This window comes from Podarcis gaigeae, assembly GCF_964106915.1.
Source record: "Podarcis gaigeae genome assembly, chromosome: 4".
Classification (NCBI taxonomy): Eukaryota; Metazoa; Chordata; class Lepidosauria; order Squamata; family Lacertidae; genus Podarcis; species Podarcis gaigeae.
The window spans coordinates 27,615,543-28,171,037 of NC_139677.1; the positions used below are offsets into that span (position 1 = coordinate 27,615,543).

The window sequence follows — 555,495 nt, forward strand, 5'->3', positions numbered from 1 at the left end:
CTGAGTGTGCACACACTATGTTGTCATCAGCATACTGAAGCTCTAGGATGGAGATTATGGTAACCTTACTTAAGTTAAGGTTTGGCCACTAATGTACAGTACACAGTACAGCAAGTTCTTCAAAGGCATTCCAGTTCCTATCTGAATCTATCTCTGTCTCTCCAGTTTTAACTGATGTGTTGCTTCAAAAGAATTGTTTCTTGTGTGTTTTAATCATGGGTGTTTACATTTTAATGCCTTTTTAATCGGTTTATATGCTTTGTAGCTTGCTTAGAAGTCTATTTTGGCATTCAGTGGTACATAAATGAGTAGATATACTCTGTGTGTGTGTGTGTGTGTGTGTGTGTGTGTGTGTGTGTGTGTTCGTGTGTTCTGATAATTTATTGGATAACTGAAAAGAGTTCTTTTAATGACCTTGTTATGGAATTGTGGGGTGTGCTCCCTGGATATAAACTGCAAGTATATTTATCTCAAGGGAACAGCCAACTGTTTCAGTAAAAACTCTCCATTCTGCATCAAGAACATTAAATTTCTCTAGCTGGAATGAACTGTGACAAAAAGAAAGTTTCTGGCAACAGTTCATTTCACAGTTCATTCAAATTTCAAAGTCAAGAACCTTTGGAAACTTTTACAAAGCTTGATGTTGGAAAAGGAAGGTTCATGAGGCACTGCTGAAGCAACACCAAGGAACGGGTGAGGCAAGGGGCTTCGTAGAGGTCGAGAGTCCGGTGCGGGGCGGGGGGAGCTGTGCTTAAGCTGTGCTTTCAAAAACCAGAAGCCACATATGAATCTCTTGGATGTGCCAATTTGCCAATAACACCCCTTCCCCACACCAAGCAGCCACTAAATGTTCTCAGGTTTACCTTTACAGTAACAGTGGCTAATCTGTAGCCAGTAGTGATCAGGAGGGCAGCATTGCTCACCCCCTTCCCAAAAATGAACACCGCTGATGGTTACAGAGAGGAAGAGGGGCAATGTGGTGGGTGCAGCAGTGGGAACATCAGATTGGCTCCACCACTGCAGCCGCACCACACTGAGCTTCCTCTGCCTTGCCCCTCCCTCTCAATAACCACATGCTCCATGTTGAGAAGCCAGGTGAGCAATGGTTCAGGCTGCAGAGAAGTCTCTAGGCCCAACACAGGCTTTTGATGACATCACTAGAGGCAGTGCTATTTTTCTACAAAAAGAGGTGGCACAACATGAACACCTCCCTTGTTCTCTTATAATGAGGTGCCGGAATTGAGTTCCAGTGAGTTCTGGCTGGGAGGGGGGGAGCCCTGACTCGAGGCTTATGAGGCTTTTGGACCATCTCTACATGTTTTGGAGACTCTGAGATAGGGCGAAATTATGGATCCCATATTCTGTGTCTTATGGGCAGAGCTGGTCCTAGATTAGATCTACCCAACCCATTTCCCATCCTGAAAAGAAGCTGGTCATCTCCAGCGCAGCGCCTGCCAATGGACTTCTAGCTTTTGCCAAGCACTGGCATATATGGACCCAACCTGTATGTCTCAGATTGAAAGGGGAAAATACCCATGCTTTTAAAAATTGATTTTTCACCTGTTTAGTTGCTGTCACATACATGTACTAGAGTCTTTTATTTAAAAAAAATTAAAAGTGTAAATAGGAAGGTTTAAGGTATTCACTGAGGAACATTAATGCTTGCTCAGCCTTAGCACACTCCAGTCTCTCCCCAAAGCAGTCTGGCATGGACTCAGACACTCGTCAGACAACTCCTATTATTCATGGATCATTGACGTGAAGAATGGGGATGGCTCCCTCAGACCCATTACAATGTGTTACACAAATGTGAGCCCCTAAGCCATGGATCATTTGGCATGAGAGAATGAAAAAGGTTTTTCCAGAGCCCTAACAGCTCATACTGGCACTGCGTGCTACGGAGGATCTTTAATTTGTGGATTGTTGCCACAATTGATCATTAAACTTCCTCTGGGACTCTTTTGGACTGTCACACTAGAATACACTTGGCTGTCATAACAGAATGTGCTCAGCCATCATTAACTTGTAGATGATTGGTAGTCTCTTTTTTTATAGGTGGGAATGTATATAAAGACATGTCATTATTGCTCATAATTTCACAGTAATCCCGTGCTTCATTATCATTTTACTTCTTAATGTTTAAGTTATCTCTGCTGAATTGCTTGAGACGCTTCCTCTTATTCTGCCACTCTCAGTGCAAATAAAAGGGCAAAATGGACCATCTGCACACGCATTCTCCTTTTGTAAGGCGGCATATTGTAATGGGCGGGAAAAGAACCACAGGTGTTATGTTCATGATTAAATGGAAAAATTGGTTCACAGCTCTTTGGTGGAGCTCAAAGTATTGGAAGATGCAGAAGGATTTCCACCGTTTGCTACAGAGATGTGCGTGTGGCCAATGTGCATATTGCACCCAAGAACACAGAAAACTGTCCTGAGAAACTATCTGCCTCCACCCTGAAGCTTATGTGCATTCATGGAGATGGGTAATGAAGTTGGGGAGCTACCCTCACTTTAAGAATAAACCACAACATTGTCGGCACTAACAGTGTGGAAGAGAATGCACAATCTAGTTGATGGTAACTTTATTGCAGACTAGATTCTGAAATCTGTTGCAGCACGTTTCTGCTAGTGCAGCTGTTGCACATCGTTAAAAACTCACCCACCCTTGTGCTAATGAACGGAGAAGGCTGGATGCAGCCCATGGTTTGTCATCATTAAATATATGGACAAAATAATTCTTCTGTTTGGTATGCAAATTTCTGTGGCCAGAATTCATAAACATAAGAATCACCTGCTAAATCAGGCCAATGACCTATCTAGTCCAGCCTCCTGTTCTCTCAGTGGTTAACCAAATGCCTGTGGTAAACCTGCTATTATGTCCCAAGCCCTCTCCACTGCTGTGGCTTCCAGCAACTGGTATTCAGAAGCAGTATTGCCTCCAACTGTTTAGGCAGAGCATAGTCATCATGGCTGGTAGCCATAAATATCATTCTCCATCATGAATTTCCTAACTCTCTTTTAAAGCCATCTAAGTTGGTGTCCATCACTGCTTCCCGTAGGATTTGTTGATTTGGGGGAGTGAGTAAGAACTATGCTATCCTCTGCCTGCAATCTGAAGTAGTACATATCATGGAGGACCTTTCCATGTGCTTTTTCTTAATGTGGATTTAGCCGGCAGAAGAACCATGCAGGGCATTCTTATGTGACAATCACCATTTGACTGGTGGCCTAGCTATCTCCTTCCACCTGGATCATGCAGAAACTGTTTCCTATCTTCTCTAGAAAGCAATGCAGAGCAGAATGCTGAGACGACAATTTCCCTGATATTCTTCTTAGGGATTATTGGGTTATAGACCTCCATAAATTAAGCAGGATAAAATAAAAAAAAGATGGAAATAAGGTGCTGAGGTCTATATAATGCCTATGGAGTACTTAACATTGTTGTCATCTGTTCATGTGATGAGACCCTGTTGACTTAGAGGACTAAAGGTGAGCATAAAAATGAACACATGTGAAAGTGCAGAGAACGTTACTTCAAAGATAATTTTATAAACATTTATGTACCTTTTAATGTAATACTTTTAAAAGCTTCTAATTGCAAATAAATACTAGCTTCTTTTTTAATGATGGCCATAGCAGCCAGCACTCTCAGACATTAACAGCTCCTGTGAAGTTGCTTAATGATATCTTGTTAGTGATGGAAGATAATGAGCTGATGAGGGCAAGATTCATTGACCCCTCAAAAGCTTTTGATTCACTAAATGACACTGGTAGATTAGCTAATTAAATTTTGCTTTTCATTAGGAATAATGGCCTGGTTCTGATCTTATTTGGTTAATACAGAGAATCATTGACTGTTTGGTCTATCAATCTGATTTATTACTGTCTCTCTCCAAAGATGCCTCAAGGCTTAATAATGGATTTCTTTGGCATCTTTTAAACCCCCCCCCAAAAAAAAAAGATTGTCCATTTGATGTTGATAATAAGACCTAAATTCCTTTACATGGCATATGACATAAGTGTGTTATATGTGACACTTCTCTTAACAATGCTGACCTCATCCGCTTCCTTCAGAAATTATTAAGAAAATCTGGAATGATAAACATCAGATAATGCGAAAGACCTGACCTGGAGTAAAAATGTAGCTTACAGCAGAGATCAAGCATCTTCTAGTACTACAATATATTTAATTATACTGGACACAAGCCAGCCAAAATTAAGTACTTAAATCCCATTGATTTCAGCAAAAGTTAAGCACATGCTTTAGCCTTTACAAATTACTGAGTAATTTGTTGCTTTACAAGTTACTGAGCTAACGTATGTGAAATTCCCTGAGAACTCCAAAGCACTCTATAAGTGCCAGTGAAGGTGCCCTTTTGTGAACAGAAGACATTCTTCTGTCTCTGAGAGGGGTGTGGAGGAAGTAGAATGAGATGGTTGCTGATTCATCCTCCATTGGTAGTCCCTTGCAGTTCCTTCCACACTTTCCAGAAGGCCTTCAAACCTTCTAGAACAGATGGGGTTTGCAATGTTCAGGTGCTACTGGCATAATTATTGAAAATTGCCTCTTCCCTTCTGTCAGCAAGCCCTTGGAGACCCTTTCTCTGAGTGGAGATCCATTCAGGAGATCTTGGGGTCCAGATTGGTGCTGAAATGAAGCTCTGTGCAAAAGGGTGAGCCTTTTAATACTTGTCCTCCAAATTTCCTGTGGCCATCACACTTGCATCTCCTCTTTTCTTGAAATATTGCTGCATGTGAATTGAGAAGGGCAATTCCTGCACAACTCATTATCTTCTCATGTAGTGGACAAGAAGCCATAGGAGCCATAGGACAGGGTTTTCCGAAACTCAGGTCTCTAGCTGTTTTGGGACTACAACTCCCATCATCCCTAGCTAGTAGGACCAGTGGTTAGGGATGATGGGAATTGTGGTCCAAAAACAGCTGGAGGCCCAAGTTTGGGGAAGTCTACTATAGGATGACCTCTCTCCAATGTGGCCACCCACTGCTAGGCTTCCACTACTACTAGAGGCTATGAATACAAGAGGAATAAATTTCCTCCCTGCTTATATTTATATATAATTATTATATCTTACAATAATATTGTATAAAGACCATGACCATCACTTAGGCTACAGTCCTAGACATACCTGAGAATAAATCACACTTAACTGAGTGGTACTTTGAATGTAGAGGAACCAAACTATGTAATCAGAAGAATCACATGGCAAAGCATTTGGTTTACAAAGCAGATAAGAATCTCAGGTGTTTCCACCAACACTCATTAGCCTATACTGCATTGCTCAGCTCAGTGGGTGACACCAGGTGTGCACAATGCTCCTGATTTTGTGCCTGATGATGTCGGCAGGATAACAACCTGTTCTATTTTACAAAAGGACAATGCTCTGTTTGAAGAGCTATCAAAGAACAGTCCTCTATCTGAAGGGTCCAAGTTGAGTTGAAAGATGAAGAACCATGAAAAGAGAGAGCAGGGCTTAAAGTTACCATCTGGACAGCAAACTGAGCAGGAACACAGCTTATCCAACCACAGTCCTCTCCACTATGGTGAGATGTAATGTGTTTTTATTTAAATTATAGTGCTTATAATACTTGCATTGTTTTAACTGAATTCTTTCTCGATTTGCAGCCATACATATTTATTAGCATACATAAATCTTATGCAAATCTGGATCTTCCTCCTCTTATGGGGTGATGCATATCCACTGGGCGGGGGGTGATGTGTAAGTTCCCTCCCGTGTTATGTGTAGTTTGGCCTTTGACCTTTCATTTCTGTAAGTAAACTTTAGATACAGTATGAACTAGGAAAGCTATTCCCGAAACCAAGCAATCCAGTAGATGAGATGAATCCATGTTTTTTATGCAGAGTAATGGCAGCTACTATTTTCTGAACCTTATTTTCCGTTTGTAGTTTCCTTTCCTAGTGATATCAAATAGTGCAGCATGACTAAAACAGAAAAGGAGAAAGAGTTAAATGGGAAAGGGCAGGACCATGCCCTGGCATGCCAACTACAGTTTGCTGAGGGTGCTGAATGCTAACAAGCCATTATTTGCTCTAACCCCAATCAGTCACAACGAGATAATTAATTCATGTGCTGACCATACGACCTGAATTTCTGCAAGCAATTGGGATGTAATTCCCCCCACCCCAACATGAGAACAGTAGTTCACAGTATGCAATCCTTTTCAACAACATAAATGTGCTTCATCTTGGTTTCCCAAAAGCTTGCAGAATAATGTGCATTTACAGAAATCCATATGGGTGGGCGAATAATATTTTGGCTGCAGACAGCTTTTCTTCATCATCAATGCCTACACAAAGGTTCATTTCATTAACTTCTAAATACGTTGGGGTTACAAAGCGGGTGTTCACCTTGTCCTTTCATTTTATTTAATGTTTTTAGCATGCAGCCAAGGATGTATTTATTAAATAAAGTTTTGCTTCAAACTGCCAGATTGCTTGAACGTATATAGTTTCATAAGCCAAATATAAAAAGTTGGGTAAAAATCACTACCATGCACTGAGCTTTTTCTTGTCTTCCTCCTCCTCCATATCTCTGAGTTGAGCGAGGACCCAGGTAGGGAAGAGACCATGGGTGTAGCCAGGATTTGGGGGGGGGGGGTCAGGCCTTTTGTTAGGGGCAGGCAGAACCTCAGTTTGCTCTGTATTTTTATTGCTTTTTATTGATTGGGGGGGCAGCTGCCCCTCCTTGCCCCGCCCCCTTGGCTACACTCATGGAAGAGACAATAACCTGATGGTAGACTTCACATGGTATGTCCCAGTAGTAGACCAGGAAAGAGCAGGAGACCTTGGAAAACCATAATCAAGAAAACTGGGCAAGGCCAGACTAGATAGGCCAATGTTGTGGTTGGTTTCTTGACTCCATAAGGCAACTTCATATAGTCACATGGCTTCCTTTGGGGAACTTGGAGGTGTCCACCTTGACATCTAAGCCCAATTGAGTCCTCCTAACCACCTGGAAAAGGGGCAATGGCAGTTTGTGGCAGTGGTGCCCTCTCAGTGGCTGTGGCAGTCTAAGCCACCATGTTGTGCACCTCACTTCCTATGACCTTGCCTTCAACCTTCCCCATGCAATCGCATAAAGCCTGCATCGTGGCCATCATTTCCTTAATTTCTATTTTAGCACCATGCTTGGCCGTCTGTCCCTGATGGGAGCAGACTTTTTGCCAGCCCGTGTTTGTCAAACACCCCCCCCATATGTTTCCATTTTGATGGCGAGTTAACGGAGGAGGAGGAGGAGGAGGAGGAGGAGGAGGAGTTTGGATTTGATATCCCGCCTTTCACTCCCTTTAAGGAGTCTCAAAGCGGCTAACAATCTCCTTTCCCTTCCTCCCCCACAACAAGCACTCTGTGAGGTGAGTGGGGCTGAGAGACTTCACAGAAGTGTGACTGGCCCAAGGTCACCCAGCAGCTGTATGTGGAGGAGCGGAGACTCGAACCCGGTTCTCCAGATTACAAGACTACCGCTCTTAACCACTACACCACACTGGCTTAATGAACATTAAGAGGAGCCCCTGCTCTGTTAGATTCCTCTAACCCAGCATTTTGTTCCCACAGTGGCCACCTAGATGCCCGTGGGAACCCCACAAGCAAAACCTGAAAGCAACAGCACTCTGCCCCACTCCCCACAATTTCCAGCAACTGGTTTTCAGATGTATACTGACAGCGGTGGTAGAACAAAGCCAGACCCTCCAAGTTTACCTATTTTCCAGGGACAGCCTGGTATTTACAGAAACTTTCCTGGTTTCTGATTTGACCCTGGAATGTACCGCTTTTCCTTAGGATGTCCCTATTTTCATTGGAGGGTATGGATTTATGCGACCCCTGAGCCAAGGAGATAAGTGACCATGCAACCTTTAGAAGACACCTGAAGGCTGATAGGGAAGGTTTTTTAATGTTTAATGTTTTGCTATATTTTTATATATGTTGGAAGCAGCCCAGAGTGGGTGGGGCCACCCAGTCAGATGGGCAGGGTATTATTTATTTATTTATTTATTTATTTATTTATTTATTTATTTATTTATGACATCCCTATTTTCATATGAGAGATGTTGGAGGGTATGCAAAGCCATTGTGGCTATGTCCCCAAATGCTTTGCTTCTAAATCCCCCCAGACATTCCTTGTAGTTAAAGATAGATAGAGATAGATGATAGATAGATTGATGATAGATAGATAGATATGAACCTGCTGCCTAATTTACTTATATTATGCACCTGAGGGGCACTTACTTTGCTCTCTGCCAGAAGCTTCCACCCTTTCCCTTTCAAATCCGCCGAGTCCGTTTACCTGCTGCTGTTCTAGCCAACAGAGTTGCTGGGGAAATAAAGTGACTTCTAATGAGTTTTAGAATTTGCCTTCAAGGTGACGCCGCTATGCTAGAGTAGCTTTAAGGTCACGCCAAGTGGGAAACAATTGATGGATGAGATACAATAACGGAGACAAGCTTTCATTTCAAATCTGAGAATAACTCAAAATGTCCACCCTTTAATTACTTTTGTCAAAACACATATTTTAGATGCTATCGGTTCACGCTAATATTGGGAAACAGTATGAAAAATTGAGAACTCTGAATGTTTTTCTCCCCTTTAATGACACGGCAGCATTACATTTTCCAATAGGCTGGTTGCTGAGAATTTATGGTTGCAGGTGCCCTCGTCAGACTTAACTTTATTCAGGTTTATTAAACATTTATTTTCTGCTGAGGGGGGAAATATTGAAAATGGGATTTATTTTTAAAAATTAATTGTATGAAATGATACTAAGAGGATAACACTAAACATGTCACTAAAATTGAAAACATTTCCTCTGAAGGACATTACTCTATTTTATTTTGCCATCAAATGGCGCTCTAAAATATTTTGGATATTGCAGGCATCTAATGCAATTAAAAGTTAGCTCATTGCATAAAATAGCTGTGGAAATTGACAGAAGTGCTACAGGGGTGAATGATTGGGTGTCTTTTTTTGAAAAATGATGTGGCAAAGCTAGAGAAAATAAAGCATTGGGCAAGAAGTATTTGAATAATAAAGCATTCTCAATGATGCTATATTTTAAAAATGACTTTCCAGCCTATTCCTCTGAAGAGAACTATTTCAAACAGATCTGACTGGATAATGTGCTGCTTGTGAAAGCCACTACCAGCACTGACCTTAGTGGGACAGTTTCTCTTAAGTTATGTCCACTAACTTTAGGAAGGGGGAAAAATACCCTGTGACTGCTGCAGTGCTGGAAACACTGAGTGCTTAACCCTGTGTAACCCAAGAAAAGTGTGAGGGAAACCTCATTGGCAATATTGGTCAACAAATCATCTTTTCTCCATCTGTGCTCTATCACTTTTAAGGAGCAATTTTAAGTAGGATGCTGACATGATGGTGCCATTTATACTCTTTATACTGTGTTTTTATGATCATGCTGGGCAGATAGTGGTTCTTATGGGCTTATGGATTTTAAGATTTTGGGGTGTTTTAAAACTCGAAAACTGCATTTTGTATTGTTAGAAGAAGAAGAAGAGTTTGGATTTGATATCCCACCTTTCACTCCCCTTCAGGAGTCTCAAAGCAGCTAATATTCTCCTTTCCCTTCCTCCCCCACAACAAACACTCTGTGAGGTGAGTGGGGCTGAGAGACTTCAGAGAAGTGTGACTGGCCCAAGGTCACCCAGCAGCTGCATGTGGAGGAGCGGAGACGCGAACCCGGTTCCCCAGATTACGAGACTACCGCTCTTAACCACTACACCACACTGGCTCTCCATTAGCAAATGCTACGTTTGTGCTAAGATTTTTCTAAAGCATGAGAGAAGTAAAATAAGTTGATTTTGAAAAAGTGGTTTTTATGAAACAAAGAACCTAATTTAGCCAAAGTGAACAATTTTTAAATCTTGGTGATTTCCATGGGATAACTTTAAGTCTGCTTTTTTTACTCCCATTGAAATCAGTGGGATTTGGCTGGATCATACCTAGAATTTCCTGTTTATTTGAACAGCTTTTTCAGTTACTCTTGATTTTTCCCTTTCCAAGTTGGAAATTTGGCTACTTCATTTTCAAAACTGAAATAAAACAAAATTTAGAGCAATTACTATCTGGATTGGAAAATGAATTATGCATGTATGCAATCTAGGATATGCATTATATACAGAAAGAGACATGAATAATGAAAACCTCATTTCTACAAAGGATAGATATTTTGGGCTGGCATATTCTGCAAAGGGAAAGTAATTACAACTTATTTTCTGCCCCCAAACCATCAGAATCTAGTACTAGGTAGTTACCTATAAACCGATCTTTGAGCAGACATATAATCTCTTTCTACTAAAGCCAAAAGTTTCAGCATTGACTGATAAAGTTACATTTTCCCTACCCAATCAAAGAATACTATTGCATTCTGCAAAAATAAAACAAACATTTTATATGCATATAAATGCAATTGTTTTTAAAATATTGAAAAAGTTATGATCCTGGATCAGACTGTTGATAGTTTTGAGAAAATTTCTAGTACAAATATTTGTATTATTTCCAACATAGATACTCTGATATGTAGTTATAAGTGGCTGGGTAAGCCACAGGTAAAAATATTACAGTCATGCTGCTTAAACTTACCACTTAGATTATAGACAGTGGTGGCTGGTGCTGACAATTCCTAAAGTTGGTTACTCAGCTGCAAGTCCCATAAATCAAATGAGCCTACCCTCAAGTAAGTGTGTGTTGGATCACAGCTGTGCAGCTCAAACATGGATATATTTACTTTGAACTAAGGCTCTCTTACTTCAAGGACACATACTCCGTATGTATGTAGGATAGCAGTCTTACAGATTTAATTGCCTGGGTTTTATGATAATCTTACAGCATGCCTTTCCTGGCATAAGCTTCTCGACTTAGCATCTTCATCAAATGAGAAGTGTTTATGGTCTTATGCAGAACAGTTGGTCCTTGTTCTTACCTTTCAGGTAAGTGCAAGGACTGAGCCACTTCTGGCGTTTAGCTTGGCTGCTGGAAGAAGGCAGATCCCTCAATTTGCCTATCCTGGATGTCAGGAGATCTGACCAAGCAACTGAATCGAACACTCGCCCTCATGTGGCACTACTACACTGCAGCCTTAGGTTCTTCACTTCCTGGTGCTCCTTTGGAAGATGTTAGACTGATAGCCACAGTGGAGCAGGGCTTTTTCACAAGTGTGGAATTGTGTCCTAAGACAGGGCCACCAGGTTCAGAGTGACTGTTATGGTTAAAGGATTTTTATTCTACCAAGTCCTTAGGGCAGAAGCAAGTATCTCATTCTTACCACTCTGTTTTTACCATTACTTCTCTGACACACTTTTAATAATATCATTATTTGCAGCAGATGTTAAATGCACAGACCTTTATCCAGCAATGCATGGGTTTAGTTGCTGGGTGTAGCTTTGCCATTCAGCTGCAACAGTCAGCTGTTGGGTGGGGTGGACACACATAGAAGGAGGGAGAGGAGGTGGCTTATGTGCCAGTGGCCTTCTCTCTTCCATCCATGTAATTCAAAGGCCTGCTGCTGTCCAGAAAGAATGGAAGGGGGTGAGCGCAGCAAAGGCCTTGCAAGGAACTCCAGGGAGCCCAAGGAGCAGCCAGGAAGCCATTTTGATCTGATTTAGGGCAAGGGCAAGGGATGCAGGTGGCGCTGCGGGTTAAACCACAGAGCCCAAGGCTTGCCAATCAGAAGGTCGGTGGTTTGAATCCCCGCGACAGGGTGAGCTCCCATTGCTCGGTCCCAGCTCCTGCCAACCTAGCAGTTCGAAAGCACATCAAAGTGCAAGTAGATAAATAGGTACCGCTCCAGCGAGAAGGTAAACAGCGTTTCCATGTGCTGCTCTGGTTCACCAGAAGCGGCTTAGTCATGCTGGCCACATGACCCAGAAGCTGTCTGCCAACAAATGCCGGCTCCCTCGGCCTATAGAGCGAGATGAGCGCGCAACCCTAGAGTCGGTCACGACTGGACCTAATGGTCAGGGGTCCCTTTACCTTTAGGGCAAGGGGGTAATCTGATGTGGAACGGAGCAAATTAGCTGTCTAGTACCATGGCATGCCTCTGGAGGCACACTGGCACCTGCAGGCACCACAGTGGCAACCCCAAGATTATCCTGTTTTATGCTTGCTGCTGCTCATGTCAGTGAGAACATGCTGAGAAGCAGAAACGTCTATTACAAAAGCCCTCTTCAGGTTTTCAAAGTAAATGTGGGATACAGGACCCCAACCTCATCAAGACCTTTTCATGTCAAGTGGGAACATCTGAGGGGGCCTCTGAACCATGTCCAGCTGGATGCTCCACATGATCAGGAATCTTGAGTTATCTGGGCTCCAGATTGTCTGGGCGGTTTAAAATATGGTCACCTGAATGTTCAATAGATGCCCCCCTCAGAACTTCCCACTTAATACTGGAAGGTGAGGGTGGTGCACAATGGATGGAGACACTGGGTACAGGGTTGATGTGGCCCATCTCTGCCACCCCACACTCTCCTCACCAGTGTGGTGTAGTGGTTAAGAGCGGTAGACTCGTAATCTGGTGAACTGGGTTCGCGTCTCCACTCCTCCACATGCAGCTGCTGGGTGACCTTGGGCTAGTCACACTTCTCTGAAGTCTCTCAGCCCCACTCACCTCACAGAGTCTTTGTTGTTGGGGAGGAAGGGAAAGGAGATTGTTAGCCGCTTTGAGACTCCTTTGGGTAGTGATAAAGCAGGATATCAAATCCAAACTACTACTCTTCTTCTTCTTCTTCTTCTTCTTCTTCTTCTTCTTCTTCTTCTTCTTCTTCTTCTCACATGTTGTTTGAATACCAGAACTGCACTTATGTTTCAGTATTAAATCAACACTGGGAAAAAAAAAAAGTTTAGGTTATTATTAACTCAGATTGTTTGACAATTTACAGTTGTATGTCTCCAGTGGGTGGCGGAGTAGGAAATTTGTAAGTACAGGTGCAGGTGTGGTGCAGGTGCAACAGCAGAGCCAAGTTGTAATTACTTTCCCTTTGCAGCAACCAACTGGTCCAGCCCATTTCTCAGCCTTTCCTCTACTTCTACAGTCACCCCTCCCTCAAATATCTGTGAAACCATAAGCTCTGTGACATGCAAATAAGAATGAACTGAAATATTTATATGGATGATGAGAATCTTCCTACCTTGGATACAGTTTTTAAAAATTAATAAGGTATATAAACCCACAAACTCCTTGAAATGAGGCATCTTGTAATGAAACATTGTCATTCGATAGCTCCACCCAGGGATAAAATTGCACACTGCTCACTTCTTCATGGGTAGGGACCCTGCTGTGATTACAAACTGAAAGTTCTAGACAATGACAACAATTTATTTATACTCTGCCCATCTGGCTGGGTTGCCCCAGCCGCTCTGGGTGGCCTCCAACACACATAAAAGCATCAAACATGAATAGTAACATTCTGATCCAATAGAAAAAGTCACAATAACTTTAAAATAAACAACTTATATCAACTAAAGCAATATTCAATAATCCATTAGAATCTACGTAATGGTAAACAGTAAAAATAAACATCAGCAAATAATGATTAAACAGTTTACATTTATCAGTTACAATAAAGAATTACTAATCTATAATCAATAGAAATACCGTAACAGCAAATCACAATGCATAAAATACCACAAAACTTACAAAACCATGTCAAATGATCAAATTGAGAAACAAGAGCACACAACTTATTAAATTATTTTTTTAAAAAAAATAATCCCTGAACTTCTGTCTTCCTAGCTGCTTCTGCTGTTCTTGAAGTTGTGGTCTGGGAAAGGGTTTTGGGGATGGAGGGTGTGGCAAAGCAGGATAGAAAAGCCATTGCCTGATGAATGTACCTTATTTTATTGGCATCAGTTAAAAGGTGTGCCAGTTTCTGAGTCCACCAGACTCAGAAACCTGAAGGCTGGAAGGGGAGAAGGGGAGGAGAAGGAAAAGGTGTTGCACTGGGCCTGATGGAAAAACTCAAATGTGCATTTTGTAACTTTTAAGATGGAACAGAGAAGGCATTGTATAAACATAAATAGATTGGGCTGTACCTGGGAGAAAAATACTGTAGACTTGCCCAGCTGTGACCAGCTTTGGGTCAAAATGCACACATTAATTTAGTCTTGTAGCCACCCTTTTCCACTGTTTGCCCATACATTGCTGTTTGGCCTTATCTCAACTAGTTGGCACCTGTTGACAGGTTGGGCCAGTCATCTGTGATGTCCTAGTTGCCAAGTGACTTGGTGCAAGTCATTGCCCTCAGCTGTGATGGGCTGTGCTATGGGACATGAATCTGTGATGTTTGAAAAAAGTGTGCTTGGCTATCCAATTTAGAACCCATAGGTGATATTTAAGTTCTATGCAGAGTAAAGATAAAGGTAAAGGTAAAGTACCCCTGACAGTTAAGTCCAGTCGTGAACGATTCTGGGGTTGCAGCGCTCATCTCGCTTTACTGGCCAAGGAGCATAACTTGTTGTTGTTGTTGTTTAGTCATTTAGTCGTGTCCGACTCTTCATGACCCCATGGACCAGAGCACGCCAGGCACTCCTGTCTTCCACTGCCTCCCGCAGTTTGGTCAAACTCATGCTGGTAGCTTCGAGAACACTATCCAACCATCTCGTCCTCTGTTGTCACCTTTTCCTTGTGCCCTCCATCTTTCCCAACACCAGGGTCTTTTCCAGGGAGACTTTTCCAGGGAGTCTTCCAGGAGCATAGCTAAGGCCCACTAATTCCCATGGGTCTACTCTAAGTCAAACTTAGTTGAATATCATCCCATGTGTGGGTCTCACCCAACAAACCCCATCAGTGAAAGCTCTGTGGAAGGACTTCCACTTCTACGGCAGGGCTTTTTGGCTCCTCCCCCTGCAGTTGAGTCAGGGGGTTGGGATAATTCCTCCCAGAACAGCACATGAGGAAGGACGTGGTGTATTGTTATTTCTGGTGAGCTGGAATGCTAGCACAGATGGAACAACTGGAAGAGGGTGAAACTGAATCCCACTCCATCTACTGAAATCCAGTCCAACATACTTGTTCCCTGTATCTGTGCAGTTCATCAGCTCTGTTGTGGGAAAGCATTAAACACCTGCAGGAATGCTGCGCCGCAGTTTCTAAAATGTACAAATGTGTTAAGTTTCACCGCTACTCCCTTTTTGATGATCATTATAATTGCTAATCGCTTGGCACGTAAGGAATCTCCCAGCGACCTACAAAAATTTTAAAGCATTAACCATCCTCTGCTAAGTTATTTTTATTTTTTAACCTTCAGCCTGGAAAGCTCTGTTGGTTAGAGTGTGATGCTGATAATGCCATGGTTGCAGGTTCGATCCCTGTTTGGGACAAGTAGGTATTCCTGCTTTGCAGGGGGTTGGACTAGATGATCCTCAGGGTCCCTTCCAACTCAACAATTCTATGTTTAAATAAAAAAGAATAATACATTACCCTAAAAAACCCCAGAATATCCCATCAAACTGACCAGCGGCAGGGTAGAAAAGCACTGCTTACTTGGCTTCCTAACATGGAGGGTGGTGCAGGTGTGGTGCAGGTGCAACAGCAGAACCAAGCCAACTCTCATGCTGCTGTGCCCACATTGCAGTGACCTCCCCCTGCCCCCTGCCTCTCCCTTCTCCCTCCTCCCTCTCAGTTGCTGGCAGCAACCTCCCCGTTGGGAAGCCAGATGAGCAATGCTCCCCAATCCTGCTCTGCCAGCCGCAATAAAAACAGACCCAACAAAACAGCCGCACAAACATATAATCAGTAAGCAGTGAAATCATGACAATCTGTCAAATGCCTGGGAGAAGAGATACATATTTACCTGGCTCTGAAATTAACGTTTCGCCAGGCAGACCTCGCTGGGGACAACATTCTATTTGTCAAAGTCTTCTACCTTCCTTGTGTATTGCTTATGGAAATGTAGAGGGTCTGAAATGTGAAAAATACAAAACACTCAGAAAATATAGTGACGGCCACAACCTGAGCTTGCAGCAAGGCATTCTGATCTGAAACCCTGTACCGGAATTCCCATTGTTCATTCTGCTTAGCAACCAAGTTATGATACTCGTAAATGAGTAATCATTCTTGGCCAGTCATAGCTCAAGACAAGGGGATATTTGTTTAGTGAGCCCTTAGTAATTGATTAACTCCTCAAGCGCAGACTCATGTAGTGGTTGATAAGGGAAGAAAGTGCATCCAGGAAGATGGAGCCACACCAGCAGCTGTTATCAAAGGGACTGGGGTTGCCTATAGACAAAAGCAAATTATCACTTTTGATCTGTGTGGCTGTATGTGCAATGACAACTGCGAGTTTTAAAAGGAAGGTACTAGCAAAATAAGAGGATAAGCAATCCTTTGAACCTGGCTGGGGTGGAGTGGTGGATGGGGACCTAAACCAATACCATGACCAGGGGTTGGAGTAGGGAATTAATCCAAAATTTCTATTGTGGTGTCCAAGTGTTGATGCATACCCATAACTAAAAATGCACTAGAAAGTGCAATTTACATACACACAGCGCGACTCCAAAATGTGAGTGCTTAATCTGGAGGCTGGAATCTTTGGTTGGATCTGCTTGCTCCTTTCCTTCTGCTTCCTTCTTGGCAGTTTTTAAAAAATACTCTCTGTGCTTGTGTGCTTTTGTATGTTAGAAGTAGGCTGTAACGAGCAAGAGGTGCCGTTTTCGCATTCCTGTGTCATTTTTGTCAGTTGGAGGGTATTGATTTCTCTCCCTCGTTTATCAGAATGAGTCGATAGAGATGATGATGGTTTGCTAATCGCTAACTTATTGCAGTGTTCATTGAGTTGCTTGATTGGCTGCTGTAGGCTCTCTTGCCTTGCCTTCAGGCTGAGAGGAGAATCATGTGGCTCTCCTGCTTCCCTGGATCTCTGATCAGATGGGAAAGTGTGATTCACTCCCCTCCCCACTACTTTTTCTAGTAGACAATCATCTGCACTTTATCTTGAAGGAATCTATAGTCCCAAGAGAATTCATACTCAACATCCCTGGCTGGGCTGACTTAGGGTACAAACTACGCTTGGCACTGGTGGATCTTGAAGATACACTATGACCTGGAAGATACACTCAGCCCAGTGGTGGCCAAACTTGGCCCTCCAGCTGTTTTTGGACTACAACTCCCATCATTCCTAGCTAACAGGACCAGTGGCCAGGGATGATGGGAATTGTAGTCCAAAAACAGTTGGAGGGCCAAGTTTGGCCACCACTGACGTAGCCCTTCACACAATTCCGGTTGCAAATTGGGGTGTGTTCATGGACCCTAACACTCTGTCATGCTCCCAATAGCCTTCTCATGTTGAGGTTGAACTTCTGCAGCCAGGGACCCTGCTGTAGACTTCCCACCCTATTGAGGTTCCTGATTGGAGGATTCAGTATCACACAAGGCTCCTCAATGAGCAGAAAACTGCTACTACAGAAGTTACAGCTGAATACCGACTCATATCTCCATCTGTACTCACTTGCCCTCTTCATATGAGCAATGACTGAAGTGGTCTCAAATGCAACTTTATATACAGGAGGCAGGAACAATTCCTTCTGTGTTGAGCTCCCTTCCCTTGAACAGCAAAAGGAAATATTGAAAAAGTGAGCACATACCACAATCTTTCATGCCACAGAGCCTGGAAATCAAAATCCTATTTCTTTCATGTTGTTTACTTGCTTAAACTATCATGTATTAGAAACCAAGCTTAATCTGATTAGTAATACTTCTGGCATAGCGTATATGGATTAGAGGTTGTTTTATACTTTAACAGTATGCAACATTAGAAGGATCTTTTTGACTTAAAACTTTTCAGCTTTTTTTAATGCCTAGGAACTCTTAAAACTTTTTTTAATGCCTAGGAACTCTGTTATCGGTTTCTGCTTCCATTCCAGTTTAAAATCAGATCCTACAGATCTCGGAAACTGCAGCAACGCAAGTGGTGCCTTGCACCACTGCATGCAAATATCAATCCTATTAAAGAGAGAGAGACTAGTCCAGCCAGCCATACCATGCCACCTTCTCTTGTGTAGCCTCATTGTTATCATCCTTAAATTAAGCTGGATCTTAGGCCTTCTGGAAACGGTGCACTGAACCATATTGGTTTTCTTACTTGGAAAGTTATTGCACATGAGATCTTTTCTGATCATGGCACTGTTCCTATAAGCACCTTAATTATCCAAACAGTGTCCACCTTATTATTATGAATTCAGTATGGCAGTGGACATGCATTTTGTTGTTGTTGTTTAGTCATTTAGTTGTGTCCGGCTCTCCGTGACCCCATGGACCAGAGCACACCAGGCACTCCTGTCTTCCACTGCCTCCCGCAGTTTGATCAAACTCATGCTGGTAGCTTCGGGAACACTATCCAACCATCTCGTCCTCTGTCGTCCCCTTCTCCTTGTGGCCTCCATCTTTCCCAACATCAGGGTCTTTTCCAAGGAGTCTTCTCTTCTCATGAGGTGTGCAAAGTATTGGAACATCAGCTTCATGATCTGTCCTTCCAGTGAGCACTCAGGGCTGATTTCCTTCAGAATGGATAGGTTTGATCTTGCAGTCCATGGGACTCTCAAGAGTCTCCTTCAGCACCATAATTCAAAAGCATCAATTCTTCAACGATTAGCCTTCTTTATGGTCCAGCTCTCACTTCCATACATCACTACTGTGGACATGCATATTAACTTGGAAGGTAGGATTGCAATCCTAAACACACTTCCTCAGAAGGAAACCCTATTGATCACAGCAGGATTCTCTTTCAAGTAAGCACACATCTTATCAAACTTAGCAAGTAAGCATTTACTTGTGAGTTAACTTTCATAGGGTAGGGCTGCCACTATTTGTGTAACTGCAGATTTCTTCTGATGTGGGTTTCTGTACTGATCAATCCATCCTCTCCCTGCTTCTACCGACTGAGCAATGCAGACTTATGTTGGCAGAACTGGAGCCAACCTCTTCCCTCTCCATGGTTGCATTTGCAATAGCAAGAGCTGAATCAGGGATTTGCAAGCACCGAAACTTAGCTTTGCTGAGCTTGCGGCTAAGTCACAATATACAATCAATTCTGCTTTGTATCTCATGAGCTTCAACTGCCTTCTCGTTTCCATTTCTTATATTTTCCTCTGCGTTCCTTATCATTTGTGCTTAGATATCTTAATATACCATTTCCTCTGTGTTCGTAACTGCTATTTGTTTAAATGAAGCAAATCTTTTTCTTCTTCTTTTCACACCCTGCTACTGATTACATTATCACTGATTCAGGGCGCTGTGTTTCAGCATCATTTTAGCTGTAGCAGCAGCCTTTCCGAAACAGGCTTGCTCTCTGAGATTTATTACACATAGGTCAAAGTCATTGTTACAAGCCAAAACCTCATCATACTTTATTTGACGGCTTCTTAACCACATGAAAAAAGGGAAGGCATTTGTCGAAGCAGCAAAATGAACCTTTTCCAGGGCAGAGGCAAGAGCTCTGACTTTCATGTGCTCTTATGCAACATTCAGGTAAGTGAAATCCCCCATCTTTAACCATGAACGCTAATGTTCTCAGAACAGCAGGAAAGAATGAGAAAGAAGAGATCAGCACAGAACATTCCACTTCTAGAATAAACCAGTAGGATGTCTGCTGTTATCACTGCGTCTTGCCTTGTGGGAACCCACCTACACTTCAATGTCCTCTACAAATTGTGGATGGTGTCACCTCTCATTGCTCTTCTGCTGAAAGTAGAATTATAATTGACTTTCCATATTCCCAGAGATGTAGCGCTTTTTAAAGAATAAATAGTGAACATCCTGCATGGTTCATCTGCACAAGTAGACAGGGGAAAGCTAGGTGGACAGGGAAGGAAACTTCTCCCCTTCTGTTCCTTCTCCCTGCCCAAGATGGTGCTTAGGAGAAAACTGTGTTTCTTCTGTGGTGAACAGACAGATAGACACATGCACAAAGAAACAGTGGTGGAGAAACTGTATCAGGCAAGCTAGCCATTGACCCTGCATACACACCATTCATTTAATGCTGAATATAGCTGCCTCCGTGTAGTTTCATTCCAAGTGGCCATCAGGGTGCCGCTTGGGGGTGCAAATTGGGCTGCAGTTCGCACTAGTCACCCTGATCCAGAAGGCGTGTGGTCTCTCGTGTGTATTTGGGGCTTCTGGCGTGCTAGGGCTTCTTCCATTTAATTAATTGACTGGGACAGAAAGACCTCCACATGCCAATAAATCTTGGCATGCTTGGAGTTGGGCCTTCAGTTTAAAACAGGGGTAGACCACACATGTAGGAGTCTTGTGTGTGCACAGCTCTCTGACCTGGACAATAAAGTCTTCTGTAAATAAAGTACACTGGATGTATGTAGGTATGATAACATTTTAAGCAGCTCAGAACGGACACAATTTTTTCCCCCTGATACAATATTATGGGGTTTTATTCTTGCCAAGGAAAAATACATCAGAATAAGTAACAAGAATGAATCTGTTAATCAAATGCTAGATCATATTGGTCCTTCCTGATATATATATAACCCTCAGCAGTGAAAACTAAAAAATTCAAAAGTTGCCACTTCTTGGCAGCAGTGGCTACATCAAGAATATTTCCCACCCATCACACCAGATTCATTAGTGTGCTGCTAAATGCTATGGATCTGAGATGTGGATAAGAAGAACAAAGTCCTTTTCCAGTTCTTTGCTTCGTTAAACAATCTGAAGGGCTTCTCCAAAGGGCATGCCCTCCAATGGGTGGGTTATCTCAACTAAAACCTCTGCACTGAAAAACCCACTTCATTGAGAGAGACCCCTTCATCCTTGTGAGTGAATCACAATAAAGGAGGAACAAAAGACTGAGCTCATTCAGATCCCGGGCATTCAGGGAGCCCAAAGCTCCACAGAGATGCAAAGTTTAGAAGTACTTGAGCTACTTGAAGCTCCACAGAATTGCAAGGAAATAATTCACTTCTGTTGTTCTCCCAACTGGAGAGCGAAGCCTCTCCCAACTGGCAGTGCCTTGCTAAGGTTGGCAGATGAATCAATCTAATTAGTAGGTGTGGGTCTAGCACTGATCAGGAAGCAGGTCTGTAGGATTTAACAAGAAGGCCTTAATATCTATAAACATGCAAAACACGCCTGCCTCTGTTACGGCACTTCCAAATGCAGGGAAATAACAAACAGCGGTATAATAACCTCCAAGAGCAGTTCCCCATAGGGGGACGTTTATTGTAATAAGGTGGTGCTACTGGGTGTTTGTCAAAATGATATTGTATCCTCTCGACATAAACTGCAGATGCAGATGCAGGGTGAGAATATAGCTATGCAATTAGTTTTTGTTTTTTTTAACAAAGTAGAATGCTCCATGGGGACATGCAAAACACACCTTTAATTAATGCAGAGATGGTTTCAACAGGCTTTGAAACGCCTGTTATCAATACACTGGAGATGCAATCGATTGTCGGATGTACTGCAAATGACATTTCTTGAAAACATCATGTGCTTATCCCAAATTAGGGGTTAAAACATATATCATTCCAAAATTAGCGAAGGAGGCAGGTTTGGCAATTTACCCCATGTCAGATTTTCAAAATTTGAGCTATGGTTCTAATGATTAGCTTATTTAGCAAAAGGATTTGTTAGCCATTTTGCAAACTAGCCTCTCAGTTTTAAAAGCCTCTTTATATTTCTCTCATTACATTATGTAGTCCTATGTTTTTGTAGATAAAACTTTAGAAGTGACAGAAGTTTTTTTTTGGGGGGAGGGGTAACCCCTCTTGTAAATCTGGCCAGCGATGAATGAGGAGATATTTTAAAAACCCACAAGAACTTGCCAGATCACAGCTTTCTTTTGCTTTATAAAAAGCCTGATAATGTATGTTTCCTTAATTTCATTCAGTGTTCAGAAACTAGCAAGTGGAAATGGCTCTTCAGCCCTTTCTAAAAATGTCAGATCTTTGTTTTTAAAAATTGATACCTGTGGTATGACTGTTAGTACTAAAATGGGTGGCGGGGTGGGCTGAACTGGCAACATTTTGAAAGACGCGCCTAAAAAACCCCTGAACTCTTCACTTCCGGGGATGTGAGGAAGTAAATAAAAAATCATTCCCAATTGTGAATTCCTCGGGTGTTCATTCCATGCAACTTGCCATGGTTGAAATACATATTTCATAAATGTATTGTGCACCAAGGCACCAAGCACACCTGGAATGTAGGAAGTGGGGCTGTAGGAACTGTTCTGGAAAAACTTTTGTCAGAAAAGCAGTAGTCTTTCTAGGTTTAGAGAAAAGAAAATAACTTGAGCCAATGTTATATTCTATAAGCCTGGGTCTGATATAGCGTGTTCTCCCTAACAGAGAGCACATGTTGCGGTTGGGGAAACAGGCCACCCTGCAGTGACTAGGCAAATTTGGTAAGGACCCCAAGCCTTTAAGTGGTTAAAATTGGGTTGCTGGGGAGTTTTGATTGTTGCCAATTTGGAGGAGGGGTCAGAGTCTTTAAATACAGGGGCCAGACGTTGGACGTCCTCTTGGCTGTTTTGCACCGGATCACCCGCCCTCCCTCCCTTTTATAGGGTGGTTTTTCTTGATCGCTTGACCTTGCTATGCCTGTCATGGGGTCGTCCGCCTTGGAGCAGGGGCCTGGTAGGAATTTTGCCATCTGGCTGATTGGCTGGTGCCATTTGGTTTTTGCCTACTGCGTAGCAAATCGTCACAACTTGTAAGGTTGGCGGTTAGGCATTGGTTAAATTGGTTGTTGGAGGGGTAAGTGCCTATCCCTCCAAATGATGCGGAAAGGGAATTCCGTTAAAGGAATCCAGGGGCTTGCCATTCTTTTCGTCCTTGTCCCTGGAGTCGGACTTGGGCCGTGCAAGCCCCACCGGAACATGAGGGTGAGAGCTGATGGTCTGTGTCCCAGCTTCATTTTCTCACCCAATACTTGTTTCCCACGCTGGCTTCCGCTGGTGTCCGGAAGGCCAGCTCTGTCCTTGAGGGCAAGGACAGATAGTCATAACCAATGCCTAAGCAACCACTCACATTTTTTGTATTTTGGAATAATTTTTACGTAACCCTGTAACCTGACACCATTGGGCAGGTATGTCAAATTGGCAATGCAATTAAGCCAGGAAAAGAGCCTTGAAAGAATCTGGGATCTTTATCACAAATGCTGACCTCCATTCTAAATGGAATGCTTTTCTGTCCACAAAGAAGTCCACTGAGATATTATAGCACATGCATCAGCATGTAATGTGTCATTTCCCCTTTTGACATACTAGTAGGACATCACACTGCACACATCATAATCTTTCAGCTGAGTTAATCCATTTAAAGTCCAACGTAAACACAAAGTTTAGCGGGGTGACAGGCATGATTCTGGACCACAGATTCCCCCCCCCCCCCAAGAAGCTCTCTAAAGAGTTTGATAGTGAAATATTTTGTGCGCACACATCAAGTTGTGGTTTTTGAAGGGAGAAAAGCCCTCTCTCTCAGAATATAAACTGTTTAGATTCACCACGGAGCATTTTCCAGCCCTAAAAGATGATTTATGCTCTGCTCTTGAACACCATTTTTTTTACAACAAACCTTACCGTATTTCTGAAGTGTTCCGTCCTCTGAATGATCACTTGCAGGTGAATGAAATGACGAACTTGCCGTGTCTTAGAAATACTGCCATAATAAATGGCAGAATTTACTGCATTCTCTAGAGAAAAAGAGATAAGGGGATGGCTGAACAAGTGGTAGAATTTTCAGCTTCAGAGATGAGAAAATAGAAATGCCACGTGGCCAGGTTTGCCATACCTCTAGATTTTCCTGGACATATACAAAATAGTGCAGTCGGCAATCGGTGAAAATGTCTGGGGAAATTTGGCATGTTGACAGTGGCAATTTTGCCCCCATAAAGCTCAAAAACTTTGGGCAAAACTATAAAAAGCTGAACAACTTTTCTGTCCAGATTTTCAGTGTTCGAAATATGACAACCCTAGTCAGACCTCCTGCCCACTTGTCTAAATTTGGCTAGTTTTTTAAATAACTAAAATGGTTTCCATGGCTGACCATTAGAAAATAATGGCCTGGATCATATACCTGTATTGGCTTAATAAGTTGAGATACGAGCTAGCATTTTTCTTACACACGCAGCCCTTTTTCATCATCTCATCACAGTGAAGACAATAAAGCTAGAAGTTTCTAGTTAACCATAGTTTCCCATTTCTTTCAAACTATAGTTTAATGTTCTGACTTGTTCCAAAGCAAGTTACCATAGTTTCCCAGTCTGGATGAAATGGAAAACACAGTTAATTAGAAGATTCCTGGTTTGATTGCTTATGCTGTGAAGGCAGCAGCAAAGGAGATGCACAGGCAAAAGGCCCATTCAAATAAATAAATATCTTTATTTATCCCAGCATTGGCCATAATAATGCAAAGAGTGTCTTCATCCAACACAAGTTTGCTTTGCATCTGCACTATAGCTACAAGAGTTCATGACCATATTTTGATATTCTTGTGTCCAGTGCAAACATTACAAATAGCTGCTATGGGACCGCCTCTCCTGGTATGCCCCATGGAGGACCTTAAGGTCCATAAATAGCAACACCCTAGAGGTCCCGGGCCCTAAGGAAGTTAGATTAGCCTCAACCAGAGCCAGGGCCTTTTGAACTCTGGCTCCAGCCTGGTGGAACGCTCTGCCTCATGAGACCAGGGCCCTGCGAGATCTGATTTCTTTCCGCAGGGCCTGTAAGACAGAGTTGTTCTGCCTGGTCTTGGGCTTAGAATCAGTTTGATTCCCTCCCCCTCTTTCTTTTTCCTTTCTTCTCCTGTGAAGAGGCTGCATCTTAATGTTTTAATGTTGTATTTTAATCAACTTGTTTTTATTATTGGTTGTTAGCCGCCCTGAGCGCTGTCTTGGCTGGGGAGGGTGGGATATAAATAAAAATTATTATTATTATTATTATTAATAATTTAAGGGGATTAAAGGGGCAGCAAGGTTTAGCTCCTTTGGGGACATGACAGAGGAGGAAGTTGCCTGGGTTTGTGCCCTATCATTTCCTCTATGTCTAATGTTCAGGATGTGAGTGCCATTGCTGATGGAGTCAAAATAGCATCACCCAGGGAGAAGAGTTGGTGGAAGAAGATTGGAGGAAATTTAAAATTTATCTACAGAAACATTGTAAAATTTTTGAATGTTGATGACATTGAAATGAACTGAAGGGGTTCTAGCAACAAGGTAAAAAACAAGATTGGATTGATAAGAGATAAACTAATTGGATATGAATTTGCTGAACAATTTTTTAAAAGGGATACAAAAAAGGGAGGCGTGAGGAAGTCAGGAAAATAAGTGAATCAAAGATGAGAATTTAAAAAGAGGGATTTCTGTTTTTTCTTTTCTTTTTTGTGTATCTTTTTTGTGTTTTTCTTGTGTTTTTTCTTTTTTCTGTATGTTGTTACTTTTAAAACTTAATAAAATATTATATTAAAAAAAAAATAGCATCACCCACACACAAGGAAGAGGTTTGGGAACCCCGAGGTTTGCTGAAGTATGCAAAAGCTTTAGGGAAAATCCCTGACAAACCTCAAAAAATAGTGAAAAGGAGGGCTGAATGTGCTCAGTATCAATGGGATGCTGACCGACTCCTAGGAGAGGGGGGAGGAAAAACCAAAAGAATAGGGGATGGAATGGAATAGTTGAGAACCTGAGGTATTCCATACAGCAAGTTTGTTGCAGAGAGTCCCTCTTGTTGCTTACCAATAGTACTGCATGAAACAGCACCCTCTAGAGGCAGGGGCACTCAACCTCTACAAGAGTCTAATGCTTTGGGGCAGTCAGTCTGATGTGCTGACTTCTCCCGCAGACTCACATTGCGTGGCGGGTTCCCACCTCCCCCTGGTGGACATAATGACACATGACACAGTTATTTTAGGTTAATGGGCAAAAATTGGCCACAACTTTCTTGGTTACAGGTGATGAGCGGTATTGGCTTAGGCATTGGTCCTAACCTACTATCCGGCTTCAGCCTGATTGCTTGAAGTCCGGGAAGGGTTAACCACCAGTAGAGGGAGTCCTCCTGATGCACATCAACTAGGAACTCCCCCAGGGTCACCACTCGGGGGCCGTGCCCCAATACGCGCAGCGCAAGCAGGAAAGAGGAGAAGGGGCAGCACCAAAGGAAAAGCAAACTGGAGAAGCTGCAGCAGCAAAAGAGGGAGATCCCTGGCTGCGCTGGGGCTATATAGCCCAGGCCACTCCCCCCCCCCCCCCGAGCCAGCCAATTGGCTGGCCCGGGGACGACGTGAAGCCCGCAACTCCACCTCCTCTCTAGCTCGGAAGTGGCTCTCTTGATAAACACCGCTTGTGAAGTTCTGAAAATGTTGGAGAGCAGTCTTCTCAGCTTTGCCAATGATGCTTGCAGCAAGTCCTACTAATGCTCAATTAATCTTTCCCCCAGCGCCTTGCTTTCCAGATTCTGTAAATACATGCAATTCTCTCACTGTGTGTGTGTGTGTGTGAGAGAGAGAGAGCTGGTGGCAGGGACCCTGCATATCATCAAGTGGAAAGTTTGGTCCGTTGTTCCTACAGTGGGCAGGGGAAGCATGAAAAACACAAATAAACCGAGGATTTGCCCATGAATTCTGCTTGGTAGGTTGCCAACTAATCAGGATTCACGGTACAGCTCCCACTTTGGTTGCTTTCCTGTTCTGGGCTAATTCAAACACAGACAGGGGCTCAAAGTATGTTTTGCTTTCTCTTTTTTAGCAGCCGCATTCTGAAGGGGTGCAACCAACAGACCTATGTAATCTGTGTGATTTGCAACAAAGGTTTATTTAAAAGGGGGGGGGGGAGTGTTGGCTCACTACTTAGACAAACAGCCCCAAGACCAGCACTGCCAGTAAGTTATTGGCAAAGCACCTGGGGACTGAATGTCGCTTCTGAACTCTTTGTAAGATTTGATTCACATTGGTAGTGCAAATTAACTGTCTATCCTTAAAATAATATACTGTTACCCCTGAGTAATCCCTCCCTAGATAAGAGTATTTCCCTCACCTCTTCTGGAAAATGCATGATGAGCCAGCTGAGAAAATAATACACCAAAGAGAGCCAGAAATCCTGTTTTTATAAATATGTCTGTGAGAATAATAATCTCTGCATTTTTTGCTAGTAGGTGCTGTGGTCAGGGTCACTGAAAAACACAGCCACGTTGGGCCCTCTCAGGAGTAACGCCAGCAGCCTACTGCAGATGAAATAATGAGATACATAAGGAAAGGTGGAGTTTGGGGGAGACAGAACAAGGAAGGATAGAGCAGACAGAGGGTGAGAAAATAAAGGACTCAGGTTGCAATCAGAAGGAAAGATTTGAGACATGTGAATGAGCGAGCGAGGAAAGACAGAATGGAAACCCTGGTTTTGATAGAGGAGGCTGTAATCCGTAGATCATGCCAGCACAATTTGTAACCCACCAAGTAAAAAAACAGCCCACCAGCCATACATATTGCACCCTGCCAGGTGCTTGATAATACCAGGCAGGCAGGGAAAGCAAAAAGATTAATTGAGCCCCTGGTGGGCCCACCATACATGGTTTGGCAGCCTTGTGAGTGTTTTGGCTTGGAGGGTCACAAACCGTGCAACTCTGCCATAACAGTGCAATTCTAAGTGTGCTTACTCAGAAAAACGAGACCTATGGAATTCATTGGGGATTACTGCCTAGTAAGTAAGTGTTTTCAGGATTTCTGTCTTGGTTACATAATAATATACCCATTAAAGCCAAGAGATCCATGGGCTGTTAGTGACAGATAAGCATTTCTCAGTAAAATAGCTTCCGAACTATTCAGAGAGTGTACAGAAGTTTCAGGACATCACAGTTGCTTGTGTAGTGTCTTGAGCATTTAGAACAGGGGTTGTTAATGTGGTGCTCTCTGGCTGTAATAGTGAGCTGTAAGTCTCATGATCCCTGACCATTGCTTAGGCTGCTTGGGACTGATGGGAAATGGGTTTTTTAAACTTTTTTTTAATTCAAAATTAAAACAAAACATATTATCCAGAAACATATCATCCTTGGACTTGCCGATCGAAAGGTCGGCGGTTCGAATCCCTGCGGCGGGGTGCGCTCCCGCTGCTCGGTCCCAGCGCCTGCCAACCTAGCAGTTCGAAAGCACCTCCGGGTGCAAGTAGATAAATAGGGACCGCTTATCAGCGGGAAGGTAAACGGCGTTTCCGTGTGCGGCTCTGGCTCGCCAGAGCAGCGATGTCACGCTGGCCACGTGACCCGGAAGTGTCTCCGGACAGCGCTGGCCCCTGGCCTCTTAAGTGAGATGGGCGCACAACCCCAGAGTCTGTCAAGACTGGCCCGTACGGGCAGGGGTACCTTTACCTTTACCTTTAACAAATTAACAGCTATATGATACTCAAACAAATATGTTAAATGTTATACCGGTATATAAAAAAATAAACTGTTAGCAATGGACCTACAAAACGATGCATTTTAGCAATGCATTTAGCTTCATTTTTTATACCCAATGGCTCATAATTGGGGGCATAGCTGTCAACTTTCAGATTTGAAAATAAGGGATCAGCAGCCTCACCTGTCCCGGGGACAGTCTACGGGATATCTAACAACCCAGGATAGCAGCGGGAAGCAGCGGGAAATGGCACTGGAATAAGGGAATTTCCCACAAAAAAGGGAAGGTTGACAGCAATGATGGGGGGGGGGCTTTTACAAACATCAGCAGGTCTTTGGCCTCTTATACTTGCATGTACACCATCGGCATTTAGCACGTTTGTCACCCCATATACTTCTGGAGGTATGTATATGAATATCATATGGAGCTGAGCTGAGAATAATCTGTAACAAGCGTGTCAGTCATTAGAATGTTTGCTGGCAAGTAAAGCAGACTCTGTAGCCCATATCAGAAGTAGGGGAAGGATATTTGTGACTCACTTTTAGATTTATTTGTCTCCTGGCAAAGTTATCAAGAGGATCTTGCTTGATTCATCATTATTCAAACAAGCAAAACCTCGGGGCAACTCTTTGTTTTTACATCTGCACACTAGTCTGTTGTCCTTGGAAACAGCCACTGTTGGCTTGCGCAGTCCTCTTTAAGATGAATTTTGGGGCCTATGAAAGGCAATGTCCTGAGCAGCTTCCTATCTTGACCACCAGACATAACCCTGTTTTGCCCCCATTCTCCACCCCTGGAATCCGGCCAGTTGCTTTTCCACCGCCTGTATTCTTGAGGGGAGAACGGCCATGTTTGTCTGCCAACATAGCTTTAGACGCATGGCAGAGTTCCCTCAAAAGTAGGGTTGCGCCTTATGCTTCACTGATAAATAAGAAAAACATTGGTGAGAAAAGCAGGGCTCATTGGCATAAACTAACTTGTGTGTACAGAGGCAAATTTTGAAACAATTGCTGTAATTTGAATAGAAATATGATACATTTCCCCTTAATGGGGAAAACGATGACCAGGTGATGTCTGGGCCTGCTCAGTCTGCCACTGAGGTGTTAACTGGCCACGGGCAACTTCAGAGTCCCTCTGACTCTTTCTTTTTATGGTTCTTGATATCGTTAATGGGACGCGGGTGGCGCTGTGGGTTAAACCACAGAACGTAGAACTTGCCGATCAGAAGGTCGGCGGTTCAAATCCCCGTGACGGGGTGAGCGCCCGTTGCTCGGTCCCTGCTCCTGCCAACCTAGCAATTCGAAAGCACGTCAAAGTGCAAATAGGTATCGCTCCAGTGGGAAGGTAAACGGCGTTTCCATGCGCTGCTCTACTCCAGCTCCCTCGGCCAATAAAGCGAGATGAGCGCCACAACCCCAGAGTTGGTCACAACTGGACCTAATGGTCAGGGGTCCCTTTATCTGTACCTTTATATTGTTAACACAAAACCGAACTCCAACTAATCAGCCCTTTAAATAGAGGAGTCCTTCAAACAGAGAACTACCCTCTGTAAAGTGGAGCAGAAGGCCGCCCTATCTTCAGGATGTGGGCCTAGAAGTTCATAGAAGTTCATATTCCATCTCCTTGTTTTTATCCTGAATTTTATTCTGTGAACTGCCCTGAGATATTATGATGAATAAACAAAGAAAGAAACGAACGGTATGTTCTGTGCTTGATGTGGAAAAGACACTGTGAAACCCATGGGTTTGGAGCTATATTTTAAAAATTGCATGGGGACAAAAGACTTGGAGGCAAGGAACTGGTGTCACCTCAGGAATCTTCTGTGAACAAGCACTCTGGTTTGGTTCATTGTAACTAATACCAGCCTGGTGGTGGTGGTGGTTTTAACAGGCTGTGGCTCTATCAAATATAAAGACAGGTTATTGAGCAAAAATGAAGGGGAGGAAAGCCTTCAATCACCATTTTTCATTTTGTGACAATGGGCAAGTGAAAAGTTGTAATCAAAAGGCCGACAGCCAGTCCCAATGCAATCAAATCTAGTATGACTGCAGGCCTTACTCTTCCCTGCTGGAAACACTCCCTGACTTCTGAGAAGCCCGCTTCCGAATCTTTTTCCTGCCAGAGATAATTGTGGAGAAACAGAAAAGAATTCCTAACGGTATTGACTGGAAGTCTTCGAGCAGATTGGCTGTGTGTTGTTGTCTTGCATGAGGAAGAACGATAAACAAGAGACGAACAACTGGAAGAAGATGTAGCAGCAGAACAGAGCAAGATTTCCTTTGCAGGTCAACCGAAAGGGTGTTTGACCCAACCAAGCTTTCATTTCCTTTTCCCTCCAAATATTGATTTTCCACACAATCCCACAGTTGCAATAACCGAAATATTAGTTAGCTCTTAATAGGAAGACCTTTTTCAAATCTCGGAGCTACTTCTGTTTCAGATACAGTTAACCTTCCACACCAGATCATCTTCAAAGCTTAGTAAACAACAAATTCAGATACAACAAATAAAACAATAAATGAAAAACTGATGGCAAATACAAATGGTGGGTCTTCAGAAAGCAGGACAGGTACCGCATCTTACATCGGATGATGCCACAAAACTACTATAGCTCAGGTGTGAAGCTCATACACATCAGGAGCCTTGCTGCTGCTGCTGTTGAAATCTGAGCATTTGATGAAGATCCATCTATTGCAGCTGGCATTATTAGTAAGCTTTCCGTTTTTCTGATTAATTTTAACTCGTTTTATCCACCATATGCTTTTTGTAGTATTATTCTGCACTGCTTAGAAACTTAAGGTGTTAAGGAGCATGCAAATTGTTTAAATAAAATAAATAATGGGATTTGATCCATGAGCCTCAATCACAAACCTCGTTATTTATAAATTCAAGCCAACTTTTAGAACTCACAATTTTAACATGTGCAGTAATTTATGGTTTGTCTCTCTATTTCCAATTCTGTAATTTATATATATATATATGCTTTCGGCACTTGGAACTTAGCCAGTCTCCTTTATCTGATAAACTTCTACTTGTAAGAAATCAGCTTACTTTTGATGTTATTCAAAGCAATATATTTATTTAAATTGTTGGCATTTTAGTAAAATTATTAAAGGTTAGATTGATATCATAGCCTTAGTTCATGACTAAAACGCTTTGGAATGACTTGTATGCTGGGGAAATTAACATTCAACTGCATGCATTTATCACAAAGGTGAGATGCATCAAATCTTGGGTTCACATGTTCCCCATTGTTTAGTATTGCCATGAGGCAAGTGTCCCTATTTTCCAGGGACAGTCGTGAGTTTACAGAAGCCGTAGCGGTTTCAGATTTGATCCCAGAAAGTCCAACTTTTCCTTAGGACGTCCCTATTTTCATCAGAGAAATGTTGGAGGGTATGGTGTTATGCAACTCCCTAGCCAAGGAGATAAGTAAATATATACAACCTTTAGAAGACATGTGATGGCAGCCTTGTATAGGAAAGGTTTTTTAAAAAAATGTTTAATGTTTTATTATGTTTTTATATGTGTTATAAGCCGCCCAGAGTGGCTGAGGCAACCTAGTCATTTCATTGTAGGAATGTTGGAGGGCATGGGAGACTGGAAGTTTTCTTTTCAGTTTTAGATTACTTCAATTTGGCGTCAGGTTTGAACCCTGAACTCTTAAATAGAAATAACTATGGTTTGTTAAAATAGGAGCAAAAGCTTCCATAACCTTCCTCACTGTCTTTGCAGAGTGGGTGCACACAAGCCCAAGGTTTGCTGCAGCTCAACAGTGGTTTATCATTATGTGCAATATAATAATAATAATAATTAATAATAATAATAATAAATTTATTTATACCCCACCCATCTGGCTGGGTTTCCCCAGCCACTATGGGCGGCTCCCAACTGAATATTAAAAACACAATACAGCATTAAACATTAAAAGCTTCCCTAAACAAATGAGGAGGAAACAATTAATGGCCCATAGGCTCTGCCAGCAATCCACCTCAAGCCATCATAAAAACACCAATACTATATCTAACAATTTTTCTATTGACTCTATAGTATCACTCTATTCCTCTCAACTCATCCTGTCCCAAAAATTCTAAGCAGTAAGAGGGTTTCGGAATTGAATATGGTTCCTTAAATCGTCTAAACAGCAATGGATTAAAGCATAGCCCTGAATCAAAACTAAGTTGATCAGGTGGGCAGGCTGTGTATGAGTTGCTTGGCAACCTTACAGAGAAAAGCCAAGGCTACGTGAGAGCAGATGGCTTGTGGATGGCAGGCTGAACAGCAATATTCAGAGATTAGAATAAGAAATGAAAAGTGGCTACTCTGAATTGCCATGAGATTTTCTAGAAGACCCTGGAAGATTACAGCTTAATCTTATTTAAATGTGGAAAGCAAGTGCTTTAACTCAAGCTTTTATTTGAGGAACTACAAAACGGCAAAAACATAGTAATACCACTTTCTGGCTGGACCAATATAATGGAAATCTCTGGATTTTCAACAAAGTAAACACCACTCAGTTGGAGGATATTTACACCATGACAGATGCTCTCTCCTACATCGCATGATGGGACTCCCTTAGATTTTTATCAAAACTTTTTAAAAAGGATTGTTGTTCTGGACACAGATGTTCAGCATTAGATGGCTTCATGCCCGCAAGTGCATCACTTTTTGCTTCTCATGTTAGAAGTGCTCAGTGTGCATTTGTGAGCAGCCATTGTAGGCATAAGACATATTTACATTTCACAAATGTTTTTCAGTTGAGTCACTTTACATATTGAGCTGCATGTCTAGCACCCTGTGAGATTGTGGGTTTGTGGGTTTCTATTGAAATGCAATCTCCATTCTCCTTCCCCTTAGTACAGCTTATAACCATTGAACACAAAATGGCAATAGTCAACATTCCAATAGAAAGCAGCTGAGAAACGAAAAGCAAAACCAAAAACCCACATTTCAATAACAGCAGCACACTAGCAATTTAACATGGGGAAAGAACAATGGTCCTTAAGGCCAGCTAAAGTGGCTTAGACACCAAAAAAAAACACACAAAAAAACAACCCCTAACAGCACAGGGATCATTTGACTGGTAGCCAGCTCCACAGTCTTAGAGCCACAACTGAGAAGGCCCTGTCTTATAGACTCATTAATCATCTGAGAAGGTCCTGTCTTAATGCTCACTATCACGAATGGTGAAAGAACAAGGACCAGTGCCTCTTCCACTATACCTCAGCATTAGAACATCTGACACTCTTGCCCCAAGCTGTTCAGACTCTCCAAAGATGACTGCCACCAGCACTTTTAATGTGGAAACAGACCAAGAGGCAATAAAGATCAAACAAACTGCTCTGCGAAATCTGGGCCCCAGTCATGAGTCTGGTGACAGCATTCTGCCTCTGCAGAAAAGTTTCTGAGAACATTGGCAAGGTCTGCGTTCGATGTGACAAGAGGCATTTCTTGAAACTAATTTCCAGAGTTCCCTGCGAAGGGGGATTGGCTTGTATACCACCCTGGGAATTGTTGCTCTTTGTGGGAATTAGGGTCTCCTAACAACTCTCTGCACCCTTAGCAAACTACATCTCCCAGAATTCTTTGAGGGGAAGCTGTGACTGTTTAAAGTGGTATAATGCAGCTTTAAATGCACAGTGCAAATGGTGCCTTTATCTATCCTAGGTATTGCAGCTGTTTAGCCTTTGCTATTGTACATTGTCTCCCCGCTCCCTTCTCCCATACTCCCACATAGCTAGCACATAAGTGGGGGTGAGGGTGTCAGGAGATGCAAAATGTTACCAGGGTTGCTTAGCATAGGCAATATGGTAAATAGCACTCTGGGGAAAGAGTTTTCAAAGTGCATTTAATTGCATTTTCCGCTTCTCCTAACAACAAGGGATTAAACTAGAATGAAATGTGATGGAACTTGAAGAAAGATGGGCAGCTTGGCAAATAGTGTTTGTTAATATGCTAGGGAAAAGGCTAAGCCTGCCTTGGAGAAATAAACATCTATGCTTGCTACTTTAAAGGTGAAATTTTGAATTGGAATCTGAAAGCTGGTTCACATGTTATTTTAACAGCTGGGGAAAAGAACGACTGCCTCACTCTTCAGATTCCTCACAAATAAAATGTTTTAAGTAGAAGCTTTGGGCATTTCTGGTGATGTTACCACATGTTCTAATTTCATATTTTCATAGAATCAGCAATCCTAGAAGCAAGAGCTGTCAAAGCATCCCAGCGTCAGTGACAAACTGTGAAGGTAACAAGGAAGTTAGGCAGTTTTTTGAGGAAAAGGTAAGTACCACCAATTGCTTATCAGCTTATTCATTAAAACATCACTTTCTGCTGTAACAAGGTCACATCAAAGACACCTAAAAAGGGGGTTAAAATGACAAATGCAATTCAGTGAAGCGAGTTTAAAGTGTTGCAAAATGGTGCAAAATGCCATAACCACATAAAACACACTTATACACACTTACCTTACAGAGACACACCAAGGAATCTGGTTCCTATGCAACACTTAGAACAGATGAATTGAGCATCACTGGGGCTGAAGTATGCCAGTTGCACTTCACACATTTATTTATGGAAGCCTGAAATTCCTGACATACTTTTTGCAAAGTATTCCGTGAACCAGCTCTTGTGTTTTAAAGACCTATTGCAAACACAGAAAGTGGCAGCAAGGCCCTTGGAATCAATGTGGCATGTTTCTAGTCAATAGGCCTTACCTTGTAGAAGCAGAAACAGACACCTTCCTTCCTGGTCCTTCAAAATTAAAGAGGCCAGCTTAAGCACACTTTTAAAAAGAGTGTAACATGTAGTTGGGCTCTTAGGACTCAGCTACACAGCTACAATTCTAACGTTATGAGAGTGTATAAAAATGTGGCACTAGATGGTGCTATAGAGCTGCAAGTCAATGTTAAATGGCATTGGGAGCCATTTTCTTTTTTTTAATAGCGGTTTTTCTTCATGGTGCTTTTATATCTGTGTAGATCCAGCCTTAATATGACCTAACAGTGAGGAAGATGGATAAATGTCTATTATTTGATGGTTGTGCTCCAAACATGGTGAAGATGTGAATATTGAACATGTGAGAAGTGTGATTTCTGCTGCCCTGCATATGTGTTCATGTCTAGACACTAGCACTGTTTTCATTCTCTCAGATTCCACTTACTAGTTGCCTGTATTCTTCCTGAAAGTTTTGCTACGGGAAAATTATGGCCTTGGCAAAATGGAGATCCCAAGAGCCCATAATGTTATTCTTCAGAGAACGTTACCTTGGATTTAGAACAGGGATATAAAGCAATTCTCCCAAGACGAGCAAAGTCGCAGGCATAAAACACTTGCCTTAGTTGTCTCATCCATTAGAAGAAGTTCTCCCTTCCACCTCCCTGCTTTTTTAAGATAATGAAACACTGCTGCTGTGGAGATTAGCACCTAGAGTAATACTAAATCTTCCAAGGGGTGATACCTTGGTTAGAAACGACCAAAACGTCATGAAATAGTGATCAAGCTCCGGAGTTCTTCGGAGCTCTTCTTCAGGCTGGTTGTGAAAAAAAATGGGGTGGGTGGGAGGGAAGACGGGGAGGAAATGCTGGCATGGGATGAAAGCCACAAAGTCTGAAGTTGTTATACTCTTAAGATGGAATGCTGAAGGAGGTGCTCAGAGTAGCCAGATGCTGGTGCAAAGAGTCATTGTGGCTGATCCCCCCACTGCTGAACTGGCTGTGTGTCTGTAGGCAGGTGATTACAATGGGAAAAGGGGGAGATTAGTATGGGAGAGATAACTTAGAGCAGAGGAAGTGACTCCCTTAGCATTCCTTCTGCGGCTCCCCTGTGGGAAAAAGCACTCCGAGCCTCAGACGCTCAGTTAGGGCACCCCTTGTCTGCAGAGCCAGCAGCCCCTCTTCCCTTTTTTGAGCACCCTCCCTTGTGGAGCGTTCTTCAGCCTCCTCTCCCCTCTGCTTGGGAGTCCTCTGGGCAGCTGCTGCCACTGCCCTAATCTCTGAGCAGCTTGGAAACTTTAAAGAGTGTGTCTGAACTTTAAAACCATTCCAGGGAAACATTTTCTATTGAAAAGGTAGAGCAGCACTGCCATCTAGTGGTCAATCTCAGAGTTCGTCTTCTGCCTATATATATATATATATATATTCATATCCCAATCGCGCTGCTTCCCTTGGCAGTTGCCTGTTTTGGCCCTTGTTAAATTCAAGGGATGTGGTGGAGGTTCTGTGCTTGTATACTTTGCAAGCTCCCACTTAACCTTCTATTCAAAACGTTTGTGTACAGAACATTGGATTTTGCAACAGTTGTCAGTAGAAAGGTTGCGTTATGTATTTCCCCCTACCTCCTTGAGGAGGCATGCTGAACAGGTTTTTATTTTCTTAATTAAGCTTTGCACAATGATGTGAAACCGGTGTAGGATTCCTGATAGTTTGCACAGCTGCTGGTGGTGGCTGCTCCTTTGTTATTTTCTGCCTTCCTTTTCCCCAGGACTGAAATGCAAGAAAGCAGGAGTGGGTGTCAAGTACTGGTAGGCCATAGGGGACACGGGTGGTGCTGTGGTCTAAACCACTGAGCCTCTTGGGCTTGCTGATCAGAAGGTTGGTGGTTCAAATCTGCTCAGTGGGGTGAGCTCCCGTTGCTCTGTCCCGGCTCCTGCCAACCTAGCAGTTCGAAAGCACACCAGTGCAAGTAGATAAATAGGTACCGCTGTGGTGGGAAGGTAAACAGCGTTTCTGTGCGCTCTGGCTTCTGTCATGGTGTTCTGTTGCGCCAGAAGCAGTTTAGTCATGCTGGCCACAGGACCCAGAAAGGAGTCTGTGGACAAGCGCCAGCTCCCTTGGCCTGAAAGCGAGATGAGAGCCACAACCCCATAGTCACCTTTGTCTTACCTTGTCTTACCTGTCCAGGGGGCCTTTACTTTACCTTAGGCCAGCACGTTTAAGAGGACACACTCAATATAGGAGTGCAAACAGGAACTGAGCAGGAAGAGCAAATAATCTGTATTTCTGAGGGCATATTTACTGAGACATTTTTGCAGATGGCATTGGATGGGCACAGCAGCGTCTATGGGTAACCCTTGAATTGGCAACCCTTCTTGTCATCACTCAACACTTATAAACCCTTTCAGGTAAAAACTAAAGAAGAATGAATGTTTGGAGAATGTGTGCATATAGCCAGGGCAGAGAGAATCACACCCACTGACCTCTGTGCATTGATCTGAACCTGAGTACAATGCCTCCATGCATACAAATTGTACATGCCTAGGCCAGGGGTAGCCAACATGGTGCCCTCCAGATGTTGTGGACAATTGTTCCCGTTCTCCCTGACCATTGACCATAAGTAGCTGAGACAGCTGGGAATTGTAGTACAACATCATATGGAGAGTATCACATTAGCTGGTCCTGGCCTAGGTTCGGATGAATGCATGTGACCTCCCTCAACATAGGAGCTAATTACTAGTTGCTGAGGTCCTTTTGGCCCCCCATATAAAATATTTGAGGGCCACCCCTAAGTTGATGGATCTTGCCATTCAAATGGGGGGGTGCACGCTGCATCTTGTGATCCATTATACAGGGTGGGGACTACCTGCCCCGTCTCCCAATATTTTATTCAAGTGGGCACCCCTGTTCTCCACCCATTCATTCCCTCTCTGGTGTTATCTTGAAAAGGCTTATATCCCCAAGGAAAGATCTTCCACACTGAGGGAAGTACATTAGTGACCTTACCTTCTCACGAGTAGTGAATGTTTGCATATTTGTTCAACATGGATTAAGACTTAGTTGGCTTCTGGTTGTTTGTTTTTGCACACTTGTATGTTTTCTATCGCCGCACCTCATTTTGTTTCATTCCCTATATTGCGGCCTCTTCACTCATTTTATGTTCACCAAATAGCTTGAACGACGCAGGACTTACTGCTGGAATCCCAACCTAGCATGGCTGCAGAGGAAAGCTACCCACAGAAATTCCAAATGCATTGCTGTTGCTATGTTTCTAGTCCAGGTAGCATAGACTGGCAAAACATTTCAGCATGTCCTGTTGGTCCAGTCTGGTTCCTGCGGCAGGAAATGAAGCAGGGGCTGTAAATAGTGATGGTCTCACAGCTACCATCCCACAATGTGTGCAGCAGTGCTCCAGCCTGATAAAGGGATCTCTGTCTCCCGGGAAGCTTCTGTCCGTCCACAGAACACATTGGTGGCTCCAAGTGATAGCAATAAATTTCTATTGACACCTATTAATTGCATTATTTCCTTCCTGGCACCCATAAGCCTACTGTTGCAGACCAGTGATCACTGATAAACCTTTATCCAGTTGCTCAAACTGGGGGAAGCTCACACCAATACTGGTCACCTCAGAGTACCCAGATGAGTTTGCAGCTAGGCTGCAGTGACAATTTTGCTTGATCAAAGAATCACTTCCTACATGCTCCAAAAAGCACCGCTGCATCCATAGGCACATTGCTTAAGGCCCTACATGGTCACCTTTCCCTCTCATCAGGGGCACTCTGCATAAGCGCAGTGGTCCTCTTGTACGCTGTCAAGAAGTTTCTCTGGTGGCCACCAAAAATGAGAGCCTGATGTAGCTGAGTGAAATAATTCAAGTACAGAAACCTGAAGAAGAAGAAGAAGAAGAAGAAGAAGAAGAAGAAGAAGAAGAAGAAGAAGAAGAAGAAGAAGAAGAAGAAGGAGGAGGAGGAGGAGGAGGAGGAGGAGGAGGAGGAGGAGGAGGAGGAGGAGGAGGAGGAGGAGGAGGAGGAGGAGAAATAATAATAGCTTAAAGCTTCCTTGAGGATCAAGTGGTTGAAAGGCAGGATACATATAATTTTAAAAATGGCTGCCACCCAATTTGTAAAAAGTTGATATGATTAGTTAGAGTCCGTTAGGCTATTGATTCAATTAGCAGAGATTTGCATGTGAGTAAAACATGAAGCACACTGCATTTGCTTTTGGGAGTTTTTATGAAGCACATAGGAGTCATAACAGGCAAATGCCTCTTCTGAAGAAAGAATGCCTCTTTTAAAATGTTCCTTCCCATATACAGCTTTTCCCAAACATTGGTATTCAGCTGTATATATTTTTAAAAGCTGCTACTCTAATCAGGGCACGTTTTTAGTTGAGCAAAGTTTTTTTTTAATCATTTCATCTACTGATTAATTGACTAACAGCACACTCCTATACACATCAAACTAAGATGCGAGTTCAATGAGGCTTCATCCCAAGTAAGTGCGTATAAGATTGCAGCTATAATGTTGCAGCCATAATAATAAAAGCAGCAGGAATTTGGCCATTTTTCAAAGTTGTCAGTGCTGAACATTAGGAGCTCAGTAGGACTTGCTCAAGCAAGTAGACAACTTAATAGAGAGCAAGATTTAAATGGTTATTGCAAATGCCCTATATTGACAATGCCAAATTTCCACTTTGCATCCAGGTCAGAATTCTGTTTTCCAAAATAAGAACAGATCAAAAGGAAATGAAAATTAAACTTCGTTGGACTGGTGGAGGACAGTCATATTATCACAGCTTCATGTATTTATGTTTCAAATCCAACATGAGGCTGTATGAACTTGCCTTTGAACTTGAACTAAATACAGAAACAGCACTTCCATTTCCCTGGCTCATAGTAGTTGTAGAATGTGAGCACATGTGAGTTTATTGCCACCCTTTGGTTTTGTGATGCATTCCTGGGTGAAAGGGCAGCACATGAAAAAAAGGGGATGCAGACACATGCACATGGATACTCAGTGCCAATGAGATATATTCAAGACCATCTTTAGGGACTTGGATATCCTATGTTAAACATAAATTACTGGATGAGGCTGGATAGCTCAGTCGGCAGAGCATGAGACTCTTAACCCCAGGGTTGTGGGTTTGAGCCCCACGTTGGGTGAAAGATTCCTGCATTGCAGGGGGTTGGACTAGATGACCCTTGTCGCCCTTTCCAACTCTGCAATTCTGTGACTCTTTTACTATAGATATTGGTTTGCGCACCCCCAGTCATTTGTAAGACTGTGGCAAAAAAAGAGAGAGAAGAAGAAGATCTTGCTCCAGATGTACTGAGTCTCATTGTGGTTCCATGCATTCTACAGCATCTTTCAGAACACTAAATCCCCACTGCCCCTTCCTCATCTAACATTGCCTTCTTTATTTAATACCAATTCACACACACACACAATTTTTCTCCAGTTTACATCTATGTAATCCACCTGTTGTGTGAGCACCTAGATTCTTTCACATCATTATCTTTCTGCCACTGTTATTTTCTATCCACTGGGCCATAACAGTGTTGCTGCTGCTACTGTCTGAATGGGCATCATTGCTTTATCAGCTGATGGTAGGTCTGTCCTTTGCATCCCTCTATTTGGAGATCAGTTACCTGCAGCCCAGTCCTTTCTCCCATGCTCTGTAATTTCAGTCTTAAGGCCTTCAGAATTCTTTCTTCCGTTATTGTTCCTTGAAAGCAGAAGTAGATGCATTCAAGGTTGAGTAGTGAAGGAAAGGCCCTTCTTCCCCAATATCTGCAGCAATAAGTGGTAATGTAGTCACAGACACTGTTTTTGAAAAAGAAAAACATGATTGCTGTGGTGCTAGATACATCATGAAACATACACATCCCTGATTATAGGTGCAAAGAGCATCACAGAGGCCAGTCAGCAATGATTAGGGGAGGTGTATGTATATGAGTTCCTGCCAACCTAGCAGTTCAAAAGCACATCAAAGTGCAAGTAGATAAATAGGTACCACTCTGGCGGGGAAGGTAAATGGCATTTCCGTGCGCTGCTCTGGTTCGCCAGAAGCGGATTAGTCATGCTGGCCACATGACCCGGAAGCTGTATGCCAGCTCCCTCAGCCAATAAAGCAAGATGAGCGCCGCAACCCCAGAGTCGTCCGTGACTGGACCTAATGGTCAGGGGTCCCTTTACCTTTACCTATGTATATGAGTAAGTGAGCGAGGGATGCAAATCCCATGAACCCAAATGGGATGGGTAAAGAATGCGTTTGTGAAGGCACTTTGTCTCAGTCAAAGAGATGTTTTGAATGCTTAGATGCAGGGAAGGAGAGAAAACAAAAAGGAAGGAGCTATGGAGCTTTCGGAGAATTCCCTAGCAGGTTTTTACACTACGTGTTGTATGTAGGCACTAGAATTTCCATTGGGTGAGAGTCCTTAAAGAATTGTTATCCTCTGTGACTTCATCCATCTGTTTTTTTGCTCCTTCTTTTTCATTTTTTTGTCACCTCTCACTCACTCCTGCTTATCTACTCTTCTTGCTATAAACCTGTTGTTTTTCACATGTTCCATCCTCTGTTCTTCTAATTGATGTATCTTCAGTTTTTGATACAATTGATCATTTTTTCTTCTTTCATAGTCTTTAGGTTTTGGTGGGCATGTGCCTTTGGGGCCTTTTTCTTAGCTCTTTGATGGTTCATTTCCTATATCATTATCCTCCCCCCTGTTCAGCTGTAGTTTCCCAAGGGTCTTGGGACCCCTTTTCTCTCATTGTTCTTTCTCTTAGTCCCATTGTTCATTCTTTTAACCTCCACACAGTCACCTGCACCTCTTCCTTTTCACTACTCTCTGTATTTCTAACATCTTGACTCACCTTTGATTCTGCTTCAGACTGGCTGTGTGTAGAAACGAAATGACGCCGCCATTTTATGCTATTCTGCGGTACCCTCTGCTGCAGTAGCATTACCCCATCATTGCCTAGTTTCATTACAGTAATTCTCTCCCTCCCAGTTGGTTTCTTTCTTAGCTTCCTCCAATCTCTTAACCATTTTGAGAATTCTGCTTCCTGTTTAATTTGTCTGTTTCTTGTTTTGCCAGCATTTCTCCTTTGTTACAGAGTCTTACTTACATGGACTCTGGTTTCCTTATCTGATCCAGTTTCAGTTTCTTTCTTTTCTTTTCTTTTTAATTATTCTCCTGTTTTGGCACCTTCTTATCTTACAGCTTCTCTTTCTTTATTTGCATCCTTGTCCTCTCTGCTGTACTGGTACTCTTTTGTCTGGATCATGGGTTCGTTTTCCTGTCCCTTTCCTGCTTCCTTTCTCTGGAACTTAGGGCTACCAAAATCCACATCTCTTAACTCCTTGCAAGTCTGTAAACTGCATCAAATGTTTTCCTCTGCTATGTGAACCACTGGACTCGCCTCCCCCCCCCCTTTGCCTTCTTCTTCTAATTCCCTACAGGCATGGTTCCCACTTTCTTTTTAATTTTAATCTAAACGACTAAATCAATCAGCCTTGTGCTTTTAAGTTTTATATAGCAATTTGAAATGTGATGATAATTATAATAATATTTGGCATACCCTCCAACATTTCTGTGATGAAAATAGGGACACCCTGTTGTTGTTGTTGTTGTTGTTGTTATACCTGGTCCATCTGACTGGGTTGCCCCAGCCACTCTGGGTGGCTTCCAACACACATATAAAAACATAATAAAACATTAAATGTTTAAAAACCTCCCTATACAGAGCTGGTTTCTGAAATATCACAAGCAATTTGGAGATTCAAAGACAATACTGCCACATTTCCTTCCTGTGCTGAACATATAAGAACTACATTTGGGCAGGGAGGAGGGCAGGTGAGTGCTATCGCTTTCTAACTGAAAGGTCTAGCTTCTAATTGGAGGGAATGGTCCCAGGGCTCTCCAATCCCTGCTTTGGGACAGGAATGGTGAAGGAACAGGCCAGCCTTGTTCCATCTATTCTTGCTGACAATGACCACCTCCAAACCTCTTGCTTGCTTAACTGCTTTGTGCATAGGCTTTGCTGCTAATATGGGCTGTTTCTTGTTGTTGGCATTCATTTGTCTCAAGAGACAATGCAGTGCACCTCTGGGGGTCTAACTGCAACATTAGCAACACCGAAGTGACCGCCCCTGGACCATGTGTATGCAGGTCTTGAGCTGCCCAGATGATAAGACTCTTGGCCTCGCTGATGTGGTCTAAAGGAAAGCAGAGCAATATGTTTGGCACCAGCTGGGCTGCAGGAGTTGCCAGAAGGAGGCATACAAGACACCATCCAACCACCTTAGGGACTCCACCCTGGATTTGTGTAGGGTTTACTCCTTAGCTGTTTCTTCTCCCAAATATAGCCCACAAGGCAGTGGAAGTTTAGGATCTCCTCCCTTCCCAGGTGGACGAGCCCCATCTGCCCCTTACTTCTGTCTGCAGCACATGTAGAAACCACTTTCTTAACCATTGGACCCTCTATTGGTCTCATTCACTCAATCTCAACCCCTAGATACCCCTATACCATTTTCATACTGAATGTTGTCCACAAGGCAACAGGGAGGGGAGCGAATCCCCTTTAGTTCTCTCTCTAATCAGCTTTAAGGAGACCTAGCAGAAAACTCCCTTTCTGAAATTTTCCAGGCTTATGACCTGGGGACACCTCTATGATTTACAGTGGTACCTCAGGTTACATACGCTCCAGGTTACAGACGCTTCAGGTTACAGGCTCCGCTACCCCAGAAATAGTACCTCGGGTTAGGAATTTTGCTTCTGGATGAGAACAGAAATTGTGCAGCGGCAGCGGGAGGCCCCATTAGCTAAAGTGCTGCTTCAGATTAAGAACAGTTTCAGGTTAAGAATGGACCTCTGTAACGAATTAAGTACTTAACCCGAGGTACTACTGTATACCATTTTCATACATACAGATTTTTGAACGAAACAATAGGGAGGGTAACTACCCCAACACTGTAAAAGTTGCCCTTGCACGAAAAGCCCTTCACATATCTTTCTAAAATTTCACAATATTCATTGCTTCAGGAAGGGCTTTCATGCCTGTAAATTTTTATCCAGTTGTACCACCAGATTAAAAATGATATAAACCAGTGGTTCCCAGTTAGCTAATTACTGAGGACCCCCTATTCTTCAAAAGCCAATCCATGGACGCCCCTGCTTTTAAAAAAATTGATAGCTGTATGGTATCAGGGACTGTGTTAAGGAGGGCTGCACTTAGGAGGAAGGGTGGGAGTCTCCCCCTCCCCCAGGTCCTGATCAGTATCCTGAATCTTTCCAGGAGCAGTGGGACAGTATAGATTTGGAACAGTGGTAGGCAGAGAGGCATAGTTCAAAAGGCAGAAGCTGGGAAGTACTGGATGGGGAACAGCTAGGAGAAGAACTGGGGGAGAGAGTTAACAGACTCACTGTTGCTTGAAAGTGTTCATCTATTCAGCTGAAGGTCTATAAGAGCAGATAAGGTGGCAGCAAAGAAAACACAGTGGTTGCGTGATCAGGTTACAAGATGCGGTCGTGATGTGGGTGACTAGGGAGGAAGTGGGTGGAACCCTTAATTGGGAGCACCTTCATTCCTAGGAATGGATTCTTTGTTCTCTCGCTGCGCTCATTAAATTTTCAAACTGTTCTGCTTATCTACTGCCAAAGGGGGCTGGGGGTGGAGGAAGCTGAGTTCCTGAAGCCTGACATTACCTCTTCAAAGCAATTTTTTGAACAAAATGTGGGGTAGCCCCTAATAAGCAAAGGATTTTAGGTATAGTAAAAAAACAGACTAGGGCAGAGCGATATCTGATTTTCAACGTCGTGATATATCAACAGCTAAACATCGTGATATTCCGATATATGACAATAGGAGATTGGGCGTGGGGATGAGGGAAGGAGCAGCTACATAGATCGGGTGGGGTGTGTGCAGATCAGGCGTGGGGTTAGGGCTGGGCGGTGTCAGGTTTTTAACATTGTGGTGTATCACCAGCCAAATACCACAGTTTGGTGATAAACCATGATGTTGAAACAAGCTGCATCAGGCACCAAGTGAAACTGCCTCAGCTCTCACCACAGGAGCTGAGGTGCTTTCACCCCAGTGCCTCGCAGGCTGGGGTCAATGCATCTGGCCCCGGTCCACTGCTCAGCTGGGGGGTGGGAAGGCTCCCGTCCCCCCAGCTGAGCAAGCCCCGATGTCCCTGGAGGTGAGGTGGGGGCTCCTTTAGACTTCTCCAACAAGGGGGGCAGAACTGTACACCCCTCAATGGAAAAGTGTGGCAGAGCCTGCACCTCCCCAGCTGAGCAGCTGTGATCCCACTCCTCGCATGCTGGGGAGCGGGAGCACTTTAATGGAGCCCCCACCCTGCCCCTGGCTCGTGTGAGCCAGTGGCAGGTTGGGGACTCTGGAGAACTGCTTGGCTGAGACAAGGGCAGTGGTGCGCTCCTCAGCCAAGCTGTGTAAAGAAGCAAGGTGTTATGTACTGAAGTTCTCACCCTGGGCCAGCAGGGGGATACTGTAGATAGTTTTCACTCAGGTCCATATATGCAAATAAGGGATTGAAAGTGACGTTCAGTGATTGGATAGTTACAGAAAATGGTTACTGTTGCGTTCTAGTGGAGCTCTATATAAACAGGCTGGCTGAACCCTTCAGTTCAGTTCTGTTCTGGCCTGTGAATAAACAAGAGCTGTTTGAAGAATCGCTGTGTCGTCTGATATGTTCACCCACAACTTAACAATGGTACTGTGTTTCTGCCTTTGGTTCTGTTTCAGCTGTTAGCAGAGAGACTCAGGAGGTGGCAGTTTCACCCATGATATACTACTGAGTGAAGCTGTCCTCATGGTCTGCCAGGCCTAGTGGGGATAAGGGAAGGAACAGTCACAAAGATTGGGCGGGTGGAGAGAGGAAGTGGAGTCACTCCCACCACGTGGTTTGAGAGGGTGGGGATGGGGACAGGCTGTGTGCATCAAGCGCCGTCAGTGGTGGAAGCCAACGAAGATGAATGTCCACTGTGGCTGCTGCTGCTTTCCTGCTGACTGAGAAAAGCTGCTCCGCCTCAGTGCCAGGGGAAGGTAGTGCCATTGTGCCTTTGAGGCCAGCTGCCCTGGTCTCCCTCAGCTTGCTGGGTCAAAATCATTATTGCGGTGTGATTTCAAAACTGATTTTGGCCAATATATGGAAAAATCACACAGTGCCAAAACAGGCCATAAAAATTGTGATATTGCCATGCAAAAATGGCAACAATTTAGTAGGGGGGAGGCAAGGGATGGGACTGCAGACCCCCGGGTGCATTTCCCAGACTCCTAACTGGGAACCACTGTTAAAAACAGATCCCATATATATATATATATATATATATATATATATATATATTCAAAGCCAGCGCAAATCCATCATTTCCTGTTTGTCTTCAGTTTGACAGGTTTTACCAACTCAGCAGGGGCTACCATGACTGCAGATTCTATTGAAAATGAAAGTTACAGTTATTTGTTGATTTTCCCCCGTGATAGGGAATGGCATGGAAAACATCCAAATCAGTTTGGAACTGAAGTGAAATGGGAAACCTCTGAAGAGGTCCTAGTCAAATTGAAGGCTATTTTTACAAGACGCTGACTGAATCAGTGTCTGAACTGAATCTTGTGGTCAGTGCACACTTTTGATAATCACATCCTCCTAGATTTAGAATGCTTGCTAAGACCATTAGCTACCTCCACTGCAGGCCTGGATGACGTATAAACATGAATGTGTAGCTGCTTAGAACCCGCTCAGAAGCTTTAGTGACTAAGAGTCATATAAATAGCTACAGTAAATAAAGAGGCATAATTATCTGGAGCAACTGTAAGGAGTGGTTATCACAGCTTGATTGAAATTTTACCTCAGAGAGAGAGTCAGAACTGGACCTGTCGCCTCCTTGGTAGGTCTGCAACTCAGGAAAGAAGGAAATCTTCAGCCTACTCCAAATTTAATTGTTAATATTTTATTTTTTGAATTTGATATTTAAGGCCTGTGTGCTCTGAGGGGAAAGGCAGAAAAGTAGCCTAGTTGAGAGAATTTGTGTGGAGGCCATTGATGGCTTGGGAGAACTGTTGGGTCAGCCCTTGCCAGTAGCCAAGGGAAACCCTGTGTGCCCTGAGCAGAAAAATGAAGAGAAGCCCAGACAAGGAAATTCATTTCATCAACTCATGGAGAGGCCACTAATGGCCTAAGACAACTCAGCTTTGCAACATTTTATTTTAAAAATACATTTTAAACTATAACCCAGCCAGTAGGCCTTGCATTTTTAATGTTCTCCCGTATCACAAATTGCATCTAAAAGCCCCATCGGTTTGATACATGCCAGTTGTGTGTTCCTGTTCAAAGACCTCTTTGGTTCAAGGAACTTTGGGTGGTGGCCTGCAATTGCAGCATTGCCTGGGTAGCACAGTTGGTTAGAGAGTGGTACTGATAACACCATGGTTGCAGGTTCGATCCCTGCATGTGAAAGCTGCATCTTTCTGCATTGCAGCCGGTTGAACTACACGATCCTGAGGCTCCCTTCCCAATTCTGTGATTTCTGTGAAATCCTTGAAGGCATGTTCCGCTTTGATGGAACTGTCTGGCACTTTAATGTATATGCAGGATAATGCAACCGATGTATACTAGGACATATACTGGGGCTGTAGCTCACTACTAACTGCTTTGCATGCAAGAAGGTCCCAGTTTCCATTCTCAGCATCTCAAGAGATGGCCGGGAATGTCCCTTGCCTGAAAGGCTGGAGAGCTGCTTCTGCCAGTCAGTGTCAACAGAACTGAACTAGATGGGCCGGTGGTCAGACTCGGTAGTTTACCCTACATGCTTTACACAATCAAGGATCCAGGCGTTGTTATCTCAAAAGTTCTTAGCAACCTTTGAAATAGGCAAAGAACTTCACTGGGTTTTGCCCCCACTGTCTTTCTCTACTTTTATTCCATCCCATGGAAAGTGATGTCGAGAGCTCCTAATTCTGATCGTGTTCCCCCTGCCTTCATTTCACTCCCTTGACTGGATGTAGTGAAAAGCAAACAGTACCAGGAACCAGAAAGGACTCTGTTTTGTCCTCTTGCTATTCTCAAACTACTGCATTGGACGATATCACACAATATAGCCAGTTACACTTGCTACCTCCTCTGTGTTCTTGTACTGGACAGCTCCTGTTACCTTTTGGTGGTTCTATGCTTTTAGGAAACTATGCATGGCGATACTTTTTTGGAAACTTTTCAGCCCAGTTCCATTATCCCGCAGAGTCTTTTGAAGTTGACGGTGCACTTGTGGGTCTCAACCTTTATTCCACTTTTCGTTGGTGTGCGGAAGGACAGCCTTCAATAGCTATTATTTGCAAAAAAAAAAGTATTCTATCTCTTTAATGAAAGGAAAAGTCAATATAATGTATTCTCAAATGTAAATGCAATAAGGAATTAACATATAGCTCTGGTTGTGATCTATGACATTTGGCTTTGCAGTATTCATATATTGCACCAACTCTGGAATTTTCCCTGTTTCAGAAAAAAAATAAAATGATAAAACACATTGCGGTGGAGGGGGGAGGGCAGGGAAGTCTGGTCTATATGACTCTGAAATAGATACCTCTCTTTTTCTGCTTTTAAAAACACATGAACATCATTTATCCTGAAGCCGGTTCTTCATCATGTATGTCCAAGTCATACAGCACAAGGAGAAATGGAACAAGATGGCGGTTACAGTGGCAAGATGCAAATTTATTCGGGCAAAAGTAATAGGTGCACAATATCAAGCATGCTCAGGTTTGTGCCAAGAAAACTGTTTACGGATGAGGAATGGATGGGATGAGCTTTTTGCATCATACATGATTAACGGTTCTCTGAACTTCCATTAGGAAATCTATGTGTGATTTCCTAGCTGCCACCAAGAAATGATACAGACCACACTGCTGGAGCAGAAATACCCTGGCTCAAATGATAACGTAACATCACAGCAGCAGTGTACCCGGGAACGTGATATTCCTTAAAAATAAAAAAATAAAAATGAAGGAAATAGACTGAAAAGTGGGGGGGGGGGGGAATAGTGATAGAGAATTCACAGACCATGTTGACTGCAGGCACCTATTTGGAGTGTTTCATTACGTCTTTAATTAAAATGGTTTGTGCTTCCTTTTTCATTTTATTCATTGTTTAGCTCTCTCTCCTTTTTTTTAAGCATGTGAATAACGTTGCCACTGTTTTTCTTCAGCTCTCTCTATTTCTCTCCCTCCTGGTGTCATCGCTTGAAGCCAGGGAGCGTTAGAGCTGTGTTTTTCCTCTCCCCTTGAAAGCACATTTTAAAAAGGGAAAAGGGGGAAAAAAGGAAGAGAAGTAAAGGGAAGGGAAGGGAAGGAAGAAGAAGAAACGTTCCTTTCTGGTATTCTCTGCAGTTAGGTCAGCAGGAAGCAAAATAGGGTCCCATTGACAAGAACCAGCACTTCTTCATTAAATGCCACTTTAAATGTGGGACGAAGAGAACTCGCTACTGTATTGGGGCAGTGCAAAAAAATAAATAAAAATAAAAATAGAACGAATGAGTGTCTTAGTCCATGGGTGAACCAAAATGATAATGCAATGAATGTCACAGAAATGGATGTTGTTGAATGGCCTTTGCACAGCAGAGGTAGATCAAGGTTTATAACAAACTGTTTACTGACCATTTACGATTAAGATCAAGAGAAGAGGTCAGTTGAACAAGAGCTCACCTATGTGCTTTCTTAGTCGCGCGACTCTAGCAAACTCCCTAAAGTACTGCAGCCCAGCCCCCTTATTGCTGCATTACTTTTTTTTTCGCAACAGACCAAAATGCTCTTTGAAATTTACATTCCGCTATCGGTTAAAGCTTTCTCTCCCCACCCCCCCACCCCACCCCTAAATTTTCAAAGTATTTCCACAGTAGAGTTATGAGTATAATTCATATGAGATGTGCTCTTCCGGGGTGGGGGTGGGAAAATAAAAGCACCATTTTTAAATGCCAAGTAGAATACCTGTGTGTGCACATGCGCAGTAAGGAGGGGAGAAGGGTAAGGAAAGAAACTGAAGCTGAATAATTCTGCATTTTACGTGCTTTTTTTGTATTTGCACAGGTCATTTTAAGATCCTCATTCTCAGTTCATAGCAAAACACTATCAAAACAAGAAGTCTTGCAAAATAGTTGAGCTTATACATCTTAAACAAATGCATTATTTTAACCTGCTAAAGCAGTAGGGATTTTTTTTGATTTTTTTTTGTATATATCTATATATATTTTTTGCAGAACTTCACAAACCATAAAACATGAATAAAAATGCATTATCAACACCGCAGTGATGAACAGAAACGTTTTCTTGAAAGGGCCAGGGAAGGATGGGGTTTTTCATAGCTAGAAAGTAGATAATTGGTTTGCTAAGAGAATATTTCCTATCTTTTTTCCTTCATCTCTCAGCTACACAGCAAACAGCTCTAAAGTGCACTTTCCAAGTGTAGTTAGAGAACAGGAAGGAATGAAAAGTTTTTTTTAAAACAGCCCTTATTAACTTTTCCTTCCATTTATTCTAGTGTAAACTCTAAAAAGCCTTTTTAAAAAGCAAGTTCTTATACACTCAGCAGGTGATATGATTCTACAAAGAAAGAAATGGGGGGGAAAGACAACTGGATTATTCTTTCTCCCTGCCCCACTTTGACTACTCAGCCCAACGTGTTAAATTTTATTGCACACTCATGGAAATGGTTTATCTATTATGATTTTTTTAAAAAAAACACCATTATGTTTTCTTTTTCAGCTGTGCTAATGTTTAGTTCTGCCTTCGCCCCCCCCCAATGTCCTCGTCTGCCTTTAGTTTCAAGGGGAATTTCATTAACATGCCATACTTAAGAGACTGCGGACAGTTTCATACACTGGGTTGCTGCAGGAAACACACGCCTTATACCAATGTTCCCACAACAAATGTGTGATGTGGACGAAACACAACTGCGTCTTTGAACACCAGTATACAGGCATCTGGGAACCCTGGTTGGGGGTCAGAGATTTCCAAGAAATGTTGCTATTTAAACTAGGTTGGGTGTGTACTCATGTGTGATGTCCACACACATGTGTTTTCTGGGGGAATTTGTGGAGAGATAATCAGAAACTGGTAAAGGGGAACAGGAAAGTCTTTGTTTTTTGCTGAACCTCTTTGCTCCTATAGATTATACTGACACGTGCTGCTCGCATGACTGCGGCGGAATTAAGAAACCGCAATTCACAATGAATGCCAAACTTCTACCGCCACTGTGAAGGCCTCTCTCATCTAGTCATCTTTGCTGAGCTCTAAACAAGGTTTTGCATGCACTGTCTTCCGTCCCAGGCTGCTCCTGTTCAACTGACCAGTGAGAAAGGACTGGACTTCTTTGAAAATGGGAATTGGAGCAACAGTTTGTTATAGGTTTTGTTACGTTACAATTTCACTGTCCGATTCCACCTTAGAAGGAGAGCACTTCTCTTTTGCCTCCCCATCTCCTCACTTTGGGTTCCAGTCAGGTGACTTGTGCAACATGGGCAAAGGCTCATCTGAATCGTGCGCCCATTCATTGTGATTACACAGACGGAAAAGCAAGCGGGCATTTTCGGCTTTGGGGCACTGGAGAGGAGAAGGAGAAGCATTTTTTTTTGTGGGGGAGTAGGGCCGTTTAGGGGGCAAGGTTACTGTTGTTTTTTCTAAAAATAAAAAATTAATCCATTAGTTAGTTATGCCATGGAACCACAGCAGTTCTTTCCTCTAATAGAAACTGACAAGACATAAAAGACAGAACTATTGGATGAACACACACAATGACTAGAAATAGATAAGACAGTGAAAAGACTTAGTTTAGCTCTGAGAAACTGTCCAAAAAATAAAATCCTGTATTAACAAGTGCAAAAACAAAAGAAAGAAACTCCAAACATTAAAACACAGTGTATAAAATGGTGTGAGAAATTTAAGTCACCAGACAGCCTTTTAGTCAATAAAAAGCTGTATTTGATGTGTCCTTGTTTGGATTGTGGCCCTTCTGCTGAGTTTTACCCAGAAGGCCTTTGGAGGATTGAATGGAGGGCAAAAGGACCCAGTCTCTTGTGTTTGACTGCAGTACATGTGGGCCTGCTGTAGGCCCATAGGAGAAGATGGATTGGATCTTTTATTCCTCATTGGTTGAATTATCTTCCAAAGTTGTTATGCCGCCAAAGCCCAGTTCAGTTGAGTTCTGTGCTGCTGAGACTGTTAGTACTGTATGTAAGAGAATTAGTACGAGAACACACAGTTTAAGTCTGCTGTTACACAGTCTTGATGCTGATGAAACTGTGAGTGATGTCCGGTGACACATCGAGTCACTTGTTTTTATAGTCCCTTTGGATTGGTTATCTGATAATAGTCCCCATCTGACATCACAGCATTCTGGTTCTGCATTGGTTGGATAGTTGTCATAGAGCCCTGCAGGGAGGGGAAAACAACAGTAAGTGAATTCTGGTGACTATTTCACACTATATTCAACTAGAAGGCTTATTGTAGTGTTACTTGATACGTATTATTGTATAGCTATTATTGTGTTGCATTGCTTTTCTGGTGCTGCAAACCATGCTATAATTTTCTTTATAATCAAATGGTTCACGACACAGTCTATGTGGAAATGCGTCAGACAAAGTCAAGTTAGTAGGAATAAAAATAATAATAAAACAATAGATTCCACCCACTCCATCCTCCTTAAACAAACTTTTGATTCTGTAGCTGCTTCATGTACTGACTATTATTAGTGCTGCTCCTTGTATTTATGCTTTTTGCTGCATAATTTGTGTTCGAATGATTGGATCACTGTTGCTTTTACAAGAGGAAAATGAAATAAGTTTTGGTCTTGATATTATTCAGAAGATCTCTTCACCTGCCACACCTATCCATTCATGATTACTTTTGTCAGGTATAGATAGCTACATAGAAAAGTGTTGCATGTACTGACAAATTTGTGCATGTGAGTTTTTAAAATAGGCTTGGGACTGATGCACATCTTATTTTCCTAACTGCCTTAAAGGAGGCTTCATGGCTGATTGCAAGAGCCTTCATGGTGGCAGATGATAGATGATAGATATTGCAGAAACTAAAGACAGAATCACAGAATTATAGTGTTCCATTGGGAACTTTTCTGTGTAGTCTTGGGGCTCATCCATGCTCCTCTTTCTCCCATGATTTCTGGTAATTTTTTCTTACGCTCTGCCCCTTTTGCAGGAAAAGGTGTAGTTTACTGCTGAATTGAAACAAACATCAACCAGGTTTTCTGAGTAGTGGCATTTGTTCTGATTCAGCAACAAACCATGCGTTTTTCTGGGGAAAGCTGCAGGAGAAAACAAAAACCCCTAGAAATCCGGGGACAAACAGAAGAAATCAGAGGACAGGGGGAAGTGTGGATGAGCCTTAAGCCTTTTTTTTCCTTCTCGGTTTTGGCAGTTCCTCCCCACCCCCATTATATTTTATTCGGCTTCAACATTGTTAACATATACAATCAAAACCCAGTTTCATCTTCTGTCTTATTTTTGTTGACTTCCTACCCCATTTTCCATGGAGTTGCTTTCCCCCTTTGGTTGCACCCTATCTTCTATCTATTGAACCATAACCACGATATTGTAATCTAATTGCTTCTGTTGCTCAAATCCTGCTCACGAGTTCATCATACCATAATATTTCTTTAAGTAATCCGAAAATGCATAAATTATTCCATAAGACACTCATTATTAGGTTCTGTTAATTTTGCCAGTTCTGCATAGTCCATTATCTTACTTATCCATTCTTCTTTGGTGGGAACTTCTTCTTCCTTCCTTTCTCTGCATAAAGAATCCTAGCTGCTGTTGTTACATACATAAACAGCTTTAACAATTTCTTTGGGTTTTCTACCCTAACAGAAATACTTCAGGCTTTTTTCTCCCCCCCCCCCTTTTTGGTATACTCATTCTGAACATACTTTTTTATCTCATCATGTATCATTTCCCAAAATACCCTCGCTTTCATGCAAGACCACCACTTCTTTTTGGCAGTTTGAACCCACTGGTGATGTAGCTTCCAATTCACAATATGTTCTTTTATGAGTAAACGAGTTCGCAGACGATTCACCCCACGCCTGGGAGTATTAAGGTAAAGGGACCCCCGACCATTAGGTCCAGTCGTGGCCGACTCTGGGGTTGTGGCACTCATCTCGCTTTATTGGCCGAGGGAGCCGGCGTACAGCTTCTGGGTCATGTGGCCAGCATGACTAAGCCGCTTGTGGCAAACCAGAGCAGTGCACAGAAACGCTGTTTACCTTCCCACTGGAGCGGTACCTATTTATCTACCTGCACTGGCATGCTTTCAAACTGCTAGGTTGACAGGAGCAGGGACCAAGCAACGGGAGCTCAACCCATCGCAGGGATTCGAACTGCCAACCTTCTGATTGCAAGTCCTAGGCTCTGTGGTTTAACCCACAGCACCACCCGCGTCCCTCTAGGAGTATTAAGAAGCTGCTAATAAGTTACTGATTCAGTCGGAACTATTCACAGTTGAACCTTCTATACCACTTTACGTTACGTATGATTCTGAGCATACCAGCATGGAGGAAGAGGTTTTAATGAAATAAATGGGGCTGATTTTCAAGCAAACGTGCTGAGGATTTAGGTGTACTTATTGCTCAAAAGCCGCTTGAGGAAGTACACTGTTACACTTAATTCACTCCAGTGAACGAAAACAGCTGAAGCGCCAGAATGTTAGCCTTAGGGCCATGTAGTTGTCACCATCTGTTTATAAGTTACTAAAAGTTCCTTTTCTTGTTCATTCCACTTACCTTTACTTCCTGCAGATAGGCAACAATAAGCTGGGGGGAAGAGTCCAAACATTTATGTAAAGCTACCTTCTATTTATTTTTTAAAATTACTGTTACATAATTTAGAGTTGGAGTAGGCAATGAGGCCAAGCAGGATCTACTGGAAAATCTCTGGGTAATTTGCAGTGGATCAGCAAAAGTTTCTGATTCCCAGTGGTTAGGACATTACATTGTGCGGGCGTTACTTTATAGACAGCTTATTGGTGGAAGTAGCTATTCAACAGGAAAATGAGAAGTAGACTTTTGCATAAAATCATTGTAAGATCTATTCACTTCTGGTACCGAGAGCAAATTCCTAGACTCAAAATGTGGTATGAAGTACAGTGGTAACTCAGGTCACATACGCTTCAGGTTACAGACTCCGCTAACCCAGAAATATTACCTCGGGTTAAGAATTTTACTTCAGGATGAGAACAGAAATCGTGCAGCAGTGGCGCAGCGGCAGTGGGAGGCCCATTAGCTAAAGTGGTGCTTCAGGTTAAGAACAGTTTCAGGTTAAGAACGAACCTCCGGAACGAATTAAGTACTTAACCTGAGGTACCACTGTACACTGATATATAATTCTAACCATATGTCTTTGGCACCTGACACTAGTTGGGAGATACAGTGGTGCCTCGCAAGACGAAATTAATTCGTTCCGCAAGTCTTTTCGTCTTGCGAGTTTTTCGTCTTGCGAAGCACGGTTTCCCATAGGAATGCATTGAAAATCAATCAATGCGTTCCTATGGAAACCGCCTTCAGACCAGGTCCGGGGACAGTCTGTCCCCCGACCTCTTCTGAAGGCCGGCGGGGGGGGGGGCGAAAGTCTTTGCTTCCCCCCGCCTGCCTTCCCGGGACAGCGAAGACTTCTCCGCTGTCCCGGGGCGATCTTAAAATGCTGGCAGGCGGCAGCGAAGGCTTCGCTGCAGTCCCCCAGCATTTTAAAAGCTCCCGGGACAGCGGAGACTTCTCCACTGTCCCGGGGCGATTTTAAAATGCTGGCGGGCGGCAGCGAAGCCTTCGCTGCCGCCCGCCAGCATTTTAAAAACCCCGGGACAGTGGAGGACTTCTCCGCTGTCCGGGGCGATCTTAAAATGCTGGCGGGCCCCCGGGAAGGCAGGTCCTGGACCTCTTCTGAAGGCCGGCGGGGGGCAAAAGTCTTTGTCCCCCCTGCCTGCCTTCCCGGGGGCTTTTAAATCGCCCCGGGACAGCGGAGAATTCATCCGCTGTCCCGGGGCGATTTTAAAATGCTCCCGGAAGGCAGGCGGGGGGGAGCAAAGACTTTTGCCCCCCGCCCGCCTTCAGAAGAGGTCCAGAGGGCTCTCCAAGCTGCGGATAGCAGCCTAGGCGGGAACTCTTCTGAAGGCTGGCGGGGGAGAAGGGATTTTCTTCCTACCGCCAGCCTTCAGAACAGCCTTCTGAATGTTGGCGGTGGGGAGGAAAACCTTCCTCCCACCGCAAGTCTTCAAGACAGGTCCGGGAACAGAGGAGAAGCGCTGCACACCTTCCCCTCTGTTCCCAGACCTGTCCTGAAGGCTTGCGGTGGGAGGAGGGCTTTCCTCCCCACCGCCAACATTCAGAATGCTGTTCTGAATGTTGGCGGTGGGGAGGAAAAACACATCTCAGGTGGATGCCATTGCTATTACAGCGCAGACACTTCAGGTTACAGACACTTCAGGTTAAAGACTCCACTAACCCAGAAATAGTACCTCAGGTTAAGAACTTTGCTTCAGGATGAGAAAAGAAATCATGCAGCGGCAGCGGGAGGCCCCATTAGCTAAAGTGGTACCTCAGGTTAAGAACAGTTTCAGGTTAAGAACGGACCTCCAGAACGAAATTAAGTTCTTAACCCGAGGTACCACTGTATTTGCACTTTGATGTGCTTTCGAACTGCTAGGTTGGCAGGAGCAGGGACCGAGCAATGGGAGCTCACCCCGTCGCAGGGATTCGAACCGCCGACTTTCCGATCGGCAAGCCCAAGGCTCAGTGGTTTAGACCACAGTGCCACCTGCATCCCTATTGCTTATTACCCCATCCCATATAACAAAAAGCTGGAAGTCGTTCAGTTGGCAGAGTTGCAATTCATTTGATTTAATTTAACTTGCTGCTGTCAGTTCTCGCCTTGATAGTTGACTGGAGAGGCAATTTTTTTAAAAGGCAATATTCAATAAATAGTTTCCAATTTATCATAAAGCTGTCATATTGCTTTTATATCAGCATAACCTCATGGCTTTCCTCCCAAATAATGCTAAGAGTTGTAGGCCCTCTACCATCCCCCCAAAGAGCCCCTATAGTTTTCAAAGTTTCCTGGAGAGAAAAATGACTATTAAACCAGTTAAGTTGTTAGTGTAGCTTGTACCCTCTGAATATTTCACAGTATCTATTGAATATGGGTTGAAATGTTTATTGGTCTCCACTAGGTGTCCCCAGTTACCTATCAAACATTACAAAAAATATAGCAGTGGTAAGCCATGCATAGTTCACAGAATTTGAAACACAACAATTAAATATCAATAGCACTTTGCTACAGCATTTGTGCAGTGTCGTACTCCCTGGCTGTAAAAAAAAAACTTTGAGACTGCAATCTATTGGCTCAAATTCCAGGAGATGAGTTTAATGTTAAAAGCCAAGAAATCTTTAATAAAAATACATTAAAAGCCTTACATGGACCACAATTATCAAAATGTTTGATAAATATGTGCCATTATTGCTGTTGTTTTTATTCATTTTCATCTTTAAACTGTTTAGCATGGTTGCACTGAGACATATCTTTGTTTTATATTAGAGCATATGACATTCAACAGTTACATAAAATTAAAATAACAATAAATACTCAGATAAATGTTTATGAATATATGTTGTATCAAAGTGTAAATACCAAAGGGAGCAAGCGAGGCAGAGGTAACTGCAAAGCGTTTGAGGCAGGTTGCAATTAATTTATCTTATGTAGACAGCCCTGGTTCCTTACATGGCAAGTGTGCAAGAAATGAGGCTTTTTACCCACGTAAGAAATTTTGCTACATATTCCTCTTGAAAGCTTAGCTAACTGGTCAATTGAACTGCACTTTTAGGGAGATGGTGCGTACGCTCCCAGACAACTTCAGCTTCCTCCATATACCAAAACATCAACAATACACAGTAACAATTTTGGTATATTGTACTTGGCCACAACAGAGACTGAAAAGTTCCCTGTGGGAAATCAGCAGAGGGAATCTTTAGCAGAATTGATGTTTTGGAAAAGGAAGTGTCTGGTTTGAATGCCATAATTGGTACACAGGTTGTGTTAGTGGAGACAGGAATTCTGACTATAGCCCCACAGACAGGACCTACTAAGCTGAAGTTGGCAAAGGTTTGAAGGTATATCAAGACGGGGATAGGTCTGAGCTCTCTCTAGCTACTGAATCTGATAGATGTCATTTAATTGTCCCTATCAGGATTTGAATTCAACCCAGAGACCTGTTTTTACACCAATATGAACTCAGGAGATGGACCAAATTCTTTTAGAAAGTGGTTCCCAGATGTTCTACCGGTGGTCCTTCAAAGGTGGCCAGTGAAGAAACCCACCAGAATAATGAAAACAGAATCTGAACTGCAAGCAGGAATTCAAGCCTTCTTCTTCCCTGTATGTAGGAAATGGTTTACATTGCAAATATCTGTCTAATTGTGATTAGAGAGGCAGTATTGAACTAACCTTTCAGGAGCCATATGTACGGGATAAATTTTGGTCTCTAATTCATGATTGCTGATTGGAGAGCTGTTAATCGAATTAAAATGTTGTTCAAATAACAGCCCCACCCCCATTGCAAGTTAGATATTGGTTCCATGTAATTATTAGAAAAGGGAACTGCAGTCTGGAAAAGGCAACTTGAGAAGAAGGAGCTAGAAATTCTTGAGCCATAGCTCCTGTCTTTGTCACCTATCTTAATAAAATCCAGAATGGACAAGAGAGGAATATTCATTATATTGGCCTGAACGTAGGTATTGGATGAAATATGCCTAGGTTAGAGGCCCAAAATTCCTAGTCTGTTAGCAGTCTATTTTTTAGAAATCAAAATGGTCTTAACATACTTTCCTGGAATCGGGCATGTTGGGTGCATAATAATTTTTTTTGTTTGCTCCAGCAATATGATATAATATGTTTGCAAGAGACTTGGTCTCATGCACAGAATACTCCTCTGCCTTACAGGGTTATAACTATAGTTACAGATAGGTAGCCGTGTTGGTCTGCCATAGTCAAAACAAAAAAAAAAATTCCTTCCAGTAGCACCTTAAAGACCAACTAAGTCAGTTCTTGGTATGAGCTTTCGTGTGCATGCACACTTCTTCAGATACCAACTGGGTTATAACTATTTTAGCCAGGCAGCTGTTAGCAAATCCTAAAGGGCCTAAGAAGTGGGAGCTTGGATACCTTTATATTATTTGATTCGGCAGGAGATTTTTTGATAGCAGATTTTGGAATTCAAAGTAATTACAGTTTGCCAGCACAAATAAAAACTGAATTAGGAACCCTGTTTTAGTGTATAAACAACTACCTTCCCCCTACGGTCACTGACCACCAAGATTTGGTCAGATTTAGCATCCCTACTGGGGCAGATCAGCCATAAATTCTCCACAGCATTTATACTTCTTTGCAGGGATTTCAATGTCCAAATTGTTGCAACTTCACAGTGCCTCTTGCTACTTTTAGGCCTAGGCTATTTTACGAGCCTCTCATTGCTCTTTGGATGAGAATTATAACACACCAGGCCTGAAATTGTTGGCATTTGTATTCTAGCATAATTTATATATCCTTCATAGGAGTCCTGTAGACATTTCTGTGAATAGGTGTGTCAGTCTAAACCTCTTCTATGGTTTATGGCATAAGTAAGAAGGTTAATAATAATAATAATTTATTTATACCCTGCCCATCTGGCTGGGTTTCTCCAGCCACTCTGGGCGGCTTCCAACAGAATATTAAAACACAATAGTCTATTAAACATTAAAAGCTTCCCTAAACAGGGCTGCCTTCAGATGTCTTCTAAAAGTCTAGTAGTAGTTTTTCTCTTTGACATCTGGTGGGAGGGCGTTCCACAGGGCGGGTACCACTACCGAGAAGGCCCTCTGCCTGGTTCCCTGTAACTTTGCTTCTCACAGTGAGGGAACCGCCAGAAGACCCTCGGCACTCTAAGGCACTGGACCTCAGGTTGACATGAGATTCTTCATAATGAACCTTGCTTGACCTTGGTACAAGCCTGATCCCAGCCTTGTCTCCTGAAAGACATTCAGGCATACCCCGAGAGTTCTCCATACCTTGGATAAGGGTCAACACATGCAAATTTACCGTAGTTGCCAAGTACAGTCCATTCAACTCCTGAATGGGAGCCATTAAGGAATTTGAAGGGAAAGCTCATATCTCCTTTTTTTAAATAAAAAAGTGATGTCTAAGTGGTCACTCTACATGCGTATCCCCCCCCCCACAGAGTTCAAGGCACCAACAAAATACTTGAAGGGAGAGCAGGCTAACTCATGACACTTGTTGCCCTGTTAAGCAGAGAAGGGGGAGAAAGATGCAGTTCCAAAAACAGCCTCCTCTTTACTTCAAAAACGGAGAGATTTCTTCTCTCCCAGGAACCAGAGTGATCAGAGGCCTGTTAAATAAGCCCTACATTTTTTCCCCCTCCTGTTTCAGACCTGCAGGCAAGAAGAGGAGAAAGCAGCTGAAGACCAGCCAACCAGAACTGCAGGCTGCCACTTCAGACTCTTTCATGCATAAGATGTGCAAAACATTGCCACCTGGAGAGCGTGACAACTGAAAAATACGAGGGGTCAACTGCAATCTGTGTATTGTTATGTGTTTATGGCATGAGCCCTCTGGTACTATTTTCAGAGAAACTCTTTTATTATTGAATGGTGATTTGCTGCTCCTGTTGATAACACGTAAATATTAAATTGAACGGAGAGATCACAAGGTTGGGAGCACATGCTGTCTATGTAAGGCCATTTCTGCTCACCTCACTGCTTATGGAGTGGGAACTTCTCTGTAGAGTCCATGTTTGAAAATGGAATAAAAGCACATCCATAAATGTTCATGGGACAATTTACTCAGTGCACAGAACTAGTGATTTGGTCAGAATTATAAATGCTGCTGATGTACAGTCACACATGGTCTGAAAAACCAAGTGTGGGGAGAGTGCTGTTCCTGGTGCCTTATATCTGCTCTCTACCTGAGGCTGTTTTTGAAGACCACCTTGCAACTGGTAGCTATCAGGCTAGATGGGATCATAGGTCTTTAAAAGCACAATACAGCCTGCCATGAGTTACTGAGGTAGTGCTGGCATACAAAAAGCTTAAAAGGCTTAGGGCCCAAGTGTCTCTCCTAAATACCTAATGCCCCCTTGCTTTGAGGCTGGCAGGAGAGGCCCTCCTGACCAGCATGGTCTGTGGTATGGTGACTTGAGACAGGGCTTCTTCTGTGGTGGCACCTCAGCTGTGGAATAATAATAATTTCTTATTTATACCCCACCCATCTGGCTGGGTTTCCCCAGCCACTCTGGGCAGCTCCCAACAGAATATTAAAAACACAATAAAGCATCAAGCATTAAAAACTTCCCTAAACAAGGTTGCCTTCAGATGTCTTCTAAAAGTCAGATAGTTGTTTATTTCCTTGACATCTGATGGCAGGGTGTTCCACAGGGCGGGCTACTGAGAAGGCCCTCTGCCTGGTTCCCTGTAACCTCACTTCTCACAGTGAGGGAACCGCCAGAAGGCCCTTGGAGCTGGACCTCAGTGCCCGGGCTGAACGATGGGGGTGGAGACGCTCCTTCAGGTATACTGGGCCAAGACCGAATGCACATCTTGGGGAAGAGCAGTTGCCATGAATTTTCAAACACGTCAATTGAAGACATGCCTGTTCACAGGTCTTTCAGGAGGTAAAATTTCATTGAATCTAACAGTGTAATTATTGTTCTTGTTGTGCTATGCTGATGTTTTGTTCTTGTAGTTTTTAGATTTTTAACAATTGTATGGCTGTATTTTTACTATGGTATCTCAGGCACCTCAGCCTTCTTTGCAGACAGAGCAACCACCTGGGATAGCAGATCTCTGTGTGGGTCTTCCTCCTACCACTTTGGGATAAGTAGTCCTTGTACATACCAGGTCCTTCTGCTATGTCAGACTTTGCAGATTTCTCTGGGCTTGGTATGGGCATATGAGACTCCCTAGTATATATATATGTATTAGCTGTGAATGTCTAAAAGTGAAGAATAACTTATTCTGCCCTGCATGTTCAACAGAATTAATTAGCCATGATATTGTATGCATATGTTACAGTTAATAGCAGTGTCAAAAGCAAGCATGATAAAAGGTTCCTGTTCAATAATTAATTATTCTCCCTGCAGTATAGCAAAACCTAGAATTTCTCCTCCTTTAATTATGTTACGGAGAAGATGTGACCAAAGTCCCTTTTTTTCCATCAGGAATTTGATGTGGTAGCTTAGTGAGTTATAGAAAGTATGCTGAGCTCAGTGTATGCATTCTACACACAGAAGGGGTGCAGTATAATTCCCATCACCCCTAGCTAACAGGACCAGTGGTCAGGGATGATGGGAATTGTAGTCCCAAACATCTGGAGGGCCGGAGTTTGCCTGTGCCTGGCCTAAAGGATCTACACTGGCTCTCAGTACAGTGGTACCTCAGGTTAAGAACTTAATTCGTTCTAGAGGTCCATTCTTAACCTGAAACAGTTCTTAACCTGAGGTACCACTTTAGCTAATGGGGCCTCCCGCCACGCGATTTCTGTTCTCATCCTGAAGCAAAGTTCTTAACGCGAGGTACTATTTCTGGGTTAGCAGAGTCTGTAACCTGAAGCATCTGTAACCCGAGGTACATTTCTGAGCATTGTTCAAAGTGTTGGTGCTGACCTTTAAAGCCCTAAAGAGCCTTGGCTCTGTATACCTGAAGGAGCGTCTCCAGCCACATCGTTCAGCTTGGACACTGAGGTCCAGCTCCGAGGGCCTTCTGGCAGTTCCCTCACTGCAAGAAATGAAGTTACAGGGAACCAGGCAGAGGGCCTTCTTGGCAGTGGTGCCCTTCCATCAGATGTCAAAGAGATAAAGAGCTACACAACATTTAGAAGGCATCTGAAGGCAGCCCTGTAGCAGTTTTTAATGTTTGATGTTTTATTGCTTTTATATGTATTGGAAGCTGCTCAGAGTGGCTGGGACAACCCATCCAGATGGGTGGGATGTAAATAATAACATGATGATGATGCAGGACCATGAGGGCACTCTCCCCTTTTTCTCTTTCTAGCAACTGGCATTCAGAAACAGAACATAGTCATAAGGGGGAATAGTTACTGATTACTCACAACAGTGAAGTTGGGAGCTAAACAGGTCTTAGACAGGTGAACCATTTCACCATTTTTTCAGCTGACATGCTGCATGAGTGGCCAGCCTGATGTGCAGAATGCAAAGAAATGTGGTCCTTTGTAAAAAAATAAAATAATAAGTACCTACGGTGAGGTCATAGTGCATTACTGGCAATATTAGCCCAACAATCACCCAGGGGCACATAGACTGGAACTGCCAAGCTACAGTGGCAGGAAGTGGCATTGGGTTATGCAGTTCATGGGGGGGGGGGGATTAGGAGGGAGAAGGAACCCAAGAGCTCAACCAGCAGCATGAGAAGCTCTCTCCACACAGGCCCTGAAAGAGCAACTGTGGCTTTTGAGCAGGCAACATGAGCAGGAGGTGCACAGGAGCATTAAAATAAATTACCGTATTTTTTGCTCTATTATACTCACTTTTCCCCTCCTAAAAAGTAAGGGGAAATGTGTGTGTATCTTATGGAGCGAATGCAGGCTGTGCAGCTATCCCAGAAGCCAGAGCAGCAAGAGGGATTGCTGCTTTCACTGCGCAGCGATCCCTCTTGCTGTTCCGCCTTCTGAGATTCAGAATATTTTTTTTCATGTTTTCCTCCTACAAAAACTAGGTGCGTCTTGTGGTCTGGTGCGTCTTATAGAGCGAAAAATACGGTATACCCAATAGAAAGAGAACAAATAAGATTAGCCTGGCATGCACTTGTATCTGAGAACTGTAAGTCAAGAGAGAGAGGGGGGGGTGGGAAGTGGTAGCTGTTCAGACATAGGGTTCTGGGCTGGGCTGGGGTTTTGGGGAAGGGCTCTTGGTTAGAAAGGAGGAAGTGAGGAATTTCTGTACCACCTGATAGCAATGGAATAGCAGGGTGATGGGGAAACAGAAGCACAGACAAGGGCAGGTTGTGTAGTGATCCCCAGCCATGCCGACCCACGGGCATGTTGCTCTCAAGCTTCCTTTGCTTTACAACCTTTGAAAGCCTTTGGGAATGACTATACTTTGCCCTATCATACGGTGGTGTGTTCAGAGAGAGACGCCAAATAACGACAGCTGAAATCTGTCCTACCTGTACAGATGAAACTGGATAATCCTCCATAGATGACATCATCGTTGTCTGGTAATATAAATGGACACCTTGTCTGAACCTCCAAACAGTATTGCTTGCAAGGAATTGTGTTGTTGCAGTGAGACTGTGTGACTTCAAAATACTGGGAACAGAGCCAGGCTTTGTAGACAGTCTAAGGAAGAGGTGGGGGGGGGGGAGAGAGAGAAAGAAAAGAATCAGACATACAGATGAGCCAAAGCAACATCGCCAGGATTCACTATGTATACATTTGCACAGCACACAATTCTAAGAGACTCTCACTCAGGTAAATTGCATTACTTTCCTTCCAGTTCCAGAAAATGATTTTCTGAAATGCTTTCTATTTCTTTATCCAATCATTAATTCCATGAAATACATGCCTGGTTTGCATGTAATACCAAAACAGGCTTTAGCTTTAGGTGGACAAGCAAGCTGCAACAACAAACAGGCTCAGGATCACCTGCTTCCCTTTTCCATGCAGGTGGAAAAAAGACCTGTTTGGAGAATTGGCTTCACTTTGTTATTGTGCCTCAACAAGACAACCAAACTAAGTCCACTGCTGCTACATAGGTCCTTCAGGGAGATAGCACCCTACAATGCCCACAGGGCCCAAACCTTACTCTCTGCATGGCATTCAGTGCCAGTCCTACTCAGAGTAGTCCCATTGAAGTTAAGGAATATGACTTAACTTAGGCTCATTAATTTCAGTAGGTTTATTCTGAGTAGGACTAGGATTGAATCTAAGCTGCTGGGTGCTTCCAGATGAGGCTTCAATATTGCAATCACACCCAGTCTTCTCATTTTTAAAAAAGGAAAGCACTTGGAATCTCTGCCAGGACTTCCTCAGCACACTGTATTAACTCCCGCTTATCTAAAGTTTTAACCTCACATTAATATGCTAGGCATGGGACTGCCAATGAGATATTCCAGGACCCCAGAATGCAAGACGGTAGAGAGATGAGGAGCTGAGCACATCAGTGAGATGAAGGATTCCATTGCACTTGCATGGGGAAGTAGAGGGAGCAGCTGTGGTATTGGGCAGGGAGAGATGGCCCCTGGCATCTCTCTCATCAGGCCCAAATACCCCAGATCCAGAATGGGATCAGGGAGAAGAAAAAGGAAGTTTGTGTGCTTAATTCAGATTTAATATGCCAAAATATACTGGAACTGTGGTATGGTTGGTGGAGCTAATCTGGGAAATGAACGCACTGGAGAGTTAAGAGAAAGCATCAGCCATTTCCGAACAGCAGCAACACCTGGAGGAAGAGGAGAAACCTGCTTCCTTTTCAGCTACCTTGGTGCCGGCTGCCAGGCCCAGATTTTAAAGTGATTTCTGTCTGCCTGTACATTGCCTCCATTGAAAAGACCCCTTGGCAGAGTGAATCCACATCTGTTTGGCAAAGTTATATACTTGAACAATGGAAACAAAATACAAGAAAGAGCTTCCAGAAATGATACACCAATCAGTTTGCCTGCTGCACTTTCACCATGTAAAGTCAATCACAAATATTCACAGAAGGTGGTGCTGGTTCCCTGCAACTAAAGATCAAAACCCAGGTATAGCAGCTAAAAGCAATGTGCTACAGGATTCCTTTGATCACTTAGGTGTCATGCTATATAAATTTACTATTTCCATATTTTTTAATCACTTGAACATCTAAACTCTCGGGATGAAAGGACATACGTAGAAACAACTGGAAGGACCATTAATTTGGATTTCATAACCGTGAGCCCTCCACCCCAGATATTTCTGGTAACGTAGTTCAAGAGCATATTGATCTACTTTTTAAATAACATGCTTAGATGTAATACTTTTCTACCTGTAGCAGTTAATCTTTATATATGTTTTCATGAATAGCTTGGGCTTTGAGAACATCTCCTTTCATTTAATCCTATGACTGGGTTTTTTTTCTAGCCCAAACTCAAGTTCTGGCACCTTTCAGGGGAACGCCATTGCCATACATGGAAGGCATTCATGCTGAGTTCTGGGACATGCCCCCCCCCAAAAAAATAGCACTGCCAATGAGTACTTTCACTAAAGTTCACTATCCATATTTGAACAGCAGAGGCACGTCAACAGTCAGTCTCAGTAGCAACTGCAAATGTATCCATGACCAATCATATTTCACCAGACTATCACACCGACTCGCCAGATTCCATCCCACCTCTCTTTCTGGCTTTCTGAGTTGGGATCTTGCTCCACTCACTATTCACCATATTCTGTTGCCAGGATCTGCCCGTGATCTACGGTCATCCACCACAGTTTGCAGGGCTCTGCTCCTGCCCGTTAAGTTCCAACCCAGTGAACCCCCAGCATACTTGTTGGCATGTCTACATGCAAGACCTCTCTCCCTTGGCAGATAAGCAAATGCTGTGTGTACTATGAAGAAATCTACCAACCCAAGAAGCCCACAGATGAACTGCACCCTGAGCTTCTTCTGGAGCTAGAGAACCTCCATATTACCCCAGGAAACACAGTGGCATTACAAGGGCTTATTTTACTAAATCTAAAACAATATCCCAGAAGATCTTTCTTACAACGGGGCTGAGATTTTTCATTTGATTTTTTTATACATATGAACCTTAATGTCATAAGCTGCTTTGAGTTTATATGTATATTTAAAAAGTGAGAGGTAATTTTAAAAAATAAAAACAACACACTTTAAAAAACAACAACTGGGGATGAAGCCAATAGAAGGTATATTTTGTTTACTGGAGGGGGGTATTTATTTTTAGATGTTTTTAATCTGTTTCTTTAAACATCTCACCTGCCCAGAGCCCTTAAAAGAGGGCAGAATGCTCATTTAAATAAATGAATCCCAGAAAAATAACTGCCTCATACAATTTCTTAATATTATTATTCTTATCTAAGCTGTTGGATAATGGTCATTTAAGCATTTCTGAGAGGATTAGTAAGTACATTTTTTCCACTGGCAATTGTAAAAAGCAGTATAGACTAACTGATTATTTTTCCTTTTTCCTCTCTGTACCTAGCCTTCACAAAAAGCACAAGGAGAACTTAAGGGAGGAGGGAACTGGAAATTCAACAGCTGGGAGCTTGAAAAGGGGTAATTTCCTAGAGAACTTGGTTCAATTTAAACCCGTTTCATTTTATCTGTTCTGGTTTTAATTTGTGTCAGTAAAAGTTTAATTTCTGTAATTACCCACAAAGCTGTTATCTTCAGCTTATTTGCAATGGCAGCAGGTAGTGGCAAAGTTGCTAGGTGACCAGCTAAGAAAAGGGAAAAAAAATCTATTGCTAATCTGTGGTTTATGATTACCACTTGCAGTTGGATTTTTGTCATTGTACCTTGCAGGGAAAGATATTCCCATTACAAATGCAATATCAATTGCTTAAGGACAGCTTCCATGTTGTTGTTAGCTTAAACATGTTATTTACAGGCTAAAAAAATCAAGGTGAAACTATTGTATTGTTTTGTTTGGATAAGAGCTTTTTAAAAATTGTACTGGCTTTTGAAACAGCTAGCTATGAAACTAATAACCCTTGTGCTTGGCTGATCTTATCTCTTATGCATCTCCTGTTGGGAAAAATACAAATATTGAATAAATTATTGCTGTGAAAATCCGACTCCACAGTAGCAAATGAAAGGGGTTTGCTGATTCTCAAGGAGTTACCTAAGAGCAGCTAGGCATTGCTGATAACAGGAAAAGTGGCACCACCCACTCTAGAAGTCAATTGCTACCTTCCAACTAGCAGTAGAGGACCTGTTATGCTTCTGCTACTGAGACATCTTAGTGAAGAGTATTCTCCTCCTCAGTTCGATACATGGTGAACCGAGGTGGCATATTTTGAGGCAGCTAAGTGGATTTTCTCAGTGCACCATACACTGGTGATGGCATCAGCCTAAGAACAACAGCTTTCTGGAAAGCAAAGAAGCAGGGCATGAAAACAACAACTCTCCCTCCAAACCCATCATCTGCTAGTCAGAGGCATATTGTCTCATATACCTGGAGGCGTCTGTTTATCTATCAGGGCTGATAGAGCTACCATCCTTTTCCCATGCTATCTAAGCTTTACAGATGTTTTAGGAGAGGTGCCTTGGCTGACTGGCGAAGCACATCAGTTGCATGCCAGCGGTCCCAGAATAGCTGCCAATCAGAATAGGCAATAGTGTTCTAAACTTTACATGGTCTCATAAGAATGCAACAGTCTGCTCAATAAGGCCAGTGACCCAACCAGTCCAGCTTCTTCATCTCACAGTGGCCAACCAGATGCCTATGGAAAACCCAAAAGCACAACAGGTAGTGATTCCCAACAACCAGCAATCATACAGATACATACTGCCTCTGACATGGAGGTATCACATAGCTGTCATGGCTAATAGTGTTGACAGCCTTATATCCCATAAATTTGTCTAATCCTCTATTAGTGCCATCCAAATTGGTGGTCAACACTACTACTTGGGCTCAGATTTCATCATTTAACTATGCACTTTCTGATGACATAGTTTCTTTTGTCTGTCCTGAATATTTCAACATTCAGCTCATTTGGATGTCTCCAAGTTCTAATATTACAAGACAGGAAGAAATACTTCTCTATGCATAATTTTATACATCCCATAAGACAAACGCATAATCCACATGGCCGTAGGCTAGCAGCCATGACCTCATCTTGGGGCAATGTGTTCCATAAATTTATCGTGCATTGGAGTGTGGGAGGCGAAACTACCCAGATCCTGAGATCTGGAGTGCCTTTTCATTGGTGGCAAACCATTTGAGAATGCCCTTCACAGAGAAGCTTACTGTACCTAGTGTCTTTTTGTCAATACTATTTTCAGTATGTTTTCAAGCACCGTGGATCCATGTGCTCTTAATACACTGGATTCCAGATCTGCTGTGTACATTTAGCATTGTTGTGCATCTTTCTAGTTTTTTACTTGCTACCACTGACATTTTTAATGCTGCTTTTTAAAAAAAAACTGATCACTATTTAATAGTGATCAGACAAGGCACCCAAGGGACGTGGGTGGCGCTGTGGGTTAAACCACAGAGCCTAGGACTTGCCGATCAGAAGGTCGGCGGTTCGAATCCCCGCGACGGGGTGAGCTCCCGTTGCTCAGTCCCTGCTCCTGCCAACCTAGCAGTTCGAAAGCACGTCAAAGTGCAAGTAGATAAATAGGTACTGCTCTGGCAGGAAGGTAAACGGTGTTTCCGTGCGCTGCTCTGGTTTGCCAGAAGCGGCTTAGTCATGCTGGCCACAAGACCCGGAAGCTGTACGCCGGCTCCCTCGGCCAATAAAGCAAGATGAGTGCCGCAACCCCAGAGTCGGCCACGGCTGGACCTAATGGTCAGGGGTCTCTTTACCTTTACCTAGGCAAGGCACCCAGAAAACCCTGTTACTGGGAAACATACAAATACTGTAAGTTAAACCCTTTTGTTGGCCTGGAACCTCTTGCTAAGCATCTTTCTTGGGTGATCCCAAGATATTACACTGCAGCTGGCATTTTCAATGTTCTACCGTTTATAGCTGAGAGGAGAGGAGGACTGGAAAGTGATTCATTATAAAATAAAGACAATTTGTCCTATCGGTATAAAAATTGGCATGTTGAATTGGCCCAGGGAGACGTATGATTCTGTTCGAATTTCGGAAATATCTAATGGAAAATGGCTAAGTTATACCTGTTGCAAATATTTTGTTCAAGGTGCAGAGCTCCCACTGTTTGCAATTATTTTTACATCCACCTACAGGTACAGTTTTTAAAAGAACTTTGCAAGTTCTGAGTATGTGAAAAATCCACAGATATTTCAGGTTACATGCCTTTCACTGGCCTAGGGAAAATCCAAAGTATATTCCCAAAGTTATGAGCTTTCAGAGCTCCCATTTCAAATCAATAATCCAGTCCTCTCCCACACCTCTTAACACAGGAGACAGAAGTTTCCTAAATCTACAGCTATCTTTTATATCTTAAGAAATGGCACACTTTTCATATGAGGAAGCTTTCTTTTTCTAATTTGATGTTTCGTTACATATTATTATAAAATGTATCAAAATATCCAATAAGCACACACCATTATCAAAACAGAAATGAACCAAAAAGAGAAATCATTAACATTCAGGCTGTTACAAAAAAAAAAAAAAAATTAGAGCACCTTCCACATTAGAAGGAAAACAAAAACCCACACAATTATAGCTGATGTGACAACAATCTAAATATGTGATGGTTTTTAAACAAATGGCTCTTTACTTGAATCCTGAAGTGTGACACATGAGGACTGAACCAGAATTATCAGAAATATTTGAATCAGCCATAAGACTGCATCCTAGGCCAACCCCATGTAATGTTCTATAGGAGCTGGTATGGTTGATAGCAGATGGGAGACCCTATGGGAATCTAATGAGATTGATGAGGCTGCAGCCCTACAGACACTTAAAGGTAAAGGGACCCCTGACCATTAGGTCCAGTTGCAGATGACTCTGGGGTTGCAGTGCTCATCTCACTTTATTGGCCGAGGGAGCTGGCATACAGCTTCCGGGTCATGTGGCCAGCATGACTAAGCTTCTTCTGGCGAACCAGAGCCGTGCACGGAAATGCCGTTTACCTTCCCGCCGGAGCAATACCTATTTATCTACTTGCACTTTGACGTGCTTTCGAACTGCTAGGTTGGCAGGAGCAGGGACTGAGCAACGGGAGCTCACCCTGTCACAGGGATTCGAACTGCCAACCTTCTGATCGGCAAGCCCATGAGGCTCTGTGGTTTAGACCACAATGCCACTCGCGTCCCTTTACAGACACTTACCTAGGAGTAATTCCTATTGAGCTCAGTGGGGTTTACTTCAGAGTAGACATGTACAGTACATGTATGAGTTATTTGAATGACAGCAGAACCATACTGTAGTTTTTGAGAGTCCCAAGAGAGTCCTAAATGCTAGAATTCATAATTCTCCAGCTTCTAAATACTGTTTTAAGAAACAGTTGCCATGGGGAAATGCAAGCTGCACAGCACACAACACTCGTGTAAATGAAAAGGGGAACATAAGTTGAGCAGTTAATATGCATATCAACCAGCCACTGTGCATGTTCCTCAGGCATGGGGAATGTGTATAATTGCCCCATGAGAAGGAAACTGTGCATATTTGCTGGCCATAATATCTCAAGCAGGCCTTTGGTTATTGACTGCACTGTAGTTTACCCCTCACAGAACTACAGTTCCCAGCAACCCTTAACTGAGGGAAAGAACATGCTTTGAACGTGCCTTAAAGGTATAGGGTGTACACAGCCAAAATACCAACTTTGACACTGTACGAAAGCTAGATTTTTCCTCGATAATTACTGCATTTTGCAAAGGATATATGCATGCCTTTATTTTAGTTTCCTGTGTTTTCATTGTGCATTTGTAGTATGGGACGCAGGTGGCGTTGTGGGTGCCTAGGACTTGCTGATCATCAGGTCGGCGGTTCGAATCCCCACGGCGGGGTGCGCTCCCGTTGCTCGGGCCCAGTGCCTGCCAACCTAGCAGTTCGAAAGCACCCCCGGGTGCAAGTAGATAAATAGGGACCGCTTACTGGCGGGAAGGTAAATGGTGTTCCGCGTGCTACGCTGGCTTGCCAGATGCAGCTTGTCACGCTGGCCACGTGACCCGGAAGTGTCTCCGGACAGCGCTGGTCCCCGGCCTCTTAAGCGAGATGGGTGCACAACCCCAAAGTCGGACACGACTGGCCCATACGGGCAGGGGTACCTTTACCTTTACCTTTAGGAGCCTCAAAAGCTGGAAGTGGCCTGGGCCTCTGAAAGTGCCTACAAATACCTGAAGATGTTCAGTATTCTGGAACCTTTTAAATCACTTTTCCAACCTTAGTCTAAGAGTATGACTAAAGAAAGAGTCCTGGAGTATGCTATTATTTACCAATGATAAATTATTTACCAAGATGGAGCAGCATATTAATCAAACAAATAAACAACACTGGCTGTGTATGGTAATGAAACAATATTGAAGCCTCCGAGCTTATTATAAAGTGTAATTGAATATCCAACATTTATGCTACTCCTTCATTACACCAGCGTTTATTTTCTATGCGTCCCCCCCCAATATAAAATATGAGTTTGTGTGTGCGCAGTAATGTGCACACATTGTTTCTAAGCCCAAATAACACCACCTTCATTTGGTTTGCTATACAGTGGTACCTCTGGTTACATACGCTTCAGGTTACATACACTTCAGGTTACAGACTCCACTAACCCAGAAATAGTGCTTCAGGTTAATAACTTTGCTTCAGGATGAGAACAGAAATTGTGCTCCGGCGGCGCGGCGGCAGCAGGAGGCCCCATTAGCTAAAGTGGTGCTTCAGGTTAAGAACAGTTTCAGGTTAAGAACGGAACTCCGGAACGAATTAAGTACTTAACCCGAGGTACCATTGTAATGTTTTTATGGTATCTATTTTCAACTCTTTATTTTCCAGCGGTCCCAAATAGCAAAAGCTAAGCTATTCAGAAGAAGGGCAGGATAGACAGCTATTGGGTGCAGCTGCGCTTTGGTTACTATTGGCTGCAACAGCTTGCAGTTGCAACACGGGTTGTGTATATTTACTTTCTATTCATAAACAGAAACTTGTGTTGCTTATTTTGATGTAACTGATCTTGCTGCAGTAACAGCTGTGTTACTTACTTTGCTTTCCAACATGGTGGCCACTGCTGGTAACCAGGGGGGAAGCCAGAGAATAGTCGTGGTCTTCCTTCCTTATTGGAAAAACCAAGTAAGCAATCTGGTCCCACACAGCTGGCTGCTTTGTTGGCTATTTTAATATGTTGTTAGCTGCCTTATGTTATGCATATTATACTTTATGTTCTTTTACTAAAGTTTAGATATGATAGGGATGCAGGTGGCGCTGTGGGTTAAACCACAGAGCCTAGGACTTGCCGATCAGAAGGTCGGCGGTTCCCCGCGTCAGGGTGAGCTCCCGTTGCTCAGTCCCTGCTCCTGCCAACCTAGCAGTTCGAAAGCACGTCAAAGTGCAAGTAGATAAATAGGTACCGCTCTGGAGGGAAGGTAAATGGTGTTTCCGTGCACTGCTCTGGTTCACCAGAAGCGGCTTAGTCATGCTGGCCACATGACCCGGAATCTGTACGCCGGCTCCCTCGGCCAATAAAGCGAGATGAGCACTGCAACCCTAGAGTCAGGCACGACTGGACCTAATGGTCAGGGGTCCCTTTACCTTTACCTAGGTGTGATAAGGAAGTAAGAACCACACCTATTTAAGTTTCCTCAGTATTTCAATATTCAATATTGCCCTCATGGTTTCAAAGCTTCTGAAAAATTGACATTTCTGCCAAAGGAAAACTGGGTCAAGACTGGGCCCTTACCACAGCAAGAGGACCGATACTGATGAATTGGAAAAATAAAAATGCAGCTCGCTTCTACGATTGGATTGAAGACTTATACAAACTCGCAACATATGAACAACTTGCATACAAACATAGACTTGACATGGACAAATTCAACGATATTTGGAATTCATTCTTACAAATACTGTACAATCGTACCTTGGATCACAAACACCTTGCAAGTTGAACGTTTTGGCTGTCAAACGCCGCAAACCCGGAAGTGAGTGTTCAGAATGTTCCTTTGGAAGCCAAAGGAACATTTTCAGAATGTTCCTTTGGAAGCCAAATGTCCAACAGGGCTTCTGCGGCTTCCGATTGGCTGCAGGAGCTTCCTGCAGCCAACCAGAAGCCATGCTTTGGTTTCCGAACATTTTGGAAGTTGAACAGACTTGTGGAACGGATTCCATTCAACTTCCAAGGTACGAATGTAATAGGTTAGGATCTGGTGAAGTATAATAACAACTTTGTAAAGTATACAGTTTTGGGTTCTCTCCCCCCCCTTTTTTTTTTACTTTCCCTTCTACACGGCTGCTGTTCTCGTTTTATTTTTCTCTCTTTTATTTACGTCTCACCATGTTTAGTACACATATAATTATGTGCTTTTTAACTTTCAATAAAGAAATAAACATGCTTTTTTAAAAAAAGACTGTTTCGAGCTAACATGATGTTGTTTCACAAAGTTGCTTTGGGAAGAAATAAAAGCTAAGTCACTGTTCATGTTTCAAAATGTTTTGTAGGCGTTAGAGGAGAGAGGGAAAAGAGGGAAACCACTTAATCGTAGGGAGGCCTATATTTTACCCTGATAGGGTGAGGGGATACAAAGCCTGCAAAATCAATATCAATCTGTCACAAATGGTTCATAAGTTGCAAATTCTGCATCGAAACAAAGTACTGTTTTCTGAATACGTTGTGCCGGGAGACATCATTTTCTCTCCTGAAAGAAGGTAGCCAGCAACACTGAGTAATCCTTGTGTCACTGCTAAGACTCAACTGAAAGTCTCTTTATGAGAAACCAAGGAAATAGTCCTTATTATGTCACTCTTCATTTCTCCTGTTCAGCTGTAGATCTACATTGCAATAATGTCAACTCTGATTAAATAAGGCCAGCTGGAACTGGAAACTACATAAACAATGCAAGTATAATCAGGATGTATGTAATGTACATTGTTGCAAGCATCCCAGAGAATGTGAGGAACAATAACCCTTAGGTTGCTATTAAGAAATGTTTCTTGATTATGTTGTTTTCACAGTGTGTGGTCGTGTTATTCTTTCTAACTGCCCTTTGAAGTACGCAAACATGGCAACCTAGAATGTTGACTGTGCATCAAACTACCTGAATGTACTGTGATAGGAATTTTGAGGTTTTAGATATATGTTAAATGTTCATAAGTGTACCTACCAAGCACATACATAGATCAGCACAGAAAGACCAACCAGGAACCATTTTGATTCCCAAACTACCAAATGTTTTCTCTGCAAGGTCAAAGGAAAATGGAAAAGCCTCCCCATTGTCTTTTCCTTCACAAATCCTGTCTTAAGGGCACATTTAAGATACGAATAGGGTGTGAACCTGTGACCTGGCCCAGGAACTAAGTATTTATCATTACAAAAGACTGGCCAGGCTCCCCAGGCAATCCAATCAAGTAACCTGCCAGACAGGAGATAAACAATGACAGGAGAAAAACAACATTCAAATTTCTGTTTTAGACCACCATTTCTGTGATGTAGGTGTGATGTATCTGAGGGGTGGTCTTAGGTTACACCCCTTCTGTGATGTATGTATGATGTTTCTGGGGGTGGTCTTGATCTACAGGGTGGCAGTTTCAAAAGTCTTTATAAGGCCTTGCGCACCATTGTTCTGGGTTCCTCCTTCTCTCCTGCGTGTGAGGGGAGCACCCTGTTCAAACAGATCAATAAAGATCAAGCTTACTAGCTGCTTTGCTTTTCAATTTTCTCTGGTTGGCACCTGTTATTTTCTCTTACCAATAGGGAACCTATGTAAGGGCCCTATATGGGCTCTTGGATACCCCATTAGGGAAAAGGGCAATTTCTGTTTACAACAGTACAAAGGATCATTTACCCACATTCCAAATACAAAGACCCTTTCTCCCTCTTGTTCAGTCTCCTTTTCATTTTCTCCTGCTTTTACATGCCCTTCCTCTCTACTTCTAACTGTTAAACACGGCAAAGCAGTAAAAGGGACAGTATGTCAAACTGCCGGGGTAGAAAGAGTCCTCTAGAGAATTCACATTGAGTGTAGGTCTCAAGTGCAGAATTGTTGCCTCTCCAAAATATGATGTACTGTCAAAGGGTTCGATTCAATAAAACATAGGTCTTGGCTTATGCTGCACGAAAACCAAGGGAAGCTGTGGAAGTGGTGGAAAAATCAATTTTCTATGGATTCCAGAGCAGAGAAACGTGACAGGGTTTTTTTTATTATATAAAAAAATAAAATTGGGTTCTTAAACAAGAGCAAGATATATAAGCTACATACTGAGATATGAGACTAGGTAACCATTGCACATTTTGGGGGGGGGGGGAACGGGGGAACACACATGTGATTAAAGCTGTGACATTCCATGAATCATTAGTAATCAGGTACCAAGTGACAAATGATCTAGCAAGTGGGATCTGCATAGGTTGGCTGTAACTCCTACTTTATATAGGACAGTCCTTTATCTGAAGTTCTGTCAGAGGACAGCATTCTGCTTGAATGAGTCCTCTGTTTGAAGGTCTGCCTGGTCCAAGTCCAGTTTCAAAGATAACCAAGAAGGGACAGCAGGGCCGCTTCAACACTTAGGAGCTGGACAGAGACTGAGCAGGCACACAGACAAACCTGGTCATGGTGGTCACAACTATGGTGAGATGTATTGCCTTGCTATTTTAACTATAGTGCATATAAATTTGCATTATCTAAAAGGTAAAGGTAAAGGTATATAAATCTGCATTATCTAAAAGGTAAAGTTAAAGGGGGACGCAGGTGGCGCTGTGGGTAAAAGCCTCAGCGCCTAGGACTTGCCGATCGAAAGGTCGGCGGTTCGAATCCCTGCGGCGGGGTGCGCTCCCGCTGCTCGGTCCCAGCGCCTGCCAACCTAGCAGTTCGAAAGTACCTCTGGGTGCAAGTAGATAAATAGGGACCGCTTACCAGCGGGAAGGTAAACGGCGTTTCCGTGTGCGGCTCTGGCTCGCCAGAGCAGCGATGTCACGCTGGCCACGTGACCCGGAAGTGTCTCCGGACAGCGCTGGCCCCTGGCCTCTTGAGTGAGATGGGCGCACAACCCCAGAGTCTGTCAAGACTGGCCCGTACGGGCAGGGGTACCTTTACCTTTACCTTTAAAGTTAAAGGACCCCTGACAGTTAAGTACAGTCACGAACAACTCTGGGGTTGCAGCGCTTATCTTGCTTTACTGGCCGAGGCAGCCAACGTTTGTCCGCAGACAGTTTTTCCAGGTCATGTGACCAGTATGACTAAGCCGCTTCTGGCGAAACTAGAGCAGCGCACAGAAATGCTGTTTACCTTCCCGCTGGAGCGGTACCTATTTATCTATTTGCACTTTGACGTGCTTTCAAACTGCTAGGTTGGCAGAAGCTGGGACCAAGCAACAGGAGCTCACCCCGTCGCGGGGATTCGAACCGCCAACCTTCCGATCAGCAAGCCCTAGGATCAGTGGTTTAGACCACAGCACCACCCACGTCCCCTTTGCATTTTCTACATACACTTTTATTTCCCTTTATGAGTGATGCATTTTCTCTTATCTGTGGATGTGTAAGTAAACAATCTACATGTTGCTTGGGAACAGCTCTCTACATACAGCATCCGTGCCAACACAGATGCACATCTAGATAACTCAAAAACCTGCCACAATTTTAGCTGGCCCTAACAAAAGGATTGCCTGTGGATTTCCCCCACCCGCCTTATGGACCAGCATGTCTGCTTTCGCTTTTAAAATAATTGTAGAGCACCAGCAGTTCCTCAGGCTTATAATACAGACAACAATAATTTCATGTGGGGATTCCATTCAAGGCCACCACCACCCCAGCGCATCAGCGTTTCTCACCCCATCCCACTGCTACCACGTTCTTCCCTCTTCCAGATCCAAAAGGACCTGTGTGCTGGCAATCGCACATCAATCGCACGAGCCTAAAATGCTCACCAACTGTACTTAAACAGACACCCACAAACCATAGTGCTGCATATCAAGAGGACTTTGCTTCTATAGGGTGCCCAGTGCATACATTTGTGGGCTAGTAAGCAGAAGAAGGGACATGGGTGGCGCTGTGGGTTCAACCACAGAGCCTAGGACTTGCCGATCAGAAGGTTGGCAGTTCGAATCCCTGCGAAGGGGTGAGCTCCCGTTGCTCAGTCCCTGCTCCTGCCAACCTAGCAGTTTGAAAGCACGTCAAAGTGCAAGTAGATAAATAGGTACCGCTCCGGCGGGAAGGTAAACGGCGTTTCCGTACGCTGCTCTGGTTTGCCAGAAGCGGCTTAGTCATGCTGGCCATATGACCCGGAAGCTGTATGCCGGCTCCCTCGGCCAATAAAGTGAGATGAGTGCCGCAACCCCAGAGTCGGCCACAACTGGACCTAATGGTCAGGGGTCCCTTTCCCTTTACTAAGCAGAAGAAGAACCTTGATGTATCACATTAAAGCTCTTTCTAGCCTCCACGGTGGCTAATCAGATGGCTATGGGAAGCCCACAAGCAAGATATGACTTCAATAGCTTTCTCCTACATATATACACACACACACACACACACACACACACCACTTCTGTATGGCAGAACATATACCTGACAAAGTAGCTGGATATGATACTTTATTCCCTGTACACTTGACATTTGCACACCATGTACCTCTTGTTACTATGTGTTCTCTGACACAGTGCTTATATACACATTTCATATAACATTATGTGCATCTGAAGCCCTCTGATATCAGTGGTACTTTGATACCATTTGATGGTTCAGTTATATTGATTTCAATTGGGTCATACCTGATTCTGCAATTTGGTTCTAAGGTTTTCTTTTTGAATCTGCTTTCCTTCCCATGTAAAGTTTATTTTTAAAAAATCAAATATTGTGAATGAAAAGGTCTGTGCCTTTCCTTTTCTGAGCTGTTCTATAGCCTTCATTCTGGTTTGTATGTATCTAAAAAGATACATGAGAAAAATACCAAAGTGTCATCTATCAGAACAGCTAAAGTAACTTGAATTTAGAAAAGATGAAAAAGGGACAAATACAGATTGCATCTGTGCTTTTCCACTGTCATTTTCCCCCCAAGTAAGATTAAACTCAGTTGTGGTAAAATCTGAAGAATTTATTGCATTAAATCCTATCTGCCAAATTAAATCAAGCTATTACAAGGAATGCATATTGTCTGCAGGGCTTCCATTGAGAGCTTCCTGAGTTTTATGATAGGCTATTATTTGTTAGGTACACGAATGCTTAATATTACAGGAGAATTGTTTAGTTTTACAGCATATGAATTATTTCTTATAGATTATAAATATTTCCACCAGTTAATTTATAAGCTACTATAACAAAACAAATCAGCAGATTGTATTTTATCAGTTAAAAGTATGGTAGAGAAAGTAGACTAGTAAATCACACATGTATTGCCCTAACTTAGCGTTACCTCATCAGTGTATAGCTTTTGCTAAAATTTAATAGAAGAATGCTTTTGCACCAGCATTTCTGAACAGAGTACCAGTGAAATTGCCATCACTGTTGATTACCATGAAGATTGGCTTTATGTTGTGGAAAGTCACCAAGCACACAAAGATATTAGTATCTGCCTGTCACAAGTATTACCACTTGTTCACAACCCAACACTTATCTTGCTGCCTGTTTACTGAATGCATAGATAGTGAAATCTGCCCTTAGGGTACAATATGACACTGCATTGTGCATCTTAATGTGATGGTTAGCAAACAAAATAAGTAAACAGATCTGCGATTGACTAAAGCAAGATGCCACAACTAGGCATCACATCTAACGTTTATTAGCCTTTATTATGATAGCTTATCCCATAGCAGGGGAAGTGGTCTGCTGGGTATGCTAGTCCCAAGTGCTTTAGGCCTTTATATCTCAAGAATGAAACCTTGAACTTGGCTTGGTAGCGAACAAGCAGCCAGTGCAGGTCCTTAAGCACCAGCATAAATGCGTAGGGCCAGATATACCACTCAGTACTTTGCCGCATCAGCCTACGCTAGCTGTAGAGTCCCAACTAAGCCCATAGAACTCATTACAGTAATCTAGCAGTGATGTAAAAAATTGGTTGTGAGCACTCCATGCCGCAGAGGTCAATTGACTTCTATTGAGAGAAAGATCAAACAATACTCTCAGATTGTGTACCTGCTCCAAGGGCATCCAGAACAGGCAGACATACTAGGAGTCAGTGCAGCGGGGGATAAGAGGGATTTGACTGGCTTGTCCCTCACCTGAACAGTCTCTTCTTCTGCTCCCAACACATCCTGCACACCTGCTCTGAGCCTTCCTCCTCCCCCTGCCCTGTCTCATGGGTGGCACCAACCCCCTTAAACTTCTGGTCCCCTCTTCTGGGCCAATTTCATGGCCCCCCTAACTCCACCACACACTTGTCAGAACCCTGCCAGCCCCTGCCAGCAGAGATGGTTCATTCAAGTGGCGTTGAGTGACTGTGCCTCAGCCCCCTGGCAGTTAACCGTAAGGTGCTGCATAGCAGCATATGTTTAATGTATATGCTGGGAGCAGTCATTAGATTTGGAGTGAAGAGGAAAGAGCAATGATGGCTTCTGTGTAGCAAGAGTACATGAAGAAGGTGGGGGGTGTCCCACTGTTGCTGCAACTGCTCTGTGGGACACAGACCTGGGGACAGCTGCCTTGAGGCTGGAAGTGTGTGTGTGTGTGTGTGTGTGTGTGTGTGTGTGTGTGTGTGTAGCATTGCAGGACATCAGGGATGTCCTGGGGTTGCTCAGGACACAGGTAGCAGTTGAACTACTATAATCCAGTGCCTCTGACCCTCAGCCCACAGACAGAATCCGAGGGCATGCTGTGTTCAACAAAATAAAAAACCACTGAGGATCCAGCATGATTAACAAGACTAAACTTCCTCTGTCTCTCTCTCCCTGGAGAGATGAACCCAGACCAAAATGTCCACATAACCAGTTTCCTCCAATAATATTTTGTTCCCCTAGCCCCAGTGTTCTGTATCAGGAAAGTAGAAGCTGTTGTAGTTGTAAAGCATGGGACAGAATGGTGGGAGAGGGGCAGAAGTCGAGTTGTCTAGTTTGTACATCGCAACATATCCTTCATGCTTATATCATTCTGTAAAAATGTCACGTCCTAATTTGTAAGTAGAACTTCTAAGCCAGAATTTCTTCCACACAGCATTCAGTACCCGTCTAGGAAGAGGATGGTGGGCAGTGGGCACAATTTCCTATCTTTCTACAGGTGCAATTCCATGGCAGGAAATAAATACATGCAAATACAACTAACAAGCTCAGTTGGTTAGAGCATGGTGCTGATAATGCCAAGGTTGCAGTTTCAATCCCTGCATTGAAGATGATCTTCAAGGTCCCTTCCTACTCTACAATTCTGATTCTATGATTTCTAAAAGTAATAAAAAAGAACATACAACACAACTCTCTCTATCTCTCTTATATACACACATGTGACCTTACAGTAGCAAGGTTAAACCATTAAAGCAATAAAGCTAACAGTACAATCCTATACATGTTTATTCAGAAGTTAAGTACCATTAAGCTAAATGGACCCCAACTCTGGGCAGGTGGGTACAGTACTATAGCCCTGAGTGTTGCACATTAAAAGCTAATCAAAGTAAGAATAATGTATTCAATAATTGGTAGAACAGACACAAAGAGGGAGCCTGCCAGATTTCTGGGAGAGCATTGTATAGATGTGTTGACGACCTCAGACAAGGCCCTGTCTCTTGTGCTCACAAAGTTGTGAGAGGAATCCAAGACCAGGGCCACTGAAGTTTGTAAACCTATATGGAAACAAAAAGTCTGGAAAAATTACATGATCCTAAGCTGAATTAAGCTAAAACTACTTCAATTTGAGCCCAGAAGCCAATACAGCCACCAGAGGATGGGAGTTGTATGCAAACAGGAGACAAAGTAACATCGAAACACACCTTTGATTAATGTCTGAATTGATTCTGACAGTCTAAGATAGTGGAAATATCCAAAATAAATATGAGCAAGGTGGTTCTGAAGAAAACTGAAGATTAAACCATGTTTTAAATGTCAGGCAGTGAAATATTGATGATAATAATGTCAGTTAAAAACTGGTAAAATATAGATGCAGTAAAAACAGCCTTTCACAACTCTCTTCCCCCCAATTTGAAGCACCTTTTATTTTTATCAAGAGCATGTGAGACTCTTCTACTAAGAATTCATTTTCCAAGGACCCTCCAGAGACAACTAGTATTAACTTCTCTTTCTTATATTAAATGAATTCTGACTCTATCAAACACGAATTCACTTTCTGCATACAGACCAAGAACATCAAATGGAAAGCATGAACTTGAAGCATTAGGTATAGTCAGGAAGCACATTCTTAATCCAAATAATATTTTTTTACAAAGGTGCATTCTGTTGTTTTGGACAATGGAATTCTTTATGGAACTGCAAATTACAGGCAGAATAAACAAGTTTCTATGGTGTGCCTAAGAATAGCCAGAGTGAGGGACAACTGAGCAGGAATCAGGAAGCTCCCTAATAGGGGCTGCTACTGAGAATGCCATATCACATGTCACTTCCTGGCTAGCCAAAGCCACAGGATGTTTCTATGACACAGAGATACCCTAGGAACTTTCCCTCGTTCCATATGATTCAGTTATTCAGATGCTCTTTACTGGAATACCATGGTAACTAGTCAGGATTCATCAAAAGACTAAAAAAGTATCCACACTGAACAAGTCCTAATGGTAAAAGTTAACTGCCTGCATGTTATATCTGTTTCATATTCTATGGAAGCTTGATGCTGGCATCACACACCTGTTATTGTATCAAACTGCATCTTACTATGAAGTGCAGAATCAACTATTCAGCTGGTACGCTGCTTTCAAAGATTATATGATTTAAATGTGAAATATTGTCTGCATAAGAATGGGATGAAAAATTTCACAAATCATCCAGGTGTTCATTATGGAAGGGGCTTACAAGCCCAATCTTGACAATTTGTTTTCAAGGCTGAAGGCAACACCACAGATTATATTATTCAAACAATACATGAAGTTATTGCTTGATAAAGCAGTTGTCTTCACGCAATGACTCTTATCAAGCCAAGCTATGATATGGCAGATAAGCATATAATATTTGATAAACACGATACATTTCTTTGCCTAAGCCTTGGACAGTAATTGATTTTTACTGTCTCAAATTGTTTTATAGATATTTGAAATGGTAGTTTTGTGTGTGTTGTTAAATCTGGCCTTTCTTGCTGGGTAGGTTTTGAACAACCCCTTGGACCATTTTAATGAAAAGGCAGTAGTAGTAGTAGTAATAATAATAATAATAATAATAATAATAATAATAATAAACACCAACATGCTATTGCCTGTCTTTGGCTTTCACATACGCTGTGTGCAGACACAACATTCTCAGGGATGCTAGAGCTATCATCACTTGTTCGTCTTTTCCTTTCCTGCAGCAGTCTGCTCAAAGTAAATTTGCAGGTTTTATCACAATTGAAACTGTGGCAAGGAAAGACCAGTTTCTCCTCCCAGAAGGTAACAAAAGTGGATTCCACACATGTGAATGCAGAGTTAAACCATAGCATGATACTACAGGTAGACAGAAATACCATTACCTATCAGGAATTTTTTTTAATGATGGGGAAAGCCAAACTGTACCCCCCTGCATAACTAAGTTGAGTTATACCAGAGCCATGAAGAAGAAGAAGAAGAAGAAGAAGAAGAAGAAGAAGAAGAAGAAGAAGAAGAAGAAGAGGAGGAGGAGGAGGAGGAGGAGGAGTAGTAATAGTAGTTTGGATTTGATATCCCGCCTTTCACTCCCTTTAAGGAGTCTCAAAGCGGCTAACATTCTCCTTTCCCTTCCTCCCCCACAACAAACACTCTGTGGGGTGAGTGGGGCTGAGAGACTTCAAAGAAGTGTGACTGGCCCAAGGTCACCCAGCAGCTGCATGTGGAAGAGCGGAGACACGAACCCGGTTCCCCAGATTACGAGACTACCGCTCTTAACCACTACACCATACTGGCTGCCTCTGAACATGAACATGAAAGTTGGCTGCCTCTGAACATGAAAGTTTCATGAATTTCTAAAATCATTGCACTGCTGAATTTCATTTTATATGTTACATATGGGACTCTCCAATCAAAGAATATGGATGCATCTAGATTACCTTGGGTAAGTCATTAATTCTCTGCCCACACTTTACATTCTAAAAAAGTAACCAGGGTAAAGATACACAGGATAAGGAAGTATTGTCAGGAGATGTTACGCCCTGGTTTAATCAGCACATTCCTTGTCAAATAAAAAATATACCACAATATCCACTAAGTGAATATAAATTTTCTTCGATTCTTAGACCACAGTTTCGATGTGCCATTCAAATTGCTGAACTGTGGTTTGAATGAGCCCAACAAACCAAGATTGGAAACCACGGTTTTATTTGTATTTGCGATTTTGGCTTGAAGGGCTCAAATAAGCTTCTTGGTTAGGACATCGCAGCAAACTGATTTGACAGATCATTAAGTCCTGTGTTAAGTAGGGCACATGCGGTAAGGAGAAAGGAGAAGTGGAAGTTTGTGGACATGCAGCAGATTTCCCAATCCAGGAATGTAACCATTTAAAGAGGCTTGCTCACGAAGAGAGCCAAATCATTTTGCATCTGTCTACTGTGTATCAAAACTAGTACAATCTCATCAAGTGCAGGGAATGTGCACAGGTTTGAATTGTTTTGGTTCCCGTTGGAAATGATGTACTGCTGGAAACCAAAGCTCTTCACTGGACACAGAACAAGGAGAGAACACATGGAAAGTAATTTCTCCTTCCTGAAAATCTGTCTTAGCAATTGATGAGTGACTCATTTCCTGAGTCAATGGGACTGCCACCTTGCTAAGTAAGCACAATATTACTACCTTAAGAAGACCAAACAATAAAAGAGTTATGAAGAAATATCTATTAACTGCAACCAAGGTTGATTTAAACAAAGAATGTTCTTCCACTGGTCTACATAAAGCACTCATATCTAATATCACTTTCCACCTTTATGGGTCTTGTTATACTATTTGTGTGATTTTCCTCCACAAAAGAAATCTTGCAGCTTTAGGCGGTATTAAGTGCTGTGCAATATGCACAGCCCCACTTTGATCTAGCAACTGAATCCTAGTTCGCTGTTTATTCTTTGCTGCTGTGGTTGGTCTATTTGTGTTTGTTTTTAACTCTGAGCTGCTTCTCCTTGTGGGGGTAACTATTTTGGACTGTTTTTGTGTTTTTAAAGGATTGAAGATGCCATCTCTATAAGCATCAAAGCTGCATGATAGATGTGGTGCTAACAGGCCTGTGATACTCAGCACAGCAATAAGCTGTCAGCTATATCCGCAGAAACCACATGCTATGATCGTAGGCGGGGAGGAGAAAGCAAAAAGTCAAGTGTGTTTTCTTTCAAGATCAGCTTTCTTGCAGCCCTTATCTCGCCTTTCCCAATAATGATTTTGATTATGGTAAACTCCCATGCACCTACTTAGGAAATTGTTCTCGCTAGGTGTGCACAGACCTGGGAAATACCATGTTGAGATTCAGTGTTTTATTTCCCACTCAGGTTCCAAATTCCTTCAAACTCAGCTAATCTAGAAAATGACTCTGAAATGCTACTATTTTGGGCACATACAGGGATGGGTGATTGACAGGTAAAATCCCTGTTGTCTAGGCTGGGAACTAGCTAGGTGACATGATAATTCCTAATGATCAGCTCATATGAATGTTAATACACAGTAAGAAAGCTCACTCACCACCTCCCTCGTTCTCTTTTCGTTTTCTTCCTAATGAATATTTGATGCATAAAGCAGTACTTCCTGGTGGTATTGCTTGAATGGAAAGAATTCTAAGACTTTTATTCCTTTGGGGATATTTACCAAAAAACCGTCAAGTGTTAGAATTGCTGTTCATTAGCAGTACTAATACGACGTCTGCTAGTATAACTGCCCGTTGCTTCCCTGGTCACAGCTATTTATTTTTTGAGAGGGGGCATGTCCTTAACCAAGCAAAGGCTGAAGGATTGGCAATCTTGGGTCGATCCACAGGTTCACTCCCACAAGAAACAACCCACAGGCAAAAGGGGGGGGGGGGTTTCTTCAATGTGAGCAGCAACAGAAATGTGGCAGAATTCTCACCATCACGCATCAGAGGGTCCCTCTCACATGCCTCTGTCTTGGTTCTTAAGTTGGAGTCAGGAGGTAAAGAGAAAATGTCTGCAGGGCTTCTGTTGCTGTCCATACCTGTTGCTGTGCTTGTGTTATGGATCAGAAAAAGTGGGTTGTGGTGCAACTTTGCTGAGGTGGCCAAGAGAGGGAGAGGGTAAGATGGGGTTTCTTGTGGGAGCATTTCAAGCTGCCTTGTAATTAGTCGCACCATCAGTTCATCTAGCTGAGTAGTAACTATACACCAGTGGTTCCCAAAAAATTTTGGGCCACAAACTCCTTGGTTCTGTAAAGACACCCTCAGTGCCCCCTACCTCATAAAAAGCTTTATTCAGAATAGCAGTTCACATGACCTGCTAAGGAAGAAAATAGTATAATAAAATTTCAGTGAGTAATAATCAATTGCACATGTCTTCAAAATCCAGTGAAAACTATTTAACTCAACAAAATTGATTACAGTGGTACCTCGGGTTACATACGCTTCAGGTTACATATGTTTTAGGTTACACACTCCAATAACTCAGAAATAGTGCTTCAGGTTAAGAACTTTGCTTCAGGGTGAGAACAGAAATCGTGCTCCGGTGGCGCGGTGTCAGCAGGAGGCCCCATAAACTAAAGTGGTGCTTCAGGTTAAGAACAGCTTCAGGTTAAGTACGGACCTCCGGAACGAATTAAGTACTTAACTCGAGGTACCACTGTAACTTGATCCCGTCAACCAGCCTTTCAAAGTCTGATTGTCATTTATACCTTCACCACCCCCTGCCACCTTTCTTGCCTCTTAGCACCCCCTATGCAATCCCACTGCTCCCCAAGAGGGAGGTACTATCCACTTTGGGAGCCACTGGACTACACTGGCATGCTGTTGATCTCAAGAGATTCCAGACAGGAATCTCTCCCAGCCTCACTTAGAGATGCCAGGGCCCAAACCTGCCATCTACTACTGACCCACAGCTCTTCTCATGTTGTCGTTTGCTTTTCTTCTTCAAGAAGAAAATTGCAACCATCTGTGGAGCCCAATCTCTAATCTTGCCTTCCCATGACAAGGGAGGAGATGGGTTTTGTTGACCAACTCTTAAAGAGAGTTGCGGCAGTGCATGTGAGGCAAAGTGGCAACCCTGTTTGGATGTCATTCTGAATGAGCAACCCTTTTCATGGGAGGTATATGGCTCATGGGACGTGGGTGGCGCTGTGGATTAAACCACAGAGCCTAGGGCTTGCCAATCAGAAGGTCGGCGGTTCGAATCCCCCGTGACAGGATGAGCTCCCGTTGCGCGGTCCCAGCTCCTGCCAACCTAGCAGTTCAAAAGCACATCAAAGTGCAAGTAGATAAATAGGTACCGCTCTGGTGGGAAGGTAAATGGCATTTCCGTGCGCTGCTCTGGTTCGCCAGAAGTGGCTTAGTCATGCTGGCCACATGACCCGGAAGCTGTATGCTGGCTCCCTCGGCCAATAAAGCGAGATGAGCGTCGCAACCCCAGAGTCGGTCACGACTGGACCTAATGGTCAGGGGTCCCTTTACCTTTACTATATGGTTCATACAAAAAGCCTAATAAGCATGGCTTTTATTCAGCTGGAGCTCACAGAAGCTGAGCACTGGCACCTCTCAGGTGGGAGCCATTGCCATTCTAAGAGAACAAGGGAGGAGTTCATGGTGAACTTCGGGGCCTCTTTTTCTAGAAAAGTAGCACTTCTAATAAGAATTGTTTTGGACCTTGTCAGGTTTAGTGGGGGGGGGGGAGGACAGTCAAAGCTAAGACACACACGCCAAAATGGGCTAACTTGCTGGGGAAACATTGACAGTAAGACTGATGGGGAACAGAATCCCAAGTACCATCAAAAACTTGCATGCATATTGTTGATACAATATTATGTGGAATACTCGGGTTACCCTTTCTACATCTTTTATATTAAACATTATAAACCTTTCAACGAACATCTACCGGCCTTTCCTTGACACTGCAAAACGACTGTCAAGGAGGAAGTCCCGTGCTGGCTTCCACGAAAGAACAGCTGTTTAACCCCAGAGTTCTTCGCAACGTTATCTGTCAATATAGCAGGCTCTAATGTCAGTGCTCTGCGAAGCCTGTTGCCAAGTGAATATTAACAGGGGCTTTGTTCGTCCTTCAGGATTCTGTTTGTGAAAGAAGCTTGCAAAACAAATGCTAAAAGTTCACGATGCGTGCTTTGGAATTGTTTGCTTGCCTATGTGTCTAGCAGAGCTGGGCAGTCAGTCATTCTGGAAGGGTTGGAGGAAGGAAATGATCTCTGTGGCAGAAATGGGGCTAGGGAAGAGGCTAGGGAAACTAATTCTCAGAGATAAATGTGTACACTATTGTTTGCATGGATTTACTCATTCAAATGCATGCAAAATGAAAATTTCCTGCTACACAGCACCAATGACTGGGGGGGGGGGCAGTGTGCTGGTATCAAGCTATCCTGATTGAAAACTCAACATGCATGAAGGAAAGAAGGATCTACCAGATGCCAGCTTGAGGGATGTTTTGGATCCAGTCACCTTCATTTGTCCCCTGAGTGCACTAATTAACCTTTTCAAATAAATCATTAAACCTCCATTAATTCCCACTGATGCCTTTTCTACATTTTTAAAAAAGTTGGGCAGGGTATCTTTAGCTTTTCTATAAACTTCAATAAGGTAAGAGTTTGGTTCTTTAACTACATTTCATTTTGACCGCCCTGTGTTTCAACAATTGCATGGTGTCCGTTCAGCACTGTAATCTGATTTATTAACCCTCCAGTTCTGCAAGAGAGAGCCAGACACTTAAAGAAAAAAGTAACCAAGACAAAAGGAATTATGCAAATCAATGGTTTATGTAAATCATTGGTTAAAGGGCAAGAGAATGTCAGGCAAAAGCAGCACCCTGCTAGCTACAATCTCACCTGGGAGCAAGTTTCACTGAAGCCAATGGTGGTAATGCAGTGGTGGTGAATTTGTGGCTTGATTACCACTTTGCTTGCTCACTGGCCTTTGGGGGGTGCAGATGGGCCTAGAATTGGGTTCCCCCCATCTTCTCTTAAATAAGGCTTGTTTGTAGCTGTGGTTTGGAGAGGAGCCAACACAACAGGGGAAGAGTACTTACAAATAGCCGCTCACTTGCACTCTTTGCATGGGTCACTAATAGTGGCAGACTTCCTTTGTGCAACTGCTGCACAGATGCATTTACATACCCCTTGTAGCTTTGTGTACATTTTTTTTTTAATGAAGTAATAAGACTGGCAACTTTGCCAACATGGTCATACGTGCCTAAATTTAAACCCAATTATAATAATTATCCTGCACTGAATAGTTATTCTATGCACATTTGTTCCAGTTGCTCCCCACTCACCCTTACAGAAATAGAACAGCATTTGTTTGAAATGTAAGGATTAAGAGATCCAAAGAACTATGAATGGAAAGAACAGTGTCATTACTTCCTTCTACAAATGGTTCTACAAGAGTTTGATCAATTCTGTAATAATAGGTACATTATACAGCAATTTTCATTGTTTCTGCTTATACAACAGATATACAATACAAGCTCTTGGGCAAATGGAAGATCTTTGGGTTTAATTTCATTTTATAAAAAATATTGAAGTTTTTTCAAACGATAACATGAAGGATATGAAATTCATGTGTCATTACTTGGACAACATCTTCCTTACTGGCTTGCAGCAAACAAGGAGATAGTAAGGAGGGGGGGGGGGAGAGAATAACCACCATACCCAAGGAAGTAAGTCTCTCCAAATTGTGTTCTGGTTAATTGGAAGCTGAACATTGCTTCTAGCCAAGGCAAGAAATGGAGGACATGTGTAAAAGATAAATAAATGTTTTTTAATCCTCCGCCTCCCACTTTTCTACATTGCTGGGTCAACTTTTAAGCTAGCGCTGATAGCCAGATCTTATCATACCATCTCCTCTCTAAGAATCTGCCACAGCTCCTCCAGAAACGCACTATCTCCAAACAAGCCACAGTTGACAAGTGCAAAATGAGCTCTTTGTGAACGAGAAGCTTAGTTTAGTCTCGGAACAGGCAGCAGTGCTAGTGATAGGTACAAGTGGATCAGTAATATCTGAGAAAGCCTGCTCTAGCTCAAAGTGTAAAACAGTTCTACATGCGGAAGGGCACATTTGGATCCAAACCCGAAGTAACTGCACTGATTCCTTTGTACCAACCAATGGTGAAACAACCACAGTGCATATGCTGTTACTTTTAAGGGCTAAATCAAGCAACGCCTTTCCCCTTTTAAAATACATCAGTATAACATCTAATGTCTTGACAAATGTGTTGAGAATGTTGATTCATACTTCTGCTCTTTTTCCACTTCTTATAAAGGATGAGATAAAGGAAGTATGAATATCAATTAGATGTGATGACTGCACACATCCATTCCCCACCCTGGGAGATTCATCCATTTATGTTTAACTCAGCTGCCTGTCACAACTGAATGGCAGCAATCTGTAAACTAAAATAATAGGAAACGATTGGTCCAAATTATGTAAAACAAGCTGCCTAAAAGAATACATGGGCTGATTATCAGATCATTAATTAGGACCGGAAGAAAAAACAAATCCTGAGGGCAATAATTTTACTGTCTTTGGCTGTGTACACACTAACCTGTTCACAGAACAAAAAAGCAGATTTCCTTAATCCTGAATTGTTTACGTTCATCCTCAACATGTTGCTTTCAATCTAGATTGATTCTAGATCCTGTGGGTGTGGTTACTTGATATGTGTTGCAATCCCTACGCTTGATTAGGTTATCCACATCTTTCCCCCTCTGCACATGCCCCAAGTGAATGGATGTAATGATTGTAATCTTGGTATACGTCCACCCACAACAACACTGAGCCCATGTGGGTGCACCTCTCTTTGCCAAAGCCTCCTACAACTACGTTCGTCATTTTTCAAATTGACACACTGTGGGGGTGATGCAGAATCAATCTTCAATGAGCCTTTATTTTGGAATGAAGATAGTTTCTCAAGAAGCATTTTTTTTGTAAGGGGGAATACACTAGATATAGATTACATGTGGACTATATAGGAAAAAAGCGCTATATACATGATATCAGCCACATTCCATATTTATCCTGTATCTATCTAGTTTTTTTCTCATCAAAAACCGCATTTTGACATATTCTTCCCCAAACAAGCTTCTTTCTGAACTGAGAAACAGCCTGGCTGCATTTTAAGCTAGTAATGTGCCCTGCTTTCTTTTTTTGCCTGAAGGAGAATCCCACTAGAGGTGGGGAAGCTATTTTGTTTTACAAATGAAGACAGCAGATATGGATCTGTGGAATGCAGAAAATATTCGGAAATGGCATATGGTACAGTCCTTCCTGGATGGGACACTTGACAGTATGTTTAAATGCTTTACACACACACTCCCAATGGGAAGTTTGCATATCTGGAAGGAGGTTGGACTAAAAACATTTTTGCCTTGCACCTAAAGGTGTATAATGAAGGTTTCAGCCAGACCTCCTTGGGAAGAGCATTGCACAAACAGGGAGCCACTGCAGAAAAGGCCCTCTCTCGTGTTCCTGCCCTCCAGACCTCATGTGAAGGAGGCACACCAAGAAGGGTCTCAGAGAATGATCTCATGGTCCATTCTGAAGGAAATCAGCCCTGAGTGCTCACTGGAAGGACAGATCATGAAGCTGACGCTCCAATACTCTGGCCACCTCATGAGAAGAGAAGACTCCCTGGAAAAGACCCTGATGTTGGGAAAGATGGAGGGCACAAGGAAAAGGGCACGACAGAGGATGAGATGGTTGGACAGTGTTCTTGAAGCTACCAACATGAGTTTGACCAAACTGCGGGAGGCAGTGGAAGACAGGAGTGTCTGGCGTGCTCTCGTCCATGGGGTCACGAAGAGTCAGACACGACTAAACAACAACAGGTCAAAACCAGCACTTTGAATTGGCCCAGAAACTAATTGGCAGCCAGTGCAGTTGGGCCAGGTTTCCTGTAATATGCTCAAACCATCTTGCCCTTGTGAGCTACCTGGCTGCCGAATTCTGCATTAGCTGAAGTTTCCAAACTGTCTTCAGAGGCAGTCCTGTGTATAATGTGTTGCAGTAATCTAAGCTAGAGATTTCCAGTTAAGTTGTCCCTGTACAGACAGGGGCACAGCTGGGCCACCAGCTGAATTGGTATAAGCATTTTAAATGCATACCTCAACCTAGCAAAACAGTTCTCATACATATTACTTGGCTGGGGAACAACATTTCTTATTTGGAAAATAGCAAATTTCACAGGATGGCTGTGTTTTTGGTTCACATATTCTCTCAAGTTAGGTCGGTTCATCTTTAAATGCAAACTGAACTGAATATCTCACCCAAACCATTATATTCCTAGCTTTGTGTCCCACAATAAGCACCCTAGCAGCTGCATTTTGTACAGTGGTACCTCAGGTTACAGACACTTCAGGTTACAGACTCTGCTAACCCAGAAATAGTGCTTCAGGTTAAGAACTTTGCTTCAGGATGAGAACAGAAATCGTGCTCCGACGGCGCGGCAGCAGCAGGAGGCCCATTAGCTAAAGTGGTGCTTCAGGTTAAGAACAGTTTCAGGTTAAGTACGGACCTCTGGAACGAATTAAGTACTTAACCCGAGGTACCACTGTACTAATTTTCAAGCTAAGTGCAAAGGTAGCTCCATGTACAGCACATTTTGGTAATGTAATCGTGAGGTTAATAGCAGCGGCAACAAAGAGTTTATTGACACCCAAAATTAGAAGACTGGTCTTTTACAAGATTTGTCTAGGTAGAATATGTGCTGTGAATCCTGGAGGGGATGAGCTTATCATAAAAATGCCAAGGAATAGATTATTGTGCAGATTCGTAGCTCATTCCAGATATGCAAAGAGAATGCAGATGTAGAAAGAAAGTCTGGAGCAAATATTCAGTCTTGATTTCAGACTAAGGGGAATATTTTCTCTATTGTGAATGTAGAAATGTGAGCTCAGTAGTTTTATCTTGGAAACAAAGCACAGTCTGACATCCACGTCCCTTTTCCTTAGGGGATCCTATAATTGTATTCTGTGGAAAAAAACATGGTTTTAAGTCAGGCCTAACAAGCGCTCCAAAAACATCCCCCTTATCAGGGGCAGCAGAATAATTTCAGTCAAACCTGCTGATCCCCCGCGTTTTCTTTCCTGGTTGATAACAGTACTTGTAGGAGAACATGGGTGCAAGCAATCAAGTATGATTAATAGTTTGTTGCACAGGGCATCTTGTGATATCAATGGCTCTGTAGGACATCTCAATGCATGGGTTGGTTTGCCTGCTGAGTGCTTTTTCTGATTAACAGGTGAGGAGAGCATAGATTAGTGGTTGAAACCAAAATAGCTGGCATGCGAACAACAAAAAGACGGCTTTTGGGTGCCTTTAATTTAGGCAGTCAGGTTGGTTTGCTTGTAGTTCTTTTCTTCCAATAACCCACCCCAGTCCCTCCTTCTGGTCAAGAAAACAGTGTACCCTACATTAGAATCGGGACTGGTGTGGGTGCCTTGTAAGTTTGAACAACATTTTGAACACCTATGTTCTTACACCAACTCGAATAGGGAAAACGTTAGTGCTTTAAAAAAACAAAGACCCGTTAGGTTCATTATAACATCTTTCTGGGTTGATGTGCATAGGAGGGGCATCATTACAGATAAGTTTCCAAAATGTACTGTGAAGGTTGAGCTGCATATCTGCCATTTATTCATTTGATATTGCAACTGCCTTTCTCCGTTTAGCTAACTCTCTGGGCAGTTTCCAAATTACCTAGATAATATGCAATAATTCACTCAATTGTTTGAAACTGTAATAGTGCTGTGGCTCCAGACTCCTGTTTGGCTTCTCTCATCACTGTCTTCCACTTTCATAAATGCCTCTCCTCTCCAACTACACTCCGCTCCAGTATAAATACGGCACTTTGAAAGTGGGCAAGTTTGCAACCTCCTAAATCTCTGTGTTTTTGTTGTTATAAACATTGATTTGTTCAGTGTTTCAAAGGACCTAAACAGTCTGTAAATGGATCAACTCTGATCTGAAGTTTGGTTGAGCAGCAGTTGAAAAGATCAACAAATTCCTGGGGAATCTCCATTGCAAAGTTTATCTCTATTTTTCTGTGCATTCTTCAAATTTGTGCCGTGGCAACTCCAGACTTCCATGGATTCTCTTTATTTATCATTTCCATAGCAATCGACTCTCACTGATTTCAATCTTCTTTCAGTTCAGATTTGAGTTTCAAAGCTTTGGATGCGACGTTTGCATATTGTGTCTTCCCAATGCAGCTTTCCCTAGCCTGGTACGCTCCAGGTTTTGTTGGGACTACAATTCCAGTCATCCTTGACTTTTAGCCATGCTGTCTGGAACTGATGGGATTTGTATTCCAAACACCTGGCAGGTACCAAACTGGAAAAGGCTGTCCTAATGAATGTATTTTGAATTCAGTTAAGGAAGGAAGGAATTGAAAATGAAGATTTGATTTTTGATATTTTTGTGAGGAGTCCTAACAAATGCTTCACCTGGCAAAGGATAACATGTGCGGAATGAATCTATTCTCATATTCTCTATGAGAATGCAAAGGCAAATACTGATCATCTCTCAGCTGCTCAAAAGGTACTTCAGGAAAGGAGCTGCTACATTCTTGAAAGGAACTTCATAATGCCTAGAGAAGAGCTACTCTCTTATTTATGACATATACTGCCGTTCCCTGGTTCTAAGGATCTGAAATATTAATCTTCATTTCCCTGCACCACAGAGCAGCAGAACATACACACGTCACTAGAAAATATTGAGCTGCTCTATGAGCCTCCTTTTGTTTTAAATTTCAGCACTGTAATCTCTTCAGAAGAGTTGGCAGGTGCTGAAGAGCTTGCCCCATTTTCAATCTCCTAGTCATTTAATGTGATCCTGGGGTTCATTTAATATGATCCATTTTCTGGGTTTAGCACCGCCTTCCTTGAAAGGAAACTGTGAGCACTTAAATGAATGGATTAAAAGATTATCTATCTAATTTCCCTGTTGCTTCCATAAATACCTTTGTTCCCCCCCAGGAAGTGTTTTTCTCTAGTGTCCTGGAGCAACCGTGGTCACAAGCATGGATGGAATCAACAATGAAAGCCTCCTTCTTTTCCACAACAATAACACACCAAGGAAAAACCACTTGCTCTTTCTCCTACACTGCAGGACTAAGCCTAATGCAACCAAGGGCAGTGATAAATCACACAGCTACCTTCTATCCTGCTTAAGTATACAAACAGGTACTTCCTTTAAAGCTACCATGACAAATTAATTCCTGGGGTTCCTTATTAGAATTGCATCAGTGAAAGGTTTGTCTCAGGACTGCAATCGATAATGGTTAGAACAGTGAAACTTCCTTTGCATGCTCACCAACACCTTAGTAGCAAGCAAATTCTACCTATACCCCCATGTACCAATTAAACCATCCTTAAGACAACTCTCCTTAAGAGATGCGGGTGGCGCTGTGGGTTAAACCACAGAGCCTAGGACTTGCTGATCAGAAGGTCGGCGGTTCGAATCCCCACGATGGGGTGAGCTCCTGTTGCTCGGTCCCTGCTCCTGCCAACCTAGCAGTTTGAAAGCACGTCAAAGTGCAAGTAGATAAATGGGTACCGCTCTGGCGGGAAGGTAAACGGCGTTTCCGTGTGCTGCTCTGGTTTGCCAGAAGCGGCTTAGTCATGCTGGCCACATGACCCAGAAGCTGTACGCCGGCTCCCTCGGCCAATAAAGCGAGATGAGCACCGCAACCCCAGAGTCGGTCATGACTGGACCTAATGGTCAGGTGTCCCTTTACCTTTACCTTTTTAAGACAACGTGGTAAATTACAGAATGTGGAAAATATGAAGTAGTTTATATCCAGCTTGCCAACTACGTTTCGTAGTCAGCAAGCCATGTAAAAAACAGTTTCCCCTGCCTTTTAAAACCGTTTCGTCTACTTTACAGAATTGATTCTGGTCACACTATTTGAATGTTCTGTACACAAAATTCTGTTGGTTTTTTTGTGTGCTGGATTGGTCAGTGGGGCAATAAATGCTTTGATTTGCCAGGAATGAGCTTGTCCATTCTGGAAAACCATCAACTCTACCATTCTGTGGCCTTTTGTGTGGTGTGGCCCCTTTACTGGAGGATTTGCAAGGTACTGAGGGAAGCACCTGTTTCTCCAAACTCAGAGGAAGTTGCCCATGAGGGTTTTTGCTCTAGTGCTGTGGAAGCTGGTTCAGTAGGCACCCTGGTTCAACTGTCTCTTGGTCATCAGGCTCAGAGTCACAAGCCAAGTCTGGCTCCTTAGGCAGTTTAACACTGTAGTCTCCAGCTAAGTCATTGCTCCGGAGTCATGACACCTAGGCGCTGATAAGGCTCCAGGCAGGGAATAAATAATCAACAGCTGAGCTTCGGCCAGTAAGAATGCCTCTTTGCAGACCCCAAAGTGCTGACTTGGGTCATAGATGGTAAAGTTAAGAGGGTGTTTCTCTGCTGATATGGCAGTGCAGTGCATACTTCCTTCCTCTCTACCACCACTGTTCAGGTTAAAGGTCCGTATAGTTAAAGCTATTGTTTTCCCGGTAGTGATGTATGAAATTGAGACCTGGACCATAAGAAGGCTGATCGGCAAAGAATTGATGCTTTTGAATTATGGTGCTGGAGGAGACTCTTGAGAGTCCCATGGCCTGCAAGAAGATCAAACCTCTCCATTCTTGAGGAAATCAGTCCTGAGTGCTCACTGGAAGGACAGATCCTGAAGCTGAGACTCCAATACTTTGGCAACCTCATGAGAAGAGAAGACTCCCTGGAAAAGACTCTGATGTTGGGAAAGATGGAGGGCACAAGGAGAAGGGGATGACAGAGGATGAGATGGTTGGATAGTGTTCTCAAATCTACTAGCATGAGTTTGACCAAACTGTGGGAGGCAGTGGAAGACAGGAGTGCCTGGTGTGCTCTGGTCCATGGGGTCACGAAGAGTCGGGCACAACTAAATGACTAAACAACAAAAAACAACAGCATTGAAATCGTTATCACGGACACAGCCAACATATGGTAGAATGTTCACAATGAAGGCTCAAGCAATAATTGCCATCAACCATGACAAAAATGTCACCAGATAAATCCACCTTGGGTAATAAGCTTTTCATAAATTCTTGATTGCCGAGAAAACCTGAGCTTCCAACATTAGCCACTAATAACTCGGGACAACGAAATACCTTCCATGTCAAAGTGTTAATGCTGATTTTCTTTCCATCTACAGTGCTGCTTCAGTTATAAATAATGCAATTTTACATTCTCTTCCTATTAGTAAGGGTCAAATGTGCAATTACATAATTGCCTCAAGCAGAGTTCAAGCTACACTAGTGAAACATGTAAATTCGCAAAAAATGACTTAATACAGCACTTAGCCAATCAGTTCAAATCAGATAACCTGAATGCTTAAACTCACAGCTTCTATAATTTTGCATACACAGTTTCTCTTCATACACATTCAGAAGTTCTGTGTAGCTTTTTGACTGAGTGGAAAAACAGATGTTCTATATAAATTCTGAATTCAGTAAAATTGTTTCATTTTATGCTTCATAATGTATTTATATATAGCCTTGAGGTTATTTGAATGGCAGAACAGCTCACTGCTGGGGCAACCCCTAGAACAAAACTTGCTTTCTTTCATAATACACTACAGTGGTACCTCGGGTTACATACACTTCAGGTTACAGACACTTCAGGTTACAGACTCCGCTAACCCAAAAATAGTACCTCGGGTTAAGAACTTTGCTTCAGGATGAGAACAGAAATCACGTGGCGCCAGCAGGAGGCACCATAAGCTACAGTGGTACCTCAGGTTAAGAACAGTTTCAGGTTAAGAACGGACCTCTGGAATGAATTAAGTTCTTAACCCGAGGTACCACTGTATTGTAAAGAGCTGGGTTTGTTTGTTTTTTAAGTGCTGTGGTTCATAAACTAGTCCCCATATTGCACTGAATAGATTCTTATTAGGATTATTTTATAGCTTTATGAAAACAAATAGGATCTGTATAATGGTGCTTCAGTTTAACGTTTCTTTGTTACTATTACAAGCAAAGTGGATTTAGCTCGTCTCTGCTCCTAAAGAGACTGCATTACAATCAAAACCACCTGCTTGCTAGAGAGGGACAAGAAGACATTGCCAGAAGATCAGAAATTGCTTTGAAGAACAGGATTAAGCATTGCTACAATAATTTTGTAGGTTGGGATGTGATCCCAACTAGTTAGACTTTTTGTGGAAGTATAATTGTGTGCTTCTCCTTCCCAGCTCAGAGCCTATTGAAACAGAATATGGCAGATATTCTCTCTTCAGGTAGTTAGGAAGCCATGCACGTATTTCCACCTGAGTATGTTGAACAGAGTAGTTGTGCATGCTATTTTACACTATGGGACAGAGGGAAAGACTGCTTAAGCTGCCTTGTTAATTGCAAGGAAGTAGTAGGCTATATTATGTAGCTGTAGTCAAATTATTACTGTTTCGTTTTATAATAAATTGTCTCTTCTTATCCCTATGTACCATATTTTCAGAGCTTTGAGCATTGTACTCTATCAACAATACATACATGCCTCCCTTCTCTGGTGGCCGGCTGTTCCTTACTGTTAGTGTGGCCTTATCATTAAATCTCATGCCGTTTTTCCAATGTCTGATGTAGAGTGGCCGCTGATGTAAGGGATACAGGCCAAACTCTCCTGCGCCAGTGTACCAACACAAAAAGCATAACGAAAAAAAGGGCAATCAAATAAAGACACAGATTTGAAAAAAATGTGTATATCCTGATTTTTATGCACAGTTACTAATTTAGAAATAAGTGATGTATTCAACTCAGCTTAGACCCAGCTTGGGCCTAAGTAAGTCATGCTCATGGGTCTACAATGAGTAGAGTAACTGTTGATGGGCAACTTCAAGGGCCCTGGTCTCTCTTCTTATGGTTATTAAGCTTTAAGCTAGATCTGGACCAGGCAGCCCTGCAAATAAAGAACTGGCCTCTGTAAAGAGAGATGTATGGTCACAGTAATCAGGAAGCATCTTCCTTTCAGTCTGAAACTGTGAAATCTGAAAATGCGGGGGGAACCCTTGAAAAGGTCTCAGTGTGGAGTATTGTAAAGAAAAGAACAGAAACCTGGTGTGTAATCAGGTTTAAGAATTTAAAAATAAGTCTTTTGGAACAGGAGAATGATAAAAGCAGAAGAGGTGTAGTGAGGAAATGGCTGGGACAGAAGAAGCAAGTTGCAAAATGTCTGCCTGAATAATTTTTGCTAGCACTAAGGAACAGTCCAAGTAAATTACCTATTGCACTTCAATACAGCTGATATACTCAAATGCATGTTTTTGCTGGGTATTAATGAATTCAGGTAAGAAAACATAAGTGGGACGAAGTATACCATGCATGTTAGACTGTTCTACCATTTCTGAAGATTTCCACTGTGCTCATCTGCCTGGGTTCTCTGGGATTCTGCAGGCTACGTTTGTTGGCTGGCGTTAGCAAACTTCATTTCCTTCTAACTGAACCTTTCCATCAGCCTGCCCATCTATTTATACTTGAGCCATGAAGGATTTTCAGGAAAGATTTCCCAGTAGCCAGATTTATTGCAAGCTAATTTATTGAGACAGAGCATATGTTATACATCAAGTTAATTTCTTGCATGGGGCGGATAAGGTAACCACATTACTTTTTTTGCCCATTATAGGCAGCCTTGTCCTTGTTCTAATAGCCTCGTACGTGGCTGTGAAAAAAATATTGCTAATCCTGCCAAATTATCACCTTTATTATTTTTGTCTCTACCATTGCAAGTGAGCAAGAAAATAATATGCTATTTTAGGCTGCAGTAGTGTTAGAGGTGTCTTTGCACTTTTAAAAAAAGGGTCCACAGAAATAGCTTCCCTTTTTTTTTAGTTTAGTGTTTTGTTTTTTTGTTTTGCTGTGAGGTCACAAAAGTGGAGACCAGATTTCCTAGACTTGGGAGTTCACAAACTTTATCACAATGAGCCTCCCCTGTGTAAGGGAAACAGGTCAAACCTGTCCAGTGTACCAAGGACAGGTATTACTGTGATGTATCACAGCCATTACAGTCCTTGCATTAGCATTGCGAAAGCTATTCCCAATCTACAAATGGCAAACTGAGGCCCAAAGCCATGGAAAAGGTGAAACCTCTTCCAGGATCACTTTCCTCTTTCAGCTACTGGACCATAACATCTCTTACAGAAGACAACAATGGGAAAAAGAAGACCTGGTTTGCTCTGTACAGTGGTATCTCGGGTTAGGTACTTAATTCGTTCTGGAGGTCCGTTCTTAACCTGAAACTGTTCTTAAACTGAAGCACCACTTTAGCTAATGGGGCCTCCTCCTGCCGCCGGAACACGATTTCTGTTCTTATCCTGAAGCAAAGTTCTTAACCCGAGGTACTGTTTCTGGGTTAGCGGAGTCTGTAACCTGAAGCGTATGTAACCCAAGGTACCACTGTGTTGGAACAGGCCTGCTTTAAACAGGCAATATCTTGGGAAATTGAAAATTAAAAAAGTAATGAAGAGTTTTTTAAAAATACCAATGCGCTTGCAAATGATGATGATGATGATGACATACATAGGACAAGGACTTGGACCCAAAGTTATTTTCTGTGAACGGAAGGGAATATACAGGGCACAGATTTCCTGCCTCCCCTTTCCCTCTGCAGCCCCCTATGCCCATCAAAAATCTGCTCCTGGGGCATTGTGGGGCTCTTCAGATTGGTATGGTGGCTGTAGATGGAAAAGGAGCTGGCAGAAATCATGTTCCTCTTGCGCGGATGAAGGAGAAACCTAGGCTTGAAGTCCATGGGTGTTCTCTCCTGACCCAAACAAAGCACACACTGCACCTGTTTGTGACACACAAACTGCTTGCCTCACACTCTGAGAACTATTGCTCATCCATGAACAGCCCAATAAGATTTTCAAACTTCTTTCCTGGAAGGAAAGAGGGTGCATGAACTCTTTCTCCTCTTGATATCTCTTTGGTAATGAGGAAAGAATATAGTGCTATGAGGCAGTGTAACTCTCCCCTCACCCCAGGCTTTTTGCTTTTAGCGTGATTAATAATCCAATCCCCAAAAGCCATACAGGCCTGGTTCATACCTCCTGGAAAGCCAGAGTATGTCTTACCATGACTATGAAAATACGCTGCTCTCAGAGAGGAGCACACACCAGCTTTGATCCTCCACAGACTTTTTAGGAAAGAGACAGACGGCACCTAAGCCAACTTCTGCCTCAGCAATTTTTCCAAACTGGGATCAGGGTTATGATCTCTCTCTCCTTAAGAAAAACATGTGCCCATAGCACAACACTTGGCTACAGATCATGGTTAAGGAGGAGAGAAAGAAGGGCCCTGTTTATGTCAGGATCCTCTGGTACAAGGGGAAATGAGGCTCAGGGGCCATTACGCCACCCAGCTCCTTCCAACTTAGCAGTTCAAAAGCATGCCAGTGCAAGTAGATAAATAGGTACTACTACAGGCAGAAAGGTAAACGGTCTTTCTGTGCACTCTGGTTTTCATCGCATTGCGCCAGAAGTGGTTTAGCTATGCTGGCCACATGACCCGGAAAGCTGTCTGTGGACAAACGCCGGCTCCCTCAGCCTGAAAGCGAGATGAGTGCCACAACACCATAGTCACCTTTGACTGGACTTAAACATCCAAGGGTCCTTTACCTTTTACACCTCCCAGCATCAGAGGTCCAAAGGGGCAATCACCTAAATGGCAGCTCTCAGTGACATGCTTTACTTTTCTTCCAATAAGATGTTGCCCTTTGGGTGGAAACCACAGTGCTAGATAATGTACAAATTTTTCCTGACACTAGGAGATACATTGGAATTCTGAAAGGAATCTTAAATAATCTGCTCTAAAAACAAATTTTATCTCAGCTTCTTTTCCTTCACAGGGGGAACACCCATTATTGTAACCACTAAGATTCATTCATGGGACTTACAATGTTTTTGACAGAGCAGGCTAAAAGCTTTCAGTCTCTGCTGAAGAAAGTATGCCACCTAATCACAGGCCTTAAAAGCCTCCCAGACTCCATTGGAGAGAAATGAACCCACTGGCCTGAACCGGGACTAGCAGTTGTCTGCCTCAGGCATAGTTAAGTCTGCATCCGTACTTACTTTCTGAACCAATTGTCTCAAAACCTATAAAGGTAATCTAATAGGCTGAAAAGAGGGAACGATTTCCAGATTGCAGTGGATATAATTCACAGATATTAAAGTCAAAAGGGGCAAATCTCATCTGACCTCTCTGGCATAAAGCGCAATATGGAATTTCAAATAGGGGATCCTACCTTACTCAAACCTATAATTTCTGAATGTATTACATCTTTTTTTAGCAAGAGTGCCCCACCCCACCTGAAAACCCAGGCTTTAATAATTGAAGATAAAAGGGAGCCATCTGGTAAGCAAATTATAGTAGGTCCCATAAAACTCTCACACATTCCGTCTAGGTGAATTCTGTTCCTTTCCAAAGCTGCACACATAATCTTCCATTTGGGCTCTCCTGGAATGCTCTCAGACTTTTAACAACCTGCGAGGGCTGCCGTGTTTAGTGTAGTTCAGATCCTGGGACAAGTGCTTCTAGCTCAATGAGCCTGAGCCAAAGGAGCTTACAGTGATGGTGAGTACAATAATCTCAAACCACTACAACATACTGTCTTAGATGTGAACACTTCATATAATATACACAGAAAAAGAGCTATCACCAGAAAGCACAGCCATCCCCTACAACAACACTAACACTGTCCCTTTTGCTACCTGGGCATCAAATACTCACTTGATGCGGCTAGTTTGAGTAATATACTAACTGTGCAATCCCATAAATGTATATTCAGAAAAATATGTCTCATTGAGTTCAATGCTAAGTGTGCATAGGCTCGCAGCTAAGCAGCAGTCAATCTCTCAGGTTTTTTTTTTCCTTTTTCCAATCTTAAGTTCAGTTCTTGACACTTCAGCATCAATTTGGAATTGATTAAAAAGAAAGTCATGAAAATAAAATAAATGCATCTTCATGAATACTGTACCTTTGTATGTGCATTTTTGTACACATTCCCTGGCAGGAGGATTGTACTGCAAAATTCTGCCAAGTGGAAAATTTGAAATATGATTGTGTTTCAGTTCGGACATCATTTTGGAAAGAGTGAATTATGCAGATTTGCCTTTTAATGCAAACTGAATCAGGTTTCTCCCCCACCTTTACTTGCAGCCCAAGAAATAGAAGTAGTATTCCCTCCAGGCAAATGATGAGTACCTACGACAGCTCATATTGCCATCGTAATGTTAATAAGCTACTAAAATTAATAAGCAGGATTTCCCCCGCATTTCATAGAATGAGATTTTCTCTACAGCTTAATCAGTACCAGCTGCCTGACAGCTCTGCCTGTAAAACTATGGGAGTTTCCAATTAATTCAAACTAGATTAATTTGTTTCTGCCATTATGAAAATGTAAAAATCAAATCAAGCATTGCACATGTTGCCAATTCCTGGTGCAGTACTTGAGCACATGGAACCTATCAGCATGTATCCATCCTTGTGGGTACAAGGATGAAAACGAACAATCTTGTTTCTTCTCTCTAGATGAGCAAAAGAATCCAACTTCAACTTTCAACAGCACCATGTTCACTGCTAATGATTATGCCAAAACATGATGACTGACGGATAATGAGCCCTGAAAAGACAATGGAGGCTGTTCCATTAGGGCAAATGGGGCACTGACCCACCAACACCAGTATGCTTTCAGTCCCGTCCCCCACCTGTCTACCTTCTTGCTTATAAATAGGTCCGGGGGTGGTACTGGCTGTCAGCTTCCCCCTCCTCCAGAGACACCAAGTTGCCCCCTATATTCAGGGGCCCAGTGTGCGGTACACGTGTGTGACTTCACACAAGCGACCCGTGCATGATGTCGCAATGTCTGGAGAAGGCCAAGTACTCTGGAGGAGCCGGCCACTGAAGCTGCGACGTGTGTGATGTTGCATGCGCACAACACACACCTCAACATTGAGGAGAAGAAGAGAAGAAGAAGAGTTTGGATTTGATATCCCGCTTTATCACTACCCGAAGGAGTCTCAAAGCGGCTAGCATTCTCCTTTCCCTTCCTCCCCCACAACAAACACTCTGTGAGGTGAGTGAGGCTGAGAGACTTCAGAGAAATGTGACTAGCCCAAGGTCACCCAGCAGCTGCATGTGGAGGAGCGGAGACTCGAACCCGGTTCACCAGATTATGAGTCCACTGCTCTTAACCACTACACCACACTGGCCCAGCCCCTTCCCATCATAGATAAGAGAGGGCTAGAAGCATGTCAGCACCTTAGAGTTGGCGTGCCTGTTAGTCTCTATAGAACTCAACAGGGAAGAGAACAGGAACAAAGCTAGAATTAGTTGACATTGGCTCTGGTTCCTCCCTGCCTCCAGCCCTACCAGTCTCAATGCGCACCAGCCACCACTGTTAAGGCATGACTAACCTACAATCATCCTCCCTCATTTTATCCTTGCAGCCCTGTGAGGTAGGTTAAGCTGAAAGCAAGAGACTGGCCAAAGGTCACCCAGCGAGCTTCTTAGCTGAGCAGAGATTTGAACCCTCATCTCCCTGGTCCCCTAGTCTAACACTCTAACCACTACACCACACTGGCTACACTACACACCAACCAGTTAAAGTAAGCTAAATACATGTAAATGTGGCCCAACAATTACCGTATTTTTCTGTGTATAAGACGCATCCATGTATAAGACACCCCCTATTTTAGGGGACTCCAAATTAAGAAAATACCCTCTCAGCACTACCCATGTATAAGACGAGCCCCAATTTTAAACCTAATTTTTTTTCGGAAAAACAAACAAACCCCAGTATTATACATGGAAAAATACGGTATGTGCTTATTTTGGTTATCCCAATAATTCTGCAATACTTTTTTTTGCTTATCCCAATATTTGGTTATCCCAATAATTCTGCAATATTATTATTATTATTATTATTATTATTATTATTATTATTATTGCTTATCCCAATATTTGGTTATCCCAATAATTCAGCAAGACTTTTTAATTATTATTATTTTTGCTACGTGTATAGATAATACAAAGAAAACCCTCCTAGGAAAGGCAGCATAAACAAGACAAAACAGATGAAAAGCTACTTAGAACAAGCAGTCTTGTGCAGAGTGTTGCAAAATCAGCACAGTTTTGAAAATTTAAAACTGACATTTTGATTCAAATGGCATCCAACTGTATCAGAATATTAAAGGCTGCTCCTCAATCTCAAGAACAATCATGCAAATTTTGTATCTAAGTGCATAGCAGATAGATAGATAGATAGATAGATAGATAGATAGATAAGGTAAAGGTACCCCTGACCATTAGGTCCAGTCGTGGCCGACTCTGGGGTTGCGGCGCTCATCTCGGCTATCTATCTATAGATAGATAGATAGGTAGGTAGGCAGAAAAGTCTTGGTGGAATGAAGCTTTTTTTGAAAAAACAAATTGATTATATTAGAATTTACGCAGGCATTACCATATCATGTTGGTAAATGCGTTCGATGGGGGATTGGAAGGATATAAACCAAATGTATCGCTGAGTAAATGAGAGGAGTGTTTACAGGAAGCTAAAAACATAACCACGGGCAAAGAACAGCATGTGTCTTTTAACAGCAGGCAGTCAAAGCAACCAACAATGGACACAGAAAGGTGCACTTAGCGATGTGCTGGTTGTCAACAGGATGCAACAACAACAACAACCATACATAAGCACTCCAGCAATTGCAGGGTCTTTCAATCACACAAGCAAGTGTGCCTGAATAATTTAACTTCAGCTGTCAGGCAAAAGTGCTTCCCCATGGCCTGCATAATGTGTACAGGCACTGGCAAATTAAAAGCAGTTCAGTTATAATCTTCGAGATTAACATGTGCTCAAACGTAAAGTGTTAGAGATAGCAACTTGTGATTTCCAAAACATGACATGTTGGAAGAGGGAGGGGGGAATCTCACCAAAGGAAAGGAAGTAAACCATAGGAAAGCTGAGCTTTGCAATGTACTTTGAGATTCAGAACATGCACTACAGAGAAGATTTTGTGGTAGGAAATTTGTATGTGTCATAAATCACAAATGCATTGCAATAAACAGGCAAAGCCCTAAATGCTTCCAAATGACAGGGAAGTCCTGTCCTGCTGTTGTTTCCCCCCACAAAGGGCCTTCCTATGTCCTTATGTGGCCGAGTCCAGAAATATTACCTTGGCATTGTATCCGGGTACTATCTGTGCTTGCTAGAAACACAGACACCCACACATATTCCCCTATATCCAAGTCATAGGGAGAGAGGAAGATTTTTCTAATTTGCACTGTTCAGAACAAACATAGGGAACATTTGGGCAGTTCTATGATTATGAAAAGGGAAGCAGGTGGCACTGTGGGTTAAACCCACAGTGGTTTAAGCCACAGTGCCTAGAACTTGCTGATCAGAAGGTCGGCGGTTCGAATCCCCGTGATGGGGTGAGCTCCCGTTGCTCGATCCTTGCTCCTGCCAACCTACAGTTCGAAAGCACGTCAAAGTGTGAGTAGATAAATAGGTACCACTCCAGCAGGAAGGTTTAAGGCATTTCTGTGCGCTGCTCTGGTTTGCCAGAAGCGGCTTAGTCATGATGGCCACATGACCCGGAAGCTGTACGCTGGCTCCCTCGGCCAATAAAGCGAGATGAGCCCCGCAACCCCAGAGTCAGCCACGACTGGACCTAATGGTCAGGGGTCCCTTTACCTTTACCTTTATGATTATGAAAGTATTTTAAGTTTCTTTGTTAATTGTGTTGCTTTAAATGTGCATTTTATATTGGACTTCCTTTAGCAATGTTTTCTTTTCAAATGTTTAAGTTTATTGTACTTGTTTTTATTAACTTTGCTGCATTAAATATGCAGTCTGTAGCTGACTTCCAGAGCAAAGAAACGCTGAATGTCAGCCTGTTTTAAGTGTGGAAAATAGGCTTGTTTTAGATGTTGAAACCAATATACACAGGTTTGGGGTGATGGCTGCCTCCATATATAAAGCAATTCTGTCTTACACTTCACAATTGCTTTTTTAATAGGCTCAGAGCTCTCCAAGGAAGCTGCCTTGTATCATCAGGTCAGGATATTTTTCCAGATGGCCCCCAGTATTGGCTACTCTGACTGACAGCCTGTCTCTCCAGGGTCTCAAGCAGAGGTCTTGCCCATCACCTGCTACCCTACCTAATCCTTTTACCTGGAGATGCCAGGGAATGATCCACGGCCTCCCTGCGTGTAAAGTAGGGGCTCTACACACAGATGATCCATTTCCTAAAGCAGCCCTTAAGCAAGAAGATAAGATGGCTCATGGAGCCATCATAGCTCTTCTGAGATGGGTCCTGGAAGCTCAACAAGCTGCTTGCCCTAATCTGGTGACTTTCCTCCTTAGCCCTCACAAAGTTATTTGAGACTACTCTGGACAGACAGCAAAGCAGAATGAGGCTGCAGGGTGGGATAGGTTGGAGCAGCTTGGAGTGTAAGGTGTGCATTTCCTCCGCACTCCTGCAAAAACATCACCCTATGAACTATTTGTTTAATTATGTCCATATACATATTGCTCTTTGTACAAGATCACAGAGAATTTCATGAGGACAATGTGGAAGGAGGAACTGCAATGGAAAGCAAAATAATGGCTAAAATGGCCAAAGCTATTTCACAACTCCTGGGACTTTAGAGCGACAGTTTTGCGAGATTAATGATGGAAAGAGCGATTTTATCTATGAAGGCGATGATATATGGAAACCATCTCGATTTGAGGATTGGAAGAACGGAAAAATTCACACAGGATTATTATTGGTGTTTATCAGCTTAAGGAGACTATCAGAAGAGATCATAAAGAAAAAAGAGAAAATATATGAACAAGATGTGATGTGGAAACAGCAAGATAAGACTGGATAGAATGATGAACTCTGTTTGGATTGATTTGGACTGATTTGGACATTAACGCAGTAGCAAGAAGATGATCAGAATGCCCCTTCGGATCTTGAAATATGGGTCCCCCCAACAAAATTTAAAATTCGGCTTTGTAATTCGGAATTTATGTGATGTGATTTAATTTGATTTGATTGGCCGGTTAATAAAAATTATTTTTTTTAAAAAAAAGCTATTTCACAACTCCAAAGCAGCAGCAGCATGATAATACATACTCATGGGTCCTACCACCATCCTACTGGCTCAGTCTAGGTGCGTCTTCAGCAAATAGCAAAACGTAGATACTGATGATGCCTGATGCAACTCAGAATTCTACAGAAAGGGAATCACAGTGGACCTCTTGACTAGGTGACAAACACCAAGCCTCACTCAATATCCCCTCCAACTATCCCAATGGCTTGGCTGGCAGATACTAGGAGAGGCATTCAGTCCTTGCTCAATTCATTACAAATCTAGCCCTGGAATCCAATATTTACATTGCTTAGCACCATCCCATTTGTCTGCTTCATATTGTGGTAAGAATTCACTTCTACACCACCTTGTTTCTTATCTAGGAACAACCACCTTTTGAATTAAACCACCGAACCAAGGAAACTATTTCCAAGCCCACTATCCAGATTTAGGGACCCAGCGTTTATTATAGCTATTGCAATAGGACAGAGCTCACTCAGCTCAACGTGCCAGTTGGAAAGGTCTGCCCCGAGGCAGCTTATATAGTAGTTCAAACACAGCAAACAAAGAGTCCTAAAACATTTGTCAGGAAAGGTTACAGGTCATGAGAAGTCAAGCAGACATGGCTCCATACTGGTATCTTCACCCCCGCAGTCACCTTGGAGTGGCTCTGATGTGCCCAGACCAAATGAGGTTGTCCAGCATTACCTTGGCAACCTAGCCTTCAGTGAGGGAAGAGCATTATAAAATCCTCTTCCTGGGTCTCAGATTGCTTCAAGGATAGCTGATTTACACTCTGGTGCTAAAACATCCTGCCATTTGTACCGCTTTCAGGGGCAGATAAGGAGAGATGGAATGAAGTGTAGGAGCGGAAGACTCGCAAATGCAGAACACACAAAAATCAAGCCTAATGTACAGTAGTACCTCGGGTTACATACGCTTCAGGTTACAGACTCCACTAACCCAGAAATAGTGCTTCAGGTTAAGAACTTTGCTTCAGGATAAGAACAGAAATCATGCTCCGGTGGCACGGCGGCAGCAGGAGGCCCCATTAGCTAAAGTGGTGCTTCAGGTTAAGAACAGTTTCAAGTTAAGAACAGACCTCAGGAACGAATTAAGTACTTAACCTGAGGTACCACTGTATTCTAAAAGGTTAAATGCAATTAAAGCAAAACACTGAAACATTATTAAAATAAAATAAAAATATACACCTGGAGTCTCTAATTCTTATATCAATATGCTCTTTCTCACTCCCCTCCCCCCATTTTACCACTAGTTGTGGTGGAATTTCTGGCCAGTTGGTGAGACTGAGTGTGCACACTCAGTAGAGCTCTTCTTTTCAGTGGAATTGATGGCTCAGTGCATCGATCTGCCATCTCTTTCGAAAGGAATGAGGAGGCTCTTCTGAATGGGGAGTGTGACCACTCTTCATTTTATTGGGGCAGATGTGAATAAGAATATGTAGGTGAGCATAAGCCTGCTGTCTAAATATTTTATACCTTCCTTACCCAGTGCATTTCTGCATAGTTCTAATTATGTCATCAGTGCCAGTCAATCTATTTATCCACAGTAATATATTCTTCGGTTACTCTCTTGGCATACGATTTTCTCTACCACTCATACTGTGCTATGTTATTATCATTTTTGCCATTAATGTACATATGTGAGGGGTTCTGCAATGAACAGGAAATAGGAGAAAAGTCTATTTCAAGAACATAATTTGCACTCAGTGAGTGTGTGGTTTTGTTTCACAGGCTTTTTCATACACTTACCATCCATTCATAACCAAACTGTTCTCATTAACTAGATGGTGCATGCAAGACAGATGTACCAAGAGCTTTAATGAAGTGTTTTCCATTCTAATTTAGTCGATGCACAATAAATGAAACTATTTTGTAACTTAAAGATGGCTCGCAATATTATCACACTGCTGCGTGAAATGATCAACACCTGACAGCCTTAGGCCACGGTGGGTCTTACTTCTGAGCAGATATATATAGTATTGGGCTGTTAACAACAGAATCATAGAATTGTAGAGTTGGAAGGGACTCCAAGGGTCATCTAGTCTTACCCCCCTACAATGAAAGAATCTCAATTAAGGCATCCATGACAGATGACCATCCAACCTCTGCTTGAAAACCGCCAATGAAGGAGGTTGGCCTTCAGTATTTCACCTTTAAGAAACTCCCATCTGCCTTGGGCTCCCATCTCTTTTCAGTATTTCTGACCATGAAATCTCATCTTTCCAACACAGCATCTGCTGAGACCACAGCCATGGGAATAATGCTGTGGAATGTATGTCAGCTAAACTATATAAGAAGAGAAATAAGCATGTGATTCTGAATTTTGGACTAAAAAAGGAAAGGAAAAGAAGCCCAATAGATCTGAGCTGCAGTCTGGTCTGGAGTCATTCTCAATCATTTTCCCTAATGACCTCATCCCCTCAACAGGCTGCAATTTGCCCAAGGAGGAAAAGCATGTCTGTTCTTTCCACATAAGGCAGGCTGAGGGAAGGGATTGTTCAGGAAATGGCTGGATTGTTGTTGTGTTTTTTTAAAAAAAATGTCTTTTAAAATACATGCATTTCTCATCACATGATGTTTGGTCCACAGTGTAACATCACAGGAAGTGTGGATGACTTGCTGTCACATTTTAATATGTTTTTTTCTGTTTTAAAACATTAAATTGACCTCAAGAACTAGCAACTTTGGTAAAGGAAAGCTAAAGCTTTGCACAATAGGAACCTGGAGGGGGGGAAGCACACCAGATGAGAACAAACTAAAATAGAAATTAATTGTTCTGTGTGTGTGTGTGTGTGTGTGTGTGTGTGTGTGTGTGTGTACATGTTGAATGAGAAGCTGGTGATAAATTTTCAGCAATGCTGTCATCATTATCATGGTCTTGATAATTACACACCCAACCCATCAGGTTAGGCAGTTTAATGTCTGCTTTTCACAGGCAGCACCTAAGTGGCATGAGAGGAAGCAACAGACCCCCCAACAGATAGCTCAGTCCCACAGTTGATATTCTTCCTTTCAGAAATTTAATGTGTGGGAAAGCTCACCACTTTGCCCCTTCCATACCGCATATATACGCTCTTTCAAGCATGTGCACACACAAACATTTGGTGCCAAAACTGATTGGTTAAAATGATAAATGTTTATAAGTATTCCTTAACACTTCCATTGAAAATGCTGCGACTTGATGAAGCTTGATCTAGCAGCTCATGCCCTATATTTCAAAACATAACACCGTAATGGTGCTGTGCTAACTAAAATCATACTTGAAGATGAAAGAGCAAAATATATTTCCAGCAAAAAAGAGCAGGGTGCTTTTGAAGTACCACTGAGTTCACAGTGACACTTTTAAGGAGCATAAAACAACTTCAAATGGTTCAGCTTGCCAGACTGTTTTTAGTGATACACGTAAACCCATCACCAAGTTCCACTTTGCGCTTTTTTTAAAAACAACAACAAGCCATAAATGATTTCACAGAGCATCCTTTCTAGGCCTGTCGTTCAAAAATGAAATATAAAGGTCAAGATGTCATGAAAAATGTGCAGTGCCATTTCCTTTTATGAATTTGTGTTTGGGATAAAAATGGTGTGTACATTTGGTCCAAGGACTGCTGCCCAGAATTAGATATAGAATGGCCACTTTCATGTTGCCACCGAAAGAGGACAAAACAGGGCACTAATCTGCATATGCTAATTTACAATTCTGCATGTAAATTTAAAAATAATTGCTAGAAATAAAATCCCCCCCCCACACACAATTCTTTAATATTCAGCCACTCCAGAGAATCTAAATTCCATTAATTTACAACTCAGATAATCTACCTTGCTCAAATACAGGAAGCTACCCCATTTAGATGGGGTTACATTCTGGGGCACCACACATGCCACATATAACTAAAACCCACTAAAAAAGCTAGCAAACACCCTGTTCCGCCCCCACCCTAGACTTTTAGTGATATTTCAGATTAGTCTTTATGACGTTTCCAGCTCATGTCCAGGTTCAGTGTGATACACGTATTACACGGTCATGTGCATATTGAATGCAAGTAAACCGGGGGGGGGGGGCTACCTGTACATATGTAATTTTATTTGTATGCTGCCTTTCCTTATTTAAAACCATGCTCAATGAAAACCATGAAAAAACACAAAATTCATGAACTACCGTGAAAAAACACAAAATTCAAAACACAACAAAGGTAGCAATGAGCAATAAATAAAACATCAAAAAGTACACAACTAAATCAAACAATTTCCACATAAATCATAATAAAGATACAAAATAAAGATAAAAAAATAATATCAATAACAGCAACAACCCCCCCCCCCGGCTCCTGCAACAAATCCTACTAAGCATTACCCGAACCCAAGAGTCTGTTCAGCAACCTCAGCTTTTGTAGCTGGAGTCAGTCAGGGCCCCTCCCTCCCAGGCCAGGTGGGAAAAGGCCTGCAAGGCCGGCAAGGACTCAAAGCCAAGATGGCCTATATCTATTCCCCTATTGTCCCCATTCAGTTCAATCATCACAATAGGACTCCTCTCAAAAGCACAGTATTACCCTCTCCACACCAAACTGAATTCAGAATAATAGTTGATTCCCTCTGGCTAGTGGCGGAGCAGGGCAGGATACTTACAATGAGATGAGGTGGCCACTGTGGGATATCTCTCTCTCTCTCTCTTGCTTCCTTTTTACTAAAGGCCGCCAGATGAGCTGTCACTGCTGCTCTGGCACTGCAAAAATTAAAATCTCAGGGCCTGCACCTGGGAAAGGAAAATGTTCTTCATTTGCTCACCAGCACTTTGAGTTTCTAGCAGCTGGTGCACACACCTATTTCACTACCAGAGCAATCAGCCCAAGGTAGACCTATCATCCAGGAAGTGGTCAGGGAGATGAAAGCATCACAGAGTGAAATAAATTCATTCGTCATTATCTTAGTCGGCCATCATGCTAGGAAGGCCCTTTCCTATACTCACCGAATCAACTTTACAGGAGTTCTCAATTATACCCTCTCAGCACCACCTTTTAGACATTTTTCTAATAACCTACCACTCATTTACTTTCAGGACTTTTTTCAGAATGTTTGTTGACGAGGAACAGTTCTCAAGTGTGGCGGTGCAGGTGTGTCAAAGTCTTTGGCTTCAGCTGACTTGACATGATTTAGTTTTGGCTGCCTATGTTTTATGCCTGCTGTTTTCCCTACGCTGACAGATAAGGCAGAATGTGAGTCTATGCTGGTCTGTCTGCCTAATCTTGTCCTACAGAAGCAAGTGAAAGCATATTGACAAGTAGGTAGTTGCTGGGCTGGAGGCTCTGCTTTACCTGCCAATCTTCCAGTGTTTTGGCTTACTATGTATGCTAATGGTTAAAGGGATATTTTAATTAGTGACTGGTAGGACATTATGTCTCAGATACATTGTCAAATGCATTGTGCAATCTAATTCACACTCACCTCCAGAGAAAAATAAAAAACAAGAGTCCTATGAGCAGTGTTCCTCAAATTTGGATTTCTAGCTGTTCTCAAACTACAGTTCCCATCATCCCTGACCACTGGTCTTGCTAGCTAGGGATGATGGGAGCTGCAGTCCAAAAACAGCTGGCAACCCAAGTCTGGGAAACACTGATCTAGAGATTGATGGGCTACTGTGTAGGATGAGCTTTTGCAACCAAGTGCCTGCTTGTGATGAAGTAGGCTACCTGCTCCCTAACTTGGTGGCCTACAGATGTTTCAGGCTCCAACTACCATCAGCCTAGATCACCAATGCAGAAGTAATGAGAGTTGTAGGCGCTTACCCACAAAAACTCATGCTACAATATCTTTGTTAGTATCTATGATGGCCACATGGCCCTAGTTTTGGATAGGTGGAACCCTTCCATTACCTCCCTCTTTTACTTGTGTTTTGTGCAGTACAGTGGTACCTCAGGTTAAGAACTTAATTCGTTCTGGAGGTCCGTTCTTAACCTGAAACTGTTCTTAACCTGAAGCACCACTTTAGTTAATGGGGCCTCCCGCTGTTGCCACACCTCCGCTGATAATTTCTTTCCTCATCCTGAGGCAAAGTTCTTAACCCGAGGTACTATTTCTGGGTTAACGGAATCTGTAACCTGAAGCGTCTGTAACCCGAGGTACCACTGTACTGTTAAAGGTTCCAGGCAGCTCCATTGGGCTAACACACCCTGCCATGGCATGCTGCCTTGGTGGGGAATGGACCTGTCCATGTAGCACAAGAGTACAGAGAGTGTTGGTTTGTTTGCTTTGGCAAAAGGGGTGCATTCGTTCTAGCCATTGTGAGTGAGGTTAGTGTGAGACATTTTAGCTGAGATCACAGAGTGGCTGAGGAAGAAGCCCTAAGATGTGGCAATTGGCAGTGAAGCAGCAGACCAGGAGGTTAAAAATGCAAACTAAAAGGTGCTAAGAGCAGAGGGGTATTTTGCCATCCTTGAAAACATCTGTTCAACCAGAAATGTTGGTGTGGGGGAGGCAGTTCTTTCTTTCTTTTTTCTAAAGCAGACTAGCAAGCTATTCCTCTCCAGTTTGCTTAAAAAGCATAACATAGTCCTTTATGAAACATGAAGCAAATGGGTTAATATTTTACTTGAATTGCAGTGAGTTCTTATACCCCCTTTCTGACGCTATCAAGATTCACACAAGGTGGCTTTTTCAGAATTTGTTTAATTGGTCTTTAGCACATCCTTCAGAAAGTTCAGAAAGCTCTTGATAAGGACAAAGGCTGAATAGCACAAGCTTAGTTAATCATGTGCTAATCACTCTGAAACATTCAATTTGTATTTACTTGAGCACATTAAATATCGTCCCTTAGTTTATTATGTACTCAAATATTACTTGACACACTCAAGTAATGAAATTTGCAATGAAGTGACAGCCGTACTATACTGAAGTTGAAGGTTTCGCTCAGAACACCCCACCCCAGAGTGGAATATGAGTTGCATGTTGCATTAATGACATGATTGGCAGTTACACCATCTTTTGGTGTGGTGTGCTGGTTAGAGCGTTGCACTAGGACCTGGGAGACCAGGGTTCAAATCTCCCCTCTTCAATGAAGCTCACCTTGGGCCAGTCACACACTCTCAGCCTAACCTACCTCACAAGATTGTTGTAGGGATTAAATGAGCTCCTTAGAGGAAAAAGTATGGTAGAAATGCAACAAACAAACATGTTTTTCAGCCTTCCCTCCTCAGACATGTTCTGGGCAAAAATTGCCCCATATGACATTGGCACCGAAGAGAGGTGTGTTGTTGTTTACTGCTGCTAATTGCCATGTCAAGGGTTGGTGGAGAATTGTGACTAAGATTGCCATTAGGCTACGGGAGGCTTAAACCTCCATGTCTGGCATTTATGACAATACAATTGCTGATCATTTCATTAATGTAATGTGTGGTTAGTCCTTTAGGGAATGAAAATCAGGTGGGATTGGAGGACTTTACTGTTTCTGCTAACATGCCTGCAGCTGTAAATCTTGCAAGCAGTTGCAAACTGGAACAAGGAAGCAGAGGGCATGATCAAAGTATAGGTACAGGAACAGAAAGCACCAAAGGAAATCACTGAGTTTTCTCTTAGGTAGAAGCAGGCACTCACTCCAGAGCTTGTGAAAAAGAATGGCAACCAGTTGCTAAGAGGCTGGCACTGTTCCTTAGCACTGTCTTCCAAATTTTCTTTTCACAGATCACAAGGCACAAGAGGTTCAGTCAGCTTAAGTACACATGTTTATTTACACAAGATGATTCTTGACTCTAAAAGCTCAGCTTGCATGTTTTCCCCTGGTTCTTTAGAAACCAGGGATTATTATTCAAAGAAGCAAAGCAGTTAGCACTGTGTTGTATACAGTATAATAATGTGGCAAAGAAAATCATTTCCCTACTAACTTTAACCTGACTCTAACAATAGGAAGAAAATCCAAAATGTAAAAATAAAATAAAATGGTAGTTTCGAGTTTTCCCTCTTGATTTTTTTTAAGCATTCCTATATGCAGTGCAGTTTTCCTTCAGAGGATGCAACTGCATTTTGCCTATACCCCAGTGAGCAAGGCAAATCCATTGACAAATGCCATGTAGTAATAGGAAAAATAAGTCAGAAAAGGTAACACGGAAAGGCCAACAGAACAGCTTGATCCTGATTTGATGAAACACAATGTGCAATATGACACTATTTGCCATTCAAACATACTTTAAAGAATTCAGTTCACACACACATTTACGCACTGTAAGAGTAGATTGCCATTAGTCACTTCCAATTCTGTAACTCATTGAAATAGTTTTAAATTGCAAGAATGTCAGAGCTGTGACTTTCAATTCCCCTGTTTACCCCAATCCAGCAAACACAGCTCTCTAAATGCCGGCATGTATATTTACTGTAGTGCAGCTAACAGCAGGGGTGTGTGATCTGGATTGTGGGGGGAAACAGTTACCGTAGACACCCCTCTGCATCCCAGCACCACACCCCCAACATACACTTTCTGCTGACTGATTTTGAAAAAAGTTGCAAGGAGATGTACTCAAGCATCTGCTGCATTAGACTGAATGGTCTACTTGCAACTTTCAGCAACCCACGTACCCCAGAGTAATTTTACTAAGTAAGTGTGCAAGAATAAATGTGTCTATTTTGGCTAATCTGCTTTCTTGCCAGTGCAGTGGTTCTCAAAGGTTGTAGCATGGCAGGAAGAGTGGTAGGAAGTTTCAAGGACAATCAGAGAGAAACAGTAACATTTCAGTTTGGTGTAGTATAGTATCAAAAGTATTATTTATTTGTTTGTTTGTTTTATTTGCAGAATAAGGATAGATATATTTTCAAAATGAGAGGAAGAGCATCAAGTGATACTGAGGACAATCCAATCCAATGTATTTCTTAACAATGAAAAAATTCAGTGTGGCGTAGGCTAATTTTTATTTTGAAAGTGTGGCCCCCAGAGAAAAAAGTTTGAGAACCACTGTGCTAATGAAATATTGACATTATGGATATAGGCAGGAATAAACTGCTTCTTTGCAATTTATATTATCACTTGAATGATGTCATAAATACAGAAATCAGCATAAATACAATACAAAAATGTATATTCTGTGGATATGCTGCTACTATTACTATTACTACTACCACTGCTGCTACTACAACTGCTGCTACTATATAATACTAATTAACTGCTACAGTGAAAATTATTTTACTAACTGGTATATGTTCCTCACCGTCCCAAAATCTAAGTGCAACATTCATTCATGCATTCATTCATTCACAGCCATATCTTGCCCTTCTTCCATCACACAGCCCAAGGAAGTATATATATTGATCCCAAGTCCTGACCAGACCTAGACCCAGTTTTGTAAAGTGGCAGCCTCATGTCACGTCATATCATAACCCCATATTTAATTTCTCTTACTTCTTTTAAGTTATCCAAGAACTGTTGGGAATTGTTCAAGAAATTAAAGTACTAAAACCAAACCTGAGGTTCTTCTCCTTAAAGATAATATCTTCTATTCCGCACTATGTATATATGTATATTAAAAACAACACTTACATTTTCTCTTGTCCTACGGCCTATTACACGTCCTCACCACTACCAGGAAAAGGAACCTGTGTTTGCTCAATACACAATATGCAGCAGAATCAGACCAACACCACCACTGGCATCCACATGTTTTGACATAAATTCCTAGCTGTATATGCCATGTATGCACAATATCTCCCTCCCTTGTATGGAGGTTGTCAGAAGCTACAATGTAGGGAGTGGCAGGGCTCCGAAGAGTGTGTGGCAGAGGCAGGCGACCAGGAGAGTGACCCAGGAGAGGGGGCCAGTGATTTATGGGGTTTGATGCTGCCTGCAAGGCAGGAGTCAGGAGTGGGGAGGTTAGTCAGGGCAGTCCAAGAAAGAGAAAGGCATACCAGATGTGGCGGAAGAAGAGGCTGCTTGACTGGCATATGGGTCAGTAGCATCCTTAGCTTCCTCCACTCCACTGTCTCCTAGACCAGGAGGGAAGAGCACCAGCAACTTCCATGCAGGAGAAATCTTAGGTTGTGAGCATGCAACTTGCTCTTCAGCACCTAGAGCTCTGGACAGCTACCTAGAGGCTAGAAGCCTGTGTGCTTATGTATCCAGAGCACCATGGAAGCTGCTGTTGTGCTTTTCTTGTCGATAAAGTGTTATCTATCAGACGTGTACTTTCCTTGGCTGGGGAAGGCCAGGACACACCATGACAGTTGTGCCCCAGAGGGTCTGAGAGCTGTTCTGAGAGTTGTGCAGGCCAGAAGGGGTGTGCCAAAGCCACTCATATGAGAAAACAGAGACATAAAATCAGCAGCAAGATTTGCAAAAAAAGCAACCTTTGGTATGTGAGGGAGAGGAAAGGGAGGAGATAATAAATAATAATAAATTATTATTATTATTATTATTATTATTATTATTATTATTATTATTATAGTAATCTGCAACATCTCACTTTCTGTAACCACCTATGACCTCCTTACTTCCGTTCTATTCAACCTTCCTGTTCCCTCCCTCTATTCTACATATTGCTTACTTGATTTATGTTGTCATGAAGATGAGAAATACAGAGAAGTACAAACAGATCCATTTGAATAGACTGCTAGAATAGTTATAAGCTATGATATTTTCTGCAAAATTCTATATTGTAAACTTCCAAGCTCGTTTAAAAAATGTTGTTATAAACATTTACAACTCGAGGTAACAGCTATCGTAGGATGATGTTCTGAATTTGACTTGCCAATAGCAGTAACAGTTTTTTTTCTATTATGGGCTGGGAAAACAGCCACCCTTCCTCCAGCCTTAAGAAATGTGCCACGGCTGTTGAATAAGGCCTCAGCTGCAATCCAAGGTGTAGCCATTATAAATTAGTTACCACCATACTACCATCTGAAATCTTAAGCGTGTCATAATGAGTCCATGGATGTACATTCTGACACATTTATCTCTCCCTCCCACCTTTCTACTTGTGGCAGAGGTGGACTACTGTTACAGCGAAGGTTCTCCAAGTACAGAGGAATTTGAGCTGAGTACTGAGGGGTAGACTTTCAAACAATCTCCCTTCCTGGCCGCTCCTAATCTAATAGTTTGTCAGGGCATCCACAATGAAAATAAAAGGAAGATATTGCTACCCCTCAATTTTAAGAATCCGGTTGTATTTCTGGATATATATGACAGCGGTGAGGAACCTGTGGCCTTTAAGAAGTTGTTGGACTCCCAACTCCCATCAGCCCTAGCTGATTATGGGTTCACAGGTTCTCACAGAGGTTTTGAGTTTGCTATCTTATTGCTGTGAATGGCCTTGTCACTGTGGTTGCAAAAAAGGAATTCTGGATAGGACTTAGGTGTGTGAAACATGTTTTAATAGCTGCAGGTGTTCCTTAAATAGGAAATCTCCTCAGGATTGTGTGGGAGAAACAATGACTGGGGTTTTAGAAGGCGGAGAGAAAGAATTGAAGTGGGCAGTGGGGTGAATATATGGCTCCACCTGATCTCTGGTTGCTGTTGCAGTTGCATAGCAGGACAGAGAGGGAGAGGTGGCAGCAAGGTTGGTGCAGTGCAAGCACGCTGGCAGAGTCAGTCTGGCACTCCTGCAGGTGCATTTGCACTGTACTGACCTCATTGCCACCTTGCTTCTCCAACCCAGTATGCAGCAGCAACTCAGGTGACTGGGGGTCAGCTGAGTGCCACCACCCCACACTTGCTGACCACTTCTGGATATATGTTGAAGGAAGTTGAAGCACCTTGGGATCCAGAATGTCTCCCTCTTTTTCTAGGGATCTGATGCAGGGTGCTCAGTCTGTTGCCTTGTAGAAGAGCTTGCTTGCCTTCCCTTAGGCTCCGCTTCTATGTTTGTAAAATGAAGCAATGACACCATCATCCCCCTGTGCTCTCTTATCCAAAGGAAACTGAAGCCACAGCACTGCCCTGGAATGCCTCGCTGTTTGGGGAAGCAGGGATGCATGTGGCGCTGTTATAGTGCTCAAGCCTGCCATGAGAGTTGCTTGAGGGCTTTAAAAAAATGAATGGAATATACCTGCATGTGACCGAATATGGGACAGTGATTATTGGGAGGGAGGGAGAAACAAGCATTGCATTTGCTCCTTGCTAAAAGATCAAGGCATAGAGAAGGTCAGCCATGTATGTGTAGTGAGAGATTAATCAGATGTCTGCAAAGGCAATGGGAAGGAGGCAGACACAACCCAATTATTTAATGTAATATGAATGATAATGGCTGATGAAACCAAGGGCAAATATGACTTTCACATGCTCTGAGAAATATTAAAACAAATCCTTTTGGGGAGTGCCTTCTTCTAGCTGGGTGATTCCTGCTCTTTCTACTTTAAAGCACTGGGGTTATTTGTAGCTATGGTAACACTGCCATTCTAGAATGTATTTGGTCTTGGAATAATTACGGGGAAATTTGTATACAAACTGCTGAACTGCATCTTTCAATTTGAACAGGAGGCTGCTCTGAATTCAGAACCTGTGGCAGAGACAGACAGATATAATGCCTAAAACAAGAGTGGGGGAAATTAAGATTTATGCTAACACAATTCTCCCAAGCACCTGAAGAGACTTCTTGCAAGATCTTACTCCTTTGTACCATCTGCTTTTCTTTCTCTTAGTCCACAGAATGAGCCTGCAACCACAGTCCTTTTCTTTTAAGCTGGAGTGTGGGCTTTGATTCTATAAACAAAGGGTTATGCTATGCACAACTTATAAGCAGCAAACAAAGTACACTAATAAAGGCAATTTTAAAACATGGAGGAATAAAATTTAAAATATATATATTAAATTGCCTCATTTTACTTTTTTTAAAAAATGCCATGCATAGTAGTTCTGCTTAGGAGTATTTGCTGCAGTGTGTTTCGTCATCTTTGGGCCTGGGTTTAGAAGCACAAGATCACTAGAGAGGGTTTGGTTTGGTGGACAGAGAGCTGACCTGCGACTTTAGGAAATGTTGGCTCAAAATCAACCTTTGCTGTGGATTCAAGGTGTCTGCTTAACAGGAACAGTAAGCAGTGTGGAGACTGCATGAAATGAACCTGTTTTCTCCACAATGGAACAATTTGTGTCTAGTGGTTCTTTACGTGGATTTCTTTGTGTCACTGCAAAACATTATGATTCTTGGCAGTCTGCCATTTCTCTTGAACAGCTTGCAGATTCGGTATCAAATGGCTTCCCTGTTGCTTTGTGTTTTGAGTGAAGTGGGTACGTGTTCTTCATCAGCTCCCAATCTGTAAAATGGGGCCTCCCATTTGTCAGGAGACTGCAATTTATTTTAGATATTAGAAATGTTGCACTCTAACAATATAAACACCAGTTCCCAACATTTTCTTTGTCCATGTCAGAAGCAATGGAAACTGGTTTGAGGGGAGAGAGCTGGAAAAACTGGTACCTAATTTCAGTAGAGGAAAAAGGGAAGGGAGTGGTTTTTTCCAACACTTGAATTCACGTGGAAGACTAGGAATGCTACTTGGAGGAGTGGGAGAAGTTGAAAAGTAGAGATAGGGGAGATATTTGATTCAGATCACACTTAAGGGTGAACTTACCTAATTAGCACTTTCCGAAGCTATATGTGAACTGAAGCACAGTCACTATTCAAAATAACACACAAAACACATTATATGATGGGTAATTGCCTTACAAAAATCTGCATGTTAGGCAAAATTGCATATAAAAAGAAATTCACACAAAAATGCTGAAAAATTGTCACGAGGACTTAAACAAATCACAAACTGATGTGGAGAATTGCACTTAAGGTTGGAAAAATAAGAAACCAACATGAGCAGATTTTCCCATCCCTATTGGAAAGTTAGCAGGACTATGAAGATCACCCACAGTACTCACATTTTGAAACTTTATAGGCCTGGGACTTAGCTTATGATCAGTTCTAATCTTAGAACTAAAGCTATATATGGGCTTGGCTCTTGTTATTTTCACCAGAACAACGAGCTTTTAACATGTGATTTATCCCACAATTCCAATAACAAACATTACAGGAAAGGTTTCAAGAGTAATCCTTAAGTTTCCTAAGAAATACATTGCTGCAATTCCTATCTGATTTTAATAAGACATCACAAAAAGAAGAAGAAAAAGACACAGGGCAGGGATAGGAAACCTGTGGTTCTCCAAACATTGTAAGACTCCAGCTCTCATCAGCCCCAGCCAGCATGTCTAATGGTCAGGGATGATGGGAGTTGTAGTTCTGGTGTAACCCCAAATTCACACAACTTGCAGGACTGGATTATTACTCTTTACAGTCACAGAAAGACGACTACATTATCTGGGGATAGACAAACAGAGAATCAAAATACGTCAGCTTTTTGGGGAGGCAAATTCTACACAGCAGCAGCAGCAGGAGGAGAAAAAAAATATATTTATGGCCAGAGGGCATCTCTTTCCCCTGCTGTGGCAGATGGCATCCCTCACAGCTATGGCATTATGAAGAAAGGCCCAATGCATTGCTGGAGGCCATTGGTGTGTCTCACTAGAATACAAATATTGGCACTGCCACTCATTGTAATGATTCAGGAGACAGAACTAAGGCATAAATGGTAATAGTTCCAGACTGCCTGTGAGTAAAGAGCTGAAAGGATATATTACTAATTCCCTTTTCCATTCTTTCCCTTTAATTCCCCTGATAGTACTTTCCCTTTTAACCATTTATGATTGGAATTGCTGCTCTTCACAATGAATGCCATTTCATCAGAAACACCAGCTGATATGCATAAGAGAGATCGAATGTAGAACGTGTAAGCCTCCTAAAAAGAGATTACATTGCTTTCTGTATAGCAAGGGTGAGTAGGCAGGTGATAGAATGGGATCTACTGGTAGATTTCTGAGGGATCTGAAGTATTCTGATGTCAATTGTTGAACAAGAACAACAACAAAGGGTCCCCCCACCCTTGCTAAATCATGTTGATGAAATTGTGCAAGCTTTTTTGGGGGGGGGAGTGTATCAGCACTGTGACATCAGTTCTAGCTTGGAAAACCAATGGTTGTATTGAGCCTGTGATCAAAGACACCACGTTTCTTCATCCTCAAAGGTTGATGCCTCTACAAACCAGTATTTTGCACCTGGCTCTGATTGCTTTATCTTGGAGTCCTAGTAAAAACAAAGTGCATCCCTCTGGCCATAACAGTGCTGCCTCTGCTGAACAAAAGAGCACCATACCGATGCTGAAGAAGGAATGCTGAGTAGGTGTGCTGGTCAGTGGAAATACTGTATGAACTCCTGGACTCAGTACTATTTGCTAAAATAAGTACGCAAGTGAGCTTCTCTCCTGACAGCCCACTCATAAAAATCCAGGATTATGATGTGGCACTACAAACTCTCCAACGGGGACTGTGTGATGACAGCCTTACATTTTTATGTATATAAAGGAAGATAGCCCATGGAAACTTCTATGAGATGAGAAAAACACAGAGATTCTCTTGGCCCTATAAGTTCCATTTCAGTTTCATGAACTATTGTTCATGTGTATCAAAATCCAGAAAACTAAGTATGATCAATTTGTCTTACTGGTTAAGATAAAGGGTCATCTAGTTCAGTGCCGATAGTGACCAGAAACTGCCGGAGACTCATTAAAGCCAGGCATAAATTTGCTAGTTTTCCCATTGTAGCCTGCCCCCAGAACTTAATGTTAGGCTATACAGTGCCTCTGTACATGGAGGTTTCATTTAGCTACCAGAGTGAATAGCCACTGATAGGATCTGCCATGAATTTCTCTGTTCCCTTTTCAAGGAACAGCCATCATCACATCTTGCAGTAGACGATCTCCCAAGTTAAGCACAGATTATATCTATGCATGTGAAGAGTTTCTGACACACGCTCTTTAAAAGAAGAGAATGCCCTTTGCAACATTTCCTTTTGGGAGGTTGACAGTTGCAAACTTGAGGCTTAATGTGAAAAAAATACATGTGACCACAGGCTATAGAAATATTACAATAGCAAAGCACACCACAACAGAGGAAAAATTACGAAATGGTGAAGTCATTACAGTCATATCTCGGGTTACAGATGCTTCAGTTTGTGTTTCTTTGGGTTACGGACCCACCGAAACCCAGAAGTACCGGAATGGGTTACTTCCAGGTTTCGGTGGTTGCGCATGTGCAGAAGCGCTAAATTACGCTTTATGCATGCGCAGAAGCGCCAAATTGCAACCTGCATGTGTGCAGACGCAGAGCTGTGGGTTGCGAACGTCCTTACCACACAGATCACGTTCACAACCCGAGCATCCACTGTATCTTCCTTTAAATAACTTTGCCATCCTGCCTTCAAAATAAGATGCTAAGTTTTAGTACAGTCATACCTTGGATCCCAAATGCCTTGGAATGCAAACATTTTGGTTCCCGAACACCACAAGCCCAGAAGTGAGTGTTCTGGTTTGCAAACATTCTTTGGAATCCGACGCTGCTTTCGATTGCATGCAGGAAGTTCCTGCAGACAATCAGAAGCCGCGCCTTGGTTGTAAAACATTTTCGGAAGCTGAACGGATTCCATTCAACAACCAAGGTACAACTGTATATGGATTCTTTTAAAATTTACTTATTTTGCTTGGGACAAGGGAGCTATATTAACTTCAGAATTTCAGAAGATCTGTTAAGGGTTTTTTGTTTATTTGTTTTAGACTGCAGTTTACATTTTTCTTCTATTTTCTTCCCATGCTGATGCTTTACAGTGAATGTCAAATAATGCCCACAGCTATGGCTGGATCTCTCAGGACCCATAAATTGCAAATCAATGTTGCAGGAGGAGCTAGAGACTGTATCCACCTGGGATTTATCTGTCACCTTCCATCATGACAAATGATACAAGAGGAAGGTTAGCAAAGAGCCACAACATTTGATCCTTCTCCCTATGTATATAAATTCAATAAAGGCAGTTTACAGTTGCAAAGCACAGCACAGAATTCAGCAAGTCAGAAAGCTACATAAAAGCTCTAACAAGACAAATGGGTATTAGTAGCACCCAGAAACCTGCAGGGCAATAACCTTTATTTCTATTCCAGCTGCAATAAAATTACTTCCTCTTACAGCTTTCTGCTACATGGTGACAAACTCTTTCAGCTCATACGCTGGCCTCATTTATGCCCACAACAAAAAAGGAAGAATGAAACTGAATGAATAGCAAAGTTGTTTGCTGCTCTCCCCCCCCCCCCCCGCCTCCCATCTAAGGCCAGACTGAAGTAACTGAATACAGGGGGCAACTTTCCCCTCAATTCTCAACTCAGCCGCCATGGCAGGTTAATCTCTCCCATTTTATTTTGTGCAATAGTTGCTAGTAGCAGCAAGCATTTCAGAGTGTGTACCAATCAATGGAAAGGTGACAGTAGTTTATACAATTGACAGTGACGGTGCATGGTAGAGCCTGCGCACTCTAAAGCACTGACCCAAATATTGATGATCCATAGATTACACACAGAGGGGAAAAACTCAGAGAGGAAGATCACCACCTTTCCAGTTAGAATAGCAACAACACACTTTTTTTTACTGTTTGGGTTTACCGTATTTTTCGCCCTATAAGACGCACCAGCCCATAGGATGCACCTAGTTTTCAGGGGGGGGGATCAAGTAAAAAAATATGATTCCCCCCCCCATGTAGCTCTGGGAGCAGTGGACAGGCTTCACGCAGCCTGTGCGCTATTCCAAGACCACCTCCCTGCTTTTATGGGAGGTGGTGGAATTCCCCCACCTCCAGCAAAAGCCCACAGGAGCCCAGCGTGACTCCTGCGGGCTTTTCGACCAGGAGGGAGAAAGGACTGAAACAGCCACTCAGTTCCTTCTCCCTCCTCAAGGAAAAGCCCCCAAGAGTGGCACGCTCTTTAAAGGGTGTGTGGCTCCTGCGGGCTTTTCTAGGAGGTGGGGGAATTCCCCCCCCCGTAGAAAAGCCAGCAGAAGCCGTGGAGCCCCTTTAAAGAGCGTGCAGTTTTGCGGGCTTTTGCGGGAGGTGGGGGAATTCCCCCATCTGCCGCAAAAGCCCGCAGGAGGGAGAAGGGACTGACTCGGCCAGTCAGTCCCTTTTCCCTCCTTGGGGAAAAGCCCCCAAGAGCGGCGCGCTCTTTAAAGGGTGTGCGGCTCCTGCGGGCCTTTCTAGGAGGTGGGGGAATTCCCCCATCTCCTGCAAAAGCCCACAGGAGGGTTGGAGAGTAGCGGGAAGGCATTGCGCGCCTCCCCGGTGCCCCCCATCCTCTGAGGCTGGCGATGGGGGAAGCGCTGCTTTCCCCACCGCCAGCCTCGAAGCCGGGTTGAAGAGTAGCGGGAAGGCATCACGTGCCTTTCTGCTGCCCCCCACCGCCAGCCTCAAAGCCGGGTTGGAGAGTAGAGGGAAGGCGTTGCGCGCCTTCCTACTGCCCCCATCCTCTGGGGCGGGTGATGGGGGAAGTGCTGCTTTCCCCACCACCAGCCCCAAAGAGCAGATTCTCCTGGCTTCAGCGGATGCAATGCAAAGCCTCCGGAGCGCAGGCTTTGGAGGCTTCGCGTTGCTATCGCTGAAGCCAAGGAGCCTGCATTCGCCCCATAAGACGCACACACATTTCCCCTTCATTTTTGGAGGGGGAAAAGTGTGTCTTATAGGGCAAAGAATACGGTATATCCTGCATTCAGCTACATTACTAAGGCAGATTACAATGGAATGTTTAAATACCTATAAATGACACATTCAAATATGCTGTAATCAGGAACGCTATAACCATTTTTGGGCCAGTGGGCACATCTGGGGATTTGAGAAAGTCCCAGGGGTGCCAGTCACAAAATGGCTTTTGTGGTGTGTGTGTGGCATAACCATAGCTGTCAACTGTCCCTTATTTGGCAGGAAACTCCCTTATCCCAGCGCCGTGTCCTGCTGCTGTCCCTTATTGATGATGTCCCTTAAATTTCCCAGGTTTCAAAGGAAGCAGCTCCTCTCCCTCCCTCTCTGCCGGCCAGGGAGGAGGGAGGCTCCAATTGTGTTGCTTGGCTGCATTGCTCACCCAATAAGGAGTCTAAGAACGATTGGGGGTGGAGCTTGCATGCCTTGTGCCGATCAAATTGACCACATTGCCTGGGGACTCGCCTTTGCTCAGCCCTTCCCAGCGGAGAGGTGATGGTGGTTTTCCTTGCTGCATCCCCTTTGCCGGGTTGCTGTGCTGTGGGAACCACCGCTTGAGGCTTCGTTTGGCTGCTGGTTGACTAAAATCCCTTATTTTGGCTGCTGATCCCTTATTTTCAAATCTTTAAGTTGACAGCTATGGGCATAACACAACACAATGGCTGCCGTGGGGGGGGCAACACAAAATGGTTGCAACATTAAAAACAGAAAAGGATACAGGGGCATGAAAATGCTGGGAAAGCCTGGGAACAGTAGGACCTTTTTACACAACATCCACAATGGCAATGCTGCAAAGGTACTACTTATCCTCTTTATCCCTGTCTGGTGCTGTTAATACTTTCCTCCTTTGGCTTCTCTTTTAATTTCTGGGAAGGGCAGAGAAAGAGGGAGGGAGGTAGTAGAGGCTGGTCTCTTAGGGTAAATGGTACCAACCACACTCCACCTTCAGCTAGCTCCCAACTGCTTGCTTTCTATTAACACCCATTCCACCCCTTCTGCTAACACACATTCCTCCACCTTAGTCTCAGCGTTGTCCCTTGTAGAACTCAGCAGGGAGGAAAGATGGGGACCAAACCAGGATTTGTCTGCTCTGCTTGACATTAGCTCTTCTCTCTCTTGGTCTTCCTGCTTCCGCCCTACTAGCCTGAAAGAGTGCCAGTCACCACAGGATAAAAGTGTGTGTAAGGAAGGAATCATGACCTATAGATGAGCGTTGGCTACTCCTAAAATGAGAATGCAGAGTGGTGAGGTGTAAGATGTCCCATTTGGGCAAGAATAGGGGGAATGCAAGAGAGAAGGCTCAGCGCTGGCGACAAGAACACTGAAGACCACTTAGCATTAATAAGATTTAGGACATTTTATGAGACTTTGGGATTTAGGGCATTTCCTTAGAAACCCCAAGGCTGCTGTTGACAGAGCAATGGGAAATGGGAGGAAAATACAAGGTGGGAAGAATGTCTTGGTTTAAAGCTTATGCGTTATACACTGTGTAGGTCATCTGTTTCTTCATAATATACTGATTCTGGGAAGACTGCAGCTGCCGCTAAGAGACCTGGCAGAAGTCAAACACACAAGGAATACAGAGTTGGTTTAAGACCAATTTATAGCAAAGTGTCTGAAAGAAAAGAAAAGAAAAAATCCTGGCAGATTTAAAAGTTCCCTCTAAGCCCCAGTAATAATTCTCTCCTTAGAGAGAACAACTCCTTGACCTCACCCATCTTTTTAGTAACTCTAGAGGGGAACAGTAATCAAAATTCACTGCACAGAATATCAAACACAGAGGCCATGACTAACCAGAGACTCTTCCAGACACATATGTTTTAATAGCAACAGCTCTTCATTTAGACATTGATTTATACATCTTTTTCTCAACCGGCTGCTGCTTCTTTTTTTGATACTGCCCTTGCCTGTTCACTAGAGTTGTCTTCCTTTACAGTTTTCTTACACATTCTCACTTCTCCCTCTTATCTACCTAGATTTTGTTACAACATCTCATCAACCTGACCTTTTCTTCTTGAATTTACCTCTGCATCCATTTCATGGTTATATATCTGTTTAAGATAGTGATATCATTGCAAAAAAAAGTTAAATATTTGCTTCTCATAAATAGAACTGCAGCCTTTCTTTTGGTGGCAAATAAATAAAGTATCACATTTGGATAAAGTTAAGAAGTTATTACATCTTTTGCTTCCTTTTTTTAAAACTCTGATGTAGTTTATCCGTTTTAGTATAGCAGTACTCCGGTTTTCCCATTTAGCTGATGACAGGACAGACAATTATCTCTAATGCTTCACATAGCATACTATTGCTGCAAAAACTATGTATGAAATTAAATAAGAGTAGATTACTGGCATATATTAATGGATCAAGATGAATAGTAAGCCCATCATCCTCTGAACGAATAGGTTAATTTTATTCTTGGATTTCACCATATATGGATAATACTTTAGAAGTGTAAAGGAACACATTGGCTACAGTGGTGCCCCGCAAGACGAACGCCTCGCAAGACGAAAAACCCGCTAGACGAAAGGGTTTTTCTGTTTTGGAGGCGCTTCGCAAAACGAATTTCCCTATGGGGTTGCTTCACAAGACGAAAAAATCTTGCGTCCCCCAGCGGTTTTTTTTTGCTTTTTTTGCCCTTTTCCTAAGCCGCTAAGCCGCTTATCAGCTGTTCCGCTGATAAGCCTCTTAACAGCTGATCGCTGGAAGCCGCTTGACAGCTCTAGCACTAATCCGCTAAGCTGTCAATGGGCTTGCTTCGCAAGACGAAAAAACCGCTAGACGAAGAGAATCGCGGAACGGATTAATTTCGTCTAGCGAGGCACCACTGTATTTATATTGTTTCTAATGTAATATACCAATAGGACGTTAGATTAAAGTAACTTTCTGAAGCTTGCAGACTTCAAAAATTATTACAGTGGTACCTCGAGTTACAAACACCTCAGGTTACAAACGCGTCAGGTTACAAACTCCGCTAACCTGGAAGAGTTACCTCGAGTTGAGAACTTTGCCCCAGGATGAGAACGGAAATTGTGTGCTGGCGGCACCGTGGCAGCAAGAGGCCCCATTAGTGAAAGCACGCCTCTAGTTAAGAACAGTTTCAGGTTAAGAACGGACCTCCGGAACGAATTAAGTTTGTAACTGGAGGTACCACTGTACTATATCACAGATACACTTCAAATCCTCCCCGTCCCCGTCCCCCCAAAAAACACCCCAGCTCTCCGCACCAAAAACTGTATCCTTTTGGCCCAGGACTGTTGCATACAAACTAATATTTCATTATAAATCTCTAGTAATACTGTTTACATAAATCTATCCACATAACCTACAGAAAACCAATTCATGTTAATTGATTTACAGTACAGCATGCTCTCTATGTTCAATTGGGCTTACTTCCAGGCAAGAATGCTAAGGATTGCAGCCTTCATACAGCATAAATGGCCTAGATAAATGGAACTGCCCAATCAAATGATAGAAGAGCTATTTATTCTATATGTAAATGGATAGAAGCCACTTCCAGGCTTGGTCCAAATTTTTACATAACTTAGAGAGCAATCCTAAACCTAGTCACCTGAGAGCAAGCCACAATGAATTCGGTAGGACTTACTTCTGAGTGGACATGGTTAGGAGTACACTGCTACTGCTTTGGGTATTATTTTGCTTTAACCCTGGCACAAATCAAATCCTCACAATTTGGTTGTGTGCTTGAGTATTTGTGGCCAACTTCACTGTTTCTATAACAATCCAGCCAGCTAGAGACAGAGCTAAATTTTGCCACTGCTGACCCTGTTCCACAATGTGGAAAGCTGCAGATCCTATTGATAGACTAGAGCTTCCCTGGGGGAAAGTTCTAAAGTAAGTAAGCACAAATACTCAAATTACCTTTCAGCTGCGAAAAAAGAGGTCCTTCTATGCCAGGGTCAGGATCAATAGTAGGGGTTTCTCAACTGCACTGCAGATGTTTGCTGCAGAATGTTTGCATTGCCAATGAAAAGAAGGTCATTTTCAAGGAATGTACCTTTATCTGCCTTTGATGAAAAGAGGGAAAGCATTTTTCATAATTCTAGTCGTCTAGTTAAAATTCTCTACCTTAATTGAACAGAATGCATAATTTTACCGTATTTTTCGCTCTATAAGATGCACCAGACCACAAGAGGCACCTAGTTTTTGGAGGAGGAAAACAATTAAAAAAATATTCTGAATCTCAGAAGCCAGAACAGCAAGAGGGATCCCTGGGTAGTGAAAGCAGCGATCCCTCTTGCTGTTCTAGCTTCTGGGGTAGCTGCGCAGCCTGCATTCGCTCCATAGGACACACACACATTTCCCCTTACTTTTTAGGAGGGACAAAGTGAGTATTATAGAGCAAAAAATACGGTAAATGCAAACATTCACGCAGTATTCTAATAATTATTAGAGCTTCCCACTCTGTTCTTTCTTGAAGGAGCAAATTCACTTTATACTCCCCCCCCCCTATATAGCATGCATGTCATATGTAGCTGTCCTAATTCACTGATGTAGGCTGAAAGATAGTTACTACACGGAAGCTATATGAAAGATAATTAAGGTAAAAAAAAGGTAAAGGACCCCTGAAAGGTTAAGTCTAGTCAAAGGCGACCAAGGGGTTGCAGTGCTCATCTCGCTTTCAGGCTGAGGGAGCCGGCGTTTGTCCACAGACAGCTTTTCGGGTCATGTGGCCAGCATGACTAAACAGCTTCTGGTGCAATGGGACACCGTGACAGAAACCAGAGCACACAGCGGTACCTATTTATCTACTTGCACTGGTGTGCTTTCGAACTGCTAGGTAGGCAGGAGCTGGGACAGAGCAACAGGAGCTCACCCCGTTGTGCAGATTCAAACTGCCAGCCTTCTGATTGGCAAGCACAAGAGGCTCAGTGGTTCAATAAAATTCTGCAACAATGGAACTTGAGTACTTCCTGTGTGTGGGTGCCAAGTGCCCTTTTGCTGCATTAAGCAGCAAAAGTGAAGGTACTCGTGTTGGTTTGTGGGGTGGAGAGATACAGAAGTCCACAATAGGGTGATGCTTTTTGATTAGGGCCAACCAGTATGTCGCAAAGTTGTGAACAAACTTGCAAATTCTCCAGACGGGAGGTTGAGCAAAATGGGGTGTCAGGTGTCAGAAAAGAAAGCATGATGTGATGCCCCAAATTCTACAGTTCAGACCTGCCCAAGACATTTTGTTGCCTGGGCAGAGCAGCAGATGGTGGCCCCTCCCCAATCCAAGGTGAGGAGTAGACAAGGCCAGCCAACTTAATTTGGCACTTAATGCAAACTGGGTTCTGGCCCCAAGCACCACTACTTCTTCGAGGCAAACAGAGTGAGCTCAAGACATTTTGCTGCCTGAAGCAAAGGACAAGATACTGCCTATGCACCACCACATTCCATGTATATCAGAAGACCAGATTGGCAGATGAATCTTACTTCAAAACTGGCAATAAGGAAGTACCCTCTACCTTACTGGCAGGCAGTGGGCTAGCTTAGGATCTAAGGCAGGCCCTGCGACCCAAACAACTCTGTCCTCTAACCCCCAGTCACCACCCAGCCAACTATGCTCAGTTTGTCTGACCCTGCTGGCCAATAAAAATACATGGACAGCACAAACTCATACTCTCCAACATTTCTCTGATGAAAATAGGAACGTCCTATTCCCTAATAATAATAATTTTATTATTTATACTGCACCCACCTGACTGGGTTGCCCCAGACACTCTGGGTGACTTCCAACATATATAAAAGCATAATAAAACATCAAACATTAAAAAAAAAACCTTCCCTATTCAGGGCTGCCTTCAAATGTCTTCTGAAGGTTGTATAGTTACTTATCTCCTTGGCTCGGGGGTTGCATAACTCCATATCCTTCAACATTTCTCCAATGCAAATAGGGACATCCTAAGGGAAAAAAAGGGACGTTCCAGGATCAAATCTGAAACTGGGATGGCTTCTGTAAATCCAGGACTGTCCTTGGAAAATAGGAAAACTTGCAGAGGGTCTGATGTTTTCCATTAAAAACAACAACATAAACATAAAATCTAGTTGCTACTCAGTTCTGTCTAAAAGATCTCTAATTCTCAGTTCTCTTTGCTTGCAATACACCATATCAAAAATAATTTCCTCTTGCATGCTGTTCTGAAGAAAATGGGTCAAGCAAGCATAGTTCCTTCCAAACATGCCCTCCAGAAGCAGCAGCCAGTGATCCTACACACAATGAATCACACATAAGTTCAGCTGAAATCAATGAGGCTTACATATAAATATCAGTAGGCTCTTCCCAGGATCACAGCCTTCCTGTTCAGTCTCACTACCTTTGATACATCAGCATTTAGCACTTACAATGGGAAATTGATTTAAAGGACTTGGAAATGTCTCAACCCGATAGTGCTCTGACTTCAATTAAGATACCCAGCAATCTTTCATCACCTCACCTGAAAATATGTTTAGAAATTAGCTTTTGATGCTTGAAAATTATAAAGCATTACCTGACATTTGATTTTCATGTAAAGTACCTTTCTGATATTAAAATATTTTTTTTTTATTTGAAAACGGAGATATAATTTGACCTTTGCACAAATGAATTGTTTAAAAGAACCCAGCCTGTGACATGTCCATATTACCCACTGTGGTTATCCTACAGATGGGCTGCAGTGCATATATTGGCCAGGTTGCTACATATGCAAAGTTCAAATGCATCTCCTAGTAAGGAGAAGACTTGTTCTTGTTTAGTCATTTAGTCATATCTGACTCTTCGTAACCCCATGGACCAGAGCATGCCAGGCATTCCTGTCTTCCACTGCCTCCTGCAGTTCGGTCAAACTCATGCTGGTAGCTTTGAGAACACTGTCCAACCATCTCATCCTCTGTCGTCCCCTTCTCCTTGTGCCCTCCATCTTTCCCAACATCAGGGTCTTTTCCAGGGAGTCTTCTCTTCTCATGAGGTGGCCAAAGTATTGGAGCCTCAGTTACAGGATCTGTCCTTCCAGTGAGCGCTCAGGGCTGATTTCCTTCAGAATGGATAGGTTTGATCTTCTTGCAGTCCATGGAACTCTCAAGAGTCTCCTCCAGCACCATAATTCAAAAGCATCAATTCTTCGGCAATCAGCCTTCTTTATGGTCCAGCTCTCACTTCCATACATCACTACTGGGAACTCCAGTCTGCTCACCCACCCAGGTCTCATTGATATAGACCAGATCAGCCTCCTCATCCATAATCAGATCATGGATGAGGGAGGTCCTATTCACAGCCAACATGACATTCAGCAATAGCAGCTGTAGACCCAAGGGCTGGCTGACAGGACAACCACAATTCCCCAGGTGGGAGGAGGAACTAGCAAAGTCACTAACTGTCTATGCTATGTGCCCTACCTCCCATGCCTTCCCCTAACCTCAACCACTGCATTTGGGAAGGTTCCCTGTTCTTCCCCAGCTCCTCTCTTCCAAGGCACATCCTGTAGCTTTCAATGCAGAAACAAAACTCCTGAATTAAAAAAATATATATCACACAAGTTAAAAACAACTGAAAACAATTTAAAACATCTCAGACAATTGGGTTAATAACAACATCAGCAAAACCCTCTATGAAATACCCCAAAAGTCTGTTTGTCATTCTACATTTCCTATATGGTACATTCCATTCCTATAAGAATCACAGTCCATGCAAATCAGAGAAGGGTGCCCCACTGGCTTATTCACTTAGCAGGCTCATTTCTAACAAACCCTCTGATGCTTCTGATTGTATTCTGGTGCTTTTTCAGTGCTCCAGTGAAGGCAAGTCAAACTGCACTAAAGGGTCCACCAGGCTTTTCAGGAGACACAAGCCTGGGTTGTACATGTATCGCTTACAGCAATAGTGGGAGCAAACCGTGCGCCCACTCCCAATCATAATTTACTCATTTACACTTTAATGAATAAATTAGTATGCAGCATCAGTTCTGCTCTGCTGTCATGATAAAACTTGCATTTATATAACCTGTAATCAGCTCCAGTATGAGCGCAAAGAGAAATGTTGATTTTGAGGTTGACAGCCGGAAATATCTACTATGCATTGCATAGTTCTATGCAATGCATGGTAGATGCTTGTAGTGACATCCAAACAAACAAGTACCATTAAATGTGTGGCCAAAAAACCCAACAACAGTAATTGCTTTGATGGTTCCTGGGACACTTTTTTTTTTTAGGTGGAACATGGTAACTGTAAATTACATTCATTATATTAACATATCATCTGACCACTTGCTTTCTCCCTGTTAGCTCAGATTATAGAGAAAGAGGGAGGGAGGGGATAAGTGAGGAGCAGATGGAGCTCGTCATCTAGGAGAAGGAAAAACTGTAATCCCAAACCTCCACTGCCTTGTATCTTCAGGATAAGAAAAGCCTTAAAAGTAAACCCTAGACAAATCCAGAGTCGAGTCCCTAAGACAGTTGGATGGTACACTGTACACGTCCTTCTCACGACTCCTGTAGCCAAGCTGGAGCTAAACGTATAGTTCTGCTTTCCTTTGAACCACATCTGTGAGGCCAACCACATCTGTTGTCTGAGCAGCTCAGGATCCCAGGGAGATCACGCCTATGCTGCTAACACAGTGGTTTGACTCCCCGCTCTCGAAGGCACACTCCAATGTCTCTCAGGACAGCCGGATTGCAACAACAACAACTACAACACACAGCTCTGTGTCCCTTGCTAGTTTCGCAACCCCACAGCTTTTACTTTTTAATTTTTTAAAAGTCTAAATGCAAAGCAGGGGTGGGGGTTGCCAACCAGAGGAAGAAGGCTCTTAGCCAGGAGATTGGTGATGGGACAGTGATGAGTGGTCAGAGGGAGCAGAGGGAGACTGGGAGGAGGTGTTGGCAGTGGAAGAGGCAGCGGGGTTTAGTGAGTGGGAAGAAACGGTGGCAGAGAGCAATCCATAATCAGAGGCAGAAGCGGAGGTGGGTGAGGATGGGTGCCAAGAGCAAGTGATAAGTCAGGCTGGTAGGGAAGCCAGGCTGCCTCTCCCTCCTGTGATGGGCAGCTCCCTTCCCCTCCATCCCCCAGAACCCAAAGAGGTATGAAGAGGGTGGAGCAAAGAAAGGCAAGACGAAGGAGCCTCAGATTGCTTGGGAAGCATCCAGGGGAGGAAGAGACTGCTTCATTGGGGTAATATCTACCAGGAAGACTTGCTGTGCTCACTAGGCCTGCCCCCCTGAGCTGTTTCGTTTCTTTGAATAAAAATAGTTAACTTCCCTGACACCATGTCAGTTTTTGCTGACCTGATCCTGACACCAGCCCTGACACTTTCCTCTACTAAGACCCTGGTCTGGGGTAGAATAGGAAATATTAACAGTTTATGTTATATACATGGGTATTTTGTTTCTTGATGTGAGTAGGTTGCCTAATGCAAAACTTGAAAATTTATGGGGTTTCTGTAGAATAATGTACAAGATGATAATTTTATTCATTGCGTTTAAATGCTAGTGGTGTTGGGTTTTGTTTAAAACAACAACAACCAAAAGCCCAACAACTGTTATTTTCACAATTAGCATTCCTGTGAATCAAATCGTGTTTGCTGTTCCCGCGACAGCCCTCTTGAGACAAGGGGGATGTAACGAAGCTTTTCAATTTGTCTGCATTGGCACTAAGCATTGGCTTAGTGAAGTGGAAATGTCAAGTGCAGCTTTCACATTTATAATGAATATGATTAAAGAATGTATTTGCAAAAGTGTGCACTTCAAATAGGAAAATAAGATTAGAGCAAAATCTTCCAGCTGCTGGACCACAGTTTGGAGTGACACTTTACATTTTTGGTGAAAGACTGAAAAAGTAGCTCTGGTTCTACTTCTTTGGCTTTTATTTTGCATTGTTTACATTCAACAAGCAACTGGCAGCCACCTAATGACTTTTGTTTCCAAATAATATGTGCAGTGTCCAACGCATGCTGGACTTTGTAGCCTGTATTTTTGGTTCCAATTGTTTCAAAGAATAGCAATCATGGATCTGAAAGAAAAGGAATTGCTACGCCAGCCTGAACTAAATTGGTTTGAGTATCTGCCAGGTCCGGTAATTTTGGAAATGCAGCCACAGAGTCTCGCTCAGTGTCAACATGCAAAGCCACTTTGAGACAATCTATCAATTCACTTTCTAAGCAGTCAGATATGCCAGAATCCTTGCAGTCTTAAGCCTGTGTACAATGGAGCCAACGTGCTAAATATGCTCTGTCTGTACTTTGGAAAGCAGTATATCAGCCTGATAAAGCAGTGGGGTGATTTTTATTTATTTATTTATTTTTGTACTAATTCAGTTAGTCACCTGTGTTTATTTCCTGTTTATAGCAGCTGATATTATTGAGCACAAATCTGACATTTGGCACGAAAAGTGAGTTCCAAAGATCTTGAGATATATTTAAAAAGCTTTTGACTCTTTTTTTTTTAATGGCTAGAGCAGGGCTTCCCAAACATAGGTCTCCATCTTTTTTTTTGCACTGTAACTCCCACCATCCCTAGTGGTCAGTCTGAAAGCAGCTGGAGACTCAAGTTTGTCTAGAATGGTAGAATATGTAGACTCCCAGCCCAATCCCAACACGTCAAGGTTCATTCTGTGAGTACATCATCATTATCATCATACCACAGATCCTCTAAAAGCTGATTAACAGTTCCACCCAGGCCTGTCCACAGCTTGTCTGATGTTCGGGAGTTGGGATAGAAGTCTTGTTAGAATGAAGGTACAAACTCAAACAAAAACCAGCCGGTCCTTGGGGTGGGGGGCCTGGCCAGTTTAGCCTTCTGAGGCCTGTGGCAAGTGTACCCAGGGCTTCACTACCTCTGCACAGGCCTGGTTCCTCCCATGTTGCTAAGTTGTTGTCCGATGTGGTTAATTCCATTGCAGATCTGCATTGGAGTTCCTGGTGATAACCTTTGTCACAAACAATTGCAAGCATTTAATAATGTGGCAGACCTAGCAAACACAAGAGCGTTTCCAGTTTTATAATGAAAGTTTTGTATTTTTGTGGGAAGATCTCACTTGAAGATTTCTGAAGCATATTACTTTTGTGATGGTTGATTGCACTCAACGTATTAAATCTTTTTTTCCCCTTTTGTTACCCAGGCTTGTGAGCTTTATTATAAAGGAACAGAAAACATCTTAAGCAGGAAAAGATTACATGTGGCAGCCAATTGTTTTATTATTGTTTATTCAGAACTCTCCGCAGTTTTAAAAAGTCATTAGGTTAAAAGGTTTAAAAAGTTAAATATACCATCATCTCAGTTATCTTTAGGTTGATTTGTGTGGTAGAGTGAAGACTTGAGGCTGGTGCAGACATTTTGAGGACTAGTTCCTTAACAAGAGTTAGCCTAGGCTGTGGCTTGGGCTGTGGGTTTCCTCCTAAGCCCCAAATCTGAAATGCAACTACACTTTTAATGTTGTGTTTAATGGTACTTACTCCCTGGTAAGTGGGTGCAGGGACGGTTGCCTAGGTTTTGGTTTAGAACAGGCATTGGGGAATACAAGAATCTTGTGTCTTTAACAGCTGTATCTTCACAATCAGGACCAGCTGGATATGAGTGTGAGTGGCAGCAGTGACTGTATCCTCTCTACTTTTGTGTTATGCCATGCCTCCCACGGCTGCCATTTTGTGACTGTCACCTTTGGCGATATGCAGACCCTATTTTCCATGGACATCCCTAATTTAAAGAAGCTGTCCCGGTTTCTGATTTGATCCTAGAATGTCCCACTTTTCCTTAGGATGTCCCTATTTTCATTGGAGAAATGTTGGAGGGTATGGAGTTATCCAACCCCCAAGCCATCTGAAGGCAATCTTGTACAGGTAAGGTGTTTGGGTTTTTTAATATGTTTAATGTTTTATTATGTTTTTATATATGTTGGAAGCTGCCCAGAGTGGCTGGGGCAACCCAGTAAAATGTGTGGGGTATAAATAGCAAAATTATCATTATGGACTGGGATGTCCCTATTTTCATCAGAGAAATGTTGGACGGTATACGCTATGTTAAAATCCAAAATGTGCCTCCTGGTCCAAAATGGGTGACAACCCCTAATGTTTCAGATTGCAGCCTCAGTGTGGCAGATACTGAATGCTGTGTTCCTACAGACACAAAGATATTGATCTTCAGAAGACTACAACATTTTGCATATATATATGTGCAAGGTTCATGCTGTGCAAAGTAAGGTCACCAATGCCCCTTTTTTCATGAACAAACTGAATACAGACAGTGATGTCTTGTAAATACTGTGTGTGTGTGTGTCAGAAAGAATGAAGGAAGGAAAGGAAGCTCTGATAAGAAATAATAGTTTTGTCAAAGAAGACAACAGTTTAAAAGAGCACTATCGGTTTTCTTTTCATAAAAGGTTTTCATTTAAAATGAATAACCACTGAGTGATAACCTACATAGAACCATGACAGCAGAAACTTATTAAATCGTGGCATCTTTTGGTACCATGGAAGAAAAGGGTAGAAAAGAAGTCAAATTTGCAAATAAGGAATCCAGTGAGTAATATCCAATTAAGTCATACATAAGAGTAAACCCATTGATGTCAATGGGCTCAAGTGTAGTCAATGGGTCTATAATATTCTGAATATGAACAGCATTAAATATCACTCGGTATCTCTATATATTTCCTCTAAAATTCTCTGCTTCTAGGAAAACTGCTATCAGCAAGTATCTATGAAAAGAAATGGCGCATCTTCACAAGTTTGTCATGCAATACGATTGGAGAGTGCATAAAGGACAAAGCAGTAACTGACTGAGATGCATTGAACTTGTAATAGCCATGTAGAAGATGACTCACTAGAGACAGAGAATGGGATAAAGAGACTTACAGAAATCGTAATAATGAGCTGACACGTCAGCCTGGGCGAGCTGCTTTCGATGGCTGAAGACTTATCACCAGCATATATTGCCCCGTGAAAGAGAATCCTTTGCTTTAAAGAGGCGTAGGCAGAAGGTCAAATGTCTTCTGCCTGCCACCTTCCCTTTCCAGGAAATAGTAGGGGGAAAGCGAACAAAGTTTTAAAATGCTTACATTTGAATTTAGCATCACTTAAGCAGTTGCACTTATGACCGATGGATTTTCATGCGGAAGCTTACACATACATTCAAAATGGCCTTGTGAATGAATCACTGTTCAAAACAATTCATCCATACTGCTGGCCTCAACCCTGCCTCTTATTTTACAGGTGCTTTATTGAGTGACTGAAGGAAACAATAGCTTGCAGTTTCCGTTTTTGTCTGGGCCAGGTTCCACTGTCTGTTTGTTTACCTCTCAGAGTCAGCCTGATTGCCATGTAGAGAACTAAATTCCACAGTACGCCTCACACAGTCACCCTAGCACAGCTCAGGGGGGAACCCAGCCACTCTCACTTTCTCTTGACCAAGATGAAGTAGAGAGGGAAGGCAAATGTGCAATAGGAGTTTTGGTTCCAGCAGAAAAGCACAAATGGAATGAGCAACTGATTAACCCTCTATCTGCTTTCTATCCCAATACAGAGTAGCCCCCAACGCAGCTTGCATGCAATAACAACAATGATAATTTTATTATTTATACCCTGTCCATCATGCTGGGCTGTCTCAGCCACTCTATAAAATAATATGATTCTGTAACAATTGGGTTATTCCCAACACATGGCATTGCTTTGGTATAGCCTCTGCTCCTCCCAGGACTGCCCAAGAGAAGAGAAGAGAGAGAAGGACCAGCTGGGAGCAGGAGATGGCCCTTCATTGAGCTGCTTAACTATGATGGTTGATCTTCCACAGCCTAGATGTGTGCTCCTTCTCATTCTTTTTCCTCTAGGAATGCCCAAGTGTAGAGGGGTTGAAGCCAGGTGCAGTTTGCTGGGCTTTAGTTCAAAGGCTGTATGATGGCTCAGATGGCTGAGATAATATGTGAACTCTGAAGCATTAAATGCATGTTAATCCTATTGCTACTGTATTTATGCTACTACAGAAACTACAGGTGTTGCTATGACGCACAAATGCTAGAAAAGTACAGAGTGCTGGTGGAATCCCTGGACACTGGTGCAAGGTTCAAAAGTAATGGAGCGTGATCTTGTTTAACCATGTATGCTTTGTAAAAAGAAGAAAAATAGAGAGAGAAAACTCTTCTTCCAAAGGAGTGGCGGAAGAGCCCCCACATCAGTAAATCTCTTGCTCAAGCTACTATAATGTTAATGGGTCTATGTCAGGGCTTATTCATTTTGTTTCACAAACTTTATTTACCGGTGGTTATTGTTGGTTTTTAAAAAACAACAACCACACCTTTAAGCAGTTTACAAAAAATAAAGGCAAAACATGAAAAGGAGGTATATAAAAGGATTCATGAGATAAATTGAGATCAATAACAGAGAGATAAAACACATAGAACTTCTGCATATCTGAATATATATAGTCCAGTAGCACCTTAGAGCCCAACTAAGTTTGTTCTTGGTATAAGCTTTCATGCACATGCACACTTCTTCCATGGAGGCTTATACCAAGAACAAACTTTGTTGGTCTTTAAAGTGCTACTGGACAATATATATTTTGACTGCATCAGATGAACACGGCTGCCTACCTGAATCTTCTACATATCTGGAAAGGCTTGCCTAAATAAAATATTTTCAGCTGTGAGTACAGTGTCTACCTGATGTCAATATGTAGGAATTCCATAGCATAGGTGCTGCCACACCAAGGGGTCAATTTCATACAAGTGTGGAATGACGTAACACCTGTAGCAATGACGGCTCCACAAATCAAAATGGCCAAGCGGGCATATATGGGTTGAAGTGATCCCCAAAGGATGGGCTTCTCTAGGCAGATGGGAGCACCCCAAGTGCAGCAACACAATGACAAAAGCAGCGGGGAAAGAAGGGATAGGATTCTATCTCATTTATCAGGCAAAAAAAGTCATAAATTAGTCACATCAGTAGAGGAATTGACAGAAGCTTGAACTATGTCTGCTAGGAGGGTATTGCAAGGCCCTGGCCAATTCCATTAGTGTGTCCCTTTGATCAAAGCTAATGATTTACATCTAGATTTAAGGGGGAATGCTTCATTACTGCATTTTTTCAGCTTGCTTGCAGGCACTTCCATCAGAGCCCCAAGTGCTTTTGAAGTGCTCAAGTTTCTTAAAGCTCGAAACACCTTGAGAAGTGACACACCGTCAAAATATTCAGTCACTAATTTGTGACAACAAGGGAAACATCGTTTCACAGTGTAAAAATAGTACGCCTTTGACAAAATAAAGACAAATGGGTTCCTTGGTGCCAAACTGTGGATAAGAGTGAATCTGGAGGCTTCTTTTCCAACAGCGCAATATTTCTGGAAGTGGTGGTTAAGGGGAGAGAGAGGGAAAGAGAGACTCTAGAGATACTGTCAAACGCCCTGCCATACAATAGGAGAATTTTGAGGTCAGACCATCACAGAGTAACAGAAACTGCAGTAACTGGAGACATTTAGATTCTAATAGCAATGAATGTGCTATCCAGGGAAAGAATAAAATATTGTGGCATTGTGTCCCTGCTGCAGAAGCACAACCTTGAGGGTAGATGTAGAGTACGAAATGCGCTCTGCAAATGAAAAGCAAGGGCGTGTTTATATTGCACACATAGAGAGGACTGTGCATGGAAGTACCCTGATTTGGGAATTAGTTTCAAAGTCAACGAGACTTCATATTTATCCCACAAATACTCCTAGCAGCAGAGCTTTTCCATCACCTGCTGCAAACAGAGCAGAGCAATGATTTTTAAACTTTCTACCTTCTGAGACCTATTCAAATTGATCCTTCTAGTGAAGGAACAGGGCTGTATGGGGTATGGCAGGAGAGGGCTCCTTCTAGGGTAGTCCGTCCACCTTTGGTCCCCACTCTGTACTCGGTCTCACCCATAGCTCCTAGAAACTGTCATGTGACAGCAGCCACACCCCATGAAATGGCTTCAACTGGCCAGTTAAACCGGGTTAGGGTAGCTGATGGGTCTTAAACTGTCGGTGAGATAGGGACTTGTTACTCCCTCCAGTAGATTGAGAGGATGAGACCAATAGTGGGCCCAACAGTCGAGAAGGTGGAAGATTGTGGACATCCCATGGCATGACAGAGTCTCAGACAAAGATGTGCCCAAGTTCTCAGCATGCTTGCACTTCTGTCTCAGCAACATCTACACTGGCTTGGTCATGTACATAGAATGGAAGGTGACAGGATCCCCAAGGATGTGCTTTATGGGGAGCTGGCTTCAGACACCGGGCCTGTTGGCAGACCAACTCTGTGTTATAAAGATGTCTGCAAATGTGACATGAAGGCTGGCAACATTAACCCTGCTGTGTGGGAATTCCTTGTAGACAACCACAGAGCCTGAAGGCAGACAGACTGTGCATCCACAGCAGTGACCAGAGGAGAAATGACCTCTGAGTTTTCCTGTGTTATCTTTTGAAACTATATCCATAGTGCAGGATAGCCAACACTAGGGGCATTATGGGTGTTATGTACTGAAGTTCTCACCCTGGGCCAGCAGGGGGATACTGTAGATAGTTATGCAAATAAGGGATTGAAAGTGACGTTCAGTGATTGGATAGTTTTAGAAAATGGTTACAGTTACATTGTACTGGAGCTCTATATAAGCAGGCTGACTGAACCCTTCAGTTCAGTTCTGTCCTGGCCTGTGAATAAACAAGAGCTGTTTGAAGAATTGATGTGTTGTCTGATATGTTCACCCACAACTTAACAATGGTACTGTGTTTCTGCCTTTGGTTCTGTTTCAGTTCTAAAAGCATGAACTCGTGAAATGATAATTTGTATTCCTTTTTCCTCTTCTCAAACCCGTGTGAAACTGTTCATAGTACAGGTGGTGACACTTTTGCGGGAGGGGGGTGGTTTCCATTCCCAGCTCCTGCATGTTATCAGTGTGTCTCACCTGCATTCTGACTTTTTCCGGGTCCAAAAGGACCCATGGTGGATCACATGTAAATTTGATGTGCCTAAATTTGTCACCGCCTGTACATATTTTAGATTGTATATTTAGAATAGACTCTTAAAAAAAAATATGTTGAGCTTTTGCACCAATATCCTTGACGTATGCTTGGCTTATGTTCTTTTCCAACTGTGCAGCTTTAAAAAAAATATTAAAAATCTATCACAGCATTTTCTCTTGCAACTCCAATATCAAAATTAAAAGCGGAGTTTCACAGTCTAGCATAGGCTAAGGTAAGCATTAAAGTGAGATTTGAAGTGAAGAAATATCACAGAGAACAAAAGGCAGAGGAAAAAAATTCAGATGAAAGATCTTATCCAGGACACTGTTCCCATGCAGAAGTCACACTGAAGTCAAAGGAGAGATATTCAGCTCTTTTTTAAGAGCAGGAGTAAAGCATGACCTCTCTGCTCAGCACAGAAGCAACAATAGGCTCTACATCTTGGGAACGCAAAGTATAGGTAACAGACGAGATCCACCATTCCATGTTGCAGCGCCATTACCGTCACTCCAAATGAAACTGTGATACTTTTAATTGTGTTTTATGAATTTTAATACGCTGCTTGAGTATCGGAAACCACTTTGGGGTCGCAATGAGACAAAAGGCAGTCTGTGAGTGCAATAAATAAATTGCCGAAGGGCAGAGAAAGTAACCGGGGTTAAGTGAAGAGTGCAATGAACAGCCCGGCTGTTCTTATTGCAGAAGGGGGAGGGGGCTTCCTTTATTAATAGCTAGCAAAGTAATAATAATCTAGCCAAAGACAAGCATGTTCAAGTCCCATTGATTCCAGGGAGAAAGGTAAGCTTGGGTTGTATTTCCCCAATATTACAGACCCAGAAATTAGGAAACATTTGCAAGGCGGTGAAGTCAACGAAGCTCAAGGTTGGCAGTGGTGGAGACGCCACACCTGCAGGGCTGCATTAGACCTTCCCTGACCTTGGCATTTCCTCACCACATCCCTGTCCTGTAAAGCAGAATGCAGCTGCCACCAGGAAGATGCCACTGCACCCCCCCCCCCTTCGTGAGCCACTGGTGCCTAGAAGTAAATACCTGAAAGCATTCGGACTTGAGATTCTGAGCTGCTGAATCCTCGGGGGGGGGGGGGGAGAGGGATTGCTTCTGCCTCCCCAACCCCTGCCTTAAACATACAAGGTGCTTCTCTGCTTCAAAAAAAGTGGAGGTACAGTGGTACCTCGGGTTAAGTACTTAATTCATTCTGGAGGTCCGTACCTAACCTGAAACTGTTCTCAACCTGAAGCAACACTTTAGCTAATGGGGCCTCCTGCTGCTGCTGTGCCACCAGAGCACAATTTCTGTTCTCATCCTGAAGCAAAGTTCTTAACCTAAACAATATTTCTGGGTTAGCTGAGTCTGTAACCTGAAGTGTATGTAACCTGAGGTACCACTGTATATGGAAAGCTATATGGAGAGGTGACAGCATCTTGTCAAGCCTTTGTCTCCAAGTGCCAAAGCTGAGCCCTGCCTCCTTTTGTTATCCAGCAGCACTCGGTCCTTCAGAATGGGACATGACTTATCTTTTAACACCTTTAATAGGCCAATGTCAACCCAGGATGATTTGGTTTCCTGGTGTGTTTGTCTTCTGCTGTCTTCTTCAATTGAAGCCAGTGTTTCAAGATTAAAGGTGGCTCTCTTGGACACCACGCAGACAGGATCCACACAATTTCAGAGAAAGCACCGTCTTCTGAAACTGGTATTATTATTACAAACATAATTATCAATTCAGGTGAGGCTTCTGACAGCACATGGTGCCAGATCACAGCTGCATAGCAGTAGGTGCTTGCTTTGGATACCCATTAGAATATTTTTTACAGCACTGCAAAAAAGGGGAAGAAGAAAAAGCCACAACTTTCTATGCCACTACAATATGTTTGGGAGGAGGGTGCGGGGATAACATTTTACTAGACAGGGGTGACTTTGGAAGAGAATATTGTGTGTCTTATGTTTTTGTGAACATAATTACTGGATTGCTTCTATTCCCCTCCCCACCCCCAAAATACTGTTCTAATAGGTATACTAGTGCTGTTACAAACACAGAAAATAAAAGAACAAGCCAATACATAGAGAGGTGCCTTGTTAAAAGAAAATGTCAGGGTTTTCGGAGATGACTCCTGCTATCGCCAATCAATATGTAACATGTTTATAAAAGCAATCAAGGGAATAGTTATATTGACAGGAAAATTAGATCTAGCATTAATAGAAACTGACAAGGGAGGTTAGCTTCTGAAGTATTAGATCAAATCATGAGGTCTTGTCTTGGAACACATTTTCCTAATCTTTCAGAACCCAAGATACTGTAGCATTGCAGACTATGGTATGAGTCTAGAACAGGGGTCTGCAACCTTTAAGACAAAAAGAGCCATTTGGACCCATTTCCGAAGAAGAAAAAAAACTGGGAGCCGCAAAACCATTGCGACATTTAAAACCAATATATCTCCAGAGCCGCGATCTGACAGCGGGTGGGAAGGTGACGGCGGGACAGTGCGTGACTAACGCACGCACCGCCCCCATGCGACATCACAGCCAGTACAGCGCCCGTCACAGTGGGGAGTGTCAGGGCGCACAATGCGCCTCCTCCCCTCGCTAGTATCTGCCCCGGAGCCGCGGCAAAGGTGTAAAAGAGCCACATGCGGCTCCGGAGCCGCGGGTTGCAGACCCCTGGTCTAGAAGAAAATCTGGGACTTCTGTTTTGTTTTACATGGAAAGCCCCCAAAAGGTTACAGTGAAGAATTAGCAACAGGAAAGGAGGGGAAAAAACAGTAGAAGTCCCTTCTTCCTTCATGGCACTTGGGTTGCTGCAGTATTCCAGCCACCAGGTAAGGGTGAATGTGCAGGTAAGTTGATGGGCAAGTCTGCAACCTTGGATGACATATGAGCCAGAGAAGAAATCTGGGGATTGCAATAATCTCATATTGGATATAAGAAGTACAAATAGCTGAGGCTTGTATTCCAAACCAGGAAATTATGAGGTTCACCTACATCCCTGGGTGTCATGGATCTTCACATTTGGTTTGCTGGAACAGCCATGAAAGTGGGAAGAGCTGTGGGATGTACAGTATATGAAGCAGCTGTAATAATAGGTACAGTGTGCTGGTGCAACTGTAAAGGTACAATCTCTTAACTTCGATTAAGAGAGATCAAGGGAGGACTGAGCACACCTCCTACCTGCAGATGACTAGAGGGATTCTCAAACCAGGAGGAAAAAGGCAATGGTGGGGAATTGCATATGATTCCATGACCTGCTTCCAATCTTTTTAATCTCTTAAGAGAGATATCATGTTTCTTCAACATAGGTCTAGTTTTTTTAAAAAAAAATCACATCTATAAAAAAAATGTCTCTAACATGAAGAAAATACATTTTTCACATTTAGTGTGCGGCAGAGATGAAATGCATGATGAGAACAGCCATGTGATGCATTTCTTGCTCAGACGGTACCATGCTGGATGGCAGGTAGTAGCACCTGTTTGAATTGGGACTGAAAAATGGGGTTTATGGTTATGCTACCCAACACCAAGAGCCAGCTTTCGGTAGCCGAAATCCAAATGCCCAAAATGACAGTGGATGAAATCAAGCGGGGAAAGATTTCTCCCACTTCTCAGACTGCCTCAAGTGAACTAAAGAAGAAAGGAGGCATTTGAGCAGTTCTGACGACTGCCATCCATAAATCTGTTAGACAGAATTAGGTAAGAGAAGAAAGGCAATAATTTCTAGTGGCATGTCTCTAGGTAACTCTTCAAATGAAGAGAAATTGATTTCCTTCTGGGGTTTTTTTCCTTCTCTGTGGAACAACTGCCATCAATATTTTATGTGAAATGCCTTTGTTTATTTTCAATAAACTTTGCTGGCCCCATATTATAGACGTTCAAATCAAAGTTGCGGCCCATTTCTGAGTGACAAACAGCTGCCTCTGAAAGGCAGTCATCTCCTTAACACCGTTCCATACATTAACAGGGTATGAGAAACAGCGTCACATTTAGCCGGGGCTCCATAGGAGCCTGAGTTTATTTCTTTTGGTTATTTTGGACCTGACTTTGTCAAGAGAAAACACCATGTGACACACAGCTAATTCTCAATAGAGCTCCATTTCCCCCAACACACTCCACCAAAAGAAGTGTGCAAGACAAGGAACAAGAGCCTTTGTAGGGAAAAAGAGGTTTATACAATTCAATCCCAGGGCAACATGTCTCCTCCTCCCTTTTCAGCCTCACAACAATCTTATGAGTAGAGTAAATTTAGAAATACAGTGGTACCTCAGGTTAAGTACTTAATTCGTTCCAGAGGTCCGTACTTAACCTGAAACTGTTCTTAACCTGAAGCACAACTTTAGCTAATGTGGCCTCCTGCTGCTGCCGCACCGCCAGAGCACGATTTCTGTTCTCATCCTGAAGCAAAGTTCTTAACCTGAAGCACTTTTTCTGGGTTAGTGGAGTCTGTAACCTGAAGCGTATGTAACCTGAGGTACCACTGCACTGATCCAAGGGCACCCAGTAAACTTTATGGCTGGATAGAAGTTTGAACTTGGGTCTCCTCAGTTCTATTCTGATGCTCTTTTTGTTATACTGCATTGCCTATCCTTTATGGTACAGAGATGGAAACTTGGGTTGGGCTATGGGAAGCATGCATGGTCTTCTTAGTCACTGTGGTAGTCTTTTTCACTGTTTTGCACATGGGTCCTCATGCACTTGCACTGCATGGGATCATAATTTTTAACGTTCTATACTGCCCTTCAGAAATCCATTGCTCACGGGATTGTGCAATGACCAGAACCATTAAAAATTAGCACACAGAGAATGGAATAGCAACAAATGACAACAGGAAATAAGATACACTAGTACATATTTATTCAAAATCACAAGCAACTAAAAAGCCTGTCAATGCCATAAAATGGAAACATAAAAAGGTTATGTAAAAGCCAAAGCAAGTGTTCAAACCAAAATAAACAAGGAGCTAAGGCTGAATGGCATGCAGAACAAAGGTCTTAACTTGGCACCTAAATCTAAAGTGAAGATGCCAGATGAGAAGTGAGTTTGCACCCCAAGGATTTCTTGGCAGGCAAACAGGAGTTCCTCAGCAGACAAATCAATGTGGATGAGGTTCCCTCAACATACAGAGTCTAAAAGCTTTGAAAACAGCAGGATTGCTATTTCATTACACAATTTTTAAGAGCTATGTTCATAATACTTATACCTGAAGATTTTTGTATGACCTAAAAGTTCATGACCAGAATATGCAACATTAGTTGTTGACCTAGTAAAAGGCATTTCTTCATTTGCTCTTCATTTTTTATTTGTATCTTACAAATTTGTAAGTAACCAACTAATAAAGCTTTAAGTATGTTGTTGTTCTAGAAATAAGCATATGCATTCTATAACCTTGTTTTATAACATAGTAGCATGTTATTTTTGTCAAGAGACTCAGCCACAAAACTGTCACTTTTTAGAGGAACATTTGAAATTAAATGGGTATTAGATAGAATCTCCTGCCACGCCCCTAAAAATCCAGTTTTTCAGTACACTGTAAAGTCTAAGGAGTTGATCATTGCAAACCACAGGTCTCTCGCCCTCTAATACTGGTTATAATCCCATCATACTGACTAGGCTAGCAGTAACAGATAACAGGATAGTAAGGTTTGTTTGCCAGTCTTTTCAAGACACACATATAAAGTGTTGAGTTTGTTCACACACAGTGCAAGTTAAACTTGAAAGAAAGACGGGTAACTCTCAAATATATCCTGCTTTGTGAAAAAGGTTTGATGCAACAATTAGAAAAAATCAGTCTGATATACTGCTATTCTGAACTGTTAAAAATCAACAAATAAACTACACAACATTTAAGCAGAATGCATGCAGGTCCATAACCATATTTTTATTTTGTATTGTTTGGCTGAGATTGTTTCTTTTTGAAAAATTCAATTAAAAAGAACTATTAATAAACAAAAAAAATAAAAGTTAACCCAGGCAAAAATAAAACTATATTGTAAACTTAAAATGCCAAATGTAATGGGAAAATCACATGCTCCATTTGTTTCGTTTTCCAAAGTCCCTCTTATAGCATATATTGAAATAAAATATTAGAATGAAAATAATTCCCATATCATATTACTGCTAACATTATTTTCATTTATCCATTTTGTTCCTCGACAAATTTCTCAAAGCAACTTACATAGCCATCAAATACATCAAACCTTGTAAACATTTTAAAAGAAGAAAAGTAAAGGCAGATTTTTGATCAAGGTGTCTCCCCTGCCAGGTAAGTATGTAAGTAAAGGCAGATTTTTATCTGAAAACGCTTAGCCAACCATAACACCACCCTACCAAAAATTGATTACCACCTATAGGCCAGAATTCATATTACAGGATGATCCCAATTAATCAATGAAAATCCTAGCTTGGCATTTGAAACAGTGAAGGCTCTAAGCATATTTCCATGGGGAGAGCATTCTACAAACAGTCACTAAAAAAGCCCATTCTTGCATTGTCACCCTATGTACATTTCTTGGAAGTTAGGGAAGGACCTCTGGTGATAATTGCAGGGTCCAGGTATTTTCCCAAGGTGAGCAACAGTCCCTGAGGCATTCAGGCCACATAAGGTATTTTAGGTCAAACCATCACTCTGAATTGAGCCTGGAAACCAATTTCCACCCTGCACTCCTTTGGGAAGCAAGATAGAGTATAAATTTAATAAGTAAGTAAGTTGGCAATGGAGACCACTGTAGGTCAGGGTCAATGCTATATTTTCATATCATCTGATCCTAGTCGGTGAATTCTGCACTAGCTGGAGTTGCCAAACCATCTTCAAAGACAGCCACAAAAGGCAAAATAAGATTATGAAAAGACTAAATGAGTAAGAGCATAAAACAAACTTACAATTCTGAATCACGAGTAAATATATATATATATATGCAAATTTTCAAAACCACCAGCAGTGGACTGAAATGATATTTGTGATATAGAAAGAGTTGTTCTCCAACTCAAGGACTTTCATCAGTCAAATCTTCCAGAACCCTCACTTTAAATACAAGTATATCTCTACTTCTGGACTTTGCACATAATCCACCTAGATCAGAGGCTGAGCCTGTCCTAGCTACTTCCTCACATCACTGCAAACCAGCATTTAAAAAAAAATCATACAAACCTTCAAGTGCAGGATTGTGCCAAAAATCATATAAATCTCCTGCAGTATATAAATCTAACGCTCTAAACATAAAGATTTCAGAAAACTATGCATTAGCATTAAATACTTTTGTTTTTGAGAGGCGTGCCTCTAGACCCTTCACATTCTTTGAAAAGGGATGGAAATTTGCACTGATTGAGAGTTTTTAGAAACACAAGGACTAGAGCATGGGTAGGCAAGCTAAGGCCCAGGGGCAGGATCTGGCTCAATCGCCTTCTCAATCCGGCCCATGGACGGTCCAGGAATCAGTGTTTTTTTACATGAGTAGAATGTGTCCTTTTATATAAAATGCATCTCTGGGTTATTTGTGGGGCCTACCTGGTGTTTTTACATGAGTAGAATGTGTGTTTTTATTTAAAATGCATCCCTGGATTAATTATGGGGCATAGGAATTCGTTTATTTCTCCCCCCCCAAAAAAAAAAATATAGTCTGGCCCCCCCACAAGGTCTGAGGAACAGTGGACTGGCCCCCTGCTGAAAACGTTTGCTGACCCCTGGACTAAAGAATGGTGCCTGCAATTGCAAATTTTATTACCTTAAAGGTAAAGGGACCCCATACCAGTCCAGTCATGGACGACTCTGGGGTTGCGGCATTCATCTCGCTTTATTGGCCGAGGGAGCCGGCGTACAGCTTCCGGGTCATGTAGCCAGCATGACTAAGCCGCTTCTGGCGAACCAGAGCAGCGCACGGAAACACCGTTTACCTTCCTGCCGGAGCGGTACCTATTTATCTACTTGCACTTTGACGTGCTTTCGAACTGCTAGGTTGGCAGGAGCAGGGACCAAGCAACGGGAGCTCACCCCATTGAGGGGATTCGAACTGCCGACATTCTGATCGGCAAGTCCTAGGCTCTGTGGTTTAACCCACAGCGCCTCCCATGTCCCTTTTATTACCTTAACCTGAAGCAAAAAATAAATATACATATTAACGTATGTGAGAGGTTGTATTTTCCCCAAATTCTTTTGAGCGAACAGTGTTTTAGTCATATACTATACATCAACAAAAATTGCCATGTAAGAAACAAAGCAAATTTTCTTTTTGCTTTGTTGTTGTTTTGGGTCAGTGTTCTTTACAGCACAGGAGAGTCAGCCATGTGGGTGATGCTAGCACAGATTATTCTTGATGTCCCTGTTTTTCAAGCAATTAACACCTACTTGCCGTTAGCATCATCAGTGAGAAGTGAAGCACATGTAGGTGCAAGCCCTTCCTTTAACACTTCTAATGTAAATAAACTACATTAAATACAAATTAAGCTGACAACATATTACCCAGGCATGCTAGCCCGTCTGCATGTTCTCCATTGAAGAACCAATTGCAAGCAAATATTGAATTCAGTTCACAAGTCCATTGACAGGTAAAGGGACCCCTGACCATTAGGTCCAGTCATGGACGACTCTGGGGTTGCGGCGCTCATCTCGCTTTATTGGCCGAGGGAGCCGGCGTACAGCTTCCGGGTCATGTGGCCAGCATGACTAAGCCGCTTCTGGCGAACCTGAGCAGCGCACGGAAACGCCGTTTACCTTCCCACCGGAGTGGTACCTATTTATCTACTTGCACTTTGATGTGCTTTCGAACTGCTAGGTTGGCAGGAGCAGGGACTGAGCAACGGGAGCTCACCCTATTGTGGGGATTTGAACCGCCGACCTTCTGATCGGCAAGTCCTAGGCTCTGTGGTTTAACCCACAGCACCACCCGCGTGATAGTTCAAGCCAAATGTTTAATGAGAAAGGAAGAACTTGTGGGCCATGTTGCATTTTACTGAGTTAAAGCCAGCCCAAGTATGTTACCCTTAGGGTCCCATTCAAATCAATGTAAAAATTTAGCCACTACTAACTTGAGTCCCACTGACTTCCATGGAAACTGTAGTGGATAATTAACTTGGTCTGGATCCAAACGATAGTTCACTGAATCTACTCAGTGAGATGGAGGGAAAAATAAACATCAGAAACATTCTATAAATGCAGAAGTGTGGTAACAAGAACCAGGGAGAATTCTGCAAGGCTTCACGGATGTTAAGAAGGGTACTTCAAAACCATTCTTCTACTTCCCTACTGCTCTGCTTCTCATTATCTTTTATTCCCACAGTTTACCGTCTACTTCCGAAACTGCATTTGTATCATTGATGCATGAATGATACAAAATCTAGTTAAAACAGAAAGTTAAGGCAACACTAAAACACAGTAGGGAGGACTCTCATAAAATAGGAGAAACGCTAAATGAAAAATGACATCCGGAATGTGCATACGGGCCAATATATTTAACAGAGTAATGCACCCATTATGAAAACTATTTACTTATTTATTTATGCATCTGTATGGAAAACAGGGCAATAGATTTTTAATAGATGCCACTACATACCACTAACAATGAAGAACAACTTCATGTGGCTTCTGAAGGAATGTGAGGCAGGGTGCTGCCCTGGGTGGCAACAAATGAGTGATGACAACTTCCTTTTACACATTTTCTTCCTCTTTTAACCCGGAGAAGCACAATGGCGATCTACCTTTTGTTACATTTCATTTTAATTAAAAGCTCAGCACCAAAAAAGCAGGAAGAAAATAAAGGAAAGGATGAGAAAGAGCAAGAGAGAGCGCACAAAAACATCAACAGATGAAACAAAGGAGTGGATGTGAGGAATTTTTTTACCCCCAGAAGGCTATGTGTATTGCTGCAACACTATATCTGGACAACAACTGTGGAAGAAACCTGAATGATTTCAAGACAACCTTCAGGAACTCCAAAAGACAGTACAGTGGATGGGAGGAACAAGTGGTGAAGATGGTCACACCTATTACAGTGGTATCTCGGGTTAAGAACTTAACTCGTTCTGGAGGTCTATTCTTAACCTGAAACTGTTCTTAACCTGAAGCACCACTTTAGCGAATGGGGTCTCCTGCTGCTGCCCACCACTGCTGCACAATTTCTGTTCTCATCCTGAAGCAAAGTTCTTAACCCGAGGTACTATTTCTGGGTTAGCAGAATCTGTAACCTGAAGCGTATGTAACCTGAAGCATATGTAACCCAAGGTACCACTGTACTACAATACAGAAACAGGAGTATCAATCTGAAATCACCCTGATAATTTTGTGTCCCCTTCAAAGGAGAGTCACAATGAAAACCGTTCTGAAGACAGTCAAGGATTGGATTCAAAAGAAGCCGAATCAGATACTGGGAAAGTGGGAAGTAAAAACCAACTATGAAAACCAAAAAGAAAATTCTGGAGGAAAACAGAAAGTGATGAAGGAGTAGAGGGAAAGTCTTGCAGGTGCCAAGAAGTTCAGGCCTTATGGGGAAATGGCAAGAAGAAGTGAAACAGGAAAGTACTGATCAAGAGGATGAAGCAGCTGTTCTGCAGGAAACATCTTGGGCAGCATCTCAAATAGCCAAGTCTTATGGTGACTGGGAGGAAATTGCAGAAGAGGAAGTTCCACATGAAGAGGTAGACTTGGAGCTTCCCAACATGAAAAGTGTCTCTCTGCCAGCACTGGCTCTGGAAGTCCCAGAGAAGGCCAGATTCTCTTGGAGAGATGACAGAGGGAATACTGTACCAGTTTTCAAAAAGTGAAAATTTGAAAATGGAAAATCTAGAAACATACAACAGAGACTGAATTGTCAAAGTTTCTTGGTATAAATTATAGTCTTCTTCTTTTTGAGGTTATACTATTTAAATTTATTTTTGCTAGAAAAAGGTTTCTTCTTAATTTATGCAGTTATCATTAAAAAAAATACACATCTGATGAATTAGTGTTTCTTTTGTCTTGAGTCATTTTCTAAGGGAGTTGGGAATTTAGCAACTCTACTGGTTATATTCTATTCATTCGGTGGGTTGTCATTGGTGAATGACAGGGGATCAAACTTCATGGTGGTTGCTTTCGAAAGCAGTATTGTAGTTCATATGTGGGTTCTCTTAAGATTAAAAATCAACATGATGTGATAGACGATCACACCCCACTTTGGTTTTTAAAGTTGAGCAGGGAATATGTAACCACGTACCTCTTAAAATTGTGGCAAGCTGTGAAATGTGATCCAGCAATTAGTATCAAACTTTTCTCTCATTTACCTTAACAGAAAGTAGTAGAATACATAAGTATCACAGCAATTTACCATTCAAAGCCTAAGGAAGATTTCAATGTGATAACCAGGATTTCAGCCCCATGTTATGGGAAACAATGTTATTTTTTGGTCTGAAATCTTTCTGGTTTTCTTCCTGCTACTTTTGTGCGTTTGTGACAGTAGTCTGCATGTTCTTTAGTTTCCATTATTTTTCTTGGAAGCTTTGCATGAAGAAAAGGTATGTTTTGTAAACTGGATATATAGATATGGGCAGGTCTCTTGGGAGTGCAGCTTTCAATCAGATTGTGCATTTCTCCAAATCTTGCTATGTGATTTTAGTTCAAAAATGTGCATTTTAGAGGGGAAACATGCACAATTCTTTTATTATTGAAAGCATGCAGAAATGCATGCTATAGGAAAAGAATGCATATACAATATGTTTAGGAAGTATACAGTTTACATACAAGTTTGTTGTGCTAATTAAAATACAAAAGACCCAAAAGGGGGGTTGGGGGGTATAATGGACCTATGACTGAAGACATGGGAAAGGGGCACAGAAATAGGCAGATACATTTTGCATGCTTTACTTAACTTTGTCCCCAAATACATTTGCTTAAGGAAGTATTTTATGCAGGAACTCTGGGTAACTGAGATCAAAACTCTACTGCTTTCTTTGCTGCTGGGTCAGCACACAGCAGCAGAGGGTGTGGTACTTTAATGTCAACTTTGTGTTTAATAATTTGTTGTCATCGCTTTAAAGTGAATGGAAGATAGCTTCATGTGTGGGTGGATTGTATTGTATTAAGGTGTATTGTATTGTATTGTATTGTATTGTATTGTATTAAGGTGAAAATTGATGCTTTTGAATTATGGTGCTGGAGGAGACTCTTGGACTGCAAGAAGATCAAACCTATTCATTCTTAAGGAAATCAGCCCTGAGTGCTCACTGTAAGGACAGATCCTGAAGCTGAGACTCCAATACTTTGGCCACCTCATGAGAAGAGAAGACTCCCTGGAAAAGACCCTGATGTTGGGAAAGATGGAGGGCACAAGGAGAAGGGGACGCCAGAGGACGAGATGGTTGGACAGTGTTCTCGAAGCTACCAGCATGAGTTTGACTAAACTGCGGGAGGCAGTGGAAGACAGGAGTGCCTGGCGTGCTCTGGTCCATGGGGTCACAAAGAGTCAGACACGACTAAATGACTAAATAACAAAAGTTGAAAACCAAGTTCATATTAGAGGATGGCAATCTTACCCTGTCCTAAATGTTCAGCCCACAATCATCATGCAAGTAATTTGGAGTTGAGAACCTGGCTAGCTAATGTCAAGTGAGTATTGAATAAAGTATTCATTCACTAATTACACAAATTTTCTCATTGAAGTCAGTGTAGAACCCAACAAGGTCTTTCAGTGCACCTGAATCTGCTCTATGGGTTATGTTATAGAGTGTCACTGGATGTCCTTATTTCTGTTTTTTCCCCTTTTAGATCCTCATTTATCAGTATTTGGTCATTTGAGATTTGCACGCATTAAGCATGTAGCAAGCCCAGACAGAGTCTGGTGAGAACAATAGTTAATGAGACAGAACACTCATTTTAATAAGGTTGCTTGCCTGTAGAAGCATTTAATCTAACCCATGGCACTGGATATACAAAAGCTGCACTACTTGCAAATTGCTGCCAATCAGTGTTTATGTGCAGAAAAGTTTAGGAAAAATATTTGCTTTACTAAATATAGTATAAAAGCATCCTCCCCGGCAGTAATGATAACAAACATATCATTAGAGAGATCATTTGTTGCTGCCAGATTAGAGAGATTTTGTTTACAAGCTACAACTGCGAAGTGCCAAGATTTAAACCAATTTCAGTCCCACTGACTTCAAGTGGGAGCTAGACTGTCTTGAAAAATTGTGCCCCAGGCTGTCTATGATCTAGGATGCAACTAATAAGCAGTTCTCCAAACAGAGGTCTGCAGGTATCAAGAGAAACAGAGTGTGCCTGCATCTTACGCATGTTTCCTTGTGCTATTTCACCCATACATGGGATGCTCTCGTGAGATCTTTCAGGAAATTGGATTCTCCTGTAAAATCTCCAAAGAGCATCCATAACACTCCCAGAGCTGGTGTGCTGAAATGGCCTTGCCCAAGAAGCTAGGCTGAAGGGCTTAACAGTTACTTTTGTAACCTGGTACCAAGTGGACCTGGTGCAAAAAATACCTTTTAAGTTGTCAGCTGTGCTTCACAGGTAGGGCCTACTCAGCATGCCAACTCTGGGACTGGTAGGGATGCCCTCTGCCCACCACCACCAGCTGGCTAGCCACAGGGTGGCTCCAAGTGTAACATGACTTTAGGTATACACAATTGTTGCATTACCTTTAGAAATGAACCCCCGCCCAAGACGAAGGCCAACTGGAATATTTTTACCAAGTACTCCCATTGGCTCCTCTGCTGTGGCTTATGCACAAAACTGCATTAATGGCTGGGAATGCTGTAATGATGCATGTGGCTTCGGGTTTCAATTTATAAACCAGGATTTTCAGCACCAAGAGTATCCTACAACATCAAGAGACCCACGCATGCAGCTGTAAAGAACAGGGGGAATAGTGCAACAACAGGGAAAACAGCTACTGAAGGTCTGGTGAAGAACTGATCTCAAACACTATAAGAATGGAAGCATGGGCGATATTCTACTAAACAGCTCTGCTAGCAGGAGGACTTTTAGCTATGCAGTGGAACTTCCTTGCCTTCTCTGCTCCCTGTGCAAACCCAGAATCTGCTCCAGAGAGTTGGAGAGAAGCCTAGAATAGATTTAGGGGCCATGCAATGGTGCACAAAGAGAGGAGAAGGTGGAGAAGTTCCACCATGCAGTTAGAAGTCCTTGCACCAGCAGAACTGTTTAGTTGGATACCGCCTCTGGTGTGTAATAGGCATTTGTGTGATAGCCTGAAATTTTGACTGGAACCTTACTAGTAACCAGTTGAGTTGTTTTGGCATTAATACTGCTCCAAAGGTTAAGCAAGCAAACCTGGACCAGCTACAGCTTCTGAACAGTCTTCCAGGGCATCCCCACAAGACCACATTGCGATAACAGAGCCAGAAAATTACAAATGTCTGTATAATGAAAGTGCTTGAACAAGTTAAAGCAAGCAGAAGTAGTAGAAATCTGAAAGTCCAAGTCCAATACAATTCTAGGTGTACCCGCAAACTGCCAATATGACCCCCCCAAGAGAATGTGCAATACCATGCAGAACACTTATGCTGTATCTAAACAAATGTGGTTTTTTCTAATCCCTGTGTGATACATGTACTTACAGGTAGTCTATGAATCTGATCACCCTTGACATATACAATTGAAGTTTGTGTCAATGTATAAGGGACAAAATTTATGGTTACTTAACAGCACTTAGTTGCAAGCTGTTAATGAATCTAGCGGAATCCCCCTATTTCAAGACAGCAATCTCCAGACCCAAAACTGTGCATGCTCATTCATGGTAATATGTAAAAGAGAAAAATGCATTACCAAACTACTCTGCTAATACTTTTTGGATTAGGAGATTACATAGTTGCTTTCTAAATGTTTGAAAGTTTTTTATTACTTCTTTCTTTTACAAATAGAATGTCATACTCTTGTCAAAATGTTCTTTTAAGACCTTAAAAAAGTAATTATGTTTAATTACCTAGTTCATTCTAATTAACACCTCCTAAGCCTCTAATGAAGTTAAAAATATGTGAAGTTTAACTCTTCCTAATGAAAGTACTCTAGGATTTCCTTTTAAGCTAGTTGAAGTACACTCGCTTCTCTTATTTCTCTGTTGAGAATTTAGGCCACAATCCTTACTCAATTAACCTGTAAGTAAACCCCATTTAATTCAGTTGGATGTGCTGGTATTTCTGAGTAGATATTGTTAGGATTTCAGCCTTAGCGACCTGGGGGGGAAATGACAGATAGTGCCACCTATGTACAGGACTTAGCATTCTGACTAAGAACAGGAGACCCAATGGGGAAAACATGGGTCTACTGTAAGCATGACTAAGCCAGAATCCTGCCCATCATTTAAAAAACTAAGGCTGAGCCATATAACACATGAAATAATAAGACTGTTCCTTCCTTTCAGCACTCATTGCCTAAGCAGTCCCCAAGCCCTCCCAATGAAGGATTCTAAAATTGTGAATTAATCCCTGTGGCTCTTTCTTTAATGCCAGTTTAAACTATGGCTATTTGTGACTGATAATGCTTAGCTCCATGACACAAAAAGCTTCATCTGCTGATTTCTGCACATCCAAGGCGCAGGGGTACAATACACCCTCTCAAACTTTTTGTCGTTACAAATTCCATTTGAAGCAATTTCACTTTCAGCACTCACTGCAATCAGATTCACAGTTCTGTTGTTTGATATGCCATCCCCACCCCACTCCCTTGTCCATACTGTGTTCTCCAGCTTCAGCTGTTGAACACTGTGGCTTAGCCCAAGGAAATGTGGGTGTTGTTGATGATGTCACAGACACTCATGGATTGGTCTGAATGGTAGCTTAAACACACAAAAAGAGAGGAAGAGAGAGGGAGAGAGAGGGAGAGAGAGGGAGAGAGAGGGAGAGAGAGGGAGAGAGAGGGAGCTAGCTATGTAAAAAGAAGGTGCAGGGTCCCTGATCTGGATCAAGACCACAAAATCAGTCTTCTAAATTCACTAGGTTCCAGGTGCATTTTGCACCTGGTGGTTCTGTGGGTTAAACCACAGAGCCTAGAACTTGCTATCAGAAGGTCGGTGGTTCGAATCCCTTCGACGGGGTGAGCTCCCGTTGCTCGGTCCCTGCTCCTGCCAACCTAGCAGTTTGAAAGCACGACAAAGTGCAAGTAGATAACTAGGTACTGCTCCGGCGGGAAGGTAAACGGTGTTTCCGTGCGCTGCTCTGGTTTGCCAGAAGCGGCTTAGTCATGCTGGCCACATGACCCGGAAGCTGTCTGTGGGCAAATGCCAGCTCCCTCAACCAATAAAGCAAGATGAGCGCTGCAACCCCAGAGACGGCCACGACTGGACCTAATGGTGAGGGGTCCATTTACCTTTACCTATTGGCCACTTGTGACCATGTGAAGATGCTCAGGCACCAGGATAGCACCTGGTGTCTTTACCATCTGGAGGTTCATGCCTGGGGATCCTTGGATCTGGACTGTTTTCACACACTAGCAACACATCCATTATATTTTATCTACACAAACAGAATTAATTTCAGGGACCAGAAAGGCCCAAAAATGGCAATGAGGCATTCTATTTTGGCGACTAGCTTATATATCTGAGTTTCTAACACAGAACAGAATGTGGTAATGGGTTAAAGCGCTCTAGCCCCATGCTAGGGGTTTGGTCTCGATCAGGGAGCCCATGCTATTTCTGAAAGAAGTATCATGCATTTAAGGCAAAACCACATGATTAAAATATTGTGCAGTTTGGTCCTGATGCTGAGGACAGTTGAAGGCAAAAAAAAAAAAAAAGGAACATGAAAATGGCACCAGAAGAAGCACAGCATCAAAGCAAGGTGTATGATGAATCTATTTTGGCAAATTACTTGGCGGGATCAAATGTTCTACTTGAAAAAATGGAAAATATTCTCTGTTTCCCTATGAAATACTAGCTGTATTGTTAAGCTCTTATCACATCTTTAATTATTAAGTTTCATACATGCACACTGCTAGCATGAAAGTAGCCCAATCTGGGGGGTGGGGGTGGAAAGAGATTTGTTTTTCACATGGATTAATGAGCAATCCAGTGGTCTGACACAAATCCAGAAACTGATAATTTATAGACCTGCGAATTTGGGCGCAGCTGGCAGCTTCCCATGGTGGTGTGGGAGCTGTGGTGGATTAAACGTTTAAATCCTATTGTCAATGGAAATGCCTCTAATCTGCTAGGTGTTCCATTGAAAACAGCAACCTAAAGATTAAATTGTTATCATCCTTGGATGTTCAGGGAAAACATGTTTACTGGGGAAATGCAAAGACGCACGGTTACTACTTTAAGCACAAGCCTTTTCTTGTGCACTAACCAATTCAGTACAGTGGTACCTCGGGTTAAGAACCTAATTCGTTCCGGAGGTCCATTCTTAACCTGAAACTGTTCTTAACCTGAAGCACCACTTTAGCTAATGGGGCCTCCGCGATTTCTGTTCTCATCCTGAAGCAAAGTTCTTAACCCGAGGTACTGTTTTTGGGTTAGCGGAGTCTGTAACCTGAAGCATCTGTAACCCGAGGTACCACTGTATTGTGATTAATAATAAATGAGTATTCCTTTGGTTTTATCTCATCAACAGGATTGAAACCAGTGACAATTCAATAACCAACTTGTCGTGATGCATGCTGAAGCCAAGAATGCTATCACGGGCTCCGCTACATGGAAGAAAGGTGGGTTGTATATAAAGTGGGAAAGTATAGCAAACTTAGGTAAATTAACTCCATCCTTTCCATCCTGGAAAATGTCTTTGTTCCTGGGGGACAGTGATAACTTTTATGAATAGACAAATCTTTGATATTTCTAAATTTCTCATTTTCCAATTCTTCAGTTCATCACATTTCTGCATTAGTTTTCAGTACAGAGGTACCTTGGTTTGCGAACAGTCTGGTTTGCATACGTTTTGGATTACAAACATGTCAAACCCGGAAGTCCGTGTCCCGGTTTGCGAACTTTTTTGGATTACAAACTCTTTTTTTTCTTTTTTGGAGGCCCCATTAGCAAAAGCACACCTTGAGTTACAACCTGTTTTGGTTTACAAATGGACCTCCAGAACGGATTATGGTTGTAAACCAAGGTACCACTATATCTATATCTATATATCTGTATCTGTATCTGTATCTCTGTAGAGTTTGTGAATATAACAAAAAGAAAAAAGAAACACCATCAATAACAACAATACATCTACTCTGACTTAAACATGCACCTGTTTATATGACAAATCCACATATGTCCAAATAGTTCTCCAAATGTTCTAACGTATCTTTCAGACATCATTGGAAAAAAGATCTCGTGAAAATTCACCAGTATTTTAGGAGCATGTTTTTGCAAGCAATTTCCCCTAATATTCTACATGTTATTTTCATAATATATGTATGTTTTGTGTATACTCCCCACCACCACCAATATGCACTTTTTTGGGGGGGGCTGCATAACTACATCATAAAATCTGGAACTTCAAAGGTTAGCTGCGTTTTGGTTTGTGTTATTTTTTCAAGGAGAGCAAATTGGGTAGGCTTGCATTAAAATGTGAATCAAACTGAATTTGTCTTTCCACCCCCACCCTTAATTCCTGTCCCTCTTCTCCATTTCCTTAGATAATCCACCTTGAGAGGGCAATCATCGCCCCCACTACAATCTGTGCATGGGGAAGCCTACATTCTGCATCTTTGTACGGCAATGCATCTGCTCAACTAGGGATTCCTTCGCACTGCTTCAGAGTGGGTGCAAGCTTTTTGCCTGTTTTGCCAAAGCTATTCTCAGAAAGCAAAACATCTGTTTTATTTTCTGCTACTGTACCCTAAACAAACAACCCTTACAGTTAAGATATAGTCTCATGTGTTTCCAACAGCTTGATTGCCCGATGTGCTGTAATTGCCCAGGTCATACTATCTAGTTTAAAGTTAGATGTGATTAGAAGCTTGTGGGAGGTTCGAGTTTATCCATAGTAATTAACACTGATGCGATTCTCTCCTTCCTCACCAACTGAGTGAATCAAATTGGTAGAGCCGGATTATTTCTGATAGGGCAAAAGGACTTGTTCATCAGGCCTTCCTGGACCTCCCTTTCATTTCTTTCACAAGTTCTGTCTTTGATTTTCCCTTCTAATGGGCATGGTGGAATAGAATAACTCAAGCCAATCTAGAAAAATAACCTCCTCCTCTTCTTCCTGAACCTCAGAACGGTCTGAGCATCTCCTTAACCTCTCTCCCTCTTCCTTGACCCAACTACTTACTGGTTGTGTTTTGTTTTGTTCTTTTTTAGAAACTTTTTTGGGGTGGTTGCCCACTGGCTCCGCCCATCTCCTCCTATATGCAAGCCTCTTGAAATATACTCGGAGTCAAGAGTGGATTTCATGCTCTTTATTCAGCTCATAGTGGTGAGGAGGAATGGAAGTTCCCCCAGAATGTCTGCTTTATATACATTACAGTATTTACACAATGGGCCCCACGTGATTGGCTAATTCCGGGATTATCCTGTAGGCCAATCAGGTTGCGGATTCACTTCCACCTAGAGCTGGATTGCGTGGCTCCTGTGGACCAATCAGACTGCTGCATTCTGAATCCTATTGTTCTAGGACCAATCAGACTGCTGCATTTTGGATCCTATTCAGCTTAGTACATAACACCTCTCTAGCACTCTTTTTGAACCTAGGATAGCTCAGTCGGTAGAGAATACTCTTAATGAAGACTCTTAATCTCAGGGTCGTGGGTTAAAGCCCCGTGATGGGGAAACATGGCAGGGGGTTGGACTAGACCAGTGTTTCTCAACTGGAGGAGCATATGGCCCCCTGGGACCCCCCAGGATAATCCAAGGGGGCCACAAGTAAAATTATATAATTTATATAATTATAAAAATAATAAATAAAACATTTTCTATTTACGAACAAAATAGCTACCTTTCTACCAGTAGGACAGGAGTGGGGCTACAGGAAGGAAACAAGGTCGGAAGGGGCTACGGTCGGGGGAGAGGTTGAGAAACACTGGACCAGACCGCTGTGGTCCCTTCCAACTCTTAGATCCTTGCAGTCTAAGCTGTGCTTTCCTCCTGCTTTCCTTTGCCTGGGAACAGGATCCTGTTTTCCTTTCAGCTGTCTCTTTGGAAGCCTGCAGATAACTTATTTTCCAGCTGTTTCTTGGGAGAAGGGAGACGACATCATTTTATTCTCTTATTAATTATGCCGTTTAAAAAGTGCATGTCATATTTGACTTCATTTAGTAAAGCTTGCTTTTGAAATATTTAAGGGTTGGAGGGTTGGTTAATTTTGCTGTGCTAAATGCACATTCTGTAGTTGACCTTTGTAATGTTTTATTTTGACATCTCTTTAAGATACTGTTTTAGTTTTCTGTTAATTGTGTTGCTTTGAATGTATACTTTGTATCTGACTTGCTTCTGTTTCATTCTGGATTGTATTATTTGATGTTTTAACGCGCTGCAAACTGCTTGGATGGTTTTTTCCCTTAAAAATACAAAGCTGTATAAAAATGAAATGACTAATAATGATCAAACAGCAATGTATCACAGTGGCCAGCAGTTTCTTAAAAAGGCTTCTTATTGGTAGTTTCTTAAAAGGACACAGGGTGCTGTACCTTGGCAGTGTTTTGGATGGTAGTCTGCAAGGAAAACTCACAGCATAGAAACTCCTGTTAGAAACATGCCCCCAACTCCCAGGTCCACTACCCTACAAACAAGTAATGTGTGAATAAGGCTCCAGATTGTGATTCTGCACTAATTTCAGCCTCCGGGCAACCACATATAATAGTACATAGAGTTGTACCTTGGTTCTCGAATGCCTCGAACGTTTTGGCACCCGAACGCTGCAAACCCGGAAGTGAGTGTTCTGGTTTGCGGACATTTTTTGGAAGCAGAACATCTGGCGTGGCTTCCGCAGCTTGTGATTGAGTGCAGGAAGCTGAGTGCAGCCAATCAGAAACCGTGCCTTGGTTTTCAAATGTTTTCAGAAGTCGAACAGACTTCCAGAATGGATTCTGTTCGAGAACCAAGGTATGGTTGTATAATAATGTGTATATTATTTATTTAATCCATTTACAGGCTCCTTACTTTCCACAGATCTCTGGGAGGTTAACAATAAAGAACACCAGAACATATATTCCAAACACATAGATATACAATAAGCACTATTTCAGAAAATTTATGTCAAGAAAAATCCAAATACATAAATACACAATATCATTCACTACAGCCATTCTCATACAGCATCTCTGCCAACCACGCACACCAAAACAGCTCACACTGAATGCTATAAACCCACACACACTTACCAAACATTCGCATCATTCTTACTAATAATCACTGCCAAGCATACAATAATAACTGACTCTACACATCTCTGCAACACTAATGGGGTCATGCCCCACACTGAATCCTCAAATACTCCCTTCCCACTCCTCACATGGCAGAGACCCAGTTCTATACCAGTGCAGGCCCTAACCTACGGGAGGTGGGGTATAAAACTATATCCCCCTGAGCAACATAATATACCCCATATAATTCATAAAGTATGCAAGAATTGTTCTTATTTTTAGTGGAACCAAGGTGGGGGGGGGGATCAAGTTCAAGGAGTAAGACAGGGATGAGAAAAATCAGTGTGGCTAAAACTCAACATAGGGATTTTCATGAAAATTTATTCCATACTTAGAAGCGCTCTGCAATTAACCTATGGGTCCCCCCCCTTGATAAATTACAAGTTTCAAATCAAATTGTGTGCGAAGGTGGGTGTGCGTGCCCATCCGTCCACCTATTGCTATGCAAGAGGAATAAGAATGAAAATGGAATACAGAAATACAAAGGCAGATTGTGGAACTGTGTTACATGTAAATACATGATGTACATTAGCACCTATCTGAAAATGACCGGGCCCTGTTAGAAAGTGTCGCTGCTATTGAGATTAGAGTTAATTGGTTTCATAGGTGAAATCCCATTAGATTTAGCAAATTTTCAGCTCCGAATTAGTTCTTATTTTCTTGATGTTTTTTTTAAAGCCTTTTCATCTTTCATTATGACAAGTTACCATACTCTAAACAATGTATTCATATCACTTCAAATCTTGCTAATATTTACCTGGGTTATATGAATCCTGAGCGGAAAACAAAAAACCAGATAAAAAGCCATATGGTCTTTTGTTGGTCTCTATTTGTTTTAAAGCCAAAGCCACATCTCAATAATAATTCAGCTGTGGCTTGTAAAGTCACACACAAAAACACACACCACACTATGAGCAAGAATCCTGGACCTCACGCCAAGAGTTACCTCAGGTAAATTCACCTGTAGCTCAGCAGCTGTGTACATATCTATGACAATGCATCAATCCTATTACACTGTGCTTTTCTCCTCTTATATGATATCCTATAATTGAAAACTATATTAGCACATAGTGCTGTTGATTACTGCACTCTAAAATGAATATCAATTAAGCTATAAATTCAACAGTTTTATGAATATTCTATTGAAGTTCGGTTGCTCTGTTTATAAGATTACGAACAATAAAAACAATTAAAACACATCATCAGAAAGGCATTTATCCCCATCCAACATAAACTCCTTGCACCTACATTAGAAGGGGACCTCTGGTGGGAGACACATTGTGCTCCTTCTGGGGCAGTTTGTCCACATTTGGTCCGCACTCTGCACTCACCTGGGGCTCCTAGAAGCTGTCAGCACGTGACAGCGGCCACACCCCAGGAAATGGCTTTGAATGGCCGGCAAAACCATGTGAGGGTAGCTGATGGGTCTCAAACCATTGACAAGTTAGGGAATTCCCCTGCATGTGAAGATAGGATTGAGCAGACGGGACTAATAGTGGGTTCAACAGTCAAGAAGGTGGTATCTGCACATGCTGTAGAGAGAAGTGAGGGGCAGGACCTGCAGGACTGGATTCTGAAATCTGCTGCACGGTCTGCTCCTTGGTAGTTCAGGGAGTTTGCTTTGGAACCTGAGTCCATCAGGTACCCATTTGCTCCCATAAGACTGTCCTGAACAATTTGGTGTCACCAGCAAACTACCACCTCACTGTTCACCCCTAACTCTAGTTCATTTAAAAGGCACTGGTCCTTGGGAGAATGCACTTCTTACATCCTTCTATTGTAGGACTGGCCAACATTTTGGAACTGGGGCCATATCTACAAACCAGAGAAACTGTTTTGGGCACCACATGCATGCTACAACTCACCCCTTCTGAGGAGTAACCCCCACCCCCAAAATTGACCCAAGTTGTGAGTATAGGCTTGGAAAAAAGCCTTCTGTTGGCTAAACAAAGGCTTTTTTGAAGTCTAATTTCAGGAGGAAGGGGAATGGGGTCCTGTAGGCACCAGGAAAGGCCTCTGCAGGAACATGTGCTCCTTTTAATCTTCGGGTCATAGGTTCAAGCCCCACATTGGGCAAAGGATTCCTGTTTTGCAAGGGGTTGGATTAGATGACCCTCATGGTCCCCTCTATAATTCTGTGGTTATGAAAACTGCCTATTTATTCCAATTCTCTGCTTCCTGGTCTTTAACCAATTACCATTCCACAATGAGGACCTCCCCAGAGTGCTTAACTGTTGTGAGATCTGCACTGACCAAATAGTTGGGACTGAAGCATTGACATTACTGTACAGGTCTAGTAATCCTTCTGTCAATTTCAGCAGTTCCACTATCTTTTCATGACCAAGTAACATCTCATTCTGAGGTCATAATTTCTTTACTCAGTTCACCCTCTGCATCACTTATTCTTATCCTCTCTCCTGAAAGTTCATGTATGAATTCTTTGTATAGGTAAAAGTGAAAGCAAACAAGCTTGTTTTCTGTAGTGGGGGTCATGCTGGGTGGTTGTAAAAACTACCTTGATGCTGCTTGCTTTAATGAGATGTAAAATTGAAGCCACTCTACGCGGGTTTCCAAAATGCAATGATAGAAGCAACCCTAGAAGCAGCTTTGCATAACAGGAGGTCAGAGTAGCTCAGAGCAATACAGTGTTCTCTCATGTTTCTTAGCTTTCCCCTATTAATCTCTCACTGATACATATTGAGGAACATATTTGGATATTTGAGAAATTTTAGTCTCAATCTTGTATTCAGATTTCATTGAAGTACGTACCAAAGCAGTATTTTTAAAGGTACTTATCTTGAATGTTAAAAGAAAAGAAATCAAGAAGATAAGAATGTAATAATTGCCCCCAAAGGAAAATATTAAGCTAGCACTAACTTGTTTCTCCCTGGGCTAGGTAAAAATAGTAACCGAAAAAGGTAAACACTCAGTTCCTCTCCCAACAGACACAGCAGCAAACCATTTCTCCCAAGTTGCTATGCATAACTTTGGACAAAGAACTGCAAAGGAATTAATAGGACGTTGTGATAAGAAAAATTATAAATACAGCATCAAGGAGAAAAGGGGGTAGGAAATGAGTGAGATTCATGAAACACTCTGAGATTTTGCTTTATACTTATAACAGAAGCCTTTAGAAAGAACTGGCCCTACAGGAATGACAAGATTGGTCATGTCAATATTAATCTGTATGGAATACATTAGCACTTCTCCAATGCACATTAATACTAGTGGGGTGCTGAAATTTTGCTTTGCTATATTTCTGATGCAAAAGTCACCGTTTCTGATGCGTCAGCATCACTTTTTAACATGAAAGACTGTCGCTATGTGATCCCACCTAGCATTGATCACAGTGTGAATGTGTTGATGTTGCGATACCACATAGTTAATATGATCTGACTACATGATGACATCACAGAGAACCATATTAATGCTCCCTGTCTTGCCACAATGTGAGGGCAATTTTATTGCTCTCCTGCAAGAGGCCGAGTGGCCTGGCAGGCCACAATTTATCCTGTCCCCCGGCATGGGGCCAAGTGTCCCATTGGGCAGTTGGTCCCACGCCCAAGGGAACGCCCACAACTACCTGCTGCCATTGGCCAATATATGGCAGGCGGATGATTCAGTCTGCCATTCACTTGTTCACTTAGAGTGGTCCACAAAACCACCTGCCTTAGAAGGCAAACAGACCTACAAGACTGTCGTCACCTTTGATCCAACTTTAGTCAGGTAGTCATGTGCATGATCAGGTAGGGCAGAATGTGTACACAGAGAAGGCTGGCATCCACATCCTAATTGTGTTACTTTCAGTAGGGTCTGCCTTAGGAAGCACATCTCCATCATGCCCTGTCTGGGTTGGAGAAGGAACTGTGGCCTAGGTGTTTTGACAGTGGAAGCCAATCACCCTTGCCTCCTGCTACCTTGCCCCTTGCATGCAGGTTTTTTTTAAAAAAAAAAGGGGTTGGGGAGGAGGGAAATCGCCAAAAGGTGCCACCAAAAAGGGGGTGAAAATGTTCACAAAATGTGTGTGTGTTTGTGTGTGTGTGTGTGTGTGTGTGTGTGTACACATATATATATACAAACACAGAGTTTCAACTCAGTCCTAATGAACGGAGCAACTTCTACCATCATCACCTCCTTGATTTAGTCTGCAAACCTAAAAGCACCTGCTTTCGTAATATTTTCATTTGTATTACTCAGACTTGACAGCCTTTCTGGTTATTGAAATACGAAGTGTGTAATCTATATCATATATATATTATTGAAATACGAAGTGTGTAATCTATATCATCTATATCTATATCATCTGCATGGTTAAGATAGCAAGATGGCCTACCATCATGACTTACCTTAATGTGATTAAGGTAAGTCAAGAAGTACACCTTTGCCCACTCCGTCTTCTGGCCATAAAAGAATGAGAAGGATGGAATATGTGGGTGCTGGTGGGTCCTCTCCTTTCAGGCAGGTTGTGGTGTCAAAATCAAAAGGACTATGGTGAGGGCTTGTTAAAAAAAGAAACTTCATAACATGACTGAATAGTACGAGTTGCTCTGATATGTATTCAGTGGTTAGCAGGATTGTTGGAATTGAACGAGAATACTCACCAACACTACCAGGGAGGCCGTCGAGAGGCATCTACAAGAAAAAGAAGCAGAAAACAACGCAGGATAAGCCACCATCAGGAGTGGAAAGGCTTCTGTTTTGTTTTATCTGCTACTGGCAGAATCCTTGTCTTAAGGATTGGTCTCAGCATCTTTTTCTCTACCATCTTTTCCTCCTCTCTGGCAAGGGGCAAATTGTCTTCAGGGGGGAAAAATCACACTGCCAAGTGAAACCCCTTTCTAATTTACTCAAGATTTTCTTTCTAAGCACCATGGCTTTCAAGACGAATAAGTTCCAAACACTGGTTTATGTCTGCATACTATTATACCACCAGTGATTGTAATATATTTTGAGGGAAAGAGCAGCTTGGTTGTGCATGAGGCCAGCCTGTGATTTAGGAGTCGTGCCCTCAGTTTATGACTCAGTTCTTACGTCTAATGGTAGAATTCTATATTTGTGTTGGTTAAACAGAGAAATAAACTAGTTTTGTTTTCATCTCGCACCGCAAACATCAAAACAGAATGTTGAGGTTTTCAGTCCTTATTGGATGGGTCCTGCAACAGCATTCTGGTGTCTTTATGCATAGACAATGCTGTGGCGAAACCTGTAGTGTGCAACAGAAACATTCATCTATTTTATATGCCACCTTGCATATAATAATTCCATTCATATTGGAAATAATTCCAATATGAATGGCTTGAACTGCACAGTTCTCAAACTGTCCCAACTCAGGTTTTACTTCATTGAGCATTTTGACGATAACTAATGACGCGGGTGGCGCTGTGGGTTAAACCACAGAGCCAAGGACTTGCCCATCAGAAGGTCGGCAGTTCGAATCCCCGTGATGGAGTGAGCTCCCATTGCTCAGTGCAAGTAGATAAATAGGTACCGCTCCGTCGGGAAGGTAAACGGTGTTTCCATGTGCTGCTCTGGTTCGCCAGAAGCAGCTTAGTCATGCTGGCCACATGATCCAGAAGCTGTACGCCGGCTCCCTCGGCCAATAAAGCGAGATGAGCGCTGCAACCCCAGAGTCGGCTATGACTGGACCTTATGGTTAGGGGTCCCTTTACCTTTACCTTTTAATGATTCAGGACTATAGAAATAAATGCATTGTGAATGCTCTCAGAGAAGTACAGTTAAGTTTGTTGTCGGGTTAAAAATTCTAGCCAAGATTTTCTAAACCAAGGCCGAAGAAGCTGTGGCCTTCCAGGTGTTGCAGGACTGCAAAAGTGCTCTTGGACCTTGGATCCCCAGATGTTGCTGGATTTCAGCTCTCATCACCCCACCCCCGACCATAGGTCATGCTGGCAAGGATTGATGGGAGTTAGAGATGCTACAATTTCTGGATGATTGCAGGTTTGCCACTCCTTCCCTAAAGGGTGGGTGGGAGAGAGAAACTAAATACAGCGGGACCTCGGTTCTCAACACCTTGGTACTCAAACAACTTGGAACCCAAACACTGTAAACCCGGAAGTAAGTGTTCCGGTTTGCGAACCTTCTTTGGAAAGTGCTCTGTTTTGAGTGTTACGCTTCCGTTCGAGTGTTACGCTTCTGTTTTGAGTGCCACACTGAGGCTTGTCTGTTCTTGCTATTTATTTTGCATTTTTGTTTTTGTGGCTCTTTTTGTGTGTGACTGTGTGGAACCCAGTTCAGATACTGATTGATTGATTGATTGAGTGATTGATTGAGTGATTGATTGAGTGACTGCAGTACATTGTTTATTGCTTTCATTTTATGAATCAATGGTCTCATTAGATAGTAAAGTTCATGTTAAATTGCTGTTATATGGGCTGTTTTTAAAAGTCTGGAACGGATTAATCCATTTTGCATTACTCTCTATGGGAAACCATACTCTATGATTTTGGAATGCTTTGGTTTTGGAATGGACTTCTGGAAAGGATTAAGTTTGAGAACCAAGATACCATTGTAGGAATTTTTGGAATCCTAAGCTAACCATGCAAACTGAAGGGAACATAAACCAAACGCGCTCACACACACATTTGTTGGGGGGGGGGGTGTTACCATGATATGAAATTGTTTCCCACTGCAGATTTAAAGATGACTTATTCTAACTTGGACGAAGTTCAGTATTTTATACACTGCACTACAGTAGCTTTTAATGGAAACCTCAGCATACAGCAAGACAGCTCCATTTGTGGCTTGGCTTTCTATCATCAGGCAATCTTAAACGATTTACAGTCTAAAAGAACAGCTGACTAGTAGTGACATTTGCAGGCCAATTCACAACAGAGTCCTGAGCAATGATAAGTTTTTGTTGGAAGGAGAGGGCGGGGGGGGGGGGAGATGGTTGCTCTAAAATTCTCCCACAGCTGTCAATGAAATAAGACCTCTGCTCTGCTTGCCTTTGTAGTCCTATAATTCTCACCGAATTGAAATAAAATCTCTCCTTTTCAAACCGAAAACATTGTTACATAGCGGGTGAATGTGTGATGATAAAAACTGACGGGTGGGCTTCCTATTCTGGAACACTAGTGTCACAAAACATTGTGTTGGAGAATGAAAAGACCTTGATTTTCCTAACAGGCCGAAAAAGAAAAAGAAAAAGAGGCGAGCGACAAAAAGACAGCTTTGTAGAATCTCTCCATATTTCTGTTAAGCTATTTCACAGCTGGGACCATGACTGGGGAACTGATTTCTGTTCAGATCCATAGTTCTACAATGCTGCCTTTCCTGATGAAAGGCGGGGGTGGGGGATAATTAAGTCAACTTTTTGTTTGTTAAGGAAGCGTCTGCTATATTTTTTAATGGCCAGAAGCAGAATAGCACTGAGCACTTCCTGGGGATTCCTCGATGACATTTCACACATTACACAGAGGCAAAGCCTGGTTTGCCACCAAGCCATACATGCAAGGAGGAGCTGCATCCCAATGAGTGCAATTACTGTTGTGCAAATGTATTTGTCACATTCAAACCACATTTTTCATGGCACTTAAGTGTACACCTATAAAGTGTTATGTGCGGTGGCCTTACGAGAGCTTACTGCTGCAGTACTCAGACAGGTGCTAAGATTATAAAATTGCCTTCACCTAAGGTAAGACACAGGTGGCGCTGTGGGTTAAACCACAGAGCCTAGGACTTGCCAATCAGAAGGTCAGCGGTTCGAATCCCTGTGACAGGGTGAGCTCCCATTGCTCGGTCCCTGCTCCTGCCAACCTAGCAGTTCAAAAGCATGTCAAAGTGCAAGTAGATAAATGGGTACCACTCCGGTGGAAAGGTAAACGGCGTTTCCGTGCGCTGCTCTGGTTCGCCAGAAGTGGCTTAATCATGCTGGCCACATGACCCGGAAGCTGTATGCCGGCTCCCTTGGCCAATAAAAAGAGAAGAGCGCTGCAACCCCAGAGTCGGTCACGACTGGACCTAACGGTCAGGGATCCTTTAAGATAAGACGTGGAGATAGTCTAGAATTCTTCGATCCACTCCCTAGAGAGCAGATAATCCCATTCTGCCATCTTTTTCCAATTTACCATTTTACCTTTTTATCTTATCCCCACCTAAGATATTCTTAAGCTTATTCTTTCAACCAATCCTTGAGAGGACATCATCACCTGTTTGTCCTTATTGCATCTTATAACCGAGACCCCTCATTATCATACACCTGGTCTGTGTTGTCAGCTCCTCCTGTTTCTCCTAGTTCCCTTTATAACTCCATTCTTCAAGTTTTAGTTATGCACTATATAAAAAGAGAAAGCAACACCTGATGCACCTGTTATAAAAGTTACAAGGTAGCCCTGTACGCTTCATACTCTGCTTACTAGTCAAAGTAATCTGAGGCTAACTTTTTAAGTAGAACAAAGTCTACATGAGTCATATCACTTTCTTTTGCCTTGAAGATAAAATGTAAACAGAAGCAAGACAATGCATCTTAATATTTAAATAGAGGGACTGTTTGTCTGTGATAAGAGGATAATTGCAGCAGCATGGATTCTGTACAAGGCAGGGGGTCTTATGCCCTCCTCTGCTACCCACTTCCTGTTTGGATCTGAGGAATTATTTTTTTTAAAAAATCTCAGCTCTCTGTGCTTTATAACTTGGGCATTAAAATACTCAACCCACTTACTTTGAAGAAATCTCACTGAACACAGTATGACACTATGGGAACAAGACTGTAGCTGTAACATATCACCATCTCTCTTTTAAAAAAAACAAAACACCAAGGATTTAAAAAGTAGAACTATATACAACAAATTATATTATTTCTACAGAAGACTTTCTAAAGCATTTCAAAGATATTTAAGGGGTTCCTCTCACTGTGTTCATGTCCCTTTTGAATTTGTTTTCCCTACCTAATTCAAAAGTTAGTTTACACTGACAAGACCAGCCTTGGGTCTCCCATAGTAAAGTCTACTGTGCTCTCCTGTGCTCCATCACAATCTTCAAGATTAGCCACAAGTGACATCTTGAGAATACATACATCAAATTCCAAACAGCAAGGGGATATTCAACGCATTTTTGGTGGGCACCCCACAACTGTGAAAACCCCTTTCCTCTAGAAGTTCATCAACCTGGAAGCCTGGGTACCATCTGAAAGTTTTATAAGACTTTCTCTTTTCAAAGTTTTATAAGACTTTCTCTTTAAGATAGATTATTGGGGATGGGGGACCAGAGCTAATCAACAAGGAATCTAATTTTAGAATTCCTCCATTATTACCCCTCTGTTATTGTCCATGACAAGTCGCTCAACCATCGCTACTGTGTCCTTTCTTTTAGCAGATCAAGATGATCAGTTGACAGCAAAAACTGCAAGGTTTTTAGCGGGGGCAATTAGAATAAGATCTATTATTTGATTACTGGTGTAAACCCCCAAAATGTATTTTCTACAGCTAGGTTTTTACCTCTATCTTCAGTAAATTTTATTTTATTGCTATGGCTAGTGGCTGGTGCAAATAAAGATTCTTCTGATTCTCCATTAAGCAAGTATTCTGTTCTGTGTTTCTGCCCCCCCCCCCCTTCTTAAACTATTTTTACCCATCTCCAGCCCTTGGGAATAAGAAGGCTAGAAGCTGAATGAATGGGCAGTGACCCTGGAAGTTCAGACTTAGGTATATTAGTATTCTGTTCATCCTGTGTTCTCTCACTTGCACCTATAAACATTTATGCCTTAAGGAGGGCCAGACCAGGACATCTTGCCACTTCAGGCAAAATAGAAAATGCTTCTACTCCCCTGCTCCAGCCACCTCTGCTGCCACTTGCTGTCAATGAGCATGGAGGAGGCAGCCACAGCAGCAGGCAGGCATGGAATAGGAAGCGGCAAGTGGCAGAACAAGAAGCCAGATCTGCTACCTGAGGCAACTGCCTCATATCGCCTCATTGGCGGGCCAGTCTGGCCCTGGTCTAAAGTAGTGGCAGACATGGGCAGCAGTCAAATCTTACAACCCTCAAAATTTCTTTCATTTTTTAAATCAGCTGATCATTTGTTGATGTTTTATTTGTTGTATTTTTATTTGGAAACCACAGGCATCTGGCTGGTCACTATGAAACCAGAATGCTGGACTAAGTGGGCCATAGGCCTGATTCTGCAGACTCTTCTTCTATTTTTTATGACTCCTGGCTATTTTTTAATGTATTCCTCTCATATTTTAGTTGGTAATTACCTGCTGCTGTTGCCTCAGTTGTTGTTGTTTCTGTGTGTGATTTGTTGTTTTTAATGATGTAAGCCACCCTACATACTGCTTTACAGTGGAAGGGTGGGATATCCCCCCCCCCAAATAAATATGTGCATTTACTTAGAATAAAGTCTCAATAAGCTCACAAGAGACTTAAAGGTAAAGGGATCCCTGACCATTAGGTCAAGTGGTGGCAGACTCTGGGGTTTGCGAACCAGAGCAGAACTCGGAAACGCCGTTTACCTTCCTGCTGGAGTGGTACCTATCTACTTGCACTTTAATGTGCTTTCAAACTGCTAGGTTGGCAGGAGCAGAGACCAAGCAACGGGAGCTCACCCCATTGCGGGGATTCGAACCGCTGACCTTCTGATCAGCAAGTCCTAGGCTCTGTGGTTTAACCACAGTGGTTTAACTCACAAGAGACTTACTCCCAACTAAATGTGCACAGCATTGCCACCTTAGCCAGTCCTATTTTTCTAGAAAAAGAGGTGCCGGAACTCACCATGAATGCTTCCCTTGTTCTCTTATAATGGCAATGGCGCCCATCTAAGAGGTGCCGGAACATAGTTCCGGAGAGTTTCGAATAAAGAAAAGCCTGGCCTTAGCTACAATTAACCTTTGCTAGATAGTTGAAGACTTTCCCTATAGTCCCTGAGTTTTCCTCAGAGTAGACCTATTGAAATTAATGGACCTAACTAAATTAAGTTAGTTAATTTCAAATTTACTTGAATATCACCCATAGTTTTCATACTGAATAAATTTATAGTTACAAAAAATAGGGGGGGAAATGTAACCAAGCAAATTCTAGAACATTAATCCCTCTCTGCCTCACTTCTCCTTCTTCCTATTGTTTCAGTGTCCCAATTCCTGTATGTCACTTTTACAATATATGAGCACACAAACTTTAGTGATAATTGAACCACTTTCTTGAATTTATTATTTGGTTAAAAATGGCACATGGCAGAAGCACTGTCAAACATGACAGAAAGAAAAATGGTTTTGCGTGGAAGATCTTTCCCAACAATTCTTTTTAAAAAAACCACCACTGCAAATACACTGAAATGCTTCTTTTTAAAGATAACTGTACACTTTAAAGACTAGAATATGTTAGCTATTGTTTGATGGAAGAACCTGCACTTAAACACTTAAATAAGATATTTCTTTTTATATTCAGTTTTCACTGAGCTGCTTCATTATTACAATAAACAACGTATGTTTATCAACAAAAAACAAACACACATAAAAAGCTGTCTCTTTCCCCCCTATAGCCATTTCACAAAAAGCATCTTGCATTTCCTATCATTCCTGATCAGTGAGAATACTGGCTGGGACTGAATGAAGATGCAGTCCAGCAACCCCAAAAAGGCCACGGATTCCCATTCCTGATGTATATCAGCAGTCAAGTAAGTGTGTCCCTCCAGAAAGGAACCAGTGATACTTGAGGGTTATTTTCAATAATTAATTCACCTTATATACTTCTCTTTATACAAAAATCACAGGGCAAGTTGCATAATAAAACTTTAAAATAGGTAAAATAGACATATACAGATGAAACTTCGCAGTATTATCAGTTACACAGAGGAAGGAACAAAGCGGAACATACTGAGATTGGCCTTATGCGATAGTCTCTCGTGTGATGGCAGTTGCATCAATAAGGGGGTTGAGACTGCTCTTCCTTGATGCTGATTGGTTCTTAGAACATAACAATTCTAAGGCATGCCACAAATGATCTCACATACTGAGAAGATGGCACATATGACCGGAAGTTCAAAGACCATGTGCCAATCAAGCAACATACCCAGATGCTGGGAGCTTCAAAAGGACAGGGACCAAGTTAGATGTTCCCATAACCACATGTCAGGATAAACGGGACAGGTGGAGACCTCAACTCTGACTGGTGAATGAGGGAATCATCCCTCCATGGTTGCCCCAACTCTGGCCAGAACAAAATAATCTAAAAGCTTCCTCCTTACAGAAGCTCTTTTATCTTGTTAGATTTTGATCCTTCAATGGAACTTCACATGCATCTATGTAACTATGGACATGCATGCTTCCATGATGTAACTTATTAGCTCATTTTTAAGGCCTTAAGAAGTATTACAGCTGACTATTGGATCTAAGGTGCAAGCCAAACTATTCCCCCACTGACAGGGCTTTGCAGAGCAATGAGGCCACAACTCCTTCCTGATTTGCACAGCAACTGCACCCAGATTGGGTCAGATGACATCAAGTGGCAGCAGTGAGACCAGCTCAGGCTCCAGCAGTTTCCAGGCTGGCTCAGCCCCGTTCCTTCCATGCCCCCAGAATATGCTGTGTTCCCTAGCAGCCCTCTCTCACATGCATATTTGGGGGACAGAAGAAGGAGGCTGGTGCCAACTGAATGACACTTTACATCATTCATCAACACTGGCTGATAGGAGGCAAACTCAGCTGGGAGGGATACCTCCACCTAAATCCATACATAACAGGGTTTGGAGTGCTATGCCTGTCTCATGTTTACCTTTGGGGGGGAAACTCAGGACAAATGGATTCTGGTTTTGGCAGAATAATTCTGGAACCACACTACTGATTGGCCTCAACTCAAGTTTATTTTGAGAGCTGAATTGTTCTTTTAAAAAACAACTCTTTTAAGGATCTGTAACCTTTTAAAGTGCTGTTAGGTTGAAACACTTTAATTTTGTGAGACCATTATAGTTCTGAACTCCTTAGCATCCACATTTAACCACATCTAACTTTTTTAAGTGCATAGAGGCATTTGGCAATGCTTCAGTGAGTGAAGCATTTAAAAATTCAGGTGGTGTGCAGGAGGGAGTTAAGTGGATGTAGATTTGCTTAACATGTTTCATTTGCAGCATTTAGGATCAGGTATGCTGAAGGGTCATGAGAGAAAACTGTATAAACAGTTTAACAGAGGAAACTGTTAAAAGATTTATGTACCCAGCAATGCTAGAGGTCCAATTAACCATTTTGACTTGCTACTTTTCTAGTGCCAGCTCTGGCTACACGCCTTTTGTTTTCTCTTAAGTTTATATTGCATCTCATCTCACTGCTACCAGTATAACCATGAAGGCTGTTCTAAATGCTCATATGCACCCTCAGTGCAACACTTTAATTTACTATATTATGGTGCAACCCTAACCATGTCTACCCAGAAGAAAATCCTTTGGAAATGTCCTTGGCACTTACTCCCAAGAAAGTATTGCAGCCTTACTTATAGACTGCACCACTTATAGTACTGAAAAAGTTACAAAGCCACCATGCAAATTTCACACTCTTTTAAAAAGAAAATGTTAATGCATTCCAGTGCAATTCTGAGTCTTTTTTTGATGATTTTGTAACTATTTGGACGTGGTTCATTTTGTAAATTATCACTGATATCAGTGAAATAGCATGCAGAAATGCATATTAGGGAAAATTGGTCTGTAAAAAAATTGCATATTAAGCAACATTTGCACTAAAATGCTGATGAATTTGCATGAGGACTTAGGAAAAAATGCAAACTGATGTGAAAATGTGGGGAACTGAACTTGAGAATGGAAAAAGGAGAAACCAAGATTCACCCATTCCTACAAAGGGCTGCTTCCAACTAAATTTCCCTGCTTGTCTTCCTTTTCCCTGAATTTATGATCTTTGCCATCAATGGATTGATCCCAGGTGCATAAGACATCATTTTCAGACACCAGTGGAATGTTCTGAATTAAAAACTGCATGGCCTGTATTGGCTATAATGTTCATGAAAGTTAAAGCTTGGTTCCAGATAACAGGACACAACAACAGGACACAACCAATGGCATATGTGTTCCAGCATCCTGTCTGCCAACCACATACCTATGGGAAGCTCAAAAGCATGCAGGCAACAGTAGCCGTCTCTCACTGTTGTTCTTCAGCATGCCAGCTTTGTCCCTCCAGGCACCATGCAACTCTCATGAACAGTAGGCAGTAATAGCCTCAAACTTCATGAATTTGCTTAATCTCCCTTTAAAGCAAAGTTGGCAGCCACACACCACATCTGATGCTAGCAAATTCCATAGTTTAACTATGCACTGCATGAACAAGTTTTTCCTTTTGTCTGTCCTGAATATCCCACAATTCAGGTTCATTTGATGACCCAGGTTCCAGTACGAGAAAAGGAGAAAAATGTCTTCTGTAGCTACTTTCTCCTCCTATGGTTTACACACTTCTTATAACATCACCTATTTTTCCCCTAAAAAAGCTCAAAATGTTGCAACCATTCCACTCACATACATATTACTTCTGTGGAGACAATTACGTGATGATTTGGGGGAGGGGAAACAAAGTTAACTTGGTGAGCAAGTTTGGATGATAACGCTTTTAGCCTGCTCTCTTAAATACGCAGATCCAGGAAAATCAACTCTCTTGTTCCACATGCTTTGTCTGCCTTTTGAGCCCTGAATGTATTAGTGCTTTTGGGATTGCTGCTGCATGATCCCATTAAGGCTCAAAGCTCAGTTATTCATGCATGAAGTGATTAATTTTTGTTTTAACTCACAAAATTCCCTACCAGGTTCAATACAGTGATTAATGAGACTAATTATGCATTAAAAACCAACTCGTGTTATAATTACAGCAAAATCCATATTACACCAAGAAACCAATCATGGGGAGGGGGAAATGGTTCCATTTAAACAGCCTTTGCTCTTCCAAGACACCAAGTACTTAGCAAATATTTTTTTCTTCCCAACTAGCTTTGGAGCTGCAAGCCTGTTTGTTTGTTTGTTTGTTTGTTTGTTTGTTTTCTTTAAGTGTGAATGTGAACTCTTCTCATTATCACAGGAAACAAGAAAAGGCATACAAATGCAACCACCAATAGCACCAGCTTGTCTGAGATATAAAACTGCAACTTCCCCATTTATTAGATGACATTTAAATAACCAAGGAAGAAAAATGATTCTGTTAGCATTTGATTTACTTCACCACTGCTATACAAAGCATCACAAGATTCAGTAATATAAGACTATATGAATGTTGCCAACAAAGGTCTGTATAGTTAAAGCTATGGTTTTCCAGGTAGTGATGTATGGAAGTGAGAGCTGGACCATAAAGAAGGCTGATCGCCAAAGAATTGATGCTTTTGAATTATGGTGCTGGAGGAGACTCTTGAGAGTCCCATGGACTGCAAGAAGATCAAACCTATCCATTCTGAAGGAAATCAGCCCTGAGTGCTCACTGGAAGGACAGATCCTGAAGCTGAGGCTCCAATACATTGGCCACCTCATGAGAAGAGAAGACTCCCTGGAAAAGACCCTGATGTTGGGAAAGATGGAGGGCACAAGGAGAAGGGGACGACAGAGGACGAGATTGTTGGACAGTGTTCTCGAGGCTACCAGCATGAGTTTGACCAAACTGCGGAAGGCAGTGGAAGACAGGAGTGCCTGGCATGCTCTGGTCCATGGGGTCACGAAGAGTCGGACATGACTAAACAACAAGAACAATATGCATGGGTGTATACAAGAGGGGCAGGGGGGAAGCTGCCCCCCAATAAAAATCAATACAAATCTGAGGATCTGCGCCCCACCCCCAACAAAAGCCTTCCCCCCCACAAAAGTCCTGGCTGTGCCCATGACTATAGGCAACATTAGCTCTGTCATCAAGTCAACCTCTATTTGGTGAGTTAAATAGCTGTTCATCAGGCACAAAGGAAAGGAGGACACATGGGGAAAGTAATCTGGGCTTTTGCTAATACAAAAGAAAATTCACCTTTTCTAGTAATTTCTGGTAGACCTTTGTATATAAGGGTTTCGTCTGATAGCTTTTGTGCAACAGTACATAACAGCCTGACCAGTAAGATACAAGAATCCTACTGAAACAATCCTCCTGTATACAGTGGTACCTCGGGTTAAGAACTTAATTCGTTCCGGAGGTCTGTTCTTAACCTGAAACTGTTCCTAACCTAAAGCACCACTTTAGCTATTGGGGCCTCCCACTGCCGTCGCACAGCCACTGGGCGATTTCTGTTCTTATCCTGAAGCAAAGTTCTTAACCCGAAGTACTATTTCTGGGTTAGCGGAGTCTGTGACCTGAAGTGTCTGTAACCCGAGGTACCACTGTAATGCATAAGGCAATGTTAACACTTAGACTTCCTTTACCTTCTGGACCTTCCCCCTAGCACAGCATGCACCATCTGCTCTGCTGGTTAAGTGCATACTGAAGCTTATGAATACAGTTGTGTAGTATGACCCTATGTGTAAGAATCAGTGGACTGGTGGGAACTTGGTGAAATCACTCCAAGGCAAACAGGAAATGGCAACAGCATGCAAGCCACATTTAAAGTGGTAAGGCGACCCACTTTACAGATGACTATTCCCTATTTGAAAGACCACCATAGAAGAAGTCTTCTATTTCAAGGGCTTGCCAGTGCAAGTTCATTTTAAAGATCAGAATCACAGAATCTGATCAATACCTTTTTATGTTGGGCAACTTTTTTTTTTTTTTTACCTGTAATGCCCTCTCATTCCACCCTTAACTGAGGACACCCAGAAACGTGAGAAAATCTGTACTGAACCTTAGAGAAAATCCACAGTAATACTGCAACACAAGCCCTCACTATTGATTCCTATTAACATTTCATTGGAAAGAAACCTGCAATCTGGCTGAACTCAGTACTTGAAAAGGTGATGGAGTGTTTGAACAAAGAGTGATGATTAACAGTTGATTTGGTTATTAAACAGAATGTTCCTAGCGAAGCTTGGCCTTGGGCATCAATTCCATGAGACTTGAATTCTTGTCTTTAGTGCCTCAGAACTCAGAAGTGGCCATGAACTTACCTAAAGGATACTAACCCGCAGAAAACAGCTTGAAAATCAGCAATAGAGATCTACAATGTCAACACCCCGAGGTGTCGGAGGCAGGACAGCCACACCCATGGACAGAGTGGGAAGATGAATTCAGGGAAAGTGTAATGCTGCCTGGATAGTGTAATTTCAGACAGAGTCTTCAGCACTTAATTCAAGAAACCCTTTATATTCATACAGAGCCTTTTTCATGCTGCCAGAAATGTAACATGCTCAATACATAAAAGAATCTGCTGACAATCACAAACTATTTTCAAATTCAGCAGTGCTAATTCTACTTTGTTTGAAGAACTGAAATATATCCATTCTCTTGCGCATAAAGGCTTGTAGAAAAATGGAGGACCTGTGATTTAAACAACTATATATCCTGCTATTGAAGTATAAATTGCAACAGACAATGCATATGCCATTATTTACTGAATTATGCTTATTTCAAAAAGGAAGGATTATGATGTTCCAAACACATTTCTCTCCTCATCTTTCAAAGCCTTAATCTCCTTGCAACACTCAATACTGAGTTTCTTTTATACCTGGAAATTAAACAAATTACGCTCTGGTCTAATGAATACTAAGCAATAAAACACTCGTGCTAATGGGGGGTTTAAATATTTGAAGGGCTCTAAAAGAACTTTATTTACGATGTGGCTAATGGCCTACATAAATTACACCACAAGTAACCAGATTAGTGATTAAAACTTTGACCATGATGGTTAAGTGTGAAAAGAGGCTCTGATCCTACGATGCAGTAAATGATCTCAGTTCACCAAACCATATTTTAGGGACATCCCACTCTCTAAAAAAAAGGCATGTGCAGAAAGGGAAGTGTGGAAGAGAGAAATGGCTTGGGCAGGGTAAAGAAGAGAGGAGAGCAAATGAGTAGGGCATGTTGTGAAGACTGACGTAAAAGGAGAGCTCACTCTTTGTCATAGCTGTCAACGTTTCCCCTTTTTTTAAGGGAAATTCCCTTATTCCGAATATGATTCCACGCAAGAAAAGGGAAAAGTTGACAGCTATGCTCTTTGTTTTTCAATGGTGCTGAGTTGCGAATGTTGTAGACATAATGGATGCACCTTGTTCTTCAATGGTGCTGCAAGCCCACCTTCACAACTGAGCTGTCAGATGAGAATACCGGATAATTTAATCTTTGTCCAAGCCCATAAGTCTTGCATTTTATGAGAAAAGGCCGTAGCTCAGTGGCTGAGCACATTCTTTGCCTGCAAAAGGTTACAGGCTCAATCCCTGGGATCACCAAGTAGGGTTGCGGAAGACCCATCTCTGAAACCCTGGAGAGCCACTGCCAGTCCAGGTTGGCTATACTGAATGAGATGATCTAATGGTCTCACACTGCATAAGGCAGCTTCAGAGGGCAGCTTCATAGAATCATATAATTGTAGAGCTGGAAGGGACCCCAAGGGTCATCTAGTCCAATCCCCCTGCAATGCAGGAATCTCAGCTAAAGCACCCATGTCAGATGACCATCCAACCTCTGCTTAAAAACCTCCAAGCAAGTAGAGTCCACAATCTCCTGAGGGAGACTGTTCCTATGTTCCATTCCCTGCTTTCCACTCCCTGCTATCATTGGCATTCCTGATGGGGAAAGTTAATGAAGCAACTGCAGCTAACCTTGGTGAGCGATGAAGTGACAGAAAAGGCCCATGTGCCCAGAGTCAACAAGGCAACCCTGCACTCAGTTCAACAGGACTTATCCCCTGGTATATATAGGACTGCAGCCCTAAGACTGCTGTGCTCTCTGGAAACCACCTCAGTCCAACATTTCTGTGAATTTGTGGCACTCTGGATCAAATGCTTTGCTGCTGAACTGTGGGTGCCACTTTGATCTAACAAGCTCGTTATAATAATGCTTTCCTTCACAACTTAAAACTTCAAAAAGCACCTCAGACTACAAAGGAGAGAGATCACCAGAGGGAAGGAAAATGAAATGACAAGACAACTGAGAGTAGAGGTCATAACTCCTGCCATGCAATCTGCTTAAAGTGTTTGAGAGACAGGATCACACAGTGGTACCTCAGGTTACAGACGCTTCAGGTTACAGACGCTTCAGGTTACAGACTCCGCTAACCCAGAAATGGTACTTTGGGTTAAGAACTTTGCTTCAGGATGAGATCGGCGGTGGTGCGACGGAAGCGGGAGGCCTCATTATCTAAAGTGGTACCTCAGGTTAAGAACAGTTTCAGGTTAAGAACGGACCTCCAGAACGAATTAAGTTCTTAACCCAAGGTACCACAGTACTTAACTCCACTTGCAGTGTTACCCAATTGTGTGTATACACTATGACATTTTGCTCAAATTATTATTTTCCTGCATCACAAATCTTGAGTTGCTTTTGTATTAAATCCAGATTCATACAACCATTGTAGAGATACAGCCTAGTCTACAAATTGTATGAAAAGTGAAGCATGCCTGAATTCTATCTTACTTGGGATCTGGACAGAAGGAATTCATTCCTAATAAGATGGACTGTTATGTTCTCTAAATCAGAGGTGCAGATCTGTGGCCCTTCAAACGTTACTGGATTCCAATCCCCAGAATGATCAGAGGTTCAGGACAATTAACTGTAGTCCAGCCACATCTATGTGTCCACATGTTCCCCAACCCTGCTCTAAATTCAGAATGCCATCCCCCAATGGGAATGTGTATGTATCTTCTGGGATAGCTCAGTCAGTAGAGATGAAACTCAATCTCAGGGACGTGGGTTCAAGCCCCACATTGGGCAAATCATTCCTGCATTGCAGGGGGTTGGTCTAGATGACCCTCATGGTACCTTCTAAGTCTACAATTCTATGATGCTTGTAAACTCCCAAACAATTGCCTATTTTCTCCCCATTTCCCCTAAATCTTGGCTTGTAGCAGGGTTGGACAAGCCTTCACACTCCATACACTGTGTGTATAGGGAGTGCATGTACCAGCCCCAAGGTGAAGAAAAACAAGTGATCATCTGATAAATCATGCCAGGTTAATGGCAAAGTAAATAAACCAACAACCATTCCCACTGTAGACCTGTTCTATATGCCTGTACAAAAATAAAATGTATAACTATACATAAAAATGGATCTTTCCATCTTGTTTCTCAGTCAGACAGTTGAGTGGCAATTCAAAAAAGGTATCTGGAATCAATGGAAAGGTTCTTTGAACAGTGATTCAAATTACTATTTAATAAGGCAACCATTTCAAGCTTGTGTGTGTGTGTGTGTGTGTGTGTGTGTAGGACACACACAGATGGAGAGGTAAATCTTTTTCAGTTCCAGTTTTGCTTTTTACCAGATTGAAGTCCAAAGACTTTTGCCAACAGGTCTCTTGTGTTTCATAAAAGGAATTCATGAAGGAATTTAAAAGCTACTTAAAGTCATATGCAGTTACATGACAAAATTATTTAACTCGGCTATACTACCAGAGATACTGATAACACATTATTGGAGTGCTATCAATTGGTATTACTATTCTTTGTCCATTTAAATAAAGTGACCCCAACTATGGTATTGTAATATATCATACACACCCCAACTAAGAATTATATGAGTGGGTTTTCTTCTAAATTATGGGCATAATACAAAATTAAACATTTTTCAGCCCCTTAAACACATGGTTAATGTGAAATCAACATGTCAAAAATGCTTATATCTTGTTGAATTGTGCCCAGAGCAAATTCTTGGATCAAGCAAATGATAGCATGGTGAGCAGAAAACATCCCACAGTCTTTAATGTACATCAAACAGTATTTGATGGTAATTGCTGCAAACAAATGGCACCCTGGCTTCATTCCCTCTTCAAATTGTTAACTATGTCTACAGGTAGTAAAATAACAAGTCAATTGGCTGTCTCAGTTATACTCATATTCCATAACACTCACATGCATGCATAAAGGCTCATGACATTCAGATTATCCACAACCTGTGCCTGGCTCAGATATGCTGTAGATTTCTTCTGTTTTCATTCTTGGTCCTATATGGAGATATTCTGCAGGAATGGATGCATACATCTATGTTTGGGACTGCAGCTCCTGCTGCAATCTTGAGGAGTCCTAAAACTACTTCAGAGGGTATAGGCATTGTTCTAATTCACAGTATGCTGATATACTTCACATGGTGCTATCTACACACAGGAACACTCAGAGGTGGTCATTAGGAAGGAGATTGGTTGCACATGATACATGCATCTGGCTCAGCCCTTACAATCAAAACAGGTATGGAAGGAGCAGAAAGGATATCTTTCTAATTTATCCACTGTTCTATGCTAGAATCGTCCTATACCAAATAGCACAAGGAACAAAATGTTGTTGCCACTCATAAAATTGGTGAATAGCCTATGTTCAGCTCAGGCAAATCAAGGCATGGTTTTCAGAAGCAAATGCAAATTATATAAATGCTAAGCAATCAAGCCCACTTTACTTCTACCCATTTTCAATCAGGATCAGCAATTATTTTGGGCAGAGCTACTTCTGAACAAGCCAGTGGCAAATACTGTTTTTTTTAATACAGAACTGCTTGTGGAAATTGATTTACTTAAATATCTTTCAGCTCTTGCATGCTGTCAGGGGCTGACCCTCCCCAAGGAGGCTTCCAACAAATTCCTATTTGTAAAATTACAATCCATAAAAATAAACATCTGAAATTATTATAACCACCAGCAGTTACTAGAATATAAGACAGTCATAACTTATTCTAAATATAAACCCAGGCATGCTAGTTATGTGAAATTAAAAATAGCAGCAGTTAAGTAAGACATCCTAACATATTTAAAAGTAGAATTAGTAGTGCAATGCATCACTCTCAGTCAGGGATCAAATGAATGAATGTATGTGCCGACTTATCTGCTTAATTCACTGCTGAGAAACAGATTTGGACCACAGTGCAAAACAGAGTGAAGCACATTGAAACCAGGGCCAGCTCATCCTATTTTGCCACAAGGCAAAAGGGGCAAAAGGGGAAGTTCCGCCCTTAAGTGAATAATAATAATAATAAATAATAAATTTTATTTATATCCCGCCCTCCCCAGCCGAAGCTGGGCTCAGGGCGGCTAACAACAGTCAAAATAGTTCAACATTCTAAAAACATTCATTATAAAATTAATTAAAATCAAATTAATGACAAGTGAACAGGGAGACAAGCCACCAAACGGTTGACTTAATATTACAGCAAAATTACTCACAATGTATGGGGCACCACCCACGTGACCTCGACTCCCCACCAGGTCTGGGTTTCACCCACCTTCACTGGTAAAAAGTCTCAAACAAAATTCCTCTTTCACACATTGCATCTCTCCAGAGGCCAAAGTTACCAATCATGCAAAAAAACCTGAAGCATTTAGGTGGGAGTGCGTAAAACAGAAGTTGCTGGAAATCCACACAAATAATTTCAATGTGACCTACTGAGCTCACATATGCAGAGGGCTTTCACCTAAGAGCCAACACCATCATCTTTCCTTAAATCTGTGAAATGGCTAAATAATTGTGCCTGGAGATCTATGTCTTTCTCCTCCTAATTTTGGACAGGGTAGTAGTGTTAGTTTGAAAGGCACTCCCATCATTACTCACTCAGCAACACTGGAGCCCAATTATCTTCTAAAGAGATGGCTAGAGTTATTTTCTGCAATTTCCCAAGATAATGTGGGGACATTACTGGAGATTAGTAGGCTGGGGTTTGGTTGCTAATGGAAAGAAGCTATCTCCAATTAACATGACCTGGTTTCACTAGGCAGGTAAATCATCGGTTTCCTAAAACACACTTACTGGTTGTACATCAAAAAGCCAAGCTTCATATAAAGCAAAATCATTTGGTAGGGTCCTGTCTGAACTTCAGAACTCTTTTACCATATTATGACTAAATCTGGGAGAGCATCATTATTAATTTCATTATTACTCTAAACATTTTACAGAATAACTGAGGAAGAAATAATTAGTCCCTCTGCTGAGGATCTTACAATCCACGTTTCAACGGGGGTGGGGGAGAAATAAAAGCAGAGGCATGTGTAAAAGTACATAAATGCAAATGTGTGTTAAGAAACACATAGTGGGGGAAATGGGTTTCTCCTGAACCATAAACTCACCTGTACCATGTCATATTTGGAGAATTTTTATGGCTATTTAGGAATGTGTGTGAAGGGGCTGCTGTTTTTTGGGGGGGGGGGCAACCTCACTGTTGCACGCACATAAATGTGGTCACTTGCTGGATTCTTAAAGTTTTAATTACATCAGTGTTATTTTGTTTCTTTAATTAATATAGTTTGACCCCCACATTTCAATACAAAATTGCCAAGGCAGCATAAAAGACATGGTTTGCCTTAGTGCTGCATCTTTGTCCTGCTCCAAACCAGTGTTTCCCAAACTTGGGTCGCCAGCTGTTTTTGTACTACAGCTCCCACCATCCCTGGCTAGCAGGACCAGTGGTCAGGGATGATGGGAATTGCAGTCCAAAAACAGCAGGAGACCCAAGTTTGGGAAAATCTGCTCCACACAAACCACAAGCTGTAGTCAAAGTTTCGTCATACTGCGTGTGGTTTTACTGGAGTGAAACAAGCTTGATGAACCCAGGTTTGCATGTAAAGCTACGCCAAACCGTGGGTTGTTGTTGTTTAGTCATTTAGTTGTGTCTGACTCTTTGTGACCCCATGGACATGCCAGGCACTCCTGTCTTCCACTGCCTCCCGCAGTTTGGTCAAACTCATGCTGGTAGCTTCAAGAACACTATCCAACCATCTCTTCCTCTGTCGTCCCCTTCTCCTTGTGCCCTTCATCATTCCCAACATCAGGGTCTTTTCCAGGGAGTCTTCTCTTCTCATGAGGTGGCCAAAGTATTGGAGTCTCAGCTTCAGGATCTGTCCTTCCAGTGAGCACTCAGGGCTGATTTCCTTCAGAATGGATAGGTTTGATCTTCTTGCAGTCCATGGGACTCTCAAGAGTCTCCTCCAACACCATAATTCAAAATCATTAATTCTTCGGCAATCAGCCTTCTTTATGGTCCAGCTCTCACTTCCATACATCACTACTGGGAAAACCATAGCTTTAACTATACGGACCTTTGTTGGCAAGGTGATGTCTCTGCTTTTTAAGATGTTGTCTACCCCTTCATGGATCACTGCCTTGCCGTGGCGAAGGGGCTTGAATAACTCAGAGAAGCTATGAACTATACCTAGCAGGGCACCCAAGATGGACAGGTCATAGTGGAGAGTTTTGACCAAACGTGATCCACCTGGAGCAGGAACCAGCAAGCCACTCCAGTATCCCTGCCAAGAAAACTCCATGGACAAAGACAACAGGCATATAAAAACCATGGATTAGCTCCAGGTAATATTCCAGCAGCAGCACTGAGGGAGGTGCAAAGCATTGTAATTTTCCCTCTGAATGTCTGCATGCTCACCCAGACACAGTTATCCATGGTCTGTCAGTGTTATGTGAAATGGGCTAGTTTCACGGAAATTTCCTATGATCCTGCGCAAACACTCCCCAATCCTCTTTTTGGAGAGATGGAGAACAAAGTTATGTCCCTGTTTCACAGCCTTTATTCTATAAACTCAATCACTTTGAGATCTCTGCATAGCTCTAATAAAGATGAGAAAAGAGGGGGTAATTCAAACTGTGTTACTTCAATTGCCACCTAATGTCCCAGCAGATAAAATTAACTGGCATTAATTGAATTGACTGTAACTCACAGCTGACTGTTTAGCTGTCTAACCTGATGTAATAAAACCCAGTGGGTGCAAAACTCCAGCCCAACATAGCGTGAAACAGCACTAGCATCCATTTGCTAGACACAATATTATTTCAGCATTGATTCCAAAAGTCATTTCTTCAATAATAATAAAAATTAACCTACTTCAGCTTTCGTTTCGGGATAATAACATTGCAGCAACTCAATAAATATGGTTTGGTTTGGGCTTTTTTACTCAGGGAAACAATTTTGGCATCAAGGCATATTTCCAGGATATTGTTTCACATTTTTCCAAGAAGTCAAATTCATATTTGTGAACTGAGATTAACTTGATATTACCCCATTCATTTTATCAATTAGGGTTGCCATATTTCCATATTTGGGCTTTTCTTGGCAAAATCTTTTTTTGCAAAATCTCAACACTGACATGGGTTTCCATATGTCTGGAAAAATTAAATGATGATGTTAAAGTTGTATTATACATATTCAATCATAGGGAGAGAAAATCATTTTTCACATGGAAAATAAGTTCTACAATAATTTCAAATCTCAGATAATTTGCTGATGTACTGCACTTCGTCAGGTGAGGTGAGGTGAGAATATTCTCTGCTAGAAAATTCTCCGCAAACTATAAATTCTAATGCAAGAACCAGTTTTACAACCCATGTTTTAAAAATCTAGTAAATAATAAGTCAAGCTGTGATATTGCCAGTGTAAGTAATGAATAATGATGTAGTTTTTTTTTATTCTGTTACATTACTGGGGATTGTGTCATTCACCATTGGCAATTCTGAAATGTGAGCTATTCATTTAATTTGATCAACATTTGAATTCATATATATTTCAACTCTATGTAATTGCCTTTTTCCTATTTTGTTGTGACCTTATTCTTAGCAATTCTCTAACCGTTGGCCATACAGTGTATTTTATTAGTGTTGCACTGAAAATACTGAAAATACTGTACCATGTAAATATACTTATTAAAGGACATACTCATGTAGCACACCTGAGGTTTTTTTAATATTCCTTTTACTTTAAAAGCTACATTTCATACATACACAACATAATTAGAATTCAAAATTGATGGTAAATATATAGTTAGTGGCAAGCTTAGTGATTAACATTCACGTGAGACATTCACGTTGAATTTTCAATTTGAAGTTTGGTGCAAAAAATCAAAGAATATGGATTCAGTGCATTGCCCCATTCAATATTATATTCAACTAACATTCAACTAATAAAATATTCAAAAAAGGGGAGGATAAAAGTATCTGTACAGTTTTTGTTTGACATCTGAACAAGTTTACCCACGAATAAACATGTATATTAACTAATATCATTTTCAATGCATTAAAATCATATCATCATATCATTAAAATGTTCTATTTTAAATGAAAATTCTCTAATATTCTCATTAATTGAGAATACTGTATTCTCGAGAATATTCTCCAAAAGATTATTCTCGAGAATTTAACATCACTAACTGCACTCTTAGCAAGTCTCGTTTGTCTGTAACATGAGATACCAAATGTCTGTAACATGAGATACCAAATGTTCTTAATGTTATTTTAAATTCTGGATGTTGCATTTTAGATTTCTGTAATAATTGGCTTATAATGTTCCTTTAATGATATGTGCTGTGATAATTACTGGCAGTATTTCAGGCAATACAGTACAGTAAACAATTTCAAATTCTATTCACGATGGTGAAGCGAACCAATAAAATCATACCGGCTGTCTATGAGTTTATTTCACATTATTTGAAATATTTGTTTTTAATTACTTTTTAACTGTTACCATAATCAGGCAATGCCAATGCTGTTTTAGAACAAGAAGATAAAAAAATCTGCTGGTATCTTACTTTCCCCACAGACATAGACCAAAGGAGCCATTTCCTTATTATTGTTAATGCCAGGCACTTGTGGTTTGCAGTAACATTTTCCTCTAATTTTCTGGTGATTTGTATTCCCTGGTTACATGTACCAGTTAACTAATGTCTTGAAAAGCACTATATGAAAAACCATGAAATTTAAGTTCTATCCAACTGATTCAATAGATTTATATTAACATTTAAACTCATACTGACTCGCAATCACAACTCTGTTTATTCAAGTAGCACATTTCAGACAGTCCATCAAGGAAAAGGGAAAGTCTCATCCTTAACCTCTGCTGCTGCCTTGAAGGATATCTTTGGGGAAAGAAAAGGCTAAGAGGTAAATCCTACCCAAATCCGCAGTGGAGTCCTTAAGATGTTTGGATGGCATCTTGTACGCCTCCTTCTGGCAACTCTTGCAGCCAAGCTAGTGCAAAACACATTGCTCTGCTTTCCTTTGGACCATATCAGCAAGGCCGAGATGGAGGGATTATCATCTGGGCAGCCTTGGAACTCCATATACAGTGCTCAGACTTGTGCCCCAGAGAAGTGACTGTGATTGCAGCTGTTTGACTTCACTCCCGGAGGCTCACTCCATTTTCTCTCAAAACAGACGGATGCCAGCAATCGGGCAGTGAAAGAATTTCCGCTTGCCTCCCACTGCATTGTATGCTGTTCCAAAGTGACCCCTGACTTTTCAAAGTAGCTTTTTGGGAAAGCCCAATGTTCTTTTATTTACAGGTGTGTTTAGTTTTAAATACCTCCCTACAAACAACTCCATGAAAAGTGTTTTGTGGCAATTGATGCATGGGGAGTTTTACCTTAAAATAAGTTGGTGCTGATTCTAGAGCAGAAAGTGCTGATTATTTATTGATGCTGACTTGTGTTTGAAGTGTCTTTGATTTCAAGCTACTTTCCTTGTGCATTTTTTCCTATTCTATTCTGTTTTATATATTGTAAGTTGTGAGACGTCCTTTCTTGTAGGAAGTGTGGTGTTAAAAACAAACAAACCCCAAAACACCTAAAATCAATGTGTGCCGAAGTACTTCCTTCGACAGACAAGAGAGTAGCCTTCATTTATTACATACCTTGTGGAATCCTAACCCCCTGATCTGTGCTGTTGGAGGACACTGAGATGTAGTGAATGTGCTGCAGCTGTAGAAAGCAAAGCAGATCAAACACTACCATCAGCAGTGATTCTATTACTGGTAATCAGCAGAGGGCCTCAAAACTGGGTATTATGACTTCATTGCTCAACCCTTAAGCAAATGTAAGACAGCAGGCTGCCTCCTTTCTTTAGTTTGAATACTAGGTAATTTAACAATGCATTTATTCTGCCAGTCCTCCCCCCGCCTCCCAAATATCGGAGGGAGGGGGAATACTTTGCAGTTATGCTGCTGACCTTTGAAGCCCTAAACAGCCTCAGCCTAGTATACCTGAAGGAGGGCCTCCACCCCCATTGTTCATCCCAGACAATGAGGTCCAGCTCCGAGGGCCTTCTGGTGGTTCCCTCACTTCAAAAGTGAATTTACAGGGAACCAGGCAGAGGGCCTTCTCAGTAGTAGCACCCGCTCTGTAGAACAGCCTCCCATCAGATGTCAAAACAGAGAAACAACTATATGACTTTTAGAAGACATCTGAAGGCAGCCCTGTATAGAGAGGTTTTCAATGCTTTATTGTGTTTTTATATTTTTGCTGGAAGCCGATGTAACCAAGAAATGTATGACAATGGCCAGAACTGCCTTGAGAAAAGGGAGCAACTGGCCTGGTACATTAGCCAATCTGTACAAAAGCTGAGTACATATATGGCTGGGTTTTAAATAGCAGAGACGGCATCTTTGTTTCCTGTATGCTACTGTTAACATTTCATAGATCTATCTAGGCAGCTTCTTAAAATCAATCCAACTTCTAATAATTAGCATTATTTTTTCAATTTGCTCTGCTCTGGAGACAGTACTTCTGTTCCTAATGTTGAAATATGCATTCAGCAAGGCACAAAAACACATTTAAAATATTGTTGTTTTGGTCTTGCAGAGGAAGCAATATTTCCCCCCTCACTTTAAAGTCCTCCTCTGCCAGCAAAAGGAAAACCCCAGAGGGAGACAATTAGAAGAACCAACTGATACTAAGAAGGTATCTTCTGTAGAGTGGAAAGTGCTATATAAGGAAAGAAAAGGATACATAAACAGTGCCACAACCAGTCTGACAAAAAAAAAGTTGCTTCATAACTCTTAGCCCCAAAATCCAAGTTCCATAAAAAGTACTATACACAAACTGAACAGTGCATTAATTTTAACTACATTCCTCATCCTTATTATGCATCCCTTGTAAGATAACTTCAACCATGATCTAGTAATAGCAAATAGTAACAACAGATGTCAAGAGGTGTCAAAAACAGTAGAATAAACAGGTACAAATGAACACTTAAGAACTAGAATATCAACACATTTCACCAGGAATGGTTTACTTTAGAAGGCCCCTCTAAAACAAAAGTAGGTGAATACCAGGTAATAACTAGAGATAACCAGGTAAACGGGCTTCAGTGTCAGCATGCCGTAAGTCAGAGATGAAGTTGACATTAAAAATATATATATTGCGACGAATGAAGCAGTAAGAAATGCATTCAATATTTTAATGTATTAACTTCTTATTGTGGGTTCGATAAGAACATAAGAACCTGGCTGTTGGATCAGACCAAAGGCCCATATTGTCCCACAACAGGGGTCAACCAGATGCCTATAGGAATCCCACAAGCCACAATTCTTACATTCTCAAAATAGGAATTCTTGCCCAACTGGACATGCAGATAATTGCATTTCATAGTTTTTTGTCTATGGGGTGCTTTATCATTTTCTTACTTGCTTTTGTACAAACAAACAAAGAAGCACTGTTCAGTTTCTTCCATTTTTACTAATGGGAACTGAAGGCTCCAATCCTTTAAAAACATACAAGGGGAGAACAGTTGGATTCGCTTCTGAGGATCGCACTATGTGACTGGTTGCTGGCAAGAGACATAAAGTGTTGCATCCTTCAAATGGATTCTTCATCAAATACCACATGGGAAAGGAAGCCATCCATTCAAGTTGCTTACAAGATGGATACGGTAAACTATGGCTTAGCACTACGCGCATGAGCTATGAAATATGTTCATGTGTGAGCCAAGGATTGTGTTGGAACTAACTGTGAGAGCTTGTAATATACCTAAATCAACCCAGGAAATCTAATGCTGAACAAGTATGTAAACACAGACCTCCCAAATCTGATGCCAACAGCCATATGGGTCACGTTTCATGTTACTTCAAGGATTCTGAAGCTTTGCCAATTTTCACTTGATTGAATGGCATTGTGTTGCAAGGATCACTCCTAGGCATATTTCCCTTGATTATGCTTTCCCCAGTAAAAATATGTTCATAGTAGACAGAGTTAGCTTTGTTCTACATGTCTTCTGCTACTGAAAAGGACCGTACTGACAGATTTCAAACCAATACAGAATTTTAATTGCTTTGGTTTTCATTTAGGTTGCAGCCATTCCACGCAAAGCCTGCAGACAGCTTCCCTAACGGCCATTAGTATCTCACAGGGAAGATAAACTCCTAGGAAATAAGCAACTTAGGAGCAAAATCAGTGTTGACTGGTATGCCTCTTCCTTTTTTTTTCTTTTTTTTTTTCTTTCTTTCCCCCCCCCCCCCCAAAAGATCTTTAAACTTTGGGTTAGATGAAGCTCATATATGGTGTGTGCAGCATACTGGCTGTAGCTGACTGACACATACAAGCTGACTGACACATTTGAAACAGAGAATCCTTCCCTGCAATTTCCAGAGCAGTGCAGATGGTCTTGGCTTTGCAAAGAAGTCGAAAGGGAGAGAGAGAGAGAGAGAGAGAGAGAGAGAGAGAGAGAGAGAGAGAGAGAGACTTGAACCAGGGTCTCTGCCCCCCACATGTCTCCAGTGCCTTACCTCCTGCTCTACCAGTGCTCAGTCTCTCAACTGAAAAGGCAAATTAAGGTGTCCTCTATTCTGTAGTTCTGCACTGAATTGTCAGTGGAGCCTTAGCCAATTCAGCTACTTGAAGCAATCTGTTACATTGAGCAACCCAGCTCAGCCCAATCTTCCTGGACTTACTTTTCTGGAGCCTGACCCCCAGCCTGTTTCTAACCATACCATCATCTGCCATTGGTCCTTGTATACTTTTCCCAGGTCCTTATGATACATTTTCCCTTAGGGGTTCCATCCAATCTAGCAATGTGAAATATACTCAGAGTTGAGAGTGGATTTCATGCTCTTTATTCAGCTCATAGTGGTGAGGAGGGAATGAAAGTCCCCTCAAAGTAACAGCTTTATATACATTATTTACACAATGGGCTGCACGTGATTGGCTAATTCCGGAATTCTCCTGTAGGCCAATCAGGTTGTGGATTCACTTCTATCTGGAGCTGGATTGGGTGGCTCCTGCCAACCAATCATACTGCTGCATTGTTCTAGGACCAATCAGACTTCTGCATTCTGAATCCTATTGTTCTAGGACCAATCAGACTGCTACATTTTGGAGCCTATTGTTCTAGGACCAATCAGACTGCTGCATTTTGGAGCCTATTGTTCTAGGACCAATCAGACTGCTGCAGTTTGGATCCTGTTCAACTCAGTACATAGCACAATGTAATAATCCTTCTTTATTTGCCTCTTAAATCTTCATTGACTTATTTTTCATCTTTTCCCTTCTTCCCTTTCCCAATTTTTGACCAGTTTAGTCTCTGAGAAATAGGGGACTTCTTCTGTTTGAATACCCATTAATCCACAATTTTTAGATTTCATTCTTGTTGCTTATAAAAGTTGGGTTGGGATTTCTGTGTTGAGTTGTCCACATACTTTTTGTACAGCCCTTATTAATCATACTTGTTTGGGGTGATTTTTACTTGTCCCTTATCAAAACTGTTTATTGTGATTTGTTACACAGAGCTAGCTTTTCCTGGCCATTGGCCTAAATATAGCTTTAAATAGGTTTTAGGTTTTTATGGGTTACTTTTCCTTTCTCCTTCGATGTTTTATTTTATTTATTACTCAGTGAGGCCCAGGCTTCAGTATTTCACTTTAAAACATTTTGAACACTTCCTCCCACCCTTGGTCATAACTGTTGGAAAATGATGACTGTTTAGCTGCCCTAAGATCTTTCTAGTTCTTTCAGGGAGCCTTTTCACATTTTGTTTTACTAGTACTACTCATACTCATGTACTGAACAATGTGTTTTTGGCAGTGCCAAGTACTTCATTTCTTATATAACATTTGGCATCATTTATGTAAGTTGCAGCAACACCCCAGAGCACAGCCTTGGAAGGACTGCTCAAGAAGAGCTATACTCACTCTTGAAAGTGTGATTTTTTTAAAAAAAATACAATACATGTATTGATCTATTTGTTCACAAAACGTCAAGCTTGAAGTGTCAAAAATGTGCTGCAAAAGAGCTTTTAGCATTATAGTCCCTTTTTCAGTTTGAAGATCCAGACTGATCTTGGGGAAAATAGCCAATGTGCTAAAAAAAATGAAGAAGGGGAAATAAAACTCTTGACAGCCACACTTGACAGCTGTAATATGATTTGATGGAGGTGGCTGATTTGTTTATAAGTAGGGCTTTGCCAAAACTAGCTTTTCGCAATCAGTTTAAGGAATTTTAAATTTACCTTTCAATATTCAACATTCCTTACAAAAAATATTTGGTTGCTTATTTAACTTGTCCTCAACTGCTCTTGTTTTCAACTGTCCTCACGTGCTCATAGTGATAGCCAGATCTGACTGGCTAAGTGACATCATGATGTAATTCCAACTATTACATAATTTCCAATGGAGTGGGATAACCAATTTGACTAAGCTAAGAAAGAGCAGCAACATGGCAAATCAATGGTGCCCAGCAAGACTGAGAAGAGGTGGATATTTCAGAATCTAAGTGGTTTTTGGAAGGAAATTTCACACATCTAGTTTCTAACCCAAATTCAAAAGTGGATAATATATGATATAGAGCTGTTTAAAATGAGAAACTCTTGGGATGAAGCGATAGCTTCCTCTGGTATTCAAATCGCAGACCAAATCCAGTTTTAAAGTCTTCAAAAGCCAAGACATTGAAATATGAATTAGCCATTTATCTGAACTCATGCTCCATCATTCACAGATATATGGCTATTGTGAACAGGAGTGTGTGAATTTGAACTTATTTCTATGGCTTATCTCTGTAGGTCCTAGCATAAGTAAGGGTTGACATAACTTAAATATGACATGAGAGCTTCATCTGAAGGCATTCAGGGAAGACATCCTGAGTTCCTCACACCTTGTAAATCAAGTTGCTAGCAAAGTTTAAACTTCTGATGAGATAGCCAGGTTGAGTTGGCTCATTATCACAGTTTTTTACCATTTTGTTAAGCAAAGAGGATGGGCAAGATGACAAAGAGACAGAAACTAGTTCATTTCAAAGCCCCTCCCTTCCCTCCTAGTAAGCATTAGCTATTTATATTATTTAAAAACCCAGATTCCTAGAAGGCATCTGGCTCTGCTAGGAGGCAGTTGGATCTACTAGCTTCAACAGAACATGTCCAGCACACTCAAGGACCAGAAAGTATAGTCTTCCATTTCTGCCTTGCTATTTAGTGTGGCAAAATTGCCAAGCTCACTATTCTACCAGATTTTTGAAAACAGTTTGGTATTTCTAGTTACAGATAGGTAGCCGTGTTGGTCTGCCATAGTCAAAACATGTGTGGGGATTTGGCAGGGCAGAATGACAGTCCACGTGAAAGGACTGATTCCTCAGCTGGGCTGAGTGCTTGCTGTGAGAGATTGACAATATTGTTGATCTTGTTTTGATTTGTAGCCTGTAGGTTGGAAAGGTTAGAGAGTTTCTTGTTTTTCTGTTTTTTCAGTAGCTCCAGTTGAGAGTGGTAAATGTTTTGTTTTTCCTTTTGGAACTGGTCAACAGACCCTGAACACCTTCCACCAGAAATTCAATGTTTTTCACCCCACAATCAACCTAACTATGAATCAATCTATGCAAGAAATACATTTTTTGGACACTACTATAAAAATACAGGATGGGCACATAGACACCACCTTATACCGTAAACCAACTGACCGACAAACATATCTACATGCCTCTAGCTACCATCCCAAACATACCAAACAGTCCATTGTATATAGCCAGGCACTACGTTACAGCTGCATCTGTTCCAATTCTACAGACAGAGACTCTCACCTAAGAGATCTACAGCAAACCTTTTTAGAACTAAAATACCCAACAGATGAAGTTAGACAACAGATCAACAGAGCCAGACTGATACCCAGAGAGAACTTGCTGCAAGACAGACCCAAAAAAGAAAATAACAGAACACCTCTAGTCATCACATACAGCTCCCAAGTTAAAACAGTACAACGCATCATCAGAGATCTACAACCTCTCCTGGACAATGACAGTTCTCTTTCTCAAGCTCTGGGAGGAAGACCTTTCATTGCCTACAGACAGCCACCCAGTCTTAAACAACTCCTAACCCACAATAATACTACAACCAGACCTAACACGGACACTGGCACCAGAGCCTGCAATAAACCCAGATGCCAACTTTGCTGCCACATACACCCGGACAACACCATTACTGGCCCCAACAACATCACACATACCATCTCGGGACTATTTAATTGCTCATTGTCTAACATTGTGTATGCCATCAAATGCCAACAGTGTCCTTCAGCTCTCTATATTGGACAAACAGGCCAGACCTTACGCCAAAGAATAAACGGACATAAATCGGACATCAGGAATCACAAGACAGAGAAACCAGTAGGAGAACACTTCAATCTCCCAGGACATTCTATACAAGATCTCAAAGTAGCTGTTTTACTACAAAGGAATTTCATAAATAGACTGGAAAGAGAAGCTGCTGAATTACAACTTATCACCAAACTTAAAACCATGGAGAAACCTGGCCTGAACAAAGACCTTGGATTCTTATCTCATTATACATGACAAAGCCATTTTTCACCTTTTCACCCCTTGCTTCTTCCTGTAAGACCTATTGCAGTCGTTAAGAGTCATCAACAGGCTCATCACAGCTATCGCCAATCACCCATTCCCACCAGCCTTCTGAGTAATACCCCTCCCCACCTTCTCACTATATAGAAGGGTCTGGAAACTTCTGTTTCAGTGTATCTGAAGAAGTGTGCATGCACACGAAAGCTCATACCAAGAACTGACTTAGTTGGTCTTTAAGGTGCTACTGGAAGGATTTTTTTTAGTTTGGTATTTCTGTTACTCTTTGGATTAAGATGTGCATGTATATTGTGTGAGTCGCTGCCTGCTTAAATTGTAATTTACAGCACTTATATATATACTGTCACTTCCGTTTCATATAATAAACCAAGCTTTCTTTACTTCTTTGGTGTGAGAACTTCTTGTTAAGGTTAAGGGTAAGCACATATTCATAACAAGCACATGTCATAACTCCAGCAAAAGATCCCAAATCTCTCATTGGTGTGTGTGTGTGTGTGTGTGTGTGTGTTTGTGTGCTTGGGCACACATGTGGGTTCATGTCACATATTGTAACACTATCCACTACAAAAGGGATGGGTGAAATGACCTTGTGTTGGTGGAAGGAAATGGTGCATGATATGACTTATGGTTCTACCCAGTAAAGTACTTTACATTCTTCCAGATAACAACCACCGTGTTTCATCTTTCCCTTTCTGTCAGACACTACATGTTCTCAAACTGCACTCGCTGAAAAATTAACACATAATAGCCGATCATCAAAGGGTTTAAGTAAAACATGAAGCCTTTGAAGCTACGTGATTTCCGCTTATATCTTTTAGAGTTATCTGGTTCTAAACCCTTGGCTGTGCATGATTCATTTTGCAAAGATGCACAGAGAAGGGGGTGATACTCTGAAGTGCATTGAAAATAGAGGCCTTGCATCTACAGATTGAATATAGAATGCACTATCTGTACTTGTTTTTGTTTCTTTTTTTGTTTAGGTTTGTATTTGAAAATGTTAATCAATATTTTATTTTATTTGTTTATTTTAGAAAGCAACCCACCAGCTAATGTAATTCCTCAGAAAGATCTATTTAATTCAATGTCACTCATACCAGCTTAGTAGTGACCACTTCCTGTGCTCCTTAACAAATACACTGGTAAATGGGAGAACTGTCTTAACAAGGGCATTTCTCAGGGAACTGTAATAAACCTAATGACACTCATCAGAAGAACTGCTGCTTAATTGGTATGGCGAATCATTTAATTGGGATGCCGGCAGGTATTAAGTAAAATCTATTAAGGGTACCTTCCAAGAGAATGGTAGTACTAAAACTATTAGAATGGATCTACACTGCTTATTCGGCAAAAACATCTTACCATATTTACGTGAATCTCATGCACCTTCGAATCTAATGCGCACCTCAATTTTCAAAATCTCGAAACCAAAAAAAAAAAGTATCTGCTAATGTCAGCAGTGTTTTTCAAGCTTGTAGTTGAATCTAATGCACCATCAAATCTAACACGCACCCTAATTTTTGCGACATAATTTGGCCCAAAAAGATGCACATTACATTAGAGTAAATACGGTATGCCATTTGCTTCTCAGGTGCTTTTAGAACATGTTTACCAGCAAGAGCTGGGTATTTGATTGTTTAATTGCTGCTGCAGGTGTGGAATGCATAGAAAAACTTGAGATGTTGTGTGACAATTTTTCAAAATGGAAGTGCAATGCTAGTTACTCAACCTACTGTACTTACAAGATACATTCGGTCTGAGCAACATTGCAGTTACAATGGGGATTTACATACCCATTTCAAATTCCCCATCAACTAGCTCAATGTTTCCACTCGTGATGTTTGGGGAATACCCTTTCCTTGTTCCTTAGAGTTCTAAAATTGCTTATGATTACCATACACAGATGAGCTCACATGAAACCTTGCCTAATGGCTATGGGTGACCAGCTGATAACTGTGGTTTCCTCTGCAGTCCATTCTTAAGGTGAAAAAATTTACAAGTCATACACAAATATGCTACAATACAGTCATACCTTGGGTTACAGATGCTTCAGGTTGTGTTTCTTTGGGCTGTGGACCACAAAAACCCAGAAATACCGGAACGGGTTACTTCTGGGTTTCGGCGGTTGTGTATGCTCAGAAGTGCTAAATCGCGCTTTATGCATGTGCAGAAGCTCCGAATCACAACCTGCACGTGCGCAGATGCACCGCTGCAGGTTGCGGACATGCATCCTGCACGGATCATGTTCGCAACCCGAGCATCCACTGTACTCTTTGTTCTCTTCAAGAAAAATAATTCACTACCTGAGCTTGATTTCCAATCTGATCAGGAGCTTCTGGACAGCCACCTTGCATTATAAAGACTAATGAAAAAAATCAGATCACGATGACTGGAGACATTAATGTTCCTAGTCATCATTTCTTGGAGCTTTTGATATCTGGTTTAAGGAGAGAAATTCCTATTAGGGGATGGTAATTGTATTAGCTCCCCAGAAGGGCCTATTCCTAAATCCTTCTGGTCAACAGCCAGTTTAAGCCCTAAAGTATTCTATCAATTTTAATTTTAATCTCTACTCCTGGTCTCGAAGACCCTTTATGGCAGGAAATGCCTCTGGATAGAAAATTCTATGTGGTTGTGGGGAGGATCTCTATTGGATAATAAGTGGCCCTAGATTTTATCAGGGTAGACTCAAGTCTTCCTCAGCTGGTATATATTTTATTTACACTGTTATTTGTCATTTTATTTATTTATAGAAGTATTTCTGTGCCGCCTTTTCACAAAACATCAGAGTGGGGTATACCAGCATAAAAAACCAACATTTAAAAGCAATACAGAACAATCATTAAAAACACTGGCGTTTTTAAATAATAAGTATGCAGGCCTGTTGGCATTATTTTTTTTTAAAAAAAAGTATTCAAGAAATGGCTAAAAGTCAAAAGTGAGACTGGTGTCAATAAATGCTCAACTTCTGACTGAGGACAGACAGGTCTCTGTAACACAGGGGGACACTAACAGCTCTGCTCCAGATTATTTTAGTAATCACATAGGGTCTCGGGACCCAAGTTGTTCAGGGCTTTGTATATCAACACAAAGAGCCTTATACCAGACTGATAGCACATATATAGGTAGATGTTTTAGCACAAGTGTCACATGCTTCCCACATCAGCAATCTGCACCAGATTGAGCGACCATACATGGGGCTATCAAGTACAGTTGTGGGTCTTCTCCCCATATATATATACACACACACACACACACACCGGGGGGGGGGTTAAGCTGTGAAAAGGACTAAGCCCCACCATGAATGGAGTCCAAACAGCAGGGTAAGATCAGGCATCCCCAACCTTCAGCTCTCCAGATGTTTTGGACTACAATTCCCATCATCCCTGACCACTTGTCCTGTTAGCTAGGGATCATGGGAGTTGTAGGCCAAAACATCTGGAGGGCCATAGGTTGCGGATGCCTGGGTAAGATGAACCCAACACCCTCGGCTTGCCTCAGCTGCATGATGAAGTTGCCTCAGAAATTTAATGTACAGCTTGAGGGAATTCCCTCAGGTAAACAAACAGAGCAATTTCAAAGGAAGACCAAAGAGCCAAGGGAAGACAACTAAAATTCTTTAGGGTGTGTGTCACATACTGCAATAGGAAGATGAATAAGAAAATAATCTTACAAAGAGGTGGATAAATGACAGCTTTTAGGCTGCAATCTTATACATAACGTAACTGAGAGTAAGTCTTATTGAACTCAGTGTGACTTACTACTGAGTAAGCATGTCCTGGACTGCACTGCACTGCAAACAAGGCAGATCCAATGAATGACAGGCTGATACCATACAAAATATTACAACAGCAGCATTGGAAGGAGCCCCTCAATGTGAATCTTACATCCAATTCACGGTTAGAATTGAACAACTCAGTTTATGTATACTTTTTCTAGTTTTGAGTTCTTACAGATAGCAGGGTTTTTTTTTATCCCATCACCTATGGTGTGCTTGTAAATAAATAAATAAGCAAGCAAGCAAGCTTAACAACTTTGGGGTTTGTTCAACAACTTCCGGGTGTCCTGGTTTTTACTTTTTGAAATATGGCAACCCTACTATCACCAAAGTTTATTTTCTATGCAGTAACTCTGGGAATGTTTTTTCTTTCTTTTCAGTGCATATTTAAATGCATTTGCAATTATTATATCTTAGGATTTATAGGTAGCTTAGTCCTGGCATAATTTTGATATAACATGTTTAATAAATTACTCACTTTTCACTTTGAAATTCCATGTTGTTGGTGTTTTCCCTCAGCTGTCTAATGCTTGCATCCCTTAACTACACAGAGCTGCATTTTTGTTCAAGGCCTAAAGAGAAAGGTGGGAGCCCCTAACAGATTTTGAGTCCCTTTTTTTGTATTTCTCACAGTACAAACTTAAACATAGAATGCTCTCCCAAGGGAAGTTCATCTGGCACCTTCATTATACATCTTTAGGCACCAGGAGAAAACATTCCCCTTCAACCTTTGTTTGTGTCCTTAAATCTTTATTTCTTCCCGAGGGTGTGTGTGCTGTTGGTTTGTTTTGTTTTTGTTATGTACTTTGTGGTTTTATTCTGTATTTTATTATTTGAATCACCCTGAGATCTTTGGATGATGGGCATTATACAAATTTAATAAATAATAATAATAAATACCATGTCTATTTAGAACTAAGTCCCACTGAATTCAATAGTTGTTTAAATGAAAGTCTACTAAAAGACCTTTTGATGAAATAACTTGAAATTGGCAAGGAATAACATGATCACTGCAGATGGTGACAGCAGCCATGAAATTAAGAGATGCCTGCTTCTTGGGAGGAAAGCAATGACAAACCTAGACAGCATCTTAAAAAGTAGAGACATCACCTTGCCAACAAAGGTCCGTATAGTAAAAGCTATGGTTTTCCCAGTAGTTATGTATGGAAGTGAGAGCTGGATCATAAAGAAGGCAGATCGCTGGAGAATTGATGCTTTTGAATTATGGTGCTGAAGGAGACTCTTGAGAGTCCCATGGACTGCAAGAAGAACAAACCGATCCATTCTTAAGGAAATCAGCCCTGAGTGCTCACTAGAAGGACAGATCGTGAAGCTGAGGCTCCAATACTTTGGCCACCTCATGAAAAGAGAAGACTCCCTGGAAAAGACCCTGATGTTGGGAAAGATGGAGGGCACAAGGAGAAGGGGATGACAGAGGATGAGATGGTTGGATAGTGTCTTCGAAGCTACAAACATGAGTCTGACCAAACTGCAGGAGGCAGTGGAAGACAGAAGTGCCTGGAGTGCTCTGGTCCATGGGGTGACGAAGAGTCGGACACGACTAAACGACTAAACAACAACAACAACAAGGTCAATAGTTGAGTACTCATTATGATTATTTGAAGGGCTCCTGAAAAAGCATGTGTCAACTTCAAGAGAAGGATTGTATTTGTACTTTTTGTTAAATTACAATAAAACCCATCTGGTAAACATCTTATGATTGCCTGTTAAGAGCCTGATAAGCTCTGTTGGATTGCAGTTGCAACTGCAATTGAATGTTTTAATGTTTCTATAATTAAGGATAATAAAAAAAACCCCACCTCAACAACAGCCAACCATTCAATGCTTAAATTAATTTCATGATGTCACTTCCTTTGTGAGAATGTGAACTTTAATCCATTCGAAATTAAATTCTCTGAAATGATTTAAATCACAATGAATTTTCCATCTTCTTATGAAAAAAAAGTTGTTTTTTTTAACAACAACAACAAATTCGTTTATTGTGAGGACCATGCCTGTGCACAAAAAGCAACACTACAGTAGTTAAAAATTGTTAAAATTCATTACATACTATGCCGACAAAACCTTCTTCCCACAAAATAGAAAAGGAGGGAAAACGAGCAGCGAGTCAAACAGACGATGGAGGGGTCTTTACATTGTCGTTCATAAATCTTTCCCTGGCTTTCATGGCCTTCATCACAAAGACCGCTACCACATGGGTAATGCGTGGGTTTGCATCAACTAACAAAAATTTTACTCTATCTTCAGGACTGGTTATAGAGTTGGGTATAATTTGCAGCAATGCATCTCTAAAGCCCGAATAAATGGGGCAATAGAGGAAATAATGTGTAAGGTCCTCTTTAATTCTCATAAGGCAAGGACATAGACGATGTTCTACTGGGGTTTTTGTGTATCTACCCCTTTAAATTTTGTGTATTAATCCCTTTAAATTTTGATTAGTTATTCAACGAGATGTTGATGATGACACAGAACTTCGTTACAACACATACAGCAGCCTTTTTTTTAAAAAAAAAGAAAATAATCATTTTATCATGATATCAGCATCCCAAATTGCCTGCAGTTCTCTTGCTCGCATTAGTTCTGTCTGCTCCTTTGGCCTGAGACTCTCTCCCAGAAACACAAGAGTGGCAGCAATCATGGCAATATGATTCCCAATTTATTTAGCGTGCTATTCACTTTCCTTACAGTCAACAACAAAACAGAGTTTTCTAAAGTAAAATTAAAGCGGTTCCAAATTGCATTCTTAATTTCAGTCAGCACCCTATATTTCCTACATTATCTAATTCTGCTCAGAAAGAAAAGAGCTATAGGAAAATGAAACCCATCAGTTTTTCAAAAACACACCTGATTTGCCGAAGTTAAGCCTTAGTTATGTTGTTATGAATGCTATCAGAAAATACAATGTGAGTTTGAATGTATGGAGTCCCATGGAGTCCCTTGGGCTGCAAGTTGCTTTTGAACAAAGTTCTGTACTGAGTACAGGGGGTACTCCAGAGGGTATTGCCAGAGTATTGCTTACTCAGATAGGTAGGGTCAGGCAGGAATTCAGCACTTTGGACAGTTCCGAGCATAAGGTTCTAATAAGGTCTGGAGCTCAACTGAGGCTTTTTATCCGTTTTGTCCAGACTACCCCTCCCACACACTGCCTGCTTCCTGAAGAGAAATCTTAAAGGGATAATGCTTGCAGCCAAAGATACCCCTCCATCACCTCTCAGTTAGCTCCCACCTTGTACACTGCCGGCCCTAGTAGGCGGACACCAGGGAGCATGAAGTCCTTGGGTAAAGGGGGAAAGTTCCTTAGGGAATAATATTTCTGGGTATCTGTGTTTGAGGAACTCCAGCTCAGGGGGCTCCTGACCATACCTGTCAATGTTTCCCTTTTTTAAAGGGATATTCCCTTATTCTGAATAGGATTCCTCGCAAGCAAAAGGAAAAGTTGACAGCTATGCTCCTGACTGGCATACTCAGGGTCTGGGTTTCATCACAAATGTGCATGTGCATACACACCCACACTATTGGTGCAAATTATTCCAACTGTATAATATCTCTAGAAATTTTCACGATGCCCTTGATTATCCAGTCCTCTTTTATGGATTTCCCCAGGCTAATTGTTTCCATGGTGCCACGTTATTATCAAGTTGTTTTCATCTCTCATGCCTGATGCCAAAGAAGTGAGTTCTGTCATGTGGATTTTTTTAAAAAACAACAACAACAACAACACACATTTGTTCCACGTTTCTAAAACTTCTCTTTTTGTTAAGTGTCTTCTATTTCTTTATCCAGACCAGGAAGCAAAGTGTCATGGGAATTTTCTATTCCTCCCCTGTCTTGAAATCAGTAGTAACTTTAGATTCTGGATTTAGTGGTCTTTATAGCCTCCTTGCTTGCTTTAGCTGGCAATGTGCAGGACTGGCTTGAAATTGTTGCGGGCCTTTAGGCAACAGAATATCATTGGGCTCTCTTTGGCACAGGACTCAGCTATACTAGTAAAGAAAAAGTTATTTATATGTGTTGTATGTGCTATATACTCCTGCCAACCTAGCAGTTCAAAAGCACGTCAAAGTGCAAGTAGATAAATAGGTACCGCTCTGGCAGGAAGGTAAATGGTGTTTCCGTGTGCTGCTCTGGTTTGCCAGAAGCGGCTTAGTCATGCTGGCCACATGACCCAGAAGTTGTACGCCAGCTCCCTCGGCCGATAAAGCAAGATTAGCGCTGCAACCCCAGAGTCGGCCACGACTGGACCTAATGGCCAGGGGTCCCTTTACCCTTTATGTGCTCTATAACATTGTGCCACCAGATGGTGATGGGAAGTCCCATTTTTCTCAACCTGTTCTCCCCAAAATGCTTCTTTGATGTGTGTAGATCCAGTCACAGTCCCTTCATTGTCACTACTTCCATTTTTATGTTAAACATTGCTTTGTTGCCTATCCCATGCCTCTCTGCTGAGTGAGCCCAGATAGATAGATGATAGATAGATAGATAGATGATAGATAGATAGATAGATAGATAGATAGATAGATAGATGATAGATAGATAGATAGATAGATAGATAGATAGATAGATAGATGATAGATAGATAGATAGATAATACTTTATTCGGCTATAAGCCCACAAAGTAAAACCAATCAATAAATAAAATAGCATTTTACATTCTAAAATATCAACTAAAATATTTCAGTGCATAATCTCCTTCACATTACATACAATCTCTAGATGTACCGTATTGTGGCCTTGAATATAAAGATGGTGGATAGAGTTTACTAGATTTTTAATAGTCATGCAGCATTCCATGAAGTCTTTTATATGAAAGAACTGAATTCAGGAATCTGGCAACCTGTAATGTTCTATAAGAGTCAATGTCCTGGAGTAGATAGGCTAGATGTAATTCAGGTGGTTTAGCAACAGTTTCCAAAATGATTGAACTTAGAATCCTTGATCGGGGAACAATATATAAAGGACAATTAAACAAGATATGATAAAGGGATTCTATTGATTTGTTGTCACATGCGCATAATACAGAGGTTTTACCCTTAGAAAATCTATTGCTTAGCACATTTGAGGGGAACACATTAAATGTGGCTCTAACAAATGCAAATCTATGCAACGCAACTGATAAGGTAGACAGATATCGAGGTATCTGGGACATAAAGGAGTTAGCCCCCTGCGTTATGCTCCCAAAGTCTTGTCCTGAAGGCACCACTGGCTGGTGGAGTGGAAAGAGCAGCTATGTCATTCTCTCTCTCAAATGCCAAAATCTAATGCCTCCCTAACCAGATCTTAACACATCTACTTGAACATGTTTTCCACTGAGAGATTTAGATAACATTTCAACTTCTACATACAGCAAAAATGCAACCCATTATTAAAAACAGCAGCGCCGATCACTTTCACAATTCAAAATACAGCATCTACTTTTCTTAGCCAACGTTCAATAAAACGTTACCTTTCTAACCAAAGGTTTTTTAAAAAAACACACACACAATAAAATGTGGCTGTAAACATTAGTTTTCTGCAACATTTCACCAATGTGCAGCCATGATATCGGAAATTTTATTACACATCATCTTGGGGATAATTCCAACCTTTATGAAATTAAAACTTTATCTGTGGTGGGTTGTGCCTGGCTGCTTTCATAGTAGCAATGTTAAAAGTGGTGGATTCTTGCTCTCCCTTTCCTGGTGATTGCCTATTAGTAAAAATTAATTAGACACTTTAATAGCACTCCTGGTTAGAGCAGCAGTATGCTCAGCAATTGGATCTTATTAATTCATCTCATGTTTTTTTCCACTATGATATAAAGCAAAATATAAAAATGTAACATAGCTGCCTGCAGAAAGACAGCACCCAATACATTTAAAACAAAATAATATATAAGAGGGTTTTAAAAAAACAAAACACTATTAACAAAAACACATTAAACCAGAGTTGCACCAGAATGAATTTGCCAGGAAATTCTTCCAATGTGCTTACAACAGCTGTGAGCTATGATGGCATAGTATCCTTACTATGGGATGCAGAGTTGAAAGAACAATATACAGAAAGAAGTGCAAGGACACCATTTGGTAGCTCCAAGAGGTATCAAAGAGCTCTTGAAAATTCCCAAGAAAAACAAACAAGTGTGCTGGATCTAGAAATGCCCTTTGACAAATGTAGTAGCTCCTTCCATTTCCATAGGGGATTTTGATCCAGCAGAGGCTACAGACGCAAACCACTGAAGAAACAATTTATAGAATGAAATAAAGGATACCTCCCCCTCCCCAAACCCACCCCCTCTCAGTCACTTTGAAAGTAATGATAACAAAACACCAGTGCCCTACCCATGAGAATGCGTTGAGCACTGAAAAGTTCTCCTGCATTTTTTAAACCATTCTCCATCAATTAATGAGAGATGAAAACGATAAAAGGAGAGAGAAAATTGCACTCCTGCCTCCAGCACAATACGCAAGAGTCATTTGAAGGCCCTACAGTGGGGCCATGAGAGGAAATGTGACGACTCAACAGAGCCAACGTTGCCCCAATATTTGGATTAGAGTGAAGCCCGATTACCAAGCACTGTGATAATTCACTATTAGTGCCCCTCAAAGCCGAAAGACCCTTTCTTGATTCACTCTGCACACAATGAACAACTCATTTCCTAAACCAGGTGAGGGCCACACATAGCCTGGGAGTCCTCTTATGTTCTTTGTTAGTAAAATAAAGAGGAACTTTGTTTACATGTACAAAATCAAAGAAGGGAAAACATGGATAATATGTCAGAATTGGCTTTTTCGCTGTAATCAACATGTGATGATGGAAGGCAGTAGGCAACAGTGAAACCAAAGGTACCTATGTACTTTCAAAATGGATATAATAAACAGGAAATTGGTTTATATAATGAATAGTCAATCATTCTTTAATTTAATCCTCTGAATGCAATGGATGCTACATAATTAAGTGACTACTCAATAGTTAAGAACATAATTACAGGAGCTTCCTGGTCTTAACTTCATTTTAGAAGCCTTGAGGTTTCTTCTTTCTTTCCAGAATTACATCTATGAGAAAATATTGGTATAGAGGAAGGCAAGCTGACCCAATGTGCTATTTTTACTCTGTCCTCTCATACTATGTGCTCCATTCAAAATGGATCCTTCTCCAAAGTCAGATCAACCTTGTAAGATTTCATAGTGGATGCAAAAAAATCACAAAACAAACAAACAATTATATTCATTAATGATGTAAATTGGTGACGGAGAATCCTTTTGTTTTCCAGGTTTTTGCAAAATGTTTCTGAAATGACTTAAACATGGCTTCTGTTCAAGACACAGAAGGTTTAACTGAAAGCATTCAGCAAATAACATAACAACAAGCTTTAGTTACTACCTCCCTTGTAAAACGGAGTGGGGGTTAGCAAGCAAAGGAACAGTATGTTCCAAAAATAGTGAGGAGAATTTGTCTTCCCATCAGAGCTGATTACCTGAACCTTAAACTGGATTTGCCGAAATGGTATCACTTTCACTGATTTCATAGAGACGTCATACAGGTAGGAAATTATTGAAGAATATTTTTTAATGCCCTTGGCACTATGTTTAGATATTGTATTTTTTTTCCCAGCAGCTGTATAATCATCCGATGAGAGATACTTCCTGTGATTGAAAGCTGTAGACTTTGGGATTTATCTGGAGCTATTGCTATAACCCACACTGGGACAACAGGGTGAAGGGTGAGCAATTAATGGTGATGATATTGCTACTTGTTGGTGCTTTCTGTGCAACAAACACATGGGAGAAGTCTTATAGGATGCCAACATGATTGATGGGAGAGCTATAGACACCTGGCACAAGTCTGCTCACCTTGAGTGCCATGGGGGGCTTGTGGCACAGAGCGTTCCCCACCATCATTGCCCAGTGCTTGAAACTCCCTTTGTTTTAGCTGCATTTTGCGACAGGGAATTTCATTAGCGCAAGCAGTTTATGAGCTCTGTGTACAGTACTGCGCCTAAGATTTCAGATTAAAACTGCAGAATAAAAGAAAAGGAGGACCCTTTTCTGCCTCCCCACTTCCAGCTACTCTGAAGACTGGAGAGGAGACCCTCTTAAAAATGTTAGGGGAGTGGGTAGGGAAAGGACTAGACCGCGTGAAAAATGAACATAATATTTTAGCTGCAGTTCATTCATTTTCAGCTTTGTATTCTTTATATAAAAAAGCGCGCCTAGACATTCCATTGTTGTGCCCATAACCTAGGATTAAGGCGCCATTTAGCTCCTAGCTTTCATATCTCAGTTTCCAACACTGTCATGCGCTGCAGGCCAGTTAGCCCAATGGCCAGCAGGAATTACCCGCCTGCATATTTGGCTGACTTCAGGCCAGCCTGGAGGTGGGGTTGTGGAAAGCAGAGCTCATTTGTCTCCACCATGGTTTTCCTCTCAGGTCTGTTCCCCAGGCTTGAAACAAGCCCACCTTTGCTCTCAGCACCGCAGTCCCAATTCAGGTGTCCCACCCATATTTTCACATGTCTGACTCAGGGGTGGTATCTGGTTTGAATACCAGTTATTATATTCAGGGCTAGGGAGGAATTTTTCCCTCTGACGACTTGAGTCTGTCTCAGATTTTCACATACCTCGTAGCAACTTTTGGTGGGATAAGGCACTGGGTCATGACTGGTGTGTGTGTGTGTGTGTGTGTGTGTGTGTGTGTGTGTGTGTGAAGCCTCTGCTTTCCCCTCTTGGGTAAAGGGGGTATCATACTGAAGGGATCCTAGGAAAGGTGCTAAGGGCCATAGAACTTCTGAGGCAGCAATCTTGTCTGGGTTGCACCTATTTGATGTATGTCATAGGGCTACCCTTTTCTCAAGACTGACCCCCAGGTAATCTGGCGGGTGGGCTGGATGAATCCGGAATTCATCCCAATGCCTTTGCAAAAACTCCTTTACATCTGTAATCAACTAAGTTGTGGCCTAATTTGTACCAAATAAGGGCGGTGGGATCATTCTGTTTGGCAACAAAAGTACCTCACTTATCTCTATCTCTATCTCATCTTTAACGTGGAATGGAGGAAGTTCTTACAGAATCCGATGCAGAATCAAGCTGAGATGAAGAGGCAAACCCATTTAAAATATTAAAAACAGAGTTGAATCCATATCTATATGTACTCAAATGCATGTTTCAAGCAAGCCGATTCACTGCTGTGTTACCAGATGCATAAAAGTATTGCCAATTCCTGTCATACGCTACACTTTTAGGGTTTGTTCTGAATAACACTTGCAGCTTGATTCATAAAATAACATAATTAAGATCACTTATTAGGGTGCCAGAGAAGTGTAGAAGTTAATCATTTCCTGTTGGGCTCATTAACGGACACTATTTATATCTTTCCCTCTTTTCTCCCCTAGGGAAGCACCCACTGACTGTAGAAGGCAGTGGGTTTTATTATTTAATGATATGAATTGGAATATTTGTTTACAGCACCAATCTGAACATTATACTGTACCAAGATGGGTAAAAGGGATCTAGGGATCTCCTGATTTATCTCTAGGTGATCTGCAGTATATATCCTCCAAATGTTGTTGAACTTCAATTTCCATCTCCATGGCCACTGTGTTGGGACTTGCAGTTCAGCAACATTAGGAGGGCCTAAGGTTCCCCACACCTGTTATAGCCACTTGCCTGGGAACAAGTCCCCTTGAACCAAGTGGGACTTTTTGTGAGTAGGTGTGTGCCCAGAGTGGCAGGCAGCAAAATGGTAAAACAATAATTGAAAATAGTAAAATAATTGAAGACATGTTTTTAAAAGCCACTAAAAACACTTAAATACATTAAAAGCTTGCAGTAGGCTTTCTCTTCTTCTTAATTGTGAAATGAAGATACTTTGGAAGGAAGCTACAATTTCCTTCCAAAGGGGGAGGCAGAGGGAGACACAGGAAGGACTGTGAGCTCTGTTATGGTACTGGAAACAAAATTCTGGGCATCCTGTTCCTTAATACTAAACGTATGCTGACCCATTCTTAGCCATTGTTTTGCTCTTGGTTGTGGATGGTTCAAGTAAAAAAGACACACAAACTATATCCTCCACAAGCCTGCTGTTCTTTGTGCATCTGCACTTCTTAAAAGTCTAAAACTGCAATCTGTTTTCTTCTAACAGAAAAGAAGAGTTATTACTTCCCATTTTATCTTCCCACCCATTACAATAGATATGAACTCTCAGTTGAGGGCCATGATTAATATTATAATATGTTGGATTGTTGCAACAGTATAACAACACAAAATGGAAAAAAATTCCACCAGTAGTACATAGGATGGAAAGTAACTGGCCAGGCCAGTGGATCTGGTTTCTTATTAGTGGAATTGCAAGCCCCAATTCCTGAAGTATTTTGTTTTGTTCTTCACAAAGAAGCAATACTTTGTGCTACTGCTGTTGCAGTCCAGAATAACCTAGCACATATGGAAATAAAACCAGGGCAGAGATGAGAAGTGAGATTGAATATATATTATTTGCAAAACAGTGCTTCAAATCCCCTAGTAACAACTCCCAGTGGCTTCATATAAATGTTAAATAGCATTAGGAATAAAATTATGCCGTGCAGAATCCTGCTGCATAACTGAGAAGGCCAACGAGCTCTCTACCAAAGGTACTCTCTGGAATTGAACCACTGCAAAACAGTGTCACCAGTACCCAACCCCACTAACCCAGTCAAGGAGGATACAATGGTCAATGCTTTCAAAAGGCACAGAGATATAGAGGAGACAAAGCAAGGTCGCACTCCCTTAGACTCACTGGTTTCCTCATGCGTAAAATAGCAGTGTTGGTGATCAGGTGAGATGAGGGACAAAGGAGCATTTGACAACAGACCACTTTTAAGAGTCCTGCCGCAGGTGGGTCTTGACCCAACAGCTTGCTGTGTCCCACCAACCACAAGCCTGGGATTCGGACTCGGAGGCTGAACCTGAGGAATCCCAGCCTGCACAGGAGTCCCCGCCTCCAAAACCAGCTGTGCCGGGGCTGGGGCTTGAGCCTGAAGGGTCCTCACCTGTGCTGGATCCTCAGGTGCAGGCACCAGCTGAGTCTGCTCTGGCTCCTGAGGTGATGGAGGACCCATTGCCTGCAGGTGCTCCACTCTCAGCCCCGTCAGGGGAAGCTGAGGTTGCCTCTGGGTCCGATAATCCTCCAGCCTCTCCTGAGCTGCAGAGGCTCAGGGCAGAGCGGCAGAGGGAACTAAGTTCCCACAGGAGGAGTGCTCACCTCTAGGCCAGGAGAGGCGAGTCACCTGTGGTCCGGGGCTGCCCCATGCCTTGGGGCAGATAAAAGCAAGCCAGCCCCAGGTTGCGGGAGCAACATTGTTGGTAGCCCGTTCCTGCCTGCACCCTGTCCTGCTTTTCTGCCAGAGTTCCTGACCTTACCCAACTCCCTGCCTTGGACCCCGCTTCAGCTTTGATGGACAGCCTCCATACCGCACCATTGACCTCGGACTGGACTTGGACCTTGCCACACCGTTAACCCTTGGGACCAGCACAAGGGTGCAGAGAGTGATGGAGGGAGCCCATCCCGTTACCTTTGGAGGTCAAGGGAGGAGAGGCAGTCCCACTGGCTACCTGTCATGCCCTTCCACAAAGCAGAGAGATTCACTAACAATGTGGGAGGGCATAAGGCAACCAGAAGGAGAGGATGGACAGCTGGAAGAGGAAGGACTTGGCACGGCATTGGCTGTTCGCAGCAGACCACACCCCTTGGAGAAGAGTGGGTCTTCAGGTACACCAGTCTCATAGGGAGAGTGAATCTCACAAGTGAGCATGTTGTGTATTGTCTTTAAAAGCTGTTGCGAGAGATGTGGCTGTTTGTTGAGCTTTTATTCAGTCTCGGGCTTACGAGCCACTCTTGAACTTTATAGCTGTGTCTTTGGCAATCTTTATCCATAGCCTGACCTATTATTGTAAGCCTTGAATAAAGCTTTATTTCTTACTTGCATGTAAAAAAAGAAGAAGGGGGAACATTTGGAATGGAATCAATAAAACAGCAGCAAAATCATAGTTTCAGAGCTGAAAGGGGTTTAAAAAAGGCATCACTTCTGATGGTATACACATTTCTTTCATCCCTCTATCACCTCTGGTTAAACACATTTTTGAAACCAGATAAAACCTTGTTTCCAGAGGTGAAAATGAGATGAGTGTATATGCACCACATGCAGCAATTCCTCTTTTAAACTTCCTTTAGCTCTCCAAACACGCTTCTGTTTATAGTCAGCTTGGGAGTAGCTCAGTGACTTTTGAAAGGCAGCTTCACAGAAATGCAGCACTAAATTAACCCAAATATGTGGAAGCAATGGGGTTTTTGTGAGGATGAGCTTGGTGACTATCCTTGCATTATTATTTATTACATTTGTTTGGCACTTTATACAGCCAAGGAGTCTCAAAGAAACTTAAGCAGAGAAAGGTGTGCATACACAACAGCAGTTTAAAGTGAATTGATGCATCCGACATGGGGGTGTTTTTCATGTCATCCACATGACACCATCCTCATCCCAGTGGTGCCCCCCCCCCACATACACCCCATTGAATTCAGATTTTCCCAATCTTTTGACAATGCTATAAATTGAGGGAAAGGGGGAAATCTAAAATAAAAGCACATGTTACCAGAGTGTGGATACACTGAAATGCATCTTTGTCGTTGTTATTTTTAATGTGCATGGTGTGTGAACACACACACACACACACCTATATCTAAATCTACATCTACACACACACACACACACACACACACACACACACACATATACATATATATTTATAACACAACTATTTTGTGCCAAACTGCTGTTGACCAAATAGCTATTACAAAAATGCAAATGACCCAAGCTGCAGCTACGGGATGCAGGAAAGGAAAGTTGAAAAGTAAAACACTCTCCCCAGATCCCTCTCCCTCTCCTGCCTTGTACCTCTATACTTGTCCTTGAAACATACCATTTATATTGTTCTTCAAGCTGCACCACATATTTCTGTGTTTGGCAGGGTGGGGACGGTATGGAAATAGGACATGCCCATGTTCTTTGCCCTGACAGGGTGCTATTCACTGAATTGCAGAGCCAACACACAAGTACCGGTATATTTTTGAAGCTTCCATTTTGTGCAAATCTGGCAAGTCAAGCATGCACTTTTAAAATAATAATTCAAACATTGCCACTTTTCCCACTGTGAAACACTGCCTTTCATGATAGCCTGTTGCAGCATTTATTTCACAGACAAAACACTTGTTTTTGTTTTAAGAAAAGGTTGGTGCACACAGGTAAACAAACACCTATGTGCATTCCGACAACAGATCTCAGGTTTTCAGAACTTCCAGAGGACCCCTGTAGGAAGTGAGGAAAGGGGAAACACCACACAGCACAAATGCACCCCATTAAGTACCACCAGCTAGTGTGGATGGGAAACTTCTAGCCAGATTTAAAATCACATCTGTGTGACCCAAGTGCACATTAACACCTTGGTGTGTACACAGCCTCTGTCTCTTTTATAATTCAAGGACCCTGAGTCAACGTTCAGTGCCTCTTTCTGTAAATGATTTTGCCATTGTTCCTGTTCTCTTGAAACTGGCCACACACACACTTATTTTTCTGGAACAACTGTGTGAACAAAAGCCAGCAGGAATTTTGTTCATCAAGCTTGAATGTCTTTCTTGAACTATATTCCTGGAAGACCAATTCCAACATAAACATCTTCCAAAAGGGTATCTATGGAGACAAACTTTATGTAGGAGCAACCTCGCAGTGAGTGAATCCAATTAAATACGCAGCAGGTTGTAAACAAAGAGGAGAATCACAAGAAGCAGACTTTGCAAAGAGCTTTCTCTACAAAATATGGAATAGTGAATTCTCTCTCCCCCCTCACCCTGCATCTTCAACCCTGGTCTCTAGTCTTTTAGAATCTGTTTTTCAGGAGTAAACGTGGAGATGGAAACAGAATGTTCACCACTCTGAAAAACTAGAGCATTCAAGAATGATATAAGCAGTTCAGAGATCCCTACAGAATGCTATATGTAAACAAAATTAAAAACCAAAAAGGAAGGTAAAGAAGTAGGAGTTATCTAAGGCAGTGTTTCCCAACCTTGTGCCTCCAGATGTTTTTGGCCTACAACTCCCATCATCCCTAGCTAGCAAGACCAGTGGTCAGGGATGATGGGAGTTGTAGGCCAAAAACATCTGGAGGCACAAGGTTGGGAAACACTGATCTAAGGATTATGGAGAAGGGGGACACCAACTACCTTCTATTGATTACTAATTTAATTACAGAAAGCTGGAAGAAGCATGCAGAGTCGGTGAGTCAAGACATTAGTTTGAGAAAATCATTGTCTTCACAGACTACTACAGTCTCTAACCTGGGAGTGCCTAATAAGATTCCAAATAAAAAAGTGCTCTTTAAGTAAAAGGAACCATGCATTCAAGTCCTAAATAATATTTATTTTTTACAATACTGATTCCAAAATTATTTATAGCTAATATGAAGGTTGATAGCTCAGTCAGTAAAGAATGAGACTCTTAATCTCAGGGTTGTGGGTTTGAATCCCACGTTGGGCAGAAGATTCCTGAATTGCAGGGGCTTGGAATAGATCGGTTGATTTCAATTAAATTACAAATTTCAGTGAAGAAGTTAATGCCAATAAGCTTCTGCAGCTGCATCCTTGCAATGTAAATTTCTATTTTTGCATTCCATCTCTTCAAGCAACCAAGCCCTGCCTCAGCTTTGAGTAGGTTATTATCCCGGGGATTGGCAGTATATAGATTCTCTACATTCAGTAAACAGAGATCTGTACCTTTTCTTCTGCTTGGGGATTACATTCTACAACTGAGCAGACGTTGAGACTATTACAGTTTTGTCTTGTTTTTTGGCTGCCTGATCAGGAAGATACATTTCTTCTACATACTGTTATTACGTTGGCTGGTTTCCGATGTCATTCTTCGTTAACAGGTTAATAGCATTGCAGTACAATTCTGTGCATGTCTTCCCCAAAGGCAAGCCATTGAGTTCAACGAGACATATTTTGAGGTAAACTGTTTAGGATTGTTTGAGGGAGCTTACTATGTCACTGTAACCAGGGCAGGGGGTCTATTTGCCACACACTGTGTCTCCTCGCAAAGTGACAGAGGGAGGATTAAAGTAGTTCTAGCTGCTTACTGTTATATTGCTCTTCCACCCCCCATCACAAACCAATACTGTAGGGCTGGAAATGGTGCAAAAGGAAAGAGTTTAAGCATCTGCAGCTTTTTAGTTCTGAAAAAAAGGACTGAACATGTTAGAAGTTTATAAAATTCTATGAACTATGGAAAAAGTGGATAGAAAGATTATATCTGTTCTTGAAGTAGAAGTCATCCAATAAAACTGATTCAGAACAGATAAAAGTCATTCTTCACATAAATCTTAATTAATTTATGTAATTAAATGCTATTTCAGGTAGTGATGGTTGCTAGTTTATATAAGCTTTAACAAGGGATTAAAGAGAAAGTTGCACTTGAGTCTTTCTGAAACCAATGGCACAACTTAGTTGTGACTAAGTTGTTCCCTCAATTTAAATGAAATTTATATGCAACTATATGTCTTTGGATTGGAGGTAGTATGTACCACAGCACACTTTTTCCCCATCACATCACTGATCACAATGTTCTAGCGTTCCTTGAAGCTTGCTCCTTTCTTGTGTTTTCTGCTAAACAAAAGCCAACATGTATAGCTTTAAAGAGGCATTCAAGCATAGGAATTTTGAGCATCTTGAATGTGTACAACATGGATCCGGAATCATTCTGCACCCATTGTTCTAAAGTCTCACTGAATCCAATGGAACTTATTCCCAAGGTAAGCTCCAAAGTTTTCAGGTCATTTAATTGAATAGTACACAATGCAACTGCTAAGACAGAAATGAATTATTATGGTTATGAGTTAGAAGAGTTCTCAGGTGCAAGCTCCAATGAAATTAAGAAGAATTAAGGTGCAATTCTTTTGGACAGAATCTACCAAAAACTTCTCCTGGGCATGTTCAAGCATAACTCCCAGACTTTTTCATGGGATCTGCACAAGCTCTGCTGATAAGAAGCACAATTTGAAACTGCAAGGTTCCTGCTGTGGAGCTGGATCCCTTCCAAAGCTCATTAGGAGGTTCGCAAGAAGACAAAGTCACCCTTTGGTGAAATTTAATAGCCCTGCACTGCACCCCAATCTGCATAACATACACTTGCTTGAGGGAGTACTGTTGCAGTCACTGCTTCCTTGTCTTCTCTGCAGCCATTTCCCCTTATGCAGAGTACAGTGCAGTACAACTAAGTTAGCAATATACAGAACACACTGTAATACATCGGCTCAGAGAAACAGTAAGGACGGGTAAGAAAACTTACTTTTTCATTTATTCAGCATAGAGCAGAATCCAGCATCTAAAGTCCTTTTGATTGCAATGGGAAAGAGTTGGACACATGTCTAAATTCCTACTTGAAATTAAGGGTGAAAACAGAAGTAAAACAGAGAAAACTGAAGACAGTTTGGAAGTGCCCTCATCCCCCTGTGGCCCTTGTTAGGGCTGAAAGTGGTCTAGAGATGTCCAAATCTACATAGCATTTGGTTGAACCCATTCGCAAAACTCTCTTCTTTCAGTTCACGGAGTATTTTTGCACAAGGGTTCACAAGTTCAATGAAGTTACAGCAATACCTCAAGGCAGGGGCATCCTGATTACTGAGAGAGCTCAAGCATGGCCATGTTTAATTGGGATTGGAATATGTCACTTTAACTTCACTGAAGCTGTAACCACTGGTTGAATCAGTGCTGAGTCCCACTGGTATGTAGGTATGTTATGTAGATCAAAAAGTGGATGCTATAATGGGGAGTAAAAATTCTACTGTGACTTCTGCTATAAAAATATGCTACTCCTTACTACTGAAAGACATTTGGCTGGATCTGTCCTATCATTCATTTGTGGGAAGAATGTGTTTTGATTCAACTGCATTATTATTCTTTAGGTATCAGGTATTAAACTAAAGAGAATTCGTTTTCTCTTGTATTATTGATCCACTAAACACCAATGAGAAAAATAGAACAAGAACATCATTTTAAACAAGCAATTAGAATGAATACAATCAACCTTGTGTTGGTGGTGATTAGTGATCGAAAACAAATGATAATGCCAATGTTTACAGCTTTTCATCTTCGTGTTCCCTCTCCCTTTTTCCTCTGACTGCACATGTGAGCATTCTGCATTTATAATTTATGGCAACAGGTGAGAAAATGAAATGTTAGCAAACCTCCAGGCTACATAAACTTTAGAAGCTGCTTTTGTGCTTATTTTCCATTTGAAATAAGGATTTTTTTGTTTTTTGTTCTCTCTTCTCTCTCTTGCAGAGGAGTCTATTTGAAAGCAATACCTTTTCTTCCAAGTTCTTTATATTTCAAGAGTTTCCTTTTTCTTTTTTAAAGTTATCCCAATTCACGTAACTCTTTAGGAAATGACGGTGAAAGGAGACGCAAAGAAAGATTGTTTTGAATGGGTGAAGAAGAAATGCGTGCTGCTTTGTGAAAGATGCACTTCTTGTATTAAAATCACTGGGGTTCTAAGTCCATGATTCTACTTCTAGTTAGTGGATTTTCTGAAGAAAGAGATATTTGTTAGCCTTAATTTATTATTATTATTATTATTATTAGGTGCTGAGGGTGCCCAGATGATGATGATGATGATGATTTCCACCTTAGCAAAAGATACAGCATATCACTCACTCAGAAAGCCACTGACAGGGAAAACACAAGACTTCCACTATCGCAAAATGATGCTTTCAGTTACTAAGGAAGCAATCCTGTGCACAAGAAGTTGCCATAAACCAAGGCAGTGAGAATGAAGCCAGCGTGAAATTACACCAGATCCAAACTCCATTCAGCAGCTGGGCTGCTGCTGCTGCTGCCTAAACATGGCAGAGGGAAAACAAAAACCTTTAAAATAATGTTCTCCTCCCCACCCTTTTATTGAAAAAGAACAGGATATTTTAATGTTGTCGTCATTGCTGAGGTGTCTGTGAAGGGGATATATTGATTGGAAATGTCTAGTAAACCAGATTAGTAGTTGGAGTCCTATTGAGGGTATTTGGCGACACAACAGGATGGTGATATGGGATTGAGGATTGGCGTGATCATTCTGTGATATTATGGCAGTGAACAGAGCTGTATTATAACTTTTGAATAAAAGTGTTTAATTTTACTTTTACTTTTTTAATGTTGTATGCCAGCTTGCCAGGTAACATGGCTGAGCCGAAAGAGTTTAGGATCCAACCTAAGCCCCCACTCTCTTGGTCACAGCTGCAGAATGTGATTTTTTCCCCTCCTTACACTTGCCCCAGTTCTGCTGGGATGAGCAAATTATGCTGGAGTATCCACAGCTAAAACAGGCTTGGGGACTTAATGCCATCTGAGCCAGACTAAACTGGGAATAAGCCAGTTTAGTTGGACATCCATTGCATCCAAAGATGTTCATCCTGGCAGATATTACCATAAGATTGCCCTTCAGTCACTTAAGGACTCTAAAGCACCAGGTGTCAAGAGAGTACCAAAAAAAGAGGCATATAGACAAGACTGGAATATTAAAAGGAAGATTCAATATGAAAAAAGGGGGAAGCACCATATTTTTCGCTCTATTAGACGCACCAGACCACAAGACGCACCTAGTTTTTGGAGGAGGAAAACAAGAAAAAGGATATTCTGAATCTCAGAAGCCAGAACAGCAAGAGGGATCGCTGCCCAGTGAAAGCAGCAATCCCTCTTCCTGTTCTGGCTTTTGGGATAGCTGTGCAGCCTACACTCGCTCCATAAGACGCACACACATTTCCCCTTACTTTTTAGGAGGGAAAAAGTGAGTCATATAGAGCAAAAAATACGGTAATCCTAGTCCCAGATTCTGCCAGAAGTGTAAAACTCTGAGGCACTTCTAAAGAATGTGAGCAAAACTGGTATTACATTCAAGGCAACACCAAGAGGTATCAATATAATATGTCAGGGCTCCAGAGTACTCAAAATAGGGTTTTTATGGATAAGCCAGAGGCATAAATCTAAGGTAGTTAATTTGATAGCTGGGAGAACATTTTGCCATTGAGTGAACTGGAGCAGTTAACTTTTAAATTCCACTGGCTGTGGATAACATCTATGTCAGGGATTTTATTTTTTTAACATGGTTTCTTTCTGCTCAATTTAACCTCAGTCAAGATTTTGACTGGCTCTACTGATGATACTCAAACTTCATCACACTGTGCTTTCGCAAGTTTTCTGTGTGGTTTAATAATAATAATAATAAAGCAGTCGTTTCCCCCATCTCCCGAATCCATGACGACTGTAGAACATTGTGGCAACCAGTCCGAGCACAATTTGTTTCTGTGCACAATTCAAAGTGTTGGTGCGGACCTTTAAAGCCCTCAATGGCTTTGGCCCTGTATAGCAGAAGAGCGTCTCCACCCACATCGTCCAGCCCGGACACTGAGGTCCAGCTCTGAGGACTTTCTGGCAGTTCCTTCACTGCTGGAGTTGATGTTACAGGGGATCAGAAAGAGGGCCTTCACGGTAGTTGCCCCTGCCCTGTGAAACGCTCTCCCAGCAGATGTCAAACAGATAAACAGGTATGTGATTTTAAAAACATATCTGAAAGCAACCAACCCTGTTCAGGGAAGTTTTGAGGGTTTTATGTTGTACTGTGTTTTTATTATCCTTTTGTTGGGAGCCACCCTGAGTGACTGGGGTAACCCAGACAGATGGGTGGCATATAAACAAATTATTATTATTAGTCAAGACAGAAATAGGTTCTGTCAAGGGTCCCAGCAGAATGTAGCCCTCCTAGCCATGTCTGGTCTGTAGATGGATGTGTGAAAGGAAGGTAGACAGTGCTATCAGCGGCATTAGCACATTAATGGGCGGATGCGGGGCCCTGATTACCAACATATGAGAGGACACGGCTTCCACCTAATCAGACCAATGGTCTATCCAGCTCAGGACTGCCCACAATGACTGCCAGCAGCTTTCCGGAGGTTCAGGCAGGGAATCTTTCCCAGCCCTGCCTGGATATGCTGTGGACTCGACCTGGGACCTTTTGCATGTAAAACAAATGTTCCTCAAGTGAGCTATGGATCTTCCCCACCCACTGCGTCTGATGACTCCTCTGCCAGAACTGGCTGCTTGCCATGAGAATTGGGTAGCCAGAAAATGCAGGCACTATCATACTGACTGCAAAGCCTGCTGATGAGTTCTTGAGCTGTTCAATACTGAGGAATCAGAAGAAGCTCCTGTCCCAGTAAACGTACCATAGGATAAACCAGGCAGATGGAAGCTAAGGAGCAGCTTTGGCTCATTTCAAATATTTACCTTGCTTCTCACCCTGCATCCAAGAAATTCAATTGTAGCCTCACCCAGTGGGGTGAGAGGAAATCGCCTTTCCAGGGTTAACCAGTTAGGTCAATAGTTTAATTTGAAGTTGGGTTTCCCATATCAAAGTCAAACATATTCCAGCCATCATATGGTCTCCTTTTAATTGTGGTATTAGACTATTGATAGCTGTAATACCTTCTTCTCCTACCCCAAGAATGAAATGGAAAAGAAAATTAAATAAAGTGAATTGAAGTTTACTGAGGCGCCCAAGGAAAACTTGGAGAGAAAGGCATTTAATAGGAAATCGCTTTTTGATCATTTATTTGTCCCAAACAATGTTTTGCTAGGCAGTTCACAAGAACAAGTGCATTAACTGCTATGTAACAAATAAAAAATTGTGGGAAGGAGGAAGGGATTGCCAGAGTTTCTCCTGTCTCCCGAATCCAGATAAATAGTCACAAAAATGTAATGCATTTTGGCTGATTCAATTTTTGCTAACAGCAAATTTTAATAAATAGAATTCTGTCCTAAGGCATTTGATCTTCTTAATGTTAACTTTAATCAGATATTCCACTTTCCAGACAGTAAAACCACTGAGTGAAGCTAACCTTAGCAAATTAATATAATCCGTGACTGTCTTTGATATCGTACCACCCATACAGCTTGATTATATTAGGTAGGAAAAACAGCAGCACATCAGTCTAACTATGTATGAATGCTAACAAGGATTTTAGAGCAAGCCTGTGCTGGGTATTTTACATTCCCCCCCCAAAAAAAAACACAACACCAAAAAGTTTAGACAGTGCAAGGTTCTTGGTAGACAAAGCATTAGGGAAACCTCTTTTAACACCACTGAATCCTTGGGGCATATAAAATTATTTTGAACTCACTCTTTCTAACATTTATGAGTGTTGGGTTTTTTTTAAAAAAAAATGTATATTTATAATAGCCACTTACCATGTTCTGCAGTGAGCGGCGGTTGTGGCCCGGCACACGGCTGCACTGGGCCACCTTTGGTCTGTTGCCACGTCCCATCCTGGCCACTGTAGAGGTGCTTGGGTTTCCGCCAAATCCCAAATTCAAATTAGCCAATCCACGGGCGCTTGGGAGCATGGCTCAGGGAGCAGATCTGGTTGAAGCAGGCTTCACTCAGGTCTGCTCGCTGGCAATTTATCCCGGTTGACCCTGCACACTGCAGCCCAATTGGCCATCCTCAAACAGAGAGTTTGCATGAAACAAGAGGGTTCATTGTGACAAAGTTTCCTGTTTTCTGATCAGAGCTGCATTCACAACCACCACTTCCGAAGAATTCATACAAGAATGTACACAATCAAAGCCACGCTTAAGGGTACCAGTGTTGACCGTTGAGCTAAAATAATTCATGAGAGAAAAAAGTAGAGTGTGAAACTGAACTTCACTTCCTTCGCATGAAATATTCCCATAAGAAGAAAGCAACCCAGCGGGGAGCAACAGTCCAAAGACACTGTGTGTTCTATTATTTTGCTTTCATTTAGCCATCTCAAGCACCAATAGGAAAACAGACCCCTTTCTCCTCTCCCCCAATGTGTGCACAGTTTCTGGTGAGTAGTCCCTTCATCCATGGAGGCAGCTCTTTTAGGGTGAATGGACATTAACCTCAGCCAGCCTTCGGCCTGTCCCTACCTGCCTGCCTTCATAATTACAACTAATGCAGGGAATGGCACCAGCTGCTAGCTTCCTCTTCCGTAGCCCATGAAGAACTAAAAAGGGAGCAGAGCATAAGAAAAACTAGAATTAGTTGGCTCTGGCTCTATCTACTGTTGGCTTACCTGCCTTCTGTCCTACCAGTATCAATGGGACCCTGCGCCCCCACTGCCTGTACAGTCTAGTCATGGTTATGGATCCCTGGTGGACAATATTAAAATCCTAGACAAAAAGCTTAATTCCACGGTGGACTTGAGAGCCTGCCGGAAAGTCCATTCTTCTAATCCTGAGAGACAGAAAAGGGTTAAATTAGGTGTTACAGAAGTTGAAAATGCCACCAGTGAACTTAACCCTGATTGCCTAGTAGCATAAACCAGATCAGGGTTTCCCAAACTTGGGTCTCCAGCTGTTTTGGGGCTACAACCCCCATCATCCCTAGCTAGCAGAACCAGTGGTCCGGGATGTTGGGACTTGCAATCCCAAAACAGCTGGAGACCCAAGTTTGGGAAACCCTGGACTAGATTTACTCATATCCTGATATTGCAAGCTCCCTCCATGCATTCATTACCCCAGCACTGATGCTCCAACGCTGCCCCAACCTTAACCTCAACTTCAACACTTCCAGCATGGAAGCTGGCATGCATAGACCTTTGTGAGCAAGAACCCTGGAGTTCCAGCTTGCTTGGAAGACCTGTGTGCATCAGCTTCTCCTGCTCACACTTCCATGTGGATGTTAGGGGCAAGGGATGTTTGCAGAATCAGCTGAAATAACTCCTGACAGAAAGCAAGTTGAACCCAGTAACTTCCTTCATGTGAAATATTCGCACAGAGGGAAAGCATTCCAGTGGTAATCTACATTTCCTCGTTTGAAAATGTAGCCATTTGCTTTAATGCAGGGGTGGGGAATCTCTTTCAGCCCAGGGGCCACATTCCCTTCTGGGTAACTTTCATGGGGCCACATGGAAGTGGTGGACAGGGCCAGAGGAAAAAGTGTGAAGAGCAATGGATATACATTTTACTTTTGTCCAGTATACCCTTTGCCCTCTCCTCCATCCCAGCAAGCAAGAGTCATCATCAGAGCTCAAGGGCACATTCCACTCAGTCAAAAACACTGAAGGAGGAAGTGAACTAAAGGATGGATCTACACTCGTGGTTTTTAACATTAAGGAAGGGTTTTCATAGTGTAGATGGACACATGACGTCATACCTTTAAAGTTCACCAGAGGGTGTTGCAGAGCAACCAGCAGTAGGGAAAGAGTGTTTTGAAGGAGGAAACAAAGGTAAGAAACGCTTTTAATTTACAAGTATGCCCTGTGACATTCTAGACCCATATATTTAATATAGTTCTAATAACATTAAACAGGTCCATGTAGATCCAGCCAAGGACGGGGGGAGGAGGTGTCCTAGGGAGGGTGTGTGGCCTGAGAAGAGTCATAGAATTGTAGAGTTGAAAGGGGCCCTGTTTAACCTTTGCAATGCAGGAATACGCAGCTGTCCCATACAAGGATTGAACATGCAACCTTGGCATTATCAGCACTATGCTCTAACCAACTGAGCTATCCATGCACTGAGTACCAAAAGCCATTTGGAAAGTTCTGGACAGCTGCATTTGCCCCCACCCCACCCGAGTTCTCCACTCCTACTTTAATGCAAGGTTCTTTACTAGCCCAAGAATTGCCACTCTCAAGCCTCTTGAGTTGCATTAGCACAGCATTCTACCAATAAAGCTTCAAAACTGTTCAAACCATTTGCTTCCCATCCCTTTCAGCAATCAAGCTAATTACACCTACAAATAATGCTGCACGAATTAATAATGCAGCTAATAAAGCAGGAACCAGCAACCCTGAAGACCACGTTTATGAAACCGTCTGATGATTGACACCCATGTTTTAATATACAAGTTGAGATTTCTTAAGTATCCCAACTGGATAATGAAGTGGCTGTGAACAGAACACAATGAGTTCTGAATTATGTGACAAGGTACAATAAATCACTCTCCCCCCCTCCCTCCCATGCTGCTTAATTTATGCGAGTGAATGGCTCATTTCACTGTAGAACTGCTGTTGTTCCTCATATTAAATAAGCAAACCTGGAGGGAACAAGTAGGACAAAGATAACCCTTTTGCAGCTCATGCTTAGCACCTGTGTCTGACACGTTGCACTTAAGTTTAAATAGGCCTGCTATTGGCCATGTCGGGGGAGAGGGAGGGAAATGTAGCAAGAATATAATATTGTCTTTGTTTGGCTCTCCTTGGAGGGTTAAAGAGAAAAAAAGAGACAAGAAATCTGCTAGCAGAGTTCTCCTTTGGTAAACCATCCACACAAGACGCCGGAGCCTTGCAACAGTTTGGATTACAGGTTAAAGTAAAACATGCCTATAAATTATTCAGTCAGACTAGGCAATGATGTATGAAAGCCACGCACTGTAAGAAGGGGAGAAACAACGGTAAAGATTGCTCTGAAGAGGTGGGGGATAAACCTTTCGTTTATTACATTTGGAACTCAAGAGTGACGTTGGGTGAGTTTTGTATGGGCAATATTCGTAATGCTGTAAGCAGATGCACTCATGCATACATGTTTTAAGATTAAGCTGCAACTCAGCAGTCCTGGATTTACTTCTGAGGACTGCTCAGGAAAAGTGCATTTAAAATTTCAACTTCTCTTGAATCAAGAGCCATATTTTGTCAAAAGAGATTGGGTTTTTTGGGGGGGTGGGGAGAAGAAGTCCTTACTCATTTTAATTGCCATAATTCAGAAGCTTTCAGTACAAATAGTGGTCAACTGCTGTACTTGCCTTGTAATCCCCCCCAGGAGATATTTCACAGTGTGTCTCACTCCTTACGAGATTTACATTAGTAGATGTCTTAAAATATGTCTGGAATGCATTAGCAGCATGGTAGAATTTATCAGTGTACTGCCACCTTGGAATATTTAAAGTGGGAGGTTGGGACTGAAATCTTTCCATGGCCTAGATGCAGGAATGGTAGGTGTGTTGGTTATATGAGGGTGTTATGTCAACAAAAAGGAAAATTATATGACATACTTCTTATCTAAAACTATTTCAATCTAGCCTCAGGCTTACATTTGGTAATGAAAGCATGTTGGTCACCCCAGTGAGTGACCTACACTGGGAGAAGGGCTGGAAGAGTCTGACAATGCTAACTCTCCCAGATCCCATGATGGCTTTTGATATGATCAGCCATAGTATCCTTCTGTAAAGTAAAGGCCTTTGTTTCAATAGTTCTGTTCCTAACTGGAGAGATGATTTCAAGAAGGTAAGTGCCATGAGGCTCAACCCTGTAGTACTTGCACGATCACATCCTATCTTCCATCACTGTTAACATAGATATGAAACTGTTGAGGGAACATTTCCAAGGATGAAACTCTCGCAGTGAGTTGGTGTGGGACTACTTCTGAAGACTGTTCAGAAGTTTCTACAAGCCCAGTGCATCTGACAGTGGCAATAATAAAGGGTGGTGCATCATTCCATATCCCCCCCCCCCCAAATAAACAAATAGCACTGTTTTACCTTTCAAGATTGTTGTAAGGACTATTGAAGCATATATGAAGTGTTTTGAATCATATAAAAGGTAAAGGTAAAGGGACCCCTGATCGTTAGGTCCAGCTGTGGACGACTCTGGGGTTGTGGAGCTCATCTCGCTTTACTGGCTGAGAGAGCTGGCATTATAACACATTCTTATTTTAGCGGTTTACTTGTGCAGGGTCGGGGAGAAGCATCTTGTGATATTTAAGCACCTTTTGGGTATGATACAATACCCTATGCAATGCTCAAGATTTAGCTGAGAACCAACAGGAAAGCTACACAGTCAAACACACACACTGGATTCTAAAGGTTTTGTAGTTTAATCTGCCAAGCACTGAGCTCCTGCCCAACTGTTCACACATTCCTTTGGAATCCACATGAGATCCATGCTTGATGAATTACGCCCCTTAACAGAAAACATTGACTTCTGCAGTAAGATCACATTAGTAAATTTATAAAGAACCTGCATCATTTGCTTTACAAAACAATTCCAATAAGAAGCAGCCCATTAAGGTTGCTGAATTACCACTATAGACTTGTTAATTAGTCATTGTTATTAACAATAAGATTGAATAAATTAAATACCAGGCAGTCATCATTCTGCAACACAGAGAAATGAACTGAAAGATTTATGCCCCTCAACAGTTGTGAAAATGTATTATGTAATTACTACTCCATCTGAGATTAAACAGAGGCAAGGCAGGCCTTTACGCAGCACCAAGGAAACTTTCTACAATAAGGGAATGCCCACTGCTTACACAGCCATCCAGAGGCCCTTAGGAAACACAATCACGTGTATATTTCTTCATTTAAGAAGGGCATCATCTTGGATTTTATTATGAAAGGAACCACCTTTTAGTGTGGAACAAAAGATTCAATGATCCAGTCTTGGGGATACCTTTAAGGTTAAATCACAAAACAAAGAAGCAGTACATGTGCTTTAATTCTTCTTGTTATTAATACTTCACAACAGTCACAGGAATTTTATCAACACAATCCTGCGTTCAGCCCTTTTATTATTATTTCCAGAGTCTCATCAAAGTCAGGCAAATCAATCTTTCTCCATCTACCACTTTTACCGGAGGTGTGTACAGAAAAAGTTTTCTTTGTTTTATGTATATTATTATGACATTCTCATTTACTTCAATTATGGGCTTCTGGGACATACATATAGGTGTTGGTGTTGATTCCCAGTAGAGGAATTAAGTGGATACATCAGCCTGGACTTTAATCAAGTAACTGTCTTGGGGTCAAAATTACAAGCAGCATGGGAGGGTTGTGGTACGGGAGGTGGGGCTGCTAATCATTTTCCTCAGCATTGATTCTGTTTGAATTTAGCATTGAATAAAATGCATGTGTTTTCATAATCCCTGCATCTACCCTCTCTGATGGAACCTATGTATCAATGCTCTATTTCTATGCTATGTGGACTTCTCAACCTGTTCCATCCCACCCCCCAATATCTTTCTAAGTGCAGTTTGCATAGCTTAGGAATATAATGTATACGTAACAGACTGTTCTCACCTTGAGTCTTCCCAAGCACAGTTAAGGACTTTTTGAAGGTCTGGTTGTCAAGAAGACGGACAATAAGTGTGTGAAACATAAATCCTAAAACACCAAGGTACCAGGGCACCCAAGATAATGGGCAAATAGAAGATAACAAAGCAAAGAAAGACAGTTTTAGCTTCCTAACCTATGGTCTTTCCCTTTCATGTATACGTTCTGTGAGCTAATGCCTGTACATTTCTGAAAAACCCTTTAAAGGTTTGCTAAACTGTGCCTCAGAGTTCTCCCAACTGGTGGTTCTCTGCACGCCTGGTATGAAGTAGCTGTTGCTGCTGCAATAGCTTCTCTCTCAATAAACTATGTTCCTGCCTGATGCTGAGCTTGTTTATCTCGCTTAGTTGCATTTTTCTGTAAGGTGTTATTCCCTCACCAGGGCATTAACCATTAAGAGGTGGTTTAGAAGTAAATTCTTACCACAGTTCTTAGACTAAAGTCTATCTCTGAAACTATTTTGAAATTGCTAGGGCCATGTTGTTGTTGTTTAGTCGTGTCCGACTCTTCGTGACCCCATGGACCAGAGCACGCCAGGCACTCCTGTCTTCCACTGACTCCCGCAGTTTGGTCAAACTCATGCTGGTAGCTTCGAGAACACTGTCCAAACATCTCATCCTCTGTCCATGGAGTTTTCTTGGCAGGGATACTGGAGTGGCTTGCCGATTCCTGCTCCAGGTGGATCACATTTGGTCAAAACTCTCCACTATGACCTGTCCATCTTGGGTGGCCCTGCACAGCAGAGCTCAGAGCTCCTCTGAGTTATTCAAGCCCCTTCGCCACAGCAAGGCAGTGATCCATAGCTCAGTGGTAAATAATCTGCATGTGAGCAGCCAGAATTTCCAGTTAGGACTGGAAATATTTCCTATCTGAAACACTCAGGAACTACTGCTAGCCAGTGCTATAAACACTGCGGAACTTTGTTTATCAATGATTTGACTTTTTTTTTAGAAGACAAGCATGCCCTTTGTTATGACGAAGAATGATGCAATACACAGTACAAGCAAGCAAATGCATGCATGAGAAACTAGCCACCGTGAATAATCCCAGTCTACCTAGGTACCAGCAGAGGGCTCTAACCACTTCATGAACACAAAACATTTATATGTGGGAATAATCAGAGTGTGAATCGGCTAAGGACAGGACTCAAGTGCATTTTGATGGAAAGCAGATTGGCTTTAGTGAGAGCACAGCGTTTCAAGCAAACATCTGCCAGCAGAAATAACCGCACAGTTCTATAGCTAGTGTAAACTTTCTAGACAACGCAAAAATACAAGATCACTTAGAGATACTTGTGCTAGCAGCAATTTAGCAGTGACTAGGGAACATGAGGCAGGGATTAATTGTCAAGTCATTGCCATCTTCCCTGCTGTACTTCTTGGTAGAAAGACAGGTTCACAAAACATCAATGGGATAAAATTATCCTTCAAGAAAGGCTTTCACACAATTCAAAATCAGAGTTTCACGTTTGTTTAATTTGGGACAGGGTTCAACTAGGGGGACTGAATAGGGCTACCTGTTCTGCTTTGTTTTCAATAGCAAGGCTCCTGATCCTTCCACAGCTGCATCACACAAAAATTCAAAAGGTAAAGCATTTTCCAGCACAGGTACAATAATGAGGGGACAGGGTGGAAATCACCTGGAGAATTTCTGTTACTCATAAATCTGTTGTAGACCCTGGACTTTCGCTAGGTAATATGTGACAATTCTGGTAAGCCCTAGTTAAATAAATTGGTCAGATAGCCTAGCAAAGTATCATCTGGCACCTTTTTTTCTTTTTCTTTTTCTTTTTACAAATCCTTAGGTACCAGGCAAAAACATTACTGCTCTCTCATGCCTTTAGCTAATTAAACAATCTATGGCCTTTAAACTGTGTGTTTTGTTGGTTGGTTTGTTATTATGGTATGTATTTTTGTGTTTTTATACTGTAAATCACCCTGTGATCTTCAAATGAAAGGCGGTATTGAAATTGAAATAATAATGATGATGATGATGATGATGATGATGATGATGATGATGGCAGGAAATGGTGGGTTGAAGAGAAAGGGTTCCCATCACCAACAACTTGGCCAGTACACAGAGATCTGCAGGCAGAGAGGGTACGCACCCAGACATCCTCCTGGCAGAACAGCTGTATTCCACATCTGGCAAAGGAGTTAATCTATTGAATGACCCAAACTAATTGCATTATATTAATTCAGCCAAGCATGATCATAGGGAATGCTGACAATCACAGACGCTTGATGGAGAACGTTGTATGCAGCACAGCTGCAGCTAATTGACTTTAGCAGCGAACATGCTCCCTCTTCAGCATACCCGTTTCCTGCTCTGCCTCCCTGCAGCCATATGACCATCGAATGAGATGCTTTGCCTTGGGCTTGCCAACTTTTCATCAAGGCTCTGTAACTGTGCCTTTCGCCAACCTATCCAGTTTCCATACAGTTTCATGTGCAGAAAGCCACGTGTTAAGCTTTTCTCCATATGGAGATAAACAGTGTCACCCAATGTTTGCCACCAAATTACTCTAAAAGTCACAGGCTTCTTTCTGGTCTGCTAAAAACCTTAACTTTGATTTATTATTTTAATTGGTTTCATTCCAGCTTCCAGTGCTTACAGGTAGAATACTAGGGCCGTAATTAAATGCTGAGAGGAATTATGAGTGCTGTAATGTACAGCTACAATGGAATGCTATCAGATATCTGGCTGCTACTCTTGAGAAAGCAGCAAAGCAGGCTTCAACAGTGTGTGCCCCACCAAACCTAATGCATGTTACAGCTACGCACTGTGGCCTTCTAGGTGCAATTTCCAGCTTTTGCAGACCGTGCAAGCGGCAAAAGAGACAGATTGTGGAAGCACTGGCAGGTCACCCTATACAAACACTTGGCTCGGTGGACCACTACAAACTATTTGGGTGTGACACGAAGTGTAATCATGGTAAGTGCATGCAAAAACTGTCTCCTTGAGTATAAAGAATCATGAAGTTTCAGGAAACTGAACTATCAAATACTGTAATAGCTATAAGCTACATTCTGATGATTCCCAGTCTTTTCAGAAACTCCAAGGAAGTCAAACCTTGTTATTTTAAATTGTTTCCTAGAAATTCTACACACACACACACCCTTTCTATTACAGCTTCTCTTTATATCATTCTGCTAACATCTCTCTTCCCCATTTCCCTGCATGGTAAAATATTACCCCCTTGTACTTACCTACCAAGGCTGCGAGGAGATTGATTGTACTTGGGAGACAAACCTGCTAGGCTTGGGTGCTTTTGGAACAGGGTATTAAGTCACATCACAAGCAGGCTTGGTTTTTCTTCTTCAGAAAAACAAAACACAGGTGTGGTCAACTTTTAATTAACCTTCTGACAAAGTGGGGACTTCTACAAGCCCTGACTGACACACTTCAACTAAATACAATGCCAGCATTCGCACATCATGGTATACCATAGTTGCAGCAGAAAGTTAAATAGTTTTCACCTGCGAATGGAGCAAGGTTGTAAAGAAAATAAACAAACAGTTATTAAACGGATAATAATAAATGGACTGATTAAAAATTCCAACACAACTCCTATACTTCAAGACAATTTTAAATCCTAAACAATGGATTATCTCTGAAACTCTGCTTACTTAAAAAAAACCTGTGCTATTATTTTATTCTGCTGGATAAAAGAGAAAGGGCTGGACACAATTCTGGTGGAAATAATCATGACTGCCAGGAGACTTTTGTAATGTGCATACATTAGAAATATTTAGGAAAGCAAAAGGAATTAACATCAAGTTCCTGGAGTGTGTAGGAGTAGTAGGAGTAAGCTTTAATGGAAATTTCATTGCAGTGTGACTCTACGGAAAAGAAATTCTATCTGGAGATGAACGTGCTGATAATACAAAATGAAAGCCTCATTCTTGGGTCTCATAAGATACATTTTCCCTTTTTGCGTAGAAAGAAGTGGGAGTGCAAAATGAGGATTAAAAGGCTGGAAAGTATGGCACACGTCAAACATGGGTAGTCTAAGAATTGTGCAATGTACTCAGTGTTTAATTTTTTTGAAAGAAATTGGATTTTCTTACGGTGTTTTTCTGCTGCAAATATAGGCTTGAAATTCTCTGTTACTAGAAAGACGCAATTTGCACATGCTCAAGAAGCATTTGATCTGATTAATAATAATAATAATAATAATAATAATAGTTATTATTTATACCCCGCCCATCTCGCTGGGCTTCCCCAGCCACTCTGGGTGGCTTCCAACAAAACACCAAAATTAAACATTAAAAGCTTCCCTAAACAGGGCTGCCTTCAGATGTCTTCTAAAAGTTTGGTAGTTATTTTTCTCTTTGACATCTGGAGGGAGGGCGTTCCACAGGGCGGGCGCCACTACCGAGAAGATCCTCTGCCTGGTTCCCTGTAACTTGACTTCTCGCAGCGAGGAACCACCAGAAGCCCTCGGCGCCACTACCAAGAAGACCCTCTGCCTGGTTCCCTGTAACTTGACTTCTCACAGCGAGGAACCACCAGAAGGCCCTCGGCGCTGGACCTCAGTATCCAGGCTGGATGATGGGGGTGGAGACGCTCCTTCAGGTATACTGGACCGAGGCCATTTAGGGCTTTAAAGGCCAGCACCAACACTTTGAATTGTGCTTGGAAACGTACTGGGAGCCAGACTGGTGTTATATGGTCTCGGCGGCCACTCCCAGTCATCAGTCTAGCTGCCGCATTCTGGATTAGTTGTAGTTTCCAGGTCACCTTCAAAGGTAGCCCCACATAGAGCGCATTGCAGTAGTCCAAGCAAGAGATAACTAGAGCATTTACCACTCTGGTGAGACAGTCTGCAGGCAGGTAGGGTCTCAGCCTGTGTACCAGATGGAGCTGATAAACAGCTGCCCTGGACACAGAATTGACCCGCGCCTCCATGGACAGCTGTGAGTCCAGAATGACTCCCAGGCTGTGCAACTGGTCCTTCAGGGGCACAGTTACCCCATTCAGGACCAGGGAGTCCTCCACACCTGCCCGTCTCCTGTCCCCCAAAAACAGTACTTCTGTCTTGTCAGGATTCAACCTCAATCTGTTAGCCACCATCCATCCTCCAACCACCTCCAGATACTCACACAGGACCTTCACCGTCATAGAAGAACTGGGTGTCAGGGGCCACCGTAGGCTGTTTAAATCCCCTGGGAATGGACTTGAGGGAAGCCTGATTGTTCCCCCAGGCCCGTCCCTGAAGAGTCCTGCCCTCCGTGCCAGCCTGTCATTGGCCAATCTGGCAGGCTGACATGGAGCAGGATTTAAACCCAGAAGTGAGCGGAAGAGTAGCCCCCAGCATCCAAGCCCTGCATCATTTTGGGAGGGGACCATTCTGCCACTCACCATTCTACCTTCTTCTGGGTCCAAAAGGACCCACGCTTTGGCGATCATGCGTCTATTGGACATGCCTAAAATGGTCGCCGCCTGTACAGTAATTTGTTTATACTGTAATTTTTGTTTTGTTGTTAACTGCCTTGAGTGCTTATTGCAGAAGGGTACAGTGGAAATATAAAGCAACAACAGCAACAACAATTCATTGCAGAATTATGAACTGTGTTGTGTGATAGGTTATGGATGTCTTCAGGTTTCCTACTGCTTATATATTCATGACCAAAGTTAAACAAAGGGAAGAAAGAAGAATCTGAATTACTGAATTCCAGGAATAAGATCCAAGGGCAGGTTTATTAAAAATGCCACAACTTTTTGAGAGTTTTCAACTATGAGCTGTGCTTCGGTTTGGGTTCGGATTTTACCCCTCGAAAGCCCCAACGCGTAAATATGTTATGCTTCAATTTATTAATAATATATGAGAGCTGCACCATCTCTCACATGTTGCAAATAATCAGAGCTACACTGCTAGCAAGATGCTAATGGATTGCTGATTCCCCCGATGCCAGATCATCCACTAGTTACTCAGGTGGTTGCTAAGACACTGTCCTGCCAAGTCTCATTCATGTAAAATAGAATTTATACACAGCTTCCGTTTCCAAGCTGCACATCTACCAAACTCAGGAGACTCACAATGGATTTGACGCTGCATATGAAGAAAAAAAACTCTCTTACTGATACTGTGTCAATGTCTAGAGAGAAGCATTATCTCTTATTCACAAGGGCTGAGATCTGAAATTGCTGGTGATGAATATTCTGATAACAATAAGTTCTTGGAATATATTTCGGGGCAATAAGTCTCTACAAGTCAAGAACAAATTCTAATAATGCTAATAATTTATTATTAAGTGTTACACAAATGCTGTCTATAGCTGTGATTTAGAACTGACCCAAAGAAGATTGAGTGGGTTGAAAATTGAGAAGACTATACACCCATGAAGGGTAACATTGCAAGTTCCCACAGCTGGAAGCTGCTGGACAGCAAACTTGTTTTAATTTATCATCTATGCTATTAACATGAAATGCAAAGCATAAAACTAGTGCTATGACACAGCGTCAGAAAACAACTACAGAAATGTAATAAAAGATAACATCTAAAACTATTGCTACTACTAAATAAAATATTGGTGCTTCTTAACAATCATATCCAAAAGCTGTTCATTAAAACCAAATGGTGATTTTTTAAAAAATGAATACTATTGATAATCTTAAAATTAAAACTATATTTGTGGTGCCTTGAACTGTGTCCCCTTTATTTATTTATTTTAAAGGGGCCAAGAAACATTAAGTGTTTTGCAACATTAGTCATAGGACCTTGGGCTGGTAGGGGATAGCTGACCCAGTGTGTAGCAAACCTCAACAGAAAGGCAATCCATAAAAAGTTAAATATGCTTAAATTTCAATAGGACTACCATTAGCACTAATGTTATTAATTGCTTAACTTCTTCTGGCTTGCAGCCTGTCAGCACTGTGGTGCAAAATGTACTGAAATAGATTTTAAAAGAACGCCACTTAAAAATAAATAAATAAATAAAATCCGGCTTCTTTTTCTAGCTTACTTTATCCTCAAACTATCACTCCCACAGCTATAGAGCCGCCACTGCCATGAGCCAATGCTATTGTCATGGCATTTTGTTCTAGATCTTGAATGGCATTTTTCTCCCCGATGGTCTTTAGTAGAAGCTGTATAGGTCTGATTGTTGCCCACTGCTTCACAGGGCACTTGGGTGATTCTTCCTTTTCAACTGCATGCAGTGTGAGGACATAATGAAAAATATTGCCATTTGTGAAATGGAGTGAAGGTCTTGTCTCTTTCAGAATGCACAATCAGGCTGGCATCGGGGCAGGAATTTCAATTTGCCCATGGAGCTTTATGTGGAATACCTAAATAGGAGAGTAAGTAAAGCATTAAGACAGAAGGAATGGCAAGAATCTTGCTCTGAGCACTCTAGACAGGGTAGTGCACATTATAAAATACTTAAGTACGGATGGTTATTCAGAAAAAAAAGCAGGCAGAAGACACTATCCACTAAGAGAATATAATTAGCAAGGTTTGTCTAGTAATACAGGTACAGAATGCTTGAGTGAAGCCTAAAAAACAATCAATTTATTTTGAGTGATTGTTGCTATGCTATAATTATCTCATTTGGTGGCAAGGAGAGCAACCAATCAATCATTTAACTGATTGCATAATTATTTAATAGTGCACACCTTCGAACCTCTGGCACACTGTGCTGCGGAAAGGCAGGGCTATCAATTGTTTCCAAAGGGAGCATTCGCTAAGTTTTGTTTCAGAGAAGCGGGGGCGGGGGGAGCACTTCAAACATGGATCACAATTTCATCTAGAAGCCAATGGCTGCAATCCATTGCAGATACATCCAAAGGCTAGTCATGCATGTCCATCAGGCTTCTCACTTTCTGTCAAAGGATTATTTCCGAAGCTATCCTGGGTTTTGGAGATGCTTGTACAGGGATCTGCTGTTGAAAGGAGGGGACTTAGATTGTTTGGGACATGCAGATGTCAAGGCTTTGCATTCTGTATCCAGGGACAATACGTTATTTATACATGAATGTGAGAAGTGTTGTATAGAGTACAGAAAACTGAATGCTCACTATTAACATATGAACATAAGATAAGCCTACTGGATCAGGACAAAGCTTTATCTAGTCCAACATCCTGTTCAAATCAACACAAACTGTGGAAACTTCACACTGGACTTCAGGCATCTGGCATTGTGTGCCTCCCCATTCTTCCTCTAGACTCTGGGTCCTTGGTTTCCAAATGAGATGCAAAAGCTGCTCTCATCAGAAAAGAGATTTGGGGAGCCATGTCATCAGCTGGTGTTGGTCCACTGTGCTTCATTAAGTCCAGGGTCAACACAGCTGTCTACCAGGAGATTTTGGAGCACTTCATGCTTCCTTCCGCAGATGAGCTTTATAGGGATGCTGACTTCATTTTCCAGCAGGACTTTGGCACCTACCCACACTGCCAAAAGTACCAAAACCTGGTTCAATGCCCATGGGATTACTGTGCTGGGTTGGCCAGCAAACTCACCTGACCTAAACCCCATAGAGAATCTATGGGGCATTGCCAAGAGACAGATGAGAGACATGAGACTGAGCAATGCAGAAGAACTGAAGGCTGCTATTGAAGCATCCTGGTTTTCCATAACACCTCAGCAGTGCCACAGGCTGACAGCATCCATGCCACGTCGCATTCAGGCAGTAATTGATGCAAAAGGGGCCCAAACCAAGCACTGAGTACATATGCATGCTTCTACTTCTCAGAGGTCCAATATTGGTCTATTTGCAATCCTTGTTTTGCTGATTTGATTTAATATTCTAATTTTCTGAGAATGTTAATTTGGGGTTTTCATCAACTGTACGCCATGATCATCACAATTATAACCAATAAAGGCTTGACATATCTCGCTTTGCATGTCATGAGTCTATCTCATATATTAGTTTCACCTTTTAAGTTGAAATACTGAAATAAATGAACTTTTCCACGATATTCTAATTTTCCGAGTTTCGTGTGTGTGTGTGTGTGTGAGAGAGAGAGAGAGAGAGAGAGAACAAGTTCAAGTTTATTAAATTTGTGAGGTCCATGCCTTTACACAAAATACCATAAAACATTATTAAAAGATAAACAATAAAATAAAATAAGCTTATAAAAATAATTTTATAAGCTTATATTTTTATAATTGTATAATTTTAGCTTATAAAAATAAGCTAAAATTCAAGCCTTGCTGTCCCAGCAAGGAAACTACCCAAAAAAACCCAACCATTCAAAAAAGAAGATACAGCAACAGGTTAGGAGAGCAATGGGAGGGACCTCCCTTTTTCATCCAGGAACCATACTCTAGTTTTCATAGCCTTCACCACAAAGACCGCTACCACGTGAGAAATCCGTGGATCAGCGTCCACCAGTAAAAACTTTACTTGGTCCTCAGAGTTGACTATTGATTTGGGAATGGTTTGTAACATCGCATCCCTGAAGGCCGAATAGATGGGACAATACAACATGTAATGTGTGAGATCCTCTTTGGTTCTCATATGACAAGGACATATACGCTGCTCTACTGGGATTTTTGCATATCTGCCTGACAGATAGGCCGTAGGAATGGTTTGAAAACGGGCCATGGTGAAGGCTCTCCGAAGGGTGGGATTGGTGATATTCGCCAAATAATTGGCGCAGGTTTTGACTGTCTTCAGTCGGGGAAACCAGTGGGAGGACCCTGGGTTCTGTATTTTTGTGATATCTAACAGAGCGTCTCTCTCCAGGATCCATTCCCGAACTTTGTCCGGGCTCCACAGTTTGAGAATATTAAACTCCGAAAGGGTGTATCTAACCAGGATCTCAGATAGGTTTTGACGCCAAGTGGTGTTCTTTTGAAGAGATACAAAGGCTTGTTTGGCCAATAAGATGTTTGAAGTGTTTGCAAGGTTGATGTAGAATCGTAGGAATCTTAAGTGGGCCCTAGCAGACACAGAGGGTAATCCAACCTCCACCCTCAAGAAAGCTGCTGGGGTTCCTTGAGGAAGGCCTAGAATCCTCTTGAGATAATAATTTTGCAAAATTTCAAGCCGTTCCAACAGCCTCTGGTTCCACCCCCAGAGTTCTATCCCATATAACATCTGGGGAATAGCTTTCCCAACAAAAGCTCTTAATGCCGGGATCACCAGTTGACCTCCCCGGGTATGGAAAAAACTAAGCAGGACACCAATTGTTCTTCGTGTTAGGATGGTTACAGCCTTAAAGTGGGCTGACCAACTAGATGTAGCCTGGAATGTAACACCCAGATATTTAAAAAAAGGGCACTGTTCAATCACATGTTCGTCTAAAGACCATCTAAAGGCGTGGCGAGCTCTACTGAACACCACAATTTTTGTTTTGTCATAGTTTATCTTTAGTGAGTTATGGGAACAGTAGGCTGCGATTTGCCATGTACTGGACAATGTCGTTTATATAGAAGTTAAAAAGAAATGGGGCTAACAGGCATCCCTGTTTGACCCCTTTCCCCAATGGCAGTGGGTCCGTAAGAATTCCCGATGGGCCAGTTCTGATTTTGACTGTAGTATCTGTGTGTAACTCTCTGAGGATTTTTAAAAGCCGTCTATCAATGTCCGTTCATATAATTTTTTCCATAGTCTATCTCTACAGATTGAGTCAAAGGCAGATGTCAAGTCAACGAAGGCCACAAAGAGTCTGCTCTTATACGCTTTTGCATATTTAGCTACCAGGGTCTGTAGTACCATACAGTGTGTGTGTGTGTGTGTGTGTGTGTGTGTGTGTGTGTGTGTGTTTATGACTGAGACCTTGGAAAAGGTGTCAGTTTCTCCTATTCCTCTTGTAGGAGTGTTATCAAACTATGCCTATCTGTTTTATCAAGCCGTTATTCTTCTAGATCAGTGTTTCCCAACCTTGTGCCTCTAGATGTTTTTGGCCTACAACTCCCATCATCCCTGACTACTGGTCTTGCTAGCTAGGGATGATGGGAGTTGTAGGCCAAAAACATCTGGAGGCACAAGGTTGGGAAACACTGCTCTAGATGGAAGTAAGAAAGCCAAGAGTGGTGCATGTCCATACAAATAAGTAGAATTCTTCTCCAGTAAATCTAATTCCTTTTATCTGTACGTCTCTACCCCTGAAGTTTGCAACAGGCTTGTCTAAAGTTTGAAATGGGCTTTCATGTTGTCTGCAGTGCTTTGTCTCGTGTTAATTAATATCCCAGGCCGTCCCATCAGTTGTACAGATGAAACATCTACCCTACATGCTGAGCAGCCAGCAGCTGAATGCTTTTGACACCAGCTGCTACCCTTCCATTAGCCTGTTCGCAGGTCACAGCCCAGGAACTGCAACATGCTGATCCCTTCGACATGCGCCTAGTGGAATGACCAGCTTGGCCAAAGCTGACATAGCAGCAGTCAGCTAGACCTAGGGTAGGGAAGCAGGGATTGTAGAACTGGTATGGATGCTTCACTGGGATGAGGAAGAGGACAGAAGAAGCGAGATCCCTGACTAAGGTAATGGGAGCAACAAAGGAGGGATGAGTACATTGTAGTAGGGTGGTGGAGAGTAAAATCTTCAAAGGCAGGCAGGCTAGCGTATGTCAGAATCATAAGTGATGCACTGAGCGGTGCAGTGAGCTACCAGCCTATACATCACCTCTCTCCATGGACCTCACTGAATCTGGAACAAATTAAAAACACAGCTGAGAGAAATGGGACAGGATATGAGTATCAGTGTTCTCATTCTGAGTCTTAAAGCTGGCAGGTGCCACGCACCTGGGATGAAGCCAGCTGTGTGAGCTTTCTAAATAAAAATCTGGTATTTGGAGAGGGTGGGAATCGGTGTGGGGAAATCCACTAATATGCCACTAATTGTGCAGCACAAGATCTGGGGTATATGGTAACTATGAAGCTTTCAGAAACTGTAAAGAAAATAATATACATAATAGTCTGATCTGCATGTCACAATAAGCCAAATTTTGTTTTCAGGGGTTGTCTGTATCCAGCTCCCCATCCACGCAATGAACCATAGTTTAGCTTATCATTATGTGTGAACCAAAGAGATGTGCTAACAAAAGATCTGTTTAGGGTGTTATCCTATGTTTTTCTATGTGACTTAAGATCCAGGTCTATGTTTTTTGGGCATGCTATCTAAATAATGTAATGTGTTTAATAGCACAGGATTTGCCAACAACGAGAGGGAGGAAGAACAAATAAAAGGGAATTTGGGACAGAAATACAACAATGCCTATTAAATGGTAAAGCTGCCAAAACAGTTGTTTGGCAATAAAATGCAACATATGACCAAGTAGATAGCCAGGATCTCTTTGCCAGAGATCCTTCAAAAACCTTTAGAGTCTCCTGGAAATAATGTGGCATTTGGGTGCAATCTGTTCATATATAAAGCAATGGAATCATTTCCTGCTATAAGCATTTGTTCCAGTGCCCTCTTAATTCAGTGTGCTGCAGTTACCAGGGTTACCAAAAGGATGGCCAACCAAAGAACTTATGTCCAAGTGGGATTTTTCGCTCGTAGAGTGCAATGAAAGGGAAAAGGACATCCAACTTTCTGGAAACGTTGAAAGTATTGAATAGTGTACCATTCTTCTCTCTCACACACACTGTGGCATCATATAATCCAATCTGATGAGCCATGTGCTGAGACAAGATTTCAGAGCAATCACATCCACTGTACAATACAAGCTTTTCTGTGCTTCATACTGAGGTCAACAGGTATCGAATGTGTGTGGGACTTTACAAGATGTTATTGTCAGCAACCAGGGGAGGGAGATCAAGTAAAATGACTTACACATGTATAGCAGGTAACTTCCATCCCATTGCTTTGGGTGCAGTGAAAGAACAAATATATATTACTATTTAGTGGAATCTTCTGATGGAGTGGGGGGCGCCAGGCACTCCTGTCTTCGTCTTTCAAAATACTTGGAATAAAATACACCAGATTTTTTTGTCAGCGGGTGCTTTTTGCCCCAGTCAGCATAAAGCATTTGGATTTTTAAAGATGTTATAATGTTTTCCGAACAAAAACTGAACCAGTGAAGCTGGCAGGCAGGGCAATCCTAACTGAGAGTTCCCGAAATAATCGGAGTGAAACAGCCAGTGATGTAATTGAAGCCCTGCTAGCTCCTGCTTCTCAGGAGGTGCTCCCCATTTTCTTTCTGTGCCAGCTCCATGCTGGTGCACTAGAAAGAGCCAAACTAGGCCCCACACATACCAACAAGCTGGATAATCCTTGACCAGCCCTGCTCTGTCCTGCCCACCAAATCCACTGTTTTGGCACTGGCAGCTGTACCAGTGATGGAAACACCACCTGCTGTAGCTCCCAAGCAGACGGCACTTTGGACAGGTTCAGAGGAGACATCCATATTCGCAGAGACCACCACGATATATCAATATATGGTCCAAAACAGGTTTGAAGTCCATATCATGATATCGGTTTCATAGTTTCTGACCTGGCAGTACATCACGAATCATGATGTGTGTTAGGGCTGGGCGATGTATCATCCCCAAAAGTGGTTTCAAGTCCATATCATGATACTGGTTTCATATTTTTTTACCTGGCAATATATCGCGAATCATGATGTGTGCTTGTGTGTGCGCACTATGCAAACATCACAATGTGGGGAAAACTGTAAAGCCAGACAATGCCTCTACACAGTTCTATCCCTATTTAAGACATACAGTGGTACCTCAGTTTTTTAACAGCTCGGAAGTTGAACGTTTTGGCTTTCAAATGCTGAAAACCCGGAAGTAACTGCTTCTGTTTTTGAACATTTTTGGAAGCCGAATGTGCCACATGGCTTCCATGTTGTGTTTTCAGGACAGAAATGCTTCTGGAAATGCATGCTTTGGTTTTTTAATGTTTTGGAAGTCGAATGGTCTTCCGGAACGGATTATGTTTGAAAACCAAGGTACCACTGTATTGCAATATTGCAGTATTGCAGTATATCACCATGCACTGTATTGCAGTATATCACCATGTTTAGGTGGTAATAAATCATGTTTAGGAGGTAATAAATCATAAAGTTGAAAACCAGCTCCATCCTTATTTCAGACATTGTGCTATATCATTAGATCGCGATGTTAAGCTGGTGATAAATCACAAAGTTCAAAACCAGTTCCATCCTTATTTCTGACATACCCACAACATGAAGTGATTGTGAAGGGGTTTTTCAAAGATCAGTCCCTTGCTGATATTTGAAAAGTGCTCAACTCACATATAGGCTATGATGGGGAAAGTGTAAATGAAATATTGTCAATTGCCAAGTCAGTTTTCAACTCAAGGGATGAAAGGAAAAGGAAGAAGCTAAGGGGGGAATCGCCCTGGGTGTTGGCATACTCAACTGGGATCCCCAGATATAGGGAAAGGCTGTGATATATCAGTATATTGTGATGTTTAGCTGGCAATATTTCACAAAGTTGAAAACCAGATCTCACCCGGCCCTACTGTTCACCTCTACGTAGTTCCATCCTTATTTAAGATATTGTGATATTATTTAAGATATTGTGATATCTGGGACCAGGGAGATCAAAGATACCAAAATAACTGGAGTAAATTTATTGAATACTTAAAGAAGAATTGTAAAGAGGTCAAGACACTAGCAGGATTGACATAATACCTCCAATGTATAATAGTACTAATTTGAGAATGATGTGTGTGATCGAAAGAGGATAAATATACCAGTTGTGGGGAGGGAGGGGGGTCGTGACTCGGCAGAGTCAAATGGAATGTATGGTGCTATTACAATTTGTTGGAAAAGAATATGCAAGGAAAACAATAAAAATTCACTTGGGGAAAAAAGATATTGTGATATATCAATGTATGACAATGTTTCACTGGTGATACACTGCAATGTTGAAAACCAGGTATCTCCCAACCCTACCACCAGGGGAGCCCAGCAGAGCCACATGGAGGGGACACCTCGATCTAATCCTAATCCTCACAAGAGGATTTATTTATGTTTATTTATTACATTCAATTTATATCAACCACTTGACTGTAAAAAACAAACCAACCTCAAAGCAGGTTACAAAGAATGGAATGAGGGTTAGGACTGTTCCTTAAGGGGCCTTCTATTGACATTTGGTTTATGTGGTCTCATAAAACAGGTGGTTTTTACTCTGTACGTAGGGTCAGTCAGTTGGTTTAAGGACAGTCAGCTGTGTCTAATAATCATTCTTGGAATGATTAATAATAATCATTCTTCCCTGTTCTATACTGTGGTAGCAGTAAATGCAGCTCGACGGTGACATTTCTAGGTCACAATGACAGGACAATTCAGGACGGAGTTACCAATTGCTTGCTTGCTTGCTTGTAAATAGGAAGAAGTTGCATAACCCTTAACTTTGCTTCCTTTTCGCTGTAGAGGTCCTTGAAGAAGATGCTGTGAAGCAAGCCTGACAGCAACATGAGAGCCACAAAGAAAACATTAACATGCTGGTCACCAGCAGTAACAGCTGTTATATAATGCTGTTCTAAAATGATTTCCTGCTACTGGAAGACTGGAAACAGCATTTCAAAATAATCTAGTTCTGGTCCACGTATCCATTCATATTTAACTTAAAAAACAACAGCAGCAGCCCAAACCAAGAAAAGCCACAAATTAAACCTATGCTGAATAAAGTTCAAAGAGATTGCAGCATCTTTAAGTCCAAATAAGTGTAATTGTTGGGACGCAGGTGGCGCCGTGGGTTAAACCACAGAGCCTAGGGCTTGGTGATCAGAAGGTCAGCAGTTCGAATCCCCATGACGGGGTGAGCCCCCGTTGCTTGGTCCCAGCTCCTGCCAACCTAGCAGTTCAAAAGCACGAAGTGTAAGTAGATAAATAGGTACTGCTGCAGCGGGAAGGTAAACGGCATTTCCGTGCACTGCTTTGGTTTGCCAGAAGCGGCTTAGTCATGCAGGCCACGTGACCCGGAAACTGTACGCCAGCTCCCTCAGCCAGTAAAGCGAGATGAGCGCCGCAACACAGAGTCGTCCGCGACTGGATCTAACGGTCAGGGGTCCCTTTACCTTATGTAAGTGTAATTGTTAACTGTTTCTTTAAAAACAATTCCCCTTTTCCCCTCTCAAATTAAAACCCATACTTAACTGGCAAATGCAAATGTAAAATAACAAGACTCAAGCACAAAGAGAAGAAAATTACAATTAAAGCAAATAACACCATGACTAATTAATTAATTCATTTGCCCATCAGTGCTAAGCAGTCACAGGGCTCATCCAAACTTACCTTTTGCCCCAATCATACCTGTAGAGCCCATGAAATGTCAAGGACATAAAGAACTACACAACTTTTAGAAGAAATCTGAAGGCAGACCTGTATTGGGCAGTTTTTAATGTTTGACGTTTTACTATGTTTTTATATGCACTGTAAGCCGCCCAGAGCAGCTAAGGAAACACAGCCAAATGGGCGAGGCATAAATAATAAAATTGTTGTTGTTGTTGTTACCCCCAACTCATTCCAAGGGCAGGAAAAGAAAGGGTATTTCTGTCCTTTAAAACAAAACAAAAAAAGTACCTGGCCAGTGTTCTCTTCTACTTAGTTGCATCCTTATATACTGCGATGTTTAGCTGGTGATATATCACAATGTTGAAAACCATATATTGCCCAGCCCTTCTGGCCATCAATTATAAACAATCATCAATTATAAACAACCAGTAGGAGAACACTTCAATCTCCCAGGACATTCTATACAAGATCTCAAAGTAGCTGTTTTACTACAAAGGAATTTCAGAAATAGACTGGAAAGAGAAGCTGCTGAATTGCAACTTATTACCAAACTTAAAACCATGGAGAGACCTGGTCTGAACAAAGACATTGGATTCTTATCTCATTATACATGACAAAGCCATTTTTCACCTTCTCACCCCTTGCTTCTTCCTGTAAGACCTATTGCAGTCATTAAGAGTCGTCAACAGGCTCTTCACAGCTATCTGCCAACCACCCATTCCCACCAGCCTTCTGAGTAATACCCCTCCCCACCTTCTCGCTATATAGAAGGGTCTGGAAACTTCTGTTTCAGTGTATCTGAAGAAGTGTGCATGCACACGAAAGCTCATACCAAGAACTGACTTAGTTGGTCTTTAAGGTGCTACTGGAAGGATTTTTTTTTTGTTTTGACTATGGCAGACCAACACGGCTACCTACCTGTAACTGAAACAATCATTGGTAAGCCCATTGTCAGTCTGCACGGGCTGTTAAGACCCATTCCACAATTCTGTATTTCTTAAGTTCTAAGGTTGCTGTCTCACCAGCTAAAGTCTTAAAACATTGTCTGAGGAGAAGAATAAGTCCATGTCTCATAACTCTCATTAATATCCATGCCTGCTAAGGAGCACAATGAGTTATTTGCACTACAACACTGTTACAGAATTAAGGACCTTGAATCATCACTTTCGGGTGCCAGTTTCATGCATACTGGTTAAATATGAGCATGGGAGGAAGCTATTTTTAAGTTCAAAGAATGTGTCTAGGCTGATACACTTCCAGCATCCACAGGATGATAAAATGAAGGCTAGGAGGAAACACAGCGGCAGGGTCTTAATCTGATTAAATTCATCTTCCATGCCAAAATCCGGAAAGGAGGACAGTTTCTTCTGTTCCTCAGACCATATCGTTCTGTGATCAAAGATTTTTCTACTGTAAAAACTGCCATCCTAATTACATATGCAGGGTGTTTATCACCAAAGATAAAGGGGCAGACTGTAATCACACACATCGGCCATGGCTTTTTTTCTCCTGTATTTTTGTTTCTTCAGTGAAGGGCTCAGATCCTTCACTTACTCCTGAGTAAGACCCACTGTACTTATGAGTAGATAGGTACAGGATTCCACTGCTGACTAGGATGGGAAGGTGGCTACTGTGGAGGAGAAACAACCATTGCCAAACGAAAATGTATATACTGGTTTATATCCTCTCTTTTTTTAATAGAAACTTGAGGGAGCATTTTTCATAAGACTGGGAAGGTTAAGGGTCACTGAGGCAAAAGCCAATATCACTACATTTTTTAGCTGTGGGCTTAAAAGGGTGAGTGGGTGGGAATATCTTAGATTCTTCAGTGCTGTAGGCCTAGCCTTTATTCATCTTAGCACAACCTTCTGGGTGCTTTTTCTACTGTGGGAAATTACCCATCATTCATATCTTCTTCTCCTTGCTTGCAGGGCCCTTAAAAGTCTCCCTGTTAGGCCCTGCAATCTGCTGTTACAGCCCCCCCAAGTGCCCCTATTTTCCAGGGACAGTCCCATATTTACAGAGAAGTTGTCCCAGTTTCTGATTTGATCTTGGAATGTCCTGCTTTTCCTTAAAAGGTAAAGGTAAAGTACCCCTGACAGTTAAGTCCAGTCGCGAACGACTCGGGGGTTGCAGCGCTCATCTCACTTTACAGGCTGAAGGAGCTGGCGTTTGTCCACAGACAGTTTTTATGGGTCATGTGGCCAGCATGACCAAGCCGCCTCTGGCGAAACCAGAGCAGCGCACAGAAAAGCCGTTTACCTTCCCGCCGGAGTGGTACCTATTTATCTACTTGCACTTTGATGTGCTTTTGAACTGCTAGGTTGGCAGGAGCTGGGACCGAGCAATGGGAGCTCACCCCATTGCGGGGATTCGAACCGCTGACCTTCCGATCAGCAAGCCCTAGGTTCAGTGGTTTAGACCACAGCGCCACCTGCATCCCTTTTTGCTTTTCCTTAGGATTTCATTGGAGAAATGCTGGAGGGTATGGTAGGACATTCCTATTTTCATCAGAGAAGTGTTGGAGGGTATAGGATAGGGCATCCCTATTTTCACTGGAGAAATGGTGGAAAGGGCATATCTATTTTTTTCAAAGAAATGTTAGAGAACATGGAATAAGATGTGTCTATTTTCGTTGGAGAAATGTTGGGTGTATGCTATTAGCCAAGGGCACTAAATGCCCCTTATAAACAAAATGTTCATCTCTTGCAGGCCACTTCTCACAATGTGGCTGCCCTGTGGAGGTTTCTGTGAAACTGTGTCCATACACAATAGCTTATTCATTGTGTAACCAACAGAAGTGGACAGAACAGGACTTGGCAGCCAGTGCCCTACACTACTACCAGGGTGGCCTTGAAAGAAATCGCACAATGGAGAGAAGCATTCCATGGGGGTGAATGATTATGGCAGGAACTACTAGTAAGCTGGCATGTGGTCATGGAAAAGATGGTGATGGAGAAGTACTAGGAGGATGCAGGACATGTAAGATAAAGCTAGTTCAGACAACATGTCTGAGACACATTTTTGTCTCTGGGGAAAACCACTGCTTATTTATCCTTACAAACCAGAAATTCCAATCAGCATGCCGTTTCTTGGTATCTAAATGGAAGTGGGCAAAAAGCCTGTAGCAGAGCTTACCAGCTGGATTTTGCATAACTAAGGCTTGGCCATGGAGGCAGCAACCCCTTTCCCTTTCATTTTCCTGCTGAACAGTTCAGCAAGCAATGTCCCTGACATGGAAAAGTGAGGGCCAAAAATTCATCCTTCCTCTAGTGCCTTCTCAAGGCTCCAAAATTCACCACACACATTATTCTTTTCCTGCATGGAGATAGCATCCATGTAGGAATTTATGAATCAAATGTAATAATATATAAAGACTAGCTCATAATGTTATTTTCGCTCACTAAAACCCTGAAAGGGCAGCCAATGCACCCACACAATACCATTCACTTTGCCCTTCCTATGAAATATTTTTTTTAAAAAAATGTATACTTTTAATGAAACCATCAAGAGTATTGGTGGGCCTAAGTTAGAATGAAAGGAAACAAATAGGGAGCCCAGCAAGGGTAGCTGAAAGACAACGGAAGAAGACAGAGTGCTGGTGAAGCCATGGATGGGTGAACAAAGATGAATACATTGACCCAGTCAGTAGGCATGAAATCCAGAGCCATGGCCATGCTTGACAGACCATCTGTACAACTCCAGTCAGGTGCCATATGCCCTCCTTAGTAGTTGGCAAGTCACCAAGATCCACTTTGGAACAGGTCAAAGCACTCAAGGTAAGGCATTCAGAATTTACAGGTCGACATCTTTATTTGTCTGAAATTTACTCAATCACAATAGACAATTGCCATCTATACAGCAGTACCTCGGGTTAAGAACTTAATTCATACTGGAGGTCCGTTCTTAACCTGAAACTGTTCTTAACCTGAGGTACCACTTTAGCTAATGGGGCACGGTGGCAGCGGGAGCACGATTTCTGTTCTCATCCTGAAGCAAAGTTCTTAACCCGAGGTACTATTTCTGGGTTAGCGGAGTCTGTAACCTGAAGCATCTGTAACCTGAGGTACCACTGTAATCTGAATATGAGGGATGGAAATAGAGATGAGTAAAGAGGAGCTACCCTGTAAGTGTAAAGTGGCAAAAATAAGTCATTTTCACCTCCAACCCATCCCCTACTGAAAAAATGTGGGGATGGCTCTGGGAGTCTCCTTATCTACCTCTAGGAAGCCGACAACATTCCTGGTGGTTTGACTAGAAATGTGGCCATCAGCTTAAAAGATCATGCACTGCAACAAGGGATGAGTCTGTGGCAAGGGCATCAGTGGGGGTGGGTCTGTAGAAAAGAGGAAAAAGATGGCCCAAGATCAGGTTTCTGTCTACAGTAGGGATGGCTCTAGAAATTTGATTGGTCCAAATTCCAGAATGAACTCAATTTATTCCTTGCCTCCTGCAGGATACAAAATGGACAAGCGACACATTTTGAAAATGCCCACAAGTTGGGTTAAGCCAATGACAATGCCCACGTCATCCCATATTGAGGTGGTCCATGGATGCACACACTTCAGCACACCTCTCTGCATCACAGTGCACACATCATGCAAAACAACACTGCTTCCCCACCCCGGCACACTCCATGAGTCCCAGTGGCTCAGTCAGCAGCAAGTCAATTACTGCCAGTCCCCAGTCATCTCTGCAGGCAGTGTGTCCCAAGTCCAGGTTCAAACACTGTATGTAATCTTGCAAGGCAAAAGTTTTCATGAGTTTCTAGCCAGAAGCAGCAATGGATTTGCTCTTTGACAGCCACTATCTAATACACATAGCACAGGCTTCCTCAACCTCGGCCCTCCAGATGTTTTTGGCCTACAACTCCCGTGATTCCTAGCTAGCAGAACCAGTGGTCAGGGATGATGGGAATTATAGTCTCAAAACATCTGGAGGGCCGAGGTTGAGGAAGCCTGGCATAGCAGATAGCTGCAGACGTTTTTGAGACATAACACAGCTCAGATATATAAGGTAAAAGATAAAGGTAAAGGACCCCTGGACGGTTAAGTCCAGTCAAAGGCGACTATGGGGTGCGGGGCTCATCTCGCTTCAGGCAGAGGGAGCTGGCATTTGTTTACTTTCCCGCCTCAGCAGCACCTATTTATCTACTTGCATTGGCATGCTTTGGAACTGCTAGGTTGGCAGAAGCTGGGACAGGGCAACAGGAGCTCACCCCATCACAGGGATTTGAACTGTCATCCTTCTGATCAGCAAGCCCAAGAGTTCAGTGGTTTAGACCACAGCACCTATATGTGGACATGTAAGCTCCATCTGTCTAACAGGTAATCAGTACATAACGGGGGGGGGGGTGGATCTATACTGCTGCCAACAGAAAATGAGTCTTGTAACTGATGGTTGTACTTGGACATGACAGTCTTCTGAGTCCTATTTTAAAGCAATGGATCACTCTTTATTTACTGTATCTTTTCATATTACACATTTTTCATGTGTAATATGATTATTAAGATTTGTAAACTACATGGTGTAATTATTCTGCATGTTTGTATTGCTCTTAAAACCAATCAAATTATTATTATTATTATTATCTATCAGTTTGACTATCTGAGGTCTCTTGCCCCCACCAGTTCCCTTTATTGCCTCTCTACAAAACATTAACCCCAAACCAAAAGGAACTTAGTCCCTTGCTTAAGACATGCAGAAATCAACAAGCAGGTTAGTTGCAACTAATTTGTGCCATTGCTTTCAATTAGGCCTAAGAACTCCTACCTATATCTACAACACTTTTGGAACTCCATCTTTCAAAAAAAAAAAAATGAGTAAAATTATTAACTGTACTCCCTTCCCACAGATGGCGCAGCAGAGAGATCGTGTCACATTTATTATTAGTTACCAGGCCTGGAAATATTTAGCTGGAGATACTCTCTTTGCATGGTACAACAAAGTTTGGGAAATAGCACCATTGGAGGGGGGGATCTTGCTTGTTAATTAAGAGTAGCAAGAGGACAATACAAACCAATTTTTGTAATATGTTATGAATTTATTAAGCATGCTAAGGATGATTTGCACAATTTGAACCTGCATCCAGCATTCAAAAGTTTATGGTTGATTTAATGAAATACATGTGACCACCCTCCCTCACCCTGTATGCTCTCCATTCACACAAATGTATAAGACCTAAACAGGATTTTCTGTTTTGTTTTATTAAGAAATGCACAAATATGCTCCTAACAGAGCCTTCCCCCTACTGATCACTCTTTATTTACTTTTCATATTACACATTTTTAATCAAGTTCCTTATTAAGATTTGTAAACTACATGGTGTAATTATTCTGCATATTTGTATTGCTCTTAAAACCAATCATATTATTATTATTATTATTATTATTATTATTATTATTATTATTAAAAAACCTTTATCCATTCAGGCAATAGTAGAGGCAGCAAATACCCTAAGTTACAAACAACAATTCTTGACAGACAGTTATGCAGAATATTACAAGATTTATTTATTTTTCTAGCCCTCGGTGATCATCTCCTAAAGCAATTCAGCTATCATATATTGACAAAAGCATCAGCTGTGACAGTAGTGAGTTCAGGAAGGTAACGTAAGCTGACATTTCTTGCAGCATTTCTGGCCTGCAAGATTTGGAATGAAGTTAAAATGTGACTAAGCAAATCCTTTGAAGCATCTGTGGGTCTGTGTAAAGCGGAAGGAAGCTTTTTTTATTTATTTATTTTCACAAGAGAGGAAGCATGCACAATTCTGATAATGATTTTATTATATATAGCTGAAGAGCCCCTAACCCCCCCACCCCCACCCCAAAATAAAACTGTATTCCCCCAAAGAACAGCATGGGGGTTATTCCATTAAATCCTTACAATAATCCTATGAGGCAGATGTCCATATCTTTTCCCCATGAAGGTATAAGGAGCTGAGAGGGGAGGGGGATTTTGAGCTGAGAGTAGAAAGGGTTAAGCACCACCACTTTTTCTTTTTACTCACACACCCTCCAAAGGCTGCTTTTTGGTTGAAGAATATCGTGGGAGTGGAAAGACACACACAATTCCATGAAATGCCTAGGTAGGCTTCGTTCATTTTAGAACCGCACTGAGAAGGAACTGAGTAGCCCTCCTAAAAATAAAGTGGTACCTCAGGTTACAAACGCTTCAGGTTACAGACTCCGCTAACCTGGAAATAGTACCTCGGGTTAAGAACTTTACCTCAGGATGAAAACAGAAATCATGCAGCGGAAGAGGGAAGCCCAATTAGCTAAAGTGGTATCTCAGGTTAAGAACAGTTTTAGGTTAAGAACGGACCTCCGGAACGAATTAAGTTCTTAACCAGAGGTAGTACTGTATGTGTTTTTGTAGGCAATGGCTCCATTTGGCTACAGTTTCCCTTTCATGCATAAACTGTGGCACCTTTCATGTAACTTGATCAAAATAGTTTCTATAAAATACCTCCCCTCCCATTTCACTTCCCAGTACAGCGGTACCTCAGGTTACAAATGCTTCAGGTTACAAACGCCGCTAACCTGGAAGAGTTAGCTTGAGTTGAGAACTCTGCCCCAGGGTGAGAATGGAAATCGTGTGCAGGCAGCGTAGCAGCAGCAAGTTTCAGATTAAGAACAGTTTCAGGTTAAGAACTGGCCTCCGGAATGAATTAAGTTCATAACTAGAGGTACCACTGTACTGTAATGTCATCTCTCCATCCTTCTCATTCACTGTAGTTGACTCTGTGGTCATCTCTATGGTCTTCTTCCTTCCTTTCCTTTCAGTCCTCCCCTCAGTCAACTATTAACAAGACCGTGTCCACAGCAACCAAAGGAGCTACATAATGATATGGGCTGAATGGAATGCCTATGGGTCACCCCAGTTCTTGGCAGGCTATATCTGAATATGGGCCACCTGTCTGAAAGGATGCTGAGGCGCCACTACAAAAACAAGCCAGGACTTTTCTGCTTGTTGATACAGGAAGCAAATATATATTGTAAAGTCCGACATCAACTTTCCTATTTATAACTGGCTGAGCAGGCTCTGAAATCAATCAAAAGCAAAGGAGCCATCCCTAGGTATAACCCCTCCATTTTAAGATGCAGCATCATTACAAATCTAATATCCCATACAAATTGACTCCTGAGAGGATAAATGTGGGTAGTAAATCCTGTTAGCTCACAGCTGACGTAGCTGCAGTTATAAATCACTTTTGGGGATGTACAGACACTACCCGGCAGGATAGGAACATTGGGACCTGAGAAGGAAAATGATTAATAAAAAAACTAAATAACATGGAACACATTATCTCTTAACAACATCATAATCTACCTGCTGATCTAAAATATAAACAAGTTGGTCCCAGTGTTTTTTTTGGGGGGGGATAAGTACTCTACTGGTGCATAACTGTACCCGTGTATGCAGTTATCTTAACTGCAACAGAACAATTCATCCATCGATTTAAACCAGATGACTCATGTCAGTAAGTGTTTTCAGGATCACTGCACTGAAATGACTGGCGTAAATTTAGGACCGGTTGATAATAATTTTACAAGCAAAAGCCACACCAAAGCTGTCTGAAAAAAGCAACACTGATCACACTCTGTAGAGCAGCAAAGAAGTCGTGGCTTATATTTCCAACCTCCAGATGGAACTACAACTCCCATCGTCCATGCTGACTGCAGCAGATGGGAGTTGGAGTCCAGCAACAACAGGAGGGTCACAGTCTATCCTAGGCATAGGCAACCTTCGGCCCTCCAGATGTTTTGGCCTACAGTTCCCATGATCCCTAGCTAGCAGGGGTGATGGGAATTGTAGTACAAAACATCTGGAGGGCCGAAGGTTGACTATGCCTGGTCTAGCCACTGCTGATGTAAAGTATACAGTATGTCCCCTTTAAACCAGGGTTTCCCAAACTTGGGTCTCCAGCTACTTTTGGACTACAACTCCCATCATCCCTAGCTAGCAGGACCATAAACCAGCATATAATTTGTTCAACCAAAACAGAACATTGCTGACTTCAGTTTTCACTCATACTTAACAGTTGTTTGTGCATTAAAAATGGAACAAGTTACGAAGGTGAATGTAAGTTTGGATCCAGAAGTGGCCCTGCACGAAGGAGCACAAGGTTGTTGTATTTTTCCTACCTAGTAAAGCAACCCTAACTGTGCTATTGGAGGGTGTTGTCCTCTGACCTCCACTGGTATGGGGCAAAGGGACCCAACTCGTGCAGAGGCTCTAATAATGCCCTCAAAAACACTGGCTGACAAACTACTGCTTGTAGCAGCTGCAAGCAGGCATAGAGCTCTTCATAACTGGATGTTGCAAGGCTGAGCAGCAGTAGAATAGAACCGACTCAAAAGATGCTGCATTCTGCTGAAAGGATCCTTATCTAGGCCCCTGAGTTGTGCTAGTCTGGAGTTTGCACTCATCATCATAATCATCCTGGTGACCCCCACCTTCTGCCCTGCCCTGTATCAGCAGCAGGGCTTGGGATTCAGTATTCAATCTGCTGTTCCACCCAACTGTTCCCCAGGGCTAGGATTGCTCTGCCCATGCAAGAAAAGGGGGGAAGACTCCATAAATATGTGTTTCTGCAAGGAACTGCACACTCTCTTGTACATCACAAAACATATTTTGATAGCTCGTACATATCATTTAACCAGACAGTGGCAGAATTAATTTTGATGCTGCATCTCTGGATCCAGCCCATAATATTCTTCAGCATACGTATTAAGCACCCGTGCTGTGGGCGTTTCAAAATACCTAGTGCCAAAAACTTGGGATTTTTTTTTTTTGCACTGTTTCCCAGTGCAGATAACAATGATAAAAAGAACTGCACAAGATCATACCTTCTGCCAGGGCTGAAGTTTGCAGAAGTCTACAGCAGTGTGCGTGTGTGTGTGTGTGTGTGTGTGTGTGTGTGTGTGTGTTTAATTGTAAGTTCCCTCCAGGGGTATCCAGTTGGATAGAATGAACTTAAATTATAGGCCTCTGGCAGATGAGTGCAATAAACAAACTCTGGGAACCAGCAGCTCTGACATTCCAATTCAAGCACTCCTGGTATATTTTAGCAACACAGAACAGCAGGCCAGCTTCTGCTGCTCCTTAGGCTCCTAGAGAGTGAAGCAGCTTATTGCTTTTCCTTTCTGTCTTGGGGTTTGGTTATTCATTGACACTAGGAGGGAAAAAACTAAGGAGCTGCAAGGTTTTCTTTTGATTGTGCTGGCATAGGCAGAGACAGGCCTTAGATTGCCATGAGGACCCAAGAGGTTGTCTCCTCCCCAACCAGCTGTCTTCTTGGTAGCCATTCTGGGTGGTCTTGGCTGCTCAAGAGAAAGCTTAAAGAATGGAGATCTTAAGACAACTGGCATTATAATATAAGAATGAGAAGGAAACACAGCCAGCAAGAGATTCAAATGACTGGGGGGAGTGTGCAAGAATCTGCAGAAACAGGAAACGTACACCATGCAGTCCAAACTTTGCAGGCTCAGAGAATGAATGTTTATTAAAGGACTGCATCTTCTCGCTGTACCCTAAGTCGAGGTTATTTTAGCTCAGTTGTGTGTATGTTTAGCCCTATTTCCATATGTGTCACTAACCTGCAATTGTAACTGCAGCTAAAATATTATGTTCATTTTTTGCATGATCTAGTCCTTCCCCTGTCCACCTCCTCAGATTCTTAAGAGGGTTTCTTCTCCAGTCTTCAGAGAGTAGCTGGAAGTGGGGAGGCAGTAAAAGGTCCTCCTTTCCTTCCACTCTGCAGTTTTAATCTGAAATCTTAGGTGCAGTACTGCGCCAAGAGCTCAGAAACTGCTCGTGCTAGTAAAATTCCCTGTCGCAAAATAGGCCTAGAACAATGGGAGTTTCAAACACTGCATGATGTGACAGAGCTGGAAAGCACCCAAGCATGCCTCAGGTTTTGAATATTTTAAGTCAGATATTAAAGTCTGTTTTATCCAGTCTATTACATTAAGGTAACGTTGATGTGGATGCAAGTACGACAACTCGAAAACATTGGGATAACTGAATATTGTAGCAAACCAGAGATCATGATGCATAGCAAATGCTGGTTAATTTAATAAGCCAGTGAAAATTAAAGCAAAAGTCCAAGTTCTCCTTGAGCCCACACAGGAACAAGAAAGTTGAGGGGGATAGTGTACAAGTCTAAGGCTTGCTTGGACTCATTCCAGCTTCTTGTATTAAACCATGGTTTAGTGCAGGCATAGGCAAACTCGGCCCTCCAGATGTTTTGGGACTACAATTCCCATCATCCCTGACCACCGGTCCTGTTAGCTGGGGATGATGAGAGTTGTAGTCCCTAAACATCTGGAGGACCGAGTTTGCCTATGCCTGGTTTAGTGTGATATGCTAACATAGTCAATATGAATGTTGCCATTCAGAATATTTCTTTGGAGCCCAGGGGTAGTGCAAAGAGTTTTAGCTGTGCAAAGGAACTTCACTGCCCTCTCCAACCCCTGAACACCCTATAAATCTGCTCCAGGGGGTTGTGGGAACCCTCAGAACAGATTTTGAGGTTATCGTGGGACAGGTGAGGTCACAGAATTGTTGCTAAAACTCCTTGTGCTAGTAGAACTGTTTAGTTGGATAGCACCCCAGGGATGTTGCAAATCACATTAGCACTATTATTGCTATGGAGGGGTGACTACTTACATTTTGTTATTTCCTAACAGACACACACTCTAGAAAATTAAATGTGATGAAATGTAGGAGGCCCCATCAACCACTAACATTCCACTCGTCCCTGAAGAAACACATGTTTAGGCAAGCATTAACCCCAATATCCTGATTTGGACCTCCTATTTTAATCAATTCAATTGCTATTTTAAATAATGTTGTGCTGCTTTAATTGGGTTATTTTATTTTACATTTTAATTCTGCATGCTAACTGGTTTTACATTTGTACACTGCTTACAATCCACCATGGCGATTAAGTAGAATAGTGATGATGATGATGATGATGATGATGATTGTGTCTAAATATATATATGACATCAGATATATTGGAAAAAATATATTGGAAAAACCTTGTGGCCAAGGATGTGGAATTATTTGACCAAATTCATTTTTGAACATCTGACTGCTTTGCATTTTCTGCAATAATAATAATAATAATAATCCAGCTTTGCATATATTTCCCCATATTCCTTGCCACTGAAGACTGATAATCCTGAATGCATGGTCTAATAGTCAGCATGGTTGCTTGAAGAGTTAAAAAATCTATTGCCATGTTCTTTTGTTGCTATTTACAAGGTATAAATTGACATGCATAGAAATAAATTGCCATGCATAGACAACAGTTCAGCACCCACTCCTCTATTTTTAAAATTACTCCTAGCATGAGAGGTGCATGTCAGCTGAGTTGCACAGTGCATTAAACAGGTCGGAATACTGGGTTATTAAGGTACAGATTTCCAGACAGTGCAAATGGCATGAAGCTAATAATAATCACGTTAATTAACACTTGGGTGGTGTTCAGCACTTTCAAAACTCTAGAAGAAAACTTTGAATAATTCATCTGTACGAACCCCAGTGTGGAAGGAGGAAATAGGTGGTTTTCAGTTACTACCCAAGGAAACAACAATTATAGTTTCAAAACTTTAATAAAAATAATGTTTAATAGGAGAATGGTGAGGTTAAGGAGATATCCTGACTTTGAACAATGCACATTGTTTTAACGGAACTGATGTGCTCCACTTTCAACAATAGTCCATGAAGATGAACTAAGCAAATATCCCAAGGAGAAAGCCCAGGGATGAGCACACACAAGAGTCTGGGGGATTTCAATCAAGACCTTTCCTGTCCCTTCAGGGTAGTACATTTGTTATGCACATTCAAATAATGCTAATCCACATCCTGCCCATTTCAACATATAATTCTTGCAAATAATATGGCTCTGCACATTTGTGTAAACAAAACAAATATGGATAAAATCCGAACACATCATTGCAACATAAGCGCTTGTGTTTTGTTCTGCATCTGAGCAAAAGGAACACTGCAGAAATAATTAGCTCAGATTGCAGGGATTTGGTCCAAATACTCTAGTCTAAACTGACAATTTCCCTCACTTTTAACAACTACTTTATAAATATCGCAATCTGTACTCCAGGCCACTATCATTTTCTCATTTGGTTGATAATAAGTGAAAGCTTGAGTTGCAGCTTGTCCTTTCTTCTCCCATTTGAGCTCTCCTGTTCCCCCTACTTACTGATATTGCCCAGCAAATGAAATGCGAGAAATCAGTCCATGGAAATTGAATGTATGCATCCAAAGAAGTACAGCCATACCTGCCAAATGTATTGCTTCTGCCCAAATAACTTTGCAATAGCAGAATTACAGTCCCTTGTGTAGAGTCTCATGCTAAGCTTTATGTAGAAGGTGGGCTAGTTGCAGGGGTATAGACTTGATGACAGTTGTGTGTCCCCACTGTTAAGTTGTGGGTGAACATATCAGACGACACAGCAATTCTTCAAACAGCTCTTGTTTATTCAAAGGCCAGAACAGAACTGAACTGAAGAGCTCAGTCAGCCTGCTTATATAGAGCTCCAGAACAACGGTAACTGTAGCAACTTTCTAAAACTATCCAATCACTGAATGTCACTTTCGATCCCTCATTTGCATACAAACTATCCAGTCACTGAACGTCACTTTCTATCCTTCATTTGCATAACTATCTACAGTATCCCCCTGCTGGCCCAGGGTGAGAACTTAGTACATGACACCCTCCACCTCTACAATTCTATGGTTCTAAGTTGCATTTCTTTGGTAGTCAAAGGCACCCTGACTATTGCAGAGAAGAGCTTGGGTAAGTGCAACCAGGCTCCAAGCAAAGGAACCTATCTGGGTGCTCCTATTACCTTCCTTGCCTCCTCCCCAACGAAGCACTGAACAGTGGCAGCTGCCACTGTCCTCTTTCTCCTACTTCATCCCATTTATCTCACCACCAGAAGGGGGACAGAGAGCATATGGAACAATACACACCAGAGTTTCCTAGCCAAGGAAACGCAGTATGGTGCTATGGTTGCAGTCTTAATGGTTGCTTTTTTCCATTTCCTATTTTGGTCTTAAATGCTGTCTAGACTAAGAGTGTTGTGAGAATAAACTGTGTACACACAAACCTGTTTGTAGGCTAGATTGATTCTAGACTCTAGACAGGGTGTGTGGTGATTTTATTTGCATTTGGAAACCCTCTCCAGATGGATAGGTTATCCACTCCTTCCCCTCCCCCTGCACATACCTGGGGCGAATGCAGAAGGAAGTGAGGGTAGTGAACAGGGTTTACACCCACCCACAGCACCATTGGGCAGGTGTTGGTGGATACACAAGCACACCCATTGCTGGGACCACCTACATCTGTTTTCCAGTGGACACACTCCTAGCTAATGCAGAATCAATTTGCAATGAGCATTTATTTGCAGAACGAAGCCAGTTTCTCAAGAAGTGCTTTCCCTAGTATCCCATACTCATCTTTCCTGTGTCCCATCTTGCATATTTGCTCAAGATTTTACCTGGTCTCTAAGAGCAAAGGAGTTGTGAGCAGTGGATTTGACAACTATAAAGCAGACAAAACAAGTGGATTTAGAAACAAAAAACATGTCTCTCATCATCACGATTAGGAAAATCAGACCTGCATCTTGTTTTCTATATTATACTGTGACACCAAGAATATATATTTTTTTAAAAAAATGAAGGATTAAGGCACATCATGCCACTAGATGGAAAATGCCAGGCAAAGTCAAATAATAAGAGATCTTAAGGACAACGGTATCTGCTCAGGTGGCTTAAGGAAACAGGCCATGCATGTTACAGTCAGTATGACCTTGGGGTAAATTTCCGCTTCACTTAAAAGCAAAATGAAAATGCTTTGATTTCATGCCTCCCTCTCTTTCAAGAAAAAAAAAACAATGTTCCAAGCACCCAGATATCCCATCTGAGTGATAGCAGGGGGAACTTCGCGCACATTTAAGATGCCAGAAGTTGTCAAGTAAGGAAGACTGAGGTTGGTTTGCAAATCCTACACATCTCCAGGTTATTCTTCCGAAATACGTGGTGCTACAACCAAGTTAGGAGATGCATAACAGGTTAGAAATTATTGTTTTGTTAATCCAGATCAGTTATGAAATTGAAAATATTTGCGAATTTTTATCAGTCCATCAACTCAAAAAGATGCCTAGCATCCCATAAGCCTCCAGGGATCTTTACTTTGATATTTATTCTATAAAATACCAGTAGGCCGGCAGTGTTATAAAGCCACCCACACCATTTTGCATTACGGGGGGGGGGGGTGATGTTCATCACCATGATGGATGACATATGTGGAGAGGGAGAGTTTGTACATTGCAGAAACTCCTAGGAATGCAGCTCACATAGCTGCTTTGGGTTTTGGTTTTTTACATCCATTCTTCTTCTTTTAATCTACAAATGCACATAATACTGCTTACACAGGGAATTCCCTGTGTGTGCAGAAACCAATACCGATATGCTGCCATTTTCAGTGTGCTTCAGCAAGCACTCTAGCATCTGTCTCCCTGGCAAAGGAAGAGTACCAAGACATACCTTTTGTGCGATTCACCAACAAGTAGCATAATCAGCACCAAACAGATCGATGCTCAAACTTACAGCATTGTGAAAGGGAAAGAGACAGACATGAGTCAGATATAGATATACCCCTTGGTCAATTAAGCAGCATTTAAGGCAAACCAGTCCACATGAGTGAGATCCCCCAGGTAAAAGCCTCGTTACTAGAATCCAGGTTGATTAAGTAAGGTATTGATTAAATGATTCAAGAGTAAAGTGAGTAAGAAATGGTAGGCTATGTTTTAAAAAAGTAACCCTGAAACCAGTTTCAGTAACTCACATAGACATAGAATTGTAGAGTTGGAAGGGACACCCAAAGATCTGGTCCAATCCTCTACAACGCAAGAATCTCAACTAGATCATACGTGACAGACGCTCAGGAAAGTCCACCTAAGCAAGTACTTTCCACTGTTGAACAGCTCTTACTATCAGAAAGTTCTTCCTAGTGTTTAGTCAGAATCTCCTTTCTTGTAACTTGAAGCCATTGGTTGAAGTCCTACCCTCCAGAGTAGAAGAACACAAGGTTACTTCATCTTTCACGTGACAGCAGTTGAGATATTTGAAGACAACTATCCCATCTCCTCTCACTCTCCCCCTTTCCAGGCTAAACATACCTTTCTCCCTCAACCGCCTTTCAGCACGCCTAGGGCATGCCTTCTGTTCTAGCAGGGAAGAATTAGAGTTCTCCCAGGTTTGCAGAGGTGGAGATAAAGGACACCAAAGAATTGTAGCACTTTATGATTTCTTCCCCCAGATTTGTAGGTGGGATAGACCAATGATCCAATGAAGAGCAGTAAAAAAAAGGCAAATGGGGTTTTTCATTTACAGAGGTAAATTTGTATTTTACAGAGGTAAAATGCTTCCTGGGTCAGGAAGAAGAAAAATGAAAGGGATCCCCATCTTGGTTTTGGGACAGTGAAACATCCTTTCTAATTTGAAGAGAAGGCTAGAATCAATGTGTAATGTTACCTTCCTTGAGCTAGACCATGACTCAGCCCTCTACATTAGCTCAAGTGTGCATGTGATATGCCCATTTCCATCAATGGGGGTTGAGGTTTTGCTCTACAGTAGTACCTCTGGTTAAGAATTTAATTCGTTCTGGAGGTCCGATCTTAACCTGAAACTGTTCTTAACCTGAAGTACCACTTTAGCTAATGGGGCCTCCCACTGCCGCTGCGCTGCCACCTCAAGATTTCTGTTCTCATCCTGAGGTAAAGTTTTTAACCCGCGGTACTATTTCTGGGTTAGCAGAGTCTGTAACCTGAAGTGTCTGTAACCCAAGGTACCACTGTATTACAGCCACAGATCCTTCCCAATGAGCCCACTGCACTTTAACTAAAACAGAATGAGGTGACTGCATCTGGGAGAACCTAGGCTGAACATCACTTAATACATTTACACATACTCCACTGACAGCAGTTCCACTACTCGTCAGCACACGCACACACACAAAAGTGGATAGTCCTGGACAGATCCTTTTATTTAATCAGAGGCTTGGCTACAGACAAAAACCATTCCTATAATTCTAGGAGAAAATGAGCCCAATAAAACCTCTCCTCGTTGATGCTGACTGCTGTGAAACCTACAGAGACAAGAACTGACCTGCTGCTGAACTCAGATAACAAGCAACTCATGCCTCTAAGCAGACAGCGCTTGTCCTCTTTTTTCTCTCTGAACACAAATTGAGTTCGTCACTGTTGTACCTTTTTCCTTGATAGAACAAGTGACTAAATGACAGATTCTGGCCACCTGAATTTAGGCTGCATTTCTAAACACACGGTGGAGAAAGCCCAGATGGACACAGTAAGCGGTACTTACATCCAAACAAACATGTATTCTCTTTGTGCTGTTTCTGTTTGTGTCTAGGAGCCAAGAGCAAGAACCTTTACACACACACACACACACACACACACACACACACACATATATATATATATATATATATATATATATATATATATATATTTCTACTCAGCCTTTTAATTTCAAGGGAATTTACAAGGCAGCTTACAAAACATCAATAAAACACGATGGGAAAGAAAGACATAAACATGATTATAAACAACAGAAATACAATAAAATGTAAAATAAAACAGCTAAATAGTAAAGCTTTAGAAGAAGCAGTAAAATGTATGTTAGTGCTCATTAATAGCATTGGAGATAGCATTGGAATTGGCTTGTTGCTTAAAATGAAAGAAAGTAGGCAAGAGGTAAAAACCTCCAGGAAGCATATTGCTCTTAAGTTCTGAAGGTGGAAGGTACCAGAGAAGGACCTTTGAAAAAAGGTCATAATAACTGGGCGGGCTGATATGGGAGCAGGCAGTTTTTTAGATATACTGAAAACAATTCTCGAGTAGGCTATATGCTTCAAAAAGGTACTCATTCACTTATCTTGAAGTAATTTTTGGCGCAAGGTTATCCCGCCCTTCCTCCAGAGAATTCAGAAAAGCTGACAGAGAGTTATGTCATTTCATAGCAGCCCTGTAAAGTAGGGCAAGTATAATAAAGAGTTTACCTGGTAAGCTTTACAGGTAAACAAGAATAAACCCCGATTTCCCTGCCCAACCCTGCAATGTTCTGTCTGCTCCATCACACAAACAATAAGGGCACAATCCTAACCCTAAACCTGCTGGGATGAGAGTGTTAGGATGTAGTGGGTCTCTGGTTGAGCTGCCTGGTTCTCGGCTTCATCAGCGTAAATCCCGAACTCCAGCTCAACCAGAGATAAGCCAGCATAATTCTCCCATCCTGGCTCAAATGCACGGTGGATCTTACACCAGCATAAGCCCCGATGGCACCTTCCCCTCCAGCCCTCCAACATATGCTAGTGCTACATTGAGCACATGTAGAATAATTGGTATAATATGTTTAATTTCCTATTCTGATATTTGCCTCAAAACAGCTGCCAAGCAAATACTTAATAGTGGCTGCTTATGTTCCACAAAGAGCTATTGTCAGAATGCTTTATGGCATCACTATAAATACCTGTAAGAGTTACGAATAGCAGCCTCTCAGCATTGTTCATAGCCCCTGACACTTTGCTATTTACTGCTATATCTCTCTCTTAAAACCAGCCTCTCCACGTTTCATCTGCAAGCACTGTGGTCAATTATGCACGGTTCGTGGCACTGTTCATTCAGGTATGTGAGGTCAAGGCTTAGACTTTAGGCCAATAACATTCAAGATACATTTGTGCACGTCCTTTGGTTCCTAAGCAACTACATACGTAAATGATTATTTTTTTAATTATTCAGGACTTAAGGTAATACATGAAAAAAGGAAAATGATATGCAGATAAAAGCAAAATCTTGAAGGCATGTTAAGTATCTTTACTGTAAAATCTACCCAACTACTCATCTGCCCATTAGTATCTCATTAGCATTTAATTCCTCCGTGTCTGTTTTATCTGCCTTGTCTTTTATTTAATTTTTCTTTGTTAATATCTTGCTCGTGTTCTATCCTTCCACTAACTTCTAATACAGATGAGAGCTTCTGCTTTTAATCGTGGTTTTATCTTAATTTTACTGTAAGTTCCTTAGATGGGCCATAAGATGAGATAAACATACAAAGGGTTGTAGGTGGATAAAATTTCTAATCACATCAGTGACATAAGAAAACACACCCAGAATAACGCGTTTACCTGTGGGCTTGAAAAACTACAACTATTTCCAAGGCTCCTGGGTTAATTTTAGCATTGGCCAATAAATGTCTACACCTCAGTTTAAGCCAAAATATTTGGATCCAAGCCATGTGGATGAGATAAAATAAAGCTGCAATCCCCTGCACATTGATCTCAGCTGCAATGAACACAAAGGGCCTAATGTAAGAATCAACATCCCTACTATTGAACTGCACATAAGTTAGAATCAGGATTGGCACATTTTTTTATGGGCAGAGACTTTGTTTTTGACAGCTACATAAAATGTGGAAACCAACTAGAAATGAAGTGATGGGGAAAGTCTCAATTGTTGATTTCTGCCTGACACACAGCAGCTACACTCACAGGGCTGTTTACTCGTTACTTTTTAAATCACACACCATTTTGAAGGTTTTTCTAAAATAATCAGGATCCTTGAGAATGCCTTTTCTGGAAATGTTATTGGACTTGTCAGTAACATTAGCAAAACTGATCTATGGAAAGGAGAAAATGTTTAAAGTCAGTCAGTTCTGTTTGTTGTGTTTTAGCAAACAGCCATTACTCACTTAAAAATAATAGCAACAAGAATACGGCTACTAATTGTGGTTTACATTAATACTCCCCGACCTTTAGAGAACAAATCATTCCCCATATCCACCCCCCTTTTACAGTTTGTTAAACAAACTTGTGGAGCCTTAGTAAGAAATCTGGATGTTCTAAAGATACAGTGGTACCTCTGGTTACAAACGCTTCAGGTTACAAACTCCACTAACCCGAAGTAGCTGCTCCTGGTTGCGAACTTTGCCCCAGATGTGAATGGGAGGCACGCGCACAGCAGGAGGCCCATTAGCAAAAGTGCGCCTCAGGATAAGAACGGTTTCAGCTTAAGAACGGACCCCCGGAACAAATTAAGTTCGTAACCAGAGGTATCACTGTACATACTTCTCTACATCAGACAACAAAAAACAGGTCTTTGCAAGAGACATCCTTCCCTTCTGTGATCTTAACAGTGGGCAGGTGTAGTTGCTTCTAAGATGTTTAGGAGGGAAATGGGCATTCAAGGAGTACCTGAGCTGTGTCTTCTACTGACCCAGCGTTGCAACTGCAAAATCTTTCCTTCTTAGGAACTCCTTTATGTCAGCATGTCCAATCTGCTAATGGAAGGACATTTAGTCTTGCCAGCGTAAAGGCTACCCTCATTTGAAATGTTTAAAGTAGCATCTTATAAAAACGTGTAAGGCTGAGTTTACCACAACTACCAAACTCATTCTGGAAAGTGTTAATGACATGACATAAGATCCATTGTTACAATAACATGTAATGCTAAATATTGTGGTAGTTGTGGGGATGGTGATGAACTTATCTGCGAAGCATGAAAGGTCCATACTTGGCACAAAGCCTCACTCACCACAGATTAGCTATTATCTTAAAATATTGCTGGCATTAGTCAGCATAAAATCTGTAGCAATGGAAACCAAAACTACTGCCTACTTCCTTTCGGCCAACAAGCAGTGGTTCACCCATGCATTGACATCACAACATTTATCATCGTTCAATTGTTTGCTGCCTTATTATTCACAGCTGAGTGTGTGGAATGACTCTGCTGAAAAGCACTATGTTTTAAGGGGATGTGACAGCTCTGTCTGTAGTGTTTGACCTGTGGCAGCTCATTCACACATTCATGTCACTACTTGAGGTTGCAGTCATTAAGTGACAAGCATGCATAGAAAAACACCCTCTGCCATTTCAGATGTGTCAGCAACAGGAACAACACAGGCCAAGACATGATAATTCAATGAGTTTTAACAATCCGGACCATTTTGCACAGGACTAAAATGTCTGAGTGCACATTTCTGCAGCTCGCTTAGCACAGAAATGTCCTTCCGCTTTCACAACGTTAAAAGACTTGCAACACGAAGTGGCATAAAGGTTGGAAGATGATGCTCTGGTCATTCATAGTCTGATTCTGTGCTCTGTGTTTTCAGTTGGTTCTAATCATTCTGCCATTTTAACCCGAAACCCTGAACATATCCAAAAGTACATCACTATCTGTTAAGAGACACAGGGCAAGGCAGTACAGTAATTACAGGCCTTACAAAGGCTGCTGTTCTGACCAAGAATAGCTATTTTTCATGCAAAATTTATGAAAATCTATTAGCCTCTTAACAGGAACCGGTCATCTTCCCCGTGTATGACATTCCATTTTTTAAAAGACCTCGCAGATTAATCTACTGCTCATTTAGTCTAATAAGTCATCAGTACCCATGCATTGCCTCATGTGCACTTTGCTACTGTAAAAACTTCAACGATTCAGAGTCAACTTTGGATTTGCTTCCTTGGACTATTCTTTCTGTCTAAGCTTCCCTCCACCCCACAATGATTTTATTTCTTCATCTCTCATTAGGGCCACCCCTCGATGTACGTGTGTATGTTTTCTTGCCAACAGAATGTCAAGTGGCTATGCTAATTGATCTCTTACTGCTTTGTTAGTCTCAATTAGAAAGTTAGGTCACTAATGTTTTCTTATAGCTGATAGATTTGCATTGCAGGCCCAACAGCCCTTCCTTTCCCTGCTTCCCCATGTTCTTTCTACTGGGAAAAACAGCAAAAATGCTTTGGAGGTGGGGTTTTATTTTTTAACACGCTATACAATGCATTTCACAATATTAAACGCTGCATTCTTTAAAAAAAAATCACTTCCAACAATATGGAAGTTGAAGAGATAATAGCTAAATACAATTTCCAACAGCTTTTGCATATCAATTGGAATTGCTTGAAGTGGTTTTACTTAGGTGGCTTCAAGTAGCAGTTTTTGTTTGTTTGTTAAATAAGGCATTTCACATCTTTCATGCAAAAGCATTTCAAAAAGTTTTCTGAGACAGATTTATTTAATATTCAGAATATCTCTTTGCAGGAAATGACCCCTTTTCCAAATTCGCACTGTCATTTTTCAAATCTCCGAAAAAAGAAAAACCGCAAACCCTCACTCACAGCACAAGCAATGGTTCTGAAATTACTGTCAAACATAAAGCTACAAGTATTTTTCTTCGATACATTTTCTTCTCAATAAACATTGTTGTGTAAAACGTATTCTGTTTTCCATGAAAATATGCAGCACAATATCAAAGAGCTCACTGATCCACACAATTTAAATGTCAATAAAGCTTGTTCTTCTGTTATGACAGTAATTTGTGTTGACAATTATTGCCTTTTCTCCAAACTAGTATGATCACACAAATTATTCCCTTTCCAAGTTTTTCTATTTATCGGAAGGCAATCAGAGTCACCTTATGGTGCTTGCTGCTTCATTATGCAGGACCCTAGCACTCTCATTGTTTTCATTTGTATTTTTGGGCTTAAAGACAATACAACACTGTACAAACAACACCCACCATTTTCTTTTTTCATTCTGCCAAGGCGATGGGCCTGTGGAACGTCACAAATGTTCTTGCTACATTCTAAGAGATATTAAGCTTCACTCACAGTTCTGGAAAACAGTTTATATATGGGGTCAGATGAAAAACAAGCAAGAAAAATATTTCACTTTTAAGTCTGAAGATCGTACACAATCTTCAAATATCCATTTCACCCCTAAGCAGGGTTTGGAAATCTTCACTGTAGTGAGAAGTCAACTAGGCTCTGCAGAAGAGTCAGAGCTTTCTCCCATCGCTGGAACTACAGAGAGGGTCCGATAATCCCAACCCTTCCCCTAGCCCCAATCAAGGGCACAAAGCTGCAATTTGTTTTGTTTTGCATGTATTTAATTAAATTATTTCTACCTGGCCCTTTAGCAAAAAGGGCTTTCAGAGCAGCAGGCAGCATTAAGATGGTTGATGACCTGAGGCTCACAACCTAGAGAAACCTGACACATCAGGAAAAGGGGATGGGAAAGCAAACTCAAGCACAGGTTCTTAAAGCTACAGTTCTTACAATGAAGATACAGATATCTGTCTATGGCAGACAGTGTCGGCAGTGGTTCTGACAGACTTGAAAAACAGCAGTCCCTTTATAAAGAGTAGTTGTTCCCTCATACTACCCTGGTCAGATCCAGGCCCAGAGGACAGGGCAGCTCCTGCCCCACAACTCTGACAAACACCAAAAACCATCAGCCTGGAAGATGCTGAACCCAGAGCATCCCTAACATGTGGAGGATCTGACATACCCTACCTGGTCCATATAGTTAAAGCTATGGTTTTCCCAGTAGTGATGTATGGAAGCGAGAGCTGGACCATAAAGAAGGCTGATCGCCAAAGAATTGATGCTTTTGAATTATGGTGATGGAGGAGACTCTTGAGAGTCCCATGGACTGCAAGAAGATCAAACCTATCCATTCTGAAGGAAATCAGCCCTGAGTGCTCACTGGAAGGACAGATCCTGAAGCTGAGGCTCCAATACTTTGGCCACCTCATGAGAAGAGAAGACTCTCTGGAAAAGACCCTGGTGTTGGGAAAGATGGAGGGCACAAGGAGAAGGGGACGACGGAGGACGAGATGGTTGAACAGTGTTCTCGAAGCTACAAACATGAGTCTGACCAAACTGCGGGAGGCAGTGGAAGACAGGAGTGCCTGGCGTGCTCTGGTCCATGGGGTCATGAAGAGTCAGACATGACTAAACGACTAAACAACAACAACAACACCTGGTCACACGCTTCGCAATTCCAGACCTTCCCACAGTCACACCCATGACCAGAGAAGTTGGTGAGTCTGACCCAAAACCCAGGCCAGAATGTACAGGAGGTGCTGAGTCAAATTAAGTTTTTGTAAGTTTCAGGGGCATAATGGATACTATTGGGTTGCTGAGGAAAAGAAGCAGCCACTGAAAGATTTGTTACTGAAAGGAGGAAGGAAGGCCCATGACTGCCTTGTCTTTACAGGTAAGACTACCACTCCAAAATGCCACTTGCCTACTTTCAGGAGGTGGTGAATAGTCCCATGAAAGGGGAAGATACTTGGTCTTCTTTGAGCACATTACAAGCTCAGCAACACTAGGTTTTCATACCCTGCTTGGGAGAAGGAACAAAAATATGATCTACATCAGGACCCCAGTGAAGCTACGGAAGCAACAAGGCCAGCTAGAAAATCTCTCACTTGTTTTCTGGTTGTCCCTGGTGCATCACCTCATTCTGCCTGGTTATTTGAGCTAACTAGCTTTGTGTCTTGTTCTGTTTCACTGCTTAGACAGCTCTCTTTCTATTAAAGAAAACTTGTCCTGAAATTTCTTACTAGGAACTTCCAAACCTTGCATGTGCAACAGCAAGGACAGCAGGAGATGTCCCATGTCACATTTCTCGGCCCTTTGAGCACTCCAGTTACACTGTGGATTAGTGCCAAGAAGGCTTTCTGGATGCGCACCATTCTTTGGTATCCATCAGTGGCTGAGCACATTCATAGTGACCACTGGGTCCCAGATTAAATCTCTGCCTGTGTCATCTCAGGGTGCAAAAATGGGGAAGAGCCTTGCTGGGGGCCCTGGAGAGTTGTTGTCAGCCAGAAAGGACAACATTGGGCTATATAAAAATCAATGATCTGGCTGTGTATGAGTCAAGGCTAGCCACTGTGATTCCCTTGAGATGTTACTGGACTACAGCTTCTGACCTTCAGCAATGCTAGCTGGGGCTGAAGTCCAACATTTATACCACAGACATAAATGAATCATTTTCCAACGAAGGCTGGTCTAGAGGAATGCAGAAGTTTTAAGTACCGTTTAGCACTTTAACCAGTTAGCAGTTATACAATATTCATTAGGACAACCAAGTAGCAGAATAGTATAGTTTTCAGAACTTATTAGGGATACACCTTTCTGACATAAGATCCCTCTTTGGAGGTGTCAGATAGTAAAGCTGCATTTAAAAAAAAAATGTGTTAGAACAGTGGACAGAGAGTGAAAATAAAATTACCTTCCTGCTTCCTCTAATTTCTTCATTGCATAATCTTGTCAAGTTGTTAAGCAGCAAAAAAAAATTGGTTAGTTTCTATGGTCTCTGCTACTCCCACACGTATCCTTGCTGACAATCAAATTAAGGTAGAGAGCTCTGCTAATTGTGTGCCTGGCGCAGAAGCAGTTCACATTTCACAGCAGCCAAAACAGAAGAAAACCCAACCATTGCCCACACACACGCACCACCAAGTCATATGTGCTGAGAGAAACCCATCAGTTAACTGCAGAAGCTCATGAATAAGCCAAATTTCAGAGCTAATTTTGCTTTCCTGCTGAAAACTGACTGCTCAGAGATCATATCACATCCTCAGCATGTCACAGAAAGTGATATATACATAAGTGATGGGACAGTTTTTTCTGCTATAAGACAAGTTATCCTCACAGATTTTCCTGTAAAGTCACAAATGTTAATTGTTCATGTCATAACCTACTCTTTAGTTCTTCCCCGTTTTTTTTTAAAAATAAACAAAAATAGAAGAATAGATTTTCAGGTTAAGTTTGCCCAGGCTTATTTTCATCTAGAGGGGATTCACAGCTAGAGAAAAGCAACAGACTGCTCCCCTCCCATGCATATTTAGCAAATTTAGTTAGGTGCTTGTCTGGGAAATAATATTATTTTACGGCATAGAATAGACTTTAAAGCATTAACAAAAGAGACCACCCTCTGTCCACAAGGAGTTTACAATTTATTTATGAGTGACAAGGAGCAGATGGATAAAGGAGGATGATAGGATAGGACGTTTGGTTTGCTTTGTAACAACAGTCAGACTTCTAAGAGACAACAAGCCATGATATATATATAAATAAAATGCAGTGATAAGGGAGTTCATCCTTCACGTATTTTAGTAACCCCTGACAGAGGGAGAGGGGAGTTACAGTGGCAGCCAAGAAAGTAAATTTTAAAATTAGAAAAGCTACACGTGTGACAGAATGAAAAGATATGGGGTTTTACCTTCATATACTTTTAACACTCTTGATGAGGGGGAAATAGTATTTTCTGGAGTATTCAGTAAACTATGTTTGCAGAATGCAACCTCTGCTTACCAATATATTGGACAGCTTAGTTTTGAATGCCCCCCAAACCTGGGGTGTGAACAATTCTTTGGAAGGTTTATTTCCCCACCTTTTAAGTTGCATTTCATAGCTCATAAACACATAAAGAGGAAAACGAATAACATTTGACAGCTTAACCTTTAAGCGCCAGAAGCCTCATCTAGCCTAGAAGGGTGCTCTATTATTGAAAATAAGAACAGGCCAAAATGAAGATAAATGACAGGGAATCAAAGTCTTGGGCCAAATCTTGAATTTATTTCAAGCATTTACTTGTATGATTAATGCCCCTATCATACACCAACTCTCAGTCCTCTCATGAGACTGCTAATAAACTCAGACACAGACTTGTGTTTGTACATAATATTCCAGCTGTAATTTATCTAGGGGTAAGTGCCAGATGTCCTCAAATTATGCTACAGGCATAGCACTTGATTCTTGCTTACGACCAGTGAATGGCCTTTTGCCATTGCCTAGAGTTAGGTATGTAGCTACCTAGGAGAAAATGTTGCAATGGTTAGTTCTTTGTTCAACAACATAAGGGTCAAGATGCACACAATCAAATTAAGTGCAGTTAAACCCAGTGAGCTCAGGTTTACTTAAATCTCTTGAAATGTGGCCAATGTGTGCATTTAAGTAATAAATGCTGCCCTGCGGAAGCCTCCATTACCAGGGCTGCAAGACAGTGCCCACAGAGCAGCAACGATGACAATGGGTTCTGAAGAAATCTTGTGAGATTTTAACAATGTCTTACGAGATCTCACCAGAAGCCACTGCTTCTCTGCCAATGGTGGAGGCGGCAGGCTGGGCAGTGTGCTCGTGGGGGCACTTCAAGAAGATGGAAACTGTCAGAATCTCAGACATGATGGAAGAGCTTCTAGTCAAGGCCTAAATATTGCTAAGCAAGATTATAAAGAACGGTTTTATGATTTATGATTTTATGTATGGTTGTTCCTTCTTCATAATCTTGCTTAGCAATATTTAGGCAACAGCTGGTGACTCTGGGCTTCCCGAATTATAAAACTCTGTTTCCCATATTATAAAAGCTTTCTAAGCCAATATTATTTCAGGAGAATGTGGTGTTTGAATAGAGGTTCCCAAAAGAAAGAAGTAAGCAGTATTGTTCATATGTCAGGCCACTTGGAAGCTGTCTTTTAGAAACCTTTCTTCCTCTTTTCCCTCTCCTCTGCATGTTGACCTTGTACGTCTTCTGTGTCCCAGCCCAAATCCACCACCACCACCTCAGAGAAGGAGTCTATACAGTTATTACTCTTTTTTGTGCATCAGAGACTGCTGAAGGAGCAGACTGATCAGTCTGAGATGAAGCTAGATGGACACTGAAGGGGGAAGAGAGGTATTTCAGATCCAAATGAGGTTTCCACTTCACTGCTTTCTCTCTGCTTTACTGAACTTCATAGAGAGCAGCTGTTGCCTTGTGCTCTCTCTCTCTCTCAATCTGCTCAAAAAGCTTTAATGTCCAGGGACCTTCCAGTGACAGCATGTGGCTCTGTTGTCAAGAGGAAAATCTCTGCTGGTACATACATAGCCAGCAGATGGAGAAAGTCCTGTAAATTAAAACAAATGCACATTTTAGGTGATATAATCCTACAGCATATATGCCTCTTCCACTCTTTTTAAAAAAACAAACAAAAAAACAGTGTTTCTACTTTTGAAACACACAGCTTTCAAGGATTAAGATTCAGAGTGGTAGCCACACTGCTTCTGAAAGTCTTCACCAGTAATGTTTGGAAACCTCCCCTTTGCTTGGAACCACAGAGAGCATTCGAGAGGGAGAGAAAGAATGGATAAGCTGTCTCCAAAGCATATACTGAATGTGGTAAGCATTTGCCCTCACCCATGGTATCAGGAATAGATGCAGAATTCTTATATTTACTTTTTTGATCTTCAACATTGAACTTATACAGCTTTCAAGACCTGTACTGGCAAGAAAGGCCTGATGATTTAACTTGCTTCCCTGTTCTGTTTCCCAGGAAACATGTGGGCCCAGGAAACATATGCAATCCTCATAAAGTTATTCTGCTTGATTGCTTAAAATGTTCCCAGCTTAGTTTCTCTTTCTTCACCTATCAAAGAGGAACAGGCCTCCAAAATCCCACAACCACCCTTGACGCAATTAAAAAAAAAACAATGGGAGGAGCAAAACATAAGCTATGAAATAAACCCCACCTAATGGACTAGAAGAGGACGTGGATGGCGCTGTGGGTTAAACCACAGAGCCTAGGCCTTGCTGATCAGAAGGTCAGCAGTTCGAATCCCCATGATGGGGTGAGTTCCCGTTGCTCGGTCCCTGCTCCTGCCAACCTAGCAATTCGAAAGCACGTCAAAGTGCAAGTAGATCAATAGGTATGGCGGGAAGGTAAACGGCGTTTCCGTGCACTGCTCTGGTTCTCCAGAAGCGGCTTAGTCATGCTGACCACATAACCCAGAAGCTGTACGCCAGTTCCCTCGGCCAATACAGCGAGATGAGCGCCGCAACCACAGAGTCGGCCACAATTGGACCTAATGGTCAGAGGTCCCTTTACCTTTACCTTTAATGGACTAGAATGTGATCTAAACTTCCCTTTAAATCCATCTCAGCTGAAAGGTAACTTACTCTGAAACGAACCTACTTAATTCGTTCTGGAAGTCCATTCTTAACCTGAAACTGTTCTTAACCTGAGGTACCACTTTAGCTAATGGAGCCTCTCGCTGCCGCCGTGCCACAATTTCTGTTCTCATCCTGAAGCAAAGTTCTTAACATGAGATACTATTTCTGGGTTAGCGGAGTCTGTAACCTGAAGCGTCTGTAACCCGAGGTACCACTGTGCACAGAACTTTGTTAAGGGAAGCTTCTCAGTGCACCTGACCAAACGACAGTACCCTGAGGAAGGTCCTGAAATGGGACGTGTTGGGATAGGGAGCAGGTGAGACTGAACTGGCTCTGCTGCTATCATGTGACTGCAATGGACCCAATCCAGAACTCCCTGCTGCACCAGCCTAGGAACTAGCATAACACAAAAGCAAGATATGTTTTTCTACACATGTAGAGAACTTACTATAATAATTGTTCGGTGATATTGCTCCAGTATTGCTCTATGTGAAATACATAGATCTACTGTGCTCTAAAAAATAATAATAATAATAACTGTGAAGAAACCTATCCCAGTTAAGCCATTGAATGTTATGAATGGCTGCCAGTCAGATCTACAATACCCACAGCAGATGCATTTTAACTTTTAGTGTGTGAATCATTCAGGGACTTTGATAATGTCTTATTCTGTTGCATAAGAATACTGTAATGCAATTTCTGGAAACTGGCTATTCCAGCAATTGAATCCTAAGAGCTGGGTGTTGGGGGCAGGCGCAAGCTGTTTAAATCCCCCAGGAGCAGAACTGAGGAAAGCTTGGTTGTTCCCCCAGGTACACCCACAAAGAGCCCTACCCTCCATGCCAGCTTGCCATTGGCCAATTCGGCAGGCTGGCACAGAGCTGGATTTCAAGCCAGGAGCGTGAGTCGAAGCTCACGCTCTGGCGAGAACAGCCCCCGGCATCCCAGCTCTGCATTGCCATGGGGGTAAGCGGAGTTGGAAGGGATTCAGGCATACAGCCTAACTCCCTCCTCCCCACCCCCCAAAAAAACTCCTCACATTACTTTCAAGGAAAGGGGAAGGACAGAAACAATATGTAACCATTTCCCTGCATTTCAAGATAAATTTGACAAACTAGGGTTATAGTTTAATTGCTCTACCTTCAGTGGAAGAAGAAAGCTGGATGTTTATTCTTTCACTAATGGAGATATATACAAGATGCCCAGAGGAAATTGCATCAAATGGAACTGGCAAATGTTATATCCATAGCCACTTTGAGGTGGGCTACAACAAGGCACAAAGCCCTGACAAGTAATTGTAAATAAAGGACAGATACCGGGTGAGGGGCATTTGTGTGTGGCTTTTGCTCTCAGGCATGCAGAATGACTTCCCCTGTCATTCCAATCCCTTTTAAGTAAAAATCAAGTATTAATCACAGATCTGTAGAAAAGAAGCAGCAAGCAAGCAAGCAAGCAAGCAAAGGAACATTTTTGTTATAGAACACTTACACTCATTGGTTGCATTCACATGTACAGTGGTACCTCAGGTTAAAAACTTAATTTGTTCTGGAGGTCTGTTCTTAACCTGAGACTGTTCTTAACCTGAAGCACCACTTTAGCTAATGGGGCCTCCTGCTGCCGCTGCGCCGCCACTGCACAATTTCTGTTCTCATCCTGAAGCAAAGTTCTTAACCCGAGGTACTATTTCTGGGTTAGCAGAGTCTGTAACCTGAAGTGTATGTAACCTGAAGCGTAACCCAAGGTACCACTGTAATGCTAAGCCAAACCAGAATGTGATGGCCCCCAAAGAGGATCTCACAGCCGTTTTGCTCTTCCTATGTTTTTTTAAATTATGGTAGGAGGTATGGGAGCTAAGCCAAGTTTTAGTATAGTGTGTCATCTGAACCCAGGATCCTTGTTAAGATCTCCCCTCCCTAATGTTTGATGTTTCATGGTTTTTATATGTTGCTGGAAGTGAAGCCACCCAGAATGGCTGGGGCAACCCAGTCAGATGTGTGGCATATAAATAACAAACCTATTATTATTATTATTATCATTACTAACCATGATCTGTAGCCAAGGTTTGTTCTTGGCTACAGATCATGGCCCAAGAGAAGATAGCTTAACCAGGTTTGGATAATATGCTAAGAAAAGGTTTGGATAACATGCTAAGAAAAGGTTTGGCTTAGCTTCCATGCCCCGAAAAGATTCACTGTTCTTGTTCAATCTTTCTCATTTCTGAAATAAGAAACAAACTCCAAGGTGTGTTGCAGAATGCTACGCAGGGTCAGCATGTGCAAAGAGACCAAACATGGCTGTTCTTTGGGGTCTCCAAGGCAGTTAGGAGTCAATCTCATCACTATCTCTGTCTTGACACAACAAAGGCTATGAATGTATGAATGAATTGATTTATTTCAGTCACTGACCAGATGGAGCAAAGACTATGGTGCATACAAGGCAATGGACAGGTGAATCTGTCCCACCTATGCCCATTGTGGAAATGATTCTGTTTTCAAAAACGCTTTAAAATGAGAGCAAGAAGAGCCGAATTGATCATGGGCCTTAAATTCCTCAGTAAATGGGGAAGATCCAAGTTAGTTTCTTGTGGATGATTTACATGTGACAGCAACCACATAAAGGAAACCTGAAATCTCACCAGCAATGCACAGCAATTCACCACACAGATGAGAGTGGGTGTTCATGGTGTGGGGGGGGTTAATTTGCTGAAACTCACTTGATTCCTCTGGTAGTCTAACAGCTCCCATGTAGAATAATCTAAACTGCCTCCCGCATGGTGAGTTTTATGTGCAAACTGGTCCTTCATATGCAATGAATTAAGTTATTAAGATTTTTTTAAAATAATGAAGCTGGGGAAAAATTATATGCCCACTTAGATTAAGTAATATGATCTTGTACAGATTGACAAATACAGTGGTACCTCGGGTTACAGACCCTTCAGGTTACAGATTCCACTAACCCAGAAATAGTATCTCGGGTTAAGAACTTTGCTTCAGGATGAGAACAGAAATTGCGGTGCGGCGGCAGCAAGAGACCCCATTAGCTAAAGTGGTGCTTCAGGTTAAGAACAGTTTCAGGTTAAGAACAAATTAAGCTCTTAACGCGAGGTACCACTGTAATGGGGACTGCATCCCTTATGTGAGGAGAGGAAGAATTCCAGAATGCCCTAGTTCCTCCTCAGCGGTTTGATAAAGTACAGCTATTACCCTTATCTTCACTCTAAAGTGGATTTGGGGTGTTGCTTATGCAAGATCTACAAAGCCAGAAAGGGGCACTTTGTGTGTTATTGTTCTTCCAGCAACTTATAGGCTAACTTACTGAATACCATCCAAAAATACTTTTCGCTATCCTGAGAAGACCCCTGTTATTACATGTCTTATGGAACACACATTTTGGATTTTACAAGCCCTATTTTGCCACAAAATTACCAACATTCGCTCAGCTTTATTTAGTCAGCCCACTTTATTTAGTCAGCTCTGAAAAACAACTTTTGGGCGCGTGTTCATGTGTGTGTGTGTAGAACCAGAGAAGGAAGACTAACCAATACGTAAATCCATAACAGAAAAGACTTCATATACTCTGGAAAATTTTGGACCTTAGAATTACTGGTGCTACACAATATGTTTATTACCAAAATGCTAGCGATGTTGCTAAATGTATGTATGTGGGGGGTTGGGGGGGCTTACTGTGGAGAATATCAACTGATGTTTAATTCAAAGGTTAAACAATTTTGTTTACAGCTATGCAAGGACAGACTAGCATAAAAATGAGTCACATTAAGTAACAAGGATATTATTTTGAGGCTGCAAAATGCAGTGGGTGGAAAGTTATAAGAGCTTTGATGGTAGGCTTTGTCCACAAATTAGTGCAGCTGGAAGCTCCATCAGAGGAGAAACTATAATTTGTATAGAAGAAACAAAAATAAATACAAATAATAGAAATACAACTAAAGATCTCCCTATTTGGATGGGTTAAGTGGAAATGGCTATTGTTCCAAAGTATTTCTGACTTGGAATCAAAATTCTGAATAAAAATATAGCCCAGTATTTAGTTGTCATTATAAGACAACTGAAAATACATAATTATGAAGGCACAGGTTCAAGTGAGTTCAAGATGAAGCTGTATGATACTATGAATATTGAACTTAAGGCTAGGGAGACCTGGCTCAATATCTTCGTTGACTCATGAAGCTAACTGAGTGAGCTTGAAATAGTTACTGCTAAGGGTAACTATTACAGGGTTTTTGTGATGGGGAAAAAAAGGTTTCCAAAATGGTTTGCCTACACTTTGCAATTCCTTGCCTTCCAAGATTTTTGTTAAGGCAAACCTATGTGGACATGTAGAGGTTGTATGTGTTTTACTGTTCTGTTTTTAATATTTTTAAATACCTGTTTTTAACTGCTTTATCAATATTTTTAATGTTTTCTTTTTATAGGGTTTTTTTGGGGGGACACTTAAGATTCTCTTACGATCAAGTGGCATATAAATTTTATTAAATAAATAGGTGGTGGGTTCAGCAGAGAACCGTGGCAGAAAAATTAGACTGAGAAACAGTGACTTTTCCAAAGCCACCCAGCAGCGAACTTCATGACTGAGTGAAGATTTGAGACCAGGCCAAAGTACAAAACACAATCTACTATATCACACCTGCTCTCCCATTCATTTCAAGCACTGCCAAGGAAGCATGACAAACAGGACGCATGCAAGGTAGAAATAAAATTCATAAGTCAGCCCAAATACCAAACTGAATGGATGCCATTATAGGGGTGGGGTGCTTACTAATCAAAGGTTGCATTGGAAAATAGTTTCTTTCTTATTTCTACGTATTTTTACATTTACCTCTCGACTTTCCTCCAAGAAAGCCAAGGCAAGTGTAAACAGTTCTCCCACCGCCATTTCGTCCTCACAACAACCTTGTGAGGAAGGTTAGGCTAAGAAATGGTGACTGGCCTAAGGTCACTCCCTGAGTTTCATGGCTGAATGGGAATTGGAGCCCTGGTTTCCCAGCTCCTAGTCCAGCACGGCAAGTACAGCACCACATTGCTTCTCAGTATCAAATCCACATATCAAGCCTATAAGGAAAGCACTTTTAAGCCAGTGGCAGCATTCATTTTTGTAAAAATCATTTAAGTATGCCATGATTACTTTGCTTTCAGAATTCATTAAGTAAAAAAAGACTTTATATCATAGAACATTAATAATAATAATAAACTGTAATCCCACAGAACCCTCCACATGTTGTAACAACTTGAGGTTGTGAAATTTTACAATTAGTTGTCTAAGCCTTGTTCATTACAAGTTGCAACGGGCGGAGCTTAGAGAACAGCTAGAAAAGGAAGCAGAGTAAATTGTACTTTTTAACAAAAAATGGGGCTGGGGAGAGTTGGGGTGCCAAAAGAAACATTTGTGAGAAAAGGGAGGTGAGGGAAAAGTGATCAGCGTGCACAGAGCTTAAGTCAGAAAGCTCTGTTTTAAGCAAAAGCAACAAGGTAGAAAGAGAGGGCAAGCTTTAAAAGTCCACCGAGGCTTAAATTCCTGCATCCAACAGTGGCTTCATGTGAACACTTTTGTGAAGAAGCATCCTGAAAAGCATCAAAATGCCGTTTTAGTGTCCTAACCCTCTGACTTTGGAAGCTACTCATGCAAAGCTCAACTTAGCAATGAACTCACTGGTGGAGCTAGATCAGCATGGCTATCAACTCAAAATGGAGTTAGGTCATGGTTGGGAGTTCTTTTTCATCAGCTCATGGATTGTATTCCCTTGTGGAGAACTTCATGGGGATCACAAGCTGGTGGTGAGCAGGGCCAGAAGACAACAATGGGAGGAGCAATGGATGTGACTCTTACCTTTGTACAATATAAACCAGAGGTTTATTCACACACCTCTCTCCAAGTGGCACCATCATTTTGTATAACCGCATGGCCTTTGAATGGTGGAAAACACCCCATGGAGAATTCAAGAAGAGATGAATACAGAGTTTTAGACTGGTACCCAAGTGTGAAATATTCAGAGAAATTCCATAAGAAAAGACCCAAACTGGCTATATAAAGGGAGAACAATAGCCTTCTCCATATCAAGACTTGAAGAAATGTTGCAAATGACTTACTTTGGAAGTACATTATACTTTCACCCTTATTATCCACAAGGAAACTAGTGATTTGGCTTTAATTTTCTCCTGTGAATTCACATCTTTGGGGAAAATTAAAACTCTAACCACTCACAGGCAATTGTATCGGATCCAGTCTTTTTTCACTAATAGACCAATTAAACTAACAGCAATTTTATGTTCCTAGTGATAGTTTTGTTCCTTTTTTTAATTTTATAAGTCATCTATGTGAGAGTTGAAGTAGCAGGGAAAAAACCAAAGGAGGGTTGAAACTAAGTAACAGTTGTGTTATTGTGGCTTGAGTGTGTGTTTTTCATGCACACGCTCAAGCCACAATAACACCACTATTACTTAGTTTCAACCCTACTTTGCTGATCTTTAAATGCAAAGCATTTGGCACCTTGCAATAATAATAAATTAGAAAATATCCAGATCCTCTGCTAATTGCCTGTACACAAAGCCTGTTCCCAAGCCATATCAGGCTGAAGCTGTCTTAGTTAACATAACAACAAAATTTGGCAAGTTATCCATTCCTTCCCCCATTTGGGACAAGGAAGCAGTTTTTCTATTCTACTTCCCCCATTATTTGTTTATCAAAATATTTATATTTCACCCAGGGTGATTTAAACAGTTACAATTGCCATTTCATAAAGACTACAATATTGTTATGAGTTTGTGGGGTGGGGTAGGCTATATGCCTAAGTCCCTTCTAATTCCTGGATCCAGCAAGCCTTAAAATCTAATGAAGGATTCAATTGTTCAAAGAGCCAAACCAGGTTCTTGATAATGGCCCGAGGTGTGGGTCGTTAGTATAAGAACAGAATCTGCTCTATGCAAGAATGCTAATAATGATAAGGACAGTAGCCAGTGTGTGAGAGAGGCTGAGCTAGAAGCAGGCTGCAGGCAGAAACCAGAAAGAGAGAGCAATGCTTGATTTCAGCTTGGAACCAAGGCTGTGGCTATGGAAAAAAACAAGACCTTCTTGGGTGTTAATGCTGCGAGCACCTCCATCATAGGCTCAAGTTGCACATTTGTGTAAATAAACTACATATCATAAGAAAGCACAGTTCTCCACTGTTCTTCACTCCCAGAAAACCAAGCCCAGGGTAAGCACCTTGGACCCGCCTCCCTAGTGCCATATTGGGGTGGCATGCAACAATATGAAGCCATCAATATGAACCAAACAAGCAAGGAGTCAGCTGTTAAAACCAAGCATAAAAACATTATCTGCCATATGCAGCAAAAGCCTACACCGTCTTTGGTAAGCAATGAAACTCGGTGGAGGAAGGGGGACAACACAGGCAAGATGCCACGGGCATAAGGTGCAGCTACTGAGAAGGCCCTCACTCATGTCCTATTCAAACAAGGCTCTAGACTCTTTCTGATCTTATGGAGCAGGCAGGATGATTTGAAAAGAAGCAGTCTCTGCAGTTAGGTAAAGGGCCCAGTCGGTCCAGTTAGGTCCAGTCGTGGCCGACTCTGGGGTTGCGGCGCTCATCTCGCTTTATTGGCCGAGGGAGCCGGCATACAGATTCCGGGTCATGTGGCCAGCATGACTAAGCCACTTCTGGCGAACCAGAGCAGAACACGGAAACACCGTTTACCTTCCCGCCAGAGCGGTATCTATTTATCTACTTGCACTTCATGCTTCCGAACTGCTAGGTTGGCAGGAGCAGGGACCGAGCAACGGGAGCTCACCCCATCGCGGGGATTCGAACCGCCGACCTTCCGATCGGCAAGTCCTAGGCTCTGTGGTTTAACCCACAGCGCCACCCGCGTCCCCTAGTCTCTGCAGTATTCTGGAACTAAAGCCATTTAGGGCTTTGTAAGAAAGAGTCCGGAAAGAAGCATTAGTTCCTCTTACAATCTAAACTGCTTTAGGCTACTTGAACTTCCGGACAGATAAACAAGCTGATCTGCTAGTTATTTATTTCATAAAATTGTATACACCGCTTGATTGCAAAAAGGGGGAAAAAAACCCTCAAAGCAGTTTATAAAAGATAAGACAGTAAAATCAAGAAAGGTTTACAAAGTTAAAATACTAAATAATATTTTATTAACTAATCTATAAATATCACTGAAGTCAAGTGACCTTGCTGGTCACATCTGACCATTTTGTCATAACACATTCAAAGTCTTATGTTCAACTATTAGGGTTATGAACTTAAACCAGTATCTGGTATAAGTTTGCCTCAAGCTGGCTGCCTGTTTTAGAAAACTGTGCAAGAATTGGTCTAGTGGGAGTGAAGAAAAGTCAGAAAGTAACTTAGTGATCTACAGTGTTTACTCCGCCTATATCCTGATTTGCTTGCACAAACCTATGTGGTGATTAGACTATATGTGTGGTATTTACAGAGCATTAATTCTAATTTGTTTACAGGCTGGTTATAAGACAATGAGCCTTCTTCCCACGTTGATGCTGATTTGCTTGCTGAGTGGTTACACATATTCCCAATGATTATTTGCTCACTCTACATTTTTCAATGCATCTCCCAATCACTTTCTAAACCATAAAAAGTCTGAGTTTTAAAAAGTGGATTTATTCCACTAGGGAGACAGAGCACTTTAATTCAGTTTAACACCTAGGCGCATTGCTCATTTTTTTTGCAAGAACTGAGATTCCTGAAAGGCTCTCAGCACCCTTGATTAATATTTGATAGGATCACTGGAGGCCAAAGAAATTACTCTGAGGGCTGGATCCATTTCTCAAGTCACTAGCTGGCCACTAGAATGAGATGCTCATGCAGTAAGTGCATCCCTTCTGGTAGTGATAAAAGAAAACCTTGCACACAGATACACTGGCTAAGACTGGTCTTCCAATCCAATTGTGTGCACATTATTAGCAGCCAAGGCTGCATGCAGAAATCCCTGTTGGAAAAACTATCCATTGCTTCTGTTATCTATTCAATGGTGGCTGCAATTAAGTCCAGTCCTCTGCTTCCAAGTGCTGTGCCTCCTTTTAGCTCTCTTCTTTCTTTCTTTCTTTCTTTCTTTCTTTCTTTCTTTCTTTCTTTCTTTCTTTCTTTCCTTCTTTCTCTCTCTCTCTCTCTTCCTTCTTTCTTTCTTTCTTTCTTTCTTTCTTTCTTTCTTTCTTTCTTTCTTTCTTTCTTTCATTCCATAGTTGATGCTTCTTGTATGTAACAATTTGTAGTTGGTTTCAACATGACCTCCGGTCCCCCCATTGTGGTTCCCAGATTACATTCTTTATCTGCACACTAAACTTTGTCTCCTCTAGGTTGTCTCAATTACATTAATTTTGTAAGATTCTCCTATTACACGCAGAAAGTCAATCCAGACCTGTCAACAGATTTATATTTTTGCAATGTTCTTTTAAATAAACTCTGTATAGATCCCACTCTCTACTGAATTTTTCATCGTTAACATCTTGGAACCTTGCTGATAATTTGGCTAGTTCTGCATATTCTCGCAATTTGTTTTTCCAGTCTAATTTGGATGGGATAGCTTCTCTTTTCCAACCTTTTGCAATTAAAATTCTGGCTGCTACTGTAGCATAAATGAAAATTCTCCTGAATTTCTTTGAGATTTCATTACTCATTATTCCTAGCAGGAAGGCTTCAGGCTTCTTGGGGAAAGAGCATTTAAACATACTTTTTTTTAAGTTCGTTATAGATCATCTCCCAAAATTCTCTGATCTTTTTACAGTTCCACCACATGTGGATCAATGTGCCTTCCACCACCACCCCCCCTCCATTTCCAACAGGTGTTTGAGCTAGATCTGAACATTTTGGCCAGTTTGACAGGTGCTAAATACCACCTGTAGAGCATTTTCATGCAGTTCTCTCTGAAATCATAGCATGTCATGTATTTTATATCTTCCCTCCTAAGCCTTTCCCATGATTCCATTTGGATGTTGTAGCCAAAGTCCCTGGCCCACTGTACCATTATGCATTTGACTTCTTCCTCCTTGACCTGCCAGTCAAGGAGTAGCCTATACATTTTAGAGAGTGGTTTATATTTAATTTGAATCAAATATTTTTCAAGTCTCAAAGGGTATTTTTCCAGTTCTGGAAGATTCAATCCTTACAGAACCTTTTACGTCTCATCAATGGTTCTTCTGAAAGGATCCATTCATGAACATCCCTAGCAGCCAGACAGAGAGGAGGCATTACATGTGTAGTACTTGTTTGTTTGTTTGTTTGTTTGTTTGTTCGTTCGTTCGTTCGTTCGTTCGTTCAGAACCATGGCCCCAAGCTGAACAGGGCATGTGTCAAGGTTATTTCCCATTTGTAAATGTTAACTACTAATGGAGCTGCTTTTATTCCAGCTGCAGCAACCAGTGGTTTTTAAAGATTTCTTAAGCTTCCCATTTGTTAAAACACCAGCTTTTGCCACTTGTAATGTAATAGAAAGTACAGATAACTTAGGAAGATGAAAAATTGGAGAGGTATTGATATCCAATTGAAAATAGAATTAATACGACCCATGGATGGGATGGGGGGAAGTCAGGAGATTCAGAGCAATCTCGATATGCGGAATTTGTATGATATTTTGATGTAACATTATTCTTTTTCTCTTTTGTTCCCCTTTCTTTTCTTTCTTTTTGAAAATCAAATTTTAAAAATTGCATTATATATTTAATGCTTTTGAAATATACTTGCACTTTGAAGCAACCGGGGGGGGGGGGACAAATTAAAAGGTAAAAGTAGTTGTACTCCTGTAGTCATATATCCTACATGGAAGTACATCCCATTTTGATTTCAATCAAAATTACTCCCAAGCAAGCATGCACAGGATTGCAAAATCGTTGACAGAAATTGTGCTTCTGCACAGCGCTTTGTGACCTTTCATCAGGTCACAATTTGTCAGTGATGACAGTGCAAGAACTACTTCATGGGGGGGGGAGGAATAAATAAGTAATATTTAAGATGGTGATAAGAGAGATGGATGGCTTTTTTATTTCGTTATATCCTATTGTGTGTCAGTTCTTCTGACCTTAAAAAGACAATAAACACATCACGGAAGGCAAAATGTCACAGAGTAACAAAACTAAACACTGCTTCTTGTGGCATCTGCTATTTTTCTAAAAACTCTAAGTACCCTTCACAAGCTATAGTTCCTAGAATAGTGAAAATGTGTTAAATGTATAGCATAGATGTGGCTTGTGTTTCCATTTAATTCCAGCTTTATTCTTTCAGAGAATAAATCACAGAGCCTAGGGCTTGCCGATCAGAAGGTCGGCAGTTCGAATCCCTGCAACGGGGTGAGCTCCTGTTGCTCGGTCCCTGCTCCTGCCAACCTAGCAGTTCAAAAGCACAGCAAAGTGGAAGTAGATAAATAGGTACTGCTCCGGCAGGAAGGTAAACGGCATTTCCGTGTGCTGCTCTGGTTCGCCATAAGCAGCTTAGTCATGCTGGCCACATGACCCGGAAGCTGTATGCCAGCTCCCTTGGCCAGTAAAGCGAGATGAGTGCAGCAACCCCAGAATTGTCCGCGACTGGACCTAATTGTCAGGGATCCCTTTAGCTTTACCTTTCTTATACTTTCAGAAATCAGGTCCCAATTAGTTCCCAACGTATTATAGAAGACTCCCAAACTTGAAGAAAGCACATAAATAATGAGGACATGGCAGCATTTTCAAAATTAACCACCAGAATTCTCAGGTGGCCTTCCACTCGGCTACTGTCCAGGGCCTTTCCCATTTAGCTTCCGAAATGAAACTGCATTTTCCCAGCTCCTCCCAGAAGCTAGAGGTAATTTGTAAACACCTTTAGAAACATAATGTTCAGTCTAACAGTCTTTCTGAAAAGGCCATCTTTGTGGTAGTGTTTATCCAAACAAGCTGCTCAGAGCTGCGGTTCTACCAATGACAATATCACTTCTTTTCCAAAGTAATTTTCCCAGAAATATCCTTTCCAACTCTCAAAAATAGAGGACCCGAGTGGTGTCACTCCCACTAGGAAATAAGAGATTGCACCAGAAATCTCAAATGGGAGCCTCTAAAGCAATTTCTAAAGGAATCTTTCCTTTTCAGTTGCAGAGTTATGCCTTTTGTCACGCGAAGACTGGGAGAGAAAGAAAAAACAAAGAGCAGTGTGACTTGTGGACTAGGCATCATTGGTATTCTTCACCTTCCCTGATTTTCAAAGACGCATGCAACAATATTTTAGCATTATGAGTGGTTTATCTAAGAGAATTAAGTTTGTGTTAGGGTATAATTCAAACACTGAGTATCTGAGCAACAAAGACCTACAATTATTCTGATAATAAGCTTTATTAAACAGGAAAAGTTTGTGCTTACTCTATTTGCATCACATATGTTATAAAGTAAACTTTAATACTTCCTCTCTCAAACTTTGAGATAACATTGTTCTATTTAATGACTTAAATACATTCTAGAAATACATTCTAGTCAATAGTCACTTGTCATTATCTACACCTCAGAAATAGAAAATCAACCCCCACCCATTCCCAATATGGCAATACTGATTTAGATTATTTAATGGGTCTTTAGGTGGGGGGGAAGAGAATAAGAAAATACTGTTAAAGGTCTTTAGAATTTAAATTTTCTTTCCCCATTACATTCTCTATGCTATTATGTCAAAACTCTAATTTGCTGAATAACAGTGGTACAGTTCATCTGCCTGAATAAATTATACACTTGAAAATCTGCAGGAGCTACAACAAACATAACAACCTATGGATTCCATTCAATAGCATATAGCTTATTCCCGTAAATTCATTAAAAAATCTACAGCATCAAGCTTACATTTAATGGATTCTCCAGAATGTCATTATTCAGAATAATTATATTTTATTCACAAATCCAAATCTTCCACAGATAAACCTGTGAACAACAATTAATGCACTGTCCACTTTTGTGGGAGCTTGATGGTCACAGGGAAAGTAAGCAGTGTCTGATCTAAATCAAGTTCAAGCCAAGAGTCAGCAAGAACAGGACCTTGGACAGCTCCAAGGTTTGCTGGTGGCTGAAGCAGCTACAGAAGAGCAGGCTGGCAAGACCTCACTTTATTTAGTACACTAGTACCTCTGGTTAAGTACTTAATTCGTTCTGGAGGTCCATTCTAAACCTGAAACTGTTCTTAACCTGAAGCACCACTTTAGCTAATGGGGCCTCCTGCTGCTGCCGCGCCGCCGCCACGTGATTTCTGTTCTCATCCTGAAGGTATTATTTCTGGGTTAGGGGAGTCTGTAACCTGTTCTTAACCCGAGGTATTATTTCTGGGTTAGGGGAGTCTGTAACCTGAAGCGTATGTAACCTGAAGCGTATTTAACCCGAGGTACCACTGTAGTTAGTCTTTGACTTCTGCAAGGCTCAGGAGACAAGAGGAACTACAAAGGACTTATCTTCTAAGTCAGAAGATGGTGACAGAGCTGCGTTTTCTAGTTGGGATACTGACAGTTCTGCCCTTCAAGAAACTTCCTGAACTTCAGAGCCCTTCACTGTACTCGGTTGGAAATCTAAATGGGTGCTGATACATTGTATTTCTGCAATTAGATGGAAGTGGTCCTTCCTTGAGTCCAAGATCCTGCTCTAATAATTATTCCCAGCTACGATCCCGTCCAATGTTAATTTGCTGGTCCTAGGAAACTGAGGAGCTATGCAAGGGATAATTAAAAGGCTGGCCATCAAAAATCACCCAGCCATGATCAATAGGAAGAACTTAGAGCAGGTAAAATATTAAAAATGAAAACTTAAATACACAGGAGTCCTGAAAAGCCTTCATAGTGTTTTGCCTGACCTCTCTGCTGCAACTGGGTCTTACAATTCCAACTGTGTTAGCAACAACAACAAAAATCAACATAAATCAAAACTGAAAGGACAAAGAATGACAACTGAGACATGCTGGACAGCAACCATTTGGCAACAGCATTGACTGGATTCTCTATAAAAAATGAATTTATAAGAGTTGACAGTACTGGAGAAGAGACTAGTGTAGAAGCACCCAAAGAACCAATTCCAAGACAGCATTTTACAGCATTTCACTTTTTACACTGGACACTGTTTACTGAATTATAGTCAACTCATATTAAGATGAGGACTTATTGAGTATTGAACCCTAATAGAAGTGTGTGCACTTATTACCATATACAACTCTACAATTCTATGGTTTTATATGTTTGATATAGTTGAAATTCCTGCACTGCAGGAGTTGCACTAGATCAGGGTTTCCCAAATTTGGGTCTTCAGCTGTTTTTTAACTACAACTCCCATTATCCCAAGCTAGCAGGACCTGTGGTCAGGGACAATAGGAACTGTAATCCAAAACAGTTGGAGACCCAAGTTTGGGGAACCCTGCGCTAGATCATCCCTTGGGGTCCTTTCCAATTCTATGATACTATACATAGAGGTCTAAATCTAGCAGTGTTATCCCTTATTATGTCACACTTAATGGAGCATAATTGCACTGGCTTGTAGCTGTGGTTTTCATATAAATTTTCAAAGCCATTAATTCAAGGAAAGAGTTGGAATGTGAAGTGACCCTTTGCATGTTAATTCTGCTGTTCTTTTTTTCTGTCTTTGGGGTTCCACACTATTCAGAGAAATGCTTGGGTTAAAAGGAATATCATTAGTATGACTCATGTAGCACCATCAGTTTGCATTGTGCTTTACATTTCACAAGGACTTTACCATGGCATTTTGTGAAAGTGTGCTGTTTAGCATAACCCTGGTATCCCTGACTACATAAGTTCCATTGAGAGGAATAAGGAACTATGAATGCATGCGGGGAAATGATCCTTAAGTTAATCTGTTCTGAATACGAATTTAAGAATTGACTGCTTTTGTATCCCACTCTTTATACAATGAGTTCAGGGTTAAATACATGTTTTCCTATTCTATCCTCAATAACAAATAACTGAAGTAGCTTGGGCTGAGAGATGGAGACTAGCCAAGATTTGAACCCAGCTCTCCATGGTCAAAATCCAAAACTCAGGCTCTCAGTCTTTTCACCAGTGATTACCTGTATTTGTTCCCTTCTTTCCACACCATTACAACAAGAATATGTCTTGACTTCATTTCAGCTTCCTTGCTGACACAAGACAAATACTTGCAACACCTCAACTGGGCAACAACAAAAAAGCTGATTTACAAGCAATTGGCCATGCTAACAGGAACAGATGGGAGATGAAGTCCGATAACAACTGAAGAGCCACAGGATTCCCATTCCTTGCACTATAAAAAGTAATTGGTCCTCTCTATGTGCTAAAACAGCATAAGAAACAAGACAGTTTTACTGCCAGTAACTGTTCCTGTAAGCGGCTCACCCTATTCTTAGCTCGCATACGCTTGAGCAATGCATTGAAATGTGATGGAACTATTGCTGCTATGTGCATTTCGCAGCCTTCTCAGTGGTAGCACCTAGGCTATGGAACTCCATACTTAGACAACCTCATTTTGAACCCTTTCTGATGGCTCTCTGCCTCCTGTTTCTATTTAAATGGTTTACAAACTTGCTATCTATGTGTGTGCAAATAAAACCAAGGAGAGCACTTCATGCATTTGATAAAACAGGCTGTAGCCCAGGGAAGCTTATGCTATCACAACACTATGCATGTTTACTCAGTGGTAAGTTTAAAGAGGTGGGCAAAACAATCTAATATGGGCTAGGGAGCATAAGGGTGGAGAGATTGGTCAAGGCTGGTGTAGCTAAGAAATGTGAGGACCAGTTCCATGGAAAGCTCAGCGGAGCTTAGGGTTCAGCACATCTCCCCAAATGCCCCATTTTGGGGGCTTGCTGCTGCCTACCACCAGTGGGAGAATATCTAGTGGGAGCTTGGGACTCTGCTGCAGATCTCCCCTCCCATAACAGTAGCACATCTCTCTGCCAATGAAAGGGACATAACATAGCCTGCCCCCAATCCATCAACATCGCTGGGGGGAGGGAGGGAGGGATTGCAGCCTTAAGCATGGGAAAATATGCATAGATTTGCACCCAGGTGCCACAGGATTCTTAGTTATTGTTGCTAGTGTTTGTTTTTAAAGAAACCCATGCTCTCCGTGATTTCAGCACAGGCTCTTTTCTAATTTGTGAAGTCTGAATAAAAACTATTTTCTTCAATAGTCCTGATGAAAAATAAAAGAACCCTTAAATGTGTAAAGGTTCATTCATTGTTTGAATAATTTAAAATGTATAGCTATTTTGTATTTGGCTTCAGTTTTTCAGCCCTCGGGGAATTTGTGCCTGGAATGCTAATTAGTCTACTACATTAAGAATATACTTTATCCTGAGTATTTCTCTAATACAGCATTGAAGAATGCAAGAATTGCCTTGTGGGTGAGAGCCAGAGCCATCTATTTCAAAATTATGATTCTAGTAATGGCCAGTCAGAGATCTCTAGAAAGTTCAAACACAGAAAATGAGAATACGACTATCCCTTGTTGCTTATTCCTATTGTTGCCTCTGTATCTGTATATGAAAATTACAGGACCTATCTTCCTTGAATATGTTTAATCCTTTTTAAAGAGATTTAATATTGGGTCAGTTCAGACAACATAACAATGCTGTAGAGTTATGAAATGGTGGAATGGACTGTGACAATCCTAGCTAGTCTGGAGGAATAAGATTTTGAACGCTCCCCACTCTGTTTAAGGGAAGGAAAGCATAAAACCTACGCAGCAGGAAGAGGGATCAAGTAGATCCTTATTCCTACTGTTCATTTTTCCTTTTTTAAAAAAAACTTACAGGGAGCTTTTAATGTAGGAGAAAGTTATATCCCACTTGCAACCAGTAGAGTTACAGTTATTCAATCATCCAAAATTCAACCGCTTCATACACACTTCATTCTGCTGCTTGTGTGAGTTAGGTCCTAGCTAATGGCCATCAATGCAACTTGTGGTTATTAAAACCTTGAACAGGGATGGAAATACTCATTTGTTTGGGCCATGTAAAATGATGCAAGGGAAGTAGAATGAAATCCTTGACTTGCAGGTACTAACCTTCCTCCATGGCTACTCATAAAAGTGGTAGGGAATCTTCAGTCCATGGATCTAATTACTTCTTCATTTGGCCAGCAAGGACAGATCCTTTAAAATAATACTTTTCATTTTAGTTCTGGCAATTGCATGCTATTATGTTTGCTGCTAAGACTTAGATACAGAACCAACTGAGTGCTGTAGCAGATGTACACAGTCTCTAGCAAAATTGGTCCTTCAAATCCAATCCAGAGGGTCAGGAGAACCCCAAGAACAGCGCATGGGGGATGGAAAGGAAGCATCATTCTGTCTGGCAAGCAGATAAGACAAATGTGAAACTGAATTCACCCCTACGGCATACTTACAACAGACTCACTGAAATCAATGGGACATAAGTTAGTCATTGGCAGGAAATATATTAGGCAGGAATGAAAGGTCAATAGGGCCTGAAAATATGAAACTCAGCCAAATTGGTTCATTCAACATTAAAATGGAATTATATCCGGGGTTAACTCAATCCATTAGTTTTCATTTGTTATCCAACTTATTTTTTAATCAATCCAATTGTACATTTTAACTCAAATTTTTATTCAAAGCAAATAAATAAATAAATAATGTTCCACTAGTTGCACGGGATTCCTACTCAGACTATTAATGTAGCTGCATGCTAATTGAGATGAAAAGTGGCGGGGGGGGGGGGGAGAGATGCTCTCACAAACACAGTAGCAATACGGGCTTAAGAATCTGCCTGGCCTCCTGACATGATAATGTTAGCAAGGTTGGATCTACTCAGGAACACAGGAAGAATACCCTTATCTTGGGCCCATTTAGCTCGGTGGATCTCTAGGCTTTCAGACAGGGTTCCCTACCTGGGGATGTCTTGGTTTGAACATAGAACCTTAGTGAACATTTTCTATAATGAACATATGAAGCTGCCTTATATTTTGTTGGATAATTTGTCCATATAGGTCTGACCGGCAGTGGCCTGCTAGAGTTTCCGGCAGAGGTCACTTGCTATTAATGATCCTTTAATTGGAAATGTAGGGAATGAACCCATGACCTTCTGCTTGCAAGGCATGAATTCTGCCACTGAGCTATGGCTCTTACCTCTCAATTCACAATTTGCTAATACCTCTAACATTTCACATTTTTCCTCCAGTCTTCAGATGATGCACATTTAATTAGGCTACTGGAATTTAAACCTACTGTCTTCTAGGGAGGAGATCTCCAATAGATTTATGGCTGCTTTGGGGAAAATGTGACTCTTCTTGCTAACTTCTAGGAGACCCCTCACTGAATTGGTACATCTTTTGCTGATGAAAAAGTCAGCTACATTCTCACTCTATTAGGTGAAATATCAGCACAAAAGAAACAGATCAAATTATATGATCAGTCCTTCCAGGAGGAAGCATCAGGTATAATAAAGGGCTCCTCACCAGTTGTACAAGGTTTCATGAGACGCTAAAGAAGTGGTATTACTTTTCACTAAAATGATTAAACACACACACACACACAAAGTGCACATTGCTATTCTCAGTAGCATTCTCATTCTTGTCTTACCTTTCAGACATCTACTAAGTCAGAGAATCCATTCTCCTTTACATGTATGTAACTCCTTTTACAATTAGTCTTACAATTCTAAAGAAATCCTTCCTCCTACTATTAACGATTAAGCTTTTTCTGTAACAAGACTTCTTACAAATAAGATTAACACAGTTGAGGGGGCCACTGTGATTTGTCACTGAAGAATCTTGAATCAAATTCTGAGGTGAATCATAAGAAAACATTACACTGTGCATAGCAACTAAAGATAGGCCTCAAAATAACTGTATCTTGGTGAGGAATAACCCTGGTAACATGTGCAGCAATTCACCACTAAGTGTGGTTTGCTGGCTCGTACAGTTTCTGACTGACCTCAGGCTTTGGTCAGTCTAAATCTCCCAAATGACCAAATCCCAGAAATAAACTGGGCCTTTGCTAAGCCTCTAAGAAGATGAAGGCTGGATCTGCACATACAGAAATTGGTAGTGCTGGGTTCAGAATCAACATCAGATGATAGGATTATATTTTAAAATATTGCCCACCTTTGAAATAAAAAACTACCCTGGATATAGCACATCAAGATCCAGTTCATAATGCTAGCCACTTTAAACAACAACAGAACTCTGTTATATTAGTTTTATATTTGCACAGAGTATTTTTAAAAAACAGGAAGTGAACAGCCAAAAGTAAAATTCCTTCATCTATAGTTTGAAGTGGGAGCCTCAATGTGTTCATATAACCTTCCTTTCCTTGGAGACTGGCAAAAACCCAGACTAGAACAGGCAACATTTTTTCCACAATTTATATAATTGACTTTTATTTTGTTCTGTGTATACTGCAATGTTCTTTTGTTGCTATGGCCAATGGCTGACACAAAGTTTCATTCATTCATCCAGAATTGTTTCTCTTGGCTTTGTTTGTTTTTAGAAATTAGCAGCCACAGAAGCTCGATCAAAAATAGAACCATTTCCCCACCAAAAATCTCTCAAAGCTGGTATTTAATTGATGGTGCAATTTCCCTAAAAAAAATTAAAATAAACCAGTGGCCTGGAAATAAACATATTGTTGAATCTGCATGCAGTTTATATGTGGGTGGCTAATTATATGCATGGGTACAAGTCTACATGGTAAACCATATAGCTGATGAGCTGTCAACAAAGTCTTCCTTTAGGGAGGATGTGTGTTTGTGATGGCATGACAAAAATGGCACAAATAGCACAGGGAAACACTTTTGCACACAAATAACTTACCACATGGAGATTTACCCACATGGTTCCATTTTAAGCTGCCACTCATACATGCAGCTACATGAATGAAATTATTCCAAATCATCCAAATTTAAGAGCCCTTCACAAATGCTGCAAGATTCAGGTTAGTTTCTGGGGTAGTTGATTTTATCTGTTGTTTTTGTGACTGCTTAAATGGATTTGTTATTCTAGTCAGATATTTTATATTTGCTTTATAATCATTTCCTTCTCACCCTTAGGGCAAGAGAGGACATAAATTAAAATAAATACTCATATTGCCACTATTTGGTATATAGGCTTGGTGCACCTTCCATGTGTCAGCTTGATGCCAATACTCACAGCTGATACACACAAGATTCCTTATTCCATCTTGGCAGGCTAGTCTTTTCATGCCCTCTTAAAAGCTGGATTGCACATAAACAACTATTCTGCAGTACAAAACACACCAAACCTTCATTATGTTAGTAAAAGGTTTTTTAAAACAACAACCCAAAATAATAAACAAACACTACAACTGTTCAGTTCAGGGCAGAAAAGTCAGGTTTCAAGCACTATTTAAAAAGGCAAATAAGAAGGGAAGCTACTGAGGAGTTAATCTGAGTGTGTATAAAGCCTCTGTGGGGAACCAGTTCTATAATGTGACAAATGGAAGAATTAGCTGCTCTGAGTTCTGCAGTGAACAGCAGCAGCAGCAGCAGCAAAAAAAAAAAAACCAAAAAAACCTGCACATTCTGTAATCTGAAAGCACAGATAGGGAAGACATAAACAGCCGCTTTAGATGCAAAACTGCTGTTGAAGACTTGTCAGGTGGTTCTCTAGCAAGAGGTTATATTTGGATAGCAGTCTGCAGCAGCAAGAAAAGCGGGGGGGGGGCGAGTTGCTTGGTTATTGTTCCACCTGCTACAGACTGCGGATGTTTGCAACAACAACAACAAAAGCCTTACGTGGTGGTGCAATGGCTCTGTGCACTGAAGGAGTTGTCAGAGATTAACCTAACATCATACCGGAGTTTTAACCCATGAGGCACCACCGAAACAAACAGCACGTCTGCGACAGATTTAAAGGGATCAGGAAGGGATCATACACAGTCCACTGGAGGGAAGAGAGGGGGGAAGGGAGAGAGAGAGAGCAGGTGGGCAAAGAGTTGTAGAAATTAAGCAGGCAGTCTTTTTAAAAAGACAAAAACCAAAGTACATAAGTACAAAGGAGAAAAAAGCCCGCTAGACACCAAGACAACACAGGGAGCTGTCAAAAAGCTCTTAATGCCTTTGAGCTGCTTTTTCAAGGCAATCATCAGAAAAGCAGCCTTGACCTTCTTTCCATTATAGATCTAAGACATAGCAATCTAATGCAGTTTACCTGTGAGTGATCATATTGTCTCTAAACCCTAATGCAGATTAATGGCTGATTTTGTCAGTGCAAAAAAAAAAAAAGTGTGATCAAAGGTCATGAAATTTAGGAAAGCATGGTCATAACTGAGTCTAGAGGGCTGTCAGTTTATGAGTCTGATGACTTTGTGCCACAAGCACAGTTGAGGTGTGCAGCTATATTGAAAGATGGCAGGGAGTTCAATAAGTGACTTCAGTGGCTAACATGAATTTGAATTAAATATGAGGTTGGTTTTTAAAGAAACAACAACAACTTTATTACCGAATGTTAATATTTTGAGAAACACAAGCAGTGAAATAAGTTGTGTGTGAGATGCATTTAATATGCAAGTGAGATCATGGGAATACAATCTGAGACAAAGTATTACTATTGTGTTAGTCTTCTGAAACCCCAGATTGATTCAAGAAGTTATAGAGAAAGTCAGAAGAAATCATTTCGTACTTTATCCTCCAGCAACCCAAATCTATGACCATCAGGACTAATTAGCCTACATTATCCACAGCTGGCCAAGTCAGTAGAGTATTAGCAGCCAACTATCTCTAGCTTAGCCACACTGAGTATCCTTGTTCAAAACTTGTTGCATGATTGGTTCCTGAGTGAAAAAAGTGTTGTTTAGCAGTTGAGTCATTATTACCAGTCCAAGCTTGTACATCAGGTCCCCATAAATAGCTTCCTGTACCTTTCCTCTTGTCATACCCATTTCATCCAGCCAGCCATATTGCAGATGCCGATGTACGAACTGTCCCCAGAGAAACGATAAAAGACTCTAACACAAATTACACTGTTCCCTTTATAACTTGCTGCCCTTTACTAAGGTAGAACGAAAGCCAATGGGTACATTTCAGTTTCTGAGAGTGCTGTGGCCACCAGTCATAAACTGGCTGTCATGGGGGTGCAGTATAATATAATATGGCTGCTTTGGGCATGGCTAACACAACATTAAAGACAGTACTGTTTTTCCCTTACTTCTATTTCCATACTTTAAAAACTTAGCCTGTGGAACTTATGCTGATAAAGGAAATGTTTTCCTGCAATGCCAAAGCCTAGGCTGCCATTCTCCGTAGTCTTACTAGGGAGTAAGCCCTATTAAATGCAGAGGAACTTATTTTTGATTATAGCATTGCATCATAAGTTAATATAATAAATTCTTAATAAATGCCTGTTATTTAGCTCCTTCACAGCAGGAGGCATGCATAAGCCTCCACAAAATTCATTTGCCATTATCAGGGAGAGGATTGGGGGAATTTTTAACAGCCACACTCACTTATTGTGTAGTCATATTTGAAGAAAATAACTTCTAGCAGGCTTCCTCAAACTGGTCCCTCCAGATGTTTTTGGCTACAGCTCCCATGATCCCTAGCCAGCATGACTAGTGGTCAGGAATGATGGGAATTGTAGTCACAAAATGTCTGGAGGGCTGAGTTTGAGGAAGCCTTACTTCTAGGGACTACCTGATCTCAGAAGAACCTACCACAGAGAAAATGCATCTTGGTTGCTAGAAAAAAGAGAAGGGTACACTACAGAGATTCTGAGGACTGGAAAATAAGCAGGAAAGGTGCACTAAATGGCAGGGTGAAAGAGCTCTTTAGAATCCCCAGGATTCCTACTGCCTGGTGTCCAAACAGTGCACATCAATCGCAGTTCCATCTTTAGTCAATGGCTAAAAACACTGACAGGTAGGAGCAGCCTGTCAGGCTTCTTACACAGAAACCTCTTAGAAGAGTACCTGCACATTTTGCTTCGCAACTTTCTTTCCAGGAAGATTAGATACTTAGTGTTTTTTTTATTTTAAAAAACCTGAAAGCTCATAGACTGGTGCCACTGCCTGGGGCTGCCAAAAAGGGCATTCCCAGGCACCAAGAGGACAACATCCATATTACTGCATTTTTCTAAAGGGTGATAATCTCAATCTCTGGAAAACATCACATTTTCTTTGTTGATCTCAGATGTGGATACTCAAGTACATAATAATCACCAAAAGGCCGATCTAGTGGTATAGCAAATTCAGTTAAATTAACTGTATTTGTTATTATAAAATATTAAATGTTGTTTTAAACTGAATTTGATTATATAATTTTCCTGCTTACTGTTTCTAGGTATATTGAAGGGGAGGAAGTTTAATTTTCCTTTTCCATATTGTATACTTCATGAGTTGAATAAATGTCAGAAACTGAACACACTTGCCAAAGAGCTGAACTTTATAAAGTATGTTGCAATTGCAAATATACATTTAGAGCATGCTGAAAGGAAATAAGTCTCCTAGAACAGACCGCACAACTTCTAATCTTGCATCAGATTCCCAAAAACAGAAACTCATCCTCAAGTATTTCAACTTCATTCAATTCTCAGCTCACTTGCAAACAGATATACTCTCTCCCTCCCTCTCTGCCTGACACTCACTGTCTGATTCAAACTGCAATTGCTTATGGCTAGCTCTCTGTCCCTATTCAAGGTTCTGATTAATGCCACATTCCCAAGGCTGGAGAGGGGATTTCAAAAAACAGGGGAATATTAAAGTCCTTTTCCATGACCCTGAATATTAATCAAATTTGTCAGACAAAGCTATAGCAACACATCCCTTCATGCTAATCAAGAACACCAAACTCATAACCTCAGCCCTCTCAAAATAAAGGCTGGTGCCTAGAAAATACTTGACAGCCTGCAACTCACCCAGGAAAAGATGATAAATGGACAGGTTATCAAAAATTAAGAATGCACAAGGTGATACTTTGTAAAAGTAGCTGCTTACACCCTTGAATGGGCAAATCAGTTTTCCCATCATCAATAACACTTTTTGGTCTGGTTTTCTCTCTAATTTTGTTGACTTTCCTCTAATATCTGAGAGATCTCTCCTCCTTCTCTGTTGGGTGTTAATGTTGGCAGAGGACAGCCTCCTGGCAATTCCACCCCCCCCCCTTACAAGTTTGGGAGGTGCCAGCATTTTCTATGGCAGCCCCTAAGATGTGAAATAGCTTCCCTGCAATGATACGTCTGACATCTTCATTATGCAGTTTCCAGTGTATACTTAAGATGCACATCTTTGCCCTTGTATTTGATAGTTGTGATAGTTCATTTTGCTGGTGTAACTTTTTTAAAAAACAACAAACCCTGATTTTAACAGTGTATTATTATGCCGTAACCCCCTCTGAGATCTTATGATCATAGACAAGTAATAAATCCTTGATAAGATAAGATAAAATAGAGATACGAAACAATGGATTCTGATGTTAAAGTAATTTACTGTCAATGGATGAGAGACTCTGTGTTGGCCAGCTTTTCCCACAATGCCTTCCTCACCCAACGGCCCTAGAAGCCTTCATAAGGGAACTGTTCCCAGAGGAACAACCGTGAGGGGAGACTCTGTTTGCCATGAGCAGGTGATTGGGTTCACCAGTGCTGCCCCACCACCAGCCCGGGGAACCTTCAGAAGGGAGTTTCTGCTGCCACAGACATTATGTGTATTTTAAGGAGCTGAATAAAGTGAAAGATTATGGCTCATGGGGGTGTGGAGAGTGTGTGTACGAATTTAACAGTTTCTCTTTCGGTTGCTATTTTGGCAATGTTGATATTGTTTCATAGATTATAGATTCTGTATTGACTCATTAATCAGATAATAAGATTTTGTTTTTGTTATTAAAACCTTGTTTAAGTACTTTTTGAGTCCCTTTTTAATACATGGTCTCCCCAGCAAGCTCTCTGCAGCGCTACCATACTGCAAATAGCCAACAGTGTTATCCAATCTTTAGTTCTTATTCTATTCTAATAGACTTCCTTCTTCCTCAACGCGGGTCTGATTTTAAACTTGATAAACTGTTTCTTTCTCATTTCGTCTTTTCTACCCTTCTCCATATGTTGTATATGTAAACCGTATTTTGTTTTGCAGAAATAATTCGAAGCAAGTCCAGGTTTTAATTTGAGGGCACTGTTTTTTTAAAAAATAGTCTCTGTACTTTCCCCACTCTTTCTGAAATTTTTGTTTAGACTGTCCCCTAATTGCTTCCATCATTTTTGCCAACTCAAGGTAATCAAATAATCTCTCATGTCACTCTTTTTTTGTTGATACTGTTTCACTTTTCCAATTTTTTTGCAGTTAATATTCTTGCTTCTGATGTTAAAGGTTTTTCCTTTAATTGCGATGTTAACAAGGGAACAACAACAGTGTTTTATAGACTGTAATTGTTTTATTGCAGATTTGTTAATTATTCTATATGATTGATGCTGTATTTGTGATGTTCCACTATGTTCTATTATGCCATTGTTATTTATTGTTTGTAAGCCGCTTTGGAATTCATTTGAACGAAATGTGGCACAGAAATGCAAATAAATCAAATCAAGGAAGGCATCCACTATCAACAAAACAAAATTCACCCATATTGAGTCATTAAAAATTTTGCATTTGTGCTGTTTGGGGGAGACAGCTACTCTGATGCTGAGCCAACGCTGACTCCACCCCCATCTCTAAGGGTGCAGTGCCAACAGCAAGCCTTGCATAGCCCCAGTACTCCAGGTGCCTGCTGAGCAAATATCTTTGGTCACCGCACAGAGAGACTTGTCGCTTGTTGCATCAGTGTCTTAGCTTGCACTTAACCCCTTGTGAAGCTGAATCTTGTAATCTGTGGTTTGCTTTACGTTCCAGTATGATTTGAGCATCAAAGCCTTTGACAGAACTAGAGCTGGGAGTTTTGAGTTATTTTGTCTGGCAGTGAGGGCTAGGACACATTCCTCCACTGAAGCCTTTACAGATATACATGGGGTACAAGAGTCTGTGAGAGTTTTTCTTTGCGCATAGCTCCACGCTGCAACTAGTCCCTCTCCAATCAATTTGCTCCTAGTGTGTACTGCAAGCTGCTTCACCTCCTGCAGTTTCTTTTCCCAGAAGTTTCTAGTTCTGATAGAACTTACCCCTACAAGTTCCAAAGCTAACCAAAGCCTGCCGATTTTCAGCTACTGGCTAAAATGTTTTATATCCAAAGCTAGTCAGCTGCTCATCTAGTTCATGAATCCCCTCAACAACTCCATTTGGCTTCTCTACAGCCAGGCTTCCAAGTGAGTTTTAAGCCCTTGTAAATTCTGTTCCAACAAGGCTTTCATCCCCAGATGTAAGGGATATGATTTTTGCTTCTGCTGTATTTGAGATGTGTCTCTGCTGTCTAGGCTTGCTTTAAAGTCTTCATTGAGCCAATGCTGAAAAGCCTCCATTTGCTACTGGGATGTACTGATTTCTGCTAGGAGTGTTGCTGTTCATTTCTTCCATTCTAGCTCAATTGCACCAGCTCAGTTTCTCTCCAAGGCAACAATAATCCTACTTCTAGCACCAATGTTTAAGAGCTCTCTACTCCCTGAACAAGCAGAAGCCAGGGATAGCACTGAAGGGCTTTTATATCCTTTGGATTACAGACAGCACTGGATACTTATTGTGCATTTGTAATAACTGATTTATTTGCAAATCTCTTTTTTTCTGAACCCCAGTGTGCAACAGGTGCTATTATTGTGCCATTAAAATCCAAGAACAAAATTTGATTCTACATACCTCTGGCACGAGCTGATATTTACAACAGGATTATGTCAGATTTACAGTACAACCAACATTATGTGTATCCCAAATTAGAATTGAATTCATTCGGCAGGTTTCTATAAAACAAAACTCTTTAGCTTTACATTTCAACTAGTTTAAGTACTATTCAATAACTCCCAACCACATTAGAAAACAATGCCTGGCCTCAAGTATCCCGATGTTAGCATAGATTGCACATAAAAAAATCAGTGGCCTCTTTTGCCTTCAATAATAAGTGAGTTTCTTACTGGTGATAAAGTATTTATTGGTTTAATGGAACACCTCTGAGACATCTAAGCTGCTGTGGACACTCCTACTGAAAGACAAAACTTGCCAAGGAAGGCTAATACGTTTATGCTCATATGTTTATAAAATATTCAAATGATATAATGGAACTGTGACATCAGCACTAACATTAACCCAACTGTTGGGTAACTTGACAAAACACTGCTCTAACATAGTGTTTCGTCCTGGCATTAATCATTTAACATGAAACTATGGTTAACCTTGGGAGAGAAATGGAAAGGAGGTGAACATTTCTCTGGAGTGAGGAAAGAGAAGGAGCATGTGTTCACAAAAGTGGATCTCCTCTTGCCAGCAAGAGTGCTTTATGTCTTTCCATTAAGAGTGTTTTGTTTTGTTTTGTTTTGTTTATATCTGACTGCCAGCAGCTTGTTTGATTTGACTGCTTTCCGTCTGCTTGCAACTTGTTCCGCCACTGGCCTGAATATTTGCAGCTGAGATTGTGGGCTGCATTGGCGTGGCCCCGAGCCTCAGCTGATTGCGGCCATGCTTGTTGTAAGTAGTTGGGTCAACCTCAAAGGGGTAAACACTAAAGGAGAGCACCACTTTGGGAGGTCATGGGGCGGGCTTCATCCTTCATGCTGTAGTTTTTGCCCTGTGACATAAGAGGTGGTCTGAACGTAGGGGGATACAGAGCTCCCCATTATCATGGCCTGACCAGCAGCAAAGTCCTTGAAAGAGGTCAACTAGCACTCTCCAAGTGCTCAGCAAATGACCCCACTCAGAGAGTTCACTGGGGGATCTAACTGCTGTTCTAATAGGAAAGAAAAACTGGGGGGAGTTGCACCCAAGCAGCCCTCCCACTCCTCCTGTTGGATGCTTCCCAGAAGTGAGATCTCTTCCTTGACCCTCTCCTAACTTGTAGGACTGGAAACCTTTCCATTGCAACCAGTACAAATGTTAGGGATGCACATCATTAAGTCTAGTTTTATATATATATATATATATATATATATATATATATATATATATATATATATAAAGTTTTTTATAGTGCCAAAACAGCTCTTCCTCCTTTTGCATGGCAACTCATTCACATTCATCATCTTCCTAGTGCTGATGAGAAAGGGATTCTCATGACATTCTCTCTTTCAGGACATGCACATTTCTGCCACTAAACATGGATCTTCTGGGAAAAGAAATGTTACTTCCCCTTGTGTGCTTCAGCGATGTTTTGGGAAAGAACAACTTGACTCAGCTTTCAGATAAATGATCTAGCCATTATTATAGCCATTTAGAACACTGTCTACTATATGTCTTCTTCTGTACTTTATTGTGTAGACAATGCACATATGGATGGGGCCACTTATAACTGACACATTCAATGTTCACTTTAACAACAGTAATCATGGAATGTACCAAACTGCTCTAGAGTTCACTGCAGCAGCTCTTTCATAATTCAGAAATTAGTTAATGTAATATTAATTACAGAAATATGTGGACTTCCTCCCTGTTTCTTTCCCATGGTTTCCTTTTTCCTCTACAGACTGCCTGAACTTCCAGGCTTTTTGTAACGGCACCCCTCCCTATTTATTCATTGCAATAAAGATTATTTATTCAGTCTTACCAGGAATTCTGAGAATGGTTGCATTTCAGATTTCGCTGTGCTGGAAACAAATGGTGAGAATTTAATTATTCTCGAGATGAACTTAAGTAAAATACGCATAAAGGAAACAAATGTAGAAATGCTGTCTGTGGGTTTTGTATTTTAAGTCAGAATGCTCAAACCTGACCATCACAATCATTATGACTCTTATCCCACTAATGTCACTCATGACTATGTACAATTGAAACCAATGGTGCAAGTTAATTCAAGCTAACACAAATGCTCAATGACAGCTAGGTTAGAACTGCTCAATATCAAAGTTCAAAATTAGCCAGGCGCCAAGCAAATTTTGCACCTGGCTATTGGCCACCTTTTACCAAGTGAAGATGCCTGGGCGCTAGGATGCCTGACATCTCTACCATCTGGAGGTACATGCCTGGGGATCATTGGATCATCTGGACTGTTTTCACACACTAGCAACACATCCCGTAGAATTCTATCCTGTTATATTTTATCTGTACAATTGGAATGGATTTCGGGAACCTAAATGCTTTTTTTCCTGTTCAGCCTTAGAAGGAGCAGTCACCATTAAGAAAAAGAGGTCGGAATAGGACAATATATATGTGGACTGTCCTTGGATCAAGTGATTTTTCTTCTTCAAGTTCTCACGAGTTTTTAACCTAAACTTCTGAACTAGCCAAATGCTGAAAATCAATCACAGTCAGTTCACCATTTGGGAAATGGCAACTAGACATTCTGTTTTGGCAACTGTAACCTTCGTTTAAGGAGCCATTTGGCTCCTAGCTTATATATTTAAGTTTCTAACACTGCTCATTACATGTAGTTTCTCCCTTCTTTGAGGGAGATTGTTAAAACACATGCACCCAAGGCTATTGCTGAGACTTAACGTCATGTGGATAGTCCAGTGCAAGGAAAGAATGACCTTTTAAGCCTGTCCCCTAGTGCCATTTTGCTGCAGAGAATTGCCTCCTCAGCTCTTTTTACACATGCCTGCACACACAATGGCAAAAGATACATACCCATATCTTCCACATCATATTATAGCCTCAGCAAGTACGCTGTGTAGAAAACAACACATCCCTCCCCCCCCCTCCACACACAAAAGAAGCATCACAGAACACCTATATAGGTGTTGCTAACCTCTGGCTACTAGACCCTGCAGATAAATGGAAATGAATAAATTACTCCAGCTTTTCCTCTATCCACCACTGTTTCGTGAAGCATTGTATACTGGCTCTTATCAGAGACAGGAGGTTGGATCAGTTGCAACCACTGGTTTAATCCAATAAAAGCAGCTCTCATGTTTATCATACTTCCAAATTTGGAGACTCAAAGCTGTTGAAGGTACATTTGTAACTGCCCAGATAAGTAAAATCCCATGATTACGTTGAGTGATGCATTCATTATTCCAAGGCACAGATGATTTATAGTTGTCTCCTCCCCACCCTCAAAGATCAGTGATTCCATTTACTTTGCCAAAATATCCTGAATTTCCTTCCTCGGTGGATATGTAAGGCAAACAACCTCACATGGCTTCCACATTCGCTGCAATTTTTGAAACTCGGCAGGCTATAAATTTAACTAAATGTAAAACAAGTTGTAAAAAGCCAAAACAATTTTCTTTAACATCTTTGTTTGCTTGAAGTGCAGCTTGGTTATTTCCTCCAAGATGATTAGGAGTGTGAATTATACCACCTGTAAGCTGGCAGACAACTGCAACCTAGACATCTTCCAGCTGGAATACCTAAGATAGAATCAAAATGCACCCTATATCCATGCCAAGAAATCTAAACAGGATATGCTATTTCTTTTGATCGTTATTAACTGAAAGTATCAGTGACTCTACAGGAAATGTCCCCACCTCTGTAGGAAGCAATCTTCTTAGTATGGAAATAAGGGCTTCTAACATTCTAAGTAACACTTTAATACGTATTCAGTTTAACCACTGCACTAACAAAAGCCAACACAATGCTAGCTTCTAGGATAACAAGACTCTTTTCCATTCTCTTCCTTCATGCACCAGCCCCAAATCTGCTCCAGAGGGTCAGGAGACCCCCTAGAACAATACACTGAGGAAGCGCAGAATATATTGTTCCCTCAGACAAAGAAAAATGGTTGTGCTGACAAAACGATCTCTTTAGCACTACATTGAATACAACCCATAACTTCTAATATTAACCTTCTGACATAGAACACACAGTCTATTATTCTGGATCCTACATTTGGCTGGGAATGTTCCCAACATTACCCATTGTTTCATTCCATTTTTCAGAGTAACACAATACATCTTAGTGTCCTGTCTTCAAGCAGTTTCATAAAGGAACATGTAAGCATCGCCATTAGTCTCTGAACTACTTTTTTCTGAGAGAACGCCTGAGCTAAATCAAATTAAGGGTAGATGAGAGATGAAATTTTGAGGGCTAACTAATAAAAATGATAGATTATGTAGGTGATCAGGTCCAGATGGCATACAAAGAGAGTCCTTCCAAAAATCAAGCCTGGAATTATCAGTTTTCTAACAAAAATTCACAACTTGTGGTCAGTGAAATTGGTCTCATTAATGGATTCAGAGGGGCAAGGGGTGGGGTCCAGAATATCAGAGCTATTGTTCTAATTCCTGTTCCAAGCAAATTGGTAGAAGTCTTAAACATAGACCTATTAAAGATTTAAAAGAACAATCCCAGATGAGGAAGAATCAACATGGGCTTTGCAAAGGAATGTCCTGCCTCATTAACCTTTTAGATTTATTTAAGAATGTTGGCAAATATGTCGGGAGATGTAATTCTGTTGACGTTATATAATTCCAAAAACTTTTTTATGAAGTCCCTCACCAAAGAACAAGAAGCAGAGGTAGAATAAAACAGATTCCACAACTGTGAGGTAAGTGATACCACCTTAGCTGTGAGTCCTGGAAGACCTGGGGTATTGCTTTGGGGATTTTGGTGGGCGGTGGGGGGAAGGTGTATTGCTGTTATTGATATTCATTTTGTGTATCTGTATTTTAGCTCTTATTGTGATATATGTGGAATTTGGTTGTTAGTCTTTCGGTGCTTTATTTATTGCTAATGGCTACTTTCCTTGTGTTTATGTGTTTTTCATGTTGTAAGCCTCCTTGAGGTTGATTTGGAACTATAGAAAGGCAGCACACAAATAAAATCATGTACCATATTTTTCTGTGTAGAAGACAATATTTTTTTCTTAGAAAAAATAGGCCAAAATTGTGGGTCATCTTATAGCAGAGGGGGTGACTGGTGGCAGCAGCCAGCATGAGATTGGCAGTGGCAATTGGGCGTGTGATTGGTTGCTTGCAGCAAGGCCTGCTCATAATTGGCTGTGTCAATTGGATGTTGTTTTAGGGCAGTGGTGAGGCACATGTCCAATTGGCTGTGGTTGCGTTGAGTGCACAGGGGGGGGGCTTTTGGTGGTGAGTGTCCTGACGATTAGTGTCTGTGGTGATGTGTGTGATTTGCAGTGGTGATCAGGCTATAGAATGATTGGCGGCAGTGCCCCCCAAAAGCTCAATAACTCTGGGCAATCTCCCCCCCAAAAGCTCAACAACAATCTCCCCCCCCAAAAAAAAAAAAATTGGTCCGCTCCCAAAAAATAGGGGTCATCTTATACATGGGGGCGTGTTATACATAGAAAAAGACAGTACAGTGGGCTCTCCGGTTGCGAACGTGATCCGTGCGGGATGCACATTCGCAACCCATGTCTGCGCATCTGCACATGTGCAGATTGCGATTCGGCGCTTCTACGCAAGCACAAAGCTCACTTTAGCGCTTCTGCACATGCGTGACCGCCGAAACCCGGAAGTAACCCATTCTGGTACTTCTGTTTCAGGGGTTTCAGCGGTCTGTAACCCCCCCCCCAAAAAAAACCGCAACCTGAAGCGGCTGTAACCTGAGGTATGACTGTATTTATATAAGTGGTTGGGTCCACCAGTTCTCTAGAGCCAGGAGTCATTAGAGTGTTGATCGATTCTGCATGCAGCACCAAATTTTTTGGGATGGGCAAAGCATGGTAGACGGATTAGGAAGATCTATAAACTGGGTGATTGGGCAAAAAAAAGCAAAAAAAAAATAATCTAATATTTGAACACTACCATTCTCAAATCTTTTAAACGGCCTTAAAGACCTACCTATTTCAGGTGGTCTACACACAAACAACCTTCCTCTTGACAGGGAGGACTTTTCCTTTGATTTCTTTTAACTGTTGGTCTCAAGGCAAGCTGGGTTTGTACTGTCGGTTGGGTGTCTGTTTTATTGCTGCTGGCTTATTAACTGGTGGGAAGGGGTTGTTGATACTGTGTTCTGAATTTCTATTCTGCAAGTCACTTTAGAAGAGTTCTTCTAAAGAGGAGTTCTTCTCAGATGAGAAGAATAGCCTAGAAACAATTCATTAAAAATATTTATATGCAAAATATGCATATGTTTTGCTTGCAGCCAGAGGGGGAGACTCCCTGGCTTCTTACGCTGCCATTCTCATCTCTGTCTCCTGGGCCCTCTCCTCTCCAGCCTCCACTTCTGCTTTGGAGCCTGAACTGTGCTCAGCTGCAGCCTTTTCCTGTTCACTAAACCCTGTCACCTCTTCCGCTTCTGACACCTCCTGCTCCTGCTCCCTCTGACAATTCGTTGCCATCCCACCACCAATCCCTTGGCTCTGAGCCTTCTTCCCTCGGCTTCCGCTGCTGGTGCCTTCCACCACTCTCCCGCATTCAGCGAGTCCAAAGTCATCATTAATTAATAAGTGTTCAGAAATAGGTATAATAAATGTGTTTTCCTAGTGAACCAAGTCATACACATTCTGGCTCTGGCAGGCACAAACTTTGCCTTGTGCCACAGATGATTTTACAACACAATTAAAGATTTTAAAAAATTATCTAAAAGCAGGACTCTCTCTAAAGCTCTCAAAATGATGGGCAGGTCCATATTAGAGAGAATACAAGACATTTTAGAACGAGAAATCAAAGCCGGTGGGAACCACATGTGAAACAAGGGACAAAGGTTTATTAGTACCGTACAGTGGTGCCTCGCAAGATGAAATTAATTCGTTCCGCGAGTTGTTTCGTATTGCGATTCTTTCGTCTTGCGGAGCGCGGATTCCCTGGGTATTAACGGCTTTAAGAAAAAGGAAGCAAACTCGCAAGACGTTTTCGTCTTGCAAAGCAAGCCCATAGGGAAAATCGTCTTGCGAAGCAACTCAAAAAACGAAAAACCCTTTCGTCTTGCGCGTTTTTCGTCTTGCGAGGCATTCGTCTTGCGAGGTACCACTGTAGTTCCGGAGGTCTGTTTGTAAACCAAAGCAGGTTGTAACCCAAGGCGCACTTTCCCCAATGGGGCCTCCCCCCAAAAAAATGTTCATAAAAAAGGGGGGTTGTAATCCAAAAAAGGTTTGCAAATTGGGACACACACTTCTGGGTTTGATGTGTTTGTAATCCAAAACGTATGCATACCAGACTGTTTGCAAACCAAGGTACCACTGTATACAATCTGATTGTTTTTATATTCAGTAAACCAGATTTGACCTGAAGATAGCTTCATTTTATTCACTTCATTAGAAGCAAATTATGTTTCAAAAGGCTAGAAGCCTATTATGATTACGCTACAGTTGTACAACGTAAAATTATAAAAAGAAGAGGTGGAGTTTGAAAAAGAGAGGATTATATCTAGATGTAAATAGAATACTTTATTGGAATTCATAGAATACACTACCTATAAACTATAATTATGCCATCATTTTTTTCTAGTTTCTGCTCTTTATCAACAGCTACTTTGCTATATAGTAACACTGGAGATAATTTATCAAATGAATCCCCTTTGAAGCTTAAGAAAATTATTTGGCTCATAAATGAAGGAAATGTTGTAATGCACCATGTTAATTTCACATCCATTATTTCATTGGCAAACACGTTGGAGTTGACTATGGAAATGCAAAATGTCATACCATTCTGCACTAAAAAAATAATGCTGGTTGGGAAACCGCTTATTCCTCATTGTCTTCCTGGTGTTCAAGAGACCAGTGGGCAAATTGGATTAAACACTGTAGAAGCAATGGGGAAGACACAATTGATCTCTTGTCTTGGGACTCACAGAAACTGAGCACTAAACCTGGCTTCATGGTACACCCAGGTCTCAGTTGCTCACAGTGAGTAAACATTTTATCACACCACTGTTGAGAAACTATTGGAAGCCATTAATTCTGCAGATACACATCACTATGTTCTAGACTTTACTATACCAAATGCATTGGTACATTTATTAATTTAACAACATAGATGATGTAACCAGTATACAAGTCGTTTCCACTGAAAAGGGTTAGAGTTTTTTAACCCCTCAAATAGCAAGTTGTCCATACATGGTGTGCTGTGATGAATGCTGTGTATTTCAAACTAGAAATAAAGAGTTACCCATCATAAACAAATTATTCACTTTGGAGACAATTTTTCTTTCCAAAGGAAACACATATGGCTTCCCACTGTGATTTTGAGGGAGCATAACATCAAATGTTTAATTATTGCTGATTTGTTTTTCTGTATACAATCAACAGCTTATTTCTTAGAATCATTCTGTATCTCAGCCATGTTCTGAATGCTGATGTGACAGGAAGAGAGTTAGTTATTGGAAGGCAACAGTTTTCATAAATCTAGTTTTATGGCAGCGGAATAAAGCACAGTACTGGTTGATGCTGAGTATCTTGACAGATGGGTGTTGATTTATATTAACCAACAGAAGGAAAGTATTTAACCTGTGTTGTTTACAACCTATCACAGAGCAATAAAGCGGAATGGGAGTAAGTAAAGACAATAATTCATCAGAAGCAGAGCCAATGAAAACCAAGGTCCTGTTAACATTAACCATTGTCCTACATTAATTGTCTCATCGTAACCCCTAACATTAATAATCTAGTTAAAGTCAAACAGTCATGAAGTGAAAAAGAGCACATTCATACTGTTATAATCTTAATTCTGCTTTAATGTGAGGAAACTAAAATGGCAAAATAAAACACAAGGCTGCGGGTGAGGGCGAGCCTCATGTTTTCAAACCCTAAAACCATACATTTCAGCACTGATCTTGAGCAAAGCTGATAAAAAGCCCAATGCCTAGTAAACATTAAATGTGTGCATTGTGGGGGTTCTTCCACAATTTCATTTCAGCATATTCTCCTCGATGGGGAAAGCACAAAAACTGTATTTCAAGGTAACTATGGTTTTAAGGGCACTTCACACATTACAAATGGCTATCAATGCTGAACATAGATACCTCTTTTTTTAAGAAAGTTGAAAGTGGTTTGAGAGATTTCATTTTCCATGTTGTTTTTCTGACAAAACAGGGTTCTGAGACCTGCAAATCCTGCTTAACATGAACCCCTCCCCAAACTTTCTGAAAAAGTCTCTAAAAGAAAGCAACCCTGCTATTTGTCTCTAGCAGTGTTATTTTTCATGGTGCCAGAACCCACCATGAACATCTCCCTTGTTCTCTTATAATGGCAATGGCGCCCACTGTCCCAGCTGGAAAACAGCCCTGGTCTCTCCTCCCCTCATGTTAGGTTGAAGCAGCAGCCCGCCAGTTCCTACATTTCATGGTTCAGTGGACCAATGGCCTTTTGCACAAACAGAGAAAAGCAGGCCAGTTATATAATGTGCTTTCATGAACTCAAGCAAAATGCAGAGGACTTTCAATCCATTTTACACAAGCAGCTAGAAAAAAATGTTTTAAAGCTCTCAGTGAAATGTATTTACAGACATGAACTAGAGCACTAGGATTTTGGCACCGTGTTCTAGCCCTGCCGTAAAAGCAAGCAATTCTGGATGCGGTTTTGAATCTATCACTTTCTTCCAATCCCACATTTTCTGCACCTAATTAAAATCAAGATTGCACGTAAGTCACTCAGCAAGGAATAAAATAATATTCAAGCCCCAATACTTAACTAAAACCAGGCTAGAAGAAAAATGCTAGTAGACCACCACCCTAGAAACATATATCACGTTTTATATTGGCTTAACTCATGATAATTACTCCCCTACTCATTTAGTAGTTATAGTATTTAAGTAGCATTTTTAAGCCTGGTTCTAAAGTTTGTATTCTAAACCAGAAGAAGCCATGGACCAAGAACAAAGCAGAGCAGTCCTTCCTGTTTCCAGAGTGCCCTGGCCAACTAGCAATAGTGCCCACAAGGCAGAGGAGAGGCACCTTATTCACCAATCATCTTGCTACCACCAGTTCCAATGGTAAATGTCAACAGAGGAGCATGTAGGAGTGCTGTGCTGAGGACTGGGGAGAGGATCATCCTCACCACTGGATGGGTAGGTTCCTGCTGCCAAGCCTAGTGCACAATTATAGGAAAATCTTACTCTCTGCTCTTCAGAGATCAATCTGAAGGATGGAGAGAGCAATTTCATCCCAGTTTGGTACTGGGGCAGGTGGAGAAGTATTTGAATATTTTGAGCTGACTGAATGAATAGTCAAATATTCCTATTGCTTGTGTCTCAATAAGTCAAAATATAATTGCTGAGTTTTCAGGACTCATTCACCAACTTTTGCATGCCTCTTCATCCTTGTATTTGTACACTTGCACTCAACAGGAAAGAAAAAAAAATGGAGCAAGGCTATTCTTCTTAATTTACCATTCATCCTTCCCCTTTCAGTCTCAGATTACAGACTGGATAGTTGGTTTTCCACTAAGGCTTGCTGTCCCGTGCCTGCTTAGCTATGCCACAAACAAATCTTTCCCATTGTTTTGTATACAAGTTTTATTTAGTTTTTAACCGCCGGGAGCAAGAGCAGTATAGAGGGTAAGTTTTCTGGGTGTCGAGCCAATCTAAAGACCTAAGGAATTGGTTCAGATCAAGCAAATAGCTGAGTTGAACTTTTCAGAAAGTGAACTTCATAGTCAACTTCTAACCTATTCACCACCATGCTGAATACTTAGAAAAATATGAGTGGTAAACCAAAAACAAATCTTGGCTACAACTTATGGTTTGTCTGAAATGAAACAAACCACATGTCCCGGTCCAGGTGTTAACGGTAAGCCAAACCACGGCTTAACCCTGAAGAGTGTAGTGGCAGAAGGACTGGTAAAAAAGTTTTGCACCTGCAGTCTTCAGTCTAGGAACCTGCACAGTTGTTCATTTGCACTAAGCCATGGTTTGGCTTAATGTTATGCATGAACAGAGGTTCAGAGAGAGGTTTGTTATCTACTCATGTTGCTTGCCAAAATACAGTGGTACCTCGGGTTAAGAACTTAATTCGTTCTGGACTTAACCTGAAACTGTTCTTAACCTGAAACACCACTTTAGCTAATGAGGCCTCCTGCTGCTGCACAGCCACCACACGATTTCTGTTCTCATCCTGAAGCAAAGTTCTTAACCTGAAGCACTATTTCTGGGTTAGTGACATCTGTAACCTGAAGCATATGTAACCCGAGGTACCACTGTACAGTGTTACCACTCTTTCCTGTTCCTTATCCTTTCGAACCTTTAAAATGCCAATAAAGTTGGATCTGCATTAAGACTGGGGTCATATAGCTGTGAATCCATGCAATCATGTACACTTGAACAATAAACATGCTAGCGTTTTTAAATGTATACTTGACATTAAAAAAATTATTTGGCGTGGCAGACAGCTGTGGGGTCTCAGTCTGGCATCGTGCTTCCAAGCAACTACCCACATGGAACAGCACCTGCACCATCCAATTTCGGGTGGAGTTTGCCATAAGAGAAATGTAATTGTCTTAAGCCGCTTCCATAAAGGAGGAATAGTATGTCAAAAGTGTGGTCTTCCTGATGGCCAGCTGCAGTGCAATGCGCAGAGATGTCATTGTTTATTGACATAGCTCGAGCACTAATCTCTAAACACTTAGATCAATGCCTCAGGTTACCCTTGTACTTTTTAAATATGTCATTTCCTCATTCTCTTAAGAATTCATGCCTGAACAGGATCCACCATCTCTAGGGACCATAACTCTGCTCTAATTTATTCCTCCTGGCCAGCATGCTGTGAATATCAATTTTCACAAGTACGTCATGGGTCAACAGGAGACCTGAAGCAGTACTGAAGATATCTGGTGTCATCAGCGGGAATAATAGAAAAAAACACACACACACACACACACACCCCAATTAACTCTTAAAAACAAACAGCAATTTTAGTGTCATGTTACCCTAGGGCATCATAGACTCTTGAAATGCTGTGCAATTGATTGTTCATTTAAAAAAAAAAAACATAGAGATAAACTTACAGTGCTGGCTGGCTGATTAATGTGAACTAAGGGGCAGGGTGATTTGCAGTGTAGAATAAGTAGCCAGGATAGGGGTGGGGATGCTTAACCCTTCCTCTGCCAGATAATTCCCCCCTGCCCCGTAAATGCTTGTGGGTGTTTTTATTTACTTATTATAAATACTTCTATACTGCCTATCATGAAAATATATCCAGATGGTGCTCAGTGCCAATATAGACTACAATGAAATTCTTTTGCAGTAAAAATGCAATAAAATAAAAATCCGAATACAGAAGCAACAAGGGTCAGCTTTTCCCCCCACAGCTGAGCTTCTTCTGGCCTCAAGAGTCCGACGGGAAGGAAGCGAAATATTTATTTTAAAAACAAAGAAACAACAAGGGTGGAGTAGCAATCAGTACAAACTGGAAGCGCAGAACACCCTCTTTCCATTTGCTGATTTTCCACTGCGAACAAACCCACATTCTGCATGAGTGTTATAAAGCAAGTGCAGTCTTAGGAACCCTAAGTCTGTTTCCAAACCTGTAATTTCACCCATAGATTCACATGCTAGTTGGAACACAGACTGCAGTTAGTACAGATGGGAAACTGAGGGGTGATGTGCAGATAAATGGAATGAAGTGGCTGGACCTTGAACAGAAATGCTCCATGCTGCAATATTCTGCTGCAGCAGGGCTCCACTTGTTAAATCTGTGTTCCACCATTCCTCTGAAGAGATTGAGGCAAAGGACTGGTGTGATATGAGACTGATCATAAAATAAATACTGGATGTTGCTAGCGTGTGAAAATAGATAATCTCATTTTATCCGTATTAGGTAGGTTAGGCTGAGAGAATATTTCACCCAGCTTCTTAATAACTGAGAGGAATTTGATCACGGTTCCCCATGCAGTCCAGTCCAGGTCATTACCATATGGGGCTTTCCTAAGAGCTCGAATATATCAGATCTCAAAGAATGACCATAGTAAGATTCACATATGTGCAATGCTGGATGAAATTGCCATAGACCCTTGTTTTCTAAACATCACGTAGCATCCTCAGATCTTGTGGTAGGTGAACATGCCACACAGATGGATTGTGCCATCTCTCCGACATCTTTGTCCTGGTTCAGCCGATATAGGTTGGGAATAATGCAAATATTTTATTGAGTAAATAAAGTGACAACTTCAATAAGTATGAGAGAGAAGCTTACAGCCAGTTTTCACCTTTGTACAGTGGTACCTCGGGTTACATACGCTTCAGGTTACAGACTCCACTAACCCAGAAATAGTACCTCAGGTTAAGAACTTTGCTTCAAGATGAGAACAGAAATCGTGCTCTGGCGGCACAGCGGCAGCAGGAGGCCCCATTAGCTAAAGTGGTGCTTCAGGTTAAGAAGAGTTGCAGGATCTCCAGAATGAACTAAGTAGTTAACCCGAGGTACCACTGTATATAGTTTCCCTTTACCAGTGTTCGAAACTCCCACTGTTCTAGGCGCATTTTGTGACAGGGAATTGCCTTAGCAGGAGCAATTTCTGAGCTCTGGGAGTAGCAGCCCACCTAAGTTTTCCAATTAGAACTGCAGAGTGGAAGGAAAGGATTTTTTGCAACTGTAAGAAAAAAAGTTAGAACTCGTTTAAAACTTACTATGATGATCTTGTTTCTTTATCACAAGGAGTAAAGGAAAAAAGTATTTTTCAGTGGCAGCCTGTAACTTCAGTTTATTTCCCAACTGAGAGCATAATCCTATGTGAAAAATCTTTTTCTTCTTGTGTTCCCATAGACTAGAAGAATGATTTATTTCTAGGCAAAGTTAGGTCATCAACACACCATCAATATGATTTCAAGGGAGAATAAAATAGCAGGAAAATATATCTTGTGATAAAACTTCAAAAAAATAACATAAATGGGACTTTTTAAAGAAATGAATGCTTTGTGCTATCTGTACTTTGTTTCAAAACTATGTTTACTTGCAGTTTTCAGTTTGGGAACAGTGTTTCCCCCACCACCACCCTGATAACCTTGAATTTGGCTCAGAAATGTATTGGCTACCAGTGAAGATTGTTAAGAACTCACATGACATGACACTGGCTGGTGGCTTCTCTCACCAGATAGGACACTTTGCACCAACTGCAGTTTCTGAGTCATCTTCAAATATAGCCCCATATAGAGCATGCTACAGTAATCCAAACCAGCCAAAGCTGAGCAAAGGCATTCTATACCACTGAAGATATATATGCCTTAAGTGACAGATTGGTAACTAGAAACATCCCCAGACTACAAGCCTGCTCTTTCAAGGAAACTGCTACCTCCTCAAGAGTAGGTCACTCCCCCAGTTCCCAGGCCCAGAAATCACCAGGCCCAAACATAGCCATCTTAGAAGGATTCAGCTTCAACTTATTTGCCCGCATTTGCTCATGACAGCAGCCAGTCTAGGACCTGCACAGCCTTGCCTGACTCAGATAACAAGGAGAAAAAGAGCTGGGTGTTATTCACATATTAGTGGCAGCCAACTCTAAATCCCTGGATGACTTATCCAGTGGTTTCATATAGATGACAAACATTATTAGACAGAAAACGGAAACCTGAGGGACCCCATGGATCAAGCGATATGGAGTCAAACATAAGCCTCTGAATGCTACTCTCTAGTACAGACCCCATAGGTGGAATCATTTCAACAGACCCTCCATTTCCAACCCAATGAGCTGGTCTAGTAGGACACGATGATCAATGGTATCAAAAGCCAATGAAAGATCCAGGTTAATCAACAGTATCATACTACCTCACTGTCTCTCCCAAAGAAGGTAATCCATCAGGAAAGCCTTGGCTGTCTCAGTGTGAAACCATGGCCTAAAGCCAAACTGAAATAGGTCAGAATAATCAGTCTACTCCAAAAGTGTCTGCAGTTGAGTGGCAATATCACCTTCTGCCCCCAAAAGGGAGAGTTCTGACCGGTTGATAATTGCCTCAAACTAGATTGTCCGGGGAGGGCTTTTTCAAGAGGGGCTGCTACATGACTTAGTTCAACGTGATGGGGGCCATCACCTGACCCAAAGATGCATTAACAAGATTTAAGATACAGTAAGTCAACCTTCCTGTTCTAAGTTTTTATTAGCCATGAAAGGCAAGGGTTGAGACTACAGGTTGAAGCACGTACTACTGCAAGTATTTAGTCCACATCCTCAGGCTGCAAAAAATGGAAGATAACCGCACAATCCATTGTCATTTGTCCAGTTTTAACTTTGATTTTAATTTATTTTAATTCATTTTGGGATGCATTTTAATCAATTGATTGTTTGTTTTTATGCATATTGTATTATTTATATGATCTTTGCTGCTCTGAGCCCGGCTCTGGCCGGGGAGGGCAAGGTACAAATAAAATTTTATTATTATTATGGGCAAATGGTGATCTGAACAACTCCATGAGAACTGTATCAAATGCTGTGTCTAGGCTTAAGCAATGTAAACTATTTTATCATCAAAGTGCCTAGAAAATTTGTCACAACTGGTTACCAAGAGTTTAAACAAATTGTCATGTGGTGGACACGGTTATGCACTCTCACTTGTATTCAAACATACTCATTCCAAGAGTAATGCTACCAATGTTCTTGCCATCATCTGACCTGCTTCATCACCTTAAGTTCCCTAAAGAAGCAAGAAGATATCTGGGCTCTGCAGCAGAAGAACAGGTATCTAATAGTGATCATGTTGATGGATCTCTCCATCTCAGTGTTCCACACTGAGACCAGGGCCTTGACAAGGATCACCAACAATGTTGGCCACAAAATCTGCCATGGCAACCAAGAGTCCTTCAGATTTCTAAAGGATAAGTCTCTTGTGGCAGGCCATCTTAACTGGTGCACCACCTCTCGGGCAATCATGTGTTCACTCTCATCAAGAGCTAGAAGTTCATAAAGGTCATTCCTTTGTACTCCAATATAGATTATACAATAGAACTATATAAATGAAAGCATACATTCTATGCAGTTTTCTCAGCACATAGCTGAGCATGAACTATAGGATCTCTTTTCAATCTTACCTTACTACATCTTAAATTCAGATGTAATGCTAACCCACTATTAGCAGTCTCAGGCATCTCAAACATTTCTGCCAAAAGTAAGAGAATCAGAATGACTTTATCTCCATTTCAGGCATGCTGTAACAAACATTTTTGTTGACTGTCCACCCCTCTTCTCCCAATTTTAGAAGAACATGCACAGTGATGGGAATAGTTAGAAAGGTGCAAAGCATTTTGGAAATTAGCAGCTCTGAGTCATTCCATCACAAAACATTCAGACCTTTCTACCATCATTTACCAGTAGGTATCAAGCATTTATCCTGAACATGACACAGATTAACCTTGTGGGTATCTCATTACGGCAAGAATACTCAGATAATTAATATAACATTCCCAGCTAAAATGAAAAGTGGCAATTGATTGGCCTGCTGAAACATGATGAAGTGCTCAATGTCTTAAGGGACAAATGATAATTCAGTCTGAACAGGGAAAGTTCTGCACCATTTATAGATATTGTTACTATATGTGATCACTCTGTAACTGAACTGATAACATTGAAGGACCCTTTTTGCAATTGTTGCTTTCGACTGGAGGATACTAGTGCCTATAGAAACAAGTTATTTTGAAAAGAACATTGTTGCCAAGGTGCTCCCCTAGAGGAGGCTTGTGATATAACTGGGGATTTTCCATTACAGCTGGCTAGGAAACTTTCCCATTACAAAAGAATCTGAACCGTGAGAGTGACCTTGAGAATCTGAACCGTGAGAGTGACCTTGAGCCAGGCACCGTGTCCTACTATAATGTGTGCTATCAATTGCTCATGATAGTTCCAATAAGTGATCTCCTTTCACAACAGTCAATTCTGATCTGTGTACTTATTTGTCAAATTTGCAAGCATATGTTTATTGTATTCATGCTCTAAGTTTTTAGATGTACATGCACTTAACAGTCAGATGTACACCTAAAACACATGGTGTGTGAAGTGGTCCGTAGTCTGTTGCAGAACAAAGCACTGGGGCTCCTTGGAGTAGCCTTTGACAACTTGGTGACCTCCAGATCTTTTGGACTACAACTCCCATTTGCCCTAGTAAGCACCTTAAGATACCAAGTTAGCAAAGGCTGCCTTACAAACTAGCTGGTCTACTATAGCTCTTCATCAGAAACACCACTTTGCTAACTTGTTACCTGCTTTGCATTGGCTGCAACTTAACCTGTCATGCCAGGGGAACACAATGCAGTGAATACTCAAGAACCAACTGTGATCTAAACCACTGTGCCTAGGGCTTGCCGATCGGAAGGTTGGCGGTTTGAATCCCCGCAATGGGGTGAGCTCCCGTTGCTTGGTCCCAGCTCCTGCCAACCTAGCAGTTCAAAAGCACGTCAAAGTGCAAGTACAGTGGTACCTCGGGTTTCACAGACGCTTCAGGTTAGACTCCGGTAACCCAGAAATAGTGCTTCAGGTTAAGAACTTTGCTTCAGGATGAGAACAGAAATCGTGCAGCGGTGGCGCAGCGGCAGCAGGAGGCCCCATTAGCTAAAGTGGTGCTTCAGGTTAAGAACAGTTTCAGGTTAAGTACGGACCTCCGGAACGAATTAAGTACTTAACCTGAGGTACCACTGTAGATAAATAGGTACCGCTCCGGCGGGAAGGTAAGTGGCATTTCCGTGCCCTGCTCTGGTTTCGCCAGAAGCAGCTCAGTCATGCTGGCCACATGACCCGGAAAAACTGTCTGCGGACAAACGTCGGCTCCCTCGGCCAGTAAAGTGAGATGAGCGCAGCAACCCCGGAGTCGTTCATGACTGGACTTAACTGTCAGGAGTCCTTTACCTTTAACGAAGCAAATGGGAAATGTCAAAACTTGTCTTGACCTAAAACAGGGGAAGGGAACATCCAGTCTGAAGGAATTAGACATGGGGTAAGGAGAGGAGCCGATGATAGAAAAATGCCCTGCGTCTTAAAATTGTGTAAGGAAATCAACAGGAAAATTTGAAAACAACAGCCAGGAATTCCAAAAAGCAAAGCAATGTGGGGTGGCATGTCACTTGTGGTGGTGTGTTGCACAGTAAACCGTAACTCTGTGCTGAGAGCCCCCCTTTCTGATTTCCCAAATGACTAAGCCAAAGGAGTCTAGTTCCTTAAAGAAGTAGTACTGTAAAAGCACTAGCTCTGGTGTCACATTCAAAAGATTACTGAGGATTGCCAGTATCTAAAAGCAAAAGCAATGTCCCCCAAAACAGCCAAAAACAACTGAAGCAATTGACTATAATACTACTTAGCCACTTTTGAGTTGACGTATACAGTGTAAAATCCACAGAGTGCATCCAGCCTGTCTAGTGTTTCCCCCAATAGGATGGGGAGAAGTCTCTTCCTTAGGGGGGAACAATATATGGGTGAGTCACCACAGGGATGAAAAGCCTTGGAACAGGAGGAAAACATTAGTGAGATGGAGGTAACTCATAGGCCTTTCTTTGCAACTTTTGTTTTGAAAGAGAATACTGAGAGGACAATGAAAACAGAGAACCAGTACAGCCCAGGGGATAAGGGCTTGAGGTCAGGAGGCCTAGAAATCTTTGTGGACATCAGTAGGACCAGGTTCATATGTACCTGGGATGGCATCAAGTTTGACATAAGGAAGAAGTGACCTAGGTATCTTTTCTTGCACATCACATATAGCATTGTTAGTTCCATTCTCCATGTGAACAGCCTATCATGCAGAGTCTCTGTGCAACCAGGCATTTGTGTGGTGTGTGACATTATCTTTGTGGACCAGGAGAGGCAGGCTCCATGTCACACCAAACCAAAACGGGAACTATCATAATGTGTGTTATTAATAAAGCACCGAAGCAACTGAACTTCTTAAGTCGTGAATCAGAAACTGATATTTTTTTTCCCTCACGACAAATGTTATTATGAATACCATGCACAGCCATTCAGACTCTGACTATGCAAAAATGTCAGAAGAACATTTTACTGCCAGTGAAACATTCAGCAAATAACAAATCCATTCAACTGGCCATAATCATAATTAATTATGTCTATAGCACTGTGACCATTCATGATACTTTACAGACACAAAAACAACTCCGACCCTGATGAGTTTTTACATCTTATCTACCAATGCCCGTTTAACGCCAGTCTACTATCAATAATTGAGAAATAAATTCAGAGTAATGATGCAGTTTTATCATTACTGTAACTTCATTATAGTTGTGTGTGTTCCACGCCAGACATTACTTTGCTAGGCATCAGATTTTAAGAATGGACAAACAAATACAGAGAGAGAACGAAATATAAGGAGAATGGGCTTGATATAAAACCAAACATGCCAACTTTGCAGCCAACACTGATGAAAAATAGACTAAAAGTCTTATCCTAATTCCTCTCCTAAATTATACTCTGGAAATTAAAATTAAAAGCAAAAGTAAATCATTCTTTTCCTCAGTCCTTACATATTGCAGTTTGTTTAATTGCAATTTACATATTTCTACCAGATGACAAGATTAGCTGCTCCATAAATACTTCTACCTGAATACCAATGCATGCAGTTGGTACAAAGAATTATTCAATGCGTTCCGGCAAGGACATATTTCAAAATCCTAAAAACAGCAGGAAGTTGATACATATGTTTTCCATGTAGAGGATGTGCTGAGAACTGCTTTGAAGAGAACTGCACCTTGTATGAACAGATCGCAGCAATATAAACAACTAAGCTTTCTACAGCTAGGCCTGGAACCTAATGAGGCAATTCAAACAAATTCCTACTAATTTACTTTTTGATTGCATGTGTTTAAATAGGAGCAACATTTTAAGATGTGCAGTTAAACAATAGTTGGCTCTCTAACTTGTTCTGTTTCATAAAAGTTTTTTTTTAAAAAAAAAAATCTCCTTGAGTTGCATTGAAGAGATTAAGGAACTAGAAAAGAATACCTTGTCTGCATTATTTGCAAATCCTCAGCCAGACTGGGGAAAAAATAATCATTTGCTTTGGTTTATTTAAGCCTGGCCACCTAATAAATACTGCAGGCAACATAAAGGTACTTGTAGGAGACAAAAGTGTTTTAAAGGTGCTCAGGAGTTAAATCTGTGCAAATACAGTGCTTGACAAATCATTTGCGTTAGTGAAATCTTCTTCTTCGGGATATTAGCATTGACTTTTTTCGGAGTGTACAAATTATTACATTTAAAAATGGCAGCAGCAGCATCTGTCTCAACACATTCATTGCACCATCCCCAATTCTGCTGCCATAGTCTAACAACTGTTGGAAAAATACTGGTCTTGTCAGTATACAATTGGCTCTAGCTCCCTGCAGAGGGAACACATCCTATATCTATCTCAGAGCGATGACCCTTTAGCCAGCAGCCACCCTCCGTCCATTAGAGAATTCCAGCATCCTCTTCCTCCCTGCTCTCTGCTTAGACTTTAGATAGACTAGACAATGCCTGCCTCCTTGTGGGGCTCAAGCTCCCATGGAAGTGGACAGATATAGGGTAGACATATGTCTCTCCAAACAACTGAATGCACCCCTTGCTTGGGGAGCCTGCCTTCTTTTATTTTAAGAAATGCAGTCCTAAAAGCACCCACTATTAGCCACTTTTGTGATGCGGGTGGCACTGTGGCCTAGGGCTTGCCGATCAGAAGGTCAGCGGTTGAAATCACTGAGACGGGGTGAGCTCCAGTTGCTCGGTCGGTCCCTGCTCCTGCCAACCTAGCAGTTCAAAAGCACGTCAAAGTGCAATTAGATAAATAGGTACCGCTCTGGCCGGAAGGTAAACGGCGTTTCCATGCCCTGGTTCGCCAGAAGCAGCTTATTCATGCTGGCCACATGACCCGGAAGCTGTCTGCGGACAAACGCTAGCTCCAACGGCCAGTAAAGCGAGATGAGTGCCGCAACCCCAAAGTCGTCCACGACTGGACCTAATGGTCAGGAGTCCCTTTACCTTTACCTTTACCTTTACCTTTACCTTTACCTTTACCTTTACCTTTACTAGCCACTTTGGGCCTACTTGTCACTGTTTGGAGACAGCATGAATGAGTTAATAGTCCAGGCATGAATGAGTTAATATGTCCTGCTTGTCAACTCACAACACTTTTCGACAGGAATTATTGCACAGAAGGAAGGAAGAGAGGAAAGGCATTAGTTTCTCACTGAGAAATTTCACCCCTCAAACATGACACCTTCTTAAGCAGTTTCTTGGGGTATGTGGGGTAACAGCATTCTTATGGTGCCAGCCAGATAGTCGGGGGGGGGGTGATTTAGTTGAAGAAAAATGGGTTCTTATATCTAAACACCAGGACTTTTCGTTATTTTCCAAGAAGAATGAAAATATATATAACCAAAAATGAAAAGGGCATACGCTACTTGATTTTTCTCTTTAGTTTCCATATTACCACCTATGGAAGAATATTTCCATTTATTTAAAATGTTAGTAAGAGAGGCGACTCACCTTAAGAATGAAATTCAGTTAAATATTGCATGTATAAAACTTTACTTCATCTCTCTGTGCTTTGAAATTTCATACTTTTTATTAACTTTCTTCCCACAATCTCATCATTGCCTTTGACATTTAGTCTTGGGTAGTTTCTTCTGTGGTTTTATTTCTATATCAATTGTCCTTGACCTTTAGAAGACCCTGTGAGTCATGCTTATATTCTCCAGGAGTTTTAGAGTTTCTCCTATCAGATGGGCACAAACGTAAAACTAATATTTGTGTGTGTGTGTGTGTGTGTGTGTGTGTGTGTGTTTCATCTAAACGTAGATTAGCATGATCAATAAAATGTTTAAATCAGCTATTTAATCAACAAAGTTCATACTTAATTTTTGGTCCTGGGCTCCCTTATAAAAGTGGGAGCTACAGGAGCCTGCAGGACATGTAAGTTAACATTTTACATAAAATGTTTCAGACAAGCTTTCAGATAGACACTATAGGCAACAAGCCCTTTAAACATTTACATCTGTGATTACACTCTCCAACAACCAGTTTCACACTCAGTATATTAAAGGCTAAGATGCCTTTTTTTTTTGCAATCAGAGAATCTAAATAGCAATCTAAAATGAGGCACAAGTTGTTATCTATATCGGAGCCAACCCAGAGTCAGCTGACTCAGCATGGATGTTGAAGTCATCTTCAAATCATGGGTAATGCAACTAGTTTATTGAACCTAATCTTGGGTGTGTTAACCATAATTCTGTGTCATGACGACATGGCAAATCATGCTTATCTAAAAGTCGAAGCAAACATGTTAGCAAAAGCTTCCAAACTCCTTCTCTGAGCCATGCAGCAGGAGCAAAGGAGAGAGGTGAACGAACCCAGGGATCACTGTAGCTTGCACGTTAAACCATGGTACATTAAGCCATGGTTTAGCATGGTATGCCAACAAATCCAATGTGTTGGATAAGTAGAGGGGAATAGAATTCATGTGAATAAAGAGGGTATCTTGTGATCACAAACAAGCCCAAGATTAAAATGTTTGCCTGTGAAACTGTAATTAAATGATCTGAGCTGCATTCTGATGCATTAGGAGACTTAAAAACATATGTCCCTATGGATATTTTATTTGCCAATGCAGTATTACATTCTCACAATTTGGAAGATAACAATATCAGGAGATCATGAGTTCAGTTTCTTAGACTTTTTATTATTCAGCTTGCATCTTCATCATGCAAATTAACTAGACGCTAAAGAGCTTTCAATATTTTGTTTAAAAACTAAAAAGAAACTGATGCAAAGATTTACAAGAACTGAAAACAATTAATTCCATAAAAGAATTCTGTGACCATTCAGAAATTGCAATAATTCTGACAAAAATATTGCGTAGTTGTTTCATTTAATTACTTTTATTTGAAGTTATTGAACGCCATCCGATTTAAAACTTGGAAACGAATTTCCATAAATGTGGTGGTGTTTTTTATATTAATGCTGTTCAGGAATGGTAGAGTAAGCAAACTGAGACAACTACCTCAGGCATCAGGGGCAGGGGGCAGCAAACCTACCCACCTAGTGCTGCTAGCCAGCCTGTTCTTCTGTGAATCTCCAGAATGCCTGCTGCATCCCCATGCCTTGCTCTGAAGAAAGGGCTGCTTTCTTTAAGCAATGCATTCTGGGCAAAGTGTTTTTGCTGCCATCACTGTTTGCTGCATTGACTAGATTTCCTTGCCTAGCTTTTCTCAGTCTACAACTAGACATTTTCTTGAAGAAACTGCTTTTTAAAACATTACAGGTTAGAACAACCTTCTGTTGATGGCAGGCACTTCTCTGTTTATTTACCTAGTCCCTTCATTGCTTTTGATTACTTGTTTTACTGTCATTAAAAGGCTGTCATACATTGTGTGCTAAGATCCACCTCTCTCTGCTTCAAGTGTATTCAATCAAAATGTGTTACAGAGATCTAAGGATTTGCTTCTGTTCTCTCTCCCCCCCCCCCCCATATCAAGTGCAAAAAAAAAAATGACTTTAGAACTCAACCTAAAATCCTTCTCCTTGTTATACCTAAGAAATGATGGTTTCAATTAATCAAAGTGAAAGGAAAATTCAGCAACAGCACCCATCCAGCTTCATTAACATGCCTCTGAAAACATCTTTGATTGGCAGCAACTGCAGCAGAGTCTGAAAGCCCATTCAGGCATTCGTGCATCTTGAACTGAACAGATTGCAGCAGTCAGACAATATTTAACCCAAATTATTTCCCAAAACCCTTTTTTCTACAGTTTTAGCCTATTTTGGATTTAAATAATTTCTTTAATTTAATCATCAAATCCCACAGAAAGCCAGTTGCTGCAACTATAGGTTATTGATATTGTTGCTCCTAAATATACTGGCTGTTTGCCATAATAAACATTGATTAGTTGATTGATTGATTGATTGATTGATTGATTGATATTGTTGCCCTTATTTGTTATGTGCACCAAACTGTCCCCAAAACCTGTGCAATTTAAAATTTCCAAAACCTCTACAAAAGCATCCTTACCCTTGTTTTCTCTTGGTCGGAATTCTTCTCTCCATCACTGCCTGCTGGGGGGAGGGAGAGTCTTCCATGTACACTTTCCTTTATCTTTGTGCACAATTTAAATTGCTGTGTACATTCTTTTGAAAACATGTGAGCAGAGGATGGATTTCCTAAAACACCGGGACCTTCTTTCTGCTAATATAAAGTTTGCCAATAACCTTCTTCCATAATTTAGATGACTTAAATTCAATAGTCTTAATTCTAGGGAGGGGGTGCTGCTTCTCCAGCCCATTGAACACCACTAGGTATACTGATGGTGGAAAGGGATGTGGGGTGAAAGACAGGTCTATTCTTTTCTCAACTTGTTCCATTCATTTAGGAAGCTATGTCAAACAAAGACCGACCAATATTTACATGTTCTAAAAGGAACAGCATAATGCCACAGTGGCCTTGGGAAAAGTATATGAAGCCAGGATCAAGAAATACTTTCTTTTCCTGTGTTTACCTCATGTCAATCACCATGGTACCCTAAGCACTTGTGTGCAAAAAACCTGAAGCTTTGTTATAAGGGCTACATTATTCAGATACAACAGCAGGTTTACATGATTAGATTTGTTTGCTTGCTTGCTTCTTGCCGACTTAAGAAATAATGGTTTAAAATTGCATGGCTTCTGATCTGTTTTCAAGCCCAAGGTTCTGGTTATCACCTTTAAAGCCCTATGTGGTTTATGACCTGAAAACTTAAAGGACCATATCTTCCCACATGATGAACCCACTTAGATTATCAGGAGAAGACTTGGTAATACAATTTTCCAGGTTATAGAATTCCTTGCTTCAGAAGATCCAGTTGGCTCATACCATGACAGTGTTTTGATACCAACACACACACAGACAGACACACACACACAGGCCTATAACTCAGTTGATGTCTGATCTATTGTTGCCTGGTTTTTTTCCAGTCCTTTACCTTGGAGTGTTTTTACTGCAGCATTGCATGTTACAAGTATTTTGTGTGTGTATTTTGTGTGTGTTTATTGCATTTGATTTTATCTGTAAATTGCATTAGGCAGTTACCATGAGCTAAAAATGCAGGATGTACAAAATGTAAAGAATAATTTCTGAGATGAAAAAGCACCCTTCAGTTTATGACATAGAGAGAGATGGCTCTTGAAAGTTCACTCATTCTCCCCAAAATCATGTAAATGAGGGGTAGGGAACCTGCTACCCTCCCATTGTTGCTGGACTGCAGGTCCCATCAATGCCAACTATTGACAGGGGCTGATGGGAACTGAACAGTATCTGAAGGGCTACAGGTTTCCCACCCTAACTTAAATTGTAAACTAGGGTTACTGCATAAACAGGTGTAGCATGAAAGCAATAAAGACATTTTACTCTCTCACATACTGTGCTCAATTGCAATTTTGTCTGCAAGCACCCACACTTGCTTTTGGTCTTTCAGCCTCTTTCTCTGAAAGTGAAGGGCAAAACTGGTATCAGTGATTATATGCGTTTAGTAAGAATGCATGTTGAAATTAGTGACAAGTGAAATGCTTACTGGAAGGAATGGATACTACAGCAATATTTGTTGCTGTTTTTAAATCAGATACTATTGTCTTTCACAGACCCTGTCATGTGGTCATAATGAACACAGTATCTGTTAAAGTTGTATCTTTAAGTCTGCAAATGTGGAATAAAGAGAAAGGGACCTAGAAAAGTAGGTGGAATGGGTAGAATTTCAAGGAGGATACAGGTTTTACTAATTTAAATACCTCTCTTTTGGGAAGGTTTCAGGCAGAAGACAACTCTTTCTTTTTGCGAATGCCCACTTAGCTTTCTAACACTCAGCACTGACGTCATACTCTTATCTGTTGGGTAGATTAATTAATAATGCAAACCCAGTTCTCTCACACCTTCAAGATTCAACATCCCAGCACCTGCCCCCACCACTCTCAAGAGACATTTCAAGCATGTACAACTCACTAAAGTGAAGGCAGCCCCCAGATGTGTTTTGTGACCTGTCAGATATATGACAACCTCTCCTGTTTTTGCAGTCCTGGGCAGGCAGCAAAAGCAAAATATTTTCCAAGTCCCCAGTGGGCAGCTGTACATGGTTGGCGCACTCGCACATTCAGTTCGGTGGGTCACAAGTGGCAAGCAGGCCAGATTTTCCTTAAAATTCTACAGCTCTAAGCATGGATTGTGAGCTCTGTGAATATAATAACCACTGTGAAATATGACACGAAATATGACATTATCTCCTTACATTCACTGCAAAATGACAGCAAATGTGATAAATTAATCCATAGCGTGTCCACTCAAGCAGGCAATACTTAGTTAACTAACCACAGAAACCAATTCCAGGTTGACAACCTCATGTTGATTTCTAAATCTTGAGTTGTTGCTGTTGATTTTTTTTATTTAAAAAAAACACTGCTTAAATGCATTAAACTCCTATAAGGTAGGCTCCAAGTTGTCTGCTAATCACTGCACTGAACTGTGCTCAGGCAGGATTTGTAATAAGATTTCATACTGAACAGCCACTGTCACAAGAGTCTTGTGATAAAGAGCCCAGTAGGATATTGTAATGACCTCCTTTCGTGAACCAGGCAGAGCTTGCTTAGCAAGAGACCAAAAAGCTTGTAGCTCATTTTTTAACTTAATGAAAATAAGGTAAATTGGAAAGGGCACACAACACACAAAAAGACTAATCTATACTCTTCAGTGGGAGAAGCATTTGTCAATTTACATGAAGCAAGCGGCAACCAAAGCACATTTTCAAGCGGTATCGGAGCTTGCTCACTCCAGACGTTAGCCTAGAATCAATTCATACTACCTAACACTGATATATGTTAAAGCCCTATCCGCTTTCCAGCACAGAGTTCTGGCTTCCAAATTGCACCTGGCAAGCTTTAAGGAACTAGGGCACAGCCTACAGTGACTTGCAAATGAGGCTGTGATGAAGCAAAAATACATACAGCGTGTCAGGGATATTGCAGCAGAGATAAATGGAGCCCCTGAGCTGCATCAATCATTCCTAATTATTCAAAGAAAGGGAGGGTTAAATTAGTAGTTTTGCACATGTGCTTAACTCTTCTTCATTCTCTCCTTTTGCATCTTAATCATAATTTCTGCTTCTGCAAAAACAAATTAAAGTTTCAGTGTTGTTGCACAGATTATTTCTGCCCACCCCTGTTGCTTCAAATGAAGAGAAGTTAATTAATCTCTATCAATTACAGCACACACACCTACACAAATGTAACAAAGAGCCATGTGGTACCTTAAAGACTAATCAAATAAAGACTACATAAATGTAGCGTGTATCTGCTCCAAATTATCAGGATTATGCTTTTGTGAAAATGGATATTTGGCTTTTGGAATTGAGTTGGGGGGGTTGGTTTGTTTTTGTCTCTGTAAAGTTGTATTGTAAAGAGTTTTACAATAAATTCTTTAAAATTAATATACAGCTGTTTTAAAAACCACAAATATCATATCCCCATATCCTATATGTTCAAAAGCAGCTCACACACACACAAAATCAAATGATAATAAATAAAGCAGTCACAATGCATAATGGAAGAAGATAGCATCAATTTATTGCTAAAGCAGATGAAAAATTTAAATGCCTGAGTAATGCATCCCTCTAGTACCCAAGTCCTGGCTGACCCATAATTACTGGTGCAAGGTATCTTTTCCAGGGCATTGGCCCTCTGATCTCAGCCTAACCAAACTTCAACGAAGTGCCTTTCCAACTTTTCTTCCAGAAACCCAGCAAGTTTATCGCCAAACCAAAAATTCCTCTAAGTGTTTATCAGAAGAAGAAATATGTCTGACTCTAACCATATAAAACTACACATTTAGCAACAGAGAATGTGCCTAAATCAAGACGCATCAATGTTCAAACTGCCTAGTCATTAGTATGGCCATATGGTGACAGATGTATTTTTTGCATCCTTCCTGTCAAGAGTGTATATGTTACCAGGGAAAATTAGCATTTGTTTTCATGTGTCAGCTGGTATTCTACTTTTTACATTTAAGCAAGAAGTTAAACGTGTTACCATTCAAGTTAAGTGTTTCACTGTCAAATGCTTTTATTACTTCTAAATAACAAGATGAAGCCAAACTCTTGCCGGCATTTCATGCAGTGTAACTAAGCATTACTCAGGGCCTAGCGTTCTGAGAAAGGCCCTGCTACCAAGGGAGAATTATGCATTTGTCCCCATTTAATCCAAGTGGCTCATGCGATTTCCCAGACAGCATACAGCAGCTGAGAAGCTAACCCACACAAATCTCACCATTTAATTTCAAGGGAATTGATTTGCAAAATGTAGCAGTACATTATGTGTAGTTGGTACACGCTTCAGCCTTCCACTGTAACTCTTCAAAAAAATTCTGCCCGTCAAATGAGGCTGACTTTGAATAGCTTATTATGAGATTCTAAGGAAGAGCAGAAAAAGACAAAACACATATGGGCAGCTAGAGAGAGGGAAGAAATTTGATCCACTTTTTAATTAAAGGCAAACCTGGGGAAAACGTCCTTACAAAAAGAATATGTATATCAGACAGAATTGCACAGAAGAATGTCTATATGAGAAATTCACACTAAAATGCTGGTGGAAAATTTTTGTGGACAAGTGAATTTAAGAGTAGAATAATGAGAAACTGGGAGAAATTAAAACAGACAGACTGGTGCATCAGTAATGAAAGTATTAACATACAAGCACAAGCACTGTCCCCCTCTCTGAGTACAGAGACTTTGGGTATCAGACAGCTATCAAGGAATCTTCGCTGTGATGATTTTGATACAATATTCGAAATCAGCTTCCAAAGCTAATTTGACTTGCCAAATTCCTTGCACAGCGGTAAGACTGCAATAAGACTATACCTCTCTGAACAGCAGATTAATTGCAGTACCAGAATGGTGGCAATTTGTTTCAAAATATTGCAGCAAAGCTTTTGAATGAATAAGCAATTACAAGCAGGCTGCAATTATAAAGGCAAGTCACAGGGAATGCTTTGCTCTCCTCTAGCTTAGGCAGAGCAAAGAATACTAAGGAACTGCAGAAACAGGCAGCATGGAGCTGGTGGTAATTTGGCAGGCAACACTGAGAAATTAAGGGCATTGTTTTAGTGGACCCTAGTCCTCAGGAGAGTTTGCCCTAGAGGTATGAGGTAGTCATCGAGCACCATGTCAGAGGGTTAAGTAAAAGTGCACACACTGTGTTGCCAACATAACATTCACTTGAATCAGCATGGGTTTTCATTGCTTACCCTAATTAACACTGAAAGGCAGTCATTGCATGGCATTTTCACTGGTAGATTTCTGCTACGTGGCCTGCTGACTAAATATAGTCATGGATATCTGCATTGTGGCAGTGTAAAGCATATTCGTTCGCAGCCACCTTTCTCTGTCACCTTCCTTCTCTGCCACAACTCAACATATGAAAACTCCACGAAAGTTTCCCTTCCACACTGGCCATGATGAATGGACACAACTGCCCTAAAAATAGACCTTTTCAATGCCAGCTGGTCTGCTACCAATGTTGAAGGCATGAAGATCTGTAATGCTTTATCACTAAAAAGAAAGCTCAATATTACTGACATTTAGCCTCTTATAAACTGAAATAGATGTATAACCTCTACCATCAAAGATTTTTATCAAAGATGCAGCTTTCAAATGGTAGATCTTCTATATATCTTTTGGCACTGTACAGTAAGCAGAACTTCTGGAATATGCATATTATTAAACATAAAAGAAATTACTTGATAATTTATACCAATTGCACCAATCATTGCATCACAAAATTTGGGTAAGAGCGAATTTCAGATGGATGTGTTTCTGTTTGCATACTATGCTCTGAATCAATTTCTCCCCAATCTCTACCAACCATACACTTTACTTTTCTATTATTAAAATGAGCAACATCGCCAAAAAAGACTACAGCCCTGGAATGTCACCAGATGCGTTACTGGGCTGTATCCAATCAAGTAATTCTGTTAGCACTATGATTTCTACCTACACAGCAGGGCTTCCTCTTACTCCTTCCTTAAACAGGCCTAAGCCTCATTGACTTCAGTGGGATTTACTTCCTAAAAGACATGTAGAGAATTGTGTTGTTACCTATAAATATGTTGCTTTTAAATATTTGTTCAATTAGATTTGTACCTGGAGACAGGCAGCCAGGTTTTGCATCCATTGCAATGACCAAGAAGAAATGACCCCTGGGAGGAGTGAGGAGAAGAAACAGTATGGTGTCCACCAGTACAACTGGACAACTTCATCTGCACAGTTGCAACAAAACATGTCTCTCCTGTATCAATCTCTACAGCCACAGCAGGCGCTGCAACCTTCTGACAGTTTGACATTACTCACAAAGGCACACTCTCCATTGTCTCTCAAGACAGACAGATGCAAGCCAACCAACAGATTTGTATTCCAGATATTCATGGCTGGTAACAACACATTTATGCATACTTCTTATTGCAATCATTCTCACCCAAGCTCTGTCTGCTTATTATTAGTGTTGAAAAACTGATAGATCACTCTGTTTTCTCTCTCACAGAATATTTTACCAGTCTATAGTTCTTGAAAATGGTGTTCATATTAGAATTGTACATATTTGCATATGATCATTAAATGATAGGTGCAATCATTTGGGAAGTTCTCCTATATATACTGAAATTGAACACACTGAAATTGTGTGTTCTTGTACAGCTCCCATTAATTTCATTGGCTCCTGTGCCGTAAAACTTGCCAGAGGGTTGTGTTTTTAAACTTAAAGAGCATCTCAATACTGGGAAAGTTTCCAGTGCAACATTTAGTATGCAAAAAAAGTATCTATCTATCCTTGCTTCCTGGGTTTTTTCCCCTTTGCTTTTCTTTTCTGTAAGACATTGGTCAGAATACTGTTGCTTTTTCCAAAGAACAGTAGAGAATGGGCACAGAGCAGCCATTACACTTTGCTGCTGTCAGATGGGTCACTTTTTGCATTGCTCTTGGCTCCTTTCCTCCTAATCATTGAGTTCAGCGGTGCTTAATGAGCTCAGGCACAAGTAGATCAATAAAGCATCCTGTGTAAGAAAGTGTGGGGCAGTGGAGAGGTTAACATTTTTGTTCTGATCGTAATGAAAACAAAACACCAAATGACATTGCAAATGACACCCAGGCACTCGGACTATCTGCTGCTTCTAATGGGCCACCACTAATTGGCTCTTGCACCATTCAGCCCCCTAGATGGTTGCACAGATCCCAGCTAAGCAACAGGCCAAGCAATTCAGCAAAAGCACTGGTGAGCTGCAAAATCCCTCAAGCAACAGTATCATGAACCACAGTATCTGTGGCAGAGAGTCTCAGAATTGTTCAGAAATCTCAAAGCACAGAGAAATTAATCATCAGCTGGTTGTAGTGTTTTCCAGGAGCCTGAACAGTGTCTGGGCTAACAGCATTTTGCTTGCTCTTTATTTCTTCACCTCAGGTAGCAAACATGCTGCCTCATAATCTTCTTGTTGTTGTTATCGTTGTTGTTGTTATTGTTATTTTATGGACATATAGATCTAGTTACAAAATACATTCATAAAATGTGGTGTTTATAAATGCAGCCGTTTGCCAAGTGATACTATCTAACGTAAGAACTGTGGTGATAATAACAGAATATCTCAATTTCCTTCTACACTCCCCAAAATAGATAACTTAGGTCCTAATAGGCTACTTATAAATTAGTAATAATTATTTATTCAATGCATTATTACAGCACTCATTTAACCAAGTCCACTTGGCAATTTACAAACCAAAAAAACACAAATGCAATCAAAATGCAAAACCCATTATTGTCATTTGCCTATGTTATAATATATTTTACAGTTCTATCATGTTTTATGATTTCAGTTTAGCCTTCAGCCTCTCTGTAGAGATTTATTTTTATGGACATGCATGTGAGTTATACACAGGACTCAGCCTGAACCTTTGCCCCACATTCTACTAATAACCCAATCCTAAAACATATCCAGAAGTGAGAGAAAATAAAAGCAAAAAGAGGGCACTTAAGCGTTTGAAGAGCATCACCACAGCCAGCCTCCTCACAAACATACTCATTCACATACGTGACTTGAAACCTCTGAATGGGCAACACAGTTTCCAAGGTACACAGAATCCTTTAAAATGACGGATTCCGAGTCCCACCGCTGTCACAGCAATCATTACTGGTGACATCAGCATGAGGAAAGTGAGACAGATGCCATTACAAATTCTGAAAGTGAGCTGTGAGGAACAGCACTCCACTATAAGCCCCTTCAGATGCCTGCAAACAGTAAGGCTAAGCCTTACAAATGTCACATTTTCTCTGCCTTTCCACATGGAAGTGTGAATTGCTGTTCCTACAGTCCTAAAAACAGTGGCTGGAGCCATCAAAAGACATAGAAATTAGGCATTCTCCGCTATCCTGACAGCAACTGAGGATGACTAGAAGGAAGAAGAACTAGAAGGAAACAGCTTCATCATCATGCAATCTTATACTAAAGCATTTCAAAAGGGCAATCAATTATCCTTTTACAAAGTTGTTGTACAAACTTGTTTCTACACGCAACTACATATATGTGGGTGTTATGTTCCAGGTTACCACATGCATCAGCAAGTCGCCGTTCCCCCCACTTTCAGGGTTAAAAAAAGCAATGTGTGCATCGGTGGTCGCACATCAATTGGACGTACGCAAAGCAGTCGCTGCCTGTATTTGAACTGCCTGCCTGTTTCATTTTTGTTCTTTCTAAGGAAGCTGCTGCTTGTACATCCTGTTAAAAAAACACAGCTCTGTAATAACCAGAAGGCTGATTCCCCCCCTCCCCCCTTTCATTCATGAAACCAAATTAAGGCTTATTAGATGGTGATAAGCATGAAATGAGCGCATGCACATACCATGAATGCATGCATGCACACACAGACGAAGAGAGTTAAAAAGCATCACCTACAAGGAGTGTTATATTGTCATGAAGAGTGCCTCCCATCTGCCTCACTTGTTATATTAATTTCTGTATACTTCAAGCTGCACAGCAGGTGAAGTGAAAACTGGAGGGAAAATAATGGTCGCTCAAGAAAATCAGTCACTATTGGTATTCATAACTTGCTTCTGTTACTATTCTCCTTTTTCCTACATAATAAAATCCATTAATGTAACTTCTTTGGAATTAAAACACTTATTTATTTATTTATTTTCTTATTATTTATTAATCTGCCTGCAATTATTTATCTTCCTCTAGATTGTCTTTTTTTCCAGGGCTATTGCAGCTCTGCAAGTATATTCTCTATGCTCATAGGCAAAACTAGTTTATATTAACTTAGTGAGCTTATTTTTTAAAAAAAAAAATCTGTCAGGATGAGAAGCACACCAAAGCTTTATTAATTTCCCCCAAGAACCCCTCTCAAATGCAATGTCATTGGAATACATATTTGTTAAAATTCAAGAGTGTTAAGGAAGGCTCTGTTACAGCTCAGTGGTCAAAGTTATAGCAGGAAGGTCATTTTCACATATTTGCAATAACCATTGGTCCTTTCCAAAACTGCATGCCTCCCTTCTTTGACTCCAGCATTGTGGGGGATTGCACTAGACGAGGCATGGGATCACTTCCAGCCCTATGGTTCTATTATTCTTCATCACCTTGAACATAAACAAAACTAATTTTCACAAGACAAGGCACAAGGCAGGAGTTGATCATGATGTGAGCTGCGCACAGGTGGGCTGAAGCGAGCTGCTGACCAGTCCTGTGGAACCTCCTTTTATTGAGACAAATATGCAAGCCAGGCAGATACATTTTGGGCTGTGACCTTTACACATCTTCTGTCCTGAGATCGTGGCGTGGTACAAAGTTATTTGGGCACCTGTTTCCACAGCGTCATTTTCCCCTTGCACAGTGTATGATGAAGGAGACAAAAGGTCTCAGGGACAAAGGTTACAGACAGGACACCACAGACTGCTGAGACCGCAAAAGGTCAGGCAGAGGGGACGATGTTCCGACAGCCATGGCTTGTCTGAGGGGAGGTTTGCCCTGCACCCCAGGGTCATGCGTGCAGGCAGACTGTAGCTGCCTGCTGGTGGGGAGTGTGCTCCCTCCGGACCTCACTCTCCACTCCGCGATATCCCTACAATCCATCTCTACACATGTGTCATGACCTGGCCTGGGTGCTAGAAACCAGTAACGAGAGACTGGAGCCTGAATTATAGAGGAACTGCTTTGTTGTTCAGGTAGGGCTAGAGAGCAAGTTTCCTAGAATTTTTACCAGGCCTGTCCAGTGCATAAGCATCATACGAACAACTGCACACAAAGGCTGATGTTGCAAATTCACACTCCCTTTGAATATGAAGAGAGCACATAATAATCCCAGGTAATCCAATCAATTAATACCAGACAATGGGGCTCCCAGCTCAAACCTTGGGAGTCCCTGGCAGTAGGCAATTTAGGTGCATAAATGCCGTTTTACAGAAAAGTTTCTCTGTAGGGTTGAGTGGGGACATTCAAGGCCAACCTGCTGTATGTATCATACAGATGCCAGATCCATTTGTAAACAGACCCTAACACAGCCCATGAATGGCAATGAAACTGGGCATGTGCCAGGATAAGCAGCGTGGTTCAAGAAAAATTTATTCCAATAGAGTTTAACTTCCAAAAGCTGGAGATGTTATCTGGAAACCACCCAGTGTTGTGGTTATACATTCTCCTTTCACTCCAATGAAGATAACCTATGGTTTACTCCGTTTCAAAAATTAAGGCTGCACCACAGCTGTGCTTGGTGGGTTGCACTTGCATGCTGCTTCCCACGTAATCTACATCAAATGTCAAATATGATTAATGCTTAAAATTAGAAATGTGTCTGAATCTACAAAATCTAAAGTAAGCCGAAGAGGTCAATGGGGACTGCTGGCATAAACAAACATGACATATGATTAGAATAAGTCTCAAAAAGATGAGACTGTCTCATATGAGGTCCCATACTGAGGTCATGGACAAAACAACTTCTTTTTTTCCCTTCATTGGAGCCAAACATCTGGGTGGGTTAAATGTTCACTATAAAATTATCCACATCAGCTGTAGTCATAGAACAAAGTCCCAGGTGTTCAAATGGAAGTTATATGAATGTATTAGGCAGTCTTAAACTGACAAGTTTAGGGGAGGGGACAAGTCATGTAAGCCTTTTGCAACAAAACTAGTAAGAATTTTGTGGCTCCTAAAAGACTAGCAAATTTATTATGACATATGCTTTTGTGAGCCAGAGCTGACTTAATTTCATGCATGAAGTGTTATTTCCAGTCAGTAGGAGTAGTGTGTGGTTGCGTGTGCATACACACACAGAAAATATGCATACGGGGTACGAGGTGAGGGACCAGCATGCAGTGGGACCAACAAGCCACAAACTATATAAATATAAATAAAAAATAGTAAAATGAGAACAGGAGTGGTGATCTGTGACATGTCTATGAAGATATCAAATATATACAAGAGAAGAAGAAGAAATGGCCCATTCATAACAGCAGTGACTGTGATAATGCTATGATTCTATGACAAACTAATTCAACAACTGTGCAGGTGCAGAGTCCTGGTCAATGGAACTTTTAAATTCTGAATACCTCCAGTTTTGAACATCAGCATGCTCACAAACTGAAAATATCAAACAATGACCTTTGGGGGAGGGGAGGCAATCCTACAAAAAGATCCCCCAGAATAAGAAGCTTAGGATGCAAACGTCATCCTATGACTTCACTTAAATCTTTTGCACGTACCCTTCCGAAAAGCAAGACAGAAACACACGAGAGTCCGCAAGGTTTCCCATAGATCAGTACTTAGAAGGAAACATGAATTCAGGGCTTGCTTCAGACAAGGTTTGAATCCCCTGACAGCCCAAACTGAGGAGCCAGACAACTCTTTTGCAAGGGAAGCAGTGAGAGCAACGCAGGGAAAGAAGATATGCCACTGAAATTGCATCAGGCAAGTTCCCCTATCCAATAATTATAATGGCAGTGACTTGTGCTTCGACCCACATAAATCTAACAACCAAAACACAGCCAGTAGCAGCCTGAAAAACCACTCTTCATTCATGGAAAGTGCTAAGACCACATAGAGAAGGAAGTGCTACCATTCCAATCACAAGCTTCATAGCAAGCCTGTATATAGGGTCCATTGCTGGAAGGCTTCCCAAATAACTGAGGCCCCAGATCAGTCCTGCTAGCTAGGGATGATGGGAGATGTAGTCCAAAAACAGCTGGAGACCCAAGTTTAGGAAATCCTGGCTTAGACTAACCACCACACATCAGGAGGCAGAGATCTTAAGCGGTCCAGGCAAACAAAGTAGAATTTGAATTACCTCTTCATATTATCATTTGGACACTTGATTTCAAATAGCCTTTTAACAGGTACCATGAGTGAGGTGTCAGAAAAGGCAAGTAGGGCATCAGCAAAAGTTGGCTGAGCAACCACTCCATAGTCCAAAAGCAAAGCCCTAACCTAGAACTCTTTCACGCTAGCAAGGTTATGCTTAAAATTCTACAAGGCAGGCTTAAGCAGTATGTGGACCGAGAACTCCCAGAAGTGCAAGCTGGATTTCGAAGGGGCAGAGGAACCAGAGACCAAATTACAAACATGCACTAGATTATGGAGAAAGCTAGAGAGTTCCAGAAAAACATCTACTTCTGCTTCATTGACTATGCAAGCTATGGCAAGTTCTTAAAGAAATGGGAGTGCCTGATCACTTCATCTGTCTCCTGAGAAATCTCTATGTGGGACAAGAAGCTACAGTTAGAACTGGATATGGAACAACTGACTGATTCAAAATTGGGAAAGGAGTACGACAAAGCTGTATATTGTCTCCCTGCTTATTTAACTTATATGCAGAATTCATCATGCGAAAGGCTGGGCTGGATGAATCCCAAACCAGAATTAAGATTGCCAGAAGAAATATCAACAACCTCAGATATGCAGATGACACGACCTTGATGGCAGAAAGTGAGGAGGAATTAAAGAAACTTTTAATGAGGGTGAATGAGGAGAGTACAAAATATGGTCTGAAGCTCAACATCAAAAAAACTAAGATCATGGCCACTGGTCCCATCACCTCCTGGCAAACAGAAGGGGAAGAAATAGAGGCAGTGAGAGATTTTACTTTCTTGGGCTCCATGATTACTGCAGATGGTGAAAGCAGTCACAAAATTAAAAGACGCCTGCTTCTTGGGAGAAAAGCAGTGACAAACATAGACAGAATCTTAAAAAGCAGAGACATCACCTTGCTGACAAAGATCCGTATAGTTAAAGCTATGGTTTTCCCTGTAGCGATGTATGGAAGTGAGAGCTGGACCACAAAGAAGGCTGATTGCCGAAGAATGGATGCTTTTGAATTATGGTGCTGGAGGAGACTCTTGAGAGTCCCATGGATTGCAAGAAGATCAAACCTATCCATTCTGAAGGAAATCAGCCCTGAGTGCTCACTGGAAGGACAGATCCTGAAGCTGAGACTCCAATACTTTGGCTACCTCATGAGAAGATAAGACTCCCTGGAAAAGACCCTGATGCTGGGAAAGATTGAGGGCACAAGGAGAAGGGGATGCCAGAGGACGAGATGGTTGGACAATGTTCTCAAAGCTACGAACATGAGTTTGACCAAATTGTGGGAGGTAGTGGAAGACAGAAATGCCTGGCATGCTCTGGTCCATGGGGTCACGAAGAGTCAGACATGACTAAACAACAGGACTCTTTCAGAGATCAAGCCTTAGTACATGGCACCTTGCCCACCTAGCTAGTCTTATTGCAACTCCTTCCTTCTGCCAGGGCTCTGAGTTTCAATGATGTGTAACTTGAATCCATACCTGCCACCCCAGAATATGTCCCACTTTCAGGATCTGCTGCAGCCTTAAAACCTGCCACTGCCTCAACACAATGAACAATGAATAATTGCAATAAAGGCAATTTAGGGATTGTAAGTAAACATTAGGTTAACTAGAGTGGGGACACTTAGATGAAGGGTGCAATTTAAATTTCGATAATTATGTCAAAACATTTTTCATTTATAGCTTACACCTTCGAAAACCTAGGGTGGTAAGTTTCCTTTACTGGGAATCATTCAGAAAGGTTTCTAAGGAAACAAGGCAAACACACCAAACTAATATCAGGGTTTATGTGACAGCCAAAGCCTCAAAGGGAGAGAGACACTAGCTGAATTTTCAAGAGGCTGGGGCTGCAGATGCAAGTGACTAAAATCTGCCTTTAAAAAACTGACTTCTAAAGGATCCCACCCCCTCCCAACTCCTTAGTTTGAGTTTTTATCTGGCATAACTGAGAAAAGTATGTCACGCATATCAGTGAGGCCTAAGAGAATTAGATGAAGTGCATAAATGTCAGGAAAGCAAAAGACTTTCCTTAGGATGACAGAAGGCAGTGGCTCCAAACATGGTATTGGTCTGTTGCAAAGTCAATCTAAATCAGTCACACCAACTGAAGATCATGTGAATAGCCCCTTGGGATTCAGACTGCCAAGGTACAGTTTGCATCTGTACCTAGACGCATGCTGAAGTGCCCATGTATAATGATTTAGACTCTCCAGAAACATTAAATCCATGCAGGAGAGGGGACTGTTCCCCACGACCACCCCTACAGTTCATTTCCAGGGGAACCTGAAATATATGCAATATTTGTTTTACCCCCAAACCTATTTCACTGCTTTAACAACATAAAATTCATCATTTATATCTTAGCATAAAAACTTGAAATTTACACTGCAATCCTATGCACATCTAGTCAAAAGTAAGACCCACGCTGCTTATGGGCTAGATCAAAAGGATGGCAAGCACAGGAATACTTGCTTCTAGTTTCTTCAAAGTAGTAAAAAGGCCCCACTGGAATTGGCTGCACTTCATTGGTCGCAATGCAGCTTCTCTCTGCCTCAAGTGAGGCTTGCTATGTAAGTACTGATCAGCTGATCAGCACTTATTGCAAGCCCTTTAAAAAGCTGAGTCACCTGACATCATGTGGACATCAAGGGATTGGCAACTGGGTAGCTCAGCCCACCTGGGGTGGGGGAGCTCGGCCCTATTCCCCATTCTTGTTCTACAATGTGTTGTATACAGTATGCCTACATTTTCATTGAAAAATTGTGTTTACCGGTATGTTTTCCCAGTTCTTTTTTTCCAAGGCCTTTTTTTCCAAGGCCATTCATATTTCTAGCTCCAAGATCATATGCAATCAAGTAGGTGACTAAACTGCCAGGCAGTTAGGTTTAGTTCATATGAAATAAAATGAGGCCTTGAAGCAAAATGCCTTTCTATACAAGGTCGAAATGCCTGGAGCCTGGTTTTCACAGGTTATCTCAGTAAGCACAATCACAATCAAATAGAAAAAGGCAATCCCTTCAAATACTACGGCCCTAGGAAATAGTGTATGGATACACACAAATTCTACCTTTTAGAATGATTATATAATAACATCCTTATAGCGCCATTAGGAATAGTTAAAGTGAGTGAAGATAATTTTGACTCAGAATTCATCTTCTCTTTTAATAACTGTGACCCAGTTTTGATGGCTACAGCAAGGAACTTGGCTATATTTTCAGAGATCTTATGTATGTATACTGTAGAATTCATCTAAGTTCCCCAAGCATGTAAAAATATTGGGAAGATCAAACAGGATCTTACATCCCTATAAAAACTGCAGCGAGAACATGGGCTGGTGTTTCGACTGAGCTACTTTTGCAAAGGCAAATTCTCAAGTGCCAAGGCAGCCCGGTAAATCAATCTTCCGTAACTACTGATGACAGAGCACTGAACCTAGCCATTTAAAAAAATGCTCTCCTGTATCTAGGAATATTTATTGTTCCTAAATATCTAGCAGGTACATAATCACTGCTAAGGGCTAGACCAAGGTATAATGGTGTGCAGGCTATGTTTGCAAGAGCTAATAAATTTTTCAAGTTAAGATCTAGAAGGCTCTGTTTTAACGCTGCACTTTGCTTTTTCTAACACGAGTGGCAGAACATGAGGTAGTGAATAGCCAATGGCATTAACTTTGTTAACTAATTTTAGCCGGGAGCAAGCATAATTAATCAATCCAATCCAGGGATAGATTGTTCAGATCTATTGAGAATAAAATACAGACAGTAACCAATTGCAAGGGACCGCAAAGTTGTTTCCAAAGAGGAAATGCCTGCTTCAAAGTGTAAGAGGCTACACTGGGGACACAAAAGAGCTTTCTCAAAGAAGTGGTTTGCATCCTCTCTATGGATCCATTAATCCCCAGTATCCAAAGCTATATTCCATTAATAATCTTAGTACAGTACAGTATTGGTTTTGCACACCCCTTCGAAACCTGAAGGTATATGGAGTAGTTTTTGAGGAGGGGCAACACAACACACTTGGCCTTCCAGCAGCAGAATCACTCCCAGCAGACAGGGAGGGTGGCAGCAGGGAGGCCAGTTCTGTGTGTAAACATCACTGGGAGTGCTGTATTGGCCCGCATGACACTGACTTCCTGGAAAATGGCAGCTACTCTGGTTCTGGGAGAACAGGTTATCTTGGCACCCTTCCCCACGAACTGCTCCTGGGCTGACCTCCTTTTGTATAGTAGAACTTCTGTAATGCAGCTGTGGAATATTCAATGCACCCAAAGCAGTATTTTAGATCTGGCATAACCAGGACAGAGTACACCAAAAACTAACTCCCAAGAATTTACAACTGTCAATTTGTTGTTTTACATGCCCTTCTAGAGCACGTTTATATTTCTTACGTTCCTTTCTAAAAATCAGCGAATTAATTTTATCACAATTGATTGTCAGCCATTCTCCCTTGTAGTAGCCTCAGAATTTAGTCAAAAGTCTTTTTAATCCAACCAGAGATTGCGAGAAAAATCCTCCTGGGCATTCTGAAAGGACTTAAAAGATAAACTTTCCCTTATTACAGATTGCTTCCTTATTTTTATTCACTGCATTTTGGGTGTCATTATTATTCCACAAATCAGCAGTATGTAAAATGGCATTTATACCTTCAGGTGTTTTCATTTGTATGTAGAGAGTGCAGCTAAATATAAAAGGGTCATATTACTGAAAGTTACCTATGAAGCCTGTTATCACATGCTAACATCTTGAAAGCACAAAACAGGGAGGCTTCATTACGTGCCTGAAAGACATTTGCTCATAAATTTGATGGGTATTTAAAGGGAAGAAAGGAAGAGGAAGGAGCACAAAACAGTGGGTGTTGAATCAGATGCCTGCTATTTTGGGATTCACAGCCTGAAAAACAAGAACTCATTCAGAAACAGGGTCAATTTATAAGATAGATTCTAATATGCACTGAATTGTGTTTATACCACCCTGCACAGATCTACCAATTCTATGGCATGGTTCAGGCCTCAAATCATCTTCGGGAAAGCTGGAATATACCTCAGACTCTTAAGCTCTTTTTCCTTCTAATATATGGTTTCCCTCCTCCCTATTATGGTTTGCCTGAAACAGGCCAATCAGGGTCAATTCCAAACTGTGATTTGCAAACCTATTTGAAATTACTCTTTCATGTCATCCCTTGGGGGGAAAGAATACCTGGCTAGAACTAATTACTGTGTTGAAGGACTACTAAAGTGTCATGGTCCTTCAACACAGTGTTTAGATGAAGAACCTTAAAAGAGCAGACACATTCTCCCAGTTCATACGATAAACCAAATCAAATCAATCCCTTGGAACTGCTTTCAGGTGGCCGGGTTCCCCCCCCCCAATCAATCTTTTCTTTCCTCACTGTTTCATTGTTTGAGCAACCAACCATAGACCCAGTGACCTGCTTGTTGCGTGCTTCCTAGACTACCTTGCTCTAATGCCAACAGCTGGAGACTAGGGTCTTCTAATTAACTCAGCACTGCAGTGCCAAGAATGAAGAAGATACTTCTGTGCATTTATGTCTTTCTGCTGGGGAGAAAAACACCCCAATTTCCCAGCTGCAAAGGCAACATGGTGTTGTTTATCTGAACCCTGTTGAGAAATAAATTTCCTGCGTCTGCCTCTTCTTCCACAAGACAAAACCCAAAACTGCTCAATCTCCACTTGCCAAAAATGAATCTTCCTATTCAGCAACCCACCTTCAAGAGGGAGGCACAATGATTTATTGGGCCCTGCTGAGTAAGTCAATGAGGTTTCTGCACGCCTGCCAAGAAAGAGAAAACAGAAAATCGGCCCCTGGCCTAAAAAGGAAGTCACATCTTCATTCAGACCGATTTTTTTCTTCTTTAACTTTGAAGAGACGGTGAGATAATAAGCCCAGCCCTAAACACACTTAGTGCATGCTACTGCAGCATAACATAATCACATTCAACACAATACAATTTTTTTCTCGCTATTCCATATTCAGAAGTCTCTTCATAGCAATGCAGATTTGTATTTTCAAGCAAACTGACCTAATTCACACATCCCAGACTAATAGATGGATCAGAACTTAATTACCCTTCAGATTTTGTGCCTCTCTAAATTTTGAGACAGAGTTATCAGCTCAAAAACCATACCAAAATGCTTTTTTAAGGATAAAATATGTATACACTGATATAAAATACAATGATACAAAATACATGTTTAGATGCATTTTAATGTGCAAATGAGACAAAACAGCCTTGTGAATAAACACATACAAAATTAGCATGGACCAAAAATATCCCTCCTTTTCACATAACTGCCATAACTACCTAATGCTCCTTGAATCTGGATTTCTTGCTCCCCAGTTAACACTGTAAAAGCTCCACATTCCTCTGACTCCCTGGCAGCTGCAGGTTTAACAGAGATACTCTCCCTTTTCTGGGAAAGGGACTCTCCTCTGAAGTAAAAAGCTTGTCTAAAATCTCCATGCCCCAACTTTTAAAAGGCTGAGACAGCTGCAGCATGCACAATTTTTACTGCTACTCCCACCCATCCTTGACACTAAATACTATTCTTTGACAATCAAAACTGCTGCATGCAATTGAATACTAAGAAAGATAGGTAGACCAGGATCCGAAGCACCATGGGTGCTATTGTGTTAATGCATGTTGGGATTGTCTGCTTCTCATCTTTTCAACAGCAGCCCCTTGAGATTGGGGACCCTCCAGATCAGCACCCCACAAGACGCAAGCAACTGTTGACAGCAGGAAATATTTCGCTCCTAAATGTGGGAGGGGGCAGTCTCAGTATGCAACAGTGTGAGATGATGGCTGCACTTGCATTTGAAACTATGGCGCAGTTTGTTTTAACCATAGTTTCTACAACAAACCACAAATCTTCTCACAGAGGAGCAAACAAGCCATAATGACTTGTTTATCTAATGCTTGGCATGCTTACCAGCTGCTCTTGCCTGGTTCTGAAAAGCTGTTGGGAGTTCCCCGTTGAATGGGTGAAGACACTAAACTTCTTATATATATGATGCATAAAGGCAAATATTGAAATATAGAACCCTCCACTTCGTAAGTGCTGGTTTGGAAATTCATTCTTGGCTTCCTTAACCATGCTTTAGCCAGACAGTGGCAAGTGGCAAGCCTGTGAATTGTCCCCACAATTCGTCTTCCTTCAGCACTCCAACAGTGGTTAGCTTTAAAAAATTACAGCCCCTCACTATATTCCAACAGGAAAATGTGGCACTTTATAATGAATTGATTTTAGAATGCTGTATTATTTTGCTGTTGTTAGCTGCTCTGAGCCCAGTTTTGGCTGGGGAGGGCGGGATATAAATTTGTTGTTGTTTTGTTGTTGTTGTTGTCATCAAGCCCTCTTTTCCCAGATCTGTATCCAACTATCCATCTGCTGATCACCAAGAGCCCACAACTTATTTAATCATGGGGGGAACATATCTTAGTTCTGGTGACCACTGCACTTTAAGTTCCTAGTCCACTTTTTTCTTGAAAATTTGCTTGGAGAGAAACAAACCACAAGCTAAGCCAGTGCTTCAGTTTCTTTCCTCGCAGAGTAACACAGATGTGGGTGCCATTTTTTCCCCATAAAATGTATTGACAGCAAAATCCAAAATCCAAAATTTGCAAACTGCTAAAGTTTTGCCTCGGCTCTGTTTCATAATAACCATATTAGGATTCCAGGCGCAAGCCCCATGCTGCTAAATGTATGAGGCTGCAATGAAAACACAGTGTCATGTACTAGCCATGTTGAACTAAGTTAGACTAAGAATGCAATCCTGTCATGTGTAGTCTGGCCAGGGAGTAAGATACATTGAACTCAGCGGGACTTACTTCTGAGTAAACATGAAAAGAATTACCGGTATACTGTGTTTAACATAAATATGACTCGAAGTGTGGCTCCAGTCTCCGGTTCAATTTCCAAATGTATATTAGAAATCAGAAATGCTTTAAGCTTTGATTCTCTGATGCCATGATTGGAACAATTCCATATGCGATGCACTTTGATTAATGAATGGTGAATGTGGGTCCTGGGTATTTCGCATTTTCTTGAAAAGCAAAGTAAGGAAAGATACTTCTGCTTATTTAAGACTTATTCAGGAATCGGGGAAAGAGGCCAGAATAATCATAATGCAGCCTCAAATAGGTTTGTTTTAACAGCCTACTAAATTTACAATTTGTGTCAGTTCATTTTCATTATTACTACTTCCAGCAATATTTCATTTTATATATTTTTATTTAGTTTGTTCAATATTCATCCAATATAACAAAAGGACCTATATATCCCTAAAAATCAATCAGAATTTACCATATGTTGATGGATATTTCATAAATTTCAGCATGTTTTCATATTTATCCCTAAATAATTGCCTATTACATCAAGTTCTTGCGTTAAACCTGTGTATGCCTAATTATATTTGCGTGGTTCGCATAATTAAAAGGATTCACTTTATTCTTCTCAGTTTCTTTGCTTCTCTTAGAGGTATACATCTGTACATTTCTCTCTCTCTCTCTCTCTCTCTATATATATATACAGTGGTACCTCGGGTTAAGTACTTAATTCGTTCCGGAGGTCAGTTCTTAACCTGAAACTGTTCTTAACCTGAAGCACCACTTTAGCTAATGGGGCCTCCTGCTGCCGCCGCACCGCCAGAGCACGATTTCTGTTCTCATCCTGAAGCAAAGTTCTTATCCCGAGGTACTATTTCTGGGTTAGCGGAGTCTGTAACCTGAAGTGTATGTAACCCGAGGTACCACTGTATATATATTCCTGGAGCAGTATTTAAACCTACACAGTATGTAAAAATCAGCTAAATCAGATTTGTAATACTAATATAAAGCGATGAGGTTATATTTAGATGTGTCCTTTTTATGGAAAAGTCACTTATCTAGCAGAGCCTCCACTAACTGAAGGCAAGAAGTAATTCCTGCCCATTCCCCCTGCCTATTGGAGCTTCTTATGCACCAGCACCAACTCTAGGGGGCCCTGGGTGCCTGAGCCCCCACAAAAAAATGTGGGGGCTCAGCACCCACACCAAGGGGCTCCGACATCGCTTCTGGTTTCTACTAACCATTGGTGGCTTTCATAACAGCATCAGCCTAAGCCATTGTGCCAGATGGGTATGAACTGACTTGTGACGGTGGTGCAATGCCCGCTGCCATGCTGCAGCAGAAGCCAACGCATATTTTTTGCCACTGTGGAGAAGGACATGCTCCATGGGCAGCACTCTGTCTACTTTGAGTCTTAAAATAAACTGCAGTGTTTCCCAAACCTGAGTCTCCAGCTGTTTTTTTGGACTACAGTTCCCATCACCCCTTACCACCGGTCTTGCTAGCTAGGGGTGATGGGAGTTGTAGTCCAAAAACAGCTGGCAATCCAAGTTTCAGTAACCCTGGCATAGTTGATTTCTAGCATGGAAAGAAATAAGTGAAAATACAAATTGGAATATTTATTTATTTATTTATTTATTTATTTATTTATTTATTTATTTATACATACCCCGCCCATCTGGCTGGGTTTCCCCAGCCACTCTGGGTGGCTTCCAACAAAATATTAAAATACAATAGTCCTTCAGATATTTCCTTTAATAACTGGCTGGCTTCTGATTTTTTGTAATGCATCCCAATGCAGAAGGCTCTGTGTCTGTTGAGAGGCATTAGCTTCTAATACCAGTTTCACTTATTTGGTGGTTAGCCTGAATTAGTGAAGTCAGGGTACAGAGCTCTTCCATTGAGAGCTAATCTCGTGTGAGAGAAATACCCAACAATGGCGGTGTTCATTTAAATATTGAATGTCGCTGTTCTGCCTGAAAACTATTTCTTCACATTTCATTTTCTTTTCATTTGTCATAAACCTTAAAAATATGTTCAGTCCTTTAATAAAGCTAATCATAATACAGTAATTATATGAATCATGCTATGATTTTATGAAATCCAACAACGGCGCAGACTTTGACAATGGGATGAAGATACTTTCAAATGAATAATAGAGAGAGGTTCAACATTTTTCCCCCGCTGGGACTTTTGTGCGAGTCAGTTACCAGCACAGTCATATTTGGCATCATAACAGACCCTCCTACCCACTCCAAAAATAATCTTATCATATGGCCCCCTTCCATAGATATCAATTGCTCTTTTTACACACAGGCAAACCTTGTATGCAGTTATGCAGACTTCAACTGTAGTGCTCTACTGAAACTCATTTCACCAGTAACTGACCTGAAATGTGCATAGCAAAAAACATCCATGGTTCAGTGCATGTGCATCTGACACAGCACAATCCTAACCATGTCTGCTCAGAAGTAAGTGCTACTGAATTCAGTGCAGCTTATTCCAAGACCAGCAGGTTTGGGATTGCAACTTAAAATTCTATCATGTTGGAAGAGAATCAGATTTTCCTCCTGAAAATGTCGCAAAGTATAGAAACATGCCAAAGCAGCCACGTTAAACTTGGATTGGGCCGTGCATTATGGTTGCCAAAGCTTGCTGAGCCTTTTATCCTTATATGGGCTTTTTCTCACTGCTATTGGTCAAGGGTAAAGGGAGAGAAGAAGAGGGGAAAGAAGAAAACAGTGTAAGGAGAAATGGCCATTATTATTATTAATATTGACTGACTGAATGATTGATTGATTGATTGATTGATACTGTATACCGGTACTACTTATATGTCAAATTGGCTTCTAAGCGATTTAGAAGTATAAAATCATTACATAATTAAAACAGACAATATTAAAACATCCTTGATTAAAATATACAATAAAATGAACAGTTAAAGAATATAATAATTAAAACATTTAAAACAATACAATCACAAGTTCAGATCTGGGGAATGCTTGTCTAAATAGTGTGTCTTCAGGAGCCTACGGAATGCCAACACTGATGGGGCCACTGGTATTTCAAGAGGGAGGACATTCCACAGAACTGGTGCCACTAGTGAAAAAGCCTACAAGCTGAAAAAACTAATCAGGTTCCATTAGCTGATCGTAAGTGCCCTTACTAGGTAAGATGGTCCAGAGTTCTTCAGGGATTTGTATGTTATTAGCAGAAGCTTAAAACTGGCTTGGTGACTAATAGGCAGCCAGTGCGTATATCCTCCTGCACTGGTGTGATATGTGCCCAATAAGGAGCACCACTCACTACTTGGACTGCAGCACTTTGCAGCAATTGCAGCCTCCAGAATGGCCACAAGGGAAGACATGCTCAGAGCACATTACAACAGTCCACTAAAGGATGGGTCACAGTGGCCAAGCTATCCCTGTCCACGAAAAGGCACACTCTTCTCACCTCACAATCAATGCAAAGCTGAGCCTGCTAAAATGTGCTCCTGAATGTGCTACATTCCAAGTATTGGAGTCCAAGTCTCCTTTTCTAGAGAGAGAAGGCGAAAGAAGGACATATATGGTTGTACCCATATTGCAATTTGCAGGGTCTACTCCGAAGGATAAAGACCATTAAGCTACAGTAAACCAGCTACCTGGCCATGCCCCTGCCCCCTGCCATGGACACACAAACACACAGGGTAGAATAAAATCTCCCCATGTCTGGGAGCTACAAATGTCTCAATCAGATGCATCGGAGCCTAAAGAGATGCCTGCCTGACAACTCCAAGGTGGCATATGGATGCACATCCATTCCCATGCATTTTTTATATGTGACTAACTGCTCCCAACTTCAGTTTGGAGCTGGAAGCTGACACTAACAGAGCAGTTGGTGCAGGCTCTGACTCATGGTTTTGGAACAAGCAGGAGGAGCTGAGACATCCTCAATAGCCTGAAGCGTTAGCCTTAAATTAAACCTCTGTTCCTTAGAACAGCTTGAAAAATTTAAAAAAATGGGAGAATTAAGCATCCTTCAAGGAGTTTCACAAGCTCCCAACAGATATATTAGAGCGGGGGAGGGGGATGAGAAAGAGGGAAGGACAAGTCTTCACAAAACACTTTTGAGAAAAAATAACTATTCATGGAAAGATACAAAAAAAATATATAAGGATATTGTTATCATTATTGCTTCAGGGTAGAACTTGGCATCATAAACATAGGTTTTCTGGCAAAAAAATATGGTAATAATAGTGCAACCCTATATCAAACCCAATCTCCTTAGCCCATGAGATTGTATTCAATGCAGCACTAAGGCTAAGCGTCCCCCGACACAAGGATTTTCCTTGTTCTGGGGAAACGCGTAGGAGTGGGAAGATAGGGGGGAAATTCCTGTTGTATTAATCGTGATCCTTGCACTGGTAAGTTAGTTCAGGCATAGGCAAACTTGGCCCTCCAAATGTTTTGAGACTACAATTCCCATCATCCCTGACCACTGGTCCTGCTAGCTAGGGATTATGGGAGTTGTAGTCCCAAAACATCTGGAGGGCCGAGTTTGCCTATGCCTGAGTTAGTTGAATAAAGCCCATAAAGTGATTTCATAATTCCTAATTCCATCCTCATCTAAGAATTTTATTTGATTCCAGAATCTCTCCATACAAACTGATCTAGGGCTACCATGTAAAGCAGTCCCAAGACTAGTCCTCAATATATTAGGATAAAAATACTAATATAAAGTATGTTCCCAAGCATAATTCAAAGTGTTTGTGCTGACCTTTAAAGCCCTAAATGGCTTTGACCCTACATACCTGAAGGAGGGTCTCCAACCTTATCATCCAGCCCAAACACTGAAATCCAGCTCCAAGGGCTTTCTGGCAGTTCCCTAATTGTGAGAAGCGAAGTTACAGGGAACCAGGCAGAGGGTCTTTTCGGTAGTCGCACCTGCCCTGTAGAAAGCCCTCCTATCAGATGTCAAGGAGTTAAAAAACTATCTGACTTTTAGAAGACATCTGAAGGCAGTCCTGTATATGCAATTATTTTTTTTAATGTCGATATCTTACTGCGTTTTAATTTGTTGGAAGCCACACAGAGTAGTTGGGGCAACCCAGTCAGATAGGCAGCAATTATTATTATTATTATTATTATTATTATTAACCACCTGACTTTTATATATACTCTGTATATATACTCTATCCCTTCCCTCATTCTCTCTTCTGGTGGCAGAATATTTATTCTGATGAAATAGGAACAGATACTGATGTGGAAGAAGCTTTGATGATAATTGATTATTAAGCAAAATATATTTTGCTGGTGCATTATAAGTTCAAGAGTTTTCTGCTGTAGAAACACATCAAAGCAATGAGGGGCTTGTGTTGTACATCATCCAAAGGTGACAGTCTTTTGGACAATGTTTATAATAAGAGTTGCTTTGATTAAAAAAGAATATGGTGAGTAATGATGGATGGCAGGCTTACAGCCTAAGAAATAAAGGAATAATAAATGTCCTGCATTTTCTGGAAAGGGTAATTCAGTAATCCAAATATACACCTGGATAGCTATGTCAGACTTAATCAGAACAGGGAGTACTAGAAAGAGGAGAGTGCATTGCTTAAGTAATTTTCCATGAAAATACATACATACAAATACATGTGTCATTGTGCCAATACATAATCTTCCATTTATATAAAACAAAAGCTTTGTCAATAACTTTCTTTTGCTGTCAGTCTGGCTAAACATCAGACAGGAAGCATATTTACCTGAAAATTGACTACAATGGGTTGAATATTTTTCAGTTCCATTCAGGATCTTTTCACACACAGAGAGAGACAGACAGACACAGGCACACACACGATCATGACTGTCTCACTGGGTTTGACAAAGGTTTATTTTGCCTATCAATCATAGTGGGTCTATCAGTCGCCTGAAATATATATCTCCAGCTCACAACGTCTGATAATCTTATACCTTGTGGTTTCCTGCCTCTGCACACAGTTTCCATTGTAACCAGTGTCATGGCTAGCCTTTGACAGTTCTATCCTTGATTGTTTTTCTTAAATAATAATCATAAAATTTTATTTGTATCCCGCCCTTCCTGGCCGAGGCCGGGCTCAGAGCGGCTAACATCATAAAAACAACATGATATGCATAAAAATAGACATCAATTAATTAAAATTTATCTTAAAATTAATTCAGACATGTTAAAATCTGGGCAGGTGGCAATTATTAGGTTGGAATTGAGAGTGGTTAATATAGAGCCTAGGGCTTGCCGATCAGAAGGCCTGCAGTTCGAATCCCTGCAACGGGGTGAGTTCCCATTGCTTGGTCACTGCTCGTGCCAACCTAGCAGTTTGAAAGCACGTCAAAGTGCAAGTAGATAAATAGGCACCGCTCTGGCGGGAAGATAAACAGCTTTTCTGTGCGCTGCTCTGGTTCGTCAAAAGCGGCTTAGTCATGCTGGCCACATGACCCGGAAGCTGTACGCCGGCTCCCTCAGCCAATAAAGCGAGATGAGCGCCGCAACCCCAGAGTCGGCCACGACTGGACCTAACAATCAGGGGTCCTTTTACCTTTTAATACTTGCCAGGACCAACTGTTTCCACTGTTACAAATCATACAAGGACCTGTGAGCGGGTTGGGGGCTACTGGCTACTAACTCAAAATTCCACTGGGATTTCAATTTACCAGCTTCCCAATTCCTAAGGTGGGAGGAAACCTGCAAACTAACCAGAATCGTCTTTACCACAGTGAAGCCTACACAATAGGTGGGCTTTAAGAAGGGCACATGCCAGAGGTCCCACCTGGAAATCTAAGAAACTGTTATGGGCACTACAAAATACCCACATCACAGAATAAATACTAGCAATGCTCCAAGAAAACACCCTCATGCCCTACAACCTGCTAAACAAATAAGCAGACAGCACCTCCAAATGCCAAATGTATCATGGTCAGGTTTTGAGAACATCTGAATAGAATTGTCTTGTTGAATACTCAATGGGACAAAACAATAACAGGTCACAGTTTTAGAGGGAGAGCAAGATTTCCTAGAATGCATCACAATTTAATCCATCCCCAGGACTAATACATAACTATTCCGGTGCCCATTTTTCAAATTGCAAGCAAGACAACATACTCTGATAAATCAAGCTAATCACAGCAGAGAGCAGTAATATTCAAGGGAACATCAACTTGTTTGCTATTCAAACAAGATTAAGAGCCTCCATTCCTCCATGGAGTGTGCCAGTCTTCAAAAACCAAATATATCCACTAGAGAAACTGAACCCACTTCCTTCACCAGCAGCCTTCACTATTGCAGCCCAATTCAGACAAACAGGCATTATGCAGTAAATACTTTAACCTCAACGATTTAAAGACTGTGCTTTTTGGCAACACGGTTTGTGTGTAGCTGCTGCTCACCACAAGATCTGAGTATAATCAGCAAATGACTACAAATTGATTGCAAAAATAAGATGCAAGGGTATAGCAAAACAAAAACCACCCCTTTATGGATACACATTGAAAGAGGCTGCATCTGAATATTCCCTGTGCAAATCATTTGCTTTTGTGTGTGGACTGGGCTTCTGAGAAAGAAAGAAAGAAAAACACCATTTACAAAGCTGGTCTTCTAGCACTTGTCAACAAATAATGTTCGAACAACAATTTGATGGACTGGCCTGCGTGCAATTAAGCATGCCTTTGGGACATTCTCTATCACAAAAAATGTCACATTGCTTTTGCTAATGCACATTACATAACAGTTATTTAGTGTGCATATTGTACTTTTGAATATTCCAGGCGTTTTGCATACATTGTCTGCATTCACATACAATGTTATGGTAAATCATGCTTTGCTTTGACTGTGGTTTATTAAACATGCCAGGATCTGTGTCACAGATGAGAAAGGAAACTGTAGCTTGTTTCCTCTAAGGTTAGTTTGTCTCCCTCCCACCCCCTGCAATATCTGGTTAAGACCTCAAATGCATTTGTAGCAGTCACAGACTAACAAAGCTTCAGTGCATCACCAGTTTGCTTATCTCGGAGTGGCTGTAGAAATGGAACAGAGAACACAAAAGTTCTCCACCTCAGAGATCTCTGACTTCTAGCAGCATGCCCTGAGATAAATGAGTGCGAAAACTATCACCCATTGCACTCCTAGCCACAGATTTTTAACTCTTTCCTAGCACCCCACCAGAACAGCAACTCTCCCACTCTAAGTCCCTGCATCCCCACGGACTATTTATGAAACTTGCTAACACCCAAAAAGGTTAAAGGTCATAGGGGGACATGTTGATATTCCTCCAGTTGATATTCCTTCCCTACTTTTCTGAGGTCAACAAATGAGTTCATAGCAAAGGTGAGAATTTATATGGGAAACGTGCTGGTTCAGCTCTTAGCCACTGCAGCTCTCTGAATATGCAAGATCTAGTACTATTGTTTTCTGAAACATAACCTCTCCCTATGCCTTCATGCACCACTACTGGGTGGAGAAATGTAACTCGGGAACCAGCACTGGCATAGAAAAACCCACCGGGGGAAAAACTGTGCCATAGAAGGCATCCAACACCCCTTAGAGGCAATGGAGGGTCTGCAATAATCAGTGCTTTGCAAACCCTGTGCCTAGGCAACTAGAGCCTACATAGAAGCAGTTTTGCATAGTAAGCGAGACAGATGTGGGTGGATCTGCCCTACTTATCAAGTTCAAGGTGCTGCTGTAGCTGTGATGGAACAAGCCACTGTTTCAGCTGCTGGAGCTAAGTAGCTGTATCTGATGAGGCTCAACAATTCCAGGAGCGTCACTTGTCAGCTACACTAAGTCTCCATTCACTTTAAACTGAGGACTTCAAGAATCAAACTGCCATAATAATAAAAAGAAAGAAAGCAAAGAGCAGAAATAAATGGTCAATTCTGAGTATAGCTCAAGGTAATCACCGCAAGCCTTCAGGTTTCATGCCAGAGCTTATTTGCAGACTGCAAAACAAGAAGAGGATAAAAATTTACTGATAACTCAATTTTGTTTTGGTTGACAAAATGGAACAGGCAGAAAACCTCTTGAGTGACATACTTGAGTGATGGGTAGATATGAATATTGAAAGGAAGAAGAAAAGCAATGGTTGCCCATCATTTGAAGTACATTTGAAATAATACCAATACCAACGTTCAGAAAAAAGATGGGCAGTGCACTTATCCCACTTTAAAATCCATGTGTGGGTATTATACATTCGATTATACGTTTTGTTGTGGGAAACCTTCCATTCCGCTATGAGAATTTTGTCAGTTAGGGACAGGCTGCACATTCGATTTGCACACAGAAAGCTAGCATTTCTAGCATAGCATATTATTTGTGCAATAAGTAAATGCACTCAAATATATATAAATAGCCTATATTCACTACACTTCCCTTACTCCCTCAACCACTGATTTTCTCCCACACTGATTTTCATTCAGTTTCTGGTTATCAATACTGTGGCTATTTTTAAGAAAGACATCATAATCCATCCTTTTCTTTTCCCTTAGCTTAAAGGGAAGAAAGAAAGTAAACAGGCAGATGTAGAAGCAATTCAATAGGGGACATCAGATCTTATACTCTGCCTGCCTTATTTTTCCTAAGTAAACTCTATTCCACAAGCGCTTTTAGATATATTTTTTCTGCCCCATCAAAACAGAAGAAACTCTGGATTAGTTTTATCTGTAAATTTGTAACTCCACAGGGAAGTGAGATAGAACAGGGCCCAATGAAGAAGCTGGGTTTGTGAATGGTTTAGCTGCAGTTCATCAGACTTGGGCTATGTCTGTAGTGGCAGATTTCCTGATTAGATTTTGTTTGTGTGTGTGCTTTTCCTTGCCAAACAGACCAGGAAAAAGTCTGCTTTTGTCCCTTTAACAGCTATTTGCTGTGCATAAATCAAAAGGTGAAGCATTGCATGGCACAGAACTGATCTTTACCCATAGGAAACTGCCCCGTGCTGAGTCAGATGATTGGTCTTTCTATGCCAGTATAGCCTACACTGTAGGGCTGGTTCTCAACATTGTGATATATCAACAGCTAAACTTCATGATATATCACAATGTCTGAAACAGGGATTGTGCTGGTCCCGGGGGGAAGGTTACTGTAGTCAAAGTTCAGTCCTGAGTCACTAGCCTGGAATTAGTCCACAAGGTGCGAGGCGAGGTCCAAAGCAGGGAGCCGGGCGGGGACAGGAGCACTCGAAGATCAGAAGCAGGAAGCCGGGCGGGGAACAGGAACACTGGAGGAACAGGACTGGATGCTGGCCGAAACAGCTCTTCAAAGACCACGTTGCTCCCGCAACCTGGGACCGGGCTGACTGGCCTTTATCTTCTCTGAGGCCAGGGGCGGTCCCGGCCCCCAGGAGCCCCGCCTCCCCTGGCCTTAAGGCGAGCACTCCTCCTCGGAGAAACCAGTTCCCTTCGCCTCTCTGCCCTAAGCCTCTGCAGTTCAGGAGAGGCTGAAGGGTTACTGGGCCCAGGGGGAGACTCACCTGCAGGCACTGAGTCCTCAACCACCTCTGGGGCCAGAATGGATTCACCTGGTGCCTGCTCCTGAGGATCCGGCCCAGGTGCAGACTCCTCAGAATCCAGGCCCTGCCCCAATTCAGCCGGCCCTGGAGGCGGGGACTCCTGTGCCAGCTGGGATTCCTCCGGTTCACTCTCAGAATCGGAATCCCAGGCCATCACAGGGATGAAGCTATATAGAGATGAACAGTAAGACTGGGCGATACCTGGTTTTCAACATTGTGATATATCACCAGCTAAACATTGCGATATACTGATATATCACAATGTTTGAAGTAAGAATGGAATTATGTAGAGGCACTGCCTGGCTTCATGGTTTTCCCACATTGTGATTTTTGCATCACACACACACAAACCATGATTTGTGATATATTGCCTGGTCAAAAACTATGAGACCGATATCATGATGTGGACTTCAAACCAGTCTTGGACGATATATCGATATATCGCCCAGGCCTACTACACGAGGGTGGTTTACATGAAATGCTAAGCCAAACTATGGCATATGGGGACCATGCAAATGAGCGGGGAGTCCAAAAAGGAGCCCACAGCTGTTTTGCTTTTTTCCCTTGTCCTTCTTCCTGCTGTGCTTTAAGCCTCAGCTACAGCTCATGGATAGTGAAGGCAGAGCTAAACAACAAGTCCCTGTTAGGACAACATGGTAGGCCAAGTGCAGCACAGTTTGAGAGCAAAAAGGACTAGGGATGAGCAAAGTGGCTGTGGGTTCTACTAAAGGAACCCGCACATTTGTGTGGTCCTGCTATAGCATAGTTTGGCTTACCTGTGTCAAGCAAACCAGGCCACTGGCCAGCAGTAGCTCTCCAGGATTTTAGACAGACATCCTTGCAAGACCTACCTGAAGATGTCCCAAGGATTGGACCCGGGACCTTCTGCCTGCAGAGAGAGCGTTGCCTTTACTACCAAGACACGAACATTCCTGTACTGTCTGCCCATGACTGTAGCTCAAACTACTGTTAAAGGAACAGCTACAGGAGCCAGCTCAAAGCTGCCATGCACCTTTCCATTTTTGTATCCACATAAATGGATATAAAGCAAGGGCTTGCTTGTCTATCACCCTCCTAAATCTGTTTGCAGAATGTGCTTGTGTAAAAGCAGAAGTGTGCTGCCAACAAACAAGAAGGAAGGGGGAGACGCAGAAGCCAGAATTAAAATGCCAGGGAATAATTTGTGCTGGAGAAAGTGATCTGTGGCGGAGGGACAGAGGGCAAAGAGGCCCACTCAGCTTACAACTCCCACAAGAACGCAACAGCAACAACCACCGGAGCAAAATGCACTGCCCACAGTCAGTTGTTAGCTCTAAAACTGAAGCAGTAAAACTAAAGCCCCTCTTTTGTCCAGATAAGATTTCGGTGTGGTCCTTCAGCAGCTACTGTTTGCAGCAGTGCTTTATGCAGATGCTGATGGCTAGAAGTGTCACAAATACATATCAAAGGCAGATTAGCTTTCATTTAAAAAGCTAGTGTGGACAACCCTTATCATCTTAATCCAAGTCTTTCATTTTAAATGGCTGAGATAAATACCTAGGCAGCAGGAAAGGTTCACCAGAGAGAGACTAATGTTTAAGAGAATAATTTCAACTGCAGTCATTTCTGCAGTTTAGGTGAATGGCAGAAGGTGGTGCAGTGCTGTGACACTACACTACCCTCCGATTACAGTGGTGTCCTTGGAGCAAGGACTGTGCAGATCAATTCCTCACAAAACATCAACACTTCAGTTCTGCGGGAAGTGAGTTCCCTCAGAGGCACAGAGTTGCCATCCCGACAGAACCATACATTTCTGAAGGGATTACTGCATATTTTCTGATTTGTTTCAGCAACAACAACAACAAGTTAAGTGCTTTTTTTTTTAACCATCTGTGCTCTTTGGATGTTAATGCAAGAAGATCCAAAACAATAATACAGCAACACCTCAAAAGCTAAACCGGACCTGCCATCTGAAAAAGATACAGCCATTCATTAAGAGAAAAGGGAAAGAGAGAGAAAGGAAGGGCAGGGGAAGAGATTACAGAATCAACGGCCCAATGGATGAGGTTCATTTCTTCACTAATGCTTCTTTTTTAACTGTTTTATTTTTCAGTGTCAGTTTCAAAGCCTGTTTAAGCAGCTACAAAAGAAGGATAGGTGGTAGGATGCAATGAGTTCAGAAAAGCTCTCACCTTTCCCTGGCCATCTCTCAGGTCTTTCAAGTAAACTTACAAATCGGATTTTAGAGGCCACGACGCCCTACAGAAAATTGCAACTAGTTCCTTAAAAGGAGAGGACCAATCTGCAACAACTAATTTTCACCAAACCACAGTTGAGAGTTCTTTGACAGGTATACTGATATAAAACCAGCTGCACGGTGTGAATCTAGGTGAGTAGTTCTAATCCAGGTGAGCAGTTCTAGATAGTTTGCGTCTTCACAACTCTTGAGAGTGTGTTGGCGGTTTGGTTTGCAAGACACTTTTGCAGAGAACCTGTGCCAACTCAGATGCGCCTTTGTCTACACTTAACCTGAGGTATTCTCAGCCTCTGTTAATCACAATCATTTGAATGAGTTGCAGCTAGCACATCCCAAGGACATGGACAAGATTCGTGCAGCCTACCAGTCTCATTGATCCTTGAATGGGACATGAATTATCTAGACTAATTTCACCCTGGCTCGAGGACTGAAACTGTCTTGATAGTGCTAGTAAGCAACATACACTGAAATGTAGACAGGGACATGCATCACTGTTGATTTGTCTGGATATCTTGGAAGACTTCAGAACCACCCCTTACAGTATTCCTGTCAGGGTTGAGATTTGGACATAGCACTCCTTGGCACTGGGTCCACTCCTGTCTGACCGATAAATTCCAAAAGATGGTAATGGGAAGACTACAGTACTGTTTTGCATCTGGCAAACTCTATGTGGTGCCACAGAGTTCTGCCTTGTCTCCCAGATTGTCTCACATTTACATGAATCTACTGAGAGAGGTCATATGAGGCTTTGCAGTATGATACCGCCAATTAGCAAATGATACCAAATTAAATCTGTTCTTCCTCAAATCACAGTGAAGCAACCCTCGGCAGTGCCTGAAGTCAATGGGCTGAACACAGGCTAATAAATTGAAGCTCACGCTACACAAGGCAGAGATATTTATGGTAGGTGGGTCAGCCAATTTGGAAGCAAGCTGAAGGCAGATTTGTAGATTGGGAGTTCTCCAGGACCCAGCAAGCTGCTTAATGGGCAAGTAAGAGCCATGACAAGCAGTTTATGTTTTTTTTAAAAAAAATTAGCTGTGCCTGGTGCATTGACTGCATGCTTATCTGGAAGACAAAAGCCTGAAAAATATTCAGAAACTTCAGCAGGTCAAAAATTCAACAGTCGTGTTGTTAAACTAAATTGAAAGTTATATGGCACTTTTTGCAGTGGACCATATCCAAACCAGCTCACAAGAAACAACAGATAGGGATAGTGTGTCAACATCAATCCAAGTAGTCATCTCCCAGTTAGGCTATTGCAATAGTCAGTTGCAATTACCCATCAACAGGACCTTCTCAGCAAGAGTTCCATGCTTATAGAATACACTTCCTCTAGGGGCAACTGCCACCACTAAATAGCTTTAGGCACTATGAGCTGTTTAAATCAATGTGTCTGGCTGCAATATTTTGAATTATTAAATAACTGAGATGCCATCAAAAAAATTATGTTGTGATTTCCGAGTTGTAATCTACTCTACAGCCTTAGGATGAAGGGTGGAAAATAAGGCAAAGAATATATAAGCAAAATACCAAAATACAACATCTAAGTTCGTAACAATACAAAACAAAATAATTTCAGATATGCCAAAGTCAACAAGTCAAATTAATAGTACTATTAAATGACTTGATTGGATATAAAAGCTAACCTCAGGTCCAAATGTTCCCTGCTATATTAAAATATAAGAAGGCAGCATTTGACCTGTGGAGTGGAAAAATCAGTGCTTTCCTAGGGATACTTCTTGCATTGTCCAGATTTCCGTCACTCAAACTGGCAGATAGTGATTTGTAATGTCACTTGCTCTCCTTATTGTGACCTTTTCCATACAAGTCACTCAGTTAATTGTTCGCTGCTGAAACGATCGCTGTGTTTTGAAGCTGTATAATTTTACTTCCATGTAGATGAATTGCTTGCTTTTAACGTGTAGTGGTTTTTTTCTCTGTTCTTCAAACTATTTGCTACTTTTAGAATTCATATACTGTATTTCACCATGTGTTGAAGTGTAGTAATTAACTTCATAGGCTGACATCTTGTCAGAGAGACTTTTTAAGGCTTTCTTTATGTCACGCCACCTGGCAATTTCGTTGCAGCCATCTTTGTTTCCACAACTAAATAGAGAGGCCCAGGTAACCAGCCTACTCTGCAAGGGCAGCATATTTGTAAAGGGATGCTAAGTGAGAAGGAAATTAAAATATGCTAATAAGAGATTGCATTCACTATTGTCCCTGTCAGCTTTTAAATGCTTAACATAAAGACAAACACAGGTTGATGTTTGTTTGTTTGTTTGTTTGTTTGTTTGCTTGCTTGCTTGCTTGCTTGCTTGCTTGCTTGCTTGCTTGCTAAGACTTGTATACCACATTACATCCTACTTTTTATTTTAAAAAAATGAAATATTAAGTTAATTTTTTTATCCTTGACATTAAATAAGTGGTAAAGGACAAACAGGAAGAGGCAAGTATGATTTGCAGAAGTTACCTGTGATCTTCTCACTTAGCCACAAGTCCCGTTGTAGTGCTCTGACTTACTTTTGGTAACTCGACTTTTACAAAGGAGTCGTCACCTGTGCAAGCAACACCAATGTTTGAAAGAGAATAATTCATTCTTATGACCTCATGCCTCCAACAAATGTGACACATCCTATTTTGACGTTAGATGTCTGAAAGATCAATAGACTAAAAGGAAAGGAAAGGTTATACATGGCAACGAAAAGCAGGAACTGCATTTAATCTGACAACAATAAATTACTGTCATTGGTTGAGAACCAAGAAACTGGGAGCTTTCAACAAGGAGTGTGTTCTTTATGTGGCAAACTTCTTAGGACATTATCAATCAGCATACCCTGTCATTAGCTCTTCACTTTACAAGCGTATAAAATATATTGTGAACTTAACGCTTGTTCCGATTATACTGACATTGCAATAAAGTACTGATATAAAGAAACAGCGTTGCATGTTTACGCAGGGGAAGGGGATCCAATTGTGTTGAGTGCAGCTTACTCCCATGTAAGCATGCACAGGAGAGCAGCCTCAGTTCACCAGTAAGTAGGCATCATTTCCTGCGGATTTAAACCACATAACCAAATAAATTTATATGTAGTTCATATGCTTTCGATTAGACTTTCTACCAACATTCACAAAAAGCAGGACTCATATCAAATTTATATTAAACATGGCAGTTCAATGTTTAACATGGTTTGCACCTTTCTCACGATTTTTTTGGAGCAAATAAAAATGCTCCTCTGCAAAACTCCAATGGCAGCACTGAAATTTGCAAAACAAAAATAAAACACTGTTCTTCCTGTTCTACTATATATTTTCCCTGGCCCAGCCTTTGATATTTGTAACCATTATATTAACATGCACTATATATCTTTGCAGTTTCTGAATACTCATGCCCATGGGCAACCGATTATCAGCATATATTATATTTTTACCCTCTTGCGCCAGACTGACTTTTGTGAATGTCACAAAATGTGGCCCTACAGGGTCAGTGGTCAAGCCAGAATGATGTCAGGATCCCTAGATGCGTCCAGAGAAAGGTGGTGAGGGCAGGATAATAAAGAGGAAAATGCAGACTAGTGCAGCACAGGACTCAAGGAAGCTAATTTGGAGAAAGAGCTAACTGAAGTGTCAACATAAGGCAGATGAAACAGTCGAGGTCAGAGACAGAGGAACAAGTAGGGCTGCTGATTCTTCTGTAAGCACAGAACTGTTGGCCAGCCTGTCAGGAGACCTTTCCTTCTTTCCTCCTTTTTCATGGGCTGCTGGCATGCAGGAGCTAAGAAGAACAAGAAATCTCAAAGGGTTTCAAGGGAGCTTATTCCAAGACAGCATGAGGCTGAGGCTGCCAAGCCATTCCAGGCATGTGCACATTAGATGGGGGAATAATTCCTGTTGAATCCAGAAAGATTTATCTCTGAATAAATATGCTTAAGACGAGGCTATCAATCTCACGCTAAATACCACATTTTGTGTGAAGGTCAAACACGTGCAGTTCCCAAATGAAACAATAGTTTGCAGTTCTGTAACTCCCAATCCCATAATGGAACATCAGGGTAAGACTTGAATGCCCTTTTCCAATATACTTTGTGGTGAAGTAAATAGCAGGATTTGAACTTCACTTGTGTTTTCTTAAGGGTTTTTTACTCCTAAGACGGTCAAAGATACAGCTTATAGATCAATCTGGAATTATTTCCCTTTGCTCTGTAAAAAAATATATCTTTGAAACAGAACTAGGAGCACCATAACAGTGAATAAAATTTGTTAACTGCTAAACCTTCATGCTTATGAGTCCTTTCTGAGCAAAGCCAAGGTACTCAACAGTGTTGCCATCCAAAATCTGTGGTTTGCATCCAAAATCTTCACAATTCGCAGACATGTTTGCCATAATGAAGCAGTACTGATGCAAGTTGGAAACAAAAATACTCCATCATCTGATTATCTGTGTTGCTTCTCTTTTGTTGTGTTTGCTTCTCTGATAGAGGCTATTTTATCAATCACTCATTCGAATATATTTAGAAAGTCCCAGCTCAAGAGTTCTTATAAGGGAAAATAATGGTAGTAACACATCTATAAAGGTTTGTGGTTTGTATTTTTATATTTAGATCTCAACTGCTCCAGTGTAGTAATCTGGAAAGTAATTTAATTAACATTTCTAACTGGCTTTAATACAAAGAGTTGTTCAAAACCTTCCTTATAAAATGAAACGCAACATCAAAATTTGTTTCCTAAGTGAAAGCATAACGGATACAAATTAAATTTTGAATGCTGATTCAAAGGAGCATATTACATTGTAAGTAATACCCTTCATAAATAACTTGCTGCAAACCAACTGAAGAAGAAAGAAAAAACAGAATCATAGCTATTGAGTTTGGGAACACTTTAGTTTTTGGAATCATCTCACTTACTGTAATAGGACTACTTTGAAATAAATAAATTATAGCTTGCATCTTACCTTGATACTAAACTCATTACTTGGAAGTGAGCTCCACTGATTTTGGTGGGACTTACTGACAACTTACTGACAAGTAGATGTGCTTAGAATCATCGTGGAGTAAACTGTTGAAGAGCAAATATCAACAGGTTCATCTTTTTAATGAGAAATTGGTAGTATGACAGAGAGCCAGTAAAAGAGAGCCCTACATTAACCTTGTTTCAAAGTGATAAAGTGATTCTACATTAGGGATCCACAAGCTGGAGTCCATAATTTGGCACTAGTTCTTGAAGAGATGCTATCTATCTGTCAACCTGTCGCTGTCCCACCACTAGCTGCTATCAGTGGCCTGCTGCCAAGACTGGTCACCTCTCTCTCTCTCTCTCTCTCTCTCTCTCTCTCTCTCTCTCCAAGGAACAGCAGGGTGCTTGAGGTAGGGGAAAGAAGAGCAAAGAAAGGTCAGAAACAGTGAATGAAACTCCTCCACAAGATGCCTTCTATGCATTGTACATTCACAGAAGACTCCCACAGAACAGCAATAAAACAAATCAGGAGTGGTGAGCCCCACCCCCCCATCCCTGTTTCTGTTAGCGCTCCTCACCACAACAAGTGAGAATGTGAGATTATGCTTTGACAGTGCAAGAAACAAAAAGCAACCTTGGCAGGTGTACCAGTGGCAAAACCTAATGCATCATGTGGAAGGTTTGCCAGCTGCACTATGAGGGCCAGTATGAACATAATACAGTGTTGAAGTGGCAAGTGCAGAACTCACACAAAATGTGTTCACATATACGTCTCACCACTCTGCCATTTTGAGCATTGCCACCCAGCCAGATTCACAACATGCTTGTTCACACAGCGCATCGTTAAGCTATGCAATTCACGACTGCATGACGTGGTGACAGATGCCAATCTGAAGAGGTTGAAATGTGGGTTAACCTATCCTAGCCATGCTGGCTGTGCAGGCATGACAATTAGTCTACACTGCAAACATGTTTTTGCCATAGACGGGACTTCATACCATTCTACGGAGTCTTCTCTGTGGTCAGCACAATTAGGAAGCACCTTATTTAATGCTGCCGGCTGGCCTGACAGGTAAAATAGAACTACAGAAAGGAAGACGGATGGGGAACACTCAGTCTATACCAAAGAAACTTGACATTGAAATGAATATGCTTCACAAACAACTATGGCACACAATAAGCCAAAGGGCAGAGTTACCGTATCACTTCAGTAACAGCATGAACCCTAAATATAGGTCTTGCCTTGAGTGAATGCAGTGTCAAAGAGGATTCTGGAGTTCGATCTAACTTTACATCTCATTGTCATCCTTTGTTCCGCTGCCTCCAAAACCCCCCATTAAAGAGGTAGAGAGCAACAGTTAAGTTTGCTAGCAAGCCATTAGCAGGGGAGATAGAATTGAATCTCCACTCCCAATTCCCTCAAAGTTACCTACCTCTAAAAACAGCTGCCAACCATAGCTCTAGCACACATTCTCAGTATAGCTTTTGCATGTTGAACTGGTGGTTTTTAATTTTTAAAAAAATTAAATAAAATGCTTGTATCAGGATACATCCTCCAGAACTGAAATTAAGCCAAAATACAATTCAGACTCAGAAAGTATTTTTAAAAAAATCTTTTTTATGATTATGACTCCTATAATTAGAGCTTACTGCTTGGTGAAATATTTCTCATTTCCCTTTTGATCATAAATACCTCTCATGCATATTTTTATTAACTGAGCATTGTAAGCTTTTTTTAAGCTGCACTAAATAAATATGAACTATTATCAATTTGAAAAGAGTTTCAAGAGTGGAATTGCACTTTTAAAATAGGCATTGTGAGATTAACAAGTACTGGTATCACTGAAGGATTTCATGTGTGAGACTCTCAGAAGTGCTTAGCTGTGGCCTAAATTTGATTATATTGAAGCATCCGATAAAACACAGCAAAGCAGGAATTTTGAAATCGAATGGTAACGTATCACAAGGCAAGCCTGTACTTTGGTCGTGCTTCATGCATGGTTCAAAATATCTACTGATTTCAGTAAAAGTGGTATCTTTAGGTTTATAGGATGATATCAAATAAGTCTTAAGTAGGTCTTAAGTAAGTTGATTTCAGTGATTCTAGTGGGCCATACTCTGAGTATAACTAACAATGGATATCACCCAAAGTATGTGTGAAATATATAAAGGTAAAAAGGTAAAGGACCCCTGGATGGTTAAGTCCAGTCAAAGGTAACTATGGGATTGCGGCGCTCATCTCGCTTTCAGGCCAAGGGAGCCAGCGTTTGTCTGCAGACAGTTTTCTGGGTCATGTGGCCAGCATGACTAAACCACTTCTGGCACAACAGAACACCGTGACGGAAGCCAGAGTGCATGGAAATGCCGTTTACCTTCCCATCATAGAGGTAGCTATTTATCTACTTGCACTGGCGTGCTTTCGATTACTAGGTTGGCAAGAGCTGGGACAGAGCAACGGGAGCTCACCCCGTTGTGCAGATTCAAACCGCCAACCTTCTGATTGGCAAGCCCAAGAGGCTCAGTGGTTTAGACCACAGCGCCACCCACATCCCTTTTGTGAAATATATATTACATAGTCAAGATGTACATCCTCATTAATTCAACATTTTTGCATTTTAAGAAGTGAGACCTTCCTTTATACAAAAGGCACGCGTAACAACTCCATTATCAGTTAAACAGCCCAACCCAATTATGATAAACATTTGTGATTAGCACCTTTCTTTCCCAGTCATATGAACTGGTTCCCTGATAATTTTTTACTGTATTATTGTTTCGTTTTCTGCGGTTTGCTTTTATGCACACCAATTAAAAATGCTAATGACTAAGCAGCATGAACATAAACGTCTTAAATAAAACAAATAAACACGATTATGTTTGTTAGCACTTACACCTGTTTATGAATATACAACAATAATATGGTGTTTGTTCCATAAAGTTGCAAGTTATTCCTTTTTAACCTTCAGCCAATCTCAAAAATAAATAAATAAAAATCACATTAATAGTTTTGGGGGTGTTTTTAAGGTCTCCAATGAGATTTTCAATGTATTGTTACAAAAGTTGGGTGCCTCTCCTTCTCTCTGCTGAGTGATGGCAAGAGCCCATGGGGTTCCAGGCACTCTCTTAGATCTGTGTACCTTTGGAGAACTGAAACACAGCGGAGACTGTCGTAGCTTTAAGGAAAAAATGTCTGTTCACCTATTTACACCTTCAGTCTGCATGGAGGGACTCCAGATCTTACAGCATGGTCATTTCAAAAAGGACTTGTACCTTCCTCCTCATTCTCCTTCCCACAACCCCTTGCTACCAGGCTCTCCTTTTGTGTCACCTCAAACACACAGTTACCCCGGCAGCTTTCCAAACCCCTGTCTCTGTTCACACCGCAGGGCAAGGGAGAGGGAAGGGCAGTTATCTTGCACTGCCAATGCCCCTCTGTTGTTTCTTAAAGGGCAGGTCATTTTGCATAGGCTAGTCTAAGAATTCCTCTGCAGTTTGTATTTCTACCTTCACATCCCAATCAAAATCCTTTATTAATTTCTAGGGGGCCCCACCCAAAAAAATATACAGTGGTACCTCGCAAGACGAAATTAATTCGTTCTGTGAGTTTTTTCGTCTTGCGAATTTTTCTTCTTGCGAAGCACAGATTCACATAGGAATGCATTGAAAATCATTCCCATAGGAATGCATTGAACGTTTTCGTCTTGCAAAGCAAGCCCATAGGGAAATTCGTCTTGCGAAGCAACTCAAAAAACGAAAAACTCTTTCATCTTGCGAGTTTTTCGTCTTACGAGGCATTCGTCTTGCGAGGTACCACTGTAACAGTATGTTGGGAGAGATTTGAGACCCCGAGGGGGGAAGTGTATCTGTGGTGCCACTTGAAGTGTGCTTGACAAAAGCACAACAACCAGCCAATAAACATTTTAGGAGGTAGAATTGTTCTGTTAAGTAAAGGGTTGCCCCTGTATATCTGGTAAACCATATACTGAGCCTGCCCCTGCATATTGAGGAAACCAGGACTGAGTTTTTGTGTGATAAGACTGTTTGCTCAGTTCTGGTACTGAAAACATACTACTGAGCTACTAAGCATGTCCTTGAGAGCACATGGTTCTTTAAATCTGTGTTTCCATCACCCCACTATTTTGTACCTGGCTCCAGTTGGTACATCTCAGGGTTGTAGTAAAACAAAAAAAGTAAGTCTCACAAGCCCAACATATCTCATCTTGGTACTAGATCAACTTCCATCAACGGTGTCTCAAAAAAAATTTTTACACATCACTTGGGAAGGCAGGCAAACTAATGCCAGTGTACTGGAAGAAGCAAAGATCACCATGATTCTTCAACATCAACTTCGTTGGACTGGTCATGTTGCTCAGATGCCTAATTATTGTCTTCCACAGCAACTACTCTATTCCGAACTTTAAAATGGGAAGCGTAATGCTGGCGGTCAACAAAAGAGGATTAAAGACTCCCTCAAGGCAAATCTTTAAAAATGTAGTATAAACATTGACAACTGGGAAACACTGACCTGTGAGCGCTCCAGTTGGAGAACAGTCTTTACCAAAGGTGTCATGAACTTTGAAGACACTCAAACTCAGGACGAAAGGGGGCAATGTGCAAGTTATGCCTTCACTGTTGACTGTATTTATAGGCCATGATCAAAGGTTCAGGAATGAAGCACCATCAATAATTGCTTTATACGAAAGTGGCCGATGTATGTATTTATTATTTCCATTTATGAGTCAACTAATAAAAATATTCTCTAAATAGCCTGTAGCAGCAATATAAGCAACATTTCAAATATAACTTGCAGCAATTCAATAATAAAACAATAAACTGGTAAAACAACCCTGCAATAAATCCAGCCATAAAATCCAATTCAGCATAAAACAAGCACCAATCAACCCCAAGCAACCTGTACAATGTTTACAAAGTTCTGGAATAAGTTGCAGAGGGCTATGTTTTGCTTTCTATAGTCCGACAAAGCAACACCTGCTACATGCATGATTTATTAAAATATATTAATATTGTATACTTGTACTTTTGCATGATTGTTCATAAATGTAAAAATATTTAAACTTTATTCATAGCATTAACTTGAACTGAATTCTATTTTTATATACCTTGAATTCTCCAGGTAGAACAAGAAGAGAGGAAACCCATTATGCTTCAAAATAAGTTATGCAAACAATCCTAATGATGTGTACATGAGTAAAACGTTCCCCAAGGCTGCAATCTCATACCTACTTATCTGGGACTTGCTTCTAAGTAGACACATACAGGATTGCACTATGATTTTCCTAGTACTAAGAGTATAATGCACTTGGATATGAAAATACATTCTGCCATCTCAACGTATTTGCTGCTTAAGAACTTGATTCTTTGCCCATGCTGTGCTCTAGGAATTTTGTTCAATGTTCACCATGTTTAATGAGAAACCTTAACACTTCCATGACTTTGGATCAAGGCATTAAAGTTCAAGCGTGTAAATCAAATCAGCCCTCATTTCTCAACATTTGCATCTCCCTACCAATTTGGCCCGTTCTTGCTTTTGATCCAGTTTGAGCCTCGTCTACATTTGATTTATTTTATCTATTTTTTATTAAATTTCTATACTGCCTTTTATCCAAGCATCATAGGACACTTTACAATATCAAAACACAAAAACACGTAACATACTAACAAAAACAATATGCATACACACCCATGAACACACACCCACACAGATTAAAAGGCCATAGATTGTTTAATTGTCCAGCAGCTTGGGAGAAGAAAAATGTTTTTGCCTGGCCGATAAAGATCTGAAACAAAAGCACCAGGCAAACCTCTCTGGGGAGAGCATTCTGCAAGTGGGAACCACTGCAAAAAAGGCCTAGTCTTGTTCTCCGCCTCCCCCCCCCAACCATTGTTTACTGGAGCATACTGGAGTAGCAGGAGGAAACACGCACTGGATGATTACTAAACCCTCAGAAAACATCAGAGAGGATTGGGACACTCAACCTGCCCTGCTTCCTCCTTGGAGGAGTAAGGTAAAGGTAAAGGTACCCCTGCCTGTACGGGCCAGTCTTGACAGACTCTGGGGTTGTGTGCCCATCTCACTTAAGAGGCCAGGGGCCAGCGCTGTCCGGAGACACTTCCGGGTCACGTGGCCAGCGTGACATCGCTGCTCTGGTGAGCCAGAGCCGCACACGGAAATGCCGTTTACCTTCCCGCTGGTAAGCGGTCCCTATTTATCTACTTGCACCCGGAGGTGCTTTCGAACTGCTAGGTTGGCAGGCGCTGGGACCGAGCAGCGGGAGTGCACCCCGCCGCAGGGATTTGAACCGCTGACCTTTCGATCGGCAAGTCCTAGGCGCTGAGGCTTTAACCCACAGCGTCACCTGCGTCCCTTCCTTGGAGGAGTAGAGAGATAGAAATAGCAGTGTGCTTTTGACTGCCCGTACTGTTGTATTTGAGCAGGGGGAGCCTTTTAAGGGGGAATTATGGCACTGTCTCTATCATGGAGCAATGTTTCACCACTGATAAATTCAATAGGAGGCTGGTAGTGAGGTTGACTCCAGCATTCAGCCAAGTGGGCTCAAACATGCCTAATTCTGTGCTGGATTCTAGGCCTAAAACTATATCTGCAATACTTCTGAAACACATGTGTTCAAATACTTGGCTTCACTAAAATGTTTTTTTACGCATGCATGCTGGCATGAACTTTATTAGTTGACCCAGTTCTTGTTTAGCAACAACCTGAGGCTTGCTTTATGACTAACTACCAACTTAAGAAACACTCGAAGACATCCTCTGAAGACAAGAATGAGGTTTGAGCTCCAATTTATTCCATCTTCCATGAAAACAAGGGATGTCTGGTATGGTGTCTGGTATGTTACTGTCTAAGTAACTTTTCCAGTGAGGTACATAGTAATGGATGGCTTAAAAAATCAAAATGAATATATGAATACCATGCTTTGTAAATATGTAAAATTCCAACTTGTTTACAAGGATATGGAAATTATAAATGAAAAGTTGTAAAGCAAAAGGGTTCATTCTAGGTTGTTAAATAGATAAAAAGATAGCACCCATCAACTCAAGTCAAGAGCCATGGGCATTCTAGTAAATTACACAACTATAATCTTAATTGTCAGGTAATTGGCCTAGGGCTTCACCTTTGCAAAATTCTCAACAGCATAGCATGAAATTGTCCAACTGTAATTAAAACTTTGCATAGTTAGAATCAGCAACAACATGTGCCCTTAAATCAGCACCCAGGCCAGATCTAAACAGACACATAAAATTGGCACATTCTACTGTACAGCCGTACCACCGTTTACGTAACCCTCTGGTTACGTAAACTTCGGGATGTGTGCGCAGCAAACCTGGAAGTATTTTACAGGGTTTCGCCCCATGCGCATGCACAAAAGCAGTCTGCGCATGTGCAGAAGCAGTCCTCAGGTTGCAGAAACCTTGGGACCCGACCGGACCTCCGGAACAGATCCTAATCACAACTGGAGGTACCATTTCATGAACAACCATAAACATACTTACACCATTACCACGAGCTATCAAAATAATTCCACTTCCAATACCAATACAAAAATATCTAACCATCTTAGATGTGGTTTTTAATTTTAATTCTAAACCAACCAGTCATGCCAGTACATCAGGTAAATCCAAGTAAGTTCAGGATAAATTATATGTTAATCTGATTTATAAAATTAAAAACTTGGGTTCATACTCAGCAATTCATAGCATCTTTCTAACTGGAGAGAACTGTGAGCTATGACTGCAAAAAATACTCTTCTAGTACATAGAAACTGATGCAGTACAGTACCATATTTTGCTTGGGTTGCTTGCCACATAGATAGGAAAGATTTAAAAACTGCACATTGGAAAAAGAAATGTGAATAAGTAGCTCTCTATAGCATATTGATAAAATGTACAAACTGTGTAGTATTAAGAGCCTTTGCCAATTATCCTTGCCAATATCATTCTAGGCATACATTTTAATGTTCAGACAAGACATCAGCAATGCTATAGTTTCTGCTTTCTAATATACTAACCAATTGTTATCTGAGGCTGCTTTAGTAGGAAGTAAATACATGACAGAATACAAATGCTACAGGAGATGGTGTGCATAGCAAGCATCATTGATTTTGTCATCAAGTACAAATTGTAAACTGGAAGAAGTGCTCTCTTTTCTAAAATGGAAACGAACAGTTTTAACAGCTTTGCTGCTTAGATGCATGCCGGCCGACTTAATTCAATATTCTTGCCTCTTTTAATGCACAGTGAAAAGTAGCCCACAACAGACCAAACAATTAAATAAGACATAATATGGGCTGTAAGTAAGGTTCCAGTTTATGTAAGTCCTACCTACAGCTGAATCATAACAAAATGTACCCTTAACCGTCACTTAAACCGAAAGAAACATATCTACATTATACCAGAGGTTTTATTTGTGGATAAAAGCACAGATATAGAGTGTCAAATGTGTGTTCAGTAAAACGGTATTCTAATATATCTGTTACATTACTCTCAAACAGTACTACAAGCCTTAGTCCATTTTCCTCCCTAAAAGCAAACATTTCAGACTGCAAAAGCATTAAAACTTCATAGTTACATATTTGAACAAAGTTAGCATACTGTAGTATGTGCTTTCCAATATTCAAGTCACAATATCCACCGTCCATACTATATATGCATCAAACGTATCAAACATTAAAGCGCTCAGTTATTACATTTATTGAAATAGGTGATTTGTTATGATTAACCTAAGGCTCTGAGAACACAGTTGCATTGCATTGCTTATGACATCAAGCACCATGGACAGTACTGAAAATCTGCAGCACCATGGACAGCACCAGGCATTCGCAGCTCTATGTACCGCAGTTCCATCCCATAAAACTGCCTTGCAGACTTTATTCCCGAACAAAATAAAATGTCTGCTGTTAAGAAGCAGGCTCTGAATATTTCCAGCCCACAAAGCAGTTTCTCCTTTCACTTTAACAATAAGCAGCAATTTGTTTTTGTCACACAAGTAAGCATTCAAACTCTTAAAGGTACTATTTAAGGACTTGCAAACCTGAACTGATGCTTGCATCCCAGCAGCTCTTAGATCATCACTGCTCTGCTTATAAATAAAGGTAATATATTCAATGTAAACTTTAAAAATTATCTGCTGGGGGGTTTACTTCTTATACCCTGTTTCCATGACAAGCAAATCCTTTCAACAAGCATTGCTTTCCTTTAAAAAAAAGTAAGTTGGCCAATACTCATTACATCTACAACATTTAGATTTTCTTTGGATGTTCTAAGATTACATCAGGGTGATAAGTCCTAAAGAAAACACTGCAGTTCCACTACACAATATAATATATTACTATCCCAAACACAATTCCTGGAAGTAGCTTCTACTGAAATCAACAAGATGCATCAATACCTAAATCAGGGCCTTGCATATATGTTTGTTTTTTTAACTGCTTCTAGCCCTTGGTTGTTGTTTTTTTAAAGCACCAGACAACAGTTCATGTACAAAGTTGACAGCTCCTACCCAGAACCTATTATCCAGAATCTCTGAAGCTAGACCCCATTGATTTCTGTGGAACTTATTCCCACAGCAGTGTGCACTGAACTGCAACCTTAGAAACATGTCACTACAGCAAGAGCAACACTTTTCTTAAAGGACAAGGTGCCTGAGGTTAGGGCAAAATGGGAAATCAGAATTATGTACAAAGAGCAAAGAGGCAGTCACTAAGACTCTGCCATCAGTACTTTTTCCCCCACACACAGTTCGCTGCAGACTCTGCTTGCGACTCCCATAAACCCAGGGCATATTTCAACTCCAGGGATTCGGCAGAGCAGACTTGAAACAGAGACATTTACACACAGAAGAGAGAAGACGAGCCACCTGGGATCACTTCCTTTCCTCTAAGACTCAATTACCAGACTCTTAGGACACCCCAGGAAAATTACCAGGCTTTTGATTCCCTGAGTTCAACAGCATGCAGAGCTTTCGCAGCAAATGTCCTACACAACGCTGTCCCTCCAGGGACACACAAGAAAGTTCTTGACCAGAGCTGTCCTTGGTCTCGACCAACCAGTTAGCCAGAAGCTGAGGAAGGGCACCAAACAGATGCCCAAGGTCTTTGGCATTGCTCTCCTTAAACGAAAGACAAACCACCAAGCCCGAGAGAAGCAGCGCCTCCTCACTCAGAAGTTCAGGACTCAACTCCATCCATCCCAACAACAGCCCTGATCCAGCAACTCAGAAGTTAATGCCCCCACCCTCCCCTGCGAAGAAAGCAGACCTTCGCACTGCCACGCGAATGACGCTTTTTCAGTTCCGGGAAACAAGCGAGATCCCCTGATCATTTCAGGGCCAGGGAAACCCCCGCTGGCGACCACGTCCCGGCCTCCCCTCCCCCTCCCACGCACCCCCCCCACCCGCCGCCTCCGCGCAGCAGCAGCAGCAGCCCACGCGCTCCCGGGTCCTGCTCATTGGCACGCAGCGCCTCTTCCCCTGCCAAGCCGCATTCCAGCCCCTGGCAGTCAGAGCGGGGCCAGCGCGAGTCAGGAGCCCATCGCATATGATCAGGACCGGGGGAAGGGAAGGAGGGAGGGGACGGAGGGAGGGAGAAGCAGCCAGAAACGAAGCCACAAACCTCAGCGTCGCCAAAGAGACCAAGAGTGAATCCAAGGGACTGGAGGGGTGGGAGAAAGACATTGCCAAAGTGGTGGGGGTTAAAAACAAACAAAACCACCTACACTCCTACCTTACAATCCTCCGGGCCGGATTTCACCGAGTACTCCTCCGCCTGCAAGTATTTTTGCAGCACGAGCTCGAACTCTCGGTAGCGGTCCTGCGCTTGCTGGTCGTAGTTCTGGTAAGCCAGGACGCAGCGGCGGCAAGAGCCGAGCCAATCCTCCTCCTCCTCCTCCTCCTCCTCCCTGCGGCGCCCTTCGCCATCCAACTCCTCGTCCTCGTCCCCCTCGCCTAGGTCCAGAGTGCAGTTCAGAGTGTCCGGGCGGGAAAGCCCGGCGAAGAGCTCGCGCAGCGTGTAGGAACTACAAAAGGGAAGGTAGAGCTCCGCCTGGGCCGAGGCTCCGGGCTGCTGCAGGCGGCGGCACGCAGCCTCGGCGTCGCCCAGCAGGCTGAAGCACTGGCCGCCGCCGCCGCCGCCCTCCGCCTCCGCCGCGCCGTCCATGCCGTCCTCCCTGCCCGCTCCCGCCCGCTCCGGGTCCCGGTGGCGCCCGGCCGCGACCTGCCTGGCCTCAACGCAGAGCCACAGGTGGTCGGAGAGCAGCACGGTGAAGAAGAGCAGCGAGGCCAGCGACAGGCGCCATTTCTGCGCCCGCTCCGAGTCCGCGAAGGGCTTGTCGGGCTCCCGCGGGCCGAAGCACACGCCCGAGCCGGCTCCTCCCGGGGGGCGGCTGCTCATATTTCGGGAGCGCGCAGCCCCGGCCGGCTCCACGGCGAGGGGGGCTCCGCAGCCGGGCTCGGCGGCCCCACGGGCATGGACACGGCGCGGCGGGGCGCCAGGCTCCCCCCTCAGAGAAGGGCGACGACGACGGCGGTGGCGGCGGCGGCGCTAATGGGGGTGGCGGGGACGGTGGTGGTGGTGCTCCTGCGCGCTGGGCTGGGCTGGGCTGGGCCGGTCGCCGTCCCCTGCCTCCCTCACGCTCCCTGTCACCCGGGCATGGTCAGAGCGCGGGCCCCCATTTTGGCGCCAACTCGGCCAGCCCACCGCTTCCCGCCCTTCGCCTCATGGCGCGCTGCTCCGCCGCCGCCGCCGCCGCCCCCCACCCCGGCACCCTGGAGAGCCAGCCGGGGGACCCCGCGAGCCGGGCCCCCGCTAGCCCCAGACGAGACCCTCCTGCTCCTCCTCCTGGCGAGAGGCTGGCTGCTGCGCGTCGCCTGGCCCGAGCTGCTGAGGAGACGCCGGAGGAGCGGCGGGGCGAAGGCTGCCGCTGCTGCTGCTGCTGCTGCCGCCGCTGTGGCTCTTGCTGCGGCTGCTCCTGCTAGCACTGCTGGTGCCACTGCGCTGCGGCTTCTGCTGCTGCTGCTGCCGCCGCCGCCGATGCTGCTGCTGCTGCTGTTGCTTCTGCTGAGGCTCCCGCCGGGCACGACCCCCCCCTGCTCGCGGCGCGGATTTGGCTGCCTCCTGCTGCCCGGGGGCCACCCTCATCTTGGGGCCCTGCGCTAAGTTGCCGCCATCTTCGTCCGGGAGAAGCACTTTTTTGGGGGGAGCGCACGGCCCTTTGCGTCATCTCCTCCTGCGCCGCCAGCCTGGCGCATTGGCAGCGGCGGCGTGCTCTGCCTTCCCTCGACTGGGGGTTGGGGGGGGGGAGCAGAGCGAGCGAGCGAGCCGAGGGAGGGAGGGAGGGAGGAAGGAGAGGAGAGGTTGGGGGGAATCGCCTGCCACGCTCTCCCCGCTCTGAGGACCCCCCAATCACCGGCATTCTGGCGCGAGGGGGCGGGGGCAGTCTCCTCCTCGTGGAGCCGAGGAAGGGGAAGGAATGGATCGCGGGAAGCCGCCGGCGGTGAGTTCGCCTTCGCTGCTTTGCCGGGCTCCAGGCGGGGGGGGGGTCTCGCTTGCTGCTGCTCCCCGCCCCCTGTCGTGGGAGCCCCTCGCCCGGCTGCGCCCTAGAGAGCGGCCAGGTCCCACCTCGTAGTCGGGCACCTCGCCACGCCGCGCCTCAGCCCGGGCTGCTCCATGCCCGGTGCGAGCGCAGCCGGCGACTTCGGAGCCCCGGGCCAGAGAGGGCGCGTTGCACCCCGTCGCGGGGAACTTTGTCCTGGCTTGTGGTGGAGGGGGAGCGAGGAGAAGGAGGGGGGGGAGAGAGGTTTCCCTCAAAATTGCCCCCCAGGTGCTTTCCTCTCACGGTGGGGGGGGGGAGGCGGAGGACACTTGTCTCTCGCCTCCCCACTTCTTGCCAGCTGGGTAAACAGAGCTGGTACACTATGTATAGGGAGTTTGGAGACCTTTCTTATTGTCAGACAGACACACTTTTTAAAAAATGATGATAATCATTTTTATTAAATATTTTCCTTGTTTACAAGAGTATCTCCATCGTCTCTCTTTTCAGGTTGCAAAGTCTTTTTCCCTATACCAGTTACATACAATGCGATACAGAATATGGTTGGGGAAGAAGTAAAAGTGGGGAGAGTTTGGAGACCTTTCTTATTGTCAGACAGACACACTTTTTAAAAAATGATGATAATCATTTTTATTAAATATTTTCCTTGTTTACAAGAGTATCTCCATCGTCTCTCTTTTCAGGTTGCAAAGTCTTTTTCCATATACCAGTTACATACAATGCGATACAGAATATGGTTGGGGAAGAAGTAAAAGTGGGGAGAGGGAGGAAAGCCACCACTCCCTTTGCCTGGCTGCAGGGAAGTCAACACCTAGGCAGTGGCGTAGCATGGGTTGTCAGCACCAGGGGCAAAGCAAGTAATTTGTGCCCCCTAACCCGTGGATTTTAGCAGGGGGCAGAGAGCTGCGAGTGCGAGCGCGCCCCCCACCCAGATGTTGCGCCCGGTGCGGCCGGCACCCCCTGCACCCCCCCCCACGCTACGCCACTGCACCTAGGGCAGGCATAGGCAAACTTGGCCCTCCAGATATTTTGGGACTACAACTCCCATCATCCCTAGCTAACAGGACCAGTGGTCAGGGATGATGGGAGTTGTAGTCCCAAAACATCTGGAGGGCCGAGTTTGCCTATGCCTATAGGGGGCTGAGGTCCCCCAAAAATATTTGAGGGGTTCACCCTCTAAAAGTTCATGGGCATTGCCATTCAAATGGTGTGTGTGTGTACCATGTCTTGTGGTCGATTAAGCCGGGCATGGCTTACCTGGGCTCCTCCAATTCAAGTTGGCATCCCTGCCTGACCATATTTTTTTAACATATTCCCAGATGATGCCTGAGAAAGAAAGGGAGGTGAGGGAGACTCTCAATCTGGCCAGATCTTATTCCTGCCTAAAATGTAAATTCTTGCCTAAAAAAAATGATGATCTGCGCTTTTTGAGATCTTAAGTATCTTGCTTTGAGACCAAGGGGGCAGGTGCTTTTTATCGTATTGCAATGTAATCCTGATTTAACCAGCAAACCTGAGAATTTTATAGTCTGATTCATGTATATAAAACATTTATTCAAAATTTACAATGCAGCTTTGTCCACTGTCATAATATCACAGAAGGATCTTTCCAATCCTCAATCCCACATCACTGTCATGTTGGCTTGCCAAATATCCTCAGTAAGAACCCAGCTACCAATCTGGTTGGCTGGCCATTTTCAATTAATCAGTATTGGTTGAAGATAGCCTGGCTCCGAATATATGCCTCTTATAATCCATTTGGGAAGTCAGTGGGAACGGTGCTACTGATGGTTCTATGTCAGGGGTGCCAACTTGAATAAAATATTGGAGACATAATCCATCACACCACATACACCATTTGAATGACAATGCCCTTTGACTTTGGGGGGGGCAGGCCCCTCAAATATTTTATCAGGGGCACCAAAGGGACCCTGGCCCCTAAGTGTTGGTTACTGTATTCCATGTGCAAAGCATGTGAATGGTCTGGGTCACTTTGCAGAGTTTCCATACAAGCATGTCTTATGCCCAACAGCTTCTGACATTAGTCTGGATACTCTCCATCAACACATTATGGTTCCTGTTCATGTGGAGGCAACTGTATTCATAACCTGACATTTGGCAGGTAACTGCAAGCAGCTCAATCTAATGCATGCTTACCCAGAAGGAAGTGTCAATGTGTACAATAGGATGTAACACAGAGTAGGTGTACATCAGATTGCAAGCATAAATCATTGCAGTGTCACAAAACTAGAGATTGTATCTGCAATATTTATTTATTTAAAAACGGCAGCTTTTGTCATATCCAGTTGCTCTTTGCTTTCTGCGTTGCTTACTAAAATGTGATGTCTTTATGGCTATCCAAACACATAAAATGTTTAGTGTTTTAACATCAAAGAAATGGAACCTGACCAAACCCATTTATATGCATGGGCAAGCCTCAGAAGTCACATCTATTGAGATCAATGTGGCTTACTCTGGGGTAAGTGTGCATAGAATTGCAGCCTATCGTGATCAACTTGCAAACATAGCTTATGCATCCCATCCTTCTCAGATGAAACTGAAGGTATTTTTAATTTTGCAAGAATTTCTGTCTTTTCACCCCTGTCGTCACATTTCATATGCTAAATTATGCTACTGAGCAATTTCTCCCCCCACAAAAACCTACGTAGCCACGTTGACCTGATCTTATTTCAATCCCTTACTTCAAACCTTCTATGGCGTGTCATTAAGTTATTGCCTAGCAGATGGGAAGCATAATACATTCATTAGCATCCATATGTCACAGAAGTTGTGCATAAATTTTTATTTTGATAGACTAATTGAAAGGTAGAGAAATTCATTTTAATATTATGGGAGAAGTCATGAGATACTCACCACTTAAATAGCGTGACATGCCTCATTTTAGAATCTGGACGTTTCTCATTATCAAGGTTAAAAACTGCAAATAAAGGCATCTGTTCCACACTTCCTTGCAGAATTTCTGCACTGGAAGGGTGTTATATGCATTTTTAGTAAAACTAGAGCCTCAAAACTGACTATCTTCCAGGTGTCACAATGTCAGGGAATGGGAAACAAAATAGTTTCAAGATCAGATTTTCTTTCCATTTACTCATACGTATCTAATAAATCTTGCATGTTTTTTACAGGTGTGGGTGTGTTAAGATGCACTTACAGTTCCCAAATGCAGCAAAACCATTTTAATGCAGTGTTCAGTTAGCACCAAACAAGGACACTTCCAGATGACTTGTTTACTGAACACCCATCCTGATTTGTTTGCAGGGAGCTTAGATGATGTATCATCAAAGCAACAGTTACCCTACACTTTGCAGTGCATTTTCCTCATTGCAAAAAGTCTGATAATTTTGGGGAGTGACCTCCCAATCAGCTGTAAGCGAGCAACCTGAATTTGTCGGTATAAGATTGAATCCTACTCCCAAAATAATGACAATGTGGAGGCACACCAAGATATATTGCAGGACTTCCATGCAGATGTGTTGTTTTATTTTTGCTTTATTAACAGGCACCCATGGTGAGCTATGAATTTCGCTGGAGCTGCAAGGCAGGAAGGTGCTTAACCCTTCTCCTGTCAAAACTACCTCCCACAAACTCCTTTATTCCCAAAGGTAGATAGTATGACCTTCTGCCATGGATAAGAAAGGATGGTTTTCACTGGAGAAAATGGCCCAGAGGGAAAGGGCTAAACGCACACACCTTCCCTGCACTCCTGTCAACTTCTAAGGTCTGTGTTTCAGAACGAAATAAATCCACAGAGGTAAAACTACTGGTTAGGGTGCCTAGAATTGGGGGAGCTGAGTATGTTCAGCCTGGAAAAGAAGAGATAGGATAGCCATCTTCAAATATCTCAAGGGTTGTCATGTAGAAAATGGACCAAGCTTGTTTTCTGCTGCTCCAGATGGTAGGACTTGAACCAATGGATTCAAGTTACAAGGAAGGAGATATCAGGAAGAACTTTCTGACAGAGCTATTTGACAGTGAAACAGACTTCCTCAGTAGGTGGTGGATTCTCTTTCCTTGGAGGGTTTTCAACAGTTTGCATGGTTTGCAATCCAGGGAGTTGCACTAGGGGACCATCAGGGTCCCATGCAACTTGACAGTTCTTTGATTCTATTAACATGCATAGAATATATACCTTTCTGACCATCAGATATGGAGGAAGAACAGTAGAGGAGGCCTGATGGATCAGATCAAAGGTTCACCTCGTCCAGCATCCTGGATCCTAAGATGCCCAGCCTGACACTTGCCTGGAAGCCCGTCAACAAGACCTGAAGGCAACAGCCTCCCCTATAGCTGATTCGCAGCAAATGACATTCAGAGGGATACCACTACTGAAACTGAAGATCATCATAATCTCTTGCATGCATTTATTTAATCTCTTCTTAAAGGCATCTGAGCTACTGGCCATCACAACTTTTGGGTGAATTCCATAAATTAATTATGTAGTATCTGAATTATTTTTTCCCCTTTTGTCTGGCCTGAGCCTCCTGGCAATCGATATAATTAGATGGCTCCAAGTGTTAGTATTATGAGGAAGGAAGAGAAAACCTTATCTCCATCCATGTCTCTCTTTAAAACCATCCCACCTTTCCTATGCATTGGGTTAGCCAAAATCAGCTTGCTGGTAGCTGTCATCCACCTGGCAGCTTTTAGGCTATTAAATGTGAAGTATATCGTGAGGCTGGGATGTTATTTGGCTTTCTATGGAGGGGAAGTTAGAATTAATAATTCCCTTTGTAACAGAGGGATGTGGAGGATTTGGCAAGTGTCGCTTAAGTTTGAACTGTAACAAATCTGCAAAGAGCAGTCAGTTGATAATTGATCAGATACGCATCCATATGTGGTAGACTTACCTCTACATTGTTAGCTGACTCTGACTTTTAACCTGAACCTTGATTTAGGTATTCTCACATGGTGTGATTTTCACAGAGGTATAGCAAAGGTAGGCAATGTGGTGCCCTCGACTTGTTTCTGGACTTCAGCTACCATCATCCCTGACTATTGGCCATGATAACTGACGCTGATGGGAGTTCTAGTCCAACAACTCCTGGAGAGCATCCCATTGGTTACCCTTAACCAAGGGTTTTTTTTTCAGCCAGAAACTGGAAGTCAGCCTCCAACTTAACTCTGGATCAACGGTTTCAGAAAATGTTAACAGAACAGTTGAAAGCAAAAGGGAACAGTGTAGACTATGATTATTTTGTTGAACAATTGAGTTTTGGGTTCCATATGTTTTCAGCAGTTAAAGTTCCAAAGCTTCTTCAGTGGCACACAGACAATTCTTAAGGAGGTTATAGATTAAGCTACGTTCATATACGGCGAACATTCAGATATGTACCGAATATGCATCCGCTTTTAATTTTGACAATGAAAACAACAGACCCTCAAGGAAGGAGGAGGGGGAAAGGTTTGCTCTTTGATTCATTATGTGTTTAATTGAAAATCAATAAATGAATACATTTTAAATCTAGTACTCCAAAACTCCAAATGGTGATAGCTCTTGTAATCTGCGCTTTCCTCTACCACCTGACTCTGGTCCTGAACTGTATGCCAGGCAAAGCTCTATGCTGCTGTAGAGTTTCCTCTCCTATAAATATCTCGAAAGTCCCTCTGCTCCTCTCCACAGCAAACATGTTCTAATGAGGGTATCGCTGATTTCTGACTGCAGCAGGCAAGCAAGCAGATTCTGCTACATGAGAACCGCTGCAGCTCAGGTATCTGATGCCCTCTAGTGTTAGGTCTTGGAACTCAAGAGTCCTCAACAATATGAGACAGCTGGGAGATGGGGAGGCTTGTTTCGCCACTATTGCTCCAAGGGCGATGCCCATAGCGGGGTGGGAATCAAACAGAGAGCTTGGCGGTGGGGTATGACTCCACAGGATCCTGTGCCCTCTTGTTTCCTTAGCATACATGACCCCCCCCCCCAAAAAGACCCCTAAAACTATACAAGCTCTGTAGCTGGCATAGTTAATTTCCTTCCAGTGGTTGCAAAGGAAAGGGGAAGAAGCAGAAGAACAAAGCAGCCATCATTTGTTCCATTTTCTGTATGTACTGCTGTGAGGCAGCAGGTAGTGGTTCTGCCAAGTTCTCCCGCTTGGTAGATCGGACTGCTCTGTAAATGTACAATGACTGCTGTATGGCACCCATGAAAATGATATGCTATAATACTACATATTATCTGACAGCCTTCCCAACCTTCCAGATGTTTAGGACCACACCTCCAATGCTGGCTGATGCTTTGATTTGATTTAATATCTGCATTCTGGTTTTCCAACAACAAATGTTGAGCACAAAATGGCTCACCATAATCACAATATTATCGTGCAAAACACTGGGAGGGCAACAAGCTGAGGAAGACTGATTCAACAGGCGCTGACTCGTTGACCTTTCAGGAGTTTTTCCTTTTTCCTTTTACATTTGGCCATCAAAATTCCAGAGGTTCCTATTTTTCTAATTTAAATAATGTTGGCAAGGTCAGTTATCAACACTGCTTTTCTGTTTCAGATATTGTTGCCTTTTTCTGCTATTGCAATATGATATTCCTTATTAGATGTATTTTATTACACTTTGCTAGACGAATCTTGGCAAGACTAAGGGACTCCCGCAAGTCTTCCCTCTTTAGCAGGCAGGGTCAACAGATGTTCCACAGTCTGATGCCAGTGGCCTTATTCATTGTAAGATAACTCTGACACGCAGTGTTTTCAGTGGAGAACCAGGCAATTAAAAAGCTGCTGTGCATTTAATTTTGTGGCTTACCGTGCACAATATGGCTGATTTATTGAACACTTTGTCTTAGTGTAAAAGCTAACAGGATGAAATGTGCATAGCACCTTGGTTCAATGCTGTGTCTGCCCTCATCTTATTCTGAAAGATCTGTGCCAGGGGTAGGCAACCTAAGGCCCGTGGGCTGAATGTGGCCCAATCACCCTCTCAATCCGGCCCATGGACGGTCCGGGAATCAGTGTGTTTTTACATGAGTAGAATGTGTGCTTTTGTTTAAAATATATCTCTGAGTTATTTGTGGGGCATAGGAATTCATTCATTCTCCCCCCAAAAAATGTAGTCCAGCCCACCACATGGTCTGAGGGACAGTGGACCGGCCCATGGCTGAAAAAGGTTGCTGACCCCTGATCTGTGCAGTCGCTAGATACACGAAACATGGGCAAATCACTTAACAGTGCAGTTTCAAGTTCAGCCATCCAAATGCAGCCCTTCTTTAATACCCACCATTATGCAGAAAATCTAAACGACTGAAGGAGTTTTCCCATGTCTTGCTTCCTGCTTAGAAATTTGTGAATGGGACTGAGAGCACAGAGGCAATCCCTTAGAACCATGAGCACAAGGTTCCTCCAACTGATTTATTAATATGAGCAACAGGAAAGAGTTACAAAAGGTTTAGCTATATGTACTCCTAAATAAGTCATTCCTAGGGTTCTGCATTAATCAGATTATTTCCCACATTGCTTCGGTGTCACCTCATACGTTTTTATCAACACCACAATCTCACCAACTAAGCTATCTGTGCAGTTTGCATTTCCACAGGTCTACCACCATATTCAGGGACATAATCAGAAGGTCGGCGGTTCGAATCCCTGCGACGGGGTGAGCTTCTGTTGCTTAGTCGCTGCTCCTGCCAACCTAGCAGTTCGAAAGCACATCAAAGTGCAAGTAGATAAATAGGTACCGCTCTGGCGGGAAGGTAAACGGCATTTCCATGCGCTGCCCTGGTTTGCCAGAAGCGGCTTAGTCATGCTGGCCACATGACCCAGAAGCTGTACTCCAGCTCCCTTGGCCAGTAAAGCAAGATGAGTGCCGCAACCCCAGAGTCAGCCACGACTGGACCTAATGGTCAGGGGTCCCTTTACCTTTACCTTTACGACCGTATTCATTGAGAACAGGACCCATAATGAAGTCCTGTCAACTAATATCTAATTCCGTCAGACCTAAGAACATAAGAATGCTAAATTTTATCCTCTTTCTGTGCTTTTTATTTTTTTAAGGAATACAGTGTTCTTTCCATTTGCAGTTTGTTAATGAAGAACAAGACCCAAATACACCTGCAGAGAATTCCCCCATGAACAGCAATATTATGATGCAATCCATTGACTCCACAGCAATCCTGCTGCCTATTCTGTACCCTCATCATCTCCTGAATTCGAAAGATAATGATGCTGCTTTGTTTTCTCACAACAGAGCCTTTGCAAAAGGATGGGTATGAGCGTATGCCAGCACTTGGCAGCCAAACGCTTTGGATATTTTCTCGTGTCCTTGATTGCTAGTACTAATCATAACAAGGCAGAGTCCTCGAAACCCAAGGAGTATCAGCAGCGCATGGCACAAAGCTTATTCGTTCCGCATACTTTCCCAAGGACCTGGAATGGCCTAGTTTGACCACACTGTGGACTGCTAACAAGAGATAATTCCCAGCGAATGGCAGAGTCGCAGCATAGTGGCTGTGCACCTCTTCCCTTTGATAGGTTGTGTTTGAAAAGAAATATATCAATGGAACTAGTGGGTGTGTGGATCTGTCTGTGCCTATACTGGGGGTGATTCTCAACTTTCAAAGAAATCCTACATGATAAGAGAGAATGTGATCCCAACAGCTGTTTTTGTGCATGGCAAGTAATATCTGTGCTGAATACCCCACCTACATTTTGTATTCCCCCTCATATTCGCTCCATAATTCAACACTGCTTAGTTTATTAATTACTTTATGAATTCATTACTTTCTTGGTGGTTGCCCTGTGTCAGTGGCGTAGCGTGGGGGTGCAGGGGGGGCCGGCCGCACCAGGCGCAACATCTGAGGGTTAGGGTTAGGGGGCGCAAATCCACAGGTTAGGGGGCGCAAATTACTTGCCTTGCCCCGGGTGCTGACAACCCACGCTACGCCACTGCCCTGTGTTTTAATAATATTGCTGTCTGGAGGGCCACTGCTCCTTGGCTGGTCCTGCCCCTACAGTACACTGAATTTGGGGTCCCTGCATTGGCTACTACTGCCAGCAACAGTTGTTACACAGCCCATGGCTTCAGTAGTTGCAGCAGGGGCTCCCTCTGCTGGTGGGGCCAAGCAGATGCACCACTCTTCCCAATCCTTTTTAAAAAATCATTTTTATTTGATTTTACAATACCAAATTATAAAGAATTTTTAAAAGATACATATCCATATACAGAAATTCCTCTGAATCTCAGGACTTTCCCCCCAACCCCTCCCTGGAGTCCCATTTTAAACATCTTCTTCAAACTCTAACTGTTGTATCAATCCATATTTTCTATGGTAATTGTTACAATACGAGTGCAATCAAAATCCTGCCAGTGTTTCCATCTGCTTACAGTGGTCTCTTAAATAACTTATAAATTTCCCCTATTCTTTTGTATAGGTTTTGTCTTCTTGGTTCCTGAGTTTCCTACTACCTCTGCCCAATCCTCACCTTCTCCAGGATCATAATCAAGGGTTAGCGTCACTCCCTAAATCTGTAACCAAGCCTCAGCCCAAGTCAATGAAACAACTGATCGTTTTCTTGTTCACCTCATCTCCACTTCCTTTCCTCTGTTGTTTCAGATTGTAGATTGCAGAACTCCTCAGGGCAGTCATCTGTTGTTACGGACTGGGTGGATGCTGAGGTGTGGAGAGAGGCACCAGCCAGGGAACCCCCCAGGGGAAGAAGGCTCAGGGCCAGGGGATTGGTGGAAGGATGCCTGGGTCAGAGGGAGAAGACTGGAAGGAGGAAGTATTGGAAGCTGAAGAGGCAACAGGGTTTAGTGAGCAGGAAGGGGCTGCGGCAGAACAGAATCCAGACTCAGAGGCAGAAGATGTCAGGGACCATGCTGAGCAGGGCTGCACTGAGAAGGACTGCTGGGAACCTGAACCTGAACCTTCCCAGAAGCAGCAGGACAGTATAGATTTGGAACAGCGGTTTGCAGAGGGGCATAGTTCAGAAGGCAGAAGCTGGGAAAAACTGGATGGAGAACAGCTAGAAGAATAAACACTGGAAGAGTGGGGGTTAACAGATTCACAGTCTCTGGACAGCATTTCTCCGCTTAGCCCAAGGTCAAGAAGAGCTCAGAAGGTCTCAGAACAGAAAGCACAGAGGGTACAATTTGTTTTGAAACTAGATGCCCTGATTCACCTAACTTTTTTTCTGTAGGACTTGACTTGATGCAGGATTCTTCTCCCTTTTCTATTAATATCACTTTTAAAAGAAGGAAAGTAAAGGGCTGCAACCCTATGCCAATTCACTATTGTGTTAATGGACAGTGAGACTGCTGCCATTAAAGCAGGACTCCAGTCAGTCTAGCTTCTTTCTGTGTTTTCTGCCTATGTCTACTGCTTTATTCAACATGAAAACACAATGAAATTATTGATTGGAATGAAGTTATATGGCTTTAGTAGAAATGTTATAAGGAATTAAGTATAATTAGATTATTAGAGTATTAAAGGAAAAAATAAGGTTAGAATATGTTAAGATAATTATAGGATAGAAAACAGAGGAAGATGGAAAGGAATTGCTGAAACAATTAACAGAAGTGGAATACAAAAAGGGAGGTGTGAGGAGGTCGTTGAAATAAGTGAATGAAAGATAAGATATTGCAATTGATTGATGTCCTTTTAAACTGTTTTTATTTTGTTTTGTTAGTCTAATGTGTTAGTGTTATGTAGTGTTTTTATGTTATGTAGTGTTTGTGTATTGTATTGTATTGTATTGTTCATTTTGTTTTGTAGTGTTTAAATTGTTGGAAAAGTAATAAATATTATTTTAAAAAAGAAATTATTGATTGGATATGCAAGAAATTTAATGTGATTTTTTAAAAAGTTCCTGCTAAATATTAAAAATGTCCTCACTGAGAATTTATGGCGTGCAAATGAATTGTAGCAAGATATATAAGCCCTTGCAATTTTCTTTTCCTTCCTTAAATAAGCAAAGCATTTATAATAAGGCCAAGGGAATTAATCTAGTTCTAGTAAATGGAAAGGTAGAGAAGTAAATTTATGGCTCTCATTCTTCTGCTCTTTTGGTTTCACTGTTCAGCATACAATTCCTGTAAAGGATACAGCAAACACATTGGCTGAGTACAATTTGCATTGTTTATATTCATTACAGTACTCTTTATTATATAACACTATTTTCAGGAAGCCTAGAATAGCTTACACAAGGCTCCCGGTCACATCCCATCCAAACATTTGAAAATCCTCCTGTTTATTAGGTTATCCATTCCTTTTTCTCCCTGCACGTGCCCTAAGTGAATACATACATACTTGATTTTATTTGTATGCTGACTTTCCATAGTTAAATCTGTGCTCAAGGCACCTTACCATATGGGGTGGGGGATACATAATTACAAGCATAACAAACACTGGGCAGGTGTGGATACATAAACCTATACCCCATAACTGGGACCATTTTGTCTGTTTTCAGTTGGACACACGGCAGAATCAATCTGCAGTGAGCTTTTATTTTCGGAATGACACCAGTTTCTCAATAAGCACTTTTCAAGGACAAAAAAATATGCACTAGATGTAGACTGTGTGTGGACTATGTAGAAAAAAAACCAAGTACTCAGCGTACATTGACTGTGGAATAAAATGTCTATACAGTGGTACCTCAGGTTAAGAACTTAATTCGTTCCGGAGGTCTGTTCTTAACCTGAAACTGTTCTTAACCTGAAGCACCACTTTAGCTAATGGGGCCTCCTGCTGCCGCCGCGCCGCCACAGGTACATTCATTTTTATTTGCAAATCAGCATTGGGTTAAAAAAACAACAATCCCAATGTACTGTCTGTTTCCCCCCCACATTACTATTAACTTCATGCAGTTTCTCTCCCCCCCCCCACTCCCTTCTCCCCACTGGAAGGATAGCTTACACCCCATTCACCATGGCAACTGAAGGAACTAGCAACAGACTTAGGATTGGGAAGGGTTTTTGAAAATATCCCCATTCTAAAATTGGTTTTGTGTTCACAGCAACACATTCTGCAGTTGAAGGAGGAGAAAGACTTCCCTCTTGGGTGGAATCTCCAGGAACAGATGGGAGGGAGGGTGTAAAGGAGGCAACTGCTGCATTTAGCATTTTAAGAGTTAACGGTTATAATATACAAAGTTTAGTCCAGTCTCTCTGTGGAGAATAATAATGACCAAATTCTTAACCTGATATGGTTTCCTGTAGTTGCATGTGTGATATTTTTAAAATTCTAAATCTCCTAAAAGACAATGGCATTTCTGTTTGTTGCCTATGGAACTCTAGAAACAGTGCAGTCGTAGCTTGGATCTCGAACAGCTTGGCTCCTGAACAAATCGTCTCCTGAATGATCGAAACCCAGAAGTGAGTGTTCCGGTTTTCAAACGTTCTTTTGGAAGCTGGACGTCTGACGGGACTTCCACAGCTTCCGATTGGCTGCAGGAGATTCCTGCAGCCAATCAGAAGCCGCACTTTGGTTTTGGAAGTCGAACGGACTTCTGGAACGGGTTCCGTTTGACTTCCAAGGTATGACTGTACACTGATGGCTTCCAGTCCCAATTCAAAATGCTGGTTTTGACCTTTAAAGCCTTTCTTGGCTTAGGAACAGAATATCTGAAGGACCATCTCTCTCTCTCTCTCTTTATTTTAAACATCCTGACCAAAACCTCAGTATAATAGTGGGTCTTCTACAAGTGCTCTACCATCTGAGAACAATGGGGTCATCTCGGTGGTAGCACCGCAGTTATCATAGATCTCATGGAATCACAGAGTTGGAAGGATCATCTAGTCCAACCCCCTGCAAGGCAGGAATATACAGCTGTCCCATAGGGGGATTATGGGACAGCTGTATATGGTGTTATATCAGCGCCACGCTCTAACCAACTGAGCTATCCATGGAACATTATACGCAGAGAGTCTCACCTGCTGCGGCATAAGCATTTATCAACTACAGTCCAGTTCATCAGTTGCATGGATTGTTGTTTTGCGTTACAGATACATATACAAATGGTAGGTGGGTGGGATATTGCAAACGGTGAGGTCAGAAGGAAAGGAAATACAGAGGAGTACAGCTTAGGGATAATTTTGTTATTAACACACACAAAACCCTATTCAATTAATAACACAGACTTTTCTATGGGAGGGCTGAAAGCAACTATTGGTCAACCCAGGCTCCAGTTTGCTTTCCCTGTTGAGATTCACCTGTGCCCATCTTTGGTTACAGCAGATCTCGTAAGACTTTCTTATTCAGCCCGATGTTGAAAAGTGGCTAATCTGAATGGTTATTTCAGTTATTTCCTCTATGTTTTAGTTTATGATGTGTGTCTTTACTTCCAGCTATATTATTGTTGGCTGCTTTGACTCAGTTTATTTCTTTCTTTCTTTGTCACCTTGCTTCGTATTGAGTTTGTATATAAATATTCCAAATAAAAAAAACAGAATTTCTGGGGGATATTTATGGAAATGTAATGCTATTTATCTTAAAGATAAAAATGTCAGCATCCACACATTCTGAAGTTGCAAGACATGTGTTAATAGAAACAGCCGTTACTTTGTACAAATGAAGGAGGCCATCTGAAATATTTTAACCTAACCACAACTGACAAGCTTGCTGCTTGCTTTTATTTCTCTGATATATTGCTTAAGTAATCTATCATTCCTAATGGAAAGAGAGTATTTGAAATAAATTTCCCTTGTTCATCTCGGTAGGGATGCGTTGAAAATGTGAAACAGTCATGGCTGCAAAATGATTTCTGTCCGTTAACTGTAAAATCGCTGTGTCTCCAGCATAAGTCTTGTGGCTTTTAATGAGCCGGCTGCTAGAATGGAGCTAATATTGGTGTAACATAGTCATGATTTTAGGCAATTACAGCAGCAATGTCAAAAGCACAATGCTTAGGCGGAAAGTCAAGTTAGAGGCACCAGGGGGGACCCCCCCAACACACACACAGTAGCCATCAAAATTCCACTAGCACCCACCAATCTGACTGTCAATTGCTAATGATGTACAGTGGTACCTTGGGTTAAGTACTTAATTGGTTCCGGAGGTCCATTCTTAACCTGAAACTGTTCTTAACCTGAAGCACCACTTTAGCTAATGGGTCCTCCTGCTGCTGCCGCGCCGCCGGAGCACGATTTCTGTCCTCATCCTGAAACAAAGTTCTTAACCCAAGGTACTATTTCTGGGTTAGCGGAGTCTGTAACCTGAAGCGTATGGAACCTGAAGCGTATGGAACCCGAGGTACCACTGTACTCATATGGTCCATGCCTGGGAAGGCATCAATCAGCACATGATGATGGTTGACTGGCGCACTCTTTAACATCATTCAACCCCATGCAAATACAGTAAAGGTAAAGGGACCTCTGACCGTTAGGTCCAGTCATGGACGACTCTGGGGTTGCGGCACTCATCTCGCTTTATTGGCTGAGGGAGCCGGTGTACAGCTTCCAGGTCATGTGGCCAGCATGACTAAGCCGCTTCTGGCAAACCAGAGCAGCACATGAAACGCTGTTTACCTTCCCTCCAGAGTGGTACCTATTTATCTACTTGCACTTTGACATGCTTTTGAACTGCTAGGTTGGCAGGAGCTGGGACAGAGCAACGGAAGCTCACCCTGTCGTGGGGATTCGAACCACCGACCTTCTGATCGGCAAGTCCTGGGCTCTGTGGCTCTGTGGACAGTGCCACCCACGTCCCTAGGTTACAGTAAAGGTAAAGCAGTCTAAAAGAGAGCTCAGCACCACCTGCCACACAGATGAGTAGAATGTTTGTTTAGAAGGCCTATAGGAATCCCAGGAGAACAGTTGGAGACCACCCCCAAGGAGGGCCAGCGCTGAGGGCCTTCTGGTGGTTCCCACTATGAGAAATGAGGTTACAGGGAACCAGGCAGAGGGCCTTCTCGGTAGTGGCACCCACCCTGTGGAACGCCCTCCCACCAGATGGCAAGGAAATAAACAACTATCTGACTTTTAGAAGACATCTGAAGGCAGCCCTGTTTAGGGAAGTTTTTAATGTTTAATGTTTTATCTTGTTTTTAATATTCTATTGGGAGCTTCCCAGTGTGACTGGGGAAACCCAGCCAGAAGGACGGGGTCAGTGCTGGATTTATGTATAGCCTAAGTAGGCTGAAGCCTAGGGCCTCTAAATCTCAGTAGCCTGCCCACTCCCCAGCAGGAAACCTCCCCTCTCCCCAAACTGCAAACCCAAGACTTAATGCGAGGGCAGTGCAACCTGGGCCTCTAAATCTAGGGGGCCTCGCCAGCCTGCCATCTCCCCAGTGCCGCAGTCTCCCCTCTCCCAAAACTGCAAACCCAACATTTCATGCAAGGGTAGGGCAACTCAGGCCCAGCAATTATGGGACTCAAGGCTAGCCAGTGGGGCCCAATTTGAAGAAGTGGGGCCCAACTTTAGGTTTTTTTGTAGGGCCCCAGTTCACAGCCAAAGTCTGCAAAATCGTATAAATATAAATAACATTCATCTAGGTTGCCCTGGTGCAGGAGCCCCCTTAGGAGCGGACAGTGGGGCCCAATTTGGCCCAATTGCTCCAATTGCCTTAAGGGCAGCCCTGACAAGACTGTGCAATGGTTGGACGGACAAGCCCTGCACCTTCTAGGTCCCTGGTTTCACCATTCAGAGTACAGACTCAAGGACTTGTTATGGAAATAAAGGGGGGCACTTATTGGAAATCAGTTTTGTCACCTCTTTCCCCCCAAACCCCGAGACAATGAGCCCAGCCACCTTTTATTCACAGTCGCATAAGCACTACATAAGCAACAGAAAGCAAACTAAAAATGCTTTTGCAGTTCATCAGAACTATCCAGCAATATCAAGTTATAGGAAAACTGGTGCTATTAATAATAAGCCTTCCAGTTGGTTAATTGATTTGGCAACTTCCATGCACATGATGTCTCCCCCGCCCCCCAAGAGTTAAATGATAACTCATCAGAGGCAGATACAGTTGCAAATGGAAACAAAATATCTGTGAAAGGAAGAGGGGCAGGTTTACTCAAGTATGTTGCAGGTAGAAATACTGTTTGTAATGAAGTGAGAGCAGTAGTTGCTCGAATTAACAAATAAGAAAGTTTTGAGAATTTACATGCTAGATTAAAGTTGATTAATTCATTGAGAAGGGGATTATAAGAAAAACACTGGGGCCTAATTTGAATAATTTGGGCCTAATTTGAATTTATTTCCACACTGTGGCTGCAGACCAAATCACCTGTCAGGAGAGCTATGAGATTCAGGTGATGGTCAAATCCCAGCAGGTATATAACAGGACGACCTGGCCTGCCCAGCCCTAGTTTTTCTCAATGCAAAGTGGCTCCCTCTTTTGCCTCAAAGGTCTAATAACAGATTTGTACTGGAGAAACGGCCAGGAAGGGAATAGCTAAAGAAACTCTTTCAGAGCATTGCCACACTGATCTTGATCATCTTTGCTTCACTCAATTTTGTTTAGAACATTCTTCTATTTTCTTTAGATGAAGAGTGGAGTAGCCTCTCTTCATCTAAATCTGGCCCTGGTGGTGTGTAACAATTTAGAATAGGTAAAGGCAAAAACTTTCCCTTGTTTGTTCCCAGCGTCTGATATCTGGAGGTATAGTGCTTCTGAATATAGTTCAATGCGGCTATCATGCCTACTAGCTTTTTGGTGTTTTGGCAGTAGCCACCATGAAATGCTTTCTCTACCATTATTATTTTTCCTAATCCTTCAAAAAAGGGAATTTAAGCTCTTTAAACCTCTCCACATATTGTGGTTGTGAATCCTATAAGCTAATTATGTGTTGCGTGAGGAGGAAGCACTTACATGTGGCATCCCTGAGGGACATGTTAGCATTCATTTGCTGTGGAATGTTAAGTAAAATAGCTTAACTGGAAATATCCAAGAGAGAATGAAACACCCTCTGACTACAGAAGAATTCATTCTGAAAAGGAAGTTTCTGATGGTTTGGTGCCTAATCCAGTAAGGCTGTCGCTGTTGCATTTTATGAGCATAGCCTGAAAACATTTGTTTGGTGCCGAAACAAATTAGCAACTCTGCTTATGGTTTGAATAAGCTATCCCAATAAAGGGAAGTGAATCTTCCATTTAGGAGGAGTGGCTAAACGCCATCTGTTGCTGAGCTATTTCAAGATACAGTACTACAACCCACCCAGCATATCGCAGGAATGAAACAAGGCACTTGCAGACTCACTATTCTCAGTTTTTGCAAGCTGCATGTGAGCCCCTAGCATATTGCCTTGTTTTTGTCTAGCTAGAGCAATCTTTCTACAAACTGTTCTATGAAATCTGGGGGTTCCTCTGAAGTAGGGTTGCAACATTTCAAAAATTCCTGACACCTGCTAAGTTGTTGAGCTTTTTAAAGAAATCCATCCAAATTGCTGAGCTTTTTTTGAGAAACCTACCCCCTGTCTGAAGCTTGGTACTGCCTCAGTAGAATGTGATGATCACTAGTAGAGAATACCTGAGAGACAATTGCCCACTGTTACTGACTGTCAATCTGATAGAATTCAGAGCAGAGGCAGAAAAGTCTGTCCTGTTTTCTGGAGTACCAGAAAACAGACAACCAATAACACGTGCCCAGAATTCCCAGTTTCCCTCGATGCAAAGTGGCTCCCTCTTTTGCCTCAAAGGTCTAATAACAGATTTGTGTTGGGGAAACCGCCAGGAAGGGAATAGTTAAATAAGCTCTTTCAGAGCATTGCCACACTGACCTTGATCATCTTTGCTTCACTCAATTTTGTTTATAACACTCTTCTCTAACATGCAGGGATTCTCTGGCAGATGTATAGTGCTCCCTTGGCAGACAGATGTTAAAAAGGTATTCTGACGCTAGAAATTTTGACATCCAGAGTATTTGTAGTTGACCATTACAAACCTTGGTGCTAAAACATGGACAGCCTTTTTATTTATTTGGGCCACAAGCACATCTACACTGAGAATCTCCGCCAAGGTCTGCTTGGAAGATCTTACATATGAATTGGCCTCCATAGGCACTTACGGACTCATTGTTAAAACCGCGTTTATGGAAGACAATCTTACTCTGCTACGAGTGATCGCCAAAGAAGAAAGAGATATGAACCTACTTATTATTTAGCTGTATAGAACAGAGGATTCCTTGGTGTCTTCCATTGCTTATATCACAACGACACAGAGCCTTGATACAGCTTCTGTGCTTTTGAAACTACAGCCATGGGACATCACTTGCCAATGGCAATTCTGAACATGTGAACCTTCACATCAAGCCTCTCCACCTAGTTTTCCATCGAGAGTTGCTTTACTACCTAGATAACCAGAGTTGTAACAGCGTTGTAACCATATTGCGCCTGTTGAAGGCATAAGCGAACCTAGCTCTTTGATTTTGTGGGGCTTTCCCCCTGTCAGGAATGTGTGCAGGAGCCAGGCCCTGTGACCAGTAGGGCTTCACAGGACTGGGGCCTTCCTAAGTTTGTTCTGGTGTGGCCACACAGGTGAGGCCGCTTGGTAACTCACTGCACCTGGTGGCAAGAGCCGGGAAGGGATATAAGGTCAGCATTTCCCTTCGGCTCTTTGCCACAGAGACATGTTTCCTGCCTTGCTGTGTTTGGCTCCTTGCTTCTCGAACCTCGGACCCTTGACTTTGTGACTCCTTGCTTCTTGACCCTCGGACACCTGGCTTCTGGACTCTTGTTCCTGCTCCCACCCCAACATCTTGCCCCTGGTCCTGACATTCTCAGCTGGGATTTTGATCACCCGTAGACCGGACCGTACACTCCCATTGTAAGTGTCTAAGCCTGTGCGCACATTCTTGACTTAAAAAGCAGTGAGGTCATTTCCCCTACTGAGTTTCAAATCATAGAATTCTAGAGTTGGAAGGGACCCTGACTCAACAATCGCCTGCAGCCTGCCCAGGCAAATGAAGAGAGGTAGAACAGTATGCACCATTTTGAGCTCCTTTGATGAATAAATAAAAACTCTGGGGGCAGGGGAAGGGAATGCTTGGCTGGTTGTGGCAGTAGATGAGGAAGAATGTGTGGTGTTCACTAACAGAGGCTGCTGTCTTTCTTTGCTCTCACTGATGCATGTGGAAACTTCCCTGCACTTGAGAGTTTGTTGGCATAACACACCTCAAACTGCACGCTTACAGAGTGGCTACTTGCCCTCTGCCTGGGGGACGCGGCTGTCACCTATTCAGCACATAACGTCCATTAAGCAGAGGGATCTGGAGACTCCCACTCTCTGTGGCCACAAGCATCTGAGTGCTCTACCCAGAGGGGAAAGCAGAACAGATAACACTCCATCAGTAGGAAATCACAGATAAAACAAACTGAAGGTGCTGCCAACTATTCACTGGGGAATTAGGTGCCTTACGTGATTCAAGCTGGTGTGCTTCTCAGAGGCACAATAACATCTGGAAGAAGCTTTCATCCTAAACTCCACAGAAGTCCACACAAGAACGTCCACTAGTGCAATGGACCTTCCCCCCTTCGCCCTCCCCCTGCAGACTCCCCCCCACAGGGGAGTCAGTAAAACCCCAGAACTGTGTATTTAAGGGAAAAGGAGTGATAGTTCCATTGGGCAAGCATAAACTACAGTGGTACCTCGGCTTACATACGCTTCAGGGTACAGACTCCACTAACTCAGAAATAGTACCTCAGATTAAGAACTTTGCTTCAGGATGAGAACAGAAATTGTGCACTGGCAACGCAGCAGCAGCAGCGGGAGGCCCCATTAGCTAAAGTGGTGCTTCAGGTTAAGAAAAGTTTCAGGTTAAGAACGGACCTCCAGAACGAATTAAGTACTTAACCTGGACCTCCAGAACGAATTACCGGTAAGTACTTAACCCGAGGTACCACTGTATTGCCTTGATGGCGCAATCTCCTTGGCGCTATATTAAATTCCTCTCACCATGGTTCTCTCACATACTCCCTGACAGAATCTGAAAGTGGATCTTAGAAGGCTGTCCTCATTTATTTCCTGCTCTTTAAAATGGAACAAAAAAGAGAGAGTGTTTACAAACTATACATTCATAGAATTTCATGTCCAAATTTGAATACACATATTAATTTCGCCTCTCATTCTGATAACAGGCCTTCACAATGTTCTTCCACTTCAGCTAATGTCAATCCACAGGGACCCTAACCTTTCTCCTGGAGTGAATTATATTCAGAATGAATAATATTACTGGGAATCACGTAGTGCAACTGCACTTGTCATTTTATTTCATTTTGCAAACAAAAAACACAATAACCCTCAGGATAATTCATATTGAAAACAAACATTCACCACCACCTTTGCTGCGAGTTTACGTTTGCGCTGCTAACATTTCATTAGGCAAAATGGCTTCTCAAGACACCTCAGGCAGCCCTCTCTAATGGAAACAGGAGACAAAACGTTAAAGAAATTAAAATCTGATAAGTATTTCAGAATAATATGTTAGAAATGAACAGTAACATGTTACGCTGTGATGAATTCTCACTGCCTGGCTAACTTCATGCTTTCCGAGATATGTAACCTGAGGTTATATGGATTTGAAATTTAAAAGCAAGTTTCTGCACATTAAGCAGAGAGGGTAAAATGTATTAAACCTAATAATGCAATGATAATGTAGTTAGCATTTGACTAGGAAGTTAGCCACTAAGAGAGGGGCAGTATCTCCCAAATCAATAAACATGAAGTTTTTCAAGCTGATTTACATTTGGTTTAAGTCCTAAACATTCAAAAATGTGTGACTCAGTCTCTAAGTGTCCCAGTCTGTGAGTGCTATTTTTTACCTCAACTGAGTATGCTTTAAAAAGGTAAAGGGAACCCTGACTACTAGGTCCAGTCGTGACCGACTCTGGGGTTGCAGCGCTCATCTCGCTTTATTGGCCGAGGGAGCCGGCGTTTTTCCGCAGACAGCTTCCGGGTCATGTGGCCAGCATGACTAAGCCGTTTCTGGCGAACCAGAGCAGTGCACGGAAACGCCGCTTACCTTCCCGCCAGAGTGGTACCTATTTATCTACTTACACTTTGAAGTGATTTCGAACTTCTAGGTTGGCAGGAGCAGGGACCAAGCAATGGGAGCTCACCCCATCGCGGGGATTCGAACCGCCAACCTTCTGATCGGCAAGTCCTAGGCTCTGTGGTTTAACCCACAGCGCCACCCACGTCCCGTGTATGCTTTAGACCCACTGAAATCAATGATAGACCCACTGAAATCAATGAGCAAATCTAAGTTGGGTCCATTAGTGTCAGTGAGTAAAATTAAATTGAATAACCTCCTACATTTTCAATATATTCAGGGGGGGGGAGTCAAATGTTGATTGATTGATTATTTAATTTCTATACCACTTAACATATTAAAATCATCTCTAAGCGGTGCACGAAAAACTGAAGCAACAACAGACCACTCAAACAAAAAATATTATGAAAATAGAGTTACATATAACAATGGTACATTCATACAAAGCTGCAAATGTTGTTTCTGCTACAGCTGACTAATATATAATGCATGTCTACATTAAGGCAAAAGGGGCTTACTCTAAGGTAAAAGGGTGCAGTATGGAAGCCGAAGAATCTTGAAGGACCTTGACTAGCAGAGTCATCATTGCATATGCCAGATGTATGAAATGCTACTGCCACCTGCCAGAGATATAACTACATTGGTACAGAGAGGAAAAGTTGTGAACAAGGAGATCAAAAAGGCCATGAAAGGCTGTAGATCTGGGTCATTCTGTTCCCATCTCATGTGCATCTGAGCTGTGCAAAAAAAGTCACTATTTCCTATTTCCTGTTTTCATTACCTTTTGGCTCCACTATTTCCATTTTCTTTGTGTACCCATGTAATACACATACACACCCCAATTGCAGCTAATACTATTTAGCTATCATTTTTATTAAATCTCCAAAAATATTCCAAAATATTTATCATCATATGCATTTTTTCAACATAAAATTCTTCTTGTCTTCCCCCCCTTCTTCTTCCCCCCTAGATATAGCTATTTTTACAATGATTTTAAAAAAATCTTCAGAATTATTACATAACTCCAATAATATGTATCATGCTTTTTACACATTTCCTTCTTGGCTTCCCATCCCTCATTCCCTGAGGTTTTTTATCCCCCCCTTAATTGCTGAATTAAAACACATCTACATGTATTTTGTAAGCCCCCAAAATCCATTCTCTACATTCTTCTGTTGCTCATATCTTTAATAGGGTCTCAGAGGATGGCCTTATGGGTAAGTGCCCCAGGTATAAAAAGCCTGAAGATGTACTCATAATGGTAATAGTTTGGTCTAATTGTTCACTGCAGTTAAGCTTATGGTGACCTAGGCAGGAAGCAGCAGGGCCCCGCATAGGGGAATAGATAGCTTTTACTACAGATACCTGGGCACAGAGTGCATCTTGTGCAGCAAGCCCATTACCTTGAGAGGTAAAGCAAGTCTACATCACAGATCATACCTGAAGATGTTTATCCAAACTTGTTTCCTGGTATCTATATGCTTTGATGGGATGTGCAGGCCTTGTAAAAGGTCTTGTTAAATTTGCTGGTACCAGTCAGAAACAAATCCAGATTGGTGGTCCATGCTGATTATTCCACTGAACATCACCCAAGCCAGCTGTTTGTCCACAGAGGTGATGTTTGCAGTAAGACATGCATAAGTCTCAGGAATATAAATCTTACCTCCATTATCTCTTTCTGTGCAATTTTCTTGGATGCTATGCATTTTCTTGGATGCATAGATATGAAGCATACGCATTGGTTACATCCACACTAGATTTTTAAAGCAAGTGATTTCCCCCAATAATCCTGGGAATTGTAGTTTGCCTCTCAAAGAGCTACAATTCCCAGCACCCTTAAACTACAGTTCCCAGGATTCTTGTGTTTTAAATGTATGAGGAGATGTGACTATAGCCCTGAATTGATGGGAGCTCTAAAACTACATTTTCAGTGATGTACCATTCCTCTTTAGGGAATCCTATTCTTACGTGTCTAAACCCCAGTTTGCACCAAATGAAGATTTAGCCAAATATATATTATAAATAAAGATTTTGCTCCCCATAGAACTACATCATTCGTATCAGGCTCTTCAGCACTTCCTCTTATCTTATAATCCAACCATATCTGATCAAGAGAGTACAGTAATGTGATTGATTTTTCCGAAGGAATCTGCACAGCTGATTAATGCTTTCGATGCTTTCAGGGCCTTGTAAGAATAGCACTGGTTTAGGTCCATCTGTGGTGCAACAGTTATATGGCTTTTTGTGTCATTAAGGGTCATATGATCTTTGCACCCAGAAGAAAAGAGACACACAGCGACATTTATCCCATACATCACTAGGGCCATTTGCGGGAGCCAGTGTGGTGTAGTGGTTAAGAGCGGTGGACTCGTAATCTGGTGAACTGGGTTCGCGTCTCCGCTCCTCCACATGCAGCTGCTGGGTGACCTTGGGCTAGTCACACTTCTCTGAAGTCTCTCAGCCCCACTCACCTCACAGAGTGTTTGTTGTGGGGGAGGAAGGGAAAGGAGATTGTTAGCCGCTTTGTGACTCCTTAGGGTAGTGATAAAGCAGGATATCAAATACAAACTGTTCTTCTCTTCTTGCACAAATACCATACTGATGCTTTTCTGACACATGAATGTTTATGCAACTAAAAAGCCTTGCATCGCCCCTCAGACAATCCATCAAAGACAGGCTATCAGGCCAAACGGTTTGGCCTGATTGTTGGGGATGGGTGCTGAGTGCATGGAACTATGAAAGCCCTGATCCTTAGAGCTGAGCAAGTAAAAAGATATACCCTGCTTGGCGGAAGTATCTGAGAGGCAGACAGACAAGGGAGATATCTGTACCATTTTGCCCTTGTGGAAGTGAAGACTGTCTCTTTGGGAGGTGGGGGTTATTGGGTTGTTGTTTTTGTTTTGATTTTGTGTATTTGATATTTTATGTGAACTGCCCTGAGACCTTCAGGTATAGAGTGGTATAGAAATTAAATAAACAAACAAACAAATAAGACTCACTGAGAACAGTACTGTACATGTATCAGAAGATTGGGGGAGATGGGAGGCAGAGCAATGGGAGAATGAGAAGAGAAGGGCTTGATAGGAAAATAGAAGGAACATGCAGTGGCTGAAACCATGGATCAGGAATGCAGGGGACAGAGAAAAGATTCTCTCATCTTCAGCTGATTAGGTATATAGATGTACAGTGGTACCTCGTTCCGGAGGTCTGTTCTTAACCTGAAACTGTTCTGAACCTGAAGCACCATTTTAGCTAATGGGGCTTCCTGCTTCCGCCGTGCCGCCAGAGCCCGATTTCTGTTCTTATCCTGAAGCAAAGTTCTTAACCTGAAGCACTATTTCTGAGTTAGCAGAGTGTGTAACCTGAAGCGTATGTAACCTGAAGCATATGTAACCCGAGGTACCACTGTATTTCTGACCTTAAATAAATAGGCAACATGTTTGCTGATGGACTCTAGAAGTTTCAATTATAACGCAGTCTGATTTGTTTGTAGGGTGGCTGGCTATTCAATGGGCATTTGTGCTGATTTGCTTGTGGAGAAGTTAGATGACACCTCAAAGCAGGTGTTATTCCACACTGCCTGGGGCATTTTCATAGCACTTCCCTTATCACAAAAATGTCCAAGATTTTGGGGAAGCCGGGTTTATTGCAGGAGACCTCCCAATCAGCTCTCATTGCACAGCCTGAATTTGCCAGTATGACAGACACAAAATGCACTAGCTATGAAGGAGGCATCTGTTAGTGGTTTTAGGAATTGGGCAGGGGGAGAGAGAATCCTAAAACAGGAAGAGCCTGGTCAGCCTCTTTTTGAAACAGATTAAGAAGAAAGTTGAATTATGATGGAAAGTCTCCCTGCCAGGGCAATTAATTCCATAAAATTCAAAGGCACCGTCCTGCAGCTCACACAGCGAAATGAAATCCTCAGTGACTATTAAGCTAAGTGATTCATGTAGAGCAGGTGATCTGATTTACAAAGGAAGATCAACTGATTAGGCAAATCTCCAGTCTTTCTTTCTTTCTTTCTTTCTTTCTTTTTTCTTTCTTTCTTTCTTTCTTTCTTTCTTTCTTTCATTGCTACTGGGCTAGGCTTCACCTTCTTTCCCCTTTCACATAACCGCTGAGCAGTGGTTTCTATTTATATTTCTTTTAATAAAGCCATCCAATGAAAGTAATGGGTCTTTTTAAAAAAAGAACAAGTGTCCTTTTTTGTTGATGCCAGCAGTTTGTAATTTTTAGACATAGACACTTTTAATATGAATAAGCAGAAAAGCATCTATAAAATAAACACAATGGTGACGGTCACCTTGATAAGACACTAAGGGTGACGCTCTTGGTTGGCGTGCGATCAGTATAGCTTTGTTAAAGCTAATGAGGTGGTGCAAAAATATGCTAATAGCTTATAATGAATGAATTGCACATTATGTTGTCTATTGCTTTTAAAAGTATCCTGAGGATAAAAAGTAACATTTAGACTGCTAAGATAGTAGTGGTCATATTTAATTCATTTCATGTCTTTGATTAAATCTTGATACTGAGAAAAGTAATTTCTTACAGAGCTTGTTGCTCTGGGTAATATATATATATACATAAATATAATAGCTGCAGTTAAGCCTTTTTTTTAATTTCCACAAGAGAGAATCAAAGATCTCAGTGTGAACCGAGCCATCAAAAGCAGCTTAAGATGGAATGGGAAAGAGTCATGTCTGAAACCTTGGAGAGCCATTGTCAACCAATGTAGACAGTACTGAGTTAGATGGGGAAATGTCTGATTCAGTATACGGTAAGTCAGTTTCCGATGCTCGTAATTTCTGAAAGGCAATATCGAGAAAATCACACAGCTCCAAATCTAATGCCATAAATTTTGTCAATCAAGGGAACACAGAGATCCTTGCTTGCATTTGCCAGCTCAACAGGTACATGACTTTCCATCCCATTCCCTACTAGATGTAACCCAAGAGATCCGTTTTTAGGTGGCCCCAAGGTTGCTACTGTCAACTAAGGAGCAGCAGCACAGTTTCTTGACAAGATCAGCGTGGCAATACTCTGAAAGAGTTTATTTAACTTTCTTGCAGGTTACCCAATACAAATCTGTTATTAGACCTTTGAGGCAAAAGAGGGAACCAGGCCGGGTAGTCCTGTTATGTACCTGCTGGGATTGACAAGGCATTTGACCATCACCTGAATCTCATAGCTCTCCTGACAGGGAAGGTTTCTGTGTGTACCTGTGTGCCCATTGACACCATGCTGGTGACCCCTGCTATGACCTCTTCAGAAGCATCAGGTGGGTAATGGCAGGAAACAGAATGCTGAACTTCTAGCAGGTTTAAATTTTTATCATATCTATGTATACAATTGATTTCTTGTCGTTGAATAAATTATGTACCGCATTTTTCACTCTATAAGACGCACCAGACCACAAGATGCACCTAATTTTTGGAGGAGGAAAACAAGAAAAAAATATTCTGAATCTCAGAAGCCAGAACAGCAAGAGGGATCGCTGCGCAGTGAAAGCAGCAATCCCTCTTATTGTTCTGGCTTCTGGGATACCTGCACAGCCTGCATTTGCTCCATAAGACGCACACACATTTCCCCTTACTTTTTAGGAGGGAAAAAGTGAGTCTTATGGAGCAAAAAATACGGTATTTACTTTGGAATATATTGTTCTGTTGTTTTGTCTTGGCTAAGGGGTTAGGTGGGAACTGCCCTCCTTTTCTTATCTTACCAAAGAGTTCTGGCGGCCCATTTACTTTATTCATTTATTACTTTTACATCTCACCATTTGATCAAATAAACTTTAAGGGGGTTTACCACAGGTGAGTTCAGGTAAAGTATGGATTGGGCAGTGGAAGGGGGCATGCAAGCCCCACACCCAACGTCTTCGCACATGCCATCTTAAACATAAACAGATTGAGCGCACTTGCTTTAACATGGGGGATGTCAAGCATGAACAAGTGGTGAGGATTTTGGAGATGGGGCTTACATGCGCCCACCCACGCTTTGAACAGTCACATGTTCAGGCAAATGTCTGAACAGGCTATTGTGGTGAGAAAGAACCCTGTGTTTAAAAATATGCCAAAGTTTTTAAAAATATTACCTAATGCCCATTTTGGATATACCTCACCTTTGATGTGCTGCACATCCGAATGCCCTTCAAATGTGTCAATTATTATGGTATATACATACACACACACACATTTGGAAGAAATGGAAAGATTTCCAGGCTGACAGACACCTGCTATTTCCCTGCTGAGAAGGGTTGGCCCAGTTCCACTCAGTTTTGAGGGCTGGGGTTTTGTGTGAGAGGGATAGAAAGTAACATCCTGACATACATTTGTTCAGTATGATCTGGCATTTCTTAAACAAAGAATCCATTTCTGTGAGAAAGGTTAAAAGCTGTTCCTTCACTTGATAAATTAATTTCCTTGGCAAAATAAAAGATTTCATGTGTGGTGGTTGTTGTTTTTTTAAAAAAAGAAAAAACCGAACACCACAAAACTCTCTTATAATCCTGCACATTTTCATGAGTAAATCAGAGACATTTGATTGCCCATCTTCTTCTGGTTGTTGCCATTTGATTGCCTTATGATTGTTCATTTCTTCCCTCTGATTGCTCTAAAAGTATAAGTGGGGTGGGGGAGCAAACATTTGGGAGCATTTAAATAATTTTGGAATCTACATGATCGTTTTCAATGGTGATTGCACTCAATCCTGAAAACTTAGATGGAAGAACTTAAATCAGAGGTGAGAGGATTTATGGCCTTGCAGATGTTGTTGAAATAAAATTCCCATGATCCTTGTCCATTGGCCTGATACCTGATGCTAATGGGAGATGTAGGAACATCTGGAACAAGTTCCCCATCCCTGATTTAAGCCAAATGTCTATCCAAACAGGAAGACTTGGCATCCTGGGTAAAGTCCCAACCCCTCACTCCGTATTGGGGGAGATTTAAACCGCCCTGTCCTGCACATCGTGGTTGGCTCCTAGCATGCACATGGATTAATTTTTTAAGAAACCTGATATCTCTTGAAGCATCAATTCAAAAGAATTATGGAGTTAGTAATCAGGCTCATACTCTGGAACAAACCTCAGAAGGAATGTGTCATCTTTGTCATTAGATCAAGTACCACTTATTCTAGTGCACTCAAGTAAGTACACATTGAACCTATCAAGGCTCTTTGTATTAAGATCATTGTCATCCCCCCCACCCCCACAAATTTCCAATAGGAGGAACACTTCTTAAAATAAATAAATTTAAGGCACACCTCCCTCTTATACCAGAAATTGGGTTCTTTTTAGTGTGTGTAATGGTAACAATTACCCCCCCCACACACACACACACACTCCATCACACACGTTTCCCCTTATGTGTCTGCATTAATCAATGTTTGTGACTGCCACGAATGACAGAAGAGGTCGTTTCTTCACAGTGGTTGCCAATTCTACTGTACTTTTCCATTGGGTATGACTGGATGATCCCAGTTTCTGAGCGTTGAGAGATCTCAGTGCCTTGGGTTGGGTTTCCTTGGAAGGGAGCTCATTTGAGATAGTGGTGTCTTTATGTATTGTTTAGTTCATTGATTGCATTTATATCCCTCGTGTTTCCTGCTTCTAGTACCTCCTAGCTTGTCCCCTCCTTGGACTTCTAATACCTCCTAGCTTGTCCCCACCACCAGGATCTGGGATCTAAGTCGTTGCCTTCTGTGCTCTCCCTGTGGGGGGCTCTTGAGCCAGTGATTCCCGCCACTCTTCCTCACCCAGCCAGTCCTTGACAACCTGTCTCTCTCCAGTCCTAGCCCAGCATCCCTTAACAATTCCATCAGGAATGATGATGCTGTGACAAGGATTAAATTACGCTCAGACATAGTGCGATGTGGGTGCTTGCAAATGATGTGATCCAAAACTGACCTGCACTGATTCATAGCAGAGGGAAGATTCATGCCAGTGACTTTTTGAGTCACATCTCGGTCACTTAGCAACTAAGCTACATCAGTTCTCATAGTTATTATTACTTTATTAAAATTGATTATTGTTGGTGATTATGCCAGTCTTATTCATAGTCTTAAAATACAAAAGGGGCTGTTATTTTCTGCCAAATAGGGTGTATATACTAGAAATATGTAAACACCAGAAAATTCGAAGCCACCAGTTTGGACCACTGCTGTGAAATCCCATGGAATTGAATACATGCAAGAGAGGAGCCATTAAAACAAAAGATGGGAGCTAAATTGAAACTGTTTTTACTACCTTTCCTCATGTTTGCTTTCATTTCTGTGGGTCTCATTCACATAATGAGTGTATTGACACTTATTATGCAAATGAGATGATCTTGCCAGAATGGTGTCTGTTCCTCCATGAGTCATTTCAACTAGGTTATATATTCATCAACAGAATGACTGGCTATAATAATAGGAACGGAAAACGTCCCAGGAAATGCTGCCAGAAGGTGGGTGGCTGCATCTTAAACTGGCTGACCAGGACACTGTCTAGAAAGCAGTGTTTCACTGCCAGTGTCCAGAAGTCCAAAAATGTCTGCAAGTCCAGCAGGACTTTGAAGGCTCCACCACTGACTCAGCTACATGACCCATGATTAAACCCTTTAAAAATATATAATAATGCTATGTTAATAATGATGATGATGTTTCAAGTTGTCTGGAGACTTCAGGATTCAAACTCACAACCACAAAACTGCCAATAGTGCCAAAGCCTGCTACTGCCTTGCTGACCTTACATTTTGCAGTTTTTATCTCCCTTAGGGCCCAATCTGCACTATACAGTTAAAGCAGTATCTTACCACTTTTAGCAGCCAGGGGTTCCCCCAAAGAATCCCAGGGATGGAAGTTTTTGTAAGGGTGCTGCGAGTTGTTAGGAAACCCCTGCTCCCTGACAGAGCTGAAATTTCCAGAATTCCCTCTTGAGTTCACTGCCAAACCACTCAGAACTGTAGCTCTGTGAGAATAGGGGTCTCTGGAGAACTCAGCACCTCTAAAAAAAGTACAGTTCCCATGATTCTTTGGACAAACCCATGAGTGTATAATGTGGCATGATACCGTTTTAAATAGATAGTGTAGATGGGGCCTAGATAAAAACAAAAGCAGAGACTTAACTGTTTTCAGAAAGCATTTTTATTTGTTTTGGAAACAAAAACTGATGATAACTGCTAATTTCTCTTTACTAAGGGAAATTATCAAAGTTGGGGGGGGGGAATGGACTCTCAGTTCTGGATATATTCCAAATGAGATTTAAGCAACATTTCGCCAGCTAATCCTCTTAAAATAAATAGATAAATAAACAAATTACTGGAGCAACTCCAAGAGGGACAATTAGTAACTAAAGGGTAATTCAGGACGGTGATGCAACCTGGCAAAAAAAAAAGACAAAATGGAGGGAGGGAATGGTGGCAAATTATTAATAGAAATGTTAAGGTGGTTAATAGTGTGTAAGTAGATTGGAGTTAATAGATGCATAGCAATGGATACATCCAACAGTTCAAGACTTCTCATTCTATTTAGAAATATATAAATCATTTCTGCAATATGATTACATTTTCATGTCCAAAAAAATTCATAGATAATTTGATATATTTATCCCTCAGGGTGCGAGTGTGATCTGATCATGCCCCTGTGATTTGCAAATTGGAACTGAGATTGGATAACCGACAGCTTTATAGTTTGGAATGGGAAGAGCAATCCTATGGCTTAGTTACACCAGGAACAGAGATTCGCTGCCACGGTGCTGGCAGAAGAGTTGCTGTATCTTGTGGGCTCAGCTCAAAAGGGACAAGAAAAAATACAGAACCAGAAAATCCTCAAACAGCAGAGATGACCCAACAGCTGTGGAAAACCCTCCATAACCCACCACCAGCTGCCAATGATGATGCCCACAGGCTACCCCTATGCAGAAGAGCCCATGAATGTCCAGCAAGTGGGACACTCTCTTGCACCTATTCTAACACACACCGTGATTCCACAGCACCCAAGTTGGTCAGTCCCAGCAGCATAAACAACAACACCCCCTGCAAGTCCCCAGGGATTTGAATTCCCTGGTGCTCTTCACTGCCAGTCAGTGTAAGCAATGCTGCGGATCCTAGCAGCAAGGCTTTGCTCCTTTGCAGCCATGTTTTTCACACATGACATCAGGTACGGTACTGGGAAGGGAAGCATGGTGTGGACAAAATGGCCTCAAGGGCCGAACAGGACTCCTGCAAATGCCTCATTTCACCCATGGGCTGGAGTTCCCCCACTGCTACCCCAAAGCATACTATGTTCCCGTTGGAGGAACTGGACATGGAGGAATTGGTTAATTTCCTTCATGAGCACAGTTCACCTCATAATCTGAGGTAAGTCAACCAGTGCAAGGTCAGCCGAGCCAGTTGCTATGGCAATGGTCCAATGCCATCTCTATATGTGATTTAAGGCATGCCAGATCGTTGGGTCTGGGGCCTTGGGAAGTGTGTCAGGGTCAGTCTTGAGAAGCGACAGAGTCTGTATTACATTTTGAATTGCTGGAGCAACAGAGATACTTTATACTTGTACATATCTGTATCTGTATATGCAAAGCCTACAAACTGTATGCATATACCAGTGTCTGGAACTGTATTACTGAAGCCTACTCTTCTGCAGCAGTAAATTATTTTGGACCTTAAGCTACCTCTCTGTGGTGACTAGAACTGGGGGCAACTTCTGCTACGTGATTATCTCGCCTCAGATTCCCAACAAGATATTTTTTTGAATTTTACCTTCAAGTTCACAATATTAGAAGCACCATTTTTTTCTTTCTTTCTTAGTAATTCATTGGTGATCACTTATCTCACATCCATTGTCTGGGCCAGGATCCAAAATACTATTTGTACTTCCTCTGAAAGCTCCTGGAAGGAAATTGGGGTGGGGGGGAGAGAAACCCTAGAGTTTTCAGACATGGATATTTTCAGAGCCAGCTCTGCCTAATTTGTAATATCCCCCCCTCCCTTCGCAGCACAGGAACACAAGCAAAAGACTTTTATTATTTCATATTGTAGCCTTAATAAATGGAAATTTCACTGGGAAAATGGAAGAACTGACTGGGGTCCACCAATGTTAATGCCCCCACCTTGTTTCTTTTGACATCTTTCAGCAGCTCCAGCTTTGAATGTATTGTTGCAGCCTTGACTGTAACAAGCTTATCCTTATGCATGCAGGTTATCTCGTTTTTCCTCTTTTCTTTGGGAACAGTCATTATGTAGCTGATGACTCCACATCAGTATTGTCCATTTTAAATCACACAAATAGTTTTTAGATAGGCAAAGCAAACAGTATACCTCCCTTGCCTTGAGCTACAATAATCTGCTCTGGAGAGCTAGAGAAAAATGTTAACGTGAACTCCCCATTTTGCCCACTGCACCCTGCTGCTACCTGCCCTCCTACTGTGTTCTTTTCTAAGGACTCACTGATTTGCCTGTATTGTTAAACGTAAAGAAGAAAAGGTTATTACATTTAAAGAAAACCATTTCCCTGCTTCTTAACACTGAACCAGAAAACTGAATAAAATATTTTAGCATTTCCCACCACCACGGCCAAGGAGTGTGTTTGAGTTTTGCTTTTCAGCCAAAACTTTTTTGCTTTTCAGTTCCCAAAACAGCTCCCCACCACAATTAACACTAATGGTTTGTCCAAAATGTTACTGGTTGCAAATACTACTCCTCTTTCCCACTCAGCTTTTCTGCCATTACTCCCTGTTCCTCCCTGACCTGCTAAGCTGCTTTTAATAGGAATGAGACATAATAGGTAAAAAGACCATTTGATTTCTGCGTTTGTCTGAGATTCACGACCTGCTGTTCTTCTACGGAGTTCACTGCAGGGGGCTGACAATACTAGATGCTGCATTTAAAGTGGTTTCTCAGGCAAGCACTGTTCCTTTTTCACTGTTAATTCCCCACCCTTTTTTTTAAAGGTCTAACTAGAGCGAATAGGCCCATAAAGGAGTCAAAATGTGAAGTGCCTACAATTATCTTGCAGGATAATGGGCTTTCGCAGAGCAGGGACCAATTTTTTAAAAAAATACTGTTCTTGGGAGAACTTCCCACCAACAGCTTAGTTATCATTGTCCTCAAGTCACCATATATCGTAATCTGTTTGCTTGCTTGAGAAAAATAATGTTTTCATAATTGTCATTCATTGAGAAGGCAGTATCTGGCATTTGTAGTCTGTCCCTCTCTGTGCTGCTGGGCTGCTTATTTTGGAAACACTCTCTGCAAAGGCAGCAATTGTGAAAATGTTTATTCAGTGCTAAAACGTCAGCACTGTGTTCATCTGTAGCTGTGGGGGGGGGGGGCTTTGGAAATAAGGCTGTGTGCAGGCTTCTATGAGATACATGTACAGTAAAGGTAAAGGGACCCCTGACCTTTAGGTCCAGTCACGGACAACTCTGGGGTTGCGGCGCTCATCTCACTTTATTGGCCAAGGGAGCCGGCGTACAGCTTCCAGGTCATGTGGCCAGCATGACTAAGCCACTTCTGGCGAACCAGAGCAGCACACGGAGACGCCGTTTAGCTTCCCGCTGGAGGGGTACCTATTTATCTACTTGCACTTTGAAGTGCTTTCGAACTGCTAGGTTGGCAGGAGCAGGGACCGAGCAGCGGGAGCTCACCCCGTTGCGGGGATTCGAACCGCCAGCCTTCTGATCGGCAAGTCCTAGGCCCTGTGGTTTAACCCACAGCGCCAGCCACATCCCTACATGTATGTTATGGGCATAGTATTTTGAAGTTAACAAGCTATGTTGGGGGTTTTTATGATTGCACTAGATACTGTGGCACCTGCTCCTTTAGAGCACAACTCACATGTTGCACAAACTTTCTTCCTCAAAATCTCAAAGCCATACCCCCCTCTCCTGCCTCCCCACATATTTTGCACTTCCTGGAGCTTACAGAGGCATTTTTGTGCGATCTCCTATTCTCTGCACCACTCAGCCAATACTAATCCAAAAGTATAGCTATCACAAAGAGATCCCTCCCGTGTGTTTCTAAGCAGGAAAGTCAGCCCTATGCAGAAGGCTCTGACGCCATCTGTTGTTACGAGACCCGTCCAACACAGCCAGCTTAGCAGATATAGGAGACTACTTCAAAAACAGCCCCGTGTGGTAGCATTAAACTATAGAAGAACCATATATTGGTTCTGAGCTGTTTCCCTGGACTCCTCGTAGGTAACCAGAGAAGCAACAGGAAACCTGGAGCCAGCAGGCTAACTGAAATCAGAATGATATTGAACAGCCTTTTCCAGCCTGGTGCTCCCCAGTCAGCACAACCCTAAACATCTAGAGTCACCAGGTTGGGAAAGGCTGGTGTACAAGACGACTTGTTGTTGTTTAGTCATTTAGTCGTGTCCGACTCTTCGTGACCCCATGGACCAGAGCACGCCAGGCACTCCTGTCTTCCACTGCCTCCCGCAGTTTGGTCAAACTCATGCTGGTAGCTTCAAGAACACTGTCCAACCATCTCTTCCTCTGTCGTCCCCTTCTCCTTGTGCCCTCCATCTTTCCCAACATCAGGGTCTTTTCCAGGGAGTCTTCTCTTCTCACGAGGTGGCCAAAGTATTGGAGCTTCAGCTTCAGGATCTGTCCTTCCAGTGAGCTGATTTCCTTCTGAATGGATAGGTTTGATCTTCTTGTAGTCCATGGGACTCTCAAGGGTCTCCTCGAGCACCATAATTCAAACAAGACAACTAACACTTGATAAATGTACAGCAAAACATGGGAGGTTTCCAGTCTTGGAGAGCAGCTTTAGACATACAACCTATTTATCACCTAACTGCCTAAGCCAGCGGTTCTCAACCTGTGGGTCCCCAGATGTTGTTGGACTACAACTCCTGTCATCCCTGAGCTCTGTCCTTGCTAGCTAGGGGTGATGGGAGTTGTAGTTCAACAACATCTGGGGACCCACAGGTTGAGAAAGGCTGGCCTAAGCTTTTTGCTGGCTTAATTTCCCAAAAAGCCTTGGTTACCTTTGTCTCTGGCAGGGATGGGAAATTGTGGGCCTCCAGTAGTTGTTGGACTATCACTTCCATCAAACCTGATCACTATGCCCCAGGGAGGCCATATACTCACTAACCCTGACCTATGCAGTTATATGATGATCATGTGTGCAGTCTCCTTGACTAGAAATGAGGCGAGCCACACATGGAACCACTGTAGTAGTGATATATGCATGGAAAAGTGTTCGAATAGCAACTCAGCAATTTTAAAGGGACCAAATATCCCCCTACACACAAAAAAAGTATTTACTTAAAAGATTTCTAACACACTTTTGTCTATAATTTCATAGAGGTGTAAAATGCAAGTTACAAAACATCGTGGAAAACCGTCACACATCAACATGTAAATTCCCATGATTCTCACTGCTTGTGTGTGTGTGTGTGTGTGTAGAGCATGTCAGACTAGGAAGCACATGAAAAGCTCTGTTGTCTATGAAAAGCTTTGCAAACTCCTGCAGGTCCAGACAGTGGTGGATTTGGGTGAAAAGAGGAAGCTTGTTCTACATCAACAGGGCCTGCTTTGGCATCCCATAGACAGATCTAACTTTCCTAAACAATGAAAATCGGCAAAGGAACTCCATGGCTGATTTAGTGGGCTGGTGGGAGGGATGTACCTCCAATTATCATACCAGCACATGCCATAAAATGTTAAGAAGGCCATATCTTGGCGAGTGGCAAGCACTGTGTAGCATAATATCCCATTTATTAGGATCAGCAGACTACAGTGGTACCTCGGGTTAAGTACTTAATTTGTTCTGGAGGTCCATTCTTAACCTGAAACTGTTCTTAACCTGAAGCACCACTTTAGCTAATGAGGCCTCCTGCTGATGCCGTGCCGCTGGAGCACTATTTCTGTTCTTATCCTAAAGCAAAGATCTTAACCTGAAGCACTATTTCTGGGTTAGCGGAGTCTGTAACCTGAAGCGTATGTAACCTGTATTACCGAATAGTGAGCTGCCACCTGTTAGTGTACTGGTTAGCATATTGGACTTTAGCTAAGCAGACATGGGTCCATATTGCTCATCACCAGTAATTCTGACTTCAGATAGCTGAAATGCACCCCCTGGCTTTTTAAATAAATTCAGACCACCATTTCAACTGCTGAAGTGAAGTAGGAACACCATCAAAGAAAAAGAAACTGGTATCCAGCCTCTGCTCCACTATTATTTTCTTCTTTTCCTTACTTCCTCTAGGACAGTGTTTCCCAAACTGTGTCTCTACCTGTGTTTGGACTACAACTCCCATCATCCCTAGTTAGCAGGACCAGTGATCAGGGACAATGGGAATTGTAGTCCAAAAACAGCTGGAGACCCAAGTTTGGGTAACACTGCTCTAGGATAATCAACTGCAAACAATATTCAAGCAAGAAAGCCATATTATTACATTCATGTACCAGAGCAAGTTGGGTTCATCAATTACTCTGGTGATCTGGTGGGTGATGTAATCTCTGCTGCTCTGGAAAAAACCCACCCAGAACTGTACACACCCACACACACACCAACGATATTGGTTCTGAGGCTTGGAAATCACAGCCTTCCCAAATTATTGACATAGTCACAGCTCTGTCCTGGATTGCAAAATGCTACTTCTGAGCAAGGGTATTTGTCTTGTTGTTCTTTAGTCGTGTCCGACTCTTCATGACCCCATGGACCAGAGCATGCCAGGCACTCCTGTCTTCCACTGCCTCCCGCAGTTTGGTCAAACTCATGCTGGTAGCTTTGAGAACACTATCCAACCATCTCGTCCTCTGTCATCCCCTTCTCCTTGTGCCCTCCATCTTTCCCAACATCAGGGTCTTTTCCAGGGAGTCTTCTCTTCTCATGAGGTGGCCAAAGTATTGGAGCCTCAGCTTCAGGATCTGTCCTTCCAGTGAGCACTCAGGGCTGATTTCCTTCAGAATGGACAGGTTTGATCTTCTCGCAGTCCATGGGACTCTGTCTAGCCTGCTGCAATCATTTCCATTGTACTGATAAGGGAATGAGATGGAGGATTAGTAACTTCCCCAAAGCCAGGCAGCAAGTCTATGGATTTAAATCTGGGTTTGAATCTAGGTGTTTTAGACTGAATAAAAGTTATCCACTAAATATTGTGACTGGAGTGGAGTGAATGTGTTTGTGTAAATGCCGAAGCCCACCTTTTAAAGGAAATTTGAGACGTTACAAAAACTGAGTGTATACAAAAAAAAAATGGAATTTGTCCACTAATGGAAGAAAAGGACGGCGAGAATTTCCTTACACAACTTGGTGTAACTGACATCTTCAAGTCTACTTTCTTTTGAAATTGGGTAACTGCTGAGTCAAGCCCAGCATCCAACGTGTTGATTACAGCTTTGTACAGCCACTTCGACCTGCAGGAGGTGAATCGTTCTGCCATTTATCCTATCCATTAATCAATTCTGGCATCCTCCAAGAAGAAGCATAATTAATCATACCTCCCTGGGCCCTCTGTTTTCACAAACAGCATTGATCTACTGCTCCTGGGTTCAATGGAGTTGGGAAAATGATACCTGTGATTCAAGATTTGTTTTCTTTCCCGACAAGACATCACATTCATGAAGTATCTCTTTCATGATGCCTGTAATTATACTACCCATTTGTTTAAGATGATGGTTCTGTTTAATGATAATGATCCTCATAATTACCACTCCCTCTATTAGTGAAGTGGGTACTCAGTGTCAGGGAAGCCAAAGGAAAGGAGAACGGACAATGGGAGAGTGATATTGAAGCTATGCAGGAAAGCAGAAAAGGTCTGTAATGACAAAATAAGTGGGAATGGGGGGAAATTAGCTAGCCTCAGTAAAAAAAATAAGGGCAGGGTGAAGAGAAGCTGAGCAGAATGAAAGCAGAATTAAGTCAAAGTCAAAGTTTATTTGTTGTTGTAACCATCCTGGTCATGTCATCCAAAAATGAAATAAAAATATTCTATCTATGCATGCTGTGCTGAATATTCATAGATGCACTGTTAAAATACTATGATAACCAGTTTCTATATTACATTGCCAATCAGACTTTACAGTCCACCGTACTGTCTATGATGAACGTCCTTCTCAGTTTTGGGGCTGCAACCACGATTCTTGGTTCAGTGAATAGTGGTGACTGTGGAACCAGAGCTACCTTGGTTCAAATGAAGCTCACTAGGTGAATTTGGGCCAGTCAATATATTTCATTCTAACTGCTACTTCACAGGGCAAGATGACAAATGATGGAGACATTGTTGTTCCGCATAACAAGCACACAGTTGCAGAAGCTCAAGTAGCACACAGTGGCCATCTTGTGGCTACTGGAAGATGGACAGAAAGGTCATGGGCAACTTCAAATAAACCAAGACGACTTCAGTAACACTTAACCTAACACAGCTTGCAACAGATGGGAATTATCATTGCAACCAGTCACAGTGAATTTTTATTTACTTTCTCCAATATGATCTAGCAAGACATACAATTATTGAAGTATAAAAATGTAGAAATACAAATAAAGGGGGGGCGCAAATCGTATTGCAGGGGAAATAAATTCAGAAAGATTACACACGGACAACATTTGTGCCAAGTAGTCAAACAATAAGGCAGTTTTATCAAATAATTATTACATCTTACGTTTGCTTTTGTCAGCCTTCAGCACCCTGGTTGTGGGGATTGCATTCGATTTCACACTTGCAGCCTGCTATATTGTTAACATGTGTATAATTAATTCCCTAGTCTGTAAGACTATGCAATCTAATCACAGGTAGACTTGCCAGCTCTCCAGGTTTGGCCTGGAGATTTTAGATATGGCAGTGCGAAATGCAAAATCTCCAGGCCTCCAGCCACCCTTTGGTACCATGGGCCTAGGCAGGGAGACAGGGGAAATGCAGAAGGTGAAAGGCTAACTAGGTTCTGCGTGATATTTGGGTCTGGCTGGCAGAGGGCCGGAGCAGCAGTGGTGACATCATCCATGTTGCCATTTGGGCTGTTTGTTGTTGTTGTTTAGTCGCTTAGTCATGTCCGACTCTTCGTGACCCCCTGGACCAGAGCACGCCAGGCACTCTTGTCTTCCACTGCCTCCCGCAGTTTGGTCAAACTCATGCTGGTAGCTTTCAGAACACTGTCCAACCATCTCATCCTCTGTTGTCCCCTTCTCCTTGTGCCCTCCATCTTTCCCAACATCAGGGTCTTTTCCAGGGAGTCTTCGCTTCTCATGAGGTGGCCTCAGCTTCACGATCTGTCCTTCCAGTGAGCATTCAGGGCTGATTTCCTTAAGAATGGAGAGGTTTGATCTTCTTGTAGTCCATGGGACTCCAACACCATAATTCAAAAGCTTCCAGTCTTCAGTGATCAGCCTTCTTTATGGTCCAGCTCTCACTTCCATACATCACTACTGGGAAAACCATAGCTTTCACTATATGGACCTTTGTTGGCAAGGTCCTGTTTGTACCATGCAGCTTATGGAGGGTTCAGCCAGGTGATTAGCAAGTAAAAGAATAGGAGAAGTTGACAGAATACGTGTTGAGGATTGATAGATGAGATACTTAAGGAGTGAATGGATGGAGTGGTTGACTGATGGGCTGCTTAAATTGTGTGTGTGTGTGTGTGTGTGTGTTTTGAAGGGGAAAGTATGTGCGAGTGATACACATAGCAGCAGGAGCAGTCCTGCCTCCTGCAATATGGGTATACAAATGATGAACTTTGGAATTGGGAGAGTAGTTTTTTTAATGTTTGCAAACTTAAAAGAGAAAAAAATACCTGCTCATAAATGAAATTAAATAAGAACTGAGTTAGAAAGGTTATGAATTCAAGACTTTGGGTGCCCCCAGAGTTGTTGTTTTTTTTCATGGGAGGGATGCAATTGCACACAGGAACTTCAAGTTTGCACACTTAAAGTGGATTGAAGCATTCTGTTGCCTTAGGACAACAAATCCACTTAAAAAAAAAATACAATGAGCCTTTTGCAGTTTGGAAAGTGACAGGGAAAATACGCTGAAAAGTGTGGGAAGAATGAATGATTAACCGGAATCAATCCATGTGTGAACTCCCCACAAGCAAATGAGGATGAATGATCATTGCCATTTAACCACCAGATAAACAAATCAGAATGCATAGTCTGACCATTGGGTAAGCTTTGTACAAGCAGATCAGGATGAATGCTGAATAAACTGACCATCTGGAGGCACTGTTTGCTGCTACCTTTTGTTTTTTTAGTTGACTCACTACTCCCTAGTCACAGCTGCTAACAGTGGCGTAGCGTGGGGGGTGCAGGGGGGGCCGGCCGCACCGGCCGCAACATCTGGAGGTTAGGGAAATCCACGGGTTAGGGGGCGCAAATCCATGGGTTAGGGGGTGCAAATCCATGGGTTAGGGGGCGCAAATTACTGGCCTTGCCCCGGGTGCTGATAGCCCACGCTACGCCACTGGCTGCTAACAATCCCAGCTACCTGAATTGTTTTCTATGGGGCAGCAATCATTTTGACGTACAAAGTTTCATTTATGTAGTTAAACCTGTCTGTCCCTGTAAACTATTTGTTTAAGGACCATGGGCTCCTACCAGTCCAAGCTTTCATTTTTATTTTTTTAAAGTAAGTTTCTGATACTGGTAGAATTTAAGATATGAGGCAAAATGTCAAAGCACTTCCTCCCTTGATTCTTTTGTGAGAAACTAGCCTGGTCCCAGCTATTCGTGTTTTTAGCCAATTATGGAATCATATCCGCGGTTAATGTTTAGGAAAGCAGATCTAGCTGAATGAGACAAAAATACTCATTATCTAAAAGGACTGTAGATTAGGTACTTATTACTTATATATCTTCAGACCATTTTCTTGGTTTTGTACCTTCGTGGCTTATTTGAGATAGTGTCACCATATCAGATTTGGTACTAATATAACGCTGAGGAGGACAGGAATTTACATGGGTGGGTATTGAAGTAATGTTGCCTTTGCTTATCAGAAGCCTCATTCCAAAACCCCTTTTTAATCATGTAAACTTTTTGAGGCTTTTCCTGGCAAACATGTCCATTCTTATATGCAAGCAGAGACTCTTCTAAGAATCTGGCAAATAACACGGAAATTGCCATCTGTCGCATGGTTGCAGCCACTAGAGTTCCTAGATAGAGGTATCGTACTGCCAATAATTTTTCTAGAGATTTGCAATGTGTAAACAATACCTTAGGAAAGGAATTTTAATGGAACGAGTCAGCATCTTCCTTCTGTTGAAAAGTGGCGCACACTGAGCTGGGTTCAGATCTCGACGAATAATGAGATGCAGCATTTTCCTACAAGTTGCATGCACACAGACTGCAGAAGAGCTGGTGAAGGATGGGACTGGTCACAGTCAAACCTTCCATACCCAAGTACAGAGTCCCCCTGTTTTGTTGTGTGAACAAGGCTCCCAGACTGAAATGACATATCCAGTAGGAATTTGGGTATACCGTATTTCCATGCACCTCCAGCCTTTTGGATCTGCGCTGTGCTGCACGCAAAATTATGCTGCCACTTTCCCCCTCCACGAACCCTCAGACTTTAGCAATTGCATGAAACTCAGCAGATGTAGCTTTCCCCAGAATGACAATAGTGAAAACCTTTGCCTGTCAGTGTTCTGGTTATTACTCAGCAGTGGCTAAACGCAGAATATGGGATTTCCCAAACGCATACCTGTTTGTATGTGTACTTCAGTTAGATTCAGTGCAGCTCTCAGGAGTAGTTTTTACATTTGATGGCTCTCATGTTTAAGGACAAACCTTGTCATTTTGCTTGCTTCAATGTGACAACCTTGGAGCCTCATTTTTGAGGGATGTTTTGAGGGGGGAGGTTAGCATATCACACAGGAATACAGATTATATTGCCTTCATTGGAATCTGAGCAGTTCAAACGACCTGTGTCGTCTTCTTTTTCTTAATCAATTTGTGTTTTAATCTAAAATGTTACTTGCTGCTGTATGCATTTATTTCTTCGGCTAAATCTCCACAAGGTGGCAGCAATCATTTTTATAAAGATTAACTGCTTGGTAAACAGAAGCCTTGTGCAGTTTTGCTAAGGAAAATGCAATAATGTTACATTTGCATTGCTGTGGGAAGAGAGATGATCAGCTACTTCTGGGAAATAACTCTCAATGTAGAAAACTTCTATTCATCCCTATTTACATCATCTCCCATAATTTTATTCTGCCTTGTTCCCATCCCTGCATCTTACATAATGCTATTCAACTATCCATCATTAAAATCAAATTCCAGCTGTTTTAAATAAATGCAGACTATATGTATTTGTATTTTTGTGGCAGCATTTATTTATTTCATCATAATTCTTTTTCATTATAGAAGTGTATACAGTGGTACCTTGGTACTCAAACAACTTGGAACCCAAACACTGCAAACCCGGAAGTAAGTGTTCCGGTTTGCAAACTTTTTTTCAGAAGTCAAACGTGCTCCGTTTTGAGTGTTGCGCTTCCGATTTGGGTGCCACACTTCTGTTTTGAGTGTTACGCTGAGGTCTGTCTGTTTTTGCTATTTATTTTGTGTTTTTGTTTTTGTGGCTCTTTTTGTGTGTGACTGTGTGGAACCCAGTTCAGCTACTGACTGATTGACTGTGTGACTGCAGTACATTGTTTATTGCTTTCATTTTATGGATCAATGGTCTCGTTAGATAGCAAAATTCATATTAAATTGCTTTTTTTTGCTTGTTTTTAAAAGTCTGGCACAGATTAATACATTTTGCATTACTTTCTATGGGAAAGCATGCCTTGGTTTTGGAACGCTTTGGTTTTGGAATGGATTTCTGGAACCGATTAAGGTACCACTGTACCTGAAAACATGTATTTCTCAAATATATGTCTGTTGGTTAATGCAGGGCAGAAACAAGGGGCGAGAAAGAATATGATTAACCTCTCTTATGCCAATGAATTATTCTGTAAAAATGCTCCTCCGCAGATACTTCCTTTCCCCACTGCAGCTGAGCTAAGGGGAGGAAAGCTAGCAAAAAGCCTACAAGCTCACTTGGGGTGACAAAATTCTTCCTCCAATTGTACTCTGACGATTAAACTCAAATGTATTTCATGAAGTTCTTTATAAAGAGAACATGGAGGAATATAGTGAACAATATTCTCTACCACAGCCATCTTTCAGGACACACAAAAGTGTTGTTCCGGTGGTTATTCCTTAAAACAGCCACCCAGAAAAGCGGAGTATACAACATTAAGTCTTAGTTGTGTAAAAGCACTCCTATGTGGAACTAAGTTCCATATATGATATCCAAATATCCTTGATGAATGGCTACAGCCTAGGCTGGCATTGGGGGAAAGACAGGGGTTTATGCCTTTAACAGATGTGTGGCAAGCATAAATTCAACAGTCTCAGCCTTTTCTAATACGGAAATACAAGTATGGGCAAAGCTTCACTATGACTGTACTAATTTTGTTGTTATGCCTGGCTCACCAGGCATTAGTGAGTGTGCATGTCCACCAGCCTGTCTGTCTGTCAAAAAAGTGAAACTTGAATCTGAGACGAGGGGAGAGGAAGGAAAGGAATTAACCTTCAGGTTAGATTACTGCAATGTGTTATATGTAGGGCTGCCCCTGAAGATGGTTCTGAAACTTCAGCTGGTGCAGAATTCAGCAGCCAGGTTGCTCACCAGAACAAGACCGTTTGAGCATATTACACTCATCCTGGTCCAACTGCACAGGCTACCTGTTAGTTTCCAGGCCCAATTAAAAGTGCTGGTTTTAACTATAAAGCTTTAAAAGGCCCAGGACCGCAATACCTCAAGGACTGCCTCTTTCCATATGAACCTACGCAGATGCTGAGATGATTCTCTGAGGCCTTTCTTCATATGCCTCCTCCTCAAAAGGTCTGGAGGGTGGGAACACAAGAACAGGCCTTTTCTGCAGTGGCTCCCCATCTGTGGAATGCTCTCCCCAGGGAGGTTTGCCTGGCGCCTTCACTGTACACCATTAGAAGCCAGACAGAAACATTCTTCTTTATCCAGGCCTTTGGCTGATTAACATCCAATGTGCTTTAAAAATGTGTCAGGGGAGTGTTATCGGGTTATTTCTGTTTTTGTTTTTATTATGTAGTTTGTGTTTTTATGTTGTGATTTTATGTTGTAACCACCCTGAGACCTGCGGGTAGAGGATAGTATACTAATTTAATTAATAATGGTAGTATTTGGTCTGGGGTGCATAGGACACCTTTCTCATGAAAGGTGGTTACCACCAGTGAGGGGGAATGTGGGCAAGCCCAGTTCTGGGCGTTTTGTCAGATCAGGAGCAATGACATCTTTGGCTAGAGAGTGACAGGATAACTGATGGATGCGCCAGTCCTGACAAGTGAATGAACTGCTAAGGCTTTCATGCACTTTTATTTGATGATGTTTCTATTTACACTAGCAATTCACCTCATGGCACTTCATTGCAGGTTTGTTTGCATTTCCGATTAAAAGCTTCAGGTTACATTAACCTGCCAAGTGAGAAGCAAGCGCCTCACGAAGCTATGCCCTAGGGCAGAAGGTGTCCTTCAAAATAGCTGAGCTTTTATGACAACAGGGGGGAGTCTTCCTTTGTTTTTCAAAAATTCTCCACATGGTTGCTTGCCCCTTGGGAAGCAAGGTCTCCTTGGGGGCAGACAATGGACTTGTAATTAGGGAATTTACCACTACACCACTAGTTAGTATAGCAGAAACCTTCCTTTCTCTCTTTCTCTCTCTTATTCTGGTGGACCGCAACTGTATGTACAGGCTGCTGTCTGAAGGTACAGGATGCAGCTGCCTTGCTGAAACTAAACAGATCTGGGTCTAGGTCCGTACCTGGATGAGATGCCACCAGAGAACCAAGCTATACATGGGCACCATGTTGGAAGAAATGCAGAATACAAGTCTAAGAACATGATAATGATGGCGGGGGGATGATGACAACAGTGGTAACCACCAGCACCTCTCACTGAAAGAGGTGTCAGTGTATGGGCAGATACCTATACACAGATCTGGGTCTAGATTTGATACTGGCTATGGATGCGGGTGGCGCTGTGGTCTAAACCACTGAGCCTAGGACTTGCCGATTAGAAGGTCGGCAGTTTGAATCCCCACGAAGCGGTGAGCTCCCGTTGCTCGGTCCCTGCTCCTGCCAACCTAGCAGTTCGAAAGCACGTCAAAGTGCAAGTAGATAAATAGGTACCGCTCCAGCGGGAAGGTAAACGGTGTTTCCGTGCGCTGCTCTGGTTCGCCAGAAGCAGCTTAGTCATGCTGGCCACATGACCCAGAAGCTGTACGCTGGCTCTCTCGGCCAATAAAGCGAGATGAGCGCCACAACCCCAGAGTCATCCGCGACTGGACCTAACAGTCAGGGGTCCCTTTAGCTTTACCTTTATGGATCCCTCAACTATTAGTAATCTTATTTATCTTAGTAATATCAAGCACTACTGTGCTGCTGCAATTGTGTACACATTCAGTGGAGAGTAAACTTCAATGAACACAGCAGATCTTCCCTTTTGAATAAGGTTTGCACTACACAGCTACAATCTTAAGCACGCTTAATTAGGGAGTAGGCTTCATTAAACTCAATGAAACTTACTTCCAAAGAAACACAGGTAGGGTACATTATCAAAGAGCAGTCCATGCCACATCAGTCCAGAAGCAAGCCCCATTGATTTCCAGCAAAGATAGAAGTGGTTAGAGGAGTATACTAAATTTTGTACTTCTAACACCTACGCAGTTACTGCACTAGCTATGTCAGAACTCCCACAACCTAACCAGGCAAGATTTCTATTGAAACTATGCATATAGTAATTAAAAGGCTGGAGATGAAAGCCATGTATGTCACCTATTATCTTCATTAGCTCAAATCGCTGCTGCGGTTTTCTTAATCTAACATAAAATTCTTGTTTACCCATTTCATTGGCACTTTTGACATGTCGGAAGATACACTTCCCTTGGCAGTTTTATGTGATGCATGAACAGGAGATGCTGGATATTTGGTTGTATTAAAATTGGGAAGGGCTCCCTGCCAGCCAGTCTGTTCAAGAGTGGGAGGTTTTGGAAGAACCTTGAAAGACACTGTGTAGATACAGGTGTCAGCAAACTTATTCAGCAGGGGGCCAGTCCACTGTCCCTCAGACCTTGTGGGGGGCCGGACTATATTTTGAAGGGAAAAAATGAATTCCTATGCCCCACAAATAACCCAGAGATGCATTTTAAATAAAAGGACACATTCTACTCATGTAAAAACCCGCTGATTCCTGGACCGTCCGCGGGCCAGAATGATAAGTGATTGGGCCGGATCCGGCCCCCGGGCCTTAGTTTGCCTACCCATGGTGTAGAACCTAGAAGAAAGAGCAATGTTCACCATGCTGTTACTCATCCCAGTTACTGCAATTTTATAAAATTGTGATATAATTTGCTTGCTAAAGAGAACAGTATTAGATAATTCTGTACAGGTTATTTGGAAGGTATGCCTTCCTTTTGCATTGTTTACTCATGCAGTAAGACAGTGTTTCCCAAACTTGGGTCTCCAGCTGTTTTTGGACTACAATTCCCATCGTCCCTGTCTTGCGAGCTAGGGATGGTGGGAGTTGTAGTCCGAAAAACAGCTGGAGACCCAAGTTTGGGAAACACTGCTGTAAGAAGTGCCTGTCTTCCCTTTAGGAGAGTCATACCAGTACACCTGTGCAGCAATGTCTCTACAGCTGTTCCAGATGTGTTGCCTAATAAGCAAGGCATCACACCCTTCATCGCTGAAACAGATAATCCGGGGATAAGAGAAGCATGTCCTACTTCTGTGACACAGAGATCGCTCATCTAAAGAGTATCCTATTAGTTGCACCTCATATCTTCCTTTATATCCTGTATTAAATAATAGGTCTTCGTTCTTCACTTTGTTTTTCTTTTTCAGTATGAAGAGAACGCTCATGGGTTCACAGCTAGTAAGTCGCATGGAAAATAAGTCCAATGTGGAAAGGTTGAAGGAACTGGGTATTTTTAGCCTAGACACTGAGTGGAGACATGATGTTGTTGTTGCTGCTGTTGTTGTTTAGTCGTTTAGTCGTGTCCAACTCTTTATGACCCCATGGACCAGAGCATGCCAGGCACTCCTGTCTTCCACTGCCTCCCGCAGTTTGGTCAAACTCATGCTGGTAGCTTTGAGAACACTATCCAACAATCTCGTCCTCTGTCGTCCACTTCTCCTTGTGCCCTCCATCTTTCCCAACATCAGGGTCTTTTCCAGGGAGTCTTCTCTTCTCATGAGGTGGCCAAAGTATTGGGGTCTCAGCTTCAGGATCTGTCCTTTCAGTGAGCACTCAGGGCTGATTTCCTTCAGAATGGATAGGTTTGATCTTCTTGCAGTCCATGGGACTCTCAAGAGTCTCCTCCAGCACCATAATTCAAAAGCATCAATTTTTCAGCGATCAGCCTTCTTTATGGTCCAGCTCTCACTTCCATACATCACTACTGGGAAAACCAGTAGCACTTACTGGACGTGATAGCACTTATTAAATACCTGAAGGGTGTGCTGCCTGCCCCAAAAGGGCAGGATTAAATCTAGTGGGTTTATATTGCAGCAGGAGAGATTTTGGTTGAACATTAGGTATGTGTTTGTGAGCCTGGCTATTTATTTGCTAAGGTTGCAGGCAATCGATCTGCTCCTTCTCAAATTACTTCTAAGACTGTCATTAAAAAACAGGTTCCTCTTGCGGCTGGACTGAACTCCGTCTCGGAAATTTAATATTACAATCCCAAACATAATTAATGGCGCAGGAAATGTCATTAAAATCAATGAGAGAGAGCGACTGCAAGAAAACACCACCCCTCTACCGGCGTGTTTGCGACTCAGTAAAAGAATACAGTATTTGAGTCTTTTTGAACAGGAGCAGCAGCAGCAACGCGGCCACTGCTACACGTGAGTCAGTCTCCAGGTAAAAAAAAAAAAAAGCACGCTCTCTATAGCAGCACTAGCCCCGCCTACTAACCTTTTGCGCGTTTGCGTGTCTACTGTCAATCAGCGGGCTGAGCCCGCTCAGATTGGCTTCCCACGAGGGGGCGTTCTCGAGGGTTTAGGAGGCGGGGCGAAAGTGGCCTAAGCGTCCCACTCGCTGCGGGTCGGACCCGGAAGCAGCTCGGATGCATCTTGTGTGCCGCTTGCGCGCGTGCTTGGCAGCAGCTGGTTCGAGCCCCGCTTGGCGGCTAGGTAAGAGGCGGGAGAGCAGAGTCCAAGCCGCTCGGGCGAGGCAGGGCCCAGCGGTGAGCTCGTGCAAATCCTTTTCTCAGGGATGGTTTGGGGAAGGGACACCTGTGTGATCGCAGTACTGATCTCAGCAGCAGCGGTGCTCTGGCTGCAGTATGGAAAAGGTACCAAAAAATCGCCTTTCGTGGGTTGCGTGGCTCACCGCGCCAGATGTGCTTCTTTGCAGTTAGCCACAGGCCAGATATGGAGAGGGGCCATTTTTGCGGGGCGGGGGGGTGGGTTAAAACCATTTTTAAATGGAATCTGTTAAGTTGTTGTCTGCTTGTAGCTCGCCTCGCCTGCTTAAAAATACAGTAATTGCCACAGCTGAAGGTAGCGCAAGCAGATTCGAAGATAAACAGATGAGTTTGGATGCATGACATACTGGAATATATAAGCAAGATATGGTTTAGGGCTTGAGATTAAACGTATGGGTGTGCATATTTTAAAAACCTATTACAGTCATCTCTCTATAGTCACCGAGAATTTAAAGAAACCCATCAGGTTAGAATGTAATGCTCATGCCCGCAGACTGAAGCCCTGGACCACAGAATAAAAAATCGACCAGTCTAGATTTTGTGAAGAGTGACTCGCCACCGAACAGTTGACAGAAAGGGCTGATTATAAGAGGTGTGGACATCTCTTGACTTCTCTACACGATTTATTGGTAGGTAGCTTAATCCATCAGGAGGTGATGTGAAAGCAATCATTCCGGTTACACCTGTGATGACCCATTTCCCTGGTGCAAGTCATCACAAATTTCGAAGTAGTTCATAGTAGTTTGTATGGCGAAAAAATCCTCCAGGCGTGGGCTAGAATTGCTTATCTTCTTTGCTTTTTTGAAATATGGCGTTTTATCATTTTCAACATAATAAAGAGGGCCATAATTTCTGTATTCTCGTCGTACTTTCTTGGCGCTAACCCAGTGTTTAAAAAAAGGTTAGATAGCAACAGCAGCATTTCTTGCGACGTAACATCCAACGAAAACGCCCGTAACAAAAAAAAATACATGCGTGTCTTTGTTGTGGTTTCACCGTGGGGAGGGCAAAAGTACGAGTAGCACCTCTTGTGCCAGCTGATTCTCACGTTCGCTTTAGGAAAGGTGCTGGTGGGGAGCACGGCCGGATAAAACGGCCCGTCGCTTCGGATTCGTGGTAGTGTTCGTCGAAAACGACAGCGAGCTGTCAAGCAAAGCAAAGGGAAGGCGCTTTCTTTTCTTTTCCACTGCTTGGATTGGAGTCTATCCCTGTCTGCGCTTTGGGGGAAGGAGGAGAAGGGGGGGGGAAGGCCGTCTAGCAATGTTGGTGCTGGCGTGTGCGCGCTCCTTCCAACCCGTTTCCCCGTCTCTCTCCTTGGTCTTCCTGGCGCATTCCTGCCTGAAACCCCTTCGTCTTCACCATGCGTTTTTGTCTGAATGCTGCATTCCTCATTGTTTTTTGGGGGGGAGGAGAGAGGGGCGCAAGGTACGCGACGCCTTTTCCTCGGGAGGAGACCGTTGCCTATTGTTCTCCCCTTCCTGCCCCACCACCACTGAAGTTGTGCGACAAACCCCCTCGCTGCTTTGTGTGGGAACCTGGGCGACTGGCGCGCGCGTGCGTGTGGATGCGAGTGTGCGCGCACACGAAGGGGAGGGGGCAGCTGGAGCGCAATGCGCGCTGCTGACGCCGGGCCGGCTTGGGCCCGCCGGGGAGCGAGCGGAGGGGGGAAAGAGGCCGCGCCGGTGCTTCTCGCCAGCCGCCGCCGCCGTCGCTCCTTCTCCGAGCCCCGTGGCCTCAGGCCTCCGCGAGGCGATGGGCCTCCAAGCGCAGCCCCCTCCTCTGCCGCCACCGCCGCCCCCACCGAGCTCCCGCCGCCTGAGGCGAGGGAGCGACAGCCGCAGACGAGGCTGAGGAAGGCCAGGCCCGTCAGGCCGGCGGCGGAGGCCCCGTTCGTTGCGTGTGGAAAGTTTCGGTTGGCGGACTCTACGGAGAGAGCGCGGCCAGAGCGGGGCGCGTGAGGCGCCGCCGGCGAGGGAAGGGATGGGATCTCGGCCGCCGCAACCGCCGCCTCGCCGGGGCCGCTGAGAGGGGGAGCTGCGGGAGGAGGGGCTGCGGCGAGGCGGGCGGGCGGCTGACCCCCGCCAGCCGGCCTGCCTGCCTGCCTGCCTGCCATTGATCGCCCCTTCCCGTCCGAGCGCGGCCGCCCGGGTGGGCGGGCCGCCTCCGCCAGGATGATCACCAACACGCGCGGCTTCCTGTGGTCGGACCTGGAGACTCGGGCTCTGCTGGAGATCTGGGGGGAGGCGGACGTGCAGAGCGCCCTGGACGGCAACTTTCGCAACAGCCATGTGTACCGGGACGTGGCTTGCCGCCTGGCCGAGCTGGGCTTCGAGCGCACCCCGGAGCAGTGCCGCATCCGCATCAAGGGCCTCAAGCGCCAGTACTACCAGGCCCGGGAGGGGCTCAAGAAGAACGGGCACGCCAGGAAGATCTGCAAGTACTACGACGAGATGGACCGCATCCTCAGCGGGAGGGCCGGTGCGGCAATGGGCCTCGACGACAGGCCTCTGAGCCCCGCGCCCGGCGGGGAGCCCGGGTGCCGGCGGAGGCATCTGCAGCAGCAGCACCCCGGCGCCCTGGCCGCCTCCGCCATCCTGGCCGCCGCCGCCTCCGCCGCGCCCCCTTCCGCCAGGCCCGGCGGCGGGGCTTTGCTTCGCGAGGTGGACGCGGAGGAGGAAGACGAGGACGAGCTGGACGAGGAAGGCGGCGAGCTGCTGGAGTCCCCCCCGAGGGACAACTTCCACGAGGAGTCCGGGGAGTGCTCCTCCTACGCCGAGCACGCCATCAAAGTGGAGTGCCCGCCCTTCGCCATCCCGCTGCCGCCGGCAGAAGGTGAGTGGAGAGAAAGGAAAGAAAGTCGAAGGCGGCACAGCAGAAGTCTCTCTCTCTCTCTCTGTTCCCCTTATGGCACCTGCCACAAAGAAACAGCCCCGTTATTCTGAACCATGTTGCGCGCGGGGGCCGGGGGGCATCCATAGAACAATCGCACCCCCCTCACAGGCGCACAACACACACGCCCTGTTTTTTTGCTCTGCTCCTCCCCAGTCTGTGCCGATGTCTCTCCAAAATATGAAGTGTTGGGGGAAAGCTGGTGTTCTCATGATGACTTCACCCGGAGAGCAGCAGCGCTGTGTATTTCCTTTGCCCTTCTCTTGTCTAAAAGGAAAGGCGATGCCCCACTCCCCACTTTCAATCACACACCCAAACAACTCTGGAGATTTCTCCGCCTAAGCTTGGGTGAAAGTAGGCTTTGTTTCACCCAGGTCAAAGACCCAGTTTGGCAAAAAAAGAAGAAAAGAGCCCAGGCATTTGTGTACACAAACACACACACAGAGAGAGAAAGGCTGGGAGGCTTAACCCAGGGCAAAAATAACCAAAACCCTGGCTAGTCCCTAACTCCATCCCCATTGCTGTGGCCTGTTAACGTTGTCAAATGGTCCTTCCTTTGGTTATTGGCAGGTGACTTTTGTTTTAAAATGAATCCCTGTTGCTCTGTATTAGGAGTGTGCCATAAAATATAGCCAGGGAGCTTTCTTTGTCCTGGATATACCACCTACATAAAAGGCATATCCAATACCGACAAAAATACAGTGCCAGATCAAGACTTCGTTTTTTGTGTATGGCGACAGCTCAAAGTTCTGAAGACACTACACCACCCCACATTCCACTGTTCTGAGGGTGGGCACCTGCTGGGGCCAAAAACCCAGTAAAGGGTCTGCCATCTCAACAGCACTGTAATTATCACTTTTGCATCCTCTTTTTTTAGTTTAGAAGCACCAACGTGGGCCAAGCACAGCAGTCCTTAGCTGGCATTGTCCATCCCCTCTTCCCTTCTGTGATTGGGGGGAGAATCTATGGTCATTTACATACGGTCACCTCTGTATTTAAACACAAATGACCAGCTCATACACCTAAGGCAAGAATACTGCATGCAGTGTACATCAGGTGTACAGTGCCCCAAATTTGAAATTCTTTTGCAGGATGATGATGGTTTAAAAGCAGGAGGATTGTTAGGCTGGCGGGCCTGAAGGCCACCATGCATCTTTATTTGACAATATATTCTATAGTATTTCTTTTGTAAATACACAACTTTCCATCTGGGTTAAAAACAAAAGCCCTCCACCCTCATATTTATTGTTCACATATACAACTCAGACTAAATTTAAATTTCCACAAACAAATTGAAGCGATACTATGTACATCCTTCACATGTAGGTGTGTGTGTTATTTTTAGAAAACAATTCTAAGACAGAAAAACTGGAATCTGCCTTTGTCTTTTTTCAATGTTGAGTTTTATGTGAATTGGGCAGGGCTAATAAAGGTAAAGGTAAAGGTACCCCTGCCCGTACGGGCCAGTCTTGACAGACTCTGGGGTTGTGCGCCCATCTCACTCAAGAGGCCAGGGGCCAGCGCTGTCCGGAGACACTTCCGGGTCACGTGGCCAGCGTGACATCGCTGCTCTGGCGAGCCAGAGCCGCACACGGAAACGCCGTTTACCTTCCCGCTGGTAAGCGGTCCCTATTTATCTACTTGCACCCGGAGGTGCTTTCGAACTGCTAGGTTGGCAGGCGCTGGGACCGAGCAGCGGGAGCGCACCCCGCCGCAGGGATTCGAACCGCCGACCTTTCGATCGGCAAGTCCTAGGTGCTTGAGGCTTTAACCCACAGCGCCACCTGCGTCCCTGGCAGGGCTAATACACATGCATAAATCTGCATATATTCCACACAAAACTGGCTTCAAGTTGGTGTCCTTAGGCTAATAGAGTCACACTTGAAACAAGCTTTTTACACATAAATAACATCAAAGGGGAGAGGTTTACAGTTGTGACCTTTTGCAATGCAGATCTGAAAGCAGGGCATTAAGGCTGCAGTCCTGTGCACACTTAATCTGGAAGTAAATTCCAAAGAATATAATGGGTCTTACTTCCAAGTAAACATTCATAGGCTTCTACTGTAAAAAGTTGAATTGAGCAATTATCTGCAATGCACAAATACTTGTTTGAAAATTTGGTTGTTCAAGTTCCATATGTACAAACATAAATGTTATAGAAACATATAAATTATGTCAATATGAAAACTCTACCTGATTACTGGAAATATTTATGTAACTAAAGTGACGCTCTTCACTATTTAATTTTCTCTTAAGTTTGGTCAAAACATGAAAAACTAACTTATCTACTTTTGTTTTAGGTTTTAAACAAATTAATGCTCACACCAATGCACCACCCTTATTATCTCAGGCTAAAAGATCAAAAAAACGCCATGCAAACTTAACACTGGACAAAATGATGGAGAAGTTTCTGCAACAAAGCATGGATACCGAAGAGAAATTTTACAAATATGAAGAGCAGAGGCTTAAAATCGAAGACAAACGGCGTGAAGCTGAGCACGCCAGAGAGCTCCAGATGTTGCAGATGTTGGGACAGATGTTAGCAGGGATTTCTTCCACAGTATCACAAAGGTCCCAGTATATACCTAGCAATCCTTCACAGAGATCAAATCACCGATCATACGGAGATAATTTTAACTATAATTCTATGTCAACATCACTTTCACCACCCATAGGTACTACATTCTATTGTATAAATGATGTTGGGACCCGGTAGTTAAGATTTTTGTGCACATTTGTGGTGAAATTTTCTAAAGTCAGTGAAATGGTCCCCGAGGGGTTGGGGTGGCGGTTCATGGGTATATGTGAAAAATGAATCAAAACACTGGGCTTGGTTGATAAGTCTACAGAGATAATGGTGTTTATTTAATGTTATGCTCTTTTGCAGAGTTATCATGGAACAGATCGTGATCACTGATGTAGTTTACATAGCTCTTTTTTAAAAATGTAGAGCAATCAGTTGTGAATTTAGTGGATTAAAAAGGGAATTTTGTTCATCTTTGAAATAAAATTCTTATTGCTTGATCTTTAGTGTTTCATAGAAATTCTGGAATTAATAGTTTTTGCACTTGAAACAACATCGGTAATTGCCAGGGATGGTTTAAAAGCATAATATATAAGTACCTATAGTAGATACTTTTAGAAGGTGGCTGGTTTTAGAGCAGTTTTTATATTTTTCGTATCCAAGTCTACTTCCATCTTACCAGGGAATAGAATTAGTCTTGGATATTCTACTTCTGGGCTGGCAATCAGCGTGAAATCACATCCTGGTCAGCAAAATATTTTCATTAGTACTTGCACTTCATGATCCTGAGGCTGTCTTCTGGAGTAGAATTTCCTACCACACTTGAATAGTATTAGGGTAGCCTTAGTTTTAATTCGCAAGGCAAGTGAGTTCAAATGTCAATATAGCTGTTGCCTTAAAAATGCAGCATGGGCATGTTTGATTTTGAAAGAGGAAACTTCCCAAAAATGAGATTGCCTTTCAACTTCTTTTACCCAAGTCAGAAGGGTCACTCCAAAATGCTTTGCAAGCACATTATCAGAAGCTCAACTGGAGTGCATACCACAGATCAGGAACTAGATAGACCTTTGGTCTAAATATGTTTAATACTCCCATCCAACTTCTCATTGAAAACTGAGTAATAGTGCATTTTATCTTTTCTTGTCATCTTGGTATTCACAAGGAACACAGTTTGAAAACTGGCTGCAAGGAGTCTTCTAATGCTACCTACTTGCAGACTGTTTTGGTGTTCTTCAGGACTAGAGGTAACCAAGATGCAGGAGAACTGTGTATTTGTTAGGTACCAACTTGTGTTTAAATGTAGGTTCTATTCACAAAATCATGCTGTTGTATTCTGGGACCTCAATTGCTAGTGGCTTAAGACCCTTTTGATGCATGGAGACTTACTTCCAAGTAGGCATACATAGCATTGTGTTCTAAGTAGATAATTTGGAGGAGATCTTTGCCTCTACAATACTACTACTAAATAAAATTATACTGCAACGTTTAACCCCTTTTATGAGCATAACAGGGTGTTAATAGGTAACTGATCTATTTTAAGTGATAGTGTTTGCTCACCCTTAATCATATTCTGGGTAAACTGGAGTTTCCTTTCAGGCATTCAATACTTGACATTAATCTGCTTTCACTATCACTTTACATAATCTATTTTGTGAATTTTGGACATTTTATCCAATTGTCTAAGAAACACAAGGAAAATGGGAAGAAAAGTTACAAATCTTTAGAAAATTGTGTGTGTGTGTGTGTGTGTGTGTAGAGAGAGAGAGAAGGAGGGGAGGACACAGTACATAAGTTGTACTGTGAAGGCAGTAGCAGCAATGCAGCTGTTTCCATTTCTTTCTCTGTGCTCATACTCTTTCAATGGCTCTCACCCTTCTGTCTACAAGTATGGATTTTAAAAATTTCGTCATGATTTGTACTTTGGTCTGAATATCATAGGATACACTATTGTTTAAGTGAGCAAGCTTTTCATTCCTGGGATAGTGCAGAAATGTATAAATATATGTGGGAGTTTCTGCCATTGATAGAAGCCCCAAAGGAAAGGAGGAGGGGTTTTAGCATTCAGCATGGTTCTCTATTCACTGCAACTGTTTACCGTGACTACAGACTTCCTTGTTTGGATTTACGAGCAAAATAAAACAGTTACACCTAGAGTGATCCATGCTGGGGTCTCTAATGCAGTTGGAGATATGTTACAGATGTGTCAACATGTTGTGTAAATAACATCAGCGGAAGCGGAGTGCATTAATTAAAGAATTGTTTCCATTGTAAAGGATGAGATCAGAATATTGACCTGAAAGGACTTAATGTTTACTGGAAAAAAGTAAGTTTGATTGTGGAAGGGGTTGTATTGAGAATGAAGAGATTTCGCTGATTTTGCACCCACTGGGAGTTTTCTTGTTTGATGCTGACTTTTTCAGATATGTTTTTCGCCCTGTGGATACTTTGAGCTCTTTGTTAGATTCCTCTGACTGTGATAACTAAGCACAATTTGAATGGGCAGTTTAAAAAGTAGACATCGCTTCAGCAGAAACACTAATGAAGAGCAGCAGTCTGATTGGTAGTTACTAATTATGTGATACAATTGTCAATTGGAAGCGTAATTGTCAAAGTAGGGGTTTTTTTTAAGCTGCAGAAACATGGAAGGATATTTTGTTGCTTATTTTGAACAAATTTTGGGTCTTTTAACACCCATTCATGTCTAGAAAACCAGCATTTTATTTAACTCCTAACCGTTGACTCGGTATCTATTAACTACGTGCTTTTTATTACAAAAAAATGTGAGTGTTAACTAAGACCATTTAAATCTTTTTCTAATTTGCAGTTTGAGATATAAGTGGCTTAGGCCCGAGTTCATAATTCTTGTCAGCACAAGTTCTTCTTGCTCAGCGCTGTTCTTCCAGGTGTAGGAGTTAATTACATCCTTGTATGAAAGTTGGCCTGCAACTAATAAAACTGGATGACTGGGAAATCTTGGAGATCATCACATGAAAGTTATTAGGGTTGGAGCTTAGGCACCACCACCTTCCTCTTGCTTGTATTCCCACCCCTCATGTACACACACACACATTGTCCCTTGGACATTGCCAGTTGGCCATACAAGAGAAAGAAGCATCTCTATGATGGTTTGATATCATGGTTACTTTGAGTGTGCAGTGCAACGCAGACGCAAAAAACCAAGTTGGTGCTAATACTGTTCTTACAGTTTTCTGATCAGATATCTGCACCAGGCATGCTGGTTTGCCCCTGCCATGCGACATTACGCAAACAATGTAGCCAGTTGTATCAATTGAGCCTTTGTGTGCACAGCTCTACCTGTAAAGTAGACCTGGCACTGGACCTGGAACCCAGATTTCACAGAGGTGTAGATTGTGGTTTTGTTCATCGTGTGAAGGCTAGCGGGGAGGGCTCTTCGGTGTGTTCCTGCTCCCTTGTTGGGGAACATGGAAGTGTTAGTATTATTTGAATAGGGCTGGTTAATTGAAGATGCAAGCAAGAATATTTAATACTCTAATTTCTTGGAAATATTCGTGTTATCAGTGAATGCTATGAAAAGCTTGAATTTAAAGTAATTATTTAAATGTCTTTATTTCTTTTTCAGTTATAGAAAGATCATTCTCAGTGCACAAAACACATTCTGTAAAGGAAATGGAGAATATATTTCAACTGGTGCGGAATGTTATTCCTCCTCTAACTGCCAAAAAGCATAAAGGCCAAGATGGACGAATAGGAATTATTGGAGGATGCCAAGAGTAAGTTAAAAGAAAATGCATAACATCCTTGCAAACAAGTTTTCAAGTATTACTAGGTTGCAACACATTTTACTAGCCCTCCTTGAGCATGCCTTTTTAAAAAAGTTCCATTTGGCACCTTAAAAAGTAAAGGTAAAGGGACCCCTGACCATTAGGTCCAGTCACAGACGACTCTGGGGTTGTGGCACTCATTTCACTTTACTGGCCTAGGGAGCCGGCGTACAGCTTCCGGGTCATGTGGCCAGCATGACTAAGCCGCTTCTGGTGAACCAGAGCAGTGCACGGAAATGCCGTTTACCTTCCTGCCAGAGCGGTACCTATTTATCTACTTGCACTTTGACGTGCTTTTGAACTGCTAGGTTGGCAGGAGCAGGGACTGAGTAACGGGAGCTCACCCCGTTGTGGGGGATTTGAACCACCGACGTTCTGATCACCAAGCCCTAGGCCCTGTGGTTTAACCCACAGCTCCACCCACGTCCCTTATTTGGCACCTTACCAACTTGCAAAAAAGATATTTTAATCATTTTCTTACTTTTATTAGGCATGGTTTCCTGCCTGGTTGTCTAGAGGCAATTCTCACATTCCCACATTCTTACTTGCACATTTAAATCAAATGCCTGAAGATGTCTTAATAGTCCTTTTAATCCTTTTTTTTTTTTACTTTGAGGCCAAATGTGTGCATATGTCATGTGACCATAGCTCTTTGGGAAATAAGTAAGGCGTACCATTTGACCTTGAGAGCTTAGCTCTTAACTGCATCTTCAGCCATAATTCACATTCCTTTTGAGATCCCATCATTGTGCAAACGTTTGGCTTTCATGAGAAGTGTTATTTGTGCTGACTGTTAAAGAAATGAATTCATTTGTGTGTGCGCGCATGTATGGTACAATTCCGTGAGCATAGAAAAAGGGCAGAATGTGCAGTTAGGTATAGAATTCAACTTTCCGGGAATCTCAGCTTCCACTAAAGAGAGTTAAGTTGCTTTCCCTTAGGCTTGCAAATACACACTTGACGTATGTGAGCAGAATGAAAAGCCCAGAAGCCAGAAAGAATAACCAGATGACATTCCCAGTGCTAACCTAGCTGCTTCCCATTAGTCTAATCAGAATAAAATAGAGGAAATAGGAAAACAGAGAGTAGATTTTAAGAGGCTGTGATTCAATTTTCAGAATTTATAGAAGTAAAAAAACTAACATTTTTCAATACTGAATTTGGATGCAAAATAAACAAAACCCTGCATCGCCTTGATTTAAGGGTAGTGAAGCTGTAACCTCAGGCTCTTCATCATGGCCTCTGGGTCTTCATTCCCCCTCGAAAAATAAATTCCTAATATTCTGCTACAGTGTAATGCACTAGAATGTATGGTGGTAGTATTTTCCCATATGGTCAGTGCGAAAGATGCTTCCCAGTCCTAATTCAGCCCAGCATAGCACAAGGATTTGAAATCTGAAGACCTGTTTGTGTACTTTCATAGAATCACAGAATTGTAGAGTTTGAAGGAGCCCCAGTAGTCATCTAGTTTAACCCCCTGCAGTGCAGGACCCAGCATGAAGATGACAAATATTTCATAATGCTAAGAATAAACTATTACTTTAGCATTAGATTTTATATTTAATAATGCCTAATCAAAAAGAGCTTCTGCTTGGCCTAACCAATAAACAAACAAACAAACAAACAAACATCTGTCTTAATTTGAGCATCTGATATAATAATAATAAATTTTATTTATATCCCGCCCTCCCCAGCCGAAGCTGGGCTCAGAGCGGCTAACATCAAATGTATAACACATTAACATAAAATCAGACAATCAATTAAAATACATCCTCAAATCAGATCAGGATCAGAATAAAATCCAATCAGATGCCCAGAGTGGTTTCCTCCTGGTTACGTTCAGGTTCCACAGAAGCAGTTGTACAATCACGTTTGTCTCAACTGCAATGAGAGTCTGGTTATTTGTGAAAAGGCTGAGTTAAGAGTTGTTATCATAGAATCTGCTCATCACAGCTATGAAGTATGAGCCTTGGAAGCAAGCCAATGAAGAGACAAGATCTGTTACTTTGCAGTTACCACATTAACTGAACATAAATGCCCTTAGCTGTTAGTAGGCAAGAGTCTTCTCTGCTGGCGCTCGGGTTGTGATAGTGTCATAACTCATATTTAAGACTTCAAAATATATGCATAATTAGCAGGTGGGGGGATATGATAATTTTTAGTTAGTTGTCTTTATCCCAATTCAGCAACCAACCAAACTTGTTAGCAAAATAAAGACGCCTCCTAATAAATATCCTTTTCTTTTGCTTTCTTTTTTGTCAGGTATACAGGGGCACCGTATTTTGCTGCAATTTCAGCTCTCAAAGTGGTATGTGCTCTCTTAACTTTTCGTTAAAATGGGTAAGGAACATTGCATGGCTAGTTCAGGGTTGATGGGAGTTGTAGTCCAGCAACACCTGGAGGTCCACATGTTCCTCACCCCTATTTCAAAGGCACTGGTAATTATCCAACAGTTTAAAAAAAGGTAAAGGACCCCTGACAGTTAAGTCCAGTCGCAGGCAACTGGGGTTGCAGCGCTCATCTCGCTTTACAGGCTGAGGGAACAGAGTTTCTCCGGGTCATGTAGCCAGCATAACTAAGCCGCTTCTGGCGCAATGGAACACTGAAACCAGAGCAGCACACAGAAACAGTGTTTACCTTCCCGCCAGAGCGGTACCTATTTATCTACTTGCACTTTTTGGCATGCTTTCGAACTGCTAGGTTGGCAGGAGCTGGGATCGAGCAACAGGAGCTCACCCCATCGCGGGGATTTGAACCACTGACCTTCTGATCGGCAAGCCCAAGAGCCTCAGTGGTTTAGACCACATTGCTACCCGTATCCCATTATCCAACAGTTAAGGGTACTTAAATCCAGTGAAAACAGCCTCTTAGGTGTGTTGTTGAATCATAGCTTTCTGAGGGTTGTATCTCTGAACTTCAAGTGTACTTAAAATGCTTTGGAATCAGACTGGCTCGAGTATGTTGATAGTAACTGATTGTGCCCTTAGAAGGCTGCTTTAATAAATATTAATTGCCATCTTAATAAAGTGTAGAAAGCCATCATACACAGCGTAGAATTCTGTCTGTAATGTATTTTGCTACTGTGATCTCAACAATGGAATTCCAGTGGGGAGGAAGCTACCGATGCACATATCAACAAAATGTTTTACTCTTCAAGATTTTGCTAAAGCCAAGCTATCAATGTTTGAGAAAAGAGAGATGAATGCACTTTTCATCTAGATTGTTAATATTGGAAACGGGCTTTAATATGTAGAGAGCGTACTTATATTGGATCCTAAACAAATTTGTTCCATTAATGTCCATGAGACACGCTCAGGTATATGTATTTAGGACTGGGGTAACTAGTATGAGAAATGGACCTAAAAATCGCTTTGTTCTGTAAGTCACTAAGTAAGAAGGTCACGGGGCAGACTCAAGCTAGAAAGCATGGAACTGACTTGTTTGGGTTTTAATGGCTAGCCTTTGCATGATGTTGTATTAGTATCAATGGATAACTATATGTTAACTTTCATAGGGTGCAGACATATCCCATGTATTTTGTACCAAAGACGCAGCAACTGTAATAAAGTCTTATAGCCCAGAGCTGATAGTTCATCCTGTTCTGTAAGTATCCTTTCTGTTTTTTGTCTTTTGCTTTCCTCCTATATTCTTCTCACTTGACTTAATGGATCATGTATTAGTTGTATTAGGGTAGCAGCTCAGAGCTAGGTTCCCAGGATCAGGTGAAGGGTGCCAATCCTTTTGTGACCCTACCTGGGTCTTTGTATCCTATACTCAAGCATTTCATGCTGTGATGCTCACATCCTGTCCAGAGGACGCTGTCTCTGGATCTGTCTTAATGGCTGGAATTTCAATATATTTTTTAAAATGATATATAGGGCAATCCCGCATGTCTGCCACACTTGTCATGCTTTGACTCATAGTAGCCAGCTTCTGTTCTGCTGTAACTAAAACCAATCCAGATACCAATACTTCTCTAAACTTTGAGACAACATTTTAATGACGTTTTAATTGTATTCACATAACTTGCAAATAGTGCCACCTTCTGCCTTCCAAAAGTGGTGGTGCTGAAAGTCCCAACTGCAGCATTAACCTTTCTATCTACCCAAGCTGTGTCCAAACCATTAGTTTAGTCTCTTACTACAGTGTTGTTGTTTTTAAAGTGACACAGTAAAGCCTCAAGAAAGCACCAGTAGAGACACAGAAGGCACTCTTCCACAGCAGCCAGTTGAATGATGCCTTGTGCTAAAACAAGCCTATGTGCATAAATAGGTATTACACCCAACTGTAAATCTTAAAAGTTTGGTTGCTACAGCTGCTGCTTGAAAGATACAGTCAGGAATTTGAGATGGGGCGGGGGAATAAAATCAAGACATTGCCAGAAAATAAAATATGAAACAAGTCACATGGCATGCAGGGATTGGCACTTGAGGGGACAGGAAGTGTATGCTGCCCATGGGAATTCCTCCTCCTTCCAAAACCAAAAAGGAAACATGGCAGCCAGCCATGTGGGAATTTCATCTCCCTTTCCTGCTTTCGTTTGTCAGCTTTCCAGGCAGATGGAAGTTCCTCGGGTTCCCCACATACATTCACATAATGCCATCTCCTGTAGAAAAGGGAAAATGATAATTTTTGTGAACCACTGAGGGTTTTTGCCAAAATGATACATTATCTATATAAATGTATGGATTTGGCATGCTTTTATTCAGGAGAAAAATGGTTTAGCAGATAATAATAATAATAATAATAATAATAATAATAATAATAATAATAATAATAATATTTATACCCCGCCCATCTGGGCACTCTGGGCAGCTTCCAACCAAATACTTTGAGAAATTGGTTGTGGTTGTTTACAGAAGGCAGCTTAGGGAGCTGGCACCCAGTACACTTAAGCTGAACATTGCACTTCCTTGCAAATGCAAGAAATCAGATTTTTTTGGAAACATGCCAATCTGTGCTCTACTCTGTCTAGTGACAGCCCTGATGCTGTTCATGAAGTGGAAAAGTGGCTGCCACGCCTGCACTCGGTTGTTATCGGACCTGGATTGGGTAGAGATGATGTACTGCTTGAGAATGCCAAGGTAAATGGCACAATACCTTGCATAGTAATGATGCTTTAATGTACCCATTTTCATGAAACTAAATTTCTGTTTTGAATTCATTGCTGTTGGTAAAATTCTTGATATTGAAAATTGAGGGTGATTATAAAATGGCATTAGCAGCTAAAGTTGATGAAAGTTGCCTTTATGTGAAACTCTTACAGATAAGTTAATGATCCCCAAGATTTGCAATGTTCCTCTGTTTCTTTATGTGGGAGAGCTCCACCTCCCTTTGGAATAGACATAGAGGCACAGTTGAGCCATTGTAACAAAACAAAATATCAGTAAATGTGGTTTCAAGATGGATCATAATATCCAAGCCATCCTTTGCTTGCTGGTGTTTGATAGAGCTCAACAACAAGGGCATCGGTTTTATTGCTTACCTAGTCCTGACAGTGATAAAAGTGACCAACGGAAATAGTTCACAGTATTTCTCCCTCCCCCCTTACACTAAAAGGTGAATGAAGAAGCATTTATCTAGAGAACTGCCTTGCTTGTACTTTTGAGTAGGACCAGTCTGCGTTATAAAAAATTGAGAAATGGAAATGAAAATGTAGAAGTCCCATAATAATGACATCATATGATTAGCACCACTTTATAGCCGCCTTCTTCTGGGTAAACTATCAATATCTTCTGGCCATCTCACTTTAAAAAAAGGAACCATTACATGTTTGTAAACCTCCCCAAATTCCTTAATGTATATACCATACACAGATGAACCACATGGCCCACATGGCCTTCTGTTGTTCTTCTGATGCCCTGATCCCAAACTGCGGTTTCTGTGAAATCTGTTTCCAGATTAGGGTGCACAACATAAATCATGACATAACAGATTGTGCCTTAGTTATTGTGCCAGGTAGGAAAGTATGGTTGTGGGAGGTTAAGGCTGGAGGTGCTGTGTAGCACGAGAGACTGACCTCTCAGGTCAGTGGCCAGAAAACAAATATTTTATAAAGGCAGTGTTTCATTAATGCAGGGGTCCAGTCAGGCCCACCAAGCCACTTAGCATGTGCTGCCAGCAGCTGGCATATTGGGTGGTGCCTTTTCCTTTTGCAGAGTCACTTCTCTAGTACACCACCATTGCTAAGAGGTATTAGCACTCAGGAAACAGGAAGGGGTCTCCTTCCCGTGCCTCTTAACAGTAGTGGTGCACCAGAACGAGAGGCACCTTTCCCAGATAAGTGCTGTTCTTCCCATTGTTGTACGATGAGGAGAGGTTCCTTCCATCAGCCCAGCAATGCTATGGCGGATAAAGTCATTGTCTCCGTTCTTCGGTGATCTCTGAAGAACAGAGAGAATGCTATTCCTCCTACTCTTATTTGTTCTTTGGAATGATCTCTGAAAAACAGAGAGAGATCTCCCAAGCATTCCATTTCTCAGAGGAGAGGTTCCTTTCCTCCCAGCTCAGCACTATGATAAAGAGAAAAGCCCTCCCTGCTGCCTGAACGCTTATGCATGTGCAAACATGTCTTTGCATGTGCGAGCTTTGGCCGCATCCTCTGCTGGCCTGCAGCCCTCTGAGGTCTGGCCAACAGCAAACGTGGCCTATAGGTTGGAAAAGGTTGATCATCCATCCCTGCATTGGTGGTTTTAAAGATCCAGGAGTATGCGTTTTGTGTTTCAGCCACAATTAGAGTAACCCAGAAGAGAAACAATTTTGTAAGCATGGGGTTGTATTCAACTAAGTCCTATTTGGAGTAGACAGGTGTTTTTCGAGTTTTTACTATGAAACTGTAAGAGTTAATTGAACAACGGGAAGAGGTTTCATTTTCCGTTCTTAAAAGTCTGCTCTTTTTTTAAAAAACGCAGGGTATCATAGAAAAATCGAAGGTCAAAGGAATTCCTATCGTAATTGATGCTGTAAGTATTATGTTTTCATTAGCTTATTTGCATGATGTCGTTCTTGCCAGTAAATGTTTCTCTCTTGCTGCCCGCCGCAGGATGGTTTATGGCTAATTGCCCAGCAGCCATCTCTCATTCAGGGTTACCCTAGAGCGATTCTTACTCCGAATGCCATGGAGTTCAGCAGACTGTATGAAGCTATGGTGAGTTCATACTATGTTTTCAGTGATACTTAGGGAAAGCAAATTAAATCCAAGACCAAATTACATTTATAGCTCAATCCTATGAACAGCACTAGGTTCAGTGGGGCCTGCTCCCTAATTATGATGTTCAGGGTTGCAGCCTTAACAATTAATATCTATGTTTACGTAAAGCCTGCATGAGACAGCACCCGCCTGTAATAACCGATTAGTGCAGAGGTGGGGAACCCTTTTTCTGGCAAGGGACTTATTCCTTTGGGGGTAATCTGTGCGAGGTCACTTGCTGGGGGTCTCTGGGGCTGCTTGATAGTGTTGGACAGGTACTGACCAAAAGTAGACTCCTTCTATTACCTCTTTTCCATTCCCTTTCTCCCCACCCCCACCCCACCCCTGCATATGCTGCTGCTAATTCAGTTTATAACCGCCCTTTATTAAAAGATCTCAAGGCGGTGTACAGCATTAGAAACACATTGCAAAACACCAATGATAAAAACATAGTGAAAAAGCATACTGACAGACACAGCCTATAGTAGTAAAATAATCATAATAAATGACAATCCTCTCTCACACACTTTCACAGGCCATGGATTATTTAATAGCCAAAGGCCTGTGTAAAATGGAATGTTTTTGCCTGGCGTCTAAAGACATGTAATGATGGTGCCTTTCTGAAAGGAGCATTCCACAATCAGGGAGCCACCAGATGATTGGAAATGAGACCACAGGTTGCCCATTCCTGAATTGATGGATGGGTAGTTTTTCTGATAAAATGTGTGCATAAAATGATGGTAACGTACATTATTTTACATCACTGGAAGACGTATTTTGATTCTGTATGATTCCCCACCCCCCTCTGTCTTAGCTTAGGGACCCTGTAGATAGCAATGATCATCATGGATGTCTGCTAAGGCTCAGCCAAGCCTTGGGGAATTTGACAATTGTTCAGAAAGGGGAACGTGATCTTATTTCGGATGGAGAAAAAGGTAAGTGAAGAATAAACACAGCAAACAGAATGATAAATAGAGTTACTTGGTCCTATTATAGATAGATAATCCTGAAAAACAAAAACTAATGCTGACAAGCATATATTCAATATTGAACATTATAAGCAGGAGGATAATGTTTGATTAGATGGATAAAAATTGTTGATTAATGAATTTATAGTGAAAGTGTCAGTATTAAATATGAATATTATACTCAAATAATGGCAGCAAACATTATGATTTAAGATGTACACAGAAAATGTTAGCTACTGGGGCTGTGGGGCACATCAAATGTGTGATAAAATTACATGCTAATAAGAATGTTCATCTAACCACAAAGGAGATTCTTTTGTGTATTTATTTATTTTTCCTAAGTAATTAGTCCTGCAGAATTATACAGAAATTAGTGAGTAATTATAGAAGATAATTACATAACATGCAGCAGCAAACACACAGGGTGCTTTCATATGCAGCTGATGTAAGCTGTTGCCTACAAATCCATATGGCAGAACAAATCAGTGGTTCCCTCTGCATGTCCTTTTAAAAAGAGAGATTGTGTTGTTCCTCACTTAAGCTAACAAAGCATGAGGCTAGCCCCTCTGCACAAACTTCCTCATAGCCAATGGCGAAAAAGAGGCCAAGAACTGGCAAAATTCAGGAGTTGGGCTTTGACAACTAAATACAGTTGTACCTTGGAAGTCAAACAAAATCTGTTCCGGAAATCCGTTTGACTTCCAAAATGTTCGGAAACCAAAGTGTGGCTTCCGATTGGCTGCAGGAAGCTCCCGCAGCCAATCGGAAGCCATGCCAGATGTTCAGCTTCTGAAAATCGTTTGAAAACCACAACACTCACTTCTGGGTTTCGATCATTTGGCACAAGGTGTTTGAGATCCAAGGTACGGCTGTATACACTGTGCATTGTGCCTATAAGTTGCTTTGAGTCATTTCCATAAGTGACTAATAAATGCAAATAATAATAATCTAGAATCTTCATATGTGTGCAGAAATTATTTTCTAGCCCTTGCAGCTAATAGATGGCACTGCAATCATGTAACGGATAAACCTTGCCACTTCTTAAATCTGGGGTGAGCCCTAGGAACCCTGCCCACTTGGTACTGCTCATTACATCTCCCGCCTCTCCCCTTTAAAATACAATTGGAAAACTTTGGTGAATTAGGGAGCAATCCTATACAGAAGAAGCTGGCCTAAAGCGTTAAAATTTACACCTTATCCAAACCCTGTTGCTGCCACTGGCTAAGCCAGCCTAAGCCTGGTATTTCCCCCCCCCCCTTTTGTAGTGCTTGTATGCAGTCATGAAGGAAGCAGCAGAAGGTGTGGTGGACAAGGCGATCTCCTCTCAGGTTCTCTTGGAGTCCTAGCACACTGGGCCTTTCTCGCTGGACCAGAAAAAACAAACGGGTAAGGTGCTGGTCATACCTGAGCATTTTCAGCAGCCTAGTTCTTCACTGGAATTACACTGGGGGCGGGAGGGAAACTACTGGGGAGGAAGGGGTAGATAAACAATAAAACGTGCATTCGGGCCGCAAGTCTTTTCGTCTTGCGAAGCACGGTTTCCCATAGGAATGCATTGAAAATCAATCAATGCGTTCCTATGGAAACCGCCTTCAGACCAGGTCTGGGGACAGTCTGTCCCCCGACCTCTTCTGAAGGCCGGCGGGGGGCGAAAGTCTTTGCTCCCCCCCCCCCCGCCTGCCTTCCCGGGACAGCGGAGACTTCTCCACTGTCCCGGGGCGATCTTAAAATGCTGGCAGGCGGCAGCGAAGGCTTCGCTGCCATCCCCCAGCATTTTAAAAACCCCGGGACAGCGGAGGACTTCTCCGCTGTCCGGGGCGATTTAAAAGCCCCCGGGAAGGCAGGCAGGGGGGACAAAGACTTTTGCCCCCCGCCAGCCTTCAGAAGAGGTCCTGGAGAGCGCTTCCCTGCTATCCCGGACTGCTTTTAAAATGCTGGCGGTGGGGAGCAAAGCCTTTCGGCCCCCGCCGGCCTTCCTGGACCTCTTCTGAAGGCCGGAGGGGGGGGGGAAGGCTTTGCTCCCCACCGCTAGCATTTAAAAGAGGTCCCCGGAGATTTCCCTATGGGCTTTCGTCTTGCGAGGCAAGCCCATAGGGAAATTCGTTTTGCGAAGCGCCTCCAAAACGGAAAACCCTTTTGTCTAGCGGGTTTTTCGTCTTGCGAGGCGTTCGTCTTGCGGGGCACCACTGTATACTTAAATGCAAATCTCTCCCAAGAAACTGAAATATCTTTCCACGCCGAATACCTAGAGTGAGTTAAGATTTCTGAAGCTCCTTGAAAAATCCAGTCCCATTCCAGTTTTAATGAAGATTATTGTTTCCTTTGTAGTCAGAACCCCTTCCTAGTGGCTGCATTTGGAGCATGTTCACTTACGAGGCAGTGCAACAACCAAGCCTTTCAGAAGTGCGGACGGTCTATGACAGCCTCTGACATGGTTTTAGAAATCGGAGCAGCCTTTAATAAACTCTTTGAAACCTAAGACCAAAGCAGCAGAGGAAGGAGAAATACACAACACGGACAGCAACGGAAATTACAGTAGGATATCCATGCGTAATGCACCCTTTTTCAAGTGCTGTTAGCGGTCTTGGTATACTAGGTAGCTTTTATTTTTTAAAATAGAAAAAAAATGTAGATATTTTTTAAAGAGTTTGGAATACATTTTTTGGGCTGAATAAGCTGTAGTTGCAGATGTTATAATATAATAAAACTAAACTGAAAGTATTTCCTCTGTTCTATCTCACAGTTATTGAGCAATAACTAAGAGTGTGCTAGTAGCAAAAGATGCACTTAAGAGACAAATAAAAATAAGGGCATGGTCCAGCCAAAGTTAAGCTGTGCAGTTCTAAGGCCTGTTTAGTCCTAATGAATTCAGTGGGACTTCCTCCCTACTATAAGTGCATTTGAGATTGCAGCTCAAGTCTCCTTCGTTTCAGTGGAAGTAGACATTTCAGTCTCCCACTGAAATCAATAGGATTTGAAAACACTTAACTTTGGCTGGATTGTGTCAGAATATTCTTCCACCAGCTTAACTTACTTCCTTGGTTTGCACCAACTTCATCACTGTTTGGCCTGAGAACTACTGCAGGGTTTCAATTCTGCACAAGTCTCAAGGAGGGACTGCATGAAATTTGCCTCGAGTCCTAGGTACAGAGGCACTGTTTTTCGTTCCTTGCTTTTTTGATGAGGAGGGAGGGGTGGGTATCACTAGTCTTTAAAAAAAACAAACCAGCACAAAGAAGCTGTAGAACATGGCATGTGAAAAATAGAATTTATTTAGTTGAATGTATTGAAGTTTCATCTACTGAGCTGGGCTAGTTTAGATCATAAAATATTTGCAGAGAAACCAGATTAAACCTCTGATGGAACATTTTTTTGGGGGGGGGTCAAATAGGGGAAGGCTTTAGGGAAACTACTCATCAAGGAGCAGCTCCTGCCATAAGACCTGCACGGGAATGGTTTTCAGTAGAAAGCGCCCTTTGTGCTTTTGTTTTAACTTTTAAAAGCTGCAGTGGAACACTTAACGTGTGGACACAGAAGAATCACCAGCGTGTAGTAATTGAAGAATGAAAGGGGAAGGGCTGCCCTTTTAAAACTGCACAGCATTAATGAACTGGCAGTGCCCGGCAGACTACAGGGTAGAGGCTAGGTTGTTCACAGTAGCGAGTTATCCCTACCATAATGCTGAGCTTCTTTGTAATAGGGAGGGGGCACAAGTATTCCAGAGGATGTGTGTCCGCTGCTCTATGTGTATCCTGCTTAGTTATGCTGGTTTACTAGATGCAAACTCACGTTTTGGTAGGATCTATGCACGGAGCATTTCCACTCTAGAAATCCCACCCCATAATGGTTTTAAGAAGGAAAGATTATGGCAGAAAACCCTTTGTTTTTACTTGAATCGCTTGCCGCCTGATGGCATTGCATATTTACTCGGAAGTACACCCCATCGAATTCATTGGGACTTACTCCAAAGTAAGTATATGGAAATCTGCAGCCAGAGTTTATCTAGCTGTTTAACTAGCATTCCCATTTGTGTAGGGACAGACTGCTGTTAGGGTTTGCTACATTATATAGTAGTCAGTTGTTGCTTAGCATACACTGTCTACCTGCAACCAGGATATTGCTCTGTGTAAATGCAACGTGCTTATAACTAACATTTGGATGCACTGTGACTACTACCTCAGAAAAATACATTTGTTTCCTTTTTTGGTTTTTTTAAATATATATATATGTATATTTTCCATTATTTAGTTCTAGCAAAGTTCAGAGCACCAATTCAAACTTTTTAAAGACTTTGTTGGGTCCCTACCGCTTCAGAACACAAGTTGGGGATAGCTTCTCACGTTTTCAAAACCAGGAAAAGTGTGTATGCTTTCCCTTTGCTTCCGATTATGTAGACTGTGGCTAGTATGATGTACCTTTTCTTTCTATTGAAATCGGCTCTAAGAAAAGGTTTAAGCAAAATGTATTATCAAGGCACGATTCACTTGTACTGGGCTGAATCCTACACTATATAACCTAGCACTTGGAAGATCCCAATATGGCTCTAGCACCCTGTTCTCCTTGCCTTGCAATGCAAGGATGCAGGTTTCACAGTGCCTGTTTGCAATGCTGCTGGGTTAAAGACAAGGCAGACTGAGACAGACTATAAAGGAGGCAGACAGCATTTTGTTCCAAGATTTTGGGGCCCTGGGTGGTTGCCTTGTTTGCTCAGCCCTAAGGTCACCACTCCTGGCATTAGTCATTTCCGCTTCACTGTGCCTTGGCTCATCCCCCACCCTCTCAAAAGCAAAGTAGCAAACAAGGGTCAATGAATGATTAATTAAAAACTTGGTCCGATAGTAACTGGCAGACCCAGAGTAGTTTGCTTTCATTGGGTGAAGGCAAAATGCCTGTGCTTGAGAATGCAAATAATGGTTGAATTGCTTCTTCGCTGGAGTTACCTAGAAAAGCCTCCTTTGGCTTCATGCATCTGCAAGGCAAACCTGCTTTTATTCGGACTTAATCTTACCCTGAGTCTTGGGGAACAGTAAAATTTCTGAATTAAATACATTAATTCAAATAGGTTCGTTTGTGTTAAATTATCCATCCTGATTTTCTTGTGCTTGCAAGATGGGGACAGGAGAGGTGAAACTAGACTGTGCTACTGTACTACCTGCAAATGTCCCTGTCCTACAGGGCAGGTGTGGGGAACCTGTGGTGCTCTTGATGTTGCTGGACTGCAATTCCCATCATCCTTGGCCATGCTTGCTGCAAGCTGTAGGTCAGCACAGTGGGCCACACGTTTCACACCTCTGCTATAGGTAGTGGGCAGGAGTCAACATGACCAAAGCTCTGAACCCTTTTGGGATCTTCCACATGTGCACCCTGCACTCATGGGGCAAGTGACTCATATGCCCAATAGTTTAAATCACAGCGTTGTCTTGGTGCAGTGAGACGTTAACCATTGGTGTTGTCAACTGAACTAACCTATATCCATTTTTTCCAGAACACACTATCAAATAGCTACCATCATTTAGATTTGAGATACAAATGCTGAACAAAATAGGCAGCAGAATTTTCAAAGCTATTATTTGCAGGGAAGCTAAATAGGACCTAGGATTTTCAAACTGATCGGAACAGTCACTATCGAGTTGAATTGCTTGTTGTTTTTTTAAAATTGTATTACAGAAGTTGCAAATAATGTTGTCCACTAGTGTATAAAGATTTTACAATTGAAGCAATCTGAAGATGTAGCAGTTGATTTCTTGATGAAATAAAAACGACAGCTTAAACAACTGCTACGTGTATTTATTCAGCGGCTTTTTATAACGGAGCTGCAATGTGCCGACAAACTGTGGCTTCTCCATTTTGTTCAATTTGTATTCCTAACCTGGCAGATTTAAAGCAACGAGTGCCAATCTTTCCACTGACAAAGGGGACATGTGAGGGTCCTTGTTCAGTAATCTGGAATAATATTTTGTTGAACAGCTTATTATACTGCACATAGCACTGTCAGGTTGAAGGATGTAGATTTATTTCCATCACTCCAGGAGGACAAAAATGAAGGCAACCAGCTGCAGATCCTTCTAAGTTGTAAGAGGACATTTCTCCAGTCAATGCCTTAAGCGTTCATGAAAGGTAGGGGTGATAAGGGCAAGTTCCTGTCTCCCTTACTGCATTACACATTCTTAGCTGCAGGTCCTATTTTCAGTTCCAAGGTTTTTTTTCTCTCTGATGCTGTTGAAATGAAATATGAATACCAGTAGCTTGCACACCTAACATTTTTTGTGTGGCAGGAATCCGCTAATGCACACATCATGAATGTTATAACCTCCCAGCTCTGATAACGATCCCTTCCCTCCACAGATGAACATAAGGCAAACCTGCAACTACAGTGGTACCTCGGGTTATATACGCTTCAGGCTACAGACTCCGCTACCCCAGAAATAGTACCTCGGGTTAAGAACTTTGCTTCAGGATGAGAACAGAAATTGTGCTCCGGCGGCACAGCAGGAGGCCCCATTAGCTAAAGTGGTGTTTCAGGTTAAGAATGGACCTCCAGAACAAATTAAGTTCTTAACCCGAGGTACCACTGTATTGTTTACCAGGGTCTTCTCTAACCTGATGTCCTCCTGATGTTTTGGACTACAATTATTTTCACTGGCCACAGCCAAAGGTTGGGGAGGACAAAACATCTAGAGGGGCACCATTGTTGAAATGGTAGCTTAGATCATTAGCACAAAATTAGCACAAAATTGTGCAGGTGCAGGACCCTGAGCAAGTCACTCTCAAGGAATGTTTGGGAAGGGGAGCTTATCTTTGTTAGTCAGAACCAACACATTCCAAGCTAAAGCAGACGAGGTTTCATTTTTCTAGTCACAAGTTCAGGTTCCTAAGCTGCAAAGTGAGTGTGTTTGATCAGCCACAACAGACTGGCTGGCTTGCAGGTAAAGAACAAAGCAGCACAGGGCTGCCTTCCACTCCCAGCTCTAAACTGGCAGCCTAAATCTTAGATCAAGTGTTTTGAAATGGCATTGGTATCAAAAAAGCAGAGGTTGCATTTCAGCTGGCACAAGAGCCTTTGCTAACAGTGCATTTTGAAATGCAAACTGCATTTCAGCTGCAGTTCGCTTAAGTCCAGCAGAGTTCAACGGAGTCTACTCCCAGGTCTGTGTGCCCAGGACTGCAATCTTAAATAATATGGTGACACTGAAGAAACATTACTATCATACTGCAGTTCTTCCAGACTCTGGACACAGTTTCAGTGATTTCATTTACATTTTAACTAGTAGACTCTACAGGATGCTTTCTTCTTGGGGGGGGGGGGTATGTGTTATGTCTTTTTCTCCACTTTTTATTAACATTTTTGCATTAGTAGCTAAAATCCATACATCTTATAAAATAAAATAAAAACATTTAATAGCCAAGGTTTGAATAATGCTTGTGGGGTGAGGGACAGAGAGAATTGCCTTAGATTATAATAGAGGGGACAATCAAGGCATGAAATAAACCAGATCCCAGTAGTTATTAATACATTATTTACATACAGGTATCAGTTTTGAAAATGCGTTTCATATTGTTGGGGTTCACAACAGGCTAGTATAAAATGGCTGGTTTCCAAATTCCAAGGCCCTGCCTGGAGTTTATATTTGGAAGAAAAGTAGGAGACTTGTATAGTTTGTAAGTTACCTCAAGTAGAGAAGCAAGTTCCTTTTCTTTTATGTTCCAGCGCTGCTTTGCATTAACCCCCAGGTCCTGTTTCCCTTCTAATGTCCAAGTGCTCTTGTGCACCAACATTTAGAAACTCTTTATACACTCTTGCATGAAACCTGAAATTGCCTTCTAAAGATGGCACCAGTCCCTGCCATCTGTTTAAAGATTTACAGGTCAGCCAGCATAGTCCCTACAGTCTCACTGAAATACATGGAGGCCATACCTCATCCCAGTAGAGGGCATGCAAAAAGCTTGTTTCTGAATCCACATCTCCACTACCTTAAATGCCCTGGTCTTCATCAGTTCCTTCTCATCTGAGCAACTGGTGCAACAAATAAAAGGCCATGCTGAATGTTTAAGAGAAGCCCCGCAGAAAAGAGCTATTTTAATGCAAGGTGTTCTGGATTAGTATTTTATATATTATTTGCCAACAAAGACTGATGTGTGTTTCTGACCTGAAATTAGATCCGAGTCTGTATCTGTAAATCTTCATTCGAACAAAGTCCAGCTCCAAAAAAAAAACACAGCGAAATGGCATTTTGTTAACCAACATTGCTAAAAAGAAGCCTTCTACTTCTGAACAATGCTTTGATGCAGTGAAAAAATCTGCCACAGATGTTTCAAGTAAAGGCTGGTTAGCAGGAGGCTGAAGATCAATAGGACACATGCTAACTCTCCATGTTTCTGACCTTCTAGGTACTTCTGGAGATATGAATTCTGCAGAGATTGCTCTCTGCCTGATCCGTAATTCATAAACAGCCTTGTTTGGTGCCACCTACTTTGAAACAAGACTGAATCTAGTCTGGAACACTTTCTACCAATGTGGAAGAAAGTGGATATATAGAAAAATTGTAGCATGGATTAGCATTTAACTGCAACATCAAATTGCAGTTATTACAATAGAAAAGGGTTTATGTACGATTCAGCATCTTGCTAACAAAACATCCTCCCTCCGAACCCTGGAGTTGTTGATCTAAATCTTAGTGCCTTTAAGCTTTAAGTTATTCTCGAAGGCTGTGCTGTTTTTGAGGTGGAGGCCTTCTATCTCCCCTTGCCAAGGGATACCAACTACTTATTGGTAAAAGCGAATTTAAGCCAACTCACCTCTTGTGTCACTACAGCAGACAATGCTATTTTCACTTAATTCTATTTTCTAGATGGCGCAGCTGAAGCAGTGTTTAAACTCTTGAGGTGCTGAAGTAGAGTCAAAGGATTCCATAAGTGAGAATACAGGAGAGCTGCTGTAATAAATGACAGATTTGCAATTGTTCCTCCTCACCACACCCTCCCAAAAAAACACACATCTTTTCAGAAAACAGGCAAAGCTTCTTGCTTTTAAATTTGAAGTAGACAGTTTTAAGAATTATTTCTGCCACCCAGTAATTCAAGGAGGAGGATTCTCTCAGCCAGAGTAATTTAAAATCCATTATATCGCCGCAGTATTAAGTCACTCAGTATGTACTTCTTATTTTTATCAGCTCTTTTCCCGTTCTTTACTGGGCTCTCCAAGTTCCCATGTAGAAGTAGTACTTCTATCCTGCGTAAATACAAAAAAAAGATTGTGTTAAACACTCACATTTCCTTTAACACAAACCACTTCTAGAACTCAAATATGAATTGGAAAAGCTCAGTCCTTTTCATGCTGCGAAGTAATGCTATATTGTTCAATAGCCTGACTTCCAAAGTAGGGCCTACAAGACTGTAACTCTGGCTTCAAATGTGGGCATACTGGCTTGCCCTAGACCAGAGCATTCAAAACTGTGTTGCAACACATTAGTGTGTTGGCTGCAGTGTGCAAGTGTGTCACACAAATGCTCCCCATGCTCCTCCCAGGACTGGAAAGGGGTTAGTTTAACCTCCAGTATGCTAGCAGAACTGAATTACTGTGTCACAAAATGATGCAAAACTGAATTACTGCGTCGTGAAATGATGCACGTCTAAAAAGCGTGTCACCAACATGGTAAGTTTTTAAAACTCTGCCCTAGACCAATGGGAGAGATCCTGTGGGGCTTCCAGATGTTCTAACCCCAACCACCATGGCAAATGGGTCGGGGTGATGGGAGCTGCAGTCCAGCAAACATCTGCAGAGCCACAGGTTCCCTTAACCTGCCCCAGACTCATCGCCATCTTTTCACAGGCTCACTTCATCTGCAATAATGGAATAGCAGTCACAATTCATGTTTCTAAGATGTTTCCCTGATGACGACTGCAATCCTATGTGCACTTTCCTAGGAGTAAGTCCCAGTGAACACAATGGGACTTACTCATGAGTAATAATATATAGGATTGTGCCATAAATCAGCAGAATGTTGAATTGCTAGCAGTTATTAGTAGTAGCAGTAGTACCCCGCACATCTGACTGGGTTGCCCCAGCCACTCTCAGCAGCTTCCAACCTATATAAAAACATAACAAAACATTAAATATTAAAAAGCTTCCCTATACAGGGCTGTTTTCAGATTATATAGTTCAGGTTATATAGTTACTCATCTCCTTGACATCTGATGGGAGGGCATTCCACAGGGAGGGTGCCACCACCAAGAAGGCCCTCTGCCTGATTCCTTGTAGCTTCACTTCTCACAGTGAGGGAACCACCAGAATGCCCTTGTGCTGGATCTCAGTGTCCAGGCTGAACAATGGGGTGGAGACGCTCCTTCAGTTATACAGGGCCAAGATTATTTTACTGAAATGGCTTAAGCTTTTCTGAGGCGGTGGTGATAAGAGACACCTGCTGCCACAGCGCCGACTAATAAGAATAAACATAAACCAGCATTCAGTTTTTGGGTCCTCCTCCTCGGTTGTGAAACCAGGAGGACCTTGCTACAACAATCCTCTTCCTGTTTTACACCTGGTTTGTACCCTCAGCGCAGCTTGAGCAAGTCCACACGTAAGATTGGACCAAGTGCACAAAGTTTTCAATGGGACTTTTGGCCCCCAGTCTGCCTTCGCTGGATTGCAACCCAGGTTGCTTTTGCCATCATCACAGCTCCTTTCCAGAAACCCAACTTACTCATAATAAAATGGGCTTCTCGGATCCAAATAGTATGCGTAAGAACAGAGCACTTTTGCACATTTATTTGCTCTTCTAAAATCTACACACACACACCCAACATAGCCCTTGCATGGCAGGTAAGAAAAACACAGCTAGTACCTATGGGGCAGGTAAACTTCGTGGAGCACTTTTTTCCCAAAGCCAGCACCTGCTTGAATATTTTAAAATTTCCCAAGGGCTCTTTAGAACAAAAGAAGCTCTTCAACGCTCAACAATTGTTTCCACTGAGAACTGAGGCAGCGACACAGGGCAGTAATAAGGACTTGCTGGCTTCAGCCAAACGTGACGACCATTCAAGTTTAAATCTACTGTTGCTCCTACTGTATTTTAACCATTTAGGGTGCAAGGAGGAAAGCTGCCTGTTCCAGAGGGCGGGGGGAGTGGGAAGAAGGGAGAAAAGATCACAATAAATCCCTATTCCTAAAACAACCCACAGAGGAGATATGCCAGAAATGTTCAGCCAGGAGGAGTTGAGCAGAGAAAGAGGCGAACCTTTATGTCGATGCCGTATATGGCTAGATCTCGGCGCAGGCTGTCACACGCTTGCAAGAGGGGCGCTCGGTCCTTCAACAGTTGCTGCCTTTCGGTTTTCTTTTGGAGCTGGGCTTCTTTCGACAGAGGGGCACCATCTGCGGACATGCCCCCCGCAGCCTCGGGTGCAGCAAGGGCAAAACTGCGCACTTTGGTTCGGAAGCTCACCAGTTCATCTATCACGTTGGAGAGCATGGCTGAATGTTCGTTTTCTGGAGCTACCTATTAATCAAAAACCCGAATTCAACCCCAACATGCAACACACTTACAGCAATGTGCGGCATGTCCAGAACGGCACCAGGAGTACCCAGACATGTAATTTAACTGCATACATTTTAAATAAGTTTTAAATAAGATACAAAATGGGCTGAATTATGCCTGTTTTGATTGCCATTTCTAAACAAATAATATTATTCTCGATTAAGGGGTATATATATCTTGTTAAAAAGTAAAACAAAACAGTGAAGGCCCTCTTCAAATGTAGCAAAAAAATCCTAAAGGAAAGCACCTAGTGCAGAACTAAGCCAGGATGACAGGTGATTTGTACAGGTGTGTATTTCACCCTACAGACCAGGGTTTCCCCAACTTTGGTTTCCAGCTGTTCTCTGACTATAATTCCCATAATCCCTGACCACTGGTCCTGATAGGTAGTGATGAATTTATTTAAATGAATGTTTTTATTTTCCCCTCCAAAAAAACAACACACATAACCAAGTAAAGTAATGTAAAAGAAAGCACTGCAGTAACTAAAACCAAATGGACACCAGGTGCTCGTCAACACTCTTACATCGCAACTAAAATGAATACATTAAGAGACAGTTATCAGGACTTTCAGAAAAGGAAAATACATCCTATTTAGTGTTTCTCATTTTCAGCCTTATTGTTTTTGGTTTCTAAGCCAAAGACTAACACGATGCTTTGGAACTGTATCAATTCAGATAGATTTCTGAGGATCAGGTAGGAGGACAATTTTAATTTTGATTTAAAAAAGAAGTCAAAAACAACAACAAACTTGACTCTAAATCACCTAGGGACAGCCCTGTGTTAGGGTGAGTAACACATAAAAAATTATATGCATATATAGATGGAACCACCTGGAAACATGTTTTTTTCCGAAGGACAAGGGACCAGGCACACAGTTTGTCAGAAGCCTGGTTTTGTGACCCTACAAGACCTGACAGCAAAATGCTAACTATAGCTCCTCGGAGTCCTCTTGAATTCAATGGGGCTTACTCTCAGGTAAGTGGGGTGGTTTCCTACCTGTCTTTCCGCAAGGGTGATCCCAGTTGTGTGAAGGAATTCCATGATGTAGGAGAGAATGGCTCCAAACACAACAGCGCTCCTAGGCGATCCACTTTCCTGATTTCAAAACACACAAAAGAGCTGATGTAACGATAACATCTCTCCGCACACGGACAAAAGATGAAAGCGAACAATACTCTGCGGGAATCTATTTATCTGCTAGATTGCCTAAACCTCCTCCTTTCCAAGAGCGAAGACTTCTTAACCGCAGTAACTAGCCATAGAGCATAGATTTTAGGAAAACAAAATGCCGCTGGTATGTAAGCCGGACCGCACTTGTAAGGCCTAGGGGCAAAGTTCGGGACAGCAAGGCATTTCCTTGAAGCCACTCTCCCTCCTGCAACTCTTGCTACAAGATTTTTTTTAATGTACATTATCTAGGAAAAGCTCAGAAATAAATACCTTCCAAGGCTTCTTGGATAAGCTGATAGGATAAGCTCAGGTAGTTGAGCACAAGACTCTTAATCTCAGGGTTGTGGGTTCAAAGCCCAAGTTAGGAGGAAAATTCCTGCATTGTAGCAGGGTGGACTAAATGACCCCGATAGCCCCTTCCAACTGTACAATTCTGTGATTCCATCCAGTATTTTACATCTACATCTTTTGCCAAATTATGAGACCATGGTTGTCACTAACAAAGAAAGCTACATTATCAGACTGTGTGCGCGTGTGTATATTATAAATAGGGCTGACTGCGTTCCATTATTCTGCAATGGAGGCATGGGGAGCCCAGAGGGATAAATGTGGGGGTGAGGGAAGCCAGCACATGGAAGAACCAAGGGAGAAAGCCCATTGCAAGTGATCAGTGCAGAGATTTAGCAAGAGTGATCCGTTCTTTCTCTTGTCCGGCACACTGGACGGCGAGAAAACAAGTGGGAAGACAGAAAAGAATTGTGTCCCTCATCACTGAACTTTGCTCTTCTAACTGACTATCCTCAAGGGAAGGTAGCTTTTGACCCGTCCCAAAAAATGTTTTCCACCACCATATTATTTTTCCATCTCCGCCGTATCAAGCAGTTGGTCCCTTACCTTTCTTGCCCTGATCTGGCCACAGTGATCCATGTGACGGTCACCTCCAGGCTTGATTATTGTAACTCGCTCTATGCGGGGCTGCCCTTGAAGCTGACCCAGAAACTCCAGCAGGTGCAGAATGCTGCAGCGAGGCTCCTTACGGGGTCCTTGCCACGGGATCACATTCATCCAGTGCTTTACCAACTGCACTGGCTTCCGGTGGAGTACAGGGTCAGGTTTAAGGTGCTGGTTTTGACCTTTAAAGCCCTATGCAGCCTAGGACCCTCATACCTACGGGACCACCTCTCCTGGTATGCCCCGCGGAGGACCTTAAGGTCCACAAATCACAACATTTTGGAGGTCCCAAGTCGCAAGGTGCTTAGATTGGTCTCAACTAGGGCCAGGGCCTTTTCAGTACTGGCCCCGACTTGGTGGAACACTCTGTCACAAGAGACTAGGGCCCTGTGGGATTTGACATCTTTCCACAGGGCCTACAAGACAGAGCTGTTCCGCCTGGCCTTTGGTTTGGACTCAGTCTGACCCTTATGTTTCCCGACCCTTATAGTTTTGATCTATGGGCTAACATTAAAATGAGGCTGCATTTTAAGTTGTATTTTAACCCGTATTTTAATAAACTGGTGTTTTGTGTGTGAGAGTGTTCCCCCCCCCCCATTATGTTTTTATTGTAATTTTACTGGTGTTAGCCACCCTTAGCCCGGCTCTGGCTGGGGAGGGCAGGGTATAAGTAATTTATTATTTATTATTATTATTATTATTATTATTATTATTATTATTATTATTCTGCAGTTCTGTGCAATGGTACTAACACTGGGTTCAACATCTAGCTTTGCCAATCTCAGCTCTCCATTTTAGTGCTCCACACAGATTTCCAGCTTTTACTGTTGAAAAGGCCATGCACAAAACAGTGTGAAAGCCATACTTATTGAAACCACAGAAATTCAAGAGCATTTGAAGACTCCTATTTCGTTCAGCAGACAAACGGGGCTTCCCAGCTTTAGTCGTCTGTCGTCTTGAGCAGTCAAAACACTAGTTTGTACACATTTGCACAATTTATACAGGTTACAGAGGCCAGCTTTTCTCATTGCGGAGCCTGGCTAACCATAGTGAAGGATTTTTGTATTTTCAATGCTTGTGTGGTGAGTGGGGAGGATAAAATATCTGTAGAGAGTTTTACGATACAGCCTTGGTTACATAACAGATCTCGGGCAAGTCAAGATTTGGAGGGAAGCAACTTCGCCTTAGTGAAGATCATAATTCCAAGAAATCAATTTAACAAGGGGCAAAACATTAGGAAATAATAATAATGTCACAGATGATGGATTGCATGCAGATATTCAATGAGCTAGAATCTATACTGCCAAGATTCAATACTTTTTTAAAAAAAAACACCAAAACACTGTGTTCTTTTGTTAACAGTTAACCGTGTGTGTGTTTGTGTGCTGTACGTAGATAAAACTTTGCTAATGCAATCAGATGGCTCACTAAAGTGGCTTACAGAAAAGGCACTTTAAAAACAATAAGCATGGAACTACTGTGGTACCTCAGGTTACGTACTTAATTCGTTCTGGAGATCCGTTCTTAACCTGAAGCACCACTTTAGCTAATGGGGCCTCCTGCTGCCGTCGTGTCACCACTGCACAATTTCTGTTCTCATCCTGAAGCAAAGTTCTTAACCCGAGGTACTATTTCTGGGTTAGCGGAGTCTGTAACCTGAAGTGTCTGTAACCCAAGGTACCACTGTAAAGAGTTCAGTGCTCCAGAAGTAGCGGCCATTTAGGACTTTACCCATTAGACTCAAAATGAGAAGGGTAACAAGCAAGTAGGAAGCAGGCAGTTTCTCCCAAAACACACACACACACACACACACACACACACACACACACTTCAACATTTTGCCTTGGGCAGAGTATTCAACACTCCCTGAATATCTGGTGCCATTTAATAACTAACTCACCAATTCTAGACATTAATGGGCTTGAAGATAGGCTTAAAAGTAGACTGACCAAAAAACATTTGCTCGTAATTTCTTCCACAATTAGGCCCCCCCAAAGTAATCTGCACAAGCAGGGCAGCATTTCTGCCTATTCACGGTTGCCTTCCCAACACAGTACATAAATCCCCAATCTTCCTATGGCCTCTGTGGCAATTACATGCCATTCTGGAGGAAAACTTTGGGGGGGGGTGTAAATATAACCCTAGCGCCATACTAACAGCGGTCACTGTGCATCATCATCTTGCCCCCATATATTAGCAACGTGTTGCTCTGTCTGTAAGCAAACTAACAGGGATGAACTGTCTATGGTGGCTTGGAGCCAGACTCCTCCTGGTTCTCCTGCAGCAAAGCCCACCACTAATGACCAACAGGGAACAACTCTGACTTCCAAGTTCAGTATCACTCTGCTCCACCTGGATGCTATGTCCGTCACACTGCCACCAGTGCTATTTTTCTAGAAAAAGAGGTGACAGGTCTCACCATGAATACCTGCCTTGTTCTCTTATAATGGAAATGGCGCCCACCTGAGAGGTGCCAGAAATGAGTTTCCAGCTGGAAAAAAGCCGTGGTGCCAGTCAGTTCACACCTGAAAATCTCTACCGCTACAACTGTGCTGGAAGCTATTTTTCTTTTAAATTCGCAACAAGCCAACATTTGGGCAAGAAAAGGGGAAAGAACAGAATAAACTCAGGAAAACAACAGTTTCTACGAAAGATTACCTGGGTACTCCTCAGTCTCTCTCAGTCTCTCTCAGTCTCTCTCTCTCTCTCTCTCTCTCTCTCACTCATATAAATACAGTCGTACCCTGGAAGTCAAACGGAATCCGTTCCGGAAGTCTGTTCAACTTCCAAAACGTTCAAAACCCAAATCATGGCTTCTGATTGGCTGCAGAAAGCTCCTGCAGCCAATCAGAAGCCCCGGAAGCCCTATCAGACATTCAGCTTCCAAAAATAGTTCACAAAGCGAAACAGTCACTTCTGGGTTTGCAACGTTCAAGAATTAAGCTGTTCGAAAACCAAGGTACAACTGTAAATACATAACTGAACGGTGTGATTAGTGAAGAAAAAAGGCTCGTGTAAAAGTTCTTCAGCTGCCTAAGAATACCAAGTAGTAAGAAGGAAATAAAACTTTTGGTGTTCTAAAACACGGCAAAAGAGGTTTCTGATCCTAGAAATGCAGTTTGTATAAATGCCTGTCTTGGGATGTGGCAGAGAGTGGGGGAGAGAATCATTTGTCTTTATTTTTCCTTGCAAGTTTCGCCTAGGAAAATGATAAAACCAACCTGTCAGTACAGAACCGTTTAGACAATGGTCGGTTTCTGATCTTTGTCTCCTAACGGGTTACCTTAGTGACGGCCTTCAGCTGCCTGTTGCCATGGTGAATGAGGTCCATAACTGCACCAATAGCCCTGGGGGTGTCAAAGTCATCGGCACACGCAGACTTCACCGCTGCTTTGGTGTTGGCTAGCCTTGGAGAAGGAGGAGAAAAAATTAAGACAACGGAAGTGTTGTTTTTTTTTTTTAGAAAAGCCCCAGACGTAAACCGATCGGCTAGTTAAAATGCACTTTTGGCAGGATGTATCCCAGGTTAAGTAGTTTGACCAACAATTTCATCAGGAGGCGGCTGAGTTCCTGCTCCAACTTTTGCATGGGGAGCAAAAGTGCTTCACACAAGCTGGATCAAGTGCCATTTGGTAAATCACTATTAAAGGAGGACGGATACTTCTCTTAAAACAAAAGGGACAAATGAATGGAAGATTACAAGACTTCCTGGTGCCTGTTACCTCTCTGCAGCCCATTTTCCAGGCACACTGTATGTTTAGGACAAATAAAGGTTCTGGAACTAGCAAAACTGACGGATATAATAAGGAGAAAATCCAAAACTATGGTTATGAAGCAATGGGGGTTCTTAAATGATTATTTACAAAACCAGGGCTGGACTACAAAAATCTGGTTGTGTTAATAATAATAATAATAATAATAATAATAATAATAATATATTATTTGTACCCCGCCCATCTGGCTGGGTTTCCCCAGCCACTCTGGGCGGCTTCCATAAAAACCAGAAATACACTAAAATATCACAGATTAAAAACTTCCCTGAACAGGGCTGCCTTAAGATGTCTTCTGAATGTCAGGTAGTTATTTATCGCTTTGACATCTGATGGGAGGGCATTCCACAGGGTGGGTGCCACTACCGAGAAGGCCCTCTGCCTGGTTCCCTGTAGCTTTGCTTCTCGTAATGAGGGAACCGCCAGAAGGCCCTCAGCGCTGGACCTCAGCGTCTGGGCAGAACGATGGGGGTGGAGACGCTCCTTCAGGTATACTGGGCCGAGGCCGTTTAGGGCTTTAAAGGTCAACACCAGCACTTTGAATTGTGCTCGGAAACGTACTGGGAGCCAATGTAGGTCTTTCAAGACCGGTGTTATGTGGTCTCGGCGGCCGCCCCCAGTCATCAGTCTAGCTGCCGCATTCTGGATTAGTTGTAGTTTCCGAGTCACCTTCAAAGGTAGCCCCACGTAGAGCGCATTGCAGTAGTCCAAGCGGGAGATAACTAGAGCGTGCACCACTCTGGCGAGACAGTCCGCGGGCAGGTAGGGTCTCAGCCTGCGTACCAGGTGGAGTTGGTAGACAGCTGCCCTGGATACAGAATTGACCTGCGCCTCCATAATCTTGTGCGTAATAAAAAATATACAAAGTGAGACATTAAGAAAATCCAAAGGGAAAATATGAAGAACAGAGGATCCGACGAACGGATTATTAAAAACGCATGAGGCAAACAGTAGAAGTCTTAAAAAAAAAAACACTTTATTTAAGGTAGATAAGGACAAGATGAAATTATACAATTGAATATAAATATAGATTGGAAATGGCTATGTATAGTGAATACTTATCTACTTAAAAAAAAAATTCACCTATGATCTTTTTCTTTTACTTCTTTATTTTTTCTTTGTTCTTTTTTTTCTGATATCTTATCTTTCATTTCACTCCTTTATTGTGAATACCATTTTATAGAGGTATAAATGACTGTAAATATGAAAAGAGACAAAGTATTCTCTATTTGTTTTTCCTTGGTTATATGTATTTTCTTTTTCTTTCGTATTTCCTTTTGTTGTAAATATGTATGTTTTCTAATTTGTACTTAATTAAAAATATTATTATTATTATTATTTAAAAAAGGACAGATAAAGGTTTCTGCAGCCATCACGCCTAGCGGTGGCCCTGAAATCTGCCATTTCTATACCAAAGGTGTGCAATAACAGGGAAGAAAAATCCGAATGGCTACAGCTGTCACCAACCAATGGCAGGGGCTTGCTGGGCAATATTCTGCCACGTAACTGATGCTCTATGAAAAGACTGGGGAAGCCGCCTTGAACAAACTCCCTTCTGCTAATCATTGTTACGTTTTCACTGCAATCTTTGAGCGGAGAACGTTGGCATTAATATGTGGGTGCTTAGAGTTCCGAATGATCTTTGTGAATGTATAGGTTTATACGTACACTAACATTCTAGTCGGGTGACGCTGTGGGTTAAACCACAGAGCCTAGGGCTTGCTGATCAGAAGGTTGGCGGTTCGAATCCCCGCGATGGGGTGAGCTCCCATTGATTGGTCCCTGCTCCTGCCAACCTGGCAGTTCGAAAGCACGTCAAAGTGCAAGTAGATAAATAGGTACTGCTCTGGCGGGAAGGTAAAAGGTGTTTCCGTGCGCTGCTCTGGTTAGCCAGAGTCATGCTGGCCACATGACCCGGAAGCTGTATAAAGCGAGATGAGCGCCGCAACCCCAGAGTCGGCCACGACTGGACCTAATGGTCAGGGGTCCTTTTACCTTTACCTTTAACATTCTAGTCATTTTAAGACAGCCATTCCTGGACTTCTGGTTTGCTGCAAGGGGAGAAGGCAGCTGGTGCCGCTATCGCAGCAACCCGGCTGCTGCTTTTGGGAGTTTTGGGGTAGCTCGGAGACAATGAGCACCCCAAAGGAAGTCCTGGGGACGGCCAGGACATTACAGGGTCCTGCAGTGACCAAAGCAAGCTCCCAACGGGCCCACTCAGTTTTGTTAGGAGCCAGGCCGTCCCGGCAGTCGAGCCACAGTTGCTGGGCTATAATACACTCCAGCAGCAAGTTGCCTCATTATTCCTCTCTCAGGAATTTGGCCGGCATGCGTGTCTTTGGTATGGGGAAGCTAAAATCTGTAAGAGTTTTATGAACCACATTCTCATGAAGAATTTGTAGAGAGTCTGAGAGAAATATAAAAATCTGCTAGAAAGAAAAACACACCTTTACGGTAATCACCCATCAGAGCAATTACAATTAAGAGAGTTAATATGGATAGACAATGGGAATTGCTGGACTTTGCAGAACCCAGACTGAAACCTATGGAGAAGTTAAGAAGCCATGTTATGGATTGGTTACAATACCACCAGATATATGATACATTTAAGGTAGTGGTTTTTTTTAAGGGTTTCCAGACCAAAGCTCACAATTTGAAAAAGAATGGTTACAAAATATGGATAAACATTTGTCCAAAATGTATAATTTCTTATTAGAAATGGAAAACAAATGACAAGCTAGTTACAGCATCAATGAAACACTGGGCAATAGATATAGGACACAATATAGACCTAAACCTCTGGGAGAAATTTTGGAAAAGTGATCTGAAATTTCCTGCGTGTTATTCTCTGAAAAAGAACTATTTAAAAATAATCCATAGATGGTACCTAACTCCCAATAGGTTGGCTAAGATTTATAAAGCAGAATCAGCTATGTATGAAGCAGAATCAGCTATGTGTTGGAAATGTAAAGAAGTAGAAGGAACATTTTTCCATGTGTGGTGGACATGCAGAAAAGTGAAGGAATATTGGGAAAAGAATTATAACAGGCATAGGCAAATTCGCCCCTCCAGACGTTTTCGGACTACAACTCCCATCATCCCTGGCCAACAGGACCAGTGGTCAGGGATGATGGGAACTGTAGTCTCAAAACATCTGGAGGGCCAAGTTTACCTATGCCTGAATTATAATTTACCTTCCTAAAAAAACCAGAGTCCTTTTTGTTGGGAATAACCCAGACACAAATTCCCAGGTCCTGGAAAAGTTTATTTATGTATGCAACAGCGGCCCGTGTTTTATTGCCCCAGAAATGGAAAGTGAGTGAGGTCCCTTGTAAAAGAGGATTGGCAACTTAAGATGTTAGAATATGCAGAACTTTCAGGTTTAACTCACAGAATAAGAGAGCAAGAAGAACGTATATTTATAGAAGAGTGGAAAATATTTATTGAATATATGGAAAATAATTGTACACAGCTCAAAATGCTGGCAGCATTAAAATAAATGCAATGGAAGGAGAAGAAGGGAAGTCATTGGATGTTTCAAAGTTTGAATTTTTTTTAAAATTTGATATGTAGAAAAATGAAAACTCTCTCTCTCTCTCTCTCTCTCTCTATATATATATAAAGACAGCCATACCTGCGGCTGTATCATTGGATCCCACCAAAAGTGAGAATGAAGCTCAGTTGATACTCCTAATCTCCACAAACATGGCTACTGCAAGTGGCCAGAGTAGAAATGCAATTCCTAGCATCCAATTCATTAAAATTTGGAAGACATTAGCATTATTGAAGATAATATACGGTATTAAACTCGGGGATGGAAGATCTATAAATCTGTTTCTTGAGGAATAGGAAAGATTTATGTGTTATTGGAAAAGAAATTACAAAGCGTCAGAAGCTGGTGTTGAGAGAATATGGCTCTTTTCACTAATACAACTGAATAGATTTTGATTCATGACCATATAATCAATCAATAGAAGAGATATGTGACAGCCTTGTGTTGTGCCTGGACTCTCTTTAAAACTATTAAAAGAAAAAAGTGAACAGGGTCTGCTAATTAATCAAAGCAAAGACAACTCAAGGAAGGCTAAACTACAAAATAGAAGGGGTCAAAATACACACACAGCCGGGAGGAAAAAACAATATGTACTCTGAAAGCAAAAAAACCCCTAACATGCCGGGAACAGGATGAGTTAAAACCTCTTTCTCTGATGTGCTTGTCATTTTTACTTGCAGGGATTATTTTCTCACTTTGTTTATAAGGAAAGCATATAAAGGCAGTTGTTGCGTGCCAGCTGAAGTGGTAACTTCTCAGGATTTTATCACATACCAGGCCAATAACACAAAACACAACAGGCCTTCACACTCACCTCTCCCACAGTAGATCTTCTCTAACGGCTTCACACAAAAGTTGTCCTTTCATGTAGGCATGTGTACTGCTCACAAAAGAACAGATTGTCTGAAGAACATTCTTTGCATCATTCATGCTGTCATCACTGTATTCAACAGCTAGGAAAATAAATTCAGCTTTATGTTGTTCCGTCAAAGCATCAGCATTATTATATAAACAGAGAACAATGGTTATGCTACTATTAAAAACTATTAATCTCATGTGGCTCAGGTGTGGGAATGGATTTAATGGCCCCCTCACTTTTCCTACCACCAGCCAACACAGGGCTACATCTGAAAATTGATTTGACGTTCAAGAGTACAGACAAAAAAAAACCCCTCACGCCCCAAAATCATAGCACTCTCAAAAAAAAGTCCCCAACCCAAAAGATATGCCTTATAAATGTGCACACAAAGCATATACATAATTATGACTTTATGGATAGTCCATGTATACCCAAAGGAGTTTTCCTTACATGATCTGTATCCACTCCGTAAGCAAAACATCCTAAACTGATCAGGTGAGAACTTCTTCAGGAAATCCTAAAGACAAAGTGAAAAAGAAATACACATTAAGCTCTAGCTCTCCTAATAACTAACAGTTATAAGTGGGTCATAAAGGACATCACCATTAATGGAAAATAGTCTCCATGACAGAATCCGACACGCTGCAAAATCCCAGATTGCATGTAGTGGTCAGAGTGTTGGGCTAGGACTTAGAAGACCACAGCGTCTCAGGCTGACCTACTTTGCAGAGTTGTGAGGATAAAATGAGGAGGAGGCAGGCCACCTTCAGCAACTTTGAGGAAAGGTGTGATAGAAAGGAAATCATCATCATCATCATTCAGCCTTCAATATTCACATGAATTAAATTTTTGCGTACAGGGCTGGGATTGCACGTTTGGGACAGACCTTCCAGTTTACAACAGGAAGACCTTCGTTAACAAACACAATCCCAAGTCCTTCCACACACCTCAAAGCCCTCGACCCTCTGCTATTATATACCTCATAAGAAGAAGAAGAAGAAGAAGAAGAAGAAGAGGAGGAGGAGGAGGAGTTTGGATTTGATATCCCGCCTTTCACTCCCCTTCAGGAGTCTCAAAGCGGCTAACATTCTCCTTTCCCTTCCTCCCCCACAACAAACACTCTGTGAGGTGAGTGGGGCTGAGAGACTTCAGAGAAGTGTGACTGGCCCAAGGTCACCCAGCAGCTGCATGTGGAGGAGCGGGGAAGCGAACCCGGTTCACCAGATTACGAAACTACCGCTCTTAACCGCTACACCACACTGGCTCTAAAGAGGATTATATCAAGGCAGATAGCAATCCCTGCTTCCATGAGCACCGATTGCAGCAGAATCTGACAAGGAATTTTGAGTTTTCATTTAAAGTGGAAAAACCCAAGCTTCTAGTTTTCATTTAAAGTGAAATAGTTCTCACTGCTGCAGAAATGTCAGAATGCACAGAAACCCAGGGTTGCAACTGGGCCCCATGTTCCTTCTGGCTATGTACCTCCCAGTTACTGCCTGCTAAACTTCCTCCTAGAACCCATTAGTATTTCACAAAATTAAAAATGTAACCAAAATTTTACAAAAACACAAAGTGCAGGCTCAGAATAAAGCAAATTTTGTGTGTGTATCTAAACACATGACGTATATCTGCATCATTTTACAGTCTGAGTGAAATATCTGAATTTGGCTTCCTAGGTATAGGAAACGCAGATACTCTCTCTGCTCAATATTAGAAGCACTATTTTTATGTCCTGTCTTCTGAGCAGGACACAGGACAGTATATTATACTGTTAACTGTTAGCAACTTAAACTAAACTCGGGGTGAGAGTATCAGGAAGGAAGACTCAAAAGAACAAGCACAGCTTGACAGACACTATTCAACTTGAGTCCAGAAAGAGAGGGAAACGACGCCTGACTAGTCCTTTGGAATCTGTTCATTCCTAAATGTGAAGGGAGACAAAAGGAAAGCAGTCAATGCTGCAGATTTTCAGGGGGGACTTTTCCACACTAGAGTTTTCTCATGAATAAACAAGAGGAAGTCTGGGTCAGTGGACTGAAACTCACCTTAAGGAGTTTATTTTTTTCTTTAAGATGAGTGAAGACAAATTACCCATCAATTACTATGCCCATCCAAAAGATTCCCCCAGTTACAATATTTGTGAAGGACACGCAAAAAAAATCCACAAACAAAATGTCACCTTTGCATTCCAAAGAATTTATAACAATGTCTTCTTCCCAACAGATGCAGGCATTTTTAAAGCTAGCATGGTGGACAAGATGCTAGCCTTGGGCCATGCTGGCTGAGGCTGAAGGAGCTGAAGTCTAACTACATCTGGAAAACTATGCATTTTCCCACCTCTGCTTTACACTTCCTACCGCTTGTTTACTCAAGAAAGCAGGCCTGTTAAGTTTAGTGAAGCTTACTACCAGGTAAGCTTGCAGCCTTGGGCTACTATCCTGAACACAGTTGGACTCAATGCATTGGATGGCGCTACACTGGGCCTCAAAAATGTTGCGAGGACAAAATAAGGGAAAACGATGGCCTCCTCTGAGCAAGAGCTGGATATAAATATTGTTAGACTCAACTCCCACCAGGCCCAGAATCCCATGGTCAGAAATGATGTTCCAGTCCAACAACCAGAGCCCAATGATCCTCACCAATCCCTGTAACAAGTAAAGGTAAAGGGACCCCCTGGTCCAGTCGTGACCAACTCTGGGGTTGTGGCGCTCATCTCGCTTTATTGGCCGAGGGAACTGGCGTACAGCTTCTGGGTCATGTGGCCAGCATGACTAAGCCGCTTCTGGCGAACCAGAGCAGTGCACAGAAACGCCGTTTACCTTCCCACCAGAGCGGTGCCTATTTACCTACTTGCACTTTGATGTGCTTTCGAACTGCTAGGTTGGCAGAAGGGACCGAGCAACGGGAGCTCACCCCGTTGCGGGGATTCAAACCACAGACCTTCTGATCAGCAAGCCCTAGGCTCTGTGGTTTAACCCACAGACCACCCGCGTCCCCTATCACGATGCTTAGCTGGTGATATATCATGATGATGAAAACCAGATATGGCCCAGCCCTAGTTAGAAGATGGGAATGCTCTTCTGCACTGAGCCTGCAATCCTAAATACACTTGCCTGGGACCAAGTCCTCTTGAACGCTATAGGACTTGTGCCCAAGTAGACATGCCCAGGGTGGCACAGGTAATCTCGAATATGAGCTGGGCCAGGCCTCAAGCATTCCTCCATCCCACCCTCTGATCTTAAGAGCTCCTTCTTCAAGTTTCTTCCTGCACAGGCCAAATCCACTGAGAGGAGCTTGATTTAAAAAAAAACAACCAAAAAACACATTCCCGGTGGTGGCAACTGTTCAGAGGATTCAAGTTAAATGGAAGTGTGTGCCAGTTTACAATACCTTAATGGTAATGTAGTTTTTCAGTGATTTTGACATTTTCTCACTCCCTTTAACATGCAGGTGTCCTGGAACGACAAATGCAAGATGACTTTGCTTTATTTTCTGAGCAGAGTTTTTTAAAAAAAGACAAAAACAAGGTTAAATTATTTTTCAGAATAAAAAAGGTAAAGGTAAAGGTACCCCTGCCCGTACGGGCCAGTCTTGACAGACTCTGGGGTTGTGCGCCCATCTCACTTAAGAGGCCAGGGGCCAGCGCTGTCCGGAGACACTTCCGGGTCACGTGGCCAGCGTGACATCGCTGCTCTGGCGAGCCAGAGCCGCACACGGAAACGCCGTTTACCTTCCCGCTGGTAAGCGGTCCCTATTTATCTACTTGCACCCGGAGGTGCTTTCGAACTGCTAGGTTGGCAGGCGCTGGGACCGAGCAGCGGGAGCGCACCCCGCCGCAGGGATTCGAACCGCCGACCTTTCGATCGGCAAGTCCTAGGCGCTGAGGCTTTAACCCACAGCGCCACCTGCGTCCCATATTTTTCAGAATAGCAGGAGCTAAAAACAGTAGACCAGAGTCTATTTCACTCAGTTTGTTGTTCTATATTAAGGAACAGAGAGGAACAAGAATTTTTAAAAATATTAAAAACAGTGCTGCTATTTCTGTAACTGATTTGGTCATGAACCTTGTAACTGCTTTAGGTTTAAATAGTTTGCATATTACCGTATTTTCGCCCTATAGGACGCACCGTCCCATAAGGCGCACCTAGTTTTTTTGGGGGGAAATAAAGGGGGGGAAATATTTCCCCCCCAGGCGCGGGGCGGGGGAGGCCCGAGCTTCCCCCGAACCCAGCCCCCAAACAGGCAGCTCTCTGCAAGCCGTGGGAGCCCAGCGCTGGCTCCCGCTGCTTGCTGAGAGGTCCGTGAAGCCTGGACGCGCTGAGCTCAGTGCGCGCAGGCTTTGGCATGCAGGCAACTCTCTGCAAGCAGCAGGAGCGCTCCCGCTGCTTGCGGAAAGGTCCGCGAAGCCTGGAGAGCGAGAGGGGTCGGTGCGCACCAACCCCTCTCGCTCTCCAGGCTTCAGCGAAAGCCTGCATTCGCCCCATAGGACGCACACACATTTCCCCTTCATTTTTGGAGGGGAGAATGTGCGTCCTATAGGGCGAAAAATATGGTAATGTAGGGTTTTCCAGATATTGAAGCAAGCAGGGTGTAATATTCAACTAAGTAAGCCCATTACTATTACTCAGTGCTAGGAGGAAAGGCCAATATTTTCATTTTCGTTCCCTATTACAGTAACTAAAATATTCCCAAACACAACTAGCCCTTTAATTTGCAGCACCACAGATCAAAATCGCCCACCCCCAGGAAATTCTTCAACTAAAAAATTAAGGAACAATCCCAGGGCCCTATCCCAACAGAAACAAATGGGCTGAGACATACGGGCTTTGTTTCATTTGCTATACATGGAGCATTCATAAAACTGGGCCCAATTTTATGGAACCTCCTTCCAGCTGAGGTAACACAGTCCACCTACCCCTGACCCCAAAACCTACCGAAGACTTTTAATCCAGCAGGCATTGTAACTTAAGCTTGATTTAATAGTTTTAACCAATTTTCACCTGTTCAGTATTATATTTTCTGTATACCACGTAGGGACTATTGTAACCAAGTGGTATATACCGTATTTTTCGCTCCACAGGACACACTTTTCCCCTCTTAAAATCTAAGGGGGAAAGTCTGTGCATCCTATGGAGTGAATGCAGGGGGGAGACAGGCAGGAAAAGCCCCCAAGAGCCGCACACAAGTTTCACGCGGCTCTTGCGGGCTTTTCCCCAGGAGGGAGAAGGGACTGACGCGGCCAGTCAGTCCCTTCTCCCTCCTCGTAGAAAAGCCCACAGGAGCTGCGTGCTCCTTAAAGGGTGCTCGGCTCCTGTGGGCTTTTGCAGGAGGTGGGGGAATCCATCCCGCTCACTGCCTTGGTTTCTTTAGCCACGCTTCTTTAGCCACGCTGGAGAGGTTTAGCTCCCGGCTGGAGAGGTTGCGCGGCTATGGCAGAAGCCAAGGGATGGATCCTGCTCGCTGTCTTGGCTTCTTTGCTCTTTGGGGCAGGGGAATAATATTTTTTTTCTTGATTTCCCCCTCTAAAAACTAGGTGCGTCTTGTGGTCCGGTGCGTCCTATAGAGCGAAAAATACGGTAAGCTGTTTAAACAAATCAATAATATTATATAAGCAAAGTGCCACTTTCAAGCCCCAGATGGCTTCCAAGGACCATTTTACCTCATTCTTTTCTGAGAAAAGGCAGAAACAGAAGGAAACCCTATCCATGGACAATACTTTGCAACAACCGCACAGCATGACTCCACTGGGACCTGTATGTGGCAGGAAGTCGCGAATGACCACAGCATGTGTGCGGGCATCGTGTGTGACAATCTACACACGGCTTTCACACAATTTCTACATAGAAGTGTGCTAGAAACATATACTGTGTGAAATGATTCTTAGGTTTTCTTGTGCACCATTGTACTGTTAAACACACACACACACACACACACACACACACGAGAGAGAGAGAGAGAGAGAGAGAGAGAGAGAGAGAGAGAGAGAGTTGTGCATTTTCTCCATCAGCTCCTTCTACAAATATTTCAAGAGAGGCAAGCAGTCTTGAATAGAGTCCCATTAATGAGCTTGCCCAAACTCTACAATCTGTTAAGGAACACTGACAAGTTATTTTCTGAAATGCAATAATAATTGCCTATGAATAATTCACATTAAGTTATGGGAAGAAGAAGAGGAGGAAGAAATCAGTTAATGAATGCAACATGCTGGCTTTCACAATAGCGCCACTGAAAGGTAGAGATAAGTAAATTAATCAGATACAGGTAATCTGAACACCCAAATAGCACTCTACATCATTCGAAGCATGCACGTGTAAGAAAGTAATTTTTAAAAGCAACGTCTTAAACATAATGGAGTGAATATCTCTAGTAGAAAAAATCAGAATCTTTCAGCATTTTGATTTACAATATTAAGTAGGCTGTTGCATCCTAAATATATATGCAGTGGTACCTCTAGTTATGAACTTAATTCATTCCAGAGGTCTGTTCTTAACCTGAAACTGTTCTTAACTAGAGGTGTGCATTCGCTAATGGGGCCTCTTGCTGCCACTGCACCGCTGGCACATGATTTCTGTTCTCATCCTGGAGCCAAGTTATCAACTCAAGGTAACTCTTCCAGGTTAGCGGAATTTGTAGCCTGACGCGTTTGTAACCTGAGGCATTTGTAACCCGAGGTACCACTGTATATATATTATAGGAACAGGGAAAATCATTAATCAGAAATAATGACTCAACTCTGCAAAAAGAGTAAAAATGGTTTGAACCAGGCTGACTGCTTGTTGAAATTTCACCATTTGGGTATTTATTTGTTTCATGATGTTACAAGAAAATGTAGTACTGAGATACTTAAAAGAAGCTAAATCTGCCCTCGCATCAACAGGCTTAAAATAAACCAATACCTAAGACACATTCACAAATAAAGACACACATGAGGCAACTCTTTTTCAGAAGAGCTTGCCTTACTCTCGTCAATTCATGCGCACATTTTATGAGCACAACTATTCTCCTTACTTTTCCCACTCCAAGAAGAGATGTGATGTGAAAATATCCCAGAATGCTCCTTCCTAACATTTGTGGTAGGACAAAGGCACCTTGGGCCCTGATCTGGTAACGTCCACATGAACAAGGACAGGCATATGTAATTCCCCTTACAGAAGACATCATGCTCCCTCCCTCTCTCCCTTCCACTCCCCTCAGAGGGCCAAATCAAATATCATGTGCCCCACCAGAAGGCTGCTGAAGAGGAGGAGAGCTTCACACAGGAGGGCACAACAGCCTCCATCTTGAAAACCACCAATGGAAAGAAGTCCACCTAAGAGGACTTGTCCTCTTTCTTCTCCCCACCACCCACAGCTTCCAAAAGGGCTATCCAGAGGGTTGGGGAACTTTCCTGAGCAATGTGGGAAAGAGCATAGGGGGGCAGCACTGAAAAGGTGACCCAAAATCAGGCAGAGGAACTTGTAGCTCCATTCATACAAGGTTCCTCTTCAAGATTCTGGGTAAGTTCCCACAACCACCAACAGCTCCCCTCCTATCCCACGCTGTTCGCTTGGGTCCCCCAACTCCAAAGAGGCATTAATGGGGCTATAGAGGGAGGTTCAAGGGTGCCATTGAGAGGGTCTGTTGTTGCAGCTCCCCGATAGTGGAATCCTCTCCCCAGTGAAGTCCACATAGTGCCATCATTAACTTCTCTCTTTTTCCAGCCAGCTGGTGGCTGATGGTGATTTTGCTATTTCTTGATATTACTTTGCTGCTGAAGATCTGCAGCTGTTTTATTGGGTCTGTTCTATGGGTTATTGTATGTCTTTAATAATAATAATAATTTATTTTTACCCCACCCATCTGGCTGGTTTCCCAAGCCACTCTGGGCGGCTTCCACAGAAACCAAAAATACACTAAAATCACACATTAAAAACTTCCCTGAACAGGGCTGCCTTAAGATGTCTTCTGAATGTCAGGTAGTTGTTTATCTCTTTGACATCTGATGGGAGGACGTTCCACAGGGTGGGCGCCACTACCGAGAAGGCCCTCTGCCTGGTTCCCTGTAGCTTTGCTTCTCGCAATGAGGGAACCGCCAGAAGGCTCTCGGCGCTGGACTTCAGTGTCCGGGCAGAACGATGGGGGTGGAGACGCTCCTTCAGGTATAGTGGGCCAAGGCCGTTTAGGGCTTTAATATGTAACATACACAAATTGTTCTTCTGATTTGCTTTATGATCTTAAAATTTTGGAAGTTTGGAGACTCCTTATGTTGCAACTAATAAATGGAATTAAAATCCTTATTCACAGATCACAGGATCCAAGTTCATATTTGTACTGAGCTCGGTCTGTGAGTTAATCCAATTGCACAGGCCACTTCTATGCTGCCACAGCTGATCCCTAGTAGGAAGATGGCTTGGAGAGACTCCAAAATATTGCGCTGACTCATTCAGAAAAGTTCAACATAAACTTACACACACCCCATATTGCAGAGTAGTGCAATACACAAGTAACTTCTGTAGTCCCAATAAGCAAACTGTGTTTGTCAGGCACTGAGAGGTAACAGAAGAACAGATAAAGAGAATCAAAATTAAGTTACGACATGCGGTAATTTATGTTCATTAAATGTTACCTTTAAAAACTTGATTTTGTCCGGATCGGCGTAACTGAATGAAATGGAATGCTAGGGACGTCAAAAGCAAAAAAAGGTTTATTTAAGCACTTACCAGAGTGTAGGAAATAATTTCCCCATTGTTCACACTGATGATAAACTTCACACTGAGCAATTTCGTTTTCGTGATGAGGAAATGCAAGATCGATTCCACCAGTGTGGATATCCAAATGTCCTCCAAACACCAGACTACAACAAAAGCAATCAATGAGTGGGAGTTGGGAGGGGGGGAGGAGAAAAAAGACAGAGAAATACATTCCTGTTACAGTTCAGTAAAGAGGAGAATTGAGAGCCAGCTCTGGAATTTATTCAAACCACTGCATCAGCTTAAGTTTATCATACAAGGAATCATCTATATATAGGGTTTCTATTAGCCAAATGAAGTGTGTGTGTGTGTGTGATTTTTTAAAACATTACAAGGCAAAGCCAGTTTAAGAGGAGCACCTTGCAAAGTGTGTTTTTCCAGGATTCTAAGACTGATTTCAATCGGCCGTGGTGTTTTTTGCAAAATAAGAGCAACAGAGGGACAGTCTGTGCAGCGAGTTTTTCCTCCTATGCAAGAAGTCCCATGCATCCCTGGGTATGCATCAGCAAATGTAATGTTTGAACAAGGCAACCACAGTTGCAACCAGCAGCAATTGTGCACAAGCGTTTCCATAAGGCAGAAGCAGATGCAACTGCAGCACAATAGTTCTGGATGTCGTCATTCATTATTGCCAAATTAACCAGCAAGCTGAGCTCCGTTAACAAAGTGTTTGGAGTTCCATACAGTACGAGGTGCCTGTTCTCTGCTCCCTTGCACACATATAAAGGGATGGCATTAAATTGAGCCACTTACTTAAATGTTGCAGTACTTCCATTTACCTCTAGATGGAAGTGGCCTTACCCTTATTAAACACTGTAATCTCAGCCCCAAAGAGTTTAACTGAGACGGCAGAGGAACTGCAGCCTTAGTCCAGCTTCCAGATTGTCAAAGACTACCTATCTCCATTGCCTCTCAAGACAGACCGAGGACAACAACACTGATCATTATTTTATATTGCTTATAGATATTTTATTGACTAAGCGGTTTACAATTTGTTCTCAGTAAAGGAAATATATTCAGCCAAATGCTTCTTAAAACTTTGCGTGTTGAGGACTACTTGTTCCGGTCCCTTGTTTTCCATGAACTACATTAGAAGCTGTTTTTGAAATGGCTTCCGAGTTGAAGTGCTTTGGGGGCCCCAATCCAGCTGAACTGAACAGACAACATGAAGAGGAGAAGAGGGAAGCACTCCTAGGTCTACAAAGACTTGTCCTTTTGCCTATCTGTCACCTAAAAATGATGTCACCTTGTGTGTTCCAAGCACAGATGCACAGACCGTAGGAGCTGCCATTTTGTTCGACATTCACCGCCATAAACTCCAGATAAGTCAAAGTAAGAAGAACCTGCTGGATCAGGCCAATGGCTCAGGATAGCTCAGTATCTCAAGGGCTAACCAGATTGCTTGCAGGAAACCTTAAGTCTGCCAGCTTCTCTCTCTGTTTCTACTCTGGCTTTGCAGACTGCCTAAAATAACATTGTACAGTCATACCTTGGGTTACAGACGCTTCAAGTTGCTTTTTTTGGGTTGCGGACCGTCGAAACCCAGAAGTACCGGAACGGGTTACTTCTGGGTTTCGGTGGTCGTGCATGCGCAGAAGTGCTAAATCACGCTTTGCGCACGCGCAGAAGCGCCAAATCGCAATCCGTGCATGCGCAGATGCGGGTTGCGAACACTGCGGGTTGCGAATATGCATCCCACACGGATTATGTTCTCAACCTGAACATCCACTGTAAACCGCAGTTTAGGAATCACCGGCTTGGCTCCCCTGTAGGATCATTGCATCTCTCGTATTGGTGTGCTCTCCTGACTTGCCACGGCGCATCGAAGCAAGCGCAAGATGTGGGCTACAAAGGCATCAGATGTTACTGCCTTTAGTTTGCAGCCCTTCCACTCAGAAGAGCTGTCCTTAAAATGTGATTTCATTATTTGCTTTCTCCCTCAAACTGCAATTGCCATTGATTGTCACTTATTAAAAATTTAAACAGTTTTCAACAGAAACCCTCCGTGATTCACATGTCAATCGCTTTCTAATGCATGCTCATAAAAAAACAAAGACGAAGAAGTCCAGACCGGCTGACCTTGATATCGTTGAACACTCAATGTGCCAGCCAGGCCTTCCGTTCCCCCAGGGAGAACCCCAGCACGTCTCTTGAGGTTTGGCTGCCTTCCAAAGAGCGAAATCCTTCACATTACGCTTATCGCTGTCGGCTGCCAATAACAGGGGGTGACGCATTAACAAAGATGCTCGTAATGAGTTAAGCGTGTAAAAGAGATCTCTGCTATATTCCGTAAGTAATCTGGACAGCTTCATATGTCTCACTAGCGGGTGTCAAGACCTGCCACCAGGCCTTAGGCCACTTTCAGTGCAATTTTAAAGGCCAAATGTTTGGGGAGCAGGGTCACCTGAGGGGAGCGTCACAAAATCACAGCAGGGGAATCAGAATCATAGAATTGTAGGAGTTGGAAGAGAACTCGAGGGTCGTCAAGTTCAACCCCCTGCAATGCAAGGAACCTCAACACATGGTCCTCCATCCAATTTGAAACCATACTGGACCCTGCTTAACTTTGCAAATGGGCTAGAAGTTTTATGGCTGCACCACTAGGAGGGCATCTCTGTGGGAGCTGTCAGTTTTTGTTTTTAATAAAAATGGACACATATGGGTGCAGGGGTTGTCCAGAGCACCACAGTGATGTACTTATGGAAGCAGTTAGAAATAACCTGTATAAATTAAATTTAAAAGTGGGGGGTCCCACAAAAGACCCTTTAGGAGCCAGATGCAGCCCATGCGCTACAGCTTAGCACCCCTGGCTTACACAGAACCAAGTTAAAACAGAGCTACTAGCCTCCTTTCTATGTATTATATACTTTTTGCATAGAATACATACAAAGCCTCCGTAATTCATGCAGAAGCCAACACAGCTTTTGTTAACTTACCTGGTTCCTCTTGGGTGTCAGGGTAAACCTGTGTTAGCTTTCCGTATCTGTCTCCCCTAGAACGGACATCAAAATATACATTACCTGTCGGAAATAAACAGTTTGGTCTTATTACAAAGATGGAAGCGATTAGGCCTACTGATTTAAGGCAGGGGTAGCGAATGTAGAGGGACGCTGGTGGCGCTGTGGTCTAAACCACTGAGCCTAGGGCTTGCCGATCAGAAGGTCGGCGTTTCAAATCCCCGCGACAGGGTGGGCTCCTGTTTCTCAGTCCTGCTCCTGCCAACCTAGCAGTTCAAAAGCACATCAAAGTGCAAGTAGATAAATGGGTACCGCTCTGGCGGGAAGGTAAATGGCGTTTCTGTGTGCTGCTCTGGTTTGCCAGAAGCGGCTTAGTCATGCTGGCCACATGACCCAGAAGCTGTACGCCGGCTCCCTCAGCCAATAAAGCGAGATGAGCACAGCAACCCCAGAGTCGGCCACGACTGGACCTAATGGTCAGGGGTCCCTTTACCTTTACCTAGCAAATGTAGTGCTCTACAGAAGTTGCTGGATCACAATTCTCATCATCCCTGAGGGTTGACTGTCCTGGCTGGAGCTGATGAGAGTTGGAGGACACCCTGTTGACTATCCTTGGATTAAGGGGAAACTCTACACCTGGGTTTCCCAAACTTGGGTCTCCAGCTGTTTTTGGACTACAACCCCCATCATCTCTGACCAATGATCCTGCTAACTAGGGATGATGGGAGTTGTAGTCCAAAAGCAGCCGGAAACCCAAGTTTGGGAAACAATTTCCTCTCTATTCATGCACCCAGCACACCACCACACAGGGTACTGAACAGTGCCAGCAACCATGGGGAAATGGTACCCCTATGCTGATCACATAAACCAAGCAGGCTGCATGTGGAATCATCTGCCAAAGCAGACTGGCCCAAGGTCACTCAATGAAGTTCCTGGCTGAGTGGGGATTTGAACCCTGCTCTCACGGGTCCTCGTCTGCCACTCTTAACTACTAGGCCACAATGGCTCAAAGTTAATAGTTACATTAACTCTGCATTTGCTATTTAACAGCTGTACAAGACGTATTCAAGGCAATATGAAAAAAACAGACACCAAAAAATGTCTTCTACACTAATTAACATGCAATTGCATATTTCAGAAGATTTACCTTTCGATGTTGCATAACCGTGCCCGCTAGCAACGATCTGCTGTATAAAAGAAATGATCTGAGGAATATTTTCAGTCACTCTCATATATATTGTAGGAGGTAGAACCTGAAAATTTAAAAGAAGTCATCAGCTTTGATTAATAAATGTGGACTATCAGCAGCAGCTTTAAGTGTTACCTGGTCAATAGAATAACAAAAAGAACACCAAATTCACAGGAAGCATCAATGACGTTGGGGAGACATTTACCTACTGGTAAATATGCATAGGGGACACGGGTGGCACTGTGGGTTAAACCACAGAGCCTAGGACTTGCTGATCAGAAGGTCGGTGGTTCGAATCCCCGTGACGGGGTGAGCTCCCGTTGTTCGGTCCCTGCTCCTGCCAACCTAGCAGTTTGAAAGCATGTCAAAGTGCAAGTAGATAAATAGGTACCGCTCCGGCGGGAAGGTAAACGGCGTTTCTGTGCGCTGCTCTGGTTCGCCAGAAGCGGCTTAAGTCATGCTGGCCACATGACCCGGAAGCTGTACGCCGGATCCCTTGGCCAATAAAGCGAGGTGAGCGTCGCAACCCCAGAGTCGTCCACGGCTGGACCGAATGGTTAGGGGTCCCTTTACCTTAAATATGCATAGGCAATTAGCTCAACAGACCAAGGAAGAGGTCCACCACTGCCCAGGCATCTTTTCCAACAAATAAAAGATGTCTTCCATATTAAGAGGAAATATATGTACCTTTAAAGCATTCATGTCTTGCTTGAAGTCCTCCTCATAAAAGCGAGCAAGAGACACTGGTGATATCCCCATCTGTAAGAAAGGAACGCACAGGTAAATTTGTTTGATCAGTTAGTTAATAGCGAACTGAAGGAGAGAAAAGAAATCCAAGATAAAACCAATAAGCCACATTAACTGCTAGCCTGAGGAGCACAACAATCTTACATATCAAGGGAGAAGGGAACTGATCTTTTTTTTGGGGGGGGAACACCCTTAATCTAAAGGTAGCTTCCATTTCGAACACGGAATTAAAAATACCCTCATTCGTAGTCAAACAGGAATGACAGGTGACAGCTCTCCGGAGCCCTGACAACAACAAAAACCCCAAACATTCAGGGAAATTCCTTGAAACACTTAATACTATTTCTCATTTCATTGAGATAAAAGAAGATACAATTCAAAATGGGTCAAACTAGACTGGTAATGGAGCGATATGCCCCCCCCTGCCCCACAGCACACCCACTTGTTTTGGTTACTGTTTGGGGCTGAGGCCTACAAAAGTAAGTAAGTGTTTATCATTTTGAAGGAATTCCCTTGGTTTTAGCTCCCTAGCATCACATGAAAGTCAGCTCAGAGGGGGAATCACCACAAAACCAAATCCTATTGTCTATGTGACATCTTTATGCAGGATCCCAGATTGTTTGGGAGTCTTTCCCAGCCTGGTGCTCTCTATATGTTTCTGACGGCAATTACCCATCAACTCCAGCCAGCACAAACAAACACCAAGTTGGAGAAGGCTGATCTGGGATCATGCAGGAAGCAGCCTGGGATTATTATTTTTTGCTTATGTTTTAAAAAGTATTTTCAGGACTTTGGATCTCCCCCTTCAGAGCTGGTGGGAAAGAAGGAACTACGAGCGACAAGTAAAAATGTTAAGTACTGTATGGACGAAAGCTTGGTGGAGCCCCATATGGTACAAGAGGCACCATACGTCAACAACTCAAGTTACGACATTTAAATGTTCCAGAAATTCCCAGCATACAAAAACTGAGCTGCTCAATGCCAATATATTATGCCAAATGTTAGGACAGAAAATTGGGCAGATGGGGAAACAGATAAAATTTACTAAATTGCAAGGATAGAACTGGTTTAACTACATTTAGGTAGGTTAGCATTTGATGGCACTGGGGCATCCTGGTAGAATTGTGATAGATAACTGATAAAGAAGCTTTAAAATGTGATGATGATTTCCAGTCCTTGTTAAGTGGAAACCCTGGTTATTATTTCTTTAAGTATACCACAGTACACACACGCTCTTTCTCTCTCTCTCTCTTTATATATATATATATAAATCTCTAGGTGGTTTACACAAAAGCTATAAAAAATGACAATCACCACCACCAATAAAAGTTCCTTAAAATGTGGTAAGAACACAAAACTGTATAGCACAAAGAAAAAACAAGCATTGTGCAAAACAAAATAAACATGAAGAAGTCCAGGAAAGTTTAGGTCAGGCATCCCCAAACTTGGCCATCCAGCTGTTTTGGGACTACAACTCCCATCATCCCTAGCTAACAGGACCAGTGGTCAGGGATGATGGGAATTGTAGTGCCAAAACAGCTGGAGGGCCGAGTCTGGGGGTGCCTGGTTTAGGTGAACATAATCTTAAAGAAGCATTCTAAGGTATTGCCGTTTCTGCCTCACAAATAACCCAAGGATGGGTGCTATCGCCAAGAAGGCTCACTTCTTAAGCATTGTCAACAAGTAACAACCAGGTGGTCACAGAACAACTGGCAGCCTCTCCTTTGAAGATCTTAAAAGATTGACTTGTTCTGTACCAGGGGAAGCAGTCTGCAGAATATTCTGGTTCCCAAAGTTTTAAATAACAACAACCCAACCCTTCTGAACATGGCTCAGTAGCTAATAGCCAGTGCACATCTTTCAACACTGGTGTAACATGTGTATAGCTTGGTGTCCCACCAAGCACTATAGTAGCTGCATTTGGTGCTAGCTGCAGATTCCAAACCAGGTACAAGGGCAGCCCCACAAATAGCACATCACAGTAGTCTAATTGTGAGGTTATCCATGCATAAACTACTGCAGCAAGGCTATCCCTCTCCAGGAATGGTTGCAACAGTCAAAATTGGCAATGTGTGTTCTGAACCACTGATGTCACCTGATCCATCACTAGTGACAGCGATGGATCTCAGAGAAATCCCAAAATACACACTTCCTCCTTCAGAGGCATTCCTATCCAGCGCCTTCATTCCTTTATCACAGCTAACGCTGCCACAGCTGCATTACTTAACAGATGTTAAGGTAGGAGATGGAAATTTACTTCAAGAAGGACAGGCATGGGGACAGATCTCCTAACTGCAATTGAGAGAAGCCTCTCTCTTGTTTGGCAGAACTTTACACCTACAAAAAGATAAAGAGAGTCTGCAAATCTCCCAAATTTTGATCCTGCCATGCAATACAGTCATACCTCGGGTTACAGACGCTTCAGGTTGTGTTTTTTCGGGTTACGGACCCGCGAAAACCCAGAAGTACCGGAACGGGTTACTTCCGGGTTTCACGCACATGCAGAAGCACTAAATCACGCTTTGCGCATGCGCAGAAGCGCCGAATCGCAACCCACACATGCGCAGACGCACCGCTGCAGGTTGCGAATGTGCATCCCGCACGGATCACGTTTGCAACCCAAGCATCCACTGTATCTTTTTCATTTCACAGCCTACCCAGACTGGCTATAATGCAAACAGTCCAATACAGCACATTTGTAAAATCCACTGGATTGTGAACCAAAAAGCAAGCTGAACTATATATATACTTACCTCACTGGCTCTTTTAATTATTTTGTCATCTATATCTGTAATCCCCATCACCATGACGACTTCCTTTCCAAATATCTTTGTCAGTATTCTTCGAATTATATCAAATTTAACATAGGAGCTGAAAGAGAGGGGGAATGGCACATGTATTACGGGCCTCAGCTAGATATGAAACATGTTGGTTTTATGTTAAGTAGACATACTGAAGCTAGGATTTTATTTTATTTTTTGCTTCAGAAGCCTCAGCAGAAAGACGAACACCTTGTTAAAGCATGAGGCACAGTGACCCGTCATATTTTGGATCTCAGAAGTGAATTTTTCTCCACACCAGGCTGACTCCCCCCCCCCCCCATCTTTTCTTCCAAGCCTCACTTGGGTGCATTTGACTACACTTCTTATTCTGCAGAATGCTGATAGCTTGCACTTGGCTAACTCCTCAGGGTTACAATTCTAGTATTCCTGCCGAAAAACAGCTAGATGCTAATGTACTCATAAGAAGAGTATCTACTACACAAAGCAAGAGTCTATATTAGCCGGCTGGTGCAGAACTAATTCTGACAAAAATAAATGAAATTTTAGCATGTGAAGGCTTACCAAGCATGCCCAAGGTGTGCATGGTCATAGACAGTAGGTCCACAGCTATACCTGTGAATAAAAATAAGATCTACTAAGAAAAACACCAGAAGGCGTTACATAATGATTAGATTCAAAATTCACATCAACCATTACACAGTTGAATAAGGAAGGTGAAGCACATGACCTCTGAACTTGGAGCCCACTTTAGGCACAGTAAAGGTAAAGCTAAAGGTAAAGGGACCCCTGACCATTAGGTCCAGTCGTGGCCAACTCTGGGGTTGCGGCACTCATCTCGCTTTATTGGCCGAGAGAGCCGGCATACAGCTTCCGGGTCATGTGGCCAGCATGACTAAGCCGCTTCTGGCGAACCAGAGCAGTGCACGGAAACGGCGTTTACCTTCCCACCGGAGTGGTACCTATTCATCTACTTGCACTCTGATGTACTTTCGAACTGCTAGGTTGGCAGGAGCTGGGACCGAGCAACGGGAGCTCACCCCGTTGCGGGGATTCAAACCGCAGACCTTCTGATTGGCAAGTCCTAGGCTCTGTGGTTTAACCCACAGCGCCACCCACGAACCTTTTTAGGCAGAGTAGGGAAAACTAATTCCGCGCCCCCACCCCCGGAAAAAAACAAGTCTTTGTTAAGCAAACAATACAAGGTTCCTGGACTTGGTCCTTGCCCACACTCCTTAACTGCTGCCTCCTCTGTCAAGTTTGCCTAAAGCTTTCTGTTATTCTGTTTCTGGCCTTGCCTTGTTTCCTAGAGGTACCCAACATCTCGATTTCCCCATTTTTGAACTCACACCTGTTCCATTCAGTGTCCCTGTTCTCCACCATGTCTCAGCCTTCTGCTTACTTGCACACCTTCTGAGAAATTGCTTCCCTACCTCTCTCAAAGTCTGCATCCATTATGCCATGGTGCAATTCTGATTTCAACTTTTTAAAAGCGCAGGCCACATATAGCTGTGAGCCGGATTACTGAGCAAAACCCCACAACTAAATCCTACGCACACCTAATTGTAAGTTCCATCCACTTACTTCCACATAAATCACTCAAGGATTGTGCCACAACTCTTGCTGGTTTTTAATATTTAGGTAAAGGTAAAAGGACCCCTAACTTTAGGGTCCAGTCGCGGACGACTCTGGGGTTACGACGCTCATTTTGCTTTACTGGCCGAGGGAGCCGGTGTACAGCTTTGGGGTCATGTAGCCAGCATGACCAAGCCACTTCTGGCAAACCAGAGCAGCACACGGAAACGCCATTTACCTTCCCGCCGGAGTGCTACCTATTTATCTACTTGCACATTGTGCTTTTGAACTGCTAGGTTGGCAGGAGCAGGGACCAAGCAACAGGAGCTCACCCCGTCGCGGTGATTTGAACCGCCGACCTTCTGATCACCAAGCCCTAGGCTCTGTGGTTTAGACCACAGCGCCACATGCGTCCTAATATTTTAATATTTAGCTAGACCCAAATGTACTGCATTACTAATTACTAGTTCCCCTGGAGCTTCCTTTCTAACAAACTGCAACATCTCAAAAGGTGAGACTTTTCCCTCTTCACTGCTGGGGGTGGGGGGCGGAGAGGAATCCATTTTATTCACCTATTTATTATTTACCTATCCATTTTATTGCTAGCTATGAAGGTGTCCCGGCAACGGGGGGGGGGGGAGATAAATTAAAAGGAATAGGAGCACAATTTCCTAAGTATTCTAACCAAGTCACCACATCCGCGTTTCGCAGGATGAGAGGCTCTTTCCTTCTGCTCAGGCTGTTGTACGCCTGGATGCCGCTGTCCTGGCCCGTGGGCTTGATCCACTTGGTCCCGCGCTCCGGACCACCGCTGCACCTTGCTCTCCGGGAAGCGACGCCCAGAAGATGCTTGCCTTCGGCAGCTGAAGCACCTTCGCCGGCTGATAGGCGGAGGAGGGCCAGACTCCCATAACGCCTGAAACCCAGACGCTGCGAGCAGCAGGAGGAGGAGCAGCCGCCGCCGCCGCCGCCGCCGGTGCGCCAAGGAACGAAGCAAGCGCGAAACATGCTCCTCGACGGCGGCCCCCCCAAGCCTGTTTGGGGCGCTTTGGGTTTGGTTTCCCGGCTCCTCTTTACAAATCAGCTGCTTTGCGCCCAGGCCAGCAACGCCACGGGCTGCGGCGTCCGTATGCTCGGGCTGCAGAAATGCAATGAGGAGGCAGCGCGCCTCCTCCTTGGCGTAACGAGGGCGGCGCTGCGCGGGCGCCGGAACCGCTCGGAAGAGGAAAGGGAGACGCGCACAGCCGGCCGCGCCTGTAGCAACAGCCGGCGCCGCCTGTGCGGCTACAGCCAGAAAACCCAGCAGGAAAAGGAGGAGCCTTCTCTGCCTGAAGGTGGGAGGGGAAAGCGGAGGGAAGGAGGAGGCGGCATTTGGGTTGCTCGCCGCGCTGGTAGAATAGCGCCTCGGCTGCACTAGCTTTCGCATTCCTTCCCCTCGTCTCTTCTTCCAAATCCCCTGCTCTCCCGGTTCCCACCGACCTTGGAAATAGCGCGACCGTCCTTAGCAGATAAAAGTATAGCTTCCGATGCAATGCGCGCGTGAAGTCCTTCAAGGAGACTGAATTGCTGGGAAAGGGCGTCTGGGGCGCGTAGGCATCCTTCCTCTCCCTCGCCCCGCGACATCCTTTTTATTTGAAGTCGGTGGAACGGATCTGGTTAGCACCGTAAAATGTAAAACCTCCGGAGAGCTCCGAGCGCGGGCGACGGCGGCAGTTGGTTTTAGCACTAGCCTCGCTCCAGATCTACAAAGAGCAAGGTTTCCAATCTGAATGTTTCCAATCGCACGGCAAAGTTATTGAGAGGAACCAGGATCTTAATTTTTGGAATCAGATTTATTTATTTTTTTACAAAGTGCAAGGTATGGGGGAGGGGGGTAAATGTGAAAGAGTGTTATTTGTTATTTATTTTTTTAAACCATAAAATTAATTTTATTTATCGAAATGAAGCAAAATCTACAGTAATAAGGGAAATAAGGCACTCGCTCTCAGTGGAAGACTGAATGGGGCAGCTGACAATCATGTGAGCCTCAGAAAGTGTGTTATTTGATTACTGCGGTACTTATTACTGTATTGCCTTGTAATTATAGGAGAAAAATTAGCCAGGATTCCTACAAATGCCTAAACATTTCCTGGTTATTAGTATTTTACATCAGTCCACTTGTTCCTTGGCAGAAGATCCACAGAAAAGGCTGATAGCTTTTATTGGGGTGGCCAACCTAGAATATATTCTTGTCAATGGCTCATTTACTTCATTTTGCAGCCCTTGGGCCTCTACAGGCAAGCATTTTTTAATTGTTAGAGTCATGTAGATGAGTATAAACATGTGTTCTGTGCTGGTTCTTTGTTGGTCCAATTAAGGCTGCAGTTTGAGACACATTTACTAGGGAGAAAGCTCCACAGAACACAGTGTGACATACTTTGGAGTGATCATAGACAGAAATGGATCACGCTACAACAGCCAGAACAGCCTCTGAAAGTCCATTTGTCCTTGGTCTTGTCGATGACAAGTTGGCAGTAGGTATTTGCCAAGTGGGGTCCCAACCAAGTGTAACCAGACAAGGAAATGGGCCCACAGGTATCCTATCATTTTCTTCAGGATTCCTGAACGTAACCTGATAAATTTTCCTGCAGTCATGTCACACACCCCCTACCCACACACCAAAAACTGACGTGACTGCAGGAAAATTTATCAAGTTACATTTGAGTTCAATGGGACATGCTCCCAGAAAAGTGTGTACAGATTTGCAGCCTTAGTCTGTGTCCAATGCTTTATCTTTGTATAACATGTTCTGTTTCATTGCATCCACAACTCTGTGTGCAAAAAAATAACGTTTACTGTAATGCATATAGCAGCTTAAGAGAACACAATTAAAAATTATGATTTATGTTTTGTCTAAGCCAGCAGCATTATTTCTGTTAAACTGGAGTAAATGAGGCTAAATTAAGGGGCTAATCAACGGATCTAATTACTGGTGGGGGGGGGGGGGGAGAGGCCACCCAAGTTGAGAAAAATCTTCCTGCCCCAAACTGTACTGTGCTGTCCAATAGACTGATTATAGAAAGGGTATCAGGCTTTGCCCATACAAATACTAACCCTGCAAACCTATACTTGAGTTCAATGGAGCTTACTCACAGGTAAGTGTGTCTAGATCTGGAGCCATAGTTTCTCTTGAGTTCCAGAAGACTCTAAAGCACTGAGCATCGTTTTTAGGAAACCCGACTTTGTTTCGCTTTCTACCAGACAGAACTAAAAGATGCAGGGGGGAGAGAAAGAGGAAAGGAAAAATTAACAAATTACAGGCTGCAGATTCCGGGAAGCAAAAGGCGGGAGAGGAAGGGGGGGGAGTGTGTCTTTCATGACTTAACCAATGGGCTTCAAGGATTTTTTTAGGGGGCTGATGTGTGGGTGTTTCTTGCTTCTTACATGTACAGTAATAGCCATTGTTGCCTGGTGCAGAAAATGCAGAAAGGAAAAGTGAACCTTCCTGCTAGCCGGTGGAGACGTGGAAGACAACAAAGCACCGTGTCTTTCGGGGAGCTCCTCCCCTTCTGCTACCAGCGAGATCCACCACTATTTGATCATGGCTTCAGCAGCGGCGGATCAGGGAAACTCTTATTAAACGAGCTTATTGGGGCAAATCCAGATCCCTGTTCTTGGCAACGGGTTGTGAAGGACATAGCATAGAATAAAATAAGCTGCTTCCTTTGGAAATTTACCTCCCCCTCCCGCATCGCGCTTTGGAAAGGGAAAAACCGAGCGGTTTGGAATGGATACAGATCCATGCTTTTAAGGGAAGGCATCTCTCCCACCACCCTCGCGGTTTTGGCGATGCTATTTCCAGAAGCTGAGCTAAGTAATGAGCAGCGAAGGTGGCTGCTGATGCATCTTCCTGACTCTCCTTTATGGTGGGCGAAGAGTTTGCTGCAGATCGTAATGGTCCCTGGTGGTCAAAGGCAAAGACTCCCGTTCTTCGCTTGCCGGATTAGTACTCTGCCCGCCCCGCAAGTGGGCACTGCCGCCGCCACCCCGCTTGCGCAGAGTATGCAGGTATCCCCGTAGGGCCATTCAGGAATACAGTATCGCACTTTCAAAAATGTTAGATCCGAGACAGCGGCTGCTGCACATCGCCCGTACTTTTAAGAGAAGCCGTTTGCAGGAAATCGCTATAAGTTTGCTTTCTTGCTTTGCTTTTGAAACAAAAAAACAAATCGTCTTTCTTGTCTATTTTCTATACAGCATCCCAGGCTACAGCGTGCATTAAGTTTATCCTGCCGACAACCCAGTGTTGTTGGTTTGTGGAAAGTGCTCACAAACCCCAGTAGTGAAAACATTTTGCCTTTTGCGCTCGAGATCTATAGCGGGCGAGAACAGCCGGCAGCAGGAACCAAGTATGGCATTTGCTACCACTTTCCAGCTGCAGAGGCCTTTTTTTATTCTACTGCCCGCTCCCGGTCACCTTTTCCCAGGGATCCCAATTCACCCATGTGCCCTAAATCGCAACGCCTCTTTCGCACCAGCAGCACGCCTATTTAGGAATGCTTGCACCAGCTACTTCCATTCTCAGGCTACGGGGAGTGGGTGAGAAATACATCTGAATGAATTAACACCGGCAAATAACTGCCGGGCGCTAAGTAACCTCGTTCCCCACGCGTCCCCCTCCTTTTGTTTTCTGCAGCCGAGTGTGCCTTGGTTTTCAGATCAGGCAACCTTAAAAAGCAGTGGGGGGTTACCCCTATGTCGGGACTGCAATGGCCACAACCCAGGCGCATGCGGCCTGCGGGGCTGGAGGGAAAAGAAAGAAAAGGCTGCTGGGAAATGTAGTTCCCTTTTACCTCCTCCCGCTTCGCACCCTCCATTTTCTCGTTCCATGGATGGCGGTGTGCGCACGCGCCGCCGCCTTCCTCGTCGCTCGCTCTCTTCCGGACCCCCCTCCTCCACCACCATAAACCCGCGACCTCCCATTGGGCGGCCGAAGCGGAGGGGTGGAGCGCGAGGCTGAGCCGCGATTGGCCAGAGGCGCTGCCTTTAACTTGGATTATAGTTCTCGATGCGGTTGCTCCGGTTGTTAGTTTTCAAGGAGGGAAAGGAGGAAAAAAAAAGGCCGCCTCTGTTTTAAGCGGGAGGGGGGGGGGGAGTCCTGCGAACTAAGGGGAAGGGTGCATGTGTGTAGAGAGCATCGTGCCTTTCACAGCCCCCCCTCCCCACACAACACAACACAACACGCCTCCCTCGCTCCCTGCGTTGTCAGAAACCGGGGCTCGCTCGCAGCAATCCTGGCCATCCTCGGGAGTTTCACGCGTGTTTCCAAGCACGTGTGCAAAAGCGCCAGGGTTAAAGTCCCCTCGCCGCCGCCGCACGCTTCAGCGGAGGCGAACCCCGCTCGCAAACTCGCTCTCTTGCTTTGCAACAAATAATGATGGCACGGAAGGCCTCCGCCGCTGCCCTAAGTTGCTGCCACCCTGCGATGCAGCCGGCGCGGTGGATCCTTTGGCACGCGTGTGCATTCCCGGAAGCCGCAAGCAAGCCCACAGTTCCAACTCTCCCGAGTCCCGACCCCTCCATGCGCGAGGCACGTCTGCATCGGTGGGGGAGGAAGAGTGTTTTGTCGAGTGCACACGACACCCAGGATCCGCGCATCTCAGCAGCGAGCGAGCTGCCTGCTTCCTCCCGCCACCCGCGCCTCCCTCACTTCCTTCTCCGCCAGTAGCGAGGGAGGGAAATGCAACGATTATACAGACAGAGAAGCACATCGAGCGCCTCTGCTGTTTAGTGTCGCGGCGGGGGGGGGGGCGGTTGGTGGTGGTGTTCAAGGTAGATGGGAGTGGTGCGCATGCGCCCTAGGCGGCGGGGCTGAATGTTTCCCAAGTGTTTGAAACTGGTATTTGGGTTTTCCACGTTGGATCAAGTGCGGCGCGTAGAGGAGAGGCTGCATTCATACCCACCGGCGGAACAGGAGCAGCAGCTGCATTCGCCGAGAGGAGCTTCTCCTCCCCTTCTGCCTATCAGTAGGCAGAGCAGAACAGATCGTATTTGTCTTTTTCTTTTTTTTAAGCTTCCTCTCCTTTCCCCTCCCGTCTCTTGTACACACACACACAAATCCCTCTCCGATTGTTCGTACCACCTCCTTGGTGAGTTACCGACAACGACAGCCATTCAATCAGCTGCTACGGCTGCTCTGAGGCTGTAGGGACTCTCGGGCTGTGTGTGTGTGCGCGCGCGCCTGCCTTGCCTTGCCTGCCTGCCTTTCTACTCTGGGAAGAAAAGGACTCAGATGTAGCTCTCTCTCTCTTTTTTTTTTCTTTCTTTCCCCCCTTTTTGGAGTGGGTTCTTTTCTTCTTTTTTGGGTGAGATCCGAAGGAACAGGAGGCGGAAAAGAGAAGCGGCGAGGACGGAGACTCTGCCATTGGGGGCTGCTGTGTTTGAAAGGAAAACTCTCGCCCATTTAGGGGTGAGAGGAGGAGGAGGAGAGAGATATATAGATATATAGATATATCTATACTCACAATTTTCGGCCGGATGAAAATGTTGAACCCTGCAAACGGAGAGCAGCTTCATTTAGCGAACTATGTGGAGGATTACCTGGACTCCATCGAATCTCTGCCCTTCGATCTGCAGAGAAATGTCTCCCTGATGAGGGAAATTGACGCCAAATATCAAGGTAAGTGCTTTTCTCCTTTATGTGTTCGTGTGCGGGAGAGTACGTAGAAGCTACATAGATGATGATATTATTTTGCCTTTTCTGCAGGGATGATCTCTCTCTCTCCACCACCACCCCCTCTCCCCGGTTTCATCCCGAAGCGGATGGCAAAGCTTTGAAAATCTTATTTATTTATTTTGTGAGAAGGCAAGCAGAAAGCAAAAGGAAAGAGGGGCGAAAAGATTCGAGGAGGAGAGGCAGGAGAAGGGGGCTGCTCTGCAGAGATAGATGAAGGGGTGGGTTGTGTGTGTGTGTGTGTGTGTGTGTTTTTCCCCTTCCCTCCCCTTCCCTTCCTTGGGGCGGAACAAAAGGTCTTCTTTGGGGCTCCTGCTATTAAAGCAAAGACTTTGCTTTTTAGGTTTTTTGAAAAATTGCTGGACAAAAAAGGCGGCGGCGGCAGCAGCAGTAAGGGCAGAGGAGGGGCTGGAGGATCAGGACGCATGGGGCACTGAGGCGGCTGTTTCTCTTTTCTGGGTTGAGAGAGTATGTTTTGGGGGGACAGCGGGACAGTGGTGTGTGTGTAGGGGGGTGTTGGAAGAAAGAGGGCAAAAAGAAGGGGGGCAGCGATCCCAGTTACAACATTGAGGAATTTCTAGCCTTCGCAATGGCTGTAGTAGGAGAGAGGGTGCTAGTAAGGGAGGGGAGGGAGGATTAGATAGAGAGTGGAAGGGGGGGGTGGGCAGGGCTTGTTGCCTTCGCTTCTTCTTTTTTTCAATGGGCATTTGCTTTTAAAACAGCCCTCTCCTGTCAACTATCTGTAAACCGGGGGGGGGGGGAGAGAGAAAGAGAGACTATGGAAAGGAAAAAAGATTATATAAATACTGTGTGGGTTGGGGATGTACTGCTTTTGCTGAGTGACCCCCCCCCTCCTTCCCTCCCTCTCTCTCTCTCTTTTTCTTTTCCTCCCTGTGCTGAAACTCATACAGTATTTTCTAGCCCTTTTTTGGCGGTGAGGGGAGGGGAGGCTGTCTTCTCCCGCACTCAAGTGTGCAGCTGGGGAAATGGTGGGGATTTTTTTTAGTTATTGAGGGGGCTCGAAAGGTCCTTTGTCACTTGGTGCTGAGAGAGGTAAAAGGCGTTGGGGTGGGTTGGAAAGAGTGCCACTGCTGCCGGTGGTAGAGGTGACACAGGGGTGCCCGTTACACATTCAGCTCCCCCTTTTTTTCTCCAGGGGCGAGGAAGGGGGGCTGGAAACCTGGCAGGCTACTGCTGTGCTTATGAAGCGGGGGGGGGGCGGGGAGAGAGAACGCAGCAAGTATCCATTCGAGACCTTTCGTGCGACGAGTTTTTAATGTGTCGTAAATAGGGAGAGAGGAGAAGCGCGAGATAAAGAAAGTGACGAAACATCAAAACTTGAGGGCTTGACTGCGTGGTTAGGGAATGAGGAAGAACGGGAGGCGGGGGGCTGTTGTTTTAAAGGACAAGGGCGGGCATTTCAACCAGCTACAAGCACTCCGTACTGCGCTAAAGGGAGGCACCTTCGCGCTTCAGCTCTAGAAAGAGTGAGAAGCGCCGTCACAGCGGCTTTTATACTCACCGTCATTACCCTGTCGTGCCCGCCCCGCCTCCATTTTCCCATTATTGGCCAGAACTTCCCTCATGAAACAGCCGTGGCCCCGCCCTGTTGCCCAGGGATTGGTCCCGCTGAATTCTCTACGAAGCCCCGCCTTCTAGTGGCGCTGACGAAAGCGAACGGTGGAAACCGGGTTGGGGAGGGGGAGAGGGAGCGAAGGAGAGAGAGAAGCAGTGGGAGGTTTGTTGTAATAGTTCGAACTGCCCCGTCCGTTTCTTAGCCTGTGATTGGCTCCTCTAGTTGCAGGAAGCGTCGGAAGCTAATGGTGACTGACAGGTGGATGTGGAAATATGAGGGTCGCAGTAAGCTCCGCCTTTAAACATCTGATTGGAACGTTGGCTTAAAGCGGGTGGAGATTCGCTTGGGGCTTTCCCTTTCCATTGGCGGAGAAGCGCTTAAGGCAGAGGGCGGGCTATTGTGTCCGAATCTTTTCTCCGTATGGCTTGCTTCAGTCTGAGGCGGGCACTGCTTGGATTTGCCGGGTGGTGATTGGCCGGCAGAGCAGATTCTTCTGCTCGCGTATGTTCTGCTGAGGAAGCCGTAAAAAGGCGGCGGAGGGAGGAGAGAAACGGCTCTTAACACGGCCACTTCCCTTCTAAGAACAATGGACCCCGAAGACGCATCCCGTGGGGAGGGTGTGGCCTCGCTCCCGAAAAGGAGGAGGCGGGGCAAGGGCGGCAGGCGTTCTCTGGTTGGCTGAGAGCCCTGGTAGGTGGGTGTGATAAACAGGACCCTCTTCCAATGGCTCAGTGGGCGCGGAGACCCTTTTTTTTGTGAAGGGGCGGGGCATGTAGTTACTTTTTTTTAACCCCTTACGGCTCTTCGCCCTGTTGCTTTCCCCCTCCGGCATTTACCATTAGCAATTTTGTTTTGTTTTATTTCTTCAGGTTTCTCACCGTGTGCGCTTTGGCACTAGGAGGTAACCTAAACCGACACTCTTGTTGTAAAAAACAACTCCCCCCCCTTTTTGGTGCTTCGTTCCTTTCACACGTTACGTGTTTTGGTACATGTGAGGCACCTACTAAGCACACGTCTTTTAAAATGCGAAGCAACGGAAGTTGTTATATATTCTTTTTTAAAAAAACACAAGCTTTTTAATTAATATTTCAGATTTTGCAAATTCTTTTAAACAACATTCAGCACCAATCTCTCATATCCATCCATGGTTTTCTTTTCTTACTATGTAAGGCTGCTATATTACTTATGTTTTACCCATTATAAACATGAATTCAAACTTATTAAACTACCAATTCTCATATATGTTATATATCTACTTCTACCCCACACTTTTCCCTGACTGGGTATAGCGGACTTGGGCTTGCAACCCTGTGCCCAAGACTTACCTGGGAGTAAGAACCAAGATGATGTCGGAGGGCTTGTTTACTTAGTATGCAGCATGCTTTTAAAATAGAGTTGCAGTCCTGTGCATATTCAGGCGTTTTAAATGTTGATTAAGCGTTTTAGGTAATTGACCTTCTTTTAAAAAAAGGAAAAAGAGATCTCCAAGGCAGCTCACAAAATACAAAACAAAGCACCATAAGCAAAACAGAGGCAAGAATTTGTTAAGCCGCAGATAGAAAACAAGCAGAATAAAATCGGAGCATTCCCACCAACTGTCTTGTCAGCCCTCTGGAAAAGCGCAGCTTTTGCTTGCTAGGCAGGGCAGGCCTGTACACAAAGAACCTGGTGTTAAGTTGGGTGTAAAGCAGGAGTTGGCAAAAAATTTAAGCCGCGGGCCGGTCCACTGTCCCTCGGACCTTGTGGCGGGCCAGAGAAGTGGCACCGGGGGGGGGGGAGCTGGAAGAAGAGGCAAGGGGAGCAAGTAGTCCTCCCCATGCCCCAGCCGCTGCGCTTACCTTCCCAGGGGCTGCCGCCACTGCTGCTGCTCATGGATAGGCAGAGGGAGCTCGTCCGCTCCGCTCTCTGGCCCACAGGATCACCAGGGTGGCGGTGGTGGGAAGATGAGCGGCGCGAAAGGGTTGTTCTGGAGAGGGGCTGCTTAAAATGGCGCTCAGCCAGCTCAGCCCAGCCCCCTTCCCACTCTAGGCAGGGCAGGGAGAAGCCAGGTGGATGGAGGGAGGAGGCGCCGCCGTGGTGTGTGTTTAGGGGGAGAAATGGAATGGTGCGGGGGGGGGGAATGGCACAGCCCGAACAAACAGAATCCCCATGCCGATCCACGGACAGACTGCGGACCAGATCTTAAAGGCAATTGGGCCTGATCCAGCCCATGGGCCTTAGTTTGCCGACCCCTGGTGTAAAGTACGCAAGAGCCAAACTCCATTCTGGAGCAAGTCTCCCACTGGTTGAGCTGGCCTAACCCTAGCGGAGAGGAAAGAAGTCTTTAAACAGAGCTTGAGCTATGCCCCTTTTTCCCTGACTTAGTGCTGGGTTTCCAGCTCACAGTGAGGATGCTGAATGGGCTTTAGGATGCAGCCTAAATCCTCCCACCTGTCAGCCCAAGCAATGCCCCTTTTTGAGGACTTAATGCCTGCTTGACACCCACCTAATGGGCCCAGGCTGAGCTAGAGAGATATGCAGGCCTATCTGGGCTGAGTAGGGGATAGGGCTGCACTAGGAACCTCCCTGCTCAGGCAGAGATGTGTTAGATTCTAGCCCTGCTCATCCCAGAAGATCTTGCTATAAGAATACTGCCAAAGATAGTAAACAGAGGGTGGGGCTAGCCTCCCTAGGAAAGGAGTTCCATTATTTTGTTCTTACTGTAGTACCTGTGGTACCTCAGGTTAAGTACTTAATTTGTTCCGGAGGTCCGTTCTTAACTTAACCTGAAACTGTTCTTAACCTGAAGCACCACTTTAGCTAATGGGGCCTCCTGCTGCTGCTGCGCCGCCGGAGCCCAATTTCTGTTCTTATCCTGAAGCAAAGTTCTTAACCTGAAGCACTATTTCTGGGTTAGCGGAGTGTGTAACCTGAAGCATATGTAACCTGAAGCGTATGTAACCTGAGGTACCACTGTATTTCAATGCAACTCACCTCAGAGTACCTGTGTTTAGAATCCACACTTTAAAGTGTGGGAAGTTTTAGGTGTCCCCCCCCAAAAAAAAAACTTTTGATGACACATCTGTGACAAAGCTCAAGTGCTGTATTATGCATGAGGTTGGGAAGTAATATAATCTTATCCTTTCTTCACAGAGATCCTAAAGGAGCTGGATGATTATTACGAAAAATTCAAACGGGAGACTGATGCAGTACAAAAAAGGAGGCTGTTGCACTTAATACAGAGAGCACTGATCCGGAGTCAAGAACTGGGAGACGAGAAGATCCAGATTGTCAGCCAAATGGTAGAACTTGTCGAGAACAGAACCAGGCAAGTTGACAGCCACGTAGAACTGTTTGAGACCTGCCAAGAGACCAATGACACGACTGGGAACAGTGGCAAAACTAATCAAGATAAGTCAAAGAACGAGACAATCACTCAGGCCGAGAAGCCCAACAACAAACGGTCCCGGCGGCAAAGAAATAACGAGAACCGAGAGAACGCTTCTAATAACCACGACCACGACGATATCACCTCAGGAACTCCTAAGGAGAAGAAAGCGAAGAAGTCCAATAAAAAGAAGCGTTCCAAGGCCAAAGCAGAGAGGGAGGCTTCTCCAGCCGACCTCCCCATTGATCCGAATGAGCCAACCTATTGTCTGTGCAATCAGGTCTCCTATGGAGAGATGATAGGCTGTGATAATGATGAGTGCCCAATAGAATGGTTTCACTTTTCGTGTGTGGGACTCAATCATAAACCAAAGGGCAAGTGGTACTGTCCCAAATGCAGAGGAGAAAATGAGAAAACTATGGACAAAGCGCTGGAGAAATCTAAAAAAGAAAGAGGCTACAACAGGTAGTTTCTAAATGAGAGGATAATAAAGCAGTGAAAACAAATATTTATTCTCTTTGCCTCACCTTTTGTGGAGGTGCCAGGATTGTAAAATGTATATTTTTTAAGGAGGTTACGAATCAAAGCATTCTTGTCATAGGGATGGCGACTGAGGAAATGTTTGTTTTTTCCTTTGATATAGCTGTCAACAAGAAAACGGTTCTTTGGGCCCAAACGTACAGTTAGATGATAAAGAGTTGGCACGTAAAGTCTGGGTTCATCTTTATTAAAAACATACTTCCACAAGTTCGTAAAACTGCCCGTGAAAATGTAGATAGTAAACATTTATTGGATAGCATTCCTTTTTTTTTTCTTTAAATGGGAATGCCGTTGCTCTTTCCAGAAAATTGTTCTATAGTCTGTTAAATAAACTAGCAGTGCATTGCAAACTTGTCCTAAACACATCAATCAAATCCATTATAAGAGTGTAGTATATTTATGCCCATTGATTTCACTGGGCTTAAGTGCACTTAACTCTTGAGTTGGATTATGACTGTTTACTTGGAAATAAGTTCCTATTTTTTCCAGTCCTAGCTACTTCTAATAAAGTGCAGCCTTACACCCAATTTTAAACAACTTGCTGGGAATGGAGGACCATTTCTTTCAATGGGACTTGCTTCTAAGGGATGTGTTTAGGATCAGGGTGCTCATTTCTTCTGGTGACGATCAATGCAATAGCAAAGAAGAAGTTACAGCATGGGTCCTGTTACATGTCAGACTCTAGCAGCTCAATAACAAATGTTTAACTTACAAGTTACAAGCTTATTTTTTAAAAAAAAATGTGCAAAAGGTTAAATTTTACACAACATATTTTATATACTGGCCAAATACCACAAGGGCCTTTTTAAAATGATTTAGTATATTTTGTATTTAACCAGGAAGTGGTTTAGTAATGAAACTTAACATAAATCAAAGCTTTATACTGTCACAGATAATAGTGTAGCAGTCTTTACTTTGTATAAGTTGTAAAAAATGTACATTTTTCAAGTGGAGTTGCACTTAACTGTATTATAATTGGAAATGCATCCACATGACATGGTGTAGCCAATATGCATTTCTCTCTGTATGTATGAAAATTGTACAGCTGTGATATTAAGGAATAAATTAAACAAGTTGGATAGGCTTGTTCACTTGCTTTCCGTTTTCCTCTCCATTTCTTGTGTTGTGTCTGCTCGATTGTGAGCCTGCAGGGGAGGGACTGTCTTATCTTTTTATTTACAGACAGGGCTTAGAACAGCCTTGTATGCAAGAATAGTTATTATTATGAACATTTTTTAACAAGTCTGCTAAGAGGCTTGGGGAGGGGGAATACCTTCTACCAAGCAGGCTGGCAGAGGAGGGATGGATCACTTTCGCCAGCACATTAGCTTTCTGTGCTGGTTTCAAAAGATGGGGTTCCTTTTGCAGCCAACACGGAAACACAAAGTTAGCTGGCAAGAGGAGGAACAGAGCAATCAGTCCCCACTTCTTGGTTAGTCCACTATATTTCCATGGCGGCTGGAAAAGACAGAATTTCACATCATCCATGACCAGCGTAGAAACCAAAACAAGCTATCACAGAAATGGAATTCAATATAAAACTCACCTAGGAAATTAATTCCAGGGACGTGATACGCAGGTTCGTAAAGATCCAAAGCAACATTCGTGCAAAAGGTGAGAGAGCTGGCATTGCACGAGCTAATCTTGTTGCACAAGTGATAGCGGTGTGACGATGCAAAAATGTTGTATATTAACACGGCACAACGCTTCTACCAGCCCAAGCAGCCTGTTGGATTTGACTGTTGCACCACATTAAGGACGGGGCTCCCACTAGTGGCGTGACGGTTGTGCTAGTGGTTCGATCCCTTATGGGGTCAATATATATTTCTACTCCAACGCCTTTCATTGTAGGAGTTGTGCACACACTCTGCTGCTACTGCTGCATTTCTCTTTCCCAGGTGCCTAACAGCTACCACTTTGATTACCCATTCACAGCACCTTTATCCATCTCTTCTCAATCCCTCCTGGCCCAATTGTATGGGCCAGAATGCAGTCTGTCCTTTTCCTTATCCAAAACAACCTGTACTTGCCAAAAAGTGCAGTATTACTGCCACCACTATGTCAAGGCTCTATTACAGTCAGGGTGTGGAACTGAGGAAGATCAGTTTCTTTGTTTATTCTATGTATATTTAAAATTCGTTAAAAATGTGCCTCTGTACCATTTATGGCTTCTTTTAATTCTGTTAAAAGAGTCACGGGTTAAGTCGCCACTCACTGTAGCTTCAATCTGCAGCCAGTAGCTCAGTTTCGTATCTGTTGAAGTTAAACACTAATTTCAGTAATGCCTGTTTTGAGACTTTGGGAATAGAAACTGATACAAGGTTTGTGCCCTCTAGGTATGTGTTACTGTAATGCAGCTTGGAGTGATTTTTACCAGGGTTATCGTGTACAGTGCCCCAAAGTCTTATCTCACAATGCTGTTTGGGTGTATAGAGTGCTAAAATAACATTACTGCTATGCAAATAACATCTAGGAAATTAAACTGATGTATGAACTTCATAGTTACTTCACGCTGGTTTATATGCCAAGGGGTGCTCCCCAAAAATATGGCAGAGCTGAGCTGATACTTTTACATGACACTTCATACCTCTGGGAAATTAACGGACTGGAAAAGATCTGAGGGTCTGCTCATATATTTCCCACTTGAAACCTCAGAAGAGGTCCCTGTTGAGTTGAAAGATCTAGTAGCAGTGTAACAACAGCTGTGAAAAAGACACTTAAAATAGAAGTCTGCGGGATCTCCCAATAAAAAATTAAAATATATGTAGCTATCTTTCCTACTTTTCATTGGGGAAGATATTGCTGTTCTGATTTAAACAACTCTCCTTGCCTAGAGATTGCTGTATATCTTCTCATCCACTTTCCCTAGTAGTTGTTTTTTTGCGGAACAAATGCAATAACCCCCCCAGCAGACAACATCAACTCAATTTGGTTAACTTAACCTAGCAGCAGCCCCTGCCCCAAAGAAAACACAATGCAACCAATCAGTTGCTACCAGCCATGCCCTGGGCCCCCTCTGATCTCTTGCTCTGCCAACAAAATCAAGACACAATGCTGACGCAAAAGCACGGCTCTTATATTACCGAAAAAAGAAAGTTTATTGTTGCCACCCCCCCATGCCTCTTTCCTCCCCTGTCTCTCCACTTCTCTTGGGAAGTTACCTGCTAAAGCACAATGATCACTAGAGGAAACTAAAGCCAAACTAGGCTTATCACACTTGTTCCAAAGATCGGAACAGATACACCTATGGCATTCAATGGCAATATTTCCTTAAAAATATAAAAATAAAGGGAAAGAGAAAGTTGCCCACATTTCAAAATGATTTTGCAGTCACCTGGGCCACAGTCTTGTCCTTGGTGATCAACCTTCATAACGCTTGGAAGAATTCAATCTCTAGGCAGACTGCATGGCTCCATAAACAAAATCAGACAATCTGACTTGCAATCTGACTTCCATTGGGTAGCTTAGAAATTTGGTTCAAAGTTAATTTTAAAACTGTCATGCCTTTCTTTGAGAGTGTTAGGCATAGGCGCTTAGCAATTTATCAAACACTATCATGCTTGAAGTTCTATTTCTCTTCTTAAGAGACGCCAAGTAATTGCCCACTGAAATGTCAAGCCAGCAGAAAACATAAATGATAAAAGGCAAACAACTTAAAACTGCAGGAAAATGTTAAGGGGATATGAAAACTGTTGGTGATTAAACTGTTGGTGATGTGATATTATGGAAGGCACTTGAATTAGTAAATTGTTAGTGAACTGCTTGGGGCTGAACCTGCAATTGGCCCCACATTAATTCCCTAGAGTTTCTCCTCCCTACCCTATTTCATTACTAAACTCAATTTTCACTTTCCCAAACCAATTTCTAAATCCACTTCAATTCTGCAGCAATACTGTGCACCCATTTTCACCCACACGCTGATATATGTTGCTGCATCTTTAAGAAGAATAAAATCTTAAGAGTAAGCCTTTCCGTTAAATTCAGCTGACAGGTGTTCGCAAAACATCTCCTCCCCCAAAAATGTAAGCTTGGAGGGATTTTTAAAATGCATTTTTGAAAAAATTGCCCTACATGCCATACATCTGGGTCTTCCCGGACATTTTTGCCAATTCGGCAAAAATCTGCCCGGATGTTGTTTTTAAAACAACTTCCAGGAAAACCTAGACATTAGGCAGCCCTAAATTATTACATTGAATGGGCGGCTTCATGTTGAAGGCAGCATATGGTACTAGGAGTGAAATACAATGTGCGATAGGGTATGGAACATGGGTTTGAGACAGAAATATCAAAGCTGGAAAAAGATTTACTTCAAAATGAAAATAAAATACTATCCAAAATGTACAGATTACTGCTGGACTGGGAGGTTAAGGATGAAGAGGTCAAAGAAGTGATGATCAAATGGTCAAAGAACTTTGGTTATTCCATCCAGATGGATGATTGGGGGAAATTATGGCAAAAAAAACTTAAAATTCACAGCTTGCTACACAATAAAGGATTTTTTTAAAGGAAAATGCTATATTGATGGTACATGACCCCCAGCAAATTGGCCAAAATATATAAAACAAACTCAAATGCATGCTGGAGGTGTAAGCAAATGGAAGGAACAATGTACCATATGTGGTGGGGTTGGAAAACCAAACACTATTTTTTCAACACAGCTTCAAGATTTAAGTTGTGCCCTCACTTCTCTGTGTTGACTTGCAACCGTTGTGACTTTGTTGCTGCGTTTATCTTCCATGCAAATTCTTTTGAGGCCAAGTGCATTGCTTTTCCTTCATTTTCCTCTGACAGCTATAATTTCAGTTATGATCAAGTATGATAATTATTATTATTATCGTAATTTACTTTTGTTGGCAGTGTGTAAGAAAAAAATCAGGCTGGTCACTGCACAAGAAGTGCTATTTCTTGTGCCAAATGAGGCATCAAATATATTTTAATATCCACATGTTCCTCAACGTGTTAGCCTTAAATCAAGCATGCAGTTGCTCAAATTGTTGAAATACACCTTGAATAAAAATTGTACTGTCGTTAAAAAAAAAATTGGGCTCGGGTCTCTATAGCATGGGTAGGCAAACTAAGGCCCGAGGGCCGGATCTGGCCTAATCGCCTTCTCAATCTGGCCCGCTCATGGTCCGGGAATCAGCGTGTATTCACATGAGTAGAATGTGTCCTTTTATTTAAAATGCATCTCTTGGTTATTTGTGGGGCGTAGGAATTCGTTCATTCCCCCCCCCCAAAAAAAGTCCGGTATCCCACAAGGTCTGAGGCACAGTGGACCAGCCCCCTGATGAAAACGTTTGCTGACCCCTGCTCTATAGTAATGCATTTCTTCCGGAGGGACTATATTAGTGCAATATGATCTCCCCACCCCACTGGACTGAGAGGTAGAATTGAAGATTTAATTAAGCAGATATTTTCTAAAATACTATTTACTGACTCGTGTCCAATTTCATGGCATTTAGTAAATGTGCTTACATGAAAATTTAAATGATTTCCCCTGAACTGTTTATTTTGAAAAACATGTACAGTATTTTTAACCACAATTCTTTCTGGTTTTGTGATATACAGTGGTACCTCGGGTTACAGATGCTTCAGGTTACAGACGCTTCAGGTTACAGACTCCGCTAACCCAGAAATATTACCTCGGGTTAAGAACTTTGCTTCAGGATGAGAACAGAAATCGTGTGGCGCCGGCGCGGCGGCAGCGGGAAGCCCCATTAGCTAAAGTGGTACCTCAGGTTAAGAACAGTTTCAGGTTAAGAACAGACCTCCGGAACGAATTAAGTTCTTAACCCAAAGTACCACTGTCACACTTACCTGGGAATAACCTGCATTGAACTCAGTGCGTACACAAACAGAGGATTCTGACTGCAGCAAGTCTTTCTGTTCTACTTCCTGGCTGGAGGGACATTATTTTCTGCTCTTGGGTATCCTAGCAACACCACCTACCCTTGCCATGCTTTGTGGGGCTTCCTTGGGCTACCAAAGACACCCCCAACCCAAAAAAGGGGCTGGTATGTGGAAGGGGCCAGTGGCACATTTAGCAAATGTCCAGAATTGCGTCCTCATTTCCACCATTTAATGGTAGACAATGACTAGTTCTCCACGTACTGGATTTAGACAAGCCGTCCTGGTTTTTGATTGATCCCAGAATGTCCCACTTTTCCTTAGGACATCCCTATTTTCATCAGAAAAACGTTGGAAGGTATGGAGTTATGTGACCCCCACCCCCGAGCCAAGGAGAGAAATAAACAACCTTTGCAAGACATCTGGAAAGAGCCCTGTATGGTGAAGTTTTCGTCTTGCGAGGCACCACTGTATGCTAATATAATAGGACTGCCTAAGGGGCCGCTTCAAGCAAACTTGGGTACCATTCAAGAGCAGCAAATTGCAGGTTATTTAATTTAGTTACCAAACCTGGCTGACCCACCCTTGAGTTCCAAACTGAGCAAAGTCTCCAGGCACTGAGGAGGCGCTAAGGGATGCCCACCAAGCCAAAAGTTCTGTTCAGTATATGAAGACAGTGTCAGGAACAGAACCAGAGTGGGCCTTGAACCTCAGACTTGAAAGGCAGCAGGCATGGATTCACCTTATGCACCATTTCTGAGATTTAACTGAAAAAGTAGGCACTGCAAGGGCAGAGGGAGCCAAGGAAATATCCCTGGTTCCCCTTCCAAATTCATTGGTATATAGATGCTTCAAAAGCTCAGCTCTAGGAAACAGCCAGGAGATGTATTCCACACAGACCCCGTGCTCTCACAGCTTTTGCTTTCACAGAAGTCAATTTCAAAACATGTCCTTCAACGAATTTCTCTTCTTTTCTGTTACGGTTCCCGTCAGGTTGCAAATATATTTATTGGAAGTGCAGACATCCCTCTCCTTTTTAATTAAAGCTCTCTTTCATACAGTGTGTTTTGTTTATAAAGTGTGTGATTCCCTTCTAACTTTTGCTCTGAGCAGCCTATATAATTAGGTAATTGGCATCGTGGATCTTCTTTCATCTAGCATCCAAGCAGGTTTTGTTTCCATCACCTCACTTTGACGAAAGGTTTTGTTCAGTTATCATTCAATCTATTTCTGAAACCCGGGCTGTAAGTGACATTGCTTGTATAGCCAAAACAGCACCACTCACACGTGTTTGAATTCACATGCATGTCCAGCACTCACGTGTCGTAATATACACACTAATGTTTAGATTCTTTTGCTAGAGTGTCCGTTAGGAATATGTGTTTTACCCTTAACCTTATGCCCACAAGAAGTTCCCACACAAAAATAATAAAGAAAGCTTGGTTTATTATACAAAATGAAAACAGAGAAATATATAAATGCTGTTTCAGACAGCAAAATTACAATTTAAGCAGGCAGCAAAACCTATAACACATACACACCTAAAGAGTGGAAGAATCCTTATCTGTTCTCAAAAGCCTATAGAAGTGTGACAATTTTGTCAAACAATTTTGTCCCAGAACAAGTTGGACAGACAAACATAGTTTCTCTTATTTTGCACAGTTTGTTCTGCAATTTTTATTATTTTGTCAGATTTGTTCCCGATTTGTTAGTGATTTGTTAGTGATTTCCAGATTTGTTAGTGATGGGGAGAGGTAATGAGCAATGCAGTGTACTGAAGCTCTGTTCTCCCACCCCTCTGCAAAACTTTCCCCACACTCTCCAGTACATTTCCTCAGCACTTTTCTTATTGCAACAAGTCCCGTCTTTTGGAGAAGCACGTTTGTATTCACAATTGTTTTCACTAGCAATTGCACTATAACTGTGCAACCCGAAATGGCTAGGATATGACTGAATTCCACATGAAAATCACAACAGTCTGGAAGCTCCTGCATAGTTTGTAGTGCATTGGTGCAGGGATCGCAAATCCAGGAAGACTTCCCCGATGCATTTCACCATGGTATCCTGCTGGGAAGTTCTCCTTGCCTCTCTTGACACCGCTTTACCATAGAAGAAGAAGAAGAGTTTGGATTTGATATCCTGCTTTCTCACTACCCTAAGGAGTCTCAGAGCGGCTAACAATCTCCTTTCCCTTCCTTCCCCACAACAAAAACTCTGTGAGGTGAGTGGGGCTGAGAGACTTCAAAGAAGTGTGACTAGCCCAAGGTCACCCAGCAGCTGCATGTGGAGGAGCGGGGAAGCGAACCCGGTTCACCACATTACAAGTCTACCGCTCTTAACCACTACACCACATTGGCTCATAGAGTACGTCTTTCCTGCCAGATGTTTTCACTTGCCCTCTGAGCATGCCATTCTGCAGGCTAGAAATGCTGTGGTATCTCCTCTACAGATCCTGTTGCTGGATCCAGGATGGGATTGTGCAGGATGTAAATATGTGGGCTACTTGACCAAGCCCATGGCCCCCCACACCGTTTGAAGATAGCTTAGAAGCAGATTAAGAACAAAAACAAATACATATCCAATGAAATCACCATATTGCAATGAAACAAAAAGAACTGGGGGTTAAAAACCAGAGAAATGCTAAAAAATAATTTGTAGTGGGGAAGTTGCAGAAAGCAGCACTGTTACCCTGGCTCTAAGACTAGGGAGGATACTGCTGTCACTAGAACAGCAGAAGCAGAAATATCCTTCTAAATATAAAATTGCTTAAGGCACATTTGTTCTGGTAATGGGGGTGTTAACGGAAAAATCCGAGGGCTCCCTTGGACAAAAACAAAGACACCAACCAGGATAACTTGGAGCAAAACAGCAGCCTGTAGGCTTGGCCTTTATTGAACTGTTGCAACAGGGTGCTCCCCTCACTTGCAGGAGAGAGGAGGGACCCAGAAAAATGGTGTGCAAGACCTTATAAAGACTTTTGAAATTGCCACCCTGTAGCTCAAGACCACCCCCGAAAACATCATACATACATCACAGAAAGGAGGGGTTGAGGGAGGAGTTGTGGTGGTAACCTGAGTGTCCTGTCACCTGGCAGGTTCCCCCTTTCCCCCTCCCCATGAGTACTTTCCAGGTGACAGAGGGGAGTTTGCAGTTTCCTGCCCCCAGAGGGAAGAGCTGATTATTGTCCTTTGTTCCAGTCCATGCTGAATCCACTCCCATATACAAGTTCTTTGTGATCTTGATGGTCTTCTGTCTAGGACCATCAGGGTTGGCATAGCAACTGGGCAGGGCTCATGTCTATGTACTGGAATGCTCAAGGATTATGGCTGCCCTGTATCAAACCTTCCCCATTTTGTAGTTCTTCCTTCATGGAGTAAAATAAAAGTGGAACAGTGCAAATCCGATGTATGGTTGATTTTCTATGAATTTATAACAGAAGGGTAGTGTATGTAGTGTGTGAGTGTGAGTGTGTGTGAAGTTTGTACAAACTGAATGATGGGGGGGGGGGGTTTCCTGCTACAGTTGAATACTTTAAAACAGTGGTTCTGAAAGGGTTTGGCAGGAAGATTCAAGAAGAGTTTGGATTTGATATCCCGCCTTTCACTCCCGTTCAGGAGTCTCAAAGCGGCTAACCATCTCCTTTTCCCTTCCTCCCCCACAACAAACACTCTGTGAGGTGAGTGGGGCTGAGAGACTTCAAAGAAGTGTCACTAGCCCAAGGTCACCCAGCAGCTGCATGTGGAGGAGCAGAGACGCGAACCCGGGTCCCCAGATTATGAGACTACCGCTCTTAACCACTACACCACACTGGCTCAAAGGACAAAGAGACATGTAAACATTTCACTGTAGTACAGTGGCGTAGCGTGGGTTGTCAGCACCCGGGGCAAGGCAAGTAATTTGCACCCCCTAACCCGTGGATTTGCGCCCCCTAACCCGTGGATTTGTGCCCCCAACCCTAACCCCCAGATGTTGCGCCCGGTGCGGCCGGCCCCCCCTGCACCCCCCACGCTACGCCACTGCTGTAGTATAGTATCAAAATGTTTGTTTGTTTGTTTGCAGAATATGCACAGATATCTTTTCAAAATGAGAGCATCAAGTGTTACTGAGGACAATCCCAGTTGTGTTTTACAATGTATTTCACATCAATAAAATATTCAGTGTACCACGAGCGAATTTTTATTCTGAAAGTGTGGCCCAGAGAAAATGATTTGAAAAACACTGCTAAAATATACTATAGTACAGAAATTAGGATGAAAACTGGATGGAGCATGGTTTCCCATTTATTTCCACTAGGTGGGGATGCAGAGTTAGGAACAACTTTTTTGCTTGCATGACTGCAGCAAAACAACCCTTGAAATTATGTTGGGAGTTATAATACTTTATTCATTTCACAATCTTTTGCAACAGATTAAAAATTATAAGGCTGCTTATACAAACTTCTCACTAGAGTTTTCATTTTCTGGGCTTTGAATGATAGCATTTGAATGCCTAGTTTGCAAACTCCATGAAGAGGCACCCTGGTGCAGCCACATTGACAGGCTATAGTTCTTGGCAACTGGAATATGTTCATCTGTGCTGAAGCTGGACCATGTGGCTACACTAGCTCACAGGTTAACTTCCTCTATGTGGAGGAATTTAAGCCATCAGAAACTCTGTATGCAAGAACAATAGCTCTGAAGGCTCCCATCTACAAATTGGCAAGCCTGATAAGAAAACAAAGAATGTAATAAAGGAAACATAGCGGCATGAATTTGACTGTCTTGATTAATATAATTGGGCCTCTCACCTTGAATGGCCCTTGATGGAAATGTCACGCCCCCCCTTTGGCATGTGAAACTCTTTATCCAGTGGGAGAGGGGCAGAGGAACTTCCTTTGCAGTTTTGAAACTGGACAGAAGCAGAGTTTGGATAATTTTGAACTCTAAATTTAGCTAGGGTGGAAGCAGCCTGCGTACGTGTGGCATGTGTGCAGATCTAGACTGTTGCTTTGGGAAACTGATGCCATATTAGGAGTTTTGCTGTAGTTCTGCTTCTGTTAGGTTCCGCTGTGTATTTGTAAATACAGTAAAGCTGATATTACACTGAATGTGCTCTTTCATTCTCCCCCCGCCCTCTCTCTCTTTCTTTCACACACCCCTCTGTCTATCCAGGTAGTGACTACTCCAGCACACTTCATCTTTCAGAGTACTGAGGAGTAGCCGACTTTGGCAGAAGTCTCACTGGAGTGGAAAACTGATGCCAAGATAAAGTAAACAGAGCTAACAGCAATCAGACAATTTCACCAGGAGAAGATCACAAGGAGTGAAAGTTGATGTGAGAGCCCAACTGCAGAGCATCCAGTCAAGATGGGTTGAGGATATCTATTTATTATTATTATCATGTTTATATGCAGCCCTTTATCTGAAAATGTCAGGGCGGTTCACAAGATTAAAATACGGGCTAAAACACAGCCATTAATGAGATGGCTAAGTACTTGATAGTTTGGATAGATAGATGATAGAGATAGATAGATAGATAGATAGATAGATAGATAGATAGATAGATAGATAGATAGATAGATAGATATAGATAGATGATAGATAGATAGATAGATAGATAGATAGATAGATAGATAGATGATAGATAGATAGATAGATAGATATAGATAGATAGATGATAGATAGATATAGATAGATAGATGATAGAGATAGATAGGATAGATAGATAGATAGATAGATAGATAGATAGATAGATAGATGATAGATAGATAGATGATAGATAGATAGATAGATAGATAGATAGATAGATAGATAGATAGATAGATAGATATAGATAGATGATAGATAAGATATAGATGATTGATAGAGATAGATGATAGATGATAGATGATAGATGATAGATAGATGATAGATAGATGATAGATAGATAGATAGATAGATAGATAGATAGATAGATAGATAGATGATAGATAATATGCAGCATAACAGCATTAACTTATAACAAAGAACAATTATGAGGAAGCACACACTTATTGTCTTTGTAAACACTCGGGTTGTGTACTGCCAGCTGAGAATTGAGAGACTTTAGGTCAAAGTAGCTGTGACATGGGAGATCAGATATATGGCTAGGATCTCTGAATTCTTTTTTTAGAAACAGCCCAAGGAAAACACTCTGCTTCAGCTAAGCAAGTCTCAATCCAGTCAGTACACAGATGCAGGATTTCCTGGGAACCCTATGTACACCATCTTGCATTCCATGGAAGCTGATTTGATCACCAAATCCAACAGCTGCCATAATACCAAGGGAGCCCTTTTCTCTCTATGCTGGGAACCAAGGGAATCATTTTCTCTTTATGCTGTTTTCCCAATTAAAATGGCCTCCTCTTCAACAAGTTATTTTCCCTAGTGTGGTGTAGTGGTTAACAGCGGTGGACTCGTAATCTGGTGAACCGGGTTCGCGTCTCCGCTCCTCCACATGCAGCTGCTGGGTGGCCTTGGGCTAGTCACACTTCTCTGAAGTCTCTCAGCCCCACTCACCTCACAGAGTGTTTGTGGTGGGGGAGGAAGGGAAAGGAGAATGCTAGCTGCTTTGAGACTCCTTTGGGTAGTGATAAAGCGGGATATCAAATCCAAACTCTTCTTCTTCATCTGTGAACATACAAGAACCATAGAGCAACCAGTATGTGTTCCTTCACAGATCAAACTGGTGGACAGGGAATTTTTAATTGGGGTTGACACACGTACCTTTCTTTCCCTAGTATGATTTGGTCGCACACAGCTGCCACTTTAATCTTTGGAAACTAACTGTGGGAGAGCCTACTGAAAATGGGCTGACTTTCAGCCCATCAGCAATGGCCACAGGTTGCCCACCCCTATTGTAATGTCAGAAGCGAGCCGGTAGTAAATCACACCGTGCAAGTTGGAGTCAACTCTTTATTAGCAAAAACACCTTCTGTCCAGGAGTGTCAGGCCTAATGAGTACAGCAGCTCACCCCCAGGTCTTGCTACATGGATCAGTTGCCAAGATGGAAAGTCCTTGCCTCTCCACAGCTATCTGAAGTCCCCTCCTCTCCAGGGTTTTCCCCAAGCAATCGGAGACTGCTGACCAAGAGCTATGAGGTTTGGTGCTGGAGAGGGTGTGACCCGGTGGAATGAAAAGCACAAATGAAGGAGTGTGAGAAGGAAAACATTGGCAATGGCCAAACGCTTCAGAAGAAAACTGCATGATTTGAAACAATCAGCCAAGTATTTGCTATAGGCCAGTCGTAACAAAACAACAACAAACAAACCTATGGTCACATAAAGCATCCTCAATAAACACACGAGACATAACCGGCTGGCGTGCCTAGATAAATAAGGTATACTATTCATTGTATCAAATGCTGGACCTAATGCATGAACTGACTAGAGCAGTGTTTCCCAACCTTTTTTGGGCAAAGGCACACTTGTTTCATGAAAAAAATCTCGAGGCACACCACCATTAGAAAATGTTTAAAAAATTAACTCTGTGCCTATATTGACTATATATAAAGTAACTCTCTTTAATAGGCATCAAATAAACACAAAGAAAGTACCAGTATTTTATAATTACTTTATTATGAAATAGTAAGTACCGTATTTTTAGGACGCTCCGTCCCATAGGACGCACCTACTTTTTTTGGGGGGGGGGGAAATAAAGGAATTTTTCCCCCCTTTATTTCCCCCCCCAAAACCAGGTCGGGGAACAGTGGGATGGCGGTGCTGCGCCTCCCCGCTGTCCCCCGAGCTTGTGGGGCTGGCCCATGTCTGCCTGGCGCGAGGGGCGCTCTGCTTCAGGGCGCCCCGCGCATCGGGCGGCAGGCTACAGTCCGCAGCATGGGGAACCCTCTGTTTCAGGGCGCCCCACGCGCCCCCACGGGTGCGCAAGGCTTGCCAACACGAGCGCGGAGCACGGGGCGTCCTCCGAAGGGCGCCCCGTGCTCTGCATCGCCCGCAAGCCTTGCGCTCCTGGGGGGAGATCCCCCGGGTGCGCAAGGCTGGCCAACACCAGCGCGGAGCACGGGGCGTCCTCCGAAGGAACGCCGCCATCCCGCTGTCCCCCGACTTGGTTAGAAGGCTGGCGGGGGGGGGGGGGGGAGAAGCCTGCTTTTCCCCGTCGCCAGCCCCACAAACTCGGGCGACAGCGGGAGAGGCGTAGCGCGCCCTTCCCGCTGTCCCCCGACTTGGCTAGAAGGCTGGCGGGGGGAGAAGCCTGCTCCTCCCCGTCGCCAGCCCCGCAAACTCGGGAGACAGCGGGAGAGGCGTAGCGCGCCCACCCGCTGTCTCCCGACATGGTTTGGAGGCTGGCGGAGGGCTTCCTCCTCCCCCAGCCCCGCAAGCTCCCAGAGCTCTGGGTCCCGTTCTGGGGGAGGGGGAAGCTCGGGCTTCCCCCGCCCCAGCCCCGCGTCTCCAGCCGGGAGACGGTCCGCTTTAGCCCCGTGCGTGCTCTCCCAGCTGGAGAGGTGACGCGCGCCTATGGAGGCTCCTGCCATAGGCGCGCGTCACCTCTCCAGCCGGGAGAGGGTCGCGGGGGGCTGCTTTAGCCCCGTGCGTGCTCTCCCAGCTGGAGAGGTGACGCGCGCCTATGGAGGCTCCTGCCATAGGCGCGCGTCACCTCTCCAGCGGGGAGAGGGTCGCGGGGGGCTGCTTTAGCCCCGTGCGTGCTCTCCCAGCTGGAGAGGTGACGCGCGCCTATGGAGGCTCCTGCCATAGGCGCGCGTCACCTCTCCAGCGGGGAGAGGGTCGCGGGGGGCTGCTTTAGCCCCGTGCGTGCTCTCCCAGCTGGAGAGGTGACGCGCGCCTATGGAGGCTCCTGCCATAAGCGCGTGTCACCTCTCCAGCGGGGAGAGGGTCGCGGGGGGCTGCTTTAGCCCCGTGCGTGCTAAAGCAGCCCCCCCGCGACCCTCTCCCCGCTGGAGAGGTGACGCGCGCCTATGGCAGGAGCCTCCATAGGCGCGCGTCACCTCTCCAGCTGGGAGAGCAGGCACGGGGCTAAAGCAGCCCGACTCGCCCGCCTCCCTCCCACGGCACACCCGGCAACTTCTCGCGGCACACTAGTGTGCCGCGGAACACCGGTTGGGAAACACTGGACTAGAGAATGATCTGATCCACTGGGTCTTCTGCTTTGTTCATTTGTTGAACTTTATGAGTTACTTCTGTTGAAATTTACAATTTGATACAATGAATAGTATACCTTATTTATCTAAGAACACAGCCGGTTATGTCTCGTAGGGCAATCATATACCTCTAATGTGCAAAAAAAAAAAAAAAAAAGTATTTCAGGGAGAGTCCCTTCCAACTCTACAATTCTTTTTAATCCAGGCCTTTCCAAACAAATATACAAGAAGCAACTAAAACAGACTTCCAAAAGTGCTTTGTTAGCCCAGAGCAAAGCAAAAATAACATTTTGTGGTGACAAGCCAACTCTAGGGTCCTCCCACCCATGCAGTGGCCATTCTATTCTATTAGCTATTCAAGCTTTTAACACCCAGTAGTGTTTGGCTGAACTTACTTTTATTTCCACATGGAATACCAGCTTCAACTTCCAACTGGAAAGTGTTCAAGAGTTTCATTACAAAGACTTTAGGCTTACTGTCCTATGTGAGGAATGCGTCTGTGTATCTTGAAGTGACGTTTCTTTTTTTAAAAAAATGCCTTGAAATGATTGATGAATTTGCTGTTGTTGGCAGGTCATGATTAAGCTGAGCTCTCTTGTATGCAGGCCAAATCTGACAGGTAGTTGGGGATTCCCAACTGTTAAATCACATTATGTTCAAACTGTTTTGTAAGTATATTTGCCACTTCTCAGATGGAAGTCCCACCTGCCCATCCCATGGGCAACCAAAAGGGTTCTTAGGAGCCAGCCATACCCTCTAGTCTTCCATTCCATTTACTCCACCTATCTGGTTTTTTGCTTTACCCCTAGTAGTTAACCAAGATTCCATGCTCATTGAACACGCAGGTCCCCACTGCAAACCCCCACACCCCTCTACAGCTTGCTACTTCCCCTGTTGTGCGTGAATGGTGCTGTTTTGGTTATGTAAGGATCTACACTTGGATAAAGGAATTCACCTTTTAAGATACAGAGTAAACTCAGTATGAAATGATTCCAATCAGCTTTCTTTTAGTGATACACTAGATAGCTATTTACGTTGCTTGTTTCAAGAGTGATACAGAAGACCAAAAGAGAGTGACAGAACACATTATTTTTTTAAAAAAACTTATGCACTACACATGTGCAAGCCAAGCTGATGGCCAATTAGGACCTTTTAGCCCTGCTGCTGTCATTTCTTCCTGCAACAGCAAAGAGCTTGCATGTGGCTATCTGCAGAGAAATTCCAGTGCACAAGGACCTCTTCATATGCAGGGGCTCCTGTGAATCAGTCAACTATGAAACAATGTCCTAAATGTGTAGAGCCTGTATACTTGAGCAGGTACAACTATTGCAAGAAGGAGTATCTTACATTTGTGCCTTGCTAATGGGATTTCAGTATTAAATTAGTGCGGGAAACTGTAATTACCCAAATAGATTCTCAGATTGAGTGTGTATATGTTTATACATGTTTTAAGTCCTAAGTATATAGGATGACTTTTCACTAGTGAACCACATTGAAGTCCGTATGCCTTAACATTGTCACACTATGTTTTATTTCAGTTTTGTCCCTTACTATGCTGTGTAGTGTTTCACTTCATAATGGGGGTTTCTGTGGTTTTTCATTTTTCTCCCCTTGATAAATGCTAAATGCACCCATCGTGCTCCTGAATTGTGAGAAATAGCAAAATCAGAGGTTGAATTACGTTTTAGCCAGGACTAAAAAAAACCCCAAACACTATCTGCATCATCCTTCCAGTAGGAGGCTCCACCCCTATTAGGAATGTCCCCTAGCAACATCTGGCAAAACTCTAATATACTGTTCACTTAATGTCACTGCATATTGAAAATCTCTGGCAGCCAAAAGACAGACATAAGACAGATACTGCTGCTGCACAAAAACACAAAACTAAAATGCAAGGTGGAGTTTGCTTGTTTATTTTAAATTCAGTTTGTAAAGGTCCCTTTAGAAACGAAAAGTTACAAACACAAGTTAAGCACAGATTTTGCTTTTAGTTCAACACTTTCTTCATCCATCAATTTTACCCAAAATCACAAAAGTTAATATTACAAAGCTTTCGCAGTGCACGTTTACATATTCTGCATATACATCTATTCACTCTTCAAACAATGCATTTCCATTGAATTTGGCTTAAAAAACAACAACAACACAGCCCCTACACCAGGCTGGAAATATATAACATTTTAAAGCAATGTGTTTTTCCTCTTAAAAAAAGAAAAATATATTCATGTTATACAAGTAACAAAACATGAAGCTGAAATATATTGACCAGACAACATTTCAACGAGTAACAGGTTTTGTTTTTAATAATTTACATACATAGTAAAAAGGTGCCATCATGCCATTCTGTGAGCTATGGTAAAATAGCATGCATATCTGCAGCAAAGCAAAAGGAAAAAGTGCCCTGTTTCTGCTTTCAGTTGTATACTAGGAATCAGTTTTGTGAACTTTATAATACAAAAAGCTAATCATTTTTTTTTTAAAAAGCAGCAACCCAAATGTAACTATGAAACAAAACGTATCAAGAACTATACAACCACTACTTACTGCATTTATAAGTAGTTCATTTATTAACTTATTAAAAGAAAAGCCACTCCTTTTGAGAAGCGAGGCAACAGATTGCGTCAAATGCTTTTCCTGTCACCACCCACTCCTTGCATAGTCATAGCTGGCACTGATATTGCTTACCATAGTCTCAACAGATGTATCTTAGAGAATTTGTACTTTCCTAATATCAAAAATGAGATTCTTGCCACAAAGTTTAGTTTTAAAAGAGCTTAATTAAAGAGAAAAACAAAAGTTCTAAAGTACAGTGTTTATAAGCATAGGAAAAAAAGTACAAAACTAGAACTCGTCATAAAAAAGACCAAACATTCCATTGAAAAAGCACCTATTTGTATAACTAATGGATTCTGTGCATGCAAAACTAGAAGCATAAGGCTATCAAGTGTCAAATTCTCTTAAACAACGTGTAAAAACTGTTACTTGCTGCATCCTTCAGATTATACTGCCCCCCCAGGCAAATTACATTGCTTAGTAGTATTTTTCCAAAATATGTTCCGACGCCCACAAAAAATGTGGTATTGACAACTTTAGGAACCGTGATAGAGATACATTGTACCCAAGACAGTATTATCATATTTCTGTGCAACTTTAACAGAATTGGAATGTTCAACAACGCTGTTAAGTTCAGGAATACTTTCGGCAGTGTCCCCGAAACCATGGTAATGTCCGTAGTGCAATGTATCTCCGAGATCATCCACCCATGATGGCCTGCTTGAAACAAGGCTACTTGGGCTTCCATTCAGATGCAAAGAGCCACACATTTCGGAAGAGCCGTTTACAACCTTCTCTGGTTCCTCAACACTATTGCCCACATTGACTGTATGTTTATTAGCAGAGGGTAGTGCATTAGGTGCTATCAGTGTTAGGCATTCTTCGTGCCTGGCACTCATTCCATTGAGCTGAGCTGGGGAAGTGAAGTCCAAATGTCCATTGACGATATGTCCATTTGTCAATGCATTCAATATGGAGTTACTGCAATTCATATCTGCATCAAGAAATAGACCCGTCACCACAAGTTGACTTGATCAAAATAAAAGCTCTCTCCCATTTTATTGCAGTTTTATTAAAAGATTTCCAAATTAAGGTCAAAACAAACCCAGTACAGCCTCATGCTTTAGGCAATTATTGTTTACTAATACACCTTAGAAACAGAGGTGTCTGGTAAACATTTTATAAACAAAATTTCTGTACAAGGTGTAATTTAAATTTACATACTGCTGCTCCAGCTAAACTATGCTCAAAATGTTAATCGGTTAAGATCACAATCCTACACATGCACTTCCTTGAAGATAAGCTCTACTGAAGATAATGGAATTTATTTTTAAGTTAAGATGCATAGGAGTTGTATGTAAGTACATTTCTATCAGTTATGAAGGGGATCATACAAAACTGCAAGCAATATTTTGGACAATCGGAGAAAGAAAAGGTTAGATGTACTTCTTAACTAGAATATAAAACTCCCTACTATGAAATACAAACTAAACGTGTGAGTAGTCTGGAATTTCAAAGCATTAAAGGTTACGCCAATATTAATTAACTCTGCTTTATTAAATTTCAGATGAGCACACAGTAAAGCAGGCATATCAAAAGCCTTATGCAAATGCAAGAATGATTATGCAACATGTCTTAAGATCAAAACTTATTTTATATCAATTTTATATTTAATATTAGACCCAGAATAAATCTATGTTCTTCCTTAGAGTGGAATTTCAAGTTGGTACAACCCTGCTGCAAAAACGCCATGAATGGCCACAGCAAAATGTATAGAGATCTAGTGTTTTAAAAAAAATTCGCAACAAGCCAATGGTCTCTTTTCTCATTACTTGTTAGTGCAAAATAAGAGTTTTCTGTAAACATTATCTCATTAGTTATACTTCTTTTTTAAAGAGAATGTTTATATGTAATGGGACTAGAAGCAATAGCAGGACATAAAAATATCAATTTGGCAAAAATAAATTAAATCACCAAGGTAAAATATTCTCTTACATGTAAAAAGGGCATTTCTGTGTTTGACAAGTCAGTATTTTACATGGATTCTAGGGATGATCTTTTGGCACATGCAGAAGTTCATAAAAAAATGAAGGTGTTTTTGCCTCATAGCTCAATTTCAGCCCTGTTTTGGCAAAATGCCATATTCTAGTAATATAATCCCCCCCCCAAAAATCATTGTGTATTAGAAAAAGGGAAATATTATTTGGCATACCAGTATTTTATATCAGTATGTTTAAAAGAGGGCAGCATCTGTTAGCAGAATGGAGGAGGAAGAATTTTTTGTGATTCCCCAGTTCTCTACAGCAGATGTGGGGAGACTGTATTAGATACCATGCAAAATTGTTGGGCACTATCCAGCTGTGACTGTCAGCTAGCAGAAATGCTCATACAGTGCACTTTCCCTTCCTCTCCTTGCCCTGCAGCCACCCAAATTTGCTTTAGAGAGTTGGGGGACACTCAAACAGATTGTGGGATAGGGAGGACAGCAAGGGGAAATTTGTTCCAACAACAATGAGCACCATCCATTAATTCAAATATAATGGAAACAACTCAAGTTGTTACGTAAGTTACTTAACAGCCTTACTCAACAAAAAGCGCCTCATTAAAGTTTGTGTAAGATTCACGTAGGCGTGTTTCTAATGACAATATAAACACTTACGTTGAATTTACTGGGACAACACAATGTGAAGAGTTACAATTAGTTTTCTATTTAAAAAGCAGTATCAAGGGTCATTAGATTCTGCCCCCTTCCATTTTATACAGCAATGACTATAACCCAATATGTTCCTATACACCAGAGATGAGAAATATTCTCTCCAGAACGAATGTGCACATTACCAGATGCAAAAGTGCATCAATAAGTCATTTAAAATATAGAACTACCACCAGTCTGAAGTTTTAACAGATCTGGGCTGATCCAGATTGTTGTGTGGAGCATGAAAAACATACTCTAAGAGTAGTGTGCGCAATCATCTCCATTCATCTCAGTGGAAGCTGAAGCAGCTCTGCACATTGTATGCTCTTTGCATGCATTTGGCAGCTTTCTCCACTGAAGTGACAGAGGAAGCCCTTAGGAGAAGAGATGAATTTTCATGCATTTCCAGCAGCCCTTGAAATGGGAAGAGTGACTAATGACTGGGCTTCAACAAAGGAGTACGAATAGGATTTTCTTCATGGGTTGCAAATAGTAACTCAAGCCCCAAAGCATCCATTAACTATCAATTTAGTTGAATACTAACAATAAAACCAAGACATAGATATCAAGTTGGATCCTTCAGTCCACTCTGGCAGCTTTAACAGCCCTCCCCGCAAGGTTCTAAGGGACAGGGGACCCTGCTAAATGGGACAGGTTGTGGTATGCCCCTCCAGGTAAAATCTGAAAACCAGATGGAGGCACTAGGTTTTGCGATTCCTCTCCCCCCTGCACCACATTCAGGAGGGCCCCCAATACTCAGTGGGACACTTTCAGGGTACTGTCATGAGCAAGACTCATTATACATGCTTGCCCCTGGACCCATCCTGTGGCTTTAATGTACTCAGGCTACCTTCGAAGCAAAACTGGTAGCATTTGCCAAGCTAAATTTACAATCCTATACACTGATCAGATGATTATTAAGGCAGTGCAATCAGCTTTACCTTTTTTAATTACAATAAATAATTGCTGCATTAATCAAATGCTGAATATTCTTCCAAGAAGCATGTAGGATCACCTCTGATCAAGGCACAAAGCATGCAGGTCTCTAGACAGGAACAACCACGGGATCATCTATCTGGATCTGTCATCAACATCTTCCCTCATATCTTACATCTTCTACAAAACTGATAATCTTGCTATTTAAAAAAGTCTTATAAAGGTATTTTAGCAATGCAAGTAAGTTTTAAGACTTTGGGACATGTGCAGTAAGATTAAGTTAGAGATAATATGCATACTGATTCTTGCAACGAAAAGGAGTCTGCATTGCAGAAACTGTGTATATTTCAATCTCTTTGGGTCCAATAGAACCACTCTTCTGCATGGTATCTTCAACCATTTGAATGCTGTTGTGGTTAACAGGAAACTGTCCACTCCCACCTGATATAACAGGAAATTCTCTATCAACATGCATATTGTCAGCATCATCTTCAGTTCCTCCATTTATCACAGATATCAGACCACCAAAACTTTGACCTGTTTAGGAAAGAATGATTTAAAGTGGTGAATATTTCTTATTTAACTACAGTAACATTTTATAGGTGGAATTTAATGCTAGGCCTACTCAGACCAGCCCCTTCAAAAGTAAGAAACACCCCATGGACTTCAGTAAGTCTAATGGACGAAACCATATCTTTAACAACTGTAAAGGTAAAGGGTAAAAGGATCCCTGACCGTTAGGTTCAGTTGTGGCTGACTCTGGGGTTGCGGCACTCATCTCGCTTTATTGGCCGAGGGAGCCGGCGTACAGCTTCCGGGTCATGGGGTCAGCATGACTAAGCCACTTCTGGTGAGCCAGAGCAGTGCACGGAAACGCCATTTACCTTCCCGCCGGAGCGGTACCTATTTATCTACTTGCACTTTGATGTGCTTTCAAACTGCTAGGTTGGCAGGAGCAGGGACCGAGCAACGGGAGCTCACCCCGTCACAGGGATTCGAACCGCCAACCTTCTGATCGGCAAGTCCTAGGCTCTGTGGTTTAACCCACCTCACTACCCGTGTCCCTTTAACAACTGTAGTTAGCATATTTAAGATAACTCACAGGGAAAAGTAAATTGGACAGGAACATTTTGAGACAGTTTCATTGGCATGGTTGAAAATAGTTCTAAGTTCATACAAGTTTCTTTACACAACAGTGGACCACACTGCGGTCTACATTCTGTACAGCAACTGCATCACGGGGCACGCACAGCATCTGGTTTTATGTTTTTAAGAGAGGAGAAAAGGATGCGGGAAAATAAGAGTTCTTCTGTAGACAGAGATTTGGGTTGTGTCTGTTGCTGCAACACTGGGGTTGCACTGGTAAAAGGGACTTGTTTCCTCTCCTTCCCCTATATGCCGACCCGCCCCCATCTGCTTGAGGGTTCCCCAACTAGATTTGAGGACAAATGGGGGGGGGGGGCGGGCAGGAAACCAGAAAGTTCCATTGTGCAAACAGAAATCTCTTGTTACTGTAGAGCTGCCACCTCCAAATTTTTTTTAGCCAAGAACAGTTCTTGGAGTAGTTGAATGAGAACAGAGGTTTTTTTTGGGGGGGGGCAAACCCTTCGGTACATGCACATATTGCGAGCTTTAGAAGTCTCCTGAATGAGCTCTGTGCAGGTGCTGAACCCACACGTGTGAGTGCACAGAGACCACAAAGAACCACCATGGTTTTCCATTAGGAATGAATTGGGCCTCTGCATTCAAACTACTTTCAAGCAAAAGTGACAGAAACCCAATGCCTCACCTTCAGTCCGAGCTTTCTTCATTCCAACACTGTTCATATCTTCAAAGGATCGTTTTCGACTTATGCCTCTACCGAGGAGACTGGGGCTAGTATTCTGATGGGCCCCGTTTAAAGTGCCATTGCTATAGAAACGGTTCAGCGGGCAGTTCTGGAGGTTCAAGAGCAACTGAGCACACTCCTGGAAGCCCTGGGTTTGTGCAAGATCTGCTGCTGTCTGGCCACTGGCATTTCTCAAGCTGCACAATACAAATATATTGAATTATACCCCATAATAAACATAACCTGGTGGTTGCTGCTGATTCTACTAAGGTGATGAAAATTTTGCAAATTCCCATTAAGGGTTTTAAATTATCAAATGTTATATTATGTAACTAATCCCTTAGCACATATCTGTATTCTAAACAAAGTTTGGGAAGCAGTACAATTAAGTATCATGTGACACAAAAAGTAAAAGCTTCCTATTTAAATGTCTGAAAAGGCTAAAATTTCTTTCCTATGGTCTGAAGTATCTGAACTCTTACACAAACTTCAGACTCTTAATTCAACTCGTCTTATACTAATTTATTTGATAAAATGAATTATCTGAACAAAATACCCGAGAAAACTGTTATAGAATAGTTGTCCATGGCATTCTAGAATCTAACACCACAAAAATACATCGCCGTTCTTCCTAATCATAAAAACTAGGTATGCACGTGCAATAAATTATTTACATATATATCCACATATAGTGCTTTATTTTGCTGCTGTGCTTTTTATTAAGCTCACCGCTTATTTCAAAATTTGTGACATCATAAGTAGTAATGTATTATTCACTATTTTAGCCCATGATCATGGGTACAGAAAGATTTATTAGTCTCTGAACTTCTAAAACTGAAAGATGGTAAGACAGATGCAGTTTAAGTTGAGGAATTCATGATTTGCCTTGACAATAAAAAATATTGAAATAGTTTCTGTCTCTCTCACACATACTCTAAAGGACAATAAAGTTGTAATGAACAAAATAACACAAAAGAATAGCAAGGAAATGTTCCCTAGGAAGTCCAGGAAGAGCCAAATACTTGTAATGATGCATGAGCTTATTTTTTAGCTATGTAGCTAATTATCTGTGAATAGGTAGATGGACCAATGAAGGAAGATTTCAGTGAAAGAATGTAGCTTATTTGCTAGATGAAGTTAATTCAGCTTACAGCATGTAATTCAACACTGAACCATCTAGTGTGCGACTGAACAAAAAAAAAAAAGTTTTTAAACAAATGGGGCAAGCTATCTGAACATAGATGAGGGTTGGCATAGGGTTCAATAGAATCCACTCCACTTCCTCACTCCACTTGCTCTCTCCAGTCCTGAGTTCTAATGGGACTGCTTGGGCACATCTCCCCTAAAAGAACTTGGCAGCTCCACTCCTTCCTAGGCCTGAAAGTTACTTGGGCCACTGGGAGGAGGAAAGAAGGCTCAGAATCCAAATCACCTATTAGACACAAAACTGTGAATGGAGGGGCAGTGTTGGATTATTGTCATTGCATTAAGGATAACCAGGAGGCAGCAAACTGCAAAAATGGCAACAAGACATAGCCTATAGAGGTCCAGGAATGTGAGATTCCACAGCAGAACAAGATACCCCATTCACCATGGGTCTGACTTTCTACTTCAGTCCCCAAGCCTCCATGCCTTTTTTAAAGCTGTATTGAAAGCTCCAAATATAAAGCAAATAAATGGCGGGAAGATAGAATCAATAAAGTGGAAACTCAGAGTTTTTGAGAGTGGAGATTAATAAGAATATTAAATCTCAAGGATTCAACCTTAGAAAATTTCCCTGAAAAAAAAAAGAACAAGAGGAGTGTACAATTTTGTGAAGGACATTTTATAAAGCAAAATGTCACCCATTCAGCGTGGCAAATAAAAGTTAACCCGGGGCCCAGACTAGCACATGCTAAATCTTGGAATAACAGGAGCAAGGGAAAAAGAAGAGAAGAAATTGCGTAGGTTTTTCAAAAGAAAGATGTTCCATTTTTCTATTCACCAAAGCCACTAAATTTAAAGGGGAGGTATGTGTGAGATCTAATTAAGACTTTCTCAAAGCTTCCTTTTCTTATAAACACCTAGAGACTTTCATGTTTTCTGTTAAGGAAGTAGTATCTGATGAAAGCAATAAGCTTAAAAGTAGTATCTGGGAATTCTGAGAAAGGCAAGGATCAGCAAGAGGATCTTCAAGAACAGAATGGCACAGAAGTTTATTTGCCCCAATCCCAAGAATTAAGGCAGCTTTTATTATTTCAAACCTACCCAAAGAAAATATGAGTATGAACATAAGCGAATACTGCATGTTAAAAGAGTGATTGATTTGATCTATAATCTTGGCCCTCTAACAAAAAAGCAAATGCACTCAGAAAGTATTGTGAACTTAATCACTGGTATACAGATTAACCTGCTAGTGCAAAAAATCTAGATCATTAACTTGTAGCAGGCCTTGAGACCTACTCAAATACATAACTTTGTGTTACGAAGAAAAGGTCAAGGTCAAAAGAGTCTTCCTGTTCATTTTTGAAAAATGGTCCTGCAAAATGATTCCCTTTTTGCTAACATTCTCATTCAATCCTATGATACACCTGGTTGGCTTCCCTCAATGTTTTTTTTACGTGAAACAAATCGTAACTGGTAGTAACACATAACGCTGGAACTACCGTAATTTGAGCTTTAAACCGGAAAGGAAAAGATACTTAAGCAAGAGCACAAAGGTTTTATTCATCAAGAATAATTCGTGAAATAGAATCGAAGTCAGAAAAAACAGAAATCAAGCCCTACTGAAATGTTGCACCTAGATGGCCCTTCTACCCCTCATGAAATAGTGCAAGCCTGCGAAGACAATATACAAAGATCAACATGTGAGACTGCAAACAAGCACAGAAGTTAGACTTGTCCTGCTGATATTAACTTCTGTTGCTGCTGTTGCAATAAGAGATGGTTATATGCTTTAAAAAAAACAAAACCAAACCAGACCTATAATCTTGGGTGGTGGGAATAGAAGCTCTCTAATCTAGGGTGGCATAGGACATATTCAAGAGTTTACCGAGATAAAAACAGGAATACTAAAGTTCAGAGGTGGGGGGGGGGGGGCAAGAACTGTGTCCTTCCAAATGCAAAAGGTCAGTTTGAACAAAATTAGTAATCCAAATGCTTTTGTTGTGAGGTATCTGAATGTACATATAATTATACATGATTAAACTTCATCTGAGTTAAATTCTTTATCTTCTGACCTTTAACAGTGATGTACATGTATACCTTTGTTTGTAGTACTAAGGGTAACATTCATAGTAGATTTCTCCCCCTTTGTCTCATCCATTTTCCTCTTGGGCAATGTGCTGCTTCCAGAATCTTCATTACTACTGATTAGTCTTGACAAGGAGTCTTCTCATCTGTGGATCTCACTCTTCTTGTTTTGAGTTTCCATTTAGCTATGTCACCATGACATCCATTCTAGGGCCATGATTCATTTGAGACTGTTGTGATATTATAAACCAACTATTAAAGGATGGCAGTGATGCAGCATACAATCTTTAAGTATAAATATATTGCAATCTTGCCATTAAGATTCATGGGCATATCAGACTCCAGTTGATCAGTCATCAAGTAGATATTCCTTGACTACAATAGGAATTTCAACCTAATCCTAAATGCAAAGTTAACTTTCACTGCAGGAATCTCAAGTGCCAGGAGATTGCTCTCTGTCAGATATATATAACTACTGCTTCTTTTCAATAATGTGACCTAAGGAAAAGGGTAATCCATCCTATACATGTGGTCAGATAATCAATTTTTCAAGATAATTCCAATAGGATGAACTGATTTAACAGGGGGAAATACAGAGAGCAAACACTTAAGAGCATCAACCTAATTATTTTTAATCACTTTGCTAATTACAATCATTGAGGCATGATTCAAATTTCCAAAAAGTATCCCTAGGAGGTTTATAAACATACAAATGCGATAGGGGGTCTACTGAGTTAATTTTCTGAGTTGACAAAAGGAAACTTGCCCCTAGTCTTTTCTTCCTTGCAATTTTGCATCTGGCTTACTGGGTGGAGGGGAGGGAAAGGGGAGTTGAATACCACTCGCATCCTGAATGTATCATCCACTTATAATGTCACATACTTTGAACAAAACATAGGCCTACTTAAAACTCTAAAAAAGGGAGGGTTAAAAAAGTTTTTTAAATTAAAAAAAAAACCCTAATTTGGGGTGATTGCCACTTTATCTGTAGCTTAAAATGTTTCTTCATTAATGCCATGAGACAATCTTAAGAAAATAAAACCTCAATTCTTAATGTAATATGCCCATTTAAAAATAATCAAACTTAATATATTGTTAGTTTACAATTTTTTTATAAAACTGTAATTAGGGTAAGCAAAAGCATGCAAATCTATATATGCTATATCTGAATTCCTAGATTAGCATTAAAACCAATCACCGCAACAAATACCTCAACAGTATGCCTTGTGTGCAGAAAGGAAGCGATACTGAACATTCAATGCCACAACTGTAAGGTTTTCGGAGAAGCACCTGTGGCAGTTTCAGCAGTTTCTATATGGAATGCTCCCCCTTTCTAGGATTACTTGAAAAAATCAAGTCAATTCGAATTACGTAGCTGTAAAACATTGACATGTGTAGTTTTTATAGTTTCAGAATCTTCTCTTTGATTTAAAAAAAAAACGGGCAATGGTGCATAAAACAGGAAACTTACATCATAAGGGATCACATATTTGCAGGCAACATTAAGATTAAAAGTTATATTAACATACATAAAGTGCAGTAGCACATAATTATTATTAAGCCATCATCATGTGACCACCTTAACAATGAGACAGAGCGCCTGACTCAAGCACGGACTCTCAAGCACGGATTTTCATCCTGAAGCCCATTGTAATTCTGTCAGTTCTCTGAAATGTAAACATGATATGTACTAGAAACAAATTGTCAAGTCATGGCTTCCGTTACTTTAAATTTTGGTAAATTGCATGTAAAGAGAATTACCAACTATGCCTACACGAAAAAAGTAGCTAATACATGGGATTAAAGAATAAAACTCTTGCTACAGCACTGCAGAAGTGAACAAGTTTTTTTTCCATAGGCTCCTCAGACCCCAGCCTAAGACCGTTAAAGCATTAAATAAATAATAATAATAATAAGATAAAGAAGCTAAACTGAAAGTTTTAACCCTTTGGCATCCAAAAATAGAAAGTACAACAGAATGATCTTGAAACTGTGGCGAACAAATAACAAAGAGACCAATTGGGGAAAACTTCACTTAAAGAGTTACTGCAGAAATGTACTGCAAACATACATAATTATGGTGCCATGTTTTCATTTCACATTAAATAACTTATCTGTATTTATTCAGCATGAGGATTATTATATTTCTTCTTTGCTTCCGTACTTTGCTTTACAAAGATCTTCAAGTTCTGATATTGAATACGCAGATATGGCTAACTGCTCACCACTATGTTCTCCCTGCTTCCTTCTTCTAACATATCTTAGTCTAAGAGCCTTCAGAAGTTTCCTTCACTGTTGCCATAAAGCTGAAATAAGACTGCAGACAGAATTTTAAACTGTGTTTTCTTAAGAAAGGCATTCCCCCCCCCCCCCCCAGTCAGAAACGGAGCACAAAGCTGGGTAAAGTAACATTGACTAGTCCTAATAAATGTATTTCCCTCCAATTCCAATATTCCTGAACTTGTTCTCTCCAAAGTTGTATATGCAGCGTTTTTAACTACTCCTGTACAAAAGGGGAAAGAGATTCCTAATTCTTTTCATCTGCCACTCTCCTATAATATAACTGAAATCACAGAGCTGACATGCTCAGGTTCTCCACAAAATAAAAAAGATGGGCTTCTGGCCCACTAGTATGTTACCCTGAATCTGCTATAATTTACTATTTTTGTAAGTTTGCACTTTCTGTGTAACCTAAGTGTTATTATATTATATGCTTAGGATTGAAGAATAAACAAAACAAAAAAAAACAAACCCAACAACTACAAGGTTCCCCTTTCTTGTGGGATTTTACAAGTACTTACAGTACTTCAATATGATGAAGAAACATCCAAGGAGTGTATTAAGTGAGGCAAATCAATAGTTTTTTTCAGGTGGCAATATCAAACATAGCCAAAACACAAGCACTGTTAAATCTTGACAAAGTGACTACAGAAACAAGAAGTCTTACATTATGTAAAGCAAGATGCTGTTCAATTCAGTCCCCTTAATTAGGAATTATTTTGAAGCATTCTGGATTTGTAAAATGTCATTTACAAATAGACTGAAAGGAAAATACAGAAGATGACCCTGAATGTTGCATTTACTCTTTATAAAAGCTACAGTGCATTTTGGATCCGAGAGCTATCCTTCTCTTACCAGATAGCAAGCTTTAAATAACCAAAGTTAGGTAAAGGTACCCCTGACCGATAGGTCCAGTCGCGGACGACTCTGGGGTTGCGGCGCTCATCTCGCTTTACTGGCCAAGGGAGCCGGCGTACAGTTTCCGGGTCATGTGGCCAGAATGACTAAGCCGCTTCTGGCGAACCAGAGCAGCGCATGGAAACGCTGTTTGCCTTCTTGCTGGAGCGGTACCTATTTATTTACTTGCACTTTTTGGCATGCTTTCGAACTGCTAGGTTGGCAGGAGCTGGGACCGAGCAACGGGAGCTCACCCTGCTGTGGTGATTCGAACCGCCGACCATGCGATTGGCAAGTCCTAGGCGCTGAGGTTACCAGCCTCTGGTAAGCAGAATGATGAACACTGGCTGCATATGCTTCTCTTCCCTACAAACCAATACAAAAGCTGATACATTGAGGAAGAGAATCAAAATCATGGATTCTATGGGTGAAGACAGAGGAATGGTGGGATGCACCAGCTAGGGAACCCCCAAGTGAAGAAGGCTCAAGCCCAGGGATTGGTGGTGGGAAGATGATGAGTAGTCAGAGGGAGAAGACTGGGAGGTGGTATTGTCAGAAGCTGAAAAGCTAACAGGGTTCAGTGAACAGGGAAAGTTTGTTGCAGAGAGAAGTTCAGAATCAGAAGCAGGAGAGGAGGGAAGCCAAGAGCCAGAGATGAGTTGGGCTGGTGAAGAAGCCAGAGTGCCTCTCCCTCCTGCTGTGAAAGCCCTTCCCTTGGTCTCCCAAGACCAGGAATGGTATGAAGGAGGAGGAGAAAAGACAGGTGTGCCTGGAGAGCCTGGACCTGGTAGAGGAGCCTTAGGCAGTTTGGGAAAGTGGGGAAACAACTGCTTCACCTACTGAGAAGAGCTGCTGTGCTCATTAGGCATGGCTCCTCTGAGCAGACCTTGTTTCTGGCTTATTCTTGACAGCTGATGTAATTTAAGACCTGCCACATCCATCAAAAAGGGAAAACGTCACCTTTGTTCTAATTACTTTGCTAACACTAGGCACACTGTTCAGTTCATAAATGTAGATTAAAAGATTGGGGACCCTGAATCTATTTATGGTCCTAAATCTTCACTTGTAATGGAACAAATAGTGCACATTTCTGCCTTCTATTTAATAGCTCTATAGAAATGAAACTTGTTAGTCAGCTTCATAGCAAAAGAACTGTAATGAGCCAGCAGTATTTTGCAGACCACAGCGATTCCTATTTGGTCTTGGACTCAATCTTGTGGTTGGCAAAGCCCACTCCAGCTAGTTGTGAACACATGAACTTTTCAATGAAAGATACTACATTAATGACTCTAGATATTCTGTGTAGAAAGAAATCTTAAATCTAATTTGTATTGTTACAATTACGTAGCTGCAGGTTTTATATTTAGATGCAAGCTGGTTGCTTTCCATGAGTACGGGTAGTGCTTTGGCATTAGGTAGAAATTGTGGGTTGGGGTACTCTCCCCTTGGGTTCCTGTTCTGTGAGACCCCTTTGGATTCTCCTGTGAGACTATGGGAACCTGTTGTCATATATATGCACACAGGTTAGGGTGTTTCTTCTTCCTCCCTGGGATACCCAAGAGTCGAGCCAATTCATTCTGTCTCATCTCTACCATCTTTGTGCTAAAACCTTAAAGCTGTTAACAAAGCGCTGTTCACAAAGGAAAACTTGTGATTCCAATACTCCTTCGTCAGAAATTTATAATGCAGCTCAACTGAACTGTTGCAGCTCTGAAGTAGTCTACACAGATGAAGCAATCCTTCAATTTGAAGATGTGGTGAACAGAAGATATATTGTAGTTATAATTAAAAGAATTTATACACCGTCTTTCATTTCTAGAAGAAATACAAGATGTAAGAACCTTGACAGAAACTGCAGGAAAGTGATGAGAGATCTTCTCCTGTTTAATGCTACATACACTCAGTTACCTACAGACACATACTTCAGCTATGTTATAAAAATGTAGATTTAAAAAATATATTTTTATTGACTTTCACTGATGTTACACTAGAAAGGCAAAAGAAAACATGGCACCAAAATTGTACATGCGCTGGTACAAGATTAAATATGTAAAATGCACAAATAATTGTCATTATGCAGTTCTCAAATCAAGTCACTTTATGTATCCACATTAAAAAGTTACACCTCAAACCTTTTATTTATATGAGGACATTAGGACCACCTGCGTCCCTTCTTCTTGTGTCCATGAACACTGAACCAAAGTTAAAGGAGCAACCATGTTTATATCTGTTGGGTATACAGTGCACAGAATATGCTCCAGCTAAAATGAGAAGGTAAAATCCAACAAAACACATCAAAATATTTTCCACTGGGGTACATTTAACATTGCTGTCTATTAAATATACACAACTCAAGGGATCCAACTTCAGCATTAGGGAAAGCAACACTTTCTTATTTTAATCGGCTTATTTCAGAATTGCTAGGGTTTTTGTTGTTGTTGTTTTTTAAATTGGAATTGATTAAAAGTTTCAGGCTAAGAGCCTCCCATTCCCAATTAAACTGGCAAAAATGTTATTAGTAAAACATAAAAATGCTAAAGCAAGCAAAATAGCCATGCTTTAAAACAGTATTTCAATTATGAAATGTCACTGTAATGTGAATTTAACATTACAATATTTTTCACCATGAAAAAGACAATAAAGCCTTGGATGTGTGTTCATTTCAGGCCTAATAATAATAATAATAATAATAATAATAATAATAATAATAATTTATTTGTACCCCGCCCATCTGGCTGGGCTTCCCCAGCCACTCTGGGCGGCTTCCAGAGAGACCAAAAATACACTAAAATGTCACACATTAAAAACTTCCCTGAACAGGGCTGCCTTAAGATGTCTTCTGAATGTCAGGTAGTTGTTTATCGCTTTGACATCTGCTGGGAGGGCGTGAATGTGCATTACTGTATTGTATTTTTAATCCATGTTTCCAAAATGACAGATTTATATATCTGCCTATGCAAACAAAGTTATATGAAGATACCAGAAATGCATTTTGCCCAATCTTTTTTTTAAATGTCAGTATTTTAGGTATGGTTAAAATTAAGCTCCACATAAAACCAAGGTTGAATTCAGTGGAGGAATTCTACTGATATATCATAATACAATTTACACATTGCAAAAGCCATTTTGAATAGCATTACTGTACTGAATATTTGTGATCAGAACAAAGTTAGGCAAGACAAAAAAGTATGGAGTGTGTTGTTGTTTTTTAACTCACTTATTATCTTGTGCAATGTGACCACCTCTTAAACTTCAGTTTTCAAAGCGGATACCTATATTGCCAATTACCTTGCAGTACCTAATGAGAACATCTTTATTTTCAACATCTAGATCTGAAAACTAGAACTGAGAACTGAAACCCTCATATCGTTCTAGTAGTGCTGATGCGTTTTTTCAACCACCCGCCTATGTATAGCTCCTTATATGCCCAACACGAATCTTGCTTACGTAATGCCTGGCATGTTTATACTATACAGATTCTTTGCATTACTACTGCCACAACAAAAGCAAACTGAAATGTTCGCAGGTAGATCAGTAAATTTATTATTATGACAGTAGGCATCAAATTAATGTTTGATTAAAAAAATGGCTGCTTTGCATATTTGGAAGTTTTAGTACTTTCAGATATCACATTATTGAAACAATTTAATTCCATATGTTTCCATGCTTGCCAAACACAAAGCTGGTTGTTACCAAACACCATTGTTCTAAAGAACTGCTCCCTGAGATGAGCAGGTGTGTACATATATAACCCAGCATGTAGGAAACTCAAGGTGCTTTGTACTAAGGGGCCACCAATGGTCAAAACCCAGACAGAATGAACGTATATTCTGACAAAAGGGGATAGAAAATTGGAGCCTGGAATGATTTTTAAAAATTAATCTACTGAGTAACCTTACAGTAATTGAATCTCATGTCTTATCTATTGAGGTTCTTTTAGACCCCCAAGGATTTATCGTGTTCTAAAACTAAAACAGCACAGAAAGGAAGAAGGGTAACTAAGCTTGTGTTAGAAATTTACTTTTTAAATAAATCATTTGGTAAGAACAGACGCTTTGCTCACACTCAAAAGTTACTTGCATGTTGCCATTTATCACAAATCACTGATGATTTGATAACTGGGGACCGAGTGTTGAAATTCCTGCATTGCAGAGGGTTGGACTAGATGACCCTTGGGGTCCCTTCCACCTCTACAATTCTATGATTCTATGGAGTCAAGATTGTGGGCCTAATGGAGAAACCAACAAAGGAAAAAGCCAGAGAAAAGCTAAATGTATTAAGTTGGCACGAACAATGAGTGCTAGTAAGTGCTCTGCTTGCTATGTAATGTCTGAAAGTACAGCAAATATATTTAACAGCAACTATATTCTGAAACACAGTCCTTACAAAATACAGTAATTTTACTTTATATAGGTCTTATTTTATTTCCCCCAAGCATTACTTCAAACAACTTATCTTACACAGTAAGTTCTATATCTTCCTGCTATCTCCATTTTTGTATTGTCAGGTTTTCTATTTAAGATAAATTTTTGTCCTCCATTTGAGATGTGGCTCTATTTAGGCATCCGCATTTGAAAACTTCAGTAGAATATTTCATGTTTTAAAAAGGGTATAGACTGGCGGGGGGGGGGGGAGAGAGAAAAAACTTACCAAATTTCAGGTAAGACCAAAGATTTTGGACAGGTCTAAAGAATTTATTAGAATAATTCAATGGAAGACCTATGAAATATATACTTTTTGAGCAAGACCATTATGTTGAATAACTTATAAAATGTGTAAGAGGATTTAAGGTATCTCTCTATTGAGTTTCAGTATTAGCCGATTTAATAAATGGAAACCAAAGGGTTAAACAAGCACCAAACTCTTATTGTACTAAAAGGAAAGTTTATACTTCAGATTAAGATACAAAGTACTATTTAAATACTAAAACTAGCTGTAAGAGAAAAAGCTAACATCATTTATATTATAAGCCATACAGCTTATACTCAACAGTTCTAGTGAACAGTGCATCCAATTTGTCCATGCGGTATGTTGCCATTGTTTGTGAGATTTTCTGAATGTTTTGAAGAACACAGTACCTTTAAAGAAAAAGTTAAAAGTGCAAGAACAGAACTTACTATGAAACACTACCAATCCTACTCATGTGCATACCTAAAATTCTATTCTAACAAATAACTAATTGGTCTGTCATATTTTAAATATAGCTATAGGCTCTTAAATACTTAATAGCTTATTCTACAAAGTGCAATTAATAGTGTTAACTTAAAAATGCACTCTTTCATGGATGACAGACATTGATTTCACTTTTGGCTGCAATGCTATGCACACTTGCATGGGAGTAAAAGGCCACTGAATACAGTGGAACTTACTTCTGAGGAAATGTGTATAGGATTGCACTGTAAAATGTGTAAAGTTACAAGACATGTTAAAGGTACAATACTTAGCATAATTCAACATGTCTAATTGAAATCATCTCAATTAGTTGCCTGTTGTTCTGCGTTTCTCAGTTAATACCTGAGTTTACTGCTCTATGTTAGTTAACTAGACACACAACTACTCAAAATATCTCCAAACCTTACTTACTCTATTTGAGCTCCGTGAGCCACAAGGGCACTTATGGACTCCATACTACCAGACCGGGCTGCTTTGTGAATAGGAGTTTCACCACCATAATCCTGGGGGAAAATATATAGCAGATTAATACAAAATATGTATAGATTAAGCTAAGAATTCTTGGACTGAAGACAAAAAATGGGTAATGACAGATTAGCAAAGCGACTTGGACTGACTATAGGACAGATGTGCAAATATTTGACCAGAGGCAGGTAGAATATGAGTCATGTAGACCTCCAAAGATTATTAGCTACATATCATCAACCCCCAGCTGATACGGCCTATGATGACTATTTTTTTAATACCTGAAAAGCAGTATATACCGTATTTTTTTCTCTATAGGACGCACCAGACCATAAGATGCACCTAGTTTTTGGAGGAGGAAAACAAGAAAAAAAAATCCCAGAAGCCAGAACAGCAAGAGGGATCGCTGTGCAGCGAAAGCAGCGATCCCTCTTGCTGTTCTGGCTTCTGGAATAGCTGCGCAGCCTGCACTCGCTCTATAAGACACACACACATTTCCCCTTACTTTTTAGGAGGGAAAAATGAGTCTTATAGAGCAAAAAATACGGTATATTTAAACAATACATAAATAAAACTACTGCTTCAAAGAGCCCCAAGTGTCTTGAAGCATCAACTTCCTACCACTTATTTTGGACAAGCTAAAATTTTTACCTCTCTCTGTTTTGACAGCACCACAGTTTGCATGTCAAATGAAGAGGATAAAAGACACTTTAATTCACTGGGGTCACCTGTACCTCAAAAGTGAGGCAGCTGGAGCACATCCAAGTTTCAGTATCCTTTAGAGCAGTGATGGTCAAACTTGGCCCTCCAGCTGTTTTGGGACAACAATTCCCATCATCCATGACCACCGGTCCTGTTAGCTAGGGATGATGGGAGTTGCAGTCCCCAAACAGCTGGAGGGCAAAGTTTGGCCATCACTGCTTTAGAGGAAGTGAAACCCCATCCAAAACAAGTTGAAGATCATGAGAATAGTGCCCATTCACAATATCTTTATTTTGTCTAGACTGAGTCTCTGTTTCAGCCCTCATCCAGTCCATAACCATGGACTGTAGTAGTTTACAACACCACTGTGTCACATGGATATGATGTAAAAGGATGTGTATAGCTTGGTGTCATCTGCAGATTGATGACACCTCAGCCCATGCCAGATAACATGTCCTAACCATTTGATGCCGGTATTGAATGGCACGGGAGATGACAACCATGGGCTGGTGCAGTAATGATCCCCAGCATCACCTTCTGAAATAGGTCATTCAAGCAGGAGCAAATCCACAGAGACAGCTTATCCAGGATACTGAAATACCTCTCTTAAGGATATATTCAAACAACGTGAGTCACAAACCTGAAAATCTTATGAGTGTACAGTAGTTTGACAATTACAGCATAAGATTAGAGGGGGGAAATCCAAATCAATACCTGTTTGTTTATGTTGGCTCCTGATTGAATTAACCAGATGAGGCACTGAGGATGTCCTCCGAAAGCAGCAATATGGGCTGGTGTTTGGGCATGACGTGTTGTACAGGCATTAACAGTAGCTCCCGCTCTCACTAACTGCATTAAACAGTCCAGCTTTAGAAAGAAACAAAGAACAGAAAAAGCACATGTTTAATTATACACATCACTGTATTAACATGGTGTCATATAAACAGCTCATTGTATTAACCTGATATCGCATAAACAGTTAAAACAATCTGTGGCCAATTCCTGTTCACCATAAAGCTTCTCAGATATAAAAATAAGCCATGGTTTTTCATTACAAGAACATAACATAAAATATATACCGTAAGTTGCTATAAGTTTGCATGTGAAATCAGACTATTTTACGTATTTATGAAATTTACAGAGGAATTCTATACATGTTTACTCAAAAGCAATATTACTCCCAGGAAAGAGCTGAAAAGGTTGCCACCAAGGAGGGACTCAGTAAAAACAGTAGCCACAGAATACTCATTTCCAAACTAGATAAAAGGTCACCAAGAGAAGGCAATATTTGAATGAGCATTTTTTAAAGCCAAAAGAATGCAAATATATATGTAGGCAGATATATATGAAAGGAAATGAGAAATTACCAAATATTGTTTGTGTGTTTGATTATGGTTTGTATGTTAGTTTTAATGCTGTTGAAATTCCCCTAGGGCCAGGGGTGGGAAGCTAGATCTGGCTGGTAGGACAGAACCTTATTCCTCATACCCCTTGTGGGCCAAACTTGACAGGGTTTTTTTGGGGGGGGGACGACACCTGTCAATCATTGAACGGCACATCATCAGGTGATGGCAGCACTTCAAAGAGCTGAGCAGAGCTATCTGGAGCTGACGTCTGCAGAAAAATTGAACTTGAACTGAGCACCTACCAACTGGCAGTGCTCAGTTCCAGCTCCACTTGGCTGTACTATTGAATTCATCATGTGGAAGTTAGCAGTGCTGCAGATTCCAGGAAGCTAGAAGTGAGCATCTGCCAGCTGGTATGTGCTTAGGTGAGAGACTCAATAGCACAGCTGATTCCAGCTGGGTTGCTCTCACTGCCAATAAGCTGGCTACACTTTGGCAAGGGAGGCTCGCTGTCACTGCCAATCAGGAACACACTTTAAGTCTCCCAGTTGTGCACTGGGAGCCACATCTGCACCTACCCCTCATCCAACATCACATATAACATCAGGTGTGTTCTAGGGTAATAAAAGACATTCTAAACAATAATTTGAGCCTGCCAATTCTTCAAAGTACATCAATTCTGTTTCTACCATTTTCCACGCTTCATAGGTTGGTCTTGTCTGCTTTGTTAGTGCCATCTTTGCTTTTTTTCCACAATGCAGAAACTGAAGCAATGCAAAAAGAGCCAAACATGAACCATTATGGACAGACATTTGATTTTTAATCATGAGTAATTTGATTGCCATTATACTTAAGATACTTTCTAAATGAAGTGTAAAAAGGTAAAGGTACCCCTGCCCGTACGAGCCAGTCTTGACAGACTCTAGGGTTGTGCGCTCATCTCACTCTATAGGCTGGGAGCCAGCACTGTCTGCAGACACTTCCGGGTCACGTGGCCAGCACACGGAACGCCATTTACCTTCCCGCTGGTAAGCAGTCCCTATTTATCTACTTGCACCCGGGGGTGCTTTCAAGCTGCTAGGTTGGCAGGCGCTGGGACCAAACAACGGGAGCGCACCCTGCTGTGGTGATTCGAACCGCCGACCATGCGATTGGCAAGTCCTAGGCACTGAGGTTTTACCCACAGCGCCACCCGCAATCCTAAATGAAGTGTATGTTAACACCAATATATATCGAACCTATATCGAATCATAATGGATCCCAGGGCATGTTGATTTCTAACTAATGCTATCAGAGCCTGGAGTGTGTGTGTGATCCACTACAACTCCACAAACCTTTTATAGGACTGTATGCTCTTTCGAAAAGGGTGGGCAGAAACATGGGGGGGGGGGTACTGTTCTTTGTACATAAGCAACCAAGACCAGTTATTCAATGATTAAATACATAAAACTTTTCAGAAAAAGTAGACCAATGGTTATTGGACAGGTTCATAGTTTCCTTTAAAATGTACATTTTAAAAACCTGCACATATGCAGCAGATAAAAGTTTTAATAACTACAGCTTATGAGCAAATTGCAAAGACTTCTAGTCTCTGGTACAAAATATAGTTAATACATTTAGAAGTAGAATCTGCAACAGAATGCTACTGCATATTATGACCTTCTGAAAGCCTGCAGCTGACACAGCAATTGGGCCTGCATTGGGCTCAATGCTATAATGCAGGGGTCAGCAAACATTTTCCGCAGGCTGGACCACTGTCCCTCTGACCTTGTGGGAGGCCGGACTATATTTTGAAACAACAACCCGACCCAACCCTCCCTTCTCCACAGAACCGGACGAGCCCCAGTGGCTGCTGACCTGTGCCTTGCGAGTGGCAGGGGCTGGGGGTGGCGGAGGGATGAGTGGCGGGATGATGAGCGGTGCAAAAGGGCTAGCTCTGTAGAGGGGCTGCTTAAAATGGCGCTCAGCCATCTGCAGCTCAACAAAGCCCAGCCCCCTTCCTTCTCTAGGCAGGGCGAGGAGAAGCCAGGTGGATGGAGGGAGGAGGCACCGCCGTGGTGTGTGAGAGGGGGTGGGAATGGCGCAGCCCGAATGATCAGAATCCCCACGTCCGCAATTCCCGGACCGTCCACAAGCCAGATCCAGAAGGTAATTGGGCTGGATCTGGCCCCTGGGCCTTAGTTTGCTGACCCATGCCATAATGTGATGGTAGTGGGGGCTGGCTTCAGATCCAGCAGATTCCCCTGTAGGGCTCAACCCCCCCCCCCATAGTCCATTGTCAGTCTTTTTGTAGGCTGTCTAAACATTCCACTGGTGGCACTTTTATCTGCCTTTGTGTTCTGCAGGCAGAAATGGGAACTCCATGCCACTAGAATGATGGCAGTGTCACTTTACAGGCAGAGGCCGGAAGGCCTGCCTGAGGGACTCCTCTACCCAATCCAACCCATCCCTGCCTGGTTCAGAAGGAGTTTCAGTTGCACTGTTATTATAATAAGCCCTATTAAAATCTATTTTTATCCACCCTACTTTGGAGGAAAGTAATTTAGTAAACACATACTTTGCTTTGGTATGCAAACTGATAATTGTTGCCAGTTAGTGCTGTTAACATGTTTCCAAATAAGATCACAAAGAAATGTCTTACATAGGGAGTAATTAGGCTAAAAGCATGACATACAGTTTATTTCCTCTTATTTATTTATTTGCTACTACTTCATATACCATCCTTTTCCGAGGATAGGGCAGTTTACAATACAAAAACACAAAAGTATGTTACATAGCAACAAACAAAAACACGCTCTCCCCCCCCCCCACGTTGAAAGAACATACATACATAAATTCAACAAAGGCCTAGGAGAAGACAAATGTTTTTGCCTGGCGCCTAATAATATCCTAGGGTTTCATCTTCTTGGCAAACACTAGAAGATGACAAAATGAGAGATGAGGAAAAAGAAACATTACAAGAGTGGGAGAAAGGAAACAGAAGCTGCAATAATTTAGGAGCAGAAACTTGGCATGCTGTGTCAGTTTATAAAGTTGTTTGTACTTGCTTAAACTCAAAAGGAATTTTATTTTTAACGATTGACTATTCTTCGGGTTGCATCCAACTAAATTCTACTAAGAGTAGTAGGCCCAAAGAAAATAGTTATGTGTTTTGATAGGGCTCTACAGAAAAATGTATCAGAACCATAGAAAACGCTGATACTGCTAAGAAAACCAGTGTACATGAAAGAATCCTGATTACGTTAATCTTCATTCACTATCAGAGGATCATTTCACAGTAAGATTTATTGTTGCCAAACATAGGCAGAGTCAGAACACTCCCTTTCTTTTAGGACTGAACAACTTTGATGCCATAACAAATACATCAGTGTCAGAGCAAACTGCGTAGGTGTTCAAGAACTTGAACATCACGAACAGGTGGCTGACAGAGTTTTTAATAACAAGTGGCAAACCAAAGCGGAAATTAGGTGAGATTAGGTTTTTACAATGAACTCAAGAGCACCTCTACCCAATCCCATGTGTAGCACAAAGGATTACCAACGGAAAGCAGGTAGAAGTGGAATCTAGCAGTGGGTGTAATTCTGTTCTCTCTAGCTAAGATAAGAGAGGAAGGAGGGCAACTCTGATTCGGAATTTGTGTAGCCAGATGTGGACGATGGCAACGCTCCTTTAATAGTTGTGTAGAACTTGCTGAGATCTCTTCCACACAATTATCCCAAGATGGAGGCCTTCTCCTTTTCTCAATTTGATTCAACAGGGGAGGATTTTGTAATCCAACATTTGATGGAAAGGGGCAGAATATGGAAAGAAGGTTGCCACTATAGCTCTGTTGTACCAGGGCAAACACCACAGCTTTGCATAGCAACCAAAGACCACGCACAAATAAATACTGGACAAGTATGACATATAGGTGGGGAACCACCTGCAGCCCTTCAGATGATCCTGGATTCCAACTTCCATCAGCTTCAGCCAGCAAGGCTAAGGGTTAGAAATGATGTGAACTGTAGCACAGCAGCATCAAGGGAAGACTTGCGACAATAAAAGTGGGAAGTTGTGTATCTAAGCTCAATAATCAAAGAACCACAAATACTTTTATGCGTTCCTGGCTTGCTTACATTATCGGGTTCAAGAAGGGAGGTAAGTGGCTGAAGCAACCAAATGTGAGCGTTCACTAACCATCCTGAACAGGAATACTCCCGATCCATAGCAGGTTCTCACCAGTAACGCCTGCCTGCTACACCCAGTGGGGGAAAACACCTCCGTCCCCTTGACAGCAAGATATGTAGCAATGGGCTTTAAGAGTGTTGTTCTTAGGCGTTCCCTTAGGTACAGAGAGTTCATGCCTTACTACATCTCTCAGTGCTTCCTATTCTCTTTCAAAATGTGGGGTTGGGGGAGGTATTGGGTTGTTGTTTTTATTTTGATTATATGTACTGTATGTTGTGGTTTTATATTTTAATTTTGTTCTGTGAACCGCCCACCTCCGGGTATAGGGCGGTATATACATTCAATAAATAATAAGTATTCGAAGCCACAGCTGAGGCTCCTGCACTGCAGGGGCGGGGTTGGACTAGATGACCGTGTTGGGGGGGGGTCTCTTTCAACTCCACGATCCGACGATCCCCACGGAAGGTTAAAAATATATACGGCTGGAGAGCCACAGATTCGCAAAGCGCCGGCTGAGGCAAAAGGCCGGGTACAAACGCTTCACGCTCCCGAGGCTGCCGCCTACGAGGTCGCTCAGAGAGCGCCGAATAACAGGCTAATGCTGCTCGCCTCCGGGATTTCCTAATTCATCGCTCTCGGCTCGTTATTATTTAAAAATATAAAATGGGGGGGGGGACCCACACAGGCCGGCTAACGGCGCCGCCTCGCCGGCGCTGACAAACCGCGAGCAAGTGCCGCGCGCCACTCCCCCCTCCCCAAGGCACCTTCTTATCCCTCTCCAATACCACCCCGAGAGGAAGTTAACGGCGTGGGAGGGTTTTTGGTTTTAATTTTTTAAATTATTATTCTTATTCTAACAAAGACACGAGCGCGCGCGGAATGGCGGCAACCGCGAACAAGGCGCGAACAAGGCGGGAGAAGCGCTCTAAAATGGCGCCGGCGCGCGCCCACCGGCCGTTGCTCCTCGCCAGCAGCTCGAGGCACAGAACGACGGCCTGGCGCCGCCTGAGGAAACGGACAGGGCCCCTGTCTCTGGTCTCTCTCTCTCTCCCCCGCCATACCTTTCCGAACTGCGCGGCCCAGTGGATGGGCATCCACCCGTAGAAGGAGTCCTCGGCTGCCAGGTTCTCTCGGGGAGCGCTCTGCAAGAGGCAGCACAAAGCCGGCAGGTCCCCGTCGCGGCAGGCGCGGTGCAGAGGGAAGCGCAGAGTCAGCAGCTCCTCGCTGGAGAAACCCGCCTCCGGGCCGGATCCCAGCGACATGGCGGCGGCGGTGCTCGAGCCACGGGAGAACCGAAGGCGCCCGGCGAAAGAAGGCGGGTGGTGGCGAGGTAGAAGCCGCCGTGCAAACAGCCCCGCCGACTGCCGCCGCTGCTGTGTGGAAGCCGTGAACACAAAGGAAGCGAGGCGGGCCTGAAGGGGCTCCGCCCCCTACGAGAGGCGGGCGCTTTGGCCAGGCCCCGACGGCGCGGCGCTAGTGGGCCTTCTGCGCGCTGAGGGAAAGAAGGCTCGAGCGGCGTCAGGAAAAGCGCTGTTAATATCAGCCGCCTCGGTTCTGCGTCCGATTCGTCTGATTCGCTCCTTCCATCCCCTCGCCCTGTCGCCCTCCATTTGAGTTTACCAGAGGGGAACCACCGTTGAGTTTAGCTGGGCTCACTTCTGAGTATTATTATTTTATTTTACTATTTATACATCTTGTTGGGTTTCCCTAAACGCCATTGGGGATTGTACTGTTAACATGGGGAAGTGGCAAGGAGCATTGCTCAAAGGAAGGCACCTTAGAGAATTATAGCATACTTTGCCAACATTTCTCTGATGAAAATAAGGACGTACTGTTCCATAATAATAATAATAATATTTATCCCCCCCCATCTGACTGGGTTGCCCCAGCCAGTGGGGTAGCATGGGGGGTGCAGGGGGGGGCGGCCACACCGGGTGCAACATCTGGGGGTTAGGGTTAGGGGGCGCAAATCCACGGGTTAGGGGGCACAAATTACTTGCCTTGCCCCGGGTGCTGACAACCCACGCTACGCCACTGGCCCCAGCCAGTTTGGGCAGCTTCCAGCATATATAAAAACGTAAAAAAACCTCCCTATACAAAGCTTCCTTCAGATGTCTTCTAAAGGTTGTATAGTTACTGATCTCCTTGGCTCAGGGCCCCCCAAACTCTATGTCCTCCAACATTTCTCTGATGAAAATAGGGACATCCTAAGGACAAGGAGGGCATTGCGGTATCAAATCAGAAACTGAGATGGCTGCTGTAAATCTGGGACTGTTCCTGGAAAATAGGGACCCTTGGAGGGTTTCTGCATAGCATTGGAAGGGACCACAAGGGGGTAATTAATCAAACCCCCTTCAATGCAGGAATCTCTACTAGATCATACATGGTAGATGGCCATCCAACCTCTCCTTAAAAACCTCCAAGTCCACCACCTCCCGAGGGAGACTGTTCCACAGTCAAACAGCTCTTTTCCATCAGAAATATCTTCCTGATGTTTAGTTGGAGTCTATACACTGACTGACAGCAGCTCTTCAGCCCTCCTTGAAGATGGGCAGGGTTGAACCTGGAACCTTTCATATGTGTGGAGCATGTACAGAGCCTGTACATGGCTCTTCCTGGTGTGTTTAGGAATTCCAGAGGAGTCACCGTGCTGATCTATTGGGGCAGAAGAGTGAAGGAGGCTGTTAACAATAATAAATTTATTGTGGCATAAGCTTTCCTGGACTAGAATCTGCATCATCAGAGCCCTCTGCACGTCTACTTGAAAGTAAGTCCACACAACACATCAGGATTTATATCTGAGTATACATGCAAATGGTTGGCTGCACAGCATTTATAAACACCAGTCCTACATGCCTACAAACTTCATTGGTTCTTTCTCCCAGGTAAGTGCATCTATAAAGTTAACAAGGCAGAAAATCATGTATGTTTTCTCAGAAGTATGTCACAGTTAACTAGGACATACTCCCTTGTAAATTTGCTTAAGATTGAATTCTTGATTGATTCATTGCCTTGCTTCTAAATGATGAAATTGGAGAAGGTAGACAGTTGTTCTTAAACAACAACTTGCAGTTGCAGAGTCAAAGGATACCACATTATTAAGAAAGCAAAAGTTAACATTTAATTGGAATGGGAAACAGCTGGTGCAGTATTGTAAACAATCAAATCATTATTTTCTCAACCTCGTCCCTTCCCCCAGTCTGCAATATGAGGATATTAATAGCGACCTTGTAGAACTGCTGGAAGGATTACTGAAATAAAGTACTGTACATGAAGCACTTTGAACACAGGCTGACCCATCTTCAGAACACTCGGAAAATCCCCACTGGAGAAAGCAACTTTGATTTGTGACAAAGCTTAGGTGATTAACTACTAATCAATTAACTAGGTATTTAAACACTAAATAATTGACTACCAGTACAGTCCTAAGTAGGATTATTCATCAGTAAGTTCTATTGAATCCTTTGGGTTTTAGGAATAAATATGTATAACTGCAATCTTAGACTTCTTAGTTTGCCTATACATATTTATTTCAGAGTAAACATAGAACTTAACTTTTGAGTTATCATACCCTAAGACTGAAAAAACTCATCCTAGGTTTGTGAGCTGCTAGATAAAGTTTTTCCACATTCTTAAAGAGTAAAGGTATTTTTCGGATGCTGTAAGAACTTCTTATTGTAGTTTTTCATATGTTTTTGACTAAGCACTGAAAACAGATTATGGGAACCATCAAAAATACTTTTGGAGGACGTGCTTCATACTTGCAAGCCTGGATTGCTTCCAGATGAGGCTTCTAATGTACAATTGCTATGCCTCCTTAATGCAATTTTATTAGATTTCCGTTGTAACTGTTTCCATTGTTTGCATTCCACTTCCATTGTAACTGTTATCGTCCTATGTTTTCATTATAACTTGAGACTCTTGATTTCAGGGTTTGGGGTTCAAGTCCCACATTGGGCAAAATAATTCCTGCGTTGCAGGAGGTTGGATTAGAGATGATCCTCATGGTCCCTTCCAACTCTACAGTTCTATGAGTCTATGCTTCCTCTATATTTTTTCTTACCATCCAAAATCTGTTAAGGAAGTAAATATTGCCAGCTCTTTACAGATAATGGTAGGACAATAGAATGGGTTGTCCTTGGATAAGGTAATTACACCTTAGGTATGTTCCTTCTTTCTCTACTGCTTGCTATGCTTTTCCGGTTTTGGAGCCATTTCATGTCATGCACCACAAATCCTTTCTCTTGATCAACCAATTAATTGTTTCCTGGAATGAGATTTCCTCAACCACACATTTCAATTTAAGCTATTTAATTAGTTGATCACACTGTAAACAGCAGTGCTTGCTTCCAAGTACAGACATGTAAATTTTGTCTGTAATCCTATAAAGTTACAATCCTCTAGCCATGTACTTGCTTTCTTAGAAAATCTGTGTAGGTTCCACCTATAATCTGTCAGCCCTGTGCTATAGACACTATGTAAAAAAAAAAGTGGTACTCAACACTAGTCCTAGTTGGATAAACCCATCAAACTTAACTGACATGAGTAACTTATGTTTATTCATTTCAGTAGGTCTACTCTGAGTAAGATTTGGTTGAATACAACCCAGAATTGTGTTGTAGTAGATAGTACAGCTAACAAGCAGAGGAAATTGTGTTGTTCTAGATCCAGTTGTGGAATTGGCTACATTAGAAATCTGGCACCCTCAGGTGAAATCTACAGGAATTAGAGCCTGGTTGTGTAACCATGCTTACTTGGAAGTAAGATGAGCTGCAATCATCTTGACCGGTAGTATAGGCACTCTATAGACACAAATCCAGGTGCATGCACAAAAAATTGTTGCTAAAATGGTTTTGAGAAGCACATGCTTCAAAATGTCAGAAGTATGGTTGAAGGGTGGGGAAAAGGACAACGCTGCTCACACAGCTATGCCACACCCACCATAGCTATGTAATATAGTGGGATGCACACATCAAACAGTGCAAGATGAGTCCAGAAGCATGGATAATGGCTGCTTGCCATTCTGCTTTTAGCTTACAGCAGAAGAACAATGGTAGCACTATGAACTCTCTATCTGGAAGCATCCTGGCAGATTTCCAGCTGTTTCCAAAATCCTGTCCTTAGGAATGATTCAGCAGAAGGGGCTATATCTACTTCTTAATGTTTCTTTCCCCCTTTCTGCTATCACATCATAGGTTGAAAAAATAAATTTCAGCCTTTATTTTCTGCTATTGCCCCGTATCCATGCATGTTATGTCTTTGTTCTCCCGTTGGTGACTCTTGTCGTTTCTTTTACCCCCTCAAAATATTTGCTGAATAGGTGGAGTAGGAGTAAAGCAAGTGTTCACATAAGGAGGCTATTCATAAAGTACAGCAACCCTACCTTGGCCTCATTTCTGTAAATGTTATGAGCTCACAGGATGAGAGCCCTAATCATAACAGAATGGCTAGAATCAAAAGAGCTACTTTAGGTTCATTGAAAGAGCTGGGGTATGCTAGTGAGATTTCGGAAAACCTTTCTCCCTTTAGAACAGCAGAGCCCCATGCCAAATCACAAGCTGCTTTTGAAACATTTTTCATTTATAAATGCAGCTTATTTCTATGGAACATGGAAGGCTGCTGTTCAATAAATGCAGGGCTAATGCTGTCTTATGTATTTTTAAAATTGCACATAGAGTATAAAAAAATCTAATGTTCTAATTTGAGTTGCTGCTTAGCCCAAAACCCTCCAACCAAACAATTAAATTGGTACTTAATATTAAAAATTGTTCAGCTCATTCTGGGATTTTACAATGTGTCTTGTTTTTATGTGTGCACAAGTCTTAAAGTCTGCATCTGCTTGGGGGAAAGCCAAGATTCTCATGGTTTCACCAGCTGGGTCCTTCCATCAAAACACTCCAGATAAAATTGGTTCAGCTGGCAAGCTTGTAGAAGTTACTGTTCCTCTATAATGGAAAAGTTTCAAGTGACTGATAGTCCTAGTGCTAAGATTACACTGACCTCAAAGACTGCAATTTTCCATTGGGAAATTCCGAAAGTTGGATTGGCTTAAATGTTTAGTCTTGCTTATATATTAACACTTGTTTAAAAGAAAGAGAGGGAGAGGAAAAGAAGAAGAAGAAGAAGAAGAAGAAGAAGAAGAAGAAGAAGAAGAAGAACTAGCCCCAACCCTCTGTACAACACAACAGCAAGGGATCCTGGGGTCAGTGCCGAGTCTGGTTTGGAACACGTGAAAAGTGCTTGTACGTGACTCTGCCATTAAGCAACTTTAACAAGTTCATAAACTAAAACATGGTGAGTTAGGAGTTCCAGGTGTTGGCAGAATGAAAATTAATATTCTGGGCTTTTCTAATGTAGAAATATAGCAAATAACAGTTTCTCAGCCTTTGTCCCAGTGACACATGATTCAGAATCGGAATAGCATGTATTGTGTTAGTCCATATACTATAGCAGAATAAAACAACTTAGAAGACAAACGATTTACTTATGTAGCAATATAGGCATATTCATGTGTGCACATTGGTGTCTGTAATGCTACACACCATAAAATGTGAAGAGAAGATACTCATTTCCAAGCAAATGGGAATCTCTTAGCTGCCTTGAATCTTTGGCCATTTAGTTTCATCGGATGTCCATTGAGCTCTAGAGTTAAAAGAGAGAAAGAAAACTTTTTATTTATCTACTTTTTGCACACCATGAATTTTTTTTATTATTATTATTAATTTCATAAAATATATACACTGATTGTACGAAAACCTCAAAGTGGTTTACAAAAATTGTAATTGTATGTGCCTCCGTTGTGTTTCCTTCTTTCCTGCCTTTTTTTTCTAAACAAAAATGTTGTAACTTTTCCTTATAGGGAAGTGGCTCCATCCCCTTGATTAGCCTTTTCCCAACCCTTTCTAGCTATACAATATTATTTTTGAAGTGAAGTGACTAGAACATTTAGTTTAAAGAAAATATTTGACATCCTCAGATGTTTTTCTTCTTCTTAGAAGGGCTTGATTTTTATCTATCCTGGGTAAGGGTGGATCTTCCAGAGATGCGCATGCAGACCGGCCCAACTGGTTATGACCAGTCATTTCACTTACAAGCTGGGCCTGAAGGGTTGTAGCTTTTTGTCCTGATGATAGCTGGAGAAGCAGGAAGGTGTGGGGAAATTACTAGGGGTCTATGAGGAAACGTTGACTGACATGTAGCATCTGCAGCTTTTTAGCTTTGGAAGAAGAAAAGTCAAACAAGGGGGAAGGGATGTGATATAGAACAGGCTTCCTCAGCCTCGGCCCTCCAGATGTTTTTGGCCTACAAATCCCATTATCCCTAGCCAGCAGGACCAGTGGTCAGGGATGATGGGAATTGTAGTCTCAAAACATCTGGAGGGCCGAGGTTGAGGAAGCCTGATATAGAATTATATGTATGGTGTGTAGAAAATGGATAGGCCTCTCACATAATACTGCTACCTGAGGTCACTCAATGAAGCTAAATGGTGGGAGGTTCAAGGCAAACATCTTCATACAGCACATTGTTAAAACTTGGAATTTGCTACTGCAAGATAAGGTGGTGGCTACCGTTAAAAGTAGTTTTAAAATGGGATTAGACAGATTCACACAGAATGTGGTATCAATCGCTACCAGTGGGCTTATACTACCTCCAGCATCAGAGGGTCATATGCCCTTGAATACCAACTTCTGGGCGCGGCAGAGAGGATGAGTGGAAGAGTACTGTTGTGCTCACATTTGACTTGTGGGCTTCCTAGAAGCAACTGGTTGGCCACTGGGAACAGAGTACTGGACTGGATGAGCCTTTGACCTGATCCAGCACAGCTCTTAAGGCTCATGCCAGAATTCTGTTGGGCTAATAATAAAATAGTGTTGACCAGTGGGGTATGTAAGTAATTTTAGACCCTAGACTTAATGGTCATGTGGCAGGGGTGGGTGGGTTAGCCAGTCATGTTTATGAACTCAGCCTCAAGGTCCAGCCTTAGCTGAATCACTGCTGCTGAGCAGATACAACTTGGTATTGGCAGGCAGTGGTTGGACCCATTGCTGGCTGTATGTAGGCATAGTATTAAGCATACTTTTCACAGGTGGCAATGTGGGACAGGGTTTATTACGAGTAGGTGATCAAATGTTAATCTGTAGTATTATTAATCCCCTTTCAATTCAGGAGAAATCTGAATGTTGGTCTGCTTACAGTCTTTGACCTCAAGAATTCTGCAGGGTGCTGGAAACCTAAACTCAGTCATGGAGTCAAGGACACTGACCAGGTTCTTATTCTTCAGTGTTAAATGCATATACAGTGGTACCTCAGGTTAAGTACTTAATTTGTTCCGGAGGTCTGTTCTTAACCTGAAACTAATCTTAACCTGAAGCACCACTTTAGCTAATGGGGCCTCCTGCTGCCACCGCGCCACCGGAGCAAAATTTCTGTTCTCATCCTGAAGCAAAGTTCTTAACCTGAAGCATTATTTCTGGGTTAGCGGAGTCTGTAACCTGAAGCGTATGTAACCATAGCATTTCTTTTTGTAATTCAGTATTGTAGTTTGCCCTTTCATTACAGAATGGAACTATTCACTAGACATGACTTTAAAAGTATTAATGCTTGTATTATGTTTGTTTATTGTAGAATAGTTATCCAATTTATTCTGCCTCTGCACTCTCCTTTTGCCAACTGACTTCACTTCTGGCTCTCTATCTGAATATAACTGTGAGCCCTGAAGTCTAATTTAGTAAGTTTTATTGCAGTACTGCTTAGGGGGGAGCTAGGAAAAGGATCTTATTGTGTTGTTAGAATAATTAATATGTCTACTGCTTCACAGTGTTTCCCAAACATCCCTTTTCATTTTCCCTGCCTTTCTGGACCTCTTGAACTGATTTCTTCTTGCTACTTGCTGTTAGTGTTTCCTTGAGGCCCAGCAAAGGATATAGCTGGGTTAAAAAGGTCTCATTGTCATGCCAAAATAAATATTTGGAATACTGAAGCACAGTGGTTTCTTGTCTTTTTGTTAACGATTCAGGGCATTGTAATGTATTTTGTCTGCTGAAAAGTGCATTGCAATGATTAATCTGATGTGATAATTAAGTTGATTCCTTTGTAGCTTATGAAACCAGGGAGCTCTGAATGACTCAGTCCTCTGCCACATCTGGAAAAAGCATTATATATTGCAAATGGGGCTTGGAACGAAAAGCTGCTGTGTATCTGCCTCTTTTAACAGGGACACACTCTTTTTCAGAGTTCTAGCCAGGCTCTCCTCCAGTATTTTGTCCCTCTCCCTAATTTTCCAACCTGTGTGGAAAAACTATGCTTCCCCAAATGACACTCAGCTTTCTGGGGTCGTTGAAATACCAGAGGGTGTTTGTGTGGTCCTCAAGTTTATCCATTGTTGCTGTTATTTTGTATTCCTGTGATCCTTGGGGTTCCTTGAGCATGCTGATAACTTAATTTTGGTTTGTCATTTACTCTTCTTTTGGCTGCATAGCTGTCCGCACGCAACATCTGAGTTCACTATTAGAGGGGGTGATTCTGTTAATAATCCTTCTCTTATGTCACTTCAGCTGTTGTCTTGTGGGTCAGCTAGTCAGTCCTTTGTGATTCATCTTACCCTTGCATACTGCTGTGTGCCATGAATGAGATAGCTTATAAACAGAGTGCCTGCATTGGACCAATATTTCTGCTTGCTTTTGAATGTTAAGCCATCTTCGTGTGTTAGTCAGACAAAGGTCATGAGTTTTCCTCAGCAAGTAAAATTAAATTTATAACTGGAAAATACTCTTAGAATCCCCCCTCCCAAATAAGCCATGTTGCTCACAGAGACTGGCAGACACACACCACCTCTCCTTTGCCTGGCATTTTGACTAATGTTTTGAATAACCAATAAGTGGGTGTGATACTTTTGGACAGATGGTCAGAGGGTACAGGAAGCCAAGATACCATCTATGGACATGCTGCGTATCTTAGAGCATATATCTAGAAATGAACATTAAATGTCTAGAAAGGAGCCAAGCGGTTTTTTGGTACCTGGCTGGATTTATCAAGTTCATGTACATAAAGCTGTGTACACACTTTACATTTAAAACACATTTGAAGCACATTATTTCATTCACATTATTCTGGACATTCTAGTTTCCTCAGAGATGGCACAAGACATTTGGGCATCTGAGGAGAACCACAGAAAGGGGTGAATGAAGATCTACATCAGAAACAAGGGAGGGAATTAAGAATGATGTCAGGATCTGCTGCCCCTGCTGATTCTGCTACCTGAGGCATTCACCTCATCTTGCCTCATGGGTGGGCTGGCCCTTAGTTTACTCATTTACAACTCCCAACAAGCCTTAAAAAGAATGTGCTTTAAAGGTATAGTGTGTACACAGCCTAAGACAAGGAACTGGAACTATTCACCCATTGTTCACCTGAACAATTTTTTTTCCATGAAAAAGGAGCCTTGAAGTTGCCGACCTTGATGGCATAGTGAGCAGTAGGGCCGGATTTAGGTTTGATGAGGCTGTAAGCTACTGAAGGTAATAGGGCCCTTTATATGTCCAACTGTCCTTTGTCAACAACAAATTGTTGCTGGTTTTTGTGTTGAATATATGCTATATGGTAATTTATGGACCTAATAGGTATCTAAAGCCATTTGCACACAACAAAATATGTATTTTATCGAAGTAATTGTTGAAATGAAATACAATTAAGAAGTATATTAATAGTGAATTTTTGGGGGGGGGGCAAGAGAGTGGTGCCCTAAGCTATAGCTTGTTTAGCTTATACGTAAATCTGGCACTGCTGAGCAGGCACATAGGTAACCAACCCTCTGTGATAAACGTCATAGCCAAAGGCTGGCTGATCACAGAAAGGATCTCATTAAAATATTCCCAGAACTGGTGAGGAAACCCAGGGAGAAGATAATAGGTATATTAACTTAACAATTTTATTTTTAACAGAAAGGGGAGCTAAATATTGAGAGTAAGTCAGTAATAGTGTACTTCAGAAGTGTTACAGTAACCTTAAGGACCAACTAACACTTCAGTGTGGCAGGCATGCTTTGGGGGTTTACACCAATGTTCTTTGTGGGAAACACACAAACTGTGAAGGGAGACATGTTTTCTTTTTTAAGAAGCATGTGGTGGACACCAAGTATACTGAGAAACCATGACTGTCTGTGGTGCATGTCATACTTTATGTGTTCCCCACAGGTAAACGTGTGTACTGCTGTACTGAATTGGCTCTAAGCGGAAGGATAATTCCACCTTCCACACCGTGATCATAAGGCTCCTATTGGAAATAGTTCTGCAGCACTAGTCACTGGATTAACCATTTTTTCTAAAGTGGTACCTCTGGTTACGTACTTAATTCGTTCTGGAGGTCCGTTCTTAACCTGAAACTGTTCTTAATCTGAAGCACCACTTTAGCTAATAGGGCCTCCTGCTGCCGCCGGGTCGCCGGAGCACGAGTTCTGTTCTCATCCTGAAGCAAAGTTCTTAACCCGAGGTACTATTTCTGGGTTAGCGGAGTCTGTAACCTGAAGCATATGTAACCTGAAGCGTATGTAACCTGAAGCGTATGTAACCCTAGGTACCACTGTACACTAAGCAACTGTAGCAAATGTTAGAAGCGTTTTGACAAGTATAGGCAAATAATAGAAAAGCATGTCATATGAGTGAGAGGGGACTGAAGTTCCAGACTATGATTCAGCATGGACAGGCTTGTACAGTTTGTGACCCTCCAACTCAAACAAGCCAATGCAGCAAGCCAATATCTTGACGTACTTCTCCCTGCCTTTTTTCCAAGCCAGACAGGCGGCTATAATAGAGGCTTATTGTGTTCCTATCAAGCATGTTTAGCTGATGGCTGCATTTAGCATGGTGAACAACAAGTTGCAGGCATGGCTGTTGTGCGTCCTCTGCTTTGATAGCCTTAAATATAATCTGTGGCTCAAGTCAGGTGCAACATTATTCACATCTTCTCTTTCTCCTCTGGCTCTTCCTTGTTCTAGTTGCCCAGCTCAAATTGGTATGGGTATTCTTCCTTTTCATTCAGGTACCCATTGTTGTCAACCTTACTTTTTGTCTGCTCTCATTTTTAAATTAACTGTTAGACATATGACTCAGATTCATTGTAGCCATTATGCCCCCCCCCCTTTTTTTGTATACTACTGTCATCATTTTCAGTGGACACTTTAAGCCATGGAGCTTTTCTGAGATACTTTGTACGGTCCTGTGTTACATTGCTTATATTAAAAACTATTCAAAATAAAAGCAAGCTAAAACTTTAACAGATTGCAGAGCTAAAAGATAAACAACCTTACTCATTGCCATATTCATTCTGAAATGTTGTTTATATAATGCTTTTAATTAATTTTTTACTTTGCCCTGCTCTTCAGCTCAAAAGCCTTCCAGAACAGTTAAAACACAATCGATGAAAATTAGACAGTTGCTGCCTTGAGCAGGCTTACAATTTTAAATGCTGTAATGGAAAAAGGAGAAATTGTGAAAGGAGGGAAACAGAGGAATGCACACACCAATTCTTAATAGTTTGCCGGATTTTCAGGTTCTTATAATGACCAGGAATGGAAACAGTTCAGGGAGAGGAGGAGCTTGATGGAGCTATATTTTTCCTCCCCAACTCTCCCTCAGCTGATGAAATGGCTGTTGCCCAGTGACCACTGAGAGACGGACTCCATGGAAAAGCACAACCCTGCTTCAGACCTCTGTCTTTGTCTCTCTGTGCTATAAATTGATGGAATGGCTGCTACTAGGTGATAGTTGAAGAAGGGAAGACCAGATGGAGCTGGTCTCACAGTCAACCTGATGGAAATACCATGCTTCCCAACTCTCCTTCTGCTGTACTGAAGACTGTGGGCTGAGAGGCTTTGGCTTAGGGTCTCCTGCACTGACAGATATGCCACCTCCATGGGGGATATCTGGACACACTATATACACAGGTGAAACATGCAATTGGTGGAAGGTTGTGTGTAAAGCCCACCATAACAAAGCCTTGTAACTTGCATGGAGGGAAAGATAAAGAATGTGTTTATTGAATAAAAATCAAATATCTTGCATATACCTTCTCTCTCTCTCTCTCTCTCTCTCTCTCTCTCTGCAGGGGCAGCCACCAAGGTTCCCTAACTACTAGATGGCCGGTCTAGAAAGAGGAAGACTGAGAAGTAAGGAATGAGGCTGTGGCATCAGATGCATTATGCTGCTCCAGGTGACCTTCTGTTCTGCTATGGCCTGGCATGCTCTGGGGCTGTTTGGGGTGATAACATGATCAGGAGGTGTCTGCCGTGGCATGCTTGATGAGGTGCATGGTAGCCATCAGTGCATTAGGAATGTGCTCACAACGCCCTGGGCACTGACATGCAGTAGACATCTCTGGCTTGAAATTTTCACAGCAGCTAACCCTCATAATGATGACATTGCCTTTAGCATAACCAGTTGCAACATACCTGGTGCCAGGGAGGCTGCTTCTCCATTCCCCTGATGCCCATGCCCCCAGGCACATGTGCTTGGCCAGCATGCCATGGACTCACCAACCCACCCACTCACCTTAGCCCATGGCCAGCTCCCTCTGTTCCCTTCCCAGCTGCTGCATATGTACCCTTAGTCCCTTGATACGTTCCTGGATGATGATGCCAATCAGATTTGTGGCCTTGGTGTGGTTCTGGCTTCTCTTTATTAGAACGTTGGGAGCATCCTGCCCAAGACTTTTTCAGTCAGTATCTCAGTATGGGCTATGTATAACATAACTCCCCCCAAGGTTATTTGAACCAATGTCCCTGGGAGCATTCATTGATGTATCCCTATCAGCTTAAGGCTGCCACCCTAAACAAAATTATTAGAGAGTAAGTCCCACTGAACCCAGTGAGAATTACTTTTGTGTAAGCATGACTAGGATTGCACTGGACGCCATATACATAATTCTTATGAATGCTTATTCACATGTGAGAGCAGTTTTGGTCTATTATGATTTTCCTTCTACACTGCGGATAGCTCAGTTGGTAGAACACGAGACTCTTAATCTCAGGGTTGAGGGTTTGAGCCCCACATTGGGCAAAAGATTCCTGCATTGCAGGGTGTTGTACTAGATGACCCTCGTGGTCCCTTCCAACGCTACAATTCTATGTGAGAACAGTTTTTGCTTGTTTTAATTTTTCTGTGTAATTTCATTTCAGGGCTTAATATCAAGCTGAAATATTGCTCCCTATCTAGTTTTGGCTTATTCCCCCCACCCCCTAAGTTTTGTCCCCTCCTGCCCTTTTCTAGTAATCAGGTATATATGCTTGAAAGCCTAAACAACAGGGAAGAACCTTGAAAGAAAAATGAAGAGGTTATTGCTCTTCATGATATACAGCATTATATATGAAGTAATGTCTGATCATTCAGCAAGGCAAAGAAGTGTCAGCCTCTCTGTTCCCAGTAAATAATGTAGGCCCACAGTTTTGTTGACAAGCACATCCTGGAGTATTTTGGGAGTATGACAGGCTGCCTGAGGGAGGGGGATTGGGTTAATTTCCGTTGAGTACATCCTGTGCGAATGGAATGGCTTCAATTAAGAGTGTACATTACAGAAAATACTCTTCAGTTTACAACTGCTGAGAATTCTAAGTATGTTAATTGTGTGTGTGTGTGTGTGTGTGTGTGTGTGTGTGTTTTAAATCAAGAGAATATGGTCTTCACTCCATTTTGTCCAGATGTTTTAAATCCTTTACAGATGCTGGCAGTGTTACTGGGCTTCTGTATCCTTATAATTTAATGGATCCTGTGGACAGTATGGAGAGTAATAGTACTAAGGTTAGAATACAAAATCACATGCAAGAGCACACTTCTATAGAACAGCCGTAAAAAGTGTTGTAGGCCACAGAACTGTGATAGCAATGGTGAAAGGAGGGACACAAAGTAACACCCATTCTTAAAAGTTTGCCAGTTTTATACTATATATTATATTGTATATATTAATGATAATATGTTTGCAATAAAGTGGGCAAAATATCATTGTCGTTGCAAAGTGTATATTTCAGAGAGGCTTGCAAAGAACCATGCAGCACAAAAATAATTATTATTGTATTGAAGAATGCTCAGCTGACAGCAGACAGGCTTCTGGATAAGGTCCTGTTCCTCAGATGTAACCTCCAAAAACATTCCCCATGAGGAATTAGCAAACATTCTTACTACCAATGCAATTATTTGCTAAGGGGGAGGTATCAACTTGTCAACAAAAAACTCACCACCTCAAAAATGTTTCAAGACCCTGATTACTTTTTCTACAACTGGGAGAACTTCAGAAAAGAAGTTATTAAACAAAAAACAAACAAAATTATAATTAATTTATTCTACATTAGAAAAAAGGGAGTTTAATGGTAAAAAGCAATTCCAAGCAATTATTTCCAGGGGGATAATACCACTGCAAGCACCCAAAATTATAGGCATGTGCGGGTCCTACAGACTTAATGCTTTTTATAGTGTCCTCTGCAGGTGACTGTCACCCAAAATACACACCAGATAATGTGACTTCAAATAGCATTTAACCCATTTACTGTTGCATAATTTAACTGGAAATCATTATAGTTATGAGAGTAATCCATGGAACACTTAACCAATGGTGCATCCAGAACTTTATTCTGATGATTATAAGGATTTCAGGTTCCTAGTTGCCGATGAAATCTATTCACCGAAATATAACCAGGTAGATTATGATAAATTGCTGTTATGCAAGGAAGCTTGATTCATTTATAGTTTGAATTCTGTTTATTTAATTGGGCTAAATGCTAATTTGGACCTGAGTCTTCATGTGGAGAAGTCACACATATTGAGCTTTCAATGTATGAAATTCAAACAGACCATATGCATTTCACCTAGCCAGTTTATAAAATGTCTGCCACTCTCCAGCGTTGCTCATGGACACTGTAAATATGTGCACATTCTCTTCAGCTAAATGTGCACATTTGCTGATGTTTGTCCACATTCACCCACAGACCTATTGGTAGACCAGTACTTGAATATACGTTTAACACAGAATGAAATGATGCGGTGTAGGAGGAACACAGAAAGGAGCTGCAATGGGGAATTTCGCAAGCAGTTTCTGAGCTCTTGGTGCAGTACTGCACCTAAGATTTCAGATTAAAACTGCAGAGTGGAAAGAAAGGAGGAGTTTTTTCTGCCTCTGGTGTAGTGGTTAAGAGCGGTAGACTTGTAATCTGGGGAACTGGGTTTGTGTCTCCACTCCTCCACATGCAGCTGCTGGGTGACCTTGGGCTAGTCACACTTCTCTGAAGTCTCTCAGCCCCACTCACCTTCACAGTTTGTTGTGGGGCAGAAAGGGAAAGGAGGGTGTTAGCCGCTTTGAGACTCCTTTGGGTAGCGATAAAGTGGGATATCAAATCCAAACTCTTCTTCCCCACTTCTAGCTACTCTCTGAAGACTGGGGAGGAGACACCCTCTTAAGAATATTGGGGGGGTGGGCATGGGAAGGACTAGACCATGTGAAAAATGAACAAAATATTTTAGCTGCAGTTCATTCATTTTCAGCTTTGTATTCTTGTTATAAAAAAAGCGTGCCTAAACATTCTGTTGTTGCGCCCATAACCTAGGTTTAAGGGGCCATTTAGCTCCTAGCTTTCATATCTCAGGTTCTAACACTGGCTAGTTCATTATGGCACTGCATAGATCTATTTTTGCTCATCCTTTAGCATGGACAGATTTCGTACGTTTCTGTTATGCTTCCTCAGTGAATGGCCTCATCAATCATACCAGTAAGAACATAAAACTGGACATTGGAGAGCAGTGATGAGGGGAAGGAAACAGGAATAGCAATCCATCACATCTAACACTTGGCACATCACAAGGAGACAAAAGGAAGAGCCATTCCACTCTCACCAACCCATTTTTTCATTGTTCCTGAAAGGAACAATGGGCACACTTGAGCTCTCAGCACACCACCTGCTGGCAACCTTGCAATTACCTAGTCTTTGGAAAACTGAAGTGAAGGACGTCAGCACATGCAGCAAAGTCACTGCATATTCCTATAAAAGGTAAAGGGACCCCTGACCGTTAGGTCCAGTCGTGGCCTACTCTGGGGTTGCGGCGCTCATCTCACTTTATTGGCTGAGGGAGCCGGCGTACAGCTTCCGGGTCACGTGGCCAGGATGACTAAGCCGCTTCTAGAGAACCAGAGCAGTGCACAGAAACGCCGTTTACCTTCCCACCGAAGCGGTGCCTATTTATCTACTTGTACTTTGAGGTGTTTTGAACTGCTAGGTTGGCAGGAGCAGGGACTGAGCAACGGGAGCTCACCCCGTCACAGGGATTTGAACCGCCGACCTTCTGATCGGCAAGTCCTAGGCTCTGTGCTTTAACCCACAGCGCCACCCGCATCCCTTGCATATTCCTATATCTTAGCACAAAGCAGTCCTGAATCCTTGGTATTGCATGAGCAAGATGAACAGGACTTGGGTATGGCCTTGAGAGGCAGATCAAGTGGATCCCATATGAATCTTGACTGTGGATTGGTGGGGATGATCAAAGTCTTGGTATGTCTTTGCTTATGAATGGAAGGAAATAAGATTTTGGGGCATCCCTTGTGCTTACCTACCAGGAAGTATCAGGTGTGCCTCAGTCAACATGGTTAGAATTCTGTTGGGAGATAAGTGCCGCCATTATTCAGCAGCAATGTCTGCTAAGCGGTTGATTTAAGTGCCTGCTCAATCAGTGTACAAAGTGCTTGAACTGGAGACATATATATGTATCAGTTTATTACCTTGTGATGAAGCTGAATCACATACGATACAGAAGATGCATGAATTCAGACAAATGTAAAGAGAATGCATAAACTTCACAAGAAGTGTTCCCGATTAGAATATAAGTCTCAATACTTGAAGGTGATGTGCTTGATCACAAGCGTACTTGTGCACAGGCTGCTTAATTTAATTAAGTTACGGAGTATTGCTGACTCTTTACTGTGATATTGTACACAGGTACACTCAAGCTAAGTAGCAATTAGGCATCTGTGTGCAATTATGTTGGGCAATGAAGTGAAAGCCTCAGTGGCAGATCTAGACTGTCACTCACTGGGCCCAGTTTCATAATTGTGCAAACAGGGACACAATAATCTGCATGCTTAGTGTGGAAAATGGATGCAAAGAAAATATTGTCCTTTAATTAAAGTAGAAAATAAATAAAAGGCAACATAGTAAACATAAATACAGTGGTACCTCGGGTTACAGACGCTTCAGGTTACAGACTCCGCTAACCCAGAAATAGTACCTCGGGTTAAGAACTTTGCTTCAGGATTAGAAAAGAAATTGCGGTGCGACAGCAGTGGGAGGCCCCATTGGTTAAAGTGGTACCTTAGGTTAAGAATGAATTAAGTTCTTAACCCGAGGTACCACTGTAAATGTTAACAGAGCACAAGTTCCTGGGAAGGGTAACTTGTGTTTTGGAACATGTTAAAAACTTACAAATTTTAGTATGGCATAAACATTTGTGGACTATAGTCCACACGGGGAGTGTAAACTTGAACAGGCAAGCATGCAGTATATACATCTGAAGGGAGGGGGAATTTAGAGAGCAATCTAATGCAAAAAGATGATTACCTGAAAGCAAAATGGTTACAGTGACTAGTTAATAAGGCAGCACCAGCATCTGAAAGGCCTAGTCACAGATATTGTATTCAGTGTATTTTGTATTTTTCCTCCCACACCCCACTGCGGTAAAACAGGTGCTGAACTCAAGTTGGTGAGTGAAATTCAAAAAGGGAATTGTTTTATAAATTATATTTATAGATAGAAAATGATATTGCAGTCTGTCAATGCTGAAGGAGATGTCACACATTATATTTTGCATTTTTTTCACTTTAAAAATGGTGCCTAGGTTGACCTGGACTTCTAGTCATCATGTACGGGCTTTTATCAGTGCTTGACGAAAGAATGTTGCTAAAATTAATGTTCCTAGGCAAGCTAATCAGGAAACTAGGCTTTGTGCAATATATTCTGCTAGATACCGGTGTTGTTGTTGTTTAGTCGTTTAGTCGTGTCCGACTCTTCGTGACCCCATGGACCAGAGCACGCCAGGCACTCCTGTCTTCCACTGCCTCCCACAGTTTGGTCAAACTCATGCTGGTAGCTTTGAGAACACTATCCAACCATCTCGTCCTCTGTCGTCCCCTTCTCCTTGTGCCCTCCATCTTTCCCAACATCAGGGTCTTCTCCAGGGAGTCTTCTCTTCTCATGAGGTGGCCAAAGTACTGGAGCCTCAGCTTCAGGACCTGTCCTTCCAGTGAGCACTCAGGGCTGATTTCCTGATACTGGTACATGGCATTTTATTCTTTCAGTACCTATAAGCAGAACCCACTCCACCAGCTCAGCTGGAATAAACCGGAATTTGGCTCCTTTCCTCCCTGAACTTTTCTCCTCCTATATGGTCAGTATAATAACTGCTATGTGCAATTAGGAAGCGGCGTCTGAGTTTGCTTATTTTCCTCTTCTCTTCCCACCCTTGTTGTTCTTGTTGTGTTGTGTCTACTGCATTTGTAAACCTGCAGGCAGAGATTCTCTCTCTCTCTCTCCCCCCATCTTTATATAGCACTTAATAAATTGTATGTGCTTTATAGATAATGATAATAATGATGCCAACATTTGGCACTACATCAGACTTATTTCAGGCAACAGCACAACTAATTTAGCAGCAGTAGGCTGGTAATCCCTATTTCCAAAGATTAACCGGCATTTCAAAGTCAAACGGTGTCAGCAAAGGAACAGAAGATACAGACAGAATCTATTATATCAGTGCCTCAGTGGTTATGGGCCACAAGTAGTTCATATAGTTAAAATTGGTGCAACTATGCTGTAACAGAATATGTGCCACTTCATCTAAGGCAATTTCCAGCAACATAGCATTGCACATTATA

The 555,495-nt window shown here is 42.3% G+C and overlaps 5 protein-coding genes and 3 long non-coding RNA genes across 16 annotated transcripts; 3 read left to right on the forward strand and 5 right to left on the reverse strand.

Moving 5' to 3' along the window:
- Positions 1-47,248: 47,248 nt before the first annotated feature.
- On the reverse strand, positions 47,249-375,729 carry NALF1 (NALCN channel auxiliary factor 1). Of its 2 annotated transcripts, none has more exons than XM_083735333.1 (3): positions 375,001-375,714; positions 64,327-64,498; positions 47,249-52,523 (listed from the first exon to the last, which is right to left on the reverse strand). In XM_083735333.1, the coding sequence occupies exons 1-3, from the start codon at positions 375,664-375,666 to the stop codon at positions 52,231-52,233; spliced, it is 1,131 nt and encodes a 376-aa protein (XP_083591459.1). In that variant the 5' UTR covers positions 375,667-375,714; the 3' UTR covers positions 47,249-52,230. The 2 variants fall into 2 exon arrangements, with proteins under 2 accessions (XP_083591459.1, XP_083591460.1); XM_083735334.1 differs by having other exon boundaries at positions 52,295-52,523; positions 374,993-375,729.
- LOC310843037 lies at positions 167,951-176,906 on the reverse strand. The gene is made up of 3 exons (XR_014563481.1): positions 176,880-176,906; positions 169,655-169,685; positions 167,951-168,052 (listed from the first exon to the last, which is right to left on the reverse strand). It is a non-coding gene; the product is annotated as an uncharacterized lncRNA (long non-coding RNA).
- Positions 375,730-424,761: 49,032 nt separating the features above from the next.
- On the forward strand, positions 424,762-448,128 carry NAXD (NAD(P)HX dehydratase; the record flags this gene model as incomplete). Of its 5 annotated transcripts, XM_083735296.1 has the most annotated exons (11): positions 427,152-427,812; positions 430,170-430,544; positions 433,995-434,145; positions 436,459-436,504; positions 437,711-437,799; positions 439,172-439,280; positions 441,108-441,158; positions 441,239-441,343; positions 442,200-442,320; positions 443,619-443,739; positions 444,682-448,128. In XM_083735296.1, the coding sequence occupies 11 exons, from the start codon at positions 427,152-427,154 to the stop codon at positions 444,830-444,832; spliced, it is 1,980 nt and encodes a 659-aa protein (XP_083591422.1). In that variant the 3' UTR covers positions 444,833-448,128. The 5 variants fall into 5 exon arrangements, with proteins under 5 accessions (XP_083591424.1, XP_083591423.1, XP_083591426.1 ...); XM_083735298.1 differs by lacking the exons at positions 427,152-427,812; positions 430,170-430,544 and adding an exon at positions 424,762-424,906; XM_083735297.1 differs by lacking the exons at positions 427,152-427,812; positions 430,170-430,544 and adding an exon at positions 424,875-425,067.
- CARS2 (cysteinyl-tRNA synthetase 2, mitochondrial) lies at positions 438,390-483,441 on the reverse strand. Of its 3 annotated transcripts, none has more exons than XR_014563390.1 (16): positions 482,856-483,441; positions 481,160-481,210; positions 480,569-480,686; positions 477,756-477,827; positions 477,027-477,132; positions 475,859-475,942; positions 475,002-475,131; positions 472,893-473,026; positions 467,584-467,648; positions 464,644-464,710; positions 464,149-464,287; positions 459,295-459,418; positions 454,887-454,985; positions 453,588-453,848; positions 451,150-451,582; positions 438,390-438,802 (listed from the first exon to the last, which is right to left on the reverse strand). XR_014563390.1 is itself a non-coding variant. In XM_083735304.1 (15 exons), the coding sequence occupies exons 1-15, from the start codon at positions 483,176-483,178 to the stop codon at positions 451,520-451,522; spliced, it is 1,836 nt and encodes a 611-aa protein (XP_083591430.1). In that variant the 5' UTR covers positions 483,179-483,441; the 3' UTR covers positions 449,734-451,519. The 3 variants fall into 3 exon arrangements, 1 of the variants encoding a protein (XP_083591430.1); XR_014563391.1 differs by lacking the exon at positions 438,390-438,802 and adding an exon at positions 449,734-450,161; XM_083735304.1 differs by lacking the exon at positions 438,390-438,802 and having other exon boundaries at positions 449,734-451,582.
- Positions 483,442-487,711: 4,270 nt separating this feature from the next.
- On the forward strand, positions 487,712-495,461 carry ING1 (inhibitor of growth family member 1). 2 transcript variants are annotated; one of them, XM_083735358.1, is made up of 2 exons: positions 487,712-488,828; positions 493,591-495,461. In XM_083735358.1, exons 1-2 carry the CDS (start codon positions 488,687-488,689, stop codon positions 494,292-494,294), a joined length of 846 nt encoding a protein of 281 aa, XP_083591484.1. In that variant the 5' UTR covers positions 487,712-488,686; the 3' UTR covers positions 494,295-495,461. The 2 variants fall into 2 exon arrangements, with proteins under 2 accessions (XP_083591484.1, XP_083591485.1); XM_083735359.1 differs by lacking the exon at positions 487,712-488,828 and adding an exon at positions 490,688-490,742.
- A 15,755-nt stretch (positions 495,462-511,216) lies between these two features.
- Positions 511,217-537,066, reverse strand: ANKRD10 (ankyrin repeat domain 10). The gene is made up of 6 exons (XM_083735326.1): positions 536,658-537,066; positions 530,798-530,950; positions 529,328-529,419; positions 517,298-517,533; positions 515,950-516,045; positions 511,217-512,871 (listed from the first exon to the last, which is right to left on the reverse strand). Exons 1-6 carry the CDS (start codon positions 536,856-536,858, stop codon positions 512,414-512,416), a joined length of 1,236 nt encoding a protein of 411 aa, XP_083591452.1. The 5' UTR covers positions 536,859-537,066; the 3' UTR covers positions 511,217-512,413.
- Positions 522,423-528,709, reverse strand: LOC310842996. Its single transcript, XR_014563423.1, has 2 exons — positions 524,060-528,709; positions 522,423-523,955 (listed from the first exon to the last, which is right to left on the reverse strand). It is a non-coding gene; the product is annotated as an uncharacterized lncRNA (long non-coding RNA).
- A 479-nt stretch (positions 537,067-537,545) lies between the features above and the next one.
- Positions 537,546-544,576, forward strand: LOC310843042. The gene is made up of 2 exons (XR_014563487.1): positions 537,546-538,481; positions 541,417-544,576. It is a non-coding gene; the product is annotated as an uncharacterized lncRNA (long non-coding RNA).
- Positions 544,577-555,495: the final 10,919 nt, after the last annotated feature.

What these genes read in the sequence shown, in the direction of transcription:
- NALF1 (XM_083735333.1), bottom strand. Translation starts at nt 375,666, where the DNA reads ATGAGCAGCCGCCCCCCGGGAGGAGCCGGCTCGGGCGTGTGCTTCGGC. An exon ending in CCGGCCCGGAGGATTGTAAG is followed by an intron (nt 64,499 to 375,000) that starts GTAGGAGTGTAG and finishes CCTCTTCCTTAG; the next exon opens with ACTGTCTACAAAGCCTGGCT. An exon ending in ATCCAGTTTCATCTGTACAG is followed by an intron (nt 52,524 to 64,326) that starts GTAGGACAGATT and finishes CCCTCCCTGCAG; the next exon opens with GGCTCTATGACAACTATCCA.
- CARS2 (XM_083735304.1), bottom strand. Translation starts at nt 483,178, where the DNA reads ATGTTTCGCGCTTGCTTCGTTCCTTGGCGCACCGGCGGCGGCGGCGGC. An exon ending in AACGCGGATGTGGTGACTTG is followed by an intron (nt 481,211 to 482,855) that starts GTTAGAATACTT and finishes TTTTATTCACAG; the next exon opens with GTATAGCTGTGGACCTACTG. An exon ending in TAATTAAAAGAGCCAGTGAG is followed by an intron (nt 477,828 to 480,568) that starts GTAAGTATATAT and finishes CCTTTCTTACAG; the next exon opens with ATGGGGATATCACCAGTGTC.
- ING1 (XM_083735358.1), top strand. Translation starts at nt 488,687, where the DNA reads ATGAAAATGTTGAACCCTGCAAACGGAGAGCAGCTTCATTTAGCGAAC. An exon ending in AATTGACGCCAAATATCAAG is followed by an intron (nt 488,829 to 493,590) that starts GTAAGTGCTTTT and finishes CTTTCTTCACAG; the next exon opens with AGATCCTAAAGGAGCTGGAT.
- ANKRD10 (XM_083735326.1), bottom strand. Translation starts at nt 536,858, where the DNA reads ATGTCGCTGGGATCCGGCCCGGAGGCGGGTTTCTCCAGCGAGGAGCTG. An exon ending in GAGCCAACATAAACAAACAG is followed by an intron (nt 529,420 to 530,797) that starts GTATTGATTTGG and finishes ATTTTCCCCCAG; the next exon opens with GATTATGGTGGTGAAACTCC. An exon ending in GCTCACGGAGCTCAAATAGA is followed by an intron (nt 517,534 to 529,327) that starts GTAAGTAAGGTT and finishes TGTATTGTGCAG; the next exon opens with CTTGAGAAATGCCAGTGGCC.